Source organism: Eschrichtius robustus, chromosome 1 (genome assembly GCF_028021215.1).
Source record: "Eschrichtius robustus isolate mEscRob2 chromosome 1, mEscRob2.pri, whole genome shotgun sequence".
NCBI lineage: Eukaryota > Metazoa > Chordata > Mammalia > Artiodactyla > Eschrichtiidae > Eschrichtius > Eschrichtius robustus.
The window spans coordinates 13,208,633-13,785,348 of NC_090824.1; the positions used below are offsets into that span (position 1 = coordinate 13,208,633).

The 576,716-nt window shown below is 44.2% G+C and overlaps 3 protein-coding genes, 1 long non-coding RNA gene, 1 other non-coding gene and 2 pseudogenes across 7 annotated transcripts in view; 3 read left to right on the forward strand and 4 right to left on the reverse strand.

Annotated features, from left to right (window-relative positions):
- The first annotated feature begins 1,254 nt into the window (after window positions 1-1,254).
- On the forward strand, window positions 1,255-182,809 carry RPS6KA5 (ribosomal protein S6 kinase A5). Its single transcript, XM_068541532.1, has 17 exons — window positions 1,255-1,586; window positions 64,559-64,630; window positions 81,902-82,120; window positions 111,271-111,386; window positions 114,402-114,509; window positions 139,502-139,585; window positions 142,310-142,413; window positions 159,687-159,837; window positions 162,982-163,143; window positions 164,854-164,979; window positions 165,360-165,493; window positions 166,161-166,254; window positions 170,080-170,250; window positions 173,597-173,788; window positions 179,227-179,386; window positions 180,767-180,930; window positions 182,557-182,809. Exons 1-17 carry the CDS (start codon window positions 1,481-1,483, stop codon window positions 182,794-182,796), a joined length of 2,403 nt encoding a protein of 800 aa, XP_068397633.1. The 5' UTR covers window positions 1,255-1,480; the 3' UTR covers window positions 182,797-182,809.
- On the reverse strand, window positions 126,804-127,218 carry LOC137762953 (protein FAM136A pseudogene; annotated as a pseudogene).
- Window positions 182,810-183,190: 381 nt separating the features above from the next.
- LOC137762961 (uncharacterized) lies at window positions 183,191-227,106 on the reverse strand. Its single transcript, XR_011073656.1, has 5 exons — window positions 226,924-227,106; window positions 214,659-214,743; window positions 211,813-211,900; window positions 186,648-187,263; window positions 183,191-183,252 (listed from the first exon to the last, which is right to left on the reverse strand). It is a non-coding gene; the product is annotated as an uncharacterized lncRNA (long non-coding RNA).
- Window positions 227,107-236,000: 8,894 nt separating this feature from the next.
- On the forward strand, window positions 236,001-476,407 carry TTC7B (tetratricopeptide repeat domain 7B). Of its 3 annotated transcripts, none has more exons than XM_068541558.1 (21): window positions 236,001-236,164; window positions 259,466-259,620; window positions 263,271-263,439; window positions 293,406-293,536; window positions 309,930-310,051; window positions 340,964-341,042; window positions 346,784-346,956; window positions 354,354-354,417; window positions 358,246-358,383; window positions 374,826-374,909; window positions 375,913-376,017; window positions 377,812-377,929; window positions 380,157-380,214; window positions 386,188-386,260; window positions 388,796-388,956; window positions 408,785-408,901; window positions 415,753-415,850; window positions 422,584-422,634; window positions 431,055-431,195; window positions 444,308-444,510; window positions 475,450-476,407. In XM_068541558.1, the coding sequence occupies exons 1-21, from the start codon at window positions 236,044-236,046 to the stop codon at window positions 475,669-475,671; spliced, it is 2,583 nt and encodes an 860-aa protein (XP_068397659.1). In that variant the 5' UTR covers window positions 236,001-236,043; the 3' UTR covers window positions 475,672-476,407. The 3 variants fall into 3 exon arrangements, with proteins under 3 accessions (XP_068397659.1, XP_068397679.1, XP_068397670.1); XM_068541578.1 differs by lacking the exon at window positions 475,450-476,407 and adding an exon at window positions 444,610-444,829; XM_068541569.1 differs by lacking the exon at window positions 422,584-422,634.
- LOC137752675 (small nucleolar RNA SNORA11) lies at window positions 317,720-317,848 on the forward strand. The gene has a single exon (XR_011071258.1). It is a non-coding gene; the product is annotated as a small nucleolar RNA SNORA11 (small nucleolar RNA).
- Window positions 476,408-545,432: 69,025 nt separating the features above from the next.
- Window positions 545,433-545,917, reverse strand: LOC137772140 (large ribosomal subunit protein eL21-like; annotated as a pseudogene).
- A 29,735-nt stretch (window positions 545,918-575,652) lies between these two features.
- The window catches only part of CALM1 (calmodulin 1), a 10,801-nt gene continuing 9,737 nt past the window's right edge, over window positions 575,653-576,716 (reverse strand). Inside the window, exon 6 of the mRNA XM_068541589.1 lies at window positions 575,653-576,716. This exon is cut by the window's right edge and continues 2,537 nt beyond it. The gene's annotated coding sequence lies outside the window, so the exon portion shown is untranslated.

Below are 576,716 nucleotides of genomic sequence, written 5' to 3' on the forward strand. Positions count from 1 at the left end.
ATCTTTCCCCTCTTCCCTTCAGTCCATCTTCTCACTATAACCGAAGCTAACTTCCAAGAGAACAGCTTTGATATCGTAGCTACTCTTTGAGGCTCCCCATCCTGTACTAAATAAAATCTGCACTGCTTAGCACTGTGGTCAGGTTCTTCATTATCTTATGGAATCTTACCTTTTTAGCTGTGTCTCTTACGTCATACTTCCATCCAGCCTTATCAATCACTTAACCTACCCCTGCCTTCTCCACTTCCAGGCCTAGCTCACAGTTACTATCCCTGTATCTGTTGCTGGTATTTCTATCTCACCCATCCTTTTAAGCTGGTTATCTCAAATGCCTCCTTGCCCTAAAAGCCTTCCCCAGCTCCTCTACTGAGAATAATTATTGCCATCTGCACAGTTCTCTGAACAGTTTGTACGACTGTATTATTTCGAATTCTGCTTTACAGTTTCCTATGTATTTCACAGATCGTCTGTTTCTCGTGTTCTACTGAAAGTTGCTTAGGGGCAGGGATTGTATTCTATTTTATTAATCTCTGTAGCCTTTTGGTGCCTAGGATGCGTCTTGTACAAAATGGAAATGTTTATCCTTTGCAAAAGTCCTCATGGAGAGCCAGGATTTTTGAAACGTCTAAGAACTACCTGTACTTAAGCACGAACTCCACTTAACTTTGTTTAGGACTCACTAGGGCGAGTAACACCTTTTTAAGACGCGCTGTCGTCCAGCTGGTCACACACCTGTGGATCGCTGCCTGGGACCATCAGGTACGTCTGCAAACACGTGCGTGAGAAGCGCTTTCTTCTAAGCTCCTCCTCTGTCCACAGTGACTGGCGGACCAAACGTTCCAATCAGCCCTCCCCGCCTCTTTCGGCAATAGCCAATCACAGACCCCGAGCGCCTCCTGACTACTAGACACTGTTTACTAACAGATCGAAGCTGGGGAATGAGGGGTGTGACCGTTCTGGGAATGTCAGGGAAAGGAAGATTCTGACTGCGCGTGCGGACCAGCGGAGACGGGCGGGGCAGAACTCCGGTCTCACCAATCGGAGCGGTCGCGCTCCTCCCTCTCCTGCCACCCCGCCAAGCAACAACAACTCGAGGAGCGGGACGGGGCGGTTCGTGACGCGTCAGAGAGGACTGTCCAATGGGAGCCGGCGCTGACAGATGCGCGCGCCCTGTGCCCAATAAGCGATGGCGGCTCGAATGGCTCCTCTACCTTGCTGGCTGTGGGCGGAGCAGCTTGACGGAGGAGGCGGCGGAGCAGGGGGCGGTTTGGTTGCGCGGTACTAGCGGTGCCCGCCGAAGGGGGAGGAGGCGGAGGAGCTAGCCGTGCGGCCAGAGCGGGAAAGCTACTCGTCTCGGCGTCCGAGTTCTGGAGCCTCCGCACCCCGGCTTCTGGGGCTGCAGCGGGAGCTGTGAGGGCCCGGGCGTCCGCTGTCTCCCGGGTCCCCTCGGAGGACCCCGCGGGATCGGGAAAGGGAGAAGATGGAGGAGGAGGGCGGCAGCGGCGGTGGCGGCGCCACAGGGACCTGCAGGGACGGCGGCGCCGGGGGAGAGCAGCTCCTCACTGTCAAGCACGAGCTGCGGACGGGTGAGCGACCCCGCCCTCTGCCGGCCGGGCTGGGCGCTGGGGCGCGCCCCGAGGGCACGCAGGGGTCTGCTCGGGCTGGGGGCACGGGGCCGGGCCGTGGGCGCGGGGGGCGGGCCCTGGGCGGGGCCTCTCGGACGGGGCGGGAGCCCGGGGGTCCCGGGAGGTGGGGGCGCGCCCGAGGGGAGCTGGCGGAAAGTTTTCCCCAGCCCGGGAATGAGCGGCGGGCGCGGGGCGTTGGGGCCCGCGGAGCAGCTGACAGCTGCCTCTTGGCACTGGCTCTGAGGATGTCTTTGCGCCCCCTTCCCGCACAGGTGCCACATCTGTCACTGCATCCTGTCTAGGGTGAAAGGTGCGCCTTCCTCAGTGTAGGGTGAACGACGCTTAGTTTTGGAGCATGACTCACTTCTCCGCTCCTCTGCTTCCCTAGAGGGGTCCCTAAGGTGCTGCGGTCCTGTGCAAGATGAAAGGGTGGCTTTCCCCCGGCCTTTTCAGGAGTCCAGTCTCTAGTGACATAAAGAGAGATCGCGGGCTCCAGGGACTGAGTGCCTTTATTTGCAATCATCATGAAATACTATACTTGGCCTTAAATTTCTTTCAAAGGTCTCTTGAGAAGAAGGCTCAGTAAATTTGAAGCTCTAGGTAAAACCGGCTAACTAGCCAGCTTAAGCGCTCACGTTCTGATGTTTGCGATCACTAGAGTCGTCCCAGGATTTATACTTGTTACGTTATTCGTTATGGGTTGTTCATTTTGGAAAATGCTTATTCGGACTAATCAGTATAGGTTGGGTTTATATTTGTGGAGCCCAGTCTCCTATTAGAGATCCTTTTGCACTTCTGAACAGATAATACATTTTAATGAATTGTTCATTATTACTATTAAATGTTCTCGTGTTTATTAAGGCTTTTGTTTCAGCTTCTTTGGCATATTGGGATATTCTTTTATTGTGTAGACACAGAGCTTAAATAGCAGGTTTCAAGTGCGTGCCTAGTACACCTTGTCACTGTTTTGAACAGATTGCAAAGTTAGATCTGTCACCCGTTCTTTTATTTTTTTGTTATTACTGGTTAGCGTTACACTGAGCGCCAGTGTGGTGACTTAATTTAAGAGGGATGTCAAATGCATGCTTACTTATTTCAACATTTTTAAACATTGGCTTAAAATCTTTTTTTTTGGTCATTGTGAATTTATGTATACTCCATAATTTTTTGGAGTTCCTAACGTAACCTGTGTATGTTTGGCTTGTTTGATTTTTCTCTCTCAATTTAATAGACAACTGATGTTTTCAAAGGGCTATTCAATAATTTATTCAGTAAACATTTATTCAGTATTAATATCTGATTTGTGCCAGGCTCAGTGTCAGGTGTTTTCTGGTGTGGAAATTTTGAATTTTTCTTTTCTTATGTAACGATTCACTGATTTATGTATGTAGACTCGTTCTGTACAGCAAAAGCTACTTGAAATCATATGCTCCTCAGCCATTGACAGTGGTGCAACAAGCAGCTTTTTGCTAAATGACCAAGGAGCAACCTCCTTTATTAGTAGTCATCGAACTGCTCAGTTTCTGGGTTTTGCAAACAATGCTAGTTTTTAAAAATTTTTTTACAATGCTAGTTTTGTAGAAAACAATGAGAACTGCTTTATTTCCCCTTCTCTACTGTGTGAATCATCAGCTTCAAGTTTGCATTTTAGAAATTTTTCTGATGGATGGTGAGATTATACTGAATTCATTAGTACTGTTAACTGTCAAAGGAAATGAACAGTCACTTTGATTTATTGCTGAACACTGGAACAACTGACCGGATATAGTGGTCAAAAACACTGTTAAAATATAGCTTGAAAGATTCTCTCATCTGCAGCCAACTGGGCCCCTGTCAGCACATGATGCTATAATAGGCACCAAAGTAATTTGATCTGATGTGGTCCCTTGCTTCTCAAAATGTGGACAAGCATATAGTTATATCAAGTCAGCAGCTGGCGATTGCCCGTTTGTGCTCAACATTGTATTGTCTGCTGTAGGATGAGTGAAAAGGCAACAAGTTACATGTAAGGACATGGAAAGTGTTCCAGTAGTGTAGACCAAGTAGCATGGCATCCCTGGACATGGAATTGGAAGACTTAGTTCCAAATCCCAGCTCTGCCAGTTACTAGCTATGTAGACTTGGGCAAGTCATTTCAACTCTTTCACACTCACTTCTCTCATCTACCGAATGTGAAAATTGAATGAGACTGTTGGTTTGGTTGGCACAGATTAGGCGCTCAGGAGATGTTGGTTGCATGTAAATCTGAAGATCACAAGAGTAAAGGATTGATTAGATCAGTTAAACATTTCTTGACACTTTCTGTTTTCTAGGCTAAATGGTACTGATGGTACAAAAAATGACTGAGAAAATTTCTTGCCCTCTGATGGTAGGGGAGGAGGCCATGTAAACCAGTAATTAGGATATATTGTCATAATGTAATAATAGAAGGATATACAGAGTATAAAGTTAGCAAAGAAGAGGTTTAGGACTTCTAGGTTTCAAATCTAACTCTGTTGAACTACAGCAACAAAAAAGAGGGGGTACTATTGGAAGGGTTATCTTATTCATTTATTCAATAAATATTTCATTACCTCTTAGGTACTGAGTTCTGTTTTATATGCTGGGGTTACAAGACACATGTGGTCTTCCCACTGAAAGGACTGAGTTGCATCAGGAATCCCTGGAACCAGAGACTGATGCTGTCTGTACTCTCTCCATCTTGAATCTTTGCTTGTCTCTGTGTGATGGCTTCATTCTTCTCCACTGCTGTTCACCTTTTTCCACATTGGAAGGAACATGGCTGCTGACAGACCCCAAGTTTTATATCTTACAGCTCTTGGTACCAGAGAGACACTGCCTTTTTATCAGCTTCAGGTACAAAAATATTAGCAAAGGACTTTATTAGCCTGGCTTTGGTAAGGTGCCTGCTTTTGGATTGTTCAACTAAGGCCAGGGAATGGGATCATGTTCTACTAACATGACAGCTACTACGGTGAACATATGGATGGGGGGGTGGAAACTAAACTCTTAGAAGAGGAAGGGTTGCTGGGAAGACATTTCCTTAGGTGTCCGTCATTAGGAGAGAGAGCCTAACACTGAGGAGAGGGTCAAGGAAGGGGTATTAGTTACCTATTGCTGTGCAACAAATTATGCCAAAACGTAGTGGCCTAAAGCAACATAATTTCTGTGGGTCAGGAATTCAGGAGTTGCTTAGCCTGATGGTTCTGACTCAGGGTCTCTCATGAGGTTTTAGTCACGATGTTGGCCACGACTGCATTCACCTGAAGACTTGTCTGGGGCAGGAGGTTCCCTTCCAAGACAGCTCACTCACATGTTGTTGGCAAGGTGCTTCAGTTCCTTGCTATGTGGACCTCTCCATAGGGCTGCTTGAATGTCCTCATGACATGACAGCTGGCTCCCCCAGAACAAGTGATTGAATGTGGAAGCTGCAATGTCTTTTTTTGTTAAACAGCTTTTTTGAGATATAATTTACATACCATAAAATCCACTTGTTTTAAGTGTACAATTCAATAAATTTTATAGTTACACAACCATCGCCACAATCTAATTTTAGAACTTTCCATCACCCTAAAAAGAAACGTCTTACCCATTTATATCGGTCACTCCACATTCCCACAACCCATCCCCAACCCTAGGCAACTGCTAATTCTGCTTTCTGTGTATTTGCCTAGGGACATTTCTTATTATGGAACTTTATAGTATGTGATCTTTTATCACTGGCTTCTTTTACTAAATATAGTATTTTCAAGATTCATCCATTTGTAACGTGTGTCAGCACTTCATTTTTTAAATTGACAGATAATATTTCATTGTGTGGATGTACTGTATTTTATCCATTCATCATTTGATTGACATTTGGGTTGTTTCAACCTTTTGGCTGTTGTGAATAATGCTGCTGTGTACATTTGTGTACAAGTTTCTGCATGGACCTATGTTTTCATTTTTCTTGGGTACATATTAAGAGTAAAATTATTGGATCACTTGGTAGGTCTATGTTTAACTTAAGTTTTCCAAAGTGACTGCACTGCTTTACAGTCCCACTAGCAAGGGCTCCAGTTTCTCCACATCCTCGCCATCACTTGTTATTGTAGGTCTTTTTGCTTATAGCCATCCTAGTGAGTATGAAGTGGTATCTCACTGTAGTTTTGATTTGTTTCCTAATGACTAATGATGTTGGGCATCTTTTCATGTACTCATGGGCCATTTGTATATATTTGGAGAAATGTCTATCCAGATCCTTTGCCCATTTTTTAATTGGTTAATTTGTCTTTTTTATTATTATTATGTATTGTAGATACAGATCCCTTATTAGATATATGGTTTACAAATATTTTCTCCCATAAAGTAGATTATCTTTTTTTTTTTCAGTGATAACCTTAGAAGCACTATAGTTTTTAATTTGATGAAGTCCAATTTATTTCTTTTTTCTTTTCTTTCTCTTGCTTTTGGTATTGTATCTAAGAAATCATTGACTAATTCAAAGTCACAACGATTTTATATCTCTGTTTCCTTCTAAGGGTTGTATGATTTTAGCTGTTACATTTAGGTTTTTGCCTCATTTGTTGAAAGGCTATTCTTTTCCCATTTTATTTTCTCAGCACTCTTGTCAAGAATCAATTGACTATAGATGTATGGATTTAGTTTTGGACTCTCAATTCAATTCCACTGATTTTTGTGTCTGTCCTTATGCCATCACCACACTGTCTTGACTACTGTAACTTTTTAGTAAGTTTTGAAATTGGGAATTGTGAGTCTTCCAGCCTTGTCCTTCTTTTTCAAAATTGTTTTGGCTATTTTGGATCCCTTGAATTTCCATATGAATTTTAGAGTTAGCTTGTCAATATTTCTGCAAAGAAGCCAACTATGATTCTGGTAGGGATTGCATTAAATCTGTAGATCAATTTTGGGAGTGTTGCCATCTTAGCATATTAAATCTTGTGATTTATGAACATGGGATGTTTTTCCATTAATTTAGATCTTCTTTCATTTCTTTCAACATTTTGTAGTTTTCAGACTATATGTCTACACTTCTTTTGTTAAATTTATTCCTAAATATTTTATTCTTTTTGCTGCTATTGTAAAATAATTATTTTCTTAGTTTAATTTTTGGATCATTCACTAAAAGTATATAGAGATACAACTTATTTTTGTATATTAATCTTGTATCCTGCAACCTTGCTGAACTAGTATATTAGTTCTAATGTTTTTTTATTGGATGTCTTACAAGATCACATCATCTGCAAATAGAGATAGTTTTACTTCTTCCTTTCCAATGTGTATGACTTTTATTTAGTTTTCTTGCTTAATTGTCTTGGCTAGAACCTTCAGCACAGTATTCAATAGAATTGGTGAAAGCACACATCCTTGTCTTATTCCTGATCTTAGGGGGAAAGCTTTAGTCTTTCACCATTAAGTATGAAGTTAGCTGTGGGTTTTTCATAGATACCCTTTACTAGATTGAGGAAATTCTCTTCTTTTCCTAATTTGTTTGGTGTTTTTAATCATGAAAAGGCGTCGAATTTTGTTTTTTGCATTTAGGGAGATGATCACGTGGTTTTTTTGTTTGTTTTTATTGATAAGGTGTATTACATTAATTAATTTTGGAGTGTTAAGCCAACCTTGTATTCCTGGGATAAATCCCTCTTGGTAATGTGTATAATTCTTTTTATACACCACGCTGGATTCAGTTTGCTAGTGTTTTGTAGAGGATTTTTGTGTCTATATTCATAAGAGGTATTTGTCTCTAGTTTTGTTTTTCTGTGATGTCTCTGTCTGGTTTCCCCAAAATATGCTTGATTGATTTCTGCCTCCAATTAAAGATTGTACATATTTGATTGCTGTCATCCATACTTAGGGTCTTCTAAGTAAAGGCTAACAGAGGTTGAGGGTGGATTATATTTCTAGCTCTGCCCCAAACTTGCTGTGTGACTTGAGATAAATCATTTTGCCTTTCTGAGCCTAAGTTTACTGATCCATAAAGTAAAGGTGTTGGACTGAGTTATATCCAAAGTACTTACCAGCATTAAGTTGGTCTTCAATGGAATTTCTGTGGAAATCTTGGTATAGACAAAAGTCAGAAGTGCTGATTTACTTTAAAAGATAATTCTGTTTTGCCAGAGGATTCATGATTGAATCCCATTGAAAAATAATTCCCTGACGCTCTTTGAATATGATTCCATTTATAATGATTTTATTTATACTTAGCTTTTTAGGAACATAATGATTATCTAGAAAAAGACACTTTGAAAAATTTCAGTGACAATCTTAGTTATCTGTGAGAACAATGCAGCTCTCCTTTTTTATATTATACATGTATAAATATATATTGTGTTTGTGTGTGTACTTTTCCCTTTTTTTTCACACTTTCCTCACCTTGAGAAGAGCAGGCAGAACTTGTGCTCTATCTTTAGCTTTATGGGATACCTTGGATGGTCAAAATATAAATAGGTTTTTGATAGTACCCTATCTTAATTCCCTAGAGCCTAGACTTATAAGAAAATCCCTTCTTTCTACCATGAGTTTTAGAGATTAAGAAAATGATATAGGACTTCCCTGGTGACGCAGTGGTTAAGAATCTGCCTGCCCATGCAGGGGACACAGGTTCGAACCCTGGTCTGGGAAGATCCCACATGCCACGGAGCAACTAAGCCCGTGCGCCACAACTACTGAGCCTGCACTCTAGAGCCTGCGAGCCACAACTACTGAGCTCATGTGACACAACTACTGAAGCCCATGTGCCTAGAGCCCGTGCTCCGCAACAAGAGAAGCTACTGCAATGAGAAGCCCGCCAATGTAATGAAGAGTAGCCCCCGCTTGCCGCAACTAGAGAAAGCCCACGTGCAGCAAGAAAGACCCAACACAGCCAAAAATAAATAAATAAATAAATTAAAAAAAGAAAAGAAAATTATCTATTTGGGCAAAGTAGGTGGCATCTCAGCCCTTAAATCAAGGGGTATTCAAGAATATTTTGTGTTTGCAGTCTATAACAGGGGCGGGGGGTTGGTGGAGGGAAGCTTCTCAGGTGAGAAGTCAACTGTTGTATCAGACCCAACATTAACCTCTACTGCAAAGCAAGAAAAAATCATGAAACCTCAGCTTCCTGGAGACACAAGTGATCTGATGGGCAGGATTGAATTCTTCCCCTGAAAAAGAAGCTAATGCTTGGTGAAAATTCCTCTAGGGAAAATCTAGCATAATAGCATCATGTGTTGACTGAAGCTTCACAGTTAAATACACTGTTGAGAGATGTCAATCTCAAAATGCTGTGGGCGGGAGGGGTTGTCACAGTTTTCTCCTTTGAGCTCCTGTAGTGATTTACAGATCTTGGTGCACCTCAATGGTATGAGCACTCCTACATTCCTCTTGTTTTTCAGGGAAGATGAATAGGGTCTAAAATAGAATCTTGCCCTCATTATGTTTGTCTCTAGCAGTGCCCCCGTGGGTTCAACTATATCTGTTCCTCCAAAAAATCAAGGAAGTTCTCTGGACTTTATACCTTCCTGAAGTTGTGAGTGAGCTGGCTAGTTCACTTTTTTTTTTTTTCTTTAGTACTCAGTAGGCACCCTGCCCTGTGACTGCAGGGAGAATAGGGAGTTAAAGTTCCCGATTTTGGGCACAGTACTCGGTATTGCAGTTTTATTTATTTCACACTCAAGTTTTTGTGGCGGTGTGCTTCTTTTTATATAACTAGTGTGTTCCTGACAAAACATTGTGTAAATAATACTTTTGTATATCAAATTATTTGGAATAAAGAAGGTAAACTTGGTACTTAAAAGAATTCTATGATTAACTCTTGAAATAAAAAAACTTTTGATTAAGTTTTCCATTTGTGGCTTTACTGTTATTATGTAAATTTGGCCTTACATTGTTATTTTTCTGACACATCATTACAATTTGTAAATTGCAGGTAGCTGTAAACAGGTAAATAGAGTCTTGTGTGGTAGGCCGAAAAATACACCTCCTCCCCCCAAGATGTCCATGTCCTAACCTGTAAATGTTTCTGTACATGGCAAAGAGACCTTGCAGGGGTGATTAAGGATGGGGAGTTATCCAGGTGGGTCCAATGTAATCACAGGGTCCTTATGAGAGGGAGGTAAGCAGGTCAGAGAGAAGGTGTTGTGAGAATGGAAATAGAGGAAGGGAAGATGCAACAGTGGCATCAGAGATTGGACTGAAGCCATTGCTGGAAGGGGGCCATGAGCCAAGGCATGTGAGCAGGCTCTTGACGGTGAAGAACAGATAGTCCCCTGGAGTGTCCAAAAGGAATGCAGCTCTACTGTCACTTGATTTTAGCTCCTTAAGACCTGGTTTGAGACTTCTGATCTCTAGAACTATAATAAGACAGATTTATGTTGTTCATAAACCATGAAGTTTATGTAATTTTTTACAGCAGCAATAGGGAACTAACACATCTTGCTTAAGATTGGATGAACCAGGAGATAATTTTGCCCCAGGCTTGGGTAACTGAATAAGATAACAATGTGAAGCAGTTAGTCATTTAAACAACTATTTAGTAAAAAATGGTAACAAATGTCATTCTTAGTAGAAGTAGAATGATGTCGTCTCTAGGGAATCCCCAAGAAGACATTCCTTTCCGATCTTAGTACCAAGTCTAGCTGAGCTGCTTTGACCAGCTGTTCTGTTTTTCATAGGAATGCTGTGAAGTGGATCCCTGGAGCAGACCTCTTTTATCAAGTTGGTGGCTAGAATGCTTCATATCTCAAGCCTACACCACATAAAATTGTGGTCTGGCATGCATCTTGAGCCTCTTCCTGGTGTCATTTTCTGTCCCTAATCTTTCTTCTTATTTTTCTTTCTTCTTTTCTTATGCTTTAGTTATTTTGCCTTAAGTCTTTTCTGGGCCAAGACAGGAATTAGGTAAATATATAATTAAATGCATTTATATACAAACACATAGATACAAACCATGAGTAAGATGGACAATATGGAAAGATATTTGACTTTGTACCCAGTATTTTGCTTAAATAAAATCTTTGTCGTGATGTTCGTGCTATTTTTAATATTTCTTCTAAAAAGAAAAAAAAGTGAGGTCTCTGATTAATTAATACCATTTTAGAGTTTTAAAAAAATACATAAGGAGAAATCAATAAAATCAAGGCATACTTTTAAAAAGAAATTTTATTGGCAAGATGGTGGAAGTCATACACAGGGCTGTCTTTGTACCAGGCAGTTTTCTACATTAGTGGAATATCCCGTCATTAATAGGAAAATTCAGTCAACTGAAGTACTCTGTCCTCAAACCACTTCAATACTGGAGTGGAATTACATGTTTTTCCTAAAGGAAAAACTATTTGAAATACGTAATAAGGATAATGTTGCCCTTCATATCTAAATGAATGGTGTTGCATTAAGAGGCCATGAACACTTAGCAGTAGATTTGCGTTAACCCTTTCCCATGAAGTTGCCCGTTTTTCCTTTATACCACTGTCCTTTGTTTGTAAGGAAACATCATAATTAGGGCTAGAGTAGGACAAATCTAATGGGCACACACAAATCAAACTTGTAACTTTGACGTAATTTTGTCATATATAAGTTGGGCAAAACAGTCACGGTTTTATTCATCCATTAAGCATTTGTTGACACTGTGTGCCTGGCACCATAGCAGATGCTGGGTTTTAGCAGGGAACAAGTTAGACATGGCTTCTACCTTCATTGAACTATACCTAAGAGAAAGACCTTAAATACATAATCATGCAACTAACCATATGATTGCAATTGTGATAAACGGTGAAGAAGTACAGGTTCTATGAGAAAGTCTAACAGGGTGGCCAGGCCTCAGGGGAGGGGTGAGGGAAGTGGAAATGTTCAAGCTGAGGCCCTGGCTATCATGGGGTGAAGAGTAGGGGGGACAGTTAAGCATTTCTGACAAAGGAAGTAACACAGATGGCCCTGAAGTGGGAAATGGCTTGGCACACTGGGGTTACTGGAAGAAAGGCCTTTGTGGCTTGAGCATCGTGTCCAAGCAGGAAAGTCACAGGAAATGGGGCTGAGAAGGTAGCCAGGGCTGTTTGTGCAGGGTTCTGTAGGTGATAATAAGGCATTCAGGCATTATCCTGAGTGCAGTGTGAAGCTGTTAAAGGATTTTTCAGAGATTAGTTTTGTACTGTAAAAAATGACTCCCTTGCTGTCAGGAGGATGGAAGGAAAGATTGTCTGAAGGGAGACCAGTTAGGAGGCTATTGCTGAAGTTCAGATGGAATATACAAGTTTGGGTAACAATTAGAGATTAAGAATCATGAATATGTTTGAGATATATTTAGGAGATAGAATCAGCAGAACTTGGTGTGGTAGTGATATGGGATTTTCGAGCTGGAACAAACATATGTTTGAAGGTACCATTTGTTCAAATGGTGTATTAATTTTCAATGGCCACATAACAAATCACCACAAACTTAGTGGCTTGTAATAGCACCCATTTATCAGCTCACAATTTGGTAAGTTAAAATTTTCCATGGCATGGCTGAATTTAAGATGGTAGCCAGACAGAGTGCTTGTCTGGAGGCTTTGGGTGAAAGTCCACTTCTAAGCTCATTGCTGTAGTTGCCAGATTTGCGTTCCTGTAGTCATTGGTCTGAGGTCTCAGTTTCCTCGATGGCTGTCGGCCGGGGGCCTCTGTTGGCTGGTAGAGGCCATCTGCATTCCTTCTCATTTGGCCCCTCCATCTTCAGGCATCAAAGGTGTGTCACATGCTTCTCGTGCTTTGACTCTCTGACTTCCAGATCTTCTCTGGGCTTCATGTGATTAGGTCAGACTACCTAGACAATCTTCCCATCATGAGGTCAACTGAGTTGGGACCTTAATTACATCTACAACAAAATCCCTTTATTCTAAGAGTGATATTTCATCTTATTCAGTCACTCAAGGGAAGGAGGTCATGCAAAGGGTCATTGGGGTCATCTTAGAATTCTGCCTTAGAACTCACAGATGGTGAACCAGGGGAGTTGCATTTGGAGTGGGCAGAAAAGATAGGACCCAGTTGTATACAGGTCAAGTTTTGAGATACCTCTGACATATTCTAATGGACACATATGGTAATAGTAATCATGGTAATGAAACCTTGCTATGTGCTACAAAGGATCAATAGGTGCTTTTATCAACTCACTTAATCCACACAATAACTTATGAAGTAAGTACTGTTATTATTATTCCAATTTTACAGATGGGGAAACTGTAAAGGTCACCAACTTGCACAGGATTACCCCGGAAGTAAGTAGAAGGACTAGTTTTGAAGCCCAAGTGGTCTGGCCCCCAGGCTCATCTAAACTATTGTGCTTTCATGCATCAGTGGGACATGGGTCTGGAGCTCAGAAAAGATGTCTGGGCTGCAGGTAAAAATTCTAGCATCACTGGCATTTAGATGACTTTTAAAGCCCAGGTGTAGAGAGATCATCTTAGGAGAAATTGTCAAATGGAAAAAGGAAGAGGACTCAGAACTGGGCCCTGAAAACTCCAAAATGTAGAGGACGGATTGGAAAGGAGTTGCTGAGAAAGAATACAGAGGAGGAATAGCCAGGAAAAAAAAAAACAGAAGAAAACCTAGGAAAGTTGTGGTGTTGGGGAAGGCAAGGAGGAAAAAGTGCTTCAAGGGGTATGTGTCAGATCTGACTGAGCAGCTAATGACCTTATCAAGAGCAACTTTAGTGGAGATTTGGTGGGAGAGGCCAGATTGGACTGGGTTGAGGAGTGGATGCAAGTGAAAACTTTTGAGAGGCTTGGTTCCGGAGGGGATTAAAGAGAGAGACTTAGCCAGAGGGGAATGTGTGGTTCAGGGGGAGGGTTATTTTTTGTTATTTTAAGATGAGTGATGCTAGAACACATTTAGTGTGAATCCATTACAGAGAAAGAGAGAGAGGGAGAAACAGAAAGAGAGATACTGAAAATACAAAACAAGGGGGGATAGCTGAGGGCACCAAGGTCCCTGAGAAGGGTGACATGGGGATAGGAGGGGAGCAATTGGCCTCTGCTAGGAGAAGGCCCATTGCTTCTATTATGATAGGGAAGAGAGGGCAGATACAGGTGCATTTGTAGATTTGGTGGCAGGAAGATGCGGGGGTTTTGAGCACATGGATTTTTTGTTTCTTCTCTGAATTGTGAAGAAAGGCAATTCTTTATTCAAGAAGAGAAAAATAGCTTCATTGTTTTAAAAAAGTGTTATTCTGGTCTTTAAAATTTTTTTAGATACAGAAAAACACAAAAAATTGACACAGAATTCAATATTTAATTAATTAATTTATTTTGGCTGCACCAGGTCTTAGTTGCAGCACGCGGGATCTTTGTTGCGGCATACATGCGGGATCTAGTTCCCCGACCAGGGATCCAACCCCGGCCTCCTGCATTGGGAGCACGGAGTCTTACCCACTGGACCACCAGGGAAGTCCCGACACAGAATTCACGTACTATAAGATGAAAGTTTATGGTAGAATGTTGTAGAACAACGTACAGAAAGAGGTTTTCAGGCATAGCCATTGAAATGCTTCCGTGCTTTCCACAGAGGTCATTCCCTGAACATGTTCTCTGGATCATGCCAAAATTCTTAGTAAGCATAATGTTCTTTTTCTTCTTTTTGAAGTGTTTTATATTTAGTTCAGTTCTTCCTAGTTAAATTTATTTGGTACATGTATTGGAAAAAAAGGCTGTTTGTTACTGCTTTATAAGCATTTCTTTTCTTATTGACTCAGTTTTCATATTGGCTCAATCATGTAATTGCAGAATCAATTGGATAAGTAAACACTGCTGTTTTATACACTGAAAGTACAGTGAGTCTTAAGGGCAAGTGACCCCAGCAATAAGAGAAAAAGTGGGCAGCATTGTTTTAAAGTACACGGATATTAAATATAACTTTGTTCTGCCTCCAGCAGAATGTTGTCCAGAGACATGGTTTGAGGCCCAACCACAAATCTAAACAGCTTCAGAATAGCTTACCACAGGGCAGTTAAAAGGAACCTAATGTGCTAGCTACTTAGCTTAGTTTCAAGGTCTCACGTAGTCCTCAGGATGGGGCTAACTGGACCCTGCAGACAGGGGTTAAAGATTTTAGATTTCAGAGTTGTGTATGTGCTGTCAGTACAATGCTGGACACCCCCAAATGAGAGTTTATCTGGTAAAGTGTTTTATAAATTATTTCTCCCTGACAAAAAGGGAAAAAAGAACTGAAATAGCAGAGAAAGATTTTTTTCTCACTGCATACAATTGTCACCTTTTGACTGAAACTAAATTAGTCCAAGATGCTTATGTTTTTGCATCGTTGAGTAAGAAAAGGCAAGGTTTTACAAGAAAAGTTATTTTACAACTTCATTGGTTTGGCCCCAGTAAATTAGATGCTAACTACGTATTTCCTAGTTGGTATGTGAAGAACAAATCCAGGCATGTTAAATGAAGATGATTGAGTCATATTGTGCTCTCACACCTCTTTTTGAATCTTCAGAGAACTCACTCTATTTTTTCCCCTCTTTCCCTGATCCTCAGGCTCCTCTTCCCACAAACACAGTTGAACCATCTTGTTAAAAAAAAAAAAAATCCTCCGTGGCTCTCTAGTTTTTGCTATCATTCCCTTTCCCACCAGATGTTGAGAGAGCAGTTTATACCAGCTGTTTCTGCTTCTTTATCTTCCGTTCACTCTTTGATGTGCTGTACCATCAGGCTTCCAACTCAATCTCCCCGCCAAAAGTGTTCTCTTTAAAGTTACTAATGTCTCCCGGTTCTCATAATCTGGTAGAAATGTCTCTGCTTAATCTTACTTAACCCCTTTAGAGTGGTTGGCGCATGAGCATGGGCTGTGCCCTTCCCTTACCCAGTGATACTGTGCTCCTCCTCCTGGCTCTGCTCTGTCACTGACTGCCGCATCTCCCTCTTTCACTGGCCTCCGTCCCTCTACTTGTCTCTTACATATTGGTAATGTGTTGTCAGCCCTCTTTTCCTCTAACTCTGCATATACTCTTCCTGGGAAATCAAATATCATGGCTTGAACTACCATCCATGTCTCTATTTTCAGCTTATGTCTCTTTCTTGAGTTCCTTATCAGTTACGCCCAACTGCCTACTGAACGTAAGACATCTGGGTAGCCCTCAGGAACCACATACTCTCATGTTGAAGGGTGCTTTTTCCTCCAACTTTGCAGGTTTTAATCCTGCCAGGACCCTAGCTACCATGACCAGCTTGCGGGATCTTGGTTCCCAGGCCGGAGGTCAGGCCCGAGCTCCTGTGGTGGGAGCTCTGAGTCCAAACCGCTGGACTAAGAGAGAACCTCAGACCCCAGGGACTGATAATCGGAGTGAGGCCTCCCAGAGGCCCTAATTTCAGCACCAAGACCTGGCTCTATCCAACTGCCTGCAAACTCCAGTGCTGGACGCCTCAGACCAAACAACCAGTAAGACAGGAATACAGCCCCACCCATCAAGAAAAAAAAAAAAAAGAAATGACAAAAATATATGTTACAGACAAAGGAGCAAGGTAAAAACCTACAAGACCAAATAAATGAAGACGAAATAGGCAACCTACCTGAAAAAGAATTCAGAGTAATGATAGTAAAGATGATCCATAATCTTGGAAACAGAATAGAGAAAATACAAGAAACATTTAACAAGGATCTAGGAGAACTAAAGAGCAAACAAACAGTTATGAACAACAGAATAACTGAAATTAAAAATAATCTGGAAGGAATCAATAGCAGAATCACTGAGGCAGAAAAATGGATAAGTGAGCTGGAAGATAAAATGGTAGAAATAACTGCCAGGGAGCAGGATAAAGAAAAAAGAATGAAAAGAATTGAGAACAGTCTCAGAGACCTCTGGGACAATATTAAAGGCACCAACATTTGAATTATAGGGGTCCCAGAAGAAGAAGAGAAAAAGAAAAGGTCTGAGAAAATATTTGAAGAGATTATAGTTGAAAACTTCCCTAACATGGAAAAGGAAATAGCCAATCAAGTCCAGGAAGTGCAGAGAGTCCCATACAGGATAAACCCAAAGAAAAACATGCCGAGACACATATTAATAAAACTATCAAAAATCAAATACAAAGAAAAAATATTAAAAGCAGCAAGGGAAAAGCAACAAATAACATACAAGGGAATCCCCATAAGGATAACAGCTGATCTTTCAGCAGAAACTCTGCAAGCCAGAAGGGAGTAGCAGGACATATTTAAAGTGATGAAAGGGAAAAACCTACAACCAAGATTACTCTACCCAGCAAGGATCTCATTCAGATTCGACGGAGAGATTAAAACCTTTACAGACAAGCAAAAGTTAAGAGAATTCAGCACCACCAAACGAGCTTTACAACAAATGCTAAAGGAACTTCTCTAGGCGGGAAACACAAGAGAAGGAAAAGACCTACAAAAACAAACCCAAAACAATTAAGAAAATGGTAATAGGAACATACATAATGATAATTACCTTAAATGTAAATGGATTAAATGCTCCAACCAAAAGACAAAGACTAGCTGAATTGGTACAGAAACAAGACCCATACATATGCTGTCTACAAGAGACCCACTTCAGACCTAGGGACACATACAGACTGAAAGTGAGGGGATGGAAAAGGATATTCCATGCCAATGGAAATCAAAAGAAAGCTGGAGTAGCAATTCTCATATCAGACAAAATAGACTTTAAAATAAAGACTATTACAAGAGACAAAGGAGGACACTACATAATGATCAAGGGATCGATCCAGGAAGAAGATATAACAATGGTAAATATTTATGCACCCAACATAGGAGCACCTCAATACATTAGGCAAATGCTAACAGCCATAAAAGGGGGAATTGACAGTAACACAATAATAGTAGGGGACTTTAACACCCCACTTTCACTGATGGACAGATCATCCAAAATGAATATAAATAAGGAAACACAAGCTTTAAATGATACATTAAACAAGATGGACTTAATTGATATTTATAGGACATTCCATCCAAAAACAACAGAACACACTTTCTTCTCAAGTGCTTATGGAACATTCTCCAGGATAGACCATATCTTGGGTCACAAATCAAGCCTTGGTAAATTTAAGAAAATTGAAATCGTATCAAGTATCTTTTCTGACCACAACGCTATGAGACTAGATACCAATTACAGGGAAAAAAAACTGTAAAAAATACAAACACATGGAGGCTAAACAGTACACTACTAAATAACCAAGAGATCAAAGAGGAAATCAAAAAATACCTAGAAACAAAAGACAATGAAAACACAATGAACCAAAATCTATGGGATGCAGCAAAAGCAGTTCTAAGAGGGAAGTTTATAGCAATACAATCCTAGCTCAAGAAACAAGAAAAATCTCAAATAAACAACCTAACCTTACACCTAAAGCAATTAGAGAAAGAAGAACAAAAAAACCCCAGAGTTAGCAGAAGGAAAGAAATCATAAAGATCAGATCAGAAATAAATGAAAAAGAAATGAAGGAAACAATAGCAAAGATCAGTAAAACTAAAAGCAGGTTCTTTGAGAAGATAAACAAAATTGATAAACCGTTAGCCAGACTCATCAAGAAAAAAAGGGAGAAGACTCAAATCAACAGAATTAGAAATGAAAAAGGAGAAGTAACAACTGACACTGCAGAAATACAAAGGATCATGAGAGATTACTACAAGCAGCTATATGCCAATAAAATGGACAACCTGGAAGAAATGGACAAATTATTAGAAAAGCACAACCTTCTGCGACTGAACTAGGAAGAAATAGAAAATATAAACGGACCAATCACAAACACTGAAATTGAAACTGTGATTAAAAATCTTCCAACAAACAAAAGCCCAGGACCAGATGGCTTCACAGGCAAATTCTATCAAGCATTTAGAGAAGAGTTAACACCTATCCTTCTCAAACTCTTCCAAAATATAGCAGAGGGAGGAACACTCCCAAACTCATTCCACGAGGCCACCATCACCATGATACCAAAACCAAAGATGTCACACACACACACACATACAAAACTACAGGCCAGTATCACTGATAAACATAGATGCAGAAATCCTCAACAAAATACTAGCAAACAGAATCCAACAGCACATTAAATGGATCATACACCATGATCAAGTGGGGTTTATCCCAGGAATGCAAGGGTTCTTCAATATACGCAAATCAATCAATGTGATACACCATATTAACAACTTGAAGGATAAAAACCATATGATAATCTCAATAGATGCAGAAAAAGCTTTTGACAAAATTCAACACCCATTTATGGTAAAAACTCTCCAGAAAGTGGGCATAGAGGGAACCTACCTCAACATAATAAAGGCCATATATGACAAACCCACAGCCAACACTGTTCTCAGTGGTGACAAACTGAAACCATTTCCTCTAAGATCAGGAACAAGACAAGGTTACCCACTCTCACCACTGTTATTCAACATAGTTTTGGAAGTTTTAGCCACAGCAATCAGAGAAGAAAAAGAAATAAAAGGAATCCAAATCAGAAAAGGAGAAGTAAAACTGTCACTGTTTGCAGATGACGTGATAGTATACATAGAGAATCCTAAAGATGCTACCAGAAAACTACTAGAACTAATCAATGATTTTGGTAGAGTAGCAGGATGCAAAATTAATGTACAGAAATCTCTTGCATTCCTATACACTAATGATGAAAAATCTGAAAGAGAAATTAAGGAAACACTCCCATTCACCATTGCAACAAAAAGAATAAAATACCTAGGAATAAACCTACCTATGGAGACAGAAGACCTGTATACAGAAAACTATAAGACACTGATGAAAGAAATTAAAGATGATACAAACAGATGGAGAGATATACCATGTTCTTGGATTGGAAGAATTAACATTGTGAAAATGACTCTACTACCCAAAGCAATCTACAGATTCAATGCAATCCCTATCAAACTACCAATTGCAGTTTTCACAGAACTAGAACAAAAAATTTCACAGTTTGTATGGAAACACAAAAGACCCCGAATAGCCAAAGCGATCTTGAGAAAGAAAAATGGAGCTGGAGGAATCAGGCTTCCAGACTTCAGACTATACTACAAAGCTACAGTAATCAAGACAGTATGGTACTGGCACAAAAACAGAAATATAGATCAATGGAGCAGGATAGAAAGCCCAGAGATAAACCCACGCACATATGGTCACCTTATCTTTGATAAAGGAGGCAAGAGTATACAATGGATAAAAGACATCCACTTCAATAAGTGGTGCTGGGAAAACTGTACAGCTACATGTAAAAGAATGAAATTAGCACACTTCCTAACACCATACACAAAAATAAACTCAAAATGGATTAAAGACCTAAATGTAAGGCCAGACACTATAAAACTCTTAGAGGAAAACATAGGAAGAACACTCTTTGACATAAATCACAGCAAGATCCTTGTTGACCCACCTCCTAGAGAAATGGAAATAAAAACAAAAATAAACAAATGGGACCTAATGAAACTTAAAAGCTTTTGCACAGCAAAGGAAACCATAAACAAGATGAAAAGACAGCCCTCAGAATGGGAGAAAATATTTGCAAACAAAGCAACTGACAAAGGATTAATCTCCAAAATATACAAGCAGCTCATGCAGCTGAATATCAAAAAAACAAACAACGCAATCCAAAAATGGGCAGAAGACCTAAATAGACATTTCTCCAAAGAAGATATACAGATTGCCAACAAACACATGAAAGGATGCTCAACATCACTAATCATTAGAGAAATGCAAATCAAAACTACAATGAGGTATCCCCTCACACCGGTCAGAAAGGCCATCATCAAAAAATCTACAAACGATAAATGCTGGAGAGGGTGTGGAGAAAAGGGAACCCTCTTGCACTCTTTGTGGGAATGTAAATTGATACAGCCACTATGGAGAACAGTAGGGAGGTTCTTTAAAAAACTAAAAATAGATTTACCATATGACCCAGCAATCCCACCACTGGGCATATACCCTGAGAAAACCATAATTCAAAAAGAGTCATGTACCACAGCATTCATTGCAACACTATTTACAATAGCCAAGACATGGAAGCAACCTAAGTGTCAATTGACAGATGAATGGGTAAAGAAGATGTGGCACATATATACAATGGAATATTATTCAGCCATAAAAAGAAACGAAATTGAGTTATTTGTAGTGAGCTGGATGGAGCTAGAGTCTGTCATACAGAGTGAAGTAAGTCAGAAAGAGAAAAACAAATACCATATGCTAACACATATATATGGAATAAAAAAAAAATGGTTCTGATGAACCTAAGGGCAGGACAGGAATAAAGATGCAGACGTAGAGAACGGGCTTGAGGACACATGGAGGGGGAAGTATAAGCTGGGACAAAGTGAGAGTAGCATTGACATATACACACTACCAAATGTAAAGCAGATAGCTAGTGGGAAGCAGCCGCCTAGCACAGGGAGATCAGCCAGTGCTTTGTGACCACCTAGAGGGGTGGGATAGGGAGGGTGGGAGGGAGATGCAAGAGGGAGGGGATATCGGGATATATGTATGCATGTAGCTGATTCACTTCGTTGTACAGCAGAAACTAACACAACATTGTAAAGCAATTATACTCCAATAAAGATGTTAAAAAAAAAGTATACGGGAGGATTGTGTAGGTTATATGCAAATACTACAGCATTTTATGTAAGGGGCTTGAGCATCCTCAGATGATTTTGGTGGAGGAGATGGCTCCTGGGACCAATTCCCCTGTGAACACCAAGGGACGACTCTAAATGCTTCTCTGTATTGATCCTAAAGTGGAGAATTCTGAGAGGCATCCCATAAGTTCCTCAAAAGGTCCACATTAGATTGAGTTGATAATGCATCCTTGTATCGGCTTTTTCTTTTTCTCTCTTTCACTCTCCTGAGTTCTTCCTCACTCCTTCTCACTGGGATTACCTTCCAAATGAACCACTTGCACGTGAGTCCTGGCTAAGGCAGCATCTATAGTGGCTCTAGAAAGCATACCTTGGACGGGACATTGGAGTGGATCACCTACGGGTGAGACTGCAACAAAGACACATTGCTGGCGGTAGTGGGGGGTGAGAACCTCGGCATGTGTGACAGAACAGTTACTAAGACCCCCACTGCAGGGCATTGGGATTTGGACTAGCACCGTGTAGAAGGTAAGTGTTGGGTTATGCCATGGCTCTGGGACTTGAGTGGTATGGGGCCTGGTAATTGGAAAGACTGAAGTTGACTGACCTATTTTACCTTTGGAAACCTTGAAAACAAGAAAACGGCAGACTTAGGTCAGCTAGTCATCAATGCAGGGCACGCTGGGAGAAGAGGGCCTCTGTGGCAGCATTTGAGAAGCTCCTCATCGCCTGCAGCCATAGGACAGATGATGCTAAAAAAGCAGGCCCAGGCTTTTGTCCTAAGGACGGTAGAGCTCTATACCTTCTTTGGGTTTGTTTATACTGCGTCATTTGAGCTACACTGGAATTGCATTTCCCTGAACTCCCTTCTGGGCTCTGGACATTTTGAGGGAGATTTAAATGCGGAAGCAAAGCAGCAGCCATATTTCTTTTACATATGAAGGTTGGTCCTAGACTCGCACACATTGTGTTGATCTGCTGTGTCATATTGTTGGCGTAGAGCTCTAGCCAGGTGTGCAGCTCTAGCCAGGCTTGCAGCTCCTTTAGCTCCTGTTGGATCACCTCCATCAGCTTCTTAGAATTCTGGGCCAGTGTGTGGAGCTTTTCTGCAGTTACCTGCGTCATCAAAGTTGGAGGCACATAGGTAGTGAGAGACAGACGTGGGTTCTTATTTGGTTTCATGGGTTCCAGCTTGTCTTTGGGATTCCAGTTTCTCTTTGCTCCATTCCACCTCATATCCATCTCTCCTTTCCAACTGCCTGCCCTGATGTCTTCAGGCTCAGCTCTAGACACAGAAGCAACAGTCTTACATAGACTGTTTACCTCCCATACCTGTGTGAGGTCAAACCGCTATATAAGTTACGCATGGTTCATAGTGGTTCTGCCTCTCCTATACACTCTTGATAGGTATTCAGGGCCAAAGTCAGTGCCCCAATGAGTAGGACCCTAAGATCTCATGTGGGAACATCTGGGTGGATAAGCCTGAGAATCTTGAACCCCTGAATTTCCCTGAATCCTCTGGACAGGCAGAGTCAATGTTAGAAGAGAACAGCCTTCTCTTGTTTGGAGACCATGCAAAGATCCCATTGAGGTGGATGCCTCTCAAGATGATGCACGTTCTCCTTAGAACATGTCCCATCCCTTTTCCCTGTTGCCTCCAGAACAATAACTAGACGCAATCTCAGCATAATCTAATCAGGGAGAAAATACCCAGGCAAATAATTCCAGGTCCTGGCTAATATGTACTGATAGGAACAGGAGGAGCATGCAGGGGGTTGGAGGGGTGTGGATCTTGAAGGTATTGGACCAGGAGTGGCAGAATAATAAGACTGGATAGGGGAGAATTTATTAATATAGGACCAGTATTCATAACTCAGGATTTAATACCCTGGTAACACTCCTCCTAATATACTGCTGGGATGGTTTCTTGAAGCTTGAACATGAATATGACCTACAGTAAAGTAGATAAATATGCAAGAACTGCTTTGGCAGAGTATTTAGGTCAGAAGTCTCAAGAGGATATTAGAGCGGATTTATCATGTGAGACTGGAGAACACACTTTCAGACCATGTTCCTTAGGAGGGTCCAAAGAAAATGTCTCATTCTCTAAGGTAATACAGAATGCACTGTTGAAGGGAAACTGGCTGAGGTTGATAGGAAATGCTTTCATGGAACTGGGTTCCCTAGTATCCATAGAAATGATGGGGTTGTGGAATAACAGAGGCCACATCGTGTTACTTACCATCAGGGGCAAGGTGGATGTCATTACCATCATGGGCCAGAGTGGCATTCAGGGTGCCCTGACCCACCGAGCTCTGGGGTGATGGCTAATAGGTCATGGGGCCAGAAGGATGGACCACCAAGCAGGATGTTACTTGTCTTGTATAATTTAGACCTTAATGTCTGATGGATCTTAGCCTTCAGTTGCCTTGCCGTTGTTGGACTATCGTTGCTGCAGATGCCTCTTGAGCATTGTTCACTAGGTCGGAAGTAACAAGAAAAATCCTAGTAAAGCCCTTGAGTTCAAGATAAGCTCCTCCCTGTCACTATTAAGTAGTAGCAACATTAGTTCATCCTTTAAGACTCAATGACCAATTGGGAGATTGGGGTTGACATATATACACTAATATGTATAAAATACATAACTAATAAGAACCTGCTGTATAAAAAAATAAAATAAAATAACAAAGTAAAAAAAAAAGACTCAATGACCGATTTATTTATTTTCCAGGTTTATTGAGATATACTGACATATAACATTGTGTAAGTTTAAGGTGTACAGTGATGATTTGATACATGTATATTCAATGACTGATTTACATTTAATGGAAGCAGGAGGGGATCTGAGCTGCACTCTATCAGTTGCCTCTGAAGCACCACCTCACATCATCTTCCTACTCTTCCATGCAGGCCTTGACTCACTTTGCCCCGACAGTGTCTTACCTCAAGTGTACTCACTTTTCCTCAAGTATACATCTTTTCCTTTCTGCTCTAGGCCTTTTCCAAGGTCCACCCAGCAGGAGATACAGGTAGGAGGGCACAGAGGCTTGTTCAGCCTGGAAGTGCCTGGAAGTTAATGCTCCCCCTAGGGCAGCCCTTAACCAGAGGGGGCAGGAGCCAGTGGAGGAATGCTTTTCCCTGTCTTTGCACAGACAGTTCTAAGAGCTTTCCAGTCATTCCTCAGAGAGTCTTGGCAAGATTGAGCTCCAGTTGCCCAGAGCAGTGAGCGTCTCAATAAGGTACACTTGTATTGACTCCTGCTCCTTTCCAGTTTCAGCCTCCTTGGTCCTTCTCTTTCCAATGAAATTACCTATTTACAGGTCCTTTTCTGATTCTCTGCTTTTGGGAGGAACTCAGGCTCAGACAGGTACAATTGTTGTTGTTGTTGTGTGTGTATGTGTCTGTCCATCCATCCATCCATCTGCCTACCTACTGTTCATGCATCCATCCACTCACCCACCCAATCACAGATTACAAATAAGGGGCTTACAGTGGTAAAAATAATTGCTCACCACAGCTTTAGTAAATGGTAGAACTTGAGTTCTAAACTGAGTTCATCTGAATCCAAAGCAGGTTCTCTTCTTCCTTGATTATACTGCCTCTCCACCTTTGAAGGTGAAATCAATCGGCCTTAGGTAGCTTGTCTGTCAAAGTCCTCAGTGAACTGGCCCTACCTGTCAGCCCGTAGGGGTTGTTGAGAGTTCTCTAGTCTACAAGTTGTGCCATGAATGTACCCATCCCTTTGCCAATAAGTTCCTCTCCTTTTCCTGGGATTCATTGTTGGGGGATGCACCCCTCACAGTCTATTTGAAAAACGTCTGTGTACTTTTCGTTTCTGTTTCTTTTCTGAGTTCAGTCAACTCTTGCTTCCTTTCTTCCTTTTTTGGTTGTTGTTTGTTTGCTCATTTCTGTTCTTAGTTTTTGTATTTCTGCCTCAGGACTGTTTTGTTTTGTTTTGTTTTCCATATTTCAAATGCTTGTGTGAAGATTTTAATTCAGTTCGGAGTGTTGTGTTACTGTTTTCTTCAGCTTTGTGGCTTTTCTTTTGGAAGGGGAAGGGTTTATCAGCTGAAATGCTTTTATTAGCATTTTCTGGTTTTTTTTAACAGTAGTTTTCTGTGTCTGTGGCCTGCTTTTTGCTTTCTTGCATCTGTTCATTCCCTTCTTAGAGAATTCCATGGCACCCTCCTCTGTGCTTTTTGGATGGTGTTAGGGGAAGGGGTGGGATAGCTCTTGTTTCTCTTTTGTTTCTGTGGCATCCTTAATTTTCCCCCTCTTGTCCCCTTTCCCTTCACTGCCCTGTTTCCAAGGGTGCCTCCCCTTCTCTGTCTGGTTTGCCCTCAGAAGCTGTGCTTCCCTGATTTCTGTCGGATCCCACTGACTCTCAAGCCTCTTTCCTAGCCAGCACTTTAAAGTACCAAGTCCTGACCTGCGTGTAGTATTTTGTCTTTTATTGTTGGACCCTCTCTGGGGATGATTTTTGTCTTGCTTTGTCTAAGCCCTGGGTGCCCCTCTACTCTTTTTCAGTGGCTCTTATGTGTCCCTCCCTGTCTCTAAACCTGCAGACTTGCTGTGGGGTTGGTGGGAACTCTGTCGAATTTGGTCTGTTTTTCAATTACAGGTCTTTTAAAGGTTGTAGTAGTCTTTGTCCCCTGGTGCTGCTGAAGGCATGGGTCATATGTGGTTTTAAATCCTCTTTGTTGGTTTTATGGTGTTGTGTTTTTTGTTTGTTTGTTTGTTTGTTTTTGAGGGTGAATGAGATTTGAAATCCGGCAGCTATCATTATCCCCCCAGCCCAGAAGTTTCTCTGTACTTTTAAAGACTCAGCTCAAACTTTACCATCTTCTCTTCTTTGAAATCTTCCCTGATAGTTTTTCAGTTTCCGTGCTCATATATTTGCTACTTCCTTGTGTTCCTAACTCCTTTTACCTCTCTTTAATTACATGTGTTATATTGCATTGTAGTTATATACTTGTTTGTCTCCCCATCAAATTGTGACTGTCTCCAGCAAACCACATGTTTCTTTTTTGTGATACATAGTGGTACCCACTAATTGGATTAATTTACTTAGAATAGAAACACAGTCAGTAGATGAATGTCACCTCTATCCACTAGGAATAATGTGCATACTTTTGGATCATATTGATCTTCAGTTTTAAAAGAAGGTAAGTAAGTAGAAAATTTGAATAATGATCAGGTTTATATTATAATAATACTAAAGTTTAAGGTAATAAGGTTACCACTTTCTCCCACAGAGCTTATAATGTTGATTGATTTTTGAAAATTGAAATGTCTTTCATAAATACTTTTTCTAATATTGCTGAATAGTTAAAAGTCTGGAATCTGAAATGATTCATGGTTTCTTTTTGAAAAAGAGTATCTGTGAAAAGATTCTGCAAAATTTTTTTTAATGGATCATTTTAATGTATAAGTGACTTTCTACCTTTTTGCTATACAAGATATATTTTATGTGCCGTGTGGCTAAAATTCCACATACCTATGGAAAAGACAAATTTGATTCTTAAATGTACAGTACTGAATTAATCTGATTGATTTTGGGAACAGGATTGTCAAAATCCATCTTCTGCTCAGTTGTTGCTACTTTTTAGCACCCTGCACATATCTGGCTTGTGCTTTGTTTTGTATCTGGTTTTGAAATAAAGAATTTGACACTATGGTTGTATATCCTTAAGGAAACTGGGTATGTGAAAATGAAGACCCTTTACATGATAATTATTAAGTATTCTATTGATAAAAATTTGTTCTTTTTTCCTGCCTAACTTTTCAGAACATAAACATTTTTAAAGTGAGAGCTGTTTCTTCTCAGACCAAGGGATCCATTTAACCCATTTGTTATTTATAATACTACATTTGGTATTGTGGGCCATGATTATTAGATGCAAAAATCAAATAAGGTTTTAAAGATTAAATAAGAGATCTATAGGACTTCAGTGTAGATTAAAAAAAAGAAAGATTTCATCCAGAATTCCCTGTAGAAAGATACTGTTATAAGCAGCAGGCATTAGTCAACATAGTACCGCATCAGTTCACTAATGTACAGGTCAGAAGGGAAATTTGTCTCTGTAAATGAATTTGTTCAGAAAATAGATTTGTTAGTTTTTTATATTCTGAAACTAAAAAGGAAAAAGACAAAGGGAACAGGATGGATAGTCATCTGATATTTATGTGCCATAAGGAATAGGCATTCTTTTCAATAATGTTTTAATTGAAAGATCATTTTCTTTAGTTCTACTGTGTGATAATTTTTTACCTGTACTAATCTATATTTTGACTATATATTTGCTCTTTTCAAAAGAAATGCTAAGCAAGCCACATGGATCTAGAACTGTGGAGTAATTTCTTTGGAAACATTTTAGTTTCAGGTGGACATTGCGAGAAGACATTTGACCCTGCTATTTTTAGCAATGTCCCCTGTAAGCCATTCAAAAGTTTGTGAACAAACCACTCTGATCTTTTGAGGCAGGGCCTGAGACTTCCTATACTTTTACTCAGTTATGATTACTATTAGTAGTAGTATAATTCAGGCGGTGCTTTACCTGTGCATTCTCATTAAATCTTCAACTACCCTGTACAGTAGTGCTGTTACTGTCTTTGTGTCACAGACGAAGAGGAGACCAAGGTTAAAGGCTTTGCTCTAGTTCACACATCTTGCAAGTGGCAAAACTGGGTGTGAACCTAGATATTTGCACTGCAGAAACTGTGCCCGGCCTAATACTTTTTTCATGACTGATTTTTCACCCTGCCTGAGAAGAACATACCTTGATTTATTCATTTATGTATTTCACATCGGGGGTGGTGTAAGGGCAAGGGTGGTGAGGAACGAGCGTGGCGAGCCAAGGAAGAGAAGCGAATGTTTTTGGAGTTTTTTTAGGAATTGTCAGTTACTTTAGTTTTTTGTTTTTAAAGAGGTCATTTTTAAAAGCATGGATCTTTTCGGATATGTGTAGAGAACAGACACCCATTAACCTACCAACTCCTGCTATCTAATCTTAACATTTTGTGATCTTGGGTTCATATCTGTTTTCCAAGAAATTGTTACTAATTCAGTTGAAGCCTCATGTATCCTTCTTGATGTCATCTCCCCTTTGTCTTTCTTTCCAAAAGTAACCATTACCCTGAATGTAGTTTTTGCATCGCAATTATGTTTTTGTACTTTTACAGCATAAGTATATGTACATAAATTACAGTACATAATAATATTTTGCATGTGTTTCTCTTTACATAAATGATATCACATGATATACACATCTTTAGTAAACATATACAGATCCTTATTATCCGTATTATATATATTCTTCGTTGCTACCATTACAAGTGAGAGTTGTTTGTATGGACATCTGTAACTTTTATTAATTTATTTTGATTGCTCTATGGTATTCCATTGTATGATTATATCATACTTTCTTTATTCATTGTCCTGTTAATGGGCATTTAGGGTTTTAATTTTTTACTGTCATGTTTACTGTGGCATTGTTTATGTGTCCACATACATATGTGCAAGAGTTTCTCCATAGCAGCGGTCCCCAACCTTTTTGGCACCAGGGACTGGTTTCGTGGAAGACAGTTTTTGCACGGTCAGGGGCGGGGATGGTTCGGGCGGCAACGTGAGCGATGGGGAGCGATGTGGGGCGGCAGATGAAGCTTCTCTCGCTTGCCCGCCGCTCACCTCCTGCTGTGCCGCCCGGTTCCTACCAGGCCCGGCGGGTGGGGACCCCTGCTCTATAGTGTGTACCTAGGAATAGAATCACTGAGTTGTGGGTATGCACAGCTTTAATTTTATTCAGTATTGTCAAGCGGCTTTCCAAATTGATTGTGCCGGTTCATATTTCCGCTGACAGGACACGAGGGTTCATTTTACTTTGTCAACTCTTGGTTTTAAATTTTTAAACTGATTTGATGGGGTAAAGTAATCTCTCTTTTTGGATTATCATTTCCCTGAATGCTGATAGGTTTAATAGAATTCTTGAAAAAAATAAATAAAAATGAGGCAAAACCAAAAAAATTCGATCTCTTGACCATTTAGTTTCCCTCTTTTGTGAAATTGTCTGTCCTATCACTTGCCCCCTTACTTAAAAATTGTTTTTGTTTTAAAATTGGATTGTTTTTCTCTGTTTAAAAGGAGTGCTTTATGCTGCATTTCTTGTGATTACATGCCCTGTGTCCCTAACTTCTTAAACAGAATATTTTGGTTATAATTTAACCTTTTTTAAAATGACCGTGAACAACATTTATTGTGCTGTGTTTTGACAGCAATGCTGAAGGTATGTGAGACTATTGGTGTTCTCATACTCAATGCCTTAGACTGCTGTGCCTTTTATAGTTACTGTTTACTTTTATAGTACTTTCTTTTTCTTCCCATGTTTCTTTTCTTCTCTTGTTTCCCTTCTTGATGCTTTCAATGCATTTCATTGCTTTTCTGCTGTCTGATTTTAGTTAAAATTATCTGGTTGAGGCTCTGAGAATTATGTTGTCTTTCGGGGAGTGAAGGTGCTGTAATGAGCTACTTTCCTCAAATCTAGGAGGGCTCTCTGAGGTCTGTTCCAGCTGGGGACTTGTATTTGAACTCTGGGTGGCTGTATTTCCTGAACAGTGGCCTCTAGATTAGTGTGAGCATTGATGTACCCTATCAGAAGTGATGATAAGCTTTCGAGACCAGCATGTATTATTGTAAGTCAACATGAAAATTATCTTTTAGAATTCCAAATTAGAACTTTCCAAAGTGAATTTTCTTCTCTTTTGGGTTTCTGAGTGTTGTTGGAACAGAATTGAAATCTTTCTGATGTTTCTGTGTTGGGTTGGGCCTCTACTCTGCTTAACATTGCTTGTTGAGTTTTTATCTTCCCGTTGGCTGATCTGAAACGTTTTTATTCCACTATTGCTTTGGACTTCTCATTGGCATTAAAGTTCTCTGGGGACAGGGATTCTGTCTTTTCTTCACATTTGTATCTAATCACCCAGAGTAGTTTCTGGAACATGACAGATATTCTGATATTTGAGAGCATGTACAATGGAGTGAATTCCACCTTCCTTATTTTTTGTAACAAAACCGGACTTAGTTGACTTAAAAGATTTATATTTGTTTCAATCACTTTCTTTCTATCTCAAATTATCTGCATCATTTTCTGTCTTTTCTGTTTTTTTACTGTGGTTAAGGATGAGTCTGGTCCAAAGTGTATTCTATGTAGTTAAAATAATGATTTAAACTATGGAACAGACTAAAAATATATATAAAATATGTGTAAAGTACCATGAATAATGCTACAACAATTGTCCAAGAATCTATCACCTAGTTTATGAAAAAGAATATTCCTTTTGAAGTACCTTAGAGACTCTTCCCCAATTCCACCCTTCCTTTTAAGAGGGGTAATCATTATCTTGATTTTTGTGTTAATCATTCTCTTGCTTTCTGTAGTTTTATCATATATGTGATCTCTAAACAATGTAAACATAAAATCCTGCTATATGCATTCCTCTGCAACTTGAGTGTTTTCACCTGGCCTTTTGTTCTTGAATTGATCTATGTTATTGCATGTAAGTATATTTCATTCATTTTTACAGCTTTAAACTGTTGCATGTATAAAGAATACAATTATTCATTCTACTGTCAATGAACACTTGAGTTGATTTCTTTTTCCTATTAAAAGCATTATTGCTATGAGCATTTTTTTGTTACATTTTTCCTGGTACATATGTATAAGAGTTTCTTTAACCTATATACCGGGAAGTCAAATACTATAATACTGATTTTTTTTCAAAATTGTTGTATTAATTTATACTCTTATCAGCAATGTATAAGTAATCTGTTTGTTCTTCATTCTGCCCAGCAGATTTTGTCAGATTTAAAAAAAAAATCTTTGCCAGTATGGGAAGTGTGAATCTTACTGTGGTCTTATTGTGATTTTAAATTTACATTTCCCTCATTACTAATGAGGTTGAACATTTTTCATAAGTTTATTGGCTTTTTAGATTTCTTTTTCTATGAAGTGCTTGTTTGTGTCTTTTGCCTGATTTTCTGTTGGGTAGTTTATCTTTCTTTACTTTTATGTAGGAGTTCTTTATGAATATGAATTCTGGAGAGTAATCCTTTGCCAGTCATATATATATATTTATATTTACATAAATATATATAATTTATATATACATAAATATATATAACAAATACAATACGGTCTCCAAGGTGACAAACCTGGTAAATTATGTGGTTGAGATTTGAAACTAGGTCTTTGAGCACAGAAGCACTTGCTTTCCTTGAAAATTCTCTGTGCCTTCCCTGCACATTTGCTGTGCTATGTCTTTTCTTTTCTTATCTTTTCTTTTTTTTTTTTAAATTGAAGTATAGTTGATTTACAATACCGTGTTAGTTTCAGGTGTACAGCATAGTGATTCAGTAATTTTTGCAGATTATATTCCATTATAGGTTACTACAAGATGGTGGGTATAATTCCCTGTGCTCTAAGGTATATCCTTGTTGCTTATCTATTTTATACATAGTAGTTTTTATCTATTAATCCCATACCCACCCTTAATTTGTCCTTTCTCCCTTCTCTCTCTCCTTAGGTAACCACAAGTTTGTTTTCTATATCTGTGAGTCTGTTTCTGGGTTGTTGTTTTTCTTTGTGGTATTTCTTTAATATGGAATGTACATTTTTGTTAAAACTCCCTCAGTTCTGCAGGGCCCATAGAAGTCAGGAGAAGCCTTCCCTCATGTTGCAGCTGGATATGATCTCTCCTTCCTCTGGCTTCTCCACATTTTGGCAGTAGTGCATTTTATTTGGTATTATAGTTGTTTATTGGTAATGTTTACTCTAGTAGATAGTAAGCTTTTGGGGAGCTGTTTTCTTCATCTTTGTTCCCCAGTGCCTATCATAATAATAATTGACATGAGAAAACTGGTTCCCAGGGCCTATTATAATAACTGGTAAGAGAAGACTCAACTGCAGTGGTTTAAATAAATAGGATTTAAATTTTAAAAAACCCTACATAACAAGGAGTCTGGAGTCAGGTAGCCCATGCCAAGAATCCAGGCTCTTTCTGTCTTTCTGCTCTGCTGACCTCAGTATGTGAGTTTTGTCCTCAGTGTTGACTACTGATGTTGACTGTCCACGTTCAGATAGGAATATGGGGCAAGAGGAAAACACTTTCTGTTTGTGAGGTGTTTTCTTCCTATGTAGGATTTGAAATCCTCTTCTTTCTTGTATGTTTTGGTTTTGGCCATACGGTGGCATGTGGCCATCCTTCTGCAAGGGAGGCTGTGAAATTGAATATTTATTCCCAACCTCTCAAGACAAGGAAAAATGGTGGTTGAGAGTGGTGGTATGTGGACCAGCATATAGTATCTGCCACAGAGAGGACTCCACGAATATTCTGTATTTTAAGATTTTTATCAAAAATAATCCGTGTAGATACTTAGTCAGATAGCACTATAAAACAAAATCAGCAGCCACTGACCCTTATCTGCCATTCCATTTCTGGTTTCTGCTTTCTTCTAATATTGTCTACCAAGTTAAAATGACATTTTACAGCTCTTGAGTCATCAATTTTAGACCTCCTTTATTTCTTTGCTCATCTATTTTAATGAAGTTGTATTACAATTCTGGTTGAATCCATATTCAATCTTTAATGGCTATATAAACATCCATAGCTGAGCCAAGTATATTATGTTTTTGTTTCCTTCCTTGTATAAATTTTTTGTTTTCCCTGGAGTTAAATTACCCCAATCTCTCCATTTATTTACTTTCCTTTGAGTCTCTAAGTGTTCCCACTTGTTTTAGCAGCTCTGTTAATTACTTTTCTGTATGGTTTTCTGTAGTTGAGATAACCTATGAGCTCTACTTTTTTCCAGAAAACATTCCTTCTGGAACCCTCTGTCCTCTTCCATCTGGATTGTTTACTCTCAGCTACTCTGTAATTGTCTTCATGGAACTTTCCTTCACTATCGTCTTGAGCATGATGTGCTTAATCCGTTTTTCTAGATCTTGTGGCTTTTTCTTAAAGATTTTTTGGATCTTAAAATGTCTTGATGATGTTCTCATGTGTGTAATAGGTTTCTTGTTTACCTTATTGGTTGGGAGAATTTTTTTTTTTTTGGAAGACTAGGATAGAGGAAGGTCTTTACCATCTTGAAATTGGAAGTCAATAAATGATTTCTGTTCAGTGAATTACAGCGACAGTAAATGTATATTGTGCACTTACTATCTATGTGGCATCATTCTAAGTGATGTAGTACATTCATTATCTTATTTAATCTGTACAATATCTGGTTTGGGTCAAACACTGCCTTTCCTATGAATTTTTAATATTTTAACTCTTTGTATCCCCACAGCAAATCCTATAAGGCCAGTACTATTAATACCCTCACTTTACAGATGAAGGTACAGAGGTACAGAGAGAGGGGTTAGGCAGCTTGTCTGAGAATGCACAGCTAGTAAATGGTGCCTGGATTCTAACCTACACAGTGAAATTCTAGGCCACTGCTGTTCTAGACAGCTCTATACAGTGCCTATATGTAATTAGAACTGGTTAGATATTTGTAGAATAAACATTTTTTTTAAATTAATTAATTAATTTTTTTTTTCTGGCTGTGTTGGGTCTTCATTGCTGCGCACGGGCTTTCTCTAGTTGCGGCGAGCAGGGGCCACTCTTCGTTGTGGTGTGCAGGCTTCTCACTGCTGTGTCCTCTCTTGTTGTGGAGCATGGGCTCTGGGCACGTGGGCTTCAGTAGTTGTGGCGCCTGGGCTCAGTAGTTGTAGCTCACGGGCTCTAGAGCACAGGTTCAGTAGTTGTGGCGCACGGGCCTAACTGCTCCGTGGCATGTGGGATCTTCCCAGATCAGGGCTCGAACCTGTGTCCCCTGCACTGGCAGGCGGATTCCCAACCACTGCGCCACCAGGGAAGCCCTAGAATAAACATTTTAAAGTATACTCTGGGTTTTATTTTTTTAATTAAGATGGCATTTTTATAGATACACTTTTTGGCTTAGCTGTTGACTACTTCTATCCTTTCCTTTGTGAAATCTTAATATTTTTTATTCTCCCATTATTTTCAGAGTCAATTTCAATATCATAAATGAAGCTAGCTTATTTGCTTTTTAAAAGCTAGTATGTTTTCATCCACATTTTAATAGTTATAGAAAATGAAAGGCAATAATAAAACAAATAATGGGAAAGCAAAATTGAATTTTTTATGTCATTTCCCATGAGGAAACTATGGGTGTTCAATTTTTTATTCTTGTAATATTCCTTTAAAATTCCCTTTTACAGACATACAACAAAGAGCAAATAAGTCTTTTCTGTGGTTAATCTTTCACTATGGATGTCCTTGAATTTTTTTTTTAACGGTTATGCTTATCAGTGTACTATTGTTCAGATACTATAGCTACTTTAAAACTTGCCTTTTTACCTTGCAGGTGTATAGCCCAAATTAGAGAACGATGATAAATACAAATTAAATAAATACATCACTTTGTGTTTACTACCCCTTCAGATATGCTGATGTATTTGTGCTAAGTAAGCAGATAATTAATAACATCTAAATATATATTTACATAAACATCTGAGTATATAAACATAAGCCTATTTGTGCATATGTTCGTTGTTCCCTTTATTAAAATCCATGCAAATTCTGTTCATTAGGGTATTATGGATACAGTCATCTTCCATAATTTAAAGTTGGCAATAGCTTGCTTTGGCTACAGCTACATTTGTTTTCTGGGAACTCTAATTAAAGCATTTTAGTTTCCGTCACTTGGCCAACTAAAATATTACATATATTTGACAGGTCTTATTTGGATTTACTACATGTCATTTAAATTTCGTTAGAACATGATTTCTTTGATTTTAATACAATCTAAATAGTTTTCACATGCTAAGAAGTACATTTTCTTATTACAGTTAATGGAAATATTTAGGAATATTTCAGGTTTAAGGTGAAGCTTGTATTATACAGATTTCTGGTTCTCCTGTGTGGCACAAGGTAGGTCCATTTGTGCTTGGGTAGAGTCATTTGACTAGTTCTGGCCAACGAAATTGATCACAGGTTACGTGTAAGACTTCAGGGCTGGTGCGTTTACTTGCCAGTGTGACACCCTTCAAAGATTTTATTCCCACTGCTTCATCATCTCTCAGTACTCTAGATGGTGGCTTCTCTGTGATCCTGGGTATCATAGTAAAGAAGACATGGAACAGAACCCTAGGTAACCCGCGATGGACATGTAGAATAAGTGAGAAATAAGTGGTTGTTTTAAGCCACTGGGGTAATATGTTGCTGCAATATAATTTAGATGATTCTGAGCAATAAAACTTACTGTAGGGAAAGCCTTGTATGAGGCCTCTCAGAAATTTTTAAGACTGTGAAGCTGCAAATAATCCACGATTTTTTTTTTAATCCACGATTTTTTAAGAGAAAAGGGGTAGTGGCATTTAGCTTTCCATTAAGGATCAGGCAGAGATGAAATTGGAGGGTTTTAAACTTTTGTGACATCCTCTAAGACAGCGGTCCCCAACCTTTTTGGCACCAGGGACCGGTTTCGTGGAAGACAATTTTTCCGTGGATGGGCAGGGGGGATGGTTCAGGTGGTCATGTGAGCGATGGGGAGCGGCAGATGAAGCTTCGCTCGCTGGCCTGCCACCCACCTCCTGCTGCGCGGCCTAGTTCCGAACAGGCCATGGACCGCTACTGGTCCGCGGCCCAGGGATTGGGGACCCCTGCTCTAAGAGACTCACAGACCTAGCTTGAAACTTTGTTTGCCTTGAGGATTTTTTGCTGTTTTTTTGAAACTCCAGAAATGATACTTTAACAATGAACAAGGATACATATGCCAGGTCTGGTAATGACAGTTGGCCTGATTCCAAATCTCCATATACACTTCCCCCACCCCTACCCCCCAAAAAACCCCATATCAATGAGCTCAAATCAAACTACCTGTGACCCATAACTTCAGCTTTGCTGAGAGATGGAGAATACCATAATCTTCAGGTGACGTCTAAGTAGGGAAGGAAAAGAGCAGCGAGTTCCAGTGGAGCTCCTGTTGCAGCAATCCTGTGGGGGCGTAGAGTGGGAGCGGGCAGTCTTAAGAGACTCTTGAAAAAATAAGAGAGAGGCACAGAAAACTTAGACAAAACACAGGCCAAAGTCAGCCTCAGAAGAGAACGTGTCAACAGCATGTGCCAAAATACTGATTCCCATCCTGGGACTTGGTAGCTCCCAGCTTTGGCTAAGGAAAAGGGCTTGAAAGTGAACAGGATCAGAAGTGGCAGCGTTAAAGAAGCATCACTTCTAGAGGAGAATAAATATGGAAGGGGTGGGCACCTTGGGAATGTGGCCAGTGAAGAGAAAAAAAGGAGAAAATTACAGACCTTGCAGAAATAAAAGTTACCCACAGTCCGCCCCATCATCCATGAAACAAAGTGAACCTCACTAAACTGATAGGACCCTCTTATACTAGGAAGCTTGTATTCGAAATACCTAGAAATAGGAAAAAAAATGTAATATAAAACTGCTGTAAAAAGAAAACAAAATACAAATCAAACATTCCAGGTGGTGCAAAGTCTCCCCTAAATTATGCAGAAGAAAAGCAGGAATGCAATACTTCCAACCAAATAAATATCTTTAGAAAAGCAGTAGGTGATGTTGAAAAAAAAAAACACTTGAATCAGAGATTCAAAAACTAAGAAAGAAATGGACAAAAAACCAAGAAAGAAATGCAGTGAGAGTTGATTGAATTCAGGGGGAAAAAAATGAAGGAAAAGACAATCATATCAGAAATGAAGACTAAATAACAAAGTCCTCAAGGAAGACTAGAGTCAAGTGAAAATTTAATAAGAGGCATTAAAGAAAACCAGGGAAACAAAATTTTTAATGTTAGATACAGAAAGAAAAAGAGGCCAGAGAGAAAGTAGTTGAAGTGCAAGACAGACAAAGTTGTAACATGTGTAACTGGATTTCTTAAAGAAGGAAAATAAACTATCTAAGGAATGTAATTCCAAAAATAAAAGAAGACTTGAGTCTGCACATTGAAATGGCCACTGGGTACTGGGAAAAATTGGTAATGATATAATGATCAGCTCTGAGACATATCCCAGTGATACTATTAGACTTGAAAGATACATTCTCAGAGCTTCAGGCCAAAAGATGAAATAAATTGCACAATAGTAGGACAATTAGCTGACATCAGACTTCTCAAAAGTGACATCAAGGCAACACTGGAGGAACTTTTTAAAAAAAAAGAAACATAAGGAAAGAAAGGGCACATCAAGAATTATATTCAGCTTCAAGATTAAAGCTATAGAAAAGTTTTGAGTATTCAAGAACTCAGAGAATACCTTACACAAGTAGTCTTGCTGAGGAACATGCTGGACAATGAGTTTTATCCAAACAGACTGGAGAAAAGCGCTGATGATGAACACTTAGTATTTAGTTAGAGAGCTGATACTGAAACAAAGATGGGGGCCACAGACAGAGGAACATTTTGTAAGCTTTAAATTATATTGTTTATATAACTATTTGTAATTTGTATTGCATAAGTAGGCTTAGACCATAAGTATGTGTACATGTTTGTTCCCAGTTTTAGATTTATTTTCAATTTTACTTGAGGTCACAGCAAAAATCTTGTTCTTTGAGATGTAGCATGCAGGAGCAGAACTAAGAAACAACACACGCCATGTAAACATTTTCAAATCCAAGCATTTATTTCCAAGCATAAAAGGTGGTGGGAAAGAGGTATGGGACCTGACTCTTCAAATTGCTCAGCCTCTTTTTCTGCTTCAGCTGCTACCAGGTATCCTCTAGTTGCTGACATTCTGATGTTTCTTGGGTAGACACAGGGAGGTGAGCACACAGGTTGTTTGATGAGAGGTGGCTTAGTGATAGCATGGCAGATTATCTAGAGACATGGAGGTTACTGATGTACTTCACATTCCATTGGTTCAACATTGTAATATTTGGGTTTCATCATTCATAGTTAGATCATTACTGTTGTACTTGTCATATTCTTATTTTTCTGGGTGAGTTGACCATGTGCTTTTTGGTTTATTTATGGTGACTTAAACCAGTAAATAAGAAATAAGGTCAAATAATTTCACATACAAATAATTCTTTCATTAGGAAATTGTAAGCAAATGGTTATACACCAGCTGAATGAAGAATCCCTTATGATATTTTGAAAGACACATATAACATATGTGTACAACATAAGCCTTGTATACAGTGTTAAGTCCATACACAGCATAAGTATTTGTATAGCAGATTTAATATATATAAAATCATATAAACATGCATTTCCTGGCTCTGTTCATGAAAGAGCCTAGAAAGTAAGATATTCCAGTAGCAATGAACACACCTGGCACCCAGATCTTGGTTTCTAATATCATTTCCCATTAAAAGGAATCAAGGCTACTTAAGAGAAAGCAAGGAAGTGCTTAAAAAAGAAAGAAAAGAAAATGAAGGAGTCATGTCAGAAGGACAGAGAAGCCAGCTTGAAGCTGCTTTCACTGACCAAATATGGGTCAATCTGTGCATCAAAATAATTAAGGGCAAGAATGAATTTTAAGTCATTGGAAAAATAGTAATCTGTGAATAGTCTGGTGATAGATAGGAAGAAGGGAGGATTCTTCTCAGTATAGTGCTGACTGATAAACATGGAAGGAGTGGAAAAGTTGGAAAATTATTATTTTGTAATCATTATAGTAAAGATTGGTTCAAGCAAGACTCATCAATGGATGCTAAATTTAGGTGCAGGAGTTTGATGAGGAATAGGGTACTTTAATGGCCCTGGTTAGTACCTATGTAAAGGAGAAACTGGACAGCACCTTGACTAAGTGATCAAAAAAGAACGTCACCAATGAGGGACAGACTGACATTGTATGCTTCTGGTTGTGATACCCTGAGAAGCACACATAATTTGAGTAGTATTCTAGCTGGTCATGCATAACTTGAACCATGAGGAAATTTCAGTCAAACTGAAAATTCTATTTAAACAAACACATCTATTCTTCAAAGAAAGTCAGTTATAAAAGACAAAGGTTGAGGATGTCTTCAAGATTGAACAAGATTAAGGAGACATGATGAAATAAATGCAATATGTGATTCTGTACTGGACTTTGTATGCAAGAAAAAAAAATGCTATTAAAGGATGTATTAGTCAGGGTTCTCCAAAAAAACAGAACCAATAGGATGTACATAAATATAGAAGGAGATTTAGCGAAAGGAGTTGGCTCATATGATGTGGAGGCTAGCAAATCTAAAATCTACCAGGTAGGCCGACAGGCTTGAAACCCAGAAGAGCCAATGTTCCGATTCCAGTCGAAGGCAGTGTGCTGGAGAATTCTCTCTTCCTTGTGGGAGGCTGGTCTTTTGTTCTATTCAGGCTTTCAACTGATTGAATAAGGCCCACCCACATTATGGAGGACAATCTGCTTTACTCAAAGTCCATAGATTTAAATGTTAATCAAAAGCGTCATCATAGAAACACCCAGAATAATGTTTGAATGATCAGATAGCTGGGCACATATATGCATCTCCTTAAACCTTACTTAATCTCCAAATAAAGGCAATAATAAGGTCATACTTCCAGCTAACATTTTACAACTATCTTGTGTACAACGGAAAACACAATAACCCTCTCCTCAGAAGAGGCTTCAAAGTCCTTGAGTGATGTTTACTCTTCTCCTTGATATCCAGTAACTTAAATACTATGAAATAAATTTAATACATTATATGTTACATGATAAGGGGATAAGAGAGGGAAGAGAATAAAGATACTTGTTTTATACACACACACACACACACACAAACATATTACTAATAAGATAACAAGGGAGAAATTCTCATGACAACTACAGTCTTCATGGCTATAGCTGGTCACATGGTCTCTTCACCACGGACCTTCAGGAATGTCCCAGAAAAGAGCTATAGTGTTGTAACTATCCGTATTGGGCAGAACCATCTGTAAACCAGGCCTGAGTCTTGTCTTTTCTGTCTACTGATCTTAGGGAACTCCCCATGAGGCCACAGATGCAGGCTGGGAGAGAGAAGGCGGTGTAGCAGGAGTGGGGACTGCAAGCATTTGGACCACTTCTTCAGAGAACATATTTGTGCCCTCAGTGCCTGCTCAGTCCCAGTCTCATGTACGTCACTTCCGTTTGATGATGGAGTGTTGCTGTGTATTCACCTTTATGGAGGGCAAAGTACACCAACTTAAATATTAATCTTACCCCACAACACCATCATAGAAATACTCAGAATAGTGTTTGACCAAATATCTGGGTGCTCTGTGGTCCAGCCAAGTTGACACATAAAATTAGCCATCACAAAGTACATCAAACAACTGACAAATCAGAATAGGGACCATAGATTAAAATATTTTATCAATATTGAACTTTCTGAATTTGATACCTATACTGAGGTTACTTAAGAGAATTTTTAAGAAAATCACACTGAAATACTAAGGTGTAAGGACGCGTGACGTGTGTGAACTACTCTGAATTAGATCAGAAAAAAATAAGTAACGTGTGTGTGTGTATGAGTGTATGAATAAGACAGGAAACAAATGTGGCAGAATGTTAAAAATTAGTGATTATGAATATGAGAGTTGTCTATTGTTTTTGCAGCTTTGGATTTTGAAATCATTTTAAAATAAAATAAAAAATTTAAATGTTCAGGGAGCATTATAAAAACAATTATGTTTAAGAGGCACAAATGATCTATACCTTTTTACATGGCAACATAATTTTGTTCATACCCTTTTCATGATTGCTCAACTTGGCTTCAGGGGAATGGGTTACACACTTCACCTTTGAAATAAGAAAAGGAAGGGTCACAGGGGAGCATGTTGCTATAGAGTTCTAGTGCCTGTAAGTCCCTCCAGAGCACTCCTGGACCTCTTTCTTCTAAATCACAGAATTGGGGTTGGAGCATGGCTGTGTTGAAGAAAACACAGTTGAAACTGAAGTAGAGGGAGGATGGGCCAAGACAGGATGAACTAAGTTTCTTTGGTTTCCAGTGTTCATGGCATTAAATTAGGTAGTTCATCATGAATTAAAATTAACATTTTTTAAAAGTGGGATTTTTCTTGAAAAACGAGTTCTGCAGCAGCCCTGTGAAAGTTTATAGCTGTAAGCACAAATTATTGCAAACCGATATTTGATTCAAGGCTGCTACATTTAAGTGCTAATAGAAACCAAATTGACACTATTAGCAGCATGTAGCCTGGAAAATAGAAAAAGGAAAGGGTGTTGATAAAGTACTTTCTCAGAGTAGAGTTAATTGTAGAGGTGACAGTAGAACTGCAGTGGAAAAGTGAGGTTATGATTTAGGAGGAACAAAGTGCTGCTGTATTTTCTGACATCAAATTGAAATCTGATCCTTGGGAATATTACTTGTGACTATTAAAAACTATGTTATATCTTGCATGGAAGATATAACTTAAAATATATCAACAAATATCAAAATAATTTTGGTAGCACTTTGGAAGCTGGAATGTTTGCCTTACTGTGATGGTTTAAGTTTTTGTCATTTATAAGATATCTAGTTTTTTGCTTGCCAGAATACTGAAGCATGTCTCCTATGGTAAATGAAGGTAGAGCGAAACTTAAGAATAAGGAAAGCCTGCTGAGTGTAAATAACGAGGTTCTATTTGTCTAATCTAGATTTAGGTTCGAAGCATGATTGTCTTTAAACTGTCAGGCAGTCAATGATTTATAAACTAACACTAAGGGAACTAGCTTTTGAAAACAAGTCTTCTAAAAGTTTCTGTGCAGTCATTTTGATGTGCTATATTGTTCTCTAAATTATCTGTTACTTCACCTTTTGTGCGTGTTAAGTTCAGTCACATGACATGGCCAGGAGATGAAGTATTGAATTAACTGTTCTTTTAAAGCTGTATCTTTTAAAATGATTGTGAATTTTTTTAATAATCTGACTGCAGTAAAATTTTTATTGTCCATTGGCCATCTTCATTTGGAAACTCCACAGACATTTCACATACTTATTTTTTAATTCATAAAATTTATGTTAACCAAACTTATACATACCCACACTCACAAAGCTGCATGTTAAGTAGTGATGTGCGGTTAAATCACATGCTCTTCCAGCAAGGACAGAAAAACTTCTGACACTTAAGAATAATGCATTCGGGCTTCCCTGGTGGCGCCTTGGTTGAGAATCTGCCTGCTAATGCAAGGGACATGGGTTCAAGCCCTGGTCTGGGAAGATCCCACATGCCGCGGAGCAACTAGGCCCGTGAGCCACAACTACTGAGCCTGCGCGTCTGGAGCCTGTGCTTCGCAACAAGAGAGGCCACGATAGTGAGAGGCCCGCGCACCGCGATGAAGAGTGGCCCCTGCTTGCTGCAACTAGAGAAAGCCCTCGCACAGAAATGAAGACCCAACACAGTCAAAAATAAATAATAAAATAAAAATAAATTTAAAAAAAAAAGAATAATGCATTCATAAACAAATAGTCTATTTCTATAAAATTTAAGAACAAGGTGCTTAGATGATGTAGTATAAGATGTATCAAAAATGTGTGCATTTTGAAAAATGCCTTAGAAGCTTTATATTGCTGTTTAGAAATATGGGACTTTTCTAAAAAGTAAGCATTAACTTTGATAAGTAAATACATTTGTGCAAAACAATAACCAAAAAAGCATTAAGAAAATCCATGTTGAATCTGAAAGTTTCTTCTTTATAATATTCATGTTTAAACATATTTTCATCATTCTTACTTTATGGCCCTAATTTTTTTAAATTGAGGTATATAATTTACATACAATAAAATTTGCTCTTCTTGGTGTACATTTCTGGGTTTTGACAAATGAATATGGTTCATGTGCACCATTTTGAAAATTGATCTTTTTTATTTATTTATTTTATTTATTTATTTTTGGCTGTGTTGGGTCTTAGCTGCTGCCCACGGGCTTTCTCCAGTTGCGGCGAGCAGCGGCTACTCTTCGTTGCGGTGCGTGTGCCTCTCATTGCGGTGGCCTTTCCCCTTGCGGAGCACGGGCTCCAGGTGCGCGGGCCTCAGCAGTTGTGGCATGAGGGCTCAGTAGTTGTGGCGCACGGGGCTCAGTTGCTCCACGGCATGTGGGATCCTCCCGGGACCAGGGATCGAACCCGTGTCCCCTGCATTGGCAGGCGGATTCCCAACCACTGCGCCACCAGGGAAGTCCCGAAAATTGATCTTAACTTGTGTTTTACTCCGAGTGCTCTATGATCTCATGGTCACTTAAGGATTATCAATTTGAATTTTAAAGACTGCACAATAGCTATTTTAGTAATTTCAATGTTTTCACTTTGTGCCTAGTAGTATTGGTGAATAACATATCGAGGAATTTACTTTTTCCCCTCTTCCCCTAGTTCCAGTGCCTTAGTGTAGCCTTTATCGTTTCTGTCCTTGACTACTGCATCAACCTGTGTGTTGGTTTTGCCACCTTCCATGGGATTCCTTTCTAATTCATCTTACCCACTGCTGCTGCTGCTGGGCTTTCTAAGGTACAGAACTGTATCTTAATCTTCTGCTTAAAATCTTTCATTGGCTCCCCATCGCCTTTATAACAAAATACATGCTTTTTAAAATCAGAGTCTTCCATGAATTGGTTCCTGCCTTGTGTCTTAATGGGCCTTCTTTCTCCTTCCTTTGCCTGCATTTGCCCATCTGTTCTCTTTGCAGATTCCCAGATATGCCATGTTCTCTGTCTTCTTGGTAAGCTTCTGTGTGCTGTCCATCAGTGTCCGACTCCCCCAAACCTTCAGTTGAGGGGAGATGCTCTCGCGTGCTCTTCTGGTACCCTTCCTACCTCGTACCACTCTGCTAGTGCTGGCACCCTGGGCTGCTTCACCTGCCTGAGTGCCTCCTCTGGACCCTGTGCTGCTTGACATCAGAGAGTATGTCTGCTTGCCAGGGCTTTTGCACAGTATTGTCTACAAGTAAGCATTCAAAATGTTTCTTCAGTTAGTGGGCTATATATGAATCAATATATGTAGGGTATGATGACTACATAAAACCTACAAAATAAGTAAGGAGAAGAAAAATGTATTACCACTGCAGTGGGCACCAGAATTCCTTGTATGGAGGTAACTGCCGTGGAGGCATCGCGTTGTTGTCAGGCTGTGTTACGGCTGTGAGTCCGAATGTTAGCTGGGACCGAGAGGTCCAAAGTGGAGGAAGCTGGACTTCCCTGGTGGCGCAGTGGTTAAGAATCCGCCTGCCAATGCAGGGGACATGGGTTCAAGCCCTGGTCCAGGAAGATCCCACATGCCGCGGAGCAACTAAGCCCGTGTGACACAACTACTGAGCCTGCGCTCTAGAGCCCACGTGCCACAACTACTGAGCCCACGTGCCACAACTACTGAAGCCCGTGCACCTAGAGCCCACGCTCTACAACAAGAGAAGCCACTGCAATTAGAAGCCCGCGCACCGCAACGAAGAGTAGCCCCTGCTCGCTGCAACTAGAGAAAGCCCATGCGCAGCAAGAAAGACCCAATGCAGCCAAAAATAAATAAATAAATTAAAAACCAACAACAACAACAAAACAAAGTGGAGGAAGTTGCTTGGCAGGAAACAAGGGGACAGATTTGTTGGTTTTGTTCCTAATGAGGAAGGACAGAGAAAAGAGGAAAAAAGTCAGAAAAAGGATGTGAGGCCGGGTAATAGGTGAGATAAAGACCTCCCCTGATGATGGAGGATGGAGAAGGATTAAAGATGTTCCCACTTCCAGTTTCCTTTATAGTGTTGCCATGCTTGCTGCCCCTCTGCCTTTCTCCAGAAATCTTCACTCAAGTCTCTTGTGCTAAGGAATGCTTTTTGCATGTGTTTGGGTTTTGCCTTTGTCTTTTGTAGAACTCAGAGAAGGACCCAAGTCTTGTTTGGGTGGGTGCAGCGCAGAACAGAGATGATCCTGAGTACCTCAGAGGGAGCTGAGGATTACCACTTAGGACTTGATGGAAACCTTGGGAGAGGAGAGGCTTTCGACTTGCACAGGCCTTGTCTCTGCAGGATTTGAGTCCATCAGTCTGGGTTCTAAGGAGCTGGCAAGACCCAGCTGATAACCAGGATACATCCACAACAGGAAAAGACTGGAAATGAACACAAAATGAGAGTAGCTAGTATTAGGATGGTGGGGTTACAGTTGACCCCATCCCTGAGACTTTCTTTGTTACAGGTCATAATAAAAGAAAAGTTTTAAAAAGAGGAAAATGTCCACAATGTCCTGATGTGATCTTTTTCACACTGGCACTTGGAAATTAGAGGTTAATGTTGATTTCTTTACTATTGAAGGTGCTGGAAAGGGGAAGGTGAAACTAATTATTGAGGAATAGGGAATTTGGGCCAGGACTAAAACTTCCTTTACCAAAAACAGGAACTTTTTCATTAACTCGTTAGGCTTTGTTTCTCTCTCTCTCTTTTTTTTTTAAATTGATGAGTTAATGTCTCAAAGGGGAAAAAAATCGGTTAAGTACCTGAAAATTGGAAAGGTTTTGTGTAGACATTAAGTTTTAGCAGTTGATAGTATTCTGTAGATCATAGATTTATAATAAATTATGGCTTCATTATTTCAGTTTCAGCTGCAGCAGGCTGTAAGATTCTGTACTTCCTATTGCATTCACAACTAAATCTCACAATGTTGCTTTTTATAATTGTTCTTTTCTTCTGAAACGAAAAAAAGTCAGAAAACCATTGACAGGGTCACGGTATACTACTGCTGTGTCTTGCATGTATTGCTGTTAATTAAGTGTTCCTTGTTGGTGGCAAATAGGATTCAATGTTGGATCATTATGCTATTTGTTTTCTCTTCATGCTCTGATTTCATGCATATAGTTCTACTTGTAATCACAAAAGACTGATGTAAACCCCAGTGACACTTTACCAACTTACAATGGGCAATGCAAATCAACAAGTACATGAAACATCTGTGTTTGCTTGATTAGTGCATTTTTCTTTTTGGGTAAGAGTATCAAGTGAAAATTGGGTTGCTTGGTAAGCATGGAGTTAGAAAAAAAAGGGAGTTGGTTGTGTATTCTAATAGCTAAAGACAGAAAGGCCCAGGAGCATGATACAGCCATCTCCAGGATAGGGGTGTTCCTACCTAGGGAACCTGGTGTTTGAAGCTGTTGATTAGGTTATTCCCAGGAAAGTGCTAGGAACACACTGCCCAATTTGGCATTCTATTTTTTAGTTTTCACTTTGTCCAGTCTGTCTTTTGTTGTGCATTCTTTAAATATTTTAGTTCTTTTGATTAGGATATTTCAAATCCTTCTACCTGGCTTACGGTGATTTTTCTTAGACCTCACTTCAGCCTCTGTTGTATATTTTAGCCAGGCTGATTTGTGAGGCATTTTACTCTTGTTTCAATGCACTGCTTCTCTGGCAGTCCCTTCGGAGACCATTTGTGTCCATTAGAAAGGCTATATATAATCTTTTTTTTCAACCTTAACGCCTTGACATACCCTTATCCTTCTCTCTGTCCTTTAATCCTTTTGTCCAAGATCCTATTATTTATCACTTTCTGAAGGATCTGCTTCCTTAGAAACCATCCCTCCCACCTCCACTCTTTCCAGCCTTTCCCTTATTCCCTTTGTTCATCTCACTCATCTGCCTTCTAAGTTGGAAAAAAGTTTCATATGATTCTTCCCCATTTCCTCTATTTCTTCCCTTTATATGCCCATTTCTTGAACAAAATTATCTGTTTCCATTGCTTTTAAGGATATTATTTTGTTTCTCCATCCCCACCTTCGCACCCTGACGTCACTGTGTAGACTTGAGGCTCGGGTTTTGTGTATTCATACAACTACAATTCAGGAACAGCCAAATGGAAGGGATTTGTAGGGCTGGGTATTTGGCGTGAGGGAGGCGCTGAGAACTGTGGAACTTTCTTAACCTCTTAGGGAGCACCACCATCCCAGCACCTCTATGTGTGCGCCAGCCCAGAACCTCTCTGAACCCCAAGTCCTGTTGTTTAGGGGGTTTTATGGAGGTTTCTTTACGAGGCATGATAGATTGAATAATGACCATTGGTGATTAACTCAATCTCCAACCCCTCTTCCCTCCCCAGAGGTGGGAGGAAGGAGGGCAAGAGGGTGGGGCTGAAAGTCCTTGGTTTGTAGCAACCAGCCCCCATCCTGAAGCTGTCTAGCGGCCCCCAGCCACCAGTCATCTCATTAGCTTACAAGAGACTCTTACCACTCTGGAGATTCCTAAGCTTTTAGGACTGAGACCAAATATATATATTTATCATTGTATGCAGTGTGACTTCATTGATGATCAATTTTTTATTGACATTCTGTCTTTCCTTGGATTCTATACATTGTTAGTTTTCTAACCATTTCTCTGGCTCTTCTTCTTGCATCCTAACTGCTGGTCATCATCAAGACTTGCCCTTCTTTTTGTGGTCTCCTGAAGGGTTTTCTTCTGAAAGCTTTAGCCATTGCCCCTTCTAATAACCTTGTGCATTGTAGGGGAGGAAAAAAATACTTTTTTCTCTACCCTTCTAAATTCTCAACTTGGATCCCTATGATAAAAGACAGATTAATGAGAGAAAAGTATATAAATTTATTTCATGTAAGTTTTATGTTACATGGGAGGCTTCATAAGGAAATAAAGACCTGGAGTAATGGTTAAACCCGAGCTTTTTAATATTAGGTTTGATGAAGAATGGAGCGTCATGGGAAAAGGGTATGGGTAGTAAACTGGGGGAAACTTAGCAAGTCCTGTTTGTTCAGATTCCTCTCTGTGTCCCCTGTCTTCAAAAATAAGGATGCTCCTTTCCTCTGAATATAGGGAGGGCCCCTTGCACGTGAGGGTTTTGTGACATGCTTCAGGGGAAGGTCAGAAAGTCCTTCTTGCATGTGCTCTTTCTCAAGTTCCTTCAGCTTAAAATATTCAGTATACCAAGGTACTATATCTTGGGGTAGCATGTCCTGATCCCCATCAGCGTGCTATCTCTGCAGAACTTTAGTTCCTTCTCTAGAACTGCCCACACTACAGCCCTTTGGGGATGTCATGCCATCGCTTCAAAATCAGTGTTGAAACCCCAAAACTTCCCCTTTCAACTTTCCCTTTTAACTTCCCCTTTCAACAAAATTCTGCAGTAACACTACCATTCACCAGACTTTCATTTCTTGTACTTTAGATATGGGGTCAATGGGGGAAAATGGAACAGAAGTTCAGTTAGTTTATCTTTGAAAGTGGGGACCCTCTCCTGTTTGCTTTTGCAGTCTCAGCATCCAAGTCAGGTGTTCAGCGAATGTTTCTTGAACTGAGTATTTCAGTGATTCTTAAGTTCATTATTTTCTCTTCCTTCTAGTTTCTACTTGGACCAGATCCTCATTAGCGCACATCTAGTTTATTGCAATAACCTCACCAGCTTTTAGTATTAGTCTTTCCTTGCTTCTATCTGCATGGCACACTATTGCCAGGGTAATTTTCCTAAAACCTTACCTTCATCTTGTCAAGAGCCATTATTGCTTATGGATTCAATTAAAACTAATTAGTCTGGCAGTCCAGGTTTGGAATCATCTCATTTCATGTACCTATTTTATGTAATATTTTTACTGTTTTCCCCACATTTTTCTTATAGCTAAAGAGAACAGTCCACTTTTTCTCTGCTAGCAAAATACTTATTCCTACTTTGCTTTTGCCCCACCTCTTCTTCTGGTCCAGAATTTCCCAGCCATTCTGTCATCTTTGCCAGTTCCAATCCTGTGCTTGTTAGCAGAAGACCCAACACTTAGTTCAGGTGTTAGTAGGCACTGGTAAATGTTTCTTAAATGAGTGAATGAGGACCAGTATTCTCAATGAGGTTGTCTGATAACTTCACATGATAATGATATTCCCCTTAATGTCCACAGACTCCATAATTTTTTCTATTAAATTACATTTTCACAGCTTATTGCAAATTTAATAAGTAGTTAATTCATTGAATAAAATCTGGTATATGAGTGCCTTAGTCATATACCAAGAAACCTACTTGAAATGGCTTCAGAAGCATTATTCTCTTTATTTCTACTTAAGAGCTTTTAAATTAAGGCTTTTCTTAGCTTTAACATAAGTGAATCACTGGATCTAATGAAATGATTTCAGCACATGCTCTGTGCAATTACATTTGTACAGCTTAGCAGAAACTATGGCAACAGAATAAAAAATGTGTTGTTACTGATTGTTTTCCTCCGTAAGAGTGGGAAGTTCCAAGTTAAATATCTCACAACCTAAAAAAAAAATTATAGATAATGTGTGTTACAAATTATGTTTGGTAATAGAATTACCTAGAAAGTTGGGATAAGAAGCCGTTTAGCAATCATATGTTTATGGCTAAGATCTTAGAAAAATATGCCAAGGATTAACAAGAGTTATCTTTCAGTGGTGGGACTATGGGAGATTTTCAAGGTCTACTTTAGGCCTATTTATATTGTCTGTCTTCTTAAACTGTGAACCTGGATTATTTCATGATAAAAAACAACAGAAAAGCTATTTAAATTTGGGAGAAAAGACAGTTATCTTTTTTGTCTAAATTTATTATTTTAAAAGTTATGTCAGTCATAGTTTCCCACAGTACACATAACCATATTAATATTATAGGAGGAGCTGAAGGAATCCAGTTATAGTGTAAAGAACCAAGTATTTTATATTCGTTGTATAATATAAGATTTTTCCTTTAAGAGCTGTTAATCAAACTGTTTTCTAAAGGGAGTCATTTAAATATTGGAATTTATTAGAGTTTTGGCAAACATATTTTTTGAAATCCTTTGACTTCTTGTAAAGGGCTTAGTTAAATTCAGTCTTAAAAGTGATTTCCTAACTAGGGAGTATATATTATAAGAAGATAATAACACTAATCCAGAAGGGAAGGATTTTCAATGGGATAGTTCCTAATTTTTTTTTTTATTTGGGTATAGTTGTTTTACAATGTTGTGTTAATTTCTACTGCACAGTGAAGTGAATCAGCCATATGTATACATATATCCCCTCTTTTTTGGATTCCTTCCCATTTAGGTCACCACAGAGCACTAAATAGAGTTCCCTGTGCTATACAGCAGGTTCTCATTAGTTATCTATTTTATACATATCAGTGTATATATGTCAGTCCCAATCTCCCAATTCATCTCACCCCACCTTTCCCCCCTTGGTGTCCATACGTGTTTGTTCTCTACATCTGTGTCTCTTTCTGCCTTGCAAACAGGTTCATCTGTACCATTTTTCTAGATTCCACATATATGTATTAATATACAATATTTGTTTTTCTCTTTCTGACTTACTTCACTCTGTATTGACAGTTACGAGATCCACCATGTCTCTACAAATGACCCAGTTTTGTTCCTTTTTATGGCTGACTAATATTCCATTGTATATATGTACCACATCTTCTTTATCCATTTGTCTGTCGATGGGCAGTTAGGTTGCTTCCATGACCTGGCTATTGTAAATAGTGCTGTAGTGAACATTGGGGTGCATGTGTCTTTTTGAATTATGGTCTTTCTCTGGGTATATGCCCAGTAGTGGGATTGCTGGGCCATGTGGTAAATCTATTTTTAGTTTTTTAAGGAACCTCCATATTGTTCTCCATAGTGGCTGTATCAATTTACATTCCCACCAACAGTGCAAGAAGGTTCCCTTTTCTCCACACCCTCTCTAGCATTTATTGTTTGTAGATTTTTTGATGATGGCCATTCTGACTGGTGTGAGGTGATACTTCATTGTAGTTTTGATTTGCATTTCTCTAATAGTAATGTTGAGCAGCTTTTCATGTGCCTTTTGGCCATCTGTATGTCTTCTTTGGAGAAATGTCTATTTAGGTCTTCTGCCCATTTTTTGATTGGGTTGTTTGTTTTTTTGATATTGAGCTGCATGGGCTGTTTGTATATTTTAGAGATGAATCCCTTGTGCAAGTGTATTCTCCCATTCTGCGGGTTGTCTTTTCGTCTTGTTTATGGTTTCCTTTGCTGTGCAAAAGCTTTTAAGTTTCATTAGGTCCCATTTGTTTATTTTTGTTTTTATTTCCATTTCTCTAGGAGGTGGGTCGAAAAAGATCTTGCTGTGATATATGTCAAAGAGTGTTCTTCCTATGTTTTCCTCTAAGAATTTTATAACGTCTGGTCTTACATTTAGGTCTTTAATCCATTTGAATTCATTTTTGTGTATGGTGTTAGGAAGTGTTCTAATTTCATTCTGTTACATGTAGCTATCCAGTTTTCCCAGCACCACTTATTGAAGAGACTGTCTTTTCTCCATTGTATATCCTTGCCTCCTTTGTCATAGATTAGTTGACCATAGGTGTGTGGGTTTATCTCTGGGCTTTCTATCCTGTTCTCCATTGATCTATATTTCTGTTTTTGTGCCAGTACCATACTGTCTTGATTACTGTAGCTTTGTGGTATAGTCTGAAGTCAGGGAGCCTGATTCCTCCAGCTCCATTTTTATTTCTCAAGATTGCTTTGGCTATTCGGGATCTTTTGTGTCTCCATACAAATTTTAAGATTTTTTGTTCTACTTCTGTGAAAAATGCCATTGGTAATTTGCTAGGGATTGCATTGAATCTGTAGATTGCTTTGGGTAGTATAGTCATTTTCACAATATTGATTCTTCCAGTCCAAGAACATGGTATATCTCTCCATCTGTTTGTCCTAATATTTTAATAAGAAAAAAACTGGTTAAAATTGCTTTGTGAAAGCATCAAAACTGTTCATACCTATCCTTTCTAAGTGATTAAACTTAGTATTATATTAGTGTAAAAAATCTTGAAATGCTTTTGATGAGAGGAGACTGTCTAAGCTGATTAATGATAGAGATAGGCCTAAAGTAGACCTTGAAAAGTTTTAAAATGTTTATTGTTTTAGTCCAACTTTACTAATATTTAATAACTCATATGATGTGGGCATCAAAACAGATGCCAGATATAAACAACTGATATGGTCATACTATGTACCAGCTAAGTAGCTCTAGTCTACGTTTTTAAAGTTTGTCGATATTCTTTGTTATTTTATATATTTGTGAAGAGTTTTCATAGGCACTGTTTCTGTGGGAAGAAGTTAATTCTTTAGTTAGGATTTAGGGACTGAGTATGGGGTTTTGGTGCCATTAAGCTATTATAGCCAAAAATCCAGAAATGCCCAAACTCTGTGCAGTCAAAATTACTCTTATCCCTCAGGAGTCACGAGGGAATGGTCTTCAAGGAACAGTAGCTGGTGGGACTCAGTACCATGCTGGTAAAAGCTGAGTAAGCTTCCAACACGACAGTGTGGAATGCTTCTTTTTTTTTTTTTTTTTTTAAGGTAAAATAAATATTTATTTGTACTATTCTTTTTTTTTTAATTTAAAAAAATTTAAAAAAATTTTTTGTATTATTCTTAATTGATCTAATAGACAACAGTTTGTCCAAATTAATAATAGTAACAAAGTATTGGGTGATTATAGCATATGGTTAAGTGGCTGACAGTAATGTTATAAGGGACAAGAAGGAGAAGTTGGAAACACTAGGTTAGAAAATACCTGCTTCTTAGTAAGTCAGACAGAGAAAGACAAATATCATATGATATCGCTTATATGTGGAATCTAAAAAAAGGGTACAAATGAACTTATTTACAAAACAGAAGTAGAGTCACAGATGTAGAAAACAAACTTACGGTTACCAGCGGATAAGGGTGGGGAGGGATAAATTGGGAGATTGGGATTGACATACACACACTACTATATATAAAATAGATAACTAATAAGGACCTACTGTATAGCACAGGGAACTCTACTCAATACTCTGTAATGACCTATCTGGGAATAGAATGTAAAAAAGAGTAGATATATGTATATGTATAACTGATTCACTTTGCTGTACACCTGAAACTAGCAAAACATTGTAAATCAACTGTACTCCAATAAAAATTTTTTAAAAAACCCAAAAACCTGCTCCTTAAAAGCCACATTGGTGCATGCAGTTCAGGCTTAAGGCCTAAGTGAGGTCTCCTACTTCACTCCCAACCCTATCTAATCATAATCTTGGGACCAGCATGTTGAGGTGTGTGAGTTAGAAGGTTTAGAGGGGAGAGCAAACTAGTGAGTGAACACCAGGTCCCAAGAGAACCTCCAAACCACTATATATAATGAAGGGAGGCATGCAAAAGAATGGCCATTTGCTCGCAGGGGATCAGGCCAGGCCAGAAATTTGAGGCAAAACATCAGACCTTGGGTGGAGACTGTTCTTAACACAGAGACTCTACTTACTACTGACTGTCTCCAATCAGAATTTTGGACTCTTGAATAATTAGGTTAGTAACCTCTTTTTATCTTTGGGGAGAACTAGACAGAGGGTAGGGCAGAAGCATGCCTGACACAGGAAAAAGAGCTTCTACAGCTACAGTAAGTACCATCTCCTTTCGTGTTTGAGGAAAGGCAATGGACAGTTCTCCCTCTCTCATACAGGCCTGTATGAGAACAGTACAGGCCTGTTTCTTTTTCTTTTCTTTTTTTTTATTTATTTATTTTTGGCTGCATTGGGTCTTCGTTGCTGCGCGCGGGCTTTCTCTAGTTGCGGCAAGCGGGGTCTACTCTTTGTTGCAGTGCGTGGACTTCTCATTGCGGTGGCTTCTTTTGTTGCAGAGCACGGGCTCTAGGCACACAGGCTTCAGTAGTCGTGGTGCGTGGGCTCAGTAGTTGTGGCGCATGGGCTTAGTTGCTCCGTGGCATGTGGGATCTTCCCGAACCAGGGCTCGAACCCATGTCCCCTGCATTGACAGGCGGATTCTTAACCACTGCACCACCAGGGAAGCCCCAGGCCTATTTCTGGTACAGTCTGGTCCCAGGCATCCAGGTAGCTCCAAACCATCTGATCAATATCATTTTGGACTTTACCAAGGCAGGTGAATTACTCAGAAATACAGCCTTCTGTAAGTGGCTGATGTTTATTGCACTTCTAGGATGAAATAAAGTGTGTAAATATTTTAAGTCTTGTTCTAATAAATGTTAGTAGTGTTGCTGGGAAGTTTGAGCTCTTGCTCTTAGGTTAACAATTTAATTAAGAGAAATGTAGTTTATTTTTAGACTTTCATGCTCAAAGACTTCTAATTACAATGAAAGATAATAATAGAGAAATGAGAACCATTTTGACTCCTAGACTCACATGCTTGAATATATGTTTGTCATTGCTTGGATTCTGTATAACATCGTATTTACCATGTGCTTAAATGTGTCTTTTCATTAGCACAATGAAAAAAATCTTTTAATTAACAAATACTCCCCCATGCCTAAATATGATAGAGCTTCCTAAAGATTTGCTTCGATATGTGTGATCACTTAACTTTGTCTAACAGATATTATGTAAAAGAAAGAATCATATGGCTATTAAGTTCAAGATCCTTGAGATGGGCCTATGTCATATCACCTTTACAATTTTATTTGCTCTTTGAAGTTAACTTCCTAGGGCAGTAGTTGAAGTGAAAAGCAGAAACTACTATTATAATGTTGACTGTAGGAAGACTTTTGCTTCCTGTAATGTCAGAATAAGACCTCCTACTGGAGAATTACTTTGCAGAAAACAACTATAAAAACTGAATAGAAAAAGCAATGTTTAAGGCACTTGAGAGTGAACAGAAGCAGATAGACTCTTATGGGGAGTACACAGTTGGAGGAGAGGAGGAAGGAATCATTGCCTTTTCACTAATTTTAGTTTCTGGTTAAGTACAGGCCATATTCTTTGGACTCTGGTAAAAAAACAATAGTCTCTCTGGTCAGAGAAACTGGAAAACTAAAGTCATAGAACCTTGGCTACTGAAGATAGTGAAGGAATTCCAGAAGGAGAAGAGCCTTAGAAGAGGGAGAGTCCTCAAATTTTGTGTACAAAATTTGTACATACACCTCTGACTGACTTCTGAACCATGCATGAGTGCAACAGACTCAGAACTCAGCTAAATACAAAATAAATCTGAACTGGCCTAGAGCTGCCTTCTAAGAAACAGATTTGTAATTCAAGTCAAGCCAGGCCAAGCCAAGATATTTGCCTGCTAAAACAAAAGAAACAACTCTTGTTGGAGAAAGAATAACAATCTAGAATTTTCACAATTAACATTTAAGGGTTAATGTTCAGGGTACAATCCAAAATTACCCTAAGTATGAAGAATCAAGAAAATGTAATATATCCCAGGAGGAAATAAAAACAACTGAATCCCAGCCTGAGATGAATGAGATATTGGCAATAGCAGACAAGAATTTTAAAGCAGCTCTTACAGTATCCTCAATGAAATAAAACGACATGCTTTCAGTGAATGAAAAAATAAGAAATCTTATCAGATAAATAGAAACAGTGAAAAAGAACCACATGGAAGTTCTAGAAATGAAAAATACAATTTGAAATTTAAAAATCCACTGGACGGATTTAACAATTGAATAGAGATGCCAGAAGGAAAAGTAAGTGAACTTGAAGATGGAACAATGGAAATCAACTAATGTGAAGAACAGAGAGAAAACATATTAGAAAAAAACGAATAGGGCATCAGGGACCTCTTAGGTAGTATCAAACAATCCAACATACATGCAATTGGAATCTAAGAAGGTGAGGAGAGAGAATGGGATAGAACAAATATTTGAAAAATTAAGGCAAAAATTCCCCAAATTTGATGAAAAACAGAAACTTACAGATATAAGATACTCAGTGAATGCCAGGCTGAATGAACCCAAAGAAGTCCACATCAAGACACATCATGGCTGGAAGCAACCTAAATGTCCATTGACAGAGGAATGGACAAAGAAGATGTGGTACATATATACAATGGAGTATTACTCCGCCATAAAAAAGAATGAAATAATGCCATTTGCGGTAACATGATGGACCTCTAGATAGCCATACTGAGTGAAGTAAGTGAGACAGAGGGACAAATATCATATGATATCACTTATATGTGGAATCTTAAAAAACGGTACAAATGAACTTATTTACAAAACACAAATAGAGTTACAGATGTAGAAAACAGTCTTATGGTTATCAGGGGGGAAGGGGGGAGGGATAAAAATGGAATATTGGGATTGACATACACACACTACTGTATATAAAATAGATAACTAATAAGGACCTACTGTATAGCACAGGGAACTCTACTCAATACTTGGTAATGACCTATATGGGAAAAGAATCTAAAAAAGAGTGGATATGTATATATGTATAACTGATTCACTTTGAGGTACAGCAAAAAGTAACACAACATTGTAAATCAACTGTACTCCAATAAAAATTTTAAAAAGAAAAGAAAAAGAAAAAAAGACACATCATGGCAAAACCGTTGAAAGCCAAAGATAAAGAGCAATGTTGAAAGCAGTAAGAGAAAAATAACACATTTCAGACAGAAGAGCAGTAATCCACGTAATGACTGACCTTATGTCATAAACCAAGAGGGTGGAAGAACATGTTTAAAGTGCTGGAAGAAAGGAGAAAAAAAAGCCTGGATATTTTCCTTTGATTCTATATCAAAGGAAAATATCCTTCAAGAGTGAAGATGATTCTGGAATTAGACAGTGGTGACGATGGCACAACCTTGTGAACATACTAAAAAACATTGAATTATATACTTTAAAAGGATGAATTTATGGTATGTTAATTATATCTCAATAGAAAATTTAGATAAAGGTAAAAGAATGACTCTTTCAGATAAAACTAAGAAAATTCATCACCCGTACTACAGAAATGTCAAAGGATATTCTTCAAGGTTGAAGAAAAGTGATACCAGATAGAATTTTGGATCCTTGGAAAAGAAAGATCATCAGAAATGATAAGTATCTGGAGAAGTGCAAAAGTCTGTCTCTCTCTTTCTTCTTTATTTCTTTATAAAATGTATCATATAGGCAAAACTCATAACATTGTCTGAAGTTTATAACATATATAGAAGATATAAATCCCATATAATGTATGATGGCTATACGAGGAAGGATGATTGCAAGGTTTCTATATTTTATGTGAAATGGTACTTTTTTTAACTGTAAGAGGACTGTGAATAGAGATGTATATTGTACTCCTTAGAGCAACAACTACACAAATAATGCAGAGAAGAAGAGTTAAATTATGAGTGTGAGAATTGAAATTAAATTCTAAAAAACATTCAAGTATTTTTTTCAGAAGTCAGGAAAGTAGGAACGTGGGACCAAACAACAGAAATGGTAGACCCACATCCAACCATACCAATAATTATATTAGATTGTTAATAGGTTAAACTATTAATCTAGTAGTTTAGATGAAAATAAATGTTTATAATTAAACACTCTAGACAAAAATCCTAGCAGGGTTTCTTGCATAGAAATTGAAAACCTAATTCTAAAATTTATGACAAGACACAAGACAATCTTGAAAAAGAAGATCAAGATGGGAGGATTTATATTACCTGATTTCAAGACTTATGATAACCAAGGCAGTGAGCTACTGGCATAAGGCTACACATAGACCATTGGTACAGAAAAGAGAGTTCTGAAAGAAACCCATACTTACATGGTCAATTGATTTTTGACAAATGAGCTAACATAAATCAATGGTAAAAAAAATAGAGGGTTTCTTTTTTTTTTTTTTTTTTTTGTTAAATGCTATTGGAACAACTAGATACCTGTATGAGAAAAAAAAGAACCTTGATCCTTACCTCACATTATACAAGAAAGTTAACTCAAATTGGATCATAGACTTAAATGTAAGAACTAAAACTATTAAATTTCTAGAAGAACATTTTAGAAAATATCTTTGGGACTTTGGGTAGCCAATGATTTCTTAGAATCCAAAAAGCATAGACTGTAAAAAAAAAATGATGGACTTCATCAAAATTTTTAAAATTTGCTTTTAAAAAGACAAAATTAAGAAAATAAAAAGCCAAGCTATAGAATGGAGAATACATTTGCAAAACATATGTCTGCCAAAGTACTTTTATTTAAAATATGTGAAGAACTCTTACAACTCAGCAGTTAAGACACAAACAACGCTATAAAAAAATGGACAAAAGATTTGAACAGACAATTCCCACACACACAAAAATACGAATGACTAATAGACCCATGAAAAGATGTTCAACATGTCATCAAGAAAATGCAAATTAAAAGGACATTGAGAATGCAGAAAATTTGAATCAACAACAACAACAACAAAACCCCTCCTGTAACTAATAAGAGATTACAGCTTTATTACAGTTTTAAGACACAAGGTTGATAACCAAAAGTCAATCGCTTCCCTACCTACCAGCAATGAACAAGTGAAATTTGAAATTAAAAACACAGTGCCATTTAAATTTGCACACCCCCCCCAAATGCAATACTTAGGTATAAATCTAACAAAATATGTGCAAGATCTATATGAGGAAACTACAAAACTCTGTTGAAGGATACTAAAGAAGAACTAAATAAACGGAGAGATATTCCATGTTCATGGATAGAAAGACTCAATATTGTTGAGATGTCAGTTCTTCCCAACTTGGTCTACAGATTTGATCTACAGATTCAGTGCAGTCCCAATCCAATCCAAGTACATTATTTTGTGAGGATCAAAAACTGATTCTAAAGTTTACATGGTTAGGCAGAAGACCCAGAATAGCCAACACAATATTAAAGGAGAAGAATCGTCAGGAGACTGACACTACCCACTACTGTAAGACTTACTATCAAGCTATAGTAATTAAGAAAGTGTGTTATTGAGGACAGAATAGACAGGAACAGGCTGGAGAGCCCAGAAATAGACCTACATAAATATAGTCAAGTGATTTTTGACAAAGGAACAAAGAATATAGTGGAACAAAGATAGTCTTTTCAACAAATGATGCTGGAACACCTGGACATCTACATGCAAAATATTGAATCTAGGAACAGACCTTACATCCTTCACAAAAATTAACTCAAAGTATATTACAGACCTAAATGTAAAACATAAAACTATAAGTCCTAGAAGATAACATAGAGAAAGCCTAGATGACCTTGGGTATGGTGATGACTTTTTAGGTACACCACCAGAGGCATGATCCATGAAAGAAAGAATTGATAAGCTGTACTTTATCAAAATTACTAAAGTTCAAAAATTCTGCTCTGCAAAAGACAATGTCAAGAGACTGAGAAGACAAGTCACATACTGGAAGAAAATATTTACAAAAGACATTATCTGATAAATGACTTGTCCAGAATATACAAAGACCTCTTAAAACTCAACAATAAGAAAATAAACAACTTGATTGAAAAAAACGGGCCAATAACTTTGGCAGACACCTCACCAACAAAAATACACAGATGGCAAATGAGCATATGAAAAGATATTCCACATCATATGTTGTCAAGGAAATGCCAATTAAAACAACAGTGGGATACCATTACACAACTATTAGAATGGCCAAAATTCAGAACGCTGATAAAACCAAATGTTAGTGAGGATGTAGAGCAACAGGAACTCTCATTTACTGTTGGTGTAAACGCAGAGTTGATACAGCCACTTTGGAAGACGGTTTGGTAGTTACTTATAAAACTAAACGTACTCTTACAATATGAACCCAGCAGTTGTGCTCTTTGATATTTACCCAAAGGAGTTGAAGACTCGTGTCCACACAAAAACCTGCACAGAGGATTTTTAGGGCAGTAACTACTCTGAATGATATAAATACTACAATGGTGGATTCATTTGTCCAAACCCATAGAATGTACAACACCAAGAGTGAACCCTAATGTAAGCTATGAACTTTGGGTAAAAAACCCTATTGCATCTTCTTGGGCCTCAACTGAGGTTAAGACAAGACAGGGTAAACCAAAAGAGTACATTTTGGCAAGCTTCATCTTTGGTCCCTTACCCCAAAGTGAATCATTGACCTGGGTGAGCTGCACTGGGCCACAGGGGCCCTTTGCCCTAAGCAGATACTACCCTCTAAGCTTGTTCACTGGAATCTAACCATTCTTAATCAAGGAAAGGCCAGGAAAGATAAATTCTTGGAGAAACTCGAGGTGGATAAAGTGTGTTTTTATAAGCCTAGGGCTAAATTCTTTTCAAGCCCAGAATTCCTAGGACCTGGGGTTTGAGGTATGAGGGAGTGAAGACCCTCTCCCAAGCTCCACCTTAATTCACCAGCCACCTGGTAACAATCTTGATAGAAAAGCAATACAAAGAGTAAATAAACTCGTCCACAGCTAAGGCCAAGAGAGGAGATTCCAAAGAGTACATACCTTGAAGAAAGCAGAGCTAACCTCCTCCTCCTGGGGGAACCTTTACCACTGTGACCACTCCTCCCCCAAATACCGAAGGCATCAGTGCTGTTCTTCTTGAGCTCTGTCAACTCCTTCTCCCCAGGATTGGAGGTTGGGGAAGGCTTGAGCTCCCTTTGCAGACAAAGTGTTAATTTATGTCAGAAACCAAATAATAGAGGTAGTAGATTATGAACAAAAGCAGGCCTTCACAGATTATCTGAACAATCTTAGTGAAGGATCAGGCTTTCCGGGATGGTATGCTTTGTAGAACCAAGTATAATTAATCTGTGGCCTCTTTTAATTTCCTATGAGAATAATTCTATGGTTAGTGTAGAAAGGCTGAAGTGGCTGTGTATCAAAAGATAGTTTCTTATCTTCCTAGTCCAGCTGCAAATATAGATATGGGAGAAATAGTATTTGGACAATGCTTTTGGAAAGCTGGGCCTATACACATCTCATAGTAAATAAAAGATGACTCCTAACAGCGAGAAACAGGATTGATAATTTTTAACATGTGACTCTTTAATAATGCCTTAAACTTCAAAAATCTTGCACAGTAAAATAACAGAATTTAACATTCAATTAGAGCCAAATCATTATTTCAAAAGTGCTGGTTTCCTGTGAGCTTCACTTTTACTATAACCTGCTTGACATACTACAGGAGGATATGCTATTGTGTGTTTACTTTAAGATACTACCTATGTTTTTGGTATTTGTTTTAGATTTATATTGAAACCAGTGTGAGCTTGAGGCGTGGGCCATGCACACTGATTTGTTCCCACTATGAAATTATGCATGAATAGTCAAACTCTTAGGAACTGAAAGTAGAATGGTGGTTCTCAGGAGCTTGGAAGAGAGGGAAAAGAGGAATTGTTCAATGGAGTTTGTTTTGCAAGGTGAAAAAATTCTAGAGATCTGTTGTAAACAAGGTACCTATAGTTAACACTACTGTATTGATGCTTAAAAATGGTTAAGATGGTAAATTTTGTGTTATGTGTTTTTAACCACAATTAAAAATATTTTTTAAAGTTATGTTTAGTTCAACTTCAGAAAGACACTGAAATTACTTATCCCCCTGAAACTTTTAATTCTAGAAGTTCTTAGTTGGGTCTGATTTTCTTAAAATTGTAGTCCCAAAGCATTAATTTATTTACAAACACTAATAATATTATTGGAACACAGCAAACACTGTGTGAATTAAGCTCATATAATCCTCATCACAACCCAATGAGGTAGGTATTATTTTATTATGTGCCATTTTATTATGAACATTTTCAAATGTAATACAGAGAATTTGAAAGAGTTGTATGCTGAATATCCTCACACTCACTATCTAGGTTCTGCAGTTAACATTTTGTTGTATTTTCTTTATCACATATCTGTCCATACCTATATGTGTCCATCAACCCATCTTTTTATTCGGTTGGCCAAAAGATGCCTTCGGTTTTTAAGCAAAAATAAAAGACACATTTTTTATTTTCACCAAGAACTTTATTGAACAACATATTCACCCTCTTGTTCCACTACCTTCTGCCATTTTTCAGGCAACTTCATAATCCCATCTTCCCAAAACTTTTTATCTTTTTGAGCAAGGAACTGTTCTAGATGCTTTTTACTGTCTTCCAGGGAATTGAAATTTTTCCCATTAAGATAATTTTGTAAAGACCGAAATAAATGGAAATCCGAAGGTGCAATGTCTGGTGAATACGGCGGATGAATCAGAACTTCCCAGCCAAGCTGTAACAGTTTTTGCCTGGTCATCCAAAGGAACACGTGGTCTTGCATTATCCTGATGGAAGATTATGCATTTTCTGTTGACTAATTCTGGACGCTTTTTGTCGAGTGCCACTTTCAGTTGGTCTAACTGGGAGCAGTACTTGTTGGAATTAATCGTTTGGTTTTCCAGAAGGAGCTCATAATAGAGGGCTCCCTTCCAATCCCACCATATACACAACATCACCTTCTTTGGATGAAGACCGGCCTTTGGTGTGGTTGGTGGTGGTTCATTTCTCTTGCCCCACGATCTGTTCCGTTCCCCGTTATTGTACAGTACCCACTTTTCGTTGCCCATCGCAACTGTTTTAAAAGCAGAACGTTTTCATTACATTTAAGTAGAGAATCGCATGCGGAAGTACGGGCAAGAAGGTTTTTTTCGCTTAACTTACGTGGAACCCAAAAATCAAAGCGATGAATATAACCAAGCTGGTGCAAATGATTTTCAGTGCTCCGTTTGGATATTTTGAGTCTCTTGGCGATCTCCCACATGCTATAATGTTGGCTGCTCTCAGTCAGTGTCCCAGTTTGATCGCTACCAACTTCAACTGGTCTACCCAACCGTGGAGCATCGTCCAGCGAGAAATCTCCAGCACGAAACTTCGCAAGCAATGTTTGACACGTTTGACCAGTCACAGCACCTTTTCCATGCACCGCACAAATCTTTTTTTGTGTGTTTCAGTTGCGTTTTTACCTTTCTTGAAATAATAAAGCATAATATGCTGAAAATGTTGCTTTCTTTCTTCCATCTTCAATATTAGAAGGGCTACACAAAACTTCACCAATTTTGACGTCTCTTTTTAAATGCACGCTGATATGACAGCTGTCGCGTACACTCTAACAAACCTGTTTTGAGTGAAGTTAAACAGAACTAAGTGCTACTAGGGCCATCTTACGGGAAAAAACGAACGAACCTTTCGGCCAACCCAATAAAAATACATTTCAAAGTAAATTGTAGACACCAGTATGCTTTGAGGGTAGGAATTTTTATTATCCCCATTTTAGACTACAGGGATATGAAACACAGAGAAGTTGAGTAATTTATTCGAGGTCACAGAGCTTCTGAGTGGTAGAGCTAGGATTTGGACCAAGCCTTTCTTAATCATTTCTTTCTTATCACAGAAAGCTGGTTCACACAATGTGAATAGGTTATTACCATACAAAGTAATTCGTGGTCCAATAAATTTGTCAAATATAAGTATCGCAACCTTGAAGATCCACATGCATGTTTTAATGGTGCAGGATCTGTGAGGTTCAGCGTTAAAGAAACTTGTTAAACCTTGTTTAAGCTAACTATTTCCAAATCTATTCAACCAGAACACTCTTTCCCCACCTTCCCCCCCAAACATAACATCTATTAACATCTCATAGGATAGGATCAGAATTCATTGGAATATGCTCTGGAAAATGCTCATTTATAAGGTATCCTAATTTTGTTTATTTACTACAGAATATGTCTTTGAAGAGTTTATATTTTTAAACATAGTCCTCGAATTTTAGAGCTGGCAGAGATCTTAGCATTCACTGAGACCAGTGCTTTCACCTCAAAGATGAGGGAACTGAGATGCAGGGTGGTCAGGTAACCAGTGCAGGCTACATCCTGTTCAAGGGCTTAGTGACAGAAATGGGAGTGGAGCCCAGCCTAGAACCTGGGAATGGCATCTATAGTCAGTAAATATTTGTTGAATAAATGAATGCATCTTCTAAATCTGTCCAATTTTCTCTCTACTACATATCTATCTACATGTTAGAATTTGTGTTCATTTTCAGATTATCTGGTCAGTAGAGAGTCTTTATTTTTAAAGACTTTAGACTCTTAGGCTTTTAGAGAGTCTTTATTTTAAAAAAGTAGAGCCCTTTACTTTTATGTTAACCTTTGGTACAAATGTTATATAGTTACTAAATTCTAAAAGAAAAGTTTTATTGTGGGACTTCCCTGGTGGCCCAGTGGGCAAGACTCTGCGCTGCCAATGCAGGGGGCTCGGGTTCGATCCCTGGTCAGGGAACCAGATCCCGCATGCATGCCGCAACTAAGAGTTCGCATGCTGCAACTGAGAAGTCTGCATGCCGCAACTAAGAACTCTGCATGCCACAACTAAGAGTCCACATGCTGCAATGAAGATCCCACGTGCTGCAACTAAGACCCGGTGCAGCCCCCCCAGAAAATTTTTTTTAAAAAACCCACAAAAACAAAAAACAAATCAGCAATTTTAAAAAACATTTAAATAAAAAAAGTTTTATCGTAGTATGTAACATACAGAAAATTACACAAAACATAGCTGTACATTTTAACGAATAATTATAAAGTGAATCCTGGTTTAACCACCCAACTCAAGAAATAAAACACTGTTGGTACTTCAGAAGCCCCTGTGGGCCCCCTCCTATTGCTGATCCCCTTAATTATTTATTTTTTCTCTTTCTTTTTTAGCTAATTTAACAGGACATGCAGAGAAGGTGGGGATTGAAAATTTCGAGCTCCTAAAGGTCCTAGGAACTGGAGGTAAGTCTTAATTCTTTTTTTTTTTTTTTTTTTTTTTCAGGAAAAAAAAGTACTTGATATCCTTATGACAAAGGATTGATAGCCCCAATACAGAAATCAATTAATCTTTAAAAAGCATAAGGAATCCAGTAGGAGAACTAAGAATGTGAACAAAGCATTCATAGAAGAAATACAAAAGGCAAAATTTAAAGGAATTGGTAAGGATCAAGAAAAACCAATCTCTCTTACCCTGCTGTTGGGAATGTAAATTAATTCAGTTTTTACACAGGACACGATATTTTAAAAAAACCACTAACATTTATGGAGAGCTTGTTACTTGCCAACTACTCTGTGAAGTGCTTTATACTGATTGATTCAGTCAGTCCTCGCTCAATTTTATTGATAGTCCATGCTCATCGTTTTTAATAATGAAAAATTCAAGACTCTTGGAAACCTAATGACATGAATTTGGTTAAATGAACATGCATCTATATGTTCTATTATCTGTACAATAGGATTGAAATGATCTGTATTTACTAACATTTTTTTTTAAATGTTAGCTGTTACTGTTATTATTAGTTGGTCTTTCTTTTAATTTTTAAAAATTTATTTATTTATTTTATTTTTATTTTTGGCTGTGTTGGGTCTTCGTTTCTGTGCGAGGGCTTTCTCTAGTTGTGGCAAGTGGGGGCCACTCTTCATCGCGGTGCGTGGGCCTCTCACTATCACGGCCTCTCTTGTTGCGGAGCACAGGCTCCAGACGCGCAGGCTCAGTAGTTGTGGCTCACGGGCCTAGTTGCTCCGCGGCATGTGGGATCTTCCCAGACCAGGGCTCGAACCCGTGTCCCCTGCATTGGCAGGCAGATTCTCAACCACTGCGCCACCAGGGAAGCCCTTACTAACATTTTTGAAAGATCTCCATTATGTAATAAATTTGAGGAAAGACTATAGAAGAGAATGTACACTATACCATTTCCATAGTATAAAAATTGTGTGAATAAATGTCTACATGTAAATATATAGAAAAATCTCTGATCTATGCACCAAAATGATAACAGTGTGGCTGTCCCTGGGTGGTGAGATGTTAGACGATCTTGATATTCTGCTTTATACTTCCTTGTGCCTTCTGAATTTTTGCTATCACTGTTCTCACTGCTCTAAAGTCAGGGATTCATGGGCATATGACTTGTGCAGGTGCAGAGATCCCTGCAGTAGAAGAGCCTCACGTTTAGTTTAATGCTCTGCTTTCACTGTTCTGAAATTTTAAATATTTCATGAACAAGGCACCCCAGATTTTCATTTCGCACTGAGCCTGCCAATTATGTGGCTGGTCTTGTCAGCATATAAATTTGTCTAGTCAGAATCCCAGAAAGAGCCAATAGAGTGGGGAGAAGTCCTATCCAAAGAGATAATAGCTGAGAATTTTCTAGGATTGATTAAGCATATAAATTTGCAGATCTAGGAAACAGAAAATCCCAAGCAGACAGGTATAAAGAAATCATTACCTAGATACATCAGAGAAACTGATGAACATCAGAGACAGAGAAATACCCTAAAAACAACCAGAGAGAAAAGACATATTTATAGAGGAATAATGAGTAGATTAACAAATGATTTTTCAACAGCAACCATGAACGCCATAGGAGAGTGGAAGAATATCTACAAAATGCCCAGAGAAAATAACGGTCAATTTAGAATTGCAAACCCAGCAAAACTATTTTCCAAAAGTGAGGGCAAAACAGACATTTTCAGACACACAAAAGCTGAGTGTGTTTTCCACCAGTACATCCTCACTAAAAGAATTTCTAAAGGATATAATTTTAGGGAGAAGGAAAGTGATCTCAGGAGAGATTCTGGAATGAAAAAGTGTTGGTGAATAAAGAAGATCTAAACAATATTGACTGTGTAAAACCATAGTCGAAATGTCTGATTTGTGGGGTTAAAAAAAGAAAATTGAAGTATTGGACAAAAATAGCACATAATTTGGGAGTTGATAGGAATTTAGTGGTCTGAGGTAGTGTTCCTCAAATTTTAACATGCACATGAATCTTGAAATGTGTAAAAGACCAAATTGATTGAAAAAAGAATAGAAAACCTGAATAGTCCTGTAATTCTTTTTTCTCTTTTTTTAATTAATTAATTTATTTTTGGCTGCGTTGGGTCTTCGTTGCTGCGTGCTGCCTTTTCTCTGGTTGCGGCGAGCAGGGGCTACTCTTCGTTGCGCTGTGTGGGCTTCTCGTTGCAGTGGCTTCTCTTGTTGTGGAGCATGGGCTCTAGGCACGCGGGCTTCAGTAGTTGCAGCACACGGGCTCAGTACTTGTGGCTCGTGGGCTCAGTAGTTGTGGCTCGCGGGCTCTTGAGCGCAGGCTCAGTAGTTGTGGTGCACGGGCTCAGTTACTCCACGGCATGTGGGATCTTCCCGGCCTAGGGCTCAAACCTGTGTCCCCTGCATTGGCAGGCGGATTCTTAACCATTGCACCACCAGGGAAGCCCAGTCCTATAATTCTTAAAGAAATTGGTCAGTAAGTAAAAATCTTCCTGCTAGGAAAACACTTGGTACAGTTTCAAAAATGAGTTTTGCCAAACGTTCAAGGCGTAGATAATTCTAATCTTCCACAAATTCTTTCAGAGGACAGAAAAAGTGAAATTATTTCTTCCAACTCATTGTATAAGGCTAGTATAACCTTGATTCCAAAAACACACAGAGTATGAGGAAGAAAAATTACAGGTCAGTTAAAAATTCTTTTAATTAAAAAATTTTTTAAATTTAATATCAGGTTTATAAGACAAACCTTGTGGGCTTCCCTGGTGGTGCAGTGGTTGAGAATCTGCCTGCTAATGCAGGGGACACGGGTTCGAGCCCTGGTCTGGGAGGATCCCACATGCCGCGGAGCACCTGGGCCCGTGAGCCACAACTACTGAGCCTGCGCGTCTGGAGCCTGTGCTCCACAAGAGAGGCCACGATAGTGAGAGGCCCGCGCACCGCAATGAAGAGTGGCCCCCGCTTGCCGCGGCTAGAGGAAGCCCTCGCACGGAAGCGAAAACCCAACACAGCCAAATAAATCAATCAATCAATAAATAATAATTAAAGGTGCTAATAATTTAAAAAAAAAAAAAAAAAGACAAACCTTGTATGTGTTTTCTTTCAACATATATAACACTTTGTCTCATTATTAACCTCAACTTTTTGAGTGGGTCTATCATAGGCAGATCTTTAAGATAATTCTGCAAACGTGAGAAAAGAGTTTACCAGTAATGCTATACTTGCGTTTTCATTTCATGCTTCTTCCTGAAACTGGTCTCTTGTTAGCCATGGATACTGCTTTTCCTTTTCATCAGCTAACAGTATCTTGCTCTTATGAGAAGATGGAATAACTAAGAAGTGTCACTGTAGGTGTTTCTGTATTTAAAATCACAATTTTGATGACTAAATGGAGTAGGTGGAAACTTTTATTATGAATATAATAAAATCTCAATTTTTATTCAAAAATTTCACCACTAATCTTTCAGTTTCATTACCTTTTTAAGCTAATTTTTTCCAGAACTACTTAGGATAATAGAAAAGCCTCATCAGATGTCTTTATGTGTCATGTCAGGCTTTCTTTGGAAGTGAAACTGAGAAATCTTCTGATGATTTAAGTTTTATGTATTTTGAACCAGAAAAAATGTTATTCATCCAATATCTTGAAGACTTTGTGGAATATTGGAAAATGAAAGATTTACTTTTTCATCTCATACTTAAATGCATGTAATATTCATGAAGAAAATCTCTCTTTTACTCAGAGTATTGATTTATATCTTTTCAGCTATCTTGTTTCTTTTGATCTATTGCTAATCTTGTTGATCAGTTTCCTGAGCTAGAAACTTGGAAATAATTTTTGATCCTTCTCTATTTTGACTTTTTTATTTCTTGTTTCTCACAAAATCCTATAATTTTTCTTTCAAAATGACCCTTGGATTTACCCTTTCTGTTCTTAGTGCCATGGCTCATATTACCTTATGCATGGATTGTTGTTAAGGTTTTTTAAATTGGTCTTTCTGCAAGTTCTCTCTTCCATTTTATGCATTTTATACATATTCTGTTATAAATAATATGCAGCCTCATTAAAATTCAACATTATCATGCTATTCTCCTGTTTCAGAACTTATAGTGCTTTTTCCCTAGTTATTATTCAAGTCCAAAGTCTTGCCTTGCTTTCAGGCTTAGCTCTGTATTTTTTCTCCAGTTACCCCAATATTCCACCTACTTACTAGTCTGGTTGATTTTCTTTTACTCCCCTACAATTATGTGTACTTTCCCATCCTCTGAGGCCCTGCCTTATCTTGTTCCCCTACCTTAGTGCTCCTTCCCTTTTCCACCTGTCCAAATCCTTCCCAATTGCTTCATTCTCTGAATTGTGGCACTGAAAGTCCTTGGTAGAGAAATGGCAGTGAGTGGTTCTCTGAATCTTCCTTCACATCTGCTATATTTTTCCTCTAGATTGTGAACTCTTAAGATCATCCTTATATATGTTTCCAACCCTATTTCCCTCCTCCCTCCCCATAGCCCATAACAGTATGAAGTATAATAATAGTCTAACAAGTATATAATTCATGCTTTTGTCTCTAGCGTTGTTCTCGAGGTTGATACTCCCAAATTCAGGAAGTATCTTTGGTTCATCTTTTAGAATTATTTTGTTTCATGATGAAATTTTGGATTGTTTGTGGGAGTAATGATTCTTTCTAATTTCTATCCTTTTCTGCTGCCTTCCTTTTAACGATTTTGCTTTCTTTGAGACATCTGTCTAAGTAGAGAAGAAAGTCTTTAAACGTATCCATTATGTGCATTACTAGTAATTCTGATGCTTAATGAAGTGAAACATGTATTCTCTTTGAATTTTCTTTATTCATCATACTAGATCTGTACTTCAGAGATTTTTTTGTCATTATGGCAAAAAAGATAAATTTTGTCCTGTAACTGTAAAGGGTGCAGCTGAGTTGATTTTTCTCTTCTAATTTTGGTGCATTCATAGTTGTGAAGTACTTGGATATCAAGGATGACTTAGAAGACTCAGGTTTGAATCTTGACATTATCATTGCCTACTGGTGTTCCTTGGGTAAATCGCATGAACTCTGTGAGCCTAAGTCTCTATTGGCCTAAGTTAATAGTATCTATCTCACAATGTTGTGATAATATCAGTGAGATAATCAATATGAATTGCCAATTGCTAGATAACCATCAGTTGCGGTTATTTATTCAACAGGGAACTCCACTTTAAAGCTGCACCCTAAATTAGAAAAACAAAATTATTTAGGATTTATTCATAAGGATAGATTATTAGTTCTTCACGTAGTCACTTTGTTAGCATATCTGGGAGAAATTTCAATTAAAGTTATATTTCTAATAATAAAAATCTAACAAATATTTCATAAGTGATGTTAGTTGAAATTTTATTAGCATTTCTAAAAGGTTGATTTGTATATTACCTTCAAAGTAACATGTCAGATGAAGACTGTGTTTCTTTCTTTGTTTTCTTCTCTTAACTACTCAAACATTTGAGGTTCTGAACAACCTTTTGTATGTTAGGTTAACAGTCTTATGCTAAAATATGCATAAAATGAGTAATAAAACATTTAGATTGCCTGACATATAGTAAATGCTATATAAATTTTATCTATTTATATATCTGAAAGGGAAAGAAGCCCAGCTTCTAAAAGAGCTAGTATAATGCATTACCAGTGTCTCAGATTAGCTTGATACATAAGTGATAGTCATTTCTTAACAAATATTTTATTGTAAAGCCTAAAATATGTCCAGCAATAAATAGGGACATGCAACTACCAAAAGATCTTCTGGGTTTCAGGCTGTTCCTTCCTAATCTGTTCTCCATACTACAACCAGAGTGACCTTTCTTAAGTATAAGTTTGATCATGTTACTTCTCTATTTAAAACCTTTCACTTCATTCCCATTGCTCTTGGGATTCATTCATTCACATGTTTTATTAAGAGGCAAGTACTGTTTGGGTGCTGAGGGAAGAGTAGTGAGCGTTTAAAAAAAGGATATATTACGTACAAACTTGAAAATTGAATAATATGGCCTTCATTTAATGTTTATTTCTGGGTTTATGAAATCTTCAAATGAGGGCTGGCAGAGTAGAGAGATTCAAAAGGCCTTGCCTCCCATAATGTCTGTTGAGCAGCAACCATTTGTGTTTTCCTCAGTGCCTGGTGCCCTCGTAAGAAGGTTATTTTTTCTTTATCCTGTGGATTTTTATTTTTTTGTTTTTATTTTTGGCTGGGGGTCGGGGGTTGGTCATGTAATCAGCGGGAGATGCTGCAAGCTGTTCTGTGGAAATACTGTCAAGTAGGAGAGATTATTGTTGGGTTGTTTACCCCAGCCTAAGTGCCATCCTTGAAATGTTAACTCTGATAGTTCTTTGCTCTTTGGTCCCAGACTCTGTGAAAATCATCCCCAACAAGACAGCCTTTTAAAATATATACGTATGTATTTTTTTACCGCAGACTTTTCAGAAACACATCTTATTTGTTAAATAAGACACGTTTCTTTTTCTGGGTAATTTGCCACTAGATGGTGCTAGGAATTGCACTAGGCAACTTTAAGACACAGCTACTTTTTGGCCATATGATCAAAGGGAAAAAAACTTTGGTTGAGGCATATAAAGACTGTTTTAAAAAGTATTATGACTTAGTCATCGTTTGTCATTTAATTCGCTTAGGTGTTCGGAAAGTATCCCTATTAAAATAGTACTTTTAAAAGCCTGTATTCATTAAATTGTCAAAATCGTCATTCAAATAAGTTTATAATTTTGCATCTGTGTGTACCCACTATACCTTGTACTTCAGTGTAAGCCTACAGTGTTTAAGGAAATCTTAGAGGTCAAATGTTTGTGATGTTTTATACCACAAAAGACGATTCCATTTGAACATGTTGGTTGACATTGTCTCCCTAGTATAAATACAATTTGACTTATTCCTGATGCTGTTGTAGGTCACATTTGCTAGAAGCAGAGCCTGGGACAAGGATTTGGGCACACTTGATTTATTGCAGGAGTGCTCTCAGGAGAGAGTGAGGAGAGTAGCAAGGGCAGAGGAAGAGCCTAAGCAGCATGTGGTCTAAGCTGGGGTTTCGGTTCAGCCTGAACCCTGGGAAGTTTTGGAGCAAGAGTGAGGAGGCAAGCCTTTTGTACTCAAATAGCTTGTTTGTTGAGATAGAAACAGAATGATTATGCATGTGCTTCTTGGTCCTTATTTCCTTGTTTTCCTGCATTTTCCTTTTAGTAAGGTCCTCTGGTAATCACATTCCATGGGTAGTCAATTCAAGTCTAGACCTCACAGCGGGACATGGTTTCCTTTGTGGCTCTTTCTTCTTGCCTGATGGACCAGAATCTCTGGTTTTCAAGTCATCTGGGACCAGGGATAAGAAATGCCATATGGATTACGTGGGTCATCCATGTGGAGATAGTCAGGAGTCGGCCACGGCCACATACATACATGCAGTTATTAGCTGGACTAATGCATGTACTGTCTTAGTGCTTTCTCCGAAATTAAGAAGTGCTGATCTAGAAGACATTATACAATTAGTCTTTAATTATTCAAGCTAATACAGTATGCATAAATGGAATCCATAGATAATCATTCCTGTAACTATTTTTTATTTTCAACCTTCTTGCATATTAAGTCCTTTTTTTAGATGCTAACACCATCCATGAGAAAATGCACTGGTTTCGTGGTCCTAATTTCAGCTGTGCAACTGTTTTTGACCATTCAAAGTAATTAAGAAAATGAGTCAAATGGCCCTGGTTAGTTTAAAAACTTAAACTGGATTACGTCTGGAATCCTGGCACTTTTATTAAGTCTCTTCCACATCCTCGGTGTTCTATATCTTCTAGAGAGGATATAACTTTATACCTAAAACAAATGGCCTACCTCAGTCTCTTTCATAAAAATTACCGCCTATGATTTCATGTGCTTTTACTGTGTCTCTTGTTTGCCTTTAGCATCTGTGTATTTAATCAAGCATGTTTTGGGTTCACAGCTTTTCCTTGTATGTTAGAAGAATAGTCTATTTTAATCAGTCTACCTTTCTTAATCTTAGACATTTTGTTTTTATGATGTTACAAATCCTGGCAACAGGGGCTAATTTTAAAAATGGTTGTATTAAATGGCTCAAATTCTGTTTTTATTTTACTTTATTTATTTATTAAAAAATTTTTTTAACATCTTTATTGGAGTATAATTGCTTTACAATGTTGTGTTAGTTGCAGCTGTGTAGCAAAGTGAATCAGCTATATGTATACATATATCCCCATATCTCCTCCCTCTTGCGTCTCCCTCCCACCCTCCCCATCCCACCCCTCTAGGTGGACACAAAGCACCGAGCTGATCTCCCTGTGCTATGTGGCTGCTTCCCACTAGCTATCTATTTTACATTTGGTAGCGTATATATGTCCATGCCACTCTCTCACTTTTTATTTTAAAATTATGTTGAAATACTTAGTTTTATAGTTATGTGGGGTTTTTTTTAGTATTTGGAATTTAGTGTGCAATTATCTATTCTATAAAAGAATTTAGGAATCAGTGCTTCTGTTTGATAAATATGTAGAATCAAGTGCATTTTACTTTCAACGTTTAAAATTTGCCGACTTTCGAAAAGAGATTTAAGGGCATTTTCAAAGATAGAAAAAAAGATAAGGAATCAAAAAAAAAAAAGAGAGAAAACAAAAACAGATGAAAACAGAGCAAAAGCCAGATAATAGGAAAGTGAAATAGATGTTATAGACATCTGGGCTGACATAGTCACTGCAATCGAGTCTTAAATTTAACCCTGAGTTTACTAGGAGGTAGGTATAAAGGGAAAGTTCTTTGGCCTACATAATTTGTTTGTTTGTTTTTTAAAGGAAAGGCATATAAATTCATATAGAGCAGTAGCTTTCAAGCTTTTTTGACTATTAGCCATAGGACAAAATAGGTACATTTTTGTATTGCTTTTCAGTATGTGTATTTATGTATGTGTATAGACGTGCAGTCACATACACACACTTTTTTTCCACTAACATTTCTGTAGTGTTTGTTATCTGCCAGGCCCTCCTCTGGATCCTTATATTAATTTATTTAATCCCCAAGCTGTATGATGTTAAGAACTATTACTATCCCTAATGAGGAAATTGAGACACAGTTGTGTTTCCTGTTTTGCCCAGGGTTACACAGTTACTAAACAGCATATCTAGGATTCAAAGCCAGGCAGCCGGCAGGCACCAGAGTCTATGTTCTTAGCCATTGTTCTGTACTGCCCTCTTTTTTTCCTCTCTCATGTGCTTAGACTTGTTTACATTCACATATACCTACACGTGTGTGTGTATAAAGGGGAGACAGAAGTTTCATGAAACACATTTAGTATATTCAGTTCTTTTTTAGTATTTTAGTTTCAAAATGCTGGTTGGACCCACTAAATTGATATTATCATCCACTAATGGGTCACAGCCCACGGTTTGAAAAAAAACTGGTCTAGAGAGACTTTTAACAAGTGCTGAAGTTATCAAATGGCTCCTTTATTGTGGTCAGTAAATAAGATCATGAGACTAGCATCTTTGATAAAGGATATGAAGATACTATTGAAAAAAGCATAATTTTATTGTACATAGTCTCTTTAAAAAGTGGCACACAGAAGATTAAACCTCAATTCACTAAAGTGTGTGTCTGAGTAGAACTTATCTACTACTTTGGTCCAAGTGAGGTGATTTCTGTCCATCTATCTTAACACAGGGTAGATTTTAGAGAATTACGGGGATGGACAGTAATGTTTCTTTTCAGCTCTGAGGTCTCATTAATCAGATATTTCAGATGAGTCTTTAGAAGTACCAAATTATGGTCAGTCAGGTTTCACCATTGAACCCCTTGAGTGTTTGCTTTTTGTGTACTGTTTGTGCTGAAATGAAGCTGCTCTTCTGAGAACCCTTTCAGTGATGGTGGTTTTCCTGGGGCTTGACATATACTGCCCTAGCATTACTTACCATGTACGTTTGGCTGGCCTATTAACAAGGGTACCGATTTCCAAGGGCAGGACAAGTGAAATGTAGAGTTCCAAGAGAGTCTTTCTTGTTTGGTTCCATTTCTGACCCTGCTGACTTGGGGTGAATGAAGTTCTACAGGGCAAGGTGGAGGGGAAGGCAGGTGGGTTGGTTGTCAGTGTCCATGTCACATGTGGAAAGGTAGAAATCTTTCCTCAAGTTAAATTGTCTATGAGAGAGGGATGTGGCCAGGCACTGGCCATCAGTTCTTATGTAGTTGTGGCAGGTCACAAAGCAGTGGCCAGTTACAGATGTCACCATGTTAAGACATTTTCCTTTTCTACAGTGGTGGCAGCTAAGTTTCCTGAGCTCACTTTCACCAGGGAGTGTTGTCAGGAATCATATTTAATACCCAAATTAAAGGTGATTACTTCATGAAAGCCCATTGTTCCTTCTCCAAAGGGAAAGAGTGGGTGAGCGATATAGCTCTGTACTGTGGATTTGCACTGTTAGTTTCTTTTCCTAAAGACCCACCTTCAACTTTAGATCAGAATTGTCAACTGAGAAGAGGGTATTTGGCTATATGCTACAGAGCTCTTTCTTTGTTTGCTATCTTGTTTATTTTTTTTATGCATTCCACATTATTTGAGTTTCTACAGTGTGCCAGCTCTAGAATTTGCTAATGATACAAAGTGAGTAAAACTGGACATAGTCCCTGGTTTTGTGGAATTTACAGTCCTGTGGAAGCTACACAATGAGGCAATCACACAAATAAATGAAAACTCATGTTTCTGACAATTTCTATGACAGGGTGTTATGAGAGTATAAAATTAGAGGAACTGTGCTAGTCTGGAAAGTCAGGAAAGGCTGTATGTCTGAAGGAGTGAGAAAATGAGATGGTGAGAAGGTGGAGAGAGGTAGGTAGAAGCCAGATAATTTAGGTTATATTAAGGATTCTCTTTATCTTAAGAGTAATGGGAAATCAAGTATTTTGAGCCAGAAGGGTTATATTTTTATCAACAATTTAGATGACAACACAAAAGTTATGTTTACCAGATTGAGGATGAAAGCAAGCTGAGAGGCAGAGCTAGTATGGTTGGTGGTCAAGTCACTCTTTAACAAGATTCTGATTTAACAAGTCAGACAGAGAAAGGGAAATATCGTATGATATTGCTTATATGCGGAATCTAAAAAGAAATGATACAGATGAACTTATTTACAAAACAGAAACAGACTCACAGACTTAGAAAACGAACTTATGGTTACCAGGGGAAGGGTTGGGGGAAGGGATAGGTAGGGGGTTTGGGATTAAGATGTACACACTGCTATACTTCAAATGGATAACCGACAAGGACCTACCGTATAGCACGGAGAACTCTGCTCAATATTATGTAACAACCTAAATGGGAAAAGAATTTGAAAAAGAATAGATACGTGTATATGTATAACTGAATGACTTTGCTATACACCTGAAACTATTGTTAATCAACTCTACCCCAATATGAAATAAAAAGTTAAAGAAAAAAATTCCCTTATTCTGGAAGGGTGAGAGAGGGATGAATCCCAGCAGCATTGAATATGATCCTTTAGTTAGTGGAGTCTCCCTCATATGACATGACTGGTACTTGTGGCTAATCAGAAAAGTTGGTTGAAGTGGAATATCATTTTAAAAGGATATATACATGTACTTTGGGCATACTACTTTTCACTTAAAATATATAAATATATATTCACTTTGCGTGTAGGCACAAGACTCTTTGAGAGTAAGTTCTTAAACAATGGTTTGTTTTGCATAAACCGCACTTGTAATGCATCATCTAAAATTAAGTTTCCAATTCTTTAAAGTGGAGTGAGAAGCAGACACACTTGAAGTGATCTGGATACAGAATCCTTTTAGATTTTCACAATTTTTTCCCCTAGCCTTTTATAGTTGTTTCATCCACACCTGATTTTTCAGCAGTTCTTTTTTCTTAAGTGTCTTGCCTTTATGTAGTTCTTTCAAAGTTTTTAACCTCATTTTTCTCTTTTCTTTCACATTTACATTTCAGTGGCTTATGTAATATGTAGTTAAATTATATAAGAATAACGTATACAACAGGCACACACAAGTGAGGCAGCGAGTGTCAGTGACTGGCGTGAAGCAGACAGCTGAACGGCGTGGGCACAGCAGTGCACGTGTGAACTGGTTATAGGCATCAGTGTGCAGTGCACAACCGGCCGGGGGGTACCAGTTAGTGTTGGGCGTTGTCTAAGTGGAAGTCGCCAAGAGAGCTTCTGCCATCCTGTTTTTAAAGCCGTAGTTTGAGTACAGCAGTTTATGCTGCAAGGTTGGAATGCACCCAAAGTGTGGCATGGCTGGTTAAGCAGAGTGTACAATGTATAGAGTTGTGAGCAGCATTAATAAAAGTCTGAGTGACAGAAGACAGGGATCTCACGGTGGTGGAGCATTTGGATCCCAATGGGAGCAGCGTGTCCCGGATAAGCGCTCCACTGAAGGAATTAATCCAGAGGCCTTCTAGTTCTTAACCCTTTTCTCCAGAATAATGCATGTAAACATAGACAGATTTTCCTTGCATTTAATTATATGGCATTGTAAATTGATTGCTTTTATAGACAGACTGTAAAAATACTTTTTTAACAAATTGATCTCATCATTTTCATGCCAAGATAAAGGCTACTTCCTAAAATTTTTTTTAATGAATTCAGACTTTGCAAATAAAGTGAAAAAAATCAGTTTAATTATGCTCAAAATAAGTTTAAGCAAGAAGGCTGCTTTTGTTTAGCTTGAAAAAGTAGTTGATATTGTGCAGTGGCTTATGATGTGACAGCATGAGTGTCATCTTGTTTTAAAACCATCAGTCCGTTTTAATTTTTCTGTTATGACAACATGTGCTTAAAAACCTGATTCATAATGATCATTGTGGCCAATGGAATAGGAGTCACACCTGTGGAAAAGCAAGCTGAGACCTGGTCCAAGGAACTAGACATTTCCCCTTGATGCTGCGTTTAGTTCATTTTACATGATTTCCTTTATCATCAAACCACTGAGACCATTGGCAACATTGTGCTGTGTCAGGTAGACTAGGATTCTAAATCCACATTTCAGTTTGAACAGAAATGACCTTTCTGTCAGGTATCTGTAGTTTGCCCCCCAACCTATGGAATTCTTCCCCCAGCTTTGGAAAAGCTTACATGGTTGTCTGGATCCAGTCCTCTCTTTGAAACGGCTGCTATAACCTGCGGCTGTAAGAGCACGCAGGTTATCGGTAACATCCAGAACAGTGTCTGTCGGGCCTTGAATTGAAAGATTTACCTCATTCATATGGTCGTAGGTGTCTGTCAAGCTAAGTCAGGAATTAATCCTTCTTGTCATTTATTTTTAGAGTTTACTTTCCCTCAGTCTACTAAGTAGAAATTCTACCTCAAGTCCCATCAAGCGCTGCTAGCCTTGTCCTCTGGGAAACCAGTGAACTCCATGCCCTCTTCTGCTCACATTTCTTGACAGAGTATCTTGGAAAGGCCCTGGCTCTGGAGAAATTGATAAGATCAGAGCAGTACACAAGGCTTCTGTGACGATTGCTGGGAGTGCATCTGAAGCCATTGCACGTTGATGCTGAAATTAGAGTTATGCTGAAGCCTGAAGCTTAGTCTCTTCACCTAAGCAGCAAATCCCAGCTGTATTGCTAAACATCCATTTTAGGGGCTCCATCTGAGCAGGAAGTACTATTGTTTACCTTTTTCGGCCAAAAGAGTTTCCACCATTGGTAGCTGTTGCAGTTTCCAAAAGATGCTTTCAAAATAGGAATTCTTTAACAACATCAGCACACAGTGAACGAAAGCCAGGAGTTGGCTTCACAACAAGGTAGTCATTCATCTCATTACAGACTAAAAGGAAATAATATTGCCACCAAGTTCAGTTGCAGTGGCCCCTCTTAAAATATTGGAAAACATGTAGGCGGTTCTAGACTGGATGGCACTCTTCAACAGAAGGACTCCTTCACTTTCTCCCTCTGTACTAATCTGCAAACCAGCTCAGTCAGAGAAGGTGGCTTCTTCAAGGTCTCTCCAGCAGTGAATGTGTTTTCTTCCCCTTTTGCAATGTGATAAGCAGCCTTATGGGTGCTTCAAAACACAACGCTGTTTGGAGGCAAACTCTGTTTCATTAAGCAGCCTACTTGTAAGTAAGATCCTGTTTATCTGAAATATCTGTTGCTTGGAACATTGTGAGGCACTCCTTGAAGTTTATTGTTGTAAGCATCTATTGGCATGTACCATGTGATAGAAGTACCATAGCTTTAGTTAATCATGGAAATTATAAAAGTAAAATCAAAAGATTTGTGAGCTTCATCATATTTTTCCCCCGACATCTTACTGATAGATAAATATAATGGTAAAGGCAGAATATGTAGTCTTTAGCTCATATTATTGGAAAACTTCTGGATATCATCACATGGCAGGAGGATGACTGTTTATTATTTGTCCGTACAGTGTATAACGTGGCATTAAGGATGATTTTATATTATTTGCCCACATACATTAGCGTCCTTTGCTACCTCACATTTATTTGGAGTGATATATGACATTTTTAAGGTAATAGGAAAGAAATCAAAGAAAAAGTATTTACAAACTCACGGAACACATATAGGGCACCTCCTAGTGGTACAAAGTCTTAAAGTCATTTACTTTTAGATTGGTTTAGGGAATAAGAACATTTTGCTTGGATGAGATGGCATAATAGTATTTTTAAATATTTTAAAAAGTATCTTAGAAAAGAAGAGTAATATTATTTTTTGTAAGTCCAGAAGGTATAGAAGGGCTAACGGATGAATATTGTAGAAAGGCCTGTTTCCACTCAAGGTAAGGCATATTTTTTGAATATTTAGATCGCCCCATCAATAAAATGGGTGACTTTATGAAACCTCCTCTAGTTGGAAGTAGTAGAAATGTATCTATTCCACCATTAGAACACCTACCTAACCTGTATTGTGACTTCTTTTTAATGTCTGGTTCCTAATTTCTTTGCCTATGAGGTCATTCACCTTAGGAAGGCAGCTAGCTGGAGCACTGCTCTCCGAGTGTGGGCTCAGGAGTCAGGCCACATGGGCAAGTATGACCTTGGGCAAGGGACCCAGCTCCTTTACGCTCCAGTTCCTTCATCTGTAAAGTGGAGGTCATCCTCCTCACCTCCTCGTAGGGATGTGAGAAGAATCAAATGAAGTAATCCAACTCTAAAGTGCCTGACAGGTACTCAGCTGTTAGATGCTAACACCCCGTGGTCCATCTGCCACATGGGTCAGCACCTGGACTGAAAGACACACGTGAGCGCTGGGAAGAAGCTCTTAGCCATCTTTCCGTGATGTTGTAGAAAGATTTTCTTTGTTGGAGAAGATAGATGGATAACATAATTTCTAAGGACCACAGCACTCTGGAGATAGGAATCTCAGAACAGGAATCTAGAGCAGGTGCCGTGTGTGTAGGGAACACAAAAGCCCCGTACTTAGAGAGGACTTGACTTTCCTCTGGGTTTATATTAGTGCCTTACTCCATGGACGGTACAGTACTCTTCTTTAGAATATTCTCTAGCTTCATTTCACTGCTTTTGAATAGATTAACTTTTTTCATTTGTATACTTTAGGTTAATTTGTTAGGTTCTAAAAGTTGTCATTTTCTTTTTTGGTTCACTTCTGCCTTACTAAACTCTCAATCTATAATTGTTTTATTTACAACGAGATAAGATACAAACCTTTTATGAACTTTTTCTGTATCCCAGAATGTGTTCAGCATGTTTATGGTGTTGGTTTTATTAAAATCCAGAACATCCGATTTCCAGTACTGAAGAAGAATCTCTCTTATTTAAAGAAAAAATTCATTTATGGTTAAGCGTGTGGTCCCTGGAATCACACTGCTTTCATCTGAATCAGCTCTGCCACTTTTTACCCAAGTCTTCTGGCCACTTGCTTAAGTATTCTGATTCTGTTTCCTCATCTGCAGAATGGAATTACTGAAAGTACCAACTTCACTGGCTGTTCTGAGGAGTGAGTGAATCACTGTGTGGATATGTTTAGCACAGAGACTGCATCGCCAAGTCCTTGAGGAATGTTGTTTCTCTCCCTCCTCAGGAGTACCACCGCCGTTCTTTGTCCATTGTACATCCTGGGTCGGCACTCATTTACTTCTTGAAGTACTAAACTGAATAACAGCTGAGATACAAGAGACCTTCCTTTAAAGCTCTCTTGGTCTAGTGGCTGGATTAGAATAGGATTTTGTGCTAAATACTGTCGAGGTGTGGGCAGGGTCTATGGAAGCACCAGTCTGGGTCAGAACTCAGACCAACTCCAGAATGGTCTGATGAATGCAGATGGTCTGATTAACTTCAAAAGTGGGACTGGGCTCAGCCATCCCAGGAGGTGTTTGCATTTTGAGAAGAAAAGAGCCTTTATAACTTGTAGGGATGAATTGGGGGGCTACCCCTTCCCTCTCAGTGTTTTTGCCTGCCTTCCCCTTCCTCCTTCGTCCCACCTCTTCTTGCCCTCTCCCCACTTCCCTAGGGAAATAAACGCGGATACCTGCTGTGGGCACAGTATCCATATGGCCCCAACGCCTCACCTAGGGCAGTGGCACTACACACAGGATTTGCCCAACTGAGCCCTCACTTAGGGAGAATGTGGCGAGGTTGACCCACTAACCTGTGAATTACTGCCCAGAGATGTAAAGGGGCTTCTGTTGGTACTGCTTGCAATTTAGGGTCTTTTAATGTCTTTCACATCTGGAGATCTCTTTTGTTTATATAATGTCAGCTTATGTTGCTTTAGACTTTTTTAATAAATATAGAGGGGTACTTGAGGTACTTGAATTATATGTGTGTATGAGATTTTTTGTTTTTTGAGATTCTTAAGAACTATTTTCATTTGTTTACAACAGCAGCAAAACCTAGAGGTTTTTATCTGATGTCTAAAATGTCCTAGTTGCTCCAGAATTGGATTGTGGTTAATTGACCATAATAACAGCTAGTTTTCTACAGCTAAAAATACTGAGGAGAGAATAACAGTAAAAGAGTGAAAGCATAACTTTGTCAGCAGTGATTAGATATGTAAATATTGAGGGCTAGACCTAGAAATATGTCTGACATAAAATTGAAGAAATATATCAAAGAACTATTGGAAACAGCACTAAGGATACTTTTTCATTCAAAGAGTGTTCTTTTGTGCATTGTAACTTTCGACTTGCACTAAATTACCACTCTGCCTGTGTAGCCTTTTAACTCTTTTTTCTTTTCATTTTCAGCTTATGGAAAAGTGTTTCTGGTTCGTAAAATAAGTGGTCATGATGCTGGAAAGCTGTATGCCATGAAAGTTTTGAAAAAGGCAACAATAGTTCAAAAGGCCAAAACCACCGAGCACACGAGGACAGAACGACAGGTCTTGGAGCACATCAGGCAGTCGCCGTTTTTGGTGACCTTGCACTACGCTTTCCAGACAGAAACCAAGCTTCATCTCATTTTAGGTAAGTGTCAGTTGTCATCAGACTTTTGACTTTTTACGAAAACTTGGGTCTCGTGCCGTCATGCACTCGAAAGGCAGCATACTTCAGACTTAGAAGAAATGAAATCTTTTGACTTTCATTCCTCTCTCAGTGGCGGCATTTCCTTGAACATCATGAATTGCTCTGGATTTGGGACCTCCCATCCTGAAGGAATTTGTGTACTTCTCTTCCACACTCCTTTATGAATCTTAAAACACTGGAGTCATTTGGGTGGCTGCTTCCCTGGGTGGTGTCTTCCATTCAAATGTGCTGAGCTGAGTGGGAAGGTGGGCCACAATTCTTAGGAACGTACACGTTTGGGCCAACAAGGGGATATTTATGGAAATCAGTAATTAGGAAAAAGAAAAAAGAAAAGATTTCTATTCTTAGAGATGCTTTGCCTTTCTGGTGATAAACCTGCTTTTCATGGAGATACCCACTAACCAGTCAACCCTTTGCTCACTCCCGTTTCTACCCACAGACACTTTCTGAACCCTTTCCTTTCCCAGAGTTGGACCATTGTATACGGAATTTGGAAATGTCCTCTGTGCATATTGCCAGATTTCTTTGCAAAAAGTTGTACCATTTTCTATTCCTACATGGCAGTATTTCTAGTATTATACTCTTCCATCATAGACTATTTCTTCTGTTATAGTTTTAGTCCCATTCTTTTGAGAATTTGCACTTATGTATTATAATCCCTTGTTATTGATCTCTTCTGTGGATTAGATGGAGTAGAATTTCACATAGTGCTCTGTAAGCATTAGCTATTTCTTGAGTGCCTTCAGTGTGCCAGCACCACACTAGGTGTTACCCACAGTATCACTGACCCCTACAACACTGCCAGAGTCCTCTCATTAGAGATGTTGAAGGTTCTGGAAGCTGCATTTCCTGCAGTCACGTATCTTGTATAAGCTTGAGAATAAAGATTGGAACTCAGATCTGACTCATTTCAAAGTCTGCCCAACAGTGCTCCTGTTTTCTTTGATTACTAGTGGTATTTGGCAACTTTAGCGAATGCTCTCAGTTTGAAATTTATACTTTTATTAGTGATGCCTAAAATTGCATTCACTTTTTGAGTCATGAAGTTACACTTCAGGCCTGTCTTGCAGTGCTTACCGTCAACTAACCATCCCAAATCTTTCATACACATAGGCCACAGTCTCCCCCGTCCTGTCAGAGTCTCCACTAATGTTATCATCTGCCTGTTGTTTCAGGCCTTCATTCTGCCCCCATGTGTATCTGCTCAGCTATGTTATTTACTGATTTTTAAATATAATTCCTTCTGTATTTTCACCCAGTAGGTTGTAGGGGACATAAGATCGTAGTAGCTAGAAGCAGTAAGAACCCAAACTCCTGGCCTCTGCATCACCACACCACAGCTTCTCTCTCATCTCTCTTTTTTCTGTTCTCTGACCATAACTGGATTCAATCTTTTAAAAATTGTTTATTGTAATAGTATAGTTTATAAATGATATTGGGTTGGCCAAAAGGTTCGGTGAATACGTTGTTCAGTAAAGTTCTTGGTGAAAATAAAAAACGTGTCTTTCATTTTTACTTAAAAACTGAAGGAGCCTTTTGGCCAGCCTGATATTTTTAACTTAAAAGTAGATGAGTGAAATATGTTGGATCTGATTAAAAAACAAATAGTCCTTGATAATGTTGCTTTTTTTGTTGTTGGCTCTTCATTACTTTTGCTCTTTGTCAGCGGCCCACAAATAAATAAATACAAACCAAGATAAGAAAACCCATCTCTTGTGCCAGCTCACGAGTAGAATGTAGACAGTGAACTCGTTCCATCATATGGCAGTGCATTTTGAAAGCATGCCCTCTACCTCCTCTCCTCGTGGATATGTTTACTGTCATTCTCTTTGTGCCTGTTTGTAGTTGTTATCTGACTTTTTTTTTTTTTTTTGGGCCGTACCGCGTGGCATGTGGAATCTTAGTTCCCCGACCAGGGATTGAACCCGTGCTCTCCGCAGTGGAAGCGCAGACTCTTAACCACCACTGGACCGCCAGGGAAGTCCCTATTTGACTTTAAAGCCAAAACTTTTCAGAAATCTTGAACAGGACATTATTATAAACTGTTTTTATGGTTCCATTATTTGTTTGCAGTGCTTAGAACTCACGCCAGGTCAGTTCTCCAAGTACTGTCTCAGTCTGCTAGGGCCACCATAACAAAATATCACAGACTGGGTGGCTTAAACAACCAGAAGTTTCTTTTTTTTCTTTTTTTTCTCAGTTCTGGCACCTGGAAGTCCAAAATCAAGGTGCCAGCAGGGTTGGTTTCCTCTGAGGGCCCTAAGGAAAAGGTCTGTCCCAGGCCTCTCTCCTCTGCTTGCAGAGGGCCCCCCACTTGCTGCCTTTTCACATGGTCCTCCCTCTGTACATTCACACCCCTGGTGTCCCTTTTTGTGTTCAAATTTTCTCTTGTAAGGACAGGAATCAGATTGGATTAGAGCCTATCCTAATGGCCTCATTTTAATAACTTAATTATCTCTTCAAAGGCCTTGACTCCAAATACAGTCACATTCTGAGGTGTTGGGGGTTAAGATTTCAATATATGAATTTGGGGGAGACAGTTTCAGCCCATAACTGTCTTTAAAGGCTTATTGATTAACTTACTTTATCTAGTTTTTGGGTACTGTTAGAGGTTAATAGCAAGAATTTACAAGTCAAGCTTTTCAGGGGTCCAGCTGACCTTCTGCTCTGATGAATACGTAAACACCATAGACCTTTTTAAAAACATAATATTTTTAACAACTGCCTTATTACTACAAAAGCATATATATGCATATAGAAGCTATAGGAAAACAAAAATAAGAAGAGAAAACATATATTTTCACTACCCAGAGTTTACCTCATTATACATATATTTCTCTGTTACTACCTAGTATATCCTTCTAGACCTTTTTATCTGTGTGTCTGCATGCATGTATGTTTTATCAAAGTGAAATTGTCCTGTACATAGGATTTGTAACCAGCTTTATTTTTTTGAATTTTATTTCATTTATTTTTTTATACAGTAGGTTCTTATTAGTCATCCATTTTATACACATCAGTGTATACATGTCAATCCCAATCGCCCAATTCATCACACCACCACCCGCACCACCCGCCACTTTCCCCCCTTGGTGTTCATACGTTTGTTCTCTACATCTGTGTCTCTATTTCTGCCCTGCAAACCAGTTCATCTGTACCATTTTTCTAGGTTCCACATATATGTGTTAATATACGATATTTGTTTTTCTCTTTCTGCCTTACTTCACTCTGTATGACAGTCTCTAGATTCATCCACGTCTCTACAAATGACCCAATTTCGTTCCTTTTTATGGCTGAGTAATATTCCATTGTATATATGTACCACATCTTCTTTATCCATTTGTCTGTCAATGCGCATTTAGGTTGCTTCCGTGACCTGGCTATTGTAACTAGCGCAGCAGTGAACATTGGGGTGCATGTGTCTTTCTGAATTACGGTTTTCTCTGGGTAGGGTATATGCCCAGTAGTGGGATTGCTGGATCATATGGTAATTCTATTTTTAGTTTTTTAAGGAACCTCCATACTGTTCTCCATAGTGGCTGTATCAATTTACATTCCCACCAACAGTGCAAGAGTGTTCCCTTTTCTCCACACCCTCTCCAGCATTTGTTGTTTGTAGATTTTCCGATGATACCCATTCTAACTGGTGTGAGGTGATACCTCATTGTAGTTTTGATTCGCATTTCTCTAATAATTAGTGATGTTGAGCAGCTTTTCATGTGCTTCTTGGCCATCTGTATGTCCTCTTTGGAGAAATATCTATTTAGGTCTTCTGCCCATTTTTTGATTGGGTTGTTTGTTTTTTTAATATTGAGCTGCATGAACTGTTTATATATTTTAGATATTAATCCTTTGTCCATTGATTTGTTTGCAAATATTTTTTCCCGTTCTGAGAGCTGTCTTAGTCTTGTTTGTAGTTTCCTTTGCTTTGCAAAAAGCTTTTAAGTTTCATTAGATCCCATTGTTTATGTTTGTTTTTATTTCCATTACTCTAGGAGGTGGATCAAAAAAGATCTTTCTGTGATTTATGTCAAAGAGTGTTCTTCCTATGTTTTCCTCTAAGAGTTTTATAGTGTCCGGTCTTACATTTAGGTCTCTAATCCATTTTGAGTTTATTTTTGTGTATGGTGTTAGGGAGTGTTCTAATTTCATTCTTTCACATGTAGCTGTCCAGTTTTCCCAGCACCACTTATTGAAGAGACTGTCTTTTCTCCATTGTATATGCTTGCCTCCTTTGTCATAGATTAGTTGACCATAGGTGTGTGGGTTTATCTCTGGGCTTTCTATCCTGTTGCATTGATCTATATGTCTGTTTTTGTGCCAGTGCCATATTGTCTTGATTACTGTAGCTTTGTAGTATAGTCTGAAGTCAGGGAGTCTGATTCTTCCAGCTCCGTTTTTTCCCCTCAAGTCTGCTTTGGCTATTTGGGGTCTTTTGTGTCTCCATACAAATTTTAAGATTTTTTGTTCTAGTTCTGTAAAAAATGCCATTGGTAATTTGATAGGGATTGCATTGAATCTGTAGATTGCTTTGGGTAGTATAGTCATTTTCACAGTATTGATTCTTCCAATCCAAGAACATGGTATATCTCTCCATCTGTTGGTATCATCTTTAATTTCTTTCAACGTGTCTTATAATTTTCTGCATACAGGTCTTTTGTCTCCCTAGGTAGGTTTATTCCTAGGTATTTTATTCTTTTTTGTTGCAGTGGTAAATGAGAGTGTTTCCTTAATTTCTCTTTTAGATTTTTCATCATTAGTGTATAGGAATGCAAGAGATTTCTGTGCATTAATTTTGTATCCTGCAACTTTACCAAATTCATTGATCAGCTCTAGTAGTTTTCTGGTAGCATCTTTAGGGTTCTCTATGTATAGTATCATGTCATCTGCAAACAGTGACAGTTTTACTTCTTCTTTTCCAATCTGTATTCCTTTTATTTCTCTTTCTTCTCTGATTGCCATGGCTAGGACTTCCAAAACTATGTTGAATAATAGTGGCAAGAGTGGACATCCTTGTCTTGTTCCTGATCTTAGAGGAAATGCTTTCAGTTTTTCACCATTGAGAATGATGTTTGCTGTGGGTTTGTCGTATATGGCCTTTATTATGTTGAGGTAGGTTCCCTCTATGCCCACTTTCTGAAGAGTTTTTATCATAAATGGGTGTTGAATTCAAAAGCTTTTTCTGCATCTATTGAGTTGATCATATGGTTTTTATTCTTCAATTTGTTAATATGGTGTATCACATTGATTGATTTGCGTATATTGAAGAATCCTTGCATCCCTGGGATAAATCCCACTTGATCGTAGTGTATCATCCTTTTAATGTGTTGTTGGATTCTGTTTGCTAGTATTTTGTTGAGGATTTTTGCATCTATATTCATCAGTGATATTGGTCTGTAATTTTCTTTTTTTGTAGTATCTTTGTCTGGTTTTGGTATCAGGGTCATGGTGGCCTCATAGAATGAGTATAGGAGTGTTCCTTCCTCTGCAATTTTTTGGAAGAGTTTGAGAAGGATGGGTGTTAGCTCTTCTCTAAATGTTTGATAGAATTCACCTGTGAAGCCATCTGGTCCTGGACTATTGTTTGTTGGAAGATTTTTAATCACAGTGTCAATTTCATTACTTGTGATTGGTCTGTTCATATTTTCTATTTCTTCCTGGTTCAGTCTTGGAAGGTTATACCTTTCCAAGAATTTGTCTGTTTCTTCCAGGTTGTCCATTTTATTGGCATAGAGTTGCTTGTAGTAGTCTCTCAGGATGCTTTGTATTTCTGCGGTGTCTGTTGTAACTTCTCCTTTTTCATTTCTAATTTTATTGATTTGTGTCTTCTCCCTCTTTTTCTTGATGAGTCTGGCTAATGGTTTATCAATTTTGTTTATCTTCTCATAGAACCAGCTTTTAGTTTTATTGATCTTTGCTATTGTTTTCTTTGTTTCTATTTCATTTATTTCTGCTCTGATCTTTATGATTTCTTTCCTTCTGCTAACTTTGGGTTTTGTTTGCTTTTCTTTCTCTAGTTCCTTTAGGTGTAACGTTATATTGTTTATTTGAGATTTTTCTTGTTTCTTGAGGTAGACTTGTATAGCTGTAAACTTCCCTCTTAGAACTGCTTTTGCTGCATCCCATAGGTTTTGGATCGTCGTGTTTTCATTGTCATTTGTCTCTAGGTAATTTTTGATTTCCTCTTTGATTTCTTCAGTGATCTCTTGGTTATTTAGTAACGTATTGTTTAGCCTCCATGTGTTTGTGTTTTTTTACATTTTTTTCCCTGTAATTGATTTCTAATCTCATAGCATTGTGGTCAGAAAAGATGCTTGATATGATTTCAATTTTCTTAAATTTACTGAGGCTTGATTTGTGACCCAAGATGTGATCTATCCTGGAGAACGTTCTGTGCGCACTTGAGAAGAACATGTAATCTGCTGTTTTTGGATGGAATGTCCTATAAATATGAATTAAATCTATCTGGTCTATTGTGTCATTTAAAGCTTCTGTTTCCTTGTTAATTTTCTGTTTGAATGATCTGTCCATCGGTGTAAGTGAGGTGTTAAGGTCCCCCAGTATTATTGTGTTACTGTCGATTTCCTCTTTTATAGCTGTTAGCAGTTGCCTCATGTATTGAGGTGCTCCTGTGTTGGGTGCATATATATTTATAATTGTTACATCTTCTTCTTGGATTGGTCCCTTGATCATTATGTAGTGTCCTTCCTTGTCTCTTGTAACATTCTTTATTTTAAAGTCTATTTTATCTGATATGAGTATTACTACTCAGCTTTCTTTTGATTTCCATTTGCATGGAATATCTTTTTCCATCCCCTCACTTTCAGTCTGAATGTGTCCCTAGGTCTGAAGTGGGTCTCTTGTAGACAGCATACATATGGGTCTTGTTTTTGTATCCATTCAGCAAGCCTGTGTCTTTTGGTTGGAGCATTTAATCCAGTCACGTTTAATGTAATTATCGATATGCATGCTCCTGTTACCATTTTCTTAATTGTTTTGGGTTTGTTTTTGCAGGTCCTTTTCTTCTCTTGTGTTTCCCACTTAGAGAAGTTCCTTTAGCACTTGTTGTAGAGCTGGTTTGGTGGTGCTGAGTTCTCTTAGCTTTTGCTTGTCTGTAAAGCTTTTGATTTCTCCATCGAATCTGAATGAGATCCTTGCCGCGTAGAGTAATCTTGGTTGTAGATTCTTCCCTTTCATCACTTTAAGTATATCGTGCCACTCCCTTCTGGCTTGTAGAGTTTCTGCTGAGCAATCAGCTGTTAACCTTATGGGCGTTCCCTTGTATGTTATTTGTTGTTTTTCCCTTGCTGCTTTCAATAATTTTTCTTTGTCTTTAATTTTTGTCTATTTGATTACTATGTGTCTCGGCATGTTTCTCCTCGGGTTTATCCTGTATGGGACTCTCTGCACTTCCTGGACTTGGGTGGCTATTTCCTTTCCCATGTTAGGGACGTTTTTGACTATAATCTCTTCAAATATTTTCTCGGGTCCTTTCTCTCTCTCTTCTCCATCTGGGACCCCTAAAATGCGAACGTTGTTGCATTTAATGTTGTCCCAGAGGTCTGTTAGGCTGTCTTCATTTCTTTTCATTCTTTTTTCTTTATTCTGTTCCGCAGCAGTGAATTCCACCATTCTGTCTTCCAGGTCACTTATCCGTTCTTCTGCCTCAGTTATTCTGCTATTGATTCCTTCTAGTGTATTTTTCATTTCAGTTATTGTGTTGTTCATCTCTGTTTGTTTGTTCTGTAATTCTTCTAGATCTTTGTTAAACATTTCTTGCATCTTCTGAATCTTTGCCTCCATTCTTTTTCTGAGGTCCTGGATCATCTTTGCTCTCATTATTCTGAATTCTTTTTCTGGAAGGTTGCCTATCTCCACTTCATTTAGTTGTTTTTCTGGGGTTTTATCTTGTTCCTTCATGTGGTACATAGCCCTCTGCCTTTTCATCTTGTCTGTCTTTCTGTGAATGTGGTTTTTGTTCCACAGGCTGCAGGATTGTAGTTCTTCTTGCTTCTCTGTAACCAGCTTTTTTTGTTGTTTTCTTTCAGTTAATGATGTCCACTTTTCCTGGTTAATAAATTTTCATTTCATTTAATATTCAGTGATACACATTTACTGCTGCATAATGAACCACTCTAAAATTTCATTGCTTAAACAATGATTTATTTTCTCCTGATTCTCTGGGTTGGCTGGGCACATCTCTCATGGTTCTATGGGTTGGCTGGCTTGCTCGTGTGGCTATAAGCTGGAGAGCTGGCTGGGCTTGAGAGCTAATGTGGTTTCATTCTTGTGTCTGAAAGTTGGTGCTGCTATTGGTTGGGGCACCTCTTTTCTTCTTCACATGGCCTCTCATCCTCCCAGTGCAGTAGTAGATCAGCTTCTTCATATCATGGCAGTCTCAGGGCAGCTCATGAAGACAGCCAGGAAGGCAAACATAGAGGCTGCAAAGCCTTACAAGGCCAGGCTCTGGAACTTACATAGCTTCACTTCTTTTTTTTTTTTTTTTTTTTTTGAGGCATGAATATGACAAATTTTTTATTTCAAAGTCTCAAATTTTGACCAGCATAGCACCACTGACACAGGTGCCCTGATAGAACTTTATGATTTGGTCACCAGAAGTGATTACGCCAAGGTATAATTAAGGCTAACTGATCAAAATCCAGGTACGCAATACCAGTTAAAATTCAGGTAGAAACTACCAATTGTAGGAACCCTGGGACTGGTTTTCCAGGGAACCTCTGAATTATTTTTTAAGGCCACAGCATGTATGAGGACACTGGCCCACAGGCTTGCTTCTCACATGTAGAAACTGATTGACTAAGAGGTAGATGAGAGATTCCAGATTCCACTTAGCAGTGGAGAGGCAGGGCTCCAGCTTCTGTGTCAGAGGCCACAAAGCAAGTTCCCCCTGAGCTGGAGCTCAGATAAGGGGGCAACTTCCTGGCACCTCCTCCTCAAGGTGGAAGGGGAGGAGGGCTGTCACTCCTCTCTTGGTACCACCGATTCCTCTTCCCCAGCCAGGCAGGGCCTCTCTCGTTCTCCACGCTGACCCACCTGCCTCCCAGGGTTAATCTCACAAGTCACTTGTCCCCACAGAGGGGTGGATGTGGAGCCTCCTCACATCAAGTCAGAACATGACTGCTAACAATTCACCACACACAGCTGAACTTCACGGGTGAGCCCATAGCCTCCAACCATCTCCCCCACATCTGCTGAAAGGAGAGGAATCGGAGGTTTCCCTTTTGGTTTTCCTCCCTGGGAATCAGTTCATAGGAGATGCTAAGCAATGAACATTATGAGTTTATCCACAGACAGATGTGTAACTGCACACACTAGATTAAGAGGAGAAAACACACACTGATTACCTTTCTAAACACAAGAACTGAAGGATTTGGCTCAATTATGCACAATGGCTTGTGTCTCTAAAAAAGCTGTATGAAAAATGAACTCATGTTCATGCATGAATTAAACCGACATCATGAGCTCTATAGAGACACATTAACCTGTGCTGTTTCCCTGGAAGTTCGTGAGCCAGGGCTCAGCCTAACAGGTACTGCCAAAAGCCCCTATGAGCCTCACTTCTAACATGAGGCCAACCCAGATATAGTGACTAGGGAAATAGACTTCGCTTCTTTCCACGTTTTTTTTTTAAGATTTTTAAAAAATGTATTTATTTATTTTATTTATTTATTTTTGGCTGCATTGGGTCTTCGTTGCTGCACACGGGCTTTCTCTAGTTGCGGTGAGCAGGGGCCCCTCTTCACTGTGGTGCGCAGGCTTCTCATTGCAGTGGCTTCTCTTTGTGGAGCATGGGCTCTAGGCACGTGGGCTTCAGTAATTGTGGCACGCAGGCTTCAGTAGTCATGCCTTGTGGGCTCTAGAGCACAGGCTCAGTAGTTGTGGCGCACGGGCTCAGTTGCTCCACGGCATGTGGGATCTTCCCGGACCAGGGCTCGAACCTGTGTCCCCTGCATTGGCAGGCGGATTCTTAACCACTGAGTCACCAGGGAAGCCCCTAAGATTTTCTTAATTGAAGTATAATGGACATACAACATTATATTAGTTTCAGGTGAACAACGTAATGAATTGATACCTGTATATATTGCAGAATGAGCCCCACAGTAAGTCTCATTAACATCCATCACACACAGTTACAGAACTTTTTTGGTTGTGATGAGAACTTTGAAGGTTTACTCTCTTAGGGCCTCTCACATATGCAGCCGAGTAGTATTAACTGTAGTCGCCATGCTGTACATTACATCCCCATAACTTATTTATTTTAGAGATAGAAGTTTATACCTTTTGACTCCCTGCACCCATTTTGCCCATCCCCCCAACCCCTCACCTCTGTCAGCCACCAATCTATTCTCTAGCTATGAGCTTGATTTGTTTGTTTCTTTGTTTTAGATTCCATGTAAAGTGAGATCATATGGTATCTGTCTTTCTCTGTCTGACTTATCTCACTTAGCATAATGCCCTCAAGGTTCATCCATAGTGTCGTAAATGGCGAGATTTCATTCTACTTTATGGCTGAATGATATTCCATTTTACGTATATATAGAAATACACATGCGCACACACACAGCATTTTCTTTATTCAGTCATTCATTCATTAATGGACACTTAGGTTGTTTCCATATTTTGACTATTATATGCTGCAGTGAACATGGGGATGCATATATTTTTTCAAGTTAGTATTTTTGTTTTCTTCAGATAAATACCCAGGAGTGGAATTTCTGGATTATATGGTCGCTCTATTTTTAATTTTTGAGGATCCTCCATACTGTTTTCCACAGTGGCTGCACCAGTTTCCATTCCCACCAACAGTGCCAAGGGTTCTCTTTTCTCCACACCCTCGATAGACTTCACTTCTTAATGAGGCGACGGCAAAGAATTTGTGGCCATCTACCATACAAGTTCATATTGACATTTCACTCACTGTCACATAATATCCTTTACAGCTGATTTGTCCAAACCAGGAACACTCACTTGGTTGTTATGTCCTTGAAGTCTCTTAATCTGGAACATTCCCTTTTTCATATCCTTGGTTTATCGGTCTGAAAAAATATCTTGTAGTATCTTTAGGTTATTCCTCTGCTAAATTCCAGTATTTGGGAAATTAGAGCTAAAGTCTTGACAGATTGACATTAAATATTTTAGCTAGAACACACCATAGGTGATGTTGCATATTTCATATTATATCACATCAAGAGGAACCTATTAACTGGTTGTTAGTAATGCTAAGGCAATTACAGAGATGACAGTCTGATCCATTTATAATGGAGTTATGTTTTTTTCCTTAGAAGTGAAAATAGTCTCTGTGATGTTTTGACACTTTATGGTTTTAACATTTAACACTTCATAATTCTTTGTTTAAATCAACTGTTTCATCATGAGTTGCAAAATGGTGATTTTTCTAAATCTGTCATTTCTTCTATATTTATTAGTTGTCATTCTTCTGAAGAGTATGGTTTTCTCTCATCCACTGTAATGTTTTGGTTTCCCTGAGATGCAGTTTCTGATGGAAAGGCAAGACGCAGTCCCTTTAATTGTCAATATTCAAAGTTAGAAGTTAAAGAGCAAACTCAAATGGTGCTGTATTTCAGGGTCCCTGATAATCAGCTGTCTTCAGTCATAACCAGAGGTAGCCTGCTCTAGGTATTGATACTATTCTGACCTTTCTTTTTTTCACTTAGCAGTGTATCCTAGCGTTTACTCTGTAACAGTTCACAAAGATCTTCCCCATTCTTTTTTATCCCTGCATAAAAAAGAATGGGGAAGATCTTTATCCCTGCATTCCATTCCATTCCATAGCATACTTAACCAGTTCTCTAGGACTGGATCCTTGGGTTGTTTCCAGTCTTTCATTTTGATGATTCAGGGTACAACTTGTACATGTCATTTCCCACTTGCATAGGGAAAAACTGTAGGCTTGATTCCTGGAAGGAGATTGCTCGATGTATATTTTTGCCATCTGTAATTTTGCATATACTTTTCCATAAGGGTTTTACCATTTTACACTCCCACCAGCATTGTATTAGAGTATCTATTTCTCCACAGAGCATATTCTCAAGCTTCTGGATATTTGCCTGTCTCGTAGATGAGGTGGTGTCTCGGTGTAGAGTTAATCTGCATTTTTTAAGCGAGGTTGAACATCTTTTCATATGTTTAAGGGGGTCATTTGTCTTTTTCTGAGAATTGTCTGTTTGTACCCTTTGCCCATTTTTTCTTCTCAATTATCTAGGAGCTCTTTGAGAGATTAAACATTTGTGATATACATAGTAAATATTTCCATTTTCCATTTGTCCTGACTTTATGATGTTTTCACCATGTATAAATTTATGTATAGTAGAATTTATTTAAAAACTATCTTTATGGCTTATGGATTTTAAGTCATAGTTAGAAAGATCTCCTCACCTCCTGTGGTTACAAAGGAGTTCACTGATGTGTTTTTCAGTACTTGGATGGTTTTATTTTTTTGCATGGAGAACATCTGTGTGGATGTTTACTCCTCCCAACACCGTGGAGTAAAAAGTCCAAGTTTACACTGACTTGAGGTGCTGCCTTTTTCATATTTTAAATTCTCATATATGTTCAGGTCTGCTTACTGACTGACTGACTGACCTGTTTGTTTGGTTGAACCATATGCCATTACCATACTGTTTTAGTTTATCAAAGTTTTACAATAAGTTTTAATACCTGGGCAGGCTACACCCCTTTTATCTTTCATTTCTCTTATTTTTCAGAGCTTTTTGGGGGCCCATCATGTTGGTTTATTTTCAACATGAGCTTTAGAATCAAATTGCCTGGTTTTTGGGGGGGAAACTTGTTAGGGTGTTTTTAGTGCAATTGTTTTATATTTTTTTAAAAATGTAGGGAGAATTGACATTTTTATGATTTGGGTTATTCCTGTTCAAGAACATGGTATGTCTTCTCATATGTTGAACTCTTCCTCTGAGACCTTCAGGAGTTTTTTAAATCATTTTCCTCCTACCCACATTTCTTAAGTTAATCTTAGATATTCAATCATCTGTCACTGTTGTTAGTAGGGTCTTCTTTCCAACCATATCTTCTAGTGGAGAGCTGTTAATTTTTGTACATTCATTTATCTCTTGCTGTCTTACTGCATTTTCCTACCTTCCCGCGAGTGCTTGTGTCCTGCCCTGTTCTTTCTCAGCCTGCTCACCGCATGCTGTTTGGTGGGTATGGGTTTTCTTAGGCTCTAAGTTTTGCTGAAGGAGTAGGTTGTGGAGGTTTACAGTCATTCTTGCTGTTCTTTAAGACGCTTCGGGAGTAGACTTGGAGATGCAGGTCTAGGCTGCCATCACGCTGCTACCAGGATTCGTGGCTCACTGGGGATTTCTTCACCAGGCTGCTCCTTTGGTATAAACTGCTTCCTTAGCACAGGCTTCTCCACATGATAAGATCATTGTAGTGTTGGTATTACTTTGACAGATGCCTACCTTTGACATTTGCCAGATAGGGAACATAGCATTTCTCTCAGCACTGAGTACGGATGATTGTTTCCCACAGTATTCTTTGTTTAGGTGTAATTGCCTTCCACCCATTTGTATTGTTTCTGCTATCCTCTAAATCAGGGGTCAGCGGCAGTGGACTAGATTTTGTCTCTGGACTGTAATTTGTTGACCCCTGAAGTAAATTCATCTGTTATAAGTCACATCTATGTTTTTTTCTTCTAATTCTACATTATTAATATCTTTTTAGGCTTTGTTTTAATTTATATCTAATGGCATCATATAGATTTGATGGGTTTTCTCCTTTATACTGTTTTAGCCTTTCCAAATATTATAACATGGAGACCATACCTCTTTTTATCACTTTTTCTGTACCTCTCTCTGCGTGCTTACAACAAAAGATATAAAAATATTTTCATCTATTCTCTCTCTCGCTCTTAAAACTCATATTCATTTCACCTGTCAGTGGGAAGGAATGCTATGTAGAAAATAATCCATAAAAAACAATTTTTCTTTTGGTGTCCTCTGATGTCTGTTAGTAGTAATTTTGTCAAAACACCAGCTGATCTATGACTGTGTAAACTGTTAGATTAATCAGAATTCACAAGACACTAAAGAAGCAAATCACAAAGGTATTTATAAAGGTGATGCCAAGGAGCATTCTCAATAATGAATGCCGCCCCTGCCTTGTAGATAGTTCTGTCATCATGAGTCATCCTTTCAACATGAGCTAAAACGTATGTAAGACATTAAAGTTTCGCTTTCAAGTATTAATTTCATCTCAGAAATTGCAGGGGTGAGGATACTTGCTGAGATGGTAACAATTAGAATCGTTCATGATCCATTGCATTCTACAGCATAGAGCAAAACAGACAGTGACTGAAGGAGCTTCCTCACTTTGAAGTAAATATGACTAATTCACAGCACTGATAAACAGATATGTCTTTGTCAGAACTTTGTCATGATTTTGATGCCCTGGAATGCATTCGCAAGAGGTGCCATTCGAATGTTGAGCTAAAACCAGAAAAAAAAGTGAGATGACTCTGGCATGACATTAAAAAGAAATTACCTTCAGGTATGTGTGGTCCATCACATTAAGACTGCACTTGAGACACCAGACAGGGAGGAATCAAGCACGATTTAGGTGGTCTGGAGGAGGAAGAGTAGGTGGAAGTGAGGACCAGAATGTGTGGGATTGATGTACATGAAGTGTCTCCAAAGGAACAGAAAATTTTGTAGGAAAAAAAAAAAAAAAAGACCAAGGAACAGGGCATGGTTGGGGATGGGTGGGTACTGAAAGATGGGGGAAATATGGGATAATGGCAGTTAGCTGTTTGGAAGCTGCCACTGTAAGAAGAAATATGAAACAGAGAAGTTCTAAAGAGAATTTGAGATAAAAAGACTAGAGGACGAGAGGTCAGTCAGAACATTACTAGATAGAAGTAGGTGTTTGGAGAGTGAAAGCGGAACAGAGACTCTTTCTTTGAAAGTAGGAGATGTAGGTTTTGGCCCTTCTTTCTGTCAGTTAACTCAGCTACTTCCTCTCCTACCAGCAGATTTCTGTGAGATTGCATGAACAAGACATAGCCTAAAAAGTTGGCCAGATCCTTACATGGTTATCCTTTTGCATCCTCAATGGAAAATAGAGCCATCAGGAAGTTTCTGTAGTTCTCAGTAATACTCTAAGGCTTATGCAACTCAGTATCTCCAGTGGATTTCAGTTTCTCCGTCTGTTAATAGAAGCACGTAAACTACAAACAGTAGAGAGGTTTCTGGGTTCAACATTAAGTCAAGTCAAATGTGTAGAGGTCTTGAGCAGCTGAAACTGTCCTCTACCAACTAACAATGTATGTTTCTTCTCGACAAAGTGAATTCTTTCCGTGTTCTTAATGCTCTAATAGCGTGGCTTCTTAACAGTGATGTTAATAGTGTGAATAGAAAAAATTGTTGCAAATACTTACAGGTGACTTTGAACACCTAATTTTTTTTTGTTTTGAAATGTAAATTAAATAGTATGTACTTTAAAAGTAATAATTTTGATTGAAAGCAGATGCTGTTTGCCCTAATGTTAATCTCATGAGATACATTTTTTCTAGTCTTATTGAGATATAATTGACATGTAACATTATATTTGTTTAAGGTACCCAACATAATGATTTGATATATGTATATATTGTGAAATGATCACTGCAATAAGTTAACATCCTTCACCTCACATAGTTACATTTTTTTTCCTGTGATGAGAACTTTTAAGATCTACTCTCTTAGCAGCTTTCATAGTACAGTATCATTAATGATAGCCCCATGAGATATTGTCACAACTATATTAAAAGTTTTGTCTTAGGGAGTTGCTAGAATCCTGGAAATTTTGTGGAGATCTTCAGTTCAAGTTCTTAAAGTTAATTCATTGTTTAAAAAAATAAATTTACTAGTTCAAAGGCTCCTTCTCTCTCCTCCAGTTTCCACCCATCTTCCTGTACACACAGAGAGACAGACAGACAGACAGACACACACACACATACACACACATACGTACGCTATCCTATATCCAAGAAGAAATGTTATTGAGGGTGGGGTAACCTTACAACAACAAAACAAAATCTACTTCCTGTTGTTAAGTATCTGTGTCAATTAAGTGTCATTGAAATGAGACATAAATTACGTCCCTAAAATGAAAAAAGCTTGACCTAAATTAATGTCATTCTAGTAAAATAGAGAAAAAGAACTTTTTTCAAAAGGGAACAATAAAGAATCTGGCATTTTAACAGTGTAATTTTAAATTATTTTCTAAAGGACATATTAATGTGTCAAAGTACTAGAATTATTGCACATTGGTAGAAGTCTTGAGCATTCTAACTTGTTACTTCTCTAGACATAAACTTCAGCCAAACTTTTGGTGAAACCTTTTTCCCACAGTCCATGGACCTAATACTGAGCCACTTAGAAGCACAGGAGTCTTGCAGAACTTGAAAGGAGAGGAATAAATGATGGCTCACCTAAGAGATAATATATGGCTTCAGAGTCTTCAAGTTCATTGTGTAGGTTTCTTGGAGGACTCTTGGGATATTGACCCTTTGATACAACAAGTGAACTGCATCAAGATATTGTCAGTTGTAGAACTCTTCGTTCATGCTACAAATTCTTGCCTGTTTACTACGTGCCAGGTGCTTGGATAAGAGTAGCAAACAACCTAGACAAGATTCTTGTCCTCCGGGCCTTATAATCTAAAAGGGGAACAGACATTAAACAAATTAGTACACAATTAAGTAATAACCCTTGAAATAAGTAGTTGGAAGGAAATGCAGAGGTTACTAGTGAAAAGACCTAAGTCTATTCTGGGTTATTAGGGAAGACTGTCCAGAGAAGTGACATTTAAAGTGTAACTTAAGAGGAAAAATAGAAATTAGAGGAGCAACAGGAGAGGATAGGAATGAACATTGCAGACACAAGGCTTCACCCAGCGTCTGTGATAGCCTAAAGACAGGAAGGTAAATGGGAATATAGTGTAGTAAAGGCGGGCCATGCAGGGCCTTTAGATTTGAGAGTCAGATGAACTTGGATTTAAATTCCAGCTTCATCACTTAATAACTGTGTGATCTTGAGCAAATTATTTGGTTACAAGCATGATCTACAAGTTATTAGTGTATCCATTAGCCTTTTCTGCATAATAAACTACCCCAAATTAAGTGGCTTTAACACAACCATTGGGGGAGACTCACTTTGGGCTGGACCCACAGGGATGATTCTTGTGCTGTGCTCTTCCTGAAATAGTCTTTCTCTTGGTTTGCAAAGTGCAGCTGAAAAGTCAGGAAACATGAGGACTGCAAAGTATCCATTTACTTTAGTAACATGAGGTTGTTTTAAACCTTAGACTATACTGGTGTTATGGGGGTGGAAGTGGAACAGCCCTGTGTTTAGGAGTGAATAGAGGCTGTGGTAGGCAGAATAACAGCCACCCAAGGATGCTGACATTCTCATCCTCAGAACTTGTGAGCATGTTGGGTTACATGACAAACAAATTAAGGGAATTAAGGTTGCAGATGGAATTAAAGTTGTTAGTCAGCCGACCTTAAAATAGGGAGATTATCCTGGATTCCCTGGGGGGGCCCATAAAAGTGGAAGAGGAAGGCAGAAGGGGAGAGTCAGATGGAGATATGCCTACAGAAGAGGTTAGAGTGATGCAGTGTGGGAAGTGACTCAGCTGCCACTGCTGGCTTAGAAGATGGAGGAAGAGGCCATGAGCCAAGGAATGTGGGCAGCCTCTTGAAGCTGGAAAAGGCAGGAAACAGACTTTCCCTTAAAACTTCCAGAGTAAGTGCAGCTCTGCTGACACCTTGATTTTAGCCCAGTGACACCCACACCAGACTTCTAATCTACAACATAAAATAATAAACTTGTCTTGTTTTAAGCCACCAAATCTGTAGTAATTTGTTACAGCAGCAATAGGAAGTGAACGGAGAGTAAGTAAGGAGAGTCAGATCAGACATGTAGAGCACTCTTATTCTTTTTTTTTTTTTAATTTATTTATTTTTATTTTTGTCTGTGTTGGGTCTTCATTTCTGTGCGAGGGCTTTCTCTAGTTGTGGCAAGTGGGGGCCACTCTTCATCGCGGTGCGCGGGCCTCTCACTGTCGCGGCCTCTTGTTGCGGAGCACAGGCTCCAGATGCGCAGGCTCAGTAGTTGTGGCTCACGGGCCTAGCCGCTCTGCGGCATGTGGGATCTTCCCAGACCAGGGCTCGAACCCGCGTCTCCTGCATCGGCAGGCAGATTCTCAACCACTGTGCCACCAGGGAAGCCCTGTAGAGCACTCTTTAAAGAACTTTTGCCATGAAAGGAAGAAGAGAAGAGAAGATGGGACATACGGGATTTAGGGAGGATGGTCGTGTTTTAAAGTGGGAGAGATTTTGTGACTTTGAATTTTCACATTATTTGTGTGATTTCTGTGTTATTTTTATGCTTCTTAGAAACACAACATCAGAGTGCTTCATCTGGCACTCCAACTACTGTCACATAAAAATCTTTAAAAGCAATTTATTTGCATTTGAATAAAAACCAGATATCTCTGCAATTTTAAAACATGAGGATTGCACTAAAATATCAGTTATTTAAGAAAATTTCTCTTTTGCTTAATACCAACTAAAACTAATTAGACCCTGTAGTACTTTGTAGAAATATATATTAAACATTTATAAGCTTTGAAATTATGCTTACATTGAGAGAATAGGTAAGTCAGGACACCATAAATTTGAATTTTATTTTAAAATCATTACAATTAAACATGTCATTATTTTTCAGTTCTATAAATTGTAACTGATGTCTGTAAATAATAACAGTAGTCAATAGTCATTTTTAAATAAACGCTTACTGCATGTTTGGCCCAAGTTTAACTCTCAATAGCTCATTTAATCACCATGACAATCTTATGTGCAAGTTGGAATTATTTATATTCCTATTTTATGGATATAGAGTATAAGCCATTCTACATATAAAGAAGATCATCTAGCAACTACAAATGAATTGAGATATAATCTTTTTCATATAGGAAGTTCCTTTTAGGTTTAATCAAGGAACCAGTAGTCTATACAAGCATCGTATGAGGTATTCCACTTTATGGACTATAAGTAAATCTCAGTATAATTTTAAGTTGATCAGTGTTTTTTCGTAAGAGTCACATTGATGAAATGTGCCTCACAGCTCCTGAGAACATATCATATTTATTCACTTGTTTATTTATAATTATTGTCACAAAGGTGTACTATTGATGGTCTCCTTCTCTCCTTCAGTTATGAACAGAATGAATCTTAAGACTTATTCCGAACCTTTCTAGGAGGGGAAGAGATCAGAATTTAAGAGATATGTTCATCAGGAAATGTGTTCTTGCTATGTTATTACCCGTTTCCTTCTACTTTTCCCCTTCTTTTTTGCTGCCCATTGGTCTATCTGAATAGCAGTTTTTAGCTATTATAATATTTAACTATTTCTTTCTACTTTTACTGTTAATAAACTTGAGATGAAAAATCTGCCCTAGTTCTCCTATATGGCTACAGCAGCCAGTAAGCAGAGTATTGCATGTTTATTCAATTCATGCAACTGATATTAGTGGATGCTTTATATTTGCTAGTGTCAGACCCTGTGCCTGGCAGAGAGAAAATTGCCCTGGGACTTTCATCTGCCTCATTGGTGTCACATTTCAACTTTGCTTTCTGACAGCATACATTTAAATAAGCTTTTAGACTAAAAGGTAAAACATGTCATTAGAAAAGCATGAATGTATTTGTGGACTATACTCTCTATAAAGTTTATCTTTGTGTCTACTATTTTAGAAGCTTTGGAGGTTTTTTAAAAAAATGTCTTTAGGAATTTGAAAATTATTCTTCCCCTGCTTAAACCTCATTCTTTCCCTTATCTTCCTCTTCTAACCCCTTCCACTGTGCTCGGTGGATAACCCCATGTGCACAAGCACCCTAAATCGTAACCGAGTGTGCCTAATTTATCTTAAGTAAAACCTCCTCTCCTTGGAGGATGGTACCTATCCAGCAGCCCCTTTTACAGAGGGGCCCCTTATGCTCAACAAAGTAATGGTAGTTAAACGTCATTTAAAAGTCATTTCCCACCAGAGCTTCATTTGTGAAGGCGCTTTTTTCCAACTCCCTAACCTCAGTCCTGTACTGAACTGACTCCTGGGACACGTGCTCGCCTTTTCCAGTGACTTATTCAGGCCTAGCTTCCCTTTCCTCCAGTTTCCTTCCATCCCCTTCCACAATTTTAACAGCCGTATTGATAACCAGTTCAACACCATGCCAAGCCACCTTGACTTGTGATGTTTTAACGTTTACTTCACTGTAGCCATTCATAAGCCTAGTCACACATTGGGCCTTGTCACTAAAACCAGTCGCACGTCTAAGACCTCTAATCAGCATATATTTAAATAAGCTTTTAGACTAAACCTCTAATTTCTTCTTTGGCCGTAATCTTCTCTTTTTCTCCTTTCTCACACTCCCTGGGCCTGTTCTTCAATCCTCATTGACCCTGCCTTCCCTCGAGTCTTTCCTGCCCCTTTCCCTGCACCATCTTTGGGTTCCACGTGCCTCTTTACTGGCCTGGCATCTGCCTGGTCTGGCACACGAGAACCACTTGCCCTGTTAACCTTCCTCCTCGCCTGACATGGCAGTTGCTTTGATTACTCTCTAAACTTTTTTTCCAGTACCAGCTTTCTAAGCTTTCCTCATATGTCTCCAAAATGTGTCAGCTGGGTCTGGCCTGAAATTCATGCTGATAGTCTCAACAGAATTTCACAGAGGTTAGCAGACATTTTACTCCTCTCTCCTGAGCGGCATGTGACTTTTGCTAACCTCTTACTACTTCTCAGCCCTGCAGCCTTATCAACGTCGTCTTCCCTGTCTGAGGTGCCCACTTGTCCTACTGCCACTGAAAATCTATCAGATTTTCTTCCCCTCTTCTTTCTTCTGCACCTTCAAAATTTCTGTGTCCAATTTGAAATGCCTATCAAATTGGTAGAAATTAAAGATAATGATAATATCAAGAGTTGGTGAGAACTTTGTTTTCTAAGGCATCCATTCACTGTTAGTGGGGAATATAAATGACCTTTTGGAGGAAGGTACCTGTAAACATTGGCAGCAATTAATAAAATTAATATGTACGTATGTTGTGACTTAGGGTCAGAGTCTGAAGAGCCATGATATCTGATGCATATGTGATCATAAACCAGATCCTTGGCTGGGGAAGAGTAGCTACAAAGAGCATTAGTGGGGCAAACGACAAACTTTGAATAGAGAGTATAGATTAGATAATAGTATTTTTATCATAAAGTTTCTGATATTGATAATTGTACTCTGGTTATATGAAAGGGCATTCTTTTTTTAGTATTTGCACACTGAAGGACATAGGAGCTTGATGTCTCCAACTTATTCTCAATTGGCTCAGGGGAATTACACAGAGAATACTAAAGCCAATGAAGCAAAATATAAACAATTGGTGAATTTGCATGCTGGTTATATGGGGATTACTTGTGCTGTTCTTGCAAATACTTTTTGTAAGTTTGAAATTGTATCAAGATATTAAAAAAAAAAACAAACCCATAGGTAAGGCATTATGATCTAGGAAAAGCTTTTTAAATAGGGCCCAGATATAATGGACAATTTTCACCAGCCTTCCTTGACTAAGGATATAATTCCAAGTTTTATGCCACTGTCCCTTACAATGTAAGCCTATGGAACAAGGTTAGAGTATAATTTTTCCAAAACAGTGTTATCCAAGTTTGTAGGTTTGTCTGAAGTCATTATAGTAAATAATGAGAAAGATGTAAAGATTACATTTATTGTCCTGTATGTATTATTTCTCACAACTGAACATATGATGAGATTTGGACTGCAGGCAATTTGAGGTTCTAGTCTCTGACAAGAATCTAGAATGTAGCTCTTTGTGGTCAAATTCAGAGCCATCTGCTTTAACAGGCAGGTGGGTTAAGATGAGAACTGCAGGGCAAGGCCAAGTACTTTTTTGGAGAAAACAGCCCTAGGCCCTCTCCTACAAGATACAAATTGACTTTCTTAAGTTCTATGTCAGAAATATGTCAGCAATAATCTTAGGTTGGCACATTCTCAAAAAAGATGGAGACTTATTGTTTACTGTGGACATTAAAAAGAAATCTTAGTACAGCCCCCTAGGAATGTCTCCTTCTGAGTACTGTGACATTCTTATGAGCCCTCCAAAACCTGATTAAGAAAAGCATGTAAAATAGAGAAACTTTATGACCAAATATATAGAATTATTGGCTCTAAGCCTTTCAGATATTTGAAGGACAGGATAGTTGATTTTAAGACAGTTTTTCTGACAGTAATTAGCAATACCAGTTGCCCAGTGGGGCTGCTCCTGATAAATGATAGTAAAAACTATATCAGTAGGGGAAAAAGGGCAACCTATATAGCATTTAAAAAAATCACTGTTTTAGAGTCAGACTGCCCATGTTCATAATCCTTATTCTCTCACTTAACAGATATGCAACTCTGGATAATTTTTTTAACCTCTCTGGGTTTCAGTATTTTCTAGAGATTACCTGTTTTCTCTGGGGATTATACTATTATTTTAATAGCACCAACTTCGTAGCATTGTTTATCAGGATCAAATTTGTTATCATATCCAAATAGAACAGGCACATAGAAAGTGCCCAATATCTCTAGTTGTTATTATTTCTTTGTCTAGTCTCAAAAGCAGTGAGCTGTGATGAGATACAGATTTTAAAGGAAGGCAGCCAAAACCCTGTTTTACATCTCTTAGTTCTTATCTGCCAGGAGCCCTTTCCCACTTACCGTGACTAACCGGGGTTACTAAGACGCTGCTTCTACACAAACGGCAGTAGCCAGGAGCGTAAACTGAGCCAACACCACTTAGTCCATTTTCGTTGTATGTCCACAGGGGCAAAAAGCCTCAGGAATATCAATAAAAACTGGACACCCTCATGCTATTTCTTATCATGAAGAGAATAAAAACCGTTGGCATTGGCTTAAAAAAAAACCCTCATGCTTGCAGTTTGTTGAGAAAGAAATTGGCAGAGACTTGAGAAATCTAATTTCTAGAATTCTAATGAATCCATAATTTTGACAGGAAAGTATTCAGGGTAGATGAGTTGGCATGGACCAAGGCCCACCAGGCAGAGTAGATCTTAAATAATTCTAGTAGTAGACAGTTTCCACTCACGTGCTTTATTCCATCTGAGCTTTTAAATAAGTCTTTTTTATGGAGAAATGTAATTTATGCCCAGTGGGAAAGGGTTGGGATGGGGGGGTAGGGGAAAGTGGATGTTCCATGAGTTACAAAGCTGAGAAGACTCTTCCTCTCAGATGTTAGTAATGATCTGGGTTTCCATTGATGTCTTTGACCATATTCATGCCACTGCTAACTCTATCCCAGAATCTGCCTGCATTCTTGATTCCAGTGTTCTCTTTCAAGAGAGTAAACATTTTATATCAATAATTCAACTCAAATTGAATAATATCCCTGTAGTCTTTTCTAAATTTTGTTTTATTTGTTGTGTCACTGCCTGGCTAAGTTGTTTTTAGTTTCAAGGCCAAGCCCTAACCTTCCCCTAATAGAGTTGCTAGCTCTCTGGATAAACACAGAGGTGTAAAGAGACCAGAAATGCAGTTCCAGCACATCCTCAGTAGGCAGAGATCTTGTTGACAATGAAAACCTCATGCTCCATTTCACTTTTTAAAGCTCTGAGCCTCAGTAGTCCAGTTCTAAGTACAGTAAGCTCCAGGACAGCTATGCCAAGCAAGGCCAGAAGTCAGGGAGAAGCGATCTAAATGCTCAGGAGAAATGGCGCTGGGTGCTTGCGCTGTGATGATGAAGTTTATGGTGCTGGCGAGCTGTAAGACGCTACTCTCAGATGTTTCCCATGTGCTGGCAGTCCGCATTCATTGGTTTGTTTGTAAATAAACTTCATAGGCACTTTTCCATTCAAATTTTTAATGCTGTCTTTTGAGTGATGTTTTGGAAACTTTTTTGGCTTGTAACTCCTTGGAAAATCTGATAAAAGCTGTGGACCCTCTCTTCTCAGTAGAATGCACACATGCTTACATATACTTGAAAAAATTGTGCATAATTTCAAGGAATTTACATGCACCTTCCTCTTAATGATCTAACTGGCCATAAGAAATTTATCTTCCTTTTCCTAAAAGGATTCCAGAAGGGCTCTTGTACCTTTTAACAGTCTTAGAATAAATAATTCAAGATGGTGATGGTGATGACGATAACTACCATTTATTGAGCTTTTACTATTTGTTAGACCCTGTGCATTCCTCATTTCCAGAGGTGAACTCTGGGTCATCCCTTCCAAATCTGTCCTTCCTGCAGCCTTCCCCATCTCAGGTAACGCCAATTCCATCTCTTCATGTGCTCAGGTAGGGCTGGATCCTTACCACCACCAAGCTGTCACCTTTCTCCTAGGCTCCATCATCTCTTCTTGTTTACTGCAAGTGATCTCCCTACTTTCCCTCTTGAAAGTTCTCAACACAGCAGCCAGAGTCATTGATCCTGTTAAAATGGAAGTCTTCTCATACCACTGTTGTACTCAATCTTCCAGAGGCTTCTTATTTCATTCAGAGTAAAATATGAAATCCTTACAATGGCCAGAAACCTCTGTGCTGTCCAGCTCCAGGGGCCACAAGAAAAAATAAAGAGAACCAAAAATGGTAAATAGGAAGGCTAATATGACAAACTCTAAATATGTACTTGCTCTCTTTTCTTTCAGCCTCTTTGAAAGACATAAAACTATATAAGGTAATAATTATAATGTATTGTTGGGTTTGTAACATATATAGTTATACTATGTATAACAATAATAGCTCAAAAGGGAGGAAGAAAGAATAGGGCTATGTAGGAGAAATGTTTCTATATATCACTGGAATTAAGTTGGTATAAATCTGAAACTGTTTGTGATAATGTGTGTATGGTAAGCTATAGAGCAACCACTAAGAAAATAACAAAAAAGTGAAATTCATTAAAGAAACTAAAATGTTACACTAGAAAATATTTACTTAATGAAAAAGAAAGAAGTAAGGAGGAATAGAGGAACAAATAAAGATACGAAATATGTAGAAAACAAAACAGTAAAATAGCAAGACATAAGTCCAACTATATCAATAATAACATTAAATGTGAATGGATTAATCAGTACAATCAAAAGACAGAGATTGTCAGATGAGGGGAAAGATTCAACTGTATACTGTTTACAGGAGATACACTGTATATTCAAAGGTACAAATAGGTTAAAAAGAAAAAGGATAGGAAAAGATAAATCATCTTTTAAACTGTTTAAAACATCTTTTAAACATCATCATAAGCAAACGGCAACCACAAGAAAGCAGGAGTGGCTATACTAGTATCAGACAAAATATACTTAACGAAAAAGTATGCTAGAGATAAAAGGGGAAAGATTCAACTGTATACTGTTTACAGGAGATACACTGTATATTCAAAGGTACAAATAGGTTAAAAAGAAAAAGGATAGGAAAAGATAAATCATCTTTTAAACTGTTTAAAACATCTTTTAAACATCATCATAAGCAAACAGCAACCACAAGAAAGCAGGAGTGGCTATACTAATATCAGACAAAATATACTTAACAAAAAAGTATACTAGAGATAAAAAAGGGATACTTCATGATGGTAAAAGATTCTATGTTTATGGATTGAAAGCCTTTATAAAGATGGCAATACTCCCCAAATTGATCTATAGATTTAACAGACCTCTCTCAAAATCCCAGCTTATTTTTTTATGGAAATTGACAAAGTCATCCTAAAATTGTATGGAAAAATCAACCTTAGAATAGCTAAAACAATTTTGAAAAGGAAGAATTAAGTTGGAAGACTCACACTTTTAAAACTTACTACAAAGCTACAGTAATCAAGAAAGTGTGGCACTGGAGTAAAGATAGACATATAGATAATAGATTAGAATTGAGAGTCCAGAAATAAACCCTCACATTTACTGTCAGTTGATTTTTTGACAAGGGTGCCAATGAGGAAAGAACAGTCTTTTTAACTAATGGTGCTGGAACAGCTGGATAACCATATGCAAAAGTATGAAATTGGGCCCATAACTCCCAACATATACAAAACTTAACTCAATGGATCAAAGATGAAAAGTAAGAACTAAACCTATAAATCTCTTAGAAGAAAACGTAGGGATAAATTTTTGTGACCTTGGTTTTGGCAGTGATTTCTTAAATGTGACATCAAAAGCACAAGCAACTGGGCTTCCCTGGTGGCGCAGTGGTTAAGAATCCGCCTACCAATGCAGGGGACACTGGATCGAGCCCTGGTCCGGCAAGATCCCACATGCCACGGAGCAACTAAGCCCGTGCGCCACAACTACTGAGCCTGCGCTCTAGAGCCCACGAGCCACAACTACTGAAGCCTGCACGCTTAGAGCCTGTGCTCCACACAACAAGAGAAGCCACCGCAGTGAGAAGCCCGTGCACCACAACGAAGAGTAGCCCCTGCTCACCACAACTAGAGAAAGCCTGCGGGCAGCAACAAAGACCCAACTCAGCCAAAATATAAATAAATGAATAAATAAATAAATTTTTTAAAAAAAGCAGAAGCAACTAAAGGAGAAACAGATGAATTGGGATTTCTGGGGAGGGAGTGTGTGAAAATATTTTAAAATTGAATGTGGTGATGGCTGCACAACTCTGAATATACTAAAAACCATTGAATTTTACACTTCAAATTGGTGAATTTCATGGTATATGAATTATATTTCAAATAAAAAAGAAAAAACCAAGAGGGGCAAAAAAACCCCACCAAAAACCCTTAATAGACGTTTCACAAAAGAAGGTATAGAAATGTCCGATAAGGCGTGGAAAGATACTAAATATCATTATTATTCAGGAAAATGCAAATTAAAACCATAACGAGATACCACTACATACCAAACAAAACAACTAGAATTATAACAACTGAGGGTACTAGGTACTTATCTTACAGAGATTCCCACTAACCTCATATCCCTGCTATTGATAGCACTTACCCTGTAACACCACTCCAGGTATTGCATCTCCTGCTGTTACAGTCCTTTGGCAGCCTATGTATCTGCCTTACCAATGTTGACAGCTTGGACCACTGGATAGAGTTGGCTGTTCAGCTTATAAAGTGTGCAACTCTGTACCTACAAATAAAGCATATTTATTTTATGAATGTCAAGTCTTCACCTTGGGCTGTTGGTCTATTCTACAAGTAGGAAGTAGGTGACTTGACGTTGTTTTAGGTTTGTTTTCTTAGATTTATAGTTAATTTTTCTTAGTCTCCCCAGTAAATGAAAATAAAATACTTTCTATGTTCCAAGAAACAATAATCTATAGTAGATCTGATTCCCATTTTATAGATAAAGAACTGACACTGAGAGAGACTTTATTTGCTCAAGACAGGACACAGTAGAGCCATTGTCTAGTTCAGGTTTATTGATTATAAAGCCCAGGTTCTTTGGATTATATCAAGTTGCCTCAAAGACAGGAGTACATTGGGTTTTTGTTTTTTTTTTTTTTACAACTCACTTGCCCTTGAGTTTCAGAGTGTTTTTTTTTTTTTAAAGATGAATACATTGATCGTGACTTTAAAAAGCTCAGAGTTTAGCAGAGAAAGGAAGTATGCAAATAAACATTTTCAGTGCAGCAAGATAATTGCAGTGGTATAAGTCTTTAATAAACACAGGGGGTAACATAAAAGGGAGTGATCAACTCTGTTGGAGTGGTTATTGAAGATGAGATAATTAAGTAGGACATTCAAGGGTGTGTAGGAGTTTGTCAGTTGGTCAACTGACCTATGAATGCCTATATCTGTACCATGACTAACTATGGAAACCATATGCATAAACATCAGTATTAGATTTAAATAAGTAACTACTTAAAGGTAGAAAAAATTCACTGTTAGTTTGCAGGAATGCTATGTTCCTTTACACCTTTTTAATAATTAGCTTTGTGTTAAGATATAATTAAAACCTCTTGGCAAAATACAAAAGTCTTAAAAGGGCAGTGCTTTTTGCTGGCATGTGCTTTGTTAAATACATTGCAAAACAACCAGCTTTTAGAGTTCTTTCATTCTGTTGCATCAGCTGTTTGGAATTTGAAGTTAAACAGGCAAGATAAAAATTTGTGAGTTAATGAAGATTCTGCTTTGGTCTTTTATCAAATTGTGGTAAACTTGACAAATGAATATACTTGGGATACATGCTTTTCAGATTTTTTTTTAGGAGAAAAGCTTTAATCTATATCTGTGACTGTTTTCTAGGTGTACATTGTTTCTCACACACAAATGTTGTGTAAGATAGTAATGGTTAGTTTCTGATGAAACTATTATCAGTTTATCAATAAATGTCTTCTTAGAGCCTATCATGAACACAGTTGTGGCTTATTACTATTCAGCTCCTAATTTATGTCTCACTGTAGCTTTTTTCTCTCTTATTTCATTATTCCTCTTGGAATAAAATGGGCAAATTGAAAGGGAAATGGGAATCGTTTAGTTTCAGGTGTTTTGATTCACCCATGTTGTGCTACTTTTACTTTTGAGTTATGTGGAACCATAAGAAGGCTACCTGCTACCTAATATACATTTTTGGAAGGGCTCTCCATAGACAATTCTGGAAAATAGGGAATCTGCTTAAAAATAGTGACCGGCCACTACTACAAAGGAAAGGCTGGGAGTTTTGTTTTGTTTTTTTCATTTTTTATTTTAGTTATTGTGGTGGTTGATGTTTTGGTACTCTACAGCAAGTTAAGAATTGTATGGTGATGGCAGAGGTTTCTGATATGCTGGATTTGGGAAAATTATTTAAATATATGCAGATTTCATGTAATAGTTTTAATAGCAATACTCTATGCAAATTCATTTGTGGTTTAGGGTAGTCATTAACTTATGAAACTGTATTTATATGAATTTAGTAATATATTCTATATGAAACTATATACTAAGAATTGTACAAAAATAATGTATTAAAGTCAATGCCTTATGGTTAATCCAAAGTGGTTAAAAGGAAATATTTCCTTTAGTTTATGAATACAAGTCAAAGACAGAAAAAATATATTTCATTTTTAGATTATATAAATGGTGGAGAACTTTTTACTCATCTTTCTCAAAGAGAGCGTTTCACAGAGCACGAGGTGCAGATCTATGTTGGAGAGATCGTGCTTGCCCTCGAACATCTCCACAAGGTAAGAGATGCTTAACCTTTGGGATTTCCTTTTTTAGAAAATCTAGTAACTAAAGTAATGATGGAGCTAAAAGAGCTAATGCGTTTACATGTCATTGTCTTCGTGGAGATTGTGGAAGCACACTCATAGACCACTACCAATTTTTTCAATTTCATCATTCCCTTTGTAAAAGTCTACTTTCCTTTTATAGTTCCTGGGATGCAGATTAAAAAGGTAGAACCTGAGCATTTTTTTGGATTTGTTCATGAAAAATTCTGATGCTTATTACAAAGTATCATTAGAATAAAAGATTTTCATTCTTTAAAAAACCTTTAAGGTGAACCCACAAGTCATAATATGTATTTCCTTAATTGTGACTTACTCCATTGCAGACTCTGCCTGTGCATCTTCAGAGTATGTTTCCCAATTAGCTTGGAATATTTGAAAGAAGCACTTACCTATGCTACCCAGCTATCCCCCTCTCCCACTCTCGCTTTCTTTTCCATTTGGTTCACCCCTAAGGTCCTCTCTTGCTCCCCCACTCCCTCCTGCTCCATTGCCTTCATGTGGCATGAACTCAGTTACTCAAATTTTTCAGTGGAATTCATATATGTGTGTGATGCTGTTTGAACTCCATAAAATCAGTTTGAACTTTTAAAAAATATTATTTCAGATACTATTAATCTTGATCCAAGAAATTTTGACTAAAAATATTTTTTTAATGAGGAAGCATTATTGTAGAAGCAAACAGTCATTATGTAGCCTAGGCTTGTGTGTATTTCTAAGAAATAGAAAGTACTAGAATAATTTTTATCAAAGTTGTGTGAGACCATAGGAGGATGACGCGAGTCGCTAAGTTCGGATGATACGGGTACATCATAAAGCCGCTGTTTTTCTTTGTTATATATTCAGAATCTACACTAGATTACAGATAAAAAAAAAGATTGAAGTGCTGATTATGGAGCATAAAAAGAATGGAGAGAAATGAAGAAAAAAGGCAAGGAAGAAGGATGAAATTTTTAAAGGGGCAGGAAGATTAGAATTGCAGGATGGAGGTAACGGGTGGGAGAGGCTGTGAGAAAAGATGATGAGAAGACATAAGAAGGAAGGGATCAAGAAATGGGTAGATCTAGCCCAGAACAGGAACACAACTGGGCAGGTAGAGGGAGACAGGGTTCAGAATAGGAATTCTAAGGAGAATGAATGAAAAAATGTCTAAGAACAGGAGGGAAATAGAGAAGGCTCTGGGGCTCAGGGCTGCAGTGCCATGGAGTGAAAGGAAGGGGAGTGTAAGGTGGGAGCTGAACTGAAGTGATAGGAACAGGCATCTGTATTCCTTCTGATAGAATTGGTGGTGTGGGGATGAGCTTTATGCCTATGGTTACTTCTGTGGGGTATAAAGTAGTTAGGACATTTTTATACATGAGCCAAATTGGGCCAGGGAATAGGCTGAAAAGCTTTGTTTTATGCTTAGGGGAATCAGATGTAATTTTTATAATATAAAAACGATGGTGGAAATCACCATAAATACCAGAGTAAACACAAACAAAATACAAGGCTCTGACAGGTAAGCTAGTAAGTTCAGTTTTTAGTTAGTATGAAAACTGTTAATTCTGTTTCTTAAAGGGAAAATCCATGAACATTCATTATTATTAAAACAGGGTAATCAGAAACACAGAGGTAGAGAACATGATGAGTACAAGATATAAATGTAATTGATATAGAGGGAAAGTATATAGCAGATTAGGTCTTAGCTAAATTTCTCTTAATCTGACTACCTAACAAGATAAATACAAAGAGATATAACACAAAGCTAATAATGATAATCTTGATATAGCTACTAACACTGAGTTTCTCAGGAAGAGACAAAAACGGGGAGTTTACTTGGAAGTGATGAGGTAAAGCAGGTAGTAAATGACTTATTCCTAAAATCTTTTCCAAAGAGGTTGTTAAAAAAAAAGTCATACTGGTTGTTAGGTGCTTGTAAGGCTTCAAGTCAAATGTCTGTTTAACAGACTGTGCATTTACAATATATAATAATGTTCTAAAATATGGAAAAAAAAAACCCCCACTGAGGTTCTTGGAAGAAAATTGCCTAGTGTTTTTCCTTGTGTAATTTTTTGTTTCAATTTTAAGAAAGTATCAAGAGTCTTATTTTTCATATACTTAGTGTTGAGGAAAGCAGTGTTTCTAAGTTTAAAAACATTTAATTCGGGCTGACATAACATGAAATGTGGAATTCATGCATATCAAGTACTTCTTATATAACTTGGGTAGATTCATTTATGTTATATAGCTGAAGTGTTTTACTATAAAACTTACATACAAAACAAAATAGAAGGATATTTAAATATCTAATAGATTTACGTTGCTTATTTAGAACTAAAGATCAACTAAAATTAACCTGTGATCTTCAACCTTCGTGTTTAGGAGCGTATTATTCAACAAGCCTTTATTAATTACCTATTTGACATATGACACTGTGCTAGATACTAGGTAAATGCATAAAAAGTGAAAAAACAGTTTGGCTATGGGTATATCAAGAAAAGCAGGAAGTACCTAGAAAATATCAATTACTTTTAGGTAAGTACAATGTAAATATAGATGCTATAGCAATAAAAACAAGGAAATGACCAGTGTGGGAAGTGGTTAGTCAGGAAAGCCTTCTGAAGCCATTAGAAGTGATGGACATGAATTGGCTAAGAAAGCACCTGAAGATCATCTGGAGTGAGGATGAACTCCATCAAGAACAGTAACCCAGGAAGAAGCAGTAGTCAAAGTAGACCCAACAGAAGCTAGTCCGACAGGAATGTACCCTATGGAGCATGAAGACATGGTTGCAGAGGGAACCCAGCAGATAAACCCTGAGATGGAGGCATTTAGATTTGCCCTGACCTGTGACTAAGAGCCGTCATAGCACCCTGAGCAGGAGAATGCCTTTTTTTTTGGTTTGTTTTTAAGGTAGATAAGAAAGACTTTCCTAATGTATTTTTTGGAAATTGTTATTTTAATATGCGTATTTGTTTGTTTTTACAGTTGGGGATTATATACCGTGACATTAAGCTTGAGAATATTCTACTTGATTCTAATGGCCATGTGGTGCTGACAGATTTTGGTCTGAGTAAGGAGTTTGTGGCTGATGAAGTGAGTATTATATTTTAATTTGAAGTTAGTAAAACAGAATGTAAACAATGATGAAAAATTAGCTATAGAATGAGCATTTAATGGGATAGTACTAAACAGATTATGGATTTTTGTACAAGTTTGCCCAGAGGAATATTTTGACATGGATAGCTGTAAAGTTTTTGGTTTAAAATTACCATGGAACCACCCTGCTAGAATTCCAGTAATCCTTTTACGGATATATCAGAATTCCCCAGTTAAAAACAAAGCAAAATTATGCATTTAACTTTCTCCATAAAATATAACTGAAATTTTAAAATAATGCTTTGGGCCTTTTAGGAAAATCGTGGCTTAGATAATAGCCAATAAAGAATTACAAAACAAAGCACATACAGCTTACATTATAATTACAAAGTAGGACATGTCATGATGGCTCTTTGAACTCACTTGACAAGAATAGCAAGGATCTACTAGACCTAATTTTTTAATAAACTTGCTGGTTTTTTGCCCATACAAACTAAAATGTAGTAGCTAATGTACAGATTTTAAATATGAAGGACTTTGCATTTTCAGCATTGATTAAAATTTATTATTAAAGATTTATTTAATAATATTTAAAATTGTACATTTATTAGTTGTAATTAAATACTATTTATGTAGCAGTTGTAATAAAAAGTACATTTTTACACTACTAGTTTTTCAAGACAACTAAGTAATTTGAATGCCAGTTCCTTTCTATCCAAGAAATTATTGTTATAGTATACAGAATCATAGTTAAATTTTTGTAATAAAGGGCTTTGTTATTGTAATTTGGGTTCCAAATTAGGTGTATGTATTTCTGATTGTTTGCTTTTTTGAATATTGCCAAAGCAGTCCTGGTGAGTTAGATAAGTACTAAAATTATGAAAACAAAGGATCCCAATTTTTTATCATATCTATATTCATTCACACTTATCAATAAATATTTATTGACCACCTCTACTATGCTAGGTATTGGATAATACAGTGACAAAAGGGAAATGGTCTCTGCCTTCATGAACCTGAGGGTATAACAATATGTTGATTATCTTTGATAGAAAAATCATAGTTATGAAAAAGATGAGATGAATTTTTAAGGATTTTTCTTCAAAGTTTGATTTTTCAAACTTTGTTAAAAATTTTAGTGGCAACTTGAAAAATGTGACAGATGAAATATGTTCATGGTTGTTTCCTCACTAAACCCTACTACAAGTAAAAGTAAAGGCTTAAAATAGGCATATACTCAAAAGGGAGAGAGGAAAACAGCAACCAGATTCTGGAAGATGGACAGCAGAAATACTAGTTGTAACCGATTTAGCATGTCTGAAACAGCTGAATCCTAAGCCAGTAATATGAGAATCCCCAAAGCAGGCTAATTTGCACCTCTGACCCCCAGAAAGGCTCAGGAATTGGGGGCACCAGGCATCGCTCAAAGCAAGATTGCAGGACATAAGAGGATTAGTTGGAAGTCTATATAAGAAACAGGTACCCCCCCAGATCTCAGATCTGCACTATCCCCGTAGGAAACCTTGCCTTTCTGACCCTCATGGAAGACTGACAAGGTTAAATAGACAAAACTATGGATTCAGGGGCAAGGAGCACGGTTGAAGGAGAGGACACCGTCAAAGCTAGGGGGTGGCGTGAAGATTGCCACACTGCGCTGTGGAACTGCCATGGCCTCTTGCTGCCCCTTCCTTCTGAGAACCGTGGCTTCCTAGACAAGAGCTGGGAGGATTCCTCTCTGAGAACTGAGAACAGAAATCTACAGATGCTGTCGGCTAGTGGTTTTGCCAGTGAACTGGCCCAGCCAGATCTCCCTACAGTGAGGCCTGCGGCTTAGCAAGCCCAGCCCACGCCGCAGAAGCACATTTGTGATGATGTCACAATTTCTCTTTATATTTTGATTTCATTGTATTTCAATATCATTAGTCTGCTCTGTCCTACAATATATGTAAAAGCATCATGCTGAGAAGGGGTCTGTCGGCTTCAACAGACTGTCAAAGGACCCTTGGCATGTAAAGATGGAGGACTCCCCCCGCATAGAGAGAGTTGGTGATCACTTTTTCCTCTCCCCGTGGAACCGCACGTACATTTACTCATTCACTTCATCAGTATTTGTTGAGAGACTTCTATCTGCTAGACATTAGGCTAGGTTCTGGTGATACTACAATGAAAGAATCAGTTCGTGAATCCTGTATTTCTGGACATGTGTGGCTGATCATTGGGCAATAGGCAGAAACAGACTTTGGCACTGAGGAAGAGCAAAATGTTTGAAACCAAAGCAAGAGGTAAACAAAAATCAAACATGATCAGAATTGTTGGGTTTTAATACAGTAATACAAATTAGTCAGAACTGCTGGGTGACTGAATCAGCTGCGTCACTTCTCACAAGAGAGACTTGTGTTTTCTGCTGGTCAATTCAACAGCTATTTCCTCAAGGGAATGAAGGGAATTCTTGTCGGATGCCACAGTTTTTGAGCACTTGGTTATTTAGGTGCAAAAATGAAACAATGGGATTCAATCTGAAGTGGAGAAGTAATTTATAGATTCCCTTATTCACAATGCAACCTAGCTGCATTTCATGTAATTATGTGTTATAGTCATGTGTTATTAAGCCTTACGGTTTCATCTGTCTTCTGCCCTCAGACTACCAGCTCATTCTTCCTCTTAGCTGAAGAGGACATACTGTCTTGCTAGGCTTCAGGTTTAACTCTTGTGGCTCAAGTAGGGACTCTCCTTTTCTGAGTCCCCTAAAACTTGATCTAATGGTCCTTTGCTCCCCCCTTATTCCACCTGGCATCCACTTAGCAAGTGTTCCTGCCTAGACCTATTGCACCTCAAAAATATTCCCATCCAACAATTTCTATTTTGATTAGCTAGCATTCCTTTTTGGTTTCCCATGTCAGCCTGACTTATATCAAAATATCATTTCTTGGAATGAGCTTCTTTTTTGTCTATTCCTACACTACCTCCTTGGTTTTCAGCTTAAACTTCACTTTGAGGAGTTTCCTCCCTGGTTTCCAGTTTATATAGAGAGATTATACATCTCTACCTCTATCTGTAACGGACCCCTCTTCTTTTCTACCTCTTCTTCTTCTGCTTGGACCCTTTCTGTCACCATTTAAGCAAGCCTAGTCTCTCCCATCTTAAATGTTTAAAAATGGAGAGATGAATGGATGAATGGACTGACTGATGAACAGCAAACAATCTCAGAATCCCCTATTCCCTTCCAGTTGTTGCCCTATGTTCTCCTTTGTCAATATTTGTCTGTGCAGTCTATTACCCACAGGTCACTCACCCCTTAATCTACTCCAGTTTGGCTTGCACCTCCTACCAATTGACTGAACCTGTTCTTGCCAAGGCCACTATTGACCTCCATTTTAGGTATTTTTGAGTCCTCACCTTACTTGACTACCTAGTAGTGTTGAACTGGAAATTGCGTCTCACCCCGGCTTCTGTGACGCCGTGCTCCCCTGCCCTTCCTTCTCTCTCTCAGTGTCTTTTGCAGGCTCTTTCTCTTCTATCTGAGGGCTCCTCACAGTTCAGCCCTAGTTACTCTTCTCTTTTTATGCTTGCACTCTCTCCCTGTATGCTGGTGATTCCCAAATATACATGGCCAACTCTGACCGCTCTACTGGGCTCCAGACCCAAACATGCCCCTAGTGTGTCTCCCCTTGACTCTCTCATAGATCGCACAAGCCCAGCATTTCCAAACCTGAATTAATATTCCCCCACCAAAATCTGCTTCTTTTTCAGTTTATCACAGTTTTGTGTATTACAAATTCTGCCCTCATTTGATCTGGGAAATATTTCTATTTAATTTTCAGGAATTACTTTTTAGACATGTTTGAAGTTTCTACTCATGGTGTACTACTCATCTCTCTGTATATTTGTTAATTTAATAATTCAACAAATATTTATTGAGTACCTGCTATGTGCCAGGTATTGTACTAGACCCTAGAAATATAGTGGTGAAAGAAACAAATTCCTTGCCCTCATGAGCCTAGGTTTTAGAAGTATTCATCGTTACCTCATATAATTATTTCTAGATTGTAATTTGCTAAACTAAATTGTATACTGGGTAAAATTGATTTATTTTAGAAGCCTTAACAATCTTTTATATGATAATGAACACTATACAAATTTGATACTTTTACTGATATGTTCTTTTCTCAACCACATAATTTCACAAATCCCTTGTAATTCTGAGAATAAAAGAAGACGTTTCTAAATATCTGCACACCGATATATGTTTTTCATAAGATTTTTTGAGAATACAGTTCAGCAAACATTTGTTGAGTTCTCACTGTGAGTCTGCTAGGTATTGGATATATGATTTTAACATTGAAGACTTTAAAGGCACTTTTCTAAAAAGGGCATCTGTTCTTATTTATAAGAAAATAATGTCAAAGTGATACATTCATGTGTTATTAATTCCCCTATACTTAGCTATGGTATATGCATTCTATGTTTTCATAATTTAACATGGAGCATTTGAAAAAATTCACAACAGGTTATTAACATGAATCCTCAGGTAGATAATAAAACTAGAAGAAAAATAACATCCCAACATTTAAAACAGAGGTAGCTAAGTTAATTATAACTCACTGCCATGGTAGCTGTACTTAAAAGGAAAAGGCCTGTGGATTTTTCTTTCCAGAAAATAGAAAAATGCAATCTTTGCTCCGTTCAGATAATGTTATTCACTAATTAATTCTTTGAACATAGAAGAGGCATTTTAGTGTAGTGGAAAGAACGCATATTGAAGTTAGAGGATCTTTTTCGGTTCTCCACTTCCTGGCTGTGTGACACTGGGCAAGTCACTTAGTCATTAACTCCTCTCAGTCTTGGTTTCTTCATCTGTAAAATAATATTTGTCACATCTAATTTATACAATTTTCATATGGATGCAATGAGTTAATGCTCATGAAAGTACTTTTTTAAAGTGTAAATCACAATGTAAATATCAGTTTCCACTTAAATAGGTACTATTCAGATTTCAGATTACTGTGAGTAAAATTAAAACATACAAATGAGAATCTTAAATTATTCTCCCATAATTTTCTTATTTGTAGGAAAGTTTTAAATTACATCTTTGTCTAATAAATGCCTAGTTTATAATGTCATTCGCAGGATTCTGCTGTTACAATGTGCATGTCTCAGGATGCCTAGGTGAGGTTCAGGATCCATAAAGAGCGTGTTTGCATGAGGAATCAGACAAGACAACTCTCTAAGGCAGCTTTTTAGTTTCGTCCATCTCCCTTCCTGATGGATCCGTAGTGACTGACATCTATTCACGATTCTGTTCATTTGCATGTGCTCCTGAAGAGCCTGTTAAGTCTCTGTCGATAAGTCCTATCAGTCATTTGCCAAAAGCATGACTCTGGGTTAATTCTAGTTATTTTAAGGTAAATATTGAGATGGAAGTGCTGGGAAAGTAGGAGACCTAGAAACCAGTCAGAGGGTTCTTCTGTGGCCCCTGTTTTTCCTCTACTCAAACAATATTACACAATATTCAGATACTAATACATGACGCTTTCGCCATTTGTAAAGGTTTTTTCCACCAGATATCAGAGCAGATCCCCTGCCCTTGGACAGGAGGAGGGGGAGGGAGGCAGAGATGGCTTTGTCCTCAGGTGTCTGCCTCACAGATCCCTTTATAACTTTTCTTATGGGAGAAATTATTGGCTCAGGTAAGATTTATTCATATAATATTTCTTATCTTAAGGCAGGCTCAGTGCACAAGTTCAGTGGGCAGGTTTTATGTAAATTACGTCACAGGGCTAGCGGGGACAACTTTTGAATTGAGTTTCTTTTCAGAGGAACTTCTACTGTAGATTCCATTTGTTCAAATATGTTATATATATTTTTAATTTACTTGAAAACTATATTTAGCAGTCATATTCTATTTTAATATAGGATATATTAATCTATAAACAGAATATATAAACCTATAAATAGATTATTTTAATCTATTTTCTAAGTGTCAGGGACTTTCAAACCCATAAGGGGAATTTAGCAAGAGACACCCTGGAATACTAACATTGCATAAATGTGATTAATAAATGTTTATATTAATGTTTTATATTATAAAATATTTCAAATGTAATAAAAATACAGCAAATGATATAGCAGCATCTGTGCACCCACTATTCACATATACAGTTATGGACAATTTGTGGTTTTTTCCCATTCATTCAGCAAATATTGAGAGAACATCTACTGTGATCCAGGCACTGTTCTATCTAGGTGTTGGAATCCAGCAATTAACAAAATAGACAAAAATTTCCCCCCGAGGCAGATAATAGCAAATAAACAAGTAAAATATGTATGGAATATGTTAGATAATGGTAATTGACACAAAGACAAGTACAGTAGGAAAGAGAGATAGGAAGTAGCAGGGTGAGAGCAGCTTGGACTTTTAAATCAGGTGATCAGGAAAGGCTTCACTAAGAAGGTGACAGTTGAGTCAAGACTTGAAGGAAGTGAGAGAGCATGAGCCGTATCAATACCCAGGAAAGAGATTTCTAGGTCGAGGGATCAGCCAGTGTTGAGGCCCTCAGGTGGGAATATGCCTGGGCTGTTTGTGAACAAAAAGGAGGTAAGTGTGGGTGTGTAGAGTGAGTGAGGATAGAGTAGTGGGAAAGAAGGACGTGGAGGTGGTCATCTGGAGGAAGCACTGTGCAGATCGTGCAGGGCATGGGAGACCATTGTAAGGACTATGGGTCCTCCGCGTGAAACGGGAGCCACTGGAGAGCTTTGCGTAGAAGATGACAAGGCCTGAGTTATCTAAGAAGATACTGTTTGCCAAGCACGATGGTCCTGTAGTGGAACAAATCTGGAAACTTGGAGACCAGTTAGGAAGCTGTTGCATTAACCCCAGCAAGAGATGGCATTGATTTAGACCATGGGGTAGCAGAGTAGGTTGGAAGACATAGTCAGATTTTAGATATATTTTGACATTAGCGCTAAGGAAATTTCCTGATGGCTTGAATATGGGGTGTGAGAGAACAAGAGGAATCAACAGTAGCTCCAAGGTTTGGGGCCAGAGCAGCTGGAAGGATGAAGTTGCTGTCCACTAATATGCCGATGGGGAGGTTTTGGGTGGGTGGAGGAGTGCAGTTGAACCAGTTGAGTCTGAGATGTCTGTTAGATGTACAGAGATGTTTAATAGGCAGTAGGGTATATGAATCTGGAATTTGGGAGAGAAGTTTCATCTAGAGATAGGAATTTGAAATTTGCCAATATATAAGTAGTATTTAAAATCATGGAAATGAATGAGAATACCAACAGAGTAAGTATAGATAGAAAAGAAAAAACGACAAAGGTATAAACTCTAGTTATTCCAACATTAAGAGAGTCAAGAGAGGAAGATAAACCAGCAAAGGAGACTGAGAAAAAGGGATGAGGAGGTTGGGAAGAAAACAGGCAGGTGTGTTGTCCCCGGAAGCTAAGTGAAGAAGTGTTTCAGGGATGATAAATGATCAACTATATAAAATACTGTTGTTAGGTCAAGTAAGACACGGACTGAAAATTGAGCATTGGCTCAATTTAAACCTAAGAAGAGAGAGACTGGGGATAGATATATTGTCAGCCACAATATAGAAAGAAAAACCATTTTAAGAAAAAATGGTTTTCTTAAAACTACATTTAGCAGCACAGGTGCAGGCAAAGGGTGGATGGTGGATTGAATTTAATCTTGTTTTAGTATCCTTACTTTATATATTACATCCATAAACAATATATACTGTTAGCTTATGTTTCTAAAATGTATATAAATAGCATATTATATTGCAGATTGTTTTTTATTTGACTTATTTTTGAAATTTATTCAAGCTGATAAACAGGAATCTGTTTCGTTCATTTTAGCTGCTCTATAATATTCTTTTATATGAATTATCTATTTTATTTATCCATTCTGCTTCTGAGGTACATTTATGTTTCTGTGTTTTCTCTATCACAGTGTTGCAATTTTTTTCTGATGTTATTGGTTTGTTGGAGTTCTTTAAATATTCCAGCTACCCATCCTTGATAATTATGCATTTTGTGAATTTCTTTTTCAGATCTTTTACTTGTCTTTAACTGTGACTAATGGTGTTTTTGCCATTATCAGATTTGACATTTTAATGTAATCAAATTTACCAATCTCTTAAGATTTATATTCTTTGAATCTTTAAAAAAATTTTAAATTGTTGCAAAATACACATAATACAAAAATTATCATCTTAATCGTTTTTAAGTGTACAGTTCAGTAGTGTTAACTATATTCACATTTTTTTATGCAACAGATCTCTAGAACTTTTTCATCTTGCAAAACTAAACTCTGTACCCATTGAACAACAACTCCCCATTTTCCCCTCCTCCTAGCCCCCGGCAACCACCATTCCTCTTTCTGTTTCTATGAGTTTGACTGTTTTAGATACCTAATATAAGTGGAATCATGCAGGATTTATCTTTCTGTGACCAGCTTACTTCAGTTAGGATAATGTCCTCAGTGTTTATCCATGTTGTGGCATGTGACAGGATTTCCATATTTTTTTAAGACTGAATAATATTTCACTGTATGTATATACCACATTTTGTTTATCCGTTCATCCACTGATGGACACTTGAGTTGCTTTCACTTATTGGCTGTTGTGAATAATGCTGCAATGAACATGAGTGTACAAATATCTCTTTGAGATCACTCTTTCAATTCTTTTGCATATATGCCCAGAAGTAGAATTGCTGGATTATGTGACAATTCTATTTTTAATTTTTTGAGGAACCTTCATACTGTTTTCCATAGAAGCTGCACCATTTTACATTCCCATTAACAGAGCACAAGTGTTCCAATTTCTCCACATCCTCACCTATACTTGTTATTTCTGCTTTTTTGATTGTGGCCCTCCTAAGGAGCATGAAGTGATATCTCGTAGTTTTAATTTGCATTTCTGTAATGATTAGTGATGTTGAGTCATCTTTTTATATGCTTATTAGCCATTTGTATACCATCTTTGGACGAATGTTTATTGAAGTCCTTTGCCTATTTTTTAATCAAATTTATTTGCTCTTTTGTTGTTGAGTTGTAGGAGTTCTTTATATATTCCGGGTATTAACCCCCTATCAGATATATGGTTTGCAAACTTTTTCTCCCATTCTGTAGGTTGTCTTTTTACTTTGCTTGTTTCCTTTGATGCAAGGAAGTTTTAAATTTTAATGTCAACCCATTTGTCTATTTTTGCTTTTGGTGCTGTGCTTTTGGCGTCAGACCCAAGAAATCACTGCCAAATCCAACGTCATGAAGCTTTCCCCCTATGCTTTCTTCTAGTAGTTTTATAGTTTTAGGTTTTACATTTAGATCTTCAGTTCATTTTGAGTTAATTTTTGTATTTGGGGTAAGGTAAGATCCAACTTTATTTTTTTGTGTGTATGAATATTCAGTTTTCCCAGCATCATTTGTTGAAGAGCCTATCCTTTCCCCATTGGCACCCTTGTCAAAGATCATTTGACCACGTGCATAAGGATTTATTTCTGGGCTCTTTATTCTGTTCCATTGGTCTGTATGTTTGTCTTTATTTAAGTCAAAAATGTTTTGATTGCTGTAGTTTTGTAATATGTTTTGAAATCAGGAAGTGTGAGACCTCTAACTTTGTTCTTCTTTTTCAAGATTGTTTTGGCTATTAATCTCAAATCCTTTGAGATTCCATATGAATTTTAAGATCTTTTTTTCTATTTCTGCAAAAAGTTATTGGGATTTTGATAGGGATTATGTTGACTCTCTAGATCACTTTGGATAGTGTGGACGTTTTAACAATACTGTCTTCCAGTCCATGAGCATGGGGTGTCTTTCCATTTATTTGTGTCTTTTTAAATTTCTTTCACAGTATTTTGTAATTTTAATTGTCCAAGTCTTTTGACCCCTTAGTCAAGTTAACTTATAAGTATTTTATTATTTTTGATGCTTATTTTAAATGAGATTTTCCCCCTTAATTTCCTTTTGGTATTGTTCATTGTCAGTGTATAGAAACATAACTAATTTTTTTTAAATTAATTTATTTTATTTATTTATTTTTGGCTGTGTTGGGTCTTCGTTGCTGCACACGGGCTTTCTCTAGTTGCGGTGAACGGGGGCTACTCTTCATCGTGGTGCACGTTCTTCTCATTGTGGTGGCTTCTCTTGTTGCAGAGCATGGGCTCTAGGCGTGCAGGCTTCAGTAGTTGTGGCACGTGGACTCAGCAGCTGTGGCTCGAGGGCTCTAGAGTGCAGGCTCAGTAGTTGTGGCGCACGGGCTTAGTTGCTCCACGGCATGTGGGATCTTCCCAGACCAGGGCTTGAACCCACATCCCCTGCATTGGCAGGCAGATTCTTAACCACCGCGCCACCAGGGAAGTCCCATAACTAATTTTTGTATGTTGATTTTGTATCCTGTAATATTGCTGGTTCTCTTATTAGTCCTAATGGGTTTTTTGTGTGTGAAATCTTTAGGGTTTTTTACATATAAGATCATATTATCTGCAAACAGACATAATTTTACTTCTTCCTTTCCAATTTGGATGTCTTTTATTTCTTTTTCTTGCCTAACTGCTCTGGGTAAGACATTCAGTGCTATGTTGAATAGCAATGGTGAGAGGGAGCATCCTTACCTTGTTACTCATCTGAGAGGAAAGCTTTCAGTTTTTCACCATTGAGTACGATGTTTGCTGTGGGCTTTTCATACATGGTTTTGTTATGTTGAGGTAGTTTAATTCTATTCCTAGCTTGTAGTTAAGTGTTTTTTTTTCTGTCATGAAAAGGTATTGAATTTTGTCAAATGCTTTTTCTGTATCAGTTGAGATGATCATGTGGTTTTTGTCCTTCGTTCTGTTAATGTGGTGTATTACATTGATTGATTTTTTGAATCTTGAACCATTCTTTCATTCCAAGATCTCACTTGGTCATGGTGTATAATCCTTTTTATGTGCTGTTGAATTCAGTTTGCTAGCACTTTTTTTTTTTTTGGAAGAAAAGTCTTATTTATGTTTAAAACCAAACCACTAGGAAAATATATCACAGTCCTGAAATAGCAAACAGACAGGTTATATTATCATTTCAAGTAATAAGTTGGTAAAAACACAACGAGGTCCTTGATAAAACGATAAGGTGCCAGAACTGGGGCAAGAACAACGCATGTCGCTAAAGTGGTATTTGGTAACGAAGGGCTGTCCTGTTTTTTGCTCTAAAGGAGTCACAGCTTGCCCGAGTTGCTTTCTTTTTCTCCTCTGACCTTCGTGTTGCCAAGGGATCGTTTCAACAGAGCTCTGTTATTACAGGGGGCAAAGTAAGCAATACTGGGTTTAGGCTTTCGTTCTATTTTGTTTTATGAAAATCAGATTTTTCCAAAGCCAGTACTTCATAACTCTCTTAATTAAGCAGCTAACATTCCCTTTCGCTGTTCATTCCTGAATACTAGCATATAGCACAGTCAGAATCCCCTTTCCCTTCAAGGGTGAGTGTCACTGCAAGATTGTCTTGTCTCTCGGCTGACTCTGCTGCAGACAGCCTCAGGGCTCATCATGGCTGCCAGTTAGAGGGAAGGTTTGGTTCCCCTACCAGTGTGATAGCGCTTCTTATATTTCTGCAGGGTCTCCAGGCTGAAAGATGTAATGTGTGAGAATTTTAAGAAATGGGCATCCACATCTTGATGGCCAGAAATGAATATCCGCAAGGACCCTTTCAAAGATTTTATCCAAACTACCTCTCCCAACTCTACATCTTAAAGTAACTTCATGCCCTTGTATATAAAACAAAACCAAGCAAAACAAATCCCCAGAAGCCCCCTTTCCCCTTCTAAATTAGTGACCTCCTGGATTTTGTTTTATTTCCAGTTTATGGAAAATGTTGTAGTGATCCTTCTGGCAAACAGGAGGCTGGCAACAAATAGAAACACCTCTCCTCACACTCCACCAGATCATAAGCAGGTCAGATGAACCTGCCAGCCTGTTGGTATCTGTGTACTAAGAGAATCTGGTACCTTGGAGGGCTCTGGTTTGGTACAAGGGAGACTCCCTGTTGCCAGGATAAGCCCCTGGCCACATGAAATTCAGGCTCACAAAAACTCTCCTGTGCTATCTCTGACCCAAATTTTAGCACCAGGTTTTTTCACTTTCTCGGATTCAAACACAAAGGAACCAGTGTCCAGAGGCAAGTGACATAGGCCTTAAATTTGCTGCCATCCTTAATTTCCTCATTCATAAACTTTCCTTAGAAAACCCAAATCCCCATTCCTCTTTTTAAATACATTCCTGCCTTCAGCCCCGGTGGCCAATAGCAGACATCTATTTCCCAGCGGATGAGAGAGACTCCTTCATCTTCTTGGTCATGGTTGGGATGAGGTTCATGTGGTCATCCACACACTTGGTCACGCAACTCTCCAGCTGCCGCTTCACCTGAAGCTCTTTACTCCCCGCATCTATTGAATCTTTGGCTTTGTCGTTGCCATGCATAGTGCACCCGGCCAGGCGGTCCTGGAACTTCTCCAACTCGCTGGTCACCGGGGCCTGGGCTTGAGCCAGAGGTGCGTGGCAGTGCTCAATGCACTGGTGCACTTGCTGCATGGACGCCTGGCTGTCCTCACAACAGCCGGCGCTGCACCGGAACACGAGGCCCTGAATCTTCCGGATGTTCTCTCTCCAGACTCTTCACCATAGACTCCACCGCCTCCTACATCCGGAGCTGCTGCAGCTCTGCCATGGCGCCCCCCGCCGCCCCGTGCTGCTCCCCACGGCGCCGGCGCCCACATGGACTCCCGCGCTGGAGCCCGCCCCCAGTCTGCTAGCATTTTGCTGAGGACTTTTACATCAGTTTTCATCAAGGATACTGGGCTGTAATTTTCTTTTCTTGTAGTATCTTTCCCTGGCTTTGGTATCAGGGTAATGTTGGTCTCATAAAATTGGTTTGGAAGTGTTCTCTTCAGTTTTTTAGGGAAAGTTTGAGGAGGAATGGTCCTACTACTTCTTTAAATGTTTTTTAAGAATGTCCAGTAAGCCATCTGGTCCTGGCCTTTTCTTTGTTGGGAGATTTTTGATTACTAATTCAGTGTCCTTACTGATTATGGGTCTGTTCAAATTTCCTATTCATGATTCAGTCCTGGTAGATTGTATGTTTCTAGGAATTTATCCATTCTAAATCATTCAATTTGTTGGGGTATAATTTAGTTTCTTGTAAGGTCTTCTCTTTAATTTCTGATTTTAGTTGAATCTTCTCTCTCTTTTTCTTAATCTAGCCAAGAGTTTGTCAGTTTTGTTTATCTTTTCAAAAATCTAAGTTTTGCTAATTTTTTTTCTGTTGTTCTTCTGTTTTCTGTTTCATTTATTTCTGCTTCAATCTTTATCATTTCTTTCCTTCTGCTAACTTTTGGTTTAGTTTATTCTTCTTTTTCTAGTTCCTTGAGGTGTAAAGTTAAGTTGTTGATTTCTTTGAATCTTTTAAAATGAAATCCATTCCTGTCTCAATGAACTAAGATATTCTCTTTTGTTTTCTTTTTGAAATTAGCATATTGAAATCTTTAATTTATTAGGAATTAATTTATATATATGTGCGATGTGGGGATCTTATTTTTTTCTCTTTTTATATAGATAACCCAGTTGACTGAACTATTCATTGAATAGTCAGTTAATCCCTTCCCTACAGATTTGAAAAGCAGCTTTGTCATATGCCAAATTCCTATGCATGCTTGTGAGTCTGTTTCTAGGCTCTTCATTCAGTTCTGTTTGTCTGCTTGCCTCTCCCTGAGTCAAAACTGAAAAATCTAAAGGGCCATAGCTTTACGGTATGTCTTTAATCTGGAAAGGTGAGATCTTTCCCCTCTTCACTCTTATCCTGTCATTCTCTCCTTATTTCCCCTGACCTTCCTCCTGCCTCTTCACTGTCTTTGCTATTCTTGGTCTTTTGTTCCTCAGTGTGTATTGAATTTATAAGTTAATTTGGAGAAAACTGTGATCTTTGGGTATTGAATCTAACAACAGAAATTTGCATAAATATTCATATTTTCCCATTTATTTCCTTATCTTTTATGTCTTTCAATAATATTTTCTAATTTTTGTAATGATTTATACATATATTATTAGATTTATTTCTATTAACTTATTTTGTTCCTATTGACAAAAATTAGAATATCTGTTTTTCTTGGCAAAGCATAGGAATGTTGTTGATCTTGTACATAGCAATATTGGTGAATTCATATTAGTTCCACTAATTTGCAGATTCACTTGGATTTTTTATGTAGATTACTATATTAAAAGAAAAATCAGAACTACTATTTGTAAGTAATGATGGCTTTGTATCTTTTTGATTCTCATACTTTTTATTTTGTGTGTGTTTGGGGATGTGTGGTTTGGTTTGGTTTTGTTGCTCTGTCTACTAAGTTTTATATGTATATATCCTTGCTTTTTACTTTAAGGCCATGTGTTTTAGGTTTTAACCATTTAGTATGGTATCTGCTCTAGGTTTTTGATATATAAATTATATTCTTAGTATATTGATATAAGGAAATTCTTATGGTTTTTTCTTTAATCACCTAGTGGTGTGAGTTACATTAATAGGTTTTTTTCTTTTTCAATGTTAAACCATCTTTCAATTCTTGGAATAAACTTTACTTTCTGTGACATATATTTTTAATATATTGCTGGATTTTGTTTGCTAATATTTTATTTAAGATGTTATTGTCTAAGTTGACCTGTAATTTCCCTTTCTAATATTGTATTTGTCTGATTTGGACATCATGATTATACTAACATCATGAAAGTAATTTGGAATAGTTTATATAAGATAGACAGTTCCTCTGAAGGTTTCCTCTGAATGCACTTCTAGCTATGAGGGTGTATTTTTTTCTTTTTTTTTCCCTTCTAGGTGCATATGAGTGGCTTTTCAAATACTGATTTAATTTTTTAAAAATATTTACAGTTATATTCAGGTTTTCAATTTTTTCTTGAGTCAATGTTGGTAAGTTATGTTTTTATAGAAAATGTTATATTTTTGTTTTTAAATTCTTTGGCATCATATTATTCATAGAAGTGCTTTAGTTTTTAATCTGTATTGTAACTGTAGTAATGTTTCCTTTTAAATGACTAATATTACTGATGTGTAACTTTCCTCCTCTTTTCTTGCTCAATTTGCTAGAGATTTGTCCATTTTATTAGTCTTTTTCCAGAAACAGCTTTTATCAAGCCTCTCAATTTTTCTATTTCTTTGATGATCTTCCTTTATTACTTCATTCCTTTTACTTTCTGTTAGTTTCTTTTGTACTCTTCTATTAAACTTTTGAGTTGGACATCCAGCTCACTAATATTTAATCACTCTTTTTTTAATAAAACTGAATTTCTAAGAACAGCTTTAGATGTATCTCGCAAGTTATAATATATAGCATTTTTACTGTTATTTATTGTGGTTTTTTACCTTGGGCCATGAATTATTTAGAAATGGGTTCTTAAGTTTTCATGTATATAGGATTTTTGAGCTATCTTTTTGTAAATGAGTTTTGGTTTTACTGTTGGGACAAGAAAACATATATGGTTTTATTTCTGTGGTTTTTGAGATTTGCTTTGTGACCTATTATTTGGTTAATTTTTGTAAATGTGCCATGAATACTTGAAAAGACTGTATAGTCATTCTCTAACTGTTAGATATCAAATTTTATATATTTTCGTGAACATCATGCATATCTTCCACAGCTTCACCAATTATTTTCCTGCTTGATCAGTCAGTTATAAAAGAGATATGTTAAAGTGCCCACTATGATTGCAGATTTGTCCACTTCTTCTTGGAAATCTCACCATTTTTGCTTTATGTGGTTTAAGGCTCTTCAAAAATCTTTGATTGTGTTAGTCTTGGAATAGTGTTATTTTCTAGTGAAATGTTCCTTTCAGTATTATGTAGTGACCCTGCCTAATTTTAATAATTTTTTTTTGCCTTAAAGTTCATTTTCCTGCTATTAATAAAGATATTCCAGCTTTCTGTTGGTTAATGCTGGTCTGATATATCTTTTTCCATCTCTTTACTTTCAATATTTCTTTGTCATTATGTTTTAGGTGTGCCTTTTGTAAATAACATATAACTGGATTTTGTTTTTGATCCAGAGAGTTTCTATCTTTTAACTGGTGAGTTAAATCTGTATATTATGACTGCTGATACAGTTTTATTTATTTCTCTTATCTTGCTGTGTGTTTCTCTTTATCATAATTTCTCTTTGCTTTTTTCCCCTTCTTTCCTCTCTTCTATTTAAATGATTAAGATTTCTTTATTTCATTTTCCCAGTTGTCTAGAAGTTATATATATTCTATATCTGTTCTTTGAGTGGTTATTACCCTGAAATTTTTAACTTATGCAGGCATACTTTGGAGTTATTGTGGGTTCAGTTTCAGACCACCACAATAAAGCAAGTCACATGAACTTTTTGGTTTCCCAGTGCAGATAAAGGTTATGTCTATGCTAAACTGCAGTCTATTAAGTATGCTATAAATAGCATTATGTCTTTTAAAAAGTACACACCTTAATTTAAAAATACTTTATTGCTAAAAATGCTAACCACCACCTGAGCCTTCAGTGAATCATAATCTTTTAGCTGGTGGAGGATCTTGCCTCGATGTTGGTGGCTGCTGACTGATCAGTGTGGTGGCTGCTGAACGCTGACCTCACTGTGGCCATTTCTTAAAATAAGACAACAGTGAAGTTTGTCTCATCAGTTGACTCTTCCTTTTACAGATGATTTCTCTGTAGCATGCAATGCTGTCTGGTAGCATTTTTACCCAGAATAGAACTTTCAAAACTGGAAACCTCTTAAATCCTGACACTGCTTGATAAACTAAATTTATGTAACGTTCTAAATCCTTTATTGTCATTTCAACAATATTCACAGCATCTTCACCAAGAGTAGATTTCATCCCAAGAAACCACTTTCTTTGCTCATCCCTAAGAAGCAGCTCACCATCTGTTAAAATATTATCATAAAATTGCAGCAATTCAGTCACATCTTCAGGCTCCATTTCTAATTCCAATTCTTTTACTTTTTCTACCATGTCTGCAGATACTTCCTCCACTGAAGTCTTGAACCCCTCAAAGTCCCCCAGGAGAGTTGGAATCAACTTTTTTCACACTCCTGTTAATGTTGGTATTTTAACCGCTTCCCATGAATCACAGATGTTCTCAATGGCATCCAGAATGGTGGATCCTTTCCAGAAAATTTTCAGTTTACTTTGCCCAGATCCATCAAAGGAATCACTTGTCTATGGCACCTATAGCCTTAAATGTATTTCTTAAATAATAAGACTTCAAAGTTGAAATTACTCCTTGATCCATGGGCTGCAGAATGTATGCTGTGTTAGCAGGCATGAAAATAACATTAATCTCATTGTACATCTCCATCAGAGCTGTTGGGTGACAAGGTGCATGGTCAATGAGCAGTAATATTTTGAAAGGAATCTTACTTTCTGAGCAGTAGATCTTAAAACAGTAGGCTTAAAATACTCTATAAACCATGTTATAAGCAGATGTGCTGTCATCTAGGCTTTGTTGTTTCATTTAAAGAGCACAGGCAGAGTAGATTTAGCATAATACTTAATGGTCCTAGGATTTTCAGAATGGTAAATGAGCACTGGCTTCAACTTAAAGTCATCAAATGCATTAGCCCCTAACAAGAGAGTCAGCCTATCCTTTGAAGCTTTGATGCCAGGCACTGACTTCTCCTCTCCAGCTAGGAAAGTCCTAGGTGGCATCTTCTTCCAATAGAAGGCTGTTTTGTCTACACTGAAAATCTGTTGTTTAGTGTAGCCACCTTCATTAATTATCTTAGCTAGATCTTCTGGATACCTTGCTGCAACTTTTATGTCAGCACTTGCTGCTTCACCTTGCACTTTTATGTTACGGACACAGCTTTCCTTAAACCTCCTGAGCCAACCTTTGCTAGCTTCACTTTTGCAGCTTCCTCGTCTCTTTCAGGACTTCATAGAATTGAAGAGAGTTAGGGCCTTGCTCTGGATTAGGCTTTGACTTGAGAGAACGTTGTAGCTGGTTTGATCTATCCAGACTACTAAAACTTTCTCCATATCAGCAATAAGTCTATCTCGCTTTCTTATCATTCATGTGTTCACTGGAGCAGCACTTTTAATTTCCTTCAAGAACTTTTCCTTTGCATTCACAATTTGGCTAACTGTTTGGTGCAAGAGACCTACCTTTTGGCCTTCTTGGCTTTTGACATGCCTTCCTCTCTAAGCTTAGTCATTTTTAGTTTTTGATTTAAAGTGAGAGCTGTGTGACTCTTCCTTTCACTTGAACACTTAAGGGTCATTGTAGGGTTATTAATTGGCCTAATTTCAATATTGTTGTGTCTCAGGGAATAGGTGAGCCCGAGGAAAGGGAGAGAGATGGGGGAACAGCCAGTTGGTGTCAGATCACATACAACATTTATCGATTTAAGTTTGCTGTCTTATATGGGCCCAGTTCATGGCACCCCAAAACAATAACAATAGTAACATCAAAGATTACTGATCACAGGTTAGCACAACAAATATAATAATAATGAAAAAGTTGGAAATACTGCGAGAATTACCAAACTATAACACAGAGACAAGAAGTGAGCAAATGCTGTTGGAAAAAATGGTGCCAATAGACTTGCTTGTCACAGGGTTGCCACAATCTTCAATTTGTGAAAAGCACAATATCTGCGAAACACAGATAAACACACAATAAAGCAAAGCACAGGGCTTCCCTGGTGGCACGGTGGTTGAGAATCTGCCTGCCAGTGCAGGGGACACGGGTTCGAGCCCTGGTCTGGGAAGATCCCACATGCCGCGGAGCAGCTGGGCCCGTGAGCCACAATTACTGAGCCTGCGCATCTGGAGCCTGTGCTCCGCAACGAGAGGCCGCGATAGTGAGAGGCCCGCGCACTGCGATGAAGAGTGGCCCCCGCTTGCCACAACTAGAGAAAGCCCTCCCACAGAAATGAAGACCCAACACAGCCATAAATAAATAAATTTAAAAAAAAAAAAGCAAAGCACAATAAAACGAGGTGTGCCTGTATACCGACTTGACAGAGTCTAAAATTAACAATTATGTCTATGATTGTCATGACCACTACAAGAACATTAGAATGTTTTAGCTTCAGTTATCCATCTCATTTTATATGTTACTGTTACTTATTATTTTAGTCCCATCTTGTGTTATATTTCCCAGATTGATTATTGTGTAATTATTATTTTCATTTTATAAATTCAAACCTTGTTTAGATTTTCTCACATGTTTACCTGTTTTCTCTGCTCACTACTGCTTTTTACATCTTACTCTTTTCTTGTGAGTTCAGTTTATTTCTGAAGTGCATCCTTTATATGTCTTTTTTTTTTTTAACAATGAATTTTTCTTTTTTTAATTTATTTTATTTATTTATTTATGGCTGTGTTGGGTCTTCGTTTCTGTGCGAGGGCTTTCTCTAGTTGCGGCAAGCGGGGGCCTCTCTTCATCGCGGTGCGCGGGCCTCTCACTGTCGCGGCCTCTCTTGTTGCGGAGCACAGGCTCCAGACGCGCAGGCTCAGTAGTTGTGGCTCACGGGCCCAGCTGCTCCGCGGCATGTGGGATCTTCCCAGACCAGGGCTCTAACCCGTGTCCCCTGCATTGGCAGGAAGATTCTCAACCACTGCGCCACCAGGGAAGCCCCTAGATGTCTTTTTAAACAAGGATCAATGAATAGTAAACTCTTTGTCTTAAAATGCCTTTATTTTGCCTTGCATATTCAGTGATAATTTAGCTGGATATGAACATATCTAGGAATGGACTAGGTTTTTGTCTTTGGTATCTTTTTATTGTAAAATAAAACACAAAAACAAAATGAAAATATGGCTTAGTGAGTTATTACTATAAAGCAAACACTCTTATAACCACCACTCAAGTTAAAAAATAGAAATTTGCTACCCATGGAAATATTTTTATTTAGTCTGCTTGGGACTCTCGCAACATTCAGGATAATTTTCTCAAATATGTCGTATACTTCACAGATTCTCTTTAGTTGTGTCTAGTCTGTTTAGTCTGCCTATTTTTATTGTATTTTTTCATTTATACAGTTCTATTGTATTCTCTTTCATATCATTCTAGTCTTTTCTATGCTGCTATATTGTTTTATGGATATTTTCCTTTATGTCTTTCATCTTTTACAACATACTAGGCCTTTTCTAGATTGCTCTTCTAGTATTTCAAGTAATTCTTCTGTTTTGTTTGCACAGTATAGTTCACTAATTTGTAATTTTGAGACTTCAGTGCTTTATCTGTGTGAATCCTGAGGCAGCTAAGTAGTGGGAATTCCTCTAGTTCTGTCATATGTTCCAGAGTGTCACCATGTTGGACCAGATTTTCTCACTTTCCCATACTATGGAGGAAAGAGTAAATTTAGGTCCCAAATCTACAAGAGCCACAAGCCTAGGGATTTGATTCCACAAGAGGAACATTTATTTGTTTGTTTTTAAATCTAGGGCTCAGACAGAAACAAACCTGGGCTACTGGGTGAATTTATTTTTTCTAGACTTTGCTTTCACTGAGGGTTCAGCTTTCTTAGATTCCAAGGTTTACACAAGAGTAGTAATTCCAGTCCACCTCTTTAGAGCCGAGGGCCTCATCTTTTGTCCTTATAAAAGTATTGAAATTCAAGCTTCTGGATTGCTAGGATCTGAAACAACTTCCCTTCCTTTCCTTTGTGCTGCCGCGGCCCAGGTCCTATGGGTACCTCTGGTTTTCAGCATCCTCTTTGTGGCTGGCACCTAGGGATTCCCCTTTCTGTCTTGTGAGCATAGACTTGGATGATTAGCAATGCAATATTTCTTCTTAAAAATCCAACATTTGGATATTTGTTGTGAGATTTGTCAAAATTGAGATGGGAAAAAATACAGAATGGGGGAATAAAAATTTCTTTGGTAATTTTACATTTAACTCACAAATTAATCTATATATCATAAGCAGATAAGATCAAGATAAAACATTGGCAAATAAAAGCTAGGCATGATTTAATCTTGTGTTTATTGAGTAATGCCTGAGGGTTTGGCAATTGAGTTCCTATTTGGATTCTTCCTTAGATGGAAACCAGTTTTTTGTCCAGTGTTACCTGATCTTTCTCTCTAAGGCACAGTGAAGCCTCCTTGATCAGCTGATACTTAAACACAAGAATACTCCGTATTATGTGCCAGGATGGTGCACACACTGCTTTTACTATTTTCACATTCAATTAAATTCTCCTTCACAATCTTTTAACACTGTAGTGTTTAATAAGTAATGTTGCTTATAAAATAGTATGGACTTAACTGCAAAATTGGCTGATTGCCTGTCTCCTTGAGAAAAATATTAATTTTTAATAAATAATAATCATAATAGAGTTTAGCTATGCTATCCTAGCCTTTTTATATCATAGTTCATAACATATTACCTTGAAATCTTTTTTGTCCCCACCAGAGACCTTCCCCTATCATACTTCATCAGTTTGTCTTCTGGGTACAATTATTTGAAAGGCATTCTGCATACATTCTACATCAGTGGTCCCCAACCCCCGGGCCGCTGACGGGTACCTGTCCGCTGCCTGTTAGGAATTGGGCCACACGGCAGGAGGTGAGTGGCGAGTGAGCAAAACTTTATCTGCCGCTCCCCATCGCTCCCCATTGCTTGCATTGCTGCCTAAACCATCCCCCCATTCCCCCCCTTCCCCTGGTCCATGGAAAAATTGTCTTCCATGAAATCGGTCCCTGGTGCTGAAAAGGTTGGGGACCACTGCTCTAGATAACATGCATCTTCCTAGGCAGATAAACACAAATTCAAAAGTTAAAATTGGGGCTATTTTTTACAATAGAAGATAAACTCTTAGAAAATTGAGACTGACACACTAAAAGTTAGAATTCGGAGGGAGTAACACTTCCATTTGGGGCAGAGGAAGAAGAAGCATATACAGAATTGCAAGAGGCTAAAATGGCAATGTTTTAAAATAACAGAGAGACTTAAGAAATACTTTGTCTTTGTTTACTATTATTCCTCAGGGATTGGAACTTCCCAACACTTAAGCTTAATTTTGCCGTCTCTTGGAATTTTTATAAAATAAATAATTATCTCTTAATTATTTATTAACGTAGACACTACCTACGTCCCTCCCTCCTCCCCCCCAAAAAACAGAGAAGCTAAAGTGAATTTTAAAAAAGCTCAGAAATCACACGGAGAAGGTAGAAGAAATATCTTTGAGGACTTAATGTGGTTCTGAGCTTCCTGTAAGTCAAGACAATGGAGAACTGAACTGCATCGTTGCATAGTTCTCATTGTCAGATAAAGAAAAAAAAGAGACATGGAAAGTGGTGGTGACTATCAGATCTTTCCCACAGTAATCAATAAGATCCATATGTTTCTTACCGGTTTTACACTAAACTTATGAATATCTAGTATTTTGAAGAAGGGAGGGTGGATCTTCATGACTTTCAAGTTGTAAAATTTAATCATTATCGCATACTTAAAAGAAAATATGCATTATTCCAAAGTGGCTTGTAACACAGATATGCCTATAAATAGAAATGAAAATTTATATGTACTAAAAAGTCTAGTTTTCTAAATAAATAAAAATCTAGAGAAGCAATAAATCAAAATTTGCGATCTTTTTACTCATAAACCATTTTGGAGAATTATTTTTATTTTCTTTCAATATATCTAAACTTGATTTTGGATATGTTTTAAAGATATCTTTTAAGATGAGATCAGATGACACAGACATAGAAAAGAAACTTATGGTTACCAAAGGGGAAAGGGGGAGGAGGGATAAATTTGGAAGTTGGGGTTAACAGATACATACTACTGTACGTAAAATAGATAAACTACAAGGACCTACTATATAGCACAGGGATCTATATTCAATATCTTGTAATAACCATTATAATGGAAAAGAACCTAAAAAAGAATATACATATGTATATATGTATAACCAAATCACTTTGCTGTATACCTGAAACATTGTGAATCAACTATACTTCAATAAATTAATCAATTTTAACTAAAACAGTTGACTGGAATTCACAAAGAAAGATGAGATCAAATGATAAATACTATGACTTAGCAATTTTTATGTGTTTCTTTATGTCAGCTATATAATGATTTTTGCTTAATATCCTATAAAGGGCTATTGCATAATAAATAGTGTATAAACTAAAAACACTACATATTTAGTTTTATGAAGCTTGGGAATTTTTTTTTTTTTAGATTTTCAAACTATGACCAGGCTTTACTTCATACACATTCTTTTTTGTTTGTTTTGTTTTGTTTTTGATATATATACTTTTTTTTATTGGCGTATAATTGCTTTACAATTTGTGTTAGTTTCTGCTGTAGAACAAAGTGAAGCAGCTATATGTATACATATATCCCCTCCCTCTGGAGCCTCCCTCCCACTCCCCCCATCCCACTAAAAAGTAATTTTGGAGTATTTCTTTTTTAATAATTCATTGAAGCAATGAATGCTTCCTAAGCATTCACATATTTTTTTCAATGTAAACATGTCTAACAAAATGTTTAAAATTATTCATTACTTTTTATACGCAAATTTATATGAAATCAATTTTATTTAGCCTTAATCGTTCCAGTAGTTTGATACAAAATTAGCATTTGGTACTGAAGTGATGAAGCAGAGAGATAATGACATTTGATATATGGTTTATCATAGCTGTTCAATGAGATTATTCTGCCAGGTAACAAGAAAGAAAATTTTCTGCAGATCTAAGCATAACTGGATTATTTCTTTTAGTTTCTAGGGGAATAGTAATCTTTCAATATATATAGTACATAAAAAGAAAGAAGTGAGTCATAAACCATATTAATTTTATTTTTCTTTATATAAAATTATATATTTATTTATGTAAAATTATTGAGCTGTATATATCATAATTAAGTAGTTTTAATACATTTGTTATCACAGGGTTTAAATAAATTCATTACATTCATTATCTCTGGGCTGAACTTTCAGCCAATAAAACTAGGGCCTTCTACCACTTCTATAACATTGCTAGGGTAGTGTTCTTTATGTTTAAAGCTGGTGAATAAAAAGAATGCTTATTTTTCTTGAAACCTTGCTGGTAGAAGAAGAATAAAGTGTAAATTGAAAAGCTTCCTCTAAAATAGTTTTGTAAAATATTTTAATGGCACCAAAGTGCCTTTAAAATTTTAGATATAGCCATATGAATGTACATTGTTAAAGAAGAATTATTTTTCCCCTATTTAATATATCTGCATAACAATTCATATATTTTTTTCTCCTTATTACATTGAGATATGACACAGTTGGTCATTTTTTTAAGTAGTTAATTTTTTAAGATTAATTTTTAGGCTGATATATTAAATTAGCCCTTTTTAAAGTTCTACAAAAGAGAAACAACTGTCTTTAAGAGGCAGTATTTTTTTTAAAAGACAGTTCTCCTCATCATCGCTTAAACCCACCATCGGCAGTGCCAAACTTAAACATGATGGTAAGATTGGAAAAATTCTTTTCATCCTTTTTCATCTTTGGGTTCCCTGTTTCCCTTCTTAGTATTTGATCTTCCTTTCTCCTTCAGGTTTCCCAATGTTTTCCCAATCTTGCCGATCTGGAAATAAAGTCATTCACACTACTAGGACTATTTGCACTTACAAGAACAGTTAAAGAAGTCAGTGATTGAAATATATACACACACAGAAAAAAAGAAGAGCGAATGAGTGGATTCATTAATGGATGGATGGATGGTTGGATGGATGGTTGGACGGACGGACGGATGGAGGATAGTAGAGTTTCAGGGCTTAAAAAGTTTACCCATTTACCTCATACTGTATAGGTGTGTATATATAGGTCTGTCCTGGTGAGAAGAAGGTCTGTCAAGTAGCTTCTACCACTACTTTGCTACGGTGGTGTATCTCAACACTGCCGTGTAGTATTAACTCTCTCTTCTTGTCACTTGTCATACGAGCTTAAAATCAAATCCCTTTTTCTTTGTTTGATTGTTTGTTTAAGGCTGAAAGAGCATATTCCTTTTGTGGAACTATTGAATACATGGCACCAGATATTGTCAGAGGGGGAGATTCAGGACATGACAAGGTATGTTCTATTTTTGACACTTCCTGATATATCTCTATAAAATGTATATTAAGAATCCTAGTTAATAACTTAGGCCCTCTTTTTGGTGTTATCTTCATTTTTTTACCTTTCCTTTGCTTTGTATACACGAACATATTATGATATCTAGTCTTTTGGAGGAAAAAAGATAATGGAAAGGTTAGGACATTCTAGATTTCCCTTTTTTCAGGTTTTGTTGATGAGGATAATATTTTGTTTTATAGAATAACACTCTTGTTAAAGGAAATCTCAAAATCGACTAATTCTTCAAATAATAATTTTTATTTTATTTCCGTTAAAAGTATCATGTCTTGAGCAAAGCATCCGTTGTAACCCTGTTTAAAACAGAAATCACCCTTTGTCTGTTGCGTGTGACCTGGCCTTTTAGAACACACGTGGGCCACAGTACAATGCAGAGGTGTCATGAATGCATAAACACTGCACATTGTCCCCATTGGAGTCATGCTGAATGACTATGGAAGTGCTTATTGGCATTATTGATTTTTGCTAGAAAAACATATGGAAACTATTTCACCTTCAGTCGACAATTTGCTTTGTAAGAGATCCTTAAAAAGGGACTCTCTCATATTTTCTTATTCTCAATTTCTGCTTTTAACTTTGTAGTGATATTGGAAACGTTGTTGATTACCTCTTCAACAGAAAAAACCATTGTGACAATCCTTGGAGAAAGAAAACAATTCTGCATTCAGGATAGTCTAAGTTTGTTTTCCTAAGCCTTCTAAAAAACTCAGTTTTTTCCCTCCTCACTTCCCTTTGTATGTGCAAAATGAAGATTGTAGATGAGGCTTTCTAAGTAGTTATAAAATCTAGGTCACATATTTTTTCTTCCTGTATTAAAGGGTACAGATTTGTTCAGTTCTTTCTTAACACTTTTGCTTTATTAATAACGTTCTCCAAATAAGGAATTCTGACTGTTATTTTGCTCCTCATCTCCCCATCTTCCTCATCCCCTTTCAAAATCTCACATATACAGTAGGAATATCTTTTTTTTTTTTGGCTGCGTGGGGTCTTGGTTTGTGGCATGCGGGATCTTCGCTGAGGCACGTGGGATCATTTGTTGCGGCGCAGGCTCTTCATTGTGGCACACGGGCTCCTCTCTAGTTGTGGCATGTGGGTTTTTTTTTCTCTCTCTAGTTGTGACACAGGCTCCAGAGCGCATGGGCTCTGTAGTTTGCAGCATGTGAGCTCAGTAGTTGTGGCACATGGGCTTAGTTGCCCTGTGGCATGTGGGATCTTAGTTCCCCGACCAGGGATTGAACCCACGTCCCCTGCATTGGAAGGCGGATTCTTCACCACTGGACCACCAGGGAAGTCCCCAGTAGGAATATCTTAACAGTGGAGAATCGGTGGTCTCCTTGCTAACGACTAATCGTGCATTTACGAGCCCTTAGGAGTTCTTCAAGTTTGTGTGGTATTGGTTTCAGTCCGTGACTAGGAATCTGATTATAGATCTGTATTAATTTACGAGCATGGTTCAGATCCAACGTTGTAAGGGTTCTGACTCAGATGGCAGTAAAGCTGCTTGTATAAATAAAAGAATTGAATTACTGATTTAGTTTATATGTTATTGTTATGTATTTTCTTTAAAATAACTCTAGGCTCACAAACTTTACATCATCTCTCTGAAATCTTGGCTCTGAAATTTGGAAGCAGAGAGTTTAAAATTTTAGCACCAGTTAATTTCTCATTGGTGTAAGCTCATGTATCCAACAATTATTGAAATCTTGATTTGCCTAATTGTAAAGGAACTAATTTTCAATATATCAAGATTCTTTAAATTCTGTATAATTTGCTATGCTCTCAGTTCAGGTAACTGCTTTTATAAATTGTTTTCCAACGTAGATCACATTTTATTTTATATGATTTTCAGTCTTTCCATACCTCCCAGAAAGTGAAGACTGCTAGATTTATGTGATTGGTTCCATAAGAGGAATTGATATAGGTGGTTATGAAAAAATAACATCTTTTGATGGGATTTTTTTCATTTTCGTTCTTTGGCTTTAAGAAATTTCATATTTATTGGAGCTGAATAGTTAATAAAAATGCTGATGGGTACGTATTTCCCCCTATCATAAGTCCAAAGATTTTCCTTACTTAAAATTTTAAAAATTTATTTAAAATTTAAAAAATTTTTTGGGGCGTAGGGAAGGATGGATTGGGAGTTTGGGGTTAGCAGATGCAAATTGTTATATATAGAATGGATAAACAACAAGGTCCTACTGTATAGCACAGGGAACTATATTTAATATCCTGTGATAAACCAACTAGAGAAGAATATTAAAAAATTATATATATATATATATATATATATCTGAATCACTTTGCTGTATAGCAGAAATTAACATAACATTGTAAGTCAACCATACTCTAATTAAAAACAAAATTTTTTTTTAATTAACCTAAGTAAAATCATTACTAGTTTAGGAAATAATTGAAACACTTTTAGCAATAGAAACACTTGATTGACTTCTCTATGTTTAAATTCTGTTCTGAGGCTACCTGAATATTTGTCCTCTCAATGTCTTTTTTGCATGTGCTACTTTAATACTCCTTGCACAGGAAGCTGTGTACAAAATCTTTTTGTCAAAATATTGTCAAATATATAGATTTCTTTTGTTCATTTTTCTTTTTTATAAAATAAAATTAGTTAATATTCTAGAAAATGAAATGACTGTTGTTTTCTAGGCAGTTGACTGGTGGAGTTTAGGTGTTCTAATGTATGAATTACTAACTGGAGCATCTCCTTTCACTGTTGATGGAGAGAAGAATTCCCAAGCTGAGATATCTAGGTAAGACCTAACAAAATAAAATAAGTGTATTGTTTTCTCAAAGGAACTGATCAAACTTCTGCAGTTGGGCTGATAGAAAAAATACCTTTTTTAATGGGGTAGACAAAAACGATGTGTAAGTGGTAAATTTCCAATTATGTTCCTGTAGGATATACATATATAACCTTTATATTTCTTTATATTTTATATGCCCAATTAGATCTTAATTTTCGTAGATAGTGTCGTAATTTTTGTGTGCTCCAAAGTACTTAGCATATCGTCTTAACCTAATGTTTATTCGATGGATACTTTTTTCCCACTGTATACATAATGGAATTTCTTTGTGGCTTTAACTTAAAGAAACAGTAGTGATATTTTTCAAATCATGGATATAGGCTCAATAGAAACAAATACCATAAAATCACCCTCTTGTAGGTTATCATAGCATTGTTTTCCTTTCCTTCATAGCAGTTATCACAATTGCAGTGTTAGATTTTTGTTTGTAATTATTTGGTTAATGTCTGTCTGTCCCACTAGATTGTAAGCTCTGTGAGAGCCAGGGGCCTGTCTGGCTTTGATCCTCAGCATTGTGTGCTTAGATGCCAGCACAGTGCTTACCATGCAGAATTCAATGAATGTTCTTGGAATGAAATGAGCTAATGAACAAATAAACGAAGTGTGATAAAACATTGTACTAATTACTAGTTATGTTTTTGTCCTGTTTTTACTTGAATTTTATAACTTTGAGAACAGATTTGACATTAAAAATTAAAAATTGAGACTTCCACTTCTTACCAAGATGGAATAACAGGGACCGGATTTACTTTCCTGCCTGAAACAGTTTTTTAAGTGGGCAAAATATATGAAACCACAGTATGGAAGACATTGAACATCTAGCAGTGAAGCACAGTGAACCCTGAGAGACGGGAAATAAACGAGGTGAGCCCTATGATTGCCCAGCTTACTGCCTTGAGAGAGTATCCAGGCTGCAGTGCAGGGAGGGGAAACACAAGTGGAGCTGAGATGGAAATGACAGTCCAGGAAAGCCAGGGAAGCTGGAGTTTGCAGGGCAGAGTGTTGGAGAGGAGAAAGCTGCAGAGAGAGAGTGAAATTCAGAGCTTTGCCGAAGGTACCCCTCAAATACTATTCAGTTAAGTAGTGATAAGTGCCATGTGTGAGGGAACTACTCAGTATAGTTAAGACGTTATTTCTCTCCAAATTGATCTATAGATTCAGCACAATTAGAATCCCAGCAGGCTTTTTTTTTTTTTTTTTTTAGTAGAAATTGACTCCCTGGGTCTAAATGCATAGGACCTGGGTCTAAATGCATAGAATAGCCAAATCACCTTTGAAAAAGTAGACCAAAGTTGATTTGAAGACTTACAAGCTGCAACAATTAAGACACTGTGGTGTTTGTATCAAAATAGACAAATCATCAGTGAAATAGAATAGAGAGCCCAGAAATAGAACCACACAGATATAGGTAACTGATTTTTTTTTTTTTTTTTTACACAAAGGTGCAGAGTCAGTTTAGTGGAGGAAAGATAGTTTTTCAACAAATCATTCTGGAACAATTGGCTATCATATGGAAAAAAGTGAACTTCAATAAATACTTCACTCTATAGAAAAATTTTAAATGGATCATAGAGCTAAATGTAAAACCTAAAATTATAAAATTTCTGGAAGAAAACATAAAGGAAAATCTTTGTGACCTTGGGTTAGGCAAAAATTTCTTAGATAAGACACAAAAAGTGCGATCTGTAAAAGCAAACATTGATAAATTGAACTTCATCCAAATTAAATACTTCTGCTCTTCGAAAGAAACTGTTAAGAGAATGGAAAGACAAGGCACAGACTGGGGTAAAATTACAAATTATGTCTGATAAAGGACTGGTATGCAGAATATATAAAGAACTCTCAAAACTCAAGGAAAAAAAAAACTCTCCATTTTTTAAAAGGGGCAAAAGATTTGAACAGACAGTTCACCAGAGAAGATCTGTGGGTGGCAAATGAGCACATAAAAAGATGATCAACATCATTAGTCTTTAGGGAAATGCAAATCAAACAACAATGAGATAGCACTATATACTCCCTGGAATGGCTAAAAATAAAGTGACTGACTATATTAGGGTTCTCCAGGGAAACAGAACCAATAGGATATATACACACATATATATAAAAGGAGATTTATTATAAGGAATCAGCTTACACAATTATGACAGCTAAGAAGTCCCACGATCTGCCGTCTGCAAGCTGGAGACCCAGGGAAGCCGTGGTGCAATTCCAGTCCAAGTCCGAAGGCCTCCGAACCAGAGGAGCCCATGGTGCAAATCCCAGCCCAAGGGGAGAAGACCAGTGTTGCAGGTTGAGCAGGCAGGCAGTTAAGGGACTGAACCCTCCCTTCCTCTGCTTCTCTTTCTATTCAGGCCCCCAAGGGATTGGCTGGTGCCCACCCACATTGGGGAGGGGATTCAAATGCTAATCTCATCCAGAAACACCCTCACAGACACACCCAGAAATAATGTTTAATCTCAGCCTGTGGCCCAGTCACGTGACACTTGAAGTTAACCATTACAAGTCCAGCCCCTGTCACCTTGGCAGCCATTTGCATCTCCTTAAACTGTACTTGATCTCCAAATAAAGACAATAAGGTGGTCATTCCACCTAACATGATACAGCTGTCCCAACAACCCACTAACCCCTTCCCCAGAAGAGCACCTAAAGTCCTTGAGTGGTGTAGTGATATCCGCTCTTCTCCTTGAAATCCCATAACTTAAAGACTATGGTATACATTTAAAATACTTAAATACCATGGTATAAAGTCAACACATCTTATCTGATATGATGAAGGAATAAGGGAGGAAGGGAAACAAATACATAATTTATACACACACTTATTCATAGCAAGATAAGGAGGAAATACACATGGCAGTTACCGTCCTCATTTCTATAACTGGTTACGGGGTCATAGCTGGTCTTTGTAACTGCCTTCTTCCACTACCCACTTTGTATTCCCTTTGCCCTCAACAAGTACCTCAGCTCGTGGGGTGATCCAAACCTTCATTCCCGAAGAATATGGGCCATTAATAGTCCTGACTAGATTGAGTTGTAGTTTTTCAATTGACCTTCGTCACAGGTTCTAGTAATGCTCATAGACCCTCTAAGGCATCTCCTGTACTCCAGACATAGTCTTCCTTACTTCCATTGTGGAATAGTAGTCCAACTTCCCTTGATAGTAAGGATCATTCACCCCAGCCAGTGTCGCAACTCCTTTTGCCTGTTGATTCAGAGGCCTGAGCAACCCAAAGTGGCTGGGTGGCAATCTTAATTTCCAGTTCAATGGAATCACTGTTTCGTGTCTTGGAGGAAGCATTATTCCCCCTGGAACTAAGACCTTTAGGCTAGCAGACCATAAAGTCATGCAAACAGAAAGCAAAAATTTTGCTAGTGGGTCACTACGGATAGTAGTAAGTGGTGCCACTCCCATGTCTACCCCTTGATTTCTGGACCCGTGAATCCTGGCTATGGGAGAAACAGCACCATATATTGGATATTGATTCAGAGCATTTCAGCCTTCTGGAGAACCTTGCCGCCCTAGCTTGCACTGTAACTGAGTCTTCGAAAGACCATTCCACCATGATATCAAGCCAGCTTCAGAATGGTGGGGAATATGGTAAGACCAGTGAATTCCATGAGCATGGTCCATTGCTGCACTTCTTTTGCTGTAAAGTGAGTTCCTTGATCAGAAACAGTGCTGTGTGGAATACCATGACAGTGCGTAAGGAATTTTGGCAGTTTGGGCAGAAATATTGCATGCAGGAAAAGCAATCCATATCCATAGTAAGTGTCTTTTCCAATTAGAGTGAAACTCTGTCCCTTCTATAATGTAAACAATCCACTGTAATCAACCTGCCACCAGTAGCTGGCTGATCACCCTGGGAATTGGTGCCATATTGGGCACTCAGTATTGGTCTCCACTGCTGGCAGATTGGGCACTCAGTGGTGGCTGAAGCCAGGTCAGCCTTGGTGAGTAGAAATCCATGTTGCTGAGTCCATGCGTAAGCTCCATCCCTGCCTCCATGAGGCACTCATGAGCCCACTGGGTGATGACAGGGGTGAATGGAGAGAGGCGGATTGGTATCCACGAAACAGATCAGCCTATCCATTGGACTATTAAAATCCTCCTCTGCTCAGGTCACCTTTTGGTGAGCATTCACATAGGACACAAATGTCTTCACATTTTTGCCCATTCAGAGAGGTCTGTCCACATCCCTTGTCCCCAAATATCTTTGTCAACCAGACTTCCTTGTCAGCAGCTTTCCAATCATGTTCCTTCCAAATCCCTGACCATCCAGCCAAACCATTGGCCACAGCCCATTAATTAGTATAAAATTGCATGTTCCAAGCAAAATGAACAACTAGGTGCACTGCTCAAAGTTCTGCCCACCGGGAAGATTTGCTTGCACCTTTGCATATCATGCAAAACCGTCTGTAAACCAAGCCTGAGCCTCCTCTTCCTCTATCAGCTAAGGTAGGGGACTCCCCGTGAGGCCACAGATGCCGGCTGGGAGACAGAAGGCGGTGTGGCAGGAGCGGGGACGTGGGCATTTGGGCCACTTCTTCACGTACATATTTGTGCCTTCAGCGCCTGCTCAGCCCAGTCTTGTGCATGTCACTTGCATTTGATGATGGAGCGTTGCTGTGCACTCCCAACTCTACGGCTTGATGGATCAGATAAATGGGCATCTCAGGTTGCGTGTAACTTGGGGGCCCATAGTTAAATGTTCAGTCTTTGCTAAGGCCACGTAGCAGACGAAGAGCTGTTTCTCACAAGGGGAGTCATTATCCTCAGAAGATGGCAGGGTTTCGCTCCAAAATCCTAAGGGCCTGTGCTTCAGTTCACCTCTAGGAGCTGCCAGAGTCTCCAAACAGCATCCCTGTCTGCCACTTCCAGCACCGCTGATCTGCTGGATCAGAGGAACCAAGTGGCAGAGCAGCTTGCACAGCAGCCTGGACCTGGTGCAGAACCTTCTCTTGTTCTGGACCCCACTCAACAGCAGCTTTTCGGGTCACTTGGTAAATGGGTCGGAGTAACACACCCAAATCAGGAATATGTTGCCTCTCAAATCCCAAGGCCCGCTGGGCACTGTGCCTCGGTAGGAGGCGCCAGCTGCAACAGCTTATCCGTCACCTTGGAAGAGATACCTTGATATGCCCTATACCACTGGACTCCTAGAAATCCACTAGAGGCCCCTGAATGTTAGATTTATTTCCCACCCTCTGACACACAAATGTCTTACCAATAAGTCTAGAGTAGTTGCTACTTCTTGCTCACCAGGTCCAATCAGCATAAAGTCATCAATGTAATGGACCAGCGTGATTATCTATGAAGAAGAAAGGCGACCAAGAGCTTTGTGAACTGAACAATGACACAGGGCTGGAGAACGGATAACCCCTGAGGTAGGACAGTGAGGGTACATTGCTGGCCTTGCTAGCTGAAAGGAACTCTTTTTGGTGGGCCTTATGGACCGGGCTGGAGAAAAAGGCATTTGCCAGATCAATGGCTGCATTCCAGGTACCAGAGCTTGTATTAATTTGCTTAAGCAATGAAACCACAACTGGTACGGCAGCTGTAATTGGAGTCACCACCTGGTTAAATTTACAATAATGCACTGTCATTCTTCAAGAGCCGTCCATCTTCTGCACCGGCCAGGTAGGCGAGTTCAATGGGGATGTGGTGGGAATCACCAATCCTGCATCTTTCAAGTCCTTGCTGGTGGCACTAATCTCGGCAATCCCCCAGGAATGCGGTCTTGCTTTTTGATTTACTATTTTCCTAGGTAGAGGCAGTTCTAATGGCTTCCACTTGGCCTTTCCCACCAGAATTGCCCACACTCCACAGGTCAGGGAACCAATGTGGGGATTCTGCCAGCTGCCAGGTATCTCTGTTCCAATTATGCATTCTTGACCTGGGACACTGACCACAGGATGGGGTCAGGGACCCACCGAATCCACTGTGAGATGGACCTGAGCTAAAACTCCATTAATTACTGGACCTCCGTAAGCCCCTACTCTGGCTGATGGGCCACAGTAATGTTTTGGGTCTCCTGGAATTAGTGTCAGTTCAGAACCAGTGACCAGTAGTCCCCGAAAGGTCTGATGATTTCCTTTCCCCAGTGTACAGTTACTCTGGTAAAAGGCCATGAGTCCCTTTGGGGAAGGCTGGGGGGAAGATTAACAGTACAAATTCTCAGGGTCCTTCCTCAAGGTGACCCACCATCCCCTTTATTCAAGAGGTTGTGGGTATATAAACTGGCTCAAGTGTGGGAATTGATTGAGGGACAGTTGATTGGGGGGAGGCAGGAAAGATGACAAAGGGACACAGTGGAACTTTGGAGGGCATTGGGTATGTCCATTATCTTGATTGTGGGGATGGTTTCACAGGTGTATATATATATATATATATATATATATGTCAGAATTTATCAAGTTGTACACTTTATATGGTGAGTTTATTGTATAATACATCAATTTTACTTCAATAAAACTGCGAAATTTTTTTAGAATGTACCTTTTACAGGACATATTAGGAAGTAAATAATTTCCCACTATTACAGCATATTTTATTTTGAAGCTAAGTGATCAGAAATATTTCTTGTTAAAATCAAATTTAAATCATGCCTATTATTAAAATTCTAGACATGACTTTGCTTATTTTAAATGTGCTTTTTGACAGTTTGAAAATGCCTCAGAATTGTAGGAAACCTTGCCCATAGTCTTGAGAATTCGGGTCCCCTTGCAGGGTCACACCTGTCATGGTGACAAATGAAAGGGCAGACTTAACCTGACAACATTAAATAGTGGCTCCCCTAATTCCCTCTTTCTGATTCCACATACACAAGCAATCTTCTTTTTACAGTTTTCCATTCCACCACAGGTCTGCCTGTAGAGAGACAGTATATTGCTGATCATAATGGCAGGAAAATTCTGAACCAAAAGATGTTCAAATTTAAATTGCCTTTATTGCCTTTAGATCAATTAGTTGGCATTCTGGTTTTAGCAAGAGAAAGAGAGCCTGAATCAGATTGTCTAAAATCTTAAAACTAGAGCAGATTTCTCAAGAATTTAAATAGGATTCTTTCCCTTTAATCAATTAATTATTCACTTTGTCATGTTGTTAATAATTTTGTTTAAAGCTTGGTGTTAACCTATGATTCCATGGTTTTATTGTTTTGTTTTGTTTTCTTGAAATTTACTAACAGTGTAATAGCTGAATTATCCCACATTACTTTTGCCTTTCAAGATAATCATTCTGATTGTCTTTCCTGGTGTAAAATCTTTTATAGTCTGTTCTTTATAAAATATGCACCATTCAGATAAATGTATCATTACCTTGTCCCCAAATGTCTTAAATAGCCAGGACTTTATCTGATCATTGAATTCTTCCATTCCTTAATTATTGTGATCTCCCCTGAACTCTGCATACTTTCTATAGAGTTTATTTGAGATGCATCAGAATAATATATTATCCAAGTAATCTGTTTGCCTGTTGTTTAGGTAGCCTAAAATCAGGACAAGTATGTTTTCTCTGGTTATCAAATTTTAAAATATGATAAGAATTTAGGATGAGACGAGAACTTTCTCCATGGTGTAAGAATCCCTTTATCAGTGTCCCTGACGGTCCTCTCCTTTCTGTCTGAGTGCCATCAGTGAACAGATAACACTGTTGTGTAAGGTATTTTCAAGGAAGCCCCTTCCATCAGAATTTCTCCTCCCGTAAAACAAGCTGAAATTAGTTTCCTCTAACCTCTGCAAGTCAGTTCTGGTCCTGGTCCTGGTCCTGTCCTCTAAAGAACAGAGTAGTTCTGTGGTTTCTTCCAGACATTGCTTTAGGTGTCTGAAGATAGTTTTATCTAGGGTAAACCTTTCTAGTTCTCTTAACTGTTCATGTGAAATGATTTCTAGATTCGTCATTCCTCGGTACCATTCTGAACAAACATCACATTGTCAACATTATAGATTTGAGTGACAGCTCTTTAGCTTTTCTGTGAATCTGTTTCTTATTTTTATTTCATGTATGTAGCATGTGCTTTTCATACACGTATGTTTCCCACCAGCTTTTACTGCCTCTGTGTAGAGCTTCCTCTTTCAGGGTATGCGTTACTGCCACACAGGAAGGTGTCCTCTCAGCCACTGGTATTGCTAGCAGTTCTTCTGCCTCCCCTTCAAGAAGGAAGCTTTTCCTTGCCTGGGGCTGTGTAAACCAGGATAATTAGATTTACCCTCACCTGGGCATCAGGACGTAGAGGTTCTGATTGCAGCTCCTCCATCATCTCCGGCAGGGCTGTTTCTGTCTCACTTTCTCTGCCTTGGAAATTTACAAAATACTTGCCAAGAGATGTTTATTTGGTATTTCATTATCCATCAATAAAGTATACTTTACTAATGTGTTTCATAGTGCTATCCTAAGCATAATGTTATATAAATTCAGCTCTAAGTGTTATAAGAATAATGGTTTAAACAGAGCTGTAGGTGTTGTTTAGGTAGGGGGTTGGCAAACTATGGCCTGCAGGCCAACTCCATCCTGCTGCCTGTTTGTGTGTAGCCTGTGAGCTAAGAATGGTTTTTACATTCTTAAGTGGTTGAAAAACTCAAAAGGTGATCAATATTTTGTGACGTGAAAATTAGATGAAATTTAAATTTCGGTGCCCATCAGTTAAGTTTTATTAGAACACAGAGTACTCATCCATTTACGTATCATGTCTGGCTGCTTTCATGCTGCAGCAGCAGCATTGAATAGTTGCCCCAGAGACCATATAGCTTCCAAAGCCTGAAGAATGTATTGTCTGGCCTTGTATTAGTTACCCATTATCCATTGCTCAGTAACAAATGAGCTCAAAACTTAGTGGCCTAAGACAACATACATTTATTATCTCAGCATTTCTGTAGATCAGGAATCTGGGCACAGCTTAGCTAAGTCCTCCACTTCAAGGTCACTCACAGGCTGCAATCAAGGTGTTGGCTGGGCTTTCAGTATCTCAAGGATCAACTGGGAAAGGATCTGCTTCCAAGTGCATGTGGTTGTTGGCAGGATTCAGTTCCTCTGGGTTGTTGGACTGAGAGCCTCAGTTCCTTGCTGGCTGTTGGCTGAAGACCACCCTCACTTCCTTGCTGTGTGGGCCTTTCCAACATGGCAGCTTCTTCATCAAAGCATGCAAGCTGGGAAGGCAATAGAGAGAGTCTGCTAGGAAGATGGAATGTTTTGTAACCTAATCATGAAAGTGGCATTCTCTCATCTTTGCTGAATAATATTGGTTATAAGAAAGTCACTAGGTCCAGGCAACACGAGGCTGTGAATACAAGGAGACAGTGATCATGGGCATCTTAGAAATCTGCCTACCATGGGCCTTTTACAAAAAAGTTTGCCGACCCCTGGTTTAGGTAAGAATTTATTTGTCCTCGCAACGAGTGTATCTCTTTAAGTAATTATTTTAAAACATTGATTTTGTGTGATGTGCTAATTTAGTCTTCTAAATGCAAAATCAAAAAACAGTAATTCTGTTGTATTTTTCTGTTTTATCCATGTTAATTATTCAGTAACATATTGAATTAGCCCATTTGTATCATTTTACATTTTCTGTTTATTGATGTCTTGCTTTCAGAGTTACATATAGAATAACAACAAGTATCATTATTTCTTAACGCTAAGAAGAGATCAAATTTATTTTTTTCCTTGGCTTTCATATTCTTCTTATGTCTTTATGATGAAATTTTTTTGTCAGCATATTTTATAAAGCCTTCTTAATTCCCCATATGCAATTTGTTTTTTTCTTTTCTTCTCTCTAGGTATTTTTGTATCCAATAGCAGTATCTATATTTCCCAGGTGTTTTTTGACTCGTTACCCCAAATCTATTAATGTTTGTCACAAGAGCTATTCCTCTACCTGTTATTTAACAGGATGCAATTACAGCAGCTTCAGACCGGAGTCCAGTGATGGGAGAGGAGCAGGGTGAAAATGACCCTTCGCTTGGCACCATAATCCTCAGCTTTCCATCTTCCCTCTTAGCATCCTTCCGATCTTTTCACTCCTGCTTCCCTTGCATAACACGTAGCGGGGAGGGCCAAATGGTACTGAATTACTAATTTGCCTCTGAAGCACTCCCTGGGTAGGGAGAGGGTTTGGAGCCCTTCATAAAACATAGGGCTGATCATTCCCGCCGTGGAGAGGGCCCCTCAGAGACGCCGTCAGAGTGGTTGCCATTTCCTGAGCTTCCCCTCCACCTCCTGCTTCACTGCCACCTCTGATTTCCACCCCAGCCGGTTCTCCACTGCTCCCATCCACCTGGAGCCTCAAAGGTCAGCCTCACAGCTACTGGAAAAGGCCGTGGAAAGAAGAGTTAGCCCCTGCATTCACAAATCCGCCATTTATTTTGGTCTGTGGTGTGATCTGCTGTTCCTTACGTGCCGTGGTTCTGCAGGCCTCCCGGGAGGGCCCCATCCTTTTGGATGAGCATCTTGGCTCCGTACTCTGGCTCTTGCTTTCTGCCTGGGCTCCTTTCCATTTCAATCTCTTTGAAATTCCGTGTGTTCCACTCAGCTCTTGACCCCCAACACGGCCTTAGTTTGTCGCCACATGCAGCCACTTGGTCCGCAGGAACCCCCAAGGCTCTCTCCTAACCCTGTCATCTTGCCCTGTTAGGAAGGGCACTCTAACACAGATAATGGAGTGGGTGGAGAAGTACCGACTTGGAGAGCATCGTCTGGGGCACAGAAAAGAGTGTAGTAAGGAGGAGGGCCTGGGAAGAGGTCTGCCGGTGAGGGCCTGGGAAGAGGTCTGCCGGTAAAGCCCTGGTGAGTGAAATGGGATCCCAGCTTTAGCCTAAGCCGGGCCCACCTCTGAGATTAAGACGCGTTCAGGCACATCTGATAAGCCGGTCTAGTAGACCCATCAGTAATCTAACTGTGCCAGAGTCGAAGGGAGAGGAGCCCAGGCAGACCAGCTGGGTTCACAAAGGCCTTAGCCATTTAGCGAGGAAGGACAATTCTAGGTTTCATCTGTCACTTTTAGGGAGAAGATGCTATAAGTTGAAAAGAAAAGGAATTTAGCCCAAATCTTTACAAGATCACGCACACATCTTTGGTTCCTCTAACCTCATGAGAAACAGGTATTTTCTCCCTTCGGCTCCAGAAGCAGCAGCAGGAATGGGAGCCGTCGGGTGGCTTCTCAGGCAGTGGGGGTCGGAGGCCTTGTTGGGGAACTGGGTGAAAGACAAAACGAGATGCTTTAGGAGAGAGTGAAGAGGAGTATTCATAGCTCACAGAAGACATGCCCTGGGGACTCCCAGGAATTACTGGATGAGACTTTGAGTGGAGTCGCACATTCCGCAAAAGCCAGCAAGGGTACCAGCCAAAGAATCTCATCTCATTATTCTTAATCACCCAGTGGATGTGGCCTCAGGAAGCACAGGTTAGGTGGATCTGGATCGAGAAAGAGCTCAGTGACATGCAGAGGGAAGTGACCGCATGGGACCGTCCTCTCTGGGCAGCCAGTCTCGTGGCTCAGAGAAGGGGCGCTCCTGTGGAGTAGCCAGGCTGAGGGCCCCCCTGTGTGCCAACCTCTGTGCCCAGAGTCACCCACGTCATGGCCTTGAATCCTTACAATGCTGAAAATGAGGTAGCAGCATGTGCTGTCCTACAGACAAGGAAGCTAAGCCTCAGTTACCTGAAGACTCAGAGCTCCAGGGAGGTGGGGCTGGGGTCAAGTGCAGAGTGACTGAAAAGTTGCTTCATGCTCTTTCCTGGGTAACACTTGGTTCCGTGTGGCTGTTTGCTGGTGAGGCAGATGCTTATTTCAGGTAAAGGATTGGGAAGGACTGGTCCAGAGACAACAGGGGGATTGATTTCATTAATCACTTGAGTTATTTGTTGAGTGATTTTTAACTCCTAGGAGGAAGACAAATAGAAGCACACAGTTCTTGCCCTAAGAAAACTTACATACTGTTTGGGAAGATATGGAATAAATAGATGACAATTCATCATAAGAGGGAGTGTTGACAAATGTTTGAGTGGTAAGATGAATGCTGTGGAAGTACGGAGGCGGAACAGTCCCTTGGGTTTGGGAGGTGGCACAGTCCCTTGGGGCTTGAGAGCGTCAGGGACGCCCTCCTGATGGAGAGACAGCATGGGCTGGGCTGAGAGCGCCGATGAGGTTTGCAAAGGCGGAGGGTAGAAGGAAATGCCTTTCAGACGGTGGGGAAACACGCACAGGGTCCTGCAGACTCCCTGGAGTCCTCTCCGGTCTGGGCAGTGCTCTCAGCGGGTCCGTGATCTTGTAAATGAAGTTCATTTTAGCATTCCTATTCTTAAAAGTAATGTTCACTATATTTTAAAGCGTGCATAGGAGGAAAACAGCAGTAATAACACCCAGAGATGAACACTGCTACTATTTCCCGTTAGTCTTCTTCACCTGAATAATGTTGTGCTCATACTAGAAGTTAACTTCATATTTTGCAGTTTTTGTGTAAATTTATAAGCAGTCTCTAATTACAAACTCTTTATAAACATACTTTTGTAATGGCTGTGTAGTATACCACTGAGTACATAACACCATGATATGCTTTACTATCCCCCTTGTGTTGCACAAAAATCAAGAGTCAGTAGTTCAGTGAAAAATCGTTCTAACTCAGGCAGGCACGTATGTGATTCTGTGATTTGGGGACCACTGGGGAACCAGGCAGTGAGAGTCCACAATGAAATGGGGAAGATTGTGAACTTATAAATGGAGGACAAATAGAAATAATCAACTCATCTTTTGCTATCTGCAAAAAAGTGAAAAATTATCTGCAGGCATCTATGGAAACTGAGGAGAAAAGCTCCTCATATAGTAAATGGAGAACAATTATTGATTTTGTAAATATTTGTTGAGGACTTGCTCTAGGCTGAAGCAGTGTTCTAGGCCCCAGGGAATAAAGCAGTGAACAAGACTGCTTTTTTTTTTTTAAAAAAAAAAATAAAGAATCCCTACTCCCACTGAGCTTATATTTTAGTTGGGAGAGATAAATAATAGACAAATAAATACATAATAGTCTATAAATTCCGTGAAGAAAAATGAAGGAAAAGGTTAAAGAGTCGGGGAAACGGCAATTTTGTAGGATGTAGGTGATGTGGGTGGGTGATGTGGAGGGATGAGGTGAGCATAAACCACTGTCCTAAAGGTCACTGATAACTTTTTATTGGGACAGTTCTTTGTTGTTATGTTTTAGTGAACATACCAAACACATGTGCCAAGTTTCATAGGTTCACTCTTTCCGCCACATTTTATTATGAAAAGTTGCAAATATTTGTCACGGTGGACACCTACATACTCACTGCCGTGATTCTACCGTGAATATTTTACCATCCTTGCTTATTTTGTATCTACCTACCTCTCTCTCCGTCATAGGTTTAATTTTAATCTTGATGTCCTCACCCTTTACTCCATAAATTCTTAAGCTAATCAGTTGTGCATTTCTTTTACCACAGGGGTTTTCAGAAACTTCCATCCATGAATAGGAAGAAATTTTATATTCATTTATATATTATTATAGATTTTAATTTTATTTCATTTTGCATTTTACATGTAATTCCTCAATCCATTCAGAGTTTATTTGGGCTTACGGTATAAGGCAAGGGTCTTGCCTTGTTTGTTTCTTTCCCACATAGCTGGTTTACCCAACACATTTGTCAAACAATGCGGTCTTTCCTATGTTGGCTGGTCACTTTTTAAAAACAACTTTTTAAAAAGTTTTTGTATATGCCTGGTTATTTTTCAAGTTGTCTCTTCTATTCACTTAATATGGCTGTTAATTTATTTTACTACCACTTCACTTTCACAGTTTTGTTTTATAATACATTTTACTATGTAGTTAGGCAAATTCTCCCCAGTTATTTTCTTTTTCAAAATTTTCTAAGCTGTGTTATCACTAATTCTTGCAAATAAATATTAGTATTATCCAGGTTCTAAAATATCTGGTTGAAATTTTAATTCATATGTATATTTCTTGCCTTTTTTTGAAAGGAATCTTTCCTCATCTGTAAGACAGGGATAATAATAGCTTTTTGATAGGATTTTTGTATGGATCGAATGATAATATACACGTGAAGTGTCAACGTGATATGTTAATTCAGAGCTTGTTCTGATTTTACAGAGGGCTCTAAGATTCATTTGGAAGCAAGAAAAAATAGCTCTGGGTTATTACCAGTTCAGAAATCAAGCACATTGGAAGAGGTAAAGTGGCAGCAACACCCAAGAAATGTCTCCCAGCCCTTGTTGCAAGATGCCCTGGTATTGTTACAAGTGAGCATCCCACAGAAACCCTCCACCTGCACCTGCATTTCTCAGCGCCCACCCTGCACAGCCACGGTGGGCTGGCCCTCAGACTGACATACTCACAGGGCACAATAGGCTGGAATCTGGCACCAGTTTTACTTAGCTTTCTGGAAGGATACAGGTCAGGAAGCATAGTGTATCTGCATGACAACATCAAACACATCTCATCAGAGGTCCTTCCAACCACCTAGGCCTGACTTCCCAGACCAGAAGGGACACGCTCAGCCATTAGTGATGGGACCTAGTGGGCGGGCATGGACCACCCAGCAGAGGAAACTCAGAGCAGGAACTCTGTCTTCTAACTCCCACGAACACAGCTTCCAAGCCCCCACAAGGACACCCTTGGGAATAAGAGAGAACACACAGAGGCTCGTGAATATGTTTTAAATAGTCCTGGACAAGACGACCCCCAGGACCTACGTGCCTGTTCACACCTGTCTGGCCAGGCGCGGTTCACTTCTCAGGGGTAACATCAGAATGACCGCACACCTGACGCTTCACATCCATCTTGAGCCGGTGCGTTTCAAGGAAACAGTATAAGAAGAAGGTAAATCCGGGATCATCTTCCCGTGGAGGAAAGGGTTGAGCCTACTGTCTCCTTACCACCCCATCCCCAGTTTCTGGTCCTCTTCCTGGGCTTCAGAGCCTCTCCACATCGCTAAGGAAACCCTGTCTCACTCTGCCTATATGACAACAGCAGTGGCCCTTCCGTGAGTCTCCAGCAAGGCTCCTGCTGTCACTCCTCTACGTCGGGTGGGTGTTGAGCATGCTCTGTGCGGGTCTGCTCCCGCTGCTCTGGCCCTATTATTCTCACTCAGGAAAGGGGAGGGTTTGGGGCCATCGCTGTTTGTTCTGCGTGTTCCCTCATCAGCACTGTTTTCAGCAGGAATTCCTGTAGATTTCTACTCAGTTTCTTCCCGATCTGATCCGTGCCTCACCCGAATCTGAACCTCTCGTTCCCTTGCATGTGGACCTGACGCACACCTCGGTGGCACACCGATGCTGTTGTTTGTGTGTCCAGACTACTGCCCTGACGTGTGCACGGGGTCTCCTGTGCCTGCTTCCAGTCTGGGCATTACGGTGGGGCCGTGCCTCTCTTCAGGTGCTCATGGCTCTCTCGCTGGCCCTCCTTCTCCACGAACCCACCGCAGTCAACAAGACTGACCATTTCTTCCCCCAGTGCTTGGTACGGAGCAGACTGCCAGTAAACGTCGCTGACTTAGGTGTAAGAGTAACAGTACAGAGTCGGTACCCTCAGATGAAGTCAGCCAAAGTGCTTCTTTCTACACATGGTTCAGCAGCAGTGAATCTAGAGCCTGGTCCTTTTACACAAGAAACCCTTGCCTGCAGAAAGGACATTAAAGATGGAGAAATGGAACAGGCTATGCTTGCTTTTCCCTGAGAAACAGGGCGCCCACACCTTATGTCAGGAGAGGATTCTCTCTAATGCTGCAACCCTGACGGGCAGTGAGCCATGGGAAAACACTAAAGAATCAGAAAGAAAAGAGGGTTCTGCTGCTTTTTTTTTTTTTTTTTTTTTTTGCTTGTTCTTTCAGCATTTTCTTAGGCTCCCAGGATGGAGTGCTAGAAGTAGAATTCGCTTTGAAATGAACAACACTGCTGGAATGTTCAGTCAGAAGTTACCATCCCACCGTCATTTCCCTGATGCTCAGTGCTCCTTGCTCCAGGCTGTCTGTCTGTTTTCCTTGTGGTTGCCTTAAATGAGGGAGCAGGACAGCGAGTAGCTCATATTGATCAAGCGTTTGCTGCATTTCAGGGGCGGTGCCAAGCACTGTACATCACGTCTGCGCTCATTTAAGAGGCATAATACCCATTTTAGGCAGGTACTGCGGTTGAGAAAGCGGTTGAGGAAACTGTGGTATAGAGGCAATTTAATTAACTATTTTAAGGTCACACAGCCAATAAGCGGCAGAGCCAGTGCTTGAACTTGATCCCAAAAGGCTCCAAATTCCTGTTCTTAACTGCACTGTACTATCTCTTATTAATTTGTTATCTATTTTTTGTCCCACAACAGTTATTACTATTTTCATGCACAACAGGGGATCTTTTTGCAAACCAAATAATTGAGAAACTGTTTATCTCCATGTGTACTATGTTAAGCTTCTTAATTTCCATCAGCCCCTTCCATTATTTCTTTCTCATTAAACTATTGCTCTGGCTTTTAAGAGGGGCAAAGGTACATTTGGATTGGATCAATTTCATCTGTGACCTTAGAATAATTTAAAATATTTCATCAAGAAACCTGATCATCTTAATTTTTTTACTTTCTGTAATAAATAGTAGCGTTTACTCCATCTTTGAGCACCACTTGCCTTCTAAGGCTTGCCAGTCTGTTTTAGCGTCGCAGATAAATAAGCAGATGCTTTCATCCCATGAAGAGCCCCCAGCTCTGGTATCAAGAGTTGAGCCACATCCAACGGGTTCTGACTCTCCCTTTCTGGGGCTTCCTTCCCTCTCCATTCCCGCAGGCGCCTTATGTTCACTGGCACACAGGGCAAGAGAAGCTAGGCAGGTAGAGTTGGGATTTCTTTTGTCCTTCCAAATCTGAGTGCTGAATTCTCTTCCCTGAGTTTATTAAAGTTGTTTCCATTGTAAAAGTTTTACTCATAGAGTCTAGTCCATAGATAGGAGATCTAATCCAACCCCAAGCCTTTTTTTTTCTAATTAAATATTTGGGATGTTAGTTTCCCATGAGGATTGACTTATACTGGAAAATGATCAATGCTTTTTGTTTCTGCTTAAGTTTGAGAAATTTGATTTCATGGTATCTCATATTTTTATCTCCGTTTTTCACATATAGTTCGATTTCAGAGTGTGTTGCGCCATACTTGTTTTCTGCGAAGAATACGGTCACTATAACTTCATCCTATGGTTGTTTTAACAGCAAGTTTTGTCTGCCTACAGGAGAATATTAAAAAGCGAGCCTCCGTATCCCCAAGAAATGAGTGCTGTAGCCAAAGACCTAATTCAGCGTCTCTTGATGAAAGAGCCCAAGAAAAGACTGGGATGTGGTCCACGTGATGCAGATGAAATCAAAGAACATCTCTTTTTTCAGGTGAAACGTATTGAACAGATGGTCTTATATGCCCTGCTGTTTTCCGGGTACTTGGCATTCTTGGTGAAATGAGTGAACTTGGGCTGTTTCGGAGTCATTTTCTCCCAATTTTTAAATGACAGGGATCCTTTAAGAAGAATCAGAATTCTACTTGTAGGGACCTAAATGGTCTTTTTCTCCCTATATGAAGGGAGAGAGGGGAGGATTATAATAACATTTGATTTTCTACATACTTATTGGTTAGAGTTTCTGAGTATTGATTTCCATTTGTGATCTCAAGATTTAGGCATATAGACTAAGGAGACTTTTATTATATTTTTTACTTCTCAGTTCATGAGCTATTACTGCCACTGTGTTATACTTTTTAGATAGTGATTTCATCTCTTCTTTTCCCAGAAGAAATCTTAGAAAATTCAAAATCAGCCTCTTTCTCAGTTACGTATTATAATATATAGAGAATTATTCATTTATTTTCTTTGTACTTGAAACAGTGCTTTTCTTATTCTGCAAAAGCCTAGTAAGTCCATTCTGCAGAGCACCAACACGTCTGCTCAACTTAGTACGCTAAGTGTTGTCCAAAAAATTACCAAAATTTTAGATAACTTGAAAAAAAAGTTAAATAGGCTGAGTTGGCTAGTTATTTCAATCTAAATGGTCAACTTGGGATACCATGACCTCGATTTCTAAAACTCTGAGCTTATGACTTTTAAATAATTTCATCGTATCAACAAGCATGACCTAAATATTTATGCTCAAAAGGGACCATCAAGGTTTTATTTTTACTTTGCAGGCTGAGCTTTTACATTATTATCACCAAAATTAATGAAAATATCACACCAAAACAAAGAAAAAAACTCTGCTGTAGAGTAAGCTTTCATGTTGTTATTTATTGTGTTTTTAATATAGAAAAACAAATAGTGATTGAGAATAAGAATTCTCTCTCTGTACTTATATACTCAAAAAAGAGCACATTTATTTCAGTCTCTTGGTGTAACCATTTAGAAAATCATTACTGTACATCTTACAGAAGTTCAGTAACATAGTGAGAAGTATCTTTAGAATAAAATTAATTTCTCAGCATGTGCATTTCATAGATTAATATGGCTTGGAAAGGTTAACATTTGAACAAACTATTTCATATACCTTGTTCAGAAGTTCGGCTCAAAAATTAACAATAAGGTAAAATTCAAGAACGTACTCAAGCAAAATACCCCAAATCATATTTTTGTAGGATCTTTTTCTCCACGGTTCCCTGTACTTGTGAATATTGCAAAATAGCTTTCATATTAGAGAAATTTCTCCTTTCTATAGCTTAGAATAGTAATTTTAGGTTATTTAATTGCCTTGACTTTTTAAATGACAGGGACACTTCAGGAAAGACCAAAATTCTACTTGTAAAGACCCAAATGGGGTGGAGGTGGAGAGGATTGTAAGAGCATTCAATTTTCTCCATACTAAACGTTCTCCTGCTAACAGTATATTTCTTTAAATTACCCCTTTACTCTAGAAGTTTCTCTTAATGTATGTACAAGAGCCAAGCACAAATCATACGCTTGTAATCATATGCTTGTAATGTAATCATACGCTAGGAAAGAACACGAACTAGAAAGTCAAGAGACTGACCCTCCCAAATGTTTAAGTGAAAAGGTTAGTTCTGATTTCCGGGCTTCGATTTCCATCTGGATCAAATAAAGAGGATGAACTAAATGATCTCAAAAACCCATTTTAGCTGAAAACTTTGAAGGTCTGTAATTTAATGATTTTACCTCCATTGCCTCCACAAGAGGGCATAATAAAAACATTTTATGTTAGTTGATTATACTTACTGAACGTCACCAACCAAGAAGTGCAAGTTTCACATTTTACCATCTCTGAAATCAGTATGCAGCTTACAGTGGACAACATTTTACTTTTCTAATTGGTAATGCTTTTTCTTTCTTAATGGTACATAAAATAAGTGTGTATCTTACTATCAAGGATGACATCTTAGATTATAAGAGAAATATATTAATAGGGTATCTGTGGGATTCAATTCAGTAAGTATTATCTGAGGTTGTTTTTCGTGGCAGAAGGAGAATAAAGAAAACGGAACAGAGGGTTGAATTTGAATAATATAAGACATGGCAGTTTATCAGACAGTGACTGACATGGGTAGAAAGGGGGCCTGGATTATCCCATGGGGGAGAGAAGAGTCAATGTTGAATAGCTTGAATACAGTTGAATGAGAAAAGAATGGTTGCGTCAGTTCATACTATCACAGTATCATTTAGATTTATAGACGTAAACCAATGCATGAATTAGAGTGAGTTTGTTTATTTTCTAATTTGTCCAGATGGCCAGGAGGAAAAGCAAGTACAGAAGGAAAGCTAGTTAACATTGCCTCTAAAAAATAGGGATGTTCCTTTAGAGTTAATATTCACATCCATTTTAAAGCCCTTTATTATAGTTTAGTTTAGGTGTGGTTTGGTTTTGGTTTGGCTTAATGCCTGTCTCACGGGACTCATGACAAAATAATTTTTGTTATCCCTAAGGGTGAACTAGGGTGTCCTGGTGCCCCCCAGTGGCCAGCACGAGATTCCACAGTGGTGGAGAAAGTCTCATCTCAGTCACAGCTTTGGTGAGCTGTAAGCTGTGGTCAAAAAATGTGCTCCTGCTTGTAAAAAATATTTTTTAAAATCATTGGTTTGAAATATGTGCTTCTCGCGCTTCCCTGGTGGCGCAGTGGTTAAGAATCCACCTGCCAGTGCAGGGGACACGGATTCGAGCCCTGGTCCGGGAAGACCCCGCATGCCGCAGAGCAACTAAGCCCGTGCGCCACAACGACTGAGCCTGCGCTCTAGAGCCTGCGAGCCACAACTACTGAAGCCCGCACGCCTAGAGCCCGTGCTCCGCAACAAGAGAAGCCACCGCAATGAGAAGCCCGTGCACCGCAACAGAGTAGTCCCCACTCGCTGCAACTAGAGAAAGCCCACACACAGCAACGAAGACCCAACGCAGCCAAAAATAAATAAAATAAATATTAAAAAAAATAAATTTGTGCTTCTCTCTGTTGTTCAATTAAAATCATTATCTTTGTTATTTTTCAAAAGTATATTTCAACTTTGTTGATTTCTACTTTGTACCAATTTTCTTTCTCTGTTTTAGAAAATAAATTGGGATGATTTAGCTGCCAAAAAAGTGCCCGCACCCTTTAAGCCAGTCATCCGAGATGAATTAGATGTGAGTAACTTTGCAGAAGAGTTCACAGAAATGGACCCCACCTACTCTCCCGCAGCACTGCCCCAGAGCTCCGAGAGGCTGTTTCAGGTAATCTCCAAGAGCCCACACGTGTTTGTTGGCCATGTATGCTTTGAAAGAAAAGATTAATTTTCCCATGTGAAAGCTTTTTGGCATCTTGAAAAACAGGACTGTCTAATCTCTTCAAAATTATTAAATACAGAGATATTGCAAATAAATATGTGTTGAATTTACACCTGAAATTTTACTTCTGTTCAAGCTCTTTTATAGAAAATATACTACTACTTTACTGTTAATCATACAAAATATTCCTTAATTCATAAAGTGTTATCTGATTCTTTATCTTCAGTGACTAATCAGAACTGTTTCTCAACTCGTAAAAAAGATTTAGAAAGGATTTTACACTTAGCAAAGGATCTTTTCTCAGCCTTAAGATAAAATATTCTATTAAATGGCATCATAGCTTCACTTCTTTGACTCCCATTAGCATCCCAGTAGTTTGGTTTAATCTGGCTGTCCAGACACTGTCTCTGGACATAGGTGACACTAGTGGCTAGCACTTGGCTGGGACAAAGCAGATGTTGAAAAACATGTTCCTCGAATTAGTGAATGTTCTAGCTTAAACAGATTAATCATCCATCATTATACAGATGGTCCCCAATTTACGATGGTTCAACTTAGGATTTTTTGACTTTATGGTGGTGCAAAAGTGATACGCATTCCACGGAAACCATACTTAGAGTTTTGATCTTTCCCGGGATGGTGATGTGCAGTACGATCCTCTCACGATGCTGGGCAGCAGCAGTGAGCCCCGGCTCCCAGTCAGCCACTCGATCACGAGGGTAAATAGCTGATACACCTACAACCAATCGGAACCCAAACAACCATTGTTTTTCACTTTCAGTACAGTAGTCAGTAAATGACATGAGCTATCCAACACTTATTATTAAATAGGCTTTGTGTTAGATGATTTTACTCATCTGTAGGCTAATGTAAGTGTTCTGAGCACGTTTAAGGTAGGCCAGGCTAAGCTGTGACGTCTGGTAGGTTAGGTGTGTTAAATGCATTTTCAACTTAGGATATTTTCAGTTTATGGTGGGTCTATCAGGACGTAACTCCATTGTAAGTCAAGGAAGATCTGTACCACTTTTGGTTCAGCACATCATTCTGCTGTTTGATTTGACTCCTTTTCTAAAACTCAATTTTAAATTTAACCTAAGGAAATATAATGAGTCAAATAATTGCTGAATTAGAAACTGACTGGAATGAAACTTGCTATTTATCTAGTTTGAAAACCAGTAGCATTTGGACCACTTTTTAGTTCCTTAACTGTACCTTTTTTGAGAAGTTAGTTGTGTTTGTTTATAAGCAAACTTTTATCAGCAATGCAAAAGAATTATATCTATGAGTCAGATACTGGGGGTGGGATAGGAAGGAAGTATTTTTCTGCCTTTAATTTTGAATCGGTTTAGTTCTACCAGAAGATGGCGTGATCTCCTTCTGAAAAGCATTATTCTATTGATTTGAAATAACCTTGCATTTTAGATTCATCTTAACAAATATTTGAGCTTTTTATTTTATTTTATTTTATTTTATTTTATTTTATTTTTTTGGCCTCACCATGTGGCTTGCGGGATCTTAGTTCCCCGATGAGGGGTCGAACCCACACCCTCAGCGGTGAAAGCACGGAGTCAAAGAAGAAAAAAATGATTACAATCTAGTCTGTGCTAAACTGGAAAATTGCAAATCCTTATTTTTTTACCTTTCTTTTTTTTTTAGGGCTATTCCTTTGTTGCTCCTTCTATTCTCTTCAAGCGTAATGCAGCCGTCATAGACCCTCTTCAGTTTCACATGGGAGTCGATCGTCCCGGAGTGACGAATGTGGCAAGGAGTGCAATGATGAAGGTGTAGCCATGTGGTTAATTAAATGATATATTCATGGTTTAAATACCAACACTAATTGACTTTCTCAAGTCAAGTAAATTTAATAGACTTTCCATTTGACTAAAACGTAGTTTTAAAAAATGAATAAATGGAAATAGTAAGATTTGCCCTAGAGAATTATTAACATCCATTTGAATGAGCTCCTTTCTTACGATAGAAAGTAACATATTTTAAATAAGTGATATACATGATAGAAATGAGCTAATGATGAATTTTTAGAGATTATAAATGTATTCCACTCCTATTTATTAACATTAATAATGTTCTGTTACTCAACAATTTTATCATCCCTGTGTATTACTAATATTTTCTTAAGTGAAATGATGTTGGTTTCTTGTCAGGACTCTCCATTCTATCAACACTATGACCTAGATCTGAAGGACAAACCACTGGGAGAAGGAAGTTTTTCAATCTGTCGAAAGTGCATACACAAAAAAAGTAACCAAGCATTTGCAGTCAAAATAATCAGCAAAAGGTATCACATTTCCAGCAGTCTCTCTTATGTATTCGTCCTAGTCAATGGATTCTATAAATTAAGATTTTTATTTAAAAGGAAAATAATGGTATATTATAAGGTTTTTAACCAAGGTTTTAGCCATTCAGCTCATCGGTTGATCCATTATACTTCTAGCTCTGAGAAAGTAATCCATTTTAGACATAAATCATAGTATGATATGCTTTTGAGGTTATTATGAGAAGACTTTCTTGTGGTGGTGTTATTTAATCAGACTCGCTTAGTGAGTTCGGCAGCTTTTGCCATTCCTATTAGTTGTATATTTGAAATATTTTGTTCTGCAATTATTTAGTGACCTATGGGTAGTTTGAGAGCCAGCTAGTTGTTTTGGTAACTGATTATTACCTCCATGATTGTATATTCTTATTACCAAATTGTCAGGCAAGTAGAGCATCCATTTCTTCATGTGATTAGCTCTTTCCTGACTCAGAAATGATCATTTTTCTCAAGAATAATGCTTTACTTGTTCTGGTGGGTGTATGACTCACTACTTTCAGGGAAGCATCATTCTGATATTTTGACACTTACATTCTGAATATACTGTAAATAAAAACAAAATTAGGATTGGGGCAATGCTTCCAAAAACTTGGTGAAGAGGGATGAAGAGACTAACTGTTTCATCTTGCAGGTTGGAAGCCAATACTCAGAAAGAAATAACAGCCCTGAAACTCTGTGAAGGACACCCCAATATCGTGAAATTACATGAAGTTTTTCATGATCAGGTAGTCCACTTTTTTTTCTGTGGATACTAATTCATATACAAGGTTCTACTTTTCATCAATTGTGTTGGTGCTGGGTCAAAGTCAGGGATATGGGACATGACCAAGCCACGTGAGAGGGTGAGAAGCCACTCCACACACACTCTCACCCACCCCCAAATCAATGCTTCCTCTCACTTCTGCTTCTCTCACTCAGTAGTGGTCGTGTAGGACCTGGAAGGAGGACGGGGGGCTAAAGCCCAGCTCATTGTGCTTATTGCCAGTTCAGCTACCACCCCGCAAAGCTTCATCTCCGCGTACCTCTCAGTACTCAGTCATTTTCAGCCTTCAACTGAATCCTTTAACTTCAAGAGTAGAACTTAGCCTAAAGCCTCATTAGTTTAAACTAAAGAGCAAATAGGAAGCAGAGGGCAAAGATACTCTTTTTCCATCTTTTTTCTTTTTTTTTTTTTAAGAGTATTAGTCATTTTTAAATTTTTATTTATTTATTTTTGGCTGTGTTGGGTCTTCGTTTCTGTGCAAGGGCTTTCTCCAGTTGCGGCAAGCGGGGGCCACTCTTCGTCGCGGTGTGCGGGCCTCTCACTATCGCGGCCTCTCTTGTTGCGGAGCACAGGCTCCAGACGCGCAGGCTCAGTAATTGTGGCTCACGGGCCCAGTTGCTCCGCGGCATGTGGGATCTTCCCAGACCAGGGCTCAAACCCGTGTCCCCTGCATTGGCAGGCAGATTCTCAACCACTGCGCCACCAGGGAAGCCCTCTTTCCATCTTCTTATTCCAGGTGACAGATTCTGCTCAGGCCACAGGCCAGGTCATGCTACCCGCCTTCTACCCCCAGTCCCACTTTCCAGCAATACCCTCACACAGGGTTATATAACTTTGGAGACAGGAGGAACACTGTTTTGTCAGGTCCATGTCTCCTTCCCTGCAGAAATCTCTCCATTACAGTCATCTTTCCTCCTGGGACTGGGCGGGATGGCACAGTCTTACGCAAGACAGCATGCTGCGCGCAAGAGCTAAAACCAGTCCTGGATGTGGTTGGTCCTAACTTTACCAAAGAAGAAACTGAGGTTCAGAAGGGTCATGGGTATTTTCCCACAGGAAAAAAAAAGGGGGGAGGGCATCATGAGACTCGTCCAACCAAGGTCACATAGCAGGTCAGTGAAAATCTAGTAGGAAAACTTGGTTTCCGGTTCTGGGCTCTCTCCAGTGTGGTACCGTGACATCCACGTCCTAGGAGAGCTGTGGTCCAGTTCTCTACCACATTGAACTTTCCCAGAGTGCCGTGGCCAAGAATGACACATGGTGGGGAAACCAGGCGGCAGCAGCAGGAGCTTCATAACTATAATAACTGCTGCTATTTATTTTCACATATGTTACGTGGTACAGGTATTGTAGCACTCATTCTACATGTATCATCAAGCTCCCAGAAATTAAGTAACCGGGTCTCCCAGTTTGTAAGTGGTACTGCTGGAATCTGAACCCATGCAGCCCAACCTCAGAACAAGCACTTAATTACTTTGTTCTACTGCCTTAGAGGAGGCAGACGCAAAGCCTGGTTTTCACATCAGGTGAGTGAGTACCCAAAAATGACATCATCTACTTGCATCCTTGGTGCTTATAGTCAGGAAAGGAAGCTCTTTGAAGCAAGGACTCGGGGGGAACTGTCCTCCCTGCTCCTCTGCGGCCTCCACCTCACCGGGCCACTCAACTACAGTGCAGGTAGAGTCCCCTGCCCACTGGGGGTGCTTACAAGGAGCCTAGGCAGTCTCCTGTTGAAGGCGATCCACACATCCATCAAGGGCTTGGTGGATGACCTTCGACGCACCCCTCGGTTTTGCAGCTGTGCCCCTAGCTACTTCCCCCGAAAGACTTTCCATCTCTGACCGTCAGGCCACTGTCAGATCTCAGGAACTACATCCCTAATATTTTATTTATGTGACAAATTAACTTTATTATTTGCTATTTTTATATTCAAGAGTTATAGAATAGAAACCATCTCATGATGTAATCCTATGTATACCAGTATAAATATATTATCATTCTAATACAGTTGTTGACAGTTTGGGTTGTTTTTTCCATGATGGTGACACAGTTGCCTAGATCATGCCCGAATCCACCATAGTCCTCTTTTCAACTGATGGGTGGAATTGATTGAGGGTGTGTCTCCAGCCTTTGACTGTACAGCAGTGTAGTTTGTGTACCATGATTTGTGCTTTACTACTCTATTAGTTTCCTATTGCTGCTGTTACAAATTACCACAAACCTAAAACAATACAGAGGGATTATCTTACGGTCTGGAGGTCAGATATTCAAAATCAGCCTCACTGCTGTAAAGTCAAGGTGTCAGCAGGACTGGTTCCTTCTGGAGGTTCTAAGGGACAGTTTATTTACCTGTCTTTTTTAGCTCTGGAGACTGCCCACATTCTTGACTTGTGACCCTTCCATGTTTCATTCCAGTCTTTTGTTTCCATAGTCCCATCTCATACTGTTGACTCTGGTGGATAATTAAGATACCCTTCCCATCTCAAGATCCTTAATCACTTCTGAAAAACCCCTTTACCGTATAAGGTAACATCCATAGGTTCTGGGGATTAGGATATGGACATCTTCGGAAGGCCGTTATTCAAGCTACTCTATATATATTTTTTCACTGTTACCTACATTTTATTGGTAAGGGTGCTAAAGTTCATAGAGGTAAAGTAACATCCCCAAGGTCATAAGTAAGTAGCAGAACTGGCATTCAGATGCAGGTTTGACTCTAAAACCTATCTCTTAAACCACTATGGGTCTTGCCCCTCATTTTTTTAAAGCTTGCTGGCATATACTTGTAGCAGACCTTTAGATCTGATCTTAATTTGTCTGATGTAGAAACTCAAATTAGCATGGTCTCTAATAGCCTGGGAGCAATTCTCTTAATAAAAGGGTTATTCACCTTCTAGAATTTGCTCATTATGTGCAGGATAATGTATTTATAATCATCTTTTTAATGAAGCAATTTTCCTGGACTTTGCTAATTCAAAGGAAAGCATACTTTGTTTTGTTTGTTGAGTAACATTGGTGCTATAAGGCATAGCACTTGAATCTGAATATTGATTTGTATCTTTTTTAAACCATTTGTGTTCATTGGAGAGCTGATGTAATTCCCTTGCTTTTCAGTAGCTCCTACATTATTTTCTTTATGGGAATGTATGCAAAACATAGTAAATACATGACTTTTAATACTGTTTAATTAAGATAATGCCTTGGGATCAAAAGCAATTATTTAAAAAAATTTTTTAAAAAAGCCCAAAGTGAGTTATGGGTATTTGGCATGGGAATTAACAGGAACACTGAAACTAATCTGTTGAGCCCTAACAGAAGATTTAAAGTGACATCATCCAACCGTGCCTTTTTTAAAAGGTAAATTTGCCATTAAATGTGTGTGTCAGGCCTCCTGGGGGTAGTTGCCCATATTCTATCAGTAATCTATATTATTTAAAGCAGCCAATTTCACATTATTATCTGTACTAGGTTACACTTTAAGAAGAAAGATATGTACACTTGATAGAGAGGGTTGGAATGGAATTCAAATGAAGAATTAGTCAAGGAAAGGATATACAAAGATTTCACTGCAGTACTTGAAATTTTCCATTACCGAAATAGAACTCTAAAAAAGCCACATTATCCTTCAACTCTCTCCTCTAAAATACAAGGATCACCGTTGACTATTTTAACAAGGGACTATTTAAATTTATCGGTTATAGTTCATAGTCAGGAAATGTTTTATACGTTCATTAACTTCTCCTCCTCTTCATTAAGGCCCTCCATATTATTCTTCTTTCTTTTCTAGCTTCACACATTTCTAGTGATGGAACTTCTGAACGGGGGAGAGCTATTTGAACGCATTAAGAGAAAGAAACACTTCAGTGAGACAGAAGCCAGCTACATCATGCGGAAGCTCGTTTCAGCTGTTAGCCATATGCATGATGTTGGAGTGGTACATAGAGATTTGAAACCCGAGGTATAAAATTACATGTTTTCTCATATAATGCAATCTAGCATCATTATTAAATATCCCCCAGATACGTGTGGGCTTTTTTGGGGGGGGGGTTGTTTTGGTTTTTTATTTTCAGGGCTTTCTGCTAAATAGATACTTGCAAATATCACGTTTCTTGCATTTTTTTTTCTTTTCTATTTCAGTCTAAAATAAATTTGTCTTTTTTGCCAGCTGATCATCTTGAGGTTATATTTGTAAGTGTGAGAGCCTTTTATGGAAGAAATACTTTATGCAACAATTGTGGACTAAAAATAGCAATGGAAATTTTTGTCGCAGAAAATAATGCCCCTCCTATATGTATACCATTTTAGAGGGGTTTTAACCGTGTATTTTGAAAGCTTATCTTTCACTTTTGTAATCAAATTGATTAGCTCATGAATAGCAATGTATGTTGTTCTGTTCTAAATTTTTAAATATAAAGCATTGTCTTTGTTTAATGAGTTATGCCATCCTTACATGTGCTTTTCTTTGCTCATGTGCTATAATATTTATAGAACTGTGTAGCAATGCAGAAGTAGCAGCTTTTTATATATTTCTTCTTTCAAAAGGTTAAGAAAGAAGGTTCTAACTCTAGAATGATCCCTTTTTAGTATCAAAAATATGAAAATTCCTCCCTTTTAGAAAATCATCAAAAGAATAATGAAAATTGAAAAACAAAACCCAATAATTTATAAAAGAATAACAATGAATCATCCTCTACCCTATACAAAATTATATATATTTACTATCTAAAATAGAATTTCAATTTTAACTACCATGTGATTATAATGCATTTTTAAGTATATTTAAAATAATAATTTGGTGTTTATTTTTGTATTAGATTACAAAAGAATATTTCTCAAAAAGCACCATTTTTGCCTTTTATTTAAGTACCTTGGATTATTGGTAGGAAGAGGATGTTTTTAAAATGGAATTCTGTGCCTTCGGATATAAATGACTGAGTCCCAAAGTATTTAAGCTTCTATGTACTTTCTATTACTGTTATTCATATTACTCATAATTAATCAAAAGTGAATTGTGTTTTATGAACTTGCAACTATGATAGCTACCCCTCTGCTTCCTTCATCACAATTCTCACTCTCCCACACAACGCCCACTAAAAATATGGTGCTCTGTACATTGGAGATTAGCTGTCTATTTTTAAATGTGAAAGCATACCACTTAAATGTTTTTTTTGATAGACAAGGAACAAGCATGTAATTTTTTTAATTGAAAAGATCTGTTCCATGACTGTCTAGAATTCATTTTCACGTGTTTTATTCTTTGATAACTGGCCATCTGTCACCTCATGAGTCTCAAATGATGCAACTGTCCTCTCCAGCGGAATTGAAATTTGCCTTCCTATTTTACTGAGTAGAAAGATACTCACATAGCTTAATTCTTATCTGTCATAAAGCTTTTCTTTCAAATAGTCATTTGAAAAGAAGAATTGTCTGATTATTAAGGACATTCTACTACCATTATAGTCCTAAATCAACATATATTTTGGAGACATGAAAATGTGCCTTTGTACTAACATTTTCATAATAAAATAGCGTTCACTTTGACTTTTAAGTGGCAGAGTATATTATTTTCAAGCTAAAAGTTTAATCCCTTTCGCATTGATGTAGCATTTTAAGATCTGACTATATATCTTTTGGTAGATATTTATGTGGTATTCATATTCTGCAAAGGCAAGATAATTTCTAGGTGAGAATCAAACAAATTTAGAAGCTGGCTGACATTCTTAGTAAGCTGCTTTGTATTTTTCAAACTGGTCCCCATATTCTTGAAAGATGAGAAATTTTATCAAATTAGTTTCTGGCAGAACTTGAGACAAGGATAAATGTGGTTTGAATGACTAATTCCTGCCACTTCTGACCATGCACACCCAACTACACTTTGAGAATTGGGAGAGGAGTGAAGAGGGGTGTGCCACGTCTCCTCCATTTCAAGATCTAAGAACAAGGAAGTCCTTAGCCGGTCTTAGTATAGAAGACACTGAAGTCATTTCCAAAGTCTTGTAGGCTCTGGGAGGACAGGCCAGGTGTGCTTCATCCACTGCTCTGTATGTAGCACAGTGCCTTGTGCTGTGGAAGAGTTCAGGGGTCATTTGCTGAGACTTCTCCCAAGTACCCGGTCCATGAACCCCAGCTATGACTTCAGTTGTGGTGAAGCCTTACATTGAATTATATTCACATTTTAATTCCATCACAAATTCAGCATTAGGCATTTTGTATAATAGAAAATATAAGAAAACCTTCAGTTAATTTTTTTTGCTTCTTTCCTACCACTTCATTCATTTTTAACTTTTGAATGGGGGCCTAGAAGATTTTTCTTCTTTGTATCAGTGAAGCATGCTATGATGTATATTATTTCACTTCAAATAATATTAAAAAGCAAATTGTGTTCCAGAACTGGGGAATAATTTAATGATCAAAAAGGCATAACAGATTTTGTTAGGATGTCTAAAGACAATATAATCAGATTAAATTACTGTGGGTACTAGCTTGATGTACTAATAAAAATGGTGATTTGCCAATCAGTACAGTTAGATTTTTTTAAACAAGTGGTAAATACAAAAGTAATCAGTAAAACCTTAGTGATTGACACGGCTTGGCAAATGATTCAAAATAACAATGTTTTCTGAATAATAGAGGGTAATATCCATAAGCATCAAAAATGTTCAAGTATTAACTGTTTTGGAAAAAAATATTTCTGAAACGTATGTCTCCACCATGTATTCTTTAATAGGCTTTACTAGATATTATGTATAACTATTTTATTTATGACTTCATTCAATGGACGAATATTTACCAAAGCATCTACTACATGAGAGAGTCATGAATAAGGTAGACGCAGAGTTGCTGGCCTCATGGAATTATGGTCTAATGTGGGTGAAGACATTGAACTAATATTGCAGAGCTGATAAGTGCCAGGAAAGAAAAGTAAATGCTAGAAGAAAATATAATAATTTCCATCTTCTGTTTGGTGGCATCTCTAAATGAGGATTAGATGCCTGAGAGCCAGGTTGGAAGGGAGGTTGGTGGAGGAGGTCGAAGACAGACACAAGCAGAAGGGAAAGCATAGACAAAGAAGAGGCATGGTCCCATTGAAAATGTTCCACATGACCTTGTACAAATTGATGTGATACAGAAAAGTATAAAGCAGAGAGCAACAGTACGCTGACATACAGGTCCCAGACCCACCCCGTCAGACCTTTCTGTATCTGAATCCAATGTAAATAGATAGAAAGGTAATATTGCATAAATGCATCACCAAGTCCCATGACATTTTAACGAGAAACTAATGAAGTGTTTGTATCTTGCAGAATTTATTGTTCACTGATGAAAATGACAATTTGGAAATTAAAGTAATTGATTTCGGGTTTGCACGCTTAAAGCCACCCGATAATCAGCCTCTGAAGACGCCGTGCTTCACTCTTCACTACGCCGCCCCAGAGCTCTTGAATCACAATGGCTACGATGAGTCCTGTGACCTCTGGAGCTTGGGTGTCATTTTGGTGAGTGCATATGTCAGGCCGTTAAACACAGTCAGTTCTCTGATGTCCTCTGTATATCTCTGTCTTTGCTGTTTTTCTTAAATTTGTGAGAAAATTGGCAAATTGGTTTTTCTTTTCAGTAAAAGGCCTGACTGAAGACTATTTCCCTTTCTTAAAATTTACATTGGAGAAAATGTAGGAATTTTTATTTTGGTTTATTTTGGAATATTTAAGGCAACTGTGTTTAATGTGAATTACAGTTATGTATATATGTATTTTTAAAGAAGCAGTAGTATATTTTCATAAGATATGCATGTTAGATATAATGTGAAAATAGCTAAGTGACTCATTAATAGACTAATATTTTAAAATATATTCTCTGAGGTTTTCAGGCTAAAAGGTAATTAAGGAATATCACTTAGGATAAATTAACAAATTAATAGAAAAAATTAAAAATATTTATAGTAACTTATAGTAATCATGGTGAGCATGCTTTTCACAAAATCTCCTTGGATGCCGGGATCAGAAACAGAACATTAAGCTAGAAAAATCTCGGCATGTTTTTTTCTCAAAATTGCTTTACTTTTTCTGCATATAATCTGTAATGCATAATCATAGGGAGAAGTTTTCAGACAACAGAGAAAGATATAAGGAACAAAGTGAGATCACTCGTAATCTCATCATACAGAGATAATATTGTGTAAGCTCTTACTCTCCTCCCATCCCTACCCCCTATTATGTATGCTTTATATCTTTCTACAGATTTCTCTATATATTTGTATATATATTCAGGTTTTTTTAACAAATGAGATTATGTTATATATGTAGTTTGATGTCTCATTATTTCCTTAGAATAGATTCCTAGGAGAAGGATATATAGATCTTTATTTTGACATATATTTCCTTCTAGAAGGTTTATCAGATCATGTTCTCATCAACTGTATGTGAATACATAGGATACTATCAATTTCAATTTTGAATTATTTCCTACTATTGTTATAATTTGCATGCATTTCCTTGATGAGTATTCAGTTTGAGCATCTTTTCATGTATTTGAACATTTTTATTTTCTCTATTATGAATTGCTGTTTATGAGCTTTGCCCACTTTCCTATGGGGAAATTTTTCTTATGGAAACTTAAAGGTCTCTTAAGGATTTTAATCCTTTGTCTGCCATTAATATTGGAAATGTTTTTTCTGGTTTTTCATGTCTTTGAAAACTTTGTTTGTAGTAATATGGGGTTTTAATTTTGTTTTTTGAGAGGCTTAAATAGAGAAGTTTTTTTATTTTTATGTTGTAATATATGTTAGTCTTTTCCTTTATGGTATCTGGCTTTGATGTCAGATTGTCACTCCACCCCAACCCAAGATTATAAAAATATTCTCTTAAATTTTCCTTTAGAATTATGTTTTATTTTTATACTTATGCACTCCATCTGGGATTTATTTTGGTGTCAGTTTGTTTTCCCCCAATGGCAGCCAGTTGTCCTTGCAGGATGGTTCTTTTATTTTTAAGCTTTATATGGTTTTTATTTCAGCAGTTTTAAGTCATTATTTATAATTTTCAAATGAAATTACATATTTATGAATATGATTTTTAAATTAAAATAAAAAACGAATTTCTGTAGATTTGAGTTTTGTTTGACTTAAACTGATTACAGTAGCACTCTCCTAAAAAATTCGTCTAAATAAAAAAGAGCCTTTCTTTTTTAGCAATAATATGTTTACCCCTTGTAAAAGAGCCCTTACTTAAATACAGGCCAAATATAATTACCATGCTTTTTAAGGTTTTAAAAGACAGTCTTAGACATGCAGACAGGTATTTTAGAGCCTCCAAATGCCCTGTCTATGGAAATAACTTTGCAGAATGGCATGGAGAGAAGCCAGGCTTCTCTCTAGATCTAATTGTCAAGTTTTAAACAGGAACAGGGGACAAAGAACAGATTAAATGATACCACAAGAGTACAATCACAACGTCCAGACTGCGGGAAGTTCTACAGGACACACAACCGAGTTTCTCCAGCAAATAAATTATGAGAAAAAAATAGCCTGGGAACCTATAGATTAAAAGACACTTAAGAAACAATGTTTGCATCTTACTTGAATTCTGATTCAAACAAATTCTAATTTCAAATCTATTTATTAAATTCAAACTCTAAATCTAAGTCATACAGATATATTTATATAATGTATATAACACAATTGGAGAAATTTGAATATTGACTGGATATTGGATGATACAAAGGAATTACTGCTAATTGTTTTAGGTGTGATAATAGGTTGTGGTTGTGGTTTTTAAAAATCCTTGCTTTTAGAGACACGAAATACAGATGAAAAGCGTAGTTAGCACCTGCATTAAACTGTCCAAAAAAAAAAAAAAAAATAGGAATGCTTTGCAAACTTTTCCATATAAATGAGTGCATATCTCCAGAGGATCTAGATACAAAGCCTGAGCTATCCCATAGTAAGCACAAAATTTTTTGGGGGGGTCATCTGGTTTGCCTTAGAAATCTATGGCCCTTTTACATGTTGCATCTAATACACATGAATATGGATACTTTAATATGAAAATAATTTATGTTACCCCCATTGGGTAAAACAAATACTTCAGGAAGATGCATCACGTCATATCATGCAGCTTTGATTACAACTCAGTCTACCTCATGCATGTGCAGTTCACTGGAAATTCACAGGACTTTAATTAAAATAGAGTTTACACAGTGTCTTAAGTCTGCTTGGGGCCACCATAATGAAATAGTGCAGACTGGGTGACTTAAACAACAAAAATTTATTTCACAGTCTGGAGGCTGGGAGGTCCAATATCAAGGTGCCAGAAGGTTGGTATCTGGTGAGGGCTTTCCCCTTTGGTTGCAAACAGCCATCTGTTCACTGCGTCCTCACATGGCCTTTCTTCAGTGCATGCACTTAGAGAGAGAGAGAGAGAGAGCCAGCTCCCTGGTGTCTCTTTTTGTAAGGACACTAATCCTATTGGATGAGGACCCCACCCTCATGACCTCGTTACCTTTACCTCCATAAAGGTCCTACCTGCAAATACACTCACATTGGGGGTTGGCTCTTTGGCATATGAATTTTAAGGCACACAATGATTCAGAGCTTAACAGACGGTATTTAGAAAATCCACAAGATGGAATATAATAACATTTAAAACATATTTCTTCCAAGTGTTTTATTCAGGATTTCTTATTTTTTCACTTTCTTCCCAAAATTTCATTGTGAAAATTTCAGACCTAGAGAAAATTTGGGAGAATAACACTGTGAACATTTAAACATGTTGCCACATTTACTTTTCCTTTCTCTATAATTCCCTCTTGTGTGTGTATACATACATATATATACACATATAGAGAGAGAGATGTATATCTTTATGTATATAGATACTTTCTTATCACACCATTTGCAAACAGTTTGCAGACACAGAATTATTCTTAACAGAAGTTGATTCCTGGATAATCAACTAAATTGTAAGATCTTGGAGTTGAGAGGAGCCCTAAAGTTTGTTTAATTCTAACTCTTCCAGAAAAGGGATCTTTTCTACAAAGTCCCCGTCACCAGTCTCCTTTAAAGATTTCCAAAGACGGAGAATTAATTTTTCCACGCAACAGCCTGTTGAATTATTACACATGAGAGCAAAAAAACTGTAATATGAAGGATATTTTCTTGTACTTAGCCACAAATGTATCTGTTAGGAAGTGGGGTAAGATAAGAAGCCGAGCAGATTTTGGAAAACTACTTGGCAGTATCTACCAAACATACACAGACCAAATGACCCAGCAGTTCCAATCTCAGGGATATAGCCAACAGAAATGTGTATTTTTATGTACCAAAAGACACGTACAAGAAGATATATAGCAGCATGTTTCAAAATGCCCCAAACTGGAAACAGGTCAAAATCTTCATCAACAATAGAAAGATATCTTAGTCTGGGTTCCCCAGAAAGCAGAACCTGAAGTTAAAGCTTATGTTTTATCATGTACCTAAGGACCATAATCCCAGGGAGGCAGGGAAAGAGGGAGAGCAGAGGGTGCCCCACTGAGTTGCCACCTACTGTTACCAAGTGGAGCTGATCACTTGAGTTCACGGAACCAAGACCTCTAACTGAGCAGACCCTAAGGCTGCAGGAACAGGAAACGTGAATTCTATAAGTGGGTCGTGCACCCATAGAATCTACATATGGGGGACCCAGCAACAATGGATCAGCCATTGGTTCAGCACAGTCCTAAAGGACAGCACCCCAACCCCACAGGGTATTGTCCTGAGCTGGTGTCTTCACTGAGCTTTTCATGTTCTAACAGGCCAGCTTCACCCAAGTGAAAGAATGCCAACCCACCTGACAAGTAGGCCCAATTTCCTTTCTTCCTTCATCAGTTGATCATCAGGAGCCCCCCTCAGTGAGGCCATAGGTGTGAGTTAAGGAAGAAGCATTGGTGCAACAGAGAGAGGTGATGTGCACCTATGCATGTAATTTGCTGTGCCTTCTGGACCTCCTCGGGTTGATTCTGAGTGTGCCGTGTCCATAGTACAGCGACTGCTGCTGCAGCTTTACGAATCAGTGCATCTGTTGATCCCAGTACACAGTTTTGTTCGAGCTTCAAGGAGCCATTTCAGCTGACTACTCGTACTGGCTCCAGGTGTCCCTGCCAGGATGTTGAATCCTGAGTCTCAGACAAGTGTTTCCATGGCAATAATTTCTTCTCCGTCAGTCAGGTCTTATGTTCCACACACCCACTCCAGCTCAGCATCTTCAAGATCCATTCGCATTTGTGTCCCCTGATCCCTGCTGGGCCATTTTAGCCAGGGCCTGCAATTCCTTTGGCATGTACACATGCCCCTGTCAACATTAATACCATCTTTTGAGATGGTTAGAGTATCCCTTTTTTATTCTTCTTGTCTGAATACAGTTATCAAAATGGTTTTAAATCTTGATATCATACTAAGCCATTCCTCTTTATATACAAGTCTGAAATGTGTTGGTTGTTTCAGTGATTGAAGTCATGTAATCTTTTTTATTTTATTTTATTATTATTTATTTATTATTTATTTTTGGCTGTGTTGGGTCTTCGTTTCTGTGCGAGGGCTTTCTCTAGTTGCAGCGAGCGGGAGCCACTCTTCATCGCGGTGTGCGGGCCTCTCACTATCGCAGCCTGTCTTGTGGAGTACAGGCTGAAGACGCACAGGCTCAGTAGCTGTGGCTCACGGGCCTGGTTGCTCCGCGGCATGTGGGATCCTCCCAGACCAGGGCTCGAACCCGTGTCCCCTGCATTGGCAGGCAGATTCTCAACCACTGCGCCACCAGGGAAGCCCTGTCATGTAATCTTTTAAAGGCAGTAATGCTAAGTGTAATATCTAGGAAATTACGCTAAGTTGGTAATGAAATTACCAGAGTGGCTTTGATGGTGATTTTGGCAGACATTCTGTTTTGCTCCTTTTTTTTCTTGATAGTATACAATGTTGTCAGGGCAAGTTCCATTCCAATCTCATGACAAAAGTTTGACGTGCACCAGTGCGGTAGAAATCATGAAGAAAATCAAAAAGGGAGATTTCTCCTTTGAAGGAGAAGCCTGGAAGAATGTATCCCAAGAGGCTAAAGATTTGATCCAAGGTAAGAATCTAATGAAAAATTTCGTATTTTATATGATGTGTAGTGACTGAAGTGGAATCATACCCACGATATATATTCGTTTGTGAATTACTCAGGGAATCCCTGTGTGTTCTGAAAGGTTTCAGGCTACTCTGTTCAGCCTTATTTTCTTCTCAGAACACTCTCCCTCAGTAATCTTATCCACGTTCACTACGTGAACTAGCACTTGGATCCACCAGCATCTCGGTCTCACGCCTCCAAAATGAACCTCTTCCTTTTTACTCTCCTTTCCCCCAAGCATGTGCCTCCTCCTTTCCCCCTCTTTTTACATGGCCACGAAGCCAGATCACCAGGACAGGGCCCAGCATCACCCTAGATCCCCGCAAACCCCCTCGCCTTCCGCAGCCAGGCACCCAGTCCTGCGGGCACAGCATCCCTCCCAGCCACCCCTCCTCCCCACTCACATGGCTGTCACCTTAGTTCTTGTCATCGTCTCTCTCCTAAAATCCACAACATGCTTTCAACTTGTCTCACTTCCTCTCACTTTACGTGGTTGTCATCCGTCGGCACAGTGACCTTCCTAATAGCCAAATGCAATCATGGCTCTTTTCTGTTAAAAATCCTTCAGGGAATCCCTGTGAGCCTCAGGTCAAACTCCAGAGTGCAGCCTTCACAATTCAAAGCCCTTCACAGTCTGGCCCTGCCTGCCTCTGCTTCCTGTCACCTTCGCTCCACCATTCTCGAACACTTGAATTCCTCAAATGTGCTGAGCGCTCGGATTCTGCTCGCCTTTACATGTGCTATTCCTAATCCCTGAAGAAGGGCACCCTTCTTCATCAAACCCACTACGGCTCATCCCCCAGGACTCGTCCCCTGGGAGCCTTCCAGGGTGCCCGCACTCCCTAGGCTGAGCCTTTCCCCTGGGGCTGCCGTGCGCATGGCTCGTGCTACAGCACTTGTCCTGTAATGTGATGAGACCTGGGTTTTGTCTGTGTGCCTCCCCGCAGCTCTTCTCTGAGTGTCCATCTGCATACCTCCACACTCCCTAACTTGTAGAAGATGTTGGTACATGAATGAAGTAAATCTCGGTACTCTTTGTTTTGGGGGAGTTTGCCTGGTCACCAGTGGGAGTCCTTGTTTTAGGTGGTTATTTTCTCCTGATTGGAAAGCCAGCTAGCCTACAGCCTCCAGATATAGGCTACCGTGGGCTTTATTATTAGCATCCGGTATTCACTAGGGGATTTAAATGTACATGAAAATGTACGTAATTATCTTTGTAGGAGGTTGACGCCTTACAGAAACCATCATGTCTTGTGAACATAATTGAGATCTATGTCTGAGGTTGATTTTAAACTATGTTTGAAATGACAAATCCTAAAATAAAAATATTTATTCCCACAGGACTTCTCACAGTCGATCCAAATAAAAGGCTTAAAATGTCTGGCTTGAGATACAATGAATGGCTTCAAGATGGCAGTCAGCTATCCTCAAATCCTCTGATGACTCCAGACATTCTAGGGTCTTCAGGAGCTGCTGTGCACACCTGTGTGAAAGCAACCTTCCATGTAAGGCTCTGGGCTCTGCACTTGTAAGGCGGTTTGGAAAGGGATCAGATAGATGTTCTTACTCTATAATCTATGGCTAAGAGACACCCTCTTAGCAATACAGTTTTTAAAATGGGTTCTTTTAACTTTAGATATGCTTTTATAAATCCCTTCATGATATAAACACATTTATAAACAGAAAGTGCATGGGGACCAGAGTCACCGCTAACCCACAAAATATTTATTTGACATTTAGAATGAGTTTGTGAGATGAGGCAGTAGTCTGATATTTGAATAGTTGAAATTTTTGACTCGGTAAGGAAAACAATATGCATACTATTAGAACTTTAAAAAAATTTTTGTTTTATTGAAGTATAGTTGATTGACAATGTTGTGTTAATTTCTTCTGTGCAGCAAAGCTATTCAGTTATACATATATATATACACATTCGTTTTCATATTCTTTTCAATTATGGTTTCTCACAGGATATTGAATCTAGTTCCCTGTGCTACACAGTAGGACCTTATTGTTTATCCATTCTATATATAATAGTTTGCATCTGTTAATCCCAAACTCCCCATACATCCCTCCCCCACCCCTTTTCCCCCTTGGCAACCACAAGCCTGTATTAGAACACTTTTTCTCTCAAATAAGCTAAATGACTGTCTGTAAAAACTGTAAATGGACATTAGGAACTAAGGCACATGTGAAGGTCCATTCATTCAAAAATCATTTTGTGCATAATATGTTCTAGAGACTGTGAGGGATAAGAAGTAAATTAATTGGTATTAAGTAAAGACTGTATACTTGAAAGGCTGAGACTGCATAGCAATAACTGTAGATTCTGCACATTCGTGCCAAGCAGATGCAAATACATTAAGGATAAGGAGCCAATGAGTTAGAGAGAAATAAAATTACTTCTGAAGGGATTATCTTGAGAAAGGAGACAGGATAGCATTTCCTCTTCAGCTGCAGAAATGGATTAAAATATTAATGAACTGGGATCTGGTGAGGTGTGAAGAGATGAACTGCAAGCATTTGAGGCAGGTGATCCAAACCTTCTCAGTGACATATGATGTAAGGTTGTCACTTCAGCAATGCCTAAGCTTGAAGCTAAGAAAAGTAAAGACAGGCTGCTGTGAGGAGGAAGCCAGGCTGAGGTTTATAGAGCTAATCTTCTCTGCATATATTGTGTCCGAGATGTACCCGAATTGCATTGACGTGGGAGTGGAGATCAGGGGCTCTGTGTTGGGACTTTGTGGTTGGAATTTTAAATCTCAGACACAGAACTAGTCAAAGTAATGGAGAGAGGTGAGTTAGATTGCTGATATTCTTCAAGAATTCCCAGTCCGTCAGTGGTTTTTTAACTGAGAGGTAGCCCTGCCCTCTTCAAAAGATTTATTAGAATTGTGACTCCTGGACGCCCTAACATGTGGATTTAAACAGAGCCCTCAGAAACCCTTTCCCATGAGCTTCTGTACCCTGCCCGGAGTTTTGGATACAGTGGTTTTAAGGACCATGTTCCCAGAACAACTTGAAGCTGTGGTTGCCAAGCTTGCCAAACGCAAGTTCTCTGTAAGTCATGACTGCCAGGAAGACTTCAATCCTTTTACCTTCACGGGGGTTCCCCTTGTTTTCTCCCCTAGGCCTTTAACAAATACAAGAGAGAGGGGTTTTGCCTTCAGAATGTTGATAAGGCCCCTTTGGCGAAGAGAAGGAAAATGAAGAAGACCAGCACCAGTACCGAGACGCGCAGCAGCTCCAGTGAAAGCTCTCACTCTTCTTCCTCCCATTCTCATGGCAAAAGGACACCCACAAAGACATTGCAGCCCAGCAATCCTGCCGACAGCAATAACCCAGAGACCCTCTTCCAGTTCTCAGACTGAGAAGCATAGGAACGGTAGCAGCGTAACGGATGATCCAATGTCCCTTCAGCTCCCTCATCGTGCGCCTGCGGCCAGGTGCTGTGCTTTGAAAAACGTGTCCCATCGGTCTCCTTGGAATCTGCCTCGCAGGGAATTTTTTCAGGAAAACCCGATTGGTTATCCTCACCCAAAAGCACTGGACAGAGAATGTTACTGTGAATAGACCACATGTCATACTGTTTAGTGACCTAGCATGGTGCCAACAGGACTGTTTCTGAAAGAGCAAAGATGACGTCTGTCAATTTAATTAGGGACTGGTGAGATCTGAGCTGCTGACAAAGTAAGTCACAGGTTCTTCAGATGTCTGCCAGCAAGAGTTCCTCGTACTGTGATGATACCTTTTGCTTCGCCTTGTGGGCATCGTGGGCTTTTAAGAGACTTGCACCCTTTGAACAGTGATGTATCAGCAAAAAAGGTCTGTTTTGAAAAAGAGTCTGTAATGAATTTTACGTGTGGCATAAACTTATTTCTTCAGAGAGGATTTTAACTTATTGTTTTTATTTTATGGTTACCTATGACGATAACCTGCTATTATTAATCTTTTTCTAAAAAGTAAAAAAAAAAAGATATAAGAACTTCAGGTCCCACGCTCTATATCGGGGACCCATCTGAGATGCATGCTAAGCTACGTATGTTTTTAATTTTGCACTGCTCTTTCCTGGCAATTTGTTTTAATGGTTATTGCAAAATATTAAGGTACATGTCTCTGTTTTAACTAATGTTGCACTTTATAAAAGAATATGAATAAAGCAAGCTATTTCATAAAGTGCACTCTTTAAAGCATATGTACTGTATTTTTGCCTTTTTTTCCCCCCCATTATCTACTTTAAATTTGCCCTCACATCCCCCTTCCACTTTGGATGCAACAAGTAGAAGGGGCCTTGTATAGCGTAATCATTAGCCCCAGAGGCACTGATGTGAGGAACACCTAAAGGGAAATTCTATTAAACACTGTGCTTATTTGTACACTGTGCTGTGCTGCAGTGAGGCTTTTCCTCCTGTAGTCAGATATTATGTACATAATACTTTAGAATTATAACTACGACTTGTTTTGAAATTTTTCTGTTAAATTTAAATCCAGAAAGCATATTTTATAAACTTATGCAGAGCACTTTTATTGCTCAAAAGTTCTGAATTCATACCGAAAACAAGTGCTGTGTGCTGAAGACATTTCACTGAATGATTGCTGCATTTTAAAATATGATTAATTCATCCCCTATGCAAAAAAAGAAGTGATAGGATTTGTATGTTGTATTTTCTTTTAAAGCCATCACACGAAATGTCAGGACTGAGAAAAGCGATTTTTTGCGATGTTTACAGGAATCATGCTTAAAAAGGCCCAACATGTTTATTTTGTAGTTTTTGTTAATGATAACCTCTTGAGCATTAGTCTGGAATTGGGCATGATATTTATTTATTCCTTTCTTGAGATAATAGCATTAATTTCAACCAGTTATGAATACTAAAAATATTGCACTCTATGTAATAGTATATTTATTACTGAACCAATGTATATATTACTAGCACAGGCAACAAAAATGGCAAATATTAAACTATTTTCAAAATGTATTATCCTGTTCACATTTTTGTCCACAATGATTATCGGAAATAACTTTTTATACTTTTCAGTGGCCCAAATGGCTACCTAGTTCTCACTTGAGTCAATGAAAATTTTGTACTGCTAGCTTATGGTCGTTCTTAGTAATGACGGGAAATCTCAGGTGCATTATTACCAAACTCTGTAGCTAATTCACAGAATGTGACCCCATCAGGCACAGGGTTGCAATAATCAAGAAAATGTCCATTTATATCTATAGTAAGGTTGACTATATCTAGAAATGCGTTAGTTAGCTCTTCAAGACATTTTTAAAACTGTGCATTCTAGTAGAAGATACTAGTAAAGTATAGACCAAAGGGACTTTGTTGCTAAGAGGAGATGAACCAGAAGAATGGTTGGTATACCCTAATGACTGATGATGGTGTCATTGATGCATTGTGAATATTGGAAATCAGTGGGTTTCACTTTCATTTGTTTTCATTGCCTCTTCTTCTGGAGGACTTGACAGAAAATGAAATGGTAAAATGGCAGGCAGAGTAAAAGGAAGGAAAGAGAAGGCTGACTTATCAACTGGTGAGCCTCCTTGAATAATCTAGAATGGGCTTTTGAGAAGAGGTCAGAAAACACTCAGAGTAGTGCCCACTTATAGAATATCTTCATCCTCACTCTACTTATAAATACCAGAAAGATGCTGAGTTTGCAGCAGTTATGGTACATGCAGGCTGTCAGTGTCAGTGAATTGCACTTTAAAATTCACAAGGCTTTTGTTTAGTCACATCAAAAATAAACTAAAAAATAATTCATATGAAAATGTTAAATGAAAGGACTCTTTTTGGTATTAGGAGAAAAACAGAAGTAGGTTTAAGACAAACAAATACACACACTAAATTCTCTTTGTAACAGTTTTGGAGATAGATAGAGTCAAATCATCCCTTCTCTTCTTCCTTTATTGATTATAGTGTATGTAATTTTCATATCATCATAAATCCTGACTCATATATTTTATAACTATATATGGCTAATCGAGAGGCAAGAATAAGAAAAGGAGAGTAATAGAGGAAAGACATTTTAAAAGACCAGTTTCTTCTAATTACTGTGCCACATCCTATGGTTGAATGAATTAAATTAGCTGTTTTGAAATTCACTAATTCTTCCAAACCTCTATAAAACAATAAACCACTGAACCACTGGAACAGAAAATCAAGTCTTCTGAGTTAATTTCAATATTCTGGTCCATCTTGGAATTACGGATTCATTTACCCTTGAAAAACTGCCTTTTATTTATTTTTTTATATTACTGCTGATTTCTTAAATAACTATGATATGCTGATAAATAACTATTACTGATACATAAATAACTAAAATGGCTTTGTATAAGGTAAGTTATTTGAAAGAAACCTACTAGGATAGCTGTGACCATTCTTTTTAATACGGGAATTCCTTTTGTATCTCAGTTTTTGGAGTATGTTCTCAAATACTTTATAAAAGTATACAATTTAAAGTCTACTTATTCACCTTGCCCACATTTCAAGCACCTGTTATTGTCATATTTATTAAAAACAGGTTACCTCGAAATGGTGAAAATTTCTAAGTTATTGGCCCTATATGTGTGTTAGACCACATTATTACTTTGGGTTTTCTCCCAATGATCAAGAACATGATCTAGGTGATTGTATGATCACATTTCTGATATTCTTAAGATCTAAGTAAATAAGTTAAATACTGATATGCTACTTACACCATAGCAATATAATTATAGATGAATTATTGTAATATAATGAAATATCTTTCAATTGTATAACTTTTGGACCCTCAAATGTCTTACACTATAACACCCCAATTTCTGGCCTTTAATTAATTTATTTACCCCACACAAGAGTCCCCCTTTATTTGATACCTTTATCTGGCACTAAAATGAATGTAGCAGGCTCTAATAAAATTCAGAATTTAAATTCAAGTTATTATAAAACTCAAGGAATGGAAAAGTAATCATAAGATAACAGATGCATCAAATAAATAGTTTAAGTATAAACCATCCAAAGAAAATAGCTGCTACAGCTGCATAAAGGTTTTATTTGCTGTCTTGTTAAGTAACTCCAAATTGTGATATTCCTTAGAGAGAATGTTTCCCTTAAGGGTAAGTATTTAAATTTTGTTTATATGGGGCAAAAGTATATTTTCAAGGAGGCAACATTTTTCATCTTAGAAACATTTGGTTAGTCTCATTTCAGTCCTCATCTTCAGCATTTCTTACCTTTGAGATTTCAAGATATTTCTTCTGAGCCCTTTTCTTTGTATGCCCAGCTCCCTGTTATGTAATTAGGTAATTGTGTTTCCCTTCCCCAAGGCAGTTGTCCACTTTTCAGGTCATGAATTTGTGAACTAAGCAGGTGCCAGTATTTTATATTTACCTACTATTACACCAAAAAGGAGTAAGACATTGAAGTGGCTCCCAAATACATCTGTCTTGGCTTCTTCATATTAGTGCAAAATAGGTACTGCTTATTGCCAGCCATCTCCTTTCCATTATTCCTTTGAGCACATGGTGAAAAGCTTGATACTTTGTATTTAGAAGGAGACTGGAATTAACAGACAGGATTCTTGGTAGTTATTCTTCAGGCTTAATTTTCCTGGTGTATTTCTGCTGGAATAGGTGGAAGGACATTTTGTAATATTTTTCTACTTAGAATACTGCTTAGGTTGTCATAAAGAGTTGAATACTTCAGATCAGTCAAGTAGTATTCAATACAGCAACGTTTCTCCAGAGCACAGGAAAATGGGATAATACTTAACATGATGTGGTTTCCATTTAATCTTCTCCATTGCATAACACTTTTAATTTGTACAGTTATGTAAAATTTGTCTCTTCGCTAAAAAAAAAAAAAAAAAAAAATCCATTTTAATTCTTGTTCCTTCCCATAGGGAGCAGTTTTGATCTTTTAATTTATGTTTTGAAGTCCTCCTATGTTGAAAAAGAAGAATAAAACAGAAAGAACAACCCCCCAAAATGTCATGACTTAGAAAAGGACATTTAAGTTGTATGAGCAGAATACTACAGGTTTATTTCCTGGCATTTCTGCTTGTAGATAGATTGGAAAATCACTGTTTCTCTTGTTTTATTTGTTCTAAAATTCAGTAAGGTTGAGGAACTTGACGTTCTTAACTGCAGTTTTATTTTTAACTTTGTGAGAGGCTGGTCGAGTAAATGTGCACTGTTGTGTTGGAATGGATGTGCGATGATAATCCTCCTAAAAGACCTGTTGCTGTGGTAGACATTTGATTCTTCATAACAGTTTATTTTAGGTACTGTAGTGCTCTCCTATTCGCTCAAGTCATAAATACTGGTAAAAGGAGAGATTAAATGTACAATAATTCTCTTTCTTTTGATGGATAAGAAGGGGAATGTAAAGGTGCTACATCACATATAAAGTTAATACTTTAGTACTAAAATTTTGAAAAATACCCCTAAAACTTTACTGCACGAATTTTAAACAGGAAGAGGAAACCCCATATACACATACTTGGAAGAATTTTGAAAAGACTGGCATTTTAATTTATAGCTTGTATACTTCTGTCTAAAATGGTAATGTATCCTTGGGTGTGGAACTGAAAACTTGTTGAAAATCATCTAAGCTGCAGTAATCTATGTAACTATGTAAATTCTTCCACTGCTTTGCATAAAGATAAGGCTTTGTCTTTCTAGAAAGTAAATGGAAGATAAAAAGATGAAAAACATAGTTTTTCCTCTGTTCTATGTGGACAATTAAAAGTATTGTCAAGCCACAACTCAAAGGAAAGCCATTCCTGTCCACTGCTGTCTGTGTTGTCTTCATTCACTGTAGCACGTGTACTTTTCTTGTTTTTTTGTTTTCCAGTTATATGACCACACACATTAATGTATCCCTACACTGGTGTTTCACTCACTACTTCTTAATACGTATTGACTAACATTTATAGGTTGTAATTAAGATCAGAGAAATAAAGACTCGACTGGGGCAGAGAAAGATAAATTTGGGGATGAAAGTTATTTAGGAATAAGAAAATAATGATCCTATGTGAGAAAGTGAGCAAACTTACCACTCTGAGATACAAACATTTGGTATGAACATGGAGAGGGCTACTTTACAAAAATGCTATTTCAATGGCCTATAGATAAATATCTTTTAATTTGTCTATTGTGTGGATAAATGAACTTATTCAACATGTTATACACAAGCTTTGTAATGTAAGGTGGTGATTTTCTTCTGGGAGGCCCATTTGATAACATTTTCCTCTCTGTTTCTCTGCCTCCTCCCAAACTTTTCCTACTGCCTTCCACCCAGACCCCTGCCATTCTATGGCCAAAGAGACCAGTCACAACGGAGGACTAACACTACATAAGTAGTGATCATATTTTTAAGATTTTTAATGCAGCATGACGTATAAAGTGCACAGATCTTAAATGACAGCTCAATGAATTTTTACATATATATGCACCCATATAACCATCACCTGGATCAAGATGAGGCTCCCTGTCCATACTCAAACGTAGCCACTGTTCTGACTTCTGTCACCATAGAATAGTTTTGCCTGTTCTTGACCTTCCTGCAAATGGAATTATATAGTCTGTAGTCTTCGTGTCTGGTTTTCTTTGATCATATCATAATGTCTGTGAAATTCACGTATGTTGTTGCATGTAGCAATAACAATAGTTTGCTCTTTTTTATTACTCTGTAGTAGTCCATCAAGTAAGTATGTTGTAATTGATCCATTCTACCGTTGGTGGACATGTGGGTTGCGTATAATTTTTGGCTTTTATGTCTAAAGATGCCATGAACATTCCTGTACATATCTTTTAGTGCACGCATGCACTCATTTCTCTTGAGTTTATACATAAGAATAAAACTACTAAATCATAGGATGGATGTACATTTAGCTGTTAAAAGATATTGCCAAATAGTTTTCAATAGTGGTTGTACTAATTTAAACTCCCACCAACAATGTATGAGAGTTCCCGTTGCTCTATGTCCTCAGCAGTACTTGGTACCATCAGCCTTATTAGTTTTAGCCATTCTGGCAAGTGTGTATTTCTTTGTGGTTTTATCCATTATGGTAAGTGTGTATTTTGTTGTGGTTTTAATATGCATCTCTCTGAGAAGTAATAATATGTGGAATACCTTTTTATATCTTTATTAGCCATTTGGAAATTTTCACTTGTTAAGTGCCTGTTCAAGTCACTTGTTCATATTTATTGGGTTATCTGTCTTTTTCCTATTGATTTGCTGGGGTTCTTTATATTTTAATGATATGAGTTTTTGGTCTGATGTATTATTATAAACATCTTCTCTTTGGTTTGCTTTTCCACTTTCCAAATGGTGACCTTTGATGACCAGAAAGCACTAATTTTTATGAAGTCCAATATACCCATCTTTTCTTTTATTGTTAATGATTTTTGTGTCCGGTTTAATAAATCTTTGCCCCAATATTATGAAGATATTCTTAAATTCTTCTAAAAGCCTTGTTTTACCATTCACATTAGGCATACAGTCCATCTAGCGCTGATATTTGTATATGGTGTGAGACAGTAGCCAAAGTTCATTTATTTCTGTAAGAGTATCCACTTGACCCAGGCCAATGTATTGAAAAGCTCAGTGCATTGCAGTTGGAACTTTTACAAAGTCTTCATACCTGATAATGAAAGACTTCTAACTTTGATCGTCTTCCAGATAGTCTTGGCTCTTCTTGACGCTTTGCATTTTCATACACATTTTAGAAACAGCTTGTCAGTTTCCTTGGGGGTGGGTGCAGATATCCATTAGGGTATTGCATTGAAAATATACATCAATTTCAGGAGAATTTATATCTCCTCAATTTTGGGTTTTGCAATCCATAGATGTGGTATATCCCTCTACTTACTTAGTCCTCTTGAATTTGTCTCAGCAATGTTTTAAGATTTACATGTAGTGGTTAAATTTATTTCTGGATTTTTGATGTTTGTATTTTATTAGCTAATTCTTTTTTGTTAGTAGATAGAAATATAATTGATTTTTAATATTGCCTTTGCATCTAGCAACCTTACTAAATTCACTTCAATTATTATAATTCTGTAGATTCTTTTGTGTCTCTTCATTTATATATACAACCGTATCTTCTGTAAATAATGATAGTTTCATTTCTCCCTTCCCAGTTTTTCTTTTCTTACCTTATTGAGTTCACTAGAACTTCTAGCAAAATGTTGAATAGAAGTGGTAACAATGGACCTCTTTGACTTGTTCCTGAGCTCAGAATAAGAATTCAGTATTTCACCATTCAATATGATGTTTGATATAAATTTTAAAATAGATACCATTTACCCACAATTTTTTACTCCTAGCTTTCTGAGAGTTTTTATTAAATAGTATTTCTATTAAGATGACCGTGTGACTTTTCTCCTTTATCCTCTTATAGTGATAAATTACACTAATTGATTTTCAAATGTTGCATTCCTGGAATAAACCACATTTGGTCATGGTGTATTATTCATTTCATATATCATTGGATTCAGTGTGCTAATATTTTGCCTAAGATTTTTGAGTTGTCTTTTATTTGAGGTATCTAGTCCATTTACAGTTAATGTGATTACTGATTCCTGGTTTTAAATCTACCACCTCAGTTTGGTTTTTATTTGTCCCATTTCCTCTTTGTTCCTCTATTTCTCTTGTTCTGCTTTCTTTTGAATAAACCAAGTATTCTCTGTTACCCTTTTTTTCTCTAGTATTTTAGTTTGTTGGAGATTTTTTAAAAATTCATTTAGCAGTCGCCTTAGACTTACTTCTATCTGGGATTATTTTCCTTCTGCCTGGAGAACTCTCTTTAGGATTTACTTTAGTGCCAAGTCTGCTATCAATGAATTATCTTAGTTTTTGTTTTTTGAAACTTTCTTTTGCCTTTATTTCCTTTTGTACCACATATATTGAGATAAAATTCATATAACATACTATTCACCCATTAAAAGTGTACAGCTCAATGTTGCCTTTATTTCTGAAGGATATTTTTGTAGAATCTGTTGATGTTCTTCCCCAGTGTTGGAAATTCTTAACCAATCATTCTTCGAATAATTATTTCCAATCCATTCTCTGTTTCCTCTTTTCTAGGAATCTTCCAAACCTTTCCACCATGTTCCATATATATCTTACAGTCTTTTCTGTGTTTTCCATCTTTGTTTCTCCCTCTACTTCAATCTGTGTAATATTCACTGACCTGTCTTCCAATTCAGTTATCTTTTGTTCTGCTGGATCTAATGAATATTAATTTTAATGTCACATATTGTATTTTGGGATCTAAAATATGCATTGACTCTCTTATAGACTCTAGGTCTCTGCTGAAATTCTTAATCTCTTCCTCTATATTCTTGAACTTCTTAATCAAAGTAATTTTAAAGTTCTTGTCTGATAAATCCAGTGTCTGAATTACTAGCTATTGGTTGTTTCTACTGTCCATGTATATTTCCTCTTGTTTTTCAGTCATTTGGTTCTGTTTTTTAGGATGCCTAGTAAGTTTAGCTGAATACCATACATTGCATATTAAAAATTGTAGAGGCCCTGAATGATATCTTCCTCCTAAAATGGTTCTGTTTTCTTCCAGCAAGTAGGTAGAGTATAGGCAGATCACCATAACCCCACTGAGGGTTGATTTTAGATTTTGTTAGGACTGGTTTCAGTTTTTCCCTTATTCCTGGCACATGGACTCTCTGGGTTCTCAGTTGAAAAGCTGGGGGGTTTATTGGGGCCACTTCACCTTGGTGGCCTTGAACTCCAGCCTCTCTCTCCTCAGCACCAAGAGTTTTGCTCGCCTCCTTAGCCTCCCAGTTGCTGCTGTTTGCTGGGTTTCTGAAGGTCTCACCTTGTGCACATGGTTTAGGATTGGCAAACACTTCAAGAGGAAGCATTTCAGGCTCACTTTCCTGAGCTTTTCTACTCTCTGGGACTTTGTCCCTCATGTCCTAGCTACTTTGGTAGCCCAAACTCCAACCTTTGTTTCTTTTCTTTTAAATTATTTTTATTTATTTATTTTTGGCTGCATTGGGTCTTTTTTGCTGCATGCAGGCTTTCTCTAGTTGTGGCGAGCAGGGGCTACTCTTCGTTGCGGTGCGCGGGCTTCTCGTTGTGGTGGCTTCTCTTGTTGTGGAGCACAGGCTCTAGGCATGTGGGCTTCAGTAGTTGTGGCACGTGGGCTCAGTAGTTGTGGCTTGCGGGCTCTAGAGCGCAGGCTCAGTGTTGTGGCGCACGGGCTTAGTTGCTCCGTGGCATGTGGAATCTTCCCAGACCAGGGCTCGAACCCGTGTCCCCTGCATTGGCAGGCGGATTCTTAACCACTGCGCCACCAGGGAAGCCCCAACCTTTGTTTCTTCAGCCAACTGGGATTGCTGCTTTATGCTAGGCTTTATTTCCTTGTGTAAATTTTCAGTGCCTCCAGAGAAGGCAGAATGAATGTGGAGCTCACCCCAGTGTGCTTTCCTTCTTTCAGGACTACAGCTCCTTAGGTTCTGCCCACATCGGTTTGCTCCCTGATGTCCATAAGCAGATGTTATGTATTTTATTTAGCTTTCATTGTTGTTTTCACTGGGAGAGTTAGTTCCAATCACAAGCTATTCTACTATGGCCAAAGCAGAAATCTGGTAGTCATCATTTTTAATCACCGTTGTTATTTCCCCACAGTACATTCTGGCAGTGAGAACCTGGTTGTCAGAGGTTCACATTCATAAATTTGTTCCTTCATGCACTGAGCATTTTTTGAGCTCCTGCTTCAAGCCAGGTACTATTCTAGACACAGGTAATATAACAGTAAGTTAGATAAGATCTCTGCCTCTTGTTTTAAAGAAAGGCTACTAAATGGTTTCTGTCGTGCTTGTACTAATGAAAGACTTTTCTTATGTGTGGGTGAGAGAAAGACAGACTGAGACTAAGATTTTGGGGATGACAACACCTTCCTATTTTATACAAATATTTTTAGCCTTTTATAAAGTTCTGCAGAGATTAACCCAGTTCACAGTTCACACACAATACACCAATATTTTTTCCACCTTTGGAAAGCTAAGACATTATGCTTAATTCCTTATCTGTGAGTTTCTACATCATACAGACAAGATAAACATATGAAAAACTCACTTTGAAGCACAATTATATGACAATTTGAGTTGAAGCTCCAGGAACTAACTTATGAAGAACAAATTTAACACTGAGATTAAATCTCTCCATGAGTGTCAACAAGAGTCTGATAAAGAATCAGCCTACTGTGGCTTCTCACTTTAACTTCAGTTTTCACATGCTACAGAGGACTTATTAAATGCTCTGAGATACTAAAAAATGGCTTGGTGTTCTCAGTCTTCCAGAACAGCTTAAATGTCACTGAGAAAAATATAACCTGGGTACATGTCACTGTTAAGATATTATGGTCAAATCAAAAATTTTACTCCTCTGTACTTTGCTATTCTTTCCCACTTCAGAAACTCCATCCAATGGGTTATTTTCTATTCCAAAGACATATTCCAGAGACGATAATTTGTATTTCCCATTACAGTCCATTTTCATGTGATCAAAAGGCAGTCAAAGAACTAGAACATCATCATACATAGGAGGTCTGTAGAAACTAAAGTGCACTCAGAGGACAGATCAAGAATCTTCAGCACCTGCGGTTTAGTGTACTTGGAATTACGGCCCTTTTGGAGTGGTCTAAGAACAGGCAGTTAAAAGTGGAAGAAGCCAGGCACAAAAGGCCACATATTGTATAATTCCATTTACATGAAATGTTCAAAATAGGCATATCCATACAAACAGAAAGTAGACCAGTGGTTTCCAGGGGATGGTGGGAGGGGGAAATGGGGGAGTGACTACTTAATGTGTATGGGTGATGAGGTTTGGGGATGATGAAATGTACTGGAATTAGATAGTGGTAATGGTTGCACACCATTGTGAATATACTAAAAACCACTGAACTGTACACTTAAAATGGTGAATTTTTTGTTATGTGAATGTTATCCTAAATTTTTAAAATTATTGTGGCCGCACCATGCAGCATGCGGAATCTTAGTTCCCTGACCAGGGATTGAACTCGTGTCACCTGCAGTGGAAGCAAGGAGTCTTAACCACTGGACTGCCAGGGAAGTCCCAAAGTTACCTTAATTTTTTAAAAAATCACACATATAAAAGAACTACCAACTAAAGAGCAAATAGTTATTTTGAGGAAGTCAGTCCTAACACCTTGCTATTCAGAGAATACTGTTCCCAGTTACATCAGCAGCAACTCTGAAGCACAGTTGATATTATGTTTGGAAAATCTTCTCTTACACACAGAAATTGAGTTCTTGGGGACAAAGTGAATGTGTTTCTTGCAGATAGCATCAAAGAAAGACCCAGCCTAACAGAGAGAGGGCACCTCCTTTGAACCATATTTTTTCCAGCGTAGGGTAATGTTTGGGTAGCTATTAAATGTGCTCTATGTTTTAATGGTGATTACATCCAGCTTCTCATTACTGTACTTTTATCTCTGCTCTGAGGGTTAATCCCTCACTTTTGGCCTTGTTGTCATAATGGGACCACAAGCCTCTTGTTTTACATATATTTTTCTTTGGTGAATGCTTTTCTCAAATCTCTCTAATCCTGCCTATGTTAACTTTCTCTCAGAAGCAGATTCATTTGTGCAGTGAAGTATTTTATTTAATCATGAAGTCATTTGGAGCAGTTATCTTTTTCTCAAACACCATACCATTGAAATACCAGAAAATTATGCTACTCATGACTTGGCCATTTTACTAAAAGTACAGTTGACCCTTGAACAACACTGGTTTGAACTGCTCGGGTCCACTTATACGTGGATTTTTTTCAATAGTAAATGCTACAGCACTACACGATTCCCGGTTGCTTAAATCAGCAGATACGGAGGACCCTCATATAAGGAGGGCCAACCACAAGTTATATACAGATTTTTGACCACATGGAGGGTCGTCACCCCGAACCCCCATGTTGTTCAAAGGGTCTGCTGTGATCAGAGGTTATATTGTCTCTCTTGACTCCCCTGTATATTTTTAAAATAATTTTATCCTCAATAATTTATTTCTACTCAGCGAATGCAAAGGTTTTATCAACATAAGAGTGAAGTTATAAACCTTTTTTATTCACCGACTGAGACATCACATGAAACTTTTCTTTTGTCCTAGCAAAGATGAACTATTTTGAAGAAAATTAATTAGACTTCAGAAGTGTCAAAATGCTTTTATAGAAAATGCAAATAAAGTTGTTTCAAACCACAAGTTGTTTTACATAAAATCTTTATGGGAAGAATATATATTTCAGCACAATAAAATCAGTACTTTTTATAAATTTTGAATGGTAAATGTGTTGAAGGTATTTTTTAATAGTAACTATTGAAATTTTTTTTCTTAAAATATTTAGAATAAATCACACCTAAAATGTATGAAGTAGTATAAGTATTTTGTTGTATCATTAGGCTCATTGTATATATGTTTTAAAACAAGAATGGGCTGGGAAGATAAAGATTAATTTGTAATAAGTACACTATTATTTTACTGAGTGATTCTTTTAGATATTTGAGTAAAGCCTACTGACAAAGTAATCCAGATTTTTTTTTTTAATTTCAGTGTCCTTGCTTTTGAGCCTAGTGTTGGCTTTCTAATGTCAGAATAAATCCTACTAACTGAAAAATTCAGAAATTTTTTCTAATGATAAATACATTCAGTGAAAAACTCGAGTCTTTTAAAATTCTAATTAGAGTTTAAATTGATTCATTTGAGCCATATGTATGTTATGAAAGCTAAAAAGATAACTATTTGTTACTATTGCCCTTAATGTATAATCTTCATTATTCAGACTTTTTATTTTTAAGTTAGTTTCTACAGTGGTTTCATGTTCAGTTTTTCAAACGTTAGCAGATTATGGTGGTTATAGTAAAGGGTTTTGTTTTAAATCTGGTAGCATATTTAGGAATCATTAAATTATAAATTACAATTTCAAATCTTCATACTTGCATGATAATTACTTAAAATTAGTCTGCATTAATAGCCTAAATAGATACCTTAGTTTGGAGGAAAAAATACTATTCTATTTTCTAGTTATTTAACAATTCACTTAATTGTTACTAGTTACTTAATAGTTCAGTGAAATGTACCTCTGTGTGTGTGTGTGTGTATCTGTGTATAAATGGTTAATAAGATCCATTCCTTAAATTCACTATCTACCCTGCTGTGATCCCCACCTATACTGAAGTACTCTCTGGTATGAATGATCAGTCAACCACAGGGTATGAGATATCTGTATTTGTTTCTTTCTAAATGAAATATATGGATTCAAACAGTTCAAACTAGTAATACCAGATTGGTTTCCTAAGAACTAATATAGCTATAAGAGGTGGTAACATTCCAGAGTTCCATGATTATTTTAAGGTAGCTTTAAAGATGGTTAGATTTTGATTTTATTCAAGACTTCAGAGTCCTAAACTTGGTTATTTAAAACATCCAGAGATAGTAGGTATTTGTTTTTTGAAGATTAAGTAAGGAATGCATTTTGTTTATTTGGTTGATTTTATCTAGACTTTATAAATGTGATTTTTTTTTTTTTCCAAGCTACTTCATAGTTGGTGCCTTCATAGGAAATTTTAGTTTGATTAGTCAACTCTCTCTGCTGGGTTTTGGGTATTTGAATTTTCTTGTTTGGTTGGTTTTGGGATTTTTTTTGTGGGAGAGGTGATAACCTAAGAAGTTTCTGCAGCAGAAATATCATGAAACCATATATGTCCCTTACAAAGTTGTGGCATTTAGAGGAGTTTTTCAAAGCCTGTGTTGGGATGTAGGCAAATTAAGCAAAGCATCATAGTGAATTCAGCTTATGTATAGAATGACAAGCATATTTAGCAGTTTTTGCTAATATTCTGGGCTTCTTTTCATTGTGACTGTTTTGCAGACTTAATAATGTTCCTTCCTGATAAGAGGCTGACTGGAATTTATTTTTGTTTAAAGAAATATTTTTAATATGGAAAAAATAAAAGCTGCACATATGCCTCTCATATGGCAAACTCTAAATTAGCATTACTCCATCACAGCATTAGATACCAACCATACTAACAGCATGCAGATATACTGTTTTTCATTAAACTTAGCGCTTTACATTGAAAGTTTTCAAATCAGATCTTACTTGGGCAGATTTCACATGACTGGACTAATACATAAATATTTACTCCTTTGAAGGTATTTAGACATTGGAAATTAATGGCTTGCTTATGAGCCATAGATTTGAGGAGCCATTTGAAATGAAATTTCCATTTCTTAACCTTTTTGTAGATGGATTGGTTGGGCATAATGCTATGTTTCTATATTCTAGGACTGTTAACAAATAATACTATTTATTTCTTAATATCGACCAACATATTATTAAATTAGCTCTTTTTGCTCAAAAGAGCTCTGAGATGATTGGGAACACTGTGTGCTGAAGTTGGATGCAAAGCTGACTATTGTACAGTGAACCTCTTGGGAGAACCGAAGGCTCAGGAAGCTATGAGTAATGAAGCATAAAGCCCGTCATTCATATGTAGCTTAGTCAGTGCCCCAGCTTTGTTTCTCAGTGTTCAGTTTTTAATAATTATAAAAAGCTCACTTTATTCCTTCTCTCTTCCCTGAACCCTTGGCTTTAATTGAAGAGTAAAATGTATTATGTATGCCTCTCCATGAGTATTGCTGATGATTTTGCAAAAAGGAGGTGGGAAGGCAGTTTAGTACTGGATTTCCAGACTGGCCAGACACTCAGCATCTCTGTGCCTCTGTTTCTTCATCTGTAAAATGAAAATAATTATACCTGTCCTCCCCCCACCTCAGCAGCATACTGAAAGATCAATTAAAGTAGAGGAAAAAAATCTCTAAGATGCACTGATCCAAAAGATGGACAGAACATAGATGTAACTGTTATTTAATCATGACAGCTTTGCTATACAGCAATTTCCTTGTATCTTTGCCTGGTACTGTATAGTGAATATCAACTAGCATTTTGAAGTAGAAACTGATAATAGGGAGTTTTTTAATTATATAGATTTTTAATACTTAAGGTCATCAAATAATATTGGTAAAAATTTATAGTGTATGTTATATATCTGAGTGTGGGTTAAAAACATATCACTACACTCAGCTAATTTGTAGAATGTCTTTGCTATTTGAGTTGACTTGGTTATTTCAGAGGGCTGCAGAGTTAATGAGATCAAACTGTAGTCATAGCAGTATTTTTAGCATATCCCAGAATCTTAGAGTTTAGGAGCCTTGGAGCTCACCCAGGGCAATTTCCTGTAGGAAACCAGGTTCCTTCCTGGTGACGTCACTGACAGGCGCTTATGCAGCCTCTTCCTGAAAACTTTTTGGGGAAGGAGTGTGCTGCTACCTCACTGCTTTGATGTGTACCTTTTGTTCAAGAATTTCCTAAAACTTGGGACTAGTCATGTGTTACATGAGAAGATGCAAGCATTTAAAATTTTGTATTGAACACCATCCTTACTTAAAGGGCCTAGGTTTGTATTATTTTCTGGGGTTTGTTTTATGTTTTTGACATGGTTTTCCCCATTGATTGTGTTGTTTTCTCCATTTTCTTAATAATTTGACAATATTTTCTTCCCTTTTTATTTGTATCTTCTTCCACTTAGCATTTATGGTAGCAAGGAGGGGAGGGATGTCTATTTTTTCAATGGGCTGAAATCATAACTTCTGTTTTGTCTTACTATGGCAACTGGATTGATGACCGTCTCTTACTTAAAGGTCCTTCAAAACTAGAAGCCATTCCTTTCAGGGCAATGCCTGAGAAGTGATGTCAGGAACTCTGGGGAAGGGGAAGCTGAGAGAACCCCAGAGTAGAGAAGAGGGTCCAAATGTCCCGAAACTGTATTTCCTTCTAAGGAGCATGCTTCCAAGAGCCAGGAGAGACACGGCAGAGACATGGCATTCTAGTGTAGCGCCAGCTGCCAGGTAAGACAGTCTTGAAACAATGTGTCCATTTTGCTTTAGCAGGTCAGGTTTAGGGACATATGTAGCTTTGATATTTAAATCCACCCTTTGTTCCATCTTTGGGAAATGAGAGTACCTTGGTTTTGCTAACTGGCCCAGATGTGCATCAACAAAGTAAATCACTTTAATTGCATCTTTTCATTTGGTTTTCACTTCTCTGTTTCTCTCTTTCTCACTCAGTCTCTCCCCCATGGCATTCCTTCTGCTTTCTCCCACCTTTTTAAAGGAAGCTGTGCTTGTTCTTGCTGGAATCCAGGTCACCATATCACCATATTAAATGAACCAGCCTTAGACTCTAAACCCTGTAGCAGGGATTATCTGTGGGTAGCCACCAAATTAACTATTTTAGACAGTTTTTTGCTATTTGCTGTCCAGTCACATCAGCTGTCTAGCAGTCCAAGGTGGCCTTTCAGGCAGAAGAATCACCAACCAGAGTGGATACGTTTCTAAAATAAAAGACCTGTGGTTTTGTGATCCCCTTTGAAAAGCTTCTCTTTTCAGACATATGGGTGCGTGTTCCTCTCTGGCCAAAACTTTGTTTCCAGTCTCAAAAGGGCTGTTTCTGAAGGTGTCTTTGCAACCCTTTTGTTGCTGGCTCTGTTAATTGCCTGATAGGCAGTAGCTAATTCATCATTCCCTAAATACCAGAGGAGCAGCTGTTATATTCAGACTCCCAGGCAGCCTATGCAGGTCCCCCCAGGTAGGATCAGGTACTCATTTGTCATCAAAGGGGGGAACTATGCTATTTGCAGACATTTGACTGTATTTTTCTTCTGTTGATCTTTGTCATGTTCTGCCTGACTTAATGAGGTTCTTTACCTGCATATCTGTCTCTCTCTCTCACCTTACTCCCAATTATCCAATATGGAAAATTCCTTTTTATTTGAGAAAGAAGCAAAAAATCCTTTTAAGTGAAGTCTATAGATAGGATTTGCTTTGGGAATAGATGATTTCTTCTTCTTTCGGTTGTAAACCTCAATTTGGATGGCGATTAGAATGGGTTTTTAAACTCTTTGAAAAAGCCCTTCTGGGGCAATCCTCTGACAGAGTCACTGAACTGGCATGCAATTACAATTTTATTTGCATGACTTTTTTTCTAAGTCTCTCTAGAAGAATGTTAAGACATTTTGACAATGCAAGAAATAAAATTATTCTCACATCAAGGATCAATTTTACTTTATATCTGCCTTTATGCCATCTTCCATTGTTTTTAGTAGTATTAATCTAGTATTAATTCTCCCCAAAGGGAGTGGCTTGATGCCTTCCACATTAAGTAGGTAGAAGCTTTTCTTTAGCTGCTTTCCTGAATCCCATATTTATAATACTTTATGGTAGGATTTTTTTTTTTTTTTTTTGAAATTGATTAAGTCTAGTTGTGCTAGAATCTTCAAGTATTAATTTATAATGAACTTTTCCTCTTCTGGGATTATTAGAAGAGCTAAACGTTACACGTTTCTTTTGTTGCTATAAATATACATAGTCATTTGAAAGTTATTTGAATGCTTTATTACAGTGATAATTGGTATTGCCATTGATTAAAGGTAAAATATATGGAGTTAAAAATTTGTATACGATATACTATTTATTGAGAATTTTCAGAATTCCATAGCTGCTTGTCTTTAAGACTTATAAGAGGAATGTGTTTTTTCCCTTCCTGGTCTCAAATTTAGTTTTCCCTTTGTTCAGGCAGGTTTGAATGAGTTGTATCACTGGAAAACACACATGTATCAAAAGGTAGATATATTGTAGAAACATGATGTTTTCTTGCCTTGGAAGTCTGACCAGACAGTTTTTATTTATGGGTTTTATTTTTAACAAAGCAGTAAGGGCTTACTTTCTACCAACTTCTGTGTGTGTAAAGATGTATTTGTTCAAGCTTTAAGAAAAAAATTAACCTGTCAGTGTACAAACACCTGATACCTGATTTGGATCTGGGGGGAGGTGGTTTGGGGCAGAGAGAGCTGTTTATAGTATGTTGTTTTTTGGAATTAAGTAAGATTATTAAAGTAACACAACAGTAGATATCAGTAATTTTGTGTCTTAGAGGAATGACTCAAATTAACTTGCTTGTGCTAAAATTGCATGTAGGTAACTGAATGCAATTTTCTGTTGTTCTCTTAGCCGCACTTGTCTGCTCTGCTTTGCACTGCCTTGAAAGTAGAGGAAGCTTCCCTTGCACCGAGTTCTCTAAAGGTCTGGTGCTCTAGTTGCCCATTCATTGCTCTTCTCGAAAGAACCCCTGTCAGAACCCGAAGGCTCTAGAAGAAACTGGCCCCTGATAGATCATAAGGGAGGGAATGCCTGGGGCTTCATTACCACAGCTCTTGGCAGCTGGTTCCCCATCTCCTTGGCCGCCTCCCACCCAATCTTCTGTGACTCTCTCCCCTGCTCCCTTGGGCACTGATCCCTCGCTTTTATCCTCTGAAACTCACCCACCTTCTACCCCTCAAGGCCAGCTTCTCTCAGTCTTCCAAAGAAATAGTTCCTTAACTGGATTATTTTTGGAGACAGCAGCAGTTGATGGAATGAGCAGAGGCTCAGCTGCTGTATCAGCTAGCATAACAAACAACCCCAAAACCCAGTGGCATCAAACAACCACCATTTATTATTATTTCCCAGTTCCTGTGGGTCAGGAATTCAGGAGCAGCTTAGCTGGATGGTTCTGACTCAGACCAGAGTTTCTCAGGCAGGCAGGACGGAGATGGTGGCTGGGTTGCCATCATTTGAACGCTTGACTGGGGCTGGCTGATCTCTCCCAGGATGGTTCACCCAGGCTCTCAAAAGGGCTGCTTGAGTGTCCTTACAATATGACAACTGGCTTCCCCTAAGCTAAGTACCTATGAGAAAGCAAGGAGGGAGCGACAGTTCCTTTGCTGTCCTAGTCTCAGGTGTCACAGACATTACATTCTCTAGAAGCCAGCAACCAGGTACAGCCACTCTTAAGGGGATGAGAGTTAAGCTCCCCTTTTGAAGGGAGGAGTATTAAAGAATCTGTGGACATATTTTAAAATCGCCACATATGTAAATCCTTACTCCCGCATTTTACTATGTGGTATTGGATGAGTTACACTCCCAAGCCTTAGTTTCTTCATCTCTAAAATGAGTATAACACTATCTCCTCAAAGGGAAGTCATATGGATTCAGACCAAGCCTGAGGCCCAGTAGGTGTTCAATGAATGGTAGTTATTGTCATCTGGGCTTGGGAAGAAGACCAAGGTTGGACTCTGCTGACTGCCCAGGTGAAGATGGACCCCCAGCATGATGGTGTTTGGGAAAGACACTCCCCAGACAGTCCCACAGTACGGGGGGCTTCTCCCAGGTAGGTCAGTGAAGGAGCCAAGCTGGCTTAGTGTAAAAGTGCCAGCTTCTGAGCTGGAAGCCACCACTTTGTCTTTCTCCTACTTCTCACCCTGCAACAGACAGAACAATGGCTGTGTCCTAATCTCAGAATATGATGCCTTATGCCACAAAAGGAAACTTCTGGTCTTTTTTTTCTTTTTGAATTTTATTTTATTTTTTAATACAGCAGGTTCTTATTAGTTATCTATTTTATACATGTTAGTGTATATATGTCAATCCCAATCCCCCAATTCATCTCACCCCCCCCCCACCCACCCCCCTGCCACTTTCCCCCCTTGGTGTCCATACGTTTGTTCTCTACATCTGTGTCTCTATTTCTGCCTGCAAACCGGTTCATCTGTACCATTTTTGTAGATTCCACATATATGCATTAATATACGATATTTGTTTTTTTTCTTTCTGACTTACTTCACTCTGTATGACAGACTCTAGGTCCATCCACGTCTCTACACGTAACCCAGTTTTGTTCTTTTTTATGGCTGAGTAATATTCCATTGTATATATTTACCACATCTTCTTTATCCATTCATCTGTCGATGGGCATTTAGGTTGCTTCCATGACCTGGCTATTGTAAACAGTGCTGCAGTGAATACTGGGGTACATGTGTCTTTTTGAATTATGGTTTTCTCTGGTTTTATGCCCAGTGGTGGGATTGCTGGGTCATATGGTAATTCGATTTTTAGTTTTTTAAGGAACCTCCATACTGTTCTCCATAGTGGCTGTATCAATTTACATTCCCACCAACAGTGCAAGAGGGTTCCCTTTTCTCCACACCCTCTCCCGCATTTGTTGTTTGTAGATTTTCTGATGATGCCCATTCTAACTAGTGTGAGGTGATACCTCATTGTAGTTTTGATTTGCAGTTCTCTAATGATTAGTGATGTTGAGCAGCTTTTCATGTGCTTCTTGGCCATCTGTTTGTACTCTTTGGAGAAATGTCTATTTAGGTCTTCTGCCCATTTTTGGATTGGGTTGTTTGTTTTTTTGATATTGAGCTGCATGAGCTGTTTATATATTTTGGAGATTAATCATTAGTCCGTTGATTCGTTTGCAAATATTTTCTCCCATTCTGAGAGTTGTCTTTTCATCTTGTTTATAGTTTCCTTTGACGTGCAAAAGCTTTGAAGTTTCATTAGGTCCCATTTGTTTATTTTTTGTTTTTATCTCCATTACTCTACGAGGTGGGTCAAAAAAGATCTTGCTGTGATTTATGTCAAAGAGTGTTCTTCCTATGTTTTCCTCTAAGAATTTTATAGCGTCCGGTCTTACATTTAGGTCTCTAATCCATTTGGAGTTTATTTTTGTGTATGATGTTAGGGAGTGTTCTAATTTCATTCTTTCACATGTAGCTGTCCAGTTTTCCCAGCACCACTTATTGAAGAGACTGTCTTTTCTCCATTGTATATCCTTGCCTCCTCTGTCATAGATTAGTTGACCATAGGCGCGTGGGTTTATCTCTGGGCTTTCTATCCTGTTCCATTGATCTATATTTCTGTTTTTGTGCCAGTACCATACTGTCTTGATTACTGTAGCTTTGTAGTATAGTCTGAGGTCCAGGAGCCTGATTCCTCCAGCTCCGTTTTTCTTTCTCAATATTGCTTTGGCTATTCGGGGTCTTTTGTGTCTCCATACAAATTTTAAGATTTTTTGTTCTAGTTCGGTAAAAAATGCCATTGGTAATTTGATAGGGATTGCACCGAATCTGTAGATTGCTTTGGGTAGTATAGTCATTTTCACAATGTTGATTCTTCCAATCCAAGAACATGGTATATCTCTCCATCTGTTTGTGTCATCTTTGATTTCTTCCATCAGTGTCTTAGAGTATTCTGAGTACAGGTCTTTTACCTCCTTAGGTAGGTTTGATCCTAGGTATTTTATTCTTTTTGTTGCAATGGTGAATGGGATTGTTTCCTTAATTTCTCTTTCTGATCTTTCATTGTTACTGTATAGGAATGCAAGAGATTTCTGTGCATTAATTTTGTATCCTGCAACTTTACCAAATTCATTGATTAGCTCTAGTAGTTTTCTGGTGGCATCTTTAGTATTCTCTATGTATAGTACCATGTCATCTGCATACAGTGACAGTTTTACTTCTTCTTTTCCAATCTGTATTCCTTTTATTTCTTTTTCTTCTCTGATTGCATGGCTAGGACTTCCAACACTATGTTGAGTAATAGTGGCAAGAGTGGACATCCTTGTCTTGTTCCTGATCTTAGAGGAAATGCTTTCAGTTTTTCACCATTGAGAATGATGTTTGCTGTGGGTTTGTCGTATATGGCCTTTATTATGTTGAGGTAGGTTCCCTCTATGCCCACTTTCTGAAGAGTTTTTATCATAAATGGGTGTTGAATTCAAAAGCTTTTTCTGCATCTATTGAGTTGATCATATGGTTTTTCTCCTTCAATTTGTTAATAGGGTGTATCACACTGATTGATTTGCGTATATTGAAGAATCCTTGCATCCCTGGGATAAGTCCCACTTGATCATGGTATATGATCCTTTTTTTTTTTTTTTTTTTTTAAAGGAACCCCTTTATTTACTTATTTATTTATTTATTTATTTTTGGCTGTGTTGGGTCTTCGTTTCTGTGCGAGGGCTTTCTCCAGTTGCGGCAAGTGGGGGCCACTCTTCATCGCGGTGCGCAGGCCTCTCACTATCGCGGTCTCTCTTGTTGCGGAGCACAGGCTCCAGACGCGCAGGCTCAGCAGTTGTGGCTCACGGGCCCAGTCGCTCCGCGGCATGTGGGATCTTCCCAGACCAGGGCTCGAACCCATGTCCCCTGCATTGGCAGGCAGATTCTCAACCACTGCGCCACCAGGGAAGCCCATGATCCTTTTAATGTATTGTTGGATTCTGTTTGCTAGTATTTTGTTGAGGATTTCTGCATCTATATTCATCAGTGATATTGGTCTGTAATTTTCTTTTTTAGTAGTATCTTTGTCTGGTTTTGGTATCAGGGTGATGGTGGCTTCATAGAATGAGTTTGGGAGTGCTCCTTCCTCTGCAATTTTTTGGAAGAGTTTGAGAAGGATGGGTATTAGCTCTTCTCTAAATGTTTGATAGAATTCACCTGTGAAGCCATCTGGTCCTGAACTTTTGTTTGTTGGGAGATTTTTAATCACAGTTTCAATCTCATTACTTGTGATTGGTCTGTTCATAGTTTCTATTTCTTCCTGGTTCAATCTTGGAAGGTTATACCTTTCTAAGAATTTGTCCATTTCTTCCAGGTTGTGCATTTTATTGGCATAGAGTTGCTTATAGTAGTCTCTTATGATGCTTTGTACTTCTGCGGTGTCTGTTGTAACTTCTCCTTTTTCATTTCTAATTTTATTGATTTGAGTCCTCTCCCTCTTTTTCTTGATGAGTCTGGCTAAAGGTTTATCACTTTTGTTTACGTTCTCAAAGAACCAGCTTTTAGTTTTATTGATCTTTGCTATTGTTTTCTTTGTTTCTATTTCATTTATTTCTGCTCTGATCTTTATGATTTCTTTCCTTCTACTAACTTTGGGTTTTGTTTGTTCTTCTTTCTGTAGTTCTTCTAGGTGTAAGGTTAGATTGTTTATTTGAGATTTCTCTTGCTTCTTGAGGTAGGATTGTATTGCTATAAACTTCCCTCCCAGAACTGCTTTTGCTGCATTCCATAGGTTTTGGATCATAGTGTATTTGTTGTTATTTGTCTCTAAGTATTTTTTTATTTCCTCTTTGATTTCTTCAGTGATCTCTTGGTTAGTTAGTAACGCACTGTTTAACCTCGATGTGTTTGTGTTTTTTATGTTTTTTTCCCCGTAATTTACTTCTAATCTCATAGCGTTGTGGTCAGAAAAGATGCTTGTTATGATTTCAATATTCTTAAATTTACTGAGGCTTGATTTGTGACCCAAGATGTGATCTATTCTGGAGAATGTTCTGTGTGCACTTGATAAAAAAGTGTAAATCTGCTGTTTTCGGATGGAATGTCCTATAAATATCAATTAAATCTATCTGGTCTATTGTGTCATTTAAAGCTTGTGTTTCCTTATTTTCTGTCTGGACGATCTGTCCATTGGTGTAAGTGAGGTGTTAAGGTCCCCCACTACTATTGTGTTACTGTTGATTTCCTCTTTTATAGCTGTTAGCATTTGCCTTATGTATTGAGGTGCTACTATGGTGGGTGCATATATATTTATAATTGTTATATCTTCTTCTTGGATTGATCCGTTGATCATTATGTAGTATCCTTCCTTGTCTCTTGTAACATTCTTTTAAACATTCTATTTTAAAGTCTATTTTATCTGATATGAGTATTGCTACTCCAGCTTTCTTTTGATTTCCATTTGCATGGAATATCTTTTTCCATCCCCTCACTTTCAGTCTGTATGTGTCCCTAGGTCTGAAGTGGGTCTCTTGTAGACAGCATATTTATGGGTCTTGTTTTTGTATCCATTCAGAGAGCCTGTGTCTTTTGGTTGGAGCATTTAATCCATTCACATTTAAGGTAATTATCAATATGTATCTTCCTATTACCATTTTCTTAATTGTTTTGGGTTTGTTTTTGTAGGTCCTTTCCTTCTCTTGTGCTTCCTGCTTAGAGAAGTTCCTTTAGCATTTGTTGTAGAGCTGGTTTGGTGGTGCTGAATTCTCTTAGCTTTTGCTTGTCTGTAAAGCTTTTGATTTCTCTGTCGAATCTGAATGAGATCCTTGCCAGGTAGAGTAATCTTGCTTGTAGGTTCTTTGTTTTCATCACTTTAAATATATCATGCCACTCCCTTCTGGCTTGTAGAGTTTCTGCTGAGAAATCAGCTGTTAACCTTATGGGAGTTCCCTTGTATGTTATTTGTTGTTTTCCCCTTGTTGCTTTTAATAATTTTTCTTTGTCTTTAATTTTTGTCAATTTGATTATTATGTGTCTTGGCATGTTTCTCCTTGGGTTTATCCTGCCTGGGACTCTACGCTTCCTGGACTTGCGTGGCTATTTCCTTTCCCATGTTAGGGAAGTTTTCGACTATAATCTCTTCAAATATTTTCTCAGGTCCTTTCTCTCTCTCTTCTCCTTCTGGGACCCCTATAATGTGAATGTTGGTGTGTTTAATGTTATCCCAGAGGTCACTTAGGCTGTCTTCATTTCTTTTCATTCTCTTTTCTTTATTCTGTTCCACAGCAGTGAATTCCACCATTCTGTCTTCCAGGTCACTTATCCGTTCTTCTGCTTCAGTTATTCTGCTATTGATTCTTTCTAGTGTATTTCTCATTTCAGTTACTGTATTGTTCATCTCTATTTGTTTGTTCTTTAATTCTTCTAGGTCTTTGTTAAACATTTCTTGCATCTTCTCGATCTTTGCCTCCATTCTTTTTCCAAGGTCCTGGATCATCTTCACTATCATTATTCTGAATTCTTTTTCTGGAAGATTGCCTATCTCCATTTCATTTAGTTGTTTTTCTGGGGTTTTATCTTGTTCCTTCCTCTGGTACATAGTTTTCTGCCTTTTCATTCTGTCTATCTTTCTGTGAATGTGGTTTTTGTTCCACAGGCTGCAGGACTGTAGTTCTTCTTGCTTCTGCTGTCTGCCCTCTGTTGGATGAGTCTATCTAAGAGGCTTGTGCAAGCTTCCTGATGGAAGGGACTGGTGGTGGGTAGAGCTGGGTGTTGCTCTGGTGAGCAGAGCTCAGTAAAACTTTAATCTGCTTGTCTGCTGTTGGGTGGGGCTGACTTCCCCACTGTTGGTTGTTTGGCCTGAGGCGACCCAGCACTGGAGGCTACAGGCTCTTTGTTGGGGCTAATGGTGTACTCTGGGAGGGCTCACGCCAAGGAGTACTTCCCAGAACTTCTGCTGCCAGTGTCCTTGTCCCCACGGTGAGCCACAGCCACCCCCGCCTCTGCAGGAGACCCTCCAACACTAGCAGGTAGGTCTGGTTCAGTCTCCTATGGGGGTCACTGCTCCTTCCCCCTGGGTCCTGATGCACACACAACTTTGTGTGTTCACAAAGTTCAGTCTCTGTTTCCCCCAGTCCTGTCAAAGTCCTGCAATCAAATCCCGCTAGCCTTCAAAGTCTGATTCTCTGGGAATTCCCCCTCCCATTGCCAGACCCCTAGGTTGGGAAGCCTGACGTGGGACTCAGAACCTTCACTCCAGTGCGTGGACTTCTGTGGTATAATTGTTCTCCAGTTTGTGAGTCACCCACCCAGCGGTTATGAAATTTGATTTTATTGTGATTGCACCCCTCCTACCATCTCATTGAGGCTTCTCCTTTGTCTTTGGATGTGGGGTATCTTTTTTGGTGAGTTCCAGTGTCTTCCTGTCGATGATTGTTCAGCAGTTAGTTGTGATTCCGGTGCTCTCGCATGAGGGAGTGAGCACATGTCCTTCTACTCCTCCATCTTGAACCAATCTCAACTTCCTGGTCTTGAGATGGAGATTAACCTGGATTATCAGGTGGGCCCGATGTAACACAAGGTTCCTTATAAGAGAGGCAGGAGGTCAGAGAGCAGAGAAGATGCTACGCTGCAGGCTTTGAAGATGGAGAAAGGGCCCACAAGCCTAAGGATATAGGTGGTATCTAGAATGGCAAGGAAATGGATTCTCCCAAGAGCCTCCAAGAAGTGCTGACCCTGCTGACACTTTGACTTAGACCAGTGAGACTGATTTTGGACTTCGGACCTCCAGCTCAGCATGATGGAAACTCCACTCCAGAATGGTGAAGTCAAGAACACAGGGCTCCCTCTCCCCCAGCTCCTGGACGGAGGGCTGTCTTCCCAAGAGAGGCAAGATGTCAGCATTTCTAAACCTGCCCCAGCTTCCTGTTGCCAAGGCCAAGTTCTGGAGGGACATGCAGATGGGAGCTGGGGCCTCGTTCCTCTGCCTGGCCCACACTTGTGGGATGGGGGTTCCACCCCTGGCATGGTGCATCGAGAGCATCGGGGCCTGATTGCCTTGCCGGACTCCTGCGGCAGAGTTCCATGCTGAGAGAGGTAAGCCTAGGAGACCTGAGGCTACTGCCCACCCACAGCCCCACCAAACGCTCAGCTCTAAAGCAGGGGCATCACTTAGAGGGAAGCACGCCATCGTCCCCAGCCCCAGACAGAAACTAGATTCGTGGTTGCCTAGGACCAGGGGGTTTAGGGGTATAAGGGAGTGAAAGCTAAAGGGTACTGGGTTTCTTTTTGAGGCGATGACAGTGTTCTATAACTGGCTATGGTGATGGTTGTCCATATCTGTGAATATACTGAAAACGTCTGAATTGTATGCCTTCAATGGGTGAATTGTATAGTGTGTGAATTATATCTCGATAAATCTGTTTTTGAAAAGAACCAATAAAAATTAAACTTGTGTTGTTTTAAGCCACTATGCCCATGATAGCTATTACAGCAGCAACAGGAAACATACACCCCATGCCCACCTCTAGCCACCATGCGTTTGGCCATGACCCCACTGCTTGGTCTCCCTACTGTGCACATGCTCTCCCAGCACTTGCTTTCTTCCTCCTTGGTGGTGCATAGCATCTGCGGGGGGGGGAATGTATTTTTTACTTACCTTGGGTGAGACAAGCTTTACTTTACACCAATGAACACAACACATAGGAGACTCCTTTTAAAAACCAGGGACAAAAGAGTGCAGAGCTCCCAGAAACAAGCAAAGCTCTCCCCCTTCCCACCAACCTCCAGGAGTGGCCCTGCTTGGGATCAATGCCCCTGAGGGCTTTTCTCAAGACATTTTGCTCTTGAGCTCAACAAGCTAAAACCAAAATTTGCGAGTGAAATAAATGTGTCCTCAACTTAGAAGCTTGGGTCCTTATTAGGCCCAAGAGTAAAGATTCATTTGTTGGTGGTTGCCTTTTGGATTCCCTGCAGCTGGGCTGTGTCCAGTACAGTGTTTGTTTGTTTATATTTTGCATCAAGTTGAAAACTGCAGGACATTTTTTTCGAAGCCTTTGTTTTACACTGGATGCATAAAAAATAAAAAAGAGCAATAGAAATTTAATTTGCTGAGAAGGAAGGCTGTTCGTCAGTGTTCCCGACCCTGTGGCACAGCTCTTTCTGTACTCTTAATCCTTTTTTATTTCTTGGAAATAAATTACAGCCCATCCTCCTGCCCTGGATCCCTTGTTCTCTATTCCTATCCCCTTCTCCTCCCTTTCTCTGGGCCCTGAAACCTCCTGACCAAACGGAATAAGTTTCCTTTCGCCACAAAGAATTACTAGAGAGCAGAGAGCGGTGGAGTCTTCCACGGCAGGAGGGGTAATATAAACAGGTTTCTATTATACGGGATAATGTAAACAGGATTGCGTGGTGAGGGCTGTTCTTAGCACGCTTCCCTCTTTGATCAGTTCTCAAATCCAGCCACACTCTCAAAACTGGACTTGTGCTTGGCATTCTGTGGGTTTTTTTTTTTTTCTCCTTTAACTCTGGTCAGCTCTGCTTTGTGTGCTGGGCACTCAGTCTGAGGAAGATATGATTCTGAAATCTCAGAGCAAGCCCCCGGGATTAATAGCTAACCTAGGCATGTGTTTGACTATTTATAAGACAAAGAAGAAGTAATCCCCAGGTGACGCCAAAGGCTGGGGACTAAGCCTCCAGGCAGAGGTGTGGGGTGAAGGGGATAACCTTGGGCCACCTGATGACCCAGATGGTGGCTCTGGCTTGCTGCTGCCCCTGTCTGCATGCTTACTTTCCAGAAGGTTCAGCTGCAAATGATGCTGAGCCACATGCATGGACTGAGTCAAGAATCTCATGTTTGTAAGATAATAATATATGCAAAGCATCCATGGATGTTTCTAGTAAATATTATGTGTTTATTCTACCAGACTTTCATAGTCGCAGGTGATACAGCTCAGCAAAAGCAGTAGTCAGTTCTTCCAGACTGCACCTTGTGGTAGTTTGAGGCTGCAGCTGGTGCTGAAGTGGAACTCACAGGAAACCCAGATGAAGGCCATGCTGGGTCCCTCCACTGAACAATGTGGTGTGACCACGAGTGGCTAAAAGACAACCAAATAAATGGATAGACCAGCCTGGCAAGAAAACAGAGTCAGCCTGTGGTGGAAGGTCTGGGGAAGACCTATGCCTCAAAATCCTACCTTCTCAGCAAGTTTGGTACAACCCTTCGGTACTGCCTGTGTTTCAACCACTGGAGGATCCAACCCATCTGGGCCTCAGTTTCCTCACCTGCAAAATAGGTATAACGTTATTGTTATCCTTGCATCACAGAAGACTGCGGTAATTCTTTATGCTGTAATACCTATATAAAATGTCTGATACATTTGGGGTGCTCAAAAATTTTAGTAGTTATTGATTAATCACAAATATTGAGGGAGGGTCTAAGGTTAATAATATACCACACAGCTTGAAGAGGGCACCACAGTAGGAAGAGCCAGCACGACCTGAAGAAGTTGGGCACAGTGGCCCTGCAGGAGGTCTGGGCACAGGGGAAGGTCGTGGGCCTGGGCATTACTTCATAATTTGGGCCTGACAACACCCCTCACCTTGACAGTGTGGTTATCATTAGGATGAGAAGGGGGCTCAGTGGGCTGAAGTCAAAATTCCAACTCCACACACTGGCCTGCCCACGTTGATCTTGCAACTGGGGACCCATTTTGGATGCAGAAAGATGCAATGATAGGGATAATAATTGTTAGCAATCTCCTAGGCCCATAGCAACTCTGCAGTGTCTTACCAGATCAGACACAGAAGCTATGTTTCACTGTGGCCCAATGAATTGCTGTTGATCCCAAGCATATGAGCAAGTTGCCAAGCTCTACTTTAGTGTTTGGGGCTCTTTAAGCAGGAGGCTGCGGTTGTATTTCTGATGTTTTCTTTCTTGAGCTTAGTGGCAGCACACAGGTGTTAAGTATAGCATTTCCTATGCCTTTCTGCATAACAGAAATACTTCCTAATGACTTTTTAAAGGAAAATGTAGGCCTCGTCCCACCAGCAAAGAGCAGTCCATTTTTTTTTTGGCTCTAATGACAGGCTGTAAATTTTATTCTGAGTGGCCTTTGCTTTCCCAAAGATACATCTGTACTGCAGAGTTGCCTGCATCTTATTTGCTTCTTGTTTGTTTGTTTTTAATTTTCATTGGAGTATAACTGATTTAAAGTGTTGTGTTAGTTTCTGCTGTGCAGCAAAGTGGATCAGTCATATGTATACATATACCCACTCTTTTTTAGATTCTTTTCCCATGTAGGTCATTACAGAGTACTGAGAAGAGTTCCTTGTGCTATACAGTAGGTCCTTATAGTTATCTATTTGGTATACAGTAGTGTGTATATGTCAATCCCAATCTCCCAATTTATCCCTCCCAGCAGTCCGTTCTTGATGACAAAACCCAGCAGAGAGGAACAGAGCTGCAGTAAGAGGGAGTGCCACGCGCAGCAGACTTGCACACTGGTACCTTGTTAGAACTGGTTTCAAAACATTCCCTGAACAGCTGGTAAGGGAGAGAGTCCACCCTGACCACAATGGATGGTGAGAGGAGGCCACCCAGGGATTAAAATTTTAAGCCAGATGATCCCGAGGGTGACTGAGTATACGGTACAAAGTTCAGTTCAAGGAGCTGTGTGCACTCACTCATGCAAGCCATCAGGCCTTTGGGGTTCATGGACCTGCAGAACGAGTGACCTGTGGAACTGAATCCATCAGTGAGTCCCACCGTGCGGGGCATCCTATACTAATGTGTAGGGGGCGGGGTGAAAAGCAGGGCGGAGGGAGCGAAGGGATTCAGCAGCATCCTGAATACTCAGCAGCTGCTTAATAACTACTCATGGACTTGAATTCAATAAAATCAAGAAGAAAAATGGAAATGCAGATCCTTGCAAATTGCCTTCTGGCAGTTCAAAACATTTTTGTACTCTGAGGGAAAGTGGCAAGGATTAAGCATATCAAACTGGCTTTGTGCTTCTAAGGCCACTTGATCCCGGAAGCTCCTTTTCACTCCCCGCACCTTCACCTCCTGCCCCGGGTGGGGCGATTATCTATGGTGGTGCAGAATAATGGAATAATTTTGCCATTTACTGTCAAGACACTGCATCCAACAATGAGGGTTTTATTCTGAGATAAAGTTTGAAAAAAGGCTCAACAGATGCCAGATATTAATTTCCATCCTTGAGAAAGAAAGGAATGCAAACTGCAGCAAAGTTGTGTTGATTCATCAGTCTATTGACGCTCGAGCCCACGGTCTTTCCCTTCCCAGCTTGAAAGAATATGACTCACTGTCTCAGTCAAAAGTTGCATCCGTTCTCCCGACCGTTAGCGCGCCTTCCTTTTGGAGAAGTGATTGTGTAGCCACTGTAATTAGGGGCCATACATTCTCCCTGAGGAATCTTCATCGGGGCGACCCAGCCCTCACGGGAGCAAGCTGATCTGCGCATCACGGGCCACGTGTGAAATAACAAGCTTTCCTCCTTTCTCTCAAAGACCACTGTTTGGACTTACAAACACCGTCTGCTTCTTACGTGCTTCTTACGTGTTAAATAGCTAAAGATCAGACTCAGACTATTGCCAGGAGCATGAACAAATAACTGGCAAACTCCTGAGTCCTCACGCAGTTTTATAGTTTTCTTTCCAAAGGCACTTTGAAAAAAGACTTCAAACAAGCGAACAATACCCTATTCCCTGATGACTGTCCTTTGATACATGAATGTTTCCTGAGGTTTTAGGCTGGGCTCTGAGCTGCTCTGTGATGTCACGGAGACGGACAGCCCCCTCTGAAGCTCAGGGCCCATTCCTCTGCATGCACGTGAAACCCTCCCGGTGAAACCTACTGGATGAGCTGGGAGGCCCAGGGCCTCAATGCAGTTGAGTTTCTGGACTCTGTACAATTGGCTGCTTACCAGGATGGGGTGTCCAGACACTCCTACTCTGAGATACTTTGGGGTCAAGAAATATTTACAAGAAAAGTGAGGGTCAGAAAGATTAACTGACTTACCCATAGTCTGGTAGAAAGACCCTCAGAGATAGCTCCACCCTGGAAATCATGTTTGGTTGTTTTGTTTGTTTGTTTAGAAATTTTCCTAAGAGAGAGAGAGAGAAAGACAGACAGACATCACTCCCAGCCTTGGATACAGATACTGCAAAATGAATAGGCCACAGAGGAGGAGCGTGGGTGATTCAGAACCCAGCTTCTTGACAAAGGGACGGGTCCCAGCGCTGATTTTGTCTGTTAAACAGCATCCTTCCGCCCTTGCGGCTGGATCACGCTGGCTGGAGTACTCCGCCCTTGTCAGAAGGTGGCTCTGTAGCTTTCCTGAGACTTCGGAGAGGTGGAAAGAAGGCCTGAGAGAAAATGGTACTTCTGCCTCCCAGGCACAAGTGAGGGGCCAGCCAGCCCAGAAATGCCTCCGTGTGCTCTGGTGTCTTGGGTCTCCAGCCAGACCACGGTGTCTCTGGGAGCTGAGGAAACTCCCTGAAGCTCAGGGTGAAGAGTAGGCTTAAATGTTACCCCTCTTAAGCGAATGAGAGAAGCCTGAGCTTTGGTTTCTACACCAGGGACACCGATCTGCTTGTGGAGGGCGCGGCTGACCGGCCTCCTCAGAGGTCCTCCCAGGTGGTGTCAGCTCCTGGGTGAGGGCCTGGGCTCCAGTGGGGTCCACGCTCAGAGATTTTAGAGGAGGACGTCCCCTCAACGACCAATCTGATCATGTCACGTTCCCAGTGAAACTCCTCTGTGTCTCCCAACTGCTCCCTGGAAGACGCCCCAGAGCTCCGTGGGACGCTGCCCCCCTCTCCACCACACAGCAGACCAGGCCCTGGCCCGCTGTGCTCCCTGCCTTCCTGCTCTCCCCCTAGCACTCCCCAAGCCCTTCCTGACAGACTCTCACTGCCCTTCATCTGCCCGGCTGCTTCTCCCCACCCTCAGCCCAGGGCCTTCAGATCACTGGCAGCCTTCACGGAGCCTTCTCGGACGCCTCGCTAGGTTGAAGAGCCCAGTTCAGCATCCCACACACCTTCCTAATATAACTAGCGGTTATGAGTAAATGACCACATACCCATCGAATGAATGCGTCTCTTCCCCATTAAGCTGTCAGCTCCCCACTGCATGTCACCAGCATCCAGCTTTGTCCCAGGGGCCACACTCAGGAAGCTGGAAGGAACTGTCTGTCTGCGGCAGCGAGGCAGGCACAGCGTAGAGGGACAGAGGTAGGAGCCCTGGGCTCAAGTCTTACCTCCGGCACTTCCTTCCAGACTGCAGACGTGTCCTTTTGATGCCCTGACCTGGTCTCCTTCTCTGTGCTGTCTGACCCTCTGCTCTCTGAGGACTTCCCTCCAGCCCTGACACTCTCAATGGCCATGAATTCATTCAGGCCTGGTCTCAGAAAATCATGATGTCAAGAAGTTTCTCCTGGGCGCCCTCCCACCCCGCCCTGGGCTGGCAGGGCCTCTGCTCTGCTCTCCATCCCTTGCTTCTCTCACAGCCCTCCTGAGGCACCTCACTTTGCTGGGAACAGTTCCCTGCCAGCTGCAAGGGAAAGCAAGATAAGAAACTAATTTGAACTAGGAGATTGGAGCTTCATATATTATCTTCAGACACACAGGCATGTTAAAAGGCACCTGCCCAAGGCGAGAATCTCTAAGGACGGTTGGGGAGGAAGGGTAAGCCCTTTGGGTAGAAGCCTTTTTTGATACCCTTCAAAGAGCAGCTGGGGTTATTGTTTGCCTGAATGACTTGCAAAAACATTTGTGACCTCACGTGTAGAAGCCAGCCTATAATTGGTTTGTTAACGTGGTGATGGTTCCTGAGGCTTGGCTGGGAGTATCTGCTGATCAGGCCTGGGGTGGAAAGAAGTCCTGAGAAACTGCATCCAGATTGGGGCCCAGGAATTACAGCGATCATGCAGAAGATGATCCTGCCAGGAGCTGAGCCTTGATCCCCAAGGGTTTCTAGAGAAAAAGCAAAGCTCTTCTCTGATTTCAGGAGCTCAGTAAATCCAGCTCTCTGGCCTCTTTCAAACAATAGCAACTCTGCAGAGACAAGGGACGAGGTGAAGTAGACAGGATGAGACTTCACATTCTTAAGATGTCTATACTCACCGAACTGATGTACAGATTCAACACAATCCCTATCAAAATCCCAGCTGCCAGTTTTTGCAGAAATGGACAGACTGATCCAAATTTTAATGTGAAAATGCAAAAGACCCTCAATGATTGAAACAACCTTGTAAAAGAAGAACAATGTTAAGAACTCACATTTCCCAACTTCAAAAGTTACTATAAAGCTACAGTAACCAAGAGGGTGTGATACTGACGTAGGAATAGGCATAGAGATCTATAGAATAAATATCAGAGTTCAGAAATAAACCCTTTTTTTGATAAGGGTGCTAATATCATTCAAAGACGGAAAGAATAGTCTTTTTAATAAATGGTGCTGTAACAACTGGATATCACATGCAAAAGAATGAATTTGGACCCCTATGTCACACCATATACAAAAATTAATTCAAAATGGATCACAGACCTAATCATAAGGGCTAAAACTACAAAATTCTTAGAAGAAAACATGGATGCAAATCTTTATGACCTTTGATTAGGCAATGGTGTCTTAAGTACAATACCAAAAGCAGAGGTAACAGAAGGAAAAATTAGATAAATTCAATTTCATTGAAATTAAAAACATTTGCACTTCAAAGGACACTACAAAGAAAGTGAAAAGACAACCCACAGAATAGGAGAAAATATTTGCAAATCATATATCTGCTAAGAGAACTGTATTTAGAATATATAAAGAATAATGACAACTCAATTATTAAAAGGAAAAGTAATCCAATTTTAAAATGGGCAAAGGATCTGAATTCTCTGAAGAAGATAAACAAATGGTCAATAAGCACATGAAAAGTTGCTCAGCATCCTTAGCCACTTCACATACACTAGATGGCTAAAATTAAAAAGACAAATAATAACAAGTGTTGGCAAGGATGCAGAGAAATTAGAACCCTCATACGTTGTTGGTGAGAATGTAAAATGGTTCGGCTGTTTCGGAAAAGAGTTTGACAATTCCTCAAAAGGTTAAATATAGAGTTACCATATGAGCCAGCAATTCCACTCCTACGTATATACCTAAGCAAAACGAAAATTATGTCCACGCAAAAATGTGCACACAAACGAACATAGCAACATCGTTCACAATAGCTAAGAAGTGGGAACACAACTGACGAGTGGATGAATAAAATGTGGTCTCCACACAATGGAACATTATTCAACCATAAAACTGAATGAAGTACTGATACATGCTACACTGTGGAGGAACCCTGACAACATTATGCTAAGTCAAAGAAGCTGGTTATAAAAAACCATATATTGTATGTTTCCATTTATATGAAATGGCCAGAATAAAATCTATAGAGACAGAAAATGGATTAGTATTTTCCAGGGCTGGCAGGGGGAGGGGCTGGGAGTGACTGCTAATGGGTCCAAGGTTTGTTTTTGGGGTGACATGTTCTAAAATTGATTGCTGTGGTGGTTGCATAACTCTATCAATATATTAACTATTGAATTGTATACTTTAAACTGAGACTCTGTGCTATGTGATTTATATCTTAAACTTTTTTAAAAAGATCACACATTCCAACACACTACACAGACTTTATAGGGGAGTAGGTGCCCTCAGCATGACAATTCCATTCAATGACTGTTCCTTTATTCAAAAACTACAGCATGCCAGCCATGTGCCAGATGATGGGGGTGGGGGTGGATGTTGAAGTGACCAAGACACAGTCCTGGCCTTTCTGGGACTCATAGCCTGTTCAGAGGAGCAAATACATGCCCAAATGCCTCTAACAGGAGAGGGATTGTGGATACCCGTTATAGTAAAAACACAAAGTGTAAGAAAAACTGACAAAGGAGTGAGTTGGAAATCCCAACTGCTCCTTACTCTTGGGGAAGGAGATGAGCCTAGTGAAGAGGGAGGTGTAGTTCATCAGGGGTTTCCCTTCTCCTTCCTTTGGGGGCTCTCCAAAGACACCCACATTGCATGGGTGGGAGAACTGATGAGTGCCTGTGGAGCCATGGGCAGCTGGGTGTCCAGGGGATGTGTGGAGGACTAAGGCACGGCCTGTAGTGCCAGGGACTCCACAGCTCACCAGGCACGGACGCAGTGAGAAGTGGGCGCACTGAGCAGACAATCTGTAGAAGGGAGCAGGTGACAGATGCTGGTTTGAGTGCTCAGGATGGTAAGTGCTGCAGGGGTACCTTGTCCTGCTTCCACTCTTTCCAGATTGTTCTCCGTAAGCCCCCTGTGTGGGCAGATGCCTCCTGGGCTCGTTCACATGGACCTGCACACAGGGCTGTGTGGAAGTTGATGGTTTAAACTGGGGTTAGGGATAAGATGACAGACCCACAGCCCAGTCCCTGAGAGCAGGGGAGAGAGGCCTGTCTGTGGGGTGCCAGATTCTGCCCCTGCCTTCTGGAGGCCTTTCCCTCCTCTTCCTCCTCTGTGTACTTAAGCCATTCCCATTGCTTGCTCAAACTCTGCTCCCAAGAAAGGACCTGATCTCTGGGCCCCCAGTATGCATCAGCGCCTCCCCATGTTGGATGAAGTCTCACTAGAGGAGCCCCTCAGCCGCTCAGGGGTGGCATCCCCCAGAGGCTTGGGCTCAGGAGCCCATTCTAATGCACTCAGAGCTGCAAGGGCCCATTCCACTGGAATTTGTTGCTCCCATCAAAGGCATAAATATTAACAGCTGTGCTGGGGCAGGGGGGTGTTATTTTAATCTATATCTTTCCTTGTAAAAAGAAAACCCACCCCTGAAGCAAAAGCAGTTCAAAGAGGGAAGTTCATAGCAATACAGGCCTTCCTCAAGAAACAATAAAAATCTCAAATTAACAACCTAACCTATCACCTAAAAGAATTAGAAAAAGAAGAACAAACAAAACTTAAAGTCAGCAAAAGGAAAGAAATAATAAAGGTCAGAGAAGAAATAAGTAAAATAGAGATAAAAATATAGAAAAGATCAATAAAACCAAGAGCTGTTTTTTTTTAAATATAAACAAAATCAACAAACCTCTAGCCAGGCTCATCAAGAAGAAAAGAGAGAGGATCCAAATAAACAAAATAAGAAATGAAAGAGGGGAAATAACAACTGATACCAGAGAAATACAAAAAATCATAAGAGAATACTATGAACTGTTATATGCCAACAAATTGGACAACCTAGAAGAAATGGACAAGTTTCCAGAAACATACAGTCTGCCAAGACTGAGTCAAGAAGAAATAGATAATTTGAACAGACTGATCACTAGAAGTGAAGTAGAATCTGTAATTTTACAAAACTCCCTGCAAACAAAAGTCCAGGACCAGATGGCTTCACTGGGGAATTCTACAAAACATACTACAAAGAACTTATACCTATCCTTGTCAAACTATTCCAAATTTATTCTATGAGGCCACCATCACCTGATACCAAAACCAGACAAAGACACTACACAAAAAGAAAATTACAGGCCAATATATTTGATGAATATAGGAGCAAAAATCCTTGACAAAATATTAGCAACCCGAATCCAACGATACATAAAAAGGATCATACACCATGATCAAGGTGGATTCATTCCAGGGTCCCAAGGATGGTTCAACATACACAAATCAATCAATGTGATACACCCCATTAACAAAAGGAAAGAGAAAACCCACAATGATCAATCATCTCAATAGATGCATAAAAAACATTTGACAAAATCCAACATCCATTCATGATAAAAATTCTCACCAAAGTGAGTACAGAGGGAACACATCTCAACATTTACAACAAACCCACAGCCAGCATAATATTCAACAGTGAAAAGCTGAAAGCCTGTCCACTAAATTCAGGAACAAGACAAGGATGCCCACTCTTACCGCTTCTATTCAACATAGTATTGGAAGTCTTAGCCACAGCAATCAGACAAGAAAAAGAAATAAAAGGTATCCAAACTGGAAGGGAAGAGGTAAAACTGTCACTGCTTGCAGATGACATGATACTCTATATAGAAAACCCTAAAGTCTACACACAAAAACTATTAGAACTAATAAATGAATTCAGCAAGGTAGCAGGGTGCAAGATTAATATACAGGAATCTGTTGTGTTTCTTTACACTAATAATGAAATATCAGAAAGAGAAAGTAAAAAAAAAAAAAAGGAAAAAACCATTTAAAATTACATCAAAAAAATAAACACCTAGGAATAAACTTAACCAAGGTGGTAAAAGACCTATATGCTGAAAACTAGAAAACATTGATACAGGAAAATGAAGATGATTCAAAGAAATGGAAAGATATCCTGTGCTTTTGGATTGGGAGAATTAATATTATTAAAATGGCCATACTACCCAGAGCAATCTATAGATTTAATGCAATCCCTATCAAATTACCAGTGGCATTTTTTACAGAACTAGAACAAAAAAGTCTTAAAATTTGTATGGAGACACAAAAGACCCCAAATAGCCAAAGCAGGGTTGAGGGAAAAAAGTGGAGCTGGAGGAATCAGACTCCCTGACTTCAGACTACACTACAAAGCTACAGTAATCAAGACAATATGGTACTGGCACAAAAGCAGAAATATAAATCAGTGGAACAGGATAGAAAGCCCAGAAATAAATCCATGCACCTATGGTCAATTAACAACAAAGAAGGCAAGAATATACAATGGAGAAAAGACAATCCCTTCTAGTGGTGTTGAAAAAGCTGGACAGCTACATGTAAATTAATGAAATTAGAACATTTCCCTCACAACATATACAAAAATGAACACAAAATGGTTTAAAGACCTAAATGTAAGACATGACACCATAAAACTCCTAGAAGAGAACATGGGTCAACATTCTGAGACATAAATTGTAGAAATATTTTCTTAGATCAGTCTCTCAAAGCAAAAGAAATAAGATCAAAAATAAACAAATGGGACCTAATCAAACTTACAAGCTTTTGCACAGCAGAGGAAACCATCAACAAAACAAAAAGACAACCTACAGAATGGGAGAAAATATTTGCAAACGATGAAACCGACAAGGAATTAATTTCCAAAATATACAAACAGCTCATACAGCTCAATATTGAAAAAAACCAAACAACCCAATCAAAAAATGGGCAGAAACCTAAATAGACATTTCTCCAAAGAAGCCATACAAATGGCCAGTAAGCACATGAAAATATGCTCAACATCACTAAGTATTAGAGAAATGCAAATCAAAACCACAATGAGGTATCACCTCACTGGTCAGAATGGCTATCACCAAAAAGTCTACAAATAATAAATGCTGGAAGGGGTATGGAGAAAAGGGAACCCTCCTACACTGTTGGTGGGAATGTAATGTGCCGCCAGTTGGAAAATAGTATGGAAGTTCCTTAAAAAACTAAAAAGAGAGCTACCATATGATCCAGCAATCCCACTCCTGGTATATATCTGAAAAAACTAAAAACTCTAATTCAGAAAGATACATGCACCCCAGTATTCATAGCAACACTATTTACAATAGCCAAGACATGGAAGTAACCTGTGTCCATCAACAGATGAATGGATAAAGAATATGTGGTATATATATACAATGGAATACTACTCAGCCATAAAGAAGAACAAAATAATGCCATTTTCAGCAACATGGATGCAACTAGAGATTATCATACTAAGTGAAGTAAGTCTGAAAGAGAAAGACAAATACCATATGATATCACTTATATGTGGAATCTAAAATATGACACAAATGAACCTATCTGTGAAACAGAAACAGAATCAGGGACATAGATAATAGACTGATGGTTGCCAAGGGGGAGAGGGGTGGGAGAGGGTTGTATTGGGAGTTTGGGATTCGCAGATGCAAACTGGTATATGTAGAAGGGATAAACAACAAGGCCCTACTGTATAGCACTGGGAACTATATTCAATATCCATGAAAAAGAATGTATGTATATGTATAACTGAGTCACTTTGCTGTGTAGCAGTAATTAACACAACATTGTAATTCAACTATACTTCAATAAAAAATAAATTTAAAAAAGAATAAGATAGCACAATCAAAAAAAAAAAAAGAGATGAGGTAAGTATATACAATGCAATATTACTCAGCCATAAAAAAGAATGAAATCTTGCCATTTGCAGCAACATGGATGGACCCATAGAATATTATGCTGACTGAAATAAGTCAAAGAAAGAAAGAGAAATACTATATGGTATCACTTATATGTGGAATCTAAAAAATAATACAAATGAATCTACATACAAAACAGAGAGAGACTCACAGACACAGAAAACAAACTTATGGTTACCAAAGGGGAGCAGGGGGGAGAGACAAATTAGGAGTATGGGGTTAACAGATACAAACTGCTATACATAAAATAGATAAGCAACAAGGATTTACTCTATAGCACAGGGAATTATATCTAATATATTGTAATAACCCATAATGGAATATAATCTGCAAAAAAGCCAACACCGGAATCACTATTCTGTACACCTGAAACTAACACAATATTGTAAATCAGCTATACAGAAAGAAAGGAAGGAGGGAAGGAAGGAGGGAAGGAAGGAAGGAAGGAAGAAAGGGGAAGGAAGGGGGGAGGGAAGGAAGGGGGGAAGGAAGGAAGGGGGGAAGGAAGGGGGGAAGGAAGGAAGGAAGGAAGAAAGAAGGGGAGAGAGAGAGGGAGGGAGGGAAGGAGGGAGGGAGGAAGGAAGGAAATCCACCCCTAGTTAAATAACACTTTAGGTGAAGGATTTAACTTTTGGCGTTGGAAGCGGGGGTGCACCCTGAGGCTCCCCAGTCAAACCCGAGAAGCTGCCTGTGCAGAGGCTCAGGAAGTCTAACCTACCCCTCCTAACCCAACCTCCTCTTCCACAAAGGAAAAGCCCAGCATTCTTGAATGAAAAGCTCAGAAAGCATCAAAGGGAAAGAAGCCAGACTTGCAGGAAAACCCTCCAGCCCGTTCATGATTCCTGTGACCCTTTGTAACCCCCGTGAGGAGCTGGAGGATGCTGTGACCTGCAATGTGACTCGCTTCCCTCCGTACAATGTGTGACTCGGTCTGAAGGACAGTGTGCCGCAGCACCTCTCCCTGCTCGAATGCCATTTTCTTCTACCTGGGCACCTGCCCCCTGTCTAGCCCCGCCAGTGTCTGGCCCTCCTTTGGGAAGCCTCATCCATCAGTCCTGTTCACCGTTAAAAGCCACAGAAACCAACTCTGGCTGATTTAGGCAGAAACGGAATTAATCTCAGGTGGTTCACAATCTCTGGGAGCTGCTGCTGGGTGTGGGCACCCAGGTGCACCTGGACCAACTCCACCCGCAGCTGCCAGAGCAACCTCAACTGAATCCGGAAGCAGCTGCCCCTGGACTCTGAGTGGTGTCTGCCTGGCAGAGCTGTTACCCACCTTCATTGTAGCCACCAGGGAGTCTGGCACAGTGAGCGCCTGGCATCTTCAGCCTCTCCAGTGGGAGGAGGGTTCCGCCTCATCAGGCGGGGAATTCCCCCAATACAGGATAGGACATAAAGATCCCAGGTGGCCATAAGACATGAAAAATGGTTGTTCTGCCTCTCAGGAGTAAGGGCAGCTAGTAATTCTATTCTTTTTTCCCCCTGCTTTCCCTGACCAGCACGATCTCTGAGTTTGGTAAAAGTCACTCAGGCAAAGTACTGATGAGAACTTTTTTTGTATGATGAGAACTTTTAAGATTTACTCTCTTAGTGAAGTAAGTCAGAAAGAGAAAAACAAATACTGTATGCTAACACATATATATGGAATCAAAAAAAAAAATGGTTCTGAAGAACCTAGGTACAGGACAGGAATAAAGACACAGACGTCGAGAATGGACTTGAGGACACAGGGAGGGGGAAGGGGAAGCTGGGACGAAGTGACAGAGTGGCATGGACATATACACACTACCAAATGTAAAATAGATAGCTAGTGGAAAGCAGCCGCATAGCACAGGGAGATCAGTTCGGTGCTTTGTGACCACCTGGCGGGGGTGGGGTGGTGGGATGGGGAGGGTGGGAGGGAGAGGCAAGAGGGAGGAGATATGGGGACATATGTATACGTATAGCTGATTCACTTTGTTATACAGCAGAAACTAACACACCATTGTAAAGCAATTATACTCCAATAAAGATGTTTAAAAAAAGATTTACTCTCTTAGCTACTTTCAAATATACAAACAATATTAACTACAGTCACCATGCCATACATTACATCCCATAGCTGATTTATTTTATAACTGGGAATTTATACCTTTTGACCCCCTTTCCCATTTCTCCCAACCCCACCCCTGGCCTCTGGCAACCACCGATCTGTTCTCTGTATCTATGAGTTTGTTTTGTTTTGTTTTAGATTCCACATATGAGATCATACGGTATTTGTCTTTCTCTGTCTGACTTATCTCACTTAGGACAATGCCCTCAAGGTGCAGTCATGTTGTTGCAAATGGCAGGATTTCATTCTTTTTTATGGCTGAGTAATATTTATATATATATAATATTTAACACACACATATATCTTGCATTTTCTTATTTTCTTTATTCATCTGTGTGTGGACACAGGCTGTTTCCACGTCTTGGTTATTATTGTAAATAATGCTGCAATGAACAAGGGGTGTACCTATCTTTTTGAATTAGTGTTTTCATTTTCTTCAGATAAATACCCACAAGTGGAATTACTAGATCATATCATTTTACATCTTAAAAAAGAAATCTGGGTGGGGTGAGGACCAGTGTAACATCTGTCATGCTCCTTTAGCAACAGACATTCAAACCGTCCATTGCCACTATAGTTCATCAGAAAATAAAATAACTTCCTAGAATAGACAGTGCTGTCAGCATCCTTCTGCCGACCATAGACTATTCTGGGCAGTATTTTGAAAATGAAACTGATTTATTAAAAGCTTGCAAGAGGAGGCGAAAAGGGCTGAGGTTGACCTGACTGCTTTCCTGTGAGAGCCCTGGGCTGTGACCCAAGGTCATGAGGGTGAGTCCCCTGGGGATGCAGCAGTGGCCTGCAAGCGTAGTGCTCACATAACCGTGGGCAGGTCACTTGGGTCTCAGTTTCCTTGTCTGTAAAACAAAGTTGAATCCCTCAAGAGTCCCTGGGTGGCAAATCTCAGGAATCCACATGGGTCAGTCAGGAGGGGTGTTTGTTATCAGAGAATACAGGCTGAGGAATCACCTGCTACCTGAGGGCTGGAGGGCAGCAGGGCCTCAGGTAGGTTGGGAAAGTGATCTTTTCTTCAGCTAACGGAGTCCCGTGAGCCAGAGCCAGCGGCCTAAGTCTGAGAAGTAGGCAGAGGCTGGTAGTGCAGGGCCTGGAGGGCTTCTAGGAATGGATTCTCTTTCCACCCCCCATCTCTGGACCTATGTGTCTGCTTCACTCCTCTTCTTCCTTCTGCAGACCAGTTTCCTCTGCTCCCCAGGCCATATGGCAGAACAAGGCTGCCCTTGGGTACCAGGCTCACCCTTAGGGTCTAGCACTCACAGAAACCATCTCAATCAGTTCTAGGAAAGCACTGTCACAGGTGCATCTCTGGTCCAATTACTTGTAGGCAAAACCATGGCAGCTGCTAGGAGCCCTGGTGAGGAGCCTGGAGTTCCATGGTGAGAACAGGGCAGGCATCCAAAATTACCTACCCCAGAGGGACTGGACTACAGGCCCCCAGATAGGCCTAAGAGTCTGGGAGTGCAGGAGTGAATAGACTGCAGGGTAACTCTTCAGATGGTTCTGAAGCAGTCTCAAGGGTCATGAGGAGTTGATTTAAAGCCATTCTCAAACTTGAAGGTGCATCAGAACCACCTGGAGGACTTGTTAGAACACAGAGGGCTAGACCTCAGAGTTTCTGATTCAGTAGGTCTGGAGGGGCACAGTCTGAGAATTTGCATTTGTAACAAGCTCTGATGACGCTCAAATGCTTGGTTCCCAAAGTGGGGTCCACATTCCTGGCCCTCCCAGTTTCTTCAATCTGCAGGTTCCAGAGTCAGAAGGACTGGAAACAGGGGGTGGGGCTCGGTGTGTGCAACCTACATTCTGGATCCCTCTGTACACCACGGTTTGAGAATCACGGTTTTTAAATGTTTCAAAACGTCAGAAATGTCTTTGTTCCCAACCTTGAGTGTCACCATGGGGAAATAAAAGGTGACCAGCCAAGGGATGTTTGTTCAGTATCACTAAACGGTTAAAGTGGTTAATTAATCAGTGTGTTTGGATTAAAACAAAACAAACTTTCCACTTTCACCAAAGAAATGCGCGTTACCTCAGGATGAGTAAATCCAGCCTTTGGGGTGGGTAAGAGGTCTTTTTTCCGGGTATTTTCATTTCTCCCTTCAAAAAGAGACGCTCTCATCGCGTGATTCTCCCCTTAGGGTAAATAAAAGCTGGGCAGAAGTTTGCAGACTCGCCGCGACTGCCATTCCTGCATCTCGGGCGCCCAGCTGCCACTGGCCAACCCACCTTGCAGTCTGCGCCGGCGCCTCGGGGATCCGCCAATGAAGCGCTGAGGAACTCCATGACTTCATCGGGTTACTCTCTCATTGGCTGCTGCCGCCGCGCCGGACCCTCCCCTTCCATTAGAGCTCGGGAAAATTGCGAGGGCCCCGCCCCTAGATGGAAGGCGGGTTGAGTTCTTAACCTCGTCTTCGAGTCTTGAGGGCTTCTCTTCAAGCAACAGATACCTCAGAAGGAAAATTCTGCTTTCTGACAAAGACTTGAGTGTGCCTCTCAGCCAGCCAAAGTACTGGTTTTCTGCGCTGACCTTTGACTGCTGCATCGCTGAGGTTTAGCTGGTGTCTTCAGCCTTTCCTAGGTACCTGGCAGATCACACTCATTTCCCACTTACTTTAATCGTGTATTTGAACGAGTTTTGTCCTGCATCTCAGTGGATGAGTTTCTCAAGCCTGAATTTACTGTGGAATGCTAGTGATCATCTGTCCCACATTTTCCCTGGGAAGTAATTAGGTGGCGCCCACAAGGTCACACAGCTGGTTGGTGAACAGAGATGAAAATCAGATCCAGGGCTCCAACAGCAACTTCAGTGTTGCACACCTCCCCCCACCCCCCACCCCCACCCCACCCGCCGTCTGCTGCCTGAGAGCTCAGAGCAGCATTACAGTCCAGGAACCTCTGCCTGTAGAAGAACCCACATACTAATAAGGGATAATCCAGGCTTCCTCACGTTCTAGCAACTGCCTACCTCCCACTTTGACAGGATAGAATCATGGACTACAATCTCCCAGAGCAGTGCTCTCATTTTACAAATGAAGAAATTGATGGGTACTTGATCACAAACCAGTTGTTGGTGGGTAGAGGCCGGACTTGACCCAGGCCTCCTGCTCTTCTTGTCCAGCGATGAGCCCCAAATGCTGGAAAGAATGGAAAACCCACGGGTCCCTAGGGAAAGTTTTGTGCAGTGAGCATGGTTTCAGTACTGCAAGCATCTAATTTGGGAGTAAGGAAGCAATCCGAAGTGTTTGTATGCTTCTCTGGCTGGCCAGCAGTTCGGGTGAGCCTTCATTCCCAACCTTTCTGACCAACAGGTTCTTTGCTACAGGAAAGGAGACCAAGCTGTGGATTTTTTCTCCTCTGACATAGGGGGTGGTCTGGTGCTTGAAGTGTCTGAATGCCATGACCCTCTTTTGAGTCAAGGATTTTTGAAAACTCAGGACCACTCTGTTAGATGGGGAGACTTGGCAAGCAGACTAGACCTGAAATCCTTTTGCAAGGCTTGGCTCAGAGTTTACCTCCTCCAAGACTTCCTGGAATCCCCACCAACAAAGGTGGACCAAGGGCTCCTGCAGCCCCCAATGCTCATCTGAGTCCAACTGCAGTGCTACTGTTCACTTCTTTGTCCCCTTTCCAGCTAGACCATGAGTTCCTGAGGGATGGCATCATACTTTATACAATTTTGTATTCTCAAGGCCTAACATGGTCTGACACATAGTAGATGCTCAATAAATGTTTGTTGAATCGAACTGTGGAAACCTTGCACGCTAGTTGCCTTGTACAGGGGAAGATCACTCGCAGTTCCTAACAGATGCAGATTTTGTGTTTATGAGGCTCCTTCACACAAAATGAGACTTCTCACTGTTTTTATCAGTAAAGTGTTTGAAATGAAAACTTCACAACTGTTTGCTAATATTGGGTTGGCCAAAAAGTGCCTTCAGTTTTTAAGTAAAAATAAAAGACACATTCTTCATTTTCACCAAGAACTTTATTGAACAACATATTCACCCTTTTGTTTCCACTACCTTCTGCCATTTTTCAGGCAACTTCATAATTCCATCTTCCCAAAACTTTTTATCATTTTGAGCAAAGAACTGTTCCAGATGCCTTTTACAGTCTTCCAGGGAATTGACATTTTTTCCATTAAGAGAATTTTGTAAAGACTGAAATAAATGGAAATCCGAACATGCAATGTCTGGTGAATACTGTGGATGAATCAGAACTTCCCAGCCAAGCTGTAACAGTTTCTGCCTGGTCATCAAAGAAACATGCGGTCTTGCGTTATCCTGATGGAAGATTATGAGTTTTCTGTTGACTAATTCTGGACGCTTTTTGTCGAGTACTGCTTTCAGTTGGTCTAACTGGGAGCAGTACTTGCTGGAATTAATCGTTTGGTTTTCCGAAAGGAGCTCATAATAGAGGACTCCCTTCCAATCCCACCATATACTCAACATCACCTTCTTTGGATGAAGACCAGCCTTTGATGTGGTTGTTGGTGGTTCATTTTGCTTGCCCCACGATCTCTTCTGTTCCACATTATTGTACAGTATCCACTTTTCATCGCCTGTCACAATTTGTTTTATAAACAGAACGTTTTCATTACACTTAAGTAGAGAATTGCATGCAGAAGTACGGTCAAGAAGGTTTTTTCGCTTAACTTATATGGAACCCAAACATCAAAGCAATTCACATAACCAAGCTGGTGCAAATGATTTTCAACACTTGATTTGGGTATTTTTTTGAGTATGTCGGCTATCTTCCTCGTGGTATAACGTTGATTGTTCTCAATTAATGTCTGGATTGGATCGCTATCAACTTCAACTGGTCTACCTGACCAGGGAGCAGCGTCCAGCGAGAAATCTCCAGCACGAAACTTCACGAACCACTTTTGACATGTTTGATCAGTCACTGAACCTTTTCCATACACTGCACAAATCATTTTTTGTGTTTCAGTTGCATTTTTACCTTTCTTGAAATAATAAAGCATAATATACCGAAAATGTTGCTTTTTTCATCCATCTTCAACATTAAAATGGCTATACAAAAATTCACCAATTTTGCTAAGTCTCTTTTTAAATGCACGCTGATATGACAGCTGTCACATACAATCTAACAAAATTGTTTCAAATGAAGTTAAAGACAGCTAAGTGCTACTAGAGCCATCTTATGGAAAAAACCGAACGAACCTTTTGGCCAACCCAATACAACTCCATAAAAACAAACAGATCCCTTGTGCTTACCTAATTCCCGATTGCCCTTTAAAACTCCAGAAGTGTGAATCAATTGCATTATTCACATTAGAACCCTCCATGTGTTTTCTTCGGTGCCTGGTCTGCTAGGAAGCTCAGAAGGCATCCTATTCACACTCTTAGAAACAGTTTCCTCCCTGGTGACAGGTATAATGTTCTCCCCTATATCTGTGTAGTTTCTGATCTTTACTTTGCTGTTCATTTAGACATATAAGCCCACTCTTTGCCTTTCTGGAAGAAGGTAGGACAGGTGATATATAGGGTAACAGGAAAGTATCCCCAGAACTCTAAGTGTGAAAAAAACACTCACAGAGATAAGTGATTTCTATCATACAGACTAAACTGAAAACTAACTTGATTTTTGTTATGGTGTCCAAAGCCTAGGCAAGGTTATCATGAATGGAGATGAAAAGTGAAAAGTCTCAGAGCTATTCCAGGTTCATCCTGGGCAGGGGGACACAGATCTGAGACACATGGATATTCTCAGCCCCAGAGAGGTGGTTCAGGAATGGGACCCAGAAGGCTCACAGAGCTTTTCCAGGGCTTGGGTAATGACCTTCTTGAGACTTTCCTCTCTCTGGTTCCAAGTCCACACTCACCAAGCAACCTCCAAGCAAGCATTTCAGCTTTGCAAGCGTCCTGACACTGGGAACTAGGTCTCTGGGTATGGGGCACTGGGGAACGGCTTCCATCATAAATGGAACTTGGCATGGTGCATAAGCGAGGGCCTCTGGTGGACTTCATTAGTGGGAGCAGGTGGAGCACCCTGGAGCGCCCACGTGTTTCCGGACTTGCAGAGCTGAAGGCCACGCAGGAACGTGGTTTCCGCACTCAGGTCATGCCGTGCTGGTTCCCTCCTTGAGCAGCCAGCCAGCCAGCCTCCTACATCTGGCTGTCCCTCTCAAATGGCAACAGATGGTTAAGTGGAAACACCAGCTCGGTGCCTGCATTGGGGTTGCTCAGCAAGGATCTCACTGGTTTGTTCCTACAGTGGGAACCATGGCTCCGGGCAGCAGCAGGTGGCCCTTGGGAAGAAAGTCAGGGGACCCCAGGGTATTTTAAGGGGGGAGGGGCACAGAGCCATCTTGAGTCATCCTCAGAAACCCTGCTCAAAACAGTGGTAGCGATGCAGCTTTCTAAACAGCAGCCTCATTCGTAAAAGCGAACCTGGGCACTGAAGTATGATAAACCTGGAGGATGGATAATATACTCCATGCCATGGAGTACTACACACTATAGAAAAGGAAGGAACCACAGCTACGCATAACAAGGACAAATCGTGGCGCGTAATGAACAACAAAGTAAATTACAGAACAGGACGCCATTTTAGAAAGCATGAAACTAAACAGCATCATAAGGTTACATATCACACTCATATTACTAGGGGTGGCAGGAAATGTTTGGTGATAAAACTACTTAAAAAACAAAATAAGGATGTAATCAACACAAAAGTCAAACTTGTGATTAACTCTGAGATGGTCAGTTGGGTCCCTGGTGTTCACTTTATTATTTTATTATATAGGCGCCTCTTGATTATATGTTTTTGTAGGTGTCAAAAACTTCATAATTAAAGATATCCAAAGGCACTGCAGCTATCATGACTCAAGCATGAGCACTGTGGCTGGTTTCCCAGTTCGTCACAAGCACTGCTGTAGTGCCCGCCCACAGGGCTCACCGAGCACGCGTGGCTCACACGCCCTGGGCTCTGGGGAGTCTCCCCGCTCAGGCAGCCAGATGACAGGGCTGCTGCCTGGCATGGTGAGGTCAAAGGTTAGCAGCAATTATTCTGTTAGCACACTGAGGCCCCTTGTCATCTCCTCTTTCCGGATTTCCATCTCCCCCTCAAACCTGACCCATATGCTTCAGCAAGCTGATTTGCACTTGACTGCGGGCCTGTCTGCCTGGAGTACAGCTCCAGCCCCACCACCTTCCTTCTACTCATTCAGCCGTTCAACAAATATTTACTGTGCACCTACTACGTGCCAGGCACCATTCTCAGTGCTGGGGATGCAGCAGTGAACAAGACCACACAAAAATCCCTGCCCTCATGGAGCTGACATTCTAGTGAGGGAGGCAGACAAACACTAAATTAATAAATATGAATCAGGTGGTGACAAGAAGAAGCCTATAGCTGAGTAAGGGGACAGAGAGTGGAGGGAAGGGCAGGGAGTGGGTTTGGAAAGGGTGGTCGGGAAGGTCTCTCTAAGGAGGTGCCCTTGGGTCAGGGGCCTAAATGAAGGGAGGGGACCACATGGATATGTGGGAAGGGTCTTCCAGGCCGAGGGAGGCACAAGGGCAAAGGCCAGGCCCCTGCTCACTCGAGGCTCTTTCTTTCCCCGGGGCTCCCCCGCCCCTCCCCAGCCTGCCTTCTTTCTCAAGCCCTCTCCCCTCTGCTTACCTCTTGCCCTATTCTGGTTGTGGGTGTTTGTTTTTTTTTTTTAATTGAAGTATAGTTTGCCTTATTCTAGTTGCCCAGGGGGCCCAGGCTTTTGGGGTAAGAGGACTGGGACGTTTCCAGACCACCGAGGCATCCCCATTTGCATTGACCTTTGCTCTGAACCTTTAGCCCATCTCCATGGCTCCTGGCAAGCCAGCTCTCCTGTAGGAATTATCCTGGAGTCAGACTTCCTGAGCCATCTTCCACTTAGCTCCTTTCCTGCCAGCCACTGCCAGGCCTCAAGGCTGGATTCGGCCTACAGCCTGTGATTTTTCACATCCTTGTCAAACCTGGAACAGCAATGCCTGGAAAAAAGATGTCGGGTTAATTACTATTATTAGCACGAACGACATCCTACTACTGAGGTTCCCTGAGTGCCGCCTGCAGGTAAACTCACCTGGAAAACCATTTGGGAACGTTCTCCCCCTGTGATCATCTGTATATCTCCGGGGTTGCTGTGGCAGCTGCCAGAGCAGCCCGGGCAATGGGTGAGGATCAAAACTCATCGCAGATGTGGGAATGAGCCCAGAGACCAAGGAGCCCAACTGTCAGGCTGACAATGTTTATCAGCTTCTGCTCCCAACCCCCATATCCCAGCAAGCTCAGGCAGATGGTCAGAAGGGTACGCTGGTGGGTGTCCGTCACTTCCAGGATGGCCTGCTGTGAAGGTGGAAGCCTCAAATATAGTCACTTATTATTGTTGTGTTAAATCCTGAAGGAAAACATTTGCAGGCTGATTCTCGACCTTGGAGATCTCCAGCCTCGTCCATTCATTCATTCACTCATTCAAGCTCCTACACTGTGCCAGACTCTACACTGGGTGCAAGGGGTACAGAGACACGGAATGTCAGGGCACATTTATTGCACTCTTATGGTCTATCAACACCCTTCTAAGTGCTTTACCTGTATTTCCTCATTTAATTCACAATCAACTCTACAGGGTAGGTATTACAGTTGAGGAACTGTCGGCGGGGAAGGCAGGAACTATTAAATGCCACTGCCCAGGCAGCACATGCTGAGTCAAGGGTCAAGGTCTACTCTGCCCTCATGAAGACACAGGCCTTGTCTCTGGAACTTATCAGCTGGCGGGGGAGCAGAGAGATGGACACCAATAATTTACCTTACAGTGTGGCAACTGAGGCAGTATAAACATCAGTCATTATATGACAGAGTTTGTTATAAGAAGCTCTATCACAGAGGGAAAGAGCAACTATTGTGGGATCACACAGGATCTGTCAGATGTTGAGCAAGGCTTCTTGGTGACCCTTGGCTTGGGTCTCAAAGAATGCACAGGAATTTCCCTCCTGGACCAGAGGGGAGAGAACATCCTGTGCAAGCATCTGGAGAAACAGACCTCCATGCTAAGAGGAGAATATGAGCGTCCGGGGTGGAGGATGGTGGTGGAAATACCTCCTGTGGAGATTCCTTCTACTTCTCTTCCTATTTCCTCTTGGTGAAACTAAAGAATCCAAGCCCCCAAAGAGACCTCTGTTGAAACTTTGACATTCTATTTCCCCTTTCCTTGAGCTGTCCATAGCATCTGAGGCTCATCAGGCCAACCTTCATCACCTCACAGGTCCTTGGAGGCGCCTGAGGTTATGCCAGTCACATCAGAAGGCATCTCCTGATCTTCCTTCCTCACATCTCTGAATAGCTGAGTTTCAGCTTCACCCTTGGTTGACTGGGGTCCATGTCTTTTCTTCCCAAGAACAGCCCCAGGGCTGCTGAGGGGATAAGAGATGAACCTGCAGGTAAGGACTCCTGGAAAGCTAGAGTAAGGCACCCCTAGAAGGGATGATGTTGACCATGGCTTGGTGCTTCCTCATACCTGACATTCCAGACTGTCAGCTCCATCCTCAAACGTGGTATCCAGCATCCAACCCTCTCACCACCGCCACAGCTATCACCCCGGTCCATCCACCACCATCTCCCTCCTGAACTACTGGCAGTATTCTCAGCCCTGCAGCCACAGTGGTATTCCTAAAATGTAGGTCACATCATGACGTTCATTAAAAGTCCTGCATGGATGCCCCATTTCACCAGAGGAAAAGCCCAAGTCTCCATAACGGTTCACAGGCCCAACATGAACTCAGGTCTGACTCCCACCTCTGAGCTCTCCTGCTTCGACCCCCTCCCTTACTCTACCCCAGCCACTTGGGTCTCTTTCCTGTTCCCCCAACTCATTAAATATGCTCCAGGGCCTTTGTGCTTGCGGTACCCTCTGCCCAGAGATGTTCTCTCTCACCTTCTTCAAGTCTTTGTCCAATGTCACTTCAATGAGGCCATCTCTTACCACCCTGTCAATTCTTTATTCGCCTCATTGGACCCTGTTCTGTTTCTTCAACTAACCACTTTTACCTTCTAATTTACTACTTTATTTTGCTTATTTATTCCCCTGCCTGGAATGTAACCAAGGCAGGTATTTGGTTAGTTTCCTGCTGTATCCCCAGCACCTGCAACAGGGCCTAGCCATAGTAGGTGATGACTACATAGTTATCGGATAACTGAAAGAAGCCACAGTGTGGACACCTGCCCTCAGCTCTGTCTGCAAGGCCAAGACAAGGAAACCCCACTGGGGACTCTGCATCCTCCTCAGAGGGCAAGAGAGCTGGCATCTGAGCTGGCAGTCCTTGCCTGGCTCAATCCAACTCGCCTGAACAGACATTGACGGAGCCCTGGGCAGGTGCTGTGCCTGCCTGAGATGGATGAGTCTCCACCCACCTCGAACTGGGTGGGGAGAAGGCTGCCTGGGGCAGAGGGGGCCTGCTAAGGGGCACAGGCCAAGCCAGGCCCAGAGGGATCTCCCAGAAACCTGAGATAGCAGGGCAAGCTCAGGCAGGCCTCCCCGTCACACCCACCTCATACCCCAGGCCCACTAGTCCGGCCTGGCCCGTGACCGTCCCCAGGGTCACTGCCCTTTCTAGGCCCTATTCCTGAGGGTCTGCGGGGCTCCCAGTCTCTGCCTCCCTCCCTCACTCCCTCCCGGGTCTCCCTCCTCCACGCCCCCATTCGGCCAGACCCCTACCACCACAGCCCCTGCTCTTCCTCACCTCTCTCTTCCACGCCTTCCCCCTCGAATCTGGACCCCAGCCCCAGCCCCTCTCCAGGTCCCGTTCCCGGGCCTCCTTCCCCGACCCGGCCTCCGCCGCACCTCGCCCCTCCTCGCGCCTCCCCCTCCCCCCGGCCCGGGCCCCGGCCACGGCCCCGGCCCCGACCCGGGCCCGCGCTGCGGCTCCGGCCCTGGCCGGTAGGGGCCGCTCCTCGCGGCGCCCGGGGCCCCGCCGCGCCAGCCGCCGCCGCCCGCCTCCCCGCCCCTTCCCCAGCCGGCGCTCCCGTTACGCCGCGGAGCCGGGAGCCGGAGCCCGAGCCCGCGGCGGCAGCGGGAGGCGGCGACGGGGGCGCCCGGGCGGCGGCGGCGGCGGGGCCTGCGGGGCCTGCGGGGGGGCGGGCCGGGCCCGGCCAGGCCGCGATGGCGACCAAGAAGGCGGGCTCGCGGCTGGAGACGGAGATCGAGCGCTGCCGCTCCGAGTGCCAGTGGGAGCGGATCCCCGAGCTCGTCAAGCAGCTGTCGGCCAAGCTCATCGCCAACGGTACGCGCCGGGCGCTCCGGCCTGGGCTGCTGGAGGCGCCGCGGCCTCCGCCGATCGCCGGGCCGGGCCCCCGAGGCGCGGCGGGGCGCGGGCAGGGGCGCGGCCGGGTCACGAGGGCGCTGCGCCCGGAGATGTGCGCGGCGGGGCCAGGGCCTCGGGAATCCGGGGTCCGCGGAGCGGCGCGGTGGGGGCGTCCTGCGGCCGAGGGCTTGTGCCGGGCGTCCCAGAGTTCCGGCGTGCAGGGAGGGCTTCTGCGGAGTCAGGGGGTGGGTGTCTCGGAGTCGGCTGCTGTACTGGGGTCCCAGGGGGTCAGGGGCCGGCCTAGGGGCTCTGAGAAGTTGGAGGCGATGGGGGGAGGGTGCGTCCTCAGGACTCGGGTGTGGATGTATGGGGATCCAGGGTGTGTGTATGGTGTACTCGGAGTCACGATGTATTTACGGGGCTCCTGCGAATGGGGGTGGTGAGCAGAGACCCCTGGGAAATATGCTGTGTAAACAGATGGCGTTCAAGGGGCTCCAGGTGGAAGCCCAGGCTTGGGGTGTGTGGGGGGCGGTGGTGGAAGTCAGGTTGAGATGTGTCCCAGGGTCCAGAGGGTAGGATGTCGAAGCTGTGCATCTAGGGAGGTCGGGTTTGGGAATATGGGGGAAATAGAGTCAGGGGAGCCAGGAGGTAGAATATTGTGGAGAGAGGTGGCAATGTGGTTGAAGAATGTTGGGAAATGGGGTTGGGTGTGTGAGGGGCTTGGGGCCTAGAGGAAGAGGGGGTCGGAGAGATCCAAGGAGTAGGAACCTGGTGCCTGGAGTTAGTCTATGACCCGGTTGACTCAACTGGTTCTCATACCCAGTGGAATCAAAATTGCATCCAAAATACCATTTCAGAGCACAGATCCACGTGTCCTTATTTGTTTTGGAAGCAAGTATCCTTAATATTTGCTTGTCTTTTAGTGCCCGCCAAAACCGCAGGCACCAGTGCACTGGCGAGAGGGCAGAGGTTTTGTCACGTTTCATCTCAGGCTTCCTGAGGCTGGTGAGCACATGTTGGCTGAACAAATGAATGAATGAAAGAATGAATGAATGACACTGTTCTGAGAAAGGACCGCCACACAGTTTTCAACCTTCTCGCCTCAAACTACCCAGAAATGGAGAGGGATGTCATGTGTCCTCTTCAGGAATGGTTTATATTTGTGCCTTTTATGGTATCAGAGTCTCAAAATAAGAACTTGGTTTTGTGCACTCTCAACTGTGGTACCTTGCTTTGGGCCGGTATTTCCTGGGCAGATGCAGGTGCCGTGATCATACCAGGGGCATGGAGGAAGCACAGACCTACCTGGGCTCAGCATGTGGAACATGTTGACTCTTCTCAGTTTAGCGAGCATTTGAGGAAAAGGTGTTCAGTCCCCTGGGCCCCAGTGGCAGCCTGACCTTGCTGTCCCTGTAAGGGTCACGGGCTTGCCCTCTTGCTTCTCTTCCCCGTACCTGCAAAGTTTTCTTGTTTCTTCAGAGTTCGACAATCCTGGGTCTACTTTGTCACTTCCCAGCTGTGTGGGCATATAATACCTTCAGGGCAGGTTGATTTTAGGATTAAATAAGTTCATTTGTGAGCCCCCTGGTTTTTCCCTTCAGAACCCACTTGTTTCCTGCTTTATTTACTCATTCAACCAATATTTGCATGCCCACATGTGCCAGGCACCAACAGTGGTGAATAGCACTGACCAAGCTTCTACCGTCATGCACTTACCTCCTCTGAGGAGACAGATGGTAAGCAAATATGGACATAGTAAACAAGGTAGCTTCAGATAGTGAGAAGTGATTTGAAGAAAACAGACAAGATCATGTGACTGAGAATGATGGGTAGGGGAGGTGGGGTAACTCAAACTATGGTGGTCTCTGGAATGAGAGAGTAGCTGGGCTTTCAGTGGCTTGAGCTGATCTTACCTTCACGGCCCCTCTAGGCTTGGCTCCCTTTCCAAGGCTTGGTCCCTAGAATCTAAGCCACAGTCATTAATGGGGCTTGCGGGGGGAGCAGGTTGTATGGGGCACTGTGGTCCATGGGTCTATGTGCAAGTTTGGTTTGGGGAAACTCATGAGAGAGAGATTTCTGCCCCAGAACCCACATGGTAAGCAGCAGCCATTGATGGCCAAAAGGTCACACAGACTAGAAAAGGTCAAAGAGATTGCTCAGGAAGATAAAAAAAAAAAAAAAAAAAAGCAAAGAAAAAGGATGAAACAAAACAGAATTATTGTGGCTTTCCTTTGGGGTTCAGAGAAGTGCTTGTAGGAGGGTCTTTCCCTTTCTTTGGCTGATGGGGGCTCCCTTGACTGGCAGTGGGACTTCCTCCTGGCTTTGGGGGCACCAGACCCACCTGGGTGCACTAGACCTCAAGTTTTGGGCGGATTTGGCAAAATCCCTAAGCTAAAACATTTGCTGTTTAGAATAAGGACAGCGAGTTAATGTCGTGTTTGTCATACTAAGACAGTTACCTTGAAGGCAACCACAGGCAGAAAAGGGCACAGTCTTTGGAACCAGCCAGACCAGTGCCTGAGTCCTGGACCTGCCACTTCCTAACTCTGTGACCTTGGTCAAATTACTTAACCACTCGGAGCCTCAGTTGTTTCATCTTAGAATGAGGATTAAAAGACTTACCTTGTAGGGGTTGTTATGAGATTCAAAGGAGTCTAAAGACTCCCAGGGCTAGCCACAGAGCCTGACACCTTAGTAGGCAGGCCCTTCATTCATTCACTTATTCATTCATTCATTCCACAAATACTGAGTACTTGCCAATGTGCTAGTCACTGTTTTAGCCACTGGGGATCTACCAGTGACCACATCAGACAAACATCCCTGCCCTTATGACGCCCACATTCTATTAGGGAAGGGGCAGGGAGACAGATAAATAAAATCATGAAGTAAAATGTACAGGATGTCAGATGGTGGTAAGTGGTATGAGAAGAGTAAAGAGGGGAAGAAGGAAGAGTGCTTTGGGGTGGGATGGGGGTGGGGCTGGTTTAAATGGGAGGCCGGGGAAGGCCTCGATGGGAAGGCAACCTCCGAGATAAGAGCTAAGTTGGTGGAGTGTGTTCCAGGGAGGGGACTTCAAGGGCAGAAGCCTGGTGAGGGCAGAGGGGCGGCAGGGCCAGATGGCATGGGGCCTCATGGGTCATGCTGAAGGCTTTGGGTTTTCTCTGAGTGATGTGGGAGCCACGGGAAGGTTCTGGGCAGGGGAGTCACTCGTTCTGGACGCTCCCGCTTGCAGCGAGCCTCTCCGCTCAGCACGTCAGCTACGTGCTCGGGGCATGGCAGCCCCTCCCCGTGGAGGGCGGTAAATAGCGGACACTTTCAGAGCCTGCTGCTTCAGCCTGACTCCCCTGAGATAAATTGGTTTAGATAGTTTTGCCAAGAGGTGTATAAGGAAGAAAAGGGCCAATGCCAAGCTGGAAACAGAGCCCAGAAGTTCCTTTTCTGCCTCATACCCCACTGCAGTCACTGTTTTTAATCCCTCCATCTCAAGGAACCAAAATGTGTGGCAGCTAAATGCCAGGCCCTGATGAGTTCCAGCAAGAAGGTGGGGATGGGAATACATACAAGCTAAGGGGCATGGGAGAGTCCACTCAAGCCCAGGCTCTTGCTACCTCAAGTGTGGTCAGGGGTCCGGCAGCATGGGCATCGTCTGGGAGCATGTGAGGAGTGCAGACTCTCAGACCCCACCCCAGACCTGCAGGGGATTGGTGGGCACAGGGAAGTGGGAGGGGCCCTGGCCTGGAGATGGCGTGGCCGCCCGAGGGGTCAGGGGGGAACACGGAGAACCGCACATCGGCTTCTTGTCAGCTCACAGGTCAGCCCTGGCCCTGGGAGGGCAGTCCCAGCTGCCTTCTCTCCCCAGAAGGTCACCCTCTAGCCTCCTGGTGGTTAGGTTCACTGCTGTGTGAGAAAGTGCAGTGATCTGGCCCCTGGGCTTCAATTCGGACTCTGCCTCTGGCTGGCTGGGTGACCTTGAGCCAGTTACTTAACATCTCTGAGCCTGCGTTTCCTCATCAGTAATATAGGGTTAATAATACCTAACCCATCAGGGTGGCTGTGAGGATGAAATGAGTTGATATATGTTAAACTTGGTATATGCAAAATACTGGTATTCACTCCCTCCTGCTGACTCAGCATGACCCTGGGCAAGGCAGGCCAGGTCCTGGATATCACCTGGGTGGGAAAAAGTGTGGGAGACCTCGAAATGACACACCTGAGCTGTGCCTGGTCAAGACTTCTGCATATTTCAGTAACAGAACAGGCCTTTTGGAGCGTGCACCCGCCCCGAAAGACAGCCGCTCGCTCTGAGGCGGTGTCAGCCTCTCCCCACTTCCCCAGGCTGCTCGGCGTCTCAGACGGGCTCAGTCGCTGAGCTCACTTGGAACAATTAGGCCCACATCATAGTGTCTCCTTGAAGGGACCATCGCCCTTCTGGTTAGGTGTGATTTTGGGTCACTTTAATTACCTCTTGGTGAGGGGTAGGTAGGGAAGTGGTGCCTGAAACAAAGAATATTTAGAGCGGCAAAGTTTGGTTACGAAATATACTTAGACCTTTGCGTGAGAATGAGGTTCTCGCCTTTGCCAATAGCTGATATTCCTGTGGTTTGAAGGAGGGCACGAGTGGCACTGTGACTTCCCCTTTCAGAGGAGGGCTGGGCTCGCTCAGGCCCCTGGAGATTTCTCAGAGACGGGGAGATGTAATGGTGGATGGGGGGCCCCTCTGCCCGCCCGAGGGGCTTCTTAGGAAACAAGGCTGAGGTGTAACTGAGAGCCTGCAGTGGGGTGAGAAGGTGGCCCTGGCGTGTAGGAATGGCGTTTTTGGACATTCCTGGGGTCCAGCGGACTCTCGGGAAGCCCCCAGACACAGGGGAAGGAAACGTAGGAGACGCTCCCTCCTGGCCTTCCCAGGCCAGCGTCCTGCTTTCAAATGCTCTGTCCTGCTGTCCTCTGAAGGACATGCCTTTGTGGCAGACCACACGTCCTGATTTTTGGATCCAGAAGATTCATTTTTTTCAACAGTAGCACATGGGTGGCTCTGAGCTAGGCATTGGGGCGCATGTGGTCGCTGTGGTCGCGGCAAAAAGACTGTGACCTTGAGGCTCCACACAGTGGGACTGGGACCGCTCGGCTCCTCCTCCACGCCGCCCCCCCCCCCCCCGCCTGCCCCCCGCCTCCAGGGCACAGGAATTTCAGGCTCCGAGTGGAGAGGAAGGAGGATTCCCGACATCCATCCGCTTGGCCAGCCAGCCTTTCCAGCCTGACCTCCCATCGCCTTGGTGCGCCCCCCTCCGTTGGCTGGTTTGGCCTCCCGAACCTTCTCGCTCCCCTTGCTTTTCATCTCTCACCTGTGCTCAAGCTGTTGGGCTCCAGAGTCCTCTCTGCAGGTCAGAAGCCTACCCATCTGTCAAGGTCTGGTTCAGGTTCCTCCTAGCTGTCCTTCCCCCACAGAAAAGGCTGTTTGCCTCTGAGAAGACAACCACAGAGAGCCAGAACCAGATGGGCCCTGAGAGATCACATTGGATAGCAGTTTTCACACTGTCCTGTCGAGAAACCACCCTGGTGACCAGGTGGGCAGGCCTCACTCACTGGAGCAGTTACATTTTCCCTTAAAGTTTCCTTTGAAGGAGGGCTAATGTGCTTAAAAAAACACATTTGAAACCCACTGATCTAGTCCAACCTCCCCATCTTATAGATGAGAAAACAGGCCCAGAGAGAGAGGTGTCTTCCTTAAAGCCACCAGCTGGCGATGGCAGAGGTGAGCAGAGTGGGTCAGAGGTCTGGACCCTGGGTCAGAGTGTTACTCCGCCTTGAGAAACCCCATGTGTAAAGTGGGGACACACATCCAGAATTCCTTTTCTGAAACCCTTGGGGCCAGATGTGTTTCAGGATGCAAAATTTTTCGGAATGCAGTGTATATACTGGACATTACGTGACACTCTCCGTGGGGTTAGCGGCAGTGCTTCATGAGAAAACAAGCAGTATTTCTGCATTAAAACATATCAACAGTCATTGCAAAAGGGATATATAGACTCCAAATAACCTTATGTCAGTTCAGTTTAATTGCCCAGTAAGTTAACAACAAAACCCAGCTTTTGGTTTGTAGAGAGGTCTGGATTTTGGAAATTATGGACGAGGGATCGTGAACCTGTAATGACAGTGCTAAACTGGTAAGGTGGCTGGAAGGACCACATGAGAACAGAACAAAACAACCCAAAGAGCACCTGAAAGTGCTCTTAGCCCCGGGGCCTGCACAGAGTAAGCCCTTAGCAGAGATAGCATGGGCTGTCTCATGGTGGTGGGTGCTAGCGTCTCCCACCTCCCCGCTCAGGGCCACTTCCCCTCCTCCACACCGTCTGCTGGGCATGTGCCTGGTCTCCCCACTGTGGTGGTCCTTCTGAAGGGCAGAGGGCGTGCTCCTGCTTTAGTGGGCCACCAGCCTCCTAGCCCGCACTGGGTGTGCTGTGTCGAAGTGGCCCGCAGACTTTCACCAGGGGAGGCTCCTGACCAGTTGGAACCGGTCTTTCAGGAAGCAAGGCTGAGGGCCTTCCAAAATGGATGTGAGGGCCAAGGTACACGTGATGACCCCGTCCCTGCGGAGTGTCGCGCTGCGGGGACTGGCGTTTACCTGTGGTGTCCATCCAGCATTCTCCGCCTCCAGTCATTTTGCTTCTTCCTAATTGAGCCCTGATCAGCTGTTGGCCCCTCTGAGTGCCATGTGTTTTATGGTAGGTGGGCCTTGGCCCCAAGGGTCTACTCCCTTGCCTGTCATTGGTTGAGGCATGAGCATGTGACTCAGCTCCAGCCCATGAGACATCAGAGACATCTGCTGTGGGAGGGGGCTTCTGGGAAGGATTTCTTCACGCTTAAGAGTGACGTACCTGCTTAAGAGGGAAGAAGAACGTTCTCTCTTCTTGCCCTGGAAATGGTTCATGCTTCTGAGACGTGGAGCTGCAGCCGTTTTGTGCCAGGAGGCACTCGGCTCAGGAGTGAGGGGGCTCCGTGGGTCACGGAGACACAGGGAGAGCCTGGCCATGCTGTCGAGCTGCTGATGCTCCACGCCTGCAGCGGTCCCTCCCTGGACTTCCTGTTACCTGAGATAATAAACGCCTTCTTGTTGAAGCCTTGTTGAGTCGGCTGTTCAGTCATTACTTGCTGCTGAAGGCGTTCTAACTGGTGCACCTCTTCGCTTACCCAGAGCACCTGCCGCCGGCCGGCTTTACACCAGGCGCTGCACCCAGAAGGGCCTTTCCTCCTGATTCACATCGCCCTCCAGTGGGCGGATTCCTGCCCCTCTGGGTGACCTCGTGCTTGGCAGGTGGTGGAGGGTTCCAGACCTTTGACTTGTGTGAAAGCCGTTGCTTCCCATCTGAGGAGCCAGGAAGAGGGAAGAGGTCTTTTTCTTCTTAATTTTGAATTTTTATACAATTTGGAAAATTTACTTTCCATTTACAGTTATTACAAATATTGGCTATATTCCTCGTGTTGTACAGTACATCCTTGAGCCTGTCTTTCACCCAATACTTAGTACCTCCCACTCCCCCACTCCCCCACTCCTATATTGCCCTCTCCCCAACCTGGTAATCACTAGTTTGTTCTCTATATCTGTGAGTCCGCTTCTCTCTTTTTTAAAAAAACATTTTATTTATTTATTTTTTAAATAAATTTATTTATTTACTTTTGGCTGTGTTGGGCCTTCATTGCTGCACGCGGGCTTTCTCTAGTTGCGGTGAGCGGGGGCTACTGTTCGTTGCGGTGCGCGGGCTTCTCATTGCGGTGGCTTCTCTTGTTAAGGAGCGCGGGCTTCAGTACTTGTGGCTTGCGGGCTCAGTAGTTGCAGCTCACGGGCTCTAGAGCGCAGGCTCAGTAGTTGTGGCACACGGGCTTAGTTGCTCCGTGGCATGTGGGATCTTCCCTGACGAGGGCTCAAACCCGTGTCCTCTGCATTGGCAGGTGGATTCTTAACCACTGCGCCGCCAGGGAAGCCCCCTGTTGTATTGTTTAGATTCCACATATAAATGATATCATGCAGTATTTGTTTTTCTCTGTCTGACTTATTTCACTTAACGTAATGCCCTCCAAGTCCATCCATGTTGCCGCAAATAGGAAGAGGTCTTCTGAGACGTCTCAAGACCATCCCCATCAGCCACCAAGATGAGACTGAGCAGAGTTTGGCAGGCGGGTGGGATGAGAGCCACGTAGACTATAAAGGGCAGCCGTAGCCACAGGAAACCTGGTGTTGTGGCCTCAGGCCCTGCTACCCTCCAGGTTTGTCTGTCCCTGTTCATCAAGCACAGCACGTGGTGGAGGTGCCAGAACCAGGCAGAACAGATGTTTTTTGGTCCTTTCACGGGCTTGCCAGACATGGAGTCAGAATCCCCAGGCGTTTGCCCTCTGAGTGACCTTGTGCACATGACTTGAACCACTGAAACCTTAGTTTTCCCGACTTCATGGGTGTTAAAACAGTGCCAGTAAGGAGGGAGAATGAACAAGCATTTCTTGAGCTTCAGCTGTGTGCTGGATTCTGAGCATGAACTTTTACGTGGATCCCGGTTAACCATCACAACAGCCACGTGGGGAGTGGGGTCGGGGCTGTGATTCCCATTCAGGGCACGAGTAGACCGAGGCTTGGAGCTGTTCATAGAATAGGACTCTAGCCCACTTACGCCTCTAGTTCCATTATTCTGCACTAATGTTTTTCTAAACTTTTCAGATCAAAGAATCACCGAGCCGGCTTATTAGAGCCCGGTTTGTAGGGCTCCACACGCGGTGGTTCTGATGCAGCCCGTTTGGGTTGGGGCCTAGGCTTCTGTGCTCTTTCTAAGCTCCCAGGTTGTGCCAGTGCTGGCGGTCCGTGGACACGCCCTGAGCTGCACCGAATTAAGGGAGCTCGGACGTTATGGATTGCCAGACCTCTCCTCTAGGGTGGCGATTCTCGGTCCAAGATGCGGACTGGAAATCTGCATTTCAAAATTGAGCCTCCGGTGATTTGTGTCCTCAGGCGCGTCTGAAATCCCCTGCCCTCGGCCAGCATTCTTAGCATTTAAGGAGCACCTCCTGTGGAGCGGGGCGGGGGACGCTGCACCAGAAGAAGTAGAGCGAGCCGGTCACCAGCCACAGGAAGCTTCCCGGAGTCCCAGGCTGGGTCCGAGCTTCTGCTTCGGGAAGTCTTGGTGGCGTCGGGTTCAGGGAACAGGGTTGTTAACCAGCACCCGGGGGATTGTGGCGCAGGGAGTTCCCGGACCACACTGAGGCATGATTGTCCAAGTGGTGGGACAGCGTCACCTGCGGCCCGAGGAGAACAGTGACAGCATCACTGAAGGTTACAGGGTGCAGCTGGCTTACTGGGCGCTGAGGGTGGCGGGTGAGGCCTGGCAGAGCGTGGCTTTAGGCGGCCTCTCCCGGTCTTAGCGCCGAGAGTCCTGTGTCCCGGAGGCCCCCTCAGTCCTGGGCAGTGGGACAATAGTTCACCCTCTTAGGCGGATGGAGGTATTTTAGCAAAGAGCAAAGGAACCTAGTACAGGAGAAAACGGTGGATTTTGCCCTGTTAGATCTGGGTTCAAATCCTGGGTCCGACACTTAGTGCTCGTCCGGCCTTGGGTGAATTACTTAGCTTCTCTGAGCCTCAATCTTTATCTCAAAGGTTACTTCGAGGAACAAATAAGATAATGCAGTTTCTAGCACAAGCATTATCTCAAGCAGCCTCACTGCATCAGGAGTATTGTGTGTGGAAGGAGGGTAGAAATTTCCAGATACTCAGTCCTTTACAGGGTGTGGACGAAGTGGGCAGGACAACAATAACAGCAGTGATAGAAAAGATGCTTAGTGGGGGTGGGGTTCTTGTTGTGCTGAGAAGCTGGCAACCACCCGTGTTTGCTGGGTCACAGAACTAGTAAGCGCTTCAGCCCAGGTCTGACAGATGCCTCGGGCCTTCTCTCCCAGCCACCCATTCAGCACTCAGTGAGCCTGGGGTAGGATGTAGGGGTGCTGCTATGGGTAATGGGGACACGAAGATGAATGAGACCACTGGGCTGGCCGCCCCAGGAGGGCACGGCCTTTTGTTCTTTTGTTCATTGCTCTATCCCAAGCACCAATCACATGGCTGGCACACAGTAGGTACTCAACTAATTATTCAACGAACAACTTGGCCTGTGCTCTGGAGGAGTTAACTTGGATTCGTTTACTCATCAGACACCTACTGAGCACCTCCTGGGTGCCAGCCCTGTCCTGAGGGCCTGGAACGCGAAGATCGCTGAGTCCAGTACATAGAGACTTGGGAGACTGGGCTCAGGGCTGGGGGTGGTGGAGGGACTGGGCTGTGGCGGCCCCCGGGGAGGGAGTGTCCACCCGCGTGTGGTTGCACATCTGAGCCTCTTGGTGTCGTCCTAGCGTGACTGGCCTGGGCCCGCCTGGGGCTGATGGATTGCTGTTCGGGCTGGCTGCCTGTGGCCTTCTCTCCCATCCCAGGGAGGGGTCCCGGTCCCCTCGCTGCCCCCTTTATCCCTCTTTCCTCCTCACGTTCGGGCTGGCTCAGCCCCTTTGCTGCGGGGCCGGGCTCCATTGAGGAACTGCCCCCTCTGGCTCTCGTAGGTTCGGAAGCAGCGTTCTCCCATTAGCCAGCCTTGGAGGAGTGTCCAGTTGGTGAGGTGATACCCCTGAGGGGTGGGGTGGTGCCCAGCCCAGGGACCTGCAGTCAATGCCACCCTCCCTTCCCTGGTCCACCAGGCACCAGGCCGAGGCAGTCAGCTCCCCACTGAGTCTTGGGCCCGGAGGCCTGGGAAGGTGGGTCTCCCTGGCCCGTCGTAGCCGCCCCACACCCTGTGGCAGCCTCCTCCCCGCCCTGCCCCAGCACACACTCCGGCGGCGTGCAGTCACCCTTCTGCCTGGAGTCTCACTTGGAGAAATTCCTCAGGCCCCTCAGACCTCGCTTGCGTCTCACACCCTCCTGAGTGTCCCTGCTGGTCTTTGCACACCACCGTGCAGGACTTGGTGGTACCCGCCTCCCTACAGACCCTACCCCTTCAAGGCAAGGACTGGACTGGGGCTTTGGGTCTTCAGGAGGAGCTTGCTGAGTCTGTGTGGGTGTACGTTTAACAAGCCCGTGTGGGGCTGGCTTCCTGAGAGAGCCATTTCCGAGCCTTCTGGGCTGGCCTGATAACAGCCCCCCTGCCCATTAGACTCACTTCCTGCCCTGCGGAGCTCTGGGGACAGGTCAGGCCAACTCCAAGCTCATGACTTTCAAGTTACCTTGTCTCTTCTTAGGCGAGGTTTCTCTAGGGGAAGTGCGTGCACGTGTGTGTGGGCGTGCGTGTGCTTGCGCGTGTGTGCGTGCGTGTGTCCAGCGTACTCGTCTACTCTGCCGGCGCAGAGGAAGCACGGTCTTCTGTTCCCACATTTTACTCTCCCACCCTGTCCTTCAGCTTCTGCATTGTGCGTGGATATGAGGAGGCTTTGGCACGAGGCCTGGACCCTGACGATCCCAGAATGTCGTTTCTGCCAGCTTCTTTTGAGCTCCTTACTCTTTGCCTCACGCCATCTTTGCCTGTCAGTCAGAGTTCCAAGTAGCCGGGCCCTCCGAGCTGGGTCACAATTTAAACAAAGATAGTGGAAGGGGAGCAGTGGGGCCTGAGGTAGACACGGGGAGGTCTGGTCTCAGTGAGCATCATGCCCCGACTGTGTGCCAGGCACCCCGGCGGAGGTAGCTGCGTCTCCAGAGACTACGGTACTTGGTTGGGCCATGTCTGTGGAGGGGAGACATGCTTATTGATTGACTCATTCCAGAAGTGTGTACGGAACACCTGCTGTGTGCTGAGCAGTGGAGGTGGAGCGTGGATGTGAGAGCGATAGAATGGAGGTCAGAGCTGAGGTGATGAGTTACAAGGATCTTGGCTTTCACTTTGGGTGAGGGGGGAGCCACTGCACGGTTTGAGGGGAGGGGTGACATGACCTAACTTAGATTTGAAACAGGTGTAGGGCGTGTAATCCATATTTTCTAGTCAAGGTGTGTGCCCTTTTCTTCCCCATCCTCCTCCGTGACAGTGTCCCTACCCTGGTTTGGCCCAGCTCTACCTACCCGTGGATCTGGCTGAGGAACGCCCTCACCTTGCTGACCACGTGCCCCTGCTGACCAGTGACCTCACCAAGGCACTGCCCCTCCTCCAGTAGGTCTGCGTTCCCCCTTTCCAAAATGTCTGTTGCACACGTTCTTTTCTCTTCTTAGACCCTGTACATCCTCTGAATGCCTTGCTGTCACCCCTCGCTCATGACCTTGCCTCATTCTTTGTTGAGGAAATAGAAACAATCAGGAGACCAGCTCGTTTCCTCCCCCCGAGTTGACCCGCTTTCCTCCTGCCCTGCTTGGGGGCCTCAGTTCCTTCCAAAGGCCTGCAGCCCTGAATCCCTTTGCTCTGAATCCCTTCCGTCCTCGCCTTCCCAGATTGGCCTCTGCAGTCCACTCTCTGCCTCCCTGGATCAGTTCTCTGTCTCTCTGTCTGGCTCTCCTGGACCATGCCCTGTAGGATGCACACATGCCCTAGGCTTCCTATTGGAACCGTCCTTAGCCCTACATCGCTGTCTAATTACTGCCTCATCTCTCTGTTCCCTTTTGGCAAAGGCTCTTTGGAGAATCGTCTTCTCCTCTGCTCACCCTGGCTGGGCTTGTATCCCCTGGGCTTCCCCGAGCCTTCTCATGTTAAGGTCTCCCCCCCAGCCCTGCCCCGATGTCGCCTCCATGTTGCCAAACGTAATGGTTATATTTATGCTCTTATCTTCCTGGATATTCCAGCTGCTTTGAACCCACTTGACCACTCCCTCTTTCTGGAAACTTCTAATCTCAGTCTCTCTTTCTTGGTCCTTCCCACTCAGTCTCCCCCAGCTTTGATGTGGATCCTCGTCCACTGACTTGATTTCTCTACTTGGATATCAAGTGTCATTTAACTTGGTTAACACAGAACTCTAGGGTATTTTCTTCCTCACCTCAGTACATGGCAAAATGGTACCACTGTCCGCTCCACTGTGCAATCTAAAATCTAGAATTTACCTTTAATCCTCTCCTTTCCTCAACCCTCGTGCATTAGTTTCCTGCTGCTGCTATAACAAATTACTGCAGATTTACTGGCTTAAATCAATACAGATTTGTTTTCTTTCGGTTCTGGAGGTCAGAAATAGGAAGTGGGTCTCACCGGGCTAAAATCAAGTGTCGACGGAACTGCATTCCTTCCGGAGGCTGTAGGGAGGAGTCTTTGTCCTCGCCTTGTCCAGCCTCTACAGGCTGCCCGCACTCCTTGGCTTGTGGCCCCACCTCCATCTCTAAAGCCGGTGGTTCAGTGTCCTCCAGTCTCTCTCACTTTGCTTCCATCACCGCGTCTTCTTCTCTGACTCTGACCCTCCTACCTCCCTCTTCTAGGGACCCAGGGTGCCCACCCAGATAATCCAGGAGAATCCTCCCATTTCAAGATCCTTAACTTAATCACATCTGCAAAGTCCCCTTTGCCAGGCAAGGTGACATATCCACAGGTTCCAGAAGTTAGGACATAGACGTCTTGATGGGGCGAGGGGTGGCTCCTATTCTGTCTGCCATATCTCCAGTCCATTCCGTTAGTTAGCCTGGTTTATTTTATCCCCAAACTATGTCTCACTCGAACGATTTCTCCCTCTCTGCGCTATTTCTCACCACTTACCCTCCCGTCCAAGTGTCTCTCACCTCTCGCCCGACTACTACAGCAACCTAACTGGCTCTGCCTTTGCCTCTGCCATGCTCCAACCCCAAGTTCACTCTCCACACAGCAGACAGAGGGATCTTTCCAAAACCTGCATCAGACCGTTACACACCCCCATTTACCCCCAGCCCCCAAGCAAAGACTTCCGATTGCACTTAGAGTGAATGCCAGACTCCTCACCTCGGTCTATGAGAGCGTCCATGATCTGCCTCTCTGTCTATCCCCACCTTGACCTGTTCCCTCTTTTCCAGCCACGCTGGCCTTCTTGCGGTTGCTAGAACACACCAGCTGTGTCCCCAGCTAGGGCCCCTACGTGAGCTGAGAGGATGCTCCTCCCTCAGCCACTTGCATGGCTGGCTGTCACATCATTCAAGCGTCAAACGCCTCTCCTTGGAGACTCTTGCTCTGATCTGACCACCCAGTTTCAAGCAGCCATACACTTGCTCACTGTCACGCCCCCCTGCTTTAGTTCTCTGCACATCTCTTACCACTGTCTGGCCTTTCTCTGGTTTGTCTCTGTCTCCTCTGTCCAGAAACGTAAGCTCCCTGGGGGCAGAGGCCTCTCCTGTCTCGTTCGCTGCTGTACGTCCTGGCGTGGGCTGCCTGGTGCCTGCATGTGCAGAGCCCTGTGAGGTACGTGGTTAGCTCAGGCGGAGGGAGCGGAGGAAGCTTCTCCCGGCGGACCCTGAAATGCATCTCAGACGATGCCTCGAACTTTGGCAGGAGAAGGGAGGCAGGCACAGCAAGTCCAGGCACCCTCTGGTGAGACGCAGCCTTGGAAGGATGCTGAGGGCCTGGAGAGTGTGTGTGAGAGGCTGGCGGCCCAGGGAGGGTGGGTGATCATTTCTCAGTAGTAACTGCAGACTTCAAACATCTTCACATGGTTCTGAGATGGTGGAGTAGGTGGTGGGAAGCCCTCTGTGGGCGCCCAGACCAGCCGCTCTAGATGCAGAGTACACTGTAACACGGACCATCTTTTTTCACTTTAAATTAACCAGTTAATACTTTCTAGGTAACGAATGTACATTGTTATTAAGACCTAATAATGCAAAGGAGTATATAGTGAAAGTAGCTGCCTCCTTACGTCATCTCCTTGTCCTCTTGCTCCCTTCCACTGAAACGACCATTCCTGGGGGCCCTCTCAGAAACACTCTGTGTACCTATACATTTATAAGAAAGTATATTGTTGGTTTTTGGCTTTTACACACAGTAGTGACATACTGCACTCCCAATTTTGTATCTGTCTTTGAGTTGTTATCTATTACTCTGTAACAAACCATCGGAACACTTAGCGCCTAAAACAACCACATTTTATTGTTTTTCATGATTGTGGGCTTATCAGAGCTTGCTCCTGCCTCGGTGGCCAGCCGTGGGTCAGCTCAGGAATGCTGCTGCCCTTGGCTGGGTGCTCTTACCTGGCTGGGTCTCACCTGAGACAGCTCAGCTCTGTTGCACGTGACCTTTCAGCCTCCTAGGTCCAGGCCAGCCAAGCATGTTCTCATGGTGGTTGCAGAGAAGCAAGAGGGAAGTAGAAGTGAATAAGCCCTTTTCTGAGCTTCTGTGTGCATCAGATTTGCTCCTGTCCTACCAGTTGGAGCAAGGCACGTGGCCAAGCCCAGGGTCAATGGGAAAGGCCACGAAGCACGTGGATTCAGGGAGGCATGAGGACCTGGGGCCATTTGTGCAACCAGGGTACCACGGAGCTGTGTTTAGATCTGTTCCCTTTGTTTAATGGACACAGTCTGTCCCATTGCCTGGGGTGTACCATCATTCATTTAACAGGCCCCCTGCCGTAGTTCCTATCCTTTGCCATTACCAGTAGGGCTGCATGTCGTAAACTAAACATCCGTATATGTACATCTTTGTGCTCAAGAGTGCGTGTCTCTTTGGGAGAATTTGCTAAAACTGGAATTTCTGGGTCGGATGGTACAGGTACGAACATTGTTTTGTAGGTATTGCTGAGTTGCCCTCTGTAGACACTCCTATCGATTTATACTCCTCCCAACACTATCTGATGGTCTCTGTTTTCCTGTCAACACTCTTTGGGAGGCAGGAGGGTCACAAGTGCTGCAAACATTAAGGTACCTGTGATTTACAAGAAACCAGAGAGACGCGGGGATGAAATTCAGAGTTCATACGGAGACTGGGAAATGCAGAGCCTGGCTGTCTTTGCTGGATAACAAAGGGGACAAACCAGTTCCTCCTTCTGTAGGGGTTTGTTTTTTCCTCTTGGATTGGAGCCCCAGCAGGAATGGTTTAAATAGACCTAATGCTTCTCTATTGACATGTAAACTGAGTAGTTGAGATTTTTTATATTGATATCAAGTACTCCCTGAACAGAGTAGAAACCGAAGTTTTTTCTTCCCCATCTGATCAAATCTCTGGGTGTCAGCTGTTTATCCCACAAGGGAGAAGGCTGTGAGGAAGGGGCAGTCACTTCAAGTGGCAAAGGGCACAGCTCCTCCTTCCCTGGGAGGGGGGGTGCCAGGGCCACCTGGGCACAGAGCCGAGCCGGCCGCGAGGCTCATGGGACTGTCTGTGGACATGAACCGGGGACCAGAGTCCCCTGCGGGGGGCTAATTCCCCACACTCTTCCTGGTGAGGGCCCTCGGGAGTGGTCTCTGTTTGGCTTCAGGCTTCCTCTCTATTTGTCACTGGGAAGCTGGTTTCTGCCACCTCAAACCCCCAAAAATGCCCGTGGGAAAGTTGAAACCAGCCCCTGGGCCCCTGAGTCCCCCCCCCCCCCCACTTCGGTCACCTGAGAATCCCAGCAGGTGGAGCAGGAGAGGGACTTAGAAACTGCCTGTCACGGCTTGGCCAGGGCTGGGAAGGAAGCTGGGCTCCTTCTCTTGAAGCTGACGTCCACATGGTTTGTGCCTGACCTGCTGGGGAGATGGGGCAGGAGCCATCTGGGTTTGAATCCCAGCGCCAGGACAGTATCCCAGCGCCTCACAGTAGCGAAAGGTGAGGAAACTAAGGCTCAGAGAGGTTAAGTAACTTGTCCAGTGCCACACAGCTAGGAAACAGAGGAGCAGGGATTCAAGCCCACGGCTGCCTGAGGCCAAAGCTGTTTCTCACATAGTACTACTGGGCTTCCCCATCCCGGGAAGTACACCCCGGCCCCACTTTGCAGTCCTGATGCTCTCCCCTGCGCCTGGGGGTGTGAATAGGCAAGTGGGGGAGGAGACACTCAGATTTAAGTCTTTCGGGAGCAGGATTCTGTGTTGCGACTGGAAAGCTCTCAAGGCAGTTGTAGGGTGCACCTTGTTTGCTACCCAGTTCTCTGGGATCACTTTCCTCTCTTGCCTGATGTCCAATGTCTGGAAAACTGCTTTTTTTTTTTTTTCATATATTCTGTCTTGCTTTTGTGTTTATTTTAGATGGGAGGGTAAATTCGGTCCGTCTTGGCTGGAAGTGAAAGTCTATTTTTAACATTTTGATCCTCTTTATATATTTAATTCTTTAATACAGTGGGAATTCATTTCCTTGTGTGCCCCGAGGTGCCTTATTTCCTTATGCCTCATGGTCCCGGCATGTAGCGGGACACACGGTTGGGCCATGACAGCGGGGTGGGGGAACGTCTGTTTCTTTTGTCGATAGTGGATTCTGTTTGGGAAGCTGTGTGGTCCTTGGCCAGCGCCTGTGGAGCCCCCTCCATCACGAGCCTTGCAGCTTCTGCATAATTTCTCTGGCATGAGCTGCTTGATTTTTTAAAATAATTAATTAATTAATTAATTTTTGGCTGCATTGGGTCTTAGTTGCTGCGCACGGGCTTTCTCTAGTTGCGGCGAGTGGGGGCTACTCTTCGTTGTGGTGCGCGGGCTTCTCATTGCAGTGGCTTCTCTTTGTTGCAGAGCACAGGCTCTAGGTGCACGGGCTTCAGCAGTTGTGGCACCTGGGCTCAGTAGTTGCGGCTCACGGGCTCTAGAGCGCAGGCTCAGTAGTTGTGGCACACGGGCTTAGTTGCTCCGCAGCACGTGGGATCTTCCTGGACCAGTGCTCGAACCCGTGTCCCCTGCATTGGCACGCAGATTCTTAACCACCGCACCACCAGGGAAGCCCCGAGCTGCTTGATATTTTTAAGATTTCTGTCCTCCTCGTTGGGAGAGTGAGTGGCAGGGAAGTCACCTTTTTTGAAGGGAGGCCAAGAAAACAATTTGCTTGGGAGATTAATTAGAGCCTGGAAATTTAAAAAATTTCAAAAATGATTTTGTAGCCACCATGCTAAATTTCAAATTAGATTGTAAGCTCTTTACTCAGAATGTGCAGCTCCTTTTAGAACTGAGGAGCTGATCCTTGCCTACCTGACAGGAAACTCCCCCGACTACCTCCTCTCCCTCTCCCCGCCCTTCATGGTTCAGCTCTTGGAGTTTCCCCAAGCAGCTGGTCTGAGTCATGCCTTTGCATATTCTGTTCCTTCTGCCTGGAATGCCCTTCCCTACATTTTCCTCCTTGAAAACATATACCTGTCACACTCTTGCTGAAGGTTTTGTCTCCTCCACCCAGCCAGAGCTACATGCATCTTTGTTAGAGCCCGCACCATGTTAAATGGTCTTGAAAGACCAGAACCTCCATGAGAAAAGGGGCGCTGTCTCCTAATTCTGAGGAGAGCCTCTTCCTCTCAGCTGAACCTCTGCCAGGGCCCACCCCACTGCTCTGAGAACACTAGGCTCTCTTCACGTCTTAAATCAAGACTCTGGTGAGTGGACTTCCCTGGTGGTGCAGCGGTTAAGAATCCGCCTGCCAGAGCAGGGGACACGGGTTCGGTCCCTGGTCCGGGAAGATCCCACATGCCGCGGAGCAACTAAGCCCGTGCGCCACAACTACTGAGCCTGGGCTTTAGAGCCCGTGTGCCACAACTACTGAAGCCCGCATGCCTGGAGCCCATGCTCCGCAACAAGAGAAGCCACCGCAATGAGAAGCCCATGCACCACAACAAAGAGTAGCCCCCGCTCGCCACAACTAGAGGAAGCCCTGGCGCAGCAACGAAGATGCAATGCAGCCAAAAATAAATAAATTTTAAAAAACCAACAAAACAAAAAACAAACAACAACAAAAAGACTCTGGTGCGTTGCCCCAGTGTTAGGAGATCAGTGAACATAAAGGGACGTGAATCCCACACAGCACTAGGGAGTGGTTTGTACACTCCTCTTCAACTGTGCAGCCCCTTGTTTACATAAACATCTTTGCAAGCCTAGGAAGTAAAAGCCAGTGAAAGAGGAGAGGTGAAGAGTCTAGGGGTTCTACCAAAGCCCTCAGTTGGGTTCTGCAGAGTTCTGTTTAGAAAGCAGTGAACTTGGGGATGGGCATTGGTAAGTCTTCTCAAACAGTGTTTCTCAGCTGAAAGCCTGTTTTGTGTTTGGGAGATCTAGTTAGGATACGAGTTTGGCCACTGTAACAAAGGTCAGAATAACAGCAACTTGAGCAGAACAAGGTAAAAGTTAATGTTTCTCTCTCATGTACTAGTTGACCATAAGCAGCGCCCAGGGCTTGTGGCAGCTCCTGGCTGTTAGAGACCAAGGGTCCTTGTGTCTTGCTGCTCGCCATGCTCAGTAGATGGCTTCCACCTTGTGGTCTGGGACAGGTGGCCAGTAGCTATCAGCACAGCCACATCCCGGCGGGTAGGGTGGGATGAAGAGGGACCAGTATCTATCAGCACAGCCACATCCCGGCGGGTGGGGTGGGATGAAGAGGGACCAGTATCTATCAGCACAGCCACATCCCGGCGGGTGGGGTGGGATGAAGAGGGACTGGACGGCAAGCTCATCCCCCCTAAGGCCCTGGCCCAGATGCTGCGTGTACCCCATCAGCTGTAACTGAGTCACACGCAGCATCTAGCTCCCAGGGGCCCTGGGAAGCTATGTGCACTGATGAAACCTGGGCATTCTAATGCTAAAGGAAGAAGGGGAGAATGAATATTAGGGGGCGACTGGCAGATGCTGCCACAGGCAGGGACAGGCCTGCCCTGGAGGGTGCAGCCCAAATGCCTCTGCCTGTCATCGAGTTAATTCACCATTTATTGTCACTCTTTGCCAGGTGTTGTGCCCGGCCCTGAGACTCAAAAATAAACGACACTCAGGTTCTTCCTTTAAGCCTCTCCTTAGAGTCTAGAAGGGATTGGGGTGCTCAAGGTTGCTGGGACAGCTCGGGGTGGCTTGGGATGGGGCATGTCGGGGAGGAGATCCACAGCGCTTAGAGATCAGTAACGGCCAAGAGTGTTCTCAGAGCACGGCAAAGGCTTGGAGGAGTGAACCTGGCTGGCGCAGGTGGAGAACTTGGCCGGGACCTGTGTTCCATGCTAAGGGATTTGGGTGTCACCCCGTGGTGATGGGGCTGGGTAGGGAGGTGGGGGAGGGTGAACCGGTGAGTCTCTTGAGTTCTGACCCCAGCTGGTCTTCTCACTCACCACACCCTGTTCTCCAGCCACTTTATCCAATGCAAAGGAAGCTTGCCTTTGCACCTTTCCAATGCTATGCTGTTCCCTCAGCCTAGTTTACCCTTCCCTCTCTTGTTTGCCAGTCCAGATCCTACTCATCCTCTAAGGCCCAGCTGAGTGGTGTGGTCACTCCAGGTCACCGCCTAGTCCCTACTAAGAACTCATTAGCTCCATTCTGCAGTCTTGCTATGGTCACAGTATTGTTGCCATTTTATAAACGGGGGAATTGATGCTTCAGTATGCCCCTGGTCCCACAGCTAGAAAGATGCAGCAGGTAGCAGAGGTCCTGATCTGTTGGGCTTTCTGCTTGCTGGCCTGGCGATTCTGCTCCGGGCAGCCATTTCCAGATGCAGGGGCAGAAGATCAGCAGCAGGGAGGTGAGCTGGAGGGGCAGGGAACGATGCGGAATAATTCAGAATAATGCGGAATAATGTGGAATAATGGGGAGAGAGGAATCCTCAGCTCATGTGTCCAGAGAGCCTTTCTTAGAATTACTCCCCAAAATGCCGAGGTTAAATCCTAGGGCCAAAGTCACAGAGCAACAAACTGAGATTTAAATCTAGGAGTCTGAATCCCATCTTACTTTATTTTATTTTTTGGAAGCTTAAAATATACAGAAAAGAAATTCAAAGTATACTGATAGTCTTACCACTCAGAAATAGCCACTATTAATATCCTGATATATATATATATTTTTTTAAAAAATTTATTTCCGATTTTTATAGAAGAGTTCATTTTTTCTAAAAGTAATATTAAATGATTCTGCTCAATATAAATAATTCAAACTTTAAAGATGAGAGCTTAAAAATTACCCCAAATATTATCATTCAGAAATTACTATCGTTTCCTCCAGTGGTAATCATTCTAGATGTCTCTGTAGGGATACAGACAGATTTAAAGAGAAATAGACACACTTTTATAAATAGTGATCATATTCCTGTTTAGTAGAGTAGCCATTAGCCACGTGTACCTATTGACCCCTTGAATTGTGGTAGGTTTGAATCAAGGTGTGCTATAAGTGTAAAGTACACAATGGATTTAGAAAAATTAATATGAAAAAGAATGTAAAATATCTCAATAACTTAAAAAATACTGATTACTGGTTAAACTGATAATATTTTGGATATATTGAGTTAAACAAAATATATTAGTAAAATTAACATCACCTGTTTCTTTTTTCTTTTTTCATATAGCTACTACAAATTTTAAAGTAACATATGGCTTGCATATATTTCTATTGGATGGCAGTGCACCATTTAGAAAATAAGGTGTTAGTATTCATGGAAAGAAGAAACTGAATCCGAAGGAATTGTTGAGCTCCGAATAAATGCTTCACCATGTGACAGTCATTTCCTAAAGAGTCCAATAAAACTTTTTAAAAAAAAATATTTATTTATTTGGCCGCACCGGGTCTTAGTTGCGACATGTGGGATCTTTTACTTGCGGCACGTGGGCTCTTAGTTGCAGCATACGGGATCTAGTTCCCTAGTGACTAGGGATCGAACCTGGGCCCCCTGCGTTGGGATCGTGGAGCCTTAGCCGCTGGACCACCAGGGAAGTCACCAATAAAGCTTTAAGAAGATTGGAGTCATGTTTGTTTTTTTTGTTTAAACATATATTACAGTGTTTTGAAAGATGAAGGCATGGCCCCCTGAAGTTCCTCCTAGTTTTTGACTTATTATTGTTTTTGCATCATATTAATTTATAACAGTCATGTTCTGTTTTGTAATTCTCGTAGGCCTGCAGGCCTCTGCCTACATGTCCTTCATCCCTGAGCCCTGGATTTCTTTATTAGCTGGATTTCATTCTCAGGAAGGACTCATGCTTCTGGGAGGAAGCTGCTGTTTGGGCTGGCCTGTCCACGTGGGCTTTGCTCCGTATCCCCGGGCTCTGTGCCGACATGGCCTTGCGGCCCTCGGTGTTGATGCGGCCACGGGGCAAGCCTGACGTCCTCCGCATCTTGTAGGCAATTGCTTTCTCTTCTTGGACAGCTGAAGAATTTTTGTGTTCAGTAGCCTAACTCAGCTCTGTTTTTGTGTTGCTTGGTTCCTCCCAGGACCCTCGGTCTCATCTCTAAAAGATTATTTTCGGCTCCACAGTGCACAGACAGAGGCACTGCTGAGAACTATAGATTCAGCAGCTTTGGGTCACTGACCAGAGAGCACTTGGAAAGGCTCTTGTTACAGCTCTCGGCCTGCGATAGACTTACTTCCCAAAATCTCAGTGGGTCCTCTGTGATATTTTTTTTTAGTTAATTTTAGATTACACAAATAATGGGCAAACCTGTTCTCCTTTCTAGGGCCAGGACATTACAGATAAAGCTAAAGCCTAATTGGCCACTAACCCCCGTTGAGGTTCTCCTTCCTGTACCCCAGTGGTAACTACTGCCATGGGTTTGAGGTATATCCTTCCAGACCTTTAAAAATTGCTTTTATATTTTCATACAATTATGTTCTGTCCCTTCACAGAAAAAATACTGTGTTCAGGCTGATGTATGAATTGTTCTGGGTTTACTCAGAACAATCTGGATGTGTGGATTCCAAAGAGCTGCTCTTGGAGTGAGGTTTTTATTCTAATTAACGAGCCAACACAGACATTAACAAAGTTACAAGTATAAGTAATGCACTCTTAGGAGAAGAACCTTCATACAAACATTCCCAGATACCATGTCTGTAGAGCTTTGACTTTTAGGCAGAAACAGACTGCATGCATTCAGGTCATTTTGACACAAACTTGTTTTAAGAATCTGAGTACACAAGACTTTCTACCAGCTCATGTCCACGTATGAAGCGGTAGACCACAAAAGAGCTAGAAGATTTCACTGCATTGTCTCTGAAAAATAGAGTATTGGGTTCTGTGTGTTTTGTAGCGATCATGCTGAATAAATCGTAAGACAACTTTGTGTTTTCTACTGAACTTGAGCTCTGTCCACATTAACGAGTATCCATCTTTCTAGTTCAATAAATACGGGACAGAGGAATGAATGCTTGAGCTACCACCCTTTTGCATTCATACTCTGGAACATTCTTAATTAAGAGAATTCACTGTCAGATGGTCCTGAGGTCCTTGGGGAGTTCCCAGCCCACAGACCATTCCTCACCCCCATTTAGCTTCTCACTGTGTTCTTTGTAGATGACATGGCAGAACTCCTCCTCGGGGAATCAAAGCTGGAGCAGTTCCTGAAGGAACACCCCCTGCGGCAGGGGGCCAGTCCCCGAGGCCCCAGGCCCCAGCTGACTGAGGTCCGCAAGCATCTGACCGCTGCCCTGGACCGAGGGAACCTCAAGGTACCGTGCGCCTCGGGATGAGGGCTTAGAGGGATATGCTGGCTCTACCTCCTCTGGGCAGCGTGTGCTCGGGAAGGATGCCCAGGGACGAACTGGGAGACAGGCGGAGCACATCTGTGGCTTGTCTTCTGAGGAGCAGGCCAACTCCCTGTGCAATTGATGTGGGGTTTCCAGACCAATAGGTTCTCTCTGATGAGAGTCTCTAATGACACATTATCCTGAGAAATGGCACTAATCTTCCCCAGGTGCTTGGAATAAAGCTGTTATCTGTGGCCCAGGACTCAATCTGACACTTTGTCCCACTGAAAAGAGAGAAGTTAATCAAGAGTGTCACTTACCGCACGATATCCTGCCTAAAATATGCAGCTTGTGAATGTCCCAGGCCGCTCTGGCCCGGAGGGGGGTGCATATTGGCGCCGGCAGGCCTGGTACCTTGGTGTGGGAGGGAACCAGGGCAGGAACTTCCCTCTGCCTGAGCAATGACCCTAATCCTCATGGCACAGGAAACCCTAAGCGCTGCCCTTCTCTTCATCTACCCTGTTTCCTGGTCTCTATATTCAGCTTTCCCTCTCCCTCTCACATCTTTCCTTGCTTGCTTCGTTGAATCTCTTTCATCTTGCCTTCCCTCCCCCCTGCCCCCTTCCCCACCCTGTTCCCGCACTTAACCGGTTTCTGGACACTTACCTGCCTGAAGTGTAGCTCTTACTGGTTTCCTGAAGTCAGCCTTGTTCAGATAGCTGACTGCAGCCCACCATTCCTGTCAGCTTCTTTAGGGTCCCTTTAAAATCTCGGATGTATTCTCTATTGGGGAAGGGCAGTCTTCAGTGAACTTTTAAAGCTCTAACTTCTTCCTTTCTTCCTTCCTTTCTTCTTTCACTTTTCTTCAGAGTTAGGGACAGTTGTCTCCATGTCAGTTGTTCTTAACGAAGATGGTTCTGGTGACATTGGTGGGTCCTAATCAGTGGGAAAGGGTGGGGGGACCTCATGGTGACAGCTGGTCAGACTCAAGTGTCCTTCCAGGAGGTATAAGGGTGAGACTCTGTGTTGGGGGGAGAGGTTGAAGATCACTGCTCCAGGCCTGGCACCTGGCTAGTTTCTATCCCACTTCGAATCCCCCTACCTTCATCCAGAAAAATTAACCTTTAATTTTACCACATGCTCATAGTTTTTGCTCCGCATCCTCCACAACCCAGTGCGGTAGTAAGAACATTGAATTTCAACTTAAAATTCTGAGTTTGCTTTCCAGTTGTGGATTTATAAGCTGTGTGATCTTGGGAAGTTACTTAACCTCTCTGAGCTTCACATTTCTTATCTGTAAGTGTACTTAGCTTAAGGTCATTTTGAGTTTCAGGTGTAGAAGTTCTTTCACAACTGAATAGCGCTAGATACATGTCGGTTTTTGCTATTTTATTGGTTCTACCTAGAGAATTTTTCTCCTGTTGCCATTTTTTAGCTCCCTCTGCCTTATAAAGAGTGTTCCAAAGTCGTATTGCTCTTGCTTGGGCGGGTTGACCCACTCACACTGGCTGATGTGAAATTTCCTCTCCTCTTGACCTTAAGTTCGGGTGTCTCCTAGCTGGGAGCTAGGGAAAGCCCTGTGGAGACACAGGTGCCCACAAAACACAAGTGAACTGAGGCTGGAGAGACCAGAGCCAGGTAGCCGTGTGGTGGCAAAAAGAGCCTGGGCGAGGAGTCAGGAGGCCTGGCTTCTGATTCAACTCAAAGAAAGTTGCGCTTGTCACAGGCAAGGTAACATGGCACCGGGCTGGAGCTGCTCCCCTCTCCCCCTCGGCCCAGGGGGCCTTGGCCAAGCTGTTTCCTCCTCTGCACGAGGCCATAGATTGGACTTGCCCAGCAAGGCTCTCCATACCGTGCATCCATACTGCGCCTCTACTCTTGGAATTTTTTCAAGCTCCTGCGTATTTTCCATCTGGCCCTTCAAGTTACCTTTTTTTTTTAATTAAAAATTTTTTCCGGTTTAATTTTTAAAACTTTTTTCTTGTGGTAAAATATAAATATCATACAATTTGCCATTTTAACCATCTTTTAGGTTCAGTGGTTTTAAGTGCGTTCATATTCAGCTCACCACCATCTACCCCCAGAACCTTTTCATCATCCCAAACTGAAGCTCTGTGCCCAGCAAACACGAACTCCCTCCCCCTCCCCCTTCAGTTTGCTTTTCAGCCTATGGGTCTCAGTTCTGGGGAAAGAGGGAGGACACAGGAATCTCCTAGGAAGCCTTTTCTGTGTACCCAAGGCTGCCCTGTCCCCTTCCCTGGTGGAGAACCCCTGTGGTGGATGCTTTTTTTTCACAGCTCTTTTTCTCTTTTCTTCAGTCTGCTTTGATTTCTTTCTCTGTTTCCAAATATAATTCTGACGTCTTGCATTGGTGCCACTCCCTCGGGCCACTCTTAAAACCCTTTTGCTCCCTTCATTCTCTTGCCTGTTCTATGTCCTCTGCGGTGCTGCCCCTGCTCCCTTTCAGGGACTGCCTGGAAGCCGACCACCTTGGCTGAAACAGCGGCTTTGCCATGCTCTGGCTGGTTACCTGTGTATCGCCCACCCCGTCTCAGCCATAGATTACAGGATAGTGCAGCTTCATGGTGTGCTTCTGTAAGCTGAAAAATCCGGCCTTGTGTAGCTGGGGTTCCAACGAGAATGCCTAGGAGAGGGTGATAAATCTGTTTCCTTATATAGATGGCTGGGTCGCCTCTTATTTCCCCAGTGATGAGTGGGGCTCAAGGATGGGCTGAGGATGAGGTTGGTGGGTGTGGACTGGGGAAGCCAGCCTCTCCCGATGGAGAGGAAGACGAGCCCATCAGAGTTAGAACTTGCAGCCTCTGGGAAGGGACCTGGGTCAGTAACCATAGCAAGCTGGAACAGCTCAGTGAGAAAAGTGTGTCCCTGGAAAGAAAGCAAGTCCTGATTTTTGCACCAATTTAGAAAGCCTCTCTCCTTGGGTTATTTGGGTTCCAGTCTGTGGTATACCCCCAGTGCTGTGGGCAGGACCCACCAGGATGTCCGTGGAGCCTCCTCTTCTGAGACAGGTGCTCGTGTGTTTTGTTCATAACGCACGCCTTCCATTCTTGACCCAAGCCTGAGGCCTGAGGGGAGCCTGCTTTACAGCAGATTTATTGAAGTATAATTCACATGCCATGTAATTCATCCATTTAAAGTGTACAATTCAGGAGCTGTGCAACCATTACGTCAATTTTAGAACATTTTCATCACCCCAGAAGTAAACCTGTAAGTATTAGCCGTCATCTCCCATGCCCCCATCGTCCCAGCCCTAGGCAACACTAGTCTGCTTTCTGCCTCAGCAGGCTCGACCGTTCTGGCCAATATATGTCGCCTGTGTGACCGGCTTTTTCACTCGGCGTCATGTTCTTGAGCTTCACCCATGTGGTCCCAGGGGTCAGTGCCTCGTTCCTGATGATGGCTGAGTAATATTCCAGGGGACGGCGAGACCACTGTTTGCCTCCGCCCTCATCAGCTGCTGGCCACATGGGCTGTTTCCGCTCTGGGGCCCCGTGAGCAGTACCGCCAGGAAGGCTCCCACGCCCGTCTTGGTGTGGAGAGCCGCGGGGCCCCGTGGGAGCATCACACAGCGTATTGTAGGAAAATGTTTTTCTCTCTCCTTTTCCTTCTAGTCAGAATTCCTGCAAGAGTCCAATCTGATCATGGCCAAGTTGGATTATGTTGAAGGAGACTATGAAGCCGCTCTCAACATTTATGCCCGGGTGGGCCTGGAAGACTGGCCGCTGACGGGCGTCCCCCCTTACAGGTTGCGGATGGCCGCGGACGCCTACGCCACCAAAGGTGAGGCCCACGCCTGCTCTCCTGGGGGCCGTGCCCCGGGTCGCGCTGTGTGGAGCTGCAGGGCCTCCCCGGATCCTGCGCTTTGACCCCTGTGCCCTTGGCTGGGCTTAACCCCGGCAGCTCCCAGCGAGGCCCCTGGGGTTGCCCCACCACAGGCACTGGATCATTTTAAGCCCAGCGACACGGCGTTTCCTTAGAGCTGCGGCTCCTCAGTTATCCCCGAAGGAACAACTTGCAGTAAAGTTTCCTGATGATTAATGTGCAGCTTAAGCAGGGACCGTTCTTGGTAATTAAGATGCCGCACAGTGTATATACAGGGATCCTTACATATGGCCAGTTGGCCATGCGGCTGCTCTCATTTTTATTCATCAGTGCCACCTCTGGGATAATTAAGGCTCAGTGGTCACTGAAACAGCCAGCCATGCAGTGTTTACCTGGGGGCCTAGGGGCTCAGGGGATAGAAGGGGGAAATGTTGCCCTGGTTGCCACAGAGGAGTTTGTAATCTAATGTGAGGGAGTGCAGTCTCACGGGGAAAAAAAATGACAGAAAGCCAGGACACACACATTATTTGACCTTTCCAAGTTTCTACTTCCTCATCTATGAAATGAGTGTAATCACATCCACTTCATAGAGTTATGAGGATTAAGCCACATAATGTATGTACAGCACTTACTAAATGATATTTTTAAATGTCAGCCCCAAACAAAACAGCAAATGGAAAAAGCCAGGCCCGGTAACAGCTTTTCAGAGGCAGGAGAGGTCACTGTAGTCCAGCAGGGCCAGGAAGGCTTCCTGGAGGAGGAGGGACGCTTTGAAGTAGATTTATAAAGGCCTCAGTAAGAAGGAGACCCTCTGAAAGCAGCTCCTCTCCTTCCTGCCACCTACCATCCAAACCATGCAATGTGGCTGACTGTGGCCACACAGAGGCCCGGGCCCTGGGTGGGTTGACCCTCTAGAACAGCACTGAGCTGGCCACTTGTATGCAGCCGGCTGTCTGCCTTGGTTATCCTATGCAATGTTGAACAAAGACCCAGCCAAGGCACACTTAAAGAGCCTTGTGACAGGGGTGACATGTTCACCCAGTTCCCTGGGGAACCTTGCTCAAGCACTTTTAGGTTCCTCTAATTAATCTTCCCAGTGTCCCTGTGGGCTGGGAAAGGATGCTGTCACTCTGACAGGCCACTCTGGCGGTTTAGTGGGCACATCAGGGCTTCTGAGGGCCTGGGCCTGGGCGTGCATCTGTCTGAGGTCTGTGCCTCACAGCTGCCCTCTTTTCTCGCTGGTGTTCACCCAGCACCTCACATGCCTTAGGCTTATGGGAGCTGTGTGTGTGTGTGTGAGTGTGTGTGTGAGAGAGAGATTTGGGGCCAGGAACAATATTGTGCAGCAAGAGCAAGGCTTCATCTGGCAGTTTCCAGTCACCTGATTGACCTGGGGCCTCCTGGCTTGTAGCCAGGAGTTGGTTTGTCCTTTTGGGGAGGAGCATGGCTCTAAGACCTGATTAGCACCAAGAGCTCAGGTCTTGATTTGGGCTCTGAGACGGCCTGGTGGGGCAGACTGTCTGCAGGTGGCACCACCAGCTTAGTCTCACGGCTGCCGTGCAAAGTGGGCAAGGGGGACGGGAGGCTTGGTCCCCGAGTCTGGCCCTGGGTGGTGTGTGATGAGCAGTGGGCCCCAGCCATGGGGCTGAGGCATTTGGCTCTTGGGATATGCTGGCCGGCTCATGGGAGAAGGGAAGAGCTGTCCCCTCACTTCACCAGAGTAAGACTGGGCTGGAGCAAAGCCCGGGTGCACCTTGGATGGGCATGCACCAGCCCACGCCCCTCCCCTGTGCCACCTGTATGCTGCTGTCGGCCGGGGAGTTGACCTGCACACTTTCACAGGTCATCTCAACTTTTCCATGGTCCCCTGAGGTCTGACTCGACCCAGTGTCTCAGCCAGAGTCAATGTCCATGAACTCCCACGTCTGCTCTTGCAGCCATGGCCGGGAGCAGATTCCCCTGGCCAGGTAATATAGCCTCGGCTTGTTGGGAATCAGAAGCCGACATCATTCAGTTATGAGAACCTCCTATGGGCCAACACCACGTTAGGGTTTTATTGTCTCTTTAATCCTCCAAACCCCTAATTTACAGACAAAGGAAATGAGACTGGGTGAGGTTACTAGGAATGATATGGTGCCTACTGTGTGCCAGGCACTGTGGCCCTCATTTGGGTATCTCAGCCAACCTTCACCATCACCCTATGAGGTAGACACTATTATTTTCTCTATTTTACAGATGAGAAAACCGAGGCACAGGGATGTTAGATATGCTGCCCGGGGCCCTACAGCTGGGAAGTGGTAGAGCCAGGACTCAGCCTCAGTGGCTGGTTCCAGAGCCCATGCTCTCCTACTGAGTGGCAGGAGGGAGACTCAGTCTGAAGAGTGTTCAGCTCCAAAGCCCACGTTCTTAATTACTCTGCTCTGTTGGCACGTGGATGAGAATGCGCTCAGGGCAGGTAAGGTTTCCGCAGGTAGAAAACATTCAGTTCACTAGAGAACACCCTAGATTTGTATCCACACCCCTCCTCTCAGCCCCACCTCTCACGTTCCTCTCCCTTAACTCCTTGCCCAGGTCCCTTGCTGTAAGTTCTGGCCCTTAAGCTCACATGTCCTGTCTTCTCTGACACCCTCCGGGGCTCACCCATTCAGAGGCCATCGCATTTGATAGTATCACAGCCCAGTAGGTTAGAACTACTCAAACGTCATATTAGGACCAGTTGTACTGCGATCAGACACTCCAGCCAGTCTGTGAGTTCCACTCAAGGAGGAACTGTTTTGCTTGTTTGCCATCCTCAGAAACTAGCACGGTGTCTGGTGCCTAATTGGTGCTCAATTATTGATTGAAATTTATAGAAGTTCCCTTGCTCAGATTTCTACCAAGGTGCCCGTCGTGTAATTCAGGTGATTCTGGGTGCCTTTGCTTCTAGCTGTCATGGTCAGGTGCATTTTCTTTGCCCAGAGGTAACATACTGAGCATATTTCGATAATTCAGACTTACTCGCTGCCGGTTATGGGGTATACCTGTAAGAGCATGTTGACATCACACCATGACAGAGGCTGGCATGGATCCCTTCCCCAAAGGTTATACATTTCAGTTCATTTCCATTATCAGAGAGCCTCTAAATGGATCTCAACTCCCCCCCGCCCCCCCCCCACCCCCCCGCATTCCCCCAGCGCCTTCCTCCTATCTCTTAAAACTAAGTAGAGAAACAGAGAATGAGAATAGAAGACATGGAGAAACTCTTTAGCTTCTGGTAGAACTGGGTTAATCAAGTGAGTAGAAATCTTTGCTCTGGGTACAGATTGAGATATCACGTGAAATCTCCAGGACACCGAATGGCCACAGATGTTCTTTTCCCAAATGGGGAGGCTTGGGAACAGTGAACACATGGTCACTGTCTATTTTGGGACTTCGATCTGCTGGACATCGGCTAACTTTCTGCAGCTAGGACAGTGGGAGCTGTAAGTGGCTTGCCTTCCTAGAGATGGCCTTTATAAATAGCCTTGGCATGTACCCTGTTGTAACAGAGGGACCACAAATGCATTGGTTCCAATTTGAGGGAAGGCCTGTGGCAGTCCTGCGATGGCCCACCTGGTCACGGTGGGTGGGCAGCTGTGTTCTGCGAGGTTGCTGTCGCTCCCCCGTCTGCCAGGGCGCAGTCCTCATCTGTGTGATGGATGACTGAAGCTGGGTGGTTGGCATGCCGCAGCTCGTGGAAAGGGGAGAGGAGAGAGATGTCTGGGGTGAGCGGAAGTAACACACATCAGCTGTGCTGACAGTCCACTGGTGAGAAGTTACTATAGGGCCATAGCCACCAGGCACTTGGGAAAAAGAGGAGACTGGGGGGACATGTAAGCCTCTCATTAGACATGCCCATCAGAGCTTGGTCTCGGACCCAGATGGGACCTGTTGGAGGATGCAGGGAGAAGAAAGTAGCCTGTGCTCAGGTGAATGAAAGGGAATGCGTAGGACCTGAGGCTTGGGATTGGTGCCCACGAGGAGGGAAATTACGAACCTGGAAACAGCAGCATGGTGTTAAACTTCCTTTCCAGATTGCATGGTACCAAAGCAGAGAAGGACTGACTCCAAAATATAAACAGGGCCTTCACAACCATCACTCATACAAACGTCTTATTTTCCAGCGGGGGAGACTATGCCAGAGAAGGTAAGGGACTTGCCCAATGACACAGAATGAACTGGAGGCAGGGCCCGGACGTGGAGGTGTTTCTTGGTAGGAAACGTTCCTGTCAAGCTGCATGACGTCTGCCCAGGTGGAGAAGGCGGTATAGTGTTGGGAGCTTTGTGGGGCCTCCTCCACTTTCTTTATTCCTCCTTTGTTCCTGGGTTTGAAATTGCTCCTCTGACACACTGGCTCAGAGCTTGGGGTTTTGGAGCCAGACTTCCAGGTTTGATCTCTAGCTTTGTCACTTACTAGCTATAGGATCTTGTGCAAATTACTTTCACCTCACTGGGGCTCCATTTTTTCATCTATAAAATAGAGATAATAATAGTATCTACTTTATAGCATTGTTGTAGGGAAGGAGTGAACACATGTAAAGCACTTAGCACAGTGCCTGGCAGATCAACAAAGATTAGCTATTTTTATTCTTATGTGTCCCTGGAGCTTGAACCCAAATGGATAGACCTCTTCAGAAGCCCCAGGTAACAGCCAGCTATGGGGAGAGGGGAGAGTTGCCCTAGTGTATCTGCTTTGTGTGACAGAGGGCTTGGCTCAGGCTGTGGGAGAGCAAGCAGAGATTGGAGGCTTAGGGAGGAAAGGCTGTTGGTGCTGGAGGATGGGGAGTACCCAGTGGTCAGGGGCAGGTGGAGTAGGTACCCTAACGGGACTGCTTGAGGGTGGGTCCAGAGACAAAGTTCATCCTGCACTTCACCAGTCTTGCCCCGGGCTGGCCCGGAAGGTTAGAGGTCTTTAGAGTTGGACCCGCATTCATGGTTTTATCACAAAAGGCCATTCACGTTGGGATGGATCAGTTGATTCAAGTAGCGTTCCTTTAAGAGGCAAGAACAATTCACACAATTCCCAGATAGTTGTCTTCATAAGGAACATGCTAAATACATTGGCTGATAAGAGAGGAGATAGCGGAGGAGGAGAAACCAGCTCTGCTGGGCTTCAGGGAGGAGGGCTCGTCTCTGCTGACTGGACTTCACTCCCTGGCCAGAGGCCTCCCCTTCCCTAGAGTCTGCAGACCTTGTGGGCCTCTCGCTTCGCGGAAGGGCGGGTGTGATGAGAACAGCAGTGGGAATGTGGTAACGGAATCATATAATGGCCTCCCCTTGGATGTGTTACTTCCTTCCTCGTGTGAGACTGGCTCCAGAGCCCTCTTCGGTCTGCCCACTGTGTGCTCTGAGCATCGGGTCTTGGGGCGTGGTGTCAAGAAGGAACTAAGGTGCCCGCCTCTCCGTGGGCAGCGCCGAGGGGCGAGGGAGCTCTCAGGGGCTTTCAGAAGTGCTGCCTGTTCCCTTAAGCTTGTAAGCACTGGTCTTCAAACACAGAACCCATCTCCAAAAAGGTGTGGATCTCAGCCTTGCCCTCCCCAGCTTGAAAACCGGTGTCTTCTCACACCCACGGACCTCAGCTTGCAGTAATCAGTCGTTAGGCCAGAGGACAGAGACTTAAAACATTCACTGACAAAACGTTTCGGGAAGACGCCCCTGGGAATTGCTCACTGTCTTCCATGGGCCTCCTACCAGAGCAAAATTCAGGCAAATCAGCACAAGGGACACGGTTCATTGTTGCGGGGCTTTTATTAGGTGTTGCTCACGGGTTTCTCCACCACACTTTGCTCAGTCCTGGGCCGCTGGGTGGTATCGAAAAAGGCCTGAAACAAATTGAGTTGGAAATTCTTCAGGCGGTGGGTAGTTATGACTTGAGTACTGTCGTGCTCCCAAGAAGGCTGTCACATGTTGCGACCACAGAGGAAACAAATATCTTTAACCAGGGTTCCCCGCCCCCCACCCATGAAATGTAGGAGACGGGAGGAGAAGGGTGTGTCTGCTCTTTCTCCTTGGGGGCTAATTGTAACAGCCCTCTGGGTCAAGGTGAGGCCAGACTCCCGACGAGGTGACTTGAGGAATGAGTTTCCTAGAAGGTGGTTTACCTTTCTGCCTCATTTTTCTTCCTGGACTATTGTCTGTTAGGAGCAGCCTAGATTCCCCTGGGAAAGTGGAGACATGTTTGTTGGGGGGCTCTCGCCTGGGGGCCCTGATGGGGGCTCCATCCTCAGGGATGTTCGTTTGCTGCTCCCAGGGGAGCCTGCGTGTGGTGGGTTGGGTCCAGGCTGGCCATGCTCCACCAGTGCCAGAGGCATCTGGGGGGAAGGCAGTGCTGGTCCCCTCGCACACTAGGGCCCCTGCCCTCTCCGGGCCGTGGGTTGACGTCTTCCGGACAGTTGGCGCCTATGCTCAGCTGACAGCTTCAGGCGCAGGCATGGTGACCAGGGCTTGCCTCTTGAGCCAGCTCATGGAGACACTGGGTGGCAGAGAGGCTCTCAGGTCGCTTGTGTGCTCGGTGGGAGAGAGTGCCGGGAGAGAGACACGACAGCTGCTGGGACATGGTGGGAGAGGGGAGGGGCTGGACCTGTGGCAGGGTGTCCATGTCGCCTGCCCTGCCCAGCCCGACCCAGCTGCTCAGCAGATGTAGTGAACGGGTATGCTGTGCTCACCGAGAGGATGGAGACAGAAGTGTCGATCCAAGTCAGCGACTCAGGCTCCATCCCCCAAGGCCAGAGCCCCTGCCTTGAGCGCGTGCAGAGGGTAAACCCACGCCGAAGACTCATTTTGAAGTTCTACTGAGATCTGTGGGTTAGGGCCTTTCAGTTGTAGGTGAAAGAAAACCCAACTCAATCTGCCTTCGGGGGCAGCTGGATTCAGGGCTCAAAGGCATGGACGCTTTCTCTCCTTTTCCCAGCACATCTTACCCTGTGTTGCTTCCCATCTCAAGCTCCAGACTCCGAGTCTCTTAGGCGTAAGTCTTAGGAACCTCAGCCAGATTCTCACTGGGTCTTGTTGACCCTGCCTGGGTCACGTTCCCATCCTCAGTGTCGTTACGGTGGCCAGCGACATGCCCTGTAACTGGCCCAGGACCTGCATGAAGGCTGTGACGAAGAGGGTGGGCCCTTCAGGGGAATGAGAGGGAGGGCAGATGTCCATGACAGATGACACAGCAGTGGCTCCTCTGAGTAGGAGCCTTCTTGTCAAAGAGGCTGGGGTTCTTTATGCCTTCTCTCCTTGGAGGCGATCCCTGCAGGGGAAAAGGAAAAGGGACAATTGAGGAGGAGCCAGGTGGCTGCTCTGTGACAGAGTCACTGTGGATTGGAGACGGCCTTGGGACAGACCACATCAGGCAGTCTCCAAGGATGGAGGAGCCGACCTCGCCTGCGTGGAGGGCTCTTAGGGGAAGAAGGACTTGACTGTTCTGGCCTCGGGGATAGGGCCAGGGCCAGGCAGTGGAAGCTGCACGAAGTCCAGCAGTATTCGCATATCTGGAGATCTTTCGAACAGACACAGCCGCCTCAGGGTTCGGCTGCCCTGAGAGGTTGGGGTTCCTGTTGGATTAGCATTTGTGGAGCCCTCCCAGGAGCCAGGCATGATGCTTTCAGATTTACCTGCATGATTGCACTTTGCCCCGAGAACAATCCTGTGCCGTAAGGATTATCATTCCCTGCGGAGGGGTTGAAAGCCTGAATTTCAGAGGTGAGGTGGGATTCAAATCAAGGCCTGTGGACTCCAGAATCCATACTATTTCTGCTTTCTTGAGCTGCCTTTCAGTTGGAGTAGGGATGTCATTGATGGAATTCTGGTGTCAGATAACCTGCTAACCCTTGATGCTATCCTGTGATTCTTAAGTAAGTTAATCTAAGTCTCGCTTTTCTTATCTACACAATGGAGATAATGATACAAGAATACTGAGAAGAATGAAGAAGGCAAAATGGGAAAATGCTTTTACATATATAAATCTGAGGTCAGCAAAAGGGAGTTTGTGTAGTCTTGACCTCAGGTATCCTGAGATTGGGAGCAGCGGTTGCTGTGATGGTCTCAACCCTCCCCATGGCCCCGCCTATCATGCTCCTTTGCTTGGGCAGCTGGTGGTGCTTCTAGCTGTCCTGGGTTGCCCTCTTGCCTCTTCCCCCATAATTTCCCTTTATTATTCTTCTTAATACAGACAAGATACATGTGCATTATATAAAAATAAGAAATACAGACCAGTCAAAAGAACATAAAAATATCCATCACCCTGTCTACCCAAAGCCAACCTCTGTTAACATCTTAGCGTGTTTCCTTCTAGATCTTCTCTCTACTTATCATGCGTGTGGCTTTTGTTTTAATAAAATGAGATTATATCACATATACTGCTTTGTGACCTGCTGTCACTTTCTGCAACAACAGATACATTTCTGCAGCATTTTAGCAGCTGTACAGCATTTCATTGCATGGATAAGCTATAATATATTTAACTAAAAAGCCTCTATTTTGGGCCATGTATGTTGTTTTCAGCTTTTCTCTGTTACATATAAGGCTGTGATGAATGCCCTCTCAGCCTGGTCTTTGTGCTTGTTCTTAATGATTTCCCTAGGAGAGGTTTCCAGAGGTGGAGTTTCTGGGTCAGAAAAGAAGTATTTCCAGACTGTGCTGCAGAACGGCTGTGCCTGTGTGCTTTCCTATCTGCGCTATGTGGGACCAGCCGCCTCTCATTCTGACCTTTGATCTAAAAGTGAACATTTTTTTATTAAAAAAAATTTTTTTTTAATTTATTTTTTTAAAAATTTGTTTTATTTTTGGCTGTGTTGGGTCTTTGTTGCTGCGCATGGGCTTTCTCTAGTTGCAGCGAGCGAGGGCTACTCTTCGTTGCGGTGCGCGGGCTTCTCACTGCGGTGGCTTCTCCTGTTGCAGAGCACACGCTCTAGGCGCGCGGGCTTCAGTAGTTGTGGCACGCGGTCTCAGTAGTTCTGGCTCGCAGGCTCTAGAGCACAGGCTCAGTAGCTGTGGCGCACGGGCTTAGTTGCTCCGCCGCATGTGGGATCTTCCCGGACCCGTGTCCCCTGCATTGGCAGGCGGATTCTTAACCACTGCGCCACCAGGGAAGCCTCTAAACATTTATTCTTCACTTGTATGTTGAGTATAGGCTATTTGGAAAGTAAAGAAAAATATAAAGCAAAAAATAAAACCAGCCACCCTACTGCCGCTTGAGTTAGTTAACAAATTTTACAGTTGTATTTTTGGGACCAGGGTTCGAGCCAACCTGGGCTGCACAGTGGTGTGCCTTATGGATATGTTTGAACGAATTGCCTGTGGAACATCTGCGTTGTTTCAGTTTTTCATATTACAAATATGCTCTATAGCTTTTTAAAAAAACAACTTTATTGAGATATAATTTACATCCCATTAAATACAGCCTTTTAAGGGTACAATTCAGTGGTTCAGAGTTGTGCAACCATCACCACAGTCAATTTTAGGACACTTTCGTCACCCCAGAAAGAAATCAGTACTCATTAACACTCACTTCCTGTTATTTGATTAATGCCCACCCCCCCAGCTCTAGCCAGTCACTAATCTACTTTTTCTCTAGAGATTTGCCTATTCTAGACATTTGAGATAAATGGAATGTTGCAACATGTGATGTTTCGTGTCTGGCTTCTTTCACTTGGCATGTTTCCAGGGTTCTCACATGTTGCAGCATGTATCATTCCTTTTTATGGTTGAATAATATTCCATTGTATGAAGGTACCACATTTTGCACATTTTCTTAATCCACGCATCAGTTGATGGACGTGAGGTTGTTCCTACTTTCTGGCTATTATCAGTAATGCTGCCTTGAACATTTGTGTACCAGATTTGGGGTGGATGTATGTGTTCGTTTCTCTTGGGTACATACTTAGGAGTGAAATTACTGGGTCACGTGATAACTCTGTGTTTAACTTTTCAGGGAACTGCAGACTGTTTAACAAAGCGGCTGTATTATTCTGAAAGATTCCAGTTTCTCCACATCCTTGTCAACGCTTTTCTGTTCTTTTGATCACAGTCATCCTAGTGTGTGTGTGAAATGGTATCTCACTGTGGTTTTTAACTTGTTTCCCTAATGACTAATGACGTTGAACCATTTTTCATGTGCTTATTGGCCATTTGTGTATCTTTTTTGGAAAAATGTCTAAGCAGATCTTGTGCCCATTTTAAAATCGGGTAGTTTGTCTTTTTATTATTGAGTTATAATTGTGCATTTTATATTCTAGGTACAAGTCCCTTTACAGCTATTTGGTTTTAAAATATATTCTCCCATTCTATGGGTTGCCTTTTTACTTTCTTGATGGTGTCCTTTGAAATGTAAAAGTTTTAAATTTGGATTAGTTTTAGTTTATCTATTTTTTTCTCTTTTGTGCTTTTGGTGTTGTATCTAAGAAACTGTTGCCTCATCATGGTCACAGATCTTTTTTTAACATTTAAAAAGAGTTTTATAGTTTTAACTCTTACGTTTAGGTCTATGATCTACTTTGAGTTAATTTTTTTATGTAGTGTGAGGTAGAGGTCCAACTTCTTTCTTTTGTCTGTGGCTATCTGGTTTTCTAGCACCATTTGTTGAAAGACTGTTTTTTCCCCATTGAATTGTTTTGATGTCTTTGTTGAATTTAATTGAATATAAATGTAAAGGTTTATTTCTGGACTCTCAATTCTATTACATTGGTCTGTATGTCTACCCTTATGCCAGTACTACCCTGTCTTTATTACTGTAGCTTTGTAGTAAGTTTTAAGATTGGGAAGTGTGAGTCCTCCAACTTTGTTCTGCTTTCCAAGATTGTTTTGGCTTTTCTGGGTCCCTTACATTTCCATATAAATTTTAGGATCAAATAGTCAATTAGTACCAAAAAAAAAAAAAAGCCTGCTGGGAATTTGATAAGGATTATGTTGAATCTGTAGATCAATTTGGGGAGTATTGCCATCTTAACAATATTAAGTCTTCCAATCCACGAACATGGGATGTCTTCTTTAATTTCTTTCAGAAATGTTTTCTAGTTTTTGGTGTACAAGTCTTACATTCCTTTTGTTAAATTTATTGCTAAGTTTTATTCTTTTGGATGCTATCATAAGTGGAATTGTTTTCTTAATTTAATTTTCAGAATGTTCATTGCTCGTGTATAGAAAACGCAACTGACTTTTGTATATTGATCTTTTATCCTATAACCTTGCTGTGTTCATTTATAAGCTCTAATAATTTTTTATGGATTCTTTAGGGTTTTCTATATATATCATGTCATCTGTAAATAGGATAGTTTTACTTCTTCCTTTCCAATCTGAATGCCTTTCATTTCTTTTTGTTGCCAAACTGCATTAGCCAGAACCTCCAGTACAATGTTGAATAGAAGTGACCAGGGCAGAGATCTTTGTCTTAGGGGCAAAGCTTTCAGTCTTTCACCACTAAGTACTATGTTAGCTGTGGGTTTTTCATAAATGGCCTCTATCAGGGTGAAGAAGTATTTCTAGTGTGTTGAGTGTTTTTGATCCTAAAAGGGTGTCAGATTTTGTCAAATGCTTTTTCTGTTGAAATAACTGTGTAATCTTTGTGCCTATTCTTCTATTAGGATGTATTATATTGACTGATTTTCATATGTTAAGCCAACTTTGCATTCCTGGAACAAATCCCACTTGGTCATGGTATATAATCCTTTTTATGTGTTGCTGGATTTGCTACACTAATATTTTGTTGAGGATTTTTACATCTGTATTCATAATGGTGCAGTTTTCTTGGGATGTCTTTGTCTGGTTTTGGTATCAAGAATAATACTGGTGTCATAGAGTGAGTTGTGAAGTGTTACCTCCTCTTCTACTTTTTGGAAGAGTTTGTGAAGGATTGGTGTTAATTCTTCTTTAAACATTTGGTAGAATTCACCAGTAAGCCATCTGAGCCTGGGCTCTTCTTCATAGGAAGTTTTTGGATTACTAATTCAATCTCTTGATACTCTATTGTTTTAATAGATTTTAAAGCCATTATTTGTTCTCCACTTGCTTCTACATGGCATCTTTTCATTGGAGCCCTGAGGCTCAGATCATGGCAAACAATCGTGGTCAGAAAGGAATGATCTTTAGCCAGTTACCATTTTCAGGGTAGATGACTGAGGAATGGTTTCTATTTTCTTCCACAACAATACCTTGAATAGCAGCTCACCCCATGTTACAGAGTAAACTCAAGTACATGTCGTCCTTGTAGTCAAGGGAAACAGCACTTCCTATATTTGCAACTGATTGACAAAATCAGCTTGGTGGATGAGTCCTGTTTTTTCCTGCTAGAAAACTGTCAGCCACTGCCAGGTTTTAAACAGGAGGAATGACTTAATTAAGTTCATGAGCAAGAAGGATCTTTCTGGCACAGAGTGGAGAATAAATTAGAAGGAATTAAAGATTATGGGAAAGGAGACCGGTTGGGGAGGTGAGCTGGCTTTGGGTTCTGCATTTCAGGGGGCCTGACTTTTGCAGGCTGTTTCCGGGTACCTGGGCTCCGCCAACAGAAAACACTGGCAGGAAATTAGGGAGCAAGAGGAGGGAGGGGTCAGGGTATTTTTTTTTCTCTCTCGGCCTTAGGCTGCACCTTTGACAGCGGCTGCATCTCTCTGGTTGTTCCAGCTGTAGCCAGACAGAGTCTCCCTCTGTGGCTTCGGCTCCCACCAGGGAGCTTCTGCTGGGTTCCGTCTCCCAGCCAACAGCCCCAGCTCCTCAGCTCTTGTAACTCCACCTCCTCCCTCTATCCTTTCCAGCCCCGGGGTGTTCATGACTTTCTGCTCTTGCAGAATCCTGGGATGCCATACCATCCTGTTTGGCTTCTCATCTGTTTCATCCCTTATGTAGACAGTCCCATACACTGACTCTCCTTTATCTGAAAGAACTAGAGTGATTCCTTTGTCCTAGCTGGATCCTGACAGATAACTGCAAAAGCCTGGATTGCAGTAGGCCGTGGAGATGGTATGTGTGTTGATGTGGTTGAGGAAGGAACCAAGATGACTGTGAGATTTTTAGCTTAGCTCACTGGGCAGGCAATGCTGTTGTTGAACCAGGTAAGGATTGCAGGGGGAGGAGCCAATTTTCCTAGGAGGGTGGGGCGAAGATACTGCGTTGGAGTTGAGCATGATGACACCTCTGCGACCACAAGGGGGTGCTGTCCAGGGACCCATTCTAATTCTGGGGCTGCTGCTCAGCACAAGGGTCTCTAGGCTCTTGGTTCGTTGGTCAAGATTCGGGAATTGACTGTGTGTAGATTTGGTTACAACCCAGGAGTGGCTGCATCTCGTTCAGGGGACCACAGAGAGTGAGGAAGGCAAGAGGCCCAGCACATAACAGGGGAGCTCTACCTGTAGGCGGAGCGCCTGCCAGGGCTCTGGGCCCACAAAGGGAGGAGGGACACAGGTGACAGAGAGCTTTCCCCTGGGGGTTACGGGACCTAGAACATGTGAGCATTTGCACATTTGTGGCGATTTTATATTCTTAAGTAGGTCGAAGTTAAAATGTGGTGAAGGCAGTAAGCAGTCTGAGGTTTTAATGTACCAGAGAAAAATCCACACTGAGGTCGTCAGGAGCAGACGCCCGCTCCCCCATTGTTACCTTTTCCCCTGTTGTTGAAGCTCGGGTTCCTGATGCGTTCTGCTGACCATGAAAAGACTAGGCACGGGCGTGCATCTTCCCCATTCTGGAGGCTCTGTCCTGGTCTGGCCAGGCTGGGCCCACATCCTGCTCTGTCCCACCCACGCTCTGCTCCAGGCCGCCTGCCGGCTGCCCTCCCACCTGCCTCACCCCTGGCGGGCCTGTTCCTCCCTGCGCTTGTCTTCTCCCTCCAGCTGGGAGTCTCTCATTTCTCCTGTGAGGAGTCCACCCTCGGTGACACCTCTGTGACGACCTCTCCAGCTCCATCGTCCACTTCAACCTCTCCTTCCTCTGATTCTACCTCTATTTATAGTTAGTACCATCCAGTTGGGCATTCCGTTTTTAATTATTTCACACCTGTCACTTGCCTCTCTCGGGCTAGACTGTATGATTGATTAATTCATTAAATCAGCAGATACGTGAGTGCCTGCTCCGGGGTGGGGGGGTGGGGGGGACTCTGAGGCTGCACCGCATCTAAGCTGCTGGCTGCGGATCCTGGTGTTGGCACCTGGGACAGTGCCTGCCACACAGGGGTGCTTGTGATGGGATGGTTCTTTAAACATTCTCCCCTGGCGTCCAGGGCTACACTATCGAAGATAAACTCTACTCGAGTAACTCAAGTTGCTTAAGCAAAAGTGCAGGGTTTTTAGTGTATTCTGAAATGCTCTCCATTTTAGATGAAAACAGATTTCGGTTTGGGCCCGATATAAAACAATCTTGCCTCTAATTCTTCTACCCACACTCACCTTCAGGTGGATCATCCCAATTTGTGGACTGTCTTTCAGGCTGTTTGGCTCTGACGAGCCCATCTCTCAATGGCTCAGTTCTTTGAAATCCAGGGACTCTTTGGGCCTCCTTAATGCAGTTTTCTCCCCTGCATTGTGTGCTAGTGGCCGTATTTTTCACTCTTTGGACTTGGGGCCTTCTTTCTAGGTCCTTGAGGCCTAGACCCATACAAAGCGGGCCAGGTTATAAAATGGGAGCAGTCCAGGCTCCCATTTAATATCTTAAAGCCAGGACTTCTGAGTCCTAGCACAGTGCTCGTTCCGCCACCACCCATCACTTGGCTTCCATCATTTCCAAACCATGTCTGGTGTTCATTTTCTTCCCCCAAATGTTCCTGATGCTTTGGGAATGAAAAAAGCATCCATATTTGGAAAGCTCAGAGCTCTCTGGGGGCGGGAGCAGAGCACAGACTGTTCTGGGGAGAGGGAGGGTGTCAGAGCCAGCTCTGCGCTCTCCCCCAGTCACCTTGGGACTGGTGCAGCAGAGCACGAAGCTGTGCTGGGCCCTGGCTGGGCCTCCCTGCCCAGTCCCTTTACCCGTGAGGCAGAGACCTGTGTCTGCCCTGCAGGGACACACCGCAGCCTCGCAAGACAGGGAGAGGAACTCAGGTTTGTTAAGCTCCTACTATGGGCCAGGTTCTGGAATAATAGTAGTAAATTATTAATAGTAATTACAGCATTAAAAAAGAAAAACCTTCCAAACACTCTTTAAGCACTTGCCCCCTAACGCCCTTAATCCTCACACAGGTACCACCCCCAGTTAAGAGGAGGAGTAAAGGTTGGACCCTCTGTTTCAGACCCCCGTTCATTTTCTCCTTTGCTGTCAGATGCTTGCTTTGTGGACTGGGGCCGGTGTATCATTTGTGCAGGCGCTCCCGGGCGCAGAGGTTGCGGACGCCGCACCGAGAGAGGCTGAGTCTACCCTGGTGTGCTGTGAGGTGCCTTGGTTTGCGTTGAGTGGCTCCCAGAGCTGGTTGGACCTTGCAGGAGGTCTTGGAAAAAACATCTTTCTCCCTGAACAGCGTCGATAACACTGGGGCTTCTTATTTAAACAGTAGGATTCTTTGGTACCCTGGCCACGTTCAAAAACCGGAATTCCACATTAAGCCTCTGAGCGGGTCACGTGCCAAAAGCTCCGTCGTGGGCCACACCAAAGTGGGGTGGGGAGGACCCTCCTCCACGCGGCGGGCACCCATCAAGGTCTTCCCGCAGTGCCGGCCGCCGCCGCCAGGGGGCGCGGGAGCCGCGTCCTCGCCGGGGAGTTCGAGCATGCGCAGAGCCGACCCAGCAGCCTCGGCCCTGAAATTTGGATCATTCTGAGATTCTACTCGAGGTCAGGGAGCCGGGAAGGAGTGTGAACTTGCCAGCCGTCTTTATTAACCTTGGATCAGTGAGCCTCTTAAGGGACTCCTGGGTCATTTCTCGAAAGCTGTGCCTTGGATAGGCAATTACAGATAGATAGGCCTCGCCCGTTCTTCCTAGACCGGGAGCCGAACCTCTGCTGCTGCCTGTAGTCACGGCATTTACAGAGACTCCCACAGGGGCTGACTGCGTTCAGTACATTAAAGTCAGTGCATGGATGACTTGAAAAGAGAAAGGAATTACAAGTATGAATTCTGGTAGTGGAGGTTTAGCAGGAGTTAATATACCTCCTTTTTTTTTCATGGACAGAAAAGTCCCAGGTCGTAAGGACTGTAGAAGAATCCAAAGAGGATTTTCCTAGAGTACTTCTTGGTAGATTAATATCAGGTCTTAAAGTGACAGAACCTAATCCTGACCTTTATGAATTGGATATTTGCTGATGACCATGACCTCCTAGGTATCCTGGAGCCGAACGACACACTAGTAACACGCAGGATGCTTCCTCCCTGGCAGGAAAATTCTACAGTCTGTTGGAGGCTGGGCCCCAGCTCCTGTGGACCTGCCCTGGTAGTGAGCTCATTGCAGCGGGCCTCAGGGTTGTCTCTGCCAGTACCCACTATGTGACCTTGGGAAAATTATGTACCCTCTCTGGGCCTGAATTTCCTTATCTCCACGGTAAGGAGAGGAGAGAAGATAGGGGGATCCAGTTTTTTCCCTTTAGAAGCTGCTTTTTATTTTTTTTTTGAAGTCTTGAGATCGCTTCAGGGGCAGTGCAAAGAAGTAGTTTGATAGACAACTATCCATGAGCGGGGGGTATGGGGTGGCAGAGGTGGGGCCCGGGGGGTCCTTGCCGAGTGCTTTTGCCCATGTGCAAAATCCAGAAAATGTGGGAGTACGGGTGTGAGAAGGCGAGGAGCTGTGAGGCCGTGGCCTGCTGGGGATCTGCTGTGTAAGCCTTCTGGAGCTGTTTATCTCGGGCGCGGCACTCAGGCCTCTTCCCATCTAGATTTAACGGTTCTGCGGATGGTGGGAAGCTAGATGCTGCGTTGCATGTAGCCACTCATCTCAGGTTGCTAGTCAGAGCCTCCTGTTTATATTTAGATAGTGTAAGGAGAGTAAGAGCCCTTTTATTGCTGCTGACCCATGTTCATGTTTCACGTTGGTTGTGTTGATAGTCTCCTCATTGGTTCTTTTTTGGGAAACAAGCAGAGACAGAGCCCAAAGAAAGTTTGGGGCCTTACGTGAAGGTCCACTGAGGTGCTTGTTCTTAGTTCTTCTGAGATACCATGTCTGTCTCAGTCACCGTACTCTTTACTCTGTTTTGGAAATGTCTTTCTCCTCCATTCCACTAGAGGTGGGCCTTCTCAAGGGAGAAGACCGTGTCCTGCGCTGTGAAGCCCAGCCGTGGTGCTTAGTGAGAATTTGTGGAATGGAGAAAGGGAAGGCACATCTGTTCACTGGCCGCCCTCATTCCTTGCTGAAGTCAGGGCTACGCTTGGTGCTGTAGGGATCCCCTAAGGGTGATGAGTCCACTCTTCTTAGGAAAGAAACTAGAACCAAGGCCAAAGTTTACATGGTATCATGTATTAGCAAGGTTGAGGGTCTGTGCTAAAATGTTAACTATGCTTGATTCTGAGGGGTGGGGACATAGATGATTGTTACTGTCTTCTCGACGCTTTTCCGTATTTTATAGATACTCCTCAGAAAATTGAGGAAGATTGCGGTTCCCCCCAGGAAAGGTGCTTATTGATAATAGTAGTTGTTATTTATCAAATACTTACTTTACTTGTAGCCAGGCACTGGACTAAACCTCATAATACTCGATTAGAGCAAGTGCTGTTACTTTCATTTGCTTGATGAGGGAACAGAGGCCCCGAGATATTGAGGAAGTTGCTCAAAGTCACAGAGCTAGAAAATGGAGGAGCAAGGGTTTGAATCCAAGTCTGTCTACTCCTGTATTTTCATGTATTTTCCATGTCCATGTATTTTCACTTCTTAATATTTTACCCAGCAGATTGGTAGTAGTAATAGGTGTCATTTTTAGCACAAAGATTACAAATAATATAACAAAACATAGGATTACCACCTGACCTACCAATTCTATTCTAGGTATATATCCAAGAGAATTGAAAGCATTTGTCCATACAGAAACCAGTGCCTGAATATTCATAGCAACATGATTCAAAATATCCAAAAAGTGTAAACAACCCAAATGTTCATCAGCTGATGAACGGATAAGTAAAAAGTGTTATACCCATACAATGGAGTATTATTCAGCCATAAAAAAGAATGGAATATTTGGAACTAGACAGAGATGGAGGTTGTACAACATTGTGAACGTAGTAAATGTTGCTGAATTGTTCACTTTAAAATGGTCAATTTTATGTTATGTGAATTTCCCCTCAATTTAAAAAAAAGGAATGAAGCACTGATATATGCTACAATAGTATGTACCTTGAAAATATGCTAAGACAAAGAAGTCAGACGCAAAAGGTCACATATTGTAGGATTCCATTTATATGAAATATCTGGAATTGGCAAATCCAAAGAGACAGAAAGTGGGTTAGTGGTTTCCAGGGTCAGGGAGGAGGGGGGATGGGGAGCAAGGGCTAATGGGTAAGGTATTTCTTTTTGGGGTGATGAAAATGTTCCAGAATTAGCTAGTGGGATGGTTCCACAACTGTGTGAATATACTAAAACCACTGAGTTGTACACTTTAAACATGAATTTTATGGTATACGAATAATATGTCAATAAAGCTGATATTTTAAAAATATATAAAAATAATTTAGCAAATGAATAAATGCTTCCTCCTGGAGACCTTCCAGCCTACTGTTATGTAACGAGAATAGTGATATAGAGAATAATCCTGATAGTGGCTGGGTTTTGAGTGCTTACTATGTGCCAGGTACTGTTTTAAGCACATAACATTTTACATATAAAGTCAGCTGTGGATTAGGAAGCAGGGAGTCTGGCTCCAAAGCCCACACTCTTAGCCACTATGCAGTACCGCTTTACATGTTAAAGACAGGTAAGTCCGAAATGTGAGAGGCTGAGAGCAAGAACTCGGACAGCAGAGGGTCTGCCACTTACTAGTTGTGTAATCCCGGGTGATTTACTTAACAGCTCAGACCCCCAGTTCCCTCATCTCTGAAATGAGGATGATAGTAAATTCTCCCTCGTTCCTGTGAAGGTTAGAAAAATTATTTTAAACTCTCAGAACGGTGTCTGGCATGTAGCTAGCACTTGTTGCATGTTGTTATTAGTATTATATGGTTACTAAGTAGAGACTTTAAGAGCATTAATTCAAATTATAAACTCTTATTTAGTGAGCATTTCAGGTTGAATTAGCATCTCATTTGCTCACAGAATTATAGAGCTGGAAGGGACACTGAAAGATCGTCTGCTGTAGCAGGTGAATGTCTGATTCAAGGCCTGGCGTCTCTTTTTATAAGCTGTGTGTGTGTGTGTGTGTGTGTGTGTGTGTGTGCGCGCGTGCACGCGTGCATGTATGTATACGTGCACACCTCCTAAGAAGAATATGCTGACTCTGGAAGGAAGACAGCAATTTCTGAAAGCATCCAGAAGGGGCCACCTGTGCCTCCCAGCCCAGAGACCACTAAAAGTAGAGAAGCTCTGGATTGACGGGGAGTTCACAGGAGGTCTAGGCCACCCACCGCCCGCTTTGGGTGGTTTCCATTAGCGTCCCCTCTCTACACCCTGTGTTGGGGCTTGTCTTGCACTGAGTTGAGTACATCTGACACCTGTGGGAGCCCAGCTGTTCCAGAGGTGAGAACACAGGACCAGCAATCTGGGGCTGCCTGTACCAAGACCTTGCTTTGAGACTCTTGAATCTCTTTTCCCGAGTTACTTTTCAGCCTTGGAAACTGAGATCCCTGGAAACTGTTTTACTGCCTTTGAAGTCCTTGCCACAGAGACGTGGCACTGTAATGACGTGTTTCTGGTACTTCCAGTTATAAACCGCCCTGTGGGTCATGTTACAGCAAGACATCAGAGTGTACCTGGCCTGGGCCTGGCTTCAGAGATGCAGTTAAGAGAAATGAGGAAACAATGCTTAATGTTTTAGTACGTAGTTGCTCTAATTATATTTTATCGTGTTGCTTAACTTCATGAGAAATTAATTCCCTGTTCATTTTAATGCGATGAAAAAAAATCAAAATATTTGTTTTGGCTTGTAGTCCTGCACAGTCATCCAGCTCAAGATGGTGTCCCAGTAGTTCAGCCCTCACGGCACAGATGAGGAGCAGAGGCCGGTGATCCCGGGACCTGCCTGGGCTGATGCAGCTCCTGGTGGGAGAGGAAACCACTGCCCTGAGCTCTGGACTCCAATTTCTATGCCTTTACAATTTGAGACTCATTTTTATGGTCACTGCTCTTATCAGACACCGAATATGCTGTCAGCAGCTCCATGAGACAGGATATTATGAGCGGAGTTTTGTAGTTGGATAGACCGGGGGTCGAAGCTTGGCTTTACCATTTACTAGCTGTGAGACCCTAAGTTCAATCTTATCTATAAGGTGCCGTTAACACCTTCCTCGCCAGGGTGGCTGTGGGGATTTTAAGTGGTGCATGTCAAACCCCAGGCACAGTGCTGTGCGCTGAGTAGGGCCTTGACAAATGAACCTTTACTATTATGGAAACTGTGCCCAGATCAGGCTCCTAGCTGAGGAATCTCAAGTCTAGACAATCCTGACAGAATGTGGGGACGTTAACCCCTCAGTGATCACTGGATTGATTTATTTTTTTGGCAGTGAGATGTGTAGCTCTCCACTTCCTCAGCCAAAGCTCCAGTCCTTGAGGAAAGAAAATGGAGCTCCCTTTCAGAGGTGATGAAACCTTGGTGTGGAAGGAAACAAGGGATGGAGAGTCCGGGTTGCCATATTATGTTGCATCTGTAAGATGCACCTAAACCGAGCGATTCGGGGGCTGAACGCATTTGAGCTTTTAAGAGTCCAGGGTCCTCAGCTGCCCCTCACTGACTGGTGTCCCCTCCCAACCGTGATGTCCCACTGGTCCCTGACGGCGGCACAGCACCTTTGCTTCCCGCAGCCCACCCTGCCTCAGACTCTTAGACCATCCATCACCTGGGGCAGGATGCACTTGTCCCAGCTCAGGGGCTCCCTTGTAATCTCAGTTCTGGCCCCTGTGCAGACCTCCTGTTTCTTTTCCCACAAGTTTGGGAGGAGGATAGTACCCATTAAACAGGCCCGAACAGGCTAACGCACATGGAAGAGCTTCAGAGCAGTCAAGTGTGGCCTAAATGACTTTATTATCATTAGTTTAGTTAAAATATGTTGCCCTTCATAGAAAGGACCTTTCAGAATCAGAAGTGAGTCCATCTGTGGGAATTTCCCATAGGAAGGGAGATACATTTTGGGTCCAGTGGCTACTCAGCATTCTTTAAATCACAGCCTGTAGTCAGCCCTTTTTCCACCCGTGCTTTATAGTTGGCCTTGATGATTGGTCATGGAGCACTTAACGTCTACTCTTCTGTACACGGCTTTGATTTTGGAGATGCAGATCTTATTGAGATGTTTATTAGGCATTGCTCCCACACCAGCTATTTTTCTTTTCTTTTTTTTTTTTTTTAATGTCTGAAACATTTATATTAACATATTTCCATACATATTTCCATACCCAGCTATTTTTCAAGTCTGTTTTTTATTTTTGTCATGCATTTCTCTGGAAGAAAGAAAGTAACCGAAAACATTATTGATGATAGCTTTCCAAACTGGCAAGGCATTATCTGACATTTTAATGGGGGCCAATTTGGACTGTGACCTCAGAACTCTGCTTCTCAGATAGTGTCGATCTGATCCCAGACACTTGAAAATTGACAGTCTAGGCCAGAGGTCCTGTAAGCAGCTTTTGACAGAGAACTGCATATTCTGGAACTGAGCTGCATAGCCACAAATTCATTGTGGTAAATCAAGACTCCGCTGTTGCTCTGAGATGTGCATGGTGGCACATGGAATGAACGTCACAGCATTTGGGAGAAGGAAAGGAGCAGTATTTACCATTAAGGGCCTCCTACCTGAGAATGGACTCCTTGCCAAAGACCCATTTGCCAGCCAAGACCTTAGGTGTCCACATATCTACCTAATCAGAACAGGAATCCAGAGAAAACACCAGTCTCTCCTCATGATGGAGGATTAAGTTGTGTAGCTGCTTTGAATATTCTTACCAACTATGCATGGCCATGGATTGCAGCCCTAGATAAGTGGATTTCAGATATTTCAGAATGCGCAGTACAGATGATAGTAAAACTGTGTTGAACTGGATTTGCCTTTTCTTTGACTCAGTGGGCTTGTCAGGTCCCTGAGGGCCTTGGTCATCTCCATGAGCTTTAGTGGTCAGAGTCCAGCCTGCAGTAGTATCAAGTGCCAAAGACTAGACCCATTTTTTCCTGGCCCTTTGACATACTCTGGAGAATTCGTTTCCTTTATATGAAGTCCCTGATACCGACTTGCACATTATTTGGCTGCTTCTCATATAAGCAGAAGGCAGATTATGAAATAATTTATCTCTTTTTGTTGTTTTCTGGAGATTTTAATTTTGCACAAATGAGCACTTAAAGCACATTTAAGAAGCCCCAATCAAGTGCTTGCTTTTGAGTAGTTCCAGAGCTGTTCTACCAAATGGTGAATTTGTTCAGTTTGTCTTGTATTCTCCTTCGGAGAAAATTTTAAGAGGTTGAAACAGAGTTCACACTGGAGAAAGGTTGCTTAATAATTTTCTTTTGCAACCATATAAACAACTTTGGCTCTAAAGGAAAGGGAGTGAATGTTGAGTGCTTAGGACTGGGGGGACATTAAAACAGTTATTATATCTATTCTTCATGTTCAAAAAGTTCAGTAGAGACATGGAAGTTAAAAATAGAACTGAATCTAATTTCTAGAGATGAAAACTACAATGTCTAAGATGAAAAATACACTGGATGTGATTAATGGCAGATTAGACATTGAAGAAAAGATGAGTGAACTTGAAGACGTAGCAATAGACACCATCTAGAATGAAACAGAGTGAAAACTTTTTAAAAAGTGGAAAGAGCATAAGTGAGTTGTGGGATAACTTCACATGGCCTAATATGTGTGTAATTGGAGTCCCCTAAGGAAGGGGAAGGGTAAAAAGAATTTTTGTAGCAATAATGGCTGAATGTTTTTCAGATGTTATGAAAACTGTAAATCCTCAGATCCAGAAAGCTCAGTGAGGCCCAAGCACAAGAAACATGAAGAAAACTAAACCAAAGCACTTCATAATCCAAATTGCTCATGACCAGTAATAAAGAGAAAATCTTTAAAATAGCCAAAAGAAAGACACATTACATGCAGACGAATAAACATAAGGTGACAGCAGATTTGTTGTAAAAAACCATGCAAGTGAGAATACATAGAGGAGCATCTTTAGTACTAGGAGGGTGGGGGGCATGGGCGGGGGAAGCAACCTGTCAAGTGAATGAAAATGAAAATATTCTCAAACATGAAGGCCAAATAAAGCCTTTTTCAGACAGACAGTAACTGAAAGAAAGACCTCATTATCAGCTTAACTGTGCTATAATAAATATTAAAGGAATCCCTTTAGGTAGAAGGAAATATAAATCTGCACAAAGGAACAAAGAGCACTGGAAATCATAACTATATTAGAGACTATATCAGTCTTTCCTCATTATTAAAATGTCTTTAAAAGATAATCCACCATTTCAATAAAAATAATCATGTAGCATTGGATTTATAATCTATGTAAAAGTATAATGTATATAATAAGAAAATACGGACTGCAAAGAGAGAAATGGAAGTATGTAATAGTAAAGGTGTTATGCTGTATGTGAATTAGTATAATATCATTTGACGTAGACTGTGATGAATTAAACCTTAAAGCAACCACTGGCAACAATCCTCAGAGACTTCCAAACCCTGTTTCAATAAATGATAGAACAAGTCACCAGATGATCAGTAAGGATACAGAAACGTTGCAACAACACAATCTACTAATTTTACCTAGTTGACGTTTATATGTCACTCCACCCAACAACAGAATACACATTCTTTTCAAGATTCTTACCAAGATTGACCATATTCTGGGCCAGAAACAAATTTTGACAAAATTAGAAGGGTTCAAATATGTTCTCTGACTTCTGTCAGAGATCCCCAAGACCACCCTCAGGTCAGTGATTCACTAGAAAGACTCACAGAACTCAGAAAAGCTATTATACTCATGGTTACAGTTTATTACAACAAAAAGCTACAGATTAAAATTAGTAAAGCCAAAAGGCACATAAGGCAGAGTCCAGAAGAGACCACAAGATTTAAGTCATCTTCTCGCAGTGGGGTGATATGGACAGCACTTAGTTCTCCCAGCAACGATGTGGGACAGCACTAATGGTGTACTGCCAGCCAGGGAAGCTCGCTCAGGCCATCATGTCCACGGTTTGTACTGGGGGTCAGTCAAGAAGGCATAGAGTGCCATGGAACTTAATTATTCGGTCTCTAGACTCCCTAGAGGTCAAAAGTGTTATAGTGTGGCCTAAGACCTACACTGTAAATCACATTCTAAGTATAACTAAATGGTGTGGCCTGAGGCCCCAGATGTACAAAGATACTCTTATCAGGTAGAATATTCCAAGGGCTTAGAGCTTTTCTCCCAGCTGGTCAAAGGCCAGTCCTTTCTTTGGAATGTGCAGAGTTTGAACATCTCAAGCCTGTTTAGTCCTTTACTACATAGACCATAATGGAATTAATTTAGAAATCAATAACAGAAAGATCTTTGGACAATCCCTGAGTGTTTGGAAACTAAATAACACATTTTTAAAGAAGAAATCAAAAGTTAAGTTGGAAAGTATTGTGAACTGAATGAAAATAAAAACACAACATATCAAAATTTGTATGATACTGCTGAAGCAGTACTTGGTGAGAAATTTATCATACAAAGTGCATATATTAGAAAAGGAAAAAGGTCTCAGATGTATACTTTGGCTTCCACCCTAAGAAACTGGAAAGGGAAGAGTAAATTAAGTCCAGTGTATGCAGAGGAAAGGAAATAATAAAGATCAGCACAGAAATAAATGAAGTAGAAAACGGGAAAATAATAGAGAAAAATCAGTGAAACCAAAATCAATGAAATCAAAAGATCTTAATGAGAATTTCAACAAAACTGATAAACTGTTAGACTGTTCAGGATAAAAACAGAGGACACAAATTGCCAACATCAGGAATGAGAGAGATGTCACCATTGGAGATTCTACAGATACTAAAAGGATCAGGGAGCATTATAAACAACACTATACCAATACATTTGACAACTCAGAAGAAATGGACAAACTACTTAAAAGATGTAAACTACCAAAGCTCACTTAAGAGCAAAGATTATCTGAACAACCGTATATCAAAGAAATGGAATTTATAGTTAAAAACCTTCCACACAGAAAACTCCAGGTCCAGATGGCTTTACTGGTAAATTCTACCAAACATTTAAGAACAAAATAGTAATTCTACACGAACTCTTCCAGGAAATTGAAGGGAGGAGAATACTTCTCAAGTCGTTTTATGAGGTTAAGACTTACCCTAATACCAAAATCAGACAGAGACATTACAAGGAACCTATAGACAAATATTCCTCATGAACATCGATGAAAAAAATTCCAAGCAAAAATTTAACAAATCAAATCTAAAAATATAAAAAAAGGATAATACATCATGGTCAATGGGGTTTATCTCAGGAAAGGAAGTTTGGTTTAATATTTGAAAATCAGTCGATGTAATTCACCAGATTAAATAACTAAAAGACAACAAGCCATAGACACAGAAAAAGGATTTGAGGAAATCCAACATCCATCTTGATATAAACTCTTAGCAAAATTGGTGTAGAAGGGATCTTCCTCAACCTAATAAAGGGCATCTATGAAAAACTGATAGTTAACATCAAACTTCATGTGAAAGACTAAATGCTTTCTCCCTTAGGTCAGGAATAAGATAGGGATGTCTGCTCTCACCATTTCTATTCAGCATTGTACTGGAGGTTCTTGACAGTGCAATAAGGCAATAAATAGAAATAAAGGCATCCAGATTGGAAAGGAGGAACTAAAACTGTCTTTATTTGCAAACAACATGATTGTGTAGAACTAACTGAATTTAGCAAGGGTACAGAATATAAGATCACTATTCAAAAATCTATTGTATTTCTATATGTTAGCAGTGAACAAAAGGAAATGAAAATTAAAACAATACCACTTACAACAGCATAATAAATATGAAATACTTAAATCTAACAAAAGGTTTGCAAGGCATGCACACTGAAAGCTACAAACCGTTGCCGAGAGATGTAAAGAAGACCTACATAAATGAAGAGACATACCCTGTGCATAGGTCAGAAAAGTCAATACTGATTTTAATAGACATTTCACCAAAGAAGATGTATGGATAACAAATAAGCACATGAAAAGTCAGTATCATTAGTCATTATGGAAATGCAAGTCAAAACCGCAATGAGCTACCACTTCACACCTACTTAGATGGCTATAACAAAACAGTCAGACGATAACAAGTATTGACAGGAATGTGGAGAAACTGGAATCCTCATAAATTGCTGGTGGGAATGTAAAACGGTATAGCCACTTTGGAAAACAAGTGTTTTTTAAACAGTTAAAAGTAAATTTGTTACCTGACCCAACAATTCCACTTCTAGGTATTTACCCAAGAGAATTAAAAATATATGTTCACACAAGAAAATTATACATGAATGTTCATAGCAGCATTATTCATAATAGCCAAAAAGGAAACAACCCAAATGCCCATTACTGGCAAATGGACAGATAAAATGCAGTATATCCATACAGCAGTAAAAAGAAATGGAATATTGCTGTAACTTGGAGGAACATTGAAAACATTATGCTAAGTGAAAGAAGTTAGACACAAAAGACCAGATATTATATGATTCTATTTTTATGAAGTGTCCAGAAAAGGTAAATCTACAGAGACAGAAAGCAGATTAACAGTTGCCTGAGCCTGGGGCTGAGAATAGAGATTGATTTGGGCAGAAAGGATCATTTGGGGATGATGGAAATGTTCTTAAAGTGGATTGTGTTGATGGTTGTACAACTCTATGAGTTTATTGAAAAAATGTTGAATTTTACTTAAAATGAGTGAATTTTATGGCATGTAAATTATCTCTCAGTAGAGCTATTTTTAAAAAATGATACACTGTATACTGATAATCCAGACACATAATATTGGTGAAAGAATAGACCAAAAAAATCAGTTGAACAGAATAGAGAGCCCAGAAATAGACCCACTCAACTATAATCAACTGATTTTTGACAAAGGAGCAAAGGCAATTCAGTGGGGAAAGGTTGTCTCTTCAACAAATAGTGCTGGAACAAACGAACATCCACATGCCATATATATATATAGAGAGAGAGAGAGAGAGAGACGAACCTTATACCTTTCACAAATATCAACTCGAAATGGATTGTAGACCTAAATGTAAAATGCCAAACTATAAAACTTCTGGAAGATAACATAGGAGAAAATCTAGGTGACCTTGGAATCTAGGTGACCTTGGATTTAGCAGTGGCGTTTTAGAGACCACACCAAAAGCACAATCCTTGAAAGAAAAAATTGATAGATTGGACTTTATTAAAACTAACAACTTTTGTTCTGTGAAAGACACTGTGAAGAGAATGAAAAGTCACAGACTTCGAGAAAATGTTTACAAAATAGATATCTGATAAAGGACATGTATCCAAAATATACAAAGAACTCAAAAGTCAACAGTAAGAAAACAAACAACTGAATCGAAAAAAGGGCAAAAGATCTGACCAGACATTTCACCAAAGAAGGTATACAGATGGCAAATAAGCGTAAGAAAAGATCAATATCATATGCCATTAGGGAACTGCAAATTAAAACAACAATGAGACACCACTATACATATTAGAATGACTAAAATTCAAAAAACTGATAACACCAAATGTTGGCAAGGATGCTGGGCAGTAGGAAGTCTCATTCATTGCTGGTGGGAATGCAAAATAGTGCAGCCACTTTGGAAGACAGTTCAGTAGTTCCTTATAAAGCTAAAAATAAGGTCTTATAGAAAAACCCAAACAAACTTTTTGGCCAACCCAATAATATTTATTCTTACAAAACTATTTGTAAATAAAATATATTTATTTAGCTATTTCTTACAAACGCATTCTTACCATACAATCCACCAGTTCCTCTTCTTGGTATTTACCCATTGAGTTGACGTCTATGTCCACACAAAAACCTGCACGTGAATGTTTATAGTAGCTTTACTCATAATTGCCAAAACTTGTAAGCAACCGTGGTGCCTTTAAATAATGAATAAATGGAATGTTATTTAACGACAAAAGGAAGTTAGTTATCTGTCTACAAAAAGACATGAAGGGACCTTAAAAGCATATTTCTAAGTGAACAAAGCCAATCTGAAAAGGCTACGTACTGGATGATTGCAATTATATGATATTCTGGACAAAGCAAAACTGTAGAGACAGTAAAAAGATTAGTGGTTGCCACGGGTTCAGGAGGAGGGCTAGAGGGATAGAGCACAATTTTCGGGCAGTGAATCAATTCTGTACGATGCTGTGATGGTGGATATATGACACTATGCATTTGTTAAAACTCACAGAACTTCACAACACAAAGAGTAAACCCTAATGTAAATGATGGGCTTTAGTTAATAAAAAATAGAGTCAATAAAAACAAAAGAAATCATGATGAAACATTTAAAAAGCGCAACCTCAATAAAGCTGTTAAACAATAACAAAATCTTTGGCCGATCTGCACCTTCTGTGACAACGTGGTCACCTCTGAGCTCCCCGGCACACTGTCCTCAGCTGTGGGCTCCCTGTGGATGGAAGTGGTTTCTCCTTCCCGTGCAGTACGACCACCTCCTGTCACCTTCTACAGCCTGGAGGGACTGTCACAGTTTGATAAGAGCACCTTGGAGGAGGCCGTTCTCAGAGTGATGCACGGGAGGCCCTGGGTCACTTGCTGGTGTTTGGTGTGTCTGGTCCCCTCTGCGGTGGTGTCTGCTCTGAAAGCCAGCAGCTCACTTGACAGGTGTTGCTTGGCAGGCCCCAGACCTGGGATCTCATTCCTGCTGTGCTGTTAACTGCCTGTCAGGTTTTGGGCGAGTCGCTTAACTTTACCATGATGGTTCTCAGCTTCTTCGTCTATAAAATGAGTGAGTTTCCCAGGGACCTCTCTGGCCCCTTCCAGTTGCAGAGCCTGACTGTATCCGCATTGAAGCTTCTCGCGCCCTCATGCGTGGAGTGAACGTGTGCAGTGTGTGTTTCCCGGTACCCCAGGGCACTTGACACAGCAGAAACCCTCCCCGCGGGACTCCCTCTCTGCCTCCAACTGCAGGTGGGGACCTGGAGCCCGACGTGCCCCAGGCTGGTTGCCCAGAGCAGGGGCTGAGGTTGGTGCTGGGTTTACGCAGCAGCTGCTCCTCTCAGCATTGTTATTTCTCAGTCGTTCATGCTTTCATATCCCGTCCCAGCCCTGAACTCTCTCTTGGCAAAGAGTAACCCCTCCATCTCCCAAGAAGTGCCCACACAGCAACGTTCTGGGTGTTTTCTTGGCCTGGAACTGAGAGGTGGCTTGGGGTGTTGTCATTACTACAGAACTCTAGGGCTGAGAGTTGGAAGATTTTCCTGGTAACTGAGGCTCCTGAGAGCATTTAGAAATGTTTTATGTTCAATCGGTTAAGTGTACATCTTGGGATAGAAGATATTCTGTACCCAGTATTGTGCTGTGAGCCTACCTGTACTTACTTTAAAAAATTCTTGAAGGGCCTTGCAACATATTTGAATGAGAAGCTCTGTTAGATCTGAATGGAATCATGGTGAAGTACCTGATCAAATTCTCAACCTGGATATCAAAGTCAAATGGTGCTTTCTGTATCTTTAGGGGCCTCCTTCATCTGTAACTTATGGATATTCTTTTTGGTGCTCCATTTTGATGTTCCATTTTGTCCTTAAAGAGAGAGGGCAGAGTATCTGCTTCTCTAATATTATCTGGCCCTCTAGAGCAATATTAAAAAATTAAGCCCCATGAAAAACAACTTACCCAGTTTTTGTATGTTGATTTTTTTTAGGACTTTGTTTAGAGAAGTTGCCTATTTCTTCTTCTACCAGTAATCTCCATGTGGATCGGGAACAGGATGTCATCACCTGTTATGAGAAGGCAGGGGACATTGCACTCCTGTACCTCCAAGAGATAGAAAGGGTAAGTGAGGACCATGTGTTCGTTCAGTTGATAATTTTTTAAAATTTCAAATCAGATCTCACAGAACTGTGGTCAGCCTCTGGAAGCCTTCAACTTGTCTGTCTCTGGGTGCAAAGCTTTGCTTCTATTCTTTAATGCTATGGAGAATATGGTGGTAAATGTGGCACCTTGTGAAAATAGATGGGTCAATGTTTGGGAAGCATTTTAACATCCTCTGAGCAGAAATGACACTATGCATCTATTTATACCCTCAGTGCCCCGAAGCTGGCTAATCATTCCTGTTCTCATAGGCAAAACAGGTTGAGCTTCCTTTGCACTTGCGTGGATTATGTACCAACATAGGGTACATCTGGAGTCTGGGAGGCTTTACCTCAATGGTCATGCCAAAGGGCTGCTGGGGACTCTCAACCAACCTGCTTGGAGAGGCTGTGTATCCTTGAGACCATCTGGAATGGTTTTCTCCCAGCAGTCAGTGGTTTGCCTCTGCTGTGGGGAATGAAACCAGAAGCTGATCAGAGGGCCATCTGAGCAGAGAACGAGTGAGCAAGGGACCCTGAGCTCACACCCTCAGGCAGAGGAAGTTGAAGGCTGGATGAGGCTGGGGAGGGGTGGGCAACTTGTCTGTTTAGAAGGATTGCTGTCTTTGGCTCTGATCTTTACTAAGTTACTTCCTTCACTTCTCAGCCTGAATTTTCCCATCTGTAAAAGGAGCATAATAATGGTTCCTACTTCATGGAGTTCTTGTGGGGATTGTAAAAGGCCGTTTAAATAAAGGCATTTAGCCCAGATTCAGAAACGTATTGGATTATTGGTAATTGACACTTACTTTTACTAAAAACAATAGCTCCTAGTCAAGTCTGCCCCTTGCAGAGCTTCCTGGTGTTCTAACCAAGGCTCGATCCTGATATTTCCCCTTTCAGACCCAGAGGTGCATCCTGTGAGATTGTTTGAAATGATTAGAAGTTCTGTGAGACTTTTTGAAAATGGTCAGAATCTTGTTTCCCATCAACTTATGGGTTCTCTGTTTCCTTAAGGATTAGAATAGAGGGGGACTACCAAAGTCTTGGTAGTTTTTGTTATTTTATAAGTGTACAGACTGGAAGTAGTTTCTTTCATAGAAATCTTTTTGTAGTGTGTTGATGTGGGTGGCAAGGATCAGAATTACCTTTCAAGATCAGGGAGAGTAGGGTGAGAGCCACAGAGAAGAGGTGGAGAGGATGATGGGAGTGGTATCTGGCCTGGGCCATACCAGAATGGATTATACATCATGGTTCGCAATATCCAGGAATTCAGGAATATATTTGGCTGTCTTGCCAAAATGTTGTTCTATAAGAAGTCTGCTATGAGAAAGGAATTATTTGTTATTCAGAATTTATGGTACGATCTTTAGAGAAATGATCATGCAGCTTGATTTTAAAATCTACATGATTTTCGTTGTCTACCTCCCTGATGGCCACTGCTGGGCAGCTGAGAAGTCTGCTTACGCCAGCTAAGCTGTTCTTGTGGACCCCACAGTCCTTGCCACTTAGGGGACCTTATTTTGCACTTTACTCTCTGTTGTCACGCTGGGGCCGCCTTCTCCTGGCTGGGAGAAAGGAGGTTCATCTGTTATGTGTGTCTTTAATGATGTGGGAATTGGCAGATCTGGATGTACTTCCTGTTGTGTTCCTTTATAACCACCTATTCACCACTGGGTTCTTTAGCCAGACCAGAAAGGAGACTCTCATAATCATAGGATTTAAAATAAATATTTTTTGTTTTGAGGAAACAGTGATCATAGGATGTTAGATTTTGAGAAGAAAATGGAGGCCCAGAAAGGGAGACCCCAAGGACACACAGGAAGTTAGGGCCAAAGCTAAGATTAGAACTCAGCTCTTGCGACACCTAGTTCAGCATCACTTACTTCATTATCCCAGGCCGCTGCCAATAAATGTGGAACCCCGTAGTTTCTTACACCCTTATATATAGAAAGTGCTCAATAAGTATTTGACCAAGCAAGCCATAGCTCTTAGTAGTGTGGGGAAGCAGCCTCACTCAGTGTATGGTTCAGTTTCAGGGTGTATATTAGATGACTTTCACATTTCTGGCTCTGATTTTCCAGTCTGAGTTTTCCTTCATGGGAAACCACTTTGGGTCTCCCCAGATCCAGGAAGCCGGGATATTAGCAATGAGAGAGATTGAATGAATGAAACATCTGTTTTGACTGTAGTAGATGCTCAATAAATTATCTGTGACTAGTTAGCAGTCTAGGGGAAAAATGACCTTCCTTAAGTGACCACTGGGCTTGGTGGAAGTTCAGGGGTTTTTATGAGGCAAGACAATGGTGCCATGCAGAGGAAGATACCTGTTTGGCCTCTTTTTTCTTCCTTTAACTTAAATGACTTTTAAGAATTATGCTAAATTGAAAACAAATGTAAGGAAAATAAAATCTGAAGGAAGCAAAAGACTGGGGCAAGCTTAGGTAAATAGTGCTTTGCTTTTCTGGGTAGGTAGCCCTTTAAGTAGAAAACCCCACACACTCTGTTCCTGTGTTTGTTCTGCTGGGCAAAGGCAGTCTTTTCAGTGGTTTTCCCCTCATTTCCCAGCCATTCTTCCCAGCGAAGAAACTTCTGTTTGCCGGGACCTTTTGGCGTTTTATTTATGTGTTGCCTCTTAATGTCATTCACTAGCAAGGATAAAATTTGAGGAGAACTTTTGAGCACAGTTTGGAGTATTGTGGAAAATGTTTTTTCATAATCTGGAACCATCGATTTGTTTCTGATGCAGCCTCATCCCTCTTCTAGTTTCTGTAAGAGTGGGTATGTTTAGCAACGTTAGTGTTGTTTGTTTCCTGAAGGGCAGGGGCTCTTCAGAAAGGGGGCTGACCTCGGCTTCCCCTCCAGGCGGCTAAGTTAAGTTGGGAGAGGCAGCAGGGCCCAGGGGTTAAGTGACGCCGGCGTTGGGATCCTGGTCTTGCCACCTCTTAGCTGTGGAACATCAGGCAAGTTACTCAACCTCTCTGTGCTGCCTCCGAACCTCAGCTGTAAAATAGCAATAATAATTGCCATAAGGCTGTTGTGAGCATAAATTGGGTTAACTCATGTTCTTCCCAGTACATGTTTAGCACACATTAAATGTTCGTTTTATTGTCATTATCTGTTCCTGTGTCACCTGGCAGTAGAATCTTTCCTAACCTTCGAAGATTTCAGATATTTAGATGAAAATATGGAGTATTTTAAACATGCTGTTTTATTAAAAGTGTTAAATAATTTTAAAGAGATACTTATGGAGTAATTTTTTCAGGAGAATTTGGTTTTCCATTTCTTGCCTGGAAGCTAATGGAACAACATGTTGCCTAGAGTCCCCGTATCATATCTGGGTTCTGAGTCTCTGTTCACCCCGGCTGTTTGACCTTGGTCCAATCGTTTATATCTGTGTGCTTCAGCTTTCCATTTTCATGGTGGGGTTAATACTGCCTGACTTGTCTGGGGAAGAAAACCAGTGAGCCACCAGTGTTCTCCACCCAGTATGATAGGAGCTTTCCATGTACTGTTCTCCCTCCTTGTTCCAAACGGGGAGGCAGGGCCAAAGGAAATTTGAATACCTGAAAGCCGTGTGCATTGTATATATGTTTAGTGTTGTCCTTGTTACATTAGGGTCACAGAGACATCTGCTAGTAATTTTCTCTGATAGTTTGTTCTCTGAAGGGGAATGAAAGATACCTCCAAAATTATGCATATAGAAAAATTTAATCAAGTAAACCAAATTAGAATAGATGGACATGACATAGGTTGACCTTGATTAGTTTATCTTTGGATGGTGGCATTACACCAACAGTAAATAAAGTTATCTGCCCCACAAGGAGCTTCTAAAGGTGCAATGATAGGAATAAAGATGACTTCACCCTCGAATATCATAATATGAGCCCTGCTTTTGGCAAATGAAGTCATCCTGTCTCTGTCCCTTGCATGCATCAGCCAACCAGCTGGGTATGGCTTTCTTGAGCAGAAGCTGTGCCAGGGTGGAACTTTACCTCCTGCTGACAGTTCATTCCTTTACACCCTATTTTAGAAAAGAAGTTAATGCTAAATTATGGGACACCCATAGATTTTCTTATGTGTTAAAGTTTTAAGAAAGAGCTGGTGCCCAAATGTTGCAGGGCCCAGCCTAGACTTCATCAAGAGTTGTTCACCGGTCATCGTGGTCAGTCCTTGAGTGGGTTCTGTCCTCCCCACAGGAAGAACTCGCAGTGACACAGCTGAGACGTTGGATTCACAACTGGATTAGATTAAGGTTACTGTGTGTCTTGAACTCGAACAAGATGTCCTAGGAAAAGTACTCAGTGCTACTGACATGGAAGGCAGGGTGTGACTCTGGAGGTCCACGTGGCTGTGCTTTTGGGTCTAAAACATGTGACCATGAAGAAAAGATGGATTCTCCCTTCTCTTCCTCCCTCCCAATCCCTGCCTTTTCACTTAAGCTGAAACAGCAGGTTATAGGTCATGGCTTAATGTAGTACATCTGAATAAACTAGTTCCTTAAAGAAATATCAAGAAACTGGCCAGGATGTTGCTCTGACTTTGAGGCCGCCATCTGACTGGCTGGGAAAGGAGGCTACAGCACACTTAAAGCTGAGTCAGAAAAGCCTGGAAACGAGAAAAGAACAGTAGCTTATTTTAATTTTTGTATGTTCTTGGTCAGTCTTTGCCCTCATAATTTTATAGCGTTAAAGGGATCTATATCTGTCTTTTTTCACTCAACATTACATCAAAACTTCAAAGTGTTGTCATGGTTATGTAATATTTTATCAAGTGGATGGCCTCTATGATATAATTCACTTATAGTTGGGTATAGCCTGTTTTTATAGTGCTCTGGTGCCAGCTTCCTTCAGGTAGCTTTTCCCTTGTTTTGCTTTGTTTCCTAAGGGCAAATTCCCAGAAGTCGGGACATTTTTAACATTCTCGTTACTATACACTGTATCCAATTGCTTTCTACAAGTCATACTAACATCTTCTGCCTTTGGCTGTACAGGAGAGTAGTGGTTGCTTTGCAGTCTTGACGGGGTTGCATTTGTTTCTATCTAAGTTACTTTGCTGATTTGCTAGGTGAAAACAGTACTTTGCCATTTTGGTCTGCATTTCTTTGACTATCAGTCAGGTTGAAATTTTTTCCATCTATTTGCTTACTAGCTATATTTCTTTTCTTTTTTTTAAATCACAGCATTATTGAGATATAATTCACATACCATAGAATTTACCCATTTAAAGTATTCAATTCAGTGGTTTTTAATATAGTCACAGAGTTGTGCAGCCATCACCAATATTTAATTCCAAAACATTTTCATCACCCCCAAAAGGAACCCTGTACGCATTAGCAGTCACTCCCCATTTACTTCCAATTTCTCCAGTCTCTATAGATGTGTATATTCTAGACATTTCCTATAAATCAAACCATACAACATGTGGTCTTTTATGACTGGCTTCTTTGGCTTAGCATAATGTTCTCATGTTGCAACATGTATTGGTACTTCATTTCTTTTTATTGCCAAATAATATGCCATTGTATGGAGATACTACATTATGTTTATCCATTCATCATTTTATCATTTATTATTTGGGTTGTTTCTACTTTGGGCTATTATAATAATGCTGCTATAACTTTTTGTATGTAAGATTTCGTGTGGACAAATGTTTTCATTTTTCTTAAGTATATTCCTGGGAGTGGAATTGCTGGGTCATATGATAACTTTATGTTTAACCTTGTTATATTTCTTTTTTGTCTGTTTATACTTTCTCTCTGGTTTTAGGATGTAGTATTATAATTTGAATAAAGCTTTTATACCATAAATATGTTAACCCATTATTATGTTTGCTCTGAATGATTTCCCACTCAGTACTTTTCCATTTCTAAATTGTTCACAAATTTTAAATCTACTATATATATTAGTTGAATCTGATTATCTTTTTATTACATTTATTTCATTGTTTTAAAGCTGAAATATTGGGATAAATCTTCTCTAGGATTTAAAAAGTTTTCAACCATTTTCCATTTTTTAAAAAACAGCTTTTAATTTTCAAATCTTGTTGGAGAGACTTATTTTGGTGTATGATATTAGATATGACCCTAATGTTTTCCTCAAACTTCAGTACCACTTTAAGATGATCTTATCTCTCTTTTTTCATATTTTCTGTTATGTATTTCAAGTCATTTAATAAAATTTTACACAACAGTAATTTCTGAACTTTCCTATTTTGTTCTGCTAATCTTGCACCAGTGTGACACTGTTTAATAAGTGCTTCTTTATGATATGTTTTAACATCTGAAGGGATTAGTAACTACTTATTTTTCAGAATACTCTTTGTCCTTTTCTGTTGGTATTTCTAGATGCTCTGACTTTGGGTATTATTTTAGAATAATTGGGATTTGGTCGAATTTTTACTAATGCTATACATTGGTTTGGAGAATTATATTTAGTCTTTACTCATCTGTGACCATGATACCTCTTTCCATTTTGCAAGATTTTTGTTTTACAGACTTCCGTAGATGGATTGTATTCCCAGATCTCTTCTATTTGTATTGCTTCGCGTATAGGATCATTTTTTTCATTGTATTTTCACATATAGCAATGCTTTGGTTTTTTAAATTCAATTACAGAGATATTTAATGAGTGCCTTCTTTGTTCTGCACACTGTGCTTGACACCAGGGGCACTAGAAGAAATAAGCCACAGAGCATGTCCTCAGGAAACTTACTGTTTTCTGAGGACACAGGTCCATAAACAGCACGTGGGCTGCTTTGGTGGGGAACGCTCAGAGAATTCTGCAAGCCCAGAGAAGGGTCTTGGACCCGTGCGGAAGTTCAGGGATGGCTCCTGGAAGAGACGACACCTGAGCTGAACCTTGAAGGCTGACAAGGATAGCAGTACAGGATTATCAGCCACAATGCTGAACTCCTCCATAAAAATAGAGTTGATTCTTTTCATTTTTCTAAGAATATGAACATATGGCAGAGGAATGATTTTTGTCATTATTCTTTCTTCCTTTCTAATACTCTCCACTTTATCTCTCTTTCATGCCCTATCTCCAGACTTTTCTAAAACAATGTTATTTATAAAGGTAGTGGAAAGTATCCTTATTTTGTTCCTACTTGAAGGTGATACTTTAATATATCTCCAGTAAGGATTATAATGTTTACATGCTCATTAAGCTTCTCATTTGCAGTTCATAACAATTATGTAGGTATATATTATTATCCCCATTAATCAGATGAAAACAATGAAGATCTGAGAGATCAAAGGAGTTGTCCTAAGTCCACAAGTGGTGAGGAATGTCAGAACCAGACCTTGAACCTGGGCCTTTTGACCTAAAATCTTTGGCCCCTGCCCACATTCTGTCATGCTTCCTCAGGTGTTGGGTGTGTGCTTTTGCCAAAACAGGCTGTACTTGTTAAGGATACTTGTTGGCAGTCCTCTCACAGGGAAGTGTTTATCCACAGAAAAAGTGGTGGCTTCGACACTGCCAAACAATGCTCCTGCCCAGGCCCATGTGTTGGAGGCTCTTTGTGAGGAAGGGATTAAATCCAAGATACTTAGACTTCAGGGCAAACTCTGAGCTAAGCTATTCCCTCTCTCTCCCACCTTGCATTTTTCCCATCCTGCCTCATCCTGGCAGCCCTGACCTTGTCTTTTGGACTTTGTTCTGCAAGCAAATGCAGACTAATAGGACAAAGGGCGAGGAGTCAGACTGCAGAGTCAGGTAGACCTGAGTTTCAACACCAGCCTTAACACTCGTTAGCCATGTGATTTGGGCAACTTGCTCAGTGGAGCAAAGTCTCAGTTTCCCCTTCAGTAAAGAGAGGGTAATAGTGTGCGTCTCAGTGGGTTTTTGTGGGAGAATAAATGAGAGTCTATGTACCTTCATAGTGCCTAATGCAGAATAGGTTATTTTCTTACTGCTTTTTTCCCTGCATTTCTTATTGGCCCTGCAAATTTATTCATTCATTCATTTACTATGTGCTTTATTCATTTACTACATTTATTATGTATATTGAATGCTTACCCTGTACCAGACACTGCAGTAGACACTGGATATATTAGTAAATGGAATAGACATGGCCCCTGACTTTGCAGAAGGTGCAACACCATGGAGGGAGACAGCCAATAATCAAGTAAAAAATACATTAATAAATGCAATGAAGGAATAGAATAGGATGCTGTGGGAGGGAATAATAGAGGCCGGCCTGCTTTATGTTAGTGCTCAGGGAAGGCCCTTCTGAGAAATGACAATCAAGCTGATACATGAGAGGTGAGAAAGAGCATAAGAGTAACATGATCCAGACTGTGTTTTAAAAAATTATTCAGGCTGCTTGTGGAGGGTGGAAAGGAAGTTAAGGAGCAAGAGAGGACGTGGAGACTCTATTTAGGAGGCTGCTGTAGAAATCTAACAGGAAGTGATGGTAGCTTTGATGAAAGTTATGGTTGTGGAAATGGACATATACAGACATTTGAGAAATAATTAGGAGGGAAATAGTAATAGATTAGATGTGAGAGAGTGTCAGGGTCTCAAGGCTCACTCCCCAGTGTCTGATTTGGGCAGCTGGCTGGATGACGTTACAGTCGCCCCTCGGTATCTGTAGGGGATTAGTTCCAGGACCCTCTGTGAATACCAAAATCTGCAGATGCTCAAGTCCCTTATATAATATGGCATAGTACAGTCGGCCCTCCGTATCTGCAGATGTGGAATCCGTGGATACAGGACCAGCTGTATTTATAAGATGGAGTGATAAATAGAGGCTTCAGTTTTGGGCTGAATCTGGACTCCTAGGAGTGTAATCATGCTCAAAGTTTCTCTGGGGTAGAAGTTATATGGCTTTTGTCCCAGGAAGGCATTCCAGGAGCTAGGAGGGAGATGCCCAGAAAGGGGCCCTTGAAGATGAGCCCCATCCCTGAGGTTCTGGTGTACAGACCCTTCCTAAGACTGAGGCTGGACCAGGAGAATCAAGAATTTCTCCCTTCCACCACCAGCCACATAACAAACACAGCACCAAGTACTATGTAACAGCAGACTACTACTGGGAAAGAGGCGTGAATGTGGAGAGAGAACCCCTCTGTAGTGCAAGCATACAGAGACTGCTAGAAACTGTGGGTGGAATAGAAACACTGAGGAAAACCCTCTGGCATCCCAAGTCCCACAGTTAGCAACCCAGTGCTGGAGGAGTTTGAAGCCTGTGGTGCATTGGAGGTAACTATAGAAACAATAAAACCCGGCTCCAGCTCAACTACTGACTAGGTTGACTCAATCCCCAACACTTAGGGCCTGATAAGAGAAAAGGGGTACACATTTTCAAGTGTAAATATTATTTAACTCAGTTTATTTCTGTATACACAATTGTCAACAATAAATAAAAAATTATAAGATACATATATATACACACACAAACAGGAATAAACAAATCACTGTGAAGAGCAATAAACAAAACCAAACCCAGAAATGACCCAGGTATTGGAACTATCAGACAGGAACTTTAAAATACCCATGAGTTATATGTTAAAGGATATCATGGAAAAGATATGCAACATGCAGCAACAGATGGGAATTTCAACAAGGAGAAGGAAGCTATAAAAAAAGTATAATTAAAATGCTAGAAATAATAAAATATGATATAAGAGATGAGGAACTTCTTTGATAGCTTATTAGAAGACTGGAAAGAGCTAAGAAAAAAACTTTCATTTGAAGATAGGTTAATAGAGATTATTCAAACAGAAACACAAAAATAAAGTAAAAAAGAGTGGGACAAAACCAGAACAGAGCATCCAAGAGCTGTGGGAAAATATCATATATGTATTTGGTGCCCCAAGAGGATAAGAGAGAGAAACTGGGACAGAAGAACTGTTTGAAGAGAAAATGGTTAAGTTTTCAGAATTACTGAAACACAGCAAAGAATCTCAGATCCAAGAATCTCAGAGAACCCCAAGCAGGATAAATACAAACACACACTTAGACACATCATAGTCAAAGTGTTGTAAATCAAAGACAAAAGTCTTGAAGGCAACCAGAGAAAAAGAAACTTTAAATACAGAAGAATAAAGATAAGAGTTATAGAAGACTTATCATCAGAAAACGATATGCAAACTAGAAGACACTGGAAAGACAAATAAAGACTTTTTTAGAACAAATAAAAGTTGACAGAATGCACTGCCAGCACACCTGTGTGACAAGAAATGTTAAAGAAGTTCTTCAAGCAGAAGAAAATACAGACCCACACAGTGAAATCAAGAACATCATAAATGGTTACAATGAGGGTAAATAAAGAAGACTTTCTTATGTTTAATTTCTTTAAAAGATAATCGACTGCCTAAACCAAAAATATGAACAATGTATTATGGGATTTATAATATAGAAGTAAAATGTGTGGCAACAATAGCAAAAAAGATAGTGGAGGAAATAGAAGTATATTGTTATAAGGTATTTATACTATATATGAATTGGTGTAATATTACTTAAGAGATATTATAAAGAGCTATATTGTAAACCCTAGGGCAGCCACTAAAAAAATAAGAAAAAAAGAGACATAATTAACCAGTTGATAGTGGAAATGAAATGGAATCATCAATCCAAAAAAAAAAAAAAAAAAAGAAGAAAGTGAGAAAAAGGAACAAAGAACATATGGGCCAATAAAAAAAAACTAGCAAGATGGTTCCAACCATGTCAATAATTATATTAAATGTAAATTGTCTAAGCACCCCAATTTAAAGGTAGAGATTTTCTATCAACAAGAAAATGATTTAAATATTAAAACATAGGTAGATAAAAGGTAAAATTACACACTATGCAAACAATAATCAAAACAAAGCTAGAGTGGCTGTATTATATCATAAAGTAGAATTAGAAACAAGGGATATTATAGGAGATAAAGGGAGATATAATAAAAGGAGTCAATTCATCAAGACATTATAATCCTAAAAGTATGTATACCTAATAATAGAGCTTCAAGATATAGAAAACAAAATGTATAGAAGTGATTATAACATTAAATGTGTATAGTAGAAAGGAAGAAAAATTTCAAATCAATGATCTACATTTCCAACTCAAGGAACTAGAAAAAGATGAACAAATTAAAGCCAAAATAAGCAGAAGGAAGGGAATAAGAAAGATTAGAACAGAAATCAGTGAAACAGAAAACAGATAAACAGTAGAGAAAACTAGTGAAACCAAAAATGGAGTCTTAGAAAAGATCAATAAAATTTGTGTAAACTATTAATAAGATGAACAAGAATTAAAGAGAGAAGACACAAATTATCAATACCCAGAAAAAAGGAGGCACTTCTATAGATCTATAGACATTGAAAGGGTGTAAGGGAAAATTATGACCAACTTTATGCAAATAAACTTGATCATTTATAGAAAATAGACAAATTCCCTGAAAGACACAAAGTACCAAAGCTCACTCAAGAAAGAATAGATAACTCAAGTATACCTATATGAATTAAAGAAATTGACTTTATCATTAAAAATCTTCCCATAAAGAAAACTACAGGTCAAGTTGGCTTCCTTGGTGAATTCAATGAAGAGAGATTCAATTTAAGGGAGAAATGATGCCAGTACTATAGAAGCTTTCAGAAAGTAGAAGAGGAGTAAAACACTCCCTAACTAATTTTATGAGACCAGTATCTCTTTTTTTTTTTAATTAATTAATTAATTAATTTATTTATTTATTTTTGGCTTGTTGGGTCTTCATTGCTGCGCGTGGGCTTTCTCTGGTTGCGGTGAGCGGGGGCCACTCTTTGTTGCGGTGCGTGGGCTTCTCATTGCGGCAGCTTCTGTTGCTGTGGAACACGGGCTCTAGGCACGCAGGCTCCAGTAGTTGCGGCACTTGGGCTCTAGAGCGCAGGCTCAGTAGTTGTGGTGCACGGGCTTAGTTGCTCTGCGGCATGTGGGATCTTCCCAGATAGGCCTCGAACCCGTGTGCCCTGCACTGGCAGGAGGATTCTTAACCACTGTGCCACCAGGGAAGTCCCAGAGACCAGTATCTCTTATGAATACAGATGCAGATATCCTCAACAAAATACCAGCAAACTGAATCTAACAGCATAGAGAAAGAATTATATACCATCAAGCGAGATTCTTTTCAGAAATGCAAGGTTGATTTAACGTATGGAAATCAATGAATGTAATACAACATATAAATAGAATAAAGGACATAAACCACATGATAATGATAATCTCAGTAGATGCAGAGAACTCATTTGGCAAAGTCCAACACTCCCCATGATAAAAAAACACACAACAAACTAGGAATAGAAGTAAAGAAAAATTAAAAAAAAAAAGAAGTTAATATCCTCAACCTGATAGAAGGCATCCATGAAAACCCACGTCTAACAACATATATAATGGTGAAAGAGTGGATGCTTTCCTTCCAAGATGAGATTAGGTAGGAAAAAGAAATAAAAGGCATCCAGATTGAAAAGGGAGGGACTTCCTTGGTGGCACAGTGGTTAAGAATCCACCTGCCAGTGCAGGGGACATGGGTTTGATCCCTGGTCCGGGAAGATCCCACATGCTGTGGAGCAACTAAGCTCATGCGCCACAACTACTGAGCCTGCGCTCTAGAGCCTGCAAGCCACAACTACTGAGCCCGCGTGCCACAACTACTGAAGCCCTCTGAGCCTGCACGCCTAGAGCCCATGCTCCACAGCAAGAGAAGCCACCACAATGACAAGCACACTCACCACAATGAAGAGTAGCCCCTGCTCGCCGCAACTAGAGAAAGCCAGCGTGCAGCAACAGAGACCCAACACAGCCAAAAAATAAATAAATAAAATTTTTTTTAAAAAAAGAAGTAAAACTATATTTGCAGATGACATGATCTTGTATATAGAAAATCCTAAGGAATTCACACACAAAAAACTATAAATAATAAACGATTTCAGCAAGGTTGTAGGATACAAGGTCAATATACAAAAATCACTTTTATTTGTATACACTAGCAATGAGCAATCTGAAAATGAAATTAAAATTGTAATTCCACTTCTAATAGCATCAAAAAGATTAAAATGCATTGGGATAATAAAAAGAAGTTCAAACCTTATACTCTGAAAACTACAAATCACTGTTGAAAGAAATGAAAGAACACCTACATAAATGGAAAGGCATCCTACATTCATGGAACAAAAGACTTAATTTGTTAAGATGACAATACTCCCCAAATTGATCTGCAAATTCAACCCAATCCCCATTAAAATCCTAGCTGCCTTTTTTGCAGAAATTGATAAGCTGATTCACAAATTAATATGGAAATGCAAGGGACCAGAAGAGCCAAAACAATCTTGAAAAAGAACAGAGTTGAGGGACTCACACTTCCCAATCTCTTAACTTTCTATTGTACAAAGCTACAGTAATTAAGACAGTGCACACAATTAGTATTCCTGAAGAAGAAAATGGAAAAAAACAGAACAGATAAGAAAATACAATTATATAATCAAAGAGAAATTCTTCAACAAAGTAAGGCTTCATTCAGCACTTGCTATATACTGTGCTAAGTGTTCTATCCATTTATTATTCCATTTAGTTCATAGGACTGCACTAAGTGAAAAATTCTATTACCATCTCCATTTTACCAATGAGAAAACTTTAGAGACTGTGACTTGCCCATAGTAGTGGAGCTGGGCTTTGAACCCAGAATGGCAGCCCGAGTCCAGTGCCTTACTTGATACTACAGATCTGAATTTTTAGATTGAGAGTTCACGCTGTGTTCCAAGAATAGCTGACATAGAATGATGAATGGCAAGACAACGCCTGGTAGATTTTCTAGACTTCAGGGAGAAAAGGACTGCTCTTTGCAGATTGTCTACAGGGAGAACAATAAGGCTGGCTTCCGAGTTGTCCACAGCAACTGTCAACGTTGGAAGACTGGAGTATCGTCTGCCATGTTCTGAGGGAGAGAAAGTGGGAAATCCGAGAATGTCATACTCAGGTTTAGAGGAACAGAGACAAGAGACAGACATTCTTACACCTGTAAGAATTCAGGGCCTGTAGCATCCATGAGCCCTTTTTGGCAATATTCCACCAAGTAAGAATCAATTTAAGATAAAGAATTAAAGAAACAATGAATGCATCTGATTGATTGATTGAGGTATAGTTGATGTACAATATTATATAAGTTTTAGGGGTACAGCATAGTGATTCACAATTTATAAAGGTTATATCCCATTTATAGTTATTATAAAATATTGGCTATATTCCCTGTTTTGTACTATATATCCTTGTAGCATATTTATTTTATACATACTAGTTTGTACCTCTTAATCCTCTACCCCTATCTTGCCCCTCAAATGCATTTTGATATAGAACTGATGCAAAACAATTATGGGGTAGAACATAATTGTTAGGTACCTTGGCAATAAAAAACAGTACTATAACAAAAATAAGAGGCTGAGGAGAAGGCAAAGGAGAAGGTAGTATGATTATGTCAGTTTCCTCATTTTTGTTCTGGGTCAACAGATACTGTATAGTGTTGAAATATGTAGATAAAAGAATGACCTACTTTCTGTCCTTTCTCTGTCTCTTTCTTTGTCTCCCTGTCTCTGTCTTTCTGTCTGTATACACATATACACATGCATATAACACACATGCATACATGTAATAAATATAACATATTTTTAACTTTAGAGAGACATAAATTTATGAACTATGTGTAAAAAACCCACATTTTTCTGAGGTTGAGTGATTACTTTGGTCACCCTTTAGTTTCTCCTGTCAAATTTAATTAAAATTAAAACCAGTATGTGTAACAATCTCAATGTTTGTAAAATGATTTTTATCTTTCTCTCCTCTTGATACATTTGTACACAGAGATAGCTGGGTTATCGTTCAATCAGTGTTCACTGGCTATTTCTATCTGGTAGAATTTGGGATGATTTTTAATTTTCTTTTTGTACTGTACTACATTGTTTTCACTTTAAAATAATCATGGCATTTAAAAAAATTAAAAACTATTATCAAAAGCAAATGGGGGATAATTTTTTAAAGTTTCAGCGTTGGACCCCCAAGTGGAAATGTCAAGGAAGTAGTTGGATATATGAGTCTGGGAAAGTCTAGACTAGAGATTATAAATTTGGGATTCAGCAGCATGTAGATGATTTTTGAGGAGTGGATGAGATCCTCTTGAGAGACACTTAACAGAGAAGGACAAGGGCCCAGGACCGCACTCTCTGCGTCTCCAACTCTTCGAGGATGGGTGAGGGTGGAGCCAAAAATGACAGTTCTCAGAGGCAGGAGGAACACCTACCCCTACCTCTTAGCGCTTGCAGGGCCAAGGGCTAAGTCAAGAAGGAGCCAGGCAGTTTTGATAAGATGCTGGGATGTAGTTCAAAGGCAAGGGTTGCCCACCTGGATTTCGTTCCACAACGTATTGTTCGTTGTGTGTCTTCTACTTTTTTCCCCCTCCCGAAGCTCATAAGGTAGAGAACCAGCAATTGCTTCAACTCCATTTGGAGAATAATTTCAAGACCTCTAAAATATTTGGGGTTTGGCTAACAGCTGGATCTTTGGAGAGCTGCTGAGTCTCAGCAGATGTTGGCAGCATGTCTGGAGAGCACTCCTGTGGTTTTTAAATGGGCCACAAGTAGCTTCTGGTTGATAAATGCTTTATTTGACTTGTGAATTTAAGGAGAGCAGCCTCTGTAACAGTAGCTAAGTGTTTACCCTTCACTGTATCCCCCTCAACTTGCAAGCCTTTCTCTTGACTAGTTGGCAGTCTTTCTGGCAGGGCTAAACACGTAAACCTCTAAAACCTCGTTATCTGCTGACAAGAGGTCAAGTTTGGGGAGAGGGGGAGTCGAGGTTGTTTTTCTCAACTCTCCCCTTGAGAATAGGTAGCTGCTGCCCAGTCCACAGGCCTCAGCTCTGTAGCCTGGTGAGTTTGCCCTCTCTGGTTAATTCCAGAGCCAGTGCCAATCACGGCACTCTCCAGCTCTTTCTGAAGCTCATCACACTCTGGAGGGCTGAAGCCACGGGCCACCCATCAGTGACCTCAGCCACTGGTGGATGATGACCGTTTCTGTCCATTGCTGGACCGGCTTCTGTGTCACTCAGCCTCTCTGTCAACATCCTGGCCTTCGGCAGAGCCACTCCACCTCTAATGCTTCTCCTGGCACCGTACATTCATCAGCACCCTTCACTCCTCTGTCCTCAGTGCCAGGAGGGCCACACGTGGCCCGGGGTTAGCAGTTGTTCCCTGTCTCACAGAAGTCACTCTCTCTGCTTTTCTTATGCCTACACTTCTACAGCAGTGCCTTGCACTGATGTTTGCATACAGAAGTTAATTTTTCAAGTCCTGCAGTGCATTTAGAGACAGGGTTTGAAGGAGGTAGGCTTGCATGTGGATCTGATTAGTTTTCCGATTTTCTCCCCTTCTAGGTAATACTTTCTAATATTCAAAACAGAAGTCCTAAGCCTGGCTCTGCTCCCCACGATCAAGAACTAGGTTTTTTCCTAGAAACAGGACTACAGAGAGCCCATGTCCTCTATTTCAAAAATGGGTAAGCCTTCTTCTTTTTCTAAATCAAGTTCCTAAAGAAGGAAAATAGAAAGCCGTATAATGCTGTCATCAGTTTAGTTTTTATCATAAAGCAATTTTAAATATAAACCACAATGGGAATTTTTTTTTTAAAAAAAGAATGAGCATAGGCTCTTTTGTCTCTTCTCCACCTGGCTCCTCACTTTCCCATGAGATCTGAAGGTGGGAGGAGGGAGGAGGAGGCTCCCCCATGAGTACGAGTCACAGTGTGGAGCACCAGGACCAGCGGGGGAGGGAATGGGGGCCATGCTCTGTGCTCCCTTGCCTCCCTGGGATGGTACTGCACAGGCCTCCCTGCTTTGCTGCGGGGAGAATTAATGGATTGGAAACCCTAGATCATCTCCCTTTGAACGGCTGATCCGTTTAGAGAACTGGATTTGCCAAATTTCAGACGGTTTTTATGAAAGCGAGTATGGCTGTAATGCCACACGGGTACATTTTCCCCTTGAGCCGCTTTTGAAAAGAGTTTTTAAAAGGTTTAAGAGCCTGCATGTAAGGGATAGCTCTCTCATGCATTTGATGCTTGTTTTCCTTTTCGTGTTGCTCTTACGAGAAATGCGATGATGCCCTTCCAGATCTCTTCAGCTGTCCCTTGTTTTGACATTTTGCTGCAGGATAGATGTGCATGGAGACCAGCAGTATGTATCTGGTTCCCCTGTAGCTCCTCCTAGGCTGTGTGTGGGAGGCCCCTTCCTCAGGAACAGTCCAACAGCGCTTTAAACTGCAGATTGGATAACTGAACAGGGAAGTTGCTCCCTCTTCATTTTCAAGAGCTTCAAACCTTGGGGCGTAGCTCATGGAAGTGGGATTTCATCTGCCCAGAGCCACGTGCTCCTGTTTCCCATTTGTTGGGGAGTAAATGCTTATTTTCCAAATCCTATTAAACTGTTTGTGGAGAAGGCCTGCTTTGCTCCAAAGGTTCAGATTGGCAGGGCCCACAAAAGGCTGCAATAAACACCCCGAAGTTTGGAATGGCTTGGTAGCTTTGGCATAGATGCTTTTGAGTTCGATCTCATCTGTCACTGATTTGAGATCGTCTGAGTGATGGTGCATGTCCTCTAGGCTGAGTTTTTTGGTTTTTTTTTTTTAAGTATTTGTTTATTTATTTATTTATGGCTGTGTTGGGTCTTCGTTTCTGTGCGAGGGCTTTCCCTAGTTGTGGCAAGCGGGGGCCACTCTTCATCGCGGTGCGCGGGCCTCTCACGATCGTGGCCTCTCTTGTTGCGGAGCACAGGCTCCAGACGCGCAGGCTCAGTAATTGTGGCTCACGGGCCCAGCCGCTCTGCGGCATGTGGGATCCTCCCAGACCAGGGCTCGAACCTGTGTCCCCTGCATTGGCAGGCAGATTCTCAACCACTGCGCCACCAGGGAAACCCTAGGCTGAGTTTTGAGTTCTAGTTTCTTTGCTGTTATAAATAGAGAGAGAAGGGAGGGAACGTAGAATATTTTTTCTGTTTATTCTCCCTTTTCACGATAAGTAGTGTCATCACAGAGGAAACTCCAACCCTGGCTTTCCCTCCCTCTAACCTGTGAGTTTGTGTGATTGATATGCAAGTCCAGAGGCCGGAATGAATTTCCCTGGGGCTTTCAGGAGTCCCAAACCAATACCTTCTATTGAAAATGTTTTGTGTGAGATTGATAACGGTGGGCTGGATAACTTATTTTCCTATTTGAAGCCTATTCGTCGAGGAGGAAGAAGCGGGGCTATGGGGCTCTGTCCTCTTGCCCTGAACCTTTGGATGCCCACCAGAACCCAACTAAAAAATAATGATGAGAGGTTTGCACTAGGTGATGGATTACATGCTGGGAATTGCTTACTGGCTCATGTCTCATTTTATGTTACCCAAGTTCAAGAAGATTCCCATTGACATAGTCAAAGTTAAGGGACTGCTTAATTTTGAAGCCCCTCTTCCTTTTTTCTTGTCCTCTTGCTGTTCTCCCTGGGCTCTAAAGACCAGTGATGCATTGAGCCAGCTGCTCTGGAGGGCTCTTGTCAGCTGCAGCGTTCTAAAGCAATAACAAGAGGTTACGTGGGTAGGTGGAGGTGAAGGCCAGTTTTGAGACCACAAAATATGGACGAAAGGAGAGAGACCAGTGGGAGGTTTTGGACATGCCAAGCGCTGTCAGGGCTGCTGACTTACACGGTGGGTCACTCGGGGCCCAAGAGCCACACCCGGGGGACATTCATCAGTGGACACCTACCGCCAGTGTCTCTGCAGAGCAAGTGGGGACAAATGGAGGTGGTTGCCATCCCTAAGCACCAGTGGCTTCCCATCTTCCAATGTGTTTGCTCTGCTCCTTCGTTGTCTCGCTCCCTTTTTGTGTTTCTACACTTAAAAAATACATATATCTGGAAGGATGTAATTGACAGGATTTGACTGATTTTCAGGGTTAGGAAAATGCATCCTAGATGAGTTTGGCAATAAGAGTTACTAATTGGTAAAGCATATCTTTTTCTTTAGAAATATACTTAAATATGTTCAGCTTTTTAGTTGCCAAGCCCGTGAACTTGGGTCTCTTTCAGAGAGAACCTGACGCCAGGACCAGTTCCTGGGCCCCTCCTGATCCCTTAGATCCCTTTTCTGTTTACCAAGTACTTTTATTTCATCGTTGATCCTCATGGCGTTATATCGTCCACGTCCACCACCACCCTTGGGGTTGGCGGTATAAACAGTATCGCCTCTATTTCACGCACGGTGACCTGGCTGCCGGGCTTCTGACCTCAGTCCTTTCAGTGCTGCCCCAACTGCAGGGGAAATGCTGTGTGCAGGGCCTTGGCTCAACCTTCAAGCCGTGGCCTCGTCCACCATCCAGCCTCTCTTGTGAAGGAGCACTTGACCCCGGGATGAGACATTGCCAGGGGATGGTCCCCAGCCTCCACGAATTGGTGTTTCCTCATCACACTTTTCCTCATGTCTCATCTACAGCCTGTCACAAATCATATGTTTCTTCTTCTCTCCTCCTCCCCCTGCCCCTCTCCCCCCTCCTTTCCTCCCCCTCTCTTTCCTTCCTCACCCCCTTCCCCTCCGTCTCGGTGTTGCCCCGTCACTCTGCCTTCTCCCCGGTCCCCTTGGAGGGACCGAGCACCTGTCATCATCCCAGCCCCAGTGTCCTTGAGCATGGTCTGGCTTGGCACACACCCATGTCGATTTCACGTGGGTTTCTCTTATCCCTCTGGGTGGCAGCAGCAGGCCTGTTACGGATGAGAAAAATATCCTGCTTAGGCTCTGCAGAGGGTGAAGGCAGAGAGCGTTAGCCTCGGAGGGCCAGGGCTGCTGCCTCCGAGCTTCTCGAATTTCCTCGCCCACGGTAGGCACTCGGATGAGGGCAAGCAAGGGCGCTGGAGCCAGAGGACCGGATAAGGGACCAGCCCTTCTCCTCGCTGGGTGCCAGTTTCTTTATCTGTAAAATAGTGCCAGAACCAGAGAGAGCTGTGTGAGGCGCAAACAAGAGAACGCACGTGGAGGCATTTGGTGCAGCGTCAGGCGAACAGGCGGGGGAAATGGTAACTTCCAGCGGTGATGAGGCCCGGCTGGCTTTCCAGCTGGAAGTGGGACCACACGAAGGTCAGGCTCCAGCTGAAGTGGAAGTTCTCGAAGCAGGCGTCACTCATTTGATTGCAGAGCCTCACACAGCAGAGTTTTCAAGGAAGGGCACTCGTTTTTGACTGCTGGTGTGAGCGAGCTCTGCTCGAGATGCATAACAATTAGCTTGGATCACCCCTAATAACCGAGGGCCACCTCAGTGTTTCAGAGAAGGGGGGCGGGGACGCCTGGTGTGAGGCGGTAGCACTGGGTGTTCTGGGCAGTGTGCAGAGAAGGGGCCTCAGCCTGGGGCTCCCCTCAGCCTTCTGAGAAGTGTTGCCCCTCCTTGAGTCCTTGAGGCCACAATGCCAGAGAAGCTTGGGTTTGGGATGCCGTTTATTTACTCCATGTTATTTTAGGAATATTTAACTGTATCTTATAAACAAAGGGTAGCCAAGGACATTTCAAGTAGCTTTGCTTCTTGTTCCACCATGTCAGGTGTACTGGGTAAGCCACATGGATCGTAGTGTGTGTTTTCCCTGGTTCTGAATTGGTTTTAATTCAAGGAGGGTGGGGGTAAATTCGAGCAAGAAGGCAAATGAGCGTCAGTGTCTGGGAAATGTACCCGCTGGGTTGTCCTCTTTCCTAGGGTGCATCACGGAGTTCTGTGTGGGAGATCCTGTCTCGGAGAAGGTAGGAAGGCAGGCAATATGGTCAGACTCTGGGCTTCCCCCCACGTGCTTGCAGCCAGGCCAGGGAATAAAGTGGGATGGAGGGCTTTTTGGAGTTGTGTTATTACAGTCAGTCACTGCTATGCGTTGGCTTTAAATAGACCTCTAATTACCACTACACATTGACTTTTAAAAGTTTTTCAACTTCCCCAGTCATCTTGTTGACCTTTGCAACTGTTCAGCCCTGCTCAGTGTAGCTTGGAATTAGAAGGCAGGAAGAAGGGCCATGAGGCCTGCGGTGTCCCATGGGCTGCTGAGGTTCCTGGGTTTATGGCCTCAGAGAAACAGTAGCAGCAGACAGGCTCCCACAGGCCCTGCTGGGGGTGGGAGGGAGGGGGAGGGTGCCGGCCAGGAAGCGAGGGGGCTTGGCTCGATGCACTGGCCTCCCCAGGCACTGGAGCGACTTGGCCTTGTCCTCTGCATTCTTGCCTTCAGTACGTCTTCCTTCTGGCGGTGATAGAAGTGGTTGCTTTTTCAACTGCCGACTGCTTTTTACATTAGGAGTCAAATGCAAGGAACATGAGAAAATTCAGACACATTTCCAGTAAGCATTTCGTATGTATCAACTCTTTGTACATGACATTTCTCGAGAGATTCAGAGAGTAAAAAGAAATGAGCCTGCACTGTGGGAGATAGTAGGAGAAAAGAAAAAGGGTAAGGTGTGAAAATAGGTAACTTTATAGGCGACAGTATGGTCGTGTAAAAGAGTAAACAGTGCAAGAACACCTAATAATCACTTTAACTGAGCTGAGGTTTCCAGGCCCATTCATTCATTCAGTAAAGTATTTATTCGTTCATTTAATGAGGACTAATTGCATAGGAGCCAGGCCCTGTCCTAGCACTGGGGCTTTAATGTGGAAAAGAACAACAAAGTCCTTGCCCTCCTAGAACTTCATCTCAGGGAATTAATTAAAAGAAGCAGCCTCAGGATAGTCTGTACATGTGTGACGGGGGAAGTCCAGGTTGCCAGAAAACCAAATAAGGAGGCTGCTTGTTGAGACGGCTGCAGATTTGGGAAGGGGAGTAAAGCTTTGGAGAAGTGGGATTGAAATGATGTAGGTGCACAGATTTGGGAGAGTCAGGGGTACTTTCCAACTAGTTGGTAGAAACATGGGGTTAGAACTGTACTCAGTATTGTATATATTCTGCAGGGTATGAGGAGACCACTCTGGTTGGAGCAGAGGTTTATACAGTAATGTATGCGTTCCTATATAAACCTCCCAGCACAGGACCTGGCATGCAGTAGGTTTGGTCAGTTATCCAACATAGTTCTGCTATGTGCCAGTACTGTGCTTGGTGCTGCGTTGGTGTATATAAGACACATAGTCCGGGTTCTCAGGGAGGATACAGTCTAGTGAGGGAGAAGATAATAAACAAGTAAACCAATGTTTATAATTACAAATTGTAATAAATGCTAGGAAACGAATGGGTGCAGCAAATAACAGAGGGCACCTGCTTAGGTAGGGTGGTCAGGCCAGGCCTCCTGAGGAAGTGACATGAGACCAAGACTTGAAGGATGAGAAGGAAGTAAGCATGCCACAAGCGGGAGAAAGAGTGGTGCAAGCAGAGGGCCCACCGCGTGTAAGGTCTTGACCCAGGAAAGTTTGATGTGTTTAGGAACCTGAAAAGAGCCCAGTGTGGCTGCAGCAGAGTTGGAAGGGGGAGAGTCACAGACCCTCTTGGTCGGGCTTACCCTGAAAAGGCAGATCTACTATGGTGGCGTACACTGGGAGAGTAGTGATTGTCCAAAGAAAAATCCCCAAGTCACCAAAACAAAGGCAAGGTGACAATGGTGGGCAAGGCATTAGATGCTCACCTCAAAGATGACAGTGGTAGTAGGGACCAAGAGAAGTGGATGGATTGGAGATGTACGGTAGAACTGCTGTTGGGTGATGTGTGATCCCAACTGGTGTGGGGACTAGCTGACGAATTGGGTTTGGGGGGGAGCGGGAAGGGGAACCGAGGAATCAGGAATGACTCCCCGGTTGCAGTCGGAGCAACTGGTTAGATGGAGTGGGGACAAGGAGAGGATCAGATTCGGAAAAGGGGAAATCAGAGATTTGCCTTTGGATGTGTATCGTCTGAGAGCCTGTGAGATTTCCAAGTGGCAGTGTCGACTAGGAGGATAGATGAGCACAGGGGAGGTTGAACCTTGAGTTATAAGTTGGGAGTCTCAGCATGTTGATTATATTTAAAGCCCTGGACTGGATGAGATCTGAGAGGGACAGACCGAAAAGAGAGAAGCAAAGCCCAGGACCCAGCAGGAAACCTGCAGGAGTTGGAGTTGGGCCGAGGAGGAGGAGCCCATGGAGGAGCTGCCTGAGGTAGGAGGGACCATGTGTTCTCGTGGAAGCCTAAGGTGCCTGAAGAGGAGGAAGGGCTCACCTGATGATGCTGAGGTGTTAATAAGGGTAAATACCAAAGCACTGGATTCGATAGCATGGAAAGCCTTTGTGACCTTGAAAGGACTTTTGGTGGATGGTCAGAGCACAAGCTAGATTGGGGAAAGAGCGGCACGAATGAAGTGGTGGCATCAGATGCGGGTCACTTTAAATAAATGTTATTTCCATTCCCATTTCCTTTTCCAAGTTAGGGTTCTTGCTGGAAGGATGGATGGTGGAGAGATGGTGGGAGACTGAAAACCAGGCTAAGATGCAGGGAATTTATTCTTCAGGTGTGGAGAAGGATGGGGTATCAGGAAGGGCCAAGACTAGGGTAGTTCATTTGGCAGGAGTCTAGTGCCAGCAGAATCATGCCCACCATTATCAGTCGGACTTGGTTCATTTTACTTGGTTTTCGGCCATAGGTTACGTTCTGATCTCAGCAAGAACCATGTATGTATTGGACTGAGAGAAAGATGGGGCGATGGAGGGAGTGGTGGTGGTGGGGGAATCCGTGTAAGTGGGCTACTTCCTTTATTCGCAACAGCTTCAGGAGGGAAGTTTATGGACCGGTGTGAGTCCTGCAGCCTGGCCAGCCAGGACCACCTCGGTGATGCCACTTGTCATTCGAGCAGTCCTGTGTCTGGAAGACTTTGGGTCAACCTAGTGAACCGTGCTAAGCACTTCCCATGAATCATTTCAGTAATAAGGAAAATTTTCATAATAGTTGAGCTGAAGGTCAGGTATAGAATCTGAAAATCCTGGAGTCCAAATGGTTAGAGCATATTTTTAAAAATCACTGCCCTTTGTAGATGAGGACTCTGAGATCCAGAGAAATCACATTCAATGATCATTTAATAAATATTTATCAAGAACCTCAGGAGGTTATTTACTAGTGCCAAACACTGTTCTAAGTGAACAGGTCAGACCCAGTCACTGCCTTGATGGGGTTTACATTTTGCTCAGGGAGACAGTCAGTAAACAAGGCAGTGCTGGGGTGCGCTCAGAGCAGGAGCCTGAAGAAATGGCTCCTCTGTTTATAACACACCTGACAGGCATCTGGGTTCTTTGTGACAGGGGGCACAAAACTTGTAGCCTTCCTATGAACAAATACCCTACACATGTCCTCCTGTACCTCCAGGTGGCCGCTGAGCGGGACCAGTGAGACAGGGCTCAATATTGGAAGAAAAGCCACAGTGTTTAGTGGGGGAGTTTGCCGCCTAGAGCCTGTGGTGGGCCATGAGTGGTGTTATAGACTTAAAGGCTTTGAACCTCTCTTTACCAGGAAAAAAAAAGATCCCATTTATATGCTATTCTGGAAAAGACCAAACAATGGAGACAATAAAAAGATCAATGGTTGCCAGGAGTTTGGGAGAGAGGGGAGATGAATACACAGCATATAGAAGTTTTTTAGAGCAGTGAAAATACTTTGTATGCCATTATAATGATGGATAGGTGTCATTATACTTTTGTCCAAACCCATGGAATGTGCAACACTATTCACTTCCTTAGAGTGAACCCTAAGGTGAACTGTGGACTTTGGGAAATTTCTGTACCTTCCTATCAATTTTGTTGTAAACCTAAAACTGCTAAAAAAAAAAAAAAAAGAAAAGAAAAAAAAAAAAGAATTAAACAAGGCAGTGTGATTTATTCAGGGTCACACAGCTGGTTGGTGGCCTGTGCCTCCCCCTGCTGACACCCAGCCCAGTTTTCTCAGACTGACCACGCCCAGTTAGTGCTCTCTTCTTGAAGATGGAGCTCTGGGCAGCAGAGCTGCAAGGAATACATGCGACTCAGAAAATAAGGACTTTTAAAGCCAGTCTAGATGTAATTGTTGATGTAATAAAAAGCATCAGCCAAGTCTTCTCTGTTTTGTTTCAGTGTAGACTAGGTCTGGCTCATCCCTTAATGCCATCAAAACTTTAGTATGAAAACAAAGGAGTCTTTGTCAGTTTTAATTATGAGATTCCAGGACCACTTTCCGTGATAAATTTTGGGGAATGAATTATGGGGGACGGGTAGTTGCTTTCAATGCACTGCATAAACGCTTAGCACCCACGGCGTGTTCGAGGCCTGCGCCATCAAAGCGTTATCAGTGTTCAGCAAGGTGGGTGCATCCATGTTGGCCTGTCCTGGTTTCAGCGGAAGAACGGGGTAGGTCATTTGAGGCTTCCAAAGTACAAGGCGGGGTAGGGTGGGAGCATGGGGCGTGGGGAGGGGGCCGGTGAACTAATTGGCAGTTACTTGCATCTCACAAAGGCCCCTCTCCAAACGGTTTCTCCCAGCTGTAGGCTGCCTCCTTCAGCCTCCATTCAGAATTGGAATTCCCTGAAAGACGAACTGGTACAGGAGATTATTCCAGTTCTTCACCTTGGGTTTGTCCGGGATAGTGATTTTCTGTTTTCATGGAGGCAGGAGGGAAGGGGGAGGTTCTTTGTTTATTCATTCACTTATTTGTTCATCCAGCAAACATTTATGTGCTAGGAGCTAGGGTTGAGACAGCAAATGATCCCAGCGGATTTTCTAGTCTAACAGGAAAATAAATAACTACAAGTAGGCTTACACCTTAGGAAAGGAGAAGAAGGCAATACTATCTCTTTAAATTTAGCCTTTCACTTTGCAAGTTTTCGCCAAAACAGATGGTTATATAACAGTGGTGGCTAAAAAAAATCAAAATTAACTTTATTTTTTTGATATTTGCCAATAACTCTTGATACGACTGGAGATTGACCCTGGAATTTTCTGCTCTAGAGGCTGATATTTGCAGGCCAACCCTTGGGTCATGCTCTGGACAGGAGCATCATTAGTGAACATACACAGCAGGAACATAACAGGGTGGTGTGAGGACTGCTGCCCAAGTCTGTTTAGTTTCAGATGATTTGTTACAACATTCACTTGTTCTGCCAGTGTTTATTCAGCTGCTACTTCTGCCAGATGTTCTCCAGGTGCTGGGGGTGAAATGGTGAGCAGCCAGACGTGCTTCTTGCTTTCAGAGAGAAACCAGGTCCTTATATTCCTGGGTGTATAACTGCACCCCGAGATGGTGCTCAGGCGGCAAGGTACCCATTTCTGTGAGAGGCCATTTGGAAATGAAGTTGACCTGGAGCTGGTGGTTAGGGGCGGTTTCCCCGAACAAGTGACTGAGCAGAGCCTGAAGATGAATCAGTGAAGAGGAGCTTGCTCACAAAGGCAAGGTGGGATGGGAAGGGTGCTCGTGTGCTGGTTAGACCTGAAAGGATCCTAAATAGGCATCAGAGGCATCTGGTCCAGCCAACCCATCCTTTTTCTCTGCTTTGTTTTTCTCAGTATTTAACGGGCATCAAATGTACTACGAACAGTGCTTACCAGGGATCTTCTTACGTTCAGTTAAGCATTGCGACCCACAAGACTTTCACTGGCCACACTTGGCCCTCTATCGAGACAGACCTGGAACAGAACCGTAAGTTGCCAACCAGGCAGTGTCAAGGGTTTCTCTCCTATGTGAACTGTGCTCTTGGCAGCCCATCTGGCCACCCAGGAGCTGTTCTCTTTGCCCCTCCCTCGTCAAGTGACAGCTCACGTGCTAGAGGATGAGCTTCACATGGAGTAGGGATGGGGTCTGCCCTGGCTTAACGTCTCCCTGAGGGATATGCTCAGTTGTAAGTCATCACATCCAAGGAAGCCCAAAGCGGCGTTGTCCCCATCAGATATTTATAGTTCCTTCCAGTCCAGATGCAAGTTATCAGTCAGAGGTCATTTTTAATATAAGCAATGTTGCCTCGTAACATAATTGACATTCTAGCTTTATTAGGTTTCCAGGGAAACAGAACTAGAAAGTTAACCTAAGGTCAGATTCTCAAGCAGGAGAGGAAAGGAATTTGCTAACCCTTTGCCCACATTGTGTTTTTTTTTCCCTTATCTAATCTGTTTATTGTCTGTCTCCCATCACTGGAATATAAGTTCCAGGAATTTTTATCTGTTTGGTTTGGGGAGGGATCTGTACCTTGAGAGTATCTGGTATACAGTTGTACGTGAATGAATGAGTGAGTGAGTGAATGAACTTCTCATGTTCAGCCGAGATGGCTATGGCTCACAGATGCCTGACAGTTGTGTGTTTTCTTTAAAATTAGTTCATGCAGCATGTATGTACTGAGAGCTAAGCATGCAAGCGCTATGCTAGGTGCCGGGATGTAAGGAAGAAAAAGACAGCCTAGACGGGCCTCATGGAAGTGACCGCTCCTGTTGCTGTTCAGGGGGAGCTGTGCTCTGACTGTCCAGCTCTTCCCGCAGATGATGTCCTTCTGTTGGAAGAGGGTGAAGGGGGCCAGGTATCAAGTGGTTTCCTTGACCTCAGTAAGAAATAATACGTTTTCTGGGAAGGTCATAGGGACTTCTGCTGTCTGCCTTATCTCTGAGACTGGAGGCTGTTTCCAATAATGGTGGCTTTATTATAAGACACCCCGCAAGCAGGCCTGATAGACTCTTTCTTTTCTGAGAAGCTCCCAGCTTGGTGGAAAATTGGTGCTTGTAGCCCTCCTTACTTAAGCCTGGCATGTACACATCTGGATGGGATTCTAGCGTTCCCACAGCAGGAAAGAGAATTATCATTTTCCATGGTTTAGTGTTGAGAACATTTGCTCCCAGAGCCTCCCAGACCCGGATTTTTTTTCAAGTATGTAGCTCTTTGAGTTGAAACCTCACAGGCTGAAGTTGGACACAGAAGCATGAGAGCCTGTTTAAGCATGGCCTTTGTAGGCAGCCCCTCAAGGGCAGGCCATTGAAATGACACATGAGTGTTGGGAAGGAGGAATTCATGTCCTGTCTGGTCAAGGAGGAAGCCAGATTTTACCCTCTCTGAGCCTGTCAGACTGTGGGGAGCTTTCTCGGTAATTTAGTGGCGTCTGTGCCACAGAGCCGGTCCAGATGTATCTGCCCGGGAAGAGGGGCGGATGGGCAGGAGGGTGTTGGGAAGGCATGCAGCATTCCTGTTCTTGGCCAGAGCAAAGCTCATCAACCTGTTCTTTCCCTTCCCCTTCCCTGGTTTAGGTGTCAAATGCGTTAATATTTTATATGAGGGCAGGGTGCGGGGGGTGGAGGCTCCAGCTCTTTTCAAGGGATATTTCTTACCTATTTCTTTTTAAGTCATCATTTTTCTCTCCATTCTTTTTTTTTTTTTTTTTTTGCAGAGGTATTTTTAGTCAGCTCTTAGAGAGAGTTGCAGAGAGGTTGAGTTAAAGCCCAGAACATGACTGAGACATCTTTGGAAAATTTATGACTTTTCTTAGGAAATACTAGAACCTTCTATTGAAAGTGAGAGGGGCCATAAATTTTCTTACAAAGACCTGCCTTTATATTTGTATAGCAATGTCTGCCATAGATCTGCACACCAATAAGGATATCTACAATATGATTGTATGTTCTCATAGCAAAATCCCGCATTAAATTGTAAGATTTTTAAAAATTAATGAATTGTTTTTTTCAATTGACATTTGGTTTTTCCACCTCCTCTCTATTTTAGGTTTGAAGTTTTACTTTTTATTCACAGGTGACTTTGGTGGTAATTCTCTAGGCCTGGCACAGACATACTGTACCTTTTTTTTCAGCTAGCTCTTCCTTCTGTGTCTTCTCTTTGCTGGCAGGTGCTTGGTTGATGGGTATGGGAGCTGGTTCTCCTTTGAATCTCCCTGGCAAATTAGCATCAGAAGCAGCAATCTCTGCATGTTGGAAACAAGCAGTTAAAATACCAGGAAGAATGTGATGTTGTGTTTCTTCTGAAGAATACTCAGGAAAACTCATTAGCCAGACTTGGTAAAACCTCTGAATTACCCATTTTTTTTAAAGATGCAATTATACTGCTTTCAAGTACATTTTGAGCTAGTTAAAAAAAAGAAGCTATTGCCTTCTCAATTCCATGTATGTTTATTGAGAGCCTGCTGGGCACCAGTCACTAGGATAAGCTCTGGGATATGAGATGAATAAAAAATGTTCTCTGAGCTCATGGGGAAGACAAGGATGTCAACAAATAATTATAACACCTGGTGAAAAGCACTATAAAGAAGAGATGGGCTGGTGGGGGGAAGGAGAGGGAGGGGAGAAAGGAGGAAGAAGCACTTGCCTGGGTGCGTTCATCAAGTTCATTAGAAGAACTGACACTTGAACTTGGTCTTTGAGGGAGGGGTAAGACTTCCCCATCTCAGCGAGGCCTTGGGGGACAGGGCCGGTAGTCATGGTTGAACGCTAGAGCTACCAGGCCAGATACACGTTATGCGCTCTTGGCAGGCAGCATTGTCTAGTGGTTAAAAAGCATTGACTCTGGATCCACCTGCCTGGGTTTGAATCCTCCCTCTTACAGGCGCGGTGACCTTGGCAAGTTACTTAACCTCTCTGTGTTTCACTTTCCTCATCTGTCAACTGGGGATAATAATAGTACCTGCTTCATAGTGTTGTTAGGCAGATTAAGTGCGTTAGTAATTATAGTGTGTTTGGACAGTGGCACATGGTAAGTTTGATAAATAAATTAATAAAACCCTGCAGAGTGAAGGGTTTGTCAGCTCCCTAGAAGAAAAGGTAAGCATCAGCAGCTGAGAAGTCTGGGAAGATGATAGCAACAGTGGCAGTATAGTTTTGGGATCTTCTCATATCCTGTCATTAAAAAAGACACAGTAACCAGACAGCAAAACCAAAAACCCATGCACAACATTTACAGTGAAACTAGATGACAAGGTGTACTCACGAACCCCGAAGTACAGGCTAATGGGGACAGACTACCAACAGCTAGAGACAAGCATGTTATTTGCATTTGTGTGGGAGAAAGCAGAAGGAAACAATGGGGGATCCGAGGGTCCTGAGGACAGGAGACCCAAAAATAGCCATCAAGACCACTGGAAAGCTTGTCTGGCCAATTTGGGATTAGCTGCTGAGAATGAGAGGGTTTTGCCAAGTGAGGTCTAAGGGACTGGAGCAGTCTGGCCCCTGTGAAGCCTTGAAACCGACGCACTAGGGCTTTTTGCTGGGACCGGACCCCACAATGAGGAGAATGCTGAAAGTGGAATGAAAACTGACCAAGTGACACAAGAGACAAAAGAACAATCAGGTAGAGATAAAAGTGAAGGACGGGGAGGTAGCCAGGAATTATCATAAAGCAAGATGCTATTATTATTTTTTAGCAGCTTTATTCAGTTATAATTTATATATCAAAAATTCACCTGTTGTAAATATACAGTTCAATTGTTTTAAATAAACTTACGCAAGCATTGCAGTCATTGGCACAATTCAGCTTTAGAACATTCCATCACCCTAAAAGTTCTTCACGCCTATTTGTAATCAGTCCCCATTCCTACCCGCAGCTCCAGACAACCACTTGTCTGCTCTATAGATTTGCCTTTTCCAGAAATGTCACATAAATGGGATCATAGAATATGTAGTCCTTTGTGTCTTGCTTCTTTCTCATAGGATAACATGTTTGAGGTTTACCCACGTTGTTGCAAATATCAGTAATCACGCCTTTGTATTGCTAAATAGTTTTTCCATTGTTTATCCGTTCACCAATTGATGAACATTTGGATCATTTCCACTTTGGGGCTATTATGAATAATGCTGCTATGATCATTCATGGACAAATCTTTCTGTAGACATATGTTTTCATTTTCCTTAGATAGATTCATCGGAGTGGAATTGATGGGTCATAAGTTTATGTTTAACTTTTAAGAAACTGCCAAGCTGTTTTCCTAAGTGACTGTACCATTTTACATTCCTAGCAGCAGTGTATGAGAGTTCCAGCTTCTTTCCATTCTCTTCAACACTTGGTGTTGGCAGTTTTGAAATTAAAGCCAGTCTGGTGGGTTTGTAGTGGTATCTCGTGATTTTAATTTGCATTTCCCTAATGATTAATGATGTTCAGCTGTTTTGCATGTGCCTGTTAGCTATTCTTATATCTTCTTTGGTGAAACGTTTTCAAATCTTTTGCCCTGTTTTCAATTGGATTGTCTTCTTATTATCAAGTTGTAAGAGTTCCTTATATATTCTGGATACAAGTCCTTTATCAGATATATAATTTGCAGATATTTTCTGCCAGTCTATGGCTGGTATTCATTTTTTTAAATTATGTCATTCAGAGAGGAAAAGTTAATTTTCATGAAGTCCAACTTAACCAATTTTTCTTTTTATGGATTGTCCTTTTGGTGTCATAGCTAAGAAATTTTGGCCCAATCTAAGACCACAAAGTTTTTCTCCTGTGTTTTGTTACAGAAGTTTTATAGTTTTAGCTTTTACACGTAGGTCTGTAATCTATTTTGAGTTAATATTTGTGTATGGTGTGATGTAAGAGTCTAAGTTAAAGTTTGTTTTTTTTTTTGCATTTAAATATCCAGTTATCTAAGCACCATTTGTGGAAAAGTCAACTCTTTTCCCATTAAATTGCCTTGACACTTCAGCAAAAGAATTAATTAATTGAGCATAAATATAAAGGTTTATTTCTGGAGTCTCTATTTTGTGTCATTGAGTTATATGTCTATTCTTAAGCCAATAGCACACTGTCTTGAATATGTAGCTGTATTGCAAGTTTTGAAATTAGGTAATGTAAGTTCTCTAATTTTGTTCTTTTTCAAAATTATTTTGGCTATTCTCAGTCTTTGATATTTCCATATGAATTTTAGAATCAGCTTGTCAATTTCTACCAAAAAAAAAAAAAAAAAAAGCCTGCCAGGATTTGGATAAGGGTGGCAGTGAATCTCTAGATCAATTTAGGGAGAATTGCCACATTAACAATAGTGAATCTTCCAATCCATTGTCTCTTCTTTTATTTAGATCCTCTTTAATTTTTGTCAAAATTTTTTTGCAGTTTTTATTACACAGGTTTTGAATTTTTTGTTAAATTTGTTCCTAAGTAGTTTATTCATTTTATGTTATTGTGAATGAAGTTGTTTTTTAAATTTTATTTTCAGATTATTCTTTGCTCATATATATACATGTATATATGTATATATATATATGTATATATATATACTATTGATTTCTATATATAGATGCTGTATCTTGCAACCTTGCTGAACTTGTTAACTAGTTCTTATAATTTTTTAATAGATCGATTACTTAGGATTTTTACATATGGGATCGTGTCATCTGTGAATAAAAACAGTTTTACTTCCTCCTTTCCAAACTGTATGTCTTTTACTTCTACTGTCACCTTATTGCACTGTCCCGAACCTTCAATACAATGTTGAATAGAAGTGGTGAGAGCAGACCTCTTTATCTTACTCCTGCCCGATCTTAGGGAGAAAGCGTGCAGTCTTTCACCATTAAGTAAGATGTTAGCTGTAGGTTTTTCATAGATACCTCTTTGTCTCTAGTAGTATTTCTTCACTTAAAGTCTGTCTTATCTGATATTAATATAACCACTCCAGCCATCTTGTGGTTACTGTTTACATAGTGTATCTTTTTCATCCTTTTGCTTTCAACCTATCTGTGTCTTTGAATTAAAGCACCTCTCTTGTATATCTCTTGCAGATAGCAGATAGTTGGAGCTTGCTTTTTTTATCCAGTATAAAAAAAATTGCCTTTTGATTGGAATATTTAACTCATTCACATGTAATGTAACTACTGATATGATTAGATCTACATCTGCCATTTTGCTCTTTGTTTTCTGTATGTCTCATGTCTTTTTTATTCTTTGTTCCTCCCTATGGCCCTCTTTTGGGTTAAACAAATACCTTTCAGCATTACATTTTAATTCCTCTGTTGATTTTTTACCTGTATTTTTTGAAAATTTCTATGGTGGTTCCTCTATGAATTACAAAACATATCTTAAATTATCAATCTATTTCAGTAAAATATGCAGGTTGGCTCTAATATAGCTTTATTTCCTCCCTCCTTTTGCTACTAATGTCTCTATATGTTATAAACACAACAGTGTGATATAACAATTATTTCCTCATACAGTCCTATTTTTTTAATATAAATTAAAAGAAGAAAAGATTTAAAAATATATTTAAACAATATTTTATATTTAACCACATATTTACATTTCTAGTACTCTTACTAATTTACTCCTGTGGTTTCAAAGTACCCTCTGTTGTCATTTCCTTGTAGTCTGAAGGACTTCCTTTAAAATTTTGTATTGGTCATGTCTGCTAGATATGAATTCTCCCACTTTCTGTTTATCTGGGAATGTCTTTATTTTGCCATCATTTTTGAGTGATAATTTTACGCCATGCAGAATTCTTGGTGATTTTTTTTTTTTCCTCTCATCACTTTGAGTATATCTTCCACTATATTTGATGAGAAGTCACTATTAATCTTAACTGTTGTTCCCCTCTATGTGATTAATTATTTTTCTGTTGTTACTTTCAAGATTTGTTTTTCAGCAGTTTTATCATTATGTGTCTCCGTTTTTCTTCAGCCTTTTTTTTTTTCTCTGTTCTTTGGATTGGATGATTTTTATTCATTTGTCTTAAGTTCAGTGATTTTTCTGCTATCTCAAAGCTGCTGTTGAGCCCATTTAGGGAATTTTTCATTTTAGTTATACTTTTTAACTCTAAAATCCCCACTTGGTTAATTTTTTTTTTTTTTAATTGTCACTTTTTTTTTTTTTAATTTTATAGCTACTTTATTTATTTATTTATTATTTATTTTTGGCTGTGTTGGGTCTTCGGTTCGTGCGAGGGCTTTCTCTAGTTGCGGCAAGCGGGGGCCACTCTTCATCGCGGTGCGGGGACCACTCTTCATCGCGGTGCGCGGGCCTTTCACTATCGCGGCCCCTCCCGTTGCGGGGCACAGGCTCCAGACGCGCAGGCTCAGTAGTTGTGGCTCACGGGCCCAGCTGCTCCGTGGCATGTGGGATCTTCCCAGACCAGGGCTCGAACCCGTGTCCCCTGCATTAGCAGGCAGATTCTCAACCACTGCGCCACCAGGGAAGCCCTGGTTAATTTTTATAGTTTCTGTTTCTCTATTGAGATTCCCTATTTGTTGACTTGTTATTTTCTTTTAATCTTTAAATGTAGTTTCTATTAATTCTTTGGTCATACTTATAATAGGTACGTTGAAGTCTTTGCTAAATCCAATACATAGGCTCACTCAGAGTGAGTTTATATTGACTACTCTTTTTTTTTTTAAGTATAGGTCATGCTTCCCTATTTCTTTGATTGTCTCATAACAGATATAGTACAACCATAAACTAAAAAATGAAAGGAGAATGCTGATAGCATATGCAGAAAATAAGTTTTTTAGCTTTTCAGTAATCATAATGATGGTGATATGATTTGATATTGTGAAATGTTTTTGTGTAACATAAAATAGAGCAGCTTAATAGTCATGGAATGTTCTAATTCTGTTATCCCCCATGTCCTTGAGAACCAGGATTCTTGGTGTGGGAGAAAGGCAAAATAAACTTAAGATGGAAGGAATCAAGGAAAAACTCTGTAGTCCTGAATTTGTTTTTTTCTAATTTAATTTTTTAAAAGTATAGTTGATTTACAATGTTGTGCCCATCTCTGCTGTATCGCAAAGGGTCTCAGTTATACGCATATAGACATTCTTTTTTTTTAATATTCTTTTCCATTATGGTTTATCACAGGATATTGAATATAGTTCCTTATGCTATACTGGAGGACCTTGTTGTTTATCCATCCTATGTATAATAGTTTACATCTGCTAATCCCACACTCCCAGTCCTGTCCTCCCCTACCCCTCTCCCCCATGGCAACCACAAGTCTGTTCTCTGTGTCTGTGAGACTGTTTCTGTTTTGTAGACAGGTTCATTTGTGCCTTATTTTATTTTATTTTTTTATTGGAGTATAATTGCTTTATAATTGTGCCATATTTTAGATTCCACATATAAGTGATACCATATGGTATATCTTTTTCTGACTTACTTCACTTAGTATGATAATCTCTAGTTGCATCCATGTTACTGCAAATGGCATTATTTCATTCTTTTTTATAGCTGAGTAGTATTCCATTGTATATATATGTACCACATCTTCTTTATCCATTTGTCTATCAATGGACATTTAGGTTTTTTCCATGACTTGGCTATTGTGAAATAGTGCTGCTATGAACATAAGGGTGCATGTATCTTTTTGAATTATAGGTTTGTTCTGGTATATGCTCAGGAGTGGGATTGCTGGATCATATGGTAATTCTATTTTTAGTTTTCTGAGGAACCTCCACCTGTTCTCCATAGTGGCTGTACCAACTTACATTCCCACCAACAGTGCAGGAGGGTTCCCTTTTCTCCATACCCTTTCCAGCATTTGCTATTTGTAGTGTAGTCCTGAATTTGAATGACTGAATTGGAAATATCAGTATGAAATCATTAGGTATCTGTGTGTGTGTGTGTGTGTGTATGTGTATTTGTGTGTGCATGTGTGTAGATATACACATATATGTTTGTGTGTGTATGTGTGTGTGTGAGAGAGAGAGAGAGGAGGTCCTTTAAATAAGTCCTTCAGAGAGACAAGGAGAGGAGAGGAGGTCTGGCTCAGTGACTGACCCAGTAGCAGTGACTGTCCCTAGTGCCTAGGTTGTGATCTTGAAGTATCATTTTCCAATTTAAAAAACCTCATTCAGTTCTGGGGTAGGAAATAAATAAGACAAGCCTGTAAAATCTCTACATATCAGATAGCAAGAGAACTATCAAAGATTTCTAGCGCTATGTTTTCTGACATGGAATTCAGGCCATATATGGGACAATTTGAATTTCAAGAAGGATAAAAATTGCAATAGTCTCATCAAATATGTTTAAATTCATGAGTTCTAATTCAGTATCTAACAAAGTAGACAGAAAGAATCAAATGTTTTTCCTCCATTTACTATATGAACTGGAAAACCAAATATTAGATGAAGGGAAACACCTCCCTATAAAATTATTCCAGCTAGTAAGTGAAAATTCAGTGAGAGAATTAGAATGTCACCATTTTGTAACTCCCAGTGAATTAATGTATCTAACCATCAAGCATCAAGGGCAGCTAACAGCAAAAAAAGAGCGACAGCCGGACCCGATGTGCCTCCTGATGGAAGAACACACCACTGGCAAAGTCTTGCAAAGGGGTTGGACCTGAATGGGTGAAGCCTCAAAATCCAGCTCCCAAATGCAAGAAATACAGGGAAAGGAGGAATATATCGAACTGCATGACTCTGTGGTTTTCCTATCGAACTGCATGACTGTGTGGTTTTCCAGCCAATGGGAATCTCTACAGGTCAAGCAGTTCAGATTCTTTAACTGATAAATTGTAAGGAAAAGAAAGAGGTAGAAAGGGAACCTGTAGATTAACAGAGATTTTAAAGACTCATCAAGTAAGAAAAAAATAAATGGGCAAGTGCAGGGATGTATACTTGAGTGATTAAGCCGTAAGGAATGGAATGAAGCCATGACTATGAAAGTCAGGGGGGCAGTTACTTTGGTTGGATGGAGAGGCCTGTTAACTGGGATGGGGTGAGTGACAATGATCCTTTTTTTTTTTTTTAAACTTGGGTGATAGTTACAAGTGTTTTTGCCTTGTAATAATTTCTCAAGCGATGTATTTGTTTTATGTGGCTTTCTGTGTCTATATTTTATCTAACAAAAAGTTAAAAAAAATAGTGGGGTGGATAGAAGGACACCGAGCAGGGGCAGGGGAAGGATCCCTGCACTGGGGGTCCCGGTCCTGGCTCCGCTGCCCGCTCAGTGCTGTTGGGCGGGCCTCTCCCATTCCCTCTCTGGGACTCAGTTTCCCTCTCTGTCAGTTGAGCGTAACGAATCCTGTCTGCTTGCTAGGTTGGTGGGAGAACCATCTGGAACAATGGGCTGGGGGTGGCGTGGGACCAGCTCGAGGCGATGATGGCGAACGTTTACTGAGCAGTGACTGTGGCCTCATGTGATCCTCACGGCAGCCCTGTGAGTAGCAGGTGTGCAGCTGGTCTTACCCTGGAAGACCCCGTCTCTGTCCTGAAGCAGCCGAAAGCCTCTTTTTCTTTAAAAATATTTATTTAATTTATTTATTTGGCTGCGCTGTGTCTTCGTTGCAGCTCGTGGGCTCCTTAGTTGAGGCTCGCCAGCTCCTCAGTTGCAGCATGCGAACTCCTAGCTGTGGCATGCATGTGGGATCCATGCGCGGGTTCCCAGACCAGGGATCGAACCCAGGCCCCTTGCATTGGGAACGTGGAGTCCCAACCACTGCGCCACCAGGGAAGTTCCCAGCAGCCGAAAGTCTTAGGGAGGCTTTCTTGATGAGAGAGGGGACTCATTTGTAATTATCTTGTCAGGGGTCTATTAGTAAATGTCCACTCTTCTGGATGGCTTAGAAGGGCTTGAAAATAGCTTATTCTGCCGAGCAAATTAAGTATTCTCCCCACAGATCATGTTTGCCCTGCTCATGTGCTTAACAAAGCTTTTTTTCTATAGATGGCGCAAAGGTACAGTTGAGCTCACCATCTGAGTGATTGGATGTGAATTCTGACTGGGAGGGGCCACTCTTTGAGGCATATGATGAAAGCATCTGATGTAGAAGCTTGTCCTAACAAATTGTGGACAGACCCGTGTTTATATTATCGTCGTTTTGTCAGCGTTAGTCTCTTTGTCCATCCTGGTCCACTTCAGAGTTCTCTTTCTGCCGTGAAGGTTAGCCCACGCAGCGGAAATGCTCTGCTGTCCCTTTGTTGTCCGCCGCCACTGGCAGGGGCCATGAATCACAGTCCTTCTTCAGAGCCAAGTGTGTCCCGGTAGGAATTTGGCCTGGCCCTCGCAGTTCCCAGCCTTCCTTGCTTCTCTTCTGCCCTGTCGTGCTTTTGCTTTTGTGTCATGGGAGCTAGTCACAGTTTCCAGACTGTTTGCAGGCTTCTGCATGACAGGGATTATCAACTTTTCTGGGCACTGGAGTCAGACTGGGCCTGGGTTCAAATACCAGCTCTTCTGTCTGTGGGCTGTGTGATGATCACGGGCACGTTACGTAATTTCTCTGAGCCTTTGTTTCTTCGTGTATAAGACTACAGAAGATGCTAAATAAATACTTGTCAGTTGAGAAAAAAATTTTGACCATAGTACATGATGGAAACCAGTTCTGATGTTGCAGTATTTTCTGCTAAACCAGAGGTACACAAATGTACCAGTGGCTGTCTTTGGCTTTTACCCGATAACAGTTTATGTGTGGAACGGAGGACCACGTGGGGGGTGGTGCGAGGGTTAGGGGAGGGTGGGGAATGGGAGGATTACGTGATTCTGAGCGCTGGGCCAGCGGCTTTACAGGTGTCATCTTATCCAGGCCTCAGGAGCAGGTATTAGTCCCATTTTACAGATGGGGAGGCAGGTACAGCAAGGTGAAACCTGTTTCCCGGGCTCTTACCCCTCCCGTGGAGGCCCAGCGTCTGGTACTGTTTCCCTTCGCCTTGTTTCCAGATGTCTCACATTCCAGTCTCTGTTCTTCGTCTCATGATCACTCTCAACCTTTGCCCTTTCCTTCTTTTCTATCCCCAACTTACTAGTCTTTCCCAGCCTGACTCACAAGAACCTGTGAGGATTCCAAGCGGCACCATGCTGCCTCAAACTGGGCAATACTGCTTTGTTTTCCCCGAGAAAAATACCGGAGGCTTTTATGTGTCTGCTTCATGGCCAGGCTCCTCCTTTCCCCCCCTCCGAGGGTGCCTGGTCTGGTTTTGAATGGGACCCTCGGGCTGACCTGGCCTGAGCGCCACCTTCAGAGTTGCTGCCACTCCCCGTCCCCGCTCAGCTCTCCTCACCCTCATCTCTTGCCTGCTTGGCTCCTGAAGGCATTTGGACCCGTGACTCCTGGACATTTAAAGTCCTATATATATTTTTTTTTTTTTTAATTTTATTATTTTATTTTTGGCTGCATTGGGTCTTCGTTGCTGAGTGCAGGCTTTCTCTAGTTGTGGCGATTGGGGACTACTCTTCATCGCGGTGCACAGGCTTCTCATTGCGGTGGCTTCTCTCGTTGCGGAGCACAGGCTCTAGGCACACGGGCTCAGTAGTTGTGGCTCGCGGGCTCTAGAGCACAGGCTCAGTAGTTGCGGAGCACGGGGTTAGCTGCTCCGTAGCATGTGGGATCTTCCTGGCTTGAACCCGCGTCCCCTGCATTGGCAGGCGGATTCTTAACCACTGCGCCACCAGGGAATTCCCTAAAGTCCTGTATATATTATTTTTAAACTGAGTCCCTTGGATTTTTTCTCACTTGTCATAGCTTTTGAAATATTGTCCCCAGAGGTTGTTTTGGAAATGCAGTTCTGTTTCCTGCTATTGAAATGGAAGTGAACACTGCCCTCTTATCCTTGTATTGAACCTTCAGCTTAAGTACTGTGGTCCATCTGGAAAGACTGGGCCCCCCCCCCCTTGATGTCCTCTCTGCCTTCCCCCCTCTCCACAGCCCAAGTGACTGGATGAACAGGATGCTCAAAAGTCCTTCTAACTATGTGACCCTGCTGCTTAGAATTCATGAATGTTTGAAGCCATATTGTTAACAGACCAGTTCTACCTCCTAGATTGTTTTCCTTCTGCTTTATTACTGACATTTTAAATGAGTATTAGATTGGCCTGGTGCGCATCAGGATTCCATGTAGTAAACTATGTCCCTTCTTGGAGGCAGGCCATGGAACCCTGGCCTCTCTTGCACTCCTCATGCTATGTGTGTGTGCGTCTTCCACCTCGGGCTGGTCTTGAGCAAACACTTCCCTCTGTGGAAGTGAATGATGTTGGTGCTGAGCTTTTCTCTTGTCAGCTTTGTATCAGGCTCTCCTAGAACTTTAGTGGCTAAACCGCCCGGACCACTAGTTTGAGCCACTAAACTACCTCTAGTGGCTCAGCCACCCAAACTCACATTTTTGAGTTTGGACTGGCCCCTGTTGACTGATTCAGAGCAACCTCAAATTGATTCAGAGCAAACCTGTATTAACTGAGCCAGAACAAGAAGGACTCAACTGCTAACACACTTGGTTCCTCTGCCTCATCTGTGTTGCCTTGGGCTCTGACCCTCGCCCTGTGGCCTTTGGCGGAGACTCTCTGCTCCTCCCCATGGACACCAGCACTCCTAGGCGATGTCGCCATCCTTTCCTGCGAGAGTGACCACAGGGCCCCAGGAAAGAGCTTTTCACTCTTCCACCTGACATCAGTCGTGTCTTTTGTCATCGTGAGCATGGTAGGCTTTCAGTAAATAGCAGAGTGAATGAATGAATCAAACTGGGGAATATCTTTTTTTTTTCTTCAAAATTAAATGACTCCAAAGAAGTAAAACAGACTTTCATGTCTGTGCGTTGACTGGAAGGTAGATTCCAGAATTCCAAAACTGTTTGGATCAATGGCAGAGTTTTGAGGATAATAGTGATAATCATGGTGAATGCTTAAAAAGCACTTACTCCGTGTATGAACTCATTTAATTCCTACAGCCAGTCTATGAGGTGGGTACATTTGTTCTCACCATTCTACAGATGAGGAAACCGAGGCAAGCACTTGCCCAAGGTCAACAACTAGTTAGGTGGAAAAGCTTGGGTCTGAGCCCAGACTGACTCCAGAGTCCACGTTCTATTTTGCCTAAGTTTGAGGACATAGATTAGATGAGTACGTGGATTTCCAGGTGGGTGCTTTGAAGAGCGAGCCTCATGTGTTAGACGCGCTCTGGTTTGTTTGTTAAAAGTGCTGTGAGATTGAGGAGTCCAGCTCTGCGTTAGGTACTGTGAGGCCTCTCGGGTCAAGTTGAGCCTCGTTACGATCCAGGTCTGCGGGAGGAAGCACGTTCGTTGGCCGGCCCAGCATTGCATCCCCGGGGTCCTCTCCTCGTGCGCAGTGGACACTCACTGTGTATTGTTTGAATGAGGATTGATATCCTTTGACTCATTTCCAAAGGTTGAAAGGAAGGAGGATGGGAGAGGAGCAGCCCTTTCCATATCCCTTGTTTCCCCAGAGCCTGGGGGTCGGGATGAGGGGAGGGAATGGGTAGGAGGGTGCGTAGTCCTTCCGTCTGAGCCCCTATGGCAGTTTGTCCGGCTGTCATACATCACAGGCAGGACAGCTTGTCTGGCTGTCACATGTCACAGGCGTGAGCACCTGCTCGCTGTGCTGTGGCTGCCTGGCCAGCTGACTAGGGCGCCTGGGTTGCTCTGCTTTTGTCACGAGGAAGCCCTCGTTGCCAGGGTGGTCAAAAAAATGTTGTTAAGCCTAGTATGACTCTCATTAGGTTTGAAATGAGACTTACGGAAGTTTCGCCCGCTTGCTCAGGTCTCGGCGTGCACGGTTGTCACACCCTCCATTGCTATATCTAGGTTGCAGCTGGCTCGCTGCAGTGATCAGAGAGAGTCCTTTGCTAATGAGGCCAAGGTTGTGGGTTTGATCCCTGGCCCTTGACTACAGCAAGCCATCTGTCTTCACAAATGCATGTCACTGGATCTGAGGCAAGGAGTGTGCACAGAGGGAGAAGCTGGAATCCATTCTGGGAAAAACAGCTCCCTGACAGTCGGCCAGAAGTGGGCTTCCGTACTGTGAAGGATGTCTTTTTCTTCTCCCACTTTCCAGATCTGGACTTCTGGTTTCGATTCCAGACTCTTGCCACATAGATGATACTAAGGGTTGTGTAAATGAAGGGGAAGCAATTCCCAAGCCTGAGAACGAAGAGAAATTGACCTAGGGATACATGATACATTTGTGTTTTTCTAGGGTTGTAAGTGTTGACAGTGTCCAGGCGCTGACAGGGTGGATCTCCTGGTGTAAGAAGGATCTCTTCAGTTGTCCTCTTTGTGATCACAAACATGCTTTTCAGCCAGGAGATGGGGAAGGGGATTTCAGAATGTAAGATTGCCCTCACCCCGCAAAAAGCTTGCTGAGGGTCACTGGGTACCTGGTTGGCTCTGTGAGGCAGTTGGGACAAGAAGAGGTGAGTACGAGAGGGCCTGTGCTCTCAAGATGACCGCAGACATAAATACAAAGGAAAAGCACAGGTTTAGTGCTGTCTACACTAAAAATAGGTATAAACTTGGACTTCCCTGGTGGCGCAGTGGTTGAGAATCCACCTGCCAGTGCAGGGGACACAGGTTCGAGCCCTGGTCCTGGAAGATGCCACATGCCGTGGAGCAACTAAGCCTGTGCGCCACAACTGCTGAGCCCACGCTCTAGAGCCCACGAACCATGACTACTGAGCCAGCATGCCACAACTACTGAGCCCACATGCCACAGCTACTGAGCCCACGTGCCACAGCTACTGAGCCCACGTGCCACGACTACTAAGCCCACGTGCCACAGCTACTGAAGCCCGTGCACCTAGAGCCCATGCTCCGCAACAAGAGAAGCCACTGCAATGAGAAGCCCGCGCACCGCAACGAAGAGTAGCCCCCTCCTGCCCCAACTAGAGAAAGCCCACGTGCAGCAACGAAGACCCAACGCAGCCAAAAATAAATAAATAAATAAATAAAATTAAAAAAAAAAAATGTACAAACTTGTTGGCCACACCAGGAGGCAGTGTCGTGTCTTCCTGGGGAAGCTCAGAAAAGGTTCTCAAAGGTGGCCTTTGACCTGGGTCTTGAAGGATGACTTAGGACTCCTTAAAGAGAGAGAGGAGCATGTGGAAAGGCACCTGGGCAGCAAGGTTTCCCTGAACTGTCTGAAAGGTTTTTTCAGAAGTCTCGAAATCCTCATTATCCACAGAACCCTCTAGAAGCTGCCAGGCTGGGCATGCCTGGGTACGTTGCTTGCTACAGGTGTGTCCCTGCTCTCCCAGGCACCCATGCTGCAACCACGACTGAGGATGCATGAGACGTATTCTGTTTAAAGGGAGCTGGCTGTGCTGCCTGTCAGTCCATGTGCAGTGAGAACGAAGGGGGTAAGAAGCAGGTAGAAAATGCATCCCCTCAGGGTCGTGGTTCACTCAGCTCATGGTAGTTCTGAATTTCATTCATTCAACACATATTTATTGAGCACTTTCGGGATGCCAGCTCTGTTTGAGGGGCTTGGGATATGGCAGTGAGCAAAACAAAGATCTTGGTCCTCACGGCGCTTATGTTCTTATGGGGGATGTGAAGCCATCCAAGCTTCCTGGTGCTTGTCCCGTGTTCACCAGTGTATCCTCAGGGATGAGCCTGGAACCCGATATGTAATAGTGCTCAGTAATTATTGAAATAACCTACTGCTTAAGAGATTCAGAAGCGCCGGTTGGTAAGAAAGAACATGGAAAAAGCCAAACGATTTCTTAGCTCTGAGAGATCTACTGTGTTGACTTGTTCTAAAATTGATCTTTAGTTATAAAGTTCTCCACCACAGAGAAGGAGAAAAAATACTGAACCTACGCTGGCAGTGGTACCTTTCCCTTGTTACCCAGGAATTTGACATCCAGTATTTTATTCACATCAGTACTTTTTAGTTTGCAATGACAATGACAGTTGAGATTGAATTTAAGTGCATTGGTGGCCTGGGCCAAACTCTGAGGTTAGAAGAGAATTTGGAAGGACAGCTTAAGGGAAGAATTGTATTTTCCCACCCTGCTCCCAAGAAGTGAACATAAAAAATGTAAAAAAAAAATATATTGAGCTTGCAGTTGAAATAGCTGCCCATCACAAGGTGAAATAGTTCTCCCATCTCCGAGTTTCTCCCAGCCTTGGTTTTCCGTTTGGATTTGGATTTTGGAACTCTGGCTTCCTTCCCGTATACGTTTCCCCCTTGGTTTGATTGTAGGTTTGTACGTCAGAATGTACATTTCAGAGACCAGCCTTCAGAAGTGCTGCTTTCAGGCCCCAAAGGATCAAGAGGGAGGCCAAGTGCTGGCCAGTCAATGCCCTCCCTGGGTGTCCTCAGGAAGTCATGCTTCTGCACTGACCTAAGGGCCAGCACACGAGACCTGGAAGGAGGAGGCTCAGGGGGAGGAGGATGAAACCTGATGGAAAAGGGAGAAGAGAAGGAAAAAAGGAAGTAGGTCAAGGGAGGATTAGAACGTGTCCCTGTGAACCGTGGATGGGCTTTCCTTTGCCTGGGTTTGCACAAGAGCAAGGCTGAAGACCTTGCTGGCCTCAGAGCTCAGCTGGCCTGAGCCCTCCCTGCTGGGCTGGGGACAGTTGGTGATGTTGGCAGGTTTTGCCTGCCTGTTGGGCTGAACAACCAGCTGGTGCTCAAGGGACTTGCAGGCCCTTTCTCCTTGGTAAGAGCTTAGCCGTTGGGAACCGTTCCACGTGGAGGGAAGCGCACCCAGCTCAGCAAGCGAGGTGCAGGAGGTGAACCCCAAGTTCTGACAGCTTGCCAGTGCCTGCTGCTAGAATGCTGACCAGAACGTTCCTTTTAAGAATCGTTTACCATAATGGATTTTGACCTCATTGCACTCTCTCAGTCAAGGGTGTTGAAATGGAACAAATGACCTCACGTCAAGGGTCTGTGGAAACCCTCAAAACCGGGGAAATTCCTTGTCTCTCTTCTCTTCATTTTGGAGTGGAGTTTTTAAGCAGCGATTCATTCCAGATAGTTCATGGGTCTCCACATTTTACGAATAAACTAGTAGTTTAGAGACATGAAAACAATCATGTGGCTTTTGTTTATTTCCCTCAAATTGGGGTATTTCATAGCCTTTAGAATGTAATTCTTGCAAGTTAATTCCTTTTTTTGTTCCTTTCTATCATGATTATCCATCTAGCTTAAAAAAATTTTTTTCTGCTGTCATGGCAACAGTGGAAATGATTGCTTGAATAAAATTATGTGACTAAAACCATGTATGAATGGTATAAGAGTGGCTGAGAATTGTACGTCTTTGCATTTAGGATATTTAAGCTGGGCGATCTCTCCCCTCCAGCCCCGCTCCCTCCTGCCCTGTGGGTGGGCAGGCAGCCTCATGGTTGTCCTGAAGGTGCCGTTTGACCAGCACAGCCGGAGGCCTCCTGAGACATTCTGCGGTTCCTGCAGATCCGCTGTTTACAAGCAGGATTCCTCCCAGCTTCAGGGAGAATCTGATTCTGAATCCTAACCTCTTCCCAGAAGTAAACTGGAAGCAGTTTGAGAAAAACTTGAATTTGCCTCAAAGGCAGTGTCCATGCGTCAGGCATACGCCCTCAGCTGCTACCGGTTTGGCCTCCTGTGCGGCGTCCCCTCGGTCACGGGAACTTCCTGCAGTCGCCACCAGAGGGCCTCGGTCCTGAACGGGAGAAACCACCTCGGCCTCAGAGGGGAGTAGAATTTCTCTACCCGTCGGTTCTCATTTAGGGCAGCTGAGGCCTCACCCTCGGACACCAGGCTGCTTCACCTGGGCCAGCAGATTTTCTTTCCCGTTTTGAACCAGTTCCTAGGAGAATCTCATTAGCTGGGAGCACTGGAACGCATCCGATTTGTATTATGTATATATATTAATTTTCATATTAATGGTGTAAAACATAGACCTTTCTTGTATGCATATTTTGTTCTTTCTTCTAGAGTCGCACTTCAATTTGAGGGCTCACATTTCTTTTGTCAGGAAGGTGAGAGGTTGGGTAGAAAGGCCCCAGCTCGCCCTCTCACTGGGTGTGGAGGTCTGAGCAAGCCGTTTCTCTTCTGTGTGCCAGCGGACTAGGTTGTGTCGGATCACTTATAGCTAGACAATTCTGTGCTTCCGTAACCGGATAGGTATCTCACTCTGCAAAGAGGGCCTGGGAGACGTTCCAAATGGCCAATTCCCATCGGATGACCTTCCCTGACTTATAACATATAGATTTGATACTGCCTACTCAAGGCCTAATTTCCACCCTGCTAAAACATCCCTTTAAACCTGGGTCTCCAACTATATTGTCCCAGTCCCACCTTATTTCACACAGTTCAAAACGCCATTCTTTTTGTACGTAGTAGGAGCTTAATCTGCGATTCTGGAATAAAATGAGACTGCTCTGTCCTGCCCATCCCTTTTTTCAGCTGTAGCTGTTTTCTCCCCACCATGTTACTTAACAGAACCGAGCTTCAGTCCAAAGCAAATGTTCTCTGGTGCCTGTGAACACAGATCCCATAAAAGCAAATGAAGGGGAAAGCAGCAGCGTAGATTGCATGTCCCAGGGCCTGTTACCTAATTTTTATTCACGTCTCCTTTAGTGCTGCCTGGACTGCCAAGCGCAAGCCTCTCTTTTTATGCCACTGTAAAGCTTCTGATCTGGTATCATCTGATATGTGTGGGTGAGAGGAATATGGGAGTATTGATGTATCTGTGCCAATAAACCATTCCCTTCAAGTTCTGGGGCTGTTCTTGTGAATCAGAGTCCTAGGATGTCACGTTAGGTATAAGACACGAATTAATAGCCCTTGTGAGTGCTCGTAGCCTACAGAACCCACCTTCAGTTTGATTTAATCCCTTTGTGTGATTTAAAATGTCATCCGAGAAGAGAGCTGAATACCTAGAGCATCTGCCACAGACTGCAGAGGCTGGCTGACAGGTCCGCACCGGCTGACCCGCTCTGTGGCTTTTTTGGAAAGCTGAGATGTGTTCTAACGAGCAGGTTATAAATATCACGGGGTTCTGTCGTAGGAGGTGGCGGTGCTCGATGTGAAGGGACCTGCTGGGAAACGCTCCCAGCTGAATGGGTCAGGCACAGCCTTCAGAGGGGGCAGACAGCAAGTGGGGTCTGGGCATATGGACCGGGATTTACTAACGAATTACTGTCCCTTCACGAAATGTGTCACCCTGCACGTCTCTGTGAGGTGTGTGGGCACCAAAATGAGGTATGCTGGCCCCAGTCAGATGGCGCCAGCCTCCAGCCAGCGCTCACTAACTGTGGGAGGGGCTGTGACCCTCTGCCTCACTGGGGGCAGGAGGGGCCGATGGGTTTACTGGGCAGTGATGTATGTTCTCAAAGACGCGGAGTGGTTGCTTGGTGGAGCCCCTCATTCTTCATACCTTTTCTCTTTGTCTTGCCTATGAAGGTTGCAGGTCACAAGAAGCCTTTCCCACGTTGCACACAGTGCCTTGTTGATACTCCTGTACCCCTTTGCCACCCACCTTGCGGTGAAAAGATAGAGTTTTCAGCACCACTCAGCAGAGCAGGAAAACTCCTCAGCCACTGTGAGGTGGAAGATAGACTCTGTAAAGATATCTTTCCTTCTTTTTTTTTTTTGCCTCGGATCTGATCTTCCGACATTTATTTTCTTGAGAAAATTGAATTGTGGAAGTTCAAAAGACCATTGATCCTAGGTCAAACTTTTCAGAGTTGAACAAAGATGGACAGACACGTGCAGAATGATGGCTTACAGTCTCGCCAACAGCTTTTATGTAGGCAAAATGCATTGAAATATGTGTATAAAATATTTAACATTAATACACGCCAGACGGAAACCCTGTCAAATTCTGTGTGCACACAGGAACTTGACGAGAGGAGTCGGGAGATTTAGAGAGATCCTCAGAGCAGTGGAGACGAGAACAACCCAGAACCTGCGAATGGTAAGTGTAACTAATGGCTTGGCTGAGGCCCGAGGCACTTCAAGCGCCTCTCTGTCTTTCATACGTGTCTTATAAATTATATATTATATATCATAACATACTATGTAATATAGACATTATACATTATAAATTATATCTCAGTGAAGCATATATATACACATATACATATGTATATATATATATATATATATATATATATATATACACACATCATACATTCACCCAAAGTCCTTGGATTTTAGTACTCACAGAATCGTTCAGCCATCACTAATATTTAATTTCAGAACATTCTCGTCCCTCCCCAAAAATCTCCATGCCCATTACTAGTCAATCCCCATTCTTCCCTTTCCCCAGCTTCTGGCAGCCACTAATTTACTTCCTGTTTCTATGGTTTGCCTATTCTGGACATTTCATATAAATGGAATTATACAGTATGTGGTCTTTTTTGTGACTGGCTTCCTTTACTTAGCATAATGTTTTCAAGGTTCATTCACGTTATACCATGTATCCGTCTTTCATTCCTTTTCGTTGCAGAATGATATTCCATCGTACCAATAGACCACATTTTTGTTTATGCAGTCATCAGTCAATAGACATTTATTGTTTCCACTTTTCAGCTATTGTGAATAATGCTGCTACGAACATTCTCATGCAAGTTTTTATGTGCATATATGTGTTCATTTTTCTTGAGTATATACCTAGGAGTGGAATTGCTAGATCATATGGTAACTCTACATTTAACATTTGGAGGAATTGCCAAACTATTTGTCAAATCGGTTGCACCATTTTACATTCTCACCAAAAATTATGAGGGTTCCAGTTTTTCCACATCCTCGACAACACGTGTTTATTGTCTTTTTTTTTAGTTCTAGCCATCCTAGTAGGGTGTGAAGTGCTGTCTCATTGTGGTTTTGATTTACGTTCCCTGACGGCTAGTGATGTTGAGCATCTTTTCAGTTGCTTCTCGGTAACGCTCTCTCCTGAAACATAAAAAATGCGTCCTGTATAGCAGTTAGAAGGTAAACCCTCCTGATGCCAGTGTGGTGAAGGGTCAGTTGTATGCCAATGACTCATAAAACCCAGACAGAGCAAAGCAGATTAGCTCCTGAGGAGAACCTAGCTGTTTGACTAACTATATTGACCGTAAAACCCAGAAATAGAAACGCTAGTTAAATAAACTGGTTGATCAGCAGCTTGGCTCTCCTGTTGACTTGAGTTCTGTCTCTTTCCTTTTAAACCTTTCACCTTCCTGTCTGGGAGGCTCATTAATTATACCTCCACAGTTTACCCTTCAGAGCCAGAGTCATCGAGTGTTTGGGTGAAGGCCTGGTGCTCATGGAAGCTAAGAAGTGCCCCAGGCCCCAGCCATGTAGCAGCCCCACTAAGACTGCAGTGTCCTTGGTCTCGTCTTCCACGCTGTTGTCCTCCCATTATCATGAGTCCTTTAAATGCTGTGGGAGAGTGTTCAGTTGGGCAAGGCTAAGAGATTCCTGTCGTGGGAAATGAGGCTGTATCTTCATGCTAAGGATGTGGACATACAACTCACTGACCCAGATGGCTAAGCCATAGACTTTCCTAGAATTATGGGAGGTAAGACAAGACGGGCGACTTCACACACACACCCCATCAAGAACTCACTTGGTCTTCGATATCTACTTATGTATTGATATGATTTATGGGTGCCCTCAGAAGTTCAAACAAAACATTTTGATCTTCACAGTTCTTTAAGGGAAAAAACCCTGCAAAAATATGGGTAAAAATTGTTGCCATCTATCTTTTCTCTCAAACTGACCTACTCCCAACATTCCATAAAACTTCTCAACTGGTCAGCATGAATAGCTTCTTCTAAGATTTGGAAGCACAACGAAAGCAACTGGTTATACTGGCAAGTGTTCTTATAATTGTTTTAAAAGCACATTTAAAATGCCAATCTTTTGGGCTTCCCGGGTGACTCAGGGGTTAAGAATCCACCTGCCAATGCAGGGGCACGGGTTCAAGCCCTGGTCCGGGAAGATCCCACGTGCCGCGGAGCACCTAAGCCCGTGCACCACAACTACCAAGCCTGCACTCTAGAGCCCGCGAGCCACAACTACTGAAGCCCGCGTGCCTAGAGCCTGTGCAATGCAACAAGAGAAGCCACCGTAATGGGAAGCCCACGCACCGCAACAAAGGGTAGCCTCTGCTCGCTACAACTAGAGAAAGCCCGTGCACAGCAACGAAGACCCAACGCAGCCATAAATAAATAAATAAATAAATAAATAAATAAATAAATATAAATAAAATGCCAATCTTTCAAAATTGCTTATAGACTCTCAAAAAATATATATTTCGTTAAGGAAATAAAGGGTTTTTCCTCGTTAAAAGGTTGAGTGCATGCACTGCACTGTGAGAATCTGCCTGCTGCTTACTCCAATATTATTTTTCAAAATTAGAGAATATCTTCCATTATTGTCTAAGGTTTATGATTTTGAAATCAATGTGTTTTAACTTATAAAAATCCTGTGAGGTAGGATTCTGACTGGAGATGTTAGGAAGGAAGACAGTTGTCTTCTTCTTCTTCTTTTTTTTTTTTTTTCTTTTTTCTGAGAAGTCCAGTGAAGAGGCTTCTAAAGAAAGCCTGTGTAGATAAGGCTGCCCCTGGGCACTTTCAGCTGTTAACTCACTGGTTGGTGTTAATGTAAGGGGGGAGTCACTTCCCACTCAATGTCACACTTGAGTTGCAAGTACACCTTTGGTCTTGGTTGCTGGTTCTCAAGTGACCTAAGTTAAACTGTTTCTAATCCCTTGAGTGCTTAACGAAAGTGTGCATCAGAACCATCTGAGGAACTTGGAGCAAATACACATCCCTGTACCTGACCTCAGGAATGCCACCTGAGTCAGTCTGCGGCAGGGCCTGAAAATCCGTATTTTCTAGTTTCCACAAGTGAGTCTTCGCCCACTCTAGTTGAGAAGCATTTCCTGGGAAGTCTACACTGGTGTCTTGGTTTCCGGTGGACATCAGGAAACTTCTCCAGCTGTTGCCACTCATTAAGACAGTGTTTCTATCAGCCTTAATTGCTGTATGATTCTTTTCAGATTAGCTGATAATTACAAATTTATGATATCCTTATGAGGTGCAAAAGTTGCTTTGTAAACTCTGGTGTGAGACCATAGCAGAGAAGGATTTAAAAGTACATTCACAGCAACCCCATTTCTAGATAAGTACTCCAAATAATTGAAAGCAGGTGTTCAAACCAAAACTTGTATGTCAATGTTCATAGCAGCACTATTGACAATAGCCAAAAGATGGAAACAATCCAAATGTCTACCAACTGATGATTGAATAAACAAAATGTGGTCTAGCCATACAATGGAATATCATTCAGCTATAAAAAGGAATGAAGTACTGATTCATGCTACCACATGGATGAACCTTGAAAACATTATGCTAAGTAAGAGAAGCCAGACACAAAAAGACCACATATTATATGATTCCATTTATGTGAAATGTCCAGAAGAGGCAAACCTATAGTGACAGAAAGCAGATTAGTTGTTCCAAGGGGGTGGGAGGAGGGAGAATGGAGAGTGACTTCTTAAAGGGTATGGGGTTTCCTTTTAGGGTAAAGAATGTTCTGGAACTAGAGTGGTCATGGTTGTACAACATGGTGAATGTGCTAAATGCCATTGGATTGTACACTTTAAAATGGTCAGCATGGTGAATTTTATGTTATGTGAATTTTATTACAATTTAAAATCACATACAAAAAAGTGCATTCAATGACCCAGTTTGTACAAAGAAGTTCAAGTCTTCTTCCAGACCAGCTTCTCTCCTTTCCTTCCTTTAATTCTAAATGTATTTGAAATGTATTTGGTAGCTACCAACAATTTTTAGGCATTTAAACTGCAAGCTAAATATAACCTGAGTATAAAACATAAAAGGTATCATAGATACTGTTGATCTTGCTGATAATTTCTTATATTTAATCTCCTTTTCTGAACTTCATTTGAGATTTCAGTGAACACAGCCAACATCCTTCCTAATCGGTAATGCATGACGAGGTGATGCCTTTAAAATGTGCAATCACATCAAAACCTCATTTTTAAAATCTCTCTGGAAGGTTAATACCTTGAGGGAAAATGAGATCTAGCATGAGCTATCCAGCAGTGGACAAGCAAACTGTCTTGAGGGCAGAGACTTTTACAACCTTAGAATCCCTCCATGGCAGATACATCCAGAAAGTGAAGTTCTTTGTTCATTTTTCTCCTTTAACATTTTTTTCTCAGCTATAGTGAGTGGAGGTTATTTTTGCTAGTTGACGCTTTCAGCAGAAGTCATTTGCTTATATGACTGCAGTGAGATCAAAATGAGGCTGTAATGGAAGGTTTAAGAAAACAGTTCAGGAACTGTTTAGGTCCTGAAAATCGAGCTCTTATGAGATCTTTACAGATGGCTCAGTTGGGGATGATAGGAGTGCATTTAATTTCACATTTTTATAGACATTTAAAGCTAGTGGGTCTTACTCGGGAATAATGAAGAAAATTTGCCTTTACCCAGTGGTTATCAGAAACCGCTAAGCTAGTGATTTGGTTGCATTTAGGTTTCCTTGTGGTGTTTTAAGAGATTTCACACGGATGAAAGCCTAGCAAAGTTCTCTTCTGGAACATATTTGTTTAAAAAGGCTCCTTGTCAGGGAAGATCAGCATTCTTTGTCTTCACCTTCCAAAGAATGCTAAAACCTTGTGGAAAAACCTGCTGGTTGAAGTTGTATTTGGCCACCTCTGGCTGATTGTGAGGTGGCCTGGACCACCCTGAGATGCAGTGCTTCTATTTTCGGAGGGTTTTTTTTTTTTTACTTCTCTTCTTTGTCACTGGAAGATTATGAGGTAAGTTAACTGATATGCATCAGTTAACAAAGTACTTCTTAGTAGCTGCCACATCTCCCTCCCGCATACATCGTACGTGATGCTGTTCTAGGCAGTGGAGCTATAGAGTTTGGAAAAACATAGTAATCTGCACCTAACTTAGAAGAACAAGATCTGGATATTTCTGGGTTTTCACAGTAAGAAAGGAGATCCCTGCCCAGCTTTAAAAAAGAGGTCTTCTTGATCGGTAGCCATAGTCTCTTTGCCAGCTCTCCACTTTGCTCAAGGCCAGTGGGAGCCTTTGGGCTGGAAGGGCCAGGATGCAGTAAGAACGGGGCCTCAGGTACTGAGTCGCAGGGTGGGGCTGTGAAGAACTGGACCTTAGCACTCCGAAGACGAAGACATTCTAAAAATCTGCACTGAACATCATCTTATCATCAACGAAGAGATTTTTTTCAGGGATTACATCATCTAGGTTGAGTACTGGCTTTCTGCCAAGGTCGGGCTTTGGCAGGCCTCGGTTGGGAGGTGATGAAAATATTTGCAGTTCACCTATTATTTATAAGAGCTTTTGGAAAAGAGCTTAACTAAAAGTTTCAGTTGTTTCCGGTATAAAACATGTTTAGTGTTCCAGCGTATAACAGAGGCAGGGCAGCATTTGAAGGGCATGAACTTTTTTTTTTTTTAATCTTTCAAATATCTTAGTGTATCATATTTTCTTTTCTTTTTTTGTCATCAACTGATATAATTTTCATCATAGGAGTAGAAATTTTTAATTATGAGTCTTGGAACAGTGATGACAAAGTGATGACTAAAAAATATTTATTAAATGAGCGGATGAATGAATGAATGATACAAAATAGATTCATGGCTGTGCCTTTGCTCCTTTGTGTCCCCAGACAATAGCCAGGCAGCTGGCGGAGATCTTGTTGCGGGGTATGTGTGAACAGAGCTACTGGAACCCTCTGGAGGATCCGCCATGCCAGTCACCTCTGGACGATCCTCTCCGGAAAGGAGCAAACACAAAAACCTACACCCTCACGCGGAAAGCCCGTGTCTACTCAGGAGAGAAGTATGGGAGTTGGTGTCCTCATTTGTAGGTTAGGGGATGGGAGGGAAACTTCAGGAAAGTGTAAGGATGAATAGAAGTTCAAGGGTAGATTTTTTACCAGTTTAATAAAGATAGCTCTTTACTCTTCATAACTTCAGCAAATATCCATGCATGAGTGGGGACATTTTGAGTAGGAAAAGGCTCTCATCTAGTGCTTGGCTGCCATTCTCAGCCTTGACTGTTGGTCTTTGGGATTTTCATTTCGTTTATTATAAGAACCGCAGAACCATACAGCAGTCAGTGACAAAGCTATTAGTAAGCCAGAGTTGACTTTTCTTTTCTTTTCCTCAGCAATTCCTTGATCCTTCTGTTTAAAAACTTGTTTTAAACTGAATTAGCTGTAAGAAGAAGGTGAATTTAATAACTTACAGGTGATTGGAAGGTGATGTCTCTTTAGAATGTTTTAATTGGTTTAAGTTTTGAACTTGGAACTTGATCACCTTTGAGGAAAATGGGCTAGCGAAACACTCCGGTCTCAGCCTGGGATTTCCCCAGGTCCGGGAAGGAGGAGGTGGGAGGGAGAGAGACCACAAGAAAGCGGGGAGACAGGAATAGGGGTTGACTCATTCTATTCCTCCCCTCAAAGCTTTCCTTCCCGTCTTTGTTCCTACAAGGACAAGGCATGATGGCTTTTCAGAACCTCTCCGTGAAGCAAAGGGGAACGTGTAAGAATAAATACGGAAACCTTCTTTAGTCATTACAAATTGGAAAAATGGCTGAAAGACCACAGGCTGCTGCTTCTGAGGCCCCAGAAAGCACTGACAGAGATGGGGTGATTAGATAGTTATTACACGTGTGACTTCTGAACACAATGCCGCATTTTAAAAGGGGCAGCATTTCTCAGGGTAACTGCCTCTTAATCCTCTTCAATTGACCCTGGCATTTGTCTCCCTCCTCATCTTGTTGTTCAATTTGCATTTCTTGTATGGATTCAGACTAGTGAGCATTTTCTTAACTTTTGCCTGTGTTTACTCCTTAGTACTTATCTGGATTCGTAGAACATCTGTTCTAGCAATTCTCAAACTCTCACTTTTAAAATGCTGACCCCTCATTATGAACTATTTAGCAGCAGGATTGGGGTTCTTTTTTAGGTGATATTTAAATCTTAAAAATAGACCCTAGATTTTTCTTCTGCTTCAGATGCTTCTTAATAGCCAAAGTGCCAGTATATTGAAGAATCTAGTTCTTGCTCCCTCCTCCAATCAAGTTTGACACATGGATGGAGCTCTGTGTCTCTCTGGGTGCAATTCCAATGTGGCCTCACCCCTTGAAGGCAGAGAAGCTCACAGTGCTGGCCACTTCTCCCTTGTTTCCTGAACCACTCAGCCTCTGTCACTCTTTTAACATCAGCTTCCCCATCTGTACGAGGAGAATTATCGAGGCAAAATGCAGATCTAGTTAAATGCAGTTATTAGTTAAAAGGAAGATTCCCATGTGACTGGTTACTGAGACACAAGTTTCATTTCACACAAATACACACAGTCATTTTTTTTAAACTGTTTCATTGAGATATAATTCACACACATACTATATAATTCATTCATTTAAAGTGTACAATTCACATTAATATAGCTTTTAATATAGTCACATAGCCCATCACTACAATCAAATTTAGAATACTTTCACTACCCCCAAAATAAACCTAGCACCCCTTAGCTGTCATCCGCCATCCCCCAAACACTTGTATTTTCACATGAATGTTAGGATCATTTTGTCTATTTCTGCAAAAAAAAAAAAAAAAAAAAGCAACTGGAATTTTGTAGGAATTGCATTTAATCTGTAGCTCAATTTGAGGAGTATTGCCATCTTGACAATATTAAGTCTTCTGATCCATGAACATGGGATATCTTTCCATTTATTTAGGTTTCCTTTAACTTTTTTCAACAACAATTTGTAGTTTTCAGGGTATAAGGTTTGCACTTCTTTTGTCAAACTTATTCTTAAGGGTGTTTTGGTGTGTGTGCTATTCTTTTTGATACAATCACAAATGGAATTGTTATTATTAATTTCATTTTGGGATTGTTCATTGCAAGTATATAGAAGTAAAATTGGTTTTCTATATTGATCTTGTATACTGAAGTCTTGCTGAGCTTGTTTATTAGTTCTAATAGTTTTTTTTTTCATTGTTATTTATTTATTTATTTATGGCTGTGTTGGGTCCCCGTTTCTGTGCGAGGGCCTTCCCCAGCTGCGGCGAGCGGGGGCCACTGTTCATCGCGGTGCGCGGGCCTCTCACTGTCGTGGCCTCTCCCGCTGCAGAGCACAGTCTCCAGACGCGCAGGCTCAGCAGTTGTGGCTCACGGGCCCAGTTGCTCCGCGGCATGTGGGATCTTCCCAGACCAGGGCTCGAACCCGTGTCCCCTGCATTGGCAGGCAGATTCTCAACCACTGCGGCACCAGGGAAGCCCTCTGATAGTTTTTTTAGATTCTTTAGGATTTTCTGTATACAAGATCATGTCATCTGCAAATATAGTTTTACTTCTTCCTAACATAAATGGCTTTTATTTCATTTTCTATCCTAATTGCCCTGGGTAGAACTTCCAGTACAATGTTGAATAGAAGTGCCAAGAGTGGACACCTTTGTTTTATTCCTGATCTTAGGAAGGGGAAAACGTCCAATCTTTCACTATTGAGTATGATGTTAGCTGTGGGTTTTCATAGATGCCCTTTATCAGGTTGAGGAAAGTCCCTTCTATTAGTAGTTCGTTGAGTATATTTCGTTGTGAAAAGGTTTTGAATTTGTCAAATGCTTTTTCTGTATCTACCGAGATGATCATCTGGCTTTTGTCCTTTATTCTATTGATGTGATGTATTACATTAATTGATTTTCAGATATGAAGCCAACCTTGCATTCCTAGGTGAATCCCACTAGGTATATAATCCTTATTTATTGCTGAGTTTGATTTGCTAGTATTTTCTTGAGGATTTTTGTATCAATAGTCGTAAAATAATTGATCTATAGTTTTCTTTTCTCATGATGTCTTTGTCTAATTTGGTATTAGGATAATACTAGCCTCATAGAATGAGTGGGAAATAATCCCTCCTCTTCTATTTTTGAAAGAGTTTACGGAGAATTATTATTAATTCTTCTTTAAATGTTTGGTAGAATTCACCAGTGAAGCCATCTGGTCGTGGGCTTTTCTTTGTGGGAATGTTTTTGATTACTAATCCACTCTCTTTACTTGTTACAGAGCTATTAAGATTTTCTATTTCTTCAGTTTTGGTAGTTTGTGTCTTTATAGAAATTTGTCCATTTCATCTAAGTTATCTAATTTGCTGACATACAGTTGTTCATAGTATTCACATACACACACATACACACACACACATATAATTTCTGTAAGATTGGTAGTCATGTACCCTCTTCCACTTCCCATTTCTCCTTTTAGTAATTTGAGTCTTCTCTTTCTTTTCTGGGTCAGTCTACCTAAAAAGTTTGTCAAATCTTATTGATCTTTTTGAAGAACTAACTTTCAGTTTTGTTGATTTTTCTCTATTGTGTTTCTGTTTCTCTAGTTAGTTAATCTCTGTGCTAATCTTTCTTCCTTCAGTTATCACCATCAGCTTTTAGCTTTCTAGTTTTGCATGTTCATACCCTTACTTCTGATTTATTAGTAAAGAGAGAAAATCTGCTTGGGGCTTCCTTATTAACAAGACAGGACTCTCCAATCAAGCAATTTTGTGGCAAAAAGATGTTATCACCAGTTCAGTTATGTGAGTTGGGAGGTAAAAAAGGGAATCCATAGATGATGTTTAAATCTCATTTTGGCCGGTGGTCCCTCCTCTCTCCTCTCTCCTCAGTCTCTTATGAGGAACATGAGCACAAAGCAAACTTTATGTGCCATAGATCCTTCCAGCTCCAGCAAACCACACGGACCATTCAGGACCATTGGTCATAATGGACAATAAATGAAAAATAACCTCTGCCAGAAAACTCCCCTCCCTGTCACTGCAACCTGGATGTGAAGTGTGTACAGGATGCTCATCCTCTCTCCGTCTTAAATGTTGAAAGGAAATAAAATGCTGATAATCCAAGATAAAAAAAGAGAGGAAGAATCACGTGCCATGGGCCTCCTTGCTTCCCTTCTTCTAGATCTTTCTATGAAGAATTTTATTGACTTTTGTTTACTTATTTTTTAAGTAAGCTTTTTACTGACACATAGTATACATTGCGAAAAATACACGAACCAAAAGTAGAAAACTTGATGAATTTTCACTAAGTGAACACATGCAAGTAATTAGCATCCTGGTCAAGAAATAGACATTGCCAGAACCCTAGAAGGCCTCTCTGTACCTTCCCCCAGTTACTACTCCCTGCCCAAGGGTAACCCTATCCTGACTTCTATCACTGTAATTAGTCTGGCCCATTTTTTTTTTTTTTTTTGAAATTTACATGAATGGAATCATATATTAAGTACTTTTATGTTTAACTTCTTTTGTCTAACATTATACTGGAGAGATTCATCCATATTTTTGCATGTAGTAGTAGTTTGTTTTTGTTGTTGAATAGTATTCCATTTTATTAATATACTCCCACTTGTTGATCCATTCTACTCTTGATGGGCATTTGCGTTGTTTCTTATTTGGAGCTAATAGGAATAGTGCTGCTATGAATATTCTTATACATGTTTCTTAGTGCACATATGTGTGCATGTCACTCAAGTATATTTTTACTTCCATTGTATTCCTCCTTGTAAAAAGCACTTGAGGTGGCTTAGATAATTAAATGCATGTTAGACTAGATAATTAGCACTAAGTAAAGATGGAAGCTAGAAACCACTAATATGCCAGGAAGCGGATGATGATTTATTGAAAACTAGGAGTGCCATACATTGTGCTAAACTCCTCGGTAGGCCTAAGAGGAGAAAGTAATTATCATGGCGTGCTAAATACAGGTCTGAACCTCCTGGTAGCCAATGCAGAGGCTTTTGGTAAGGATGAGGATGCTGTTCAAAGTATAAAGATGGGGGACATTGAAGGGTCCTAACAACTACTTGATGGCAGAACCGAAGCTGTGAACGACCATCCCTTCAATCAACTTCCTCCAGGTCTAAGGCCCCAGTTTTCCGGCTCCACAAGGCTGAGGCCTGGGCACCCCAGGATCTCCCCTTGAGGCTCTTGGGCCCCAAGAGGATAATATCACAAAAGGAAGGCCCCAACAATTTTGACTGTCCACCCTGAGCTCCACACTTCCCTGGGCAAGGAAGAGGGAAAGAATGGCCAGAAATAGATCTAGAGAATTCATAATTATGGAGAAGGGGGCATTCCAGTGGGTAGTTTTTCAAGCATGTCTCTTAAAACTATCCTTTCCCCCTCCCCCGCCCCCCACTTCTTCCTGCCAGCCCTGAGAACTTTGCAGTGCCCCTGAGTACCCATCTTTCCTGCCTTGAAAAGAAGGGTAGAGGAAGTAGAATTAGAATCAGTTAATGTGCTACTTGTTAGCAGCTCTAGTAAAAATAACACAACCTCGCATTTAAGTAGGCTAGATGGCTCAAATGGAATTTGGGGATTATCTCTGGACTGAATTTGCTGGTGTTAAGTTATGATTAGAATGGGCTCCCTCTCTTTTCAATTAGTCTGGACAATGCAGAACTGGGTAGCTGTGAAAAAAATGATTAATGGTTCTGCTTTATTTATAAGGTTCCAACTTCATGTAAGCATGAGCCAGGATATCAGGAACTGATTGCTGGATGGGGATACACACAGACACACACACAGGCACACAGGCACACAGGCGCACACACACACATGAGCGTTCTTAATTCAAAGCCTGTTGGCTCTATTTCTGAATTTAAGGGGAAAGAAATGTTCCATCTTCCAAAAACCCAAATCACCTCTCAAGTTACCTCTTTAAGGAGGTCACTGCACATTCCAGAATCCTGCTTCTCGCTCACAGGCCAGCCCTTTTATAAAATTTTAGCCCTGCAAGAGCAATAGGAACCATCCCACAGGTGGTTTCCTTACCTCCAGGGATGACCGAATTGTAAAAAGGTATCAGTCACTGGACTTTTCTTACTCTTCATGGTCCTTTGACACAATACAAAATTTGCCAGCACTTCAGAGAGAACGAATATTTGTAATCATTTGGAAAACATTTTTTTGGCCATTTTGGGGGGGAAATCATCCCTTCTCTTAAGTTAAATGATTGTAATATTACCCCTGGGAAGATGTAAATTTAGTCTTTATTTAGTCATCTCCAAAACATCCAGGAGTTTTTTTAACCAAGTTCATTTTTATTGCACTCTTCTACCATTCCACAAAAAAGAGTTGGTGGGACTTCCCTGGCGGTCCAGTAGTTAAAACTCTGCGCTTCCACTGCAGAGGGTGCGGGCTTGATCCCTGGCGGGGGAACTAAGATCCCACATGCCTGCCTGGCATGGCCGAAAAACAAACAAAAAAACAAGAACCGAAAAAAAAAGAAACAGAGTTGAGTTTGGCCCAACTAGTGATAAGACTTACAATTCTACTCAAAGGATGCTAGAACTTTAGAACGGGGGAAAATGCTGGAGGTTTTTTTTTTTTTCCGGCTGTGTCCCGCGGCTTGTGGGATCGTAGTTCCCTAACCAGGGATTGAACCCCCGGCCCCGGACGATGAGAGCGCAGAGTCCTAACCACTGGCCCACCAGAGAATTCCCTGGAGGTCTTTAATTTAAAACGCTCAAAGCACAAAAAATAGGATATAGGGAATGGAGACCAGAGTTATGTTTGGTTTTTATTGTTCTTTAATCCTGAGCAACATTGAGCTTAAAATCTTTTTATTTTAATCCAAGATGGTAGAGTTCAGCCAAATCCCATAAAGTTGATGAATAAGACAGCTCCTGCGTGCCACGCCATAGTACACGTGTGTTTGAGTAAGACAGCTCACTGTAAGTTCTTACAGTATTCTAGAAATCATTCAAACTCTAAAATTGCTTCCTATCTCCTATTTCATCTAAATGACAATATACAATACGCCAGCTAGCAAGTAAGAGGTAAGAAGAGTACCATGTAGTGAAATGTCTTCAGTTTATACCTCGTAATGGGTTTAGGAGAAAGCTTGTGTTATTTAGATAACGTCAGTTTGTAGTGATCAAAATTTCCGCCTCTATAATAGGCACAAACGTTCTTTGGGCTTTTAACTTGGTTTCTACAGCTTTACCCAGCTGCCTGCTATTAAAATGCGTAGTTAAAATTTATACATTCCATAGATTACCATAGAAATAAACAAATTAATTCAGGGGCCCAGATTATACAGTATTTTTCATGGGTTCTACACTATATAAAAATCTAGAAGCTGTTAGCCTTCAGTTCTGCTCTTAGTCATGTATTTTGTGTTATTTTGAAATTGCCATATATCAAAGTCAATTTTCTTTATACAGCATTTTTTGTCCTCAAGAAAATACTGAAGAAGCCCTGTTGTTATTGCTGATTAGTGAATCAATGGTGAGTAGAATGTGTTTTTACATTTTTTTTCCCCTATTCCTAGGGTCCCTGTTTTGATATGGTGACTCCATCAGGATAGTGATTCTTTTTCTTTGGAGAAGAGTACTTTCCAAAGGGGATACCTGATGGGAAAAAACTATAGTGGTTTAAAAAAAAGGGACGTTTCTAATTCTTGGACTGGCCAGATATGTCCCTGGGTCAGCCTGGAGCGTGGAGCTTCTCTTCCCTTAGTTCATTCATTTATCCACCAAGTACTGATTGAACACTAACACAGTTGTATATGGGTAACTATATGACCACCAAAGGAACCGTGAAAGGGGAAAGAAGCCCCCAAAAGGTAACCTTTATGAGCCTTCTCCATTTGCCTTGGTGGGAGGGAGAATTTGGGGGTGAAACACTTGTATACTTGAACCTCTGTTTTCCACAGCAGCAGTCTGATGAAACTGCCTTGTCCTCCTGCCCAGGTCCTCTCCCCAAACCCCCACCTGTTCCCCGGGCATTGCAGAGCTCAGGCCCAGAGAGCCCACTCCTGTTACCTGGCTCTGCTGTTGTGAGGGAGTTTTTGCCAGACCATCAAATTCCTTTGAAATGTTTTCTTAGTGTTTGGCCAGGATATCAAATGTAGGTCTACAATTTCATCACTCATCATTTACTGGGTTTCTACTCTGCGTATCGCTAGACATGACAGCCCGGCTTGAAACATTCTGGAGTAATCTGTGTTATAGTAGTTAATACCTTGGCAAGTAAGTGGTGTCTGCTGAGCAGCTGAGCAGAACAGCAAGCCCCTGGAACTTGGAGGGACCTAGAGGTCCTCACATCCACCTAGTTATTTAGACGAGGGACCGGAGGCCCAGAGCAGGCAGAATGGAGGCATCATGCAGTGGTCTGCTGCTTCTTCTAGCAGAGCATCCTGCCTTCTTCCATAACTCCCACCCCCACCAGGCAGGCAGGAGGAGAAAGAAGGAGGAAAAGGAGGCGTAACTAAAGCAAGAGAAGGTGTTCCCTTCTTCCCCAAGCAGACAGTTTAAATGGAGGCGTGAAATACACTCGGGGAGAAAGACTTAGAAACGGAGCACAAGAGGAATGCCTGTGTGCTGAGTGAAAGAGGGGCAAAGAGGCTGGGATTAGGCAGGCAGCGTAGCGTTCTTGCCTTAAGTTAAAGCTTTGGGTTTTCTTGTTCTGTGTAATGGCCCCGAGATGTTTATAAGAGCGAGACTGCTTGAGTCACCGCTTCTTTTTATTTGGAAGCTCGCTGACATCATTGGCCCCACTTCCTCTGAAGGAAACAGGTTGCCCCTGCGGCTCATCTTTCCTTGACTGTCAGCTGGTGACTTAGGGCGGTGTCATTTACATCCTCTACTCTACCTTGGCACAGACGTGGAGGCACATATGTGCACAGGCTGGCGCCCAGTGGCCTCCAGTAACTGGTGTTCAGACGGGCAGGTCTCACCGTCATCAGTTCTGTGGGTGGGGGGCGGCGTGGGGGGGCTGCCCACACAGGCCTCATCGCGGGACTCTTCACAACCTGGCACTTAGCTTCCTTTGGGCAGACTTGGTTAGTAACGGGGTAAAAATTCTGAAAGCGTGGTGAGCATACACTTTCGATTTCTTGGACAATTCTGATTGAAAGTATTGAGTCCTATTGTCAGATCGTGTGTTCCAGATTGGAATTTGGGAAACATGGCCACATCTCTAGAATGCTCGCTCTAAGTGTTGTTGTCTTGGGAGTGATGTCCCCAACTCCCCTGCTCCCTCCTTGAAGTGGTAGAAACTAGTAATACTCAAAGTTCGGGTCCCCTGGAGACAGTCAAATCTGACTGTGTCGTGTTTAATTTCCAGGAAGTCTCTTCAGAGGATGGTGAAATCCAATGACAGTAAATATGAAGGACTAGGTTGCCAACCAAAATGATTATGTTGTCTCTGTAAATCATTCCATAGTTACGTAGGTAGAAATCTAAATTCAGTTGCCTTTGGAAGTCTTTTTTCACTTCCCTTGACTACTTGATTTTTTTCAGTTTTTAGACCGAAAATAGATGTGCTCAATTTCAGAACCAAAATGAGAATTGCCGGGCTTTTTTGGTATCTGAGAAAATTGTATTCTTTACTGGTCCTAATTTTAACTTAGGAGCATAAATTTGTCAATAGTCCCTCCACCTACAAGAACTCATTTGGAATTGAACTGCATTCTTACCTCAAGTCAAATTAGTTTCCCCAGGAGAAAGGGGTTATCAGAACCGTATTAGTACAACTACCACTGAGACAATGTTCTGGGACATTTATTATTTGTGGACCTGTTTGAGGTTCTATATTGTACCTTTTTAATCAAAAAGCACTGATAGACTTTTTCTTTTAAAAAGAAAAAAAAAAAAAAACGCATTTGGGCATAACCTGAAAATCTCTCTTAAATGGTGTTTTGTCTTGTTCCCTTCTCTCCCAGGCATTGATCTCAATAGGGAACATTTAGAGGAAATAAATAAAATGAGACCACTTACAGCAGGCCGTATTTTCCTCAGAGCTTCTTTTGTTGGCTCGAAAGGCACTCCTAACAAGAAAAGCTTAGAATGAAATCTTCAAAAGCAGGCTTGTTTCCATAAGAGATGACTCACTTTGTAGGAAGTGGCCTGTCTTATATATTCTTATTTGTCTTTGACATTTAAGAGTAAGGAGTTTTAAAATGAGTAAGTACTGACAGGAGGCTACAGGGCAATGCCTTGGACTCACACGAAAGAAAGCATTCACCTCGTTAGTGAGCAGGAGGTTGTGTGCGTGGCCTTTCCGAGTGTCAGGCAGGAAGGTAGACATCAGCCCGCCTGGACCAGTGACCCTCGCCCTGCACGTGCCACTTCCATGGGGAGAACGGAGGGGCCCTTTCTGTGCTCCTAGGGATGGACTTCTGTTCATTAGCAAGGAAAAGAAGACAGGAAAAATCTAACTTTATTGATACTGAACTCCCTATTAGGGAGAAAAGGAAAATGAGCTATGGTTAGAGTCTCCAGTACATGTGATATGCCTGGAGGAATCGGGGGAGAAATTTCAAAAGTAATGAAAACAAGTCACTGTGAAGAGCGGTTGATTTCTAGATAGATGAGATGAATAAGCTTGAATGCACCTGCTGTATTTCTGTGCTAAGCAGTGGGGGAGTGAAATAGGCATGCCCTGGTGTTCTCCTGGGTCCTCTGTGCTAACGTCTTTTAAAACAAAAATCCGTTTGCTTCTTGCTGTCTCTTGTACATCTGTTTTGTGCTTCCCTAAACAAAGTTGAATTCGTTTCTGTAGTCTGTTCCAATGAAGATGTCATATAGGGATTTGAACGTGGCTTGGGTGAGAGAGGAAAAGTACGCTGTATCTCTGTGGGACTGATGGAACTTGATGACACCATTTGGTGATGGGAAGTGTGGGGCTGGGAATTTTCTCCCACTCTTTAATGTACAGCAGAAACAGGATCTACAAGTGAGGCGCAGCAGGGCTTCACTTGATGGATGATTCTGCTGCCCCAGAGCGCAGCTGTGTCTGCAGCGTGGCTGTCTGTGAACCCGAGCCCAGGGGAAACCACCCTGCTTTGCATCGACTCCTAAAGCTTCCTCCAGACGCCTGCTGACAGGGACAAGTGCCCGCCAGGCCTTCAGCGTTTGGATAATACCATGTTACCATGTGCCGTGGTGCTCTGGGGATTTTGAATAAATGACCCCTTGCTCATTTGTGCCCTTGTCTCCAGACCCTCGGCAAGCTCTCAGGGGCAGGAGAGCCTGGATGGCTTCTCTGCGCAAGGTGACAGCTGTGTGCATGGGCTGGCTCACCGTCTGCTTCTCTCTTCTGTGTTGTTTTCAGGCCAACCGGGACGCTGTGCTGAGCAGGATACCTGAGCACAAGAGCGACCGCCTCATCAGTTTACAGAGCGCATCTGTGGTCTATGATCTACTGACCATCGCTCTTGGAAGAAGAGGCCAGTATGAGATGCTGTCAGAGGTACAGCCCTTGAGTCTGGTTGACTTCCAGCAGTGGGTAGTGCTGGCGGTACCAGCACTGTGAAGAGCTGTGGGACCTGGTCTTGTCCCTACCACCCCCACCCCCCGTCGCTGGCAGACATGTGACCTTGGGCCCATCACTTAACTTTGGTTTCTATCTCTGCAAAATGCGAATTGGGCTAAACGATTAAGTGGTGGAATTCATTGGTGGTCATCTCCTACCAAGGGTCCATAAACCCACTGGGGTTAGTTCACGTATGAGAGAAGGCAGGCGTTTCTCAAGCAGTTTCTCTTTCAGTGTAATTTCCACCATAACTCCAATCTCCCATGTGTGATATTAATTTCCTTGTAAAACAGGTTTTATTTTATATAAGGTATCGATGCATAACTCCTGGTGCACTGGCAACTTCCGGCACAGTGTACGTTGGGTGAGCTGGTACAGGCTTCACGGGGAGTAAACACTGTCTTCACGTAGAGTCTTTTACTTGTTCAGAAGAGACCCCAGTTGCTTACAGATCTTGTAGCAGGCATTGCCGTCTCATGCCCTCAGCTGCTAAGAAACATTTAGGATGGAAGCCTGACAGTTTTACAGTTTCAGAAGAAGCTGGTTAATCTGACGCTGTGGTTATGCATTACTGAGTCCCCGCCCAGAATGCCAGATCCACCCTGGTAGGGGCTAAATCAGTAACAAGATCATTTTATCCTCTCTTTAGTGGAGTAAAAAGAAAGAAGGGAAGAAAAACAACTCCTTTTGTTAAAATGAACTTTCCCATGTTATTTATCTTTCTTTTTCTAAATTTACACACATTGCAACAGCCTCTGGGCACGAGGACAGGGAATGAAATACAGTAACAGGTTGGCTGAAATCAGATAAGCACCCAGCTCACCCTGTAGCCTGCCTGCCGGTGCATCGCCACATTAGGCAGGAGCCTTGGGAGAACAGATGAGCCTGCGTGGCTTGGATCTTTTTTTAGTCTTTGGTTTGGTGACTATACAGGGCAATGGTTACTCAGTCTTCAAAAAAAAAAAAAAAAAAGCCCTCGCAATCTGGCTTAGATAAGGCAATGAGTCCAGATGTTCCTGTCATACACGGTACACCCCCTGGGACACTGCCCAGGCTTGGGATTGGCCCAGATTCTTTACCATCCCAGGGGCTTTGGCTTCCTGGGACCCTCTCCTTCTGGCCAGCTTAGTTCCTGTCAGCCGCTTCCACCAAGGAGCCCATCTGTGGGGAGAGTGCCACCCAGCTCACAGCTGAGTTCTCTTAAGGTGAACTCCCCTCCACCCACGACAAACCACTAAAAGTTTCTTGGAGGCCAAGGTTGAGCGTGGTTTGCACGTCTGCTTTCCTCCCATCATGTAGCAACGGAACCTGTCCCCAGCTTGAAATTCACCTGTGTCTGCAACAGGTGTGAGGAGCCTGAGGTGGCTGATGTGGCTGACAGGCTGGATGGCCCCTGCCCACAGGCTTCTCGTCATGCCACAGATGACTCCAGGGGCACGGCTGTCATCCTAGCGGCATTCCTCCGCGAGCCAGCAGCTCCCTGGCATGTGCCTCTGCCCGGCACGGAATCCTGGGACCTTGTTTTCAGCCAGATGACTTTCACCTTGACATCACACGTAGCTTCATCTCGTGGTGATGACCTGACGCCCAAGTCACTGGGTAGTCTGGTTGGTTGCCGGAGCCTTTGCAATTCAGAATATGCTCTAGTCACATTGACAACAGTGGAAGCAGCGTCAGGGATTGCCTTGAAAGTGCTGGAGCAGAACGGTGGAAGAAAGGGAAATTTATCACTGTACATCCCTTGGAGCCTTTTGAATTTCGTACCATATCTGTGTCTTATCTATTAAACATATAAATCGATGGATCAAAAATATATATAATAGAGGACATTCATTTCTTTAACACATATAAATGCAGCCCCTGGTTCTGTGCCAGGGGCTGTGATTCAGGCCGGGGATGCAGCCGTGGGCGAGGTGGGGTCCCTGTCCGTGAGCGGCTCCCAGCCTAGAGGAAGGCAGCCAAGCAGCAGGCAGTTGCCATCTGGGCTGGCTGCTGCCGGGGGTTCTCCACACAGGGTCTCATCCAGTAATGAAGGATTTGAATCCTTGGCCTTAGCTTTTCTTGCTATTTCCACTTAGTTTTGCAGATGGAGCTTCCCCCAGTGCACATTTGGCGGCCACGGTGAAGCAGATCTAAGTAGAGCTGTCTTAGGAGGAAGGCGCAGGTGCACAGCATCTCGAGGGCTGGCCCCAGTTTTGGAGAGCTCACCTCCTGGAGGAGGGTCTTGGTCCGCCCTTGGCTGAGCACGGACCCCTCTCCCTTGGTCTCAGGCTATGACTTAAAGTGTCCCGCTTCCCTCATTTGCTGGGGTTTCCTTCCTCCCTCCCTCCCTCCCTCCCTCCCTCCCTTCCTTCCTTCCTTCCTTCTTCCCTTCTTTCCTCCCTCCCTTCCTCCCTCCATTCTTTCCTCCCTCACTTCCTCCCTCCCTTCTTTCCTCCCTCCCTCCCTCCCTTCCTTCCTTCCTTCCTTCCTTCTTCCCTTCTTTCCTCCCTCCCTTCCTCCCTCCCTTCTTTCCTCCCTCCCTCCATTCTTTCCTCCCTCATTTCCTCCCTCCCTTCTTTCCTCCCTCCCTCCCTTCCTTCCTCCCTCCCTCCCTTCTTTCCTCCCTTACTCCCTCCCTCCCTTCCCTCCTTCCCCTTTTTTTCCCCCCAATTTGTATTGTATATTTCCTTCCTTCCTTCCTCCCCCGCTTCCTTTCTTTCTTCTCATCTGCTCTTCCATTTCCTGAGGACTTCAGGTTAAAAGGCTAACTGGATTTTTTTTTTTAATTGCGGTAAATTTACATAACATACACTCAGCCATTTTAAAAGGTACAATTCAGTGGCATTTAGTACATTCATGCTGTTGTACAACCATCACCTCCAATTTCAAAACACTTTCCTCACCCTGAAGGGAAACCCCGTCCCTATTAAGCAGTTGTTCCCCATTCCTCCCTCCCCCCAGGCCCCGTCAGCTACCAATCTGCTTTCTGACTCTGTGGACTTACCTATTTTGAGCATTTCATATAAATGGAATCATCCATTATATGACCTTTTGTGTCTGGCTTCTTTCACTTGGCATGATGCTTTCAGGGTCATCCACATTGAAGCGTGTATCCGTCCTTCATTCCTTGTTATGGCCGAGTAACATCCCATTGTATGGATAGACCACGATTTGTTTCTCCGTTTATCAGTCGGTGGACATTTGGCCGTGGCGGCAGTGCTGCCGTGGAGTAAGTGGATTTTAAACTTCCTGCGTTATGTCTCTGGGCCCCGCGGATGTTGGGATTATCATTATCGTTCACGTGGCCGTTGTTTATATCCTGTCTCCATCTGCTGCATCGTCACCACAGTGATCTTTCTCAAACACCCTCCTGTTGAGAAACATTTCATGGCTGTCCCCCTTGCCCCTTCTTTTTCTCCCTCCTTTTATTTTGTTTCGCTTTCCTTTTCCTCCTGTAATGAAAACAGCTTCATTGTCTTTCTGCCATGTGCTACAGCCCAGCAGACTCCTTGAAGAATCAAGCATTACCTACAAACATGGAAAAGAAAAAAGTCGTTGAGAATCCCTCTCTCCTGAAATAGTTGACTACCCACTGACATTTTAGAGAGATCACTTTGTACTATATCTCTTTATGAACAAGTGCACGTACCTCTATGTAAGTTTCAAGGAACGGGACAGTATTATAGACGTTTTATTGTGGATATTCCGCATCCTCCTCCTCCCCTCCATTGACATCCCCACCCCCCAGCTCTGCCTCCTCAACCCCCGAACCCGGGTCAGCCATCTCATGTGTCCTGGGCACAGGCCCTAGAGTCAGAGAGCTTCGGTGTGAGTTCCGGTTCTGCCGCTTACTAGTTGTGTGATCCCGGCAAGTCATTAACCACTTTGTGCCTCAGTCTTTCCTTCTGTACAATAGGAATAATAATCACACCTATGTCAGATCATTCTGAGGGTTGTTCGCTAATTCATGCGAAGTGCTCAGAACAGAGCCCTACACGTAGAGCTCATTAAACAGCAGCCGTGTGCTGCTGTGCTGTTTCTACCGCTGCGTGCCCAGGAGTTGCCAGGCATGGGGGAAGCAACTAAGTATACAAAAACACTCTTGTCTTCCAGAAACCTCCAGTCTAGATAGGGAAATCAGAAAGCAACACATGGAAAGGTAACCAGTTAGAGAAGACTAGATAGTGCACGGCACGATAATTGCAGGTGAAGGGACTAGGCCAGGTGCAGCAGAGCTGGCAGGTTGGGGGTGCCAGGGAGAATGACGCACAGCTGACGTATGAATTGGCTCTTCGGGGCCTGATAGGAATTAAGTCTAAGAGCAGAGGGACACCCTCATTATCAAGGTCACGGAGGTGCAGGGACATGAGGCCTTGCTCTCATGGAGGGAGGAGAGGAGGCGAGGCTGTTGGGTGGAAAGCATGGAGCCAGGTTGCCAGGCCCTGACGTGTCTGGCACATCACCCTTCAGCTGGTCTGTGAGCAGGTTGTCTTTGCCTCTGTGCCGCTGCAGGAATCTTCCTTTCTTCTGGGTGGAATCTTTCATGAGCAGAAGAGTTCACCTCCACCAGGCCGCTGTGACAGAAGAGGTCCTGCCTCCTTCTCACCCCGTCCTCATACCTTCCTCCCTTCTCTTGTCCCCGCACAGCGTCAACACTCCTGCGTCAGGACGCGGCTAGCCCGGGCCCGGGCGCCCCCGCGCCAGCAGGGACAGGGTTGGGTGGCTCCCAGCCCATCTTCTCTTAGTCCCTCCTGTCACGGCACCTTTGCGTGTGTCGTAAGCATTGTGCAGACTCCGCCCCCTTAAGAACTGTGCTTAGGCGGGGAGCAGAGCCACTTTGCAAAAAAACTCTCCTCTCTGTCTTTGTGGTTCAAGAGGGAAGGCTCCCCTCGCATCTCAAGATGGGCTGCTTTCTTGTGTGCCCACACGGTGCCTTTCTTTCTCTCGGGGCGCTGTGCAGCCGGATCCTGAACAAGGAGCGCTGTGTGCAAAGGGAATTCAAACCAAAGGAGCATCACATCCTCATCCTAACAGGTTTAAATATAAGCGCAATGGTTACCGTATCTCCAGTGCTAGGAGTTTTCATGTTTTTAAAGACTGATGTGAAGCCCTGCTGAAAGGTTTGTGTAGGAAGGAACACTTCTTTTTCTCCCCCTTTTTAAACAGTAGCACTAGTTGGCATGACAACCTGTACTATTAAAAGTAAAGCAACAAGCACCGCTTTCTCTGTTTTTTAGAATGAACCCAAGCTGCTAAGGAATTGTTTCTTGAATTTGACTATTAATGGCTCCATTTTGACAGAATGTTTTGGGGTCCCTTTTGAAGGGTGTGTGTATCCCCTCTACATGGACATGGCAGCTTTAAAGACAGAAATGGTATTTTTGTCTTTCCTGTTGAATTCGTATTCATTTGTTTATGGTAAGTCTCAACAACTTTATAGTTCTGTGGGTAGAACTGTGGCTAGTGCTTGTACCGAAGGGATGTCTACACCTCCCTACCCCAAACACTTACTTAATCAGGGAGCCTTGTAAAAAACACTTGAACGTCTAACGACATCTCTTTAACCGGCCTATCATTTGTTAGTTTACATTAACATTTGGTGTTTCATGCAGCCCCACTCACTCTGCAGAAACCCAGCCTTGACCTACATGCCAGGGTCCCTAGAAGGCATCAGGGTGGCCTGATGCAAATGGAGCCGCAGACTTCTGAGAAATCAAGGCAGAGCGTTTGGTTCGTGACAGGTGCCCAATAAAAACTTGCTGAATAAACCCGTGCTTCAAAACCAATGTACATTCTCATCCTGCTTTTCTTTGGTTTGGGGGTAAACTGTCCCTGGATGTGCAATGAGTGTATCTTCCCCAGGTAGGCCCAAAGGTTAAAGGTCATTTACTTGGGAAATAGCAGAGGAAGAGGTGGGCCCTGCTTGGGGCAGAGCACTGACTGGTGCAGATCCCAACTCTGGTCCAGCTTTGGGGGTCAGCCCAGTAGGGATCAACTACATCATTTTTGAATGACAGGCCTGCCCTGAAGAATCTCAGCTACTGACATGGCCACAGGTATCTATGTTCCCACCATTACGGGTTGTTTTTTGAATTAAGCATCATTGTTCTCTTCTTATGGCCCTCAAGGGAAAAAATTTTTCGACTTAAAAAATGCCATATTAACCATTTTAAAATATACAGTTCAGTGGCATTAATTGGATTCACAGTGTTGCATAACCATTATGTCTGTTTCCAAACTTTTCCATCACCCCAAACAGAAACTCTGTACCTATTAAGCAATACTCCCCATTCCCGCAACCCCCATAACCTGGTAACCTCTAAGCTACTTTTTTGTGTCTATGAATTTGCCTATTCTGGGTACATTATACAAATGGAATCATGCAATACTAGTTTTTTGTTTCTGGCTGATTTCACTTAGCCTAATGTTTTCAAGGTTCAGCTATGTTGTAATAATATATCTGATAGCATGTATCAGAACTTCATTCCTTTTTATAGCTGAATAATATTCCATTGTGTGTATATGCCACATTTTGTTTATTCATTCGTCTGTTGATGGACGTGTGGATTGTTTTCACCTTTTGGCTATTGTGAATAATGCTGTGATGGACACAGGTGTACACGTGTCTGAGTTCCTGCTTTCAGTTCTTTTGGGTGTATGTCCAAGAGTAAAATTGCCAGGTCACATGGTAATTCTATGTTTAACTTTCTGAAGAACTACCAAACTGTTTTTCATGGCAGCTGCACCATTTTATGTTCCAAGCAGCAAGGCACAAGTGTTCCAGTTTCTCCACATTCTCACCCACGCTTTTATTTTTTGTTTTTGTTTTTTTGCTGTTGTTGTTGTATTATAGCCATTCTAGTAGGTGTGAAATGGTATCTCATTGTGAGTTTGCCTGTTGACTAATGATGTTGAACATCTTTTCACGTGCATATTCATCATTTGTGTATCTTGTTTGGACAAATGTCTGTTCAAGACCTTTGCCCATTTTTTTAAAAAATTATTGTTTTATTTACCTATTTTTAGCTGCCTTGGGTCTTCATTGCTGCATGCGGGCTTTCTGTAGTTGCGTCGAGCGGGGGCTACTCTTCGTTGCGGTACGTGGGCTTCTCATTGCGGTGGCTTCTCTTGTTGCAGAGCATGGGCTCTAGACGCCTGGGCTTCAGTAGTTGTGGCCCGTGGGCTCTAGAGCGCAGGCTCAGTCGTTGTGGCGCACGGGCTTAGTTGCACCGCGGCATGTGGGATCTTCCCGGACCAGGGATCGAACCCGTGTCCCCTGCGTTGGCAGGAGGATTCTTAACCACTGCACCACCAGAGAAGTCCCCTTTGCCCATTTTTATATTGGGCTGTTTGTCTTTTTGTTGTTGAGTTATAGGAGTTCTTTATTTAATGTGTATTAAACCTTAACAGATACATGACTTGCAAATACTTTTTCCCATTCTGTAGGTTGTCTTTTCACTTTCTTGATAATGTCCTTTGATGCACACAAGTTTTTAATTCTGATGAAGTCTAGTGTACTGATTTTTTTCTTTTGTTGCTCATGCTTTTGGTGTCATATCTAAGAATCCATTGCCAAATCCAAGGTCATGAAGATTTGCCTGTGGCCCCCCCCCCCTTAAAGAACATCCAGAAGAATGGGTCCTAACATTCGACCTATATTCAAGTATTTGTTGAACACCTACTTCGTGTAAGACACACCTCTAGGGAGCACCCGGGACTCCTTACTTCCCTCCCTACATCTTGTGTGTGTCAAGGGGCAACCATGGTTGAAGTCCCTGGTGCCCAGAGCCAGGGGAGAAGGACTGAAAACAAAGACCAAAAGGTGAGGGCAGTTGGGGAGGGAGGAGGGAGAGGAATGAAATGCCCATTTCCTGAATTTAGGGATTCATTTTGTAAGAATAACAAAGGGCTACATCAGCAAAAGAACAGATAGAGCGGTATTTGAGCAGAAACCTGGCGACCCTTTACACACTGTGCAAACTTGATCCAGTTGCTTCACATCCTCGAAGGGAGGGCGTGCCGGAGGGTGGCGTCCAGCGTTCACGCTCTGTAATAAAGTCTGTGACCTTTGAAAAACAACCCACTCTCTACTCCTCCCACCATGGCCAGAGGCAGCGGCGGCCTCCAATTTAAGCATTTGCCGAAGTAATAAAGGTTTGACACTCCTCTGCTTGGAGCCGTATCACTGTTTCAGGGCAAAAAGAGAAACGGGAAGCGGGGGCACAGATGTGGGGTTTGCTCTATTTTATTTCCAGTTTAAGGGGAGAAAACTTGAGCGAGCCTTGATGGGTGTTGTCTATGTTTTCTCAAAACTGGGTAGGAGGGCTTTTATTTGTAGCTGAGAGTCCCATCAGCCTGCCTTTTAGAAGAAGCTTTTCCTGGCCCCAGACTCCTTGGAGAGTAGATCTCTCGAACTCCACTTTAATTTGTACTTGTATATGCAGTTAATCTAGAAATAAGGGCTCTGACCTGAGCATCGTGAGACCTGGCTTCTAATTTCAGGGCTGCCACTGTGTGACCCTGGGCCGGTCCTATCTCCTCTCTCTGGGTCTTAGTTTCCATGTCCTCAGTAAAGTAAGAATGGGACGAGATAATCTCGAAGGTCAACATGCTCTCTGATTATATCAATCTGTGGGTCTAAGATAATGGTCCAAAATGTCTAAATTGCTTAGATAGTTTTTCATTGCTTAGATAGTTTTTCATCGTTAAAGTAAGGAAATGAAATATTATTCATATATCATGTTAAATTTTTAAAAATTGTTACACACCTGCCAGGAATTACATTTATTAATTGATTCATTAAGTATACACCATGTAGAAAAGAAAACCTTCCCAATCAATCGAAGGATCTAGGTTACGAGAACTTGCAGGATATGGCAAACCTGTCCACAAAGGTGAATAATGAAGACAGTTCTCTATGTTATTTGTTCTATTTTAATAGTGATGAATTTTAGACTTCCCCTCCAGGCTAAATTTGAGGGGTATCTGATTATTTTATTCCTGCCCCCTCCCCCATGGGCTTTTGAATCTCACCGTTGAATTCCAAATATAGACGTTGGCTTTTCCTTGCTTGTGGTATCGTACAGCTGTCACTGCCATGCACCCAGTTCGTGTAATTGGGCTTTGCATACCAGGAAGGTAATTGCTAAATCCTTTTCTTCTGCCAGAAGAACTTCTCATCCCTGGAGCCCCCTCAGAGATGGCTGGTTTATGAACAGCCAAAATAGGAGACTGGGAAGGATGAGCTCTTGCTACCAAGAGGAAATAACATTTTTGGAAGTGACATTTTGACTACCACTCAAATGATTAGGATGCCAGTTAGAGTCTAATTATTGTTCTACCAAATATTCTTGGTATTAAATGAATGTTATCTGGGATTTAGAGAGAGGTGGCAGTAGTCTGATTACAGCAAATGGGCCTGTCTTTCCTGGTAGAGATAATACTGTTGCCAAACCCATCTTCTTTTCTTGTAAGGGAGATGATTTGGAGATGTCACCTGCTGTTTTGTGTGGGTGACTCAGGGATCTGCAGATCTGGAGTCCATGTCCCTCTACCCAGGCCCACACTGCCGTCTCTCCTCTGGACATTGGAAGTGGAAAAGGGCCCGCTCTCATCTCCCCCTTTCCAATTAGGGGCTCCCTTCCGCTCTCCCTCTGCCCTCCACTGGCACCCCAGCCCCGTTCCCAGGGCTCCTCGCTGCAGATCTAGCCCTGCAGCAGAATCCACTACTTCTTTGGTTCATGAAAGCGACATCAGCAGTAGCATGTTTGTTGCATTCACTCTGTGCCAGACACTCTTCTAAGCATTTTACACGTATTACTTCCTTTAACCCTATAACAACCCTCTGGCTGGTGAGCGAGGCGTTTGGATTAAGCTCAGGCAGTCTGGCCTTAGAGCCGCTGTCGTCAGCCCGCGCTGCTCTCCTCTCGGCCTCGTGCTGCCTCTGTTCTTCCTCTCCAGCCACCAGCCAGGCTGGGTCTGGGGGGCCGAAGCCGCCTCTTATATGCACCCCACTCCATCCTGCAACACCTACATCTTCTTCCATTTTCATTAGTACTTCTTTTAGACTGGAACCGTTATTGAAATGTGAATTATCTCACTTTATAGCATATATTCTGTTCCCAGGCTCCCTACTTCATTAAAACTGGAATTTTTAAATTTATGGACAAGATGTTATGCTATCTGTGATCTGCATCAAAATAATATGTTGGGGAGAAGTGGGTAGGGATATAAATGAAACAGAGTTGAGAATTGAGTTGGTAGTTGAAATAGGGTGAAGGGCACATGGGGATTTATTATGCTATTTCCCCTACCTTTGTGTTTGAAATTTTTCAATAATAAAAATTTTTTATCACCAAACTTCTTATTTATATCAAAGGCAATTAACTCACAGAGAACAGGAATAGTAATAATAAAAATTTTTAAGAAGAAAAAAAAACTGGAAATTTTTACTCTGTCACATACATGTGTGTTTAAGGTGCTTAAAAGGGATAGCCAAACAGAATTGGGGTGAGCAAAGACCTAGTCTACGGGGCAGAGGCTGTGGATAGCAGATGCTCCAGTGACACCCCAAGTTCCCTTTGGTCTTAGGTGCATTCGCTTCCTTTGTGATTGAGGTATGTCGACCTGAGTGCTTAGAGATTTATATAATCTCAGTGTTTACAGGAACATAGGGGAGGACGTGTTACATAGCCTAGCGGTACGCTTGGCGTCAGGATTCCAGGAGCATCTGGAGCTGTCTGGGCACTTTTTCAGAGCCAGCTGCCGTCATTGTATAGAGGGTGCCAAGAGCCCACAGGAAGACAGAGCCATTGGCTCTGAGGCCGGAGCGCAAATACTCTTGAATTGGGGTGAAGGGTTAATTTGTAATTGCTGGTTTGCATTTCCTAACTCTCTTTATGACACCCCGACGGCTTATAATGGGATGTGGATAGTTATAGTTATGAGAATGGGGTCCGAGCTGGGAGGAGTAAGATCTGCAGTGTAGAGGAAACCATGGCCTGTGTACATCTTTGTCAAATTGTGCACCTTTGAGGTGGGCCACTGTGGTGCTGGTGGACATCTCTGGGATCTGTGAAGTTTCCTGAAAATTCTGCAGAGCTTCAGTCCTCAGAGCTTCAGGGATCCCCAAGAGGACACAGGAGCGAGGGCCCCTCAGCAGTAAAAAAATATTGTCGAATCTCGGAAATATTTCAGGGAACATGTGGCATTTTTAGGAGGCTTTTATTTAGCTATGCTTCGCTTTATGCAGTACGGGTGGGCCCAATCAGTGGAGTGGCTTATCTGTAATTAACGTCTCAGAGGCGGTGGAGTGCTATAGTTAAGCGCTCCAGCTCTGGCACCAGACCGCCTGGGTGCAGATCCTGGATCTGCCACAGCTCTCTGAGACCCTGCATGGTCACATGGCAGAGCTGTGCTCCATTTCCCTCCTCTGTAAATGTAACAGTACCTGCTTGGACCCTAATGTTGGGTCATTAGGACCAGCGAACGAGGCAGTTCTTGTTAAAGCAATTAGAAGAGCACCTGGCTGCAGTGTTAGCAAAGAGCTTGTTGTCTCAGCGAGTCTGGGCGGTTGTAACAAAATACCACAGGCTGCGTGGCTTGTACACAACAAACGTTTATTTCTCACAATTCTGGAGGCTGGGAAGTCCAAGATCATGACTGGCAGATTTGATGTCTGGTGAAGGCCCGCTTTCTGGTCGCAGACTGCCCGCTGTTCACCCAGCGGAAGGGGCAAGGGATCTCTCTGTGGCTCCGCCCTCATGACCCAATCAACCCCAAAGGCCCCGCCTCCTAACGCGGTCACATTGGGGATTAGGTTTCAACATAAGAATTTTGGGGGGACACAAACTTTTAGTCCATACCACTTACTAAGGAAATAAACATGTATTCTAACAGTTTGGTTCCATAAAGTTGTACTTTATTTTCAAGGGTCTCAGATTGAATCCTTTTCTAAAATGAGGAAACGCTTTGTAAATAATTATTTCTGATATAATGTATTATACGTTTGAATTTTCATATATTAAATTTGGGTAAAATGATAGATGTCATGTTCCATTTTCTCTCTTAATATAAGAATGTTAATTTTAGGTAATAGCTAACCTTTTTTTTAGCACCTACTAGCCTGTATCTGAAGTACTGTTCCTGTTGCTTATTATGTATTAACTAATTTAATCTTCCTGATAACTCTCTACATTAATTACTATTATATTTCTCATTTTACAGTGAGGAATCTGGGTATAGAGAAGTTAATTGGCTTGCCCAAATTCACACACTGAATCTGTGGTGATTCTTTATTTCTAGCTGCTGTACAGGTCATGAATTCTCTATTCTGGAAGGTTCTCAGGCAGAAGTAGTACAACTACTTGTTGGGGGCTGGGTGGTAGGAGGTGCTATCAGAGGGACCTGAAGCATTTGATTGGGTGCACCTTCAGAGCCTTGGTTGTAGGTAACAGACCCGACTTGTTAATTCAGGCAGAAAAGGCATGCATCTACCAATGCATACCGTTTAGCACACAGGATCCACAGAAGGCTAAAGAACAGGGGTGAGCAGAAATTAAGGAGGCAAGCCCCCTGCCCCAGTTTGGGAGGATACTGTTAACTCTGGAGGGCCTCCACCAACCCAGCTGCTACCCTAGCCCCCAGGCCTCGCCACGGAAAACAACTTCCAACGGCCAGCCCCCCTGCCCAGACCTCTGGATGCAGCTCGCTGGCAGGAACATCTCACTGGCCAGGCTCAGGTCACGTGACACACTCCAGTTGCTTCCCTCCTTCATTCACCCTTAGGTTTGGCACCTGGAAAGCACAGTCTGTTCCCCTTTTATCTAGGGTGTCCTTACCCCAACCCCTGCCTGAAAATAAACAGAAGAGTTTTGTTTTGTTTTTGTTTTTTTATCTATTTATTTATTTATTTTTTATTTATTTATGGCTGTGTTGGGTCTTCGCTTCTGTGCGAGGGCTTTCTCTAGTTGCGGCAAGCGGGGGCCACTCTTCATCGCGGTGCGCGGGCCTCTCACCATCGCGGCCCTTCTTGTTGCGGAGCACAGGCTCCAGACGCGCAGGCTCAGTAATTGTGGCTCACGGGCCCAGCCGCTCCGCGGCATGTGGGATCTTCCCAGACCAGGGCTCGAACCCGCGTCCCCCGCATTAGCAGGCAGACTCTCAACCACCGCGCCACCAGGGAAGCCCCAACAGAAGAGTTTTGAGGTGATAGGCAGCCAAAATGACAAATGTCCCTTCCGTTAAGAGACTTCGACTAGATGCTTCCCAAGCTCCCCGGTAGCCCCACGATTCTGAGTCTACTCTTTATGAGGGCTGGTATTTCCCTGGAGCACCTGGAATGGAGCTCTATACCAATTAGGCTTCCATGAATGTTTCTCACTGAGGATATGAGTATGTTAGCCTTTGTCTCAAAAGAAAATAAGGATGCACATTTATTTATAGGATCTAGCTTTCTGATTCAGAACAGACTGTTTCAGCTGTGAGCTCCTTTTATCAGGAAAGAAGTTGATATTTATCATTCTTCTTCACCAAAGGAGGCAGAAAAGCACTTAAACCTTTAAATGTCTCTGTGTACATATTTAAGTGCTTAGTGGTTGTATTGCAATGAATTACTTGAGTGGAGCTGTAGAACAAACCTCATTTTTGGTCATCGTCTACCTACTTCTCTCCACATACTGACTCCTTTGCCTAATTCCACCCATGTGATCATCATTCTTGTTTCCTTCTTCATCATCCCTCATCCCCCTTCCCTAAATCAGTTTCCAAGCACTGTTGGCTTTTCACCGCTTGGCGTTCTCTCCTTAATACCTGTCCTCCCCCACGTGTTCCCAGCCCATGCCACCCCACACCTGGGTTAAGTCTTCCCGCACCACCCCATCTTGCCCACTTGATCTTCTCAGCGAGCTGCTTTCCTCTTTTTACACCCACCGTGCTTCTTAAAGGCACAGTAATGCTTTCTTGTTGCTCATCTGTGTAGCAGAGCAGGTAAGAGGGCTCTGGGGACAGATTCAGATCCCAGCTCTGCTATTCAGTGTTTTTATTAGTGAGAGGTGTATCCAGAAGTAATTAACAAAACCAGCATATAGTGAGTGCCTTAACCAAATATGAGTTTATTTTTTCCCCATGGCAGGAAGTCTGATGAGAGGCAGCTGCAGCATCTCATGATATCAGAGGCCCGGCACCTTCTCTCTGTTTCTGCTCAGTCATTCTAGAGAGTAGCATTTGTCCTCATGCTTCTCACTTCCTGGCTGCCCCACCTCCAGTACTGAGTCTGTGTCCCGGGCGGAAGAAGGACCAGGGCTGAGGGCAAAGCGTATGCCAACTGCAGATGCCCTCCCCTTAACTTCTGCCAACATCCTGGTCTAGGATGGAGTCACACGTCCACCCCCGAGTTTTCGACTAAGTGTGTTTCCAGTGTGATCAAAATAAGGGAACAAGTGTCCGTTTTACATCCTACACCATCATTAGCATGGGCTTATTAACTGCTTATACTTCGCTTTTTAATATATTTTTTAGGGCAGGTTTTCACAGTAAACCAGCCAGCGTAATATTTGCTGTGACTTTCTCTGTGACTACCATTTACAATTCTGGAATTCTTTCCTCTCCTCTCACCCCTTCACTCTACCTGTATCGTGACCTTCAGTGTCACCTTCTCGGCGGCTCCTTTGTCTCTCAGCCCCAGCCCCCTGGCCCCCCCTCCTTGTCCATCCATTAATCCTCAGCACCCCCCCCCCCACCGCCCTCCTGCTCTGCTCCCGGGCTGCATGGAGCGTCTCTGGAGACAAGTGGCCACATGGTGCCAAAGGTGCCACTGCAGGTCCACACCAGTCTTTGAGGTGCCCCTGATGGGAGCTCTCTGTCCTCTCAGGCTGAAGCTTTTGTTCTTGTTTAAAGCTTTTCTGTTCATTTAAAAAACTCCTAGCCCTGTTCTTTTTCTTCCCTCCCAGCAACCACCTCATTCCATCTTTAGAGAGAAAACAGTGGCTGAGCAGGACAGCTCCCTACCGGGCTCTCCTCTGTATCTTATGGAACCTGCCTCTGTGGGAGAAGGCCTTACATGAGAGGCCCATTGTTCCCGGGGCCTGGCTTTCTAATTCATCTCTGCAGTTTCTTCTCTGCCTGCTTGTTCCCCTCAGGTTGCCTCCCCATTCTCTCTTTCTCTCTGTCTCTTTCTCTGTCGTTCTCTCTAACAAACACACACACACACACACACACACACACACACACACCCCTGCATACACAGACCTTCTGTGCCATGGGTTTGCTCCCGGGTATGCAGGCCGGAGACTTTGGGGGCCCCCTTCACTCCCTACATCTCACCAGCCACCCGCTCCTGCCTTGGGTGGCCCTTCCTTGCTGATTCTAATTCAGACACATTTCTTGCTTCTGTCCTTGTTTCTGAAGTCCCTGGACCATTCTATCCGCCTTATTCCTGGCCTTCATCCACCCTGGTCGTACACCCCCCTCGTCATACACCCCCCTCATCCCGTGATCTTCCTTAGGTTCTGGCGTGGTCGTGTCACTCTGTGCAGAAACCAGAGGCTCCTCATTGACTGAGTGACCTGCGTTTGTAGATCTCCCGCCTCGGGTGGGCACTGAGGAGACAGAGAAGCCAGGATCTCTGCCCTGGAGAGTTTCTCAGAGTGGGATTGGGCTGGGCTGGGCTGGGCTGGGGTGGGGTGGGGCGGGTGAAGACATCACGTTAACACAGGTATGAACTTTGGGAGCACAGAGGAGGGAGAACCAAAGCTGGGGAGGGGGAGGGAGATGGAACAACTCAGACAAGGAGCCGCCACGTCAGACTCTCAGTGACGTGGCCCCAGCCGCGCCTGCCTTCTGGCCCCCGTGCCCTCAGCTGGGTTTATACTGGACCACTTGTCATGGGCACGTCAAAGGGTACTCTTTCATGCCTCCGCGTCTTTGTTTGTCCCCCCTCTTCCTGGAGTACCGTTTCCAAATCATAGCTGTGTTTTTTCCCTTCTCATCCAACAAAACCGGCTCAAGTACCACCAGTCTTCCAGGATGCCATTCCTGATCCCCGTGACCACTTTCCCACAGTACTTTCTGTTTCCTCCTCTTGGGGCGCTTGTCAGTTGGGACCTTGTATTTGAGTAGTTTGTGTACCTGCCTCTTTGCCTGTACTGGATGAAAAGCTACTTGGGATCAAGGGTTGTGTTGTAGTCAACGGTGGATTGTCCGCGGCTTCTGGCCCAGTGGGGTGCCTCGGGGGGCTCCTCTGGAGGGGTTCGGTGGAGGAGGAGGAGGGTGCTGTAAGCATTCCAGGGAAGCAGATTTGGTAGGACTTCTCTTAGTGTGCACAGACGCAAGCTCACACCTGTCCGGCTGCGACACCGGCAATTCTTACCTGTCTGCGTTTGTTCTTCTTTCCAAACCAGTGCTTAGAAAGAGCCATGAAGTTTGCCTTTGAGGAGTTCCACCTCTGGTACCAGTTTGCTCTGTCACTCATGGCTGCTGGAAAAGTGAGTCTCCCTTTGGAACATGCAATCCTCTGTGTTGATGGTTAACTTGAATTTCATGGGATGACGTGATGCCTGGTAAATGTCTACACCAGCTATTTGAAACTGTCCTGTGGTCATTTATAAATGAGCGATCGAATTTAATTATTTGGGGCCAACATGGACACATCACTGAGAAGAAAATTTTGAAATTCTTGCCTTTTTCTAGTCATTGTAACTTCATTTATCTGAAGCTGTGGCTTAAACTAAGGTCAGTTCTTCACACTGACCCCTTTCACTCATTTGAGAGTGTAAACTATTCCTGGCGGGGGAAATCTGCTGATTATCTTTAGCAAGATATGATATGAGGCAGTGTATGGTATTGGTTGAAAGCAAGGGCTGTGGAGAGAGAGGCCTGGTGCTGCCCTCGAAGCCGTGTGACCGATGGCAGGTCACTTAGTGTCTCAGCTTCCTCTTCCGTCTCATGGAGAAGTGGTACCGACTTCATAGAATTGTCATCAGGTAGTGAGGTGATACCCACAAGGTGTTTAGCATAGTACCCCCAAAACGAACACACTCAATAAAGATAATAGCCACTGTTATTCTTGTTAATTTGGGCCCTGTAGTGAATTGTAAAGTCTGAGACACAAGATTATTTGGGCTAAGTGGAGTGGTATGCTTTCAATTCTGAATGGTATGCTTTAAATTGGATAGTTTCTTTTTTATAATAACGTAAACCTCCACTGTCTTTATTTTTTTCTTACTTTTACAATGGCTACACAAGTAGGGAATAGAACTAGGGGGATTCCGGGGCAGCGTTTTCACTTGTTTTAACCACAGTTTACTCCCCGGTCCCCCAAAAGTTCCAAGCTCAGGTTATCACCATCCCCAGGCCCTTGCTTCATTGGGTGAAAGTTGGAAAACCTCATTAAGAGGGTATCCTAACCAGAAACCCCACTGGGAAGGCTTTAGTGTTTGGTTCTGTCAAAAATTTTGAGTTTCACAGAAATGATCTCCTTTTGCCAAGTCTGCTCGCGCGGTGAAGGTGCTGAAAGAGTGCATCCGCCTGAAGCCGGACGACGCCACCATCCCGCTCCTGGCCGCAAAGCTGTGCATGGGCTCCCTCCACTGGGTGAGTGGGGCTGGGGCCCTCCACGTGTGCGGGGGCTGCCACCCTTTTGATTCCTAGGAATCAAAAGAGAGGAAATAGTAGCAGTTCATCAGCTACACAAAAGCAAGGCTGTTGAGAGCCCCGGGCTTCTGGCCTGGGCTCCAGCCCTCCTCAGGCCTCAACCCCACCCCAAGGACTTCGGGGAATCATTACAACTCCAGGTTTTTCTTTTTCATGGGAATGTGCTTCAAAAGTAGAAATGGTAAGATAGAATTGGAATTCCTACTCAGATGCAGCCTGTATGCAAGTCATATGGGACCGAAAATGTCTGTGTCACTCAGTGATTCCCTCTTAGGAGAGCCTGAGTTTTTCTGTAAAGCCAAGAGTCAACCTCTACTTTAGCTCATGTGTAAACCCAACTTCCTTCATTCCTCTTCCTGCACAGAGGCTTTCCGCTTCAAATGTTCTTGTTCAGCTTTGAATCTGGGAAGAGCCTGATTTGTAACAGTTGTAGTACCTCAAAAATGTACTGTTTGAGCAGAAACTAGAAAACTCAGACAATCGCTGACGATGTATAGATGATCGCCACATACGGTGGAGTTTTAATGTCTTTCTCTAACTTCATGTCAAGGTTAGTGATAAGAAGAAGTTGCCCAAAAGACTGAGGCACCTGGCTAAGGTTTTTTACCATTATGGTCCTTGCTGCTTGTTTTTTTTCCATTTATTCTCACCCAGCAGGGCGAAAGTAAACATTGTGAAGAAAGTGTCCTACTTTGGTCAAATTTTTCTTGGGAAAGTGTGGAAGAAAAAACACATTTTGAAATGTGGCTCTCACCTGAAACACAGCCGTGAAGGTGTTGTGTGGTCCGTGCAGGTTTTAACACTTTGGTGTGGCAAGTGAGGGGACATGCAGGCAGGCTCCAAGAGTGGCCGGAGCAGTGGACCGAATCTTTTGGTTTTGAAAATGCCATCTTCCAGCTGTGACTCTGCCACACTCCTTCCAGCGATGGCATCGTTCATCACCATAACGCCTAACATAAACCTGACTCCTTTTTACAAGATGAGAATAACAAATCTTTTCTGTGCACTTTTTACATTTTTATCATTAAAATTTCCAAATACCACAAAAGTAAAGAGTATAATCAACTATCATCCATGTACTATCACCCAGCTTCAATAACATCAACACTTACCATACCCCGAAGGAGCAAATCTTATTATTTTTGCCTCTAGTGAGTTGTGCAAAAGGTCTTATTGTGGGTGTAGTTTACAGGTGCACATTTTTCCCATTGGAATCTGCCAGTGCGAGGTCTGTGTGCGGTGTATTGTAAAATAAATAGATGGAGTTTTGAAATTTCTAACAGCTTGTGGGAAAGAGAATCCAAGCCTAAAAGATTCTTTATGTCATGCAAAAAAGGAAAGACCCAAGCACAAAGTATTTCAAGAACTTTATTCTTTACAAATTATACATACATATATATATAACTTCTGAATACCTAGCACAATCTAATTACAGAGCCAATCAGTGAAAAATAGGGACGACAAAGAGCCCCACCAAGTATGGAAGTGACCTTGGAAAAGAGGGCAAAAAAGCAATAAGGAAAGGTTTAAAGCAAAAAGGCAAGGTGGGAATCCTGAGGACTGTTGAGAAGCTCAAATAAAGAAAACAGAATCACCAGAGTGGAACTGGAAGATCTGGGAGTTATTTTCACAGTGACTCATCAGAAATCGCTTAGGACAGCAGATGCTTACGGGAACTCATGTTAGAAATTCTGCAGGATGTTGGTGTTGTTTTTAACTTACCTGGTTTTTCAGTTGGAAGAGGCTGAGAAGTTTGCCAAAACCGTCGTTGATGCGGGAGAGAAGACGTCAGAGTTCAAGGCCAAAGGCTACCTGGCCCTGGGGCTTACGTACAGTCTGCAGGCCACTGACGGTGAGCGGAGTCCCTGCCCACGGGAGCTGGAGAGCCGCCCAGTCTGCACTGCAGGACGGGCCCATCCCCTGTCTCAGGAGGGCACATGGCTGGTTCCTCGTGTGCCGTCCCGTGGGGACCTGCCACCGCTGTCCTCTTTGCTTGGACGGGTCGGAGAATGGGAGGGAAGAAATGCAGGCACCGTGCCCCGGCTCCCAGGCCCTCTTCACAGGTGCACTGTGCTGGTGGTGCCCAGCTGGCAGGTGTAGGGATCTGTCCTGAGGAGTGAGGTGAGCAGGGCCCTGAGAGAGAATTCACCCCACCCGGCCTTCACCTGACTCTGCCCCAGCGCTTGGCCTCAGCTCTCCCCGTGTGGAGGGATGTTGGGTCTTAGGCTAGGAATGTAGAAGCATTCAGGGCCCACCTCCTCCAGAAAGCATCCCTTGATTTATCAGTACCTGCCCCTTCTCCATTTGCACTTTTTTTTTTTTTAAACAACTCTTTTTTATTTATTTATGTTTTGGCCGTGCCGCGCAGCATGTGGGATCTTAGTTCCCCAACCAGGGATCGAACCCGTGCCCCCTGCAGTGGGACCGTGGTGTCTTAACCACTGGACCGCCAGGGAAGTCCCCATTTGCACATTTTAATTCACAGATACATACATGTGTAGTATAGCGGCTCATAGCACGTGCAGTGACATTACACGTTTGGGATGTATTTACTGTTTTGGTGGATGGGCTTCCGGCTAAAAAAAAATCTTAATTATGTCTTCTATACTTAATGAGTTTTCAATTATATGTTTGCAGAAAGGGTAAATTGGTAAATTGTTTTTCTGAACTCTTTCTATTATTCCTTTTACATTTCGTTGTTAAATGTAACACAAATACCAAAAAAAAATCTCAGAAATGATTGTCCAACTCAGTGAATTAGTATAAGGGAAAATATTCTTATAAGCACCACCCTGCTTAGGAGATAGAACCTTGCCAGCTGCCTGGGAGCCCTTTATGTGCCCCTCCCAATCACAAGCCCCCTTAAGAGAAAACACTACCCTGACTTTTATGGTACTCATTTTCTTTTGCTTTCTTTGTAATTTTGCTATAGTTTATTTTACATGTTACCCCAAATCTTTCTTTCCTCTGCCCTAAAATATCAAAGACCCTGGAGAAGTTTTGCATATCAAGTGATTTTCAATCATGGATTTTTTTGCTAATTTTTCATATACACTTGATATACTGGCAATACCCAGAACATTTTTTTAACTATAGTAGGTTTTCAGTGAAGGGTAAATTTAATACCATATATTTATCCATATAACTTCTTAGTTGAGACTCTACACCTAATTAGCCCTGTAATTTTGGGAGAGTCACGTGACCCTGCTGGGTCTCATCTGTATCCATGGTTCACTTGGGACAGCTTTCTGGGTGCCTCTAGCTCATTCACTGTTGTTCTGAGTTAGTCATGGCTTACAGCTACATCCAGCTCTGGGCAGCCTTCCACCATCCTCAGAGCGATGTCAGGATGAGATCTGCCATGTTGGATTTGTTAGATAAGGACCACCTCCAGGTGCAGCCATAAACAGGTTCCTCTAGGACTTTTTCTATTGTCCCAGTAAAAAGTACCTTTTTAGTTTCTACAAGACTCTAAGGTGGCATTTCTCACATGCTGTCTACAGGGGAAGTGCTGAGCTGATTTTCCGGTATCAGTGTTGGGTTTGCCCGGTCTGTCCCTGGTGTTCACATCAAGGTATTAAAGGTCCTAGCCATTGCCACCGTGAATTAAACTGGCCTTCCATGGCATCAGGCTAGTGTCCTTGGTTCTCGGTGCCAGAAGGAACTCTGAAGGCCATCTAATCCACCCACTGGTGCTTGAATCTCTTCTATTCCATTCTGGCAGAGCCATTCTTCACCCGTGAATTACATGCCTGCCCTTGAGAATGTTTTCCTCTCTGGAGTTCCCAGCTGGTCTTTTGAAGACAGGCTGCTATTCCTGGGGGTACCAAGAGTGACCAGCCAACTCCCACTCTCGCCTTGGCATGGTTCCACAGTTATGCCCAACAAGTGCAAGGGCCTCAGGCTGACCCGGCCTTCGTTTCCCATCCTCGACAGTGCCTGGGACAGGACTGGGCACATAAGCTCCCAGAATTTGTTGCTCTTAATCCAGTCAAACGTTTAGTTTTTGTGATGAGTTTTCTATTTGTCAGAAACTCCCTGATCTCCCATGCCACTGACTAACTGAACCCTTTTCTTAGCTTCTTTGCGAGGGATGCAGGAGGTCCTACAGAGAAAGGCGCTTCTTGCATTTCAGAGGTGAGTGGGAGTTCATCTTTTCACTCGGCTGTACATAATGACACCAAAGTATGATAAGTATAAAAAGAAGAGATATTTATAAAGATTATGTAAACAGTGTTTTACCCCTGGGAGTCTTTCCTCTCGAGTACCGAACAGACAGTATAAAACTTGCTGCATCACTTGTTGCCATGTAAATCTGCATTCTTGATCTGTTTATTCATTCAGGCACATTTTATTCATTCCTAATAAAGTGATTTCAGCTCGAAGAGAGGTACTTTTTTATGTCTAGGGAGATGATTCCTTTTATTAAAGACATTTTTTATCATCTAGAGAAAGGATCATTCTTTGCAACCTTTTTTTTTTTTAACATGTCAATCTGCGGATTTTTATATTACGAAATGAAAAGGCCAGATTTTAGGGCAGTCTCTGAAATACTTATAAGACAGTCAGGCTGGCAGGTCCCAGGCCTCTCCATCCCCGCCATGCTCCCATAATACCTTATGCTTATCTCCATCACTGTACCTTCCATGAAATTAGGAGAAGGCCTTATAATTAGAGAACGCTTGCATGTCCCAGTGCCCTTTCACACCCCTTACTTGATCCTCACCCCACACCAGTAAGGTAGATGGAACAAGTCGTGTGTTCACTGCAGATGAGGGACCGAGATGCAGGGATGAAGAGCCGGAGTCCTGTAGCTATTGAAGTCAGGAAGGTCAAGGTCTCTGACGCTGACTGGCTTCTCTGGTACCTACTACACCACACTTCCCTCATTTTATTCTTATTGCAGGCATAATAAATCACTAACATGAATCACTGTCTGAAAGTATAGCCCCATGATGTCCAATCTAAAATTGGTATTGATCCTGTCACCTTAAATATATCTGAGTTACTTGATTTCTTGGAATTATATTAGAAACTTAGTTACTTAACCAAAAGTTTTACGAGGGCCTCTCAATACCTGATAACCGTTGTTAGATTTCTCTCCTTAGAACGAGGGTTACCTGAGGATTTGTCACGGTGTGCATGCTCCTTTTTTTCACGAAATCATTATCGCTTGGTTTCAGTTAGTCTGAAACACTTTCATCTCTTTTCTTTCCATTTCCTAGCAGGTTTGCCCATAGCTCCTTCACGTTGCCAGTCCCAGACTGGTTAATGACAGAAGGTACCAACTGACAGCTGCAAACAGACCTCCTATCTCTGTGCTAAGTTTTTGTTGATGTTCTTCGGCACGGAGTGTGGAAAGCATTTCCATTTCAAATGATCTGGAGTTTTAAATTTTCCAGTCCTAGTTTGTAAAACCCACACATGGATGCCTAAGAAAGTGGTCATTACATCTGTTTCACTGTTTCACTTTCCTTAAATCAGCTCGTCTTACTGGCTCTCTAAAAACAGCCATGGTGGTGGTCTGCCTTGAGCCGCAGAATTCATAACTTCATGTTATATAACAGCTGTTCCATTGGCCTGAATTTCTTTTTGTTCCTCTTTTGCTTAGTTTCTAATTCAAAGGGATTTTTAAGATATTAGTTCATATGGGAATAAAGAGGAATAAAATCCTACTAACCTACGTGATTATATTGGGGAAGGCTAACCTAAATTTTTGTTTATGTGTATTTAAGGATATTTTTCAAAGTAATAGAAATATTTGGTTTCAAGTACACATTAACTAGGACTATCCTAGTGTACTATACAAAAATCTGTAAGGGAAGGATTTTAAGTAAATAAGAAGGATTTGTATTACTTCTTACATGTAAATGAGTATTTAAAAATCACTTGGATGAGAAATATTTTCTTACTATATATTTTAAATCTTCTCCCCACAATTCTGTTAATACTATTGTTTAGCAAATTTTGTTTAAAAAGAAAACGGTGTATCTCAAAAAGTGCTGAGGTTGCAGATATAGCGTGTGAAAATTAACTCAATTATGACTGGAGTCAGAATTCGAAAAGGTTTGCTCTCTCCTGGATTCAGAGAGGTGGTTTTTGAAGACATCGCAGTTGCATGATTGCATCTTAATGTTGAGACCCTCAGCTGTTCGTACACTCATAAGCTCAGCCCAAGAGGCTGAACCGATTCGTATGTCCTGTACAAAATTATAGTGAAGAAAAACTGTTGTTTGCAAAGCTTTCTAAGATGCTGTATTGATCTCAGTGGTGGCTCCTGGGGGCTCTCACATCCTACAGAGAAAAGCCAGGCTGGAAACAGTCGAGCGCATGTCTCAGTGACTTGCCCCCCAGCATGCAGGGATCCGGGCTGCTCCACAAGGAGGAGGTGGCGTGGTGTCACTGGTGTTTATCACTCAGTGTGGTAGAAGGGACACAATCTCACAATCTCACTTTTATTTTCCTCTCCCACTCCTAGCTTGAATTTAAGTTTGAATGTGGTATGTTTTGTGGGTATGGAGTGACCAGCCAGCCCGGTTTGTTGGGAACTGAGCAGTTTCCCAGAATGTGGGAGTTTCAGTGCAAAAACCAGGAAAATACAGGACAAACCAGGACAAGTGGGTCATCCTATGTGTGTAAGTAATGGGAGGTCCCTGAGTAATAGATTTAACCAGGTTTGCACTTTTCTTTCTTAACACAATGATATACTAATCCCATGTCTACTGTAATCAGGATTGAAGGGGACTTCAAGGAGAATTGGCTAAATAAGGCAGCAGGGTGATATGGTGGAGAGACCAGGCCTCGGAATTTCACTTCTGGCTTTACCTCTTTTGCTTGATGTTCTCAAACAAGATGCTTAATAGTAGATGCTTCATAAATTGTAGTTATTATTGTTACAAGGTACATGTCTTAATGGACCAGGGTCAAAATTGATCAGCTGTCTCTGTATTCTTGGTTCAGCTCCAGAGGATGTTGGAGCCAGAGTCTAGGAGAATGATGGGGTGGACCTCAGGGCAGTCTAAGTTTTAGCCAGGTGATCTGGGAGGCCCATCCCATGCACTCCAGTAGCAGTCTGGCATACCCTTCTCAGGGCGCTGCTCCTACTGCACTGTAATGATCCTTTAGGTCTCCCCCTCTGTGGTGTTGGGGGGAGCTCCTCAAGGAAAGGCACTTGTATTATTCATCTCCAAGCTCCCTAAAAGTTAGCACAGGGCCTGGCATCACTGCATAATGTGGATGGATGGGTGAGTGGATAGATGGATGGATGGATGGATGTTTGGATGGATGCATAGATGGATGGGTGGATGGATGGATGGATGGGCGGGTGGGTGGATGGGTGGATGGATGGATGGGTGGGTGGTGGATGGATGAGTGGGTGGTTGGATGGTTGGATGTATGGATGGATAGATGAAGGGGTAGATGGATGGATGGGTGGATGGGTGGATAGATGGGTGCCCTCAGTGGGCCAGTGTCTTGCAATTCTTTCTTTTCCTATGGAATAAAAATGGAATTAATGGGTATGGAGGTGCTTTGACAAGGGAAGCACTTTGTGAGCATCCCTGTAGTGACATTTTTTAGGTCTCTGATTTTCTCTTAGCAGCCTCACCAGGTGCTCACAGCATGGGAATGGGATTCATAGCACTGCTCTAAATTCATGTACAGAGTCCAGCAGGCTTGCAGTTTTCAAGATCACTAATGTCCTTCCTCTCACCTGCATTGCTTGATGATTTCTGTCAAGCACATTTTCTGTGGGCATACAAATGTGGTGTTGTCACAGGAAGCCTAGCTGCTGAAGTTGTCCTGCACAACTGGAGCACGTTTTCTGGAGTCTACCTGAGATGAACATCTTGCACTTTTTCTAGTTTTTTTGAGCATCTCCATGTTTCCTTTTTTCTTTCATAGGCTAAAGTGGCCAGTTTAACGTATCAGCCAAATTATTGAAATAAGGTTTTTTTTAAAATGTGTATGTTTAAGTTGTGCCTCATTAGAAATTTGGCTGTTGGATATTCATTATTAACCAAGTTGACGATTCTTCCAATGTTGTCCTAATGTACCCCAGTGATGCCACGATTTCTAGAACTTCTGTTTGCTTCTTAGTGCTGTGGCTAACAGTTAATAATCATTTGAACAGGCTAAGGTAGGGCCTTTGGTTAGAACTATTCTTATCCACACCCTGAGTTCACCAGACCATTGTCAGCTTTTCACTTGGTTGGTGTTGGGTAGAAACAACCATGATTTGATTTAACTTCATTTGTAAAAAATCTAAACTGTGCTGAGAAAATTATAGCTCTGTGGAATTCTTTTTGAGGGTTGTAGAAAGCTGGTTTAATTGTGAAAGAAGATGAGATAAAATAAAAAATGCTAAATTCAAAGTCTCTTCATAATCCATTTTCCCTGAATAATTGGAAGAGACAGAAACCATGACATTCCAATCTCACTTTTTATGAACACCAAAGAAAAATACTCTTTGATGTACAAATTCATGGAAAAACCAATGCCTGTCAAGTAATAAAAACTGGGGCATGCTGAGTAGGCCTCTGCTAGAAATAAGACATCTCAAAGGGCAACACAGGCAAATCCTCAGCCTCGGCCTCTTAGACTAAAGTGAGAAGAGTCATAAGGCCGTGTCTGGAGGCAAGCTTACTAGTGAAGATTCCCCAGGGATGGGAGTTTTGCTCTTAAGGTTAAAAAAAGGACAGAGGACACCCCCCCACCCGCTAATTCCCCCCAGTCCCACACATGAGCTACCATATTTGCGTGAATAATGCCCCGGATTGTTGGACTTCACATATTTTCTGGATTGCAAACACTCAGAAGACTTTAGCCTTTTTGCCCACAGCAAACAGACAGTTCCATTAAAAAGGCCTTATTACTGTAGAAATCCATCCTTGGCATGTTTGCCACAATTGACTCTATAATGATTTGGCTTTCTTTTTCATCTTGAATTTGCTTTCTGCTGGTAGAAGATCCTCCCTTAATCACAGAATGTTGACAGAACAGCCTGAGGGTTTGTTTACTATCTGGGCCCCACCATTTGTAATTAGTCGGCTCCATAGTGCCTTTTAAAGAAAGTAAAAGTTTGTTTTTGTCTTCCCACCAGACTGTTAAACACAGAATTATGTCTCGTATACAGTCACATTTTGAGTTGCTTGTGGTACAAGATACAACTGACTTCCACAAAAAAGCAAGAATGACATGTCTGCCATCAAGTAGGAGGCCAGCATAGCCTCTTCCCATTGGTGTCAAAAGCCAGTTGATAGACTAAGTCTGGTGTCTGGCCACAAAGTCTTACATGTCATGGTTGCATGTAATTAGTTAAACTGCATGGAACTTAGTAGAAGCTTCAAAAGACTGAATGAATATCCTCCATTTCTCTCTATAGTTCATCAAAAAACCAAAACCTCATTTTACAAGCAAAGCCGGGCCTTTGATTTTCATATGGTTTCTCTGAAATCCAGAAATTTGGATAAAGTAGTGTTAAGACCAAGCCAAAACTTAACCAAAGCAGCCGTCGCCTTGCCAAGTATGCTCACAGCCTCACCGTGTCCCAGCGTGACACGTGGACCTCTCCTGCTCAGCCCAAGGGAGGCGTCTGCTGGGGAGGTCAGACCTCGGGGCCTGTGGATTCTTCAACCCCAGGCTCCTTCTCAAAGTCAAGGCCCATTGGCTGCCATTTCAGATGCTAAACAAAACAGAAACGTGCTCCTGTGTCATTCCCATGTACAGTGGCAGGAGGAAACATGCATGCCATTTGTTCGTGGACAGAGGAGAAGAGTTTAAATGAAACATTAAATAGTCAAATTAAATATGGGGCCTTGGTAAAATAATTAATAAGAACCTACTTACTGTATAGCACAGGGAACTCTACTCGATACTCCGTAATGACCTATATGAGAAAAGAATCTAAAAAAGAGTAGACATAAGTATAACTGATTCACTTTGCTGTACAGCAGAAACTAACACATTGTAAATCAACTATACTCCAATAAAAATTAATTGAAAAAAATATGGGGCCTTGGTATAAATAAAAATACAAATGGGAATACTTGTTTGACATGGAAAATAAAAATGGCCTCTCTCATGTACTAATAGCCGCAAATACTTTTTCAGGGCCCACAGCCTGTCACCTACAGATCACCAAGCAGCTTTCTACCTGGCTCTGCAGCTTGCCATCTCCAGACAGGTCAGTCCTCCAATGTTCCCACACTTGGTGCCTGTTCTGTCTTGATACAGTTTGAGGGAGTAGCTGACCTGCTTTCCTTCACCTGAGGCCGACCTGGAGCCAGGGACTCTCAGAGGACGCTGCCTCCTCGCATCGGAGACCCTGGTGTTTCGGTCAATTGGAGCATCAGCTGTGAAGACACAAGGCAGGCAGGCTCTGCTTTTGGAGATTAAATCCGCACATCTGGAGGGCCCCACCTGGGGTCGGATGGCAACAGGGGATGCAGCCCATGGTGTATACCCTGACCGAGGAGTCCTCAGAGAGCCTTTGTCCCTTGCTAACAGAGCCCAGTGTTGAGCTGCATGGTGGGGATTTAGTCACTGCTGGGGCCTGGTCGTCATAAGGGTATCGGTGATTGACAGGAAGATGCCAGCGAGTGTAGACAAAAGAGACCAGTTCCTTTCAAATATGTAGAAGATATGAACAATTACACACAGTGGCTCCTCGAAATAGGGGACTCGACAGTATTCTCCTCGCTGGAGGGGCAAGCTTTGTTGGTCTTCATCTTCCCAGTGGTAGCTTCCAGAAGCTGCCTTTGCCATTCTCATACCCTCCCGTCCCCTCCCAGCTGTTCTGGAGACTCTGGCCCCATGTCTGCCTGCCCACCACGTGCAAGACACTGGTGGTAACCCCAGCACATTCCTAAGTGCTGACTGGAGAGTGAATCAAAGGCCAGTTCCCCAGACATGCCATTCCCCTGGCAGGCCTGGGCTGTCCGCATGTATCTGACTTCCCGGAGGCCAGGGAATGGTGCCGAGAAGCGGCTCCCCTTGGCGACCTGGGGACCAATGAAACCAAGAGAGCTCGTCTGTAAAGGTCCTCTCACCTGGCATTGTGTGGCTCACAGCTGGCCTGATCACGAGCTGCTGCGGAGACAGCTGTGGGCTGGTGACCGACCGTCCGGTCTCTCTCCTCCTCCAGGAGCTCTGCTCGCCTCCTCCTTGAAGCCCCCTTCCCATAGCAGGCTGCTCCTCTCCTTCCTCTTGCCCAGCTCTCTTGTTCAGTATCTTTCTCACTAGACCTTAGGTTCCCTGAGGGCAGGAACCCACGTCTGTCATCACTGCTTTGCCCTGGCAGCGGGGACACTGCCTGACACGTGGTAGGCCCTCACTAATACTCATTGAATGAAGGAACCAGCTTTGAATTCCTTCAAGTCAGCCTAGCCCTTAAGGACCTCACTTTGCACCCTGTATCAGTTTTTCCCTGATTACGCTAGTCATCCCTAAAAACGGATATCATGAGTGTACCTGCCTTTTGACCCTCCCAGAATACCAGTGCTGTTCACACAGCAGGCTGTCCCCCTGGGGAGGGGAGCAGTAGATGGAACCTTCTGGGTGCAGCAGCAGCCTTCGTGAAGTGGTGTGTAGGGCCGGATGATCCCTTCCCGCTGTGATAAGCTGTGATTCTACGGCTCAAAACAGAAAGCCTCTGTAACCAGCATTTTTAACTTACATCCATCAAAAATGGTATTTCGGAGAGGAAAACGAATAGATTTGGTAAAGACAGAAGTCACGGTTTCCTACTAAGGAGTGAGGTTACCGAGGGTTTGGGAAGAAGCAGGAGAGCTGAGAAGAGGTCCAGCCAGGGCCCAGAGTTGGAGGGGAGACAGAAAGGAGTCCCTGGGGCGACCGTGTAAGAATGCCTCAGTCTTGAGCCTGTTTCGAAATCCAGCTTCAGGTTCTAATTCTCCCTAGGTACTGTTAAACCTGCACAGAATCTCGGGTGTTCAGATACCCATTATGTATGCATTTTATCCACCCTTGTGCTTGGATGATTTTGAAGAAAGTCTTGAAGAGCTGTTGGATTTTGAAGGTTAAGGTTGTATCTGGTCCTACTTAAATTTGGATACACCTGCTCTGTATGTGGCATTGCAGTTTGTTTCTTGGGTGGAGTTCCTTTGGATTGTAGTTTGGAAAGGTGTGGGGTTAGTTAGTTTGTTTGCATAGTTCCTTGATGTCTAACGGAGATGCAGGACAAAGGGACTTGAAAAGAATCACAGGTGTCTGATCCTCTGGAAAGCTCTGTTTAAGGTTCTGAAACTTATCAAGCACTTTAATTTCAGTACTACTTAAAAAATCAGAACAGTTCAGCTAAGTCAGTTTCATTCCAATAAAAACTGCTGGCAGTTTGTTATGTGTCCCCATTTAGAGTGAAATTATCCTGGGCATAATCGAAAGTAAATCAGTTTTGTGGAAAAAGAGACAAATTATTTAGGGAGAAGTAAACGATTTGGTATTGGCAGTTATACTGAGAAACAGAGTCTCTTGTATCACTTCGTTAGTCATACTGTTGCTTGAAGGGGACCTCTGTTTTTGTCTTTGTGGTTAATATCCTGGGGCTGCCATGAAGATGGCTTAAAATCTGAGTGTGGCACATGGTGAAACAACTCCTGATATTTACAGAGAATCAGATACTGAAATGGTGGCTCTGTGTGTGTGTGTGTGTGTGTGTGTGTGTGTGTGTTTAAAAATTCTTTCTGGTTTTGTTTTAAACCAGATACCAGAGGCTCTGGGGTATGTCCGCCAAGCTCTTCAACTTCAAGGCGATGATGCCAATTCCCTGCACCTCCTTGCCCTCCTGTTGTCAGCACAAAAGCATTACCATGATGCTCTGAATATCATTGACATGGCCCTGAGTGAATATCCAGAAAATTTTATGTAAGTGATACTGGACTTGTTTTTTCCTTATACAGAAGGTATTGAATTTACTTCTTCTCCCAATCTATCTAAGTCCTTCATGCACATCCTGGTGGTAAATAGTAGAGAATCCCCTTTACTCTTGTTTTTTCATGATATTTAGAAACAAACGTAGTCTGTCAGGTCAACCTGAGTTGAAATACTTTATCCATTCTTTCCCCATGTGTACCTTTGAGGCATACAAGATGATTTTAAATGCATTACGGATGGACATTTTTATTTTAATAGTTACGCATTTTTAAACGTACATTAGAGAAAATACAGCTGCCTATCAAAGTGTGATTTCATAGAAATGATTGCTCAGAGGGAGACTAAGAATTTTTAAATGAGTTGTTTTAAAGTGAATTTAAAGGGAAATATTAATATACATGGATATGGCAAAAGCTATGTTGAACAAACTTCAATGACTGAAATTTGGGAAACATTGCTTTATAGCTTGTTTGTCCCACATTACATAAAGGATGCCCATTAGTTCCAGGTGATTACTATATTTTAGGCAACTTTGATCTGGATACCTGACCTCTTTGTGTCTTAGGTTTATTCTCTAGGAAATGGAATTCCTTAAATCAATCAGCAGTATTTGTTCGTAACCTAAGAATTGTCATTACAAACTGCCATGTGCTGGAATTGTCTGCTTATTCACCTCTTCCCTCTGAATCCCTGAATCCGGGCCTGTTGATTAGGCTTTGTTGAGAAGGACATTGTCTTTTGGGCTACTCATTTTATCCTCAGTGGAGTAGCCTAGTAACCAGTACACAGAGGCCAGAAACAGTAAACAGTCCTGCAGGCTGGCAGGTTCTCATTGTCTAAGTGGCGGGGTCAGCAGTAGGCGGGGGGCGGCCTGGGGCAGGGGGAGAAGGGAAGGCGGGCTCTCTCCACTTCCAGAAATAATGCAAATTTTAAGTGGATCGGGCTTGGCTTTATTTCTCTGCCTGATCACCTGACTGTGGTTTTAATCAGTGTGTTTCAGCAAACTCCCCTCGGAAAATTGGTTCACACATTTCCATTACAAACATTTCTTTGTCTTCAAGTGAAAAGGGCACTTCTTTTCTCCCCATCGAGAAATTTCTCATTATAATCCAGGAAACCTCTGACTAGAGATTTCTCTTGTAGGTTCAGCTATTTATGCAGAGTGAATTAAAGAGCTTTGCCGCTTGCTCACGGAGTACATCTCAAAATGCCCACGGAGTACATTTCTGGATTTTATCCAGAGCTGGTTAGCCCGTGGAACCGTCAAGTGGTTAAAGGACTTTCAAAAATACTCGGCCCTTTACCCCTCAGTAAAGTAGGGCCTGATGCAACTGAATTCAGTTTCTCTCGTCAATACTCTTGTAGAGTGGCTGCTCCTGCCTCCCAAGCCCAGCACCTTCATTGGATGTTTGTTAGATGTTAGATGTTAGACTTCAGCATGCGGCTCTTGCGTAGACAGCCTGGGGTGTCATCTGAGAGGAGAGGAGGCTTATTAAACTAACAGCCACACCGCACAGTAAGCAGTAAACAGTGGTGGCTAATATGGTAATGCCTCCAAGTGACAGCAGCTGACAGCCTTTTCAAGTAGTAGAAGTAAGGAACAGCAGTAGAGGTATTTGAGGAATGCGAGCCTGTTATTTTAATGTTAAGCTGTAAGCTCAAAAAAGCAAAGCATATGGCAGCAGGGCTGAGAGCCTCTGATGACTTGCTTGCTTTTTAAATATTTGTATTTCTTCCTTTGTGATGGGAAACTTCTTCCTCCCAAGAATACTTTATTAAAAGTTGGGGCCAGATGTAGTCAGTGGATCCCATGGTTTCTTCCCAACCTGGCTAAAACATTTCAACACCAACCTAAACAAGATTACGTGGGCACCTGTCCCAACTGCCATGTAGCATTGTCCATATGTGTGTGACAAGCTTGTCTCCAGCAGAGCTGCAGACTCTCGGAAGCCTGGGATGTCCTCGTGTCTCTCGTGTCCCAGCAGCCATAACCTACCACAGACTGAGTATGTAGTGGATGTTCCCTCGGCCCCTGCCCTCTGCTAGGGTCAGGCCTGTCCGACTGTTGAACCAAGAAGTGATTTCACTAGCCTCTTAGCCTGATGCGGAGAATTACAGAGCTTTTTGGTCTCCGTTAAACTTATTCAAGATACTTAAGCACCATCTTTTATCACTTCATGGTGACAGTAAGGACGGGTAACCCTGGAGAGACCAGCTGCTCCCCCAGGGGCAGTGAGCTGTCCTGGCCAGTGCATTGAAGGCATTCATACATGGTGATCACTCAGTAATTGAGAGGCATTCATATTAATATTATTACTACTGATACAGTGTCTTCAAATGTAATATTTTAGAATCCTTTAAAATGATTAAATATTGAGTAGAAGCAAAAGACTATTTATTAAATCTATTTAAAATGATAATACAACTAACCTATGTATACCCACTTCTTAACTTAAGAAAGACAACATTAATGTTGCCTGTGAATTTCCTGTGCACTCCTGCTGTCCTATTCCCTGACCTCTCCCCGCACAGGTTAACCACCATCCCGAATTCTAAAAAAAGTTTTTAATGATCTCCTTACACCACTCGCTTTCATTGCTTAACATTGTGTTCCTGAGGGCCATCCTTCTTGCATACGACAGCAATTTATTCATTTATACTGACGAATAGTACTTTATTGTATAAATATACCAAGATTTCTTTTTCTAGTTTACCGTAAGCGGATATGTGGGTTGTTTTCAGTTTTCAGCTGTTACACGAACGACGCTGCTGTAAATATCCTTGCACAGTTCTCCTGGTGCCCGTGTGCAAGCATGTCGTCAGGTAGACACCTAGGAGCGGAATTGTTGAGTCATAGGATGCGTGTATCTTCAGTTTTACCAAATAATTCCAAACCGTTTTCCATAGTGGTTGTGTCCGTTTACATCTCCAGCAGCAGTGCCCAAGGGCCCATGCAACTCCAGACACCAACACTTGGTGCCCTCAGACTTGTTGGTTGCTGGTTAATGGTATCACACTGTGAGTTTAAGTTGCATGTCCTCATTATTAATGAGGTTGAACACCTTTTTCATGTGTCTATTGGTCATTTAGCTTTTCTCTTTTATGAAGCACATATAGAAGTCTTTCTTCTTTTCTAATCGGGTTGTCCATTTCATACTAATTTGTAAGATTTCTTTATGTTATGATTAAAAATGCTTTTGTTGGTTATGTGTTGTAAAAATCTTCTCCCAATCTGTGTCTTGTCTTTACTTTCTCTTAATGATATCTTTTGATGAACAGAAGTTCTTAATTTTAAAGTATAGTTGAATGTATCAATCATATCCATGGATAGAGACCATGGATATGATTGATATGATTTAAGAGACCTTTCCTAAGTTATCATCTCAAGCTCTCTCATGTTATCTTTCATCCTTGAAGCTAGGAGTCCATCTGGAATTGACTGTTTTATGTATGTGAGGTGTAAGGGACCCAGGGTAATTTTTTCCCATGTGGATACCCAGTTGTCCAGCAACATGTATTGAAAAGATTCCTTTTGCGGTTTCTCCCCAGGGCCACTTTTGTCTTAAACCAAATGTCCATCTGTGTGAGGAGCTGCTTGTGAGCTTTCCACTTGGTTCCATTGGTTCAGGGTGCCCATCTCTGTGTGATTGCCGCTCTGTCGTCATTCTTACAACTTTATTATACATGAGGTCAGTCCACCCCTGTAACTTGGTCCTCAGGGATATCCTGGCTGCCCTCAGGCCTTTGAGCCTTCATATAAATTTTCAAATTGGCTTTTCACGTTCCACCGAAAACATACGTTGAGATTTTGATTGGAATTACATTTAATCTAATAGCTTAGTTTGGGGAAAATTAGTTATCTCTAATTATTTAGGCCTTTAGAAAATACTTTTTAAATGAAGCTTTATAATTTTCTTTATAAAGATTTTGCTGATGTTTACTAGGTTTATTCCTAGTTACCTGAAAAAAATTCCATGCTTTTCTATTTAAACCTCTATTTAAGAGTTTAGGGAAATTTCCTTCTTCCGAGAAGGCTTGCTAAGAGTTTTTTTTTTTTCATCATGAATTGATATTGAATTTTATCAAATGCTTTTTCAGTATTTATTGAGATGATTATATGATTTTACTCCTTTAATCTGTGAATGTTATATTAATTGATATTTTTAAATGTTAAATTAACCTTGCATTCTTGGAATAAGCCCAACATGATCATGATCTATTAGTTTTTTAATGGCTTCAATTTACTAGTTTTTTAAAGAACATTTACATTTATGTTCATGTGTGAAATAACTTGTAATTTTCCTTTCTCATTATATCCTTGTCAGGTTTTGGCATCAAGGTTAGGCCGGCCTCATAAAATGAGTTGGAGTAGTTCTTTTTTGTGTGTTTTGGAATCTTTGTGTAAGATTTGAATTATTTGTTCCTAGAATAATAAGTTTGAATAGAATTTGCCTATAAAACCATCTGGGACTGGTCTTTTTTCCATGGAAGGACTTCTGATGCTTTTTAAAAATGATTATAGTGTATTCAGGTTTTTCTACTTCTTATTTTATTAAGCTATGTTTAATATACTATATATATTTTAAGAATTTGCCCATTTAATCTAAGTTCTAAATTTTATTGCCATAGAGTAGTTTATAATGTTTTTAAATTATTTATTGTCATACAGCATCTGTGGTTAAGTCTTTTTCATTCCTCATGCTGTTTAATGTGCCTTTTTTTTTTCTTGAACAGTCTTGCCAGAAAACTGTCTGAAACATTGATCTTTTCAAAGAACCTTTAGTTTTTTTTATCATCTCAACCGTATATTTACTTTCTCTTTTATGAATTTCTGTCCTTCTATTATTTCTTTTCTTCTATTTTCTTAGAGTTTGTTCTGTTTTGTTTTAGTTGGTTGTCCTTCTTAATTTTTTAAGTTGGATGTTTAGTTCATTAGTATTTTGCCTTTCTTATTTTCTGACATAAGCATTTAAGATAAGATATTCCGCTACGTACTGCTTTAACTATAAACCACAAGTTTCAATATGTGAAATTTTTGTTATTGTTTAGTTCTAAATATTTTTAAATTTCCATTATTATTTTTTGATGAATTAATTATTTTAGAACTGTATTTTATAATTTAAAAATATGTGGTTTTTTTTTAACTTATCTTTTGTCAATGGGCTTTTAACTTCATTGAATTGTGTTCAGAGACTATAATCAATATAAGTTTGAAATTTGTTGAGACTTGTTTTATGGCCCAGCATGTGGTCACTACTTATAAATATTTCACGTGTGCTTAAAAAGAATGTTTCCTGCATTTGGGGGTAAATTTTTTAATATTTTATTACGTTAAGCTATCAACCGTGCTTTTCAGATCTTTTTTTTCTTCTTATTTTTTTTTTTTTTTTTTTTTCTACTTAATCTATCAGTTCCTGAGCAGAGGTATATTGAAACTACCTCTGATGGGTAGATTGATTGTCCTGTTTTACCACATAGTTAAAGCAATTTTTGCTTTATATATTTTAAAAGCTGTGCTATTAGGTACATTTAAATTTAGAATTGCTATGTCTTCCTAGTAAATTCAACCTTTTATCAATATGTAAGTAGTTGCGTGTGTAGTTTCAGCATTTTGCCTGAAAGCCTATTTTGTATGATGGACACATACCTGCACATACAAATAGCCATGTATATGTGTACATATACATGTATACACACATACTGTGTGTGTGTGTGCTTGGAATATCTTTTTCCATTCTTTGAACTTTTTATATTCTTATATTTTAGATGCACTCTTGTATTCATTAAGTATAGCTGTTTTTGTTTTTTTTTTTTAACTCAGGCTGACAGTCGATCTGGAACATTCAGTTCATTTCCATTTATTGTAAATAGTGACATATTTGTATTAGTGTCTCCCACTTCATTTCTGTTTTCTATTTGTCCTGCTCTCTTTTCATATCTTATCCTCTCCTTTCCTATTTTAAATAATTATGTTTTTATTACATGTTTTTCCTTTACTAATTTGGAAAAGAAACATTCTGTTTTGGTGGTTGTTGTTGTTTAGTGATTACCCTAGAAATTTTAGTGAGGGTCTGTTGTTGGCAAACTTTCTCAACCTGTGTCTAAAATTGTATTTGGCCTTTTTCTCAAAAGAGATTTTCAAGCCAGATCTATGATTCTAGGCTCACATTTCCTCACAGCACAGTGATCTTGCTCCTTTTGTCGTTGTTGAGAAGTCAACCTTTGGTTTAATTTTAGTTCATTTTAATGTCATCTGTCTTTTCTCTCTGGCTGCTTTCATTGCCATTCTTGCTGATGCTTGGCATTTTCACTGTGATACAGCTAAGAGTAGATCCTGCCTGGGACTTTTTAAAACTGTGGATTGGTCTTGTTTGTATTGTTTATCATTTCTAGAAAATTCTCAGCCATCATTTCTTCCAGTATTCCTTCTCCTATAGCTGGCATATCATTGGATCTTGCTTTTTTTGTTTAGTCTGATAAGTTCTGCCTTTTGTGTCGTTTGGTCCAGTCACATTTAATATAATTAATGATGGTTGAATGTATGTTTGACATTTCTGTACGTGTCTTGTCTTTTTTGTTCCTCTAATAGTGTCTTCTTCTTCTGTTGAAAACTTGTTTTTTTAAACCCTTTAACCATTAAATGCCTAAACGAAAGGATGAAAAATTAGTATTTGCTGATTATGTATTAAATATCTCTAACACACTGTGAGTTTTTTCGAAAATAAAATTTAACAAAGTGCACATTTTTATCTTGAACAGTGTTCACAGATTCTGATAGATTCACTATCTCTTATACTTGGTATAAGAGCCTCGATCGTTCTTCTTTTAAAATAGAGCTTTGCAAAAATTTCCTAATTGATTAATGTATTTTACTTAGTAATTTTCCTCATTGGCCCAAGAATGTAGAAGTTGATGCCAGGTGATGTTGGGAACAATTGTTTCTCCTAAAGACAGTGTGGCCAGGGCTTGGTCAGGCCCTCACAGACTTCGTGTTTCTGCCATGGGATTATTCATTTTTAGATAAAATATCGCAATGAGAACTGACAGTTTGTTACTTTTCTCTCTGGAAAATATACCAGGTAGTATCATACCAATGGTGGCACATTTGAGAACATTAGTATAACTGAGATATTTTATTCTAATTCAGCAAGCCTTCCAATGGCTGCTAAGGGCAGCCACACCAGGGTGTATTTTCTTGCCCTGAGACAAACTGTGGTTGTACAACTTTCCTAATTACAGATTTTTAGTTGATTTGAACTTTACTCTTTCCTACTTAAGTAGAACACATACAGGCACTTATTCTCTGGCTCTCAGAGAGGTCATCAAATGAACAACACACTTAAGAAACCATCAAATGTTACCACAAAGCACAAAAAGTAAATTTTGAAACCTCTCAAAGATAAAAATAGAAGTGGGATCATTATGGTGTTTTCTGATCCATGACTTTGATATATCAGGTGTTGAAACAAATCCTCAAGTCACCAGATTGGAAAACAATCTTTTCTTCTGTATGTGGTCTTCTATTCTCGTACCCGTGGAAACAGATTTTTTTCAGACAATCGTGCTGCTTTTTACATCAACAGGAACTAACTGTATGGAAAGAAATGAACATATATAACGTTCATTCATTCATTCATCCATTTGTTCACTCATTTAGCAATAATAAACCACTAGCATTTATGCACTGCTTTGTGACAGGCAACTCCTTATCAGCACTTCACATATTTTAAACTAATTTAATCATCATGAAACCATCAAAGATTGGTAGCATTATCATCCCCATTTTACCGATAAGGAAACTAAGGCATAAGGAGGTTTAGTGATTTGTCTAGTTGTGTACCTAGTAAGTGGCAGAGTCATGCTTTGAACCCAGGCAGCCTGGCCTTGGCCTCTGTGCTCTGTGCCTTTGAAGCATTGCGTTCTTCCCACATTCCAGTTGCCGTGTGAGGTGTTGGGCATGCCGCCATGGACAAGAGAAAGGCAATTTATGCTCTCTTCAAGCTAACAATCCAGATGAACAGGATTTTTATCCTATATCCTCTGTTAATCTCTTCAATAAACCAGAAAACTTGATGAGGATCATTCTTTTCTTGAGTGGAGTATATATACCTGGTTTAAAAAAAAACATTACTTGGCAAGTAAGATTGTGCCTTTTTCTCAGTCTGTCTCACTTAACACACATAGTCTCAGAGAAACTCAGTTTAAGTCGAAATATCATATTGAGTAATGTTTTGATGTAGTGATTACTGAGAGGCCAGGTGTTATGGGCTATTTTTATGTCTGAGCTAAGTGATGGAGTAATGAACATGCCTATTAAATTTGCATTTGATAGAAAGTTGGACCACAAGGAAAGAGGCTGTTCATCTTATTAAACTAGAGAAATGATTCATTGGAAACCTGAAGGATGTCTGGGAGGGATGAGTGCAAGGTAACCAACCCAGGGATTCCTGTTCCTCAGATACAAGCTGGGGAGGGGATCTTTGGGCAAAGGAGAGTGGGTGACAGCCTAAAAGACACCACAGAACAAAGTGGAGTGGATTCAGTGGTACAGTAGCTTATTTAAAATCAACTTTCCATGACAACAACAGCAAAAGAACTTGAATAAAAAGTGGACAAAGGACTTAAATAGACATTTCTACAAAGTAGATATTCAAATGGCTAATAAGCACATGAAAATATTCTTAGCATCACCAATCATTAGGGAAATGCAAATCAAAACCACAATGAGATACCATTAGGATGACTATTATTTAAAAAAAAAAACCCAGATACTAACAGGTGCTGGAGAGGATGTGGCGGAGCCGGAACCCTTGTGCTCTGCTGGTGGGAATGTATAATGATGCAGCTGCTTTGGAAAATAGTGTGGCCGTTCCTCAAAAAAATAAAAATAGATTACTGTATGATCCAGCAGTTCCACTTCTGGGTAAATACTCAATAGAATTGAAAGAAGGAATTCGAACAGAGGTTGTACACTCGTGTTCATAATAGCAGTATTCATAATGTCCAAAAGGTAGAAATCACCCAAGTGTCCATGGATGGATGAACGGATAAGCAAAATCTGGTCCATACATAAAACAGAATGTTATTCAGCTTTTAAAAAAGAAGGAAATTCTTAAAAAAAGAAAAGAAAGAAAGAAGGAAATTCTGACATGCTGCAACATAGATGAACCTTGAGGACGTTATGCTAGAGAAACAAGCCATCCACAAAAGGACAAATACTGTATGATTACTCTTAGATGAGGTTTCCAGAGTAGTCAAAATCATAGAGACAAAGTAGAGTACTTAGTGGATACAGAGTTCCAGTTTTGCACGCCTGTCTCCCTGTCCGCCTGGGAAGAGAGCTTGTCTGAAGGCCCGGCTGCTGGGAGAAGCCAGGCCAGGGCAGCCACCCCAGAGCCATCCATCCCCGATGGTGGCATGCAGAAGGTTTACTTATTTCAGTGCTTTCATTTACAATGTCTCAGGTTCTCCTAGATATCTCATCCCACCATTCAAAGTACGGCGTATCGTCTTCAGAATTCATGCGGGGTGTTTCCTGGAGATCTCTGGATCCCCAGCCCCTAACCCAGAGCTTGGCTTGCTGCAAACATTACTACGTGTTTGTACACTGACGACCCTGCTGAGCAGCCTAGAGGCCTTAGTTCATAGCTAAGCATGTTTACCTGTGTTTCGTCTAGTGTCTGTTTCCGCTTTCACTCTGCCAAGTTCCGCTAGATGATAAAATGATGATGTCTACTTATTTCAGGGGTCATATACATTTCCTGCTAGTTACCCGGCCAACTGTGAAAAAACCTCAAGTAGTACAAGTACAGTTGAATGCCAGTTCATTTGTAGTGGTCTTTGCATTTCAAGTTAATGACAAACAAAACAAAAACACCTGAGAGCTAAAGGAGAGCAAGAAAAGAATCTTCAAATTTATCTCCTAAGCATTCTTGTGGGATCCTGAGCCGAAAACAGCTGGTGGGGAATGCATCACCCACCTGCAGATGGTCAGACTTGCTCTCCTTTAAACATCCCTCCAGTGAAGGGTTAGAGAGCCCGCTTTCTGCCAAGTGTGTACCAAACCTCATGATGTGCTACGTGAGAACACAGAGAAGGTAAAGAGAGAATGTGGATGAAACGGGCCAGGATTCATGGGAGCAGGTTCTGTGCAAGGACCCGTGGCTCCATTCAGCCTGGGATCCTGGCGGGATGCCTCATCCACCTCTGGTCCCACAGAGCTGGCCAGCTTCGCAGCACCCGGCTGCTCTCTTCCTTTCTGGCGCCCTTCTTGACTTTGGGTGGAGGCTGCCATTTCTAAATTACAGAACTTCATGGCTTCCTTAGAGTCTGTGTCTCATCGGGCTGAGCCCTCTTCCTTCTAGGTCTAGGTGATTGTAGGATCCCCACTCTTTGGCATCTGCCTTTATCCCTGAAAAGGGCCCCCAGTGCATCTTTTCTTCTTGAGCTCCCATCCTCAGACGTGGGAATGTGGGGAGATCCAGGCCGTGGCAGCTGAGTCAGAAATAAATCCTGCAGAGATGGCTTTTGGGGAGCGGCCTGTCAGTAGATCTGCTCTTGGTTCACCCCCTCACGATTTTAGAGATGACCAATGGCTTTGTGGTTCAGACAGAATAGATTATTTCTTGTTAGAGCTGGGGTAGTTAAATGGAAAACTTTTTTTCAAATTTTTCCTGTTTACACGTTTATATAGCAGAGGGCTCACCGGGCCCAAGGCACTTCTCACCGAATCGCTCACCAGAGCGGGGGGCAGGTTCTCGGCCCCCTGCTGCTCTGCACCCCGTTAGCCCCTCGTTCCACCCGGTCAGACCGTGCGCAGGAAACCGTCCTGACTGCTGCTTTGTGGATAGCACTGAATGAAAGGGCTCCCTTCATGAAAACGTCACACTCAGGCATGGGAGGAGGTCTCCCAAGTCTGGGCAGTGTGATGCCACACATGTTCTCAGGTCAGCCTGTCCTGGTCGTTTCCGGCTTAGGTGCTGGTTCCAGGACGCTAATCGGAGTTGAGATTAATAGCTGAAGTGGGAGCGAAAAATGAGCCAAACTGGGGTTTCTTGGGGTGATTTATTTCAGCTAAATATGTCAGTTGTTTGTTTGTTCTAAAAATATCGTGAGGAGGATGGGGGAGTATTCCAGATTGTTGACACTTTGACTGAAATGAGAAGCAGAGTGTAACTGATACGGGATCGAGCCGGAGGCCCTGCGGGTCATGAGGAGGCGGCGGGATCAGGCTACCGAGAAGCGACGGCAGGACCGTCCCCAGCACCGTCACTCCGAGCAGCCTCCCAGGCCGGGATGAGGGGCTGCTAAGTCCTGCAGAGCGAGGTGTCTGACCCTGATGCTTTTTTTTGCTGAACAAGCGTGGTGTCGATGTTCCAGGAACCAGCAGATCTGGGAGCCTGAGCTGGGGTCAGGCTCACGGCGACCGGGAGCCGTGCTGAATGTCCCCCCAGACCTGCCAGCACCCTGTGCGGCGTCTCCTTCCACGGCAACCACGGGCCCTGAAAGTGGTCAGATTTCAAGAACTTCCTCGGTGGTAAAAACTCCCAGACAGAAGTTTGCCCATGAGCCACCTGTGCCAGTCGCTCGGCAGGGCTTCGTTCCTGGAGAAGATGCACTCATAGCAAGAGTGCATGCTCTCCAAACCCTCCTTTGGTGGTCCTGTTAGCAAAGCCAGCCGGAGTCAGCGTGCACTTGGGGGTTTTGTAAAGGAAACCAGGCACTCAGATTTGATCCCTTTAAAACTTGTAGACGAAGGGTTTCTGTCTGGCAGCCTGTGAGCAGACATCTCTTAGAATTCCAGGAGGTCAATGCACATTTCAAAGATGTCTGGATTTGATTATCTTCAGGCTAGGCAGGCAGGACTCCAAACACTCCCTGAGATCCTGAGCTCAGCTCCTGTTTACTTGCTTGGTTCTGGAAGACGTTTGAGTTTTCCAGCCCTGAAGAGGAGGACCCCCAAGGGCAGTGGATGATTATCCAGTGCTTTGCAGACTCAGGACGTGCCCTTTATGTGGGTGACAATGTGAATGGTACGCTGCCCCTCACTGGAGAGGCTCGGGAAGGACCTGGGCAGGGTTATAGCACATCCACCAGAAAGCCCTCCAGAGAATCTCTCCAGAAGGAAAGGAAGGTTCAAGACCACAGGTAGGGGTAGCCTTCATTTGTGAGCTTAATGTAGGTGGTTGATCAGAATTGCCACTGAATTTAAGAATAAAATACCCTCAAAATCCTTACTGGAATGAAATAAACACAGGTAGAATTGCCTAAGTATAGGGACTATGGGAACTCTTTTCCTTGGATGTCTTTTTTTAAAAAAATCAGACCATTTGAAGGCTAAGATGGAGAGTTACGAAGTAGAGTGGTGCTTTTTGAACTTAAGTTTGCACAAGTCACCTAGGACTCTTGTTGCATGAAGATTCTGACCCATTGGGTCTAGAGTGGTGTGTACTTTGTGCATTTCTCACATGCTCCCAGGGGATGCAGAGGCTGCTTGTCCCAACCACGCTCTTGAGCAGTAAAGCATTATAGGACCTCTCAAGGCCTTTTCCAGGGTTGGGTTAATTGGAAAAATCTATATTTTTTCTAATGAGTCAATGAACAGCACGTCAATACAGCAATTAGGTGAGCCAGATGATCAAAGAAATTGTGTATTTCCTGTGTAATAGTTGAGTACACAGATCATTCATTCAGGTGACATTTACTGAACAATCACCATTAGCGAGACCCCCCCCCCCCCCCAACCAAGCAATGTTTGATATCTAATGGAAGCAGTCACGTAACTGGTTCCACACCCACCCCCATCCCTTCCAGCTGTCGCCAGAGGGTCCTCAGGGGGCTGGTGGCCTCAGCTCTGGGGCCTGCGCAGCTGCGACCCCACCATCGTGGGCTCGCCTGGTGGTGACCGGGCCTGTGGAGCTGCGTCAGGCCGGGCAGCTCGCAGGCCAGTCGTGGCATTGATCTCCAGTGACAGTGACTCAGCCCCGGATCAGAGGCTGCTTTTTGCAGAGAACATCACCTCCTGGGATTGGGCTGCTTTGGAAACCCAGCCAGGAGAGCAAGGGCTCCAAGACCAGCAGGACGTGAGAAATGCTGGTAACAAGGACCTGAGATGGATTTCCTTCACGAAAGCCCCACCGAAACCTGAGAGCAGCCCCTCGTCCCCCTCTGAGGGGTGGGTTAGAGGTGTTGGGAACATCCTCTCCGTGACCTGCTGCTGCTTGGTCCTGTCTGACTTTGTTCCCAGCTGACTCATCTGGCTTCAGATTTCCACCGCTCCTCCTCATCACCATGTGCTTGGGGCACATCTCTTTTCTCTCACCATCTGATCTGTGGCTGCCAAGCCATCTTCTCAATTTAAAATTTCATTTGAGCATACCTACCTCCTCCCCACCCCTGCCTGATGTACTGTCACTTGTACCTGGTGACAAAGTGGTGACACTTCCCTTCAGGTGTTTGGCAGCCCGCCCCACTCCAGCTCTCAGGTCAGGCTCCCGGGAAGTGAGAGATGTGGGCGGTATCCAAGTCCCCTGTGGCCATTTGCCCCACGTGGGCAAATACCACATGCGTTTTCTGCACAGCTGTTTTGCATCCCAGCCTACATTCAGCAGATAAACAAAGACAGGTCCCTGGCATGCTGAGCCCAAGAGCACACAAACACAGATCAGCACAAAATACCAAACGTTCAAGGTTCCCGTGATGTTCTTTCTGAATCAGTTGCCTTGAATACAGCATTTACGGATCTGCTAATTAGTGAGGGTTTTGTTTATTAATATGCGTGTTTCCTCCTTGATGCACTTAATGAGCGCATTGTTTATACTGCCAGATAAGATTGGAGGGAATTATTACTTTAGAATTTCTCAGAACTTTCCTAATTTATTTTCATGGACAGTTCTTCATCAGAAAGCTTAGTGAGGCGTATTAGATTTCAGAATTTAGCAATATCTACCCTTTTAGCTTCTTCTCGGGCCCCAGCCTTATATCCCAGACTCCAGACACCATTCCTTGAGTGCACGGGACGCTCCTGCCTTTGTCGAGATGGTCCATCTGCCTGCCTGGAAGGCCCCTCCCCAGGACCCCTCCCACCCTAACTGTGAAAGTCCTACTTCTCGGCTGTCTTGCATGACCCCCCAGGCAGACCCTGTCTCCTTCCTTTTGTGCTGCCAGAGAACCTTGTCCATATGTCTGTTTGTGTTCATCACATATGTGTATGTAACACTAGACTGTGAGCTTTGGTGGGGAAAGATACCATGTCTTATTCCCCTTAGTGGCCTCAAGGGAATAATAGGCATTTTTTTAATGATTGACAAAAGGATGAACAAATTCAAGTTCATTATCAGGCACACTGACATGTAGGTAGTCAGCTGTACAAATTATGGGGTGAGTAAACGGATTACAAAAAAAATTTTATACAGATGAGATGAGGAAGGAGCTAGATGCTGCCTGGGGGGCAGGGGGTGAGTCATAGGAGATGTCAGACGGTGGGACTTGCACAGGTAGAGTGGGAGGGGCACTGGGGAGGGGACTTCAGGCAGGCGGAGGGAGCACCGTGAGCGCAGGCAGGAAGATGGGAGGGCATATGGCAAAAGCTCGAGGAATCCTGTTGAGTCTGTGTCTCATGGGGGTGGGGCCCAGGGTGAAGCTAAACCAGAGAGATGTGCACTGGGGAGCCAGTGCTTGGGGGGCAGTCTCCAGGGAGTCAGGAAGGTCTTCCCGGGGATGAGGATTAGACATTAAACCTGGCCCTGGTACATTCTCCAGGGTGCCCAGTGAAAAGTCACCAGGCCACATGGCCCCAGAGCTTCACCAGGGGCCTGTATCTTCTTTCTAAGGTCTACACTAAGCCAGTTATTTCAAGAGTTATCTTGGGATTCTCAAAAAATTCCAAAAATGGGGTAAAGTATTGTTTCTGTTAGTTTTAATGAAAAGTAAAGCCTTGATTAACTGCATCGTTCAAGTGTCTAGAATTTTATATGTGCCTGACTTTTTTTTTTTTATTTTTTTTTTTATTTTTTTTTGTCTGTGTTGGGTCTTCGTTTCTGTGCGAGGGCTTTCTCTAGTTGCGGCAAGCGGGGGCCACTCTTGATCGCGGTGTGCGGGCCTTACACTATCGCGGCCTCTCTTGTTGCGGAGCACAGGCTCCAGACGCGCAGGCTCAGTAATTGTGGCTCACGGGCCCAGTTGCTCCGCGGCATGTGGGATCTTCCCAGACCAGGGCTCGAACCCGTGTCCCCTGCGTTAGCAGGCAGATTCTCAACCACTGCGCCACCAGGGAAGCCCTGGGCCTGACTTTTGAGTGAAAGAGGCAAGTCACAAAAAGCACAGGCAAATGTGATCAATTTTTTTTTTAACGTGATCATTTTTTAAAGAACCATGTATGATGTATCCTAGGAACGATACCCCAGGAGCCCAAACGCCACTTTTTCTGCAACCCTACCCGAATTTCAGGGCCTTAATCTGTCCCTAAGCCAGAAATCCTGCCTAATATTCGTGGCAAGTCTTTCCTGCTGATTGGCCTGTAACTTCTCTGAGGGCAAGGGACTGTATTTTATGCCACTTTTATTCCACACAGTATCTAACACAGATCTTTGCACATTTTAGGGTTTTAAATATTTAACAGTGGCTTAGAAAATGCTACATATCTTCATTAGTGTCAGTAGTGTGGTTAGAACATCTCAAGTCATTCTCCTCTGTTTCTTGTTTGGCTCTTCGGAGTCAGATGGGTTTGGGTTTACATTTCTGTTCTAACAGCGACTGGCAACGTGAACTTGGGCAGATTCCTTAGCTCTCAGCCTAACTTGGAGGGTTGTTGTAGAGATCACTGATTACATATTTACAGTGTCTGGCAGCTGCTGCTGTTATTGTTATTATTTCAACTGTCTTGAAAGCAGAAGCTTCCTGGCTTATAGCTTATTATTCCACAGTTGAGAGCTCTTGTATTTTCTGGAATTGCATTTCCATTTGGGAGTTTTAGCTCCTATTACTTAAGGCTGGCTTCAGCGGTTGGGGGTTGGGGAGGCTCTTTGACCTGAAGCTGAAAAGATGAGTAGAGGCTTAAAAAGCAGAAGCGGATGGAAAAGGCATTCCAGGCAGAAGGAACAGCATGTGCAAAGACCCAGGGGCATGAAGGAGAGTGACATGCGGAGGAAGTTGATCGTGGCTAGAATGGGGGATGTACGTGGTGGGCAGAGGGCAGACAGAGGCTAAGCATGTGGGCAGGAGCCAGATCATAAAAGGCATTGCACATGATGCTAGATTTGGACTACCAGGAACATTGTTAGATTGGTATTTTAGCGAGGTTCTATTCTTCATTAATTTCCTGTAAGTATTCAAAGAGTCTCTGGGCAAAATTTTTTTAAATTAGATTAATGGACTTTGAGCCAGGTATAGGGAATAGGAATAGACCATTTTCCCAGCATGTGATGCCTTACTATACTTAAGAGTAACATCTCACTTAATTTGTGGTGGGTCCTGGGTGATGTGGCCGGCAAATGATCTCAGCCCGGCCATCCCTTTGCCCTCTCTATCAGGTTGACAGTTCCACAGATTGAAATGCAGTCAGTGCTGGTTGGTCCCAGGTTTTTTGCCTCAGGGTTTCCTCAGTAGATGGAATCTACAATATCTTTGGACATCAAACGCAGCACATTAACGCTTATCGTTGTTTGTGTACTCTTCACGTCTGTGCCAGTGTAACATGCACCCAGCCAGATGTTTTCGAACAATCTTGAAATGTGTGAGCAGGGCTCGGCAAACATGTTGACAAGTCCCTTGTTCTGTTTTCGGCATTGTTCTCTGCCTTATAAACCAGCCGAGGTCTGGGGAGTGGCGAGAAGGAGCACAGTCTCTGAGGCCTCCAATCTCCTGCTTCTCCTTTGCGCGCAAGAACGTGTCAGAGCTAAAGGCTCCTGGAACTTTCTGCCCATCGCTCTGGACACATCTGACAGTGGCCGAGAGGCTTTGCTTTTTCTCCCCAGCCTGTGCTCTCAGCTCCTCTTCTCCGTCAGCCTCTCCTTCACGCCGCTCCCCTTGCTTCACTTCCAAGTACCTTTTCCATCATTTGGGCTCAGCAATTCTACTATTGTTCTTCCTGTCTGGTTCTCTGAAATCCAGCCCACACCTTTCAACTCCATATCCTGAGTCAAGTGTTTGAAAGCTGTTATTTCATGTTAATTAGAAGTTCTTTTTCCAGCCAAGAAGCCTTGCACAGAACTGTTCCCCCAAGCTGTGGCTTAGAGACGAGCTCTGGTGTTTTGTACTTTGGTACAGTTAGAGGAATCGTGGATAATTGCTCTTAGAGCCGCAGCACTGCCTGCCAGGCCAGGAAACCTTCCCCACGACTCCGTGGCCCTCCGTGGGCTGGCAAGCTCCGAGCTTGACTCAGCCAGAGGACTCGGTGTGCCTCCAGAGAGCACCATGGTCTCGGTGGGGTCTCCCCTGGCCAGAATTGCTTGGCACCCAGACCTCATCCACGAGGGTCTCTGGCCTCCAAGTAGGTCTCCACCAAATGCTGGCAGGTGACCGTTTGGCAGCTCCTCCTTCCTTTGTAACACATGTTCCAGTTGACCCATGTCAACTGGACCCATGTCATGTGGGAGATTCTGGTGGAGAAGTACTCCCACAACCTTCTGGACTCCTGAAGACATCAGCAGGAGTTGGCTTCTGGCTCCTTAAAAACCCCTCAAGACAGCCTGAGTGGCTGCCATTCCTTGCAGGCAGTCCTGGAAGGGCCTCAGAGAATTTCCGCTTCTTGAGGCGTTTTTGAGCAGAAGCCAAGCCCTGTTCTCACATCTGGCCTCACTCTTTACGCCCACCTGCTGGTAGATCAGGGCCTCCATCCGTCTCATTACCTGGCCTGTTATTCCATCGTCCTAGGCTTCTGCAGACCCAGGCTTGAGAAGGCTGCAGCCCTGACCCCTCTGGGAGCCACCAGCGCCCCCTGGGCATCCTGTGTTCCATTTGGAGGGAGTAGTTGGTGCTAACCCATCCTGAGCTTGGGTGGTGACTGTTAGGACCACCCTCATTCCACCTCTCCTGGGGCAGGGGGCGGACTTTCCTCCTCCGAAGGGCCTGCCTTCAAATGAGTAGTGAGGACTTCTCCTATATGTCTAACTTAAATCACTAGAAACATATTTCTTCACCTTCTGCGGTTTATAGAGAAAATAGTCAGTGAGCAAATGCTGATTTAAAGCCCACTGACCTCAGAGCACAGTTCTAAGCACTGTGGAAGTGAGGCCAGGGGTTCTTTTATTGAAGGGAGGTAAAACCCCCTACTGAGAGGGGTCCTTACAAAGATAACACTGATATTGTTTGGTAAAGTGCCAAGCACGGGCACAGGGAAGACCTTTAAAAAACAGGAGCTCCTCCCTGTCTTTGTCTTCTTTTTATTAACAACAAACACCAGCTAATGGGATACACACGGAGTAAAGATAAAGGTGTGAAAGTGGTATCCATGGAAAACTTATTTGATGAGGTGGAGTTTTAGCTGAATTTAGGAAGAATTAAGGAGCGACGTGGATTAGTAGAGATTAAGATTGAGAACATGGCATATATTCTTAGAGTTATGATAAAAACATAGCCTTTGGCCAGTGAATTACATTGGTAGGAGTAAAGGGCCCAGTGGGATACGTGGCTCTGAATGGGATGGTGGCATAGGAGTGGGTCAGTGGGCAGAGTGTGTTAAAGCAGTGGTCCCCAAGCTTTTTGGCAGCAGGGACCAGTTTCATGGAAGACGGTTTTTCTCTGGACCGGTGGGGGGCTGTGGGAGGCAGGGCAGATTGTTCAGGCGGGGTAATGTGAGCGATGGGTGGCGGCACATGAAGCTTTGCTCACTCGCTGCTCACCTCCTGCTGTGCGGCCCGGTTCCTAACAGGCCGCGGACCAGTACCCCTGTCTTAAAGGACTCGATAAGGAATTTTGACTTATTATTATAGTCAATAAGGAATCGTTGTAGTTTCTTGAGCTGAGAATGAAAATGATTTTTGGAGATCTTTATTATATGACTTCTTAGAGCCGGGCAGGTGAGTCGACGGCAAGACCATCAGGACGGTCCCTGGGCTCATGGCGGGGCTTTCACAAGGACAGTAGTGATGAGCCCAGGGACCAAGGGAGCTGATGTCTAGAGGGACATAAGTAGACTTAGGGGGCAGGGCAGCTCTGAGGGGCCACGAAAGGGAGAAGGGGCTAAGCTTAGTGCCCTGAAGGTCAGGGCGGAACGCGAAGCCATCGGTGGTAAAAAAAAATTGGGAAGAGGTAGTGGGTGACTATGGGTGACTTGGTGAAATCCTAGCCCCTACAGAGCAGGGCTGGAGAAGATCAAAGAGGAGAGGGCCTTAGCCCGAGGCCCCCTTTCTATGTGCCCTCGGTTCAGGCTTTCATCTCCTTCCCATGATGAGGATCATTGTGGAAGGTTATTTGTAGATATTTATGTAGATAATTACATCTCCTGTGTAATTTTGTAGATAAATCAAGATTCGCTTTTGATGCATTTCTGAAGTTTTGCAAATAAATTGGCTTTGTTCTAAAAAGCACGGTCTTGATAAAATCCCTGTGTTCTGAATGAAATTAACCACTCCGATACATTTAACCTGACCACACATGGTGGCATTGTGCCGGCACTGGCCTTGGGGGTGAGACTTATGCAGAGGCAGATATTGCGCTGGGAGTTCTGGAATCCTCGGCCCTGCTGCCGCTGCTTCCCTCGGATCCAGCCTTTGGACGCCCCCTTCTAGAATGAGTACAGAGCTTCCAGCTACTTTGTTATGTTCTGGTGGGGACTCTGGCTTGAGCTGTGTTCTTTTCTCCCTTTATCTCCCCACCACAGACTACTGTTTTCCAAAGTGAAGTTGGAGTCACTGTGCCGGGGCCCGGATGAGGCGCTCCTCACTTGTAAGCACATGCTACAGATTTGGAAATCCTGCTACAATCTTACCAATCCCAGGTAAGAGGCCAGCGGCGGCGCCTGTTGTGCGTGGGTTTTGCATGGCCCCTGCCTCTCAGTCCATCCCCGATTGGTATTTAGCAGGACAAATTCTCCACCCTTGTGCAACCCTAGGCCCCCGGGAGCCACAGGTAAGAGCAGTGGAGCCTCACACATTACATTTTTAAGGAGATATTCTCTTAGTGTCTGATGAAATCTCCAGATCGTGGGTTTCTTATGCTCTTGTGGCCACGGTGGCCGTCTAGGCTCACTTCCAATCGGTCTCCATCTGACTTCTCTCAGCCAGCCATTTACGTAATTCCCTTTGACAAGTCTTTATCTTTCTGGTGATTTATGGATAGACTAGTCAATTATATATTCCAGATGGGGTTCTCACAGTAATATTTAAAAGAGACCTGCATAGGCAACAGGCCACATGCTACTAAGGAGAGTAGAAATTGCTTTTGACATGATAAAGTGTAACTTTCAAAAAGTTAAAATCATGGCTCAAACAAATATAAAAGATGAGCACATATCAAACATAAAAGATTAGCACATATGAAAGATTTTACTTACCTCATTAACTAATGAGGGAAGCAGTAAAATGTTAAGACCCATTCAAAGAAGAACTTGAAAAATAGATTTGCTGAAATGAATTTGCAAATAAATATAAAAACAATAATATTCTATAGAACAATGAAATACATTGTTTGGGGTTATCTTTTCTACGGGGTGGACATTGATTGTATCTCAACCAGACAAAATTCATAGGTTTTCTACCGGCCAACTCTGCCCCACAGAGATGTGAAAGGGCCCAGCCAGTCGGAGTCAGTCAAAGGCGCCCACCCTGCAGAGGCAGATAATCTGGGGAAGGTCCCCTAGTCAACTCCCAGCATGTCCCCGAAAAACACCATCTTCAAGTCTTGAGCAGTGTTTCCCGGCATGTGTCTAGATTACGAAGTGTGCCCTGACCTGTGAAGGAAGTGATTTAATGAAAAGGGACCTCACGATTCAGGTGAATTCAAACAACTGCTCAAACACTCAGAATAGTTTTCAAGTTCGCGGCAAGATGTATGGACAGCCCACATTCTGCTCTTAAGAGTCAGGAGCCTAAAACTGTATAAGTCAAATGGTAAATGTGTTCAAGGGTGTGGCCCACCCAATCCAGCCCAGCAGGAGGCAGGCAGGTGGGCTGGTGAGTCGCTGTGGGCGGGAGGAAAGGTGGGGTGGGGTTAGGGAAGCAGCTCGGTGCTGGTGGGGTTCCATGTGAGATCTTGTCTGACAAGTTTTTGCCGTGAAAAAAAAAAAATTCAAAATCAGGGCCCTGTTGAGGTGATGGGTCCTGATGAGCTGACATGAGACAGAGTTGAGACCACAAGCCCCGTGGGCGGTGTGGCTAGAAGATGGGGGAGCCTGGCTGAGAGCCCCCCCTGTTGCAGAGCCCGAGCCACAAGAATTACATGAGAGTCCCCTTCCTAACCGTAGCCTGTGGCACGTTCCCAGGCCCACGGGGCCCATCTTCCTCTTGGTGAAAAGCTAATCCTGAAACTGGCCTCTTCCCTTTTGTGGGTATGTTCTGGAGATAAAGATCATTTTAATTTTTTTAAAAAATTCTACTTTTCTGAGTCTGTAGGCAGAAATAGGAAATGTCCATATTTATGTCCCCCAAAGTCCCCACTCCCAGCCTACCAGACGCAGCAGGATTTGAGGGAGGGTCTTTGCCGTGAGCCCAGCTACAGGCGATACTCCCCAAGCTGGCTGCTTCCTACTGCAGCACATCCCTTTGTCTGTACCCCCTTTAGAAGTGAGAAAATAAATCCATCAGCTTTCCCGTTGCCAGTTTTCCCTCAGTTCTCCACACCTCTCCCACCTCCCCACATTTCTTCCCACTTAGCAACCAAGAGTATTGCATGTGAGGAGAAGAAAAAATAGCAGAATTGGAAAGCTTTTTAAAAATACTTAACCAAATGCCTGGGCTGTGTCCATACTTGCTCGGCTCCCTGAAGGATCCTTCAGGGCCAGGCAGGGGGGGGGACCCTGGCTCCGGGCGGCGCAGAGTCTGGCTGGGGGTGGGGGTGGGGGTGGGGGTGGGGGTGGGGGTGGGGTGGGCGGAGGAGGACCATCAGCTCCACGGAACTGCTCCCTCCGGCTACTCCCAGAGCCTTGAGGGAGGGGGGCTGGCAGTGCAGCAGTCCCTTATTAAGGAGTTTCCTGTTTGTTTTTTTAACTCTGTTTTCTCTGGGATATAAATAAATGTTTCTCCTGTAGCCCTCAACAGTGTGCAAATTTAGACATCCTCCCCAGTACGGTCGGGGAGGGCGTGACCCTGGCAGTAGAATAAAGCAGAAGAGGGGAGGGCAGCGTCTTGACAGGGACAGCACACCCCGCAGTTCTCCAGATAAGGGCAGCTCTGGGCCCGGCAGCCTCAAGTCGGGAAACACGGGGCTTTAGAAGAGGATAGAAACGCATGCCCAAGACGTGAAAACTGAGCAGAAAGCATGCTGGCAGGGGGCGGTTGGTTTCCAGCTGGAGAAGGTCCTCACTGACTTCCGGGCTCAGGCGCCCGTGTTTCTAAGTGTGCTCAGTTGTGAGGGACCTGCGCTCACCCCTCCCAGGGCGTCCCACCGCTCGCCACCCCCAAGAGCCCCACCCAGGGGCTGGCACGGGCCTCCAGAGCGGTGGGACTGAAGGGGGCGCAGAAGAAGACACGGGCAGTAACAGGGCCAAACGGAGACAAGACCTCGCTTCCTGTTCTCTGCGACCCGTCCCTCCTCTTCACTCTTGCTTGAAGGAGAACCACCCTCTGAGCCAGTCGCTGAACGCAGCCTTAGGCCAAAGAGCGGTCCCTGCAGGCTGAGAACGCTTCTCCTGCTGTGAGCAAAGGGTGGGTGGCGTTCTCCTGAGTGTACATTTGGCAAGGTGTTGGTCATTTCAGAAGCCTGGGTTTATTTCCCGAGGCCTGCAGTTTTGCTTGCCTTTAGGACAGAAATCTGCCTCACGTTTCGTCTTCTCTCCTGCTGAAGTGCACAGCTCCCTCAGCTCTTGTGCGCGTTGACTTGGCCACTTAAGACAGTGTGACTTCTGGCCAGAGCCTCGCCAGACGGTCCAGCGCTTCAGCAAGGGATGCTGTACCTTCCCTGTGCCGCCCCGTGCTAAGCTGTTTATACGTTCTCCTCAACCCCTGCCTCAGCCTTGCAAGAAAGCTACTGTTCTTTTCCACTTCATAGAAAATAAAAGTGAAGCTACACTTCACTTTTATTGAAGAACTTGCCCTAGTTTTCTCAATTAAACAACTAGTAGAGCTATTATTCAAACCCAGGTCTGCCGAACATCAAAGCTCTCTCCATCACCCATGCTGCCTCTCTGAATTGACAACCAGCTTTTTTTCCTTTATTTTTATTTTTTATTATTAACTACTTCTTCCCCCCTCTTGTCACTGCCACTTAAACCATCTCCATCACGTAGCCATATGATCGGAAGAAAATTTTTTCTTCCTAAGTCCCATTTCAATCACATTAACGAATAGCATATAAACATTTTTAAAAAAGACAATTTCTTTGCTCTAACCTCAGTTGGAAATTGGAAACCCCATTTCACGCTAGTAGTCATCCGTATTTTGGTGGAGCTTTTCTTTTCACAAAGTGTGCTCTCATTCATCTTCAAAGTAGCCCCATAAAATGGCCAAATGTCGTGTTACATCAGACCCATTTTACTGATGAGAAAATTGAGTTCGGGAATGTTGAGAACTTGCCTTGATTCGTGTAATCCAGCCTTAAGTTGCCTGGGAAATGTTCTGGTTTCCTATCCAAGGCCCCTCTATTACATCAGTATTTATTGTGTGCCAGGCACTGTCTCAGAGCTGGGAAGGGACAAAGCTGTGACAAGGACCCCAGGGTTCTGGTTCCCAGTCCACCACCAGCTCGCCTCCTGTGTTTAATCTCTGTGTAGCTGTGTTAGAGGATTTCCAAGAGAAGCTTCCAGTTTCCAGGAGAACTTAACCATCAGTACAGTGTACTCGGGATTTTCAGTCCGTATTTAAGGGAATAGAAATTACCTGGATGTGTACATCTACATACGTGGATCTCTGCAGCTTACGTGCGGTGGATTTGGGGTTCCTTCCAGTTTCCTTTCCCTAAACCCTCTACGAACACCGCTGACCAGGAATGGTTTTCCTTTCCTTCCTGTCATCCTCCTTCGGAGGTGGTCCTGGCACCTAAGGGCCAGGCAGAGAAGAGGTGAGGTGACTGAGCTGTAGGGGGAGGTGGTCCACGGAGGTGCCCAAGCAGATGTGTCCGAGAGGGAGAGAGGAAGGCTTGCGGGAGAGAGGCTGGCCAGAATGAGAGAGCGAGGCCAGGCCTCCCTCTGCCCCTTCTTCCACATCCTGTGGATCATGGCAAAGGCAAATTCTGCACCATATAAACAAAGAACTAAAACCTGCTTAAAGCATCCAGCAAAATTCTCAGTCAGTCACAACCGTCAGAGTGGAAATGAAAGCATCTCCATTGTGAATAGTTATTTGTTGCTATATAAGCAACAGATACTATGGAGATAAACAAATACTATGGAGATAAACTAAGGAATGTAACCAAATATTGTTTCTCAGCTGGTGGAAGGGAAATATAGGTCGTGGGGCCCTATCATTGGCTGAGGTTCATAAGTTAAGATCTTCGTTTTAGTTGGGGTTTATAACATCTGGAGTAGGATGTCCTTAACTCAGCTTCTCCACACCTACTGTTGCACCAGACAGCTGGGAATAAGTTGTCTCCAGAAGTCAGCCAGCCTTGTTAACCCCAGATGCATGTTTGGAGGCATGGTATTTATAAGGACACCTGGCGTGTGTCCAGAAGTTATAGTTCTTCTGAATGTTCTGTGTCCATGACCTCAGTTCAGCCTGACACACTCCTGTGTGGGAAGACAGTCCTTATCCTCACCTCACAGGGAAGTCACTGAGGCACAGAGAAAGGGGCCTTGCTCAAAGTGACCTACCATTAGTGACAGATGTGGGATAAGAACCCAGACTCCTGGTTGGGTTCCAGGACCCAGCGTGACATGCAGCAGCCAACCCTGTGCTCTGATACTTGGTGAAATGAGAAGCCTGGAGGATTGTGGCTGAACCAGACATTTCCCATCCACTTACTGTGATTTGGTCCACTGAAAACCCAGGCAAATCCTTCCTTGGCCATTCCAAGACCTCATTGTGTGTCCTGGAATCCCCAAGGTGATGAAAAATTTCACTGTATTTTGAGATAAGATCTTCCGAAAAACTCCTAAGTGGGGAGCCATTGCAACATTCAGATAATTAACTCTTTGTAATATTTTTGTAGTATTTTTTGTAATATTTATATTAAAAATACATGCATGAACAGATCAATGCTAGAAATATTCAGTTGCTAATGTGATTAATGCAAATTTGCATGTACTTTTATGCTGTCTTCTGCTCAGAGACATTTATTGTTTCTCAGTCATGGAAATAATTAATAGAACAGATTCCAAAAAGCATGTATCCAGTGATGTCATAAGTATAGGCTGACAAACCAGTCTGTACTGAAGCAAGTTTCCTTCTGTTTCCTGTGGATTTCTCTAACTACATCACTGGACGTGGAAATTGCAGCCTGCAAACCATATTAAGTTTCATAGCAAATCTTGTTTGTACCACTTTTAGAAACAGCTGCATAGAGGAAGGAAATTGTGTCCCTTTATTGTGGAATTTGAACTTCTTAACAAAAAAAAAAATCATTTGTAGAGCCCCCAGATTGGAAAAAAAAAAAAATGGATTCAAAGAAAAGCATTAAAGGCTCAAACCTCAAGAGACAGATACGCATCTTTTGATAGAATATCATGATAGAGGAAAAAAGAATGCAATTGTTTCATTGTTTTTACTTACAAGCTTCTTAGAATTAAAAAAAAAAAAAAAGTCTTTATGAGCCAAGGGCCCTTAACGGTGTTTCATTCCAGTTAGTCCCGATGTGGTCTCCCACGTGACTCGCCCGAGGAGTGGGGCTGATCCCATTATGTTATGCAGGAGCAGCCTGGAGAGGGGGATTCAGTGCAGGCAGCTAATGAGGAGCACCGGCCTGCAGGCTGCTGCCAAGGCGCTACCGTGTTCTCTCCAAGGCCCAGCCTGCCCAGCGCGGGAACACTGGAAGGGGGCTGTAGCTGCCGCTCTGCCAGCACCCAGCTCAGTGTAGGGCCTCACACCTCCTCTCTCTTGTCTATTAAATAGAGGTATCAACCACGCCATTTATCTTAAAGGCTTGATCTTAGGACACAAACGAGGCCGTGGCTGTGATCACCCTTTGCAAAGGAAGGGCCAGTGGTTCTTGAATTTGGCTATGCATTAGAACCATCTGGGGAGCTCTGAAAACCAGAAATTCTGATTTTTTTGGTCTGGGGCAGGACCCAGGCATCAGTGGCTTTTAGAGATGCCCCGGGTGATTTTTCTGTGCAGCCAGGGCTTAAATGCACTGGTGTAGAGCGTTGGTTCCTAAAGACGACTCGAGGATGATGTGTTTATGGGCTTGATGAGCCTGAGACTTACCAGCACAGAATGCTCATCAGTTTCCCCCACACGGTGGATGGAGAACGTGGCTCGAAGTTCTCATTTTTGTGTCTTACAATGACACAAAAGAGACGAAAATTAGCTTGGGTCTCTGGGTGCGGTTTAAGCTGTGTTTGTGATGTGGATCCTGAAAGGAATCCCAGCCCAGGCCGGGCGGGGAAGCAGGATGCCCGGTGATGAGTGGAAACGTGCTGAAGAAGCTCAAAACATGCACAGAAGGTTTTGCTGCATTTCAGGAGTCGGGATTGGTTGACTCTGTTTCCTTCCCCTGCCCACCCTTCAAATGACTGACATTTGTAGCTGTGTTTTGCAGTGATTCTGGACGTGGGAGCAGCCTCTTAGATAGAACCATTGCTGACAGACGACAGCTTAATACAATTACTTTGCCAGACTTCAGCGATCCCGAGACAGGTGAGAATAAAAAGCCAGAGGGGCCGAAACGGTGTCAACCAGAAGGGACATGGGGCCTGGCCCCAAGCCGCGCGGGATGAAGACCATCAGGGCCTGGGGTGGGAAGAAGTCCTCACCCAAATAGGCTAAACTCTCACCTGAGGTGCATTTTCTCCAGTGTCTTTTTTCAAGTGTGTGTTCACAGTGGGGGAAGTAATATTACTTGCCCAGCACAGCTCTTTGAAATCTTTCTATTTTTCCCCTTGCTCTTGGAGCCGAAAATTCGAAACTAAAATTAGACTGTTCCCATCCCCATCAAGCTTCCCCTCTGCTTTTCTGTTTCTTTCTCTTTCTTTAGATTTCAGACCTTGCTAAAATCAAGCTTTTGGTTTCTAATCAGTTGCACATATGAACTCACACAACCCCACAAAAAACCCTGCAGGGAGAGGCAGGTGGGTTCAGATCTTCTGAATCTACTGACCCCACGAGCAAGCTTGTGGCACTTACTGCCTCGGAGCAGATATTTACACCTCAGTTATCATTTGCGTTTCCACAGTTGCCTAAGTACAGAGGGGTAAAGATACCTCTGTAATCTCCGGAACTCCAAACAAGTAACTTTAGTAGTAATACTGACTTTTCAGTGGCAGTTCGGAGGACTCGACAGACCCACAAAATGTAAAGAAATCCACGGCGCTTGGAGCCTCAGGGGTAGTTCCAGAGCGTCATTTGGAAGCTGGTTTTGTTGCTTCTCCCGCCGCCCCAGAGGGCCCTGGGTCAGGCTGAATCGCTGTCTGGGTACGCCTGGTCTTCTGTGGCTTGATTTCATGAAAGGAGCCTCCGGGTCTTTCTCCTGCACTGTGCCAGGTCCCGGCTCCTGACCAAGCCCCTCCAAAGAGCCAGAGAGCAGCCCTGAGGCGTGCACAGCCATCCTTGGAAAACCTCTCCCCAGGTGGCAATGAGAGCCGGGTGTGGTACTCACCCAAGCCCGTCCTCACAGCTGCCTGCCTTCCTGTGCTAGCCTCCCTTTTGCCAAATTTAAAGTCGGCTTAAGAAGCCTGATCCCAGGGCCCTGGGGCTCCTAGGTCAAAAGAGTGTTGGGCATTGGAAGCAGCATGAATTATAAATTAGTGCAGTTTAACAGGGCTTGCAGCCACTGCTCAAAATGCAGGCCAGCTAGGCCACAGAGAAACTCGCCCCTGGAGTAGCCTGGCCCCTGGGTGGAGGGGCAGTCATTGGTGGGCTTAGACGGCGAACCAGGCAGACTCTGACCTGGGATGGCACAGCAGAGTCCTGCTCGTGGTCCAGACCTGCTAGAGCGACGTGTGTAGCCCCCCTCGCTGCAGGAAAGGGAAGGTCAGGCTGTCAGGACTTAGCCACTGAGAGGTGAGGCTCGGACCCTGGGGAGAGAGGAGAGGGAGGTGACATTCACTACGGCTGGCTCACAGCTGCTGTGGCTGCCCAGGGCCAGCTTCCCCTTCTCCCCTACCCCCAGGACCCTGCGAGGACACTTGTACTAAATTCAGACCCCCTTCCCCTCCAGCTGATCGGGACCTTAATTTCCCCTGAGGTCTGAGACTTTCATCCACATCACATTAAAAACAGACAGTGGGAGAAAATGAATGAGGCCCTTGGGATTCATTCTCCCCTTTGCCCCTTGGGACCTTTTCCCCAGAGCCTCCAGGAGGCTCCCTCTTCAGGTTAAACATCAGGTGCCGCAGCTTCCAGCCGAGGCGTGTCTCCGTGGCAGAGCCGGGGGTCGCTGCCCCTTGTCCGTAGCGGACACTGCTCTCCCTCACTCCGGAGCCTGGGGGGTTGGAGTCTGGATCTCTGGGGCAGGTGCCCTTGGACAACAGGACAAAACCACAGCCTCCCAGGCGCTGGCCAGTGACCAGTTTATTGTGTTGGTGTGGTTGTATGTCCACACGACCCGCTCCAAGACTCCTGTCACCGGCCCTGCCCCCAGAGCCCCAAATCGTTGCTTTTCACATCACCAGTTACTTACCCAGGAGGCCAGGAATCAGAGAAACGGAAGGCCGTGTTAGCAGGCCTTATCAGTTGAAGACTGATTATAAATGATGGTAAAACATTCTGAAGTGATTGTTTAAATCAGAGAGACTTAAAGATTAGGAAGGCTCGCCTATAAATGGAAAAGATGCCTCCATCTTGATTAATAAAGCCCAGTTTTATATAGTTCAGCCCGTGGCTGGTCGCAGGAGGGCAGCGGTTCTTATTAGGGCATCAGTGGGGACCGCCTGTCTCGTGAACGACCCACAGATTTGGTTCAAACTGATTCCGAAGGTTCCATAGAGATGTTTTGCTTCCATCCCTGCCCTTCCATCTTGCCTTTCCCTAAAGATAACCATTTTTCATTAGCTTTTTGTTTACCCTCCCATGCAAATAAGATTAGATCTTATTTCCCGTGTCCCTTGACTTGAAAATAGCATACCATATACGTGCTGCACAGCCCCTGTGACGTGTCCCTTTACGCATGCCCTGAGGATCCCTCTGCATCCGTTTGGGAGAACGTCCTCAGGCTTCCGCAGTGCTTCTCTGCTTTTCGAAATGCATCCGACAAGAGCACAGCGGGCAAAGACGTGTGGCCAAAGCCGAGGCGACCTGCCACGGTTGTGATACTGCCAATTCTGAGTCACCCAATGTGCAGTAGACTCCTTTGTGAAGCCACAGGCCCTCTTGGCCTGTTGTTTTTGTCTTCCAGAACTAAAATTTATTTCCTTTTTTAAAAAATTTTCTACTGTGGAAAAATTTCAAGTATACCAAAATAGAAATACTCGTATAATGAATCCCCATGTACCTACCACCAGCCTTCAACAATTCCCATTCTTTTTTTCCTGTATCTCTGCTGTCCCACACTTAGTTTTTGTAGACTATTTTGAGGCAGATCTCAGACATCATATTTTGCGGCAGATCTCAGACATCATATTTTGCCTGTTAAAATTTCAGTGTATATGTCAAACAGATAAGAGCTCGGTTATAAAAATATAACCGAGATACCATTATTATACATCTGGGTCATTATAAAGTACAGGCTCAGTGTTCTTGATTTTGGAAAGTGAATAATTAACTGGGGTATGGTTTTCCACCTCTGAAATTGTCCATATGCAGATCTGTGTAATAACATAAGGGGAACCCATGTCCAGAAGCTCTGGACTAGCTGAGTCCACTGTGGCTAAAGAGTGGACATTGGTTTTATTAAATGGATGTGGCAGACTGAAAAAAAAAAAACCCTTAAAGAATATGCTTTCCCTTCTAATATCACCTCTGGGTCCCCTTCCCCCCACCTCTGTCATCCAGTAGGTCCTAGCCATCAAGGGAGAGGAATCAAATGGAGTGAGTCATTTAACTTTGAAGCTTTGAATCATTGTCTTTTCTTCGGAATAAGTTAGTTCCTTAAATAGAGGAGGAAAAAGAATTCTTTTTCTTCCTTTTGCCTTCAAAACAGGATGTGGAGTAAGGAGATTTATCTTTAATCATTGGTACATATTAACAGACACCAATCCATAGTAATGATTCTTTTACCTTGAAAGTTTGATCCATTTTGTCTGGGAAAAATTTTAATTTGTCACTGCGGTGGTTCTCCCTACTGCTGTGTATCTCTCCAGCCGAAGACATGGAAGTGACAGTAATAGCTTCCTTTTCAAAGTGCCTGGCCAGTGGACCCAACCGTAGACCAGCTTAGCAAGCTTAGACTCCATTGTCACGATTCGGGGACCTGACCCATTGTTGCACCTCAGTATCTGCACCTAGAAAGACCTTAGTTTTCAAGTAAACTTTATATAAGTGCTTCTCATAAAAAACAAATCAAGGAAAAGTCAAGTTCTAATCCTTTCCAATTGAAAAGCAAATCGTTTCTTTTCCTCCAGAATGTCCTGGGTATTCTGGGTTAAAGAGGTGTTATTTTCAATGGATCATACTGCTGAATCTGTGCCCAGGTAAATCTGAGATGTTTTTATGCCGTGGTGGTGTTGCAGAACAATTAAATAACCAGTGGAAAAAACAGCAAATTTGTTTTCTTCGAAAAGCACTTGTATTCTTTTGTCATGTAGAGGAATGATTGTGTATTACATGACCTCATTTTCTTTGCAGCTTATGTGAGTATATTAAAAGCCAGTTTATTTTTTTTCTTTGTGTTTCTAAAGTTTTTTTGCCTTTCTCCTTTTTTATTTTTCTCTTTCACTTTTTTAGTGTCAGATTCCTCCTCCTCCTCTTCTCTTTCAAGAACCGAATCTCCTCTCCACCTGTTTGTATCTTCTCATCTTCATTCTCATCCCAAACCCGATACCTTTGTGTGGCCCCCGGCAGCTCATTCAGTCAGTGACCCAGGTCCCCGCCAGGAACCCTCTCTGTGTAAACATGGTTTATGGTTTTTTCCTTTCTTGTTAGATCTGCTTCATTTGCCTGATGTTTTATTTTCTGATAATCTTCCTAACTGATAAGCTGGATCGGAAACTCCATCAAATTTATCTGAGAGAAAATCTTGCTAGTTTGAAAATCCAAAAGCTGAGCAGGGCAGAAGGAGACCTTGGTGCCCAAGTTCCAACCTCCCTTTTAAAAAGTAAAGGAAATCTGTTTAGAGCAGAATCAATAGAAGCTTCTCTGGAATATCGCTTCTAGTTCTTGGGGACTTCTGTGCTTTCCTGGAGTTGATATAAATTCATACAGATCTCATTTTTTAAAAAGACAAATTAGAACATTTTGCAAATAATAATTTACTCCTAATTATTTCTGGTTTTCAGTTTAGAAATTAATTCAACAAGTATATAGTAATCAAGGTAGTATTCTAAAGATATCGGTCACATGCCTTTTAAGTATGTGGTTCTCGAACCTTACTGTGCGTTAAAATCACCCAGAGAGCTTTGAAAACTGCAGATTCTCTGGGCCCTACCCCCGGAGTTTATGATTCAGGAGGCCTGAGGTGGGGCCCAAGAATCTGGATTTATAAAATACCTTCTTATGATCCCGATGCCAGTGGGTTGTGTACTACATTTTGAAAAACAATGCTATAAATTGTTTTCTGTTTGCAAGGAAAGAAAAGGTAGGGCTTGTGTCATGAAACTATGCAGGGAAATTGAACAGTATTTTAATGTAATCATGATTTTAAATAATAGGGAAATTTGAAAGTCTGTTTTAGGGTGTTCAGGGACCTGTCATGGGAAAAAAAAAAGATCCCTGTATTAAAATGAGACACTGGTTGATAAAGCCCTTAAATGGCACCTAAATATGGATCTCACCAGGAGATCCACCCTTGTTCTTCCACTCATTTATTTAATGTTCACTTTACCCGCAACACGGCCAGAAAATTTAATCTCTATGTCCATGATTTATAAGGGCTCATCTTTGTTCCAAACACTCAGTTATATGCTAAACAATAGCTCATAAGGGGAGCTGCTGCCAGAAAGAACTACTTTCCCTAATGCGCTTATCTTTCTGATGGTAACCTGCTGTGTTAAGCGCGCGCGCACACACACACACACACACACACACGCACACACACACAGTCAGGCAGAAAGGAGACTATGATCTAAAATAAATAATTCAAACCAAGAAACACTCTGACCTTACTTATCTGCATATTAAGTGTTCTGAACTCAGCCTCAACGGCAATCCCAGTTTTATGCAATGGAAGATGAAGATAAAATTTACAAACTGCTTATGTTGTTTTTAATTCACTTCTTAAAATAGACGTTTTCCCTTTAATATGATGCCTAGGGGCAATTGCCAACTTTGTTTTTTTTTTGCTTTGGTTTTTCCAGAAAAAATTGTTTATTACATTGACTTTCGCCCAGTTTTGGGGGGTCTTAAAATGGGATCTTACTGTTCTAGAATAATGTTAGATGTTCCCACTGCCCCATCCTTTCTCATTTGCACAATGAACCCACCTACCTCCACACCCTGCCGGTAGTTATCTTGTTGCATCCCAAGGAGCCCTGTGTCCCTTTAAACCTCAGAAGATTGAAGTCCAGACTCTTCTGGTGGGGCACCTTATATCAGATTAATTAGCAAATTGTTAGGGCAATGAGCACCCACTGGGCTTTCTGCTGAACGTAACATGTACCAAGCAGTGCTCAGTTGTTTATTCTCTGTGAAGCTCTGAGTCATCTTCCATCCTTAGGGAGTGCATAGCTGGTAACCAGGTGTTTTAAGTAAGACTGCTCCCCTCCCCCCACCCCATAAATACAACATTTAGTTAGAGAAGGGAAAACATAACATACATTTAGTAAATGTAGAATTTCTTGATTAAAATTATAATGAATTTGAATCCCAACTCTTTCCCTTAGGACAGATAACCAAGACCTGAAGTTTTATGAATTTCTCCCTCCAATCCTTTACTTCACAGGATTGAAAGCTAGCCCAACCCTACAAACTGTTGGAATCATGATTAGGGTTAACGTGTGGAAAGATCTGAAAACTGCTTGTTTGATTATTTTTCCCTTCCATTTGGAATTTCCTGCCCTGGAAACAAAACACATTACATGAATTGGTCAGCTTTCATGTGCTGAGTGAACATCTAAATGTGGAGGGGAATGCCCAGTTGGCCTTTCTTTGCTTTAAAAAAAAAAAAAAAATCATTGTTAGTGGAAAAACATATGTCACTCTTGAATTGAAATCTGATTCCAGACAGCCAGACTTACAGTTGGAAGGTTATTAGAACTCCATTTGCTTTTTTAGCCTTAATTTTGATTTTTCAAATGTTTGTTTCTTGGTTTTAATTTTTGGTTTGATTTGTTGTTCCAAGGCAACTCTCCAGAAGTATACTTTCATGGTTTTCCCTCCCTTTTTTCAGTTAGTAAGTAGTTTACCAATCTATCTGTTAACTTTTGTGAGGGTCTCCAGAATCACGCTGACCCCACCATGCAGTGTGTGTTGTGGCCGTTGATCAGGAATGTTGAGATGGCTTGGACCTGAAGCTGCCACCCGCTTGCTCAACCCTCCCGCTGGGACCCAGCTCTCCCGGGCTCTCTAATGCTTTCTGCAGCTCGGGTGTAAACACTGAGGAGGCAGCACTTGTCTGGGAAGGACTACAGAAGAAGGCATTGCAGGAAGAATGCCCAAGTAGGGGCGTGCAGTGGCTTGGTCAGCAGTCCCACGGGGGCAGATCAAACATGTGAGGCGTCCAGGCTCCCCAGTGCAGCTCATCTGTAAATCTGGGGTAGAGGGAAGTAGTTGAATCTTAAAATTCCTTTCCAGTTCAACCATTATTGCTCATAGAAAATAATTCTAATAATTCGTTTTCCTAAAATAAGCTAATCAGACATCATAAAACTTAAACTACTTCTACCAGAATTTAAAGCAGACTAAGCAATTCCCTTTAAATATGTTAAAGTGAGGCTTGACATATTTATACAAGGGACTTAACTATTTCCATAAAAACAGCTCCAAGTCTCTCGAGGGTCAGGAAACCTGGGTTCCGGGGCCAGTTCTGCAGAGGAATCCAGGCAACTCATTTAACCTTCCTGGCCGTAGCTTCCTCATCTGTAAAGGTCTTAGTTGACTAATTATTCTGTTCACACACACCTTTGGGGTTTGCCGGTAGCTGATCCTGATTTCAAGCCTCGGCCAGGTGCCTTTCTCCCCGAGTTGCAGCCCGGACTCTGTGGCCTCCAGAGGGCAGTGACCGGCCGGGTGGGGAGAGCCGGCCTGGAACGCAGCCGCCAGGACCCCCCGCCCTGCCCTCACAGGATCCTGAGTCCTGAGGACCCCAGGCGCCCCCAGCAGTGAGCGCCCCAGCAGTCATCATTCTGGAGAGAAGTGTGGGTTGAGGTTTTATTCTTCTCTCCAAGAACGTGCTGACTTTGGGTGCTCGGCTTCATTTTTCATATCACCAATTCTGGTGAAACTGCTGCTCTCTTTAGGAACCAGGACAAGAGAACAGACATTAACGAGCAAACATACCTGTCAAACGAAATAAGGTGAGAAATAAAGCCAGGGTAGTCGTTTTGTCTCCTTCCACTGTGGCTGGCATTTTATTATTGACTTTGCATTTTTCTAACATTCAAAAAACATCTGTCATGATCAGGAAGTGACTAGTCAGTTAGGTGGTGAATTTCACCCTCTGCTACTGCTTAATAGAATAAAGTCATTTTTGTCACCTGTATGTGAAAAAAAATCACTCTAGTGACGACCCCACTGCTTTTGAGGAGTGGCAGTTTAAAAAATTCAGCCCTAATGATTCAAGTATAAACCGTTTCTTGCCATTTTAATTAAATTAAAATTAATTCTCCTTAAGTAGTTCTGGGGTGTCTTTCTGTAAACAAGGTCGGATGGAATTTTAGGAGATGGACGAGTCAATAATAAATGGCACTCGGGGAGAAGTGGAGGAGCACGCGTCCAGCAATTAGACTACAGCCTGAGCCTGGGAGGCTTCTCCCATGGGCTGCATCAGAGACAAAAGCCTTTCCCAGGCGGAAGGACACTTCATTCCAGAGACACGGCCTCATGGCTGTGCAGTGGGGAGGGTTTGAGGAGGTGGGTAGCCTCTGCCCGGTGTAGTCCTCCGGAAGGTGCTGTCTCCCGCCCAGAGCCGTCTCTCAGCTCACCCTCACAGCGGGCCCCTCCCTGCACGTGCGCCGCTTAGCCCCGCCAGCTGCCATCAGCAGCACGCAGGCCAGCCCCGCATGCCCACTGGTGACCACATACCCCTGCCTTAGGGGGATCCTTCCCTAAAGCTTTCCCTGGAAAGGACTTTCCCCTTTCAAGAGAAGGCACATCCTGTCAGGTTTCAACTGTGCTTGATATTCTGTTAAAGTCATTTGGAAATTGTGATCTCGTCTTGGGACCATGGGTTGGCTGTCCAGATTTCCTTGGCTATCTTAACCTCCTTTTTCACTCAGTGAAAAAAGAAAAGTATCTACTAGAATGACCCCCCAGAGCTATTTATCGGCGGGACCCACAACCAAGAGGCCCCATAGTCGGTGGGAGTTGGATAGACCCAGCAGCGGCCCCATCACGTGGGTGGACATGCTGTGAAGAGGGCAGGGGGCAGCCCTCGAGGGATCAAAATGTGGAAGGGAGATCTCTGACAGCGTGCTGTGAGGAGCCCACCACCCCCAGATCAGCCTCCTCGAGAAGCAGGACCGCCTCCAGCAAAGATAGGACTTGTCCTCGCCCGGGGTTGGCAGGGTGGAGAGTGGAGGAAAATGGCTCATGTTTTTAAGGTACAGAGAAAAATATGCCTAATTTGAGTGCTGAAGTGAGAGCGGACGCTCGTATCTCTCCTCCCGCCTCAGAAAAGAAGAGACGGTCATCACTGTCTCCTCGGGTCCAAGGACGTTCTGGTTCTTAGCGCACAGGGGCCAGGTGTGAGGAGGTCGCTGGGCTGCCAGCAGTCCGCAGTGTTGCACTGATTTACGCGCAAGCCCTATCTTGAGAAACAGGCATCCTTTTCCTGTTAAAAACGAAAATTTTTAAGCAAAGCTCTCGGGCAGAATGCTTAGTCATTCAGATCGTTGTTTAGTTTGCAGGGTCTTTAAGAAGGGGAGCTGCTGCTTTTAATTCTTTCATTGTTTTGGGGGCACAGCTTCTAAGAACCGGAAGCTGAATAAACTCTACTGACAGATACTATTGAATCACTTCAGGACTGAGGGAAAACCAGTACAGAGATTTATTAGCAGTGGGTAATTTCTGCACGCTCGGTTTCTTTTCAGAAAAACGTGGGGAGGGCCAGTATCTGCTGCGGCGGCATTAGGCAGAAAGAATGTGGGTGACAAGCAGAGAGATGGAACTTGGGGCGCGGCCACGTGCCTCTACATTCTCTCACGTTCATGCCTATGAGGCATCCGAGTTAACTCTCCAGGGCCGGGAAGCAAAGAGCAGCCTGAATCCTGAGCAAACACCTGTGAGGTGCGCCTACTGGTGTCTCTTCGGTAGAGGATTTTTTTCGCACATCAAGTAACACAGCTGTCTGTTGTTCCCAGACTGTGTTGCTCAGCACGACAGCAGGCAGCAGGGCTGCATCTGAGACCTGTTCGTCTCCTACATGCTGTGAAGATATGAGGGGACAGGGAAGGTGGACATCCTTCAGACCACAGCAGCTTACATAATACGACCAGAACAGCGAAAAGGGTAGCTAGAATATAAATACACGCCATGCACTCAGTGACTCTGCTTGTGAAAATACAGGTGATGGGACCTAAGTAGGCCACATAATTTGCTGAGCCTTTTGCTTAACAGAATTATTGGCTCTGAGACCCCTCTGAATGATGAGCCTTGGATATTGAAATAGGGTCCACATGTGATTGCCACATTTGAGGTCTGTGTGAAATTGACCGCAGGTGTAGTGTGCTTTGGAAAAGGATTTTTGGAAAGGCTTCAACTGCAACGGCAAGTTGACCTGGCTGAGCCCGGCGTCCTACTTGTGGCAGGGTTTCTCCACAGGCTTCAGCAAATGATAGGAATGTGGGGCAGACATCCTCCAAGCTGAGCTTGGATTCAGCTTCCTGAGGCCAGGAACCCAGGCCCCTCCGCCCATGGGGAGATGACTCTGCACCGCAGCTCCTGGGGCCTCTCTTTCACTGCCCCTGTCCCCCACCCCACCCAGACAGTGGTCCAAGGCGGGGGGACTCAGATAAAGACCCCGGATATAGGGATCAGAACAATTCTTCAAGTGGCACTTTGCCTATGTGTCAGGTGTCCGAGATAACATTTCCTCTCGGGCCTCTAGGTGGGAGGAAATGCAGATGTCCTCAGCTCCAGGGCATCTTATGCCCCCTGGACCACTGGGGCAATCAGGTCACAGAACCTAGGCCAGATTTTAGGGCATGCTCTCACCTGCCTGTGTCAGCTGTCGGTTCAGTTGGTTTTGCAGTAGCTTTTCAGAGCCACTGTGCCCTGTGACTGAGGGACTTGGTGGCTGCTCGGCTCTCAGGGTTACGACAGGGACAAGCGCTTCTCAAATTAACGTGATAAATAAGAGATGTACAGTGGCCGGGACACATTCGCTGGCTTACCTGTCGAACCTGATTATTTGGAAGCTTATTTCTCCAGAGTCTTGGATTTCAAATTAGAAATATGTCTTCTATTCCTCCCTCTAATTCCTTTCTCAAGCCTCAATTTGTCCATTTCCCTTAGGGGAATAATCCTCTTAACCCCCATGCACGCTGTAGGGGTACATTTGCTTTGGTGAGAAAGAAAAGGGTTGCTTTAAAAATAGGTTGGTTAGAACTAGCATTTCTAGGTGTTTACCAACAGAAATCAAAATCTGTTTTGGCACTTACCATTTTCAATCCTATGAAACAGTTAAGTTACAGGTTGTTTTGATTATTTGATTATTTGAATCATTCTGATTCATAATGATGTTTATCCCTTTTTTCCTCCAAATTCTAACCCAGTGGAAGAATTTGATGTACTATGCTATTGCCAGAAAGAGTAGACATTAACTATTAAATAATTTTACCATTATCGTAAGTCACCTACCATTATTAATAAGTACTGAATGCCCTAATATCCATCCCTAGTTCAGAACCTGAAGGGTCTCTGCCCCTGTGAGGCGTGTGTGAAAAGGGATCGACTAGGAAGGAAACGGTTATTACTGACGAACCTCAGTTACCCTCCCTATTTAAGCGGGTTAGTTATGTTAGAGATGGGAAGCCCCTAGGTGAGTGCGGTGTTAATCCAGCCATGTACCACTGTGGCTCTTAGTCCAGGTTGTTGGAAGTGAGCACAGCCATGCTGAGAAGCCCCTTGAGACAGGGAAGGTTCTGGCCTCTGAGCCATTAGGGAAGGAGAGTAGGGCACCCAGACACGCTTCCCCAAAGAGGGGCCACTCTTCTAAATTTCACACAGTGATATGTGTATTGACAGTACTCATTCTTCCATTCATTCATTCATCATTCACTCATTCCACAAGCATTTACCAAGTACATTGCGTGGGCCTGGCATTGTGAGCCCCTGAAAATGCCTAAATGGAGGGCATGTTCCTGTCTTCCAGAACCACCCAGTCTCGGAGGAGAGACAGTTACATCAACTTTTAACATAAAACAGTGTGGTCTGTACGGTGATAACCACACCCACAGGGTGAGATGGGGCATGAGGACCCGAGGCCTAACTTCTTACACGAGGGTGCTAGGGAGAAGAAACAGAAGGCTCCCAGCAGCCTTCCTGGTGGAGGTGGAATCAGGGCTGGATTCAGAGGCTAGATTTGGAGTTAGACTAGTGTTTTGAGTCCTGGTTTTGCCACCTGCTGGCTGTATGACTTTGGGTAAGATACTCACTGAAATCTCAATTTTGCCATCTAAACAATGCAGGTAACAGTGTTACCTGCCTCAAAGAATTGTTTAAAGATTAAGTGAAATAATATATGTAAAGTGCAAATCAGAGAGCCTGAAACAGGCCACGTTCACTAAAGCCAATAATCACCAGTGCTGGCGTCATCATCATCATCATTTGCCAGACCTTTTTCACAGTGAAACACTGATTTTAATAATAAATTAAAATTTATTATTTTACAGATTATTATGTGAAGAATTAATTAATTTAGTTGTATATAGACACCACAAAGAGAAGGAACTTCGACGTTAGTTCTGCTTAGTTCATTTGTGAACCAAACAGTTAATCCAAAAAAGCAAAATTAGCCCCTCCAAAAGTCACAAGTCCTTGTAGCAAAGGAGCCTGAGAACCTGGTAGAAAATGTGTAGGATTTTTCTAGAGCGGTAGTTTATTATTGTTCTTTTTTTAAAATGAATTAATAACTAAATATTTTGAGCATTTCTCAGTTTCGATTTCTCATGTGTCAATATCAATAGATATAACTCATGTAAACCAGATCTCTTGAGGGGTCTCAATAAATTTGCAGACTCCTAAGGGATTCTGAGACCAAGAGGATTCTGAGAACCTCCGTCCTAAAGAACAAGATCTTCCTGGTACTCTTTCCCCAGACTGTTGGGCTGCAGGGAAGCAGGACAGCTCAGGCTGGCTGGCCTGTGTAGAGGACGCCTGCAGGCTTTTCTTGACCAAATGTCAGTTAATAACACCTGCTTCCTCTCTCCCCAGGTCAGGGGCCTCAGCCTTAGCTGCACATTGGAACCACCTGGGCTGTTAACAAATAGATGCCTGGTCCCACCCCTAGGGTCCGTGATTCGGTCGGTCTGGGCTGTAGCTATGGCATCATGATTTTTTAAAATCCCTAAGCGATTCTGATGTGAAGTCAAAGTTGAGAACCACTGTTGAAGATAGTCAGTGAGGAGGTGAGCCGGCTTGATAATGTCAGAATGTAGCAACAGCAACCTTATTTATTTACTAATAGTTGCTGTTAAAAGTCTCAGGGAAACTACATCAAATCCTTGTTATCAAAGTTAAAGCATTGATTTTTCCGTAAAAAGGTTAAAAACAAAACAAGACCAAAAAAATCAGCAGCAGTTTAATCATTTTGCTGTTTAGGGTTTTTTTAAGTAGTCCGACACACTTTGTCTAAGCAAGGTCAGTTCTTAGCTGAACTTCATCAGTTCTCCTGGATCATAATGATATCGATCAGCGTCTCTGAACTGGGCCTCAAGATCCTCCTTGCATGGCAGCGCTCACTCTGGAGGACTCACTGGTCCTTCTCCAGAGGCGCCCTCCTCATACTCTTCCCCTGGTTCCCATCCACCTCCTGCATTTCACCTCCACCAACCCCACCCCACTGACGGATTTGAGTGTATTTAGAAAAATCCATGTTTCCTTTGTGTTGGAATATGGATGGCCAGTCTGTTGCTGCAAGTAGTCTTAAAAATGAATAAATTAATTTTCATTTAAAAAAAAATTTTTTTTCAGATCAGTTAATTTCCAGATTTTATTTGTTTTCATGAAATACAATCATATAATCTGAAAATAATAATTTTATGCTTTCCTCTTTTCAAATCTTTCATGTCATTCACTGTTTAGAACTTTTAGAAGCTTTCTTCCTTAAATATTCATGAAAATAGAAGACATTCTTATGTCACCTATGACTTTAATAAGACAATCTCTGATGTTTAACTGTGAGAATAACAGTTGCTGGCTGTTTGTGCCATACTGAGAATATACTTGCCCATTTCTAGATTAATATTTTTCTATCATAAAAAAGACCAACTTGGTGCATTTCAAAGCCCCAACAGAAATTATTTTTATGCTCACAATCTCATTTTACCCAGAGTGAAATTTATTTGAGTAGTCAGCATTTATCTCTCTATATTATCACCATTTTCAACCTCATGATAAGTTGATAGTTACCACTGACGGCGTTGGAATGTTTATCTCCACATTACACTTTACGATGAGCTATAAATTAAGAATGTTGCCAGTGAATATAACTATCACCAGTTTTAAATTTGAAATAACCAAGACTCCCGCTCTCAGTTCTGAAACCATTCCTCCAAGAGCGGATGTTGGAAAGAGGCGGGGAAAGAGCCCCTGTTTTGAGAGGTGGCCTCCGATCGCCAGGACCTCTCGAGGGTCAGCATGGAGAGGAATGTGTCATTTGACTCAGCGGACTTCTGACTAGAAGCCCTGTGGCCAGTGAATGTGCTCTGCCTGCCGCCTCCCCCAGCTCTCAGGACAGTGGCTTCTACAGAAGAGTGAGGCGGGTGCAGCTCCTGAGCTCCGGGCCACTTTGCTGTAACCTGTCCTCGGCGAGTCTGGTATTAGCCTTAGTGATAGACACCTGCTTAGACGGCAGGCAAATTGTGCTTTGTCGACAGTTTTTAAGCCATGTCCTAGAACATGGTTCCAAATCCCTCAAAGGCCAGGGAACGAAACGGGCGGTTGCTGGGTTTGTCTTGAGAATGGCCTCTATCTATGCCAAATCCTGCCCCAGGAGGCAAGTGTGGTTCCTCCCCCTGCCCCCCAGGTAGTTTCTAGGTTCAGGCCCAGGCAGGGGTGCTTTGTCACCTCCCTTTGTAGTACTTCACATCTGCCAGGTTTCAGCAGCGTGTCACGGCCTCGTGGCTAGCCGTGCCCCTCCTGCCCTGACACGCAGCCTGCGCTCGACTCAGCTCCCGGACGGAGCATTTGCACAGCGTGTGCCCTGGCCTGACTAAAAGATGAGCTAAAGCGAAGGACAGAAACTAAGGTGCCAGGCCATAGTGACGGTATAGACAGTAAGGACCATAAGCCTCAGAAACATCGTGAGGGAGGGGTGTGTGTACGTCTTGAACCCGTGCCTGTGTGTGAGGGGGACGGTTGGCTGTGTGGGTCGGTGGCTGGCTGGCTCTGTCCTTTCACCTCTGATGCCGTCTTCCCGAAACCCTCCCGCAGGCTCTGTCCACGCCACGTCGGTAGCAGCCTCCAGAGTGGAGCAGGCACTGTCGGAAGTGGCGTCGTCTCTGCAGAGCAGCACCCCCAAGCAGGGCCCGCTACACCCCTGGATGACGCTGGCGCAGATCTGGCTCCACGCAGGTACCGCTCCGCCCCTCAACCCCACGCCCACCTGCCGCTCTGCCAGAGGGGAGCTTGCGGCCTGGGTCGCAGCGTTCATGCTGTAGCAGGGGCCAGAGATCTACACCCCAGGCTTTCTTTGACGGGGACAGCAGAGCGTGGTGTCCCAGACCCGACGGAGGTCTGGCAGTCCTGCAGCCTTGGAGTGGAGCCTCAGCTCTGCTACTTACCAACAGCTGCACAGGCTGGAGGTGATAGCCTCCCCTCTCAGCCTCGGTTTCCTCATCCGTACTGTGGGGTTAATAGCATCGTCTCCTAGGGTTGGTGAGCACAGTGCCTGGCACACCCTGGTGGTGAAGTCTAAGAGACCCTGGGACAGGGGCCAGGTGTCCTGATGACACAGATGTCTTTATCTAAGCCGAGGGGGTGAGGGGTACAGCGTTTTTGATGTCCGAGCTCTCCTTTCTGATGGCGCTCCTGGTAATCCTCAGAGAGCGAGGCAGGTACCAGCAGCTGCCGAACTGGAAACTAGCCCAGAAGGCAGGTGTGAGTGCCCCTCCTCCAGTTTCACGTGGCTGCTTCTGCATAGCTAGGAAGTCGCCACGATAAACCCAGCCTGCAGACATTTTAGCAATGGGAATCCCACTGTACAGAGCAAATGGTGGCTATTGATTTGCTTCCATATTTATAGTTCCATAGGAAAGATAACTTCTGTTTCTCAAGTTTTACCCCTTGATCTGCAAGGTCTTCCCAGGCTCAACTCTCAGGGTGCACGGCAAAAGCCCAGGTTTGGCTGCGAAAGTGCTTATTACCCACCACTGGCCATCTGTTTACTCCTTTTTTGCCAAGGCTAATTGTGTGATGTCCAACCTTGTTTGGAACCTTCGTGTAAGAAACACGACTGGATTTACCTGGGTTTGGCATGTCCCAGAGCCGAGCTCAGTCGGCTGCTTCCGTGTTGGCATCTTTAATTGAGCCAAAACAACCACTGTAAATTAACAAATTATGTTCTTCTAAGCAGAAATACAAAAGAGGGGTGATTCACGAATGTGTTGATTATTCTTCATGTGCAGATGCTGGCCAGCGTTCAGCCTCTTACTGGGCTCTAGACAGGCTGACTCAAGGGCCCGAGAGCAGCAGTCATGCCTTCCTCTGCGGCTCTCTTGAAGAAAAGCTGGTCCCCAGTCTAGGACCTGGTGCCTGTCCTATTCAGTCGCCCTCATGAGCAGTGACGGCAAAGAACAAAAAGAGAAGGGGTTCACTTTAGTGTCCAGGCCAGGTGAGACTGGCCCAACCTGCAGGGCTAGTAGAGGGGCAAAGTTGTCCTTCAAAATGGGCATGAAGTTGAGTTTTTAAAGGGCCAATGTCTATGAAACCACAAGGGCAGAAGGTGATCCTTCCAGGCTGGAAGCAGCTCCCTTGACCTCCCAGGCATTACTTCTCTTGCTTGTGTCTCGGAAAAGCTAATGACCTTGGTGAGGGTCACTGAGTTCCAGGACCGCTTTGCCCAGTGGCTTGCTGCCCCTCACTCAGTTATCCAGGCTTTGCTCCTCTTGACGTGACCCACCATGACTCTTGGGAGGAAATTTTGTAGCTGCTTGTTAGAACATTGAAGAACCTGGCACCTAATATTCCGTTTGGAGTTATCCTTGAAGTTTTATTAATCGTGTGACATCCATTTCTCATTGCCATAGCCTATAGGACAGAATAAAGCTCTCATTGCTATTAATGCGTGTGGCTTTTAACACTCTACGAGTTGGTGGAATTGAATTCTGGAAATGGAGTATCATACTTGCCTTAAACTCCAGGCAGAATATAAATCACACTTATATAGTATGAATGAATGGAGCAAATTATAATCTTTATAGGATTGGTGCTATATTGACTCTTTCAAAGCACTGACTTTGAGTCAAGATTAGAATTGTATCGTATATTCAATATGGTCTTTGAAGAGGTAAACTCAGAAGGAATTCATAAAATAAGCTTCCACTGAACTGTAAGGTTTTACCATATGTGGTTTGAGCTTTACTGCTCTGGGTGGCAAACTAAAAGTGACTCACATTTTTTGACAACTTATGGAAACCAGGTAACATCTGCGTCCATCATGAGCTCTAACCATACTGCCAGATTCTGTAAAGGTCGCAAGCTTTGGAAGAAACTAGATCAAGGCCTCACACCCAAGGCCATGGTGTTTCTGTGGCGTTTGTGGGTCTCTTCTCTCCTGGTTGTTTTTTCTGGTGAGCTGAGTGTAGTGGGAGCTTGTGGTGGAGGCCCGTGCTGGAGGTGGCCCCAGATTTGAGGCTGGCAGGTAAGGCCACTCTGAGACGACCTCAGATTTCCAGCCTATTATATGAGCAGGTCCCTGAGCCACCTGTGTGTCATTTGGATGGCAAAGAGATCATGACTAGGACGCCTGAGCCTCTGGCTGCTCTGTGAGGAAATCAGCCACAGGCCCAGTGGGGAGCACAGACCCAGAAGTCCAGGGATGCTTGACCATCCGGGGTCCCTCCCGCCCTGTGTGGTGGGACCCACGCCCTGGGCGCCCCTTCCCTCTGTACCTCCTCCTCCTTCCTGGACACTTCTGACCCCAGGGCCTCAGTCTCCTCACAGGATACCTGGTGGCCAACTGGCATAGGTTGTACATGTGTTGTTGCTTGGTTTGTTTGGACCCATGTGACACTTTGATTTAAATTATTTTTGAAAAAATAATACATGCACATGATACACAGTTTGAAAGGCACAAAAGACGTGAAATGAGTGGCTTCCTGCCATCCCGAGTGTCAGTCACACTCACCCACGGCAACCACCGTTAGCGTGTGCACACCTGCCAGGGTGTAACACTCGCTGGAGATCATTGCCTGTCGGCACATCAGAGAGTAAATCCATTGTATGATTTTACCATAATTTAACCAGTAGTCCACTGATTAACATTTAGATTATTTCTAGTATTTTGCTGCTACAGACAATGCGTCAATGAGTAGCCTTCTATAGATTGTTCTGTACCTGTAAGGTAAACTCCTAAAAGTGGAATTGATGGATCAAAGGGTGCATCCTCTTTAATTTTGGGAAATTTTGTCACATTGCCTTCCACAGAATTGTGCCAGTTTGCATTCCAGTCAACAAGGTGAGGATGCCCATTTTCTCACATTCTTTATAACACAGCAAATTATCAAACTTCAAGATCTTTGCCAATCTGATAGGTGAAAATGGTATTTCAGTTGTCTGCTCATGGCTTCTGCCCATTTATCTTCTTAGATACTGAGCTTTTCTTTTTGAGCTGTAAGCACTTATTATGTGTCAAAGAAATTTGCCTTGTGTCATATGTGCTATAAGTATTTCCCCCCATTTTAATTTTGTTTGTGTTTTGGGGTTTTGTTGGGGGTTTTTTGCCAAATTTTTTTTTTTTTTTACATTTATCAATCTTTTCCTTATAGCATCTGGGTATCACATGATATTTAGAAAGCAACTACCCATTTTTATGGTCTCTTTTCCTGAAAGTTCCAAGTATCTTCTAGTGCCATTTGTATATACACCATCTTATATGGAAGGTCCAAAGCGTTCTTTTCCTCTGTTATGCAGAAGGGAAACCCAGGCCAGATAGAAGCCAGAACCTCTGTGGTCTCACTGGGCAGGAGTCAGGAGAGCTGAATTAGAGCATTTGATGTTTGTTGCACCTTGAGACGTATCTCCCTGGGAGTCATACATCGTTTTCTTTAGAATGCACACCTTATCATTGGCCATTGGAAATTCATACATTCACAGCCATTCAGAGTTGAACCAGGGCCTTTCCCAAGCCAAGCAGCTTCTTGGTGTCCATCCTTCAATTTCCACTTCTGGGATGGCAGCTAAAAATGACTTTGAAGTAGGTGGATAATTTCTGCTTGTTACTTACTAATAATTATAGCTTTCACTTTGGCATCTCTCACCGTCGAAACCAACGGCTATTCTTAGATGTGCAAGATCAGATTTTCTGATTTCTGCTGGGAATGTAAAGCTGTGATACTCTCACAAATTCCTTGGCCCTGGCTGGCCTGTCCCGTTTGCCCTTCCCCCTGCCAGGTTCCTCCCAGCCGCCGGGAGGCTGCATCCGCAGGGTTGAAGGGTAATCCTGTGGCATGGCCACCATGACAAGATGAAGACAGCTCCCAGACAGGTGACGTGAGGGTCACTGCACAGGGAGTGCTCGCCGGAGGGAACACGTGGTACCCAGGGGTCAGGCCTGACCTGACACGGTGCCAGTCTCTGTGGGTCAGCCCCGCCAGACCTGCCCCTTCTGCTGCCCTGGGAGGTTTTGATTCATGGTCTACAACCTGCAGGTAGCTGACCTTTACCAAGCACCGTGCATGTGTCAGACCTTATCCTAGGACTTTATGTGTCTTAACTTGTTTAGTCCTTGTAATAGCCATATAAGGTGTAAATACCCTTTAATCACCCCATTTTACAGATGGAAAAACCAAGACACAGCTCTCACGTCACCTGCCTAAGTTTACATGACTAATAAGTGGAGAAACCAGAATTCAGACCCAACCAGTGTGGCCCCAGAGCCCCAGCCCCTGCCCAGGGCGGGCACTCGGCTATGGAGCATGCACCTGTGAGCATCTGTTCACGTGCGTCATCAGGGCGAGGCTCTGGAGCTCAGTGGTCAGCAGACGGACACGGGCTCTGCCTTCACGGAGCTTACAGATGCGAAACGTAACAATTGCAGAAGCACTTAATTCCACGGTGCCGAGTACCCCGGAGCAGCAGTGTGGGCTCGGGGAGAACTGGGAACAGAGGTCTTCCCCAGCCAGGGCCGGAGGAGGCCTGAGCACGTGGCAGGCGTAGGACACACGTGGACAGGCCTGTGGGCCACGTGAGCCCTTAGATTAGAGAAATGGCTGGGCCGCAGGGCATGAAGCCTAGAGAGGAAGAATCACGTGGCCGAGGCGAGGCCAGACGAGCCAGTGTCCTGGTGACCAGGTCAGGATCTCTTCCTAAAAGCACTGAAAAGCTGCTGAAGGACGGCAAGCGGGGGGATGAAAGGATCAGAGGGAGGTTGTTAAAAGATCACCCCCGCGGAATGTGGGGCACGGAACGGGAGACAGTGCAGTGGGGAGGGAAGGTCAGGAGCTTTGGTCTGCGTGACCATGGGGAGCGGCCGCCCTGAGGGTGGAGAGAGGGGGGTACCTGAGTTGCATTTTCGAGGCAGAACTGATAGGACTTGTTGATGGGTTAGATGTAGGGGTGAAGGAAAAGGAAGACTCCTGTGTCGGGAGCTGGAGCCAGTGGGTAACTGGTGATTCCTCTTCATGCCACGGGCAGCCTGGGTGGTGGGAACCGATGGGTAGGGATCGGGGGGCAAGAGCAACCAGAGCCCTGCTTGAACTTGGGAGCGTCGGGTGCCTGAGGACCCACAGTGAAGGTGTCAGGCAGGTGGCTGGATATTCAAGTCTACGCTTGAGGTTTGGGCTAGAAACGTCAAGTTGCAAGTGGGGATTTAAAGCCAAGGGGTGTGACGAGAAGGCCTAAGAAGAGAATGTCAATGGAGAAGGGAAAGGGCCAGGCCCCAGACCTGAGCCCCCAACATTCAAGATTTGGGGAGGAGAGGAAAAGCCAAAGCAACAGAAAGGAAGTGGTCAGCAAGGCGGGAGGGAACCGGGAGAGGTGGCGTCCTGGCAGCCAACGGGGGGGTTACGAAGGCGCCTGTGCGGTACCATCAAGGGCTTGGGTTCTGGGCTCAGACTAGTTGAAATCCTGGTGCCACCACCCTAGTGTCCTCCTCTGCAAAATGACAACAGTTTGACAGTCACACAAGATAATGCATGAGAGTGTTCAACAGGTAGCAAACACTCAATAACTGTTAAAATAATGATTTCTTAGTCAACATTGTATCTTCATTTATTTTTTAAAGGTTATACTCCATTTATAGTTATTATAAAATATTCCCCACGTTGTATAATATATCCTTGCAGCTCATTTTATACCTAATAATTCATACCTCTTAGTCCCCCACCCCTCCCTTGCCCCTGCCCCCTTCCCTCTCCCCATTGTAAAATAATGATTTTTAAGTGCGTGTGGCAGGTAGGAAATGCTGCGGAGGGCTTGAATAAGGTGGAGACAGAAACATTTGTTGGATCTGGCGTGGAGCGGTGGGGCTGGAGCCGCACTGGTGTGGGCTGCAGGGTGGGTGCAAGTGAGGACGTGGGAGCAGAGGGGGCACAGTCTTTGCAGGGAGAGTCCCTATGGAGCGGAGTGGGGACATGAGGGGTCAAGAAGGGGGTTAAAAAGGCTGACACAGAAGCCTGTTGACTGCTCACGGGGGTCCCTCATCATCCAGAAGAGAAGGGGGGTCTGTGAAGGCATGAGTCCCTCAAGAAGGCAAGAGAGTGGTGAGGCCCAGGGCACCGGCAGAGGCATCGGCCCTCAGGTGTAGCAGAAGGTGGGCAGAGGGTGGCACAGAGGACAACGCTGGGCTTGTCGCTTTGTCAGCGAGAAGAGGCTCCAGGTCTGCTCTGCCAGCCTCTGCTTTCTCTTTGAATGATGAGTCAAGGTCAGCCAGAGGGGTGGGGGGCTTTGGGGAAGGAGCGAGGAGTCAGGAAAACACCTGGGCCAATGGATAAACACCTGGGCCAACGCAGTGAAAGGACGAGGGCCTAGTCTCACCATCCCACCCACGAAAAGGGATCACTCTTGACAGTGGACACAGCCATTCGCAAACTCGGAAATAAATGTCAGTTGTGCAGCCAAGACCCTGACGGAGGCATTTGGCCGGGCCCTCAGTGAGGACAGGACCTGGGCTGTGTCCCTCGTGGGGACTACAGGCCCCAGCTTGGGGTCTGGCCCAGAAGAGCTCAGGATAAGACCGACGCATGAAAACAAAATCACTGCCTCCCTTTGTTTCCTGAGTCCCCAGAAAAGAAAGAATAATGAACAGTCCGGGTGAGAGCTGATAAGGATAGAGGCCTGCCCAGGCCTTGGTGACTTGGCCAGGTGACAGGACACTCATCAGTTCACTGACCCCTGTCCTCTTCGGCCCTCATGCTGGTTTCCACCTGAAAGAGTCATTTGAAGTCGCAGGAGCCTTGCTGCTCCTGGCAGACACCTGCGCCCAGCCCCGGCGCTGCTCTGCCCTCTGTGGCAGAGGCTGTCCCAGGACCAGCTTGCTAAGGTTGTTTCCCAAGTCTCCTCTCTCTAGGGAAGCAGGGTTTGGGGTAAAGGAAATGGTTTCGAGGGGTCAGCGAGTCTGCAGGCCTAACTCCCCGCTGCCTGCAAGACTGAGAGAAGCCGATGGCCCACATGCCTTTTCCTGCCTCCCTCTCTGCCAGACCTCTGGTGGAATGGAGGATCTGACGGCACGCACACAGGTACAGCCCTCGGGCCGCCTCTCACATACACGGCTCCTTTGTGTGAGTTTCACAGAAACGTCCCCTCTGGGTAGGCTAAGCCCCAGGGAGCAGGTGTGCCTTAGCTGAGGGCACCTTGGTGAGAAGAGCTTCCTCGCTTTCCAGGGGCAGATGCAGCCCTACGCCAGGCTCCCAGCTGGCCAGCGGGGTCCAGGCTGGTCAGCCCCACTCCGGCCCGTGCCTTTGCATGGCACACGACCCAAACAGCCCTGAGCCCAAGGCAGGCAATGGGAGCCTTGCAGCCGACGTGAAGCACGTGCTTGACAAGTGTCAGAAGAGTGAATGAACGAGTGAGGAAACTGGGACCCGTGCGGAGCTGTGGGTGCGTCCCGCTCCAGGTCCCCCTATCGGGAGCCCCCTTCACCACTGAGGAAGAAAGAGTCCCTGGGCCTTGGCAGTACAGCTCAGCCCTTTCCAGATCCCATCTTTAGCTTGGTTTGGCCAACGATTTCGGAAAGCTCTCTGCGCGAGGCGCAATGCAAAGGGGAGCGGACTCGATCCCGGCCCTCCAGGGGCACGACCTCTGCGGGATAACACAAGTCAGGGGAGCACGAGGCAGCCTGGGGTGAGGGACTTCCCAGAGCCCACAGGGCGGTGGAGGGGTGACGCCCCCAGACCTGTCTGGGGAAGTCGTGTGCAGGGTGGGGTTTGGAGGAGCCCAGGGTGAGGAGTGATGGGTCTGCAACAGTACAGGGAAGACACTTTGGGCAGAAGGAACAGCACAGCCGAGGTGTGGAGGTGAGACCGTGAACTGAGCACGGAGGGAGTGAAAAGGTAGCAGGGTCCTAGTTTAGAACGGGAAGCAAAAACATGTGGGTTACATTCACCTGCAATTGGGAACCACTGAGGGTTTGCAAGCGGGGGTGGGGTGGAGGGGTATTTCCAGCATTTTTCATAGTAACCTGGTAGCAAGGAGAAGCCAAGGGATTCCAGAGAGGACAGCCAGAGCTTAGTCTGAGCTTCAGAAAGGGGTAGAAATTGTCCGTGACCCTGAGTGGCACCTTACCTTTGGTTAGAGGCTGTCAGTTGCCAGCGACCAGGACAGACTCTGTCCCTGTGACCTCTTCAGAGAGTGACCCTTCAGAGCCCACCCCGCAGCGGGGGCTCTGACATTGCACTGAACTGTGTTCTTATTAGGAGCCGATCAGCTTTAAGTTCCCAGAACCAGGTTCCCTCTGTGTTGCTGTTCCTTCGGTACAAGCTCTTATATCTCTTAATAAGCTCAAAAGGCCCTTTGTGGGGTTTTTTGTTTGGTTTTTTTTTCACTTGAATTTAGCCCTTGGTGAAGGGGTCAGGGGAGCATCGCTTGCTGTGGCTTCTCTGGCCTTTGACTCTTTTCATCGACCTGGGCCACAGAGATGGTTGCCTTCCTCTGACCCGCAAGCAGTGTCCATTAATCTACAGTCTTTCCTTAAGCACCTACTAAGTGCTAGATCCTGTGCTAAGGGATGCAGTGGTGACGTGGCTGGCAGTTGCTCGTAGTTTTAGTGGGAAAAGACAATACCGATCACATTTTTTGGAGGCTTTAGGGAAATAGTACACCTCTGTTTACGTCCTGAGTTCTGAGCCAATTAAGAGAGAGACGGGGAGTGAGATGGAGATCACACTCCCAGCTTTGTGCTCAGGGAGGCTGAATCGGAGAATGCATCATGACTTCTGGCCTCAGCTGGGCTCCCAGTGCATCACAGCTGATTGAATTCACCCGTCCCAAATTGCTGGCCTCGCTGTCGCAGGGGCAGAGCCCAGCATCATGCCCGCAGGAGCAAGCCGAGAATGCGGGCATCCAAGGCTCCAGGCTTCCACCCTCTTGGTTGATCCTTACCACTGCCCTTGGAGAGATGTGGGCCAGCCTCAGGCCCCACCTGGCAGGTGAACAGGCCCAGAGAAGTTGATGGCCTTGCCCAAGGTCACACACAAGGCCCGGGCGCAGGAATCGAACCCTCCATGTTCCCATGACACTGGCTGACCAACGGGGTACCCTAGAGCCCTGGGGTCCCCAGTGCTGCCTCAGAGACCCAGAGAGAGGGCCAAACCAAGAGGGAGGCCAGCTGTCCACTCTTAAGATCTCTTTGGAGGAAAGAGGCTCCACTGGGGAAAAATGGTTTGAAAATCACCCCAGCCCGTTGCGCCTATGTCCTTCTGTTTGATCTTAAAACGGAGGGATCGGGGAGCAGCGCAGGCCGTGCACCCGCCTGCCCCTCTGCCTCGGGAGCGCAGGCCTCCGCAGTGACATGAGCCTGCCCCTACAACTTGGACAGCACGGCAAAGAAGCCCTCGGGGGTCTGGATCCTCTCTCCCACCTTCACAATCATGACTCAGCTCAGCCCCCGTCGTCTGTTTCCTCCTCACGAGGAGGGAGCAGAGGCACCAGACCTGTGGCCGAAGACATGGAACCAAGAAGACACTCAGTCCCGTGTTTGTTTTCACAGGGACCCACACAGAACAGGGTGTCATCTACATCGTTGTGTTGGTGTTTAAGGCTCCCCGCCCCCCCCCCCCCCGCTGCAACATACACCTTGATTCTTGTTGTAAAAACTCTGGGGACTTCCCTGGTGGTCCAGTGGCTGGGAGTCCACCTTCCAATGCTGGGGATGCGGGTTCGAGCCCTGGTCGGGGAACTGGGATTTCACATGCTGCGGGGCAACTAGGCCCGCACGCCACAACTAGAGAGGAGCCCGCACGCCGCAATGAACGGCCTGAGTGCCGCAACTAAGCCCCGAAGCAGCCAAAAAGCAAATAAATGAAAATAAAATAAAACAAATTTTAAAAATTAAAAACAAAACAAAGCTCTGGAATCATTTAGTCCCTGCTCTCCCAAGTTGGCCTTTTTTCCGGAGCGATCTAGATGGGAGAGGCCTGTGGCGTCTCACCCACCCACAGGCATCCCTGGGACCTTGGAAAAGAACACAAACTCACCCCCAAAGGGAAGCAAGTCAGGAGGCAGCGTACAGTGGGAGGAACGTTCTGTATAGCTGACCCCGCAGCCGCCAGGCTCCGGAACCTGAAACTGCCAGATACACCCCGGACTCTTCTGGCGGGAGCTTGGAGAGAGTCGTGTTACCGGAAGACAGCGGGCAGCCCTGCGTGTCTATCTCCCAGGAGGGCAGGTTTTGCAGAGGCCCAGGCGGAAGGACAGACGCGTGTGGTCTTTGTTCCTGCAGAGGCCCCGTGTGTAGTAGGTGCTCAGTAAGTACCTTGAGAGCGGAGTGTCGGGGGACGTGAGGCGGGCGCAGTGCCGGGCCCGGCCACGCTTAGAGCTCAATTGTATGTGAGTGTCCGAGTTTCCAGGTCTGAGAGGCTGGGCCTCTCCCCGCAGGTCCCCGGGCCAGCCCATCACCTCTGCTCCCTGTTGAGGGGGACTGACGGCCAGAAGCACAGATGGGGTGCAGGGCGGGTCTGCGCCTCCCCCAGGCTTGCTCGTGGCCTGAAGAGTCAGTCACTGGTGTGACTGTGGTCACCAGGGAAGTGAGGTGCTTAGGAGAGGGCCATCCAGTGGTATCGACACTGACCACACCCTGTCCAGAATTTCCAGTCTCCGCGCCTGAAGCTGGAGGTGGGGAGGTAGAAGGGTGGATGTCAGCAGAACGTGCTGTCTGGAGTGTAGCCAGGACCCCTCACAAAACGTCTCTAGGGACACAGCCATCAGAGGGATACCCAGGCTGGGCTCCCCTTCCAGCTGGGGGGGTGGGGCGGGGTCAGAGGTGGCTTCCAGGGGTGGTGGCCATGGAGCTGGGCCTTAAAGGGGGTACAGGGGTGACACCATCAGGACAGAGGCAAGAGAATAAACAAAAACCCAGGGAAACAGTGGCCGCTTAACACGGCAGAGCCCGGGGGTGTAGGAAGCAGTAGGAACACAGATTAGTAGGGGTGGTAGAGACAGTCACCAAGGGCTCCAGATGCCAGGCAAAGGGGTCTGGATGTTACTTGGAGGCAGGGGAGACACTGTTCTCCGTAGAGGCTGAGAGCACAGCCGCAAAGCCACGCCTGCCTATACCTTGCCCTGGGACCTCGGACAAATTGCTCAGCCTGTCTGTGCCGCAGTTTCCTCGTCTGTATAATGGGGATAAAATAATAGTACCTAGTGTACTAGTGTACTAGTGTACTAGATCACTGTGCAGATAAAAGCAGAAATGAGAGCACTTCTTTGCACAAAGCACATGTTTGATGATTATTAGCTACTGTTATCATTACTGTTACCATTCATTCATTCGCAACCATTTCCTGCGCTCTGACTGCCGGGCACTCATGCAGTCACTGGGGACACAGCAGTGAATAGTGCGAAGCTGGTGGCTTATGTTCTAGAGGGGCCCCCCAGACAGTGAGTGAGACAGACAAGGTGAGCCTGGTATTGGCCGGAAAAGAAAGCAGGGAAAGGAACTGGGTCGTGCTGGGTCAGGACGGGGCAGGGGTAGCAGCAGTTTTAAGTGGGATGGTCGGCAAAAGCCTCCCAGAGGCCGTTCCGGGGAAGACGAAGGGGGTGAGGGGTGCACAGGAGCGGAAGGAGCGCTTTTCAGCAGGGTGGTGACCCCACCGGAGCTTTGCCTGGGGAGGTTGGTCTGTCAGTGGCTGCACGGGGCGGAGGGGCTGGAGGAGAGACGGGAGGGGCGTGAGGAGGCCTCACCTCCAGGAGACAACTTGAGAGGTGTGTGAGGAAAAAAGTAAACACTTTCTATTTCTTTTTGTTGTGTTCTTCTATCATTCCTATTCTCGTGTGCCTTCCGTTGCACACAACATATGCATATACACGTAACTTGGAGATATGGGCACAAAACATCCTTCTCTGCCAGGAGTGGAGGCCAGCGGTCAGGGCAGGAGCGGGCGAGGAGGGGGCTGCCCCGGAGGTGGGAGGAGGGGTCCGTGGGCCCGGAGCACAGCGGCCACCCGAGCGGGGCTCTGGGCGGTGGTCTTGACAGGTGTGGCCGAGGAGGGAGAGGAGTCTTCCCACATCCAGCCAACGCAGGCCCTACATTGGAGAGGCGGTGGGGCCGTGACCTCAGGTCCCTCAGGAGATGAGGGATCTGAGCGGAGCTGGGGACAGCCGGGGGCACTGGACGTGCATGATGGAAGCCAGGGCTGCAGAGCCCTTGGGGACCCTCCACGTAGGCGTGGGAGGCTTGAGGCCTGAGATTGGAGGAGAGCTCATTTTCCTGCCTTGTGGAAAGTGATGGCTCGTCAGTGTCGTACAGTTACTAGTCTCCCCGGTGCAGTGGCTTTCCCTGGTCGGTCCAGGGCAGGGTCTGATGGAGCAGGGATTTCATTTCGTGCCCATAGCAGCCACCGCCTGCTGGCCTTGTCACACTTCCTGGCATCAGGAGAGCCAGCCCGAGAGCAGAGCCGTCGCCCTGTGAGGGGCTGTGCACCTCTGGTTTGCCTGTCCTTGGGTTCATCCAGCCCTTCTTCTGTGGTTGTCAGAGCTGAGGGCAGGTGTCCCTGGTGGGCCCTGAGGATGTGTGACCTCCGAAGGGGAGGGGCAGGGCCCAGGCAGGCCTCACTCCCCTCTCATCGGTGGTGACAAGTGTCCCCTCCCAGGCCGCACGGCCTTGACTCGAGTGCCTGCGAACAGTGGGCGGGAAGGACCGTCAGCCCGCGGCTGTTTCCACTTGGGGTTGGGGGCTAGGCTGGCTGGCTCTGGGCCCTGCGTATTCCGGGTGGGCCCCTGCCAGACTTGCATGGTGGAGGGGAGTCGATGTCCCAGGGCCTCTGAAGGGCAGTGACCCAGGACAGCATCTGCCTGTGCTCTCCTCCTCACAGCTGAAGTCTACATCGGCATTGGGAAGCCGGCAGAAGCCACAGCCTGTACCCAAGAAGCTGCCAACCTCTTCCCGATGTCCCACAACGTCCTGTACATGCGAGGCCAGGTAGCCGAGCTCCGAGGAAACATCGAGGAGGCCCAGCGGTGGTACGAAGAGGCCTTATCCATAAGCCCCACCCACGTGAAGAGCATGCAGCGGCTGGTGAGTCTGAGGGCTGCCGGGGCCTCCAGCCCTGGACCAGGGGTCCCCTGGGAAGCAGCACATAGTTCTTGACCCTCAAACCCTGTTCCCGTTCCAAAGGCCAGATGCACTTGGCCTGCCAGGCTGTCAAGGTGCACGAAGCCGGCGAGCGCCGTTCCTGTTGTAGTTTACACAAATGGAGCTCATAGGAATCGGCAGCGCACAGCCTCAGCGACCCTACCTGGGGGTCCTGATCGGTGTGAGGGGAGAGTCTGAGTCAGAGGTCTCCGGCCAGCAGTCCAAGCCACCCTGTGGCTCTGGGTTTAATAAAGACGTATTTGTGGCCCTGGGCACTGTCATTGTCATCTTGGTCTCCGAGCTGCTTATAGCAGCCACCTTGGGGGTGTCCGCACCTTGGGGAGCCTTCAGTACAGAAGTCAGAGCACTTTACCTCCTGGGGGGCTCTCTTACCTTGAGGGAGCCGAGACCCCAGCCTGTCTCCAAGGCCACTGGCTAGTGGGAGCATCCTGTCAGAGGACGGGGGCAGCCCTACGGCGCCCAGAGGACCCAGGTAAGTCACCCCAGCGTGCACACTGCATTCGGGTGTGGTGGTTCTGAAACCGCACATGCCCCTCCTCTGGGTGCCCAGGCCAGGAGCCCGGGGCTGCCCCACTGCTCCCCTCCCTTCCTTGCCTGGGAGTTGGCCACCCGACCACCTCGGTTTCAGTTGGGCCGGGTCAGTTAGACCACTCTGGAGGGTTCTCAGAGCACACGTGGGGCACAGCGGCTGCACAGGAGCCGCTCGTCTGCTGTCCCCTTCCTGCGAGAGTCCGGACGGAGGCTTGGAGATGAACCGGGTCCAGGGAGCGGGTGAAAAGCCGCTTTCTCTGGGCCTGTCGGCCAGACTTAGCTTCTGAATTTGTGTTTCATTCTTAGCGGTAGGACATCTCTGATTTCATGAGCCACGGGAAGGGACAAGCCCGTAATGCAGCCGAGGTGTCCTTCAGGTGGGCAGCCCTCGGGAGCCCAGCGTGTATGATCAGGGGGGTGTGACATGGAGGAGTGGGCACCGGACAAGGTGTCCAGGGACAGAGTCCTGGCCCTGCCGTGTCACTCGCTCACTCTCTGACTTTGGGGAAAGCCCATAAGCTTTCCGCACTCGGTTTCCTTTCTGTAAAATGAAAACATTCAACTAGATAGGCTGTGAGTTTCTGTCCAGTGCTAAGAGGATACGGTTTTGTAACTAATAAGTAAAATGTCCTCCAGAGGGTCCCAAAGGCTTTGTTCTCTCACCATTGCTCACAGTAACATCTCAAAATGTAGATGGAGCTGAGCAGTAACTACTGGTTTTCAGCAGAAGAGGGCCCAGGTGCCCAGCATTAGGAACCATGGGAAACGTATGCTTCTGAGTCAGATCTGAATTCAAACTCAGCCCTGTCCCTGCCCCCGGGACACCTAGGGCTTGTCACTTAACCTCTAAGAGCCTCGGTGTTTCTGTGCATTGAGCTGTTCCTTACCCAGTTCATTTGTGAGAACAACATGAAATGATTTACATAATGAGGCCAGCAGAGCTCCTGGCACCTAGTAGGTGCTCATTAAATAGAAAACTGAAGACAATCATTTTCAGTTTTAAAAATAAATCAGACCTTGTAATAATTACAATCATTTAATTTTCAACTTCCCTTTATGAGCATTTTGTAGTTCAATACAGCTTTATAAATAATTTTACGTATTATCCAAACATTGGTTTGTTTGATTAAAAATATTCCATGGCTTTTCATTTTTGTCTCACTATTGTAAGAGGAATTTGTAAAGAGCTTTTGAGATCTCCCTGCTTTTGCTGAAGTATCACAGAAGACGTATAATCAACACCGAGTACCCAGCCTTTTTATTAAAAAGAGGCAGCGTGTTTCTACCCCGGGGCCTATGAATTATTCAGAGAAGTATTTCTTGTTCATCCCCAAGGGGAACACATGAGACAAAAGATCAAATAGGAAAATCGCACCAGCAAAGTTTTCTGTTTCACCTTTGGAGCTTGTCAAGACACCTGAGCTCCCTGCCAGATGCCAGACGCTTTCCTTTCTGAACGGAGCAGCAGTGGGCCCAGCGGAGGAGAGCTGGTGAGCGAGGGCCGGGTGATGGAGGGGCCTTGCCTGTTGGATCCCAGGCAACGACCAAGCCTTCTCTGGCCTGAAGACATTATTAGCTGCCTTGGAAATCTCACCAGGAGAAAATTGCGATAATAATAAACTCTTAAGACTTCTCCACGCATCCTGATACATTCAAAAACTATCCAGACTGGAGGCAGATTGAGACCAACAGGCCTACAAATTTGAGGAGTTCAGATTCTCATGGTCCGAAACTGCCCAGTGACTGTGATTGTCGTGGGTCCCAAAGGGTGGCTTGGCCGGTTCCTTCTTGGTGACCTCGTAAACGATGCACGCTGGCCTGCGTCCTCCCAGCCCAGCCACAGCTGGCGGGAGCCCCGCTGCAGCCAAGGTCAGCTTCCCCTGCCACTGGTGCTGCCGACTCTCCTGGTGCCCATGGAGGGGCAGCCCCTGGAACCCAGGCCCCCAGCCCTGAAACACCACAACCCTCTCTTTCCTGCCTCCCACCCCAGCTGCACAGGAAAGCTCTGTTTCTTTGGCTCACCCTCTTTGTGCATAAAGAGGCATAATCTCAGCCCCAGACACATATGAAGCATGGGAAGGGAAACCTCTTATTGAGTCACAGATGGTCCTGCCTCTACCCTCGTGGCAGCCAGACTGGTTTGCAAGCCCCTAAGAGAAGACGAAGTGTCAGCAGGGAGATCAGAGGCCGTCTTTTTACCAGGTGACGTCCAAGGGAAGAGTCGGGGGCTCTAGACTTACGGGGCAGAGGAGGCGGAAACAGACACGAGCGTTGGCACCTGCCTGGCTCTCGGGAGTGGGGTGCGCAAGTGACATGGTGGGCCAAGGAGGCCTGGCCGCCAGGCCACGGCGAGGGTCAGAGGTCAAGACTAGAAGGAGTTTGGAGGACCTGAGCCGCAGAGAGCACCACCCCGAAGAACCAACCAAGGGGGTTCCAAGGGAAGGAACCGACTGCAGGCAGATTGCAGGTCATGGAAAAAGCCCAGAGGATGGAAAGTGCGTCTGCGTCAGCCCTGATGCTCAGAGAGGAAGGAGAGGGGCCGAGGGACAGTCGGAGGGAGCCGATTTGAAGGAAGGAAGCCACGTTGTGTGTCACAGGTGGAGACCAGGGGCTGACGGTGGCCATGGAGAACGGTTAGCAGTCGGGGCGCGAGCTTGTTCCCTGAGGAATGATTGTTTGTTACCTTCTAGGGCAGGTTAGTGGGAGCATGTGCCAGACCGCCCAGCCCAGCTCGTAGGAGAGGCACGATTTCAGAGAAATGCAAACACATTAATGTTGTTAAAAAGCAATAACGACTTGGAGGCAGATGGTATTCATTAAAGTATTAAATGTATTAAAGTTAATACAAGGTCAGACTTGACAACAGAAATGTAAATTAAACCCCAGTGAAAATTGACAGTTTTCTAATAGTTTCAGCCTTCACAGATGTGTTTAACTTCACATACAGGGCAAAGAAAGAAGAGAAATAATGTGTTTAATATTAATAATGAGTTAGCACAAGACAAGAGAGCTGAGTGTGGGCAGATAGTAAGGGAGCGGTGAGCTGACGGGATAAAGAATTACAAAGTGATGTTGTTGACAAGGGGAGGGAATCATAGAGTGACCAGACTTTTTTCCAGAAAATCTAAAGGCACATTTTCATATCATTTTTGCATAAGTGTATACCTTTACATACATTTGCATGCCATGGTAAAAAGCCTTTCACTCCCAGGACCCGAGATAAATTAATGAAACATAGAGCAACTGTTTCCACACCAGTAACCCTGTGATCAGGAGGAGGGCGTAGAGGAGGGAGATGGGGCTCACGGCGGACTAAGGGCAGAGGAACGGCCTCTGGGTGATATCACCCAGGCCAAGGACAGGCACGGACTCAGGGTCGACAGGGACACGATGACCAGGACAGGGACAGGCTCTGCAAACAGGGCCACCTGCTTGCCCTCTGATAATGTCAGCCTGGGCTCCCGAGGGCAGTGTGTGAGATGGGAGGGTAAGAAAGGAACAGAGCCAACAAGAGAGAGATGAACGTGGAAGGAAGCCAGAAAGGCTGTGTGCGGGGAGCTGATGTTGGTAAGACTAGAGGGGAAAATACTGCTGAGAAAGTAACTTATCCTGGAGCACATTACCAATGAACTCGACGGGTCGAAAAGAGGTGTGAAACAGAAGCAGATGGTGGGGGTCGCCCAGGGCGTGCTGGGGGCCGGGGCCGCACGTGGAGGAGAGGGAGACAGGCGTGCTCTGCTCGGGCGGCTTAGGGGAGGGTGTGAGCTGGAGAGGGGCTGGGCCCGGAGAGCCCCGCTCGCACCCCAACCCCGCCCTGCAGGGAAGGAAGAGGACTGACGTGTCCCCAAGGGATGGGCCTCCAGCTACGGCAAGATGAGGGTCTCTCAGAGCTAATGCCGAAGGGGGGAGAAACCAGAGGGAAAGCACCAGGGACCACGCCCTTGAATGTCAAAGGTCCCACGACAAGGCTGGACACCTGGACAGGGACAGAGGCCATCCGTCCTTCAAAGGAGGGTAGCTAGGAGACCAGGGGTGGGCGGTGTGAATTTCACCCGCTCTGCCACAGGAAGTAGTGAGAAAGGCCCACTGGTGGAGCTCCCCAAAGAAAGGGGAGGATGATGGGGAAGAGAGACCGTCGGAGGCCAGGGGTCAGGCCCCAGGGGTCCACCCAGGGAGTGAGGCGGAGGCCTCCCTGCCTCAGCCTGAGGGCCCCATGATGGTGGGTTGTATGAATAGCTCGGCAAGGACCCACCAGGGAGGCTGCAGGGGGTTCTTGCTCAGTGGAAAGACAGTTTGGGGGCTATTTTAGGGGGCCAGTTGAATAATAGAATAGGCTTTTTGTTTGGGGCATGAAGGGTCCAAAAGTGCTGGTTGACCTCTGTGGATGAGGCATGAAACACCCCTCTCCCCACACCCCAGTTCAATCCAGACAGCTCCAGGCTAAAGATTTCAGCACAGGTGTCTTCGAGGGTTTCCTCCGTGATCTTACGTTTTCAGAAACATCAGAAATCTGTAGTGACATCAAGCATGAGAACTTCAGAACGGGTGCTGCAGTTCTGTTCCCGGAGCACATTAGTAGCAAAGGCTGGCAGAGAACGGTCGCGCTGTCGGAAAAGTGCATTCTGTTATGAAATACCCGGAGGCACGCCACGTTGGCTGGAGGTCTAGAAGGAGGACCTGAAATGCGCGGTGAAGTGGGACAAGTCTTCTGGATGGTTACTACATTTTAAGTTGTTTTCACAGCTCTAAAGTTTGAGCCAGAAGCATCCAAACAAGGCTAACGACATTGCTCGGAGATGGCGGCAGCTCTTCTGAAGTTCAAAGAGGGACCTGAAGTCGGAGCTTTCCTTAAACTGTCCTCAAGCTTACACGCTTGTCTACTGTGCGAAAATACTTCATCCCATTGCGCATGACGAGCCAGAAGGGTGGCAGGCAGGGCAGGTTTGAATCAAGGGAAAGAGGTGACTCCGGCTTGCCTGAGGCAGCTTGCACTGCTAAATTATGAAACTTTGGTGTTTTTCTCTCTCTCCCTCTTTTAAAGTGTTTCATGAGATATGGAGGAAATTGCTTGTGTCTATTTTAAGATTTAGAAGCATGTTTTCCAGTGGATGCCCCTATTGGAGGAGAGATGCAGCATGAAGTCGTGAACTTTTCAGGGTGATTCCAGAGGCGGCAGCTGTCTGTGTATCTGTCTAGTTTATCCATCAGTTTAGTCAGGGGTACCCAGGGCCCAGGGCACAGACAGGGCAGGGCTCCGCATCCTTCCCTTGGAGAAGCCAGTCTTAAAGAAGGGAACTTTGATCCTTACTGTTACTCTGGATAAGACCCAGGTACAATTAAGATAATGAAGCCGAATGGAGATACCCTTCCCCTTGCAAATGCTGATCTTGAGAAACGGATCTCTTTCATCCAAAGTATCGATTTCTCTCTGTACATAGAAAGAATGATTGGCGGGGAACAAAACACTACCATCGTCTAGTGAGAAGCCTTCTCATCTATTAATTGTATTTCATTTACTTTCAGGATTTTTAAAATGCTTTTAAACATAAGGAGAACAATTGTTTTCTTTAAAGGAAGACTACTGAAATATTTAGATGTCCACCTTTCCTACTCATCTGTGTGGTATTGACAGTACTCTTTGAAAAGTGTACAGGCCTTAACTTCTCTACTGTCTTTACTGACAGTATTTGGGACTCATACTAACAGAGGAGAGGAAACAGCAGGGCCTTCTACCAGATGCTTAGCCCCTGTTCTTCACTCCAGCTTCCCTCCCATCCCTTAATGGTACACACTGCCTCTGAGCAACTTTGACAGCTTCAGGCCCTTCCAATAATTTTTTTTTAATAGATTTATTTATTTATTTTTGACTGTGTTGGGTCTTCGTTGCTGCGCGCGGGCTTTCTCTAGTTGCGGTGAGCCAGGGCTGCTCTTCGTTGCGGTGCACGGGCTTCTCATTGCAGTGGCTTCTCTTATTGTGGAGCACGGGCTCTAGGTGTGCGGGCTTCAGTAGTTGTGGCACGCGGGCTCAGTAGTTGTGGCTCGCAGGCTCTAGAGTGCCGGCCCAGTAGTTGTAGCGCACAGGCTTAGTTGCTCCTCGGCATGTGAGATCTTCTCCGACCAGGGCTCGAATCCGTGTCCCCTGCATTGGCAGGCAGATTCTTAACCACTGCACCACTAGGGAAGTCCCCCAGGAATTATTAATAATTAGCATGAATATAACCTTAACCTCTAAAAAGAGATGTAAAACCTCATTCGCCGTATCTGATGTTTATTCTTGCGGTATGAAATATGAAATAGAGAATTTCATTTTTACTGATGGGGACGCTGCCCTTGGTGACCTGCCCTAGGTCATATTTCAAGTTAGGAGCAGAGCCAGGACAAGAAGGTAGAGTCAGTTAAGAGTCTCCAGCTTGAATGATAGGATAGCATAGAGGTTGAGAGCATGGCGCTGGAGCCAGCCCACCTGGGTCCCAGCTTTGTCACTTACCAACTGTGCGGCCTGAGATAAGTCCCTTAATCTTTCTGTACTTCCATTTTCTCAGCTATAAAATGGGGGTAATAATGGTGACCCCCTGGCAGTGTGACTTTGCAGGTTAAGTGAGTCAAACAGGCTGCCTAGCGCTCCATAAGCACTAGCTATGAGCGTTACCACCAGTCTCCATAATTTAGGTCCCACCTGCCCGTGGTGGAAGCCTCTCTGCCTCGACTTGACAGGGAGTTCTTTTCTGAAGGAACTGACCATGGGTGTGGCTTTCCTCCTGAACCAAATGTCAGCAGTTGGAGGAGCTGAAATAAGCATATATCATGGCCCGTGCTTGGCCGAAAGCATGGTAGTACACTTTCCTTTTTAAGTATTACTTTCTGTTTCTGTTGAGCCTGTAGCCCTGGTTATCAAGGCTGAAAGGAGTCAGGGAATGGTGGAGGCCGCAGCTGGCCTGACTTGTTGTCAGGTAGAGGCGGAAAGCATCTCTTCTGACTGGGTTCAGGGGGAGGCCCAGCTGGGCCAGACCAGGGCTGCTGTGGAAGATGGGTGCCCCCATGGCCAGGGTGGGATGGGCCCTCGGCCTGTGGGCAGGGGCGGTCAGGTACCAGGCATCAGCCTGGGCGGCAGGAAGGGCAGAGCCTGTCGTGGAGCCCGGCTCAGGTGTCACTGCCTCTGAGAAGCGTTTCTGGGCCCCCTACCTACCCACCCTGACAGAGGGGCCCTCAGCCCCTTGACCTCCCTCCCCGGAAGCACCGGTTGAACCAACGCGGACTTGTTTGCTCATGGGTCTGTCTGCTCCTTGGGGGAAGGCGCCCTGCCTGAGGCAGCCCAGTGACCGCATAGACCAGGGGTGGCCGGCCGGCGTGGGGCAGGTGGGGTGGGGAGGAGGGAGGGGGGAGAACAACTACAGGCGACCGTGAACTTGACAGATGTCATTACTCCCCTCTTATGAGTGAAGCCCCCCCAAAGCCTGGGTGCTAATTCCCTTGAGTAGACTCTGAGCGGCTCTCGTGGGAACATGCTGGTTCCGGCCGGGCAGGTTAACTAGGTCTTTGTTGGCTCCACCTCGGCACAAAGTCCCATCGACCACGAGGACAGGAAATGACATTGAGGTGGGACTGGAGACCGTGGAGGCCCGGACAGGGCTAATTGTTGCACCTCCTGGGGCAGCGGGATCTCAGAGAGGACTTGCTGGGCTGCCAGGCAGGGCTCCCGTCAGGTGTGTCAGCTTAGTGGTTACCTGTGGACCTGCTCCAGGGGCTGAACATGACAGAAGGCTGGAGGGGCAGCCCTCTGTTCGGGGGCCCTGGGAGGGGGAGAGCGACGGCCCCTCTCACGTTCAGACACTCTGTCCTGTTGTCCCCAAGCACATTCTTCTGTGTCAGACCCTGAACCCCATTTGGGGAGCATGGTGGTCACCATCCTTAGACCACAGACGGCCGTGGGACGCTACTGGAGTCCACAGTGGCCTTCCGTCCTCACAGGCGGCATCGCAGCGAGAGAGGCCCGGGCCGAGGGCGGGCAGGCGCCCCCGTGCAGCTGTCTGCCGGGGCTGCGAGGCTCTCTCAGTGCAGTCGGGGAGGGTCACCTCTAAGAAACAGACTCACCTGACCACGCCCACGAGAGACCTAGTTCCAGACCAGAGATCAAAATGGTAATGTAAAAAGAATCCACCATTCCTTGGTCGAAGCCCCTGTGCTCTGTTTCCCCGCTCCCCAGAGGAACTCACCTGCCAAGCTAGATGCCAGGCCCCAAGGCCTGACTCAGACTCAGGTGCCGGGGAGGCTGAAACGGCCACCCCAGGTGCCCGGGGGCACCAAGGCAGACATGTTGACGTGGCAGCCGCCGAGGGGTTGGAGCTGCGTGGACCCAGGCAGCACCCGTCCTCCACCACACAGAGCTTCTTCCTGGGCCAGAGCTCTCCCACCTGTTACCTCCCCTGTAGGCCAGAGCCTCCCTGCTTATGTCCTGTGGCTACAGATGAGCCAAGAAAGGGGTAGCCTCAGCCCTGTGTGCCATGCAGGTATCATTAAACATCATTTCCTGTCTGAAAACAACGGACCTCCAAACCCCACTCCCTCAGGCCAGGTGAATTCTCTTGTAGTGGACTTTCTGTTGGTCACCCCCAAGCCATCTCTCCCCAAGGACACTCTTTTGTCCCTTGGTGGTGACTCGGGACACATCCTCAGCCCTTCCTGCCGGTTCCCTCCGTAGATGGTGAGCCTGGTGTCCCGTTCAGGGCGAGACCACCTTCTCCTCTTGGTCCCAGACTGAGGGGCCTCTTCTTTTGCCCCTGACCCCCACCCCAAACCCAGATGAAAGCAGCTTCCTTATTTCCACAGCACCAAGATATCGTCTCTGCTCTCACGTCTTGCTTGGGTTGGGGAGGGGAGTCTTCTGAGGAAGGGAGGGAGAGGCCACATTGCCCTAACCGGCTTTGCAGAGCACCTGCACCCGTCTTTGGGCGGGAGGTGACAGCAGTGGCAGAAACAGTCAAAGAGCGAGTCTGCCGAAGCGGGTCAGGGGAGCGAACCCAGTAGAGAGGACCTTTGAGTGGGGACGGGGGGCGGGTATTGGGAATGACTTGAGGGAAGAACCAGGTAATTGAAAGGTTTTATGACACAAGCTATGTCTTCACATCCTTTTGAAACTGTGTGCTTCTGGCTTGTTGGGAACGTGTGTCCTCGTTGGAGCAAAAGGAGTGTGGCCTGGGAATCCGGAACGTGTGCTGTACATCCACATGATTCCTGTGTGACTTGGGGCCCTTGTTCCTGCCACCCCCCGCCCCCGCCAGAAACCCTCCCACCCCAAACAGCATCAGTCGGTGCAGGGATGTTCTCTGCAGACATTTTCTGCTTGATGATTGGGTCCATCCTCCCACTGCAGCATTTTCTGGGTGCTGGCCAGGGAGCCGTGGCATCGGGCCACCCCTGCGTTCCCCGAGGACTGAAATCACAGACCCAGAAGCAACACAGACCTAGGGCAGGCTCTGAAATGCAAGCCATGTCACTAGGCTTTCCTTTGCTTCAGCTTAAGGAAAAAAATGAATTCTGTGTTTAATTCCTATTTTGTTTTGGAGTCTTAGATGACTAATTACAGGCAGCGTGGTTCAGTGTCTCATTAGTAATGATGATCTAAAATTATTTAAAATCTGACGTACTCTACCCAAAGCATTTCTTCTTAGAAATTCTGCCCCATTATTCCAGGACGATTTGACGTTTCGCTTCCACTGCTTTCCTGCCTTGCCACAGTTATTGCTCCCTAGCTTGGATCAGGAATTTGATCCAGATTTTTTCACTTAGCAGGGTCCTTCTGTGTTCTCAGATCCCGGTTCCTAATTCCCCCTCCTTATTTCAGGCCTCCCAGGATTTTAGCCCTGCTGCTTAACTTGGATTCCTCAGCACCCTCCTCCCCCACGCAGCCTGCCTCTGAACTCAGCCAGAGGGCGTAGCTGCCACCATTTTCTCATGGTGGCATTTGGAGCCACCCGGGCTGGCAGCCTCCGACCCGTCTTGTGCCTGAATCGCTTCCCCATCATTTGGGGCTGGTCCCAGAGACGCCCCTGCTAGTGTTTCTGGGCTGTCTCTGGGCCATGTCTCTCTCATGTGTTGTCCGGACCTTCTGACAGTCTGAGCTTAAAACTCTTCAGCCCAAAGGTCTAGGGAGGACCTCCCGTGAGACGTCTCCCCCAGGTACTGCTTCTGGTTTTTCTTCACTGATATCAAGGATGAGGGCCTAGGGTACACAGGTGGCAGATGAAAGCCTTTGGACCTGATGCTCCCCAGGCAGTGGAAAGCAGTCCGGGATTTAGAACGCCAATGGAATTCCCTAATCTAAGCATCCCCTTTTACAATTGGGGAAGCTGAGACAGACAGGGGAAGGGACTTGCCAAGGGCACAGCACTGAGTGGCAGACCCACCAGGAATCCTGATTCCATCACTTTTGAAGGTTTCATGCCCACTTTCCTTACCTGTAAAACGGGATAATAGCACTTGCCTTCTTGGGTTGGGGGTGGGGTGAAAGGGATCGGCTCTCTGAACCCCTCCAGGGTGACCCTGGCCCCAGAGAACTCTGCCCCTTGCTCTGGTGGGAGGAGTGGAATTTCTCACCATCTTCTGGGGGTTAGAGGGCTCGACTCTGTGACTTGACAGTCAAGCAGCAACTGCTGAGCCTGTCTCCTTTCTCTTTTGCTCTCAACTGCAGTGACGTCTCCGTCTCTCCTCTTGCCTCTCACCTTGCCCAGAGGGGTCTCTCCCTGCTGTGTAGCTGTAGCATGCTCACAGCTGCCTGGATATGCCTGAATCGACAGCTTCAGCACTGGTTTAGGAGCCCGGGCACATGCAGAAAAGTTTCTGGGTTAGCCTTTGGTGTCCCTCCTGCTACCAAGGGGGTGGGGTGGTGGTGAAGGATTGTTTTAGGAGGAAGGAATGCCACATGCACCAATGACGAAATACCAAGAATCACCAGGTTTCAGGCTCTGGGAAGGTCGTGACTTGGATCCAGATGTGCAGAAGCCTCCTCTGGGGCCTGTCATCGCAGACCCCTTGCTCTTAGAAACCTGCTGACCAAGGCGGGGTACAGGTGTGCAGGGGCTCCACGCTGGGGTATTTGGTGAGAAGGCTGCCCGGGGTCCGGAGGTGGCCTTGCCCCAAAGTGCCTCCAAGGCCTCAGCTGCCTCCTGGGGAGAGAAGAGAACTGCAGTCTGAGAGACCCCCCCACTAGCTCTCAGATCTGGGCCTCAGTGTCCAGAAAGCCCAAGACTCCAAGAGTTTAGCAACGCCCCTTGCGAGCTCCTTAGCTCGACAGCTCCTCCGCCAAGGTTCCTGGGACTCCGACCACTTCGCCCCATGGTTACTTTGCCCCTTCACTTCCCACCAGGTCCACTGACTGTCCCGTGGTCCCTCTCTTTCCTCCTCCAGGCTGCGCCCTCCCTCCCCTTTCTCATCTGCTTGGTGTTTACATAACACCTGTCTCTTTTTTTTTTTTCTTTTAATTTTATTTATTTATTTATTTTTGGCTGTGTTGGGTCTTCGTTTCTGTGCGAAGGCTTTCTCTAGTTGCGGCAACCGGGGGCCACTCTTCATCGCGGTGCGCGGGCCTCTCACTATCGTGGCCTCTCTTGTTGCAGAGCACAGGCTCCAGACGCACAGGTTCAGTAGTTGTGGCTCACGGGCCTAGTTGCTCCGCGGCATGTGGGATCTTCCCAGACCAGGGCTCGAACCCGTGTCCCCTGCACTGGCAGGCAGATTCTCAACTACTGCGCCACCACGGAAGCCCCAACACCTGTCTCTTAAAATACCTTTGCAGGTATTGTTTCTTTTCAAGCCTCTCAGAACGTCAGCTAGTCACCCAGAAGGCTTGTAAAGCAAGAAAGGACTCAGGAGCCCCTGCTCTGTGTCAGGGGTTGTTCTAGCTTTACCTAGACTCCGATGGTGTCTGACAGTCAATGCGGCCTTGGTTCTCGAGAAAAATGTGAACTGTCCCCTCTTGATGTCTCCTGGAGACTTGCTTCTCTTGCCAGCTGGCAGCCTCCCGGGTTGGGGGGGTTGGGAGGGGGATAACCCAAGCTGATAACAGCAGTGATTGTTTCTCCAAGGAATCTTGGACACACACACACTAAGCCTGGGATCTGGCCTTGCCAAGAGGTCAGTCTTGATTAGATCCGTAATTGAAATGCTGGCTGATATCCTTCCAAATGAAGCAGAAACTGCTGGCCCAGCCCCACAGGGGAAGCTGTGGGGTACGCTGCTGTGTCTTTCTTCATAAACAAAGGCGTGAAGCAGGCCTGTTGTGGAAAACGGCCCCTCCCCTGTAGGGACCCGGGTCCCCGCAGGTTCTCTCTGATCCTCCACGTCCGGGCAGTGGGCATCCGGACAGATGCAGGAGGCTAGAATCAAAGTGCCAGCAAGCGATCCCTGCGGGGATCTTGCAGAACAAACGAGAAGCAAAATCTGCTTCTTCCTAAGGACAAACATGCATTTTTCCAGGCCTTTCAAAGCCGGGCAGGTCAATGGAGTTATACCTGGCTCTCTAATTAGAACTCCCACAAGCTGTTAGGTTCTGTACCTGCTGCCTGGTGTCTTACACAAAGGGGACGAATCTGCTCCTGCCTCTGGAATGATTAAAGCTGCAATCCCATCCTCCTTGCTGCCAGCAGCCCCTCCAGTCACCCCCGACCACCATGCACCCACCCACGAGTACGACAGGACGCAGCCCGCCCGGTGTACAAGAAAGTTGGCTTTAGGGAAATCCAGGCTCAGAAGGCCACGTTGCCCAATGATCCTTTGGAGACTGAATGGGAGAAGACAAAGGCCAGGTGCCGGAGGTGTTACGAGGGCATTTCAGTGATGCCTTAAGCTTCCCCGAGTCAAGTTGCTTGATGAAAGAAGAAAATGGGCCTCTTTTCTCCCTTTCTGTCCTCGATCCTGAAGAAAATAGTATTTCTGTGCTGACCCTGCCCAGCCATCAAGATAACATGTGCTTTGGCTGACGGGGTGGACGCGTTTCAGGGCACCAGCATCGCCAGCCTTTCCTTGCCCCTCTCTGCTCTCGTTGGGGGCGAGGAGCTCAGGGCTTCTGCCAGTTAGAGGACGCAGACGGTGCCTGCGGGGCCAGTGGGCCGCTCTGCTCCCTGCTTCCCAGCTCCGCCTACAGTGACGTCCTGTGAACTCAGCCATGGAGGGAGTATTTATACCACGGAAAGTGGCAAATGCTACGCATCAGGGGTTTTTTCTTTCGGAGAGCAAATTTACCAGCACACCGCTGGACTCAGATCCAGATGGTTTAGTGGCGGGGAGGGAGGCAGAGGAGAAGGGGGAGCAGTGGACATCGGCAGAGAAGAGCACAGGTGTCCCTGAGTCAGGACTTCCGGGCGCAGGGTGCTTGGGGCACAGATGCAGTGGAGAGCTCCTCACCACTCTCCGCAGAGACAACAGCTGAGAGGAGGCAACGGGGAGAAAGACTGAGACTCAGAACTGCCCGGGCAGGTGGCAGGGAGGGAGAGGTGGTTGGGAGAGCTCACATTTGGGAGCCAAGAAGACCCACGTTTGAATTCTAGCTCTACCACCCATGGGCGATTCCTACGACCTTGGACAGTTTGGCCTCTGTCATGCAGAAATGAGAATTCCATCCCTTTTTTTTTTTTTTAACATCTTTATTGGAGTATAATTGCTTTACAATGGTGCATTAGTTTCTGCTGTGTAACAAAGTGAATCAGCCATACCTACACATACATCCCCATATCCCCTCCCTCTTGCGTCTCCCTCCCACCCTCCCCATCCCACCCCTCCAGGTGGTCACAAAGCACTGAGCTGATCTCCCTGTGATCTGCGGCTGCTTCCCACTAGCTGTCTATCCTTATAGGTGTTGTGAGGGCACCTGCCCAGCACATAAGAGCTGCCTAGCAGGCGTTAGGTTTCTGCACCTTCCCTTTTCCCAAGGAAGCAAGGCTGTGAGAACTGAGGGTGAAGTGAAGAGGTCCCCAGGGCCCATGCAAGGTGGACGTCAGGTCCTTTGGGAGAAGGCCAGGGCTCACTTCTCAGCAAAGCCCCCCTGTCGGAGAGCAGGGGGTGCCCGAGTGGGTTACCGGGAAGCTGAGACCAGACCCGCTCAGCTCCTGGGGCAGCGGAGCCCGGGGCCGGTCCCCGCTGGCTGCGAGCGGCCACCTCTGTGGACCCCAGTGAGTGTTACCTTCCCTAATCCACACACGTGAGAGTCGCAGGAGCTTAGCCACGGGAGCGATGTTTGCAGTGGCTGTAATTTCCTCCTCCGATTGCCTGTCTCCGTCCAGGTGATTGGTCAACCCCTCAGGGATCCACTGGGGAGCTCCCTGCACAGGCACGTGGCCTGGAGAAGCCTTCACGGCCCCGGGCACCGAGGCCCAGCGCCGAGGGCGTCTGTTCAGGGGAGCCACCACGTCACTGCACCCTTCCCGTGGGGGCTGATGGGGGAGTTTTGAGGAAATGGCCCTAATCTTGATGCTGTTCACTCTGTGTTGAAGTGCTCAGTGGTAAGAGCTCGGCGCTGTGGGAACGGAGAGAGCGGGCCAGGTTGTTCCATTTCCCCGGCAGCCACACGGTTCCCGGTGGCAGCTGCTCCCCGCGTGTCCCAGGACGAGGCCGGAGGGCCCTGGGGAGAATGTTTATAACAAAAGCCCAGGCGTGGAAGTCCCCACGTCCGTCCGAGCAAACTGCCTGTCTTTCTTTTCCTCACTGCAGCGTAGCTTTCCCAGGCTCTGGCCTCCAGGCTGGCCCGGCCCGGCCCAGGGGTCCCGGAGCCCACACCTACCTTCCTGCCCGGACTCCGTGGGGTGAGTCCTCCTGTTATCTGTGGAAAACGTTTTTTCCAAGGTTTATCAATTCCTGTCCTCCCGTCATCAGAAACTGTCTTATCATTTCTGTTTGTTCCTGTGTAAAAATGGAAAAATTGTTCATGCCGAACCCTGGCGGGGATGGGGGAGGCGCTCGCCGAAATGCCCGCATCCTCCTCGGCGGAGAGTGAATCAGCGCGCTCGTGTCCCGGCGGGGCGGGTGGGGAGCACTGTCCCCCCCCCAGCGGGTGGGCCTCAGGTGGGCAGCGCCCGGCAGGACCCGCTGGAAGCCCGGTCGCGGGAGCACTTGGCCTTGAGGCGTCCTAGTGGCTGTCGTGTAGCTGGCGTTCTCCATCATATCCCCAAGGAGCCTGCAGGGCTGGGGCCTGGAAGCCCTCCCCTCCGCTCCCCCGCTCCACTGCGCCCAGAGGTGCCACGGAGGGTGCCAGCCTTTCTCAGGGTGGGCGCTGCCTAGACTGGAGTGGGTGACTGAGCAGGGAGATGACGCCCATACACAGCCATCTATCGAGTGCCTGTAGTGTACCGAGCGTGTGCCAGGGACCGGAACTGCCTTTCAGTCAAGCAGCGTTTACCGAGCGCCCACGGGGTTCCAGGGCACACAGGTCCCCAGAGTCCCCAGGGTCCCCCACAGAATCAGAGCAGAGCCTGCTCCCCTCTCTTCCGCCTGGGCTGCCGCGCCGCGGTAGGGAACGTGCCTCCGGGGCCGCTCTCCTGTTTGTGTCCAGTTTTGCTGCTGGAGGGCAGCCCTGCTCTGGGCCTCTCCTCCGCCGGGAAGCCCTCCCAGCCGCGCCGGCCGCTGCCCCTCGCCCCTTCCTTTCACGCTGTGGTCGGTTACCCTGCAGACAGCAGGAAAGAGGCTGCCCTGTAGTGTTTTCTGCTTGTTTCTCCGATTAAACTTTAAGCCCTGAAAAAATAGATAGGCACCAGGTGTGTAGTAGGTGCTCCAAAAATACTTGTTGGGTGGGAAATTCTACCAAACCGTAGTATTTTCATCTGGAGATCATCTACTCCATCCCTTCATTTTCTAGGTGGGGAAGGAGGCTAGAGAGAAGGTTTTGCCTAAGTTGGACAGCTGACGGTGGACCACGGAGCTGGCCTGAGAGGGCGTGCCCTCCACCAGCGTGCCGTTTCCCGGCCCCAGCTGCCGGCCCAGGGAAGGCCAGGACTTCTTGCTGGAAATAACAGGACCGGCTTTTGCTTTCATTGTTTGGTGGTAAATGTTCAGACTCACGTACAGTGACACCCCAGTCAAAGGTGTGACCCTCCCCCACCCCATCCCCCCATCTGAGGACAGGTTGGGACGGAGGCCTGATGAGGGTGTGTTAGGGTCGTTGGGAAGGGATCTCAGCCTGGGACCTCAGGAGTGGGGCTGGAGTTTCTAGGACCCTCCCACCCTTGGCTTCTCCCAGGAAGCTCGTCAGCTCAGCAATGAGTTGGTGGCCTGTGAACTGTTTTTCTGACCGTGGAGAACCTCCACTCCCCACACCAGGGCTCTGGGGTCATGTCTCCCTCCCCATCCCCATCCCCATCCCCACCAGCTTCTGGAAGAGCCAGGTGACTGCCTGGGCTGCTGTTCTCACCTGTGGAAGCCCTGGGACCCCACGGGGAGGCTGGGCCCGAAGCAGGACCCGGTTTACTCTCTGGCTGGGCTGCACAGGCCTGGAGAGGAGCGCCATCTTCCCAGACACACCCGGAGTAGCAGCAGCCTCCCCTGAGGGTGGGAGGCTGGGCCTCGGCCTCCGGGGGGTGATTAGCACCAAACTTTCCACTGCGCGGGTAACTCAGACCGTGGGGAAATGCTGACTTCCAGACCACCCCTTGCTGTTGTTCCTGCCTGACTTGTTGCTGGGGAAGGTGGATATCCCCCCTTATTTATTATTTATAAATAAGTCAACCAGGGAGACGTTTAAATAAGTCAGCCAGGAGTCTCTTGCCCATTACCAATGGAAAAGTACGAGGACGGGGAGCCGTGTTAGCACCCACAGAAAACACTGGCCGGGGCGTGGCAGGTCCCACAGCCCTGGGGCCAAGCTGTGGCTTTGTCTCTCCTCAGAGCTGGCAGCTAACACTCCGGTTCATGCTGAGACTCTGAGCTAATACTCAGTGGCAACAACAAAGCACAGGATTTAAATGGCAGATTGAGGGAGGCGAGGCTAGAGACTTATCTGGAATGTTACCAAGAACTGTCCCAGGCTTCAGAGTAAGGAGAATGCCCAGCATCTCCACATCTTTCTGGGGACACCAAGGCTCCCCCCTTCGCCCCTCGCCAGGGCCCCCGCCCAGCCTGAGGTGCAGAGGTAACCCCGAGATTCCTTCTCACGGGTGCCCCTTGACCCTGCGTGGGGCTGGCTTGATCTGACATTTCTTCAATTAGGTCAGTGCGCCACGCAGAGCTTTGGAGATGCTTACGCTGGGGTTTCTGAGCGCGAGCGCGTTGAACTTATGAGTGCCTTGCCTCAGGCTGCGGCCGGTGTGGAGCTCACCTGCCCGGGCACCGGACTCCCCATCACCCTGCCGGCCTGGTCTCCGAGGGCCCTGCCTGTCGCAGTGTGGGACACCCAGGCCTCGGGACACAGATAAAAGTAATTCCACCCCCAGGGCTAGGGGTCGGGGCAGCACGTGGGGTAAGGAGAGGGAGCAGCTCCCAGCCTGCCTTCGCGCTGGTTTTCAGGGAGGAAGGAAGCCGACGCCTCCTTAGTCCTTCCAGTGTTCAAGTCAGAGAGGTGCTCAGACATACTGATGTTGAGGTGACGTCATCCTTCTGTTACCGAGGTCAGCTCTCCCTTTTTTCTTTTCCTGACTAGCAAAATCACCACACCATGAACTCTGAAGGGCAAGTGAAGGGGCTCTGAGTTCTAGACAGCCAGGTTGCAGTCGGGGCCAGGGGAGACTGCCGAGGGCACAGGACACCCCATCTCTAATTTGGAGTCTGAGCTCATCTTCCAGCAGAGGTTACAGGTGGGGGGTGGTTATAAGATTGGCACAGCCAGCGGGAGGGGTGCTGCTGGGGTTACGTCGCAGGGAAGGGAGCCGGCTGCCCCCGTCCCAGGCTGAACGGGCGTGCCGCGTGAGTAGCGTGCCGGGTAGGGTGGGCGCCCTTCACGTCACACAGATGCGGGCAACGCTGTCAGCCCCCCTCAGGCCAGGCGCTCTGGTGGTCACCTGGGCCTGGAGAGCCCATGGTCTGGAAGCCACCACGTGCAGGAAGGGCCTGCGCTGCCCAGGCAGGCTGACAGAGCCGGGCGGGGATGTCACGTCCCCAGAACTTCTCCCCCACGGGGGATTGCTCCCTGGACAAACCAGCCACGAGCTGTGGGGTCAGAGCCAGTCAACCCAGAGAAGGCTCTTGGCATGCGTCTAAGCCCCCTATATGCCCGCTGCCCTCTCTAGAGATCCTGGTAACCTGATGTGGGGCAAAGAGCCCTGAGCTGGTCCTTGGGAAACCTGGGTTCTGGGACCCAACTCCCAGGGCCATTTCCTCATTTCTCTGTCACCTCTAAGGCCCCTCCCCGGTGTGGCTCCCCCAGATAGGAGCCTGCCTACCCCAGACCATTCAGGGAGAGCCATTGTCCTCCAGGAAGAACTAGACACGCGGGGCCAGGTACCAGTTTACAGGAAGCTTTTAGAGGTGGAGGCATCGGATCCGATTTGGGGTGACAGTGCCTCACCGCTGTGTGGCCATGCACGGTCACCCCAACTATGAGCTTCTCATTCGTTTTTTATAAAGCGGGGGAGCATCATGTTTTCTCTCCTGGAATGTTCCCCCTTATCCTCCTTCCAACAGCCTGGCTCTGTCCTCGATGTGTCCACACGTGAATGACAGCCCTGCCCTGCTCAGGGGGCTCTCGGTCTGGGGCAGGACCCCCAGCAAACCAACCCCTCCAGGCCAGAGAGAGCAGGGAACGTGGCCAGGGTGTCGGCCTGTGCCTCTGAGCGCCCCGCGCGCCGCACAGCTCCCGACACCGCGGTGCTCGATCATCCGCACTTGCTCAGAAGAAGTTTGCGGAAGGGAGAGAAGAGCTAAAAACAGCTTTGCTTGTAGCAAAGTGAGCGAGCCCCGTCCTGGGAACCCGGGAACTGGGATGCCGTTCCTCAGCTCACTCTGTGACCCTGGCAGCGTGCGTGCCCACCCATGGCCCCCTTTCCCGCCTTTGGGGGCGCGCACGTGCCCTTCTGCACACGCCTGAGCGCCCTCCCGACGCCTGCTGCAGACGCGACAGGCTGTGGGTCTTCCGTGCTTGGAAGCTGCTGGCAGGCCAGCTGTGGTTCCTCCCTGAGGGACTGTTCCCTAGGAGCCACCACGATCTGTGGATATTTCAGCACTGACGCCGAACTACCCACTTTCAAAGAAATTAGGCCAGAGGAAATTTGGGGCCAAGGGCCCTGAGTCTGTGTGACATCCACTGGGGGCTGGACGGGCCCTCTGGCTCTGGCCAGACTTGCCCCCTCCTCACCGCGGGTGTTTACTGCCTGACGGCCCGTTGCTCTGCTAATCGTAGAATGAGCTCCTTCAGAATATTCCACACCATCCTGGAAGAAAGCAGCTTTGAAAGATTCTGCCAGTCAGACGCTTAAAAATGAAGGAAAAGCCACACTCGTGGTTTTCTGGGGCTTAACGGCTCCTTCTTCTGAGCCCACAGTGAGGTCTCCTTTGGGCGCTGCACTCAGCACTAGAGTCCAGTGAGATGGGGCAGGAAGGTGGGAGGTCTGAGCTTACCATTGCTCTAAAGCCCTGGAGTGTGTGTGTGTGCGTGTGAGAGAGAGAGAGAAAGAGAATTCTGGAAGCTTTCTTCAGAGCCTGAAAGGCTATAGGGCAGAAAGGGAGGGGAGGGAACTTTTCTGCATGACTCCAGAGGACTCAGCAAACATCAAAGAGTAGGAATTAGATAAAAAGCCTGATTAGGGCTACACATTTTTAACCGACAGTTCAGGCTGCCCACCAACAATGTGGGCGGCCTGGAGAAGTAGTGAGCTCCCCGTCACTGGAGGGTGCAAGCAAGAGTGGGAGGCTGCCTGTCGGGGACCGCAGCAGGGACTTCTGTGTCATAGAGCAGAGGCCCAAGCCCCCCCCGCCAACCCCGAGGATTTCTGCTTCCGTAGCTGGTTGGCTGCTGGCTTCGAAAAACTAGAGGTTTTTGAAAAATTGAGTTTTGTTTCCTTCTGAGTTGAGTTCAATGCTAGAAAGTCCTGGTCCCCAGAAGGTACATTTCTTCAAATAAAACATTTGACCTGGAAAGGGGCCCCCATGAGAGCACAGCCTCCTGCAGGCGCCAGGCATGCTGGTGAACAAAGGTGTGGGCGGCCTCTCAGCCACGTCTGCTCATCCTCTGGGGGAGGGAGGGGAAGGGCTGGGGGTCTTTCCCTCCTCCCTCTGGAATACTCAGCACCATTTCACAGCACACACTGCTGAGGGAATGCCTCCCAGGGTGTCTGCTTGGTGCCCAGACCACTGGTTCCTCGGGCCAAGGCTCCCCTCTGGGTGCTGCACCCCCCATGCCTGTCTGAGGACATGGGGGCATTTGGCCTAGTTGACTTGAAGGGGGGTGGGGGAAGGAGCCACCTCGTGATTTGGTTCTGACACTGGAGCAGGGAGACTGGGGGGATGTGGAGGACGGAGGCCACAGGGGTGCAAGGAGATTTCCCCGTAACGTTCGTCTCCAGCCCCAGCATACGTGGACAAAGTCTGGCTACCATGGAGGCCTGGCTCCCACTCTCCTCCCCCTGCCCCCAGCTCTTCTCAGTCCCACCAGCCCCGGTCAGGAGCCATCCTCAGGGTCAGTGTCCAGTACTGGCCCTTCCCCAGGAGCCGCTCAGCCAGCACTGGCCCTCCTCTTCATGAGCCTCAGTCCAGGGCCCCAGAACAGGACGTCAGCGGCCCTTTGTTGCTCTGAAGGTCAGGTGGCCTCATGAACGCTCTGTCCGCACCTGAGGACCGGGGCAGCTAGGTGGGACTCTGAGACCCCCCAGGTGACGGTTGCAGCAGCCGTGCACATGCCCTGCTGTGTCCTGGCTCAGATGAGTACACGGTCCTCAGGAATGGCTAGCCTTGGCCTTTGGGGAAACTGGGTCAAATTGAGTAAAGTGGCAAAGAACCAGCCCCTCCCCAAAACTTGAGATCTGTTGATAGGAAAACTGAGTCACACCAACTCCCAGGGGTCCTTCTCCAGGGCATTCTCGACTCACTCTTGACGGCCTATGGAAGGCTCTGGAGCTCCAGCGGGCAAGGGGCTGTAGGAGGTAGGGTTGCAGACGCCCTCAGCATCAGCCAGGACCCCTAGGATGGGGCTCCTTGGGGACTCCTGGCCGGGTTAGGCGGGGCTTCCACGGCTGCCATAGTTGCCAGGATACACACACTCGGGCCCCTGGCAAGCCAGTGCAATTTCTAAGCTCTCAAAACAAACAGAAATGAAACACAAAACAGAGCCCAGTATAGACCCGGCCTCACCCAGAGCTGCTGGGATCCAGGTGGAGAAGCTGGAACCCCACCCCATCCGAGTATGAGTTCAGTTCCTTTTCAAGGCGTTGTCGGAAAGCAGGGCAGGGCTCAGGGCTGCCGCCTCGCTGCACCCACAAAATGCTCGTGCTCAGAACCAACAGTGCCTTTGACGCTTGCAGAGAAGAGCGGGCCTCCCTAGGCTTGGCGTTCAGAGCTGCTCCGAGGAAAGCCTTTCCAAGTCGGTCGTCTCCTTGTGGTCTTCTGAGAGTGGCACTGACTTCTGATTTAAAAGAAAGATATTTTTGAGAACACCATCGCTACCACCCTGCTTCTCTCTGATGGATTGCATCTTCAGGAAGGAGAATGCAAATACCTGAAGAGAAGTGGTGACGGCAGCGTGCTGGTTTTTCTCACCCAATGCTGATGTTTCAGCTGGTGCCGACTCCCAGACCAGCCGACCTATGGCCTCTGGGAAAGGGTGGGAGCTCGTGCGGGGTCCCTGTTCCCTCTTGGGGACCTGATAGGCTTCCAGAAAGCCCTGACTCTGCCGTGCATATACAGCTGTGTTGAGGGCAGTGTTAAAGCACTGGGCTCCGAAACTAAAACTCGGGGTACTTGCCACCAGGCCTCTCCTCCTGGCACCTTCGGGAGGGGGGTCAAGCCCCGCTCTGCATCCAGGGGTCGTGGCCTTGAGCATGGCTCTTTTCCTCTCTGGCCCTCTGTTCCCTCATCTGTAAGAGTGTAGGACCAGAAAGTCTGTAGGTGGGTTCTGGGGTTTTCTTGGGGGGCAGTGTCAGATCTGTGGCGAGTGAGCAAACAGCCTGAGGGAAGACCATGGCAGCCCCTGGGCTCCAGCGGGAACCGGGCACCTTCTCCCACGGGCTGCTCCCCTCCCTCACTCAGCCACCATGCTGATGTCCCTGGAAGGCGGAGAAGGCTCTGAGCGAGCGGGGTCTGACTTGGGAGTGTGGACAGAGGCCTGAGGCCAGAACTTTGAGGGGCTCATTAGTCAGAAGCACCGGCAGAGGCCATGCCCACTTCTCCCCTCCCCACCATCACACAGCATCCACACCGTCCCCTTTTCCATCCTTCCGTCCATTCAACAAACATTCACCTAGAACCTCAGATGTGCCAGGCCCGCCCGAGGTGCTGCAAAAGCAAAGGCAAATCAGATGGTCCCTGCTCTTACAGAGTGCCAGCCAAGAGGGCATCAGGGATGGCAGTGACGTATCATCTAACTGTGGGCATCCTGGAGGCCCTCCCTGCCCCGCGATCGTTAGGAGGAATGATAATGCTCATAATCATAATATTGATGATGGGGACCATTCACCAAAGTTTTATTATACTGAGTACTTTACAAACTCTGTCTCATTTAGGCCTCGCTGCTCTCCTGTATTTTAGTATTTGTCCCCATTATACAGACAGAACACCTGAGACCCAGAGGAAGTTGTCCAAGTCAGTGGTGGAGCTAGGATTCAAACCAGTTCGGGGGAACCTAGAGCCCGTGCTCCTGACCTACCCTCTGCCGTCTCTGAGCGATCCACACCTTTTCCCCGGCTGCTGGTGGGTCCTCTAACTCCGGAGCCACCAGCAGTGACCAGGGCCTGCAGAACCTGTGTCTTGACCCCCTGACACACCTCCCCAGCCAGCACAGCCACAGCTCAGACTGCAGCCAGCTCAGCAGCTCTGTCATTGTCCCCGAGAGTAACAAGCTGGGGAGACAGGCTTTCCTTTAGCTGCCATCACAGTCCCGGGGTCCTGACAACAGGAATTCCACCAGGAGGAGGCTTAACTATCCTTGTCCAAAGCTCGGAGGTGCTGGCTTGCCTTGAATGGTCCCAGCAGCTCAGGTGCAGGCCAGGCCCTGGGAAAGGCTGCAGATCTGGTCACTAGCCCCCATCCAGGATGGGGCCCCTGGCTCACGGGTGCCAGGGAAATCCTTCCCCCTCTCCAAGGCATGCTGTGGTGGGGATCTTGCGGCGATGTTATCTCCCTGTACCTGTACGCCTAGGGGGACAAGCACGGGTCTGAGATACGCCCTTGAACCCAGCGAAGGCTGACTTGGCACTTGGGCAGAGCACCACAGGGATGTCTAAAATCTCCAAGGAGCTTTTTGTCCTGCAGCCCGGCTATTGGTCTCCTGGGAACGTGGACAGAGGTGCTCTGCAGGGCCAGGGCTGCAGCAGTGGAGCCTGCACAGGCCTCCTGCACGGGTGCCCTCAGCATGGGGCAAGGTGTTTAGTCCTTGGGCAGCAATTTCCACACACACACGAAAGACATGAATGAGGAAGATGCTAATTGTCCTCAAACTAGCTAAGGCCATTTTGTCTCATTTGAAATAACAAGTTTAATGTAATCCCTTCTTTGCAACTTGGTGCATCACCAAGATCTTATTTGTACAAAACACCTGATTATAATAATTACAAGCTTGGGAAGCTGTCTCCATTTGTGTCTGAAGAAAGGGACTAATGAGCTACCTCCTCAGCAGTTCCCGTCTTCTCAGAAGGCCAGCCCCAGCTGGCTGCTCACCTCCAGAGTCTCCAGAAACAGAAGGGCTGGCAAAGGTGGAGGCCTGTTTGCACATCCTCTCCAAGAGGAAGGGAGAGGGCCCAGTGTTAGGAGCACGGACTGCAGCGTTCACGTCTCAGCTCTGCCACTTTCTCCCTGTCTTAGGCAGGAGCCAACACTCCCTGCTGAGGCCCCAAGGTGTAGACGTGAGGGAGGGTCTTGGCGCACCGGCCGAGGCGTAGCCCAGCGCCTGGCACATAGCTCAGGATTGTCATGTCAGGATTGTCACCAGGCCCCAGCTTTGAAAGCAGGCCTGCTTCTTGCCCACATCTGTGTCCCCAGCACGTGGCTGGGGTCTGGGTGATCACTCAGTGAGTTTTTGTGATTTTGATATGGGGGGTACTTACTAAGGTAATGAAATATGTCAGTCCTCGAAATCTCTGTCTCCTGCCAGCCTGAGGGCTGGAGCTGGGAGCCGTGTGCCTCTGGGTAGCCCTGCCTAAGGTAGGCAGTGTGGCCTGGGCTTTGAGGGGAATGGGGGTCATAAGCACTTCGAGCAGATAGACTAGAGCTCCAGGAGCAGGGGCCAGGCCGGGACGGACTGAGGTTGGAGAGGTGGAAGGGGGCTGGGGGCTGTGTCCTGCAGAAATACCTGGGCTGACAAATCAGCCTGGATGAACCAAGAGGTCTGTACCAGGAGAAAGTTGGACCCAGCTGGTAGTGAGAACATTTTGGCCTTTGATCTTTGCAGAAGAGAGGAGGCAGGGCCTGAAGAATGAAAAAGACAGCAGGGTCCTAATGCATAAGAGCACATCAAAGCCAGGGGAGGCCTCTCACAACGTAGAGGGGCTTAGGAGGTGTGTCAGTCCCGACAGCCAGGCACGTCCAGGTCCCATCCCACCTCTGGCCAACCTGCCAGCAACGCTGGCCCAGTACAGTGACTCACACCCCAGCTGGAGCTTGTTCTGGTTGGTCTCATTGTGTGACTGATTTCTGAGCTGCTCTTGGCTCACTGGGGCACTGGGGAGAGGCCGATTTTTCATTCCCCGGCCAAGCCTGAGCTGGCAGCCCCCAGCAAGTCTGATGTCTCCCCGAGCTGCTCCAGCTTTAGGAATTAGTTCCGCTAGACAGATTGCTCAGGAAGCTTCAAGGTCATCTGGAAATGGTAGCCTGTTTGTACATTCGGAATATAAGTCCAGGAATGGGCTGGAAATTTCCAAGCCCACAAGAACACTAGAGAATCACAAAGGCCCTTAGCTGCCCAGCACTGAGGGCGACAGGTCAGATTAGCCCAGTGGCTGGTTCCTGCAGGCATTTTTGGGGGTGCACTTGCCGCTGCCACATACCCTAGAGCCCCCAAGATAGGGTAGATTCAGCAGCCTGCCACTTTCTAAACAAAATTCCCAGCAAAAGGACTGGGGTTCTTGTCCCCACTCCAGCAGAGTAGGGGCAGGTCATTGCTGCTGAGAGCAGTGACCCCCGGGCCTTGCTGGACCAAGGCCCTGGTCCTCCTGGGTCTCCACATCTCATTGGTCTGCTTTCGGCTAACAGGACCCCCAGTCCTTTGGCGGCCGCAGCCACCCCAAGCCTCAAGATCACAGCTGGCCTGTGGGCCACCAAAGGGAGGCAAGGAGCCTTCCGGTCCTTGAGTGAATATACAGGATGCTCCCAAACAGCAGAAAAACAGGAGAAAAGCTGTGCCCTGGAGAGGAGCCACCTCCCCATCGTAACCGTGGGAAGGAGCGGCAGAGCCAGCCATCAGTGGTCAGAGAAAGTGGAAGGAGAGGCAGCATGGCAGGTGCACGTTTACTGTTGCTCAGATGTAACTGGGTTAGTGCCTGAGGGGCACCGGCTTGTCTCTTAAAGCGACAGAGGCAGCAGCGAGCGGATGAGAAGCCTAGGTGGGGAGATCGGGGCCTTGGCCTCAGGCAGACCTGGGCTGGCCTGCAAGCTCCATACTCCTGTGCCCTGTGACCTTGGGCCAGACACTTGGCCTTTCTGAACCTGTCTCCTTATATCTAAAGTGGAGGAAATAGGAGATGAGCCAAAGCCAAGTTCAAGTGTCTAGCATAGTGCCCGACGGGGAGAAAAAACTCTGGGTACAGAAAGGAAACAGCACGAGGTTGCTTCTACTGCAGCAGAGCCAGTGGGACCTAAGTTATATTCTCCACCTGCACCAATTAACCAAACATGCCTCTTTCTGGCTTACCAGGTGGCTTGTCCCCATCACCATTTGCCAAACACGCAATCTGTGCCTCCTTGCCTGGTAGAGCTGCTCAGAAAAGGTGTGTGTTCAATAATTTGATGCATTGAGAAAGTCTTGCTTGAAGGAACACGACAGCCTCCTTCTGTAACCTTTAAATGCCAATGTTTGCTGCCACTACCCAGACCCTCCTCCCTACTCTCATTTCTCTGTTGGCTAAATCAGAATGTTCTAGCGTGAGCTGGGGCTGATAACCTCTGCTGGAAGAAAGGAGGCATAGCCCTCACGTCCTGGGAAAGTGGGCTCCCGTTCTTTCCACCTGACCTTCGAGGTTGGGAAGCGCAGGTGTCAAGCTGTCAGGTTTTCTCTAACGGAGGGCAGAGGGCGGAGGGCCGGAGTAGGAGGGGCGCCACCCGGGAGATGGATGCGGTTACTCCCCACCCCACCGTGCACTCCACACCCGGATGGCCTTCAGGGAGGCCCGAAGAGTTGGGAGACGCAGGTTCTGGCCCGGCTCTGCAGTAGGCAGCTTATGCCAGAGCAAGAGACCCGGAGCCTCTAGGCACCCTGGCATACTCACCTGCAAAATGGGGGTAGGAGGACCCAGTGCGTGAGCATATTTTCCACCGCATAGTAGGTGCTTCTCAACTGTGGGCTCTTTCTCCGCAGCAATAAAAGCAGGCCTTGCACGCAGGTGCTTCTGTGTCCTGGCCACGCCTGTGTGAATTGCTCTGGGGTCCCCGGGTGAACTAAGCACTTGGAGCAGGGCCTGTTGTGCCATAAACACCGTTAGCACTCGCTGCCGTTCTTATTATTAATATTCATCCTGCCAGGAAGCCCGGGTCCACACCGAACGTCCGCCCTTGTTCCCTTATCCCCTCCTGGGTGGGTAGGGAGTGGGTGCTCTGGGGAGGGAGCCGTGAGGAGAAAACCCTGTGGACGTGGGAAGTGCTTCCCTGCGGTGGCCTCATGTGCAAACAGGGGGCTTTCATGGTAGTCCCAGTGAACCTGACCCTGACCAGCCTAGGAAGGCAGCCGAAACCCAGCAGTGCTCACTGCAGAACGGGAAGGCCTTGCAGTCTGAGCACAGCAAATTCCAGAAGCCCAGTAAAATCCTAATTGCGAGCACTGGCTTCTGCCACCTCTTTTGTTCCGAAGCTTGGAACACCCTCCTGCCTGGCCCTGGCCACCCCCACGGAGCCCCCAGCTCTCGCAGATCCAGTCCAGGACCTACTCGTACCCAGGGACTCCAGGGTGGACATTGTTACAGCGTATCTAGATGTTAATAAGAAAGGTCCCTGGTGGCGCAGTGGTTAAGAGTCTGCCTGTCAATGCAGGGGACACGGGTTCGAGCCCTGGTCTGGGAGGATCCCACATGCCGCAAAGCGACTAAGCCCGTGAACCACAACTACTGAGCCTGCGCGTCTGGAGCCTGTGCTCCGCAACGGGAGAGGCCGCGACGGTGAGAGGCCCACGCACCGCGATGAAGAGTGGCCCCCGCTCACTGCAACTGGAGAAAGCCCTCGCACAGAAACGAAGACCCAACACAGCCATAAATAAATATAAATAAATAAATTAATTAAAAAAAAAAAAAAAAAAGAAAGGACATGCATGCAGTTTGCCTCTTAGAGAGGCTGGACCTGACCTTGAAGTCTGCAGCCTCTGTTGGCCTGAGGCCTCCTCTCCCTCCTCACTCAGGGAGCCTCCCCGAGCTGCCTCCCCTCCCAGAGCTGAGGCGTCACACTCTGCGCTGGGGCCGTGGGTCTCCCAGGCCCCTCTGACCGCAAGCTCCTCCGGGGTTGGCCTCACGGCTCCCGTGCTGGCTGCTCGTAGGTGCAGGTGACTCTGGGAAGTCAGGCTGCTTTTGTGGCTCTCAGACACCACCCCCAGGGCCACACGCCCGGCAAGGTCAGCCGGACAGCCCTCGGGGCCTGGACACCGCCTGCTGAGGGCACCTCCTACCCCCTCTCAGAGCTCATCTTGGAGGCCAGAGCCCTTTGGAGGGGGCCCACCTGGCCCAGGCTGCACGTTATGCCCCTGCACTCTGCCTGGTTCTGCCCCTTGCCCGCTGGTGAAGTACAGCCTGGAGGAAACCAGGGAGGGCTCACCCCTGCCACACGTGAGCCACAGAAAGAAAGTACAGGGCTGAGATTTGAAGGACCAGTGATTCAGGCCACATTCTTGGCTAGGAAGACAAAACACTGCAAGGGTGTTAGGCTTCTCCACGCTCTTAGAGCTTTCGTGCAAGTACAATTCAACTCCCAGAGGGAAACCGCAAAGTGATTTTTTAAATTCATCTGGACTAGTACAGGGCAAGATTGTCAATAAATACACTGAAAGCAAAGAGCGATGAGGAAAGGCTCTAATCCCACCTGTTCAATCCTAATGTGGAATAAGGAAATCCAAACAGCACGGTGCTTATGCGAAAGGAAGGTGGTGTAGCTCATCGGAAAATTTAAGAAGCACCTCCCCCATCTCTTGCAAAAATTCATTGTGTGACAAAGGCAGTGCCTCACAGGAATGGGCGGGGGCGGGGGGAGTAGCTAGTGTCCAGCTACGTAGAGGAGACCCACGGAGGTTTCCTATCTGCCGGGGAAGGTGGACAGCTACGGGGAGAAGTCAGATCCCAACACATGGAATCCAAGGCATGTCAGTTCTTTGAAAGGATAACTGTCTAAGCTCTGAAGTGACAATCAATCAATCCATCAATAACCAAAGATCAACAAATTCAACTTAAAAAACTAAAAACTTCTGTTCACAGAAGGAAAAAAACCCTCAATAGTCAAAAACAGACTTTAGACAATTACGGTAACAGATGCATGTCTTCTAATGGGCATGGGAAATATTGAATATTTAACCTCAATTGTTATAAAAGAAATGCAGGTTTTGACAAGGAGGGGACCATCTGCACTTACAAAATTAGTAAAAATAAAGAGTAATGATAGCGGGGGTGGGGCAGGGGACAGACCACTGCAACTCTGTAGATGGCTAAAAACGTGATGCCGCCCTTTGGGGATATCATTTGCAAAATACTTGGAGAACCCTGAAGAGTCTTATCCTCTGACCCAGTAACGCCACTTTGGGGAAATTTGTCCTAAAGGAAGGCTCTCCAAATGGTTGTCAGCTGGTTCCACTGAGCCTGTCCAGGGCCTCTGAGGAGCCCACTGGGGACTCTGGGCCCCTCCCCCCTTGTCCTACCCCCAGCAGTTCCTTTTTGTCTGTTTATACCCATAATGTGTGAGCGTGAGCAGTAAGATTCCATTTAGCCAAAGATTTCCGGGGCTATAAAAAAAGCTTTGAGGGGCTTCCCTGGTGGCGCAGCGGTTGAGGATCTGCCTGCCAATGCAGGGGACACGGGTTCGAGCCCTGGTCTGGGAAGATCCCACATGCCGCAGAGCAACTGGGCCCGTGAGCCACAACTACTGAGCCTGCGCGTCTGGAGCCTGTGCTCCGCAACAAGAGAGGCCACGATAGTGAGAGGCCCGCCCACCGCGATGAAGAGTGGCCCCCGCTCGCCGCAACTAGAGAAAGCCCTCGCACAGAAACGAAGACCCAACACAGCCAAAAATAAATAAATAAATAATAATAATAAAAAAAAGATAGAGCGTATCACTTCTAAAAAAAAAAAGCTTTGAAATCCATTCGTCTAAAAGAGCACAGAGGGCTGTCTGGAAAGACGTTCATTGGGTACAGCCTAAATGTCTCCCCCGTGAGGGAGACGTTGAGTAAATGAGAGTGTATCTGTTGGATGAAAGAATACAAACACATCAGTTGCGGAGATGCACAACTTGGAAACACGGTTATGATAAAGTATTTGGGGACCAACACATACGCCCTGATTAAAACTAAAATGACAGCTGTGCAGGGGCCGAGCCTGGAGTGCACAGGGGACAGTGAGATCGGGGGCGTGGTTAGGGTAGGGGACCCTAGGGTAGGGTAGGGGAGCAACTAGAAATCTCTGTTCTAATTGTTGTGGTAGTAAGGCCACAGATGACATTTTTTTGAGGTTAAAAAAAATAAAAGCTGGCAGACACCCTTCTGTGCAGGCAAGTGTCAGCCGTTACACGCAGGACGCCCCTGAGTCAGTACAGACCATGGCCGATCCAAACGGTTCGTTCCTGGGTGAACCCTTTGAAATCGCCATTTTTATGGTTCAAAAATGGCTGAACATCGGTAACTTCATACAGTTCATGGTTCGAGCGATTCTTGCGACTCTTAGCCCCGAGTGCAGGAAGAATTTGAACTTAACGTCGTGCCCAGCCCAATGGAGATGCATGCCTCCCTGCAAGGAACGTGCCGAAACTCAAGGACAGATAGGAGTGCAGAGTGGTAGTCTCTCTGATTGTCTGTCTCTCTGTCTGTCTCTGCAGGCCCTGATCCTGCATCAGCTGGGCCGCTACAGTCTGGCCGAGAAGATCCTCCGGGACGCGGTGCAGGTGAACTCCACGGCCCACGAGGTCTGGAACGGACTGGGCGAGGTCCTGCAAGCTCAGGGCAACGACGCGGCGGCCACTGAGTGCTTCCTGACGGCCTTGGAGCTGGAGGCCAGCAGCCCCGCGGTGCCCTTCACCATCATCCCCCGCGTGCTCTGAGCAGCAAGCGCCCCAGCCTCACTGCCGCCCAGGCCAAGGGGGCCCCGCCTGAGCGCTGAGGGTCGAGTGTGCGCACAAAAGCCCTGGATGAATGTGCGATTGACCACAGTGGACTAACCAAACCAACCCCCGATCATCGCTCTCCACGTGCATTTCTGTTGTCGTTTTCGCCAGCCCAATGATAGTTTCTGAATCTACTGACATTGTTCAAAATGGATCATGTGCCATATTTTGTTAGCTGACATCTTGAGTTTTAAGTAAAATGATCATGGAATTAATCTGCAAATGTAGAAGAATATATTCAAAGTTAAAATTCAGTAGCAGAACAGATTATTTTTATCAGAGCTATAAAGAAAACTGTTCTCTCCCCACCATCACCACTCCTGCCCTACCCTTGGCCCAGAAACCAAATGTGAATTTTCTGTTTTCCGCCTCAGTACTCGTCCAAGCCAGGACACCAGCCGACAATTTCTTGGTTTTGTTGTCAGTAATTGTACCATGTGATAAATTACTGCCCTCACTTAGAACAAAGCCTGAGTCCAAGAATATTTATATTTTACCAATATATGCCTGTTACAAGAGAAGGAAATATGAGTTATTTAAGTTTAACTTTTTTATGTGAATTCAGAGTTTATTTATCGATGGAAATATGTACAAAGAAGCTTCAAATGGAATATTTACCGACATTCCTTATACATGACAGACACTTGGCTAAATGGAAAGATGAAGTTAATAATAAAATGATTTTTAAATGGACCCATGGCTTGTGTTGTTCGTGAAAGCCCACAGACCCAAGAGAGGGTAAGACTCAGTTCCTGGGGTGGGGAGCTTTCGGCGCCTGGGGCCCGCCCTGGACAGGTCAGCCCTTGGAACTAGGAGGTCCAGCCCTGATTTTAGTGTGGGAATTCACCTTTCCCAGCTCTCCCCATGTTGCCTGGGATTGGAGCATGTGACTGAGGCCTGGCCAATCAACATCTAGCATTCACTTCCACGGAGGATCGGGAATGAGCATGTGACCTGAAATTGTCCAGTGAGAGTGGGAGCTGCAAGGAAAGACTCTCACTCTCCTGAGGGACTTAAACCTGAGAGGTGAGGCTGGAACTGCAGTAGCCCCCTGCCACCGTGAGGAGAGGGCATATAGAGGTTTGGGGGCCAGATGTGAAGTCAGAGACTCAACCCAACAGAGTGAATAGTAAAGATCAAGAACCAGAGAGAACTTGAGCAGGCCTCTCTAATCCCCCAGAGCTGCTTGGCTGAGCAGCTGTGGGGTGACCCCACCCTGCCAGGACCCAGGGAAGTGTGGAGAGCCTGAGCTCTGATCTTAGGCACCCTAAGTCTCAATCCCCCTCCCCCTAAGCTAAGCACAACCTCCCTGACTCACTAGGCAGGCAGGTGAGGGGGCAGCTGATGTCTGGAGAGAGACTGAAGGCAAGAGCTCACTGTAGGCAGAGCAGGTAAGTATCCCAACTTTAGCCCTGGCCTTGCCAGGCAGCACCTCGAGCTGTGGGTGGTCATAAGTCATGGAATTTGCAACGTGAGACACTGGCAGGAAAGGACAGGTGCTCATAGGGGCAGCAGCTAGCCCTGGCTGGAGGGTCAGGGCCAGCCTGCCGTCCTGCACAGCACTGTGGGAAGAGACCCTCCCAGGTCAGGACTGGGAAGGCAGGAGGCCAGGGCCACCCAAGGATAATGGTCTAGGTATCATACCAGCCACTCTCTCCCAGGCTGGCTGTGTGCCAGGACCTTGCCTTGGAAAGTCCTGTGCACATCAGCCTGCACAGGGGTGCTGGTGATGGCTGCTGTCTGCCTGCCCACCATCTGTCCCCTCCATAGTGTCCCATCTCCCTTGGGAGAACCCAGTCTCCACCCGTATGGCTCAAGGATGAACACATGGGCCCAGCCTTTTCGTCCAGAACTCTACAGCCCCCAAATTTAGTGACTGGTTCAGGTTTAGACATGTGGCCCAAACTTGGCCAATGGGAGGCCCCTCTAGGACTTGTGTTATGGAAATATTAGAAAAAACCTCTTTCTATTGGGTTTGACATCCTGATAGAATGCCAGCCTGGGGATGCGGGTGGCCATTTGGCACCATGTGGGATGGCCTGCCTGAGAATGATGCCAACTCAGGAAAAGAGAGTGAGGAGGTGGAGAGACTGGGTCCCAGGGTCATGGCTGGAACACAAAAGCTCCAACTCCCCCCCAGTTGGAGGGGAATGGGAGGGCAGGTGGGCCAGGGAGGGGAGGACGAAGAAGCGAGGGGAGGGGGGATGCCCTTCTTTAAAGGGAGCCAGCCCTCCTCCCCACCACCAGCAGCGGGGAAGGGTCTTGGGGACAGGGCCAGGTTGGGGCCTGGGGCAGGTCCCAGTCTCACTCTCAGGACCAGGGAGGGCTGTGAGCTCAGGATCTCCCCAGGTGGGAACCAAGGCCTCCTACCCCTGGACCCCTTACCTGTTCATGGCCCAAGAGACAGCCTGTGTGTGTCCATGTCTGTGACCACGTGGAACAGCCCCCAGAGTCCTCCGGATGGTCACTCCGAGCTCCTCTGTGGTCACACGATCATCCTTGGATGCCCCATCCCATCTGCCCCCCGGAAGCCCTGCCCTTAGCCAGGCACCCTCCCCACATACTCTGGAGATCTTCGCCCTCCACCCTGTCTGCTCTGGGCACATTGGGCAGCCTCTCACTCCCACCTCAGCCGTGGCCCCAGCCCAGCGGCCCCTCCCCAGCTCCCCCGGCATCGCCGGCGTGGGGTAAGATGGCAGCCTGGCTCGGCTGAAGGCTTGGGGGCAGCAGAAGGGGGGTTTGAGGCGGGACCAGCCACTCCATGCCCTGCCGTCTCCCTCTTCCACGCCCTCCCGGCCTCTCCCACAGGGAGCCTCTCGCTGCACTGTGTCTCCTTCTTTATCTCCGCCTAACTCCTTCCTGCCCTCTCCCCCTCCCCCCGCCCCCTCTACCTCTCATGTCCAACTGGGGGGCACCAAGTGAGTTGTAGAATTGTCACTAGCCCGCTCAGTCCCTCCCTGCCCCTCTCTCTGGCTCCTCTCCCTCCCGCCTGCTCTGGAAGCATCCACACACGGGACCACAAGCTCCTGAGACCGTGCTCAAGTCCCGTCCGGGGGTAGACGGGCAGTGGGCAGACTGTGCCAGGCTGTGAGGACCCCAGCCCCCTTCCCCCCCCAACACACACACAAGGGGATGGCTGGTCCCCAGGAGACTGACCCTCAGAACTGCCACCAGCCTTCCTCCCACTCGAGGTCAGCTCATTTCCTGCTGCCTCCACCCGCTCCACGGCCAGATGCGACCAGGAAAGGGACATCCTGCAAATGTCTCACGCAGGCAGGGGCTCCTCCACAAGGTCTTTGGGGGCCAGGCCGAGACCCGCGCCCCCCCGCCCCGCCAAGGCCATACCCTGGGGGACCCATTCCAGCTCTGTGCCTGCCGGGGGGTGACCCTGAATCACTGTCCCTCTCTGGGGACAGGCCCTCCTGCCAGCCTGCCCTCCCAGCTGAGACATGAGTCAGCAGGCAGCTGTAGCGGGTGTGCGGTGCCAGGAAGGGGCCGCCACCCCACGGGGCCACCGCGAGGGGCCTGGGAGACAGGCTGCAGCTGGACTCCTCCTGGATACTCAGGCCCAGAGTGGCGCTGGCCAGGGGGGGTGGCGGGCAGGTCGAGGGGTGCCTTCTGCCGTCCGCCTGGAGCGGCAGCTCCAGCTGGGCCGCCCAGAGCCTCCAGGGCCCTCCCTGCCTCCCCCGTCTTCTACTGCTTGACCCCCGGCCCCCTGAGGACAATAGGCTTTCCTGGTGACCACTGGGCTGTGGGTCACACAGATCTGGCTGGAATCCCAGCTCTGCCCGGTCACGTCACCGCCAGCGGAGAAGGGCCTCCAGCTCCTGTCTCAACGTAGGGGTGACATTTCCCCTCACACCACCGTTGGGCCTGTTAATACAGCCTCGATGAAGCATGGTGCCTGGGCCCCGGGTGCGCTGCAGGGACGCCCCTCTTTCTCCCCTGCCTAGAGTGAGGCGAGTCCCTGGGGAGACAGGCCGCTCCCTTCTCCCTCTTCCCACACAGAACTATGTGCAGCCACATGGCAATTCCCACCACGCTTCATTCCCTCTCTGCCTGGAGGAGGAGATGAGAGGCCTGGGCTGGGGGCCTCCTGCCCACAGCGCCAGGTCAGCAGGGGTGCAGCTGGTGGCCTCCCTCACCTTTGCCTCCTCGGCCCCTGGGTCCAGGAGAGAGGGAGAGCCAGCCCTGCCCACACGCGCCATGAAGCTCACGTCTGCAGCTGCCTGAAGCAGGGCCTGTGTCCAAGGGCTCGGGCCGTGGGGCTGGCCAGCCGGGCTTTGAATCTGGGCCCGGATGCTCATTCTCTGAGGAAACTTGTGGTGGTGGGGGAGGGGGTGCCGTCACTAGTCCTGAGTCTCAGCTTCCTCATCTGTCAAATGGGCAGAACAAGATCACTACAAAGATTCAGAGTGTGTGTAACATAAGCACAGCGCTCGACAGGCACATGTGCTCCATTGATGGTACCCATGTTAACATGGACTTTCACCACCGCTCTGCTTATCATTACTCTCCAGTGAGAGCCAAGCCTGGCCCTCCCACGTAGCACCCCCAAGGTCATGGTGGGAAGGAGGGAATTCCAGCCTGAGCTTCAGCCCCAGCCCCCAGCCCCGTTGCCCCTCAGCAGCACCCGGGAAGGTACAGCTGCCAGGAAGGCGGACCCCCCCCCACCGATTCCCCCTTTGTTAGCTACCAGGTTTTGAGCACCTCCTGTGGCCTTAGGTGGTCACAGTCTAGGTGGGGACTGGGGAGAGAGACAGCAAACAGAGCAATAAATAAATAATTACCGGATAGATGGCACTGCTGGGAACACGTTTTAAGTAATGGGTGGATGGCTACTTTAGATGGGGTGGCCAGGGGACACTTCTGTGAGGCGGTGACACTGAGTGACGGGAAGGCCCCCACCATGGAGAGATGTAGGAGTCTGGGGTTCTCTGCCTAAAAGAGGATCATGTACAGCCTTCCTGAGGGTAAACCATGGCCAAGAAGCCTGTGGTTCTGCCACTTTTTACTCTAGATGCCTGGGCCCGGCAGTGTGCAGAAGGGGGCCCATCCTCTAATTGTCAGCAAGGAACTGACAATCTGACCATGTGAAGACGAAAAAGCATTCTCTAAACTGAAAAGATGTGGTCCACTTTAAAGCCTCTCAAAGTTGTTTTTTTTTTTTTTTAACATGGTTGGTCAAAGGTTACTAAATTAGTTTTTACAAATATTTTCATTTAGCCAATCATGGTCTTAAAAATAAAATTCATTAAGCAATCAGATAGAACTCAAAAACCACAAGACTTTTCAGTACAGTATTTTGAATTTTCTGGCTTTCAACTTCATGAAGAATTTTTACAAACTTCACTTTCTCGTATTTAACATCTTGAACCTGGGCAGCTCCTTCCACACTGGCAGGTGCACGTGGCTCTCTGTGGAAGTGAAGTTGCTTCACCCATAACTCTGCCTTTTAAAAAATAACAAGTAGCTTTCTGTGTGTGTGTGTGTGTGTGTGTGTGATTATAAAATACATGCTCACTGTGTTAGTTTCCTACTGCTGCTGTAGTCAAGGCCACTTAGTGGCTTAACACACGTTTATTCTCTTAGAATTTTGAAGTCAGAGGTCTGCAATGCGTCTTAAGGGGCAAAAGTCAAAGTGTTGGCAAGGATGTGTTCCTTCTGGAGGCTTGAGGGGAGAATCCGTTCTTGCTGTTTCCAGCTTCTAGAGGCTGCCCACATCCCTTGGTCCGTGGCACCTTCCTCCATCCTCAAAGCCAGCAGTGAATCACGCTGACCTTTGATCTTCCTCATCATAGCGCCTGCTCCAACCCTGACTTCCACCTCCCTCTTTCCCAGGTAAAGACCTTACGATTACTTTGGGCCCAAGTGCATAATCCAGGATCTCATCCCCATCTCAAGATCCTTAACATAATCACATCTGCAAAGTTCCTTTTGCTCTCTAAGATGACAAATTCACAGGCGTGGACATCTTGGGGATGGCGGGTGCATTGTTCTGCTGAAAAATGCAGACAGTTTTCATTCCCACCACACACAGTTTCAGGAATACTAAGGTAAAGGTCATTAAATTCTACCATCTAGTGTTAACTTTCTCAGCATTTTGGCCTATTGTCTTCCAGCAATTTCCTATTAGTATATATTTTTTGAATGATAACAGCATTTTATTTTTTTAATTTTCATTTTATATTGGAGTATAGTTGATTTACAATGTTGTGTTAGTTTCAGGTGTACAGCAAAGTGATTCAGTTATAGATATACATATATCTATTCTTTTTCAGATTCTTTTCCCATATAGGTTATTACAGAGTATTGAGTAGAGTTCCCTGTGCTGTACAGTAGGTCCTTGTTGATTATCCATTTTATATATAGTAGTGTGTATACGTTAATCCCAACCTCCTAATGTATCCCTCCTCCCCGCACCTCTCCCCTTTGGTAACCGTAAGTCTGTTTCTGTTTTGTAAATAAGTTCATTTGTAGAGTGTATATTTTTAATAAAGTGAAATCATACTATATGTAACACTTTATACACCATTTCACTTAATCTTCCCCTTGTCATTAAACTCCATGAACAATTAAAGACAGCCTAACCTTCCATCATATGGATGCCCTGTCAATTATTTAACCCTTATTATTATTATTTAACCCTGGCCCTTATTATCAGCCATTTAAGTTGTGTTACCCTGTCACACACCACATACAATGGAATAATTAATGCTAGCTCACATTGATTGAGCATTTACTGTGCACCAGACACTGTTCTAAAAGATCTACATACATCTAAAAGTTGTATGAATTCATCTAGCCCTTATGACAACTCTATGAGGTGGATGCTTTTACTACAGATACTGGTACAGATGCCGGATGAAGCTTTCTTCAGAAGATGAAGAAACTTGCCCACGGTTGGGTGATTCCGTGGTAGGTTCAAACCCAGGTCACCGAACTCCAGAATCCACACTCTTAGCCACTCACATACACATTTTTAGCATCTCTGATTATCTATCTTAGGATAGACTTCTAGGAGGAATGTTAGTTTGTGCTGGAACCACACTACACACTTTCTGTGGATTGTCTCACTTAACCCTCACAATTCTATGAGGTGGTCTATAAACTGAACAGAGCCCATGTGGGCAGCTCTAGTTGCTAGATTCTGTCTGACGGTTCTGTGTGGAGGCCAATCGTTAACAGCACTGAGGGCTATCGGCTCCTCCCTCACAAGCTCACCTTGCCAGCTGGTGCCCCAATGCATGTGAAGCGTAGACAGAGGGTACCATCAGCAAGCAGGTGCCAAAGCAGGTACCCGGTCTGGGCTAGGTGGGGTCCCCAGTCTCTGGCATCTCAGGCACTGAGAAGCTCTCCCATGAAAAGTCCGCTAGGGCAGATGCAACAGGATTCTGACGGCAGGATTCAGCTTCCCTCCTGGTCCGATCAGGCAACAAAATCCTCAAAGGCATATGGACACAGAATTAGATGGAGGTTTGGTCCTAGGTGCTCCAGGAGGGGTAGAGGTTACTGGGCGCATTAGAGGTACCCGTACAATATTGCTAACCAATCCACCCTGATTGTGGATTCACGCACACTTTAACACCACTAATTTCACCAAAAAAAAAAAAAAAAAAAAAAAGCATTTCTCAAATCTACCCTTATTTTATAGATGGGAAAACTGAGACTCAGGGTGATAAAGTGACTCATGGAAGAGCATAAGCTGTATTCCATCCAGGATCCATCTGATTCCATGGTCCATCCATGGTCTCCCTGTGGGAACCAGGGCGAAAACCATTAACACTTTGAATGCGCTTGATATGTATGAACAAATTACCCTACCAGTTTATACTCACACCGTGGGCTGTGACTGTGTCTGCTCACTATGGGGACCCTGACCATTTGGCAGGTTGTTCGTAGGCAGCTGAAACCCCGAATCCAGCCTTTCTGTTGTGTGGCCAGCTTGGGGGGCATTCCAGGCTCACAGCAGGGTAGTGTGGGGTGGTCTGCCCTTTGGCATCACCCATTCTTGCTTCCCTGGTTTGTGCAGGTACCTGGGAGGCACAAGTGTCCTGCCTGGCTGTCTGCGTTGTCCTCAGAGAAACCTTATCACAAACAGAAGTCCTTATCATTCAATCATCATATGCTCAACTCATCTACCAATAGGTGTCTACTCTGGGCCAGGACATCCTTCCAGACCTCTGCCCTGATCCAGTGCCCCAAGACCACTTCTGATTGTAGTGTGATCATAAGTGAGTCACCTCCCTCTCTGGGCCTCGGTTTCCTTATCTGTTAAAAGGGTAAGAAGGGTTTGAATGAATGGTCCCTGATCCTTTGTAACTTTAAACATTGCCGAGTTTAGGGATAATTGGACCCTCTCCCAGTGGGACAGTGGAAGAGCTGGGGATTAAGGGAAGTATCAGTGTGAAGTGCCTGGCATAGAAGATCCTCAAATCAAAGTGAGGCTTGAGAAGCTTAAACACTCAAGTGTGGGCTGGAATTAGCAGCTCCTTTCTGAAGAGGAGAGTTTGGAAAGAGGAAAACTAATAACACTACAGTGGAGAAACCTGGCAGGAGAAACCTAGAGATCAGGTCATCACCAGTGGTTAGTCATGTGGATGGCATGTACCCTGATAGGATGGGATGAGAAGGCTCTTCACCCCTGTGGGCTTCTTCCCCAAAACCCATAACCCCAGTCATGAGAAAACACCAGAAAAACCCAAATCGAGGTGCTTCCTACAAAACACCTGACAATACTCCTCAAAACTGTCAAGGAAATTCTGAAAAACTGACCCGAGCTGGAGAAGCCTATGGAGACGTGACAATATAATGTGGTGTGGGGATCCAGGCACAGGAAAGGACATGAGTGTAATGGATTGGTGACATCTAAATAAAGTTTAATAGCAATATACCAATGCTGGTTCCTTAGTTGCGGCACATATACCAGATAACATAAGGGGTTAATATTAGGGGAAACTGGGTGAGGGGATATCTGAGTATCTATGTTATCTTTGCAACTTTTCAGCAAATCTAAAACTATCCCCAAACTAAAAGTTTATTTAAGAAAGAAGTGCGATTTGGGCCAACAAGCACATGAAAAGACGTTCAACATCATTAGTCATGAGGGAAATGCAAATCAAAACCACAGTGAGATACCACTTCACACCCACTAAGGTGTCTATAATCAAAAAGACAGACAATAACAAGTGTTGGCTCGAATGTGGAGAAACTGGAGCCCTTGGGTGTTGCTGGTGGGAATGTAACATGGTGCAGCCACCTTGGAAAACAGCTTGGCAGTTTCTTAAAAAGTTAAACATAGAGTTACCCAGGAATTCCTCTCATCTGCCCTGTGTATTTATCAAAAAGGAAATATCTGTCCACACAAAGACTTGTCCATGAACGTTCAGAGCTGCTTTATTCATAATAGCCAAAAACTGGAAACAGCTCAAATAGCCATCAACAGTTGAATGGAGAAACAAACTGTGGTCCGTTCACATAATGGGATAGTCCTGGCAATAAAATAGATAACTAATGAGAACCACTGTATAGCACAGGGAACTCTACTCAGTGCTCTGTGGTGACCTAAATGGGAAGGAAATCCAAAAAAGAGGGGATATATGTATATGCATATAGCTGATTCACTTTACTATACAGCAGAAACTAACACAACATTGTAAAGCAACTATACTCCAATTGAAAAAAAAAAAAAAAAGGAATGGACTACTGATACACACAACAACATGGATGGATTTCAACGTAATGATGATGAGTTCAAGAAGCCAGTCGAAAAAAGAGAGCAGACTGTATGACTCCATTTACAGAAAATTCTAGAAAATGAAAACAAATCAGTTACAGAAAGCAGACTCGTGGTTCCCAGGAGCAGGAGGGAACTGAGGAGGGTGGAGGGGGGCAGGTGGGGGGTTACAAAGAGGATAAGGAAAGTTTGGGGGATGGTGGGTGTGTTCACTGCCTGCGTTGTGGTGCTGGCTTCATGAGTTTAAACCTAGGTCATACCAAATTGTACTATTTAAATACGTACAGTTTATCATTTGTCAATTATACCCCAATAAAGCTGGTTTTTTAGAACAAAAATAGAGTCACAGATGTAGAAAACAAACTTATGGTTAGGGGGGGAAAGCCGGGGAGGGGGAGGGGAAGGGATAAATTGGGAGACTGGGATTGACATATACACACTGCTACCTATAAAATAGATACAGCACAGGGAACTCTTCTCAATAGCCTGTAATGGCCTATACGAGGAAAGAATCTACAAAAGAGTGGATATATGTATATGTATAACTGATTCACTTTGCTGTACAGCAGAAACTAACACAACATTGTAAATCAACTATACTCCAGTAAAATTTTTTTTAAAAGCTGTTTTTTTTAAGTGAAGACTGAAAATGGGGACAAAGGCCACATGGCTTAAGTCTTCCCACCTGTAATTTGGGGTGATCGTGTGTGCCCCAGACCCCCTGAAAGCCCAGGATGAAGAGGGGCCGAGGTGAGCCCTGCCCTGGCCCAAGGGCCTGAGCACCTAACGCCAGGCTGGGCAGCTGCAGGGCCCTGGTGGTATGAGGACCCTCCCGAAGGAGGGGGAGTCCACTTACCCTCTCTGTTTTTTCTTCCTGAAGAAATGCTACATGTACTTTGGGAATTTTTCAACACAATTGTCTAAAAATAGCCTGGGCCACCACAGCCCGATTCCTTTTTAGGAAGGGTTTCGGCAGCCCAGCCTGTCCTGGCTACCGGCGCAGGAAGTGGAGGCTCGGCCGGGCAGGGCCCGGGGCAGAGGCCGTGGTCTGGGGCCACGGGGATCCTTCCCTTGCTCAGGCCAGGCCGCCTCCTGTCTCCCACTTCCAGGAGCACAGGGCAGGGCAAGGCAGCCACCTCCTCATCATCGCTGCTCCCTGTGCCGGGCCCACGGCCCCAGTGCACCTCCGCCCCCTGCTACGGTGCCCTGTGTGGCTTCTCTGTGCCTCGGTTTTCCCATCTGGGAAGTGGAGGGCTCTGCTACCTTGCCCTGCTCACTCTAGGGCTGGGCTGTGCCCGCTGGGCTGAGGGTATGGACGGCTCTTGGAAACAGTGCACATCTGCCCTTTTCTGTGGTGGAGTGGACAGGGCAGGCTCGAGAAGGCTGGGCTCCGGCCAAGGGTGCAGCCAGACCAGGCACCGAGCCCTAGCACCCCCCCCCCCCATTTCCTGGGGGCGCAGGCCTGTGCTCTGCCCAGGCTGTGAGGGTTATGGATATAATGTATGAAGACCCCGGCTGGGCTGTGGTGCCCAGACCTGCTGGCTACATTCCGTGATGAATAATCCTCACACCAAACCAAGGAGACTGCTACTCATATTACACCCTATTACGGATGGAGTTGTACCCCTCCAAATTCACATGTTGAAGTCCTAACCCCCAGTACCTCAGAATGCAACTGTATTTAGAGACAAGGGCTTTAAAGGAATGGAAAACTTATATGAGGTCATATGGGTGGACATTGATCCAGTAAGACTGGGGGAGACTGGGAGACAAGAAGAGATTAGGACTCAGGCATGCACAGAGGGATGACCGTGTGAGGACATGGGGAGAAAGCAGCCATCTACGAGCCAAGGAGAGAGGCCTCAGAGGGAACCAGCTCTGCCGACACCTTGATCTTGGACTGCCAGCCTCTAGACCTGTAAGAAAACAAACGTCTGTTGTTTAAGCCCCCGGTCTCTGGTACTTTGTCATGGCAGCCTGCACAAACTAGTAGATGCCCTATCACACGTGAAAAGGCCGAGGCTTTGGAGAGGTTAAGAAACGTATGCAGGGTCACATAGCTGGTGAGCAGCTGGGGCAGGAATTGAAGCCTGGGCTGTCGGTCCCCCAAGCTCTTTCCACCGAGTTCTCTGGAGGAAGAGCGGTGTTCTCTGTCCCTGAGCAAGCACGGTGGTGAAGGGCTTGGCCATTGGTGAGGCCACGGGTAACGGGCCTACCAAGCTGCCTCTCCCCAGCCACAGCCCCAGGAACCCCACCGGTGGGGAGGGGCAGGAGGGACAGTCCGACGCATGCAGGAGACTCAGCTTCCCCAACCTGCGTGCAGCTGCTCAGCTGACCAGGGTGGAGTCGAGCCTAGCTCCCAGTGCCCTTTCCCCTGCCACCTCCTCCTGGTCCTCAGCCCTGTGGGGTCCAGGCTCTGCCCCTGCCCAGGGACCCCATCAGGATGGGGCCTCCTGCACAGCTGTTCGCAACTTGCCCCAGGAGGACGGATGGCAGGTGACCCGGGAGCTCTGCTCAAGAGCACCAGGCATACAGTCCAAGGACAGGGAAAGGTGTATTGTACAATCTGGGCCCTGCACCTGCAGCCAGAAGGAGTGACAGAGGGGACCGGGAAAGAGTCTGGGCTTGGATCCAGCAGGTCTAGGGGGAACGCCACCGCCCTGCTATGCTGTGGGCAAAATACATGATGACCCTCAGTTTCCTCATCTATAAAATGGGGGGATGTTTCCTGGATAGTTGGAAGGATTAACCAAGGCACCCTTTTTTTCCCTTCTCCTTCCTTCTCCTCCCCTTTCCCCCCTCCCCTTCTGCTACAGAATTGAGGGCTACATGCTCATAGGCTATGGTACACACAGAGAAACACACAAAGGCGCGCACACCCCTGCTACACACTCCTGCTCGCACGCCAGGCACGCACCAGGCACACACACACCCTTACAGCACTTAGGGGTGAGCGGGCTGGGCTGTGACTCCCCAGCACCCAGCTTCCCGCCTCCTCTCAGCCATCGGGCCTGCCTCCCCTAGGGCTGCTGTTGCCCTGGCAACCAACTCGGGCTCAGGGTCTGGAACCAAAGGACCAGCTCCCCCCATCATCCAGTGTGGAGAGGGGCATCTCTCTTTGAGACCCACTTACACCTGGTTTTACAGAGAGGTCGGGAGGGCAGAGGGTGGTGTGGAGCCCGCCTGTGGCTGCAAGAAGAGATAGGATTGGGCTGGGGATGGAGGAGGCCTGCCCTGCCCTAGCTCCCCTCCAGGAACGTGAAGCTCCCTTGGGGGACAGGTGATGGGGGCAGACTCTCAGAGCAGAAGCTCCAGAGACCGGGAAAGGCCTGTGGCTGGGAGAGAGAGGAAGCCATGGCAAGAGCCCGGGCAATCTCTCTGGTCACCTCCATGCCCAGCCAGGACCAGGCACCTGGAGGAAGCCGCCCTGACCGCAGCCCCTGTTGTCCTTCAGCCAATGGCTCCTCCGCCCACCACCCCAGCTGGGTTTCCCTGAGAGGGGCTTCCCCTGCGCTCTGCTCTTCTGTTCCTTTCAAGGGTCCTAACTGGCCCCTGCATCCTCACGGACATCCCCGCCTGTCCTTCCTCTCGAGCAGAGGGCCTGGGTTAACAGAGGTTAATTGTTTGCGCTTAAGCTGCACTAACCACTGTTTTAAGTGCTTGACCTCAGCCCCTTCCATTTCTTCCATGGGGTCTCAGCCAGAGCGCCCTGTTGCTGTGACTGCCTAGCCTGCGTGCATCTCAATTCAGTGCCTCATCCGCTGGGCGCCTACTATGCACCAGGCACCCTGTAGAAGGCGCCCTTGCACCCTTCCCACCTGGCCAAGGGGTTCGGGGAGGGAGGGTAGGGAATGGAGGATTATGTCAGCTTCCCTCAGCCCCCATCAGAGGCCACGGCCACAGACACTGGAGTCAGACGCCCTGGGTTTGAGTCCTAACCCTGCCGTGTGTCAGCTGTGTGACCTTGGGTCTGTCCCTTGCCATCCCAACTAACTCATCTGTAAATGGGAGGGTAATAAATGTGCCTAATTTATCAGTTTGTTGTAAAAATAACTATGATCATGTACTGAAAGCTCAGAGCACTAGGCCCCAAGTGCAGTAAGCACCCAACAAACATCAGCTTTTTAGTTCTGGGGATGTCCTTGGAGGTCCAGTGTTTAAGACTCCGCCCTTCCACTGCATGGGGCACGGGTTCAATCCCTGGCCGGGGAACTAAGATCCCGCATGCCACGTGGCACGGCCAAAAAAAAAAAAAAAAAGCATCAGCTATTTAGTCCAAGCAGGATGCAGGGAGAACCAGGAGATGTGTATTCTAGCCCCTGTCCCGTGAGAATGCCCGCTTTGGGCCTGTTTCTCCCGCTGAGAAAGAGGCTCTTGAGGGCCGCTCTCTTTACTGCTGTGATGTCTTCTATGGACCAGGTGTGGGACGGCACGGGGACCACGGGGGATGTGGGAACAGCCAAGGGTGTCCCAACTACTCTGTGACGTCAGGTAGGTCATCGCTCCCAGACCTCAGTTGGTCACCTGTCCTGTGAGAGGTTCAGGCCGGTGCTGTCCCCCCTCAAACACGCTTGTGAGCTGTGGGAAACAGCAGAGCCCTCAGGAGGCCCTCCTCACTGGGGCCTGCTCTATGCCAGGTGCCAGGTGGCGGTCCCCAAGGGCTGGCCTCTTGCTCAAGGCCTCATCAGGAATGAAGCTGGGCTCCCCAGCTGGGCTGCAAGGCCCCGGCCATAAGCACCCTCTTCTGCCTCACTCTGTGCCCACCCCCCCTGCCCCGCCCCCAGAAGCTCTCCCCAAGTTCCTGGGAGAGGGTCAGTGGCCTTGGTGTGTGACAGTGGTTGGCTTTGTCCTGTCAGAAGAGAAATTTTTTCCTCTCCTTGGCTGTACTTTCTTTTAATGACTTTTTGGCTCAGGGCCCAAGCTGGATCAAAGCCTCCCTGGGGGGAGGACGGCAGGGCAGCATGTTTGTTGTGAGAAAATCATGGAACTGAGGCCTGTGGCCCGGGGGCTGGAGGTGTTGGGTGGGCCCAGGAGGTGGGAATGCCCTGAGCCCTAGGTGGGAGGGAAGAATCTCCTCCGACCTGAGATGCAGAAAAGGAGGTGAGGACAGGGAGCAAGGGGGAGGAGAAAGGCGCCCTTCAGGGTCAGGTGAGAGCAAGAGGGTTTCTTTCCCAGCATGTTTGTCGTGACTGGGCAATGTCTGGGCCAGAGCTTAAGGTCCTAGTGGACCCCTGTCTTCAGGGCAACCTGAAAGATCTGCTCCGACAAGGAAGAGGGTGAGGGTGGGGCAAGGAGCCTGGGATCATCTCTGTAAGCTTCTGACATCCTTCCCCTGGCCTCTCTTCCACACAAGGTCCCCACCCCTGCCCCCCAGGCTGGCCCAGCTGGAGAAGCCTGGGAAACACCCCTTGTTTTGGGGGTCTTGGCATCAAAGGAGAGGGAAGCTCTCCTCAGGAGCAGCTGCACCAAAGCTGGCCCTCAAAGGTGCCAGAGGGGAAAATGTCAGGGGCCTAGAAAACACACCTGCTGGTGGCAGCCTGGAGCAGCCCAGCAGGGTGAGGCCCGGGCAGGTGGTAAACAGGAGGGAGGCGGCTCATCCCCTGGGAGCTGTTACCGATGCCGCTGTTGATGTTGTTTTGGCGAAGGGAGCAGGAGGCGCTGCTGTGGAGGCCCCAGCGCCCCGGGAGCTAGCGGGAGCGGGCACACAGGAGCAGCCCCGTCGGAGCCTGGGAGTCTGGGAGAGCATATGTGACTGCGCTGTGTGACAGTGTGCACACGCCGCTGCACACGCACCCCTATACATACACCCCTGCACAGACGTACCCCTGAATACACACCTATACACACGCCCCTGCACACACACCCCTATACATACACCCCTGCACAGACGTACCCCTGAATACACACCTATACACACACCCCTGCACACACACCCTGCACACACACGCCTGCAGCACACCCCTGCATACACACCCTATACACACACCCTGCACACACACACCACATGCAGCCCTCCAATGCCCAAAGCACTGTGTGAGGTCACATGGTGGAGCAGAAAATCCGGTTCAAGTCCCAGCTTCCCCACTTCTCAGCTCATGACTTCGCCACATCACATAGCCTCTCTGAGCCTCGGTCTCCCCATCTGCCAAGTGGAGCCAGAACTCTTGCCCTAACTGCGTCATCTTGACACCTGACATATTAATTGCCAGTTTAGTTAGTCGTCATCATCCTCTGAGTTTAATTAAGGAAACTGAGTCTCCCGAGGTTAGGGGCATGCCCCAGGGCCGGGCTGAGTCACAAGACCTGGATGTGAATTGCATTCCAACTCTAGAGGTCACGTGTACGTATACTTCACATATCCATCATCCATCGGCACGTACCCCTGTGAGTAAGCGACCGCATACACACGCAGCACATGCACCACATGCCATGGTGATAATGGCCACCGTGCTAGGTGCTTCACATACGCTCACACTGAGCAAGTCACACCTCACTGCCTCCCTGATGTGTGTGTTTGGCTGCAAGTATCAGAATCCAGCTAAACCACAAGTGCATTAATTCCTTATTTAAAAAGAATCCTGAGGCTTCCCTGGTGGTGCAGTGGTTAAGAATCCACCTGCCAATGCAGGGGACACGGGTTTGATCCCTGGTCTGGGAAGATCCCACATGCCACAGAGCAACTAAGCCCGTGCGCCACAACTACTGAGCCCACGTGCCTAGAGCCTGTGCTCCACAGCAAGAGAAGCCACTGCAGTGAGAAGCCCGTGCACTTCAACGAGGAGTAGCCCCCGCTCCCTGCAACTAGAGAAAGCCCGTGCACAGCAACAAAGACCCAACACAGCCAAAAATAAAGAAAAATAAAAATAAAATAATTTTTTTTAAAAAAGTACATGTCACAGAGTAACCATCACCACAATCCATTTAAAAATAAATAAATAAATAAAAATAAAAAATAAAAAGAATCCTGGGCATAGGGGGCTTCAGGGTGATTTGGCAGTTTGATGAGGTCATCAAGAACCCAGATTCTTTCCATATCTCTGCCCACCATCCTCAGTGTTAACCTGGTGCCACATGGTTGCAGGATGGCTGCTGCAGCTCTAGACATCAGGCCTGCGTTCCATTATGAAAAAAGAGGAAAGGTGACCTAAGAGAACTCTCCTTTGATACCTGTCCCTTTTATGAAGGAGCAAAAGCTCTCCCAGATGTCTCCCCAACTCCCCCTCCACTCAACAGACTTTTCCTTATATTTCATTGCCTGGGATTGAATCAGTGGCCACCTAGAGCTGCAGGGGAGCCTGGAAAGAGAGAATCTGGAAAAAGGGCACAGGACCGTCAATGAGGCAAGATTCGTCCCGTGGGCCTGGCCACTCTGCTGTTTTGAACAAAACTGGGATCTGGATGCACAGGAAGAGGAGAGGGAGGGCCTGTTAAAATGTCTAGCACTTGTGCGTATGTGACCATGAGCTCCATCCTCCAGGGGGCAATGTGATGATAGAGGACACAGAAGGTACAGGGGTTTGAACTCCCTGGGGAGGGGAGGAAGGGACCCCAAATCCCAGTGCAGCTGTGCCCCAAAGATAGCAAGCCCAGCCAGAAACAGGCCTGCTGAAGACAGCCAGCTTGCTAGAAGCAGGAGGGGGCCACTTACCGGGTTGTGCCCACCCCAGGCACCAGAATCTTGATCATAATATCCTGTGTCCCCCAAACCCAGACGTCTAGAGCTGTAGTGCTCAGCCTTTATTTCTTCCTACCATGACACACCCGATGGCGTTCCCACGGGGTCCCATCCCCACCAGCCCTCACCAAAACATCTGCCTGCCTGTGTGCGATGGTGTCGCGGGGTAGCCTGGAATCCCCTTTAACTCTGAACAAATAGGAAGTCATTCAGAAGCTCAGATGCTTTAGTGTGGCCCCTCTCCTTGGACCCCGTGACCCCAGGGACCAGTCAGTGCTGAGAAGCCCTGAGATGGCATGCAGCAAATAAAGATGATTTATCAAGGGATGGCTGGCTGTCAGGCACCTTCTGAAATAAAAGTTCACATGTCTGCCCTGCAGTTAACAAAGCCTAAGGATGGGGAGCCTGGCAGTGGGGCTTGGTGTGATCAGGGTCCAGTCTCTCCTCTCTGAGGACCGGTGACGGTCCTTTTCTTGGAGACGTGGCCCTGTTCTGATGTTATCTGAATGCCTCCTCTTTGGGGTTTTGCTGACTCCTGTTGTGCCCCATGAGCTCTCCGCAGGACATGGGATCTGGGAAGGGGCCCCTCCTGAGGCAAGGCCCATTTCACCGTGTGCACAAGATTTGGGGTCTCTGAACCTGCGAATGCCCTGAGCCCCAGATCTGGCAGCTCCAGCCCAGCAGCTGTCAAGAGTTTCCTTCCTTCAATGCCCTCTGTGCCCTGCTGGCCACTTGCCTACCTAGAATGGCTTTTCGCTTTATGTTTGGCCCTGCAGCAGGAGCTGCCTTTGTCCGAAGCGTTGGCAGAGCGAGGTGACGGAATCCCTTCCGCATCAGAGTCTGAGAAGGAAGCAACCTCCCACCTGCGCAGATCACGGCCCCAGGATGTTTGCTGCAGGAGCGCCCCTGCCGCCCACCCGGCGCCCTTCACCTGGCAGCACCCCTGCCCAGGACCCCTCCTGGCCGTCCCAGCCCTGCACATCTACGGGAGCATCGCCTACAGCGCCCTTCCTGGCTGCAGTTCTGAGAAGTTAACTCCCCGTAAATACTTTAGCGTGTTAAGGATGTGGTGCTGCATCCGGTGGCAGGTCCTCCTGAGAGAGCGGTGCCGGGGAAGGATGTGTGTGAAGGATACGTGTGCAGAGACCCAAGCAGAGGGAGTCGCCCCGACGGCCGCTGGCCGCTGTGTCCCCAGCACTGGCTTCTCTGTGTGCGAGGGTGGGGTAGAGGGCAGTGTCTGCAAATGTTACTAAAGCTTGTTTCACTCCAAGGATTTGGTTCTTTTCATCGTGGTGACTCGGAGACCAGAGCTAGGGGAGGTGGGAGGACAAGGTGGGGCTTTCGGTGTCCTGGGCTGGGCAGGCAGGGGGCAGGGCTACTCCTGCTGTCTCTGCAGGTGGGGGAGGGGAGGGCCGGAGCCCCCCGTTTGGCTGAGTAGCTTCTGTGCACCGGGCCTGAGCTGGGGCTCAGAGACCCTGCCCAGGAGGAGCGTTCGGTCCTGGAGAGGGGCTGACGGCCATGTAGCTCACTGTGGGGTCCTGGTTCCCACTTGAGGGTGACTGTGCCTCCCAGGGGTCATTTCACAACGTCTGGAGACATTTGGCGCTGTTACAGCTGTCAGGGGCACCACTGGCATCTAGTGGGTAGGGGTCGAGGACGCTGCTACACATCCTGCAGTGGACACAGTCGGTCCCCACGTAGAACTATCTGAGCCCCCAGGTGTCAACAGCGCATCTCAAGACATCCAGGGGCGTGGCTGGAGCACGGGGAATGAAGCGCGGCATCTCCTGTAACTGCACAATGCTGCCGGGCAAAAGCCCTGTGGTTACTAATCAGGCTGCCTTGGCGTGGCATCCGGACTTGGCTCTGGGGTGGGAGAGCCTGCCGACCGCAGGAGGATCCAGCCCTTTCCCCAGTCTCACCGTGTCCCAGCAGGCGCAAGGGGCCCAGCTCTCACTGCGGGTCGCGGGATGGCCCAGGCCCTACTGGACTGGGAGAGACACAGTCACGGCTGCAGCCCCAGCAGGCCTCAAGGAGGCACGACTTGCTTACGTGTGAGCATCCGGCCTCCTCGGGCCTGTCCACTCCTTTCCAAGGCTTTCCTGCCGGGAGCGGTGAGGCCCGCATGTGAGCAACCAAAAAGGGACAGAGGCACCGGGTCAGGGCCTGCGCCTTGTCCCGACACTCCGAATAAAATCCACACCCTGCACCTGGCCCTCGAGTCCCTGGGATCTGACCTCAACCTATTTTTCCAACTGCCCCCCTCCACCCCATCCTTCACACCCCTGGACTCCTCCAGGTTCTGACCTTGCAGGGTCCCTCCTGCACTGACCCCGGGCCCTCCCTGCCTCTGTGCTGCCCTCCGTGGAGCCTTCCTGACCACCCCCCCCCACCCACCCCACCATCAGGACGGTCCACATCTTTCCCGATTTGATTCACTCCGTGCCCTGGTTCATTTCCAGACGCTGAGAGGGAGGCCTGGATGATTCCATTCAGCATATACTGCATTTGAACTAGAAACAACAGAAAATAGCTTTAGGAAGATTTTTTAAAAACAACTTTATACATGTTTGTTTGTGTTTTAGTTTAAATAATACAGAAAAATGTAAAGAAGAAAATAAAAGCTACCTGAAGAGAAAACCACTGCTAGCATTCTGGTGAATATCCTCACACACAATATAAAACCTATAAATCTATGTTTACAATTTCACATAAATGGGATCTCTTTGAATTCTCTGTCACATGATCTGCTTTTTCATCCCTCAGTGTGACGGGTATCTGATCTGATGGCTGGGCAATATTCCATTGGATAGATGGATTATAATCCAATCATTCTGCTCCCTATTAATGGTCGTTCAGATTCTTTCCAATTTTTTGTTTTTACAAACAATGCTCTGATGCATATCCTTTTAATTACTCTTTGCCCACTTGTCTGATTATTTCCTTAGATCTGGAACTGGTGGGCAATTTAAAACTGGAATACATGTTTCCAAATTGGCCTTTAGGAAGATTGTACCAATTTATATTTTGAATAATAATAATAATAAATAATAACTATCATATATTAAGCACTTTTTCCTTGCCTGGCACTGCTGTAAGCACTTTATACCGAAAAATTCATTTAATCCTCCCCTCAAACCTGCAAGGTGTGTACTTTCATTACCCATTTTACAGATGAGGAAAGTGAGGAACAGAGAAGTTTATGTTGGTGGTCAAGAGTTAGAAAGTGGCAGAACGTTAGTTTATGGAGGCTCCCATTTCCCCACATTTCCTTTTTTTTAAAAATAAATTTATTTATTTATTTATTCATTCATTTATTTTTGGCTGTGTTGGGTCTTTGTTGCTGCGCGCAGGCTTTCTCTAGTTGGGGCGAGCAGGGGCTACTCTTCATTGTGGTGCGCGGGCTTCTCATTGCGGTGGCTTCTCTTGTTGCGGAGCACAGGTTCTAGGCGCGTGGGCTTCAGTAGTTGTGGCTCGTGGGCTCAGTAGTTGTGGCGCACGGGCTTAGTTGCTCTGCGGCATGTGGGATCTTCCCAGACCAAGGCTCGAACCCGTGTCCCCTGCGTTGGCAGGCAGATTCTTAACCACTGCGCCACCAGGGAAGTCCCCTCCCCACATTTCTGACAATACTAGGAGAAATATTTCTAGTCTTTTGATAATCTAATAGGAGGAAAAGAAGAAAATCTCATTGTTGCTTTCATTTTCATTTTTGTTTCTGGTGAGGTTGATGGTTTTTCCCCAGGTGTTTATCAGCCATTCTTTTATGAACTACTTTCTCGTGTCTTTGCCTCATTTTTCAGCCTGGGCATCCATCTTCGTATTGATTTGTAGTAGCGCTTCACACACTACACAAGTCAGCCATTTGTCATGATCTGCCTTACCCCCTGTTTAGACATTGAGGGCCAGTGGGGAGAGGGGATTTCCCCCAGGGCCTGGTACAGAGCAGGCTTCCAGAAGAGGGGCTCCTCATGTTCAAAAGGGGGCCTGGGAGCCTCCGGCTCTCGACAAGGGGGCACAACCTCTCAAAAGGGGGCACAACCCATTTATCGTCGTCTCTCAGCACCCAGCCTGAAATGACACCTCCCTCTGCTCTGTCTGCCTAGGGGTAGGGTTTATAGAATGAAGGTCCTCAGACATTCATCTCATTTGATGCCCAGGTGGCCACGCGAGGCAGATGGTGTGCAGCCCCTTGTTACAAATGAGGAAACGGAGGCCCAAACCTGCTTCGTAACATGCTAAAGGTTTCACGGCCGAGAGTGGCATCGATCCCCCCAGCCCGCTGCGCTTCCTTGGTCCAAGGCTCGCCCTGCTGCATCTCTGATTCACAAGCGTGATAGAAAGAATCGGGTGGAGTTTCCTGCCTGTAGAGGACGGGACCCTCAAGGGCCTGGCTACCCGACAACCCAGCCCTCGCACAGCTGGTCCTGTACCCACCCCTGTCACCTGCCTGGTGGCCCGGCCCTGCCTCTCCCAGCGCTCCCAGCTGGGGCTGAGCCGGGGAAGGAGCAGAGGGCCGGGCGGGTGCACAAAGGCCCCTTTGTGACCGTTGCTAGGGCCTGGCTGTATTTACTCAGCCTCGGTAAACAGGAGGTGCCTGGAGGCCCACTCTGCTATGACAACTCAGAGAGCCTGTCTTTCCTTCCTGAGGCTGCTGGAGCCCCAGGCGGCTCGGGGGAGATTCCCCAGAGCGGGGGGCTTCCCCGGGACTGAGCCGGGGTGTCCTCGCCACGCACGGGCAGGGCTGGAGGACATCAGAGAGGTCACTCAGCTCAGCCTCTCGAGAGTCTGATGGCCCAAGGTCACAGAGGAGGGGCTGGCAAGACGGGCTGGGCACTGAGGTCCTGTCCTCTGCACGGAGCTGATTTGGGGGTGTCCACCTGCCCCTCACATGCTGGTCATCAGCACTTGGCTCAGTCCCAAAGCCTCGTCATCTTCCCGCCATCTCTGGGGGATGGGGGTGGGGAGGGCTGCCCGCTCGCCCCGCAGTCCCGGGGCCAGGCCCTCGGAGATGGACGACAACCCGAAGCATGGTCATTACCAAACCAAGACATGTCAAGATAGGGTTATAAGAATCACAGAGTTATTTTAAAGCTTGCAATTAATAAAATGCTACTGTTAACACCCCACCTCACCCCCAGGGCAACGCCGTAGTGATAGTGACCAGCTGGTTATAGGATTTATTTTCCACATACACACGCTCGGGGGCCACGCGTGGGAGGTGCATCCAGGGATGGGACCCTCCCTGGTGGCTATAAAATAAACTTCCTTTCACCCTGCAGACATCTCAGTCATGCCCAAGGCTGTCACATCCTTCAGAGGGAGTGTCAAAGGGCTACTTCGAGGCCTTTGGTGCATGAGAGGCCTCCCGTGACAGGCCCAGCCTGGGGTGGCCAGTGGCCAAAGCTCCTGTGTGACCTTCAGCCCGAGCCACCCGCCCCAGCTCCCTTGATGCAGGGCAAGGGCAAGCTGTGCTCTGGGCTCTGTCTCTCCTCACCCCGAGGTCCCTGTTCGGCCTCACCTCACACAGGGAACCCAGGAGGGCTGGAGTGGGAGCTTTGGGGGCTTGAAGCTGATTTGGGGGGGATACCCACAACTCCTGGGCAGGTGCCTAATGTCCTTCCACCAGGCCCGGGGCTCCTGCTGGCCCGAGCCCTGCCCGCCCCTCCTGCCCACACCCTGCGCTTCACAGAGGCCCCGTGTACCTTGGCTGGCAGGACGCTCACTCAGGGAATTCTTTGGGGAACAGAGTGGATTTCCTCATAGATGGGGGCAGGCTGTCCTGGGGAGGCCTCCTGACCTCAGGGTCACCCTACCCTGGCAGACAGCCCACAGCTCAGGGCCAGGCCCTGGGGCTGCTGCGAGCCTGGCCCAGTGCTATACAGAGCCAGCCCAGGTTCTCGGCCTGGCAGAGGAAGGTCAAGGGCACAGGTCCCCACTTGGGGATGGCACACTCTGGGGCCTCACCCCAGTGCAGCCAGCTATGGAGTCTAAGGGTTCCTTCCTGGCCCTGCTCTTACCTCCTTCCATCCCAGCAGCTTGTTCCAGCGGAATTGCATCAGCAAGAACTTCTGAGCCAGCCCTGGCCAGATGGTGGACGGAAAGGAGAGGGTATGGAGGCCCTGTACCCAGGCCTGTGCCCCCGCAGAAATGGCCATTATTGTCCCCACTTACGGATGAAGAAACTGCAGCTCAGGAGGCCCCACGTGGCACATGGAGGAGCTTACAGGATATTATTGTGTCTGGAGATGGGCTTAGAACCATTCTGTGCCCCGTTCTCAGCTGCTGCCTCTCAGAAGGAAGCAGAGAGCCCTGCTCTGACATCCATTAGCCATGTGACATCCAGCAAGTTACTCAACCTCTCTGGGCCTCGGGTTAATGAATAGTACCCATCTTCTAGAGTTGATGTAGTAAATGAATTCACATTTTTTGAACACGGAGAATAGTGCCTGATATATCATAATCATTACTTAAATCAAATACAACATTTATCAAACATTACATTTACCAAATAAAACAAATACATTGTAATGGGATGATGACAGTGAGATGACAAAGATTACAGGATGAAACTGACGGGGAAAGCAAAAGAGATCAGGCCTGTGGGTTCTAGAGATTTCTCCAGCTGAGGTGCCTCCAGGGCCCCTGGATTCTGGGGAAGGAAGAGTCACTCACCCTCTGAGTCAGCACCACCTACAGTGGGCTGGGCTGGGCTGGTCCCTGGGTTACTGTCTAGGAATTCTCCGAAGGCCAGGTGAGCTGAGAGCAGTCTTCCTTGGCCTGCCCCTGCCCGCCTCTGCCTACCTCTGCCTGCTGACTCACCCCAAGGTGTTGCTTGGGACATTTTTCCCTGGGGTTCTCAGCCCCAGCTGGAGCTGTGAGCTCACAAATCAGTCCATATTCACCCCTCTGACTCAGGCTGGTTTCTCTGCGTGTGTCCCTGTGCTGGGCACGGGGCCCCTAACAGAGGACATGGCGGAGGGTCCCAGCCCTCCAGGTGCCCACACGTGAAGGGCAAGCAGACCTGTACACACATCATCACCATGGGACTTCTGTCCAGGGGGAAGGGGCCATTGGACCCGGAGAAGGCGGAGACCAACTTCAAAGTGACCTCAGAGAAGTATCTTGGTTCAGCCCCAGAGCCAGGCAGGCATGTCTGACGCCTCAGGACTGGTACTATTGTGCCCACTTCAGAAATGACAAAACTGGGGCTCAAAGAGGTAAAGGAAATTGCCCAAGGTCACACAGCTAGTAAGGAGCAGAGATGTGTCCCCCAAACCCTCTGGGGGTCCATGTTGCTTCTAGCAACCAAGGCTTGAGCCATTTGACCCTGATTCAAAGGCCAGTTTTCAACACTCCTCCTTTCCTGGATGCTTTTTCTGTTCATTTGGGGTAAACCAGAAGAAAGAGAGGCTCTGCCAAGACAGAGAGCAAGAGCTTATTCGGATTTGCAAGCCCAAGAAGGGAGCTGGCAAGTGGCCCTGGGGTGGCTCCCTGAGCTCTGAGGATGAGGACGAAGCCTCAGGAGGTCGGGGACGGGGGGTGGCACTCACCAGAGTGAGCGACAGATCATCATTTAATGAGAAGCACTGGGCCTGGGGCCACAGAATGTGAGGCAGGGGTGGAGGCAGGGGCAGTCGGAGCCGACTGTATAGCACAGGGGACTATACTTAATATTTTGTAATAACCTATGATGGAAAAGAATCTGGAAAAGAAGATATATATATATATATATATATATATATATATATATATATATATACCTGAATCACTTCGCTGTACACTCAAAACTAAATCAACATTGTAAATCAACCATACCTCAATTTTTAGAAAAACACAACATTTTGTTACTATAACCTACATTTCTGGGGGTTGACTGGCTCTCACTTGGAGCCTCTGATGCAGTTACGGTGTCTGGGACTGGAGTCATTTTGAAGACTTCCTCACATGTGCGTCTGATGGTTGGGGCCGGTTATCAGCTGGGACCTCAGCCAGGGCTGTCAGCTGGAGCCTCTGCTCATGGCCTTTATGTGACTTGGGCTTCCTTACACCATGGCGTCTGTGTTCCAAAGGCAAACATCCCAACAGAACTGGACAGAGCTTTGTCACCTTTCCTGACCCAGTCTCAGAAGTCACCCAGTCTCAGAATATCATACCCAACATAGTCACAGGCCTGCCAAACTTCGAGGGGATGAAGCGCTGGCCCCACTACTCAAAGGGGGGAGTGTCAGCCTCGTGCTGTAAGAAAAGCAAGTTGCACAGGGAGATCAGCTCTGTGCTTTGTGTCCACCTAGAGGAGTGGGATAGGGAGGGTGGGAGCGAGACGCAAGAGGGAGGAGATATGGGGAGGTATGTATACGTATAGCTGACTCACTTTGTTATACAGCAGAAACTAACACACCATTGTAAAGCAATTATACTCCAAAAAAGATGTTAAAAAAAAAAAAAAGCAAGTTGAGGGGGAAGTGTGGTGGTGGCCATCTTCGGAAAAATACAATCTGCCATCTTTAGTAACTATTGTGCACCTACCATGAGCCAGGCAGAGTACAACCACTGGGGACACAGCAGTGACCCTGAGACAAAAGTCCCTGCCCTGTGGAGCTGACATTCTAGTTGGGGAAGACAGCCCGTCAGCTAAATAAACAGGTAAACTAAATGGCATATTAAGTAGAGGTAAATGCTAGAGAGGAAAAGCTACACTGCAGGGTGGAGGGCTAGGGTGCGCTGGGAGGCAGGTGACTTCTGAGAGTTGGCCGTGGGGAGGTCTAGGGACAAGATTCTAGGAGGCAGATCAGCTAAGGCAGAGACACTGCGGTGGGAGGGTGTCCAGGGGCTCAGGAATCAGCCCAGAGGTCAGCAGGACTGGAGTCAAGAGAGGGAGGGAGATGGGAGGCAGCAGGACCGGGACATGCAAGGTCGTCCATCTTTGTGGATACTTGGGTTTCTGCTTTGCGCCAAGCACAAAGGGCACGGAGAGTTTTGAGCAGAGGAACTTACACTCTAAGAACAGGAGTGTAAGGAGAACCCAGCCCAATCCCCCCATGCCCCAGCCTCCGCTTGCCCACCTCCAACGACGAGGAGCTCACCCCTCCGTTGTTTATGGGTGTCTTGGGTTGCTTATGTCTTGTCATGAATGAAAACAAACCCCCTGCAACTCCACCCCCCCATAACAGCCTGCCTCTGGGACCACTGAGTCCCTCCCCAGCCCCACAATGTTTTAAAGGGGGGGTTGTCTAACTCTGCAAGTCTTCTCCACACAGAACCCCAACAAGTTCTTTCCCTAATCCTCCTGAATGTTTGCCATACCGGCCATTTATGTCTGTCCTTTTTCTAAAGAGGGACTGGCAAAATACAACCCAAGGGTCAAATCAGGCCCTCAGCCTGTTTTTGTAAATAAAGTTTTATCGGAACACATTTGTTTGCTATTGTCTACGGCTGCTTTGTTCGGAGTTGCGTTGCTGCCTTGGAGACTGTGTGACCCACAAAGTTTACAATATTTACTCTCTGGCCCTTTACAGGAAAGTTTTCTGACCCCTGTCGTAAATGTGTGTGCCTTAAGTTTCTCTCTTGGCGAGATGCTGAAAATGACTGTAAGGGGTAAGGGTAGAGGCAAGGAGGCCCATGAAGAGGCTGGACTCTTAAAGACGTGCAGTAATAAAATCCCAAATTACAGTATTATCGCAATTTTGCTACATATTTCTACAATTCAAATATTAATTTGCATATATTTTAAAACTAGACTTTATATATCTAGTTCTTTGTAGAGGCTTCTAGGACTTGTCTCTGGTTGAGTAAATACAGATCTCTATGTGTTTTCATGAATAATCAGCGTGACAGAGCCTCAAAACTTACCTTGAGGCCCTGCGTTCGCCTGGAAGAAGAGCAATGGTTGGGAACAGAGCAGGGTGGTATCCTGGGGTGCAATTAAAAACCACAGATTCTTAACTCTGAAAAGAAACAACATTTAAAACCGCAGCGGGCGGGAGGCCCACAAAGAGCCGAGTCTGAGGCTGGCTGGCAGGGGTCGGCCAACCGCGTCTGCACCAAAGAAAGCGAGATGGCCCACACCCGGCGGCCAGGCCAGCCTCCTTAGGAAACTTGGACTCTCCCCCAACTTTCCAAAGCAGACTTTTTTCAGTCACTATGGTCATGAAGCATGAAAAGAAAGCCCTGAATTGTTTTCCAGGAAGAAAGGGAGAAAAAGAAAATAAAACGTTGCCATTTCAAAAATACATGCTTTGTCCTCAGGCTGCCTTAAAGAAAACGAACAGGCAGCAGGACTTCCAGAGTTAGACAGAGATGCTGAAAAAGTGAAGTTCTCACCTTGCCTTAAGGGTACCTTCCAGAATCTGTGCCCCTCGGTAACTGAATCGTGTGACCTCTCTTGAGCCTCTTGCCCCGGGTTCTGGGTCTACAGCTGTGTAGTAGAAACCCTAAGTCCCTCTCCGCAAGGGGGCTGCTAGAAGTCTCCACGAGTGGTAAAGGAGGGAGAGCCAGAGGAGGTGACCACCAGGTGCCCCAGAGTGGGGCTATGTGTGGAAGGAAACTGGAAAGAGGAGCCAATGGCACCCCAGGCACGGCTCTCCTGGGTCATTGCCGGCCTCACTGGGATGCAGGGATGCAGGACAGTGTGTGGGTACCACAAGTGGTCAAGCATCTTCTGGAAGCTTCAGTAATAAAGTCCGTGGATGTAGAGCTAAGAATGAGAGGAGTCAGTGCTAGGGAGGGGACAGGGCTGGGGGCACAGGTAGAGGTTCAGTCTTTGGACCTTGACCACAGAAGGCAGCTGGGAAAGTGCAGAGGGGCCAGATTCCTCCACGGCCAGGCCCTGTTCTGGGATCCATGAGGGGACCCTGACCTCCCAGCTCACCTCCCCCGAGGGTTCCCAGGCACCCAGACCGCTCTCTAATGCTGCACAGACCTTTTCTGTGTCATGGCCCTGGCAGGGTGCCTGGAAGCTGGCACTGGCCCAGATTCCCTTCCTCCTGCTCAGGAATGTGCCCAGGGTTACGCTGGGTGTGGAAAGGCAGCTGCCGCGCTCAGGTCTCCCCAGCCTCAACCCTGGGTGAGGTCATTTCTTTTTCGCATCTGTTCCATGAAAAAAATCTCTCCCCAGGTTGGTGGACAGGCAGGCATTGCCCAGAATGAGCCTCTGGGGAGAAGGGCAAGTCAAAGAGTAGCGTGCAGAGCTCGGGAGGGAGTTAGAAGAGCTGCGTTCCCGGTAGGTAGCTGAGCTCAGGAGCCGGCTGTGACCTAGGCAGGCTGCTTAACCCTCTGAGCTCCGGTTCCTCTGATACGCCCGTGAGTCTATTGAGCTAAATGATCTCTAGAATTCTAGTTTTTCTTAGTAACCACAAATTGATGATGAGTTTATTGTCTAAGGTGAAAATGTGCAGTATAACTGTGCCAGGTCAGGCAGCTGGGGCCAGCTACAGGGACTACCTGGGAACCCCTGACTGCCTTGTGAGAAAGCCGACCAGCTCGAGCGGCATAAAAACTCACATCTATCCACGAATCACATCTGAGCATTCATGCCTTCACTCAACCATCCTTCCATTCTTCCTCCTATCTTCCCTCCATCTTTTCATCCTTCAATCCATCCATTCAACCACCCATTCATCCATTCCATCCAACTATTCTTTTATTCATTCATCTTTTCTCTCTTCCGTTCTTCCTTCTATCTTTCCATCTTTCCTTCTTGCCTGTCTCTCTATCCAGCCACCCATCTATCCATCCATTTATTCATCCATCCTTTATCATTACATCCTGCCATTCAATATCTATCCTTCTTTCCTTCCATTGAGCTGTCCCTCCTTCCCTCCATCCTTGTTCCTTCAACATATCCATCCATCCATCTTTCCTTTTTCCTTACTTCCATCCATTCATCTATCCAATCATTCTTTCTTTCATTTTTCCATTTGTCTTCCCATCCTTGCTATCTAACAATACCTCCATTATTTACATATTTATGAACACCTACTTGAGCTGGATACTGCTTATATTTAAATATTCACATTTGTATTCATGTTCAACCTAAATAAACCATGAGCCTATTATAGAAATACGTCGTAAGGGAGAGAGACATCCAATTCTTAAGGTACAACATGAGAAATGTAATATAATAGATGTATTCACAAAAGTTGTACAACTCTGGGTGGTCAGGATGGGTTTCCCTGGACATTCTTGAGGGATGTGAGGGATGATTGTTTATCATGCGGACAAGGGAGGCCTTTGCACATTCCAGGCCAAGAGAATGGAATGAGCAAAGGCACAGAGGTGTGGAGAGAGCATGGCGGTTCCTGAATCATAAGGGGAGTGTCGTACAGTAAGAGGAGAGGGGCGTGGAGAGGCAGGAGTTCTGGAAAGATAAGCAGAGGTCCAGCTTCCAAGGGCCATGCAGGGCCTGCTGAGGAATTTGGACTCTGTCCTGAGGACAATGAGGAGCCCTGGAGGAGAAGGACCCATCTGGCTGCAGTGGGGAGGATGGAATGGTGTGTGTGGTGGGGAGGTGAGACTGCAGAGGGGCCAGCTGGGAGGTGACTCTGGAAGGTAGGAGGGGAGAGGATGTGGTCCAGCTAAGGTGATGAAGTTCAGATGGAGGCAGTGGGTGGAGCTGAGATTATTAAGGATGTAGAGGGAGCGGGTGATGGATAGGAGATGAGGGTGATGATTCTGAGGGGACTCCTAGGCGGTGGTCAGGGGCGATGATGTTGAGCAGAAGCCGGGGTCGGGGGGCAGGCAATGAATGGGTTCAGTTATAAGGAGTCTGAGGCCTGGAAGCATCCTGAAGGAGGGGCCCAGTTTCCAGTGTGTGCACAGATCTGGAGATGGGACCAAGTTGAACTTTGCAGCCTATTATCTGGTTTCCACTACTGCCGTCAGACCAGAGCTGAGCATTCGTTCATACATTCACTTACTTGACAAATACTCTCTAAGCACCATCTACCTGACTGCATTTTAGGTCCTGGGATACATAGCGAACAGGCCATCAAAGTCCCTGGCTTCCTGGGGGCTGCATTCTGGTGATGGGAACTCCCACTGGACAGTTTGTAGGTCTAAGAGGTAAAGCAACCTGCCCAAGGATACACAGTCAGCTAGTGGCCAGGCCGGAGCAGAGGCCGAGGCTCAGAGGTGACGCTGGGCAGGGGAATGGAACCAAATGCATGAGCTGATTCAGGCAGCCCAGCTCTGCAGGAAGCCTGAGGAAGCTCTGGGGCTGTCCCAGCTGCTGGGTGACTCAGCAAATGACTTTTCTGCTGCAGCCCAGGACCCAGAGTCGAAGCAAGAGGGGTCTGTGGGGACCTAATGGAACGGCCAGGTGTCTGGGGTCAGACCTTCCCCTGTCCCTCGGGAGACTGCTGGGTTTCCTCTCCCTCTTCCTGCTGGAAACTGCCCCTCTCTCCCCTCAGCCCTGCCTGTCTCCTCTGCTTCCTGCTGCAGCCCTGAGTTCCCACCACACCTTCACTTGGGTTCCCTCAGTAACTGCCTCTCTCCTGAGCCAGACCCTGGGCTGAGTCTGCCCTGAACCAGTTGTAGGGTCTGAGAAATGTCATCTGGCCCCTCAGAGTCACCTTCATTTCATTCTTTGTAAAATGGGGTCTCCTGAGCTCACGCGCTGGAGCAAGCCTTGTGAACCGTGGCAGACCAGGGGTTGGCTGGACGGAGCAGAGGCGGAGGCCAGTACAATGTCAGTCTCCATCTGTGACACTAGAGGCTCACATTTCTTGAGCGCTCACCTTGTCTAGACTCTTTCCAGGCATTATCCCATTTTATTGTCACAAAAGTCTACAAAGTAGGTTCTCTTACTATCCCCTTGTCTGCAGTAGAAACTGCACAGAAGGAGTTAAGTTGTCTAAGGTCACACAGCTAGTAAGCAAGGGGTCTGAATTTGAATATCTGGCTCTAGTCTGTGAACTTTCTTTACACTGTGCTATGTTCTCTCTCACAGCTCTGTGCTGGGCACAGCCAGTAAGGGGCAGGACCACCCCAGCCATGGGGGAGGGTGCGTGGCAGGAGCCGGGCTGCTCAGTATGGAGAAGAGATGTCCTGAGGACAGGGAACCCCTTCCGCCCTCTCTTCATCTGGTTAACTCCTACCCACCTCTTAGGACTTAACTCAAGGCTCCTGACCACTGCCTTTCTGGATGCTTCTGGAGCACAGGTGATTATTCTGTCACAGGTGACTATCTCATTGTATCTAGCACCTTCTCTTCACCAGGCATAGGGATAAGCATTCAACACATTCTCTCACCTAATCCTCACAGCCCCTCTGTCAGCCCTTGGCTTGGCTGGGCAGGGCTCTAGGTGGCAGGAGCAGAGCCCGCTGGAGCCAGCTTAAGAGAAAGGGAACATCTGTAGGGAAGCTCCAGGCGTCTTGGGGAAACCCAGTCTCATAAAGGATTGCAGCCAGACCCTGGGAAGGCGTCAGGAGCCCACATATCTCCTCTACATCTCACTCTCTCTTACACCGGAGGCGACCCAGTGTCTCTCATCTGCGTTTCTTTCTGCAGTCCTTAGACCCCTGGTACAGAAGTCTCCTCAGTGCAGGAAGAACTTCTCTCAGTCAGGGCTGTTCAGACATACAGGGGTTGCCTCAGCAGACAGTGAGGACCCATCCCTGGGGACATGCAAGCAGTGATGGGAGATGCGTGAGGGAACGTGCCAGCTCTGATGGGGGCTTGGGCTCAGGCAGCCATTCGAGCCACTCTGGGCTGTGAAATCCAGCTCATATTTCAAATGCTTCCTCAGTGTCTCCACCGAGATGTTCAATGAACATCTCGAAAAGAACACAGCTGAAACTGAGCTCTCGTTCTGTCCCCCAAACTGCCCCTTCCACAGCTTCCTCCTCTCAGTGGATGGCAACTCCATCTTTCCGGTTGCTCAGGTCAAAATTTCAGAGTCATCCTTGAGTCCTCTCTCTCTCTCTTCCATCCCACGTTTGATCCTTCGGCAAATCCTGTTGGTTCTACCTTCAGAATCTATCCAGAATCTGACCTGTTTCCTCTACTGCTCTGGCTACCAGCCTGGTGAAGCCTCCGCACGATCTGGTCCCCTGCTGCCCCTCTCGCCTACTCCCTGACTGGTCCTTGCCATTCCTCCAATACACCGGGCACAGTCGCTTTCTCGCAGCTTCTGCAGTGGCTGTTTCCTTGGTCTGGACCTCTTCCCCTATGTGTCTGCATGGCCACGGCCCTCACCCTCTTCAAGTCTTTGCTCAGGGGTGACTTTCACAGTGAGACCCAATCTTTCCTCCGTATTTAAAATTGCAACTGTCCCTCCCCCACCCAGCCCATCCTGGGTGCTCCCAATCCCTCTTAACCTACCAGGTTTCTTCCTTTCTTTCCATAGCACTTACCACTTTGACTATACTATATAATTTTAAGTTATTTGATTATTTACAATCTGTATTCATCCACTAGAGTATAAGCTCCCTGGGGGCATTGGCTTTACTTTTTCTGATATCTTCTAAACACCTAGAACAGTGACTGATCCAACATAGATGCTCAATCAATAAATATGATGATGGAGAGATGGGACTGCAAGTAAGTCAGGATCCAGGAGCCTGGGGATGCCCCTAGCAGCTGGTCAGGGAGCATGGGGCCCCCAGTACCTTCCTGGGGATCCAGGCAGACTCAGCCATCTTCTCTCACCACCTATCCTCCCTCCCCCTCCCTTACACTCATACAGAGTGGGTTATACCCGGGAGGGGGACTGGTTCTTAACTGTGTCCATGGAGGGCTCGGGCATGCTAAAAATCACAGATACAGAGAATAAACTAATGGTTACCCGTGGAGAGAGGGAAGGAGGAAGGAACAAGATAAGGGTAGGGGGTTAAGAGTTACAAACTATTATGTATAAAATAAATAAGCTACAAGGATATATTATACAGCATAGGGAATGTAGCCAATATTTCATAATAACTTTAAATGGGGTGTAATCTACAAAAACATTGAATCACTATACTGTACACCTGAAACTAATATAATATTGTAAATGAGTTACACTTCAATAAAAAATAATAAAGAATAAAGAGATGATTTTAGAATGCCAGAAAGAAAAAAAACCTCCTAAATTATACCAAAACATTGGGTTCACTTGGGTCTGGTTTTTTTTTTTTAATTGGGGAGGGAGGGTTGTTTTTCCCACAGCATATATCACCTTCTGACATGCTATATGATTTACTTATTTATCATGCTATGTTTCTAAATTTATTCTTATTTAGCAGATTCTCAGAGGGATTTCTGACTCTAAACAGTGTGAGAACCCCTTGTCTCAATCATTCTGCTGTTTTGCTTGTGGCCAGCAGGGTCCCTGGGCTCCCGTGCCTAGGGGGTGCTCACCAGGCTCTTCTTGGGTCCGGTGACTGCAGCCGTCACCCAGCTGGAGAGGTGACAGTTGGTACCCTGGACTTCAGTCAGGTCCCCAGACTCTCCTACCTCTTCTTCTAACCAGGTGGTTCCCAAACCGCCACAGACCTGCCCTTCTCCTCAGGTCTTAGCCCAAGTGGTGCACCTTCGAATTAGCAAGGGCAAAATGGTGGGGAAGTCCCTACGGTGCTCTCCGTGGTCCTGAACTACCTCTCTGGTGTCTGCTCAGAGTGAGGTTGTTTCTTTGGGAAGTAGAGGTGAGGGACGGGGAATTGTGTGGCCCCAGAGAACCTCTCCCCTTCCAGGTTATATTTATCTTTCCTAGAACTCTAATCCTACTTCTTTTGCTTGTATTAAACCTTCTTATCTTTGAGGTCTTGGCTGAGTTGTCGCCTCCTCAGGAAGGCTTCTCAGGTTCTGCAAAACTAAAGGTGGTGGTCTCCTCTATGTTCTGTACCTCCCACATCCCAGTGTGTGGGGACCACCTACCTGACCCCATGAGTTAATGATAAACTCATCTGTCTACCACACTGCTGTGCCCCCAACACATAAGTGATGAAAATAAATTTTGGTTGAACAAACGAATGAATTAATTAATGAAATGAATGAGAGGTGGATGGTCTGGGGAAGGAATGCCCTCATGGTTTGTTCCTACCCTTTGATTTCACCAGGACTACTATGCCAGGCTCTCTATAGTAGGAACATGGAAGAGAAACAAGAGGTTGACATGGTTCTTCCCCTATGGAACACATGACCTGGTGAAGGAACAAACAGTGGCCACATTTTATAGATGGGAAGACTGAAGCTTAGAGAAGTGATGCAATTCTTCTGTAATCACTTAGCTCAGGAGTGACAGAGGTGGATCTTGAGCCCCTACCCCTTGGCTCTGGATCTTGTACCCATCCCCTGCCTATGCCATCACTCCCGCCTCTAGATTGCAGTTCACACCCCTGGGTAATGAAGACATTGGGCTAAATCTATCTCTAGGGGAATTTTCCAAATCCTAGCTTCCATGGAAAATTAGGACTCATGGGCTTAGTCTCTAGCCTTTGGGTAACAGCTTCCAGGGTCACTAAGATCACATGAGGAAAGCCCTTTGCTTCTAATAAGTTGTTTTGTTGTCCAAGTCATATTATCAGAAACAGGGTGGGAGACCCCTTCTTTGCAAGAGCTGGATTCTCGGCAGCAACCACAAGAGTCTTTCATATACCCCAAAATGCCCGGACACTCAAGACTCACAGGAAATGGGGGTAGGCATGATATGGCCCATCCTGGCCTCAGTCTGGTCAGTAGCCACAGCTCCCAAGACAGTCCACATCCTACCCACTGGTGGTATGTGGGACTTGGGAGAGATCCCATTGTCGCCAACCTGGAGACTGTCACCTGAAGGGTTCTAAGGTGCGGGGACCATGAGTCCTGAGCTAGCGTCAGTTTTCACTTCTTGGAACTGTCCCACGTATCCCCCATACAACCACACAAGTCCCGTGTCTCTGCCTCTGGAGCAGTCAAACCTGGGATGTGAAGGATTTTGATGATCAAAAATGAGCTGTGGATAAAAAAAAAAAAAGAGCTGTGTGAGCATAGCCACTCAATAAAGACGTTTTGCTCAAGGGACAACGTTTTGAAAATATGGGATCCATAGAAGACAAATCACACAGAAGAAGCTGAGTAGGTGAAAAGTAGGAGAAGCCAGGATCTACCAACACCTGAAGGAAATAGTTGGCCTCCTTCTGGGAACCAAGGCTCAGTCTGGGGGGAAGGGAAGGGGTGGAGGAAGGAGCTGAGACTGGTCAGTGGGACCCTGTCAGGAAAGGCCAGAGGGGGGCTGCTAAAGGCTGGCTTTGTGACCTTCTCACTTTGGCTGAAAGTCAGGGCTGTTGGGAGGAAAGCAAACTCAGCACCCCAGCAAACCCCACCGACAACTGTGATGCGGGAAGGGGGCAGTGGTGCCCCCCACCAGAGTCCCATTGTTTTCCTGTGTCCCCCTGGCTCTCCGCAGCTGCCCAGTTCTCTGGGGCTGGCCTGCCCTGCCATGTAGCCAATGCTGTGATGTCCTCGGGTACCCCATGCCTGCAGGATTCACAGCTGAGCCCAAAAGAGAGAATACAGGGGTGTCAGGAGCCCTGTGTCACCCACGTCACCTCCCAGGCCCAATGTCCCACCTATAAAATGGGACAAGCTAGATGTTCCCTGAGGGTGCTTGGTGCCAGTCATGCCAGGGCTCCCATCCTAGATTCTAAGGGGGGGAGGGCTGGTCTCCACGGAGAGGGAGAGGCCGTGCTGGCCCCGAATCTGGCAGCAGTCGTAGCTGGCCGCCCACGCACAGGCAGGCAGGAGGCAGGGTGCTGCAGTCTCGCTGCCAAGCACAGAGAACTTTCCACTGGGTCCAGGTTTCCATCACCATGGCAACTGCTGGGGGGTGGAAGCAGAATTCCTCAGAATTCTGGGGAGAGCATATGGGGGAGGGAAGAACAAGAAAGTGAGCCCTGAGCAGGCCCTGGGGGAGGGCAGGGCCAGTACCCAAGTGGGCCCCACATTTCCTCTGCCATTTTCATTCCCTTCTCCCTCTTTTGATGTTTCTATGTTCTTTTCTCCTTTCTCTAGGTCCTCCTTCCCGCTCCCTTCCCTGAGCCCTTGCCCTTAGGAATGGTAGTTGATGTTTATTGAGCACATACTATGCACCAGGCACTGTTCCAAGTGTTTTACACATGTGAATTCATTTAACCCTCTCACCACTATGTGGTAGGTACTATCATCATCCCCATTTCACAGATGGGCAAGTGGAGGCCCAGGGAGGTTGGGTGACTTGCCCAGTAACTGGCAGACTCAGGAGTTTGGCTGGATGCCAGTGACTGCACTCTCAGCCACTGTGGTGTCTGGATGGTCTCCATTGTCTAAGAAACACCAGGGGCTGCTAATGAAATGAAGGTGGGTGGGGGGGACACAGAGGGGCACAGGCAGCACATGTCCATGCTCTGAAGACCCTGTCCCCACTTCCCCTCCCCACTGCCTGCACCCCACACCGACCTTCCTGGTTGAAGCCAGGGTGAAGGGCAATGCCAGCTGCCCACACCTGCCGGGCACCACTGTTGGCTGAGTTTCCTGGCCTTGGCTGACCAGCGCTCACTCTCTCAGGCCCAGAGAAGGCTCCTATCCTAGAGATGGCATTGGGAGGTTCAGGGAGCCAGAGACCTGGGTGCCATTCCCAGCACCCCCTCATTTCTCCTGGGGGACCCTGGGGATTGAGAACCTGACCCAGGGTTCAGGTCTGCCTATGCCCATCATACTCCTACAAGAGACTTAGAATTCCAGGGAGTTCACTGCCCTCCTCAGAACCTTTCAGATGATGGTGAGGGGTTGGTGGGAGATCATGTATAAAGATATTGTGGGAGCAGCAAAGATAGTAACTCAGCCAGGCCAGTCACTAGGCATGACCTCCATGGTGAGCCACTCGGCCAGATGTATAAAGACCAGCACAAACTGGGGACTGGGAGAGACCTGCTTCAGCTCTGGCTTTAAAGATGACCAGCCCCTCTCCAGGCTGGCTCCTTGCTTTCTCCTGGTTTCTGTATCCTTGTGGCTCATGCTGCTCTACTCACTACCTTGGGTGGGATTTTTGTCTTCAGATCCCTCTAAGGCCTGTCCCACTCTCTCCAACTCTCTGGATCAAATTTCCAAGGAGTCCAGCCTGGACATCTTAATTGCTGGCACCCTGATGGCACAGAACTCCCCCTCCAGACCATCCCACTGGCTGCTGGCCAGGCCACTGATTGGCTGCTCTGAGTCTGGTTCTTTCTCCTGGTCCAATCAGCTGTGGCCAGGGAGGCAGGGTCCTATATTACTGAAGATTGTTGCTAAGATAATGGATGGATTTCTTCACTGTTTAAGCCATTTGGAATTGGGGATTCTTTTACCTGAGCAGGCACCTCACTAACTTGGAATTGGGTCTCATACCCTTGGTGATGAGTCACTTGCTTCTGTGCTTCTATGTAGTCAGGTGAGTTGTGGTTTCTGTTACTAGTAACCAAAACCTCATGGCCAGCCTGCCATTCCATAGGTTTACTGCAAAATTGAATGAGCCAGACCTGGTCAAGCTCGGTCGTGACCTTACAGAACTGAGGTGAGGGGATCCAGAATGTTGTCTCAAGAAACCTGGAGGTCCCGCTTCTATTTGCAAGCCCCCTTCCAGTGGTCAGCCAAAAGTAATGAGCGAGGTTTATGCTTCCATATGCTGGCCCCAGGACACCTATGCTGAGAAGGACCAGAGAAATTAACTCATCCAACTCCTTCCCACCATTTCGGTCATGGGGGGAGCTCTGAATGCTCAGTCCTGGGCCAGGCCCCCTATTTTAGGAGCCAGCTTTCTATCACCCATAAGGGCAGGGGGGTGTATCTGCAGCCAGAGGCTCCCCATCCTCCACAGGGCTCACTGCAAGTCTCCTATCAAGCCAGCCCTACAAATGTCTCCCCGACTCCTGGAGCTTCATGATCAAAGGGACTGTGGCTCCATCTCCCATGTATTATTCATGCCTCACTATGTGGGCAGGATGTACCAGCTCAGCACTGAGTACTGGCAAGGATGGGAAGACAGGGCCGTCATGAGAGGCAGAAAACCTTTTCACTCCAGAGCAGGACTGGGCATTAAAGAGCACCCAGCCCAATTCCCCCAGCCCCCAGCCCCTGCTTGCACACCTCTGATGATACAGAATCATCTCCTTGTTGGTTTATGGTGTCCTTATTGTCATGAATGTAAATAAGCCTCTTTGTGACTTTCCCCCATTATGGTTTCCGTCTGAGACCACTGAGTGGGCACACCTAACTCTCCATAGTGAATTCCACTCCTTTCTTTAACCAATCCACATATGCCCCAACCTCCAGGACCCTCACCACTCCAGTCATTTATGTCTGCCTCTTTCTAAAGTAGGGATTGCAAACTACAGCCTAAGGACCAAATCTGGCCCACCACCTTTTTAGTAAATAAAGTTTTATTAGGACACAGCCACATTGACGCACTTATTATTGTCTATGGCTGCTTTTGTGCTACAAAGGCCAAGTTGAATAGTCAAGACAGACACTGTATGGCCCACAAAGCTTAAAACATTTACTACCTGTCCCTTTACAGAAAAAGTTTTCTGACCCCTGTTCCAAAGCATCAGTGGTCCCCTAAATGGTACAAGAGATCCCAGGTATGGTCTGACCTTCAGGATGGGCACCTCCCTTGGTGTCCCCTCCTAGGATCCTGTGTGTGAGTGCTTGGTACAGCATCAGATGCTGTGGGTTTCAGCAGCCATGACCCGGCATTGGCTCCATGAGAACCTGTGGTCAACAGAAATGCCCAGGGCACTTTTGCACAGCCTGTCGCTAAGGCCTATTGCCAAAACAAGTGCCCCGGCCCTTGAGTTTTGCAGGACCTGCATTCATCTTGGTTCATTTTCCTTTGTTGTCTTTGTCCCAACTTCTTGCTTAATAAAGACTATTTTAGGGCTTCCCTGGTGGCGCAGTGGTTGAGAATCTGCCTGCCAATGCAGGGGACACGGGTTCGGGCCCTGGTCTGGGAAGATCCCACATTGCCGCGGAGCAACTGGGCCCGTGAGCCACAATTACTGAGCCTGCGCGTCTGGAGCCTGTGCTCCGCAACAAGAGAGGCCGCGATAGTGAGAGGCCCGCGCACCGCGATGAAGAGTGGCCCACACTTGCCGCAACTATAGAAAGCCCTCGCACAGAAACGAAGACCCAACACAGCAATAAATAAATAAATAAATATATAAAAAGCTAACCTCCTTAAAAAAAAAAAAAAAAAAGTGAAACACTTTAAAAAAATAAAAATAAAAATAAATAAAGACTATTTTAAACCATGAGTCCCTCATCCATCTATGAACCAGCCCTCTCAGCCTTGTGTTTTCCATATACAGACTGTCCCTGACTCACAATGGTTTAACTTACAATTTTTTGATGTTACAATGGTGCAAAAGCAGTATGCATTCAGTGGAAACCATACTTTAAATTTTGAATTTTGACCTTTCCCTGGCTGGTGATATATGGTACAATCCTCTCTCGTTATGCTGGGCAGCAGGCAGTGAGCACAGCTCCCAGTCAGCCAGCAATCGCGAGGGTAAACAATCCATACACTTACGACCATTCTGTACCCAGACAACCATTCTGTTTTTCACTTTCAGTATAGTCTTCAATAAATGACATGAGATATTCAGCACTTCATTATAAAACTCTTTGTTTTAGATGATTTTGCCAAGCTGTAGGTTAATATAAGTGTTCTGAGCACCTTAAGATAGACTAGGTTAAGCTATGATGTTCATTAGGTTAGGTGTGTTAAATGCATTTTCAGCTTACAGTGTTTTCAATTTACCATGGGGTTTATCGGGATGTAACCCCACTGTAAGTTGAGAAAGATCTGTATTTTTTCAGCTTCCTTTCTGTGTGTTCATCCAAATTGTTGATTTTAAAAGAGCCCTGTAGCATGTCACTAGAGACTTCCTTTCCCAGTTGTTATTGATCTACTTATCAGTGCTCCTTAGGTATCATTAATCAACCTGCTGTAACCAATCTCCACCTACAACCTGCAAGATTCCATTTTACTATATTATTTGTAAGGATGATTGGGAGCATTTTGTCAAATATTTGACTGGGTTTCTGTTCTCAAGTATTACTACCCACCTTTTAGGAAATAGACTTGTAGAATTGTAGAATAGAAGAGACTTTGGAAATCACCTAACTCATCCTCTTTTCTCACAGATGGTGAAGCCAAGGCCCAGAAAAGTGACTGGTCCAAGATGACAGAGTGAATTGGTGGTAGAACCAGGAGTAGGGTGCTCTTTTCATGACACCCTGATGATTCAGACTGTGTATTAGTTAGAGTAGGCTAACTGCTGTAACAAATAGGCCCAAACATGTAACAGATCACCACAACAGAAGTTATTTTTGCTCACACTAGTCCTGGCTGAGTATTCAGGGTGGTTAGTCAGCTGTCCTCCTCACTGTCCTTCAGAGACCCAGGCTCCTTCCATCTTGTGCCTTGGCCATCCTGCAGGGCATTGTCATGGTTCACTGCCATCATCTGAAAGATGGAGACAGAGCCCTGGCCCGGTCAGGAGAATCCTACTTCTACTTTGCTGAAATCCCAAATGACTCTATTCTGGCTTTTACTGCTCCCTTCATGCTGCTCTGAAGCCATTCCTCAAAACTGCAGCCTTCTCTTGGCCCCTTGTGTCACATGCTCAGCCCCTCTGCCCATCCCGGAAGGGTTGGGTCTGGAGTCAGGGCTGGCCAGGTGGGCAGGGCTGCAGTCCAAGTCACCAAGCAAAGGGAGGCTGGAATAATTGAGCAGCTGGTGTGCGTCCAATAATCATCCATTCTGCAAGGCGGGGTGGTGGGGGGAGGGGGCGCTTCCCCCCATCCTGTGGCAGGAGAGAACAGGAAGCGGCAGCTGGCAAGTTCACAGTTGGAGTCTGCCCACACAGAATCACAAATCCTTCTCTCTGAATTTAAATGTGCCTGGTGCCAGGGCGAAAGAAGCAGTTTCTACCCTGAGGATATTCAATCAGGCTGAGAGGTCTACCAACCAGGCCCTCTAAGAGGTGGCCTTCTTTGTCACCACTGCTGCTGTGGCTGGATAAGATTGGGAACACCCGGCCCCAATTCTTTTTTTTTTTTTTTGGCTGCGTTGAGTCTTCGTTGCTGCACGCGGGCTTTCTCTAGTTGCGGCGAGCGGGGGCTATTCTTTGTTGTGGTGCGCGGGCTCTAGAGCACAGGCTCAATAGTTGTGGCGCATGGGCTTATTTGCTCTGCAGCATGTGGGATCCTCTCAGACCAGGGCTCGAACCCGTGTCCCCTGCATTGGCAGGTGGATTCTTAACCACTGCACCACCAGGGAAGTCCCGCAGCCCCAATTCTTAATATTCTACGTCCACCAGGCCCTTTCCCTCTAGTAGTTTTCTGGGAATCTGTATTTGTAAAGCCTGGGATCTTACTCCTACTGCTGCAGGAAGGGGGACACCTTCCAGGGTCCGAGAGTGGGCTCCAAAATGAATTGTCCAAGGAGACACACGTGCTGACAAAGCAAGAGACTTTATTGGGAACAGGCGCCCTGGTGGAGAGCAGCAGGGTAAGGCAACCCAGGAGAACTGCTCTGCCACGTGGCTCGCAGTCTTGGGTTTTATGGTGATGGGGTTAGTTTCCAGGTTGTCTCTGGCCAATCACTCTGACTCAGGGTCCTTCCTGGTGGCATGCACATCACTCAGCCAAGATGGATTCCAGTGAGAAGGATTCTGGGAGATTGGTAGGGACCTATAGACCGGTGTCTCCTCCCTCTTCTTGACCTTTCCCGAATTCTTCTGGTTGGTTGCAGCTTGTTAGTTCCACGTTCCTTACCAGGACCTCCTGTTGTAAGATAACTCATGCAAGTGGCTACTATCATGCCTGGCCAGGGAGGGTGGTTTCCGTCAGTGGTTCCCCTAACACTAGCATTCAAGGCCGTTCCCTTCAGACACGCCCCATTCTCATCTGTCCTTACCATCTCCTCGAGCCATGCTCTTTCCTGAGGCATTGTGGCATCAAAGGTCTTTAGAGTCATGCAATTCTTGCTTCTGCCATTTACCAGCCGTATAGGCAAACTCCCTGCGACCCAGTTTCCTTACCTGTAAAATAGAACTAACAGTGAGTAATTAGCAGGGATATTGTATGGATTAAGTCAAATGAAGGTATGTAAAAGAGCCTAGTACAGTGCTTCATAAATATCCGTCTTCTCTGTGACTTTCCCCTCTCTCACCTGGATCCACATAGCTTCCTCCTCCTCTCTGCCTAGCCAGCTGCCACTTACGCCTCAAGCTCCACCGTTAATATCTTCCAATGACTATCGGACGTAGACCTTCTCTGACCAACCCATTCCTCAGTCACCTCTTTGCTGTAGTCCTCATTGATAGGGAGTAGTTATAAATCTGTTACCGGGATAAGATGCAGGGCTCCATGTGCTCAGTCTTTGCATAGAGTTGCACTCAAAGACAGAAGAGCAACCAAAAGTAATTTTAAAAGAAGACATTTCAGTCCTTATTCTTGATGCTTGAAAAACAAATTCATCATCCATAGCGGACTTCCCAGAAGCTCCTTTGCAACTCCCAAGTTCTCATACAACCTGAAGCTGCAGCTCTCAAAAGCCCATCCCAGCCCCAGCCCCTACAGATTTGCTTTCATTCTCTCCCCTCCAGTTCTTTATGATGTACATTGCAGGGTGGGGGAGGGGAACACAAACACTCACAAATTAATAGGCATCTTGTCCTCCTCATATGCGTTTGAGTTTCCAATGACTATCTGCCTCATCTAATTAGAAGCTCTAACACAAAGGAACTATTGATTTGGGGGACTGACTTTTTATTTCATATAATTTCAAACAGACAAAAAATTTGCAAGAATATAAAGGCTCCCCCTGATATTCTTGACCCAAATTCATTAATAATTGCTTACCTTTTGCCCCATTTGTTTCCTCCCTCTCTCTCCATATATATTACCATATATTACAGTGTTTATATATATTATACATTTTATATATTTTTATATATATAATAAAAAAATTTTTTCTGAAATCATTTGCAAGTAAGTCAAAGATTTCATGCCCCTTTATTCCTAAATACTTCAGTGTGAATTTCCTAAGAAAAAGGACATTCTCTTATATAGCCACAGTACAGTTATAAAAATCAGGAAATTAAAGATACCAGGAAAATACTATTATCTGTTGTACAGTCCATATTAGAATTTCATCAATTGTCTCAATAATGTCCTTTATAGTCCTTTTATTTTCCCAGGCTAAGACCCAACCCAGGGTCTAGAATTGCTTTTAGTTGTCCTATTCCTTTAGGAGGAAATATTTTATGTATTGTGGGGTGTTTTTTTTTCTGAATCCTTACCCTTACCCAGCAGTGCTTAGCACAAAGCTGTGAACTTAATAGCAATTCAGTAATCACTTTGAATTGAAATAAGAAAAACAGGTTTAATAGTAATAATTTCAGCTTCACACCCTATGGCAAACACTGTTGGTTATGTACCCAACAGTCATTCCCCCACCCCTTCCCCGGGGTTGATGGATGTCATGGTGGTTGGATAGAAAGATGGGTAGATAAGTGAGTGGATAGATGGATGGTGGATAGGATGGTGGGTAAATGGATGGATAAGGACTAATTGGATAGACTGATAGGTGGATGGATGGATGATAGATGGGTCATGCATGGAATGAGGTATATGGGTGGGTAAATGGAGCAACTGGTGGATCTGTGAATGGATGATGGATGGTTGGAGGGATAACTGGTTAAATGGGGGGAATTGATGGGTGGATGTTGTTTGTACCCAACATTCACAATGATGTACTGGATGAAGTACTTGGTTGGGAGTCAGAAGTCCGTGGTTCAGACTCCAGCTTGCCTCCTACTAGCTGGGACTCTTGGAGAGCTCCTTCCCCACTCAAGATCTCAGCAGCATCTTCTGTAAAACGAGGTTGCTGGACTAGTTGGCTTTTTTGATCCCTTCCTGTTTGGACCAACTCCTGTCTCAGAAACATTAAGTGATTTTTCCAAGGTCATGATGGGGCCCAGATTTGGATCTGGTCAATCTGGCTCTAAAGTGCGTTCTCTTTAACTGTACTGCTTCACTGCCACTATTGGAACATCAGAAGAAAGGCTGGAAGTCCAGTCAGGGGCTCCTTGTTCCCCAGTCCCAAGCCCCTAATCCCCTATACCACCAAGTACCATCTGGGCTTGTTCCACATTTTTCTGCCTCATCCAGAGCCGAAGCGATGACGCAGGTGGCATTTTCCACGGGCCCCTCCCGACTCACTTTCCTCCCAGCTCAGCTTCTCCATTGCCCACCCGTCCCCGTCCCTGCACCCTTTGTCACACCCTCACCCCACACTCGGCAGCTTGCAAGACTTCCTTCCTCCTCCGAGTGCCAAGTGCCACGGGAACTGGAGAGAGGTGCTGCAGCTCTGAGACCTGGCTCCTTTCCAGCCACGTGTGAGGGGAAGTATTAGCACCTACCCACATGGACAGGAATTGGGCTCCGCTCCCACAGACACCAGGGATGCGCAACTTTCAAGGTGCTTTCAGATGAGTATCACTTGCCTCCTGGATCCTAACACAGGAGGCCCAGCAGGTGCTGAAGAAGACTGCAAACAGGGTCACCAAAAATAAATGAGGACAAATAAAACATTTTAGAAAGATGTTGATATGCAATACTGTAAAAGCACTGTCAAAATAATAATCATGAAAAAAATCAGAACTCATTTGGACTATGGTATTTCCAGTATTGTTTTAATTTTGCATGACTTCTGCGGTGGTGGCGATCCCCAGAATCTCTTCCAAATATAGTGGCCCTGCCTGTGGGGAGTTTGGAGCAGTGAGACTGGCTGGGGCTGAGCTGGGCAAGGCAGGGAGAGCTGAGGCCTGGGCCCATAATTCTGGTATTTGCTGACATGAATGCCACTTGGGACCCCAGAGAAGCCGTAGGGCGGCCTCCCCCAGCCTCAGGTCCCTGTCGCTCAGCTCCCCTAGGCCCACATTCAGCTCAGAAGTTATCTCCCCCGCTCCCAGGTACAGCACTCTGAGCTGGAGGGGTGAGTCCGGGGCTGGGGGCAGGTGGAGGGGTAACATGTCCAAGGCTGCACAGCCAATTCCAGACAGAGCCAAGGCTTGAACCTTATGTGGTAGGAAATGAAGGGCCCGTGCAATCCACGTCATTTGTACCAGTGCAAAAACAAGAGCCTTGGGACTTCCTTGTTGGTCCAGTGGTTGAGACTTCACCTTCCAATGCAGAGAGTGTGGGTTCAATCCCTGGTTGGGGAGCTACGATCCCACATACCTCACCACCAAAAAACCAACACATAAAACAGAAACAATATCGTAACAAATTCAATAAAGATTAAAAACAAAAAAACAAAAAAACAACAAGAGCCTTTACTGAGAGCTGTGCCTGGCAGTGACCCAACGTTGTAACTAGGCCAACAGTTCGCTTTGAGACTTAAATTTGGCCGAGCAGGTGGGCGTGTTATTTCCACACCCTTTTGCAGACATCAGCTAGCCTTCCTTCTTTATTAGAACATGGATGTGATGCGTCTTCATACTACACACATTCTTCATTCCACCCGCGAACCCTTGCTCAACACCGGCTGTGGGCCAGGTGACTAGAGGAGATATGTAAACAAAGAATCCACAATCCAGTTTGTGATTCAGGCAGGGCTTGTGCTAAGTGACCTGCGAGCACAGAGACAGAATGACTTATTAATTTTGCCTGAGGAGGTTGGAGAAAGTCTCACCAGGGAGCTGGCATTGTGAGATGGGTTGTAAGGGATGGGAAGAAGTCATGTTTACTGAGCATGGTATTACTTAGGGTAATTCTAGTTGCTGTAACAAGCAAACCTTGAAAAGGACAATGGGTCAAACATGGTAGAAGTTTACTATGTATTCAAGTAAAGTCTGAAACTATGTTTCTGATTAACGAGTGACTCTCCTCCACAGGGCAATGCAGGGGCCCAGCCTCCTTCCACATTGCAGCTCCACCATCTGCGCCTTGCTTGTCTGCATGAAACTAGCAGAAGGGGAAAAGCATGGACAATTACCTGTGGGGAGATTTTTATGGCCCTTACCTGTAAGTATCACACATTATTCTGATCTTATTCCATTGGCTAGCACACAGGCACCTGGCCACACCTAACTGCAAGGAAAAACGGAAATGTTTTTTAAGATCATGCTCAGGAAGAAAGGATGGGTTTGGTGAGCAGCTATAACAGACACGTGTTAATTGTACTGTCTCTTTCATCTGTTACTCTTATCAGCAATACTGTGAAGTAAGGCACTATTATCATTTCCATTTTACAGATGAGAAAACTGAGGCTTGAAAAGATTCCACAATTGGCCCAAAGTCACAGAACTGGTAAGTGGCTGAGCTGTGATTCAATACCAGGTTGGTCTGTGTGAGTCTGAGGTCTATTCACTTACCCAATCCCATCAAGATTCATAGATTCCCAGGAAAGAGAAAGAACAGAAAGCAAACATGAGGGTGAGTGGAGAAGAATAAAAAAACCAATGGAGGGTGAGAAAAAGGAAGCAAAGGGGAGGTATATTTTGAAGGTGATAACACCAGCCAGTGTGGAGGAAGAAGAGAGGAGAGAAGATGTAAAGTGAAGTTCATGAGACTCTTTGCCGTTCATGCTGTCACCCATGCTTAGGCCATGGTTACCATGGAAAGGTTTAAAAACAGGCCCCACCAATCTCACCTATGAACACAAATAGAAAAATCTCAAATAAAATACTAGCAAACAAAAACCAACAGCACATTTAAAAACAGCACATTGGGACTATTTAACATGCATTGGAGATATTCACCAATGCAATTAGATAAGCGAAAGGAAGTAGAGGTATAAGAATCAGAAAGGAAGAGGTAAAAACTATCTCTATTTGCTGATGATATGACTATATATATTTGGAAAAGCCAAAAGAATATGGAAAAACTGCTATAAATGTTGAGAATTTAGTAAAATAGTAAGATAAAATTAACATGCAGAAACCAAGTCTTCATAAATATAAAAAATTGTTAGAAGAAAATAACAGCAGAGCAGACTCCATTTATAATAGCAAAACTTAAAAAAAAATCAGACATAAACTTAACAAGAGATGTGTAAAATCTATAGGAAGAAAAAGTTTTAAGTACTTGAAATGCAAATATGTAAACTTGAGTAAATTGATGTATATATCATGTTCTCAGGTAGAAAAATTCCATGTTGTAAAAATGCCAATTCTCCATAAGTTAATTTATAAATTTAATGAGATCTCCCACTCCCAAAATACCGTCTATTTTTCCCTGGAGCATTAGAAGTTGATTACAAAATTCATAAGGAAAAAAGCTAGTAAGAGTAGCCAAAAAAAAAAGAAAAAAGAAAACTAAAAAAGAAGAGTCATAAGGAATCCTAGCATTAAAAGATATTAAACATATTTTAAAGCCTCTATAATTATAACAATATAGTATTGGTGCACAAATTGATGAAAATCCAGAAATAAACACAAGTGTATATGGAAATTTAGTATATGATAAAGGTAGCATTTCAAGTCAATGGGGGCAAAGAAGAACATTTTATTTTATTTTTTAAATTTATTTTAATTTATTTTATTTTTATTTATTTGTTTGTTTGTTTGTTTGTTTATTTTGGCCATACCACACGGTATGCAGGATCTTAGTTCCCCAACCAGGGATCGAACATGTGCCCCCTGCAGTGGAAGCACGGAGTCTTAACCACTGGACCACCAGGGAAGTCCCAGAAGAACATTTTATTTTATTTTATTTTATTTTATTTTATTTTATTTATTTATTTTTTAAAATTTATTTATTTATTTGTTTGATTATTTGTTTTTGGCTGCATTGGGTCTTTGTTGCTGCGTGCAGGCTTTCTCTAGTTGCGGCAAGCGGGGGCTATCCTTCGTTGCGGTGTGCAGGCTTCTCATTGCAGTGGCCTCTCTTGTTGTAGAGCACGGGCTCTAGGCACGTGGGCTTCAGTAGTTACAGCACACGGTCTCAGTAGTTGTGGCTCACGGGCTCTAGAGCTCAGGCTCAGTAGTTGTGGTGCACTGGCCAAGTTGCTCCGCGACATGTGGGATCTTCCCGGACCAGGGCTCGAACCCGTGTCCCCTGCATCGGCAGGCGGATTCCTAACCACTGCACCACCAGGGAAGCCCAGAAGAACATTTTAATAAGTTGTGTTGAGACAACTGGGTAGCCATACAGAAAAAGATAAAATCAGATCCAGTCTTCACATTGCATGCCAGGATAAATTCCATATGAACCAGGAATCTAATTGTAAAAACTAAATAAAATTCTATAAAGAGAATATATGTGAATTCCTTTATAACCTGGGGTTGGAAAAACATTTTTTAAACTATGACTAGAAATCCAGAAGCAATAAGGGGAAAAAATAGTAAAATTACTATATAAAAAAGTTTTCATTTTTTTATATAAAAAAATAAGCACAGTGAAAAAATTACAAACTGGGAAAATATTTTTAAGCTTATATCACAGAGTTAGTACCCCTAACAACAACTCAGTAGAAAAATGGATGAAAGATATGAATAGACAGTTCCCAGGGGGGAAAAAAGCATATAGCTGCTAAACTTATAAAAATAGAAAATGCAAATTAAAACTAAACCAAGATACCACTTCTTACCCAACATATTGGCAAACTCCAAAAATTTAACAACATACACTATTGGAGAAGCCTTAGGGAAACAGGCACTCTCACATAATTCTGGTAGGAAAACAAAAAATATATGCACTCCCTATCAAGAATTTGGCAATATCTGGCAAAATTACGTAGGCCTTACCTTTTGACCCAGCAATCCCATTTCTAGGAATCTATCCCAAAAGTACACTGAAAGAAATACAAAATGATGTAGGCGAAAGTCATTCACTGAAGCGTTATTTGTAACAGCCAAAAACTGGAGGAAAAACAAATATTGATCAATATATAATTGGTTGAATAGCCTACGTACATCCGTACAATGGATTACTATGCAGCTGTATAAAAGAATGAGGACAATGTCTAAGTAATGTTATGGAGCAATTTCCAAGACATATTGTTAAGCGAGGGTGCAGAACAGAGTACATAGTTTGTCCTTTTTTTGTGTAGAACAGGGAGAAACACATACAAACACACACACACACACACACGCACGCATGTGTGTGTTTTATTTATATTTTTAAGAAGAAACAATTGAAGGAATCCCCCAAACTAATAAAAACAATAGAACTGAACCTAGCTAGAAGTAGACTTATCTGAATGTACCGTGTTTTATAGTTTTGACTTGGGATCAAGTAAATAAAGATGAAAAAAACATCAAAGAACGTCAAAATTTTTTCAAAAAATCACAGGCCAACTTGAAAGCTTGCTGTAGCACTATCAAAAGACCTGGCTATAACCCAGCTCCACCATTAACTCTCTGTGTGACCTTTAACCTCTCCAAGATTCAGGTGCCTCCCCTTTTAAACCTCTCTGCTTCAAATGCTTATACGGGAGATACAAGTCCAGCTGGGGCCACTAATCCCATGATCACTCCAGCAGTGGTCACCATCCCTGTTCCTCTGTAAATGCTGACCCAACAAGTGACAGGTAGGCAGGGACTGTTCACAAGAATTGCACGTCCTTGGAGCACTTGTTTACTTGATCTCTTAAAATCAAGCTTAGAATTTCTACCATGTTTAATACTAAACACAAATCACCTATTTTGAACTTAATGCCACCCATAAAAGTGTTTTTGAGAACTGTTAGTGTTTCTGAGCTTGTATTTAGTTAATCAAATAATTTTCTGTGGCTATTTTTAAGTGTTTATTTGGTTAGCCAAAGGTTTGATCTGTGTAAAATTGGCCGAATCACGTGTAAGAACTCTGGAAAACCATAGAAGAAATGGTAATAAACATTAAAGGAGCAAGAAACAGACTGCAATGGGGGGCGGTATGTGCACCCAGGGGGTGCTAAAGCTGACTCATCTGAGTTCAGACAATATTAGAATTTTTGTTCAGATCTTTATGTAAAAATTAGGAAAGAAATGATACTTTACTAATGTTTAATTTAGAAACTGACCTCTAGGTTGTCCCAAATCAGGTAGCCACAGTGTGGAGGGGTTAACGGCAGACCCTCTTCCATTAGTGTTTCAGTGCGTGGGTTTCAGGTTTGCCCAAGGCAACTGAGTTTGCAAACTACTTTTCATTAAATCAGCTCTCAAGAAGTGGGCATATGGCTTTAAAAGACTCCCAAGAACCTATGGGCTGAAGATAGTACAAATCACGTAAGCATAGGAGAAAAAAAAGCAAATGACAAAGCTGACCCTCCTCTCTTCCAGGGACAGCCTTTACTTTCAGCTGCTTTGAGATAAAACCAGTGACAAATCTAACAAACAATTACCCCTAGTCCCCAGTTTTAAATTCTCAAGAAGACTATTTGAAAAGTGGGTTATTTCCATCATAGTAAGTGATGGCCCTTGCATGAAGTCTATATTGGGCCTTGAGATATTGATTCCTGATAGCAGGGCTTGAACATAACTTATAGGCACTTAAATATATGTATATTGGAGGGATGCATGCTCAGAAATTTTTGCTGGTGGCATACATGATCAGAAAGTTTAGAAGCTCCTTTATGTTGATCAAGGCAGGCATACAACATCAGAGAAAGAGAAGAATGATTGGAAATGAAAAGACCAGGAGAGGAGCTCAGCTAAGGGTTAGGGCACAGAATCTGCAGCGAGGCCGCCTGGGTTTAAATCCCAGCTCCTCACTTACCCACAAGTTGACTTAACCTCTCTGTGCTTCAGGTTCCTGTGAAATGTGCATGGTGACTGTACCTACTTCATAGGGCTGCTATGAGGATTCAATGAGTTAATAACACCTCAGACAATGCATGGCTCATTGTAAACGCTCCCTATGCGTTTGCTATGTAAGTTACAAGATCCCATAGGATTTCATCAAGTGGAAATACTAATTGTGAATAAACAATATACAGGATTATAAACTAGCATAGGAAGTATGTGTCACAAACGTGAGCTATTAGGAACAGAAGTCAAACAGAATGGCAGATGAATGGCAGATGCCAGGCTGGAGACAGCTACTGGAATGATAATCCTTGGGCTCTCTCCTCCCATGGGATACACATGACGTCATCTACACAGGCTCTGGGGGTGACAGAGATGAAAAGAAATCAGATGCTGCTGGAGCTCCCAGCCTGATGGCGACGGCAATGGTGCCAACATGACGACCCAAGGAGACAGAGGCTGGGATAAGCTTTTCCTTCATCTGTCTGATTCCCTCTAACTTGAATAACTCTCCTGCTGACCCCGTGTCCCTCTCCTCTCCCCCACCTGGAGCTCAGGGCATCAGCCCCCATAGCAACCAGGTTCCCTGAGGGAGAGTTCTGACCTCAGCCAGTGAGCTCACCAAATGGGGCACCCACTCCGTGAGAGCCCACCTGAGGGAAGGTGAAGGCTCTCGGTCCCCAGGAGCAAGGGACACAGAGAACAATGGCATCCCAGCACATGGGCTTTCACCTGCCTCACAATGTGAGGATCTATTATTTATCCAAGTAGTGTGGGCTGGAAGGCAATTTGTTTTACAGAAGCCCAGAGGGCTGGGTGCCCTATTCCATCCATCAAAATAATAACTAAGTAGTTAGTAAATAATAGAATGGAATTGATTTTGTAAAAGGCAAGCAGTTAGGTGCCTCGTGGGCTGGGACAGTGAAATTCAAGGACTGGAGAGGGGACCTGAATAGGACCGAAATCCTAAGAGGCTGGGCAGGGCAGGGAATGAGGCTGTCCGGGAAAGAGACAGGGGCCCCAGGCTGCTTTTCCTTCCTCCGGTCCAGAGCCCTGTGGGTGGCTATACGTTGACCCTCCATTCAGCCAAGCATGCACTCCAGCTGGGGCCAGAGGTTAGGAGTTGCTCATGAGTATAGATCTTGCAGAAGGGGCTGGGGTTCTGTAGGGGGTGGCCAGGGCAGTGACACCCTTGTATTCCCAGTGCCCAACCCGGACCTTGGCTCAGAGCAAGGGAGTCATCAAATATTTGGTGAAATGAATATGCATTGGCTCAGAAACCAGAGGGGCCATATGGCAAAGGGGTCAGTCACTCAGACCCTGCAGCCAGAGTGCCTGGGCTCTGTTATTTCCTACTGCATGACCTTGGGTATGTTATTTAATCTCTCTGTGCCTCTCTTTCCTCATTTATGAAAAGGACGAGGGGATTAAATGGGTTATTAGAAGTCTAGAATATTGCCCAGCACCTGGTAAACACTAGCTGTTATGATTCGCAGGACCACGGGACCGTGGTGCCACAGCATGCAGGCCAGGACTTTCGCCACCCACCCATGTGCCAAGTATCGCCATGACCGCCCCCGCCATGTGTCCTCCCTGACAGCTCTCAGGTATGCCCCACCTCCCTGACCTCACTACCTTCCCTCACCCCTCACCCCTCCTTTCTGACCTGCAGGCCTCCAGGCCTCCTCCTCCCTTCTCAGTGGCATCGAATGCCAGGCCAGCCATGGGAGAGGTCATCTGAGTCCTTTCTACTCAAGCTGTGGTCCAGCAGCATTGGCATCACTGGGGAGCTCGTGAGAAATGCAGACCCTCTAGCCCCACCCCAGACCTACTGGATCCGAGCTGGCACTTCAACACGATCCCAGGGGATCTGTGTGCACATTAAAGCCAGAGAAGCACTGGAGTGGTCCTCAGCCCTGCCGCATATTAGAATCACCAGGGAGCATCGAATCAGAATCGCTGGGGGTAACACTTAGCCATCAGTAATTTTTACGAGGTTCCTGGGGTTAAGAACCACTGACTAGACAAATGCCCTCCCTTCATTCACAAAGAGGTTGACTAGGGTCAAATCTAGCCAGGGAAGAGCGGGCCATAGAACACAGGCTCCCTTCCTCCTGGCTCGACAGTGTGAGAGCTCAGCTCCTGTTCTGGGCCCCATGGAAATGATGGTGGATGAGATACTGTCTTGACCCTGAGTAGCTCCTGGTCTGGGGAGGGAGACAATCAAGTAAAGAACCAGCAAGGTAGTGTGGGAAGGGCTGGAGTCTCCGTGCAAACTTGAGAAGCACAGAAGAGGGAGTGAAGGACCCAACTGGGGGAGCCCCAAGGGGAGGTATGGGGTGGGTGGTCTCTGAGCCTCGTCCTGAAGAACTGGGAATTTGGCAAATGCGAGAAGGAAAGATCATTCCAGAGAGAAGGCGCAGCATTGCAAAGGCATGAATTCACAGTTGGGCTCCTTGGTGAGTGGGGACTGGTGAGAAGCTCAGAGGGGTGGAAGCCTAGTGTTTGGAGAACACAGCTTGGTGAGAGATGAGGATGGAGATATTGTTAAACTGGATAGACCTAGACTACCACGGAGGGGAGTCTGGACTTTATCCTGAGGGCAACAGGCAGGCACTGGTAGGAAGGTGCAAGGACAGAGCCACACTTGACTTTCAAGATCACTGGTGGCAGAGGAGACAGTGGATGGGAGGGGACAAGCTGGGGGAGAGGGGAACACAAGAGATATGGAGAAAGTGCAACCTGCAACAGTGGCAGAGGATGGAGAGGAGGAGCCAGATGCAGGCTATAAGTCAGAGGAGAAGTCAAGGAGGGATGTGTGGGATGGAGACAAGCCAAGCTCCAAGGTCCAGAGCAAGGATCTCAGTGTGAATCCCAGCTAACTACCTCCTCTCTGTGCCTTAGCTTCCTTATCCGTAAATGGGACTAACAGCAGGACCTCCACCCGGTTTTGGTGTGAGGATTAAATGCATCAATACCAGTGGAACTCATAGAATGTTGCTTGCTACATTGTAAACGCTTGACAAGTGCGTTACGTCATTGATGACCAGCAGAATATCAGACAATCACGGTCCTCTTTCTTAGTCTAAATGGCACTGGGAAGCACTTGAATACTTGGGGATTATATTTCCCTGCCACCTTGATCTTGAGATGAGGCCACATGACTGAGTTCTGGCCAACAGAATGTGGGGGACATCATGTATGCCACATCCCCACCTGGCTCAGAAAACCTTCTTGGGATGCCACACTCTCTCTTCCTCCTCTTGCCAGTGGGATATCCAAGCTCAGAATGACCTTGGGGGTGGGGGGTCTAAATGATAAAAGACCAAAGACCATCGCTTCCTCCCCTCCGTGATGCTAACTTGAATCCATTCATCTGCCATTTATCTGGCCTCATGGAAGAATCAGCTGTTCCACAGAAGTTCACTATCCAATCAAGAAAGTAAAACATATCAGAAGAACTAAGTTGGAGTCCCCTCTCTGATTTTAATTGAGTGACCTTGAGTGAGCCCCTTGACCTTTCTGAGCCTTATCAAGAAAGTGGGGATAAACTCATTTAAGGACTGTCAAGAAAATTAGACCAAAGGGTATGTGTAAATGTTGTTTGTAAATTTATATAAGAATGATTGATTTTCTTTAAGATGTGATCATCTGGTGTGCCTCATTTAAACAATGGATCTAAGAGATAATTAAACCTTTGGATGGCCCAGAATCATCATTATGGACATTGATTATTGCCCTAAATATAACTGGACGATTCCCTCTGGGCTTGTAGAGGTTTGGGGGGCTGCTTGCCCCTTCCCTGAATAGGCCCATATTGCTGTATATAACTAGCTGTTGCTCATCTTAAGGTTACAGTAAAAAGAGGGAAACCATATACATATATATATATGTATATACATATATATATATGTATATACATATATATATGTATATACATATATATATGTATATACATATATATATATGTATATACTTTTTTTTTTTTTTTTAAACTTTGGGTCTATGAGACAGATCAACATTCAGCCGTGGTTGAGATGATCCAGCCTCAGGAAGCTTGCAGGGTCACCCTGCAAGTCAAACCCCGCTTTGCCTCTGGGTTCCCAGTACTTTTTTTTTTTTTTTTTTAAATGGGTCTTTTGCTGTCTTAGGTCCCTCCCAATCTTTTTTTTTTTAAATCAATTGCACTTTTTTTTAAAATTAATTAATTAATTTATTTGTTTTTGGCTGCGTTGGGTCTTCGTTTCTGTGCGAGGGCTTTCTCTAGTTGCGGCGAGCGGGGGCCACTCTTCATCGCGGTGCGCGGGCCTCTCACTGTCGCGGCCTCTCTTGTTGCGGAGCACAGGCTCCAGACGCGCAGGCGCAGTAGTTGTGGCTCACGGGTCTAGTCGCTCCGCGGCATGTGGGATCTTCCCAGACCAGGGCTCGAACCCGTGTCCCCTGCATTGGCAGGCAGATTCTCAACCACTGCGCCACCAGGGAAGCCCCCCAGTACTCTTATACTCCTTCAAACCCCAGCTCAAGGTTGACCCATGAGCCCAACCACCCCCATGTTCCCAGGGCTCCTTTTGCATTCCTATAGCACAGCGCTTAGCACATAATAGTCCACATTTTAAAAATCCTTTCCGACCGCTTGCAGGTAGGAGCTGGATCATCTGCATCTTCAACCTGGACTCAGCACAGTGCTTGGCACCTAGTAGGCACTCAGGAAATTTTGTTAAATGAATGACTCATAAATCCAGTAATTTTGGATAGTGATGGGAACTATATCATCTCCCACTGAAAAATCATTTCTCTTTATTTTTGAGTCATACTTAGAGTCTGAACTATTCCCTTCGTTTCAATTACATTAGCTAATTAGTTCAATGCTTAAGCTTTTTTCTTGGTTATTTTCCACGATAGATATCGTTTGTTTCCATAAATAATTTAGGTGCACACTGTGTATCCCACTTAGAAAGCAGTAAGCGCCTCCAGATACTTCTGAATGGTCTGGAACTGCGAAAAAAGAGAAAGCATCCACCCTGAGGGGCTTCTTAACTAGACAGGTGCTGAAAAGGAAGGACACCTCCTGTGCCAGGTTGTAGTTTCCACAGATGGTTGCAATCGAACCTCCCATCTCATGTGTTTCTGCACTATGACCTTGACACTTCTCCCAGTGAGAAGGGGCACCTATGTTGCTCCCCCCGAATCTGGACAGACTCGTGATTTCTTTGACTGATAGGGATGGCTTGTTACACTGCAGGGGCAACTGAAATGCCACCTGGCACTGCACAGCCAAGATTCCTCACTTGCAATGGTCATCTGGTCCTTCACTCACTCCCAAACCCACAAATGCTCCCCCGCCTCAAATTCAAGAATATTTCTGAATCTACCTCTCACAGGCTTCTGTAATCTGATTCATTTGGCCTCTTTGATGTTATTTCCAGTGATATCTTCCAGACCCTCTTATAACCTACACACACACACACACACACACACACACACACACACACACACTAAAGAGAACATTCTTTCTTCAAAGGAGACATGCAGGTGGCCAATAAGCATATAAAAAGATGCTCAGCACCACTCATCGTTAGGGAAATGCAAATCAAAACTGCAATGAGATACCACCCCATACACAATGGAATATTACTCAGCCATAAAAAAGAATGAAATCTTGCCATTTGAGACAACATGGATGGATCTAGAGAGTATCATGCTAAATGAAATAAGTCAGAGAAAGACAAATACTGTATTATTTTACTTATATGTGGAATCTAAAAAGCAAAACAAATGGACAAACAGACAGAAACAGAGTCATAAATACAGAGAACAAACAGGTGGTTACCAGAGAAGAGGGGATGCGGTAAACAAGAGAGTTTACTTCTCTCACACAAAAAAGTAAAGAGATAGGGAGTCCAGGGACGTCATGGTGGTTCCACAGTCATCAGAAACCCAGGCTCCTGTCATGTTCTATCATCCTTAATACACTTCTTCTATCTGCAAGATGGATTCACACTCCAAAGTGGATGCTAGAGCTCCAACCATCACATCAGCATTCCATACCAGCAGAAGCAAGTAATGGGGACAAAGGGATTCTCCTTCCAGCTGATCCTTTTAAGCAGCCTTTCTAGAAGTCCTACATAACACCTGTGTTTTCACTTCTTTGAACTTAGTCACATGGCCATGTCTAGCAGCAAGGAAGGCTGGGAAATGTAGTCTCAGCTTTGTTATTAAGGAAAAAAGGGACAATGAATAGTGAGGGGCAGTTAGTAGTTTCTCCGTACAACGTTTTCCTGCAAAACCAGTCCACTAGGATATCTTATATCACACATCACCAAAACCACACAGTTTATCTTTACTGTTAAACACTCGGGGTTTTATGTAATAATAATAATAATGGTAGCTACCATTCATTGAGCCTTACAGTGTGCCAGACACTAAGTGGTTGATCTGCCTTATTTTATTTAATCCTCACAAAATCCCTATATGCAGGTATTAACTATCATTAACCCCAATTTGCAGGTAAGGAAACTGAGACCCAATTGGAGGTTAAATACTACATGCCTAGGGCCACAAAGATATTAAGAGTTGGGATTTGATTCACGAGCTTGTCACGACAAGAAACGGTGTCATCTAAAGCACCCAGCACAGTGGTTCACAAAGAGAAAACGTTATTAAAAACAAACAAATAAAACCTTGTTGGTTGCATGAGTAACTCAGCATCGAGATAAAAACAGGAACTAGACAAGGGTCGTAGTAGAGTGACCTGGGCCTTCTCCAGGTACAGGAAACCACAAGTCTGAGAAACGGGCAGGAGTTGAACACTGTCGCTTCAAAAGTTGGGAGATTTGCAGAGACCATGGCATGAAGCAGCGCTGGAGTTCAGGGCCTGACTCTGCCCCCTCTTTGGGGTCTTCTGGCCAACGGTCCGCAGGGAAAATTTATGCTCCAGGAATGACCCAGTGTGCCTTCTTCCCAAGCAAGAAGAATTTTCGTTTGATATTGTCTACTGCTTGTTTGGATTCCTTTAATTTTTTATTGTTACTTAGTAAGCAGTTAAAATGTCAATGAAGCCATCTTCCGCAGCTCAAACATACCCAGTCAAGTCGCTAAGCATTTGCTGTCAGTGATCAGTAAATTATATTGTTACTATTATTATTAGTTTAACAGAAATCATTCATGCAGGTTACAGAAGCCTCTGAGAGTTGTTTTCAGCTTTTTTCATCACAGTCCTACAGATTTTAGTACCAGCCTGGGAAACCACTTTCCTAGGGCACAGCCTCTTGGAAAAGCAGGATTGGACCTCTCCTTTTGCTCTAAAAAAACGTTTATTATGAAAAATTTCAAACATATACCAAAGGGTTAGTTTGTACCATACAAAATTGCCATTTGAAGGTCCAAAATGGTTAAATAGTAGCAATTTGACATGACTTAAATTAATAGTATAATGACCCCCGTGTTCCTATCACCAGCCAGTTACAACAAGCATCAGCTCAAGGTCAATCTTGTTTCATCTAAACCTCTCCACCCTCCTCTCCACCATGGATTATTTTAAAGCACATTCCAGACCTCTTATTATTTTATTCACAAATATTTCAGTATGCATTCCTGAACAATTAGGACCCTTTCCAATCTCCAAATCATTTTAACATCCCTAAAAATTAAAATTATCCAATGATATCAGTAGACATCCAGTCAGTGTTCAAATTTCCCCAATTGTCTCATGAGTGTCTTAGTTTTTATTGTCATTGTTGTTTTTTAGTTTATTAGTAAGAATCAGGATCCAAATAAAGTCCATATATTATAATTGGTTGATGTTTCTCTTGAGCTTCTGTTCCCCTTCTGTTTTGTTTGAGGTTTTTGTTGTTTTTGTTCTTGCGGTTGTTCCTTTTCCATACAATCTCTTGCTGATGAAACTTGTAGTGTTTTTCCTATAGATAAGATCTCGCTGCATCTCTGTAACTGGGAGTTACTTCTAGAGGCTTGATCAGATTCAGGTTTGATTTTTTGGGGGGCAGGAATACTGCATAGATGGTGTTGTGGTCTTCCATCAGAAAGAACATAATTTCCAGCTGTCTATCATTTTATGATATTAGCTGTCATTGACGATCACTGCCTAGATTCATTGTATTCTAAACGGCTGTAAATTGACCTTGGTGACAGGCAGGTGGCAATATTCAGTTAAAGGACTCCCCTTGTTCCTCCCTCCCCCCCACCCCCACTGTGTTGTTTGAGAGGCCTGATCTGGGCCAAGATGGGGCTGGACGCTACACTTGTTGCTTATTTCTCTCCTCTTTTCCCCAACCCACCCCCCATTTCTGTGGGAGACACACATTAATGGAAGGCTAGGGAATTGGAACAAGCCTTGAGTTTGTGTCTAGCCCTGCGGATGTCAGCCTTGGAGGTTGCTAGGATACTCGGCTCCCAGAGCCTCCTTGGAGTTGCATCCTTCTGGAGCAGTTCACAGACACTGGATGGGCTGGCTGTGCAGTGGGGAGGGGAAAGAAGGGCAGCACCCAATAGGCAGGTCTGCCAAGAAAGAGAAGGTTGAGGTCCCTCCTGGCCCTCCATGGAGCTGGGAAATGTCCCCCCAGAAGCATCTCTACGTGCAGATTAATTCTGATCACCTATGGTAAAGGCAACTCTGAATTTTAAAAGTCCCCAGTCCTACCTTCTCCCTATGCTTGCATTTCTTCTGCAACATGCCCTTCTATATATAATTCAGAAGATATAACCCGAATGAATGAATGAATGAATAAATGCAAGAATGATTGTCAGACCTCTCCCCAGCCCCTGTCTGCCTGGCAAACTTCTGGTCCACTTTAAGACTCAGCCAAGGGCTGCATTCTCATCTTCAAAGCACCCTTCCCTTCAGGCTCCCAGGCAGACTCAGACACCCCCTGCCTGTGCTCACACTTACCCACAACGTCAAATTTATCTGTTAAGGTGCACGTGTCCCCACTGGGTCTCATTCTCCTCTGTACCCCCAGTACTTAGCACAGGGCCTTGCACAGGCCAGTTTAGATGCATGAGTAAAAGTGCTCTGTTGCATGACTCTGGAGACAGGGAGCTCACTACCACAAGTCAGCTCATGCTGGGCAGCTTCAAGTTCTTCCTTATGCACAGCTGAAATCTGTCTACTGGAAACTTCCACCTGGGACCCTTGGTGAGCCTGCCAGTGCCACACTGAGCAAGCCAGCTGCCTCTTTCGCAAAACCACCCTTCAGAGTTGAATCGCTCTCCATTGCCCTCTGCAGCACCTACCAAGAAGTAGTGGGGAAATGGGTCAGACATTCATGTTCTAAGTCACCAAGCTTGGCTCCACGGAAGCTTCCCTAAGGTTAGAGGTGTTGGTCCTATTAAGCATTCAGGGGTTTCCCTGGTGGCGCAGTGGTTAGGAATCCGCCTGCCAGTGCAGGGGACATGGGTTCGAGCCCTGGTCCGGGAAGATCCCACATGCCGCGGAGCAGCTAAGCCCGTGCGCCACAACTATTGAGCCTGTGCTCTAGAGCCTGTGCTCCACAACAAGAGAGGCTGACGCAATGGAAGCCCGCGCACCGCAACATGGAGTAGCCCCTGCTCACTGCAACTAGAGAAAGCCCATGCGTAGCAACGAAGACCCAACACAGCCAAAAATTTTTTTAAAAAGCATTCAGACACCTGCACCCTCTCCCTGGTCCTGCACCCCCAAAACTGCACCTTGGCTCAAAACCATAGGGCACAGGCCAGATGAGCTCAGGTGGAGGGCACAGGTAGGGCCCCACAGGTTTCCTGGGTGTGAGATTATCCATCTCCGCCCTTTCCTGGTACAGGTTAGTGGATGCCAGGCCTAGACAGTCAGCACAGTTTTCTCAGGATCACTCAGAGAATCTGTGTAGAGTTCAAACAAGAGCCAAGACAGATGGGGAGAGAGAGGAGGCAGCCATGCTGGCATCAAATGCCACAGGTGACATGCCAGGAGCCAGTCTGCCGTGATTTATGTGCCACCATCCCTGGGGTGCCAGAAGAGCTAAAATCCTTTCTGACATCTCAGGACAGAACTCCTCAAATCCTATCAACACCCAGGCTCACTGACAACAGTTCAGCGGAATAGCCCTGCCCTGAGAAGCCAGTCCAGGGAAGGCTCCTGCCAAGGACTGCCTGTCAGGCAGGGGAGCTTAAACCAGGCACAGCGGTGAGGGTTGGTCCTTCATTCCCATGGCTTTGGGATTAAGGGCTCTGGAGCCAGCCTGCCTGGGTGAGAAGCCTGGCTTTCCCACTCACCAGTCTCATGACCTTGGGCAATCATTGTCCTCACCCAGCCTCAATGTCAGTGGGTGGTTAATGTTTATAATATGAATAAAATGATATATAAGGCTTAGCACAATGTCTGCCTTTTAGGAAAACACTCAGTTAACGCTAACCATTATTATACATGTCCACGTCCTGCCCGGCTCTGGGGATGAAAAGGAGAGTGGGCCAGACAAGATCCTTGTCCCCCCAGGGCTCCTGGCCCCGCGGGGAGGACGTTCAAGCCGGTGGATGTGGTGTGGAGGAACTGGGTCAGACCGTGGTGCTGGGGAGTTCTGTAGAACGGTGGCAGTGGGCGAGGATGTTAGAGCAGAAACTCTCTCCTCTTGCACGTGAGGCAGCTGACGCCTGGCGACACAGCGCCTCACCCCTTATCAGTGGCAGAGCCTGGACCTCGGGCTCGTCTGGCCCTTCTGCAAACTCAGCACGAGACCTTTGGGAGCCTGGGGCACAGAGACGCCCATTGTCAAGCCCGGGCGTAAGCGCCGGGACGGCCGTGTCCCCCAACCAATGGGAGCCCACAGTGATGATGTAATGCTTGGCCTCCACCGTCATTGGCTGCTCTTCCTGCCACTCCAGAACCCGCTCCAGGGCAGTGCTTTTCGCGGCTGGGGGTTTTCTGCAGAAGGAATCCAGGGTCTGGGGAGGGGGTGGGGCGCGAACTGGGGGAGCTAATGACTGAGCCAGGAGCCCGGGTCCCTCCCTGAGCGGACCCGGGGACTGGCAGCTGCCGGCTGCTGCCTTTACCAAGCTCAAAGCTCATGGGGGAGCGCGGGGAGAGGGTTCCAAACACCCCTACTCCATCACCCCCTGGGGCAGCGCAAGTGTCTTCGAGCCTGCGGGCGCGCAAATCCTAGGAGAGTCAGGAAAGGAAGAGGCACTATCCCGGCCCTCCGGGGAAACAGCCTGGTGCCCGGAGGGAGGAGGCTGAGCCGAGAGTGTGAGGTGTGAGATTCGGATACCTACGACTTGCTCTAGACACGTGATGAATTACAGGTTTGAGTCCAAAATGTGGCATGGGCAGCCAGGAGCTGCCCAGGACTTGCCGTTGCCTCAGAAGTCCCTGGGCTTTTTAAAAAAGACCATTCAAATGGCCCGAGGGAGCGAGAGCGGGGGCAGTTGGGGATGGAAACCAAAGCAGCTTTTACTTCTCGGAGGAGGGGGTGAGACACCAGGGCTAGGAGGACCTGTGAGCCCCTCCATCCTATCTCTGCCCCAGGAATCCCAACTACATGTACTGGCACACAGGGGCCCTATCCCTCCCCCAACCCTATGAGGTAATCCCTGTCGTGATCCCCATTTTACAGATGAGAAAACTGAGGGATGGAAAGGTGCAGTGACAGAAAGCCAGGACCTGACTCTGGACTGCCTGACGCCAAGGCTGGTGCTCTATGGTTCACACAGGTCCCCAGCCAGAGGGACCAATCTGGGCATGGGGAGTCCTGGGATAGAGGGACTGCCTGGGTGGGGGTAAGGGTGGGGAAGGGAGAGGCTGCCTTGCAAAAACCCACTTCCAGCTGGAGCCACAGAGTCAGGACACACGGAGCGTTTCCTTGCTCTCCTCAGAAACAAGGCAGAGGCCTAGGACTACCCATGCCCCCACCAAACTGCACATTCGGGGCAGAGGCAGTAGGTCCCTCCCTTCCAGCCCCTCCCAGGGGGGCTGGCCCTCTAGCCCATTTCCCACCTACTTCCTACCTGTGCTTTTGCCAAAGGTGTGCAGGTGACCTGGGCCTCTGTCTCTGTCACACAGAGCACCTTCACAGGGCCTGAGACATGGGTTCCAGTCCCAGAATGGCCTTGGCCTCTTAACAGCTATGGAACTCAGGCATGGTCTTGGAGCCTCTCTGGGCCTCCCTCAAGGTCCTGGGGGTCACACCCCCACGGCAGGTGCAAAGGACTCTTGGCATGCCGTAAGCACCCCCCACAGGTAGCCTCCTTCCCTTCTCAGATGCAGATCTTCAAGGGGTAACACAAAAACTGCAGGCTGGGGATCTGGACAGGATCTCAGAGCTCCCTTACACTCCTCACGCCCCACTTGATAAATGAAGATACTGAGGCCTCTTGAGGCAGTGCAAGGACTGGGGATGGCTCTCCAGACTCCCAGCTCAGGCTCTTTCCACGCCCACAGGTCTCCTTCCCCACCCCCTGATGCCCACAACCTCCACTGCCCTCACCCCCATCACTGTGCCCTTGCTGTGAACCTAGCTGACTAGGGACTCCTTAACAAAAAGGAAAGGGACAGGACAGGCTGGTAGGCCCCCCTTTCTTCTCTGAGGGGCAGGCTGGGCCCCCTGCCCCCCAGGCCTTCTGAGCAGCCCCCAGACAGAAGTGGGGGTTGGTGGGGAGAGACCAGGTACAGGAAAAGGACGAGGAGAATGATTGATGACTGCAGTTACAGGGAGGGGCACTCGGGGGTCCTGAGGTGGCATGAGAGGCTCACCATCCATCCACCCAGCCAGGATGCCAGATTGTTCTGTGTGGCTCTACTCCCCTCCCCCTCAGAGAGGGGCAGAAGAAGGGGTGAAGGGGGAGCTTGGCTCTGGCAGCAAGGGGAGATTATGGGGAGGCAAGGCAGTGCTGGGCAGTGTGGTGGGACCATTGGCATGGGGTTCCAGTCTGAGCCCAGCTGTGAACTTGCTGTGTGATCAAGGACAAGCTGTTTGCCTTCTCTGTCTCAGGCTCCCTATTCCATAATAAGGGGTTAGACTAGAGGGTTTCAGGGGCACATTTCAGCTCCAGCACCAGCAGAGGAGGGAGGCACATCTAAGACCCCCTCGACCTTACTTGTCCTAACTCTAACCCCCTGTGTCATCAGCATCTCCTGTAAGGCCTCCTCCCCTCTAACAACTAGAACAGTAGACATGACCAACCCCATGTGGCCATCGATGCAATGAATGCTCAGAAGGTGTGTTAGTTCACTCAGGCTGTGTAAGAGAATGCCACAGACCAGGTGACTTATAGACGAGAGACATTTATTTCTCACAGTCCTAGAGGCTGGAAGTCTGAGATCAGGGTGCCAGCATGGTTGGGTTCTGGTGAGGGCCCTCTTCTGGGTTGCAGACAGCCAAGTTCTCATTGTATTCCTATGTGGCAGAGATGGGGAGAGTGCTCTGTGGGCCTCTTTTAAAAGGGCACTAATCCCATTCATGAGGGCTCCACCCTCATGACCTAATCACTTCCCAAAGGCCTCCACCTCCTAACACCATCACATTGGGGGTTAGGATTCTGGTGCATGAATTTGAAGGGGACACAAACGTTTAGTCCATAACAGAGGGCACAAGGGAGGTGCAAAAGTCACCAGGGAGCAGGATCTGCCAGGAAGCAGTCTTTTGATAGGTGTTTCAAAGGTCTGGCCACTGGCAAATATCAATAGGAAAAAACAGGCTGAGGAAACATCCCATCAGACTGGCCTATTTGTCTGTGAACCTGGCAGGCATTCAACTGGTCAGCTCATCAGATAGCAGTCAGGCTGGTGGCCAGTCAGCCAGGCAATCAGATACTCGATCCATCATTCAACGGCTGGCCAGGTCAGCTGCCCTGGAGGTTCCAGGGCCCCTGGCTGGAGAATACTTTGGGGCTACCTCCAGTCCTCCCTTTGAAACAGAAATTCTGGACTGCTCACCATCCCCAGGTACCCCACACTCTCCCACCTCCAAGCCTTGTCTTCCCATTCCCTGTATTGAACACTGTATCAGTTCTCTATTTCACAATAATGCTGTGTAACAAACCACAAAACCCATGCTTAAGAGTATGCATTTGTTTAGCCTCTGAGTCTGGGGGTCAGTGAGGCAGTTCTTTTGTCTTAACTGTCTCACTCATGTGTCAGCGGGCAGAAGAGCTGTGGGCTGGGCTCTCTCACATGCCAGGGCCTCAGCTGGGACAGTTGGGTGACTTGCCTCTGCTCCATGAGGTGTCTCATCCTCCAAGAGGCTAGCCCAGGCTATTCCCACAGAGGAGGCTGGAGTCCAAGAGAGTGGGTGTCAGCATGCGGGTCCTCTTATGGCTTGGGCTCAGGACTGGCACACTTCTGCTGCATTCTATCAGCCAAAGCAAGCACCAAGGGCATCCCAGATCGGAGGTGGGAAGGAGCTGCAAGATCTCATGGCAAAGAGCGTGGGCCAGTCCCTGGGGCCATCAATGCAATCAGCAGCAAACACCATTGCTGCCCCTCTTCCCTCTACCTGTTAGCCTGTTTCCTGTTCCTCAAGACCCTTCTCAGTCTAGTTCTTTGAAGTTTTGCCTGAATGTGCCTCTGCACAGCCACTGCAGTCTAAATGAAGTGCTGGCTTCTCTCTGCCCTCCTAGTATTTTTTTGGTGCTTGTCTTAAAGCCCCCAAGTCTGTCCCCAAGGCTGTGGGTTGACTTTCCCAGCTGCCTCCACAGCTAGGCGTGAGCTCCAGAGCCCATGAGCTGCATCAGAGCCAGGAATGACAGCAGGTGGGGCTGCGAGCTGGGAGGCCAGCCTGGTGCAGAAGTCCCCTACCCCCACCCCCTGAGAGTAATAAGCAGCTCACCCTCCTCAGAGCAGGACACTGTATGAGACACCCCACCCCTCCCAATTAGTACCTGTGTGTCCTTGGGCAAAGCAGCTAATTTCTCTGAGCCTCTGTAACCCCTACTCCGGGGTAGCTAGAAGGGAGGGTGCCTGACAGCGGAGGTCAGCCTCAGGGCCCACAGCAGGCGTGATGCATGGCAGCTTCCGGTCTTCTTCCCTTGGTCGTCACAAACCCAGACTCCCTATTTTTCCCAGCATGATGCAGAGCCATGCAGCAATTTCCCGGGCAGGCCGAGCCCTCTCCGTGCTGTTCTCCTGCTGGGCTTCCCTCAGGCTTGGTGCCCATGGGCAAACATTTGTCCTCATTTGAACATACAGCCTAGCTCACGGGGAATCACATACGCCCGCTTCTCCCTCCAGTCTGCCACATCACCCCTTGCCTTGGCCACGCGTTATCTCCTCTCTGCTCCCCTCCCTGCCCCCTTACTCCTACCCAGCTGATGCTTCTGCAGAAATGCCCAACCAGGCCATCAGGGCCTTCCCTGGAGGATGCCTCCAGAACCCAGAGGCAGCGGGAGGCTCCCAGAAGGTGGCCTCGGGCGGCACCTTCATGTGCGCCCGCCGTCATGCTGTCCTCCCAGAGCCTGGCCAGCACCGGGCACTCCGCGAGGGCTTGCAGGTGGCATTGTGACTTGGAAAGGAGGGTCTCAGGCTGGCCCAGATGATGCTCTGCTGTCCACCTTCTCCCTGGGTTCCTATTTTTGCTCCTCTTTCTCCTATTTCTGAGACAGCTCGCTCTGTGTCCTGATCCCTCTTCCCCCAGTATGTGTGGGACGCCTCAAATGCTGAACCTGTGAAATTCCTACAGAATTGATCATTGCTGGGCAGTAAGCTCAGGCTGAAGAGTGCAATTGCTGGATTTGGATGGTGTGGATTCACACCACTTGGGTCTCAGTGATGGTATCTGGGATTCGCTGTCACCCACCTAACTGCCAGGGGTTTACAAAGGAACCTGAGTCCTGAGTGAGTGGTAGGGGCTCCGGCTGGCAATCCAAGGTGCGCTCCCAGAAGGCAGGAAAATTGTCACTGGTCTTAAGTGTTATAATCATGACCTACACCTACACAGCAGTTCCCTGTGCCGGGCACCACCTAAGTGCTGTGCATCAGTGATCCATCAGTTGATCCCCACAAGAGGACAAGGGAATAGGTGCCATCATTACCATCACCCCATTTTACAGGTGAGGAAACTGAAGCGAAGAGAGGAGAAGTCTAAGTGCAACATGGTATCCTGGATTAGGTCCCAGAACAGAAAAAGGACATTGGTGGAAAAACTGGAGATATCTGAATAAAGTCTGGAGTTCAGTTAACAGTAATGTACCAGTGTTACTTTCTTCCTTGGGATGAATGTAAGATGTTAACATCGGGGCAGCTGGGTGAAGGGTATGTGGGAACTCTCTTTGCAAGTCTTTTGTAAATCTAAAATTCTCTTGACATAAAAAGTTTAAAAATAAAAGAGGTTAAGTGACTTGACTGAGGTCACATGGCTACTAGGTGGCAGAGGGGAGGATTAGGTCCCAGACCACCTGGCTGCAAAGGCCATGCTTGTGGCCCCCATACTCCTACTCAGAGGGCCACTGTCTCTTGCCCTCCCCAGCACACATGACCACTATCATCGTGTCAGAGGGTGGACAAGCCCATGCTTGGGGCCTTGGCAGGAAGTTCTGGGGTGCATCCCTCCCCAGGGCAGTGTGGGAAGTGTGCACACCTGGATCTGTGTTCAGTCTCAGCCCTGCCCCCATCCTAGCCCCAGGACCTTGGGTGAGCGACTCCTTCCCTTAGATCTCTTCTTCAGTTATCCCCATCTTCTGATGCCTAATCCAAGCCCCATCTTCTCCCTGGTGTCGTTCCTTCTCCTTGGGGGTCTTCTTCATGTCTGGAGCAAAGTGGGTTCCAGACTGGATAACCCAGTCCTTCCCCAACCAGCCAGCTATGTTCCTTGATGCCCTTGACATTGTTCACATGTCAAAAATGAGCTCTGCCCATCAGAGGCACCAGCACCTGCCAGGCAGGGCTGATCCCCAGAAATTGGAGTCCCAGCTGCAAAGTTCTGATAACTCCACCTCTTCCCTCTGTTCCCTGATTTAAGGGTGATGACAGCTGTGGCTTCTACCTCTGTGTTACCCTCATATGACTCGTTTCACTTCTTCAATTCTCCAACACCTGTTCAAATAATTTCTTACATTAAAATCTGTTGGGAAAACAAAACCAACAAATGCTGTGTGATCCATAGGGCAGTCTGGAGAATGGAGGCCTGAAACCAACCCCATTCACTACAGGGCCTGTGCCTGACTAGATGGCATAGCTTTTGGAGTTAGACTAGCTTGAGGTTGAATCCAAACTGTACTACTTACTATCTGTGTGACCTCAGCCTGTTTTCTTAACCTCTCTGAGCCTCGGGGCGGCGGGGGTGGGTTTGGGTTTTTTTAATCTATAAAATGGAAATAATCATAACCAACCCTGAGGGCTGTTGTAATAATTCAGCGAGATGATGCATATAGCCCTTCTCACAGGACCTGGAAATAAGAGTTCAGTAAGTGATAGCTTTTGTTATTGTTATCATGATTAGTATTGGAGAAGTCTTACAAGGGAAGGGGTTCATCTGGTCTTCATGTGTGGCTAGCAGCCTCCCGCGGAGAAAACTCCACTTTGTTGCTATATCAGGTATCTACTGCTGCATAAAAATATCACTGCAAATCTCTGCAGCTCAAAACAGCAATCATATTATTTTTCATGTCTCTGTGGATTGACTGGAGTTGGCTGGGTGGTTCTGTGGGTCTTGAGTGAACTCACACATAAGTCTGCAGTTGCCCAGCTTGGGAGAGGCTCTGTCACATGTGTCCTTCATCCTCCTCCATGGATCACTAGGCTGGCCTGAGCGTAGCCTTCTGATGGTGAGGTCAGAGGTGCAAGGGGGCGAACCCCATCGTGTAAGCATTTGTCAAGACTCTGCTTGTGTCAGCTCTGCTAATATCCCATTGGCCAAAGCAAGTCATGTGGGAGCCCAGAGTCAAGGGGTAGGGAAGTGCTCCCTCCCCACAGTAAGAGGGCACTGCCAATTTACATGGCAAAGGATGTGGATACAGGCAGGGGTGAAGATTTGGGTCCATTAATGCAATCAATCTATTGCACCCTACACTCAACCTCAATTATTCAGATCCTTCCCACATGCAAAAAATCAATCACTCCCATTGCAAGACTGAGAAACAGCCAGTGGCATCAAGCTCAAAATCTACTTTCTCATGATCTACATCAGGTCCAGATGCAGCTCCTTTTGATCCAAGACCTCTGGGCAAGTTATCCATCTCCCATACCTCCAACATATAATGGTAAGCTAGGGACAGGACATCTGCAATAAACATTCCCATTCAAACAGGGGAAGAAGGAGGTCCATACCAGTCACTGGTCCATAGCAATTCTGAAATCCTGCTGGGAAAATGTTTCCAGCTACCACAACCTGGGGATAGGTAACATTCCTTGATTAGCTCCAAGATCTGCATTCTTTTTTTTAATATATATATAAATAATATCTGGCAGTTTATTAGCCAGTGGAGCATATTGCACAACAAACTACCTCACATCTTTCAGGAAGAAAAACTACTAAATTTGAAAAGTAAAGACATCACCCACTGAATCTGGACACAATTAAAATGTGTTTTAAATATTTCTTTGGGGGAGGGGACACAACACTTCTACTCAATTAAGAGAAACACTTGTACAGTCCAGGTCCTTTATTTTCTTTACACCCATCATGCCATGAATTCATAGGGGATGGGCTCCAACAGTTCAGGCTCCTTCCCATTGGTTCTCACAAAGTGTGCTTCTCTGGGTGGAGCATGCTGGTGCTTCAGTTGAACCCAAGTACCTTTCTTTTTGGCTTTCTTCTTTTTCTGATCATTTTCCTTCACACATTTCAGGAAGCTATCTCGGGTCTTAGAGTGCTCAAAAGCTCAGTATGCACATTAATTCTCTTGGCAAGAATCTTGCCCTTAACTTGTTTGTTTACAACAATGCCAACAGCATGCTGCGTAACATTGTAGACTCTTCCAGTTTTGCCATGGTAATATTTGTGGGGCATTCCTTTTTGAATAGCGTCCATTCCCTTGATACATACAATATGACCTTTCTTGTAGATTCACATGTATGTGGCCAAAGGAACAACTCCATGTTTTCTAAAAGGCCTAGAGAACATGTAGCAGGTGTCCCTCCTCTTTCCCTTTGCGTTGGTCATTTTGACAAATTACTGAAAGATGGCGGTTCTGGCCGAAAGGCTCCAAGATCTGCATTCTAAGAAAGGTTCTCTCCCCATTGTTCTCTATGGCTCTTGCTCCAGCCTCTGAGATGTCCTTCCTTTTTTATCACCATCCCTGGCTACTTCTGAAGGCATTATAAAATATAGCCTTTAAGCAATCTTTTGAAACTGCTTCCTACCCAGAGGTCTTTTTATATTTTGAACGATTTCCATCTCCTTTAATTCAGGCTAGGAGTCGTTTTGTCAATATAACTCTGTCTAAAAACTTTGTGGGTTCCCTTTGTCTATGATTCCATTCTACTGCATGTGCCAGAAGCCACAGCAACAGAACAGATTCTAACTTCTCTATCATCCTCCTAATACTACGTGCAAACTAGGCAGTTATTTCATGAGCTTGTCTCTTCTTTGTAGTACCTTATCAAACACAGTCGTAAAAGCCAACTGATGCTTTCAGTACTCTGCTGAGAAATCTCTTTGCCCAAGTCCAAGATTTCATTAGATACACTTTTTATCTCCCAAGTTACTAACAGTTTTCCTAAAGGATTCAGCATTACATAATGTGGATTGCCATTTTTCCAGCCTCCAAGAGCAATTTCCTTACTATTTTTTCAGCCTTCCCTAATAGTTTACTCATTCCCACCACCCAGTCCCAAAAACCAATGTTACATATGTTTTATGTTTTATGTCCACTTCTGGGCACCAGTGTATGTATCAGTTAATTATTGCTACATAACAAAATATCCCAAATTTCAGTCATTTAAAATAACGCTCATGAATGATTTTTTTACATGTCTGTGAGTCAGCTGGGAGGTGGCTGACCCAGGCTGAACTTGACTGGCTCTGCTGGTCTTGGCTGGGCCAGTTTATGAGTCTGCAGCTCGTTGATCTAGGCTAGGCTCAGTTGGGGATGGCTCTGCTCCATGTTCTCTCATCCTCCACCTGAGACCAGTGGGTTCACCTGGGTATGTCCATCTGAAGGTGATGGTAATAGCACAAGGAAGCAAAATCCGTCCTGCAAGCCCTTATCAAGTGCCTGCTGGAGCCATATCTGCTATCATCCCATTAGCCAAAGCACATAGTCGAGCCCAGAGTAAAGAGGTAGGGAAGTACCTCCCACCCACAACAAGGCGGGTACTGCAAAGCCACATGACAAAGGGCATGGACACAGGGAGAGGTGTAGAACAGGGCCATTAATGCCACATGCCACTGTGGTCAAAGGCAAACACTCACTCACTTCCAGTCCTTTGCATCTGGTTTTTCCTCTTCTTGGAACGTTGTCCTTATAATTGTTCTACAAGGTAATGTCCTCCTTTAACAGATGAGAGGGGTGAAGATCAGATCAGAGAAGTCCCTTCCTCAGGATCACACAGCTAGTAAGTACAGAGCTCACATTTGAATGCAGACCTGTTTGGGCACCTATTAAATGTATATGAAATGAAAAGTAAATCATTTCTGCGATGGTTATACCCATAGGGTTCTTGAACTGTAGAACCTAATTCTGGCTAACAAGCAGGGGAAAAAGGCTATTTATTGGAAGGAAACTGGACAGCACACAGTGGTGAAAGAAAAGCTGAAGAAACAAAGGCAGGTCCAGAGAACTCAGTCAGAAAGGAGCTTTTGGGGGCCGTCACTGTGAGGCTGACGCAAGACGTCTTTGTCACTCAGCCAAGGAGTCCTGTGCCTAGAGAATCTGATTGGCCCAGCTTGGGCATTGGGTCCGCCCTGTGGGTGGGGCACGGTGGCTGACAGCCAGCCCCTCCCTTCCCCCCACCTCACGGAATGGAGGAGGGGAGCTTCTTAAAGGAAATGCTGAGTGAAATTCCCCCAGAAAGGAGAAGGGAGGGATAACCTGGGTGCAATGATTGGGCGCATGGACTTGGGAGCCAGGCTGTCTGGGTTTGCCATCCTGGCTTTCCCACTGACTAGTTATACTTAACCAGTACAGTCAGGGTATTAACCTTCCTATGCCTCAGTTTCCTCATCGGTAAAATGCTGTTGTGCACTAATGTATCAACCTCACTAGATTGCTGTGAAGGGTAGTGAGTGTTGGTTAGTGGTATTGCTGTGTCTGGGGACTGGGATAGACAGAGTGCAGAGCACAGGATCAATCCACTCCCCGGAGAAACAGCACAGGCTGCCAAGGTGGCCCGTGATGGGCTGTGTCCCTCCTGGCCTGGAGCGACTCCGAGAGCTGCCAGCCATGTTACTCCTAGGCTCTCTGTTTCTGGATGGAGAAGCTCCAAGAACTCAGAGAATGCAGGTGCTGAGTCATCACTGGAGATTCCCTTAGAGATGGGACAAACTCATGTTCACGTTTCTCAGTCTCGTGTTTGTTGGCAGCGCAGTGGGGCCTTCTGGGTGTCGAGCCCATATGACCAGAGCATATGGTTTCCTGAGCTGGTACCAGATGTGAAGGCAGAAAAGGTTAAGTGGCTGGAGCCCCAGACTTGGCCTTGAGAGATCCCGTTTGAATCTTAGTTCCACCATCACTCACTGTGAACTTGAGCAAGTTGCTCCAAGACTGGTTGATCATCTGTCCAGGGAGTGGGTAGTAGGGGTTCCCCGATGCTGTCACTCAGAGCTTCCCCCAGAGCTGGGGCCAACGTCTCTCCCCTCTGACTCTCAGGACTAGTTTGTTTCCAACAATGACCTGGTGACTCTTAAACGCCACCCCCCCTGTGGCTTATCTTTGCTTCTCAGCTTAAGCAGTCACCCAAGTAAGTCAGGTCAATGAAAGCCTTAGGTTCCCCACTCTATCTAGGTGGACCCCACTTTATGACAACCCAGTGTTACCCCACAGAGAAAGGGTGAGAGAGGCCCAGCTTCAGTCCCCACCACCATTTCTGGTTGTGAGTACAAGTTGGCACCATGCTGGCGTAGCAGGTGGGGAGGTCAGAGGAGGTGAGGACCCCCCCCATCCAGCATTAGCTGCACGAGCGAGGCAGGGCAGGATTCGTTCAGAGAGACCCAGAACACAGAGGAGCTTCAAGGGACCGCTGGCTCATGGCTGCTCTCCGCAAACCACGGGCAAGATGTGCCCCCAGCCTGGCTGGACTCTTATAATCTCATGATCTCAAGGAAGGAGATCAGGTCAGCCCGGCAGGCTCACCTTTTACAAAGCTGCTTGTTTTTTGTAAGGTTTGTTCTGTTGCCCTGCGTGACCCCAGACTTCACAATAAAGTTAGCAGACAAGACCATGGGCCGTTCTGATGGTGGGATGGGACAGACGATGGATGTCGCCCAGTCCCATCCCCTCATTTTTTTAAGATTTAAAAAAAAATCAAGTCAGATACCAAGGTTCAAATCCTGGCTCCACCACTGGTTTGCTCAAGCATGTTATTTAACCTCACAGTGCCTCATTTTCTTCATCTGTCAAAAGGGAACAGTAACGTTCCCTTTTACGACAAAGTAATGATGCCAATAAAAAGTGTAGGGTCCTTGTAAGTCTCAAATGAATTAACACAGGAGCGTGCATGGAACAGGACTGGCCACATCTTGAGTGCTCCCGGACTCCTAGACCAGTGCTCATGCCTCTGCCCGAGGCTGGGGGGTTCCTGGGGAGAGTTCTGTGCCTTCCTGGAAGGGACCAAGGGCCTCAGTCATGAGCACCTCGAAGGAGCCGCCCCAGGCCAGGGTCTGCGCAAGGACCCTGTCTTCACCTGACACTCCCTCCCCGAGCACTGTGACCCCTGTATTGTGTTCCTAAGCTGCCCTGCCCCCATTTCCACACCCAAATACCCACAGCCCACTTTCTTCAGATATTCATTTCTCCTCCCTCACCATCTCCCCTCTCCAGCCAAGAATCCCCCCTTCCCCAAAGTCTCATCCCAGCTGCAAATATCTTCCGAAAACCAGGAGCCTCTCTGCAGTCTAGGATATAACTGACTCGCCAGGAGTCCCACTTAAGACAATATGAGGAAACATTTTATGCCACTGCTGGAAACTGAGGGCATTTCTCCAAACTTTAGTGGTCTCTGGCGTGAAGCTGAAGGGCCAAGCAAAGGCAGGGGTGACATGAAAGAACAACTGCCCAGGCAGGGGCTGGGAAATGTAGTCCTGTGAGCATCTGGGTGCTGTAAAATGCTTCAGTTTTATGTTATGTTTGTGTCAGCCTCAGGAGCAAGAGCCTATGAGGAGAAAATGCAAGGCTTTCTTGAAGAAGAAATTCAGAAAAATCTATGCTTCCATTAGCTTGGATTGCTCACTGTTGCCCACTGGTACTTAGTGGTTTATTTTGATGAATTGTCCTAACTCATATATTAAGAAGTGAAGCAGAGAAAGACAAATATCATATGATATCACTTACATGTAGAATCTTTTTTAAAAAAGCTACAAATGAACTTGTTTACAAAACAGAAAGAGACTCACAGACATAGAAACAAATGTATGGTTACCAAAGTGGAAAGGGGCGGGGAGGGATAAATTAGGAGTTTGGGATTAACAGATACACACTACTGTGTATAAAACAGATAAACAAGGATTTACTGTATAGCACAGAGAACTATATTCAATATCCTGTAATAACCTATAATGGAAAAGAATCTGAAAAAGAATATATATATATATATATAAATAACTAAATCACTTTGCTCTACACATGAAACTAACACAACATTGTAAATCAACTATGCTTCAATAGAAAAAAAAAAAAGTGAAACAGGAACAATTTTAAAGGAGTGACCTATATTTAGGAAAGAAGGAAGGAGAAGACACGTGTTGTTGTTGGCTGTCTGGCATCACCCCTTCCTAATAGCACCCCCATTTCCTTTGGGGGAATTCTCTCTCCCTCACTGTTTATACTCTCAATGGGAGAATTACTTCAGGCACGGGATCCCACCAGAGAAGCGCAGGGCACAGATGCTCCTTCTCTAGGGCCCGTGACCTTGGCTCAGCCATAAGGGCCGTCTCTTCTGTTCTCGGATTACCTACTCTGCCCTATGGCTGGAAATGGACGTTAGCAACCCCAGCGGATTGATCTGGGTAACAGAGTAACCAGGCGGTGTGGCTTCATGCCCAGCTTTGCCAGGACTAGTTATGTGACCTTTGATGTGTCACTTAACTTCTCCGAGGCTCCCTTTTCTCATCTGGAAAAATGGGCCAGTGTTACAATCATGATTTTGAGTAAAAGAAGCTGACACAGATAACATGTCCTGTATGAGTCCATTTATATACGGTTCAAAAACAGGCAAGACTAAACTTTATCATTGAGGGATGTATACATGGTGGCAAAACTAAAACAAAAGAGAAAGAAAAAGAAATGATTTTCACAAAAGCAAAGCTATGAGTGCCTGTAGTATATGGGAGGGGATGTGAGTGGGAAAGATCACTTAGTGTTCCTGGCATCATTCTGTCATTCATTCTGTCTTGATCTGGGTTGTTCACTAGACGGGTGTTTGCTTTAGAATTTATTACAATTAGAATTACTCATGACGCTTTGCATTTGCTTATGTCCTTTTCTGTATGTCTGCTAGGATGATAATGAAGAAGAAGAAATGGACAATGTCTTTAAAGAGGCTCATAAACTGTAAAGTTATGTGTACATATTAGGGCTCATGAATAACCTCCTCTTCCTGCCTGCCCCTTTTCTCTAGGTTCATAATCCAGAATGTTCAAGCTCCATTCTAGTCTGGGCTCCCAGATCCCGTTTTACAGAAGGGTAAACTGAGGCCCAAGAAGGCAAAGGCATTATCTCCTCTTCCTTCTCTCCTTTTACCCTCGCAGGGTTTCCAGCCCTGAGACCTATGCTCACCTACAACCTGAAGCTCCCTTTTTGCCTTGAGCTGCTCGAGTGTTGTGTGTGAATCCAGCCACATTGGAATTAAGAGCCAACGGAGCATTTCCTCTCCTTCAGAACCTGTTCCAACACCCTCCCTCTCAGGCTGAAATAAACCAGTTGCAATATCCTCCCGCCCACGACTCCCTCATCACATGCACTCAGCCATGGGAGTAGTAGAGGACTTTATTATTTTTTAAAGAACCCATACACACAGTCCCAGGTTCTCATAAACCCTTCTGAGCATCCTTCTGCAAACCAATCCAAAAGAATAAAAACTGGGCTGAGGAGAGCTCCAGGCCTGTTGCAGGTGCATCTAAGATTCCAGCACAGTCTTTATGAGCTTGCAAGAGGCTCCCTGTCTCCCCATCACCTCAGCAGATGTGGCCCTTATTTCCCTTTGAATAAATTGCCTTAAGCTTGGAGCAGCTGAGAACTTTACAAGCAGTCCTGCTCCCAAGGCCAGTAATTTGCCAGAAATTAGCAATGACTAAGACACACCAGCCTCCCTTTGTTCTAGGCGGTGGGGACCAGCTTGTCCCACAGTTTTCATTTTCAGCACTGTTTGGAGAGCTGTGGACACAGCCACCCAGAGGCCCCAGGCTTGGGGTGGGGGGCTTTCCTTTTGTGTGTCCTCCTCCCCTCGACCACACTGGTGAGGGAGATGTTGTTGACTTTCCATGACATTTGTTCATCTTCCTTGTTTCTCCCCCATTTACCTCTCACTCATCTTCCCGAACAAGACAGAAAGAGAGTGGGTGGACTGAAGGCCATTTTTACTGCTTTGTCAGAAAGTGGAAGTTTTTCCAAAGACTGGTGAGATCCTCCAAACCCCTGACTTTTAAGAGCTGGAGGAAAGACCACTCCAATTTGTGGATTTATAACCTGTCCACTGCCAGGCCCAGCCCAGGCGTGAGGCCAGAGCAACAGGGCCACCAACCCAGTGAAATGAACTGCATTTAGTGGAGGTCCACACTGGGGCCCTGCTCTGCATTTTACAGGCTGGGGAACTTTGTGCAAGTAGTTTCGCCTCCCTATGCCTCAGTTTATGCATCTGTAGAATAGGTATGACAATGCAGAATAGGTATGTCCCACAGGGTTTATGGAGAGGCAATACCAACTACATAATTTGCAGGACCCAGTGCAAAATCAAAATGCAGGGTCCTCTTTCCCTGTGTGAAGCCAAGGATCCTTATTTGGTGGCCCGTCCCAGGAACTCACCCGAGACCTGGGACATGACCGTCCTCTTGTGCCCCATTTTCCTGCAACAAAGGATATTAATAAATCTACTTCTTACCTTAAAAAAAAGCAGGGTCTCTTGTTCAAAGAGTATGAAACATTTCAAGATGGCAACAGCAGAGCATTAAACTTAAGTGTGGGGTCCTGTGCAAGTGCCCAGGTGGCCTTCACGTGAAGCTGGCCCTCTGAGGAAGTGTTTATTCATTCATTCAGCAAATAGTGGGGATTTTGTGCCAGGTACAAGTCATATGAGCTGACAAATGTCAAGGACTCAGCAGATCTGGTACACAGTGGGTACTCAATAAACAGTGCCTTTTATTTCATGTAAACCTCATGATATAATGCAGCATGTATTATCATCTCCATTTCACAGTAAGAAAACTGAGACTGCAAGAAATTTATCCAAGGTCCATAGCTGGTAGGTAAGAGAGGTAAGAGTTGAACCCAAGACCCAGGTCCTTTCTAGTTCCACAGGCCACTCCAGCAGGCAGCCCAGCCCCTGATGCAGGAGAACTTCCCAGAATCACAGGCCCTTCTTAACCCGGCTAAGAGCCAAATGCCCAGGGACCCTTTGAGTGATTGCTTGGAAGCCTGTGGGTCATCAGTATGAGAAGAAACATCCACGGGGCCCCAGAAAGGCTCTTGAGTACCAACTTGAATGTCTCAGTTGTCTTTAGAGGCATAAAGGCAATCTACATTGCATGCCAGACCTGGCTACAAAACTGACTTTTGAGTTTTGAAAATGAACCGTCTGCACTGAGAACATAAATGTGGTCATTCTATCAATAAGACAAGTAAATTTCCTCCAATTCAAAATGTAGTAGAGAGTACACTGGGAGATGGAGAGACTTGAATGAGAAAAATCACCTACTATGAGCTTGGCACATAATAGGAGCTCAGTGTGGGCTAGTTCAATCTGAAATTGAATTGGTCACTAAAGTGGACCAAGACCAGCCTTTCAGTTCCCAGAGCCAGGATCTGTTAGGTGTTGGGCTGTTTTTGCCTTGAATCAGGCACCTCTCTTTCCCAGACCAGGCTGCCACGTTCAGGAGTGTAGGTTGTGCACTGCACAATGGGACCGGTTCTCCCCAGACTTGTGCAGCATACATCCTGCATGGAGCCCAGATGAGGCAAACCTGCTTCCCTAAACCACTGAAAGATGTCCAAAATGGATAGCAATGGGCTAGTGCCTCCGCCCTCCCCCATAGCCCACCCAGCCCACCAGCTTCAGCTCCCTCAATAAAATCTCACCCCAACCCTTCAAAGCGGACAGTGAGGGGAGAGTCTCCATGCGGGGAGGGTGCCTAGTCCCTATAGTTCCAGTTGTGGAGGGCCTTTGTAGTATAAACCCTGCCAGTTGTTTCCTGTTGGTTTGTTTTTTCTTTTGTGTAATGCAAGTGCCTGAGTTAAGCTTTGATTGCCAAGGCAGCCACTTCAAAGAGGCATCCACTTCAATGATGACGATCTTGAATAAACACATTGCCAGCCAAAGGACTAGATAGAGAGCCAGCCCGCCTCCTCCCGCTGAGGCTCCGTTGTTTTAGAGACCTTGGTTGATTTCAATAACTGACCATTTGGGCCAGTTGTCTTTTCTCTTCCCATGCTTTAAATTCTCACTCTTGTGGGGTTTTTTCCCCCCTGGTAATTAAACTTTATTTTTTTAAATTAATTTGTTTGTTTGGCTGTGCCTCATGGCATGCGGGATCTTAGTTCCCCAAACAGGGATTGAACCTTGCCCCCTACAGTGGAAGTGCAGAGTCTTAACCACTGGACCACCAGGGAAGTCCCTAAAATTAATTTTTGTTGGAGTTTAGTTGATTTACAATGTTGTATAAGTTTCTGCTGTACAGCAAAGTGAATCTGTTATACATATACATATATCCACTCTTTTTTAGATTCTTTTCCCATATAGGTCATTACAGAGTATTGAGTAGAGTTCCCTGTGCTATACAATAGGTCCTTGTTGGTTATCTATTTTATATATAGTAGTGTGTATATGTCAATCCCAATCTCCCAATTTATCCCTTCCCCCCCGCCTTTCCCCCTTGGTAACCTTAAGTTTGTTTTCTACATCTGTGAATCTATTTCTCTGTTGTAATTAAGTTCCCTTGTACCATTTTTTTAGATTCCACATAGAAGCAATATCATATGATATTTGTCTTTCTCTGCTCACTCTTATGTTTTAAATTCACCAATAAAGATTGAGTCCTTGAAACCCTAGGCCCCCACCCTCGACCCCAATAAAAGCAAAACCCAGGCCCATTCTCCCACTACCCCACCCCCGCTCCTGCAGGCCTTGCTGTGTGGCCCCAGGTGTGTCGTGTAACTTCCAGGTCCTGTAAGTAATAAACCTTTATTTTTTACAGAGTCTCCTGGTGGGTATTGCCGAAGGACGCCTTACAATCATAATAAGAACCACAAGGGCCAATCCAACCACAGCATTGCTTATTGACAGGCTGAGCTGGGCACCAAACAGCCTCACCACCCTCCTTAGGGTGTTCTCACTAAGTACCATGCTGCCACCAGGCAGCTCTGGGGGTGGACTACTGCCCCCCTTTGCCATCCCTCCTCAGCTACCTGTAATTCCCCTTTGCCCATCCAAGATCAGACTGAAGCCCTGAATCAAGACTTTAGTAGCGGGACTTCCCTGGAGGTCCAGTGGTTAAGATTCCACACTACCACTGCAAGGGGCGCGGTTCGATCCCTGGTAGGGGAACTAAGATCCCGCATGCCACGTGACATGGCCAAAAAAATAAATAAATAGATAAAAGATACTAAATTCTCAAGTTAACCTTTTAAGAGAAAAAAGAAAAGAAAAGAAAAGAAACCCTGGGAGGACACAGGAAAATAAGCAGTCGCCTACAGCTCTCTCCTGGCGCAAGGAACATGCCCACCAGCTGCTCCCCTTCCCTCCTGCCTTGAGAGCCTTCCGAACACAGGAAGAGAAGCCTCCAAGGGGCAATCCAGCTTTTCTTCATGGAGGAATTTCCTCACTTCAGCCCCGGGACCCAGAGGAGGAAAACAGTCACAATTCTAAGCAGCCTGCATCCTGCCCCTCTCATTCTCCCCGCCAATATTTCCTGGAAGCTTCCATCTCCACAGGCCTCATGCTCAGAGCATTGAGGTTTAGGGTCAAGAGACCTAGATTCAAGCCCTGGTTCTGCTCTGAATCACTTGTGAGACCTCTGGTGAGTCACTTCACTTACTATTCTGGCCCTCAGTTTCCCCATCCATAAAATGGGGACAATATTGGCTTCCTTCCCAGAGCCGAGGGGAGGATCCTGTAAATGCTGAGGGGAAATTGCTTTCTGTCTCAGTGTTAATAATACCTGTCTAGTGTGGGTATTTTAGTTCTCTCTAGAGCTGGATGGTGTCCCAGAGCAGGCAGTTGGGGCTCAAAAGGCCACCATTGATTGCCAGCACCTAGTTATTAAAGCTTCCCATGGAGAAACCAGCCACAAATGGCTCCCCTCCTGTTCCCGTGGAGAGAGGAGAGGAGAATCATGGGAACTGCCCTTGCCTTGAAAGCCTCTTCCCACGTGTTCATTGGTCTATGGGTCCTGGCGGTGCGATTAGCAAGGGGGTAGCAACTGTGCATTCAGAGCCACCAGCTCTGTTCCTGTTAATAAAAAAAAAAAGAAGGGAAGAACATCAGAGAGATGGAGAGAAAGAGGAAACAGTGACCCGGACAGGGAGAGAGACAGAGACCAAGAGAGACACAGAGAGACACTGGAACGCAAAGAAGGTGGGGACAAAGTGAGGACAGAAGGGTTGTAGGGACTGTGTCTAAAAAATGAATATTACTAAGAAAAACAAAAATCAAAACTTGCTTCACTGCAGGCCTAATGCCTTCCACCTCGGCGTCCCAGGCAGGATCACGGGAGGTATATGACACGTAATTTGCATGGGGAAAAGGTGCTCATTAATAGCAATATAACTTAAGAGGTTCGAGGTTGCCCTTGCTCACTTGCTTTAGTGGCACCAAGAGCGCAGGGGTGCAGCAGGAAGGTCACTCCCAGCTCCAGCCTGGGGATACCAGCCCTCGTGATCCAGCAGAAGCCAGCTGGGAGCTGCTTCCCCCATGGAATCCCCCTGTCTCTGAATGCAACCCACACACTGCCGGGACCTTTGCGGTCATCAGTAAAGTGCAGTGTTCCTTCTTCCTCGGTCTGATCTCTCCAACCAGCCTTGGGCTCCAAATGATGCACTTGGAGATTGATTTCATGTGGTTTGAAGGGCACCAGGCAAGGATCCTCAGAGGTATTTAGAAGCCCCCGCTAGGGGAGGAGGGACCCCCATCAGGCAGGATTTCATCCCTTGCACCACCCAGCCCTCTCGCCTCCATCAGAGCAACCTAGCTTTTCTGTGTTTTGTTCGTTGGGCTTCTCTGGAAGGTGTAGTTAGGAAAAAGGTTTAGTTAGGAAGGTTTAGTTAGGTTTCACGTGTTCTCTGGTTAGACACGTGAAAAAAAACAAAACAAAAAAAGATTAAAACTGAGTGGTCTGGCAGACATTGGGTGATTTTGAGCTTTGATGTCTATGATTCTGAGGTTTGAATTGAATTGAGCACAGTGAGTAATTGTGAAAACAGAATAAAAATTTCTGGGAAGGGATGGAGTTAGAATTGTTGCATCTGAAGAGAAAGACTTTAAGTAAATACATGATTATCTGCACATTAAGTAAAATGGTTACTTTTATCAAGTGCCTTCTACGTCCCAGTAACATTTATGTTACTCAGTGTGATCCTCACTACAAACTTGTGAGGCAGGGTTTCTTATGCCCATTTTGTAGATAAGGAAACTGAGGCTCAGAGATGTTCAGAACTTGCCCAAGATGACAGAGGCATGAAGAGCATCTCTCCTAAGAGGAGAGGCTCCTGAGCAAGAGAAAGCAGCACAGGAGGCCCCTAAGGGGCTCAGTTTTCTCCTTTGTAAAATGGAGGATTGATGGAGATAATACAAGTGCCTGGCTCATAATAGTTGCTCAATAAATTGTTGCTGTGATGGGGCTGTGATCCTTCCATTTGAAAAGCTAAACCCCACCCACAGAACACCGCCCCCCACCCCCCCCACACACACACACCCCGTATGCTGGTGTTAAAATCCCACTCTACAGCCAGTTTCCAGGAGAAAGAGCCACAGTCAACAAAGTCTCTAATCAAACAAAGATCACAGTATGAAACTGCACTGCTTTTAACACAATTTCTTTTTTTTAAATAAATATTTATTTATTTATTATTGGCTGAGTTGGGTCTTTATTGCTGCGAGCGGGGGGCTACTCTTCGTTGCAGTGCGCGGGCTTCTCATTGCGGTGGCTTCTCTTTGTCACGGAGCACAGGCTCTAAGCATGCGGGCTTCAGTAGTTGTGGCTCGCAGGCTCTAGAGCGCAGCCTCAGTAGTTGTAGTGCATGGGCTTAGCTGCTCCGTGACATGCGGGATCCTCCCAGACCAGGGATAGAACCGTGTCCCCTGCATTGGCAGGCAGATTCCCAACCACTGCACCACCAGGGAAGCCCTTAACACAATTTCTAAAAGAACACGTCCTCTCCTCCCCTACCCCTCGATACTCCCTTTCCCACCCCCTTGCAGATGACAAGAGCAAAGAGAAAGGAAGACACTTTCCTTCCAAAGCAGGGGTCCAAGGCTACACACATCTCTGAAATGGAAGCCACTGTAGAGATCACCCAACCACATCCTCCAGCCCATGTTACAGGCGAGGAGACTGAGGCCCAAAGAGAGCAAGGGTTGGGCCCAAGGTCATACCACATGTCTGTGGAAGCTGGATGCAGAACCACAGAAACTTACTTTCAAGCTTTTATAACTCCAAAAGCAGGGCTTTCCTAAGTACCTGTGGGGGTCATGTTCACCTTCATGCCATTTGGTGCAGGTTGTAAACTCACCATCCCCTAGCTTCCTAAGAGCCTTTAGCTCAACTTTGCCTGCGGAGAAGAACAAGGCAGGTTTTCCTGCCAAAACAGCCAGTCTGCCTTTTGCTGCCTCACCACAGAATTCAAACTTGGACAATAATAATTACCAGTCCAGTCACATGGACAGGCACGCACAAGTGTTTGCAGGCAAGCGTCCTTCTTTGCCAGATTGTGAGCGTCCTGAGGACAGGAACTGGGTCTTTCCAGTCATATGATCTGGGGCAGGTTGCTTTCACTCTCAAAGGCTTAATTTCCTCATTTTCTTCATAGAAATGTGGGAGAATTCAGTAAGATATTATATATAAAGAGCTGAGCATGATACCTGGAACCTAGTAAATGTTTAATAAATGTTAATTATTATTTTACTGATTTTTGTTATTATCTGTATCCCCATAACTTATCACAGTGGTTGGCAAAAACATAGATGCTCAGTAAATTTGTAGGAAATAAACATGCCAGGGTGTCATTTATTAATCACCTACTATCTACAGAATTTCTACTGAGTACTTGTATCCGTCAACAATGGCCATGAAACACTGTGTAACAGATCACCTCAAAACTCAGAGAATTACAACAGCCGTCATTTATTCCCTCTCGGGGATCTGTAGATCAGTAGGGGCAACTCTGACCCCCCACATGTTCACTCTGGGTCCCAGTATAAAAGGGCAGCGGCAACCAGGGGAAAATTTCCTCGTGAAGATAGCAAAAGTGCACAAGGACAAGTAGAAATATGCACAGTCTCTTACTGCCTAGGCTGAGAACTGGCACACGGCCACTTCTGTCCTCCTGCCATAGGTCGAAGCAAGTCACATGGTCAGCCTCAAAATGAGTGCGACAAGGAAATCTATGAGGCTATGGCTAGGGTGTGCGTGTGTTATATGAGCACAGGGGAGTGAAGAATTGCAACCAATAATCCCATCTGCCGTGGTGCTAACCTATCACGTGAATCTTGCACTTGCAGGTGACTGAGGGCAGGTCACTCTACGGCTGTTTGCCTCCAGCCCATCCCCAGGAATCACTAGAAAGATGCATCCCCACCAGGATCTTGGGGAGAAAAAATCCCAGACAGAAAGTGAAATGTATTTTGAAGCATTTTGCAAGTAGAAAATGTAAAGCATAAATAAACAGACAGTAATTCCTCTCACTCTGCCCTCTGCAGTTAAGGTTGTTCGTACAAACCCTTCTTAACATTGTTTAATTTCGAGGAGCTGAAAATCAAGATGACAATGTGTTGTTTACGAGCAAATTCCAGGGTCTGGAAGGAAGAAAAAAGCAGGGTTCAAGCCCACGGATTATTTTTCCCGTCAGGATCGAGCCTCCATCTTAACCTAACAACACCCCTCCTTTCAGAAGTGCTCCCCTTTTGCTTCTCCAGGCCATCGGGCCCGTCTGATGGGAGTGGGGAAAGTCCAGAGGACAGGAGTCCAAGTACCCTGACTGATGGGGAGGCAGAAGCATCTGGAGCTCCAGGTGTCCCCGCGGCTTGTCTCTGTGGGACACCATCCACCCTTGGAGCTTGGTCCTCAGGCCTTCCTGGGGGACACTGGACAGTGCTGGAAAGAAGGGCAGAGGAAGCAGAACTGTCGGGGCCGGGGATGGGGAAGGAAGTCTGTATTTGCTCCCTTGTAGCAGTAAAGACTGTTTACCTCCAAGTCTGTGTTTTTCAAGGAAGCAGAGACCAGCAGAGGAAAAACGCCCTTGTGAAAACATTTCCATGAATTTATTTTGTTCATCTGGAGGGACATGACCCCTCAGCGAGGCCTCTGGGATTTGACATGGTCAGGATGAGGCTGGCCAGCCTCTGGCTGCTCAGAATCCACTGCCACCTGGTACCCAGCCTGCTGGGTCCAGGATGGAAGACACTGGCTCAGCTGTGAGGGTACAGGTGCCACCCTGCGCTCCGCAGGACAAAGGAGAGATGCACACACATCCCAGGGGACCCCTCAGTAAAATTCAGTTCTGTCTCTCATCTGAGGAATGAACAAGGGAGTCAGAAGACCTGGGTCTGAGGTACCAAGTCTGCTAGTGCAGGAACGTGTGACCTTGGACAAGTCATTGAACTGTTCTGAGCCTCAAGGTTTGGTTCTTAAAATGGGTTAAAATCTCCTACCTCACAGACCTATTTATTGTAAGGACTAAATGTGAAAATGAGTATGATAGGATCCATTTTCTTTGCTGCCTGAACAGGGCAGGGCTGGGGCCTGGGGACAGGTGTCCATCCCTAAACACAAGTCCCTTGCTGGAATAGGAACAGGTTCTAGGAAGCTACTGAATCAAGCCAAGGGATGATACTTGGAGTTCATGAACCACCTGGGAAGCCAGGTGTATTTCATCAGGGCCAGATGAGAGACCTGGGCAATCAGGGAAACACACAAGAGGAGGCTTTCAAGGAAGTCTTCCTGGAAAAGGGGGAAGGACCTTGGAAAGTAAGTAGTACTTAGCAATTAGTGCTAATCTAATATGCCTACCTGTCTAAGTACTACTTAGATAGTACCAAGTGCTGAGTACTCAGTACTCAGATAAATAGAACAGGCATTCCTGGTAGGGACAGTGCTGTAAGCAGCACCCTGGAGGGTGGGTTGCCCACAGCATGTTTGGAAAAAGGCCAATTGGATCAGTGGGCTGAGTGGAGGAATCATGCAGAGCAATTAGTGGGGATACAGATAGAAAGGGAGAGAAGCAGATGGCAACGAGCCTTGAATGCCAGGCCCGGGAGTCGAGTCTGTACCAACTAAAATTTTTTCAGGAGCAGATGATGGGAATGTATCAGCTCAAACAACTGAAGCGTTTGGGGGCTGGGAGATGGGGTTCAGGCGAAGCTTATTAATCCAGGGTGATGTTATCTCAGCATTGCTTTCTCAGTGTTGGCTCCTTTCTCTAGGCAGGTTTACCCCTTCATGTTCTCAAGGTGGCCCCCAGCACACTCACGCTGCCAAGTTCAGGGGGAAGATGGACATCTCTCTCGCAGAACTCCAAGTCAGCATCTAATGACATATCACTTGCCTATCCTTTAACACGTCCCTGTGGCCCGGCAGTCCCCTCCCCTGGAACTGGGGGTGGAGTCAGTCCGGCAAAAACCACATGCCTGAGACTCGAGGATGGGTGGGTCCTGTGGACATTCAGGGAACCATTCCCAGAAGAACAGGGCAGCAAGCATGCCCCACAGACTCATCCTGCCAGCAGTGAGGAGCTACACCAGGGCAGTTCCCTGGGGCAAGTGTGACACTCTGGGAGGCGAGACCTGTCCTCACAGGAGTGGACCTGGCGTTTCGGCAGTGGCTGCATGGCCTCCACATAACGGAAAACTAGCTCAGTCTCCACTCACCCACACCAGGCCCACACAATACTGGGGATGCCTTGTTCCCAGTCCTCAGTTCTCAGGCCCTGCAGAGAGCAGAGGGGTGGGACAAGGTGGGGCTGGAGTGATGGCCAAGCCCAAGAGATGGGGTTCTGGAGGGAGCAGTTGTCCCCGGCCCTCCCCCAGGCACTAGGGCCCAGCTGACTTCCTCAGCCCCACTATCCCACCTGCATATCTTCTCTCCCTTTTAATCCAGCGAAAAGCTTTTACCTTGTTTTCATCTGCAGTGGAGCTGGAGGATTTAGGTCTTTTGCATTTCAAATGTTTATTCGTGTTTTAATTTAAACCCCTAGAACTAATTCTGGGAACCCCATCACCATGTGGCCCCCTGAGATTCTGAATCCTTTTCTCATCCTCCCCTCCACCTCCACCCCATCTCATCAGACTAATGTGGTACAATGGGATTTGTATATGAGTGTGTGTTTTTAAGAGGGGAAAAAAAAAAGAGGATTTTTGAGATATTAAACTGTTGTTTTAGTCTTTTAAATTTTGGGTGGTTTCCATGGTAACTTCTTTGTTCTCTCCAGTTTTTTAGAGAAGCCAAGGCAGCTCTCAGTAGCTTCTCAAGTAGGTTTGGGTCGAAGCCCCAGAGTCCCAGTGTGGGAGCAGGGCAGGCTGCAGCCCCAGGGGTAAGGAGCTGCCCCCCTGAGATTCCATCACTGATTAGTAGGAAGGCCAGAGTCAGAACAAGGCCCTGTGTTGACCCCACTGCCCTTCCCGCATCTCCCCAAGGCTCCGGACTGTTCTATCAAGGTCCAAGTAGTCCACATGCATGCTGGAAGCCCCGGCCAATTCCCCGCGGGCAGCAGGAGGTGTGAGGGCGGAGCAGGAATGAGGGATGAACCTTTCTGGGGTGCCCGTCTGCAGGCTCAGACACCCCCCCACTGTCTGGGCTTGAGGAGGGCCATTTTGGGTTCTTCCTCCTGGGAGCCAAGCTCCCCCCGGGAGTCATCCTAACCATGTCTGTGGGCTCAGCTGGTTCTCCAACCTCAGCGCCCAGGGCCTCCAGCTGAGTCTGGGCGGCCGCTGTGCTCAGAAGTCTTGCTGCCCAGTGCAGTCTACTCTGGGGTGAGCCTCAGCCTCAGTTACTATCACGTCTGCTCTAGGCCTTTTCCCCCTCGTCTTCTAGAACCATGCTTGTCAACTGTTGGTCCTGACCCACAGGGTCCCGACAAGGGTCCTGGCGGGAGACAGAGGGCACCCTGGAACAGGGGAATTGGGGCTGTTTACTGGGTGTGGACAGGGAGAAGGACACCAGCATGGGATATGGAAGCATCCAGGCTAGGCACTGCACTAGCCCCTACTCCTGCCGAACAAGGGGCAGGAGCAGTCCTCAGAGAGAGAGCCGGAGCTGCAGGGAGGGCTGCCCCACAGGAGCTGGGACCCTCACACACACACACACACACACATGTACACACACACACACACACACACACACACACACACACACACGCAGCCGCTGGGACACAGCCACTGCTGACTCATGGCCCAGCAACGACCAGCCCCTCTGGCCTTCAGTCTGCCTAAGTGCTTCCCTTTGGCCAACTCCAGCCAGAAACCAGTGGGTGATGGGGCCCACTGATGCCATGGAGACAGGCCAGCCCCACTCCCGGACACTGGGCAGGGCAGAGAAGGGCAGAGATGAGTCTGGGGGTACACAGAGAACAAACAGCCCGATGGGCTCCCTGGCTCCCCACTGCCCACCCGAGTCATGCAAGCTCCTCCCAGTCCCGCATCCTGGGCTCTCAGCCGTTCCCTGAACCCCTCCCCACGCCCATCTGTTCAGAATCAGGACCCTCCCGGGGGGTCGTTGAGGCCTTGCTGCCACCCAGCCCATCTTGAGCAAGCGCTCGCCGGCCCACCTCGGCCCCTAAAGTCACAGGTGGGGCTGGGCGCTTGGTGGGTGCTGTCCAGGAGGGCAGGCCGAGGGATTCCAGAGCCCCCCCCCCACCCCCCCGAGGGAGCCCTTTCCCTGCCTGCTCGCAGCCCACCCTGCAGGCCACCCTTCACGGGCTCCTCCCCTCCCGGTCCCTCTGGCTCCAAGCAGATCCACGTCCCTCTCAGTCCCCTTCAGGGAAGAGTCACCAGGCACTTGCTCCGAGCCTAGCCCTGTGCTGGGCTCTGCAAGGGAGAGACCACGGGACCGGCCGTGACCTCCAAGGAGCTCTTAGCCAGTGTGTTGCGGTGGGCATGGGATGGGCATGGGGAAGGGTGAATTTAACTGGGTTAATGAAGGCCACACACTCCCAGGAGAGGACACTCACTGAAGCGCATCAGCCTGTTTGTCGGCTGGCCAATCAGGTGGACCCATTCGACACCTGAGCCTGGGAGAGCAGGACATGGATGGGTTAGGTCCTGACCAGAGCTGATAGAAGGCGGGCCTTCAGAACGGTCACGGGCGGAGCTTAGAGAGAAAACTGGGCCAGTTAGGACATTTTGCTCGTGGGGTCCTGCCTGGGAGGGAATCGGAACAGCAAGTGGGGGAATGTCCACTTCTACTTGTGAAGGTAGAAGGTGCCAGCTGGGCCGTGGGAGGCCTGGGCGTTGCCCTAGTCTCACCACCCTCTCCATGGGTGACTTGGGTTGGTTCTCCTCCAACATTTGGGACCTAATTCTTCACCTGGTAAGTGGAGAGCTTGGCCTGGTTATCTCAGAGTGACTTCCCAGCTCCAAAAGGTAGGAAACCCAGCCTCAGCCCATCCTGTAGGCCTCTTCCCAAGAAGGACTTTGGAGAAACCCTGTGTGGTGTGGGTTTTTCTCCCTGCAAACGTGTTTGGCAGGAGGGAAGGGCAGGGTGGAACCGTGGCCAGCTGCCTTGACACCCGGGCCAGGAGGCCCGCAGGCCTGTCCAGGGCAGGTGAGAGCTCAGGATGCGCGTGGTTCTTTCCCTGAAGCTTCTCAGGCCGGAGCCGAGGGAAATAACAGCAGGCTGGCCGTGTGCCGCCTGAGTCAGCCCAGCCCTGGCCTCATTCGAGGAAGACTGATTGCAGGAGGTCAGAAAGTCTGGTGTCGGGCACGGGGTGGCAGGGGGGCAGTGCCCTTGTTTGTTCTGATGGATGAGCAAATGTTCTCAGGTAGGCAACGTTGACATTCATGTGATGTGCATCTGATAAGTATCATCATGGCCTTCACAGTCTTCAAATATTCCAAAACGTCCTCACCTGCTGGTAAACAGCCACTGCCCCAAACACCCAAGTGCTCCTTTTTTGCCCCAGCCCCTCCCTGGAGCCCTGGCACAGATGAGCCTTCAACCGAAGGGTTAACCCCCAACCCTGTTCCAGTGAAGGAAAGCGTTCTAGTTGGTGGAGGTAACAAGGGCCCTACCTGTTGTTCAGTGTCTTGATGGCTGCCCTGCATGTGTGTACGCAGCTGTGTGAAGGTTTGTATCTGGACGCTCACGTGGGTTGGTTTCGCAAAGAGCCTGTCCCTCACCTTTCCACAATAGTCTGATAAAAAGGTGCCCCCTCTCATTATTTCAGAGGAAGGAATAATCTGAAGTTTGGAAGCAGGAGAACCGAGTTCCCAGCCCAGCTCAACTCAGGGGCCCAGGGAGGAAAGTATTCTCTCAATAGCTCAGAGAAGCTGACAGCCTGTCTTAACCACTGGACTAGAAATTATAGGAGCCAGGATTTGGACCGAAGCAGTTTAGTCCCATGAGGCCCAGAGACTTACTGCTCCACCTGGGTCTGGGAACCAGCACTATTAGCTGCCCATCTGCAAAGCTTCTCAGCTCACAAAGGCTTCTGGCATCCACAGGAGCCTCCCAACATACCTGTGGGGGGCAGCACAAGTGTGGCCGGCTCCATTGGCAGGTGAGGTCCAGGGACCCCGCGTGGCAGAGCCAGGACTCAAAGGTGGGTGTCCTGAGGCCAACAGCTGGGCTCTTAGCACTGCCCCCAAAGACAGCAGGATGGGCACAGGGCCCTCAGGGCACATCTGTGTATTCTTCTCACCTGTGATATCAGCATCACACACACTGGGGTACCATTTTCTTAGGTCACCCACTAAGATACATGCATCACTGACCAGAACAAGGGGAGACCAAAAGACGGGAATCACTCAAATGCCCATCGTGGATGAATGAAGGAACAAATTGGGGTCTATCCATACAGTGGAATATTATTTTATTCAGCCATAAAAAGGAACAAAGCATTGATACATGCTGCGGTGTAGATGAATCTTGAAAATACTCTGCTAAGTGAAAGAAGCCAGACACGATAGGTCACATATTGCATGATTCTATTTATAGGAACTATACAAAATTGATAAATTCAGAGAGACAGAACACAGACTGGTGGTTGCCAGGGGCTGGGAGGAGGTCTGGGGTTTCCTTTTGGGTGATGAAAATGTTTTGGAACTAGACAGAGGTGGGGTTTGCACAATAGTGAATGTACTAAATGCCACTGAACTGTACAGATTAAAATGGTTAATTTTATGTTATATGAGCTTTGCTACCATTAAAAAAGAGAAAAACGAGGGAGAAGTCAGGCAGTTACAGTGTGATATGTAAATTTTTTTCAACCCAGCTATAATGTATTAAACTCAACTGCATGCTGGGCCCTACATGAACACAGCAAAGAACAATGTTGCATTAAAGCCACCTGGATCCTGGGGTCCCGAGTCCCTGCCTTGGCTCCTTGGCCAGGACCACAGTCCCCCAGGGCTGGACCCTGCTGTGGGCTTACTGACCTCCTCATCTCCTCCCATCCCCTGCCGTGACAGGAGCCCTTGTTGAGAAGGCCCACCTGTGTGTTTGGCATTTCCTGTGTAACCTTCTACTGCTTCGGTGGCATATCTTTCTCCAATTCAACAAATATTTATTTACTGAGGACCTCCAACACCCAGGCCTGGAGCCGGAGGCTGGGGACACGTTGGTGAACAAGACCAACCTGGTCCCTGCCCCGTGGGCTTTGTCTTGCACAGGAGACAGACAATGAACAAGGAAGGGAAGCAAATTACGCTGGTGGGAAGCAAACAAACAGGGATGCTGTTAGAGACTAATGGGCGGATGTGTTGTAGAGGATGGTCAGGGAAGGATTCTTGAGGAGAAAACATCAAAGCTGAGACCAAAAGACTGAGAAGGAGTCAGCCATCCCAGAGTGGAGGAACAAGCATCGTGACCAGAGGGAACAGCCTGAGCCAAGAGGGATGCCGTGAAATATAAGACACGCTTTTCATCTTCAGTGGAGACAGAAACCAATAAGAGAGAGAGGCCTTGGGGAAGCCACGCTGGACTATAGAAAGAATGTCGGAAACGGAATTTCAAACTCTGGACTCAACACTGACCCTTTCCTGGCCTCGAGTCGCTCACTGAATCTCTAGTTTTCACAGTGCTACCTTATTTGCTGCCCTACATTCTGTCTCCCTCTTGCTGTATGTGGGCAGGTGCATTCTGGAACCTAAGCATAAGATGTTACACAAATGTCTGTTAAATTCGTGTGGGACCATCATTTCAACGTAAACTTCCCTGATTCTGTCATACGGGGTGTTGTTATGGTTTCATCAGAGCCAAGCATAGGAACACAGATCAGGACAGAGCTCAGTGGCAATCCACTGCAGACCTCCTGTCACATGCGAGTTGATCCCTGACACATTTTTGGAGTATGAGTCACCCCTACATGCCAGGCCAAGTGGATTCAGATGTAAGTAAGAAAGTCTTTGCCCTCAAGAAACTCACCATTTAATGGGATGGGTTGTATGTGAGGGGACCCATGAGCAAGTTGGTTTTGCTGGAGCATAAAGTGGCAGGAAGGCAGCTGGAGAGGTGGGTGAGGCACCTCATGGAAGGCCTTGGAGAGTGTGTTAATGAGACTGGACTTTCCCCTCGACAATAGGAAAGGAACCCTCAACTTCAGCATTTTAAGCAGTCAGATTTGCATTGTAGGCAGATTAGTGTGTCAACTGTTTGACGGATGAATTTGAGGGGACCAAGCCAGAGGCAGACAGTCCAGTTAGAAGGCGGTAGCCGTCAACCAAGAGATAAGAGGTGGACGGTGGGAATTCCCTGGCAGTCCAGTGGTTAGGACTCTGCACTTTCACCGCACGGTCCCAGGTTCAATCAAGCTGCACGGTGTGGCCAAAAAAAAAAAAGAAGAGGTGGATGGTAACAGGATAAGGCTCAGGAGGGAAGCAGGTCAGGGTCAGGGTGTGGGGTGTTTAAAAGGTAAAATTGTCTGGACCACCTTCAATCACAGTTATCTGAAAGAGTAAATAATATAGTGTAGGGAAGAAACACAGCATTTAGGAAATGCTCACTTGGCAAAATAAGGAAAAGTATCAAGGCAGAATTGAAGGGTGTTTAAGAGCATGGCCTCTAGGGCCAGTTTTCCTGGGTTCAAATCTTGGCTCTCAGCTTCCTGGCTGTGGGACCCCAGGCAAGTACTGGACCTTTTCTATGCCACAGGTTCCCTCCTGGAAAATGGAGCTAGGAGAGTATCTATCTCACAGGAGGTTACATGAGTGACTATGGGTCACGGGCTTAAACCAACACTTGGCACAGACTAAGTGCTACTTAAGTATTGGTCAAAATAACATAATTGAGGGCTTCCCTGGTGGCACAGTGGTTGAGAGTCTGCCTGCCAATGCAGGGGACACGGGTTCGAGCCCTGGTCTGGGAAGATCCCACATGCCGTGGAGCAGCTGAGCCCCTGAGCCACAACTACTGAGCCTGCGCGTCTGGAGCCTGTGCTCCGCAACAAGAGAGGCGGCGACGGTGAGAGGCCCGCGCACCGCGATGAAGAGTGGCCCCCACTTGCCGCAACTAGAGAAAGCCCTCGCACAGAAACGAAGACCCAACACAGCCAAAAATAAATAAATTAATTAATTAATTTTTAAAAAATCAGATTTATATTTTTTAAAAAATAATAGTAATTGATACTGCATGAGGGGGAAGGAAGGAATTATGAGCGACTCCCACATTTCTAGTTTGGGTAATGAGTGGACAGCAATGCCACCGGAGGGGAAATTTTTCATCCTCTCTGTGTAGCATTCCCGTCCTTCTGAGAACTCCCCCATCTCTGTGGTTCCTGTGGAAGCAGCCCTGACTTTAGAGTAGCCCAACTTCCTAGTGGTGGTTCATTAGTCCAGAGGTGAACACCTGATCCAAGCTAAGCCAATCACAGTCGAGGGCAGACAGAATAATAGCCCCCAAGGAGGCCCACATCCAATTCCTGGAACCTGTGAATATGTTCCTTTACATGGAAAAAGAGACTTTGCAAATGTGATTAAGAATCTTGAGGTGGAAAGAATATCCTGGATTGTCCAGATGGGCTCAATATAATCGCAAGGGTCTTTATAAGAGGGAGGCAGGAGGGTCACAGTCAGAGGAGATGTGACAATAGAAGCAGGGGTCATAGAGAAAGAGATTTAAGATGCTACACTTGAAGATTCAGGAAGGGGCCATGAGCCAGGGAATGCAGGTGACCTACAGAAGCTAGAAAAGGCATGGAAACAGATTCTCTCCTAGGGCTTCCAGAAGGAACCAGTCCTGCTGACACCTTGATTTTAGGCCAGTGAAAGTGATTTCAGACTTCTGACCTCCAGGACTGTAAGATAAGTGTGTATTGTTTTAAGCCAGCGGTCCCCAACCTTTTTGGCACCAGGAACCGATTTCATGGAAGACCATTTTTCCAGGACGGGGCGGGGGTGGGGGGGGGTGGGGGGAGGGGGCAGGGGTGGTTCAGGCGGCAACGCGAGCGATGGGGAGCGATGCGGAGCTGCACGTGAAGCTTCGCTCGCCCGCCCGCCACTCAACTCCTGCTGTGTGGCCTGGTTCAAAACAGGCCGTGAACCGTTACCAGTCTGCAGCCCAGGCGTTGGAGACCCCCGTTTTAAGCTGCTAAATCTATGATACTTGTTACAGCAGCAATAAGAAACTAATGCACAGTTGTTTCCCCAGAGTCTACCTCCTGGCACAGATGAATAGTCCAAGATTGGGTACCTTAGGCAAACTGTGGCAGAATTCTTCCTCAAAAATGTTGGAGCTGGGACTGAAACAGATTGTCTCTACCTGGCTAAAAGTGTAGGGTGTAAAGCTCAGGAGTGGTACCAGCCACATTTCCTACAGTAGAGAAAGCCAGTCTTCGAGGAAGATAGGGAAGGAAGACAATGCACAAGGCAAGAGGGCCAGAGGCTTGACAGAGGAGGGCGAGTCCCCAGTCCCAGAAGAGCCTGAAGCTCGGGGCATCTGCCTTTCCACTGGCTAGGTTGTTCAGCCTTTCCTTCCTCTCCTACGACTCTCTCTCCTTCCATGTGAAATAATCATTGGATTATTGGATTACAACCAACATGTTCATAGATGCATTTTATTTAATGCACTGCTGGATTGAGTTTAATAATTATATTTGTTTGTATATTTTTGCATCTATGTACATAGACCACCCCGTCATGTTCCTTCCTTCTTGTATTCTTATCTGGTGTGGATAATCAGTTTTAACATTAATCTCTCTTTATTTTCTGGAAGAATTTGTCAGGAATGGGTAAAGAGTTGCAGTGTAATCTTTTTGTTTTGTTTGTTTTGTTTTCTTTCTCTGGAAGAATTTTTTTCTGTCTTTGGTGATGGCTTTGTTATCTGTTACTTCAAAACAAATGAACCCAAATATTAGTGTCTTAAAACAACTGCCACTTTATTTTATCTCCTGATTTTGTGGGTGAGGAATTCAGGCAGGGTTCAGATGGGTGATTCTTCTGCCCCATCTGAGGTCAACTGAGATTACTCAATGGTATTCAGCTGGCAAATGACCTGGTCTGGAAGATCCAAGATAACCTCAACTACTGGGCACCTCGGTGGGGACAGCTGGCAGGAAGGCTTGGCCCAGCTGACCGTCTGCTGAAGCATCTACATGTGGCCTCTCCAGCATGGAGATCTCAGGGCTTCCAGAATGTTCCAAGGACAGAATTGGAAAAAGCATGGGCCCAGAAACTAGTATATCCCTTCTAGTGTATTCCATTGGTCAAAGTAGTCACAGTGTCCTCTTAGACTCAAGGGGATGAGACCAAGGCCTCATCACTCATGGGGAGGAATGCGGCACAGTTTGACAGTCATCCAGCACAGGTAGATATATTTTTAACTACTGGTTAGATTCCTTTAATGGTTAGTTTGCTTTAAATTTTCTACTTCTTCTTGAGTCAGTTCTCTAGGAAATTATCCCTTTTACCTAAGTTTTCATATTTACTGGCATCAAAGTTTTTACGATACAGTTTTTAAAAAATCTCTGGTTTATTTGTGGTTACGTCTCCCACTTTATTCCTGTTTTTCTTTTTTTTTTTTTTTTTTGGCCGCACTGCACGGCTTGTGGGATCTTAGTTCCCCAACTAGGGGTCGAACCCGGGCCCTCAGCAGTCAAAGTGTGGAGTCCTAACCACTGGACCACCAGGGAATTCCCTCCTAACATTTTTTGCATTAGCACTGCTTGAGATTTGTCTAAACTTTTTAAACCAGAAACAGTAGGAATGAACTTTTATTATAAAACTATAATAATTAAACATTATATTAATGGTGAAATAATAGGAAAAAAAATCAATGAAACAGAAAACATCATCTGCAATATAAGCAACTTCCAGGATGACATTATCTTTCTGTAATATTTTCTTCACTTGCTTGACTTTTAAAAACAATTGTAAAACATGCATAACATAAAGTTTATCATTTTAACCATTTTTAAGTGTACAGTTCAGCAGCATTAAGTATATTCACATTGTTGTGCAACCGTCACCACCATCCATCTCTAGAACTTTTTTATCTTGCAAAACTGAAATTTTACCCGTTAAACAATGATTCCCCATTGCCCCCCCATTGCATCCACCCATTCTACCTTCTGTCTCTGTGAATTTGACTACTCTAGGGACCTCATGTAAGTGGAATCATACAGTATCTGTTCTTACAAAAGAACAAATTGTCGTCATCCATGTTGTAGCATATGTCAGCATTTCCTTTCTTTTAAAGACTGAATAATATTTTGTTTTATATATATATATACCACCTTTTTTTTTGATCCATTCACCCACTGATGGGCACTTGGGTTCCTTCCACCTTTTAGCTATTGTAAATAAAGCTGCTATGAACATGGGTGTACAAATACCTGTTTTAGTCCCTGCTTTCAATTCTTTTGGGTATATACCCAGAAGTGGAATTGATATATCATGTGGTAATTATATGTTTAATTTTTCGACAAGCTACCATACTGTGTCTAATCATCTTTTCAAAGAGCCAACTTTTTGTCTTTGTTGATCTTCTTTTCTGTACCTTTGTTTCGTATTTCATTAATTTCTGTGGGTATCTTTGATACTTCTGCTCTCTTTGGGCTTATTTTATTCTTTTTCTAACTTAAGTTGGATGTTTACCTTATTTATTTTTAGCCTTTCTTCTTTTCCATTATAAGCATTTTCATGCTATAATTTCAAAGCTGTATCCCACAGTTTTGAAATGTAGAATTTTGTTTTCATTCAGTCCTAAACATTTTCTAGATGTTCATATTATTTCTTTTTAGAAATGCTGTTAGAAATGGACTTTAATTTTCAAAACAAATGGGTATATTAAAAGTTGTAGTTTTTAAATTATTTTCTATCCATTGCATTGTTATTAGGCAACTTGGTCAATATGAAAGATTTTTTTTTTTAATGTTTGTTGCAGTTTACTTTATGATCTAATATGTAGTCAATCTTAATTCTCTATTTAATCTTATTAATTTCTTATGTTATCCTTATTAATTTGTTATGTATTTGTAATTATATTATCCTATAACTATAATTAATATAATATTTAATGATTTATTAATATCATTAATGTTAATATCTGTAATGTGAAATCTCTAACTGCTGGATGCAATGTTCTACATACATACATGAAATCAACTTGTTCATTGTGTGGTTCAAATGTACTATTGTCTGCTTGATTTCTTAATAACTGGGGGAACTATGTCAAAATCTCTATGATGATGGATTTGTTACTCTTATCAATTCTTGCTTTATACTTTCTTATGCTATGTCTACATCAGTTCTTATGTATTCAAGTTGTTACATATTGTTCATTGGCACGCTACTTGGTGGTTGTATCTAATAATGTTTCTACGAATAGCCTGCAAAATCTCCTCAAAAGGTGGATACTGAGCCTTCCAGTATTTTGAAGTCCTTTAATTCTGAGCTCTGAACATTGTAGGCGTTGAACCTGAGAACAAATAATCAGAATACAGCCCTCTCACTTTTTCCTCTAATGAGTTGGCTCTCCCAGACAGAAACAGCAAAAGAACTATGCTCTGAATTCCTTCCTGGCCATAGGTGGCAGCCTGAATGGGAAGGCCGGGCAGGTATTTGCAAAGCTGAGTTAAAGGACTTGCTCTGCTTGAACAGCTGCATTCAGACCCTGAGTTCCCCCCCAGAACCCTCCAGAAAGGATGAGCTCACTAGGGTTTAGCCAACCACTGGGTCATCACCCACTTCTGGGGCTTAGGGAAGTGTCTCCGACCTTGAGTGGGAATCAGGTCGTGGGAGCCCAGGGGTGTTGTGTGACATCTTCCAGTTGAAGATCAAGACTTTGGCGAAGAAGAGAAGAGGTGAGATGTGACCAGGTGGCTTCATTTTTCATGGTGTTAGACAAATCTGGGCCAGGTCCAGCCGTACTAGAGAGAAGGGCTCCTGGCTGGGGGCAGTGAGCATTTCTCAAGGACTAGTCAGAATTCTGATAGGACCACAGGGGTCCCAGAAGAGAAGGAACAGGAAGAGGCAGGCCTCTGCCAGGGCATGGAGGGGGACGGGATGTTCACAGAGAGTGAAGAGAGAGCCTAACCACTGACCTTTCATCTTTGTAAAAGTGAAAACAGAACTTAAAAATGTGACATTTGAAATACTATCTGAATGTGTAAATTACACATTCACTCCCATAGTTGCTGACACACAGGCAGGACATAAATAATTCTTATGTGGGAAAGTGCCACCATTTTTTTAACCCAAGGTCCGGGATTGTCGATGGAGACGTGAGACGGGAGAGCCGGCAGCTCCTCGGGCTCCCGTCAGCTTTCCCGTGGGTTCCGGAGCACGAGCGAAGCCCTCCCGCTCCCTGGCAGAGGGTTGAGGGCAGTGGGAGAGAAGCAGCAGCAAGCTATAAAAAAAACTTTAAGTTTAACTTCCTTCTAAGGCATCATGAGTCACTGGATGCTCCAGCCCTCAGTGCCCTGGGAAGTTCAGCTCAAATCGGAAATGTGTGCATGTGTTTTTCTTCCTGAACCAAAACTGCTGAAAAACTAGATGACGTTGTCACTTGGACTGAATCTCCTGCAGGCAGTGAATGGTAGCTTCCTATTTCTGTGCTGCCAGGAGGATGGAAGTCACTTAATGATCAGTTTCTTTGACCCCCGTTCCAGGATTACATCACAGCGTTAAGAGCAAGCTTACCCTCTGCTCCACCCCCAACAGGGAGCTGCTGAGACTTTAAAAATCCCGTTTGTCATCTCCAAGTGTACAGCACGCCTACGCTCTTTTGCCTCCCACCCTTTAGGCTGCAATTTCAATTTAAACACCAAGTGACGCCAAGCTGGATTGGTCAGAATCCTAGAAAGCCACAGGTAGAATGTACCTCGTCCAATAATCTGATTTTAACTGAGGTGTAGAGAGGTAAAGAACCTGTCCATGGCTACAGAAGGACAGAAGCAAAACTAGGAGCCGGTCCTAAAGTCTCAGCAGAGGGCTCTGTCCCCACGGTGGTGTCTCCATTCTTGTAGACGAGGGGCTGGCTGTACACAGAAGCTAAATGTTCCCTGGAGCTGTGTCTCAAGCCTTCTGGTCAGAGCAGGGGCTTACCCTGTGATCATTCCCGTTCTTCTCAGCCCTCTCGTGCTTCTGTGCAGGGTGGGAAAGGAAATGGGCAAGGCAGCCTGGGGAAGATCCTTCTGGAAACACAGGTGGCAGCCAGGAGATGGCTTCTCCTGCTAGAGAACCTTGTCTAGAAACCAGGGTCTGGGATGGCACTGATTAAGGGCAAGGTTTCAACTCCAAGGTTCTGCATGGAAGCTGTAGCCTCCACTGCCCTGCTCTGGACGTGGGCAGAGGCATGTGCTTATGTGATGTTAAATTCCCATCTAGTATCTAAATTCCCATCTAATGTTTAAAGTGTACTTCTTCACACAAATCCTAAAGAGATTTGGATTAACCTTGAAGTTAAAGAGGAATGAATCTTTTTACGTGGTGAATTTTCCACATAAGGCAAACACAGATACATTAATATGCCAAGAGATTGTGTTAAAACGTCAGCTATTGACACCTGAACTTTAAGACCAGGGTAAGGCCGTAGTGGGATGTGTCTGTGGTGTTTCTGGTCCCTCCCCTACCACGCTAGGCCCAGGTGGAATCACATCTGAGGGCAGGTGTAGCTTGTTCGTTGAGCAAAAGGAATGGAAAGCATTGCGGGCTAAAAACCTACAGAGTTCGCAGTTAGAGATGAAAGGCTGCAGAAATGTTTATTGAATACAGTGCCAGGTTTATAAATAGAACTTATTTACAATTTCCATAGAGTTGGTCCCCCATCAGAGAGGTGGTTAAATCTCCAAACAGTTTATCTCACGATTTACAGAAACGTTCAAGTACATCTCCTTTGCAAATCGCCACGGTGAAGGGTGACTTCGGTTAACAAAAGAACTACCACCATCTTTGCTACAGACATGTTTAATGAACATTATAATAGATTTGGAGAAAGAACACACACTCCACCCATGCCACTACCTTCTCACTCTGAGGAATACAGACAGCAAAGAATTTCTGTCTCCTACAGGGTAACTTCAAGGGATCAAAAAAGATAATAGTAACCGCCAGCTGAAGGGATAGATTAAGACACATTCGTGGAATCTAGTCACTGCCAAAAGGATAAATGTATTTAGGATATACAATAATTAATTCAAATGTTAAAAATAATTGAATGAACCAAGAGCAGACTTGACCAAATTTACATTCTTTGTTTAGGAAGAAGTTCCCAGTATGCTGAGGGGCTGCTAATATGCTGCTACTCCGACGGGGCCACAGCAGCACGAGGCCTACTGGGCGGCCACGTGTTACAATATGGTTACAAGTACAGTCAGACATGCATTTATAAAGAGAATATAAAAATATGTACAGTAGCTAATTTTCAATGTGTTTTAGGTTGGTTGCCGAAAGACACCAATTTAAAGTGTGCAAAAATTCGTTTGTCAAAAAATCAGAAAAAAACCTTCCTTGCCAACAGTACGTCAAAAGCCCATCTGAAATATCAAGATACATTTGCCTTGCTCGACACCTACCCCGAACAGATGGAGAACAAAACTATGAAAGTGTATGCCAAGGACTCAGCAGTTTTTTATGGCAAGTCTCAGGCTCCAGCGGGATGCCAGTTAAACTAGTCACTATATATATATATATTTATAGAGCAGTTAGAAGTAGGGGCAAGAGTTTACAGGAAGGTGCTGACCAACTTTCACAGTACTGCCACCTCATCCAGCCATTTCCTCTCACAAACCCCTGCAGAC

Excerpts from the sequence above, each read along its gene's own strand:
- TTC7B (XM_068541558.1), top strand. The coding sequence starts at position 236,044 with ATGGCGACCAAGAAGGCGGGCTCGCGGCTGGAGACGGAGATCGAGCGC. Across the intron at positions 310,052-340,963 it reads GTCCTCTATTTCAAAAATGG|GAACTTGACGAGAGGAGTCG; the intron begins GTAAGCCTTCTT and ends GTGTGCACACAG. Across the intron at positions 380,215-386,187 it reads GCGCTTCTTGCATTTCAGAG|GGCCCACAGCCTGTCACCTA; the intron begins GTGAGTGGGAGT and ends ATACTTTTTCAG.
- RPS6KA5 (XM_068541532.1), top strand. The coding sequence starts at position 1,481 with ATGGAGGAGGAGGGCGGCAGCGGCGGTGGCGGCGCCACAGGGACCTGC. Across the intron at positions 64,631-81,901 it reads AAAGGTCCTAGGAACTGGAG|CTTATGGAAAAGTGTTTCTG; the intron begins GTAAGTCTTAAT and ends TTTCATTTTCAG. Across the intron at positions 170,251-173,596 it reads ATAGAGATTTGAAACCCGAG|AATTTATTGTTCACTGATGA; the intron begins GTATAAAATTAC and ends TGTATCTTGCAG.